The 576,716-nt window shown below is 36.5% G+C and overlaps 1 protein-coding gene and 1 long non-coding RNA gene across 7 annotated transcripts; one reads left to right on the forward strand and one right to left on the reverse strand.

Moving 5' to 3' along the window:
- Positions 1-47,207: 47,207 nt before the first annotated feature.
- On the reverse strand, positions 47,208-431,590 carry BANK1 (B cell scaffold protein with ankyrin repeats 1). 4 transcript variants are annotated; one of them, XM_064484614.1, is made up of 18 exons: positions 431,307-431,590; positions 422,973-423,038; positions 292,545-292,943; positions 258,333-258,487; positions 249,447-249,585; positions 240,739-240,878; positions 223,949-224,054; positions 202,452-202,648; positions 93,073-93,151; positions 89,444-89,749; positions 85,212-85,520; positions 71,992-72,057; positions 58,682-58,860; positions 56,022-56,085; positions 52,471-52,500; positions 51,618-51,673; positions 50,151-50,215; positions 47,208-49,883 (listed from the first exon to the last, which is right to left on the reverse strand). In XM_064484614.1, exons 3-17 carry the CDS (start codon positions 292,921-292,923, stop codon positions 50,156-50,158), a joined length of 2,265 nt encoding a protein of 754 aa, XP_064340684.1. In that variant the 5' UTR covers positions 292,924-292,943; positions 422,973-423,038; positions 431,307-431,590; the 3' UTR covers positions 47,208-49,883; positions 50,151-50,155. The 4 variants fall into 4 exon arrangements, with proteins under 4 accessions (XP_064340684.1, XP_064340680.1, XP_064340682.1 ...); XM_064484610.1 differs by lacking the exon at positions 422,973-423,038; XM_064484612.1 differs by lacking the exon at positions 422,973-423,038 and having other exon boundaries at positions 85,212-85,517; positions 431,307-431,589.
- LOC135321060 (uncharacterized) lies at positions 346,334-382,651 on the forward strand. Of its 3 annotated transcripts, XR_010380487.1 has the most exons (7): positions 346,334-346,702; positions 362,523-363,205; positions 365,274-365,410; positions 368,295-368,696; positions 369,268-369,351; positions 381,843-382,043; positions 382,230-382,651. It is a non-coding gene; the product is annotated as an uncharacterized LOC135321060 (long non-coding RNA). The 3 variants fall into 3 exon arrangements; XR_010380483.1 differs by having other exon boundaries at positions 381,843-382,651; XR_010380491.1 differs by lacking the exons at positions 381,843-382,043; positions 382,230-382,651 and adding an exon at positions 379,024-379,275.
- Positions 431,591-576,716: the final 145,126 nt, after the last annotated feature.

Below are 576,716 nucleotides of genomic sequence, written 5' to 3' on the forward strand. Positions count from 1 at the left end.
AATGTCCTAGTAACTAAGACCCCTTTAGAGCTGACTCCCCGGAAGAGGGAGCAGCACCCTGTCAAGGCCACTAGGCTTTGCAGCTTCCCCACCCAGCTGTCCCAGGAGGCTGGTCGGCACCGAGCCCCCAGGGTGATTACATAGGACCTCATGTGTCCAGCAGGGTGCTGAGAGGAGCTCCCCAAGCTGGGATAACCAGGGAAGGGACAACACTGCTGCACCTACATTATTTTATTTAATTCCCCGATGACATAGGTATTTCTATTTTACCGATGAGGAAGTTGAAACTCGTCAGCATTAGGTGGTTCACCTAAACCCACAGAGCTGATAAGCAGAAGTTCCAGAATGGAAGTTTGGGCTTTTGTGGATCTGAAGCTAATGCTTGAAATTACTCTGAAATTTGCAGGTGGTAAATATCCTCTCAAGGTCCTTTTCTCTGGACAGAATAGCATCTCTTTTTAAAGCCTTATTTTCCAAAATGTTCATCAAATTCAAGGTTTTACTGGATCCTTTTTTTCTCCCCAAACTCCCTATATCACTCCTTATTTCCACACTACAGTGTTGAATAAGTAAATCCAAATTTGCTCCTTGGTGACAATTACTGTCACTGTGATGTCAAGCTATTCTGATGGGGCTTATTGACTCTGAGTAAATGGAACCTGGGACCGTTGGCAGGGTTTGGCACAGGCTGTTACGATGTAGCTTAATGCACCCTGAGGGTTTATGGATGGATAAGCTGCACGAAGTAGGCCAGCTACACGTTACGGCCTGTCTTTTCCAAAAGAGATGCTGAACATACTTGATTTCAATGGTGCACATTCTGTAATAATTTAACATTAAGCCCTCACAAATTGCTGTTCAACCTTGGTATTCCAGACTAACATTATTAAGTTTAGAGGTTTGTTGTTACATATGGTCAATCTATCCTATGTAAATTAATAGTGGTGGTCAGTATGTGGTTATGTTCACTGCCCATTACAATTTACTCTTAAGTTTTGAGTTATATTAAGGACTTAGGGATTTTTTTTTTTTTACTGTTTCCTTTCTATTTAATACTACAAGTAATTAGCCTTTCTGCTTTTAGCAAGAGTTAAATAGTCATATGGTATCTGTCGAGATCTTTTGCTATTCTTTGATAATTTTTCCAGAATAGGTCATGTTTAATGAAACTTATTTAATCATACAGAGAGTGTCCTGGGGGGAAAAGTAAGAGATAGTTTGTAACACATGTATATTTTGGCACATATTATTGGCAACATATGAGGTTGCATTTATTGAATTTTAAACTGAAGGACATGTTATACCAATGCTAAACTGGGTAGATCAGAGAAATCTGAACGTAATTCTGATTATTTGGTCAGTTTTTAAGATACAGAGGGCAAGGCTGGGAATGTAAATGGAAGGGACTAACTGTTAAAATTTTGAATGCACTGTTCTCTTTTGTCTTCCCAAGGCCTCTGACCTAATTTGCTGGACATCTAACTCCTTGGAGGATGGAGGGAGAGGGGAGAGTAGGTGAGCAGAAATTATAGTTTGTTAGGGAAGGAATACCAAGAAGAGACCAAGAGAACGTTCAGCCTCCATTGTTCCATCACAAGGTCATGCCACAGGATCGCGGTCCTAGCATTCTGCCTTCAGACACCTTTTCAGATCCTTGACTTCCTCCTTCAGTGTCCCCACATCCAAGCATGGAGGATTCGGTCTGTTGAGCTCTCTGGTGGAGTATAGGAGATGGAACACCTGCCGTTAGGATTGGCTGGAGTCTGGAAGAGGATATCAGTAAAGAAGGAAATAAAAACATTTTTTTCCATTTCAAATAATTTGTGAGAAGGAAAAATATGTGTTAATTTATTGAATAGCTTCTAGGCATTCGGTTCTAAGTACTTCTATGCATATAAGTATGTATCAGCTCATTCAATCCTCACGACACTGCGAGGTAAATTACTATTTTAGTCCCATTTTACAGCTGAGGAAGCTGGAACACAGAGCCAGCAAATACCTCACCTGAGATTATGCATCTAATGAGTGGCAGAGGGGCACTGGGCTGTCTGACTAGCCCCACTAGCTCCTAAGGAGAAGGGTTGAGGACAAGGCCCAAGGCAAAGAGGGCAGGCAGTTTCTCCCTGCTACCCACCCAGGACTAGGAAGTCACCTCTGAGACTCATCTCGCCCCAGCCTCGGGCCTGACCGAAGTGCTGAGGCTACACGGTGTGCTCAGAAGAGGGAGATCTTACAGTATGGCCTTCCTGAGCTGCCTTCAGGGGTCTGCAGTGGGACTTGAGCCTGAGAGCCAGGCTCCATTGGGTGATTCTATAGGCACAGTGGCTCATTGACTGAAACGAGGCCGTAGTTCTCATGCAGAGAACTGTGGCCAGTAGGAGCAGGGGTGAGACAGGGTTAACAAGGATATTGTACTAAGCATTGTCCAAGCTGGCAGAGAAAGAAATCAGAGCCCCACTGAGAGAGTGAAGCTATGCAGCATAGCAGCAGGGCAAACAGCACCCAGGAGCTTGGGTGTTGCCATGGAGACCTGAGGAAGCAGAGTGCAGTTGCACGGAAGACTCTGACTTTATTTTTCCAGGAGGACTCAAAAGCTTTATTCCCCACAACCACCACTATTCACTGCATGTTACCACAGGGCGAAGTGCAGGGGAGCTGGGCCAGATCAGTCATCACCGGGAGATGTGCAGAGGAATGAGGCTAGTTTGGGGACTAAATGATTTTTTGGAAACACTGAATATTTTATAGCGGAAGTCAACACAATTAGATGAAATTGTTTGAACTAAATTTAGTTAATTTATTATCTAGTTACTTAGTGGGGAGGGGATGAAAACAGAGGGCCAGTTTAAGTAGAAGGGCCCTAAGAACTTTCACTTTCTCTTCACATCTGGATTATAGTGGGAGTTAAATTTTATAAAGCTCTTACAAAATCTGGCTAATCCAAAGGAAAGAAAAAGAAAAAAATCCATTGTCAACTGTATAGGCAATGAAAACAGCACACATAAAATAATCAGAAAAATGAAAGGGAGAAGTTGGAACTACAGAAATAGGACAACAGCATAATAATAACCTTCTTGATGGTAGCCAGTTAGATTAGAACCTAATTTAACAAAGAAGAATTTGCAAGGCATTTAATTTCAAGGCTACCTCGCTGTTACAGAAATGTACATGGTTGTAAAAAAATAAAAACAAAAACAAATACCTAAATACTGTGAGTAGGATGGGAAAAAAATGTAAATTATAGGGAGAAAGCACAATTTCAGTATCTCAGTAGGTTGTTCCGGGGCCGCCCACACCTTTACTCGTCAGACCGTGCGCTTTTCCTCCCCACTGCGCTTCTGGGCTTGGGCTGGAGGGCGGTGGGGGAAGGAGGAGGTCGCTCCTCCTCCGCAGCGCTCAGTGCCTCCTCCCACTTCTCCCTGCCTGTCTGCGCCCACTGCCCCGCTTTGTTCAGCCCTCGTTGGCTCTTTCTCGGACTATTGCGAAGTCTTCCTAATTGATTTCACCTCCTACCATCTCTCTTTCCTCTAATTCATCCTTGTAAAGCTTTTCCAGGCTTATTTTACTGAAGCATGGTTTTTGCGGTGTCTCCCCTGCATAAAATCTATAGAAATCCCTACAAATATCTCTCATTTGGTGACCAACGTGGGTAAAAACTCCTCTCTCCAGCATGCAAAGTATTTCATAAGACCATAGCAACCCTGCTGCCGAAGGTCCCAGTATTCCTTTTCTTGGAAGCGTTTTCTTGGAACAGGTACTGCAGGGGCTTGTCCATTTGCTCCTAGGGGATCAATAGGTTTGATCATTCAGTAGTTCTATACACATAGATAATCAAATAAACAGGTGGAGGAAGAAAAAAATGAATATAACCATGTGATCAGGTTAGGCAGAAGCAAGTGACACCTGGAAGAGGAAGAATCCTGTTACTAGAAAGGAGGTCTCTTGGGGTTTCTGGAAGAAGAGGCCCAATCAAGAACTCTAACAGACTCAGAGACACAGGGAAAAAGCTTATGGTTGCCAAAGGGGTAGAGGGGGAAGGTAAATTAGGAGCTTGGGATTAGCAGATGCACATTACTTTATATAACATAAATGAACAACAAGGTCCTACTCTATAACTCAGGGAACTATATTCAATATCTTGTAATAACCTGTAATGAAAAAGAATATATATGTGTATCTGTGTAAAACTGAATCACTATGCCGTACACCGGAAACTAACACAACATTGTAAATCAACTGTACTTCAATTTTTAAAAAATGAATAGCAAATTTGCAAGGCCACAGAAATACACAAGGGCTAGTGAAATGGAAAATACCCTATTCAGTCTCCACTTCTGGTAAGACAAACGAGAATATTGTGTCGTGAGTAGAAAGCTGTAAACTCACATCTCCCATACCTCTGATATCTTGGCCATCTTTATTTTCTTTTTTTGGCCTACCAGAGATCAGCTGATGGATCTCTCTATCTATCTATCATCTATCTATCTATCATCTATTTCTTGTCAACTTTATCGAAGTATAATTTGTATACAATAAAACTTACCGATACTATGTGTGCAGTCAATGAATTTTAATAAATGAACTCAACCACGTAACCTCCAGCATGATCGACAGAGCATTTCCATCACCCTCAAAACTGCCCTGCCCTCCTGCTTCTTTGCAGATCATCCCCTCACTGATTCCTCCCTCCACAACCACTGATCTGCATTCTATCACTGTAGTTTTGCTTTTCCTCAAGCTTTATATACATAGAATCATATTGTGTACATTCTTTTATGTTAGGCATCTTTAACTTAGCATAATGCCTTTGAGGCCAGAGAGCTTACTTTTACAAAAATCAACGGCAGCTGGGACCAAGGTTGTGAAAGAACAGGAACTCTGCACTCAGAAAGCAGTGAATTTGATTCTAAGATTTGACACTTACTGTCTGTGTGACTGTGGGCAAGTTAAATAACTTCTTTGCACATTAGTCTTTTAAACATTAAAATGGGGGGCAAAAATATTGAATTCATAAGATTGTCATGGGGATTAATATTATAAGTATAACTATTTAATAAAGTAATGAGCAAAAACCAAGTGACTACTACATGGCTCGCACATTTGGGGCTTTCAGAAATGGTAGCCAGTATTATTAACAGTAGCAGAGACGGCTTGCTGTGCCCCAATATCTGAACTCCCCAAGGTAACCACACGTCACAGTCGATATGTGCTGTCCTGGAATAATTATTAATGGTACCCTCTTGCAACTCAATAAAGTTGCAGTTTGGAAGATAAATTTCATGATACCCTAGGTCTCTCCTTCTTCCTCAATAATGGGATTCTCAAATTTTCACTGGGCATTGAGTTATTCCAATCAGAATAAAGTTTATTTTTAATAGTTTCCTTTGTAGCCCAATAGTCATTTGACTAAATTTTGACCAATAAGCTGTAAGTAGAACTATTGGGAAACTTTTGGGAATTTTTTTTTTGAAAGTCATGAAGTATTTTATATAAATAAATAAGAATTCCTGTATGCTCTTCCCCCAGAGTCTCACGCAAGTGTAAAAACTGTACCACATCCTCTATTTCTCCCTCTCTCTAACACGTTATTGTTTATAGTTTTGCTTATAGTCATCTTAGTGGGTGTAAAGTGATATCTCACGGTGGTTTTGATTGTGTTTCCCTGATGACTAATGATGCTGCTCATCTTTTCTCATGTTTATTGATAAGATATTGTTATCTTATCAGAATCAAGAGACTTGGGTTCTAATTCTTTGCCCAATTTTTAATTGTGGTTTTTGTCTCTTTAATGTTGAGTTATAAAAGTTCTTTATATATTTTGGATACTAGACCATTATCAGATACCTGATTTGAAAATATTTTCTCCCATTCTGTGGGTTATGTTTTCACTTTCTTACTTTGAAACCTAAAAGCTTTTAATTTTGATGAAGTCCAATTTATCTATTTTTTCCTTTTAAAATTTATATCAATTTATAATTGATAATAAAACATTATATAGTTTCAGATGTATAACATAATGATTCCATATTTGTGTATACTGTGAAAACTGCAATAAATCTAGTTGACATTCATCACTGTAGTTACAAAAAAATTTTTTTTGTGATGAAAACATTAAAAATCTTATGAAAACTTTTAATTGTTTTTGGGTGAAGGTATGCCTTTCTCCTTCCTTTTTCTTACCTTAATTTACTGTAATGGAGATATGATGGCTGGAGCTGGGGTAACCATTTTGGATTATGAGGTGAATTTGACAATAAAATTGGGCCATACCAGTGGCCCACAAAATAGAAGGATCTTACTATAGTTTGCTGGAGAGAGAAATAAATTTCTATTTTTTTTAAAGCTAATACTATTTTGTACCTTTTGTCATTCATAGATAAACTTATTTACAATGAATACCTTAATCCTTTCTCACATGCCACCCTCAGTTGAAACCCTAACATGCTTAGGGCAAAGTGCCTCAAAACTATGCACCAAGAGAAGATAATTTCCACTTTGGGCATCTATGAAATATAGCAAAAGATAAATATCCTTTATCATATTTCTGTTCTTCAAGTAATTTACTTGCCAGTTTGTGGCAATTTTATTTATGTCTATGTGACCCTCTTGGCTAAATAATATGCATGTGGACTCCAAACAGTTCTAGTTTTCACGCCACGGTTTGGGGCAACACTCAGAGACATCATTTAATGAAGAGATCAAGACTGAACAGTCAGGGTCCTTCACAAAGGAAGTCCCAGAGCTTCTTTGTCTCTTTTTATTTGCACGTTCGTGCTCTCTTATCTTTCAGTTGACCAGGCATTCAGTTTTGTGGCCAAGGTTATTATCTCTCAAATATAAGCTTACTTTTTCTCTTTACTTGTTCTTTATGCCAGTTACAAAAGGCTGTATTGTAAGAATCTATATTTATGTAGATATCACTGGGCCTTAGACTTTAAGACCTGAAAGGTATGTTAGAAATCATCTGGTTGGAAGATTTATTGCATATATGTTTTAATTGTTTTCCTTCTTTTACTATTTGTCACAGCCAAAGAGTCTTCCATCTCTATAATAGCTAGTCAGTTTGGCACAAGTTAACCGCATTAAAAAACGTTTCAAGCTATCAAATTATAATTCACAAGAGGTAAATACTAAGGAGAAAAAAGTCATTAAGAGCACACTATTAAAGTGAAATCTTAACTCAGAAGACACATTTTCAACATGCTCATCTTAAGTTGGTGATGAGTTAAGTATGGACTGATAATTGGGGAAGTACAGTGATTGAATACTTGGTTTGTACTTAATTATAGAGGGAACATTAATCTCCATCAAAATAAGTATTTAAGCTTCATAAAAATGCAGAGAAAGAAACTCCTTCCCAATGGCCCATGACTATTACCTTAAATGTGGATGCCCACAATCTTGTACGCAGGCAGGGTCTGACTCTTTATAAAACGTGAGCAGTGTAATTAAGAGATACAAATTGTATAACAGAGACACAATGTTTCTTCTGCATTTACATGTGCACAGATGGTCATATTCAATTCATTCATTCATTCAAAGTATGTTCATCAGGATATTGAATTTACTGTCTTGGTAGGGGCAAGACCTTCTGAAAGACGGTGTTTCATAAATACTTATAGCAGCAGTTTAATTCCAAAGTGGAGATTTCAGAGGGATGGCATGACTTTCTAGGTCATCCAAATAAACAGAAGCAGCTGTTTTTTTCTTGAACAATCAGATCTTGAAAAAAATGACTTTTATGTGATTCTAGATTTTCATCCTTAAACATAATGACAGAAGTCATTCCAGTATACCAGGCTCATCCACACATCTGCGTGGGGAGAAAGTGCAGCATCTGTAGGGTTATCAACCTCATTACTGGAATGGCTATGTTGCTCAAAAATTCATAGTTACCTTCTTAAACATAATACTCTCATAGCTAACTTTTTGTCCTACCTAATTCTGCTTTCTATATATAATGTAAAACAAACCCATATATTCTTTCTCATGGCAGTTTTTTGCAGTTTTTCTTACACTATTTTTTCTGAAGGTTATCTTTCCACTATTTAGTCATACGTTCACTTAAAACATGACTTCCAGAACTTCTACATCCTTGTCATACTCCAAGTTGTCCAAGTTCTCTTTTCTTTAATATCTGCAGTACAGAATCAAAAATGGTAGTCCATTCAAGTTTAGAAATACGGTTATTATATTAATGTAACTTGAGGTTGTATTGGCTTTTTTCTTAAGATATCACATGCATGGATCAAGCAGAACTTTACAGAAAAGTTTAATCAGGTAATTTTCCTAAATTATGTGTGTGTGTGTGTCTATAGTTTTAAAGTTGGGGCATAGGAAGTTGGTAACTCTAAGGCAGGAATCATAATTTATATATATCCATGGGGCTGGCAGGTGAAAAACAAACTTGGAATTTAGGGCACTTGTACAAAATTGGGAGTGGAGCGTCTATATGGCGAGCTGTATCATTCTTTTCAATGTAATTCTCTGCTGATCTACTGCCATCACTTTGACATTCCAAATCGTCAGCCCTGTGTTAGTGGGAGATAAAATGGTGTGGTCAGTTTTGTTTGTCAGGACTGGATGGATGCCACCTTTTAGAACAATAATTAGCTCTTGAAGGATCCTCAGTCCTTTCTGAACATGGAAACAACCTTGTTTTTTTTTTTTCAAATTCCAAAAATGGTCTTTTTAAACTAGCAGTTTCTTTTCCATAGGAAAAATTTAAAGATTTGTGCATGTACAAAAGAATGGTTGAGGCAATTAACTCATTACACCTATATGTTCCTTTGATGTAAAAAACTGTCAAACTATTTTATTTTTGTGAGAAATATTGAGAAATTCGCATTTATGCTTGTATTGGCTTTTAATTAGTTATATTGGCTCATCTGTACCTTTTTATTCGGTGGAGTCTTCATAAGGATCATATATGGTGAAGCCCATAGAATCTTGGTACAAATCACTTAGAAATAAATTATTTTGCCACTGTGTTCAAGCAATTTCATGTTTCAGAAACATGGATCAGGTAGCTCTAGTGGCCTACGTGAAGGAATTCATTTCTGCTTTGTAATGTATTTCACTATTTTTAACCAAAACTTGGTGGGACGAAAGTCACATCCAACAACTAAACCATACTTAAAATTTTTTATTTCATTCTTATCCTTTTTCTAAGAAATATTTCTAGGTTTAATGTCATGGTTGTGTCAATGTTCTATAGGGAACTTGAAAAAAAAAGGACAGGTTGCTCTTCTTACCATCAGACACACAGAGATCATTCCTAGTTCTAGAGGTCCCTTGACGTGGAGGGCTGTGTTTGTCACTTGCTTTCATTTTAGGCAACAATGTAGGTGGTGCCGGCCAGAGGATGAGCACAAATATCATGAGAGGCCCCAGTCCCAATGCAGGAGCAGACACAGGCAGAAGCTGAGGTTACCAGCAATGTCATAGAAGAGATGTATTTTACGCAAATTTCAAAGGGTTAAGCTACTCATGCCCCAGCTCCAGTTCTGTCTGTCCTCTTCAACTAAGGGCATTTCTATCAGCCCTGCATTTTCTAACAGCCACTGCAGATGCTCTACCATGCAGAAACTTCACTTTCAGGAAAATTTAGTTAAATTATTCTTCAGGTTTGTCCTATTTCTCTCAGTCATTCACCACGTCTCCCCCCAACTCCCACCAAGACCACTCCCAACATTCCAGAAAATAATTTTTCTTCATGAGAAACTTGAGAGGCATGACAGAAAATATGGGGCTAATCCAGCTTTCCCACCCTACACCCGCCACCTTCGGCTCCCTCAGGGTAGCTGCTCTCTCCTGCCTTTGCACGCTCCATGTCCTGTCTCTACAATTCATTTTCCCCTTTGTATGTTGCCAAACTTCTGCGCATCTTTCAAGACTCAGCTCACGGCACTTCCTTATGAAGCCTTTCCTGGACTTCCTTTTATCTCCTGGGAGAAATAAATTCTGCAGTTTTGGTTCCTAAAGCACCTTGCACATAATGCCAGTATCTTGCGGTCGACAGTAAAAGGTTTACCTCCATCACTAGGATGCAAAGTCACTTTTGTAACCCTAGGACTAAGTGATGTTTAGTACTCAATTCTTAGTAAAGTCTGTGGATAGAGATTACATACTTAATTTCCAACTTTATATGAAAATGCAAGTGCTTTGCTAGAGACATGAGTGAGGTAGAGTGGCAAGGGTTACTGAAGAGTTGTGTTCTGCAATTGCTGATAAACTTGCCTTGGAAAACATCAACCATTCGGCATCATTCCAGTCACATTGTCTCTGTAATTTGTCCTTCTTTTCCTAGCATAGCACTCCTGGCAACAATAATGGCTTAATGCAGATACCCTTGCTGCAGGCAGGTGTGGTTGGTAATGGATAGAATTTGGAGCTATCTCAAAGATTTACTTTGGACTCTGTCTGATGTTTCAAGCTCTTGGTTTTGGCACTCCTGTCATTTGCCAGTTGTCAAATAAGTTGAGTCATTAGTCTAGCCTTGTCATCTGGGAGCCTCCAAATGATTGATATGGCTCTGCTGCACTTCCCAACGGGATAATTAAGCATCCACTCAGCTCTATCTACCTGGTTTTATAAATGCAAACTAAAATAAAAACAGTTATGCCATTCATTTTTCTACCTGTAAAAGTAGCAAGCTTGGAAAATGCATTTGAACAAGCTATTTAGTCTCTCATATTCAGTCTCTAAAGGACAAATTTCTTGTTGGCAAAATTAAACCTTGCAATTCTTTTGCAGCTAACAAAATAATCCCCTCCATTTGTCTATTTTGCATAGAGATTTTGTGTACATTTTTCTTTCTTCCTGACAACAATGCTGTGAAAAGCACAATCATTATTATCCTCACGTTATAGATAAAGATCCTGACACTTACATCACTTAAAGGTCATATCCAGTTCCTCTGACTATTATATTAATCTCCTGCCATATTGTGCTACCAAACATCCTGTTATACAAAACAGATGTCTGAATATTGCATCTACCGCTATGCTATTCTCCCATCCAGGGTCTATTTCTAAAGTATACAGTTTTTGACAAACTTGCCTGTCAGGATATCGGGATCTCTTAGGGGAAGCTGTGGGGAAGGGGAGTAAGCCAGACTGGGTCATCCCATCCTAGAGCAGAAAACTTGTCTCCAAGGTAGAGCAATAAACAGCCTAAATTGCAGGGTAGGATGAAAAGTGATAACTCAGTCCCAGAACTGATGAGAAATTAGTGAGACATTCCCCACTTGCCTACACAAATGGTTCCTTTCAAAGGCATGGTGCTTATTGTCTCCAATATAATGTGGCTCTTGGATGCTACCCAGTCAGCAAAGTAGAAACTCCTATTTGGCAGGGTGAAGCCAGCCATGGTTTCCTGGTGTGCTGAATCAATAGGAAATGATTTTGGAAAAATACAGCAACGACAGCAACAAATGGCTTTGAACTTTTTCAGCCAAATACTGTATAACGTGAACTGCCAAGAATTTCCCCTGTGACATCCTTTTGCGGATGATAACATATGACTTCGAACTTTTGCCCTGTATATGCTATATGGCCTTCATTCTTCAGACTTGATTAAACCAAAATTCTTTCTAGAGTGAAAGTACATTCCTCTAAGGACCTTTAGTTTTCTTCTTTCTTGCCCAATTAGGTCACGTATCCCAATGATATTGTCTGCATCTTGGCTCCCAGTCCCATCTCTATTTTTCCTCTGTGTCTCTGTGCTTTTTTCCTCTCTGTTTTGAATATCAAGATAAATCTCAAAAAACAGTTACCATATAATTCCTCACACATCTGGGTAGCCAGGTTGTCAGCGAAAAGGAGTGGGTAGGGATGAAGGGAGGATGAAAGATTGATTGAGCAGACTTGGGAGCAGCAGGATTTGGAGGCGGCAGGGTGGGTTGTGGAGAACTGGCAGAGAGGAGCTGTGAAGGCTGGAGTGTCATTCTGTGGAAATTGATGGTAGGGTTAGAAGGGGTCAGTTTACTGTTGGTGGTTTCCTTTTCCATTTGTTTTATCATTTCGGCTTTGAGATGGTAATATTTTGATTTTGTGACTATTTTACAATGGAAAACACTGTGAATGTGATAAAATGGACAGTTTGTAGCAATGTGCTGGAATTGGCTCTCATGTACATGTAAACCAGTATGTCAAAAAACAAGCTTTCTTTTTGTCACTTGGACACTTCTGGCCAATTCTGGAGAAGACTTACAAGGCATAGGCAAACTTCTGATAGACTCTGTTCCACTTTTGGATTATAAAGTTTAAGTTTTCAGACAAAGCTAAGTAGATATACTGAGATCTAGACACTCTCACACCTCCTCTTCTCTTCTTGTCTCCTTTTTCTACCAAATATGAGCATTTCTAAACATAGTCTAGACCCAGCTACAAACAAATAACATCAAAGTGTCTTGCAAATCAAGATCTACTCACATTTCCTCAATGTTGATGATGACGATGATGATGACAGAGAATATTTATTGAGCACTTACTACCTGACAAGCACAAAAGGCATTTTATTACATATATGTATTATATACATTATTTCATCTACTATTCTCAACAATCTGAGGTAACATTACTCCCAATTTAAAGATGAAAAACTTGAGGTTTAGAAAGACTAACCTGCCTAATAGTATCCCACAGCTTAGTGGTAGAGCTAGGAGTGGAACACTGATCTCTTATTTCAAAATTCATAGTCTCATTCTATATGCAATATTACACATGAGGTGTTTTTGTTATTGTTGTTTTTCTTTTTCCTGAGTGGTGTTGCCAGTAAAATAATATTCCACAAAAAGGAGAGCTACCAATGTACCAGGCAGCTTTATCCAAACTCTGAGGCAACTGCTGAAAATGTACAGAGTAAGATTTCTAGAGTTGAAGTTATGGTCCATTTCTATGCAAGTCTCAGAGAACTCCTCCAATCATTAAATATAATGTAGGCTAACTATGCACCCCTTATTTTATTCTAGGATTACTCATTTTAGCTGATTGAGGTGATTATAATTGCATGTCTATAACTTAGTAAGTTTCATTTGCCTATTGTGATGATTTGAAAGCAAGATCCCAAAATTTCCACCATTAATCTTTACATCTGAAAGAATCAAAATAAAAATAGCACCAATTACTGAACATCTACTAGTACAGACACTGCACTAACTGTTTTACATGTCATCTTATTTTGATTCTCACTAAGATGATACAGACTACATGGTATGATTTTAAGCTTACCATAAAGAAACTGAAGCTCAGAGAAGTTGAATAACTTGGACAAGAACTTTTAGCAAGTTGTGGAGTCAGGTTTAGAACCAGCTCAACACAACCCATTTGATCAATCCATAAATGTTCCCTGAGCATCACCTCTGTGCCAGGCACAGAACTATGAGCGTGATTTCCACAGAGCACATGTCAAACGTGGCCTTGCAGATCTAATGAGTCAGGATGGTTTGGCTCCCTTGTGAGCTGAGTGCCTCCAACCATGATGACAAATCCTGTATACGTTTATAGTTTATATTTCTCTTCTTTGAACTTATCATTCATAAACATTGTCATGGAAAAACCACGCCTATTAAGTAATACGTTTTTCATGTTACTGCCATTCAGCTCCACATGGTTTTCTTGACTTAGTTTCAGACTTTCTGATAGAACATAACTTACCATGATCAAGACAGGTTAGGGGCAGATAGCTTTTCGTAAAACAAAGCAACAACAGCAGTCAGAGTGAATTTAAGCAAAACTCCTCAAAACCATTTTCAACGGCAAGTCTGAATATATAACTTTTGAAACAAACTGGTTAAGAAACTCGTCCTTGGAAAGTGTGTTTCCTTCCTTGAATATCAATGAAGAGCTCTTAAGTCTGGTAGTAACTGTTCTAACTTGGGCAGAAAATGCCAAGAGAACTGCACTTTGACCTTCCTTGAGGCTGTCATTTTAAATTGCTGTCTTTGTTACAGGCCTCACCCCATTTCTAAATTTAAGCTTAAATTCTGTGGCAAGAATCTGCCACTTCTATCACATGATAAAAAAGAAATGGTCTCTTTAAACCTTAAAAAAGGAGGTTGAAGACATCGGGCTCTGTGAGAATGGACAGACATTCAGAATCTAGATTTCTTTGGGTTTCACTCCCTATGGTGGGTTCGATTTCTCTGTTCCCCCTACCTCTACCCCTCATTTAGTAAGTTTTTGCTTTAACCACGACTCCTTGTAGCTTGTTGTTGATCGAAACCAGAGAATAGATTACTGTTATGAAATTAAAAAGCATAAACCTGCCGAATGAACTCCCTTAAGGAGCATTTAAAGCAGGTCCATGTATTTATGGTAACCTCTATAATTGATGACTTAAATGAGCACTGCTTGTAAAGTAGAGAAATACACTTAACTAACTTTAGCTGTCTCTAATAACATTACTGTCAAAAGAGCTACCATTGATATGTCATGCATCAGTAAAACATGTGTGAACTAAATGCTTTCCATGTATTGCCTTCTATAAATGCTCACCACAACCTGTGAACAACTCTAATTATATCTCACTTTACAGAAAAGAGGACCATCCTGATCATGGTCACACAGTTTTTAAGTGTCATAAGGAGCATTCATAGACAGTCTAGCCAGTTCCAGGACTTGAGCACACCTTCTTCTCCTGTTAACACTGAATAGTCAGCAGTTGCTTATTGAGCATGCATTGTGCGTAGGATGCTGGGGATATGTTAGGAAGAGCAGCTGGACCGCCAAGCTCTTAGATCATGCAAGTCACCTGGGGGAAACCATATGAATGGGTGATAAAGAGTGGTGAGTACATCATGCAGAGGGAGCACATGGTGTTACCCAAGGAGACAGAAAGGCTCTGCTCATGAGGGAGGGGCAAGGGGCAGGAAAGGCTGCCTGGAAACTAGTGTTTAGTTGAGAGAAAAAGAACAAGTGGGAGTTGGCCAGAGATAGAAGGGTTAGGAAACAGAGAAGGGCAATTCTAAGCAGAAGACCAGAGATCCAGACACAAGACAGGGCCTGGATGGTAGGACAGGAGGTGGTTCTGTAGGGCAGGTGTTAGTTAGGGCTGGGGTTTGGACTGAGGCTGGAGAGGACCAGATAAACTGGACCTGGTTTCCTAAGGAGCTAGGACTACCTTGATGTCCAGGGAGACTTCTCCAGCTATCAAGTGGTCTTTGTGGCTGTAATTCGCAGGCTCATTTGCGTCATTGGATCTCCTCATCCTTCCAATGATTAGAATTGCCCAAGCAGAGGGCAGTTCTCCATCCCCCACTGAAAGCTCTAGTTTTCAATTGCTGCCCTTTGATTCTGCCTCTTGCTTGCTCTGCTCTGTAACCGTGTGCTTGCCTTGGTTATCACCTTATTCAGGGGAGCAAAAATGGGAACATTTGGCCCTGAGAGCCCTGAATGCCTAATTAGTGGTGCTTCTTGAACGTCCATATCAGGCTTAATAATGTGACACCTAGGCACTGCCCTCCTGCACACTTTTCAATGCCTGCTCTACCCCCTCTGCCACCACTCCTTAATTATACACTTTACAAAAACCCAGGGAATGTCATGAAGTACAGGCCGTTAAGGAAATCACTTAAAAAGATCGATCCAAGTTATGTTGTTTCATTTCCACGATGCCTGGTGGCTATTCAAATGAATACAGTTTCTTTTTTAAAAAAACATTTTTTTTTAATGATACTTACTTTCTAACAGATGGGACCCACTTGTTTCAATATGATTTCTGTTTTTCAGAGGCACACTCTATTTTCTCCTGGGTGAATCTGTAAGTATGGAAAATTGATCACTCAAGACATTAATAGTCTCTGGCAACAGGTAGGAATGATCAAGTTAACCAATGAGGGGAGAACAAAAATCCGTGATATTCTGACATTAATTGCTGGTGGTGCCGGTCTTTGAAATACTGATGTTAATTTTTTACTGTGTGATCCATTTGACTCCAGAGAGCACTGGGAATTCTGCCAGACTTTGGCTCCACCACCACTTGTCTCTCTTTAAAATAAGCATTTGTATAGCGCTGTCATCTTCATGAATCTCTTCAGGAGTTGTGCCGGGAAAGCCAGAATTGTTATTCCCATTTTACAGATACGGAAAGTGAAAGACAAAAGGGAAGTAAAGTTCTAAATATTTTAGCAAGGTATTAGGCCTTAAAATTTCCAGTTTGTTATTAAGCTTATTGAGTTTTCCTATTGACTGAGTTGTGCTGCCTCTTTCTACATCAGCAGACCAGATTCTAAGAGGGGCAGGGCATTAAGAGTTCAGGGTCAGTGTTTAGGGTGATGATGCCATACGTCACCCAGTCCCAGTAAAGCCTCTGCTTGCATGGTTTGTTTTCTTTCCTTTTCGTTTTTTTTTTTTTTTTTTTTGGCGATTATATCCTTAAGGCTAGAAAAGAATAGAATGCCGCTGACTCGAGTTCTCTTATCTTAAGTGAAGAAGAAATAATCTTCCTCTTTTTCCTCTTTATTTACATACAGAAATCTCTCCTCTTTATTTACATACATAAATAAAAAGACTCATATGTAAGGGCTATTCACTACAGGAGAAAAACTTGCATAGTACCCTATGCTTATGCTAAACAATTCTGGTGTTGCAAGGAGGGTAAGACACACAGATAACTCTATGTTAATATGATATTAACAGCAGCTTAAATGTATTGAGTGCTCAAGACATTTCAGGCATTTTACGTATATTATTTCATCTAATGCTCACATTAGTCCACCGAGGAAGGCTATATTATTATGTTCATCATATACATGAGAAAACCAAGGCTTGGGAAGATGAACAAGTTGCTTGGAGACACATAACCAGGAAGGGAGAGCCAGGTCTCAGAAGCCTATGGTCTGACTCCCAAACCAATGAGTCCCTCTCTGCTCGTCCTTTTCAACATTATTTAGCCATTCATGGGCCTTTGTTCTTGCCAATAAATTTTAGACTCAATTTGTCAGTTTCTACAAAACATCCTGCTGGACTTTATTTTTAATGCATCATCTTTAAAGATTAATTGAGGGAAATAAGATGTCTTAACAATAACTTGTTTCAACCGAGACTCAATGGAGTCTTTCTCCGTTTATTCAGATGCTCTTTTATGTTGCTTGATAAAGATATTTGCTTTTTCTTCATAAAAGCCATGTGCCTTCTTTATTAGGTTAATTTCTGATTGCTTTATCACCTTTGTTGCTGTTAAAGTGGCCTTTTATTCTGGTTTCGTTTCCTGTTTTGTTATTGCTGCTATAAAGAAAATTGTTTTTTAAGTTGACCTTGTACCAAACAACCTTGTTTATCAATCTTAACTGTGTCTAGTAGTTTGGGACTTTGTTTGCTTTTCTTTATAAATGATTATATCATCTGAAAATAATTACAGTTTTGTCTCTTCCTTTCCAATTTTAGTAATTTCTTTTTACTTTTTCTCCTAGACCAATGCTGAACAGTGGAGGTGACAGTGAACATTCTTATTTCGTCATCTCACGGAGCATTCTTGTTTCTTCATCTGAAAGGAAATAAATCTCAAAGAGATATTTTATGTAATTCTTGGGGACAGGAATAATCAAGTTAAGGATGAATTCTTTGTTTTACATTTTTGTTTTCTTTTTACATTACACAGTATTTTTGATCAATTAATTATATGATTTTTCTCCTTTTGGAGATGTGATGACTCTCCTGATAGATTTTTCTTTTATTAAATCATATTTAACATGTAGATTTAATATGTAAATGAAAATGAAGGAGTTTGGGATAAACCCTATGTGATCTTTGCTTTTTATTAATATCAATTTGGATGTGTTTAAATAACATTTTATTTAACAATTTTGTATCAATGTTAACAAGCAATTTAGTTGTATATTTCTTTTCTCAATAGGGATTCCCACTTTGTTCTGGAATCAAGGTTGATCTAGCCTCTTAAATAAATGGGCAGCTTTCCCACTTTTTCTGCTTCTTGGAAAACCTGAAAAGGATACAAACTATCTAATCCCTTGTTGAATTCTCCAAAATATCACCAGACAACCTGTTACTAAAGAACAACTAAGTTTATCTGAATGCACTACAGTAAGGGATTAAAGCCATTTTGACAGAGTTTTGGTATTTCAGAGGAGAAGTCAGAATGGATATATACGTAGGGTTTGGGGGTCTGGGCGGAAGTGGTTTCAGATGGGTCTCCTTTGGGATTGGGCAGAGTTTGTGATATTGTTTAGGTCTGGTGGGTACAGTGAAGTGAGTCTTGTGAAGTGAACTGTGTGTGATGAGCAACCTGTCTACTCAGGGGAGTGCACTGTTTTCTTCTTCAGTAAATTGATCTGTAGGAATTTCCACAGGCAAACTGCCTGCTGAGAAGACAACACTTGAGCAGAGACCAGAAGACCATAAAGATCTATGGATAACCAGTGGAAAATCATTTCAGGGGGAAGAAACAGCAAGTGCAAAGGCCCTGAGCTAGGAGGAATGTCAGTGGAAAAGCAGGAGACCAGTGTGACCACAAGTCAATATCAGAGCAGAAATGGAGAAATCAATCCCAGAGAACATCGTAAGGACTCTGAAGTTTACTCAGAGATACAGAAAACCATTGTGGATTTTTAATGGGAAGAGTGACATACTCTGAATTAAATTTTACAAGGATTACAGTGGCTGTTGTGATGAGATTAGCTTTTAGGGGAGCAAATTAGGATGTAATATGTCAGGTGAGAGGTAATACGGTTTCTTAGATGAGAGTGGAAGTGAATGGAATCAATATATATATATATAAGCTAAGCAAACAGATTTTGCCAATATATTGAATGTGTGTTGTGAGAGAAAGATAAAAGTAGAGGAAGCAACACGAGTTTTGGGCTGAACTAGCGGAAGAGTACAGGTGACATTTACTGGGAAGGGAAAGGCTCCTGGAGGAGCAGGTTTTGAAGCTGTAGATACAGGAGTTTGGCTTTGGACGTGTTGATGTGAGGTGCCTTTTAGATATGCAAGTAGAGATGTCATACAGGTAGATGCCCCTGGAGCTCCAGGGAGCGGTCCCAGGTGGAAGTAGGAATGTGATTTACTAGCAAATAGGTGGTATATAAAGTCAGGAAACTGGATGAGATCAGCTCTGGAACTAGCACAGATAAGAGCTGCGCTGGGATGATTCTAGGCTCTCCAGGGTTCAGAGGATAAAGGGAAGCAGAAGAACCAGCAAAGGATATTAAGGGCAACAGCCAAGGCTGTGGAAGGAAGGCCAGGAGAAAGAGTGGTGTCCGGGAAGCCAAGTGACATAATTGTTTCAAGGGGGAAAAGAGTGTTCAGCTTTGGCCAAACGAGAGGCTGAATAAGATTTCGTTCACCCTGGCAGCACGGTGGAAGTGCTCGGGGACCTTGAAAAGAGCAGTCTGGGTGAGCCGTGGGGATAATCACCTGACTGGAGAAGGTTCAAGAGCCACGGAAAAATGGGGATGGGAGGCAGGAAGTGTAGACGACTGTTTTGAAGAATTTTACTATAAGTGGGAGCTAAAGAGGGAAGTAGCATTAAGAGGTTCTGTGTGCTAATGGAAATGACTCAGTAGAGGGGGAGCAATTATGATGTTAGACAGAGGAGGGTTGCTCAAGTGGTATCAATTGATCTATTTCTCCCCATAATTCTGCCTGCTTTTGCTTTGCTTATTTCATACACACACATCTGTAACTATTAGAAATTTATTATATGTTTCCATATATTATATAGTTATATATGGGTATATACACTTATGTATAATATATAGTAATACTATGTTATATTATACTATATAGTATATAACATGTTAATACAATTAAATAATATATAAAATATAATTATATATACTGTATATTTATATCTATAATACCTTAGATTTACTCTTGCTTCTTCAGATATATAATGGTCCTTCTGGTGCTGTATGCTTTTTATGTCTCCTGTCTGTTTTTACTGTTGCTTCCACAGCTGTCTTTTGGTTCAAATTGCTTGAAACATCATCTCTTTATTTTCAACCTCTTAATATACTTTTCCTTTAAAATTTATGTCTAATAGATAACAGTACTGATTCTTATTTTTTAATCTGAAGGTCACTATGTAATTTTTGAATTTAGTTCATTTGTATTATTTTAATTATTACATTAGTTCTTATTTGGGACAGCTTATTTGATGATTGTATATTTATCACTTTGGTGTTCTTTTCCCCTACAATTCATCGAACACGTGAATTTTTCTTATACTAGTTGAAAGTTGTGTATTCTGTTCATTCTTTGAGTGTTTTTTTCCCTGAAGGTAAAAGGACAATACATATGTTTATTTTTTCCCCAAACAAGGCATGTCCTTGGAATGTTCTTACTGCTTTTGTTCTGTTTCTATCCTCAAGTTTGTTTGTTTGTTTGTTTGTTTTTCCCTTGACGTTGTTATCATTTAGACATTGATTTTCTGGATTTTCTGGATATTTTTTCTTTTTTGGCTAAGTTTTGGTCTTCTGCTTCTTGTTTGGTAATTGCTTATTTACATCACAATTCAAAAAGGTATTAATTTGTTTTCTCATACTTATTCCTCATGTCTTTTTTTTTAAATTGAAGTATAGTCAGTTTATAATGTTGTGTCAATTTCTGGTGTACAGCATAATGTTTCAGTCACACATATACATATATATATATTCCTTTTCATATTCTTTTTCACCATAAGTTACTACGAGATATTGAATATAGTTCCCTGTGCTATACATTATAAACTTGTTTTTCTATTTTATATATAGTAGTTGGTATCTCCAAATCTCAGACTCCCAACTTATCCCTTCCCACCCTCTTTTCCCACTGGTAACCATAAGTTTGTTTTCTATGTCTGTGAGTCTGTTTCTGTTTTGTAAATAAGTTCATTTGCCTTTCCTTTTTTGATTCCACATATGAGCGATCTCATATGGTATTTTTCTTTCTCTTTCTGGCTTACTTCACTTAGAATGACAATCTCCAGCTCCATCCATGTTGCTGCCTCATATCTTATGAAGATATTTTTACATTGATTTCTTTTTTCATGAGTGCTTCCTTCAAGAACATTTTAAAAGTGGGTTCTTGTGCAGTCAATTTTCTGAGTCCTTTATGTCTAAACATATCTTTATTTCATTCTCATTTAAAAATTTGCATTTTAGCAGGATATATTCTATGTTCAAGTATTCAGTCCGTTATACTGTAAAAATGTTACTTCACTGTCTTCTTGCATCCAGTGTCCTTGACATATGATACCTATTTATTATTGTTCTTTGTAAGGTTGTCTGCACCTTCTCTTTAATATACTAAAGAGCTTACATAATTTTCACTTTGTTTCTGATGTTCTTGTAATTTATGATAATGTATTCAGATACGGAATTTTTTTTATTGATTCTGTTTGGCACTCTTTACTTTAGATATTGGAAAAATAAAACAAGACATGGTTTGGCTGCATAAACATAATGCCAAATATATTAACCTGCATAAATGATTTTTCATAGTTGCCTATTACCATGCAGGAAACAATGATTACATATATTTAACAATATCTATCCATTTATTGATTCCTATTATGTTAGGCTCTGTGCAAAGAGATTTTCATGCATTATTTTTAAATCATTACAATAGCTTTATAAAATAGATATTATTGTTTTTTCTGTTTCTAGAAGATGAAGGAATTGAAGCTTGAAACACCTGCATAACGTGCCCAAGATCACTTAGCTAACTGGTGAAGCCAAGGCAGGATCTAATTGCAAGTTGTTTAACTCAAGATCTTACTTCCATCACCTTGTTACCTTGTATTTTTAGTTATATATACATTGTGATAAATTTTCCTGCTTAATTGATCAATACTCTAAACATGTATGTTTTAGTTTTGTAATTTTTTTTGTTTAAGTAGGAATTTTATTTACCTACAACTTCAAAAAAATTACATACTTGTATTTATATGCATGTGGGCAGCGAGAGAGAAAGAGAGAAAGAGAGAGGAGAAAAGAGAAAGAGTTTTAATGCAAATTGCTTTGAGACTAATTTAATAATTTGGCACAATTGTGATAGTAATTGCTGTGTCTGTCAGAGCACAGAATGGCTATGCAAAGGACATGGTTTAGAGGCACTATTTGCTCATTACTCTCCCCCTTGCAAAGTGTCACCTCCTGGTTACTGCTGAAATAATCTCACTATTAGTAAAACAAATGTAAGAGCCACTTTTGAAAGAAGAAAGATTGCTAACTAAGAGCTGTGGGCAGGGTTCTAAGCCTCTCTGTCTTTGTCAATAAGAGTACACATTTGTCACCAGTATGTCCTGTTAACTCTTTTTCTAATGTTGCTCCTTAGAGTCTAATCACAAGCTAGAAAGGCAGCCTGTAATGTCGGAATCAAATGAGTAAAATGCTGGGGCAGCAGGAGGAAGAGTTCAAATGTTGATTTTAGAATAACTCTCTTCCTACATCATTTCTCTGGGGTCAAATTATACTTTCCAAAGAACACATATGATTTGAGTTTCAAATAAAAACAAGTAGTTTCAGTTCTTTGATTAGCCAGTCACTTTTACCATTCTCTCTTTAACTTCTTACAAATTCTGTATTCAACGTGAGAGCACATTAATGCAGGGGAAAGACATTTTGACCGTAACAGGTTAAACTTGTGGACAAGGGAGCTGTTTCTTCAGTATTCTTTTAACTGTAGCTTTGTGACTCTCCTATTGGCTTGGGACAGAACTTTGTCTTATTTATAGTTGTTCACTTATAAAAAAAGAGGCTCCTGTGTCCTGAACTTAATAGTGGCTTGATGGCATTCAAATGGTCCTGGCTGCTGTGACTGTAACCCTTAGACTTCCATACCTGCCATAATAATAATAACTACCGTTTCTTGAGTACCGAGAATTTGGAGCACGTTATTTACGGTTCTCTCAACAATCTGTGAGGGAGATATTATTATCCTCACTTTACAGATGAGCAGACTACAGGAAATTTCCCAAGGGCACCCAGCTGTAAACATCGGAGCTGGGATTCAAATCGAGACTTACCTACAATGCGCCCATTCCTCACACATCACTGCCCCCTCACCAACAATGTAGTGCATCTTTACCTATGCTGATTCGTTGACTTTATTGAAGTCCCGTTGGTCTCTATCCCTTGGTACCACATCGGTCAGTGCCTTGCTTATGAGTAGTTCAGATGTTGAAATCCTGTGCCAAAACTTGTGTTTTTATTTTCAGAGCACATTTAACATTCAACAGTTCTCTAAATAAAACATTTCTGTGCTTAATAACTTCGAGCGAATTCAGACTTGTATCAATTTACTGTTGGATTGGAAGTGGGAGGGTGGGAATCATGTGCAAACATAGAGAGAGTATTTACTTTGTATTTTCTAGGTTCTTTTTTCTTGACATAGCCTAATCTAGTAAAAGAATTATGCTTTCAATACTAAATAAGCCACTAATAGATTGCTACCAGAAGACATCTACAGATTCAATCCAGATAGGAGACTGCCTTCGATCTGGCTGAAATCTGATGCGTTTTCTCCCCAATACTACTCAGTGTCTGTAATGATTAGTTCCCTGAGATTTCTACAATTCAAAGGCTAATTTATAGCTAAATCAGATCATATGGTTTATAGTACCAAGGATCTCTGCTCATGCACTATCCAATATGGTAGTCACTTGCCATAGGAGGCTGTTTAAATTAAAATTTAAATCAGTTAAAATGAAATAAAATTAAAAAATTAGTTCCTCTGTCACCCTAACCACATTTCAAGTGCTCACTAGCCACATGTGGACATTGGACAATGAAGCTACAGAACATCTCCCTCATCACAGAGATTTCTATTGGACAGTGCTAAACTATGAAGACAGGAATGAAGTTAAGCATGATTACTTCACAGAGCATGCTGGTCAACAACCCCTGAGTTAGAAAATAAAGTGGGTCATGCTGCATTGCAATTCCTCTGCTTTTATCTGTCTTCCTAGATATCTACTGGGGAGAAGGAATTCAGTCTCATGTGTATGGTATCCCTGCCGTATGACACTGAGACTGACTCCCAGGGCCTTGGTAAATACTTGGTTAATGCTGTGTGAATGAGATCAAGAAAACAAAATGAGTCAAGAAGACTTCTTGGAGGTTATAGAGTAGAGTGACAATTTGGAAAGTACAAATAAAATAGTCATTTTTTTCCAACCTGAATTATGCCAGCCTTGGAAATAGAATAGTGGATCAAAGAGTGCTTCAGTGTAGAGGAGGCGACAGTTGTCCAGACTCCAAAGCCTAAAGCCACCTGTCACCAGAAAAGAAAAAAGGAAGCCAGAGATTTATATATTGTCAAGTCTAGTTGACTCTGATTTGGATAGAGTGGCTGTCAAGTCATGGTAGAACATTTTTGCTTCTTCTAGTTGAATGGGACTCTGAAAAGGAAAATAACCTTTTTATTCAAAGTATTTTATTTCCTCTTCCAGAGCTAATTTAGGAATAAGATTAGAGAAGTGATTGTAAAGTCATTTACAGAAGCTTTTGACATGTGGGTTATGAGAAAGCCATGATAAAAGCATCATTATGCCTTCAAAAAATAAAGCAATGTTTTACATTACAGCAAAATATGGTGCTGCTATGTCTCTCTTTTCATATCTCACTTATTTACTAAGTGTATTATATGTAAATAAAAAAAAATGAGTTACAGTTTTGGTTGCAATGGCAGAACAAATGCTTTTTTTTCCTGTGGTTGGCGCAGCTAGTGAGGGCTGGATGTGGGATCACAAGATCCTTCCATTTGGCCCTGTAGAAAAGAGTTGAACTTGGGATTTAGTTGACATTTCTTTTACCTATGATTTACCACATATTTTATGACAGGTAATATTTCATATGGTCACTTAGAAAAACAATAACTAAAACCCCATGGAATTAACCTCCTATAACCTAAGTGATATTTGTGTTCTTATGGACTATCTTCTTCTCAGTGGCTAAGTCATCCCTTGGTTGTCACAGCATACCTTCTTCTTCGTCCAGAGCTGCATCTGCTAACCCTGGGTCCTCATTTTCCCTGAACAAGCATTTCTGAGTTAGCAACCTACAGCCGTAGTGCAGCTATCACATAGAATGGGGATACCTGATCCCAACGTGTCTTCACTTAGACTTGACTTTAGATTTTGATTTCCTTAACTGGATGCTCTCAACAACTGAGAAGAATAAAGTAGTCGAAGTCACGTTCTTTAGGCTTGGGCATACACTTGGCCTGTGAGTGTGGCAGGAGAGGGCAATGTGAGATAAGACCATAATGATATTGTTCTGCTTTGGTCACCGACGATCCTGAAGCTAGATACAGAGACTGGGAAGGCTTTGGCTTCAGGTTTCCTGAAATTCTATTCTCCCAGATATAGTGTTACAGAAGGAGAGATGGAAAACTTAAGGAAATTAATCTGCCAAATTAATCTGTTCACTTAAAAATAATTTCTGGTTACAATTTTTTAATCTAAGTATCTAAGTACCTTATCTTTTTCTCTAAATACTCTATAGCTTTGTGGAATTTTGGGGAAAAGTAAACCTTTTTACACTGTAGGAACATCGTTTAATGTCAAATCGATTGGAGGGAAGTACTTGGCTATCAAGTGATCAGACATGTTAGAGCAGTGATAAAACGCTATTGTACAGTTTTGTTCTCCCTTATTCCTTCATGTACCTTTTCTCTTCCTTTTCTTCAACAAAGGTTTCTTTTTGCAAACTTGCCCCACCTGCCATATATATACATATAAAAGAAACTCCAAGCCAATTTCAGCTATGCAGAAGTTCAGACTAATAAAGAACTGAACACGGCTCATCCTGCCATCCTACAAGTGGTAGGAAATATTCTGAGTTAACACTGTTGGGAACTCATACAAAATCAAAAGATATATTTCCCTTTGTTTTAATAGAAAATAGATATTAAGCTAGGAGTTGGGAAAAATATATCAAGCTTTTGAGCTGTGAAAAAAAAATTCTAAAGAATAACACTAGGTTATTGAACCCAATATAAGCAAGCTTTGGCCACTTGCCTGACGAGGTGTGTCAGATGGGCAAGTGAATGGTGTTCTCTCCTTTGCTTCCTGGCAGAGCATAATACATTCTCCTCCTGAATCTAGAAGCTGCATCGTTAAGAGATCCAAGTGTGTCCCGAGGATGTTAGCTGAGATTGACTCTGGCAGGCAGCCCCAGAAAGCTTAGGCAGGAAGCTCTTATTCAGAAGGGACCTTAATGTGTTTGTGACATGGCTGGAGTACGTTAAGCTCCATCACAGACATGGAGGTCTGGGAGGAGAGACTGTTTGAAGCCAAACAGTCACACTCATATGGATAGATGCCTTTCTAGAGCAGGTAATTCACTTGTCCTGACGGGCGTTAGGGGGGAATTGCCACTCTCAGAATGGGACTAACATCCCAGGGAGCCCCTCATGGACCCTAAATTAAAATTTTAGTTTTGTGATGAGTTTTCTCTAATATATTTAGATCGATATATTCTGATAGCAAAAGAGCTCAAGATGTATGCGAAAAGAAGCCTGAGTGTAACAGGTCCATGACACCAGCTTTGAGACAGCAAACCAGGTGCTGTCAGAGAACACAGGTCCCTGAACCTTTAAGTCTCGTCCTGTAGTCAACCCTGCAAGCCACTGTAAGCTTCTGTAGGTAAAGCAAATCACTTCTTTAATCACCAAAAGGATTTTTCAGGCAACTTGTTGTTTGGTGTTCTCCACCGGATGGTAAAATTATTTTGAAAGAAAAATGCAAATAGGAAAAAACAAAGAAGATGAGTCCCTTTGGAGAAATACTTCCAGAGCTATGTCAACAGCTGAGAGGTTTCCTTAGTGCAGTTCCAAACAATTTTCCTAAGTATGTTTGCGAATCCATTCACTCTGAGCCTCCCTCTTTAGTCTGGACGATTATCTGCAGGCACAGGTATGTTAAAAATTGTGGTACCTTAGGGTCTTATTTCCCATTACTTCTAGAACCAGCCATGTAAATGAACCACCCTTCCGTAACCCCACCCTGAAAGGAGCTGTATTTCTCAACTCTGAAGTATTCACATAATGTTCAGATTCCAGATGAACTGGCTGCTGAGATGATGTTTCACCCTGATGTTCTTGCCACCCAGTTATTCTCAGCCAGGGATGATTTTATCCCCCAAGGGGACAATTGACAATGTCCAGAAACACATTTTGGATATCAGAACTGGGGTGCTACATACATCTAGTAAGCAGAGACCAGCCAGAGTGGCTGCTAACCATCCTGAAATGCACAGGACAGCTCTGACCACATCACCTGCCTCAAAATGTCAATGCTGAGGATGAGAAACCTTGAGTTACACCGTGTGATACAACAGACCATGTGGTCAGTTCCTCTGCCCGGATGACCCATTTGCATGGAAGCAAGAGTACAAAGGCAACGGGTGACTGCAAAAGCTCAGCCACCAGGGGGACTGAGCACCTGAAAAGTCAGTGATCCTGGAAAGACTTCTTTCCTGAGCCTTGTCCCATGGTCCAGAACATTTCAACCTTGGGACAATGTGCTTAAGAATAGCTGTACTCTCTCTCCCCATGAACGATGCGTAAATACACGAGTGGCTATCTGGTATGCCTCCCTTTGCTTCAAGAATCATTTACTATATACTTTCTATTTTGTATTAGCTACAAATTACTGATTACTTAATTTGTGTCTGGCACGTGGTAAGTACTTTACAGAGGTTAATTTATTTCACCCTTACAGGATGAGCTGATGTTGTCATTACAAGCTCCATTTGTGTGTATGAGGAAATTGAGACTTCAACACAGGTCACGTTGTTTGTAAATACTGAGCTAGGACATGAAGTTAAGTCTTGTTTGACACGAAAACACATGCTCTTAAGCAGACTGCTAAATTAGTACCCAACCAGCTATAATGGAGAATATTAAGTAGGACAAACACATGTGCTTGATGATATTTTGTCATCCTTGAATCATGGATATTTAGAGATAGACACTAGGAGAAAAAAAAAAGAATCAGGCTTTTGTGTAGTCATCTGGACCAAATGTCAGGAAAAGAGCTGCTTGCTGTGCAAACATTCTAGAACATAAGTCCATGAAAGACATTAATTATTCTGTCTAGTTTTCCTCTGTATCTTCAGTACAAGGAATAATGCTTGGTGCACAGTAGGTGCTAGATTTGCACTGTTGGATAAGTGAGTGATCCTACCAGAGGCAAAGATTCTGTAGCTTTTCCAAAGTGATGTTATCTATCAAAGCTTAGTTGCTTCCAACCCAACAATTCTTTTCAGAATAACTTAAACACAAATGAAATTAAAGCAAGAATCCTATAGAAGCTTGTAAAATACAAGGTAATGTTAAAGGATAAGAAAGAATTTAAAGTCACTCTAAGAGGCTCTTGGACTTTCATTTTAGTGCTAGGTCCACCTCCCAATCCTGTATCTCAGTTCAAAGGTCTGAAGACATTCTAATCGGTCTCTGTCGAGTCAATGAGTCGTCTCTGTTGGGTTAAGTGATAATTTTGTCCAATAAATTGTGGCCAGGGATGGGGCAGGGTCACACAGTGTAAACATGGCTAACTTAAGCATCCACTATCTGTGGAAGAGCCACATTCAGAGGAAAAATGGAAATGTGTGGCACCTCTTAAGATGTGTGGAATCCTGACATTGCTGCTTTGAGAATGTGTCTAGGGCCTGCTCCGTCTGATATTAATACCTCCCTACTTAGCATGCCCTCAATGGAGGGCCTTCACTAGCTCTTGCAAGTGTTTGTCCATTTTGAACTTAGTTTAGAAAGGGCATTATCCAAAGAAAGTGTATTATTAAAATGATTAGCCATTTATACTTAATAATTGGCAAGCACTTATTGTTGGCTGATGAAAGTTGATTTCAGTTCATGTGCTGGTTTTCTGAATCAGACGGGCAAATTATTGGTCTCAGGCTTCTCTTTCAACTTCAATGTACAGAGTGAATCATGCATGAAACAATACTTATTTTCCATAAGCAAAAGCCTATATTTTAAGTAATTTGCAAAGGAGATTCCTCAGTCACTGGTGAAGCCTGTTGCTATTGTTCATACGCATTTAATGTTGTTACTGAAGCTCTCCACAACTGATTTTGGTTTTTATTTTTAATTGAAGTATAGTTGATTTACAATGTTGTGTTAGTTTCTGGTGTACAGCATAGTGATTTAGATATATATATATATATATATAAATATATTCATTCTTTTTTGTATCCTTTTTCATTATAGATTATTACAAGCTATTGAATATATTTCCCTGTGTTACACAGTAGGATCTTGTTGTTTTCTATTTTATATATAGTAGTGTGTATCTGTTAATCCCAAGCTCCAAATTTATCCCTCCCCACCCTTTCCCCTTTGGTAACCATCAGTTTGTTTGCTTTGTGAGTCTGTTTCTGTTTTATGAATAAGTTCACTTGCATCCTTTTTTTAGATTCTACATATATGTGAGATCAGTATGATATTTGTTTTTCTCTGTCTGACTTACTTCACTTAGTATGATAATCTCTAGGTCCATTTATTTTCTGCAAATGGCATTATTTCATTGTTTTTATGGCTGAGTATTATTCCATTGTATATATATATACCACATCTTCTTTATCCATTCATCTGTTGATGGACATTTAGTTTGTTTCCATATCTTAGCTGTTGTAAATAGCACTGCTATGAAATAAATGAGGAAAATGATTGGGTGATCCAAACTGGACTAAGGAGCAGTGGTCACCTGCAGAAGAAATGACCAGAGCCTGAGAAGTATTGGAGGTGAGGGAAACACATTTTCTTCTTCCTCATTTAAAACTAGATTCTCAGTCGTCATCTTAATTCATCATGTAAGAAGGAGATTTCAATACATTTTCTGCTTTAACCAATGGTGTAATTCCTGGCACCATTATGACACTGTTGTCTGTAATGTGTAGAAATTAATATAGAACAGGACACAGCTGATGACTTCAAGTTGTGCTGACTAGATTGTAAAACTCTATTGGGGGAGAGGATCAGGCTGCTGGCTTAGTAGAAAAAGCGCCCCCAGGACCTGAACTCAGTAAGACCAGATTCTAGCATGTAGAGAAAATTTGTCATTGGAACAGCTTTCCTAATAATGAGGTGGGTTACCTTCACAGCACTGAGGAAAGTGTTTTCTACCATCTACCCAAACACATTTCCTCTCCTAACTTCATTCTTCTCCCCTTCCTTCCTACTGTAGCTCATTACACAATGTTATTAAGAGCCAAATGTTAGCTCTAGGAGTGCAAGGACCATTGATCACAGTAGCAGCTAAAGTCCTCATGGAAATTTGCTTTGTGTGGCCTTCTTCTAAAAGCCTTAATTCTTATCCTATTCCTTGTATCGTGACTTTTAAGGGTCTAGGTGATTTGTCCTTTGGATGTTTTTCTGACAATATTTCTACAATCTCCCCTTCACTCCCCCTACTTTAAGCACACTAGATTTTCATCAAACATTAAATTAAGCATACTCTGAAGTTTAGACTTTTGGACTTGGTATTTCCTGGGTCTGGAAACCTCCTCCATTTCATCATTGGAGGGCTTGGTCCTTCATCCTATTCAGTTTTCAATCATCTTTCCTCCCCTGACCACCATATATGAAATGGCAGCTCTGTCATTTCTAGTTCCTTCCTCCGGTTTGTGTTCCTTCATAGTCCTTATCTCCACTTGGCATAAAGTTATTATAGATTTGTTTATTTTTATTTTCTATCTCCTCCTAGGAAAATGTAAGTGTCTATAAGGGCAAGAGATTTGTCCATTACCTGTATACCCAATCTTGGAACAGTGCTTGGCACACAGTAGCTTCTCAATAAATACATGTTAAATAAATGACTAAATAGGCAAAATAAAATTATAAACATATTTTACTTTTGCCTCAGGAAATGCATTACATTTGTGTTAGGTAGTATAATACATTACTTGAGTTATACATTTTATTCACAAATGTAGAAAATAGACTAGTAGTGAATTTTAACTGAATTAATTGATGAGATGAGTAGAATAATTTAACGTTTACTTCTGTTAGGTATCTTTTCCACAAATCTGCCAATATTATTTTTGTTATCTGTCACTTTGTGTTACAGCAAGAATTCTGAACTCAATATATCAACTTGTCCTATGAATGTGTCACAATTTCAATTTTGTTTTCAGGTCACCAATTATGAAAACATAAGAGGAGGAGGAAACAGTACACTCTATTCTCACATGCAATTCAACTCCATTTAAAATCAAGGATAAAGACTTTTTACTTTTCAATCTAGAGGCTCCTTAAAACAAAAGGTGGAGAATACAAAGTGGTTCTATACCGGCAGATCTCAAAACACACTTGAAGCACTTGACCTTAAAACAGTGATGAGCATGGAAGATGAGCAATAGAACAAGACTTAGGCAGAAATGTGACATGCACGTGGCTTGTCTTGAAGACCCTCCCTACGTTCAGGTTTCTTCCATATGTTTGAAGCCCCTTTTCTGGTGGCTTGTTTCTCAAAGTTTATGGCTTCTGTATCATTCTCAACCCCATCTCTCTGATGTGTCTCTGCTGGAATTTCTTTCTTTTAGAATCTAGAAAATTTATGATGATAAATTACAGTTGCTAACTGTAGTAATAATAATTTTCAAATAATTCAGATAATCATTAATTTATAATTGTTCAGATATTTAGATATTATAATTATTTTGATAAATCAATGTTTTGCTACTGGGCTAATGTACTAGTGAGAAAGGGTCTGAAGTCTGCCATCTGCCTAACATACGTGGGTTCTTCCAGCCTTTTGATGGTCTATTTGGCATCACTGGTACTCAAAGTTATTTGCTAAATGCTTGATAGTGACCCTTGTGGTGCTAGCAATTTAGATCTTATCAAGGATGTAATCATAAACTTACAAAGAAGGAGAATTGGCCAGGCCATAGGTGATAAGAACAGTTAGGATTTTTGAAGCGGCAGGGAAGACACCATACGAGAGACTGAACTATCCCTCTAATTCTCCCCAGTGGAAAATGCTTGTTCACCACCTTATCATGCATTATTTTTCCAGAAAGCAATTCATTTTATTGTCATCTAACATAAACTCAAGTTTAGTGAAGAGGATAGTTTTAGGTTTTGATAAGTCAATAGTTAGGAAAAAACAATTGAACAATGGCAGTGACGATTTCAACAGTGCTTTTAGCTTTGCATAATATTCATCTCTGCACTATCTTAGGTTGCAGGGATCTTAGCTGGGGACCAACTGTCTCTCCTGTGATACCCAGATGGAGGTAATGAGTAGGAGGAACAGCCACTGGAAGTCAATTTGCATGAGGGACTGAGACAACACAAAGGGTGAAACTGCTCTATTAACAAAGTAGCTCATGACTGTCGCTAATGTTCGTCTCTCTCTTCAGTCATCCTGTGACTGTGTCTGAGTCCAGCAAGAGGTAGTTCTGATAGTTCTGATCTCCAGTTGCAGATCTGCTGTTGACTCCGAATAAGGACTTGGACACTGACTTTATTTCTGGACCTTTTCTTTTTTTCCCAAGATGAAGAGAATATATTTCTAGATACATCTCAGCAATTGTCTAAAAAATAAAAACTAAATAATATAATGATCAAAACAAAAGTAGGTATTCTAAAATTTAAAGTCACAGATAAATCTGTTACAGATTTTTAGAATGGTGAGATCATTTTATAAATAACGTGGTTATTCAACGTGCTCTAAATGTGTTTTTATGTATTTGGGAGCAGAAAACGAGCATGGATCTTACACTAATTCCCCTTTCCCTTCTCTTTTCTTTCTTTTTTTTAGCCCCCCCCCCCCATTTCTTCTTCATTCAGTTTCCTTCAGGCTTTTCATTTACTATCTGTCAGTGACACCCTTCCTCCTTTAGAGTCAGGAAAAGTGGGATTTATCATATCAACTCCAGACAGCATCTTGTTTTTGCTCCTTTCTTAAAGGATAGAGAAGTTGACTTGCTTCCTTATATCTAATTTAAGATGTTGATTTGCAAAGAAGTTCTAAAGCAGCAATTTCTATTTCTTAGGCTGAGTTTCAGAGGTTGGTTGCATAGCTATTTTTGATAGTTTGTAAAGGGAGGTGAGTCTCTGAACAGATTGGGAATTAGACAGTCTGCTGGCTTTAAAGAAAAACTCTCTCATTTTTGCTGGAGGAGTTAGCCGATTTGAAAACTTAAAATGAGCCTCATATTTCTGTTCCTTAGGGCTTATTCTGTATCTTCTGATGACCGGTATGTGCAGCCTTAAAGTGAGTTCCATGTTTTTCTCCCTCACACAGCTGTCAGTGGTGCAGAGTGTGGGCTAACCTGTGGGCAGGAGAGCTCTCCGGGTGGCACTGTCTGTGCCCTGGAATGCAGATGGCACTCAGGGGATGGAACAGGCACTTTTTCTCTCTCCTCCCACTCTACCCTCTAATAAAAATTCATCCTCCATGACTACAGCATCATGGGGAGGCTGATTAGCCTACGGGTTCCATGCTCTCTGTTTACAAAGAAAATAAGAGTTTATCTGGAAGTGATGCCAATGGATAATTCAAGCCATGAACCATGCAGGACGGGGGAGGTTGCTGACGTAGGTCAACCTGGACTGAATGGAAGCTTGAAAAAGAACTGCTAAAGAAGTATGGAACTGCCTCCAAACGGCCTTTCCAAGAGCAAATTTACAATCCTGAATGAGTTCTAATGCAGACTTTATTTGACAGTTGTGATCAAATGAATTACTAGCTTTGGGGCATTACCTTCCTCTGCAGCCAAGGTTATTTAGGTTAAATTAACTTCCAAATATGCGCTTACCTCTCCCTCCAGGTACTGAAGAACACAAAGCATGGCAGTTTAGAATTGTAAGTATCTAGTGTGAATAGCTATTCTTAATTAAGTAATATCTCTTCTTAGATAATGTCTAAGTCTATTAGAAGAAGTTGGTTTGCTCCCTGTCCATATAACTCCTGCATTTATAGCTATAGAATATATTTTACTTTGAACTGGAGAGAGAGATGGAGTAATGGATACAGTAGGAAAGCCAAGAAAAAGGAAGGTTCTGTTTGAAATGGTTAAGGGCAAGCCACCATTTATTTAAAAAATGAGACTTTGGAAGGTGTATGCTTCCATAGAGGAGAAGTGGTGATTTTTTCCTCCATGGTTACAATTCATTAAAATTTCTCAGCTATTGCTTTGTCTCCCAGCAAGATAAGCCAGAACTACACTGATTTATATATTTATTGCTACCATTTCAGGTCCTCCAGTCAGTGGACAGCAGGATGGAATCAGAAGCGCAAGAGATTTATCAGGGAGCTCTGCCTGAGAAAAATAAATGGGAGGGGGAGAGGTGAGCAAGGAGAGGTTTTAGATGCACTGCATGCCCAACACCTGTGCAAAGAAGGGGAGAAGGAAGAATCACTAGGTTGGAAGAGCCGAAGGCTGCAGTGCCACCCCCAGAAAGCCTCAGTGAGGACGATGAGCCCAAAGCCAAAGCTGTTTGTTAAAGGAGACCCGCACTAGGCAGAAATGGCGGGGCCGGTCCCCCACCCGCCAGGCTCTGCGTCTGCAGGGAGCACCCCAGGTGGGGCGAGTCCTCTGTGTGAGCGGCACCCCAGTGGATCGATCCTCAAGCCTGGGGATCTGGAGCTGTCAGCATCCACACTCTTTGCAGCAGAATCTCTTGAAGGGCAACCTGAGTGGTGCCACCCTTGTGGCTACCACACTATCATTATGTTTGACTCCTATTTTCAAGTCTAGCAATTTTATGTCTTTTCTCATGCATTTTTGCTAGTTTTAGACTTTCCGTTCTTGTATTGAGGCCTGAGAATTTTAGCAAATATTTCATTAAGCCTCATTCATTTATTAATCTGTAATTGGCATCTGTACCCAAATCGCTCTGCTCATTTGGGCTGTCTGTTTCCATGAGATGTACGACTTAGAGAAAATCTGCCTGAGAGTCGTGACTGCACTCTGTTCCACAGCTGAGACCATGCAAAATATTTGCTATTTCTGATATATTTTTTGCTAGCACAGAGTCACACACCATTTACCAAGTAAGTCCATCCTCCTCTCTAAGATCAAGGAGAGTTGTTAGAAAGGGCACCCCCAATCTCCCGTTGAAAACTGGAGCTTGTTGGGGAAGACACAGTGGTGTGGCAAGGGAAGGAATGCTGACTCTGGGTAGGAGGGGGATCAGTGGCTTTTCTGCCCACAAGCCTGGTTCTCCTTCCCAAGTTGGTGGTAGCAACACTCTAATTGTTCTACAGTCCCATCAGGAGGAAGCATCTACGACCTGAGACTCAGCTCTAAACCCAAGCACACCACTGGGCCAGCACGTCTGAGAGGGAGGCTCAGCCTGCAGGCAGCTACGGCATTTCATCTGCTCCGAAAAGTGGTGAATCAGTAACCGGAAGAGCAAGGCTGATCTCAGTTGCCTTGCAGTAGCTCCTGGGAGCTGCTGCTTTCTTCCTATTAGGACTCATCAGGATGGAACATTTCACTGTGAAGAGGGAAGAACTGTGAAGAGGCATCAGGAAGGCAGCTTTTGGCATCGAAATGACACTTTTCTAGTTGAAAAAAATGCATATTTTGCATGGTTTGAAGACAAGAGATTAAAAAGCTGACTTTGAGTTGGTTGCCTTGAATAATTGTCCTGCCCCAATGCAGTTGCTTCAGAATTTAGTCCACTAAAGCCAGGCAGGCCTTCCATCCTTCTTCCCAGAATTAAATCTGGATATACTTATTTGAGTAGACCCAGGGTTTCCTCCAAATAACTTGGACACTCCCTTCTGGAGAGGTAAGGATGCTTTCCAAAGATGAAATATCTTGGATTAAAATAAATTCCTGTGAACCTTAAGATGATTTGTGTCCTTACAATTGCTATTGAAAAGAGTACAGTTAATGAAAAAACTATTTTTGTGACTCCAAAAAGCAGTTGGTTATTCTGTTTTGGAATGTAGAATCAGAAAATTAATTGCTGCTACTACTAGTTTGCATCCATATCATTCCTAAATTAGGCTCCTGCTAAGCCCCGTAGGTGACACTCATACCTACCTGTTCTCTTCGCTGCATGAGTGGAACTCCTTGTAAAGGAACTGTGTCAGGCTGGTGCCTTGGGCAAATGTTTACTCTTGTAAAAATTCTGTCAAGGCAAGTTTGGGGCCTGACAGTACATTCCTGAAATATTGCTGGTGGACATCAGCTCAATCAGAGGCTCGAGTGTGGGTCTACGTGCTCAGGTTTACTCAGACACGTGGCCAATAGGAAGAAATCTGAGTTAGTGCTATTTGCTGTTCCATAAAGGGCAGCACTTCTGAGTCCCCGTTCTGATTATAACCTCAGGCAGCCACTTACCATCTTCCTAGGTGCCCATCTGGCCTTAAAAATACACCATGTCTATTATAGAACTAGGAAGATTCTGCAGTGGAAAATTTGAGTATTTCTGGAACTCAGTAGATTTAATGCCAGAAGTATTACTACTGAGTTAATTGTTCAATAGTTTTAGGTGAACCTAAGATTTTTTTTTTTATTTGAAATTGTATTCCCTAATGGAGTTAATGAAATGATAATACTGGAGAAATTCAGTTGACTCTTTACGACAGCACATCTAAAACTGGGTCTTCATTTTCCTCCTTTACCAAATCTCTAAACTGAGGCCACACTTCGCTCTATTTAGTTTGCTGCTCTCCTTTTGGCACTTGGTGGAATAGTACATATTTAAAGACTGGTATTTTGGAACTCTGCAAACCACAGAAGTGTTTTTGCTGGGAGAAGTTATTTCTGTTAGCTGCCTTCTTTACTTATAAGTTGACTGTATAATTCATGAAGTTTATGCCCTATATAAATTGCTTTAATTATGTTGGGTTTATGTAACTTCTTGTTTGTATGGGCTAAATGTGTGCCTGAATTTTTTTTCTGCCTAAAAACTCGAGAGGCTTGTTGAATGTCACAGTAAATAAATCCAACTTCTTTGAAATCAAAGTATTTATTTTTACTGGTTTTCCTGAAGTCTCGTTCACAAAGATCATTGTCTTTGCATGATGATACTTCATTTTGATAATTAAGTGAGAAGAACAGGCCAATATTCTTGTCAAAGCAATCCCAGATGGCAAGTGTAATTCTTAGGCTTCCAGTTTACCAACATAAGAATCCTTCCTACCCTCTCCTCTGTCCTACAGAAACAAACATGGCCCAGATGCCGTGATAAATGTGTGGGATTCATCCTATATTTTTGCAGGAACATTTGTCATGGCCAACTCTAATTTAAGACCGAGAAATGCTTTCAGCTGCTTCTATCCAGTTGCTAAATCAAATGACAGTATCAGAAAGAAATTCGAGGAATTCTGAAATGACTGAGAAGCTAATATATAATGAAAATCCCTGTAGAAAATAAAACAGCCAGCATAATATCTGTAACACATTTTTGTCTGCCCGGTATCCGGCATGCAAATTGGACTGTGTCAAATAAAATATAATAAAACTTAGAGGAAGTTTAAAAATCTTATCATTGCCCACTTTAACTGCACTGATTGCTGTGCTGATAAGACATTTGCACATAGTATGTAAGTCCCTCTGGACGTACCCATTTTAGTGAGTATCCCTATGTCTTTTCTGTCTTAATGTTCTTCCATTTTATCTGTCCTAATTGATTGTTCCTAGGACACTGAGCATGAATAGAACTGAAGACATGTCGCACCTGCTTTCCCTGTTCAGATGTTTCATGGTTGGTGATGGTCTTGTTATGGTGAAAATCCAGATCTCCCAAAACTCTTGCGTTATTACATAGTACTTAATTCTTACTAGTCAAGGACTCAGTATAACTTATTTTGGTAAATATAGAGTATTCAGAAAATGGCCTGGTTGATAATAGGAGGGACATTTACTCATGAGCTGATAACAAGATGAGTAAAGTGTTTGGGAGAAGAGGATAAAATAGAAAATACTTAGCTTTTTAGGGTGATCCCTCTCTGCCCTGTGCCTCCTGCCCATTTGCATGCTTCTGTGTACTAACTGGGTTCTTACCAATATGCTTACTATATGCAAAAGTTCTGGTTGGGCAGGTGAAAAGCATCATACAACCAGTAATCTAGGAAAGGGTTTCTGTGTTACAGATACATAATGAGTTTCTTACATAATAAATGGTTCCTAATTGTTATTAGGAATAAATTAAAGCATATATTCCTAGGGCTGCTGTAACAGAGTACCATAAACCGGGGGCTTAAAACAACAGAAAAGTGTGATCTCACAATTCTGAAGGTCAGAAGCTTGAAAGCAAGAAGTTATCAGGGCTGTGTTCCCTCTGAAACCTCTGGGGGAGAACCCTTCCTGGGTGCCTCCTATCTTTGGCTGTTTGTCAGCAATCCTTGGCGGTCCTTGGTTTGCAGCTGCAGCACCTCGTTTTCTTCCCTCAAGAGTCTGTGTCTTCACATGGTGTTCTCTCCCTGTGTGCCTCTGTCTCCTCTTCCTATAAGGACATCGATCATAGCGGATTAAGGGCCCACCCTACCCTACTGTGACCTCATCCTATTTTGATTACATCTGCAAAGACTCTTTCCAAATAAGGTCACATTCAGCGGTCCTGGGGTTAAGGACTTCATATTTTTTGGGGGGATACATTGAACCCCCAAATCTATGTGTTTTGATTTCTCCAATCTAGGGTGTTGGTTACAAGCACAGAAACAACCCTGGCCATCTGAGCAAATGGGAATTTATTGTGAAGGTATTGGGAAGTGACATAATAAATGGGACACTGGAGGGCTGAACTAGGAGAAGGCACAAGAAATAGGGGTGCCCTGAGGGATGAACAGGCTGAACTGCAGTCAAGGTCATGCCACAAGAACAGCCTGACCTCTCTTTTCTATCCCTGCATGATGATTTATCTGACCTCAACTGTTGAATCAGCATCCCAGAAATGAAGATGGACAGAATTTAGGAAACAGGGCCAAGGGCGAATTGAAGAGGAATCTACCACTCTCAGCTTATGAAGTGGGAGGCTGCAGTGGGAATGAGTAACTTGGAATTCTTTTCTTGTGAAAGCTACAGTCAATGGGGAATCACCTCAAAAGGAATGATGGCAGCACCAATAGGAAGAGGGTAGGGAGGTTCAGATCCTGGGTAGCCAGATATGACAGATGTTTGCTGTTGGAAGGAAAGGTCTGTGGCACCAAATGAAAATGATCAATTTCTCAAGGATTAGAAAGATCCTCAAGCTCATACATGAGAAAGATTAGGCTCTGTCTTCTAAATTACCCATTGGCTACTAGTACTAAAAGGAATATCAGTAATAAATATTTAATTTTAGGAATCTGTTCATACATGTATAAAGCAGTAATGCCAAATATCTAAGATAGCTGTGAAGATAAGACATAATATATATAAAGCAGCTTTCACAGTGTCTGGTAAAAAAAACAAAAAGGCAACCTACAAGCCATAGTCACTAGCACTTTAAAAGCTGATGGACATTCCACTTTCGCACAGGGGATTTTGAATTTGAGTTAAGTCTTCGAAAAATAATTGAGACATTTTGTTCTTCCCCTAAATGAATGGAAGATAAAATCTGGTTTTAAAATATGAAATATAGGCATTATAATAAATGACCTCAACCACAAATGAATGATTGATGACTCCTGGAGAATGTTTCATTTTGTATAGAAATAAATGTTTTTGTGTACAGGTAATTACTATGTGACAAAACTTACCAAATTCAAGTGCTGTCTGAATGATATAGGTCATTTTAACCTGTGGGTGCAAAAGGGGTCACTTTAGAATGCTTTCGGATAGTTCTCACCTCCTCTAAAGACTCTTCAGCAAGAAGACACTGCCACCACTGGTGACCCACCTCGTTCTCAGCCAAAACCACGTGAGAATGAAGGTGTCTTCTCCACTATTCTATGTAGCGTTTGTTCACCTAGACCCAGAAGATTCTCAAGTCTTATTTAAAGTTTTCCCATGATTTTCATAAACATGGTACCTTCCTCTGTGATGGAAAAAAAGCAAGTCCCTAAGGGAGTCAGATGCCACTCCCTCCCTTCCATTGTCCTTCCATGGGAGGATGCCCTGTTACAGTCTTTTCCTCTCAAAATTAGTAGCCAAAGGATCAGCTCTTTCTTAAAAATGTTAAATAGATTATTATGATAAACCTATGTCTTCAGCATAAAAATGTCTTATGTGTCTTTACTGTGTTCCTTATGCATAAACTAATAAAAAGAAAGAGGATGAATACATTTGAGTGGAAATTGAAACAAGCAGCAGCCTATGTTGAAACAAGAGGTGAGACATAAGTTACCCACCATTATTCTGGAAAGGACATCCAACCCTCCCAATTTTCATGGTTGTTTTCTATGCAGGATGTTTGTAGAACAGGCAATTGATTAAGTGCCTATTTAAAAATTACCAACTATGATTGTGTTATTTGTGCCCCATGTTGATGGATATTAGTGGAATGAAACTATTTTTAAAAATATGTTAAAATCTAATGGCAATGTTGGTCTTAAGAAAACCTTATATTTAGTTCCAAGGTAAATGAAATGGTTCAGAAGGCTGCACTGGTTTTTCCTCAGTGGACCACTGCATTTGACGGACGGTACTCTCCTTTTAAGTGCTAGTGTCTGGAACGCTGGACTCTGCTCAGCTTCAGCCTCGGAAGGAAAATAGATCTGAGCAAATGCTATTGTGACTCAAACTAACTGGGGCCACCCATTAGTATTCAATTCATTAAGTTTTAAAAAAAAAACTTTTTTTTTTTACCTTTGTGTACCCACTATATTTTAAAACTAAAAAAGTTTTATATTCTAGCCACAAATCTGATGAATGTCTCGTTTGGTGCCAGGTTTTCTAAAGTTTGTTTTTCTGCAATCTGGACCTTCAAAGTAGGGTTAAAGTCAGATTATAAAGCTATTAATAATGAAGATCTGAACATATTTAAAGAGGAAATAATCATACTCAACACAATCTAAAATTTTTATGTCAAGAAGAGAACTAACAAAAGATCTAATCAATGAATAATTTAAGGCTGATGCCATGATTATAGATGTAAGTGAAATTCTTCCTGAATTCGTAATTTGGTATTTTTAGATTTTGATGAAAAATGAGTTTAATGAAGGTCATTTGATTTAACTAAATATTCTTAAGAGATAATTGAAAGAGAACACAGATTTCATAACTAGGCAGTCAATGAATAAAGATCTGGTTGCAACTGTGGTAAATACTGGTATTTAAGTTTACTGAAATTATGCTGTAAGGTATTATATCTATGCTTAGATTACATAAAGTTCAAAAAGATTTTATATGATTATAAATATATGAGCAATTTGATGAATATTGTATTAGGTTGATTTGCAAGCTGGAGGAGGAAGAAGTTACTATGTTATGAATCAGATAACCCAGATGATGACCTCATAATATTTATTCATTTAACAAACATCAAGTAAGCACCTGAAATGTGAATTGAGTGCTTCAAATGAAAATTGAGCAGTAAGGTAAATAGATTGGAAATTTCATATAGGAAAAATGTTATCAGATAAAAACAAGTGAAAAACTAAGTTAAATTAGACTCCAGATATGACTCAGTGTACTAGTCAGCACTCCACTTAGGAAACAGAAAGCTTTCTAGACATTTCAATCAAAAGGGAACTTAATACAAGGAATGAAGAGATTATAAAATCTTTCAAAGAGCTGGGGGAGTTGGTTCAGATTAGCACTACTTTAGCTAAAATCCAGAAGTCAGGAAGCAGTTGTGTTATTACACCATTGATGCCACACCACCTGCCCTCAAAGCTTTGAGACTGGTGGCCAGACCCTTCAGTGTGGATCCCACTGGCCACAGACACTAAGGTGAGTCCAACCTCTTGGCTGGCTTCACAGCAGCAGGGAAGTGCTTTCTCTCTCACCTGCATCTTCTGTATCTCCCATGAGACTACCTCATTGGCGGAACACATATCCCACGTCGCCCCTACCTGCGGGGGAGCCTGACAGATGTATGCTTTAGCCTCTCAGAACCTTAAATACAGGGTCTTCACAGAAGGGAATGAAAATGGATGCTAAATCCACATCCCTCACACTTAGCCTATTTTGAAGACTTATAATAGCCCTCTATAGGTTTCTTATCAGATGAACAAAAATATCAGGAAACTTTCCTCAAGCTATTCTACATTCACAGGTAACTTTACAAGTGGCTAAAGCTGAACTGTCAAACTGTGATACAGATCCCCATGGATGAAAGGAGTTTAGACATATAATTCAAAATTATTTTCAAATGAAATTTTTGTTTCTGTATTTAGCACATAGAGAAATATTACCAGCTCAGCTGTTGTGCCCCAATGCTACTGAAGCCAGCTTTACATGTTAACTGTGTTTACTGTACTTCAAGATATGTACTGACGAAAGGTGATGAAGATGATGATGATAATTCAATGTTTATTGAGCATTTACCAAGTTATAGGTGTTTCATAAGCATTACTTATTTACTCTTCAAAACTACCCAATGAAATGCTACTGCTTTTAGTTCTCTTTTATCCAGGAGGAAACTGAGAATTAGATTAAATGACCTGACCAGTGTCATACAACCCACCAAACCCTACCCTCTGGTCTTTTCCACCTTGGCAAACCATCATCCATCACACTGTTCAAGTCAAAAAATTCCAGCCTTATCTATATTCTTTTTTCTTACCTCCACGTCAAACCCAATAGCAGGGGCTGTTGACTCTACCCAAAAATATGTCTAAAATGTGCCTCCTCTCCATCAGCTCAATCATCACTCTCATCCAAGCCACCATGACCTTGTGAATACCACACGAGCCCCCTGCTTCTGTACTCTTGCCTCTCTACACCTTTCCTCCATCCTGCAGTCAAAGTGAATTTTTCTGCTTAAAACATTCCAATAGCTTTTCACTGCTGCTCTGAAAAAAATGTGCTTCCAAGTATTAAATAGAACTTAAAGTACTACTTTGAGTACCAGGGAAACAAGGAGTGATTTAAAAGTTCACAGATGAAATTTTAGCTTTCTGAAATTTTTTGATTGTTTTCTGGGTACCATTGCTAGCAGTGTTGGATCCCAGGATGGGTCTGCATAATTCTGAGAGGAATCTGCATTGGCAAATGTAATGAAAACTTAGTAAGCTCAAGAAAGTCACACAGATAGCTTATGATCCATGCCACTCTTTTTGGCTCCCATGTCTTTGTTTTCAATGCCAAATGTGTATCTATACTGAGGGATTGTGGTGTTGCAGAGAAACACTTAGCTAAACACAAATGTAAAAGCAGATTCAGGTAGAAATAAAATCAGAAAATACTGAGGGAGATATTGCAATTTACTGAAATATGAAAAAGGAACGCACGGCGTTCACACTTCTTGTAAGTTATTATATGACATGGAATAAATTTATAGTATGGAGAAGCATTATGAATATCTCAAGGAGGGGAATCGTCTCTCAGCAATGTTCTTAGTAACATGTAAAGATAAGATCTATGTAGGAAAATCCCACTGGTAACTGAAACTAGTTTTCAGTAGTTTGTAATATGAAAACTTAAGTGTTTGGTGGTATGGGAGACATAATTCTAAGGTGGCACCATGATCTCTGTTCCCTGGTGTCCAAGCTCAGTGTTAAACATTTCCCCCATTGGGTGGAGGTAGAATTTTGACTTGCTTCTAGATGACAGAATATGGCAAAGTGAAGGAATTAAGGTCTCAAATTAGTTGAATTTGAGATAATAAAAAGACGTATCTTGGGTGAGCCTGTCTCTCTCAGGTAGAAGCCCTAAATGAGGGCAGGGTTCCCCCCGAGGTGAGAGACTCCCGTGCACTTGATGGAGTAAGTAATCATGTTGATGACAGCCATGTGGCAAATAATGGCATGAGGCCTCTAAGACATGCCCTCAGTCATACAGCCACAAGGGAAAGCATTCTGTTAACAACCTGAATGAGCTTGGAAGCAGGTTATTCCCCATTTGAGCCTCTGGATGAAAATTCAGCCTAGTTGACATCTTGCTTGTAGACTTGTGAGCATCCAAGCAGAGGACCCAGCTAAGTCATGCCCAGATTCATGACCCAGCGAAACTCTGAGATCATAAATGTGTTATTTTAAGCTGCTAAGTTTGTGGCAACTTGTTACATAGCATGGAATATATGTGGTTTCAAAATTAAGAGCAAATATGAGGCTTTGTACCTGGACAACTAATTCCTACCTGGTTTGATACATTCTTTTCAGTTTGTTGTCCCTAGTGCAGCTGAAGTGTTCACTTCAAAATGCACATATGACATCTTCTTTCCTGAAAACTTGTTTATGATTTCCATTGTTTTCTGGAAAAAACAGAATCCTAACTATTGCCCTGCATGATCCATTTTCATCATATTCTATGTTTTCCTTTGCCCTCTGTGCTCTGGTCATACCGGCTGTGCTTAGTATCTCAGATGCTCAGTTTCCTTCTGCCACAGGGCCTTTGCTTTTGCTATTCTCTCTGATCTTAAACTACTGCTATTCTTTTGTGGGTTTAAAAGAACTTTTTCAAATAATTTTTCTGCTAAAATTTCTAAAGACTATTGCTATTTCTCCCACTCTCATTTCAGAGGCTGGAACAGGAGCAGAACCTTCACGGACGTTTGCTCTTCTGGCTGAAGAACTGGTTTATTCATCAGAAAAGCCTAAAGCTTGCTTCTCTTTATCTTTCTCAAGAAGGTGAAGAAGCAATAGTTTTGATCATCATAGATGGGTTAGTCTTACTAAACCCTTAAAGGTCTCTCGTGACCAAAATCCAATTGAAAAGGTGTATAAACATCTCAAAGTAAGCTCTAGAGATCTGTTGTACAGCATTGTACCTACAGTTAACAATAATGTATTATACACTAAAGAATTTGCTTAGAAGGTAGACTTATGTAGGTGTTCTTCTAAAATAAAATAAAATAAAATAAAATAAAATAAAATAAAATAAAATAAAACAAGACAAAACAAAACATCTCAGTTATAGTACCAATATATAGATGCGAGGGTGAAGAAAACATATGGTGATCACAAGTACAGCTCTTATGCTCTTCAATGTCAATATTAATGACAAGTCATCTGCTGGGATTCCCCGAGTCTGCTGATTCAGAAGATCTGGGAGGTACCAGGCATGACTTGCCATGTCTGAGTTACAAAGCATCTCCTTTTGCAACATTATGACAAATGCCAATGTCTGGCAAGGATGCTTAAGGCTCCTTAGGGTGACTGCAGATGCTTTCACTGGGTGCCAGGCATGAATGCCAAAACAGCCTCAGCCCACATATCCCCGAATCCCTTGACTTTTTTTTTCCTCAAGTGAAGAAAAAAAAGTGCCAGGGGCAAAACTGTAGCAGTTTTATCATAGTTGATATAACATGTCTATCCCTACCTTGAGAAATAAAGAAATAATCCATCAGATATTGCTGGCTAATTTCCTGAAGGCTAATTTCTGTCTCTGAGGGTCACCTCATGCAATAGAGGGCAGAAAGGCAATCTGAAGAAAACTCTCCCCCCTTGTTTCCATGGACTCAGAAATCCAGCATTTTATATACTTCAAGGCACGGCATCTTTGAATGGTCTTACATCAGTGGAACCAAATTTGATGTTGATTTAAAGACATACAAAGAAACAGAGAACAGAAATTACAGCATTGTACTCAGAGACATGTTCACTAATTCATTTGTTTGATGACAAATTATCTTTATTCTGACTGAAACCAACTTTCATTATTTGCAAAATCCAGAACTTACGCTTTCGCTTTATGCTAACCAGGTGAAAATTCTGAATGCCAAGTAAGTATCACGCATGCTACCAGCTCCACTTACCCCGCCCCCACCATTTGCCACGGCCAACATCATTGATTGATCTTGACACAGTTTCCCACTGAACCCAGATTTCAGACTCCGTCTTGACATATCACTGCGAACATCCTTCAGCCAGTTTTCCTTTTCCCATTAAATGGAAAAGGAGGCCAGCTTACGTATACATAAAATGTAAGCCAGAGGTTTTCAAACTGTATAGATTTCTTTATTGCAGGACAACAGTCTTCAATATCGGGCCGTCTAATAGGCTTTCCAAAAGGGACCAAAATACATAGCACTTTCCCAACTCACCTGATCACAGAAATCCTTTTTAATTGAATACACATGAGCTCTTTGTCACAGAATTTGGGAAATGCTGTTATAGCACCTTACTTACCACTGATGCATTTTTTTGACTTGATGCTTGGTGTTTATGGGTGGTCCAGGTGGTCACTCAACACTTAGGAATCATTGTTTTTAAAATAACGATATGGATTTGATTCATATGCGATAATGCTGTGCCTAACAGCCAGTCAGATAACCAGCCTGCCCAGTGTATCACACTGTATTCACATTTCAAAGAGGATTATTTTTCACCAGCTATCTTCACTGAGTATTTGCCCAGGGCCAAAAATGTACTGATCACCTACGTCTCATTTAGGTAGAGTGACTGTCTACCCCAGTTTATGCCTGCATTTTTTTTTTAGCATAATCATTAGCAGTATTCCATTTTGCCATCAAAAGTGTCCTCTTTGGATGATAAATTAATTAAATAATCTTTTTTACTTTTCATTCTCTAACAACCTATGCTAACGTTGGTATTGGTGATCCCATTCTACTAATGATTTAATAGAGCTGAAGGAAACTGAAAAACTGACCTAGTTTATTTTACATCACGAGGATAGAGCTGAACAAATAGTAAATTCGTGGGTCTTACCTCAAAGCTCACGCTCTTGAATGCAGCGCTGCACTTCTCGTGGAAGCGCATGATGTCATGTAGTGCCTGCATTCTGAAGAACAGCAAGGGAACCACACGTTGTAATTTACAAACGTGAGGTCTTTTGCACTTAGTCGTCCTGCTGTCTTCTATGTGGTAGGCCCTGCCTCTGAAGGTCAGCCCCACAAAATCAGGCAGGCCAACAGGTACGGTTGGCAGGTACAGTTACACAAAGGGCTGCAAGCGGGGCCTCCTACCAGCTCTGTGCCGATTAGCTGGGAGCGACCAGATCAGGCTCATGATGCAGACCCCTTTCTTAAGTATTTACCCATTTAGAAAAGCAATATGCAGTAAAATTCAGTTAAGTCCAGGTTATCAGAGTCAGACCCCCTGAGCATTATCGGCATCAGGAAGGAACTCAGATGAGCCAATACTTAGCGCACAAATAGGATACAATAATGACTTAAGTTACTTTTCATTAGAAAAATCCTGACAATAGTCTCATTTTTTTTTAAAGATTGGAGTCTCCACTAGTAGAATAATCTCATGTTTGATTTATGGAAATGTATTAGAGCCATCCATTCTTTTCAGTATTTAATGGCCTATTTAAGTTATGCCACATGCACTTCAAAATAAAAACACAGATTTATGTTATCACGGGGGGTTCCATGTTCAGAAGATTCCATATAAAGTTAACTGTTTTTATTTTAACAACATTCTTTTAAGTGTTAGCCTCATTTTACTTCATCACATAGATCAAGTTTCCCGACCTCGCACTGTTGACATTTTGGACAAGATAATTCTTGGTCCTGTGTATTACAGGATATTTATCAGCCTCCCTTGTCTCTACACACTAGATGCCAAGAGCACCTGCCCCACAGTCGTGACGATAAATATGTCTCCAGGTCCTGCCAAGTGCCCCAGCTGAGAACCACTAGTCTAGATGCTTCTCTTTTTTTATCCTAGAAAATTGACTAAGTAGAAGAGAATGGAATTAATATTAAACATATTCTTTTGATAACATTTAATACCAATTCAAATTTCTCTAGAAGTCAGTCAGGTAAATTTAAGGACCCGAGGAAGGGGCTAGTTCTTGTTTAAGTTACGAGTGATGGCTTGGGAACTAATCCAAATTGAGGAAGGGATGATGGGAAAGATAAAATATATTACCTACTGGTTGCTCAGGCCTCCAGAATCAGTGCAAAATCTTCAGAAGATCTTCCATGTAGGTCTTTCTTTTCTGTCCGTGACTAGGAAATCTCCAAGGAAAGTTCCTCTCTTCCTAGTCTGCTAGTCTAGATCCCAACATCTGATCTCTTCCATCACTAAAAAAAGCTTCTGTAGTGTGACTCAAATTTGCTGGACAGTATTCCGTATGTTAGGGATAAAGCCAGAGTTTAAAAAATACTGCTTCCCTCTGGACTTTTTCAGTTGGGATCATTCTTGAAAATGGATTACCTTTCTTCCACCTTAGCATTGCTCTAATATTCATCCTCCCTTCCATGCAAATGGCATGATGTGAACTCCTTCCGATCCCCCAGCTCCAACTCCTCTAACATCTTCCTTCCTCTAGCAAAGCCTAATCATTCACGGAGGGGAGGAGCTGTGGCTAGGGAGGCACTGGGAGGACCTCAGTTACTTTTAGGTTTCTTGTTCTACATTTCGTTGTGATGACCAAGTAATAAGATTTCAAGGGCCAGAGTGTCTAGGGAAAGAGACTATTAAAGGGTTTTTTTTTTTTTTTTCACCATGGTTTTATTCTAAATTAGCCCAGTTCATAAAGACAGTATTTAGAGGTCTTGAATTGAGACTTCTTCCTATGTTAAAGATCTGAATAACAGTCAGGCTTTATCTCCCACTTCCACCCTAACTGAATCTCAGGTAAGAAATGATCTAAAGTGCTTTGTAATTAGAAAAGTTCACATTTTGCCTGTTAATGGATTTCACATTTTTAATAAGAATGCAGTCCACAGTGGGCTTGTAGGCACTCGTCACAGGCCAATATGGAAATTCTTACTTTAGCAATAATAAGACACATTTGAATTCTGTAGATGTAGAAAACTATAGAAAAGCAGTCAGTTTTCCTATTACTTTTCCTGACTCTTTGGATGGGACAATCCACAGAAATGGGGGCTCTGAGTGTGGAAGGACATTCCATTTCTTGAAAGCTTAGATGTGAAACTATGGACCAAATTTCCAAATGTCATAATGACAAAGTACTTTCTATTAGGGATTGATCAAACTACTATATTATTTTTCAAGACTTGAGCTTGAGAGTGTTACTAGTCATGAGAAACTTACAGGCACTGTTTCGCAGAGTCACTTTAAATAGCTGTCCGTATCAATCACTGCAGAATCATTTTTAATAGATACCTCTACTGTTTAGAAGCTAGAAAAAATCATTTATGTGTTTAATTTATGGGCCCTACACAGTGAAATAAATCGAGTTTATTTAAAAAAATGTTGGTTGACTTCTCTTTGTAAACTGGTAAGCAGAAGAATTTAGAGGTTAATTCTCATACATTTATTTTTAAAGGTCAGACATAGCTTTATTCACTTTGTTTGCAGCAACTGTGTATAGAAATCACAGAATGATAAAACCGCATTCTATTCTAAGTTAGTAAATTGTTTCTAAGAAATAGGTTGATGAAATTGTAAGCCTTCAAATAGAGAATATAGGTTTGGAAATGTATATTAATTTGAGATATAGAAAGTTAAAAAAATAATGTTCTCAAGATTATATGCAAATAGACTCTAAAAAAGGAAAGGTAGCTGCAAGCATGACGTGACAACAATAATTAGAGCTTTGAACGTGAGAAATTGAGAAAACAGATCACCCATTTGAAAAGCAAATATGTACGAAGTAAATTTGTATTTTTTATGGTTACTCTAAGTGTAGGAGGAGTAAACTATTAAGGTTAGCCCCTTAAACAGGCCCAATAACTTGCTACAGAGCAGTTAACTTCTCTTTAACTTTCAAGACAGGAAATAGCTACTTCAGTGGCAAAGTGCATTGTCAAATGCAAGAATGTTCAAAGAATGCAATTGCTCTACAGCGCTCAATGTTAATCTTGATATACCCATCTGAAGCAGGTCTAATGCCAATAAATTGTGGCAATAACAAATTCTGAAATCCAGGAGCTTGCTTCTGTTTTCATAGTATAGATTTGCCCTGAAGACAGCAGGCAATCCAAATGCAAGCTTGCGTCACCCAGAAAGCACAGTGTCTGCAGAGCCTTCAGTTTCATTATGATAACCTGAAAATAAGATCACAGGAAATGTATTAGTGAATACTGAATCATCAACTGAAATTGACTAGCTAGCACAAAATCACCCCCAGACATAAATCTTTCTAAGGAGCAATCACCTTTAGTTTGAAAAATAACACCTGTTTATCCTTTCAGGAGAAGACAATGAAATATTTAAAGTGTTCTGTTTGCTAGACAAACGATTCTCTCAAGTTCCCAATAAGGCTGTTTTAGGTTTTCTAAAAAATATAGTTGTATATATAGCTGATATTTTACCTTCTTTAGTGATCTTTCCTGAAACAGAAACCAAATTCTTTTTCAACTTGGAATCGAGGAGGAGGCTAAGGGGAAAAAAAAAAGACAGAGTTAGCATTTCTCCATTTTAAGGCTGAACAAAGGAACATGATAAAGTCATAGCTGCCTTTCACAGTCACAGAAAAACAGCTTTGTTGAGGCAACCGGAGGGACAATCCTCCATCTTAAAAGGAAAGAATCGTTATAAAGCTCAGCTACATCAAAGTCCTTAAGATCTGCAAATACTAACTACTATATATAAAATAGATTAAAAAAAAATTTCTTCTGTATAGCACAGGGAACTGTATTCAATATCTTGTGGTAACCGTTAATGAAAAAATACAAAAATGAAAAAAAAAAAAAACCCACAAAGTCCTTGAGTTCAAATTTTGTTTTTGAGGGAGAATAACCTAAGTGTTGGGAATTTGTATTCTTTTGCTCTTTTCCAAAATCTTGCTCTGAAGAAAATATGCCACTGTTGCATAGTCCTTCAGATCTTGTAGAAGTATCTTTGTTTGACAAAGATATTTTCGTGAACTCCTGGGCTAGGTGGTACCTCACAATTCTGCTATAGTCAAATGAGTCTCATGAGTCTATCTGCTGTGGGCTACTTAGGTTTACAGCGCACTAGTGAGCCACAGAATAACCCAGAAAGGCAAACACTTCAAGCCGTTCTTCAGAGTGAATGACTTTGATGATTACGTACGATTTATGCAAAACGTAAGAGAGCTTACAGGGCTATTAAAATTTGGTAAACGAAAACTGGCTCATTAAGAAAATTTACCGAGGGCCCTAACTTCTGGATTTTAGCAAGAAATCCAGCTGCCACATGACCCTGGGTAACAGTGCAAATTTTCTACATCACATGTGTAGGTAGTTGGAATTCCACGATTTTTAAGGAGAAAATTTTTGGTCAGGACTTCACTGGTATTGTCTTGAACTGGTCTTAGTTTTCCATTGCTGCTGTTTTTGCTTAGTGTTATTTTTAGCTTCTTGTTGGCAATTAATTTTCAGTTAACTCTACAATGTGAAGTAATGCATATTTATATGAACAATATTTTGGCATTATATCTTTTCCTATAACTAGACTTTGAGGACTGTATAAATTGTGGTTCAAATAGACTCATCACATTCCTTTTGCTAAAGAAGTATGTATTTACAACTCCTCTAAGATTTATTTAGTCTGTATGTGTTGAATTAGCCACACTTTGGCCTCGGTGCCATTTCCCTTTGAGTTCTTTCTTTGCTATTTTCTGAATAGTTAATTTCTTTAAATTACTGCTCATGGATTTTGCACACAAATGTTTCTGTAATCTATTTAGTTCATATGTGTTGAAATGTTTCAAAGCATACTCAGGATAGAAGGCTTTCACATTCTTTCTCAACAAAGAAATTCTCTCTTTTTTTTTTTTTTTGCATTTTATAAAAGTGAAGATAAATACAACCCACCTTATTGCCAAAGGGTATGTTATAAAGCATACTTTCACTGGGGGCACTTTCGTTACCTAGAAATACAAACTCCGTTATTATGTCTTCACTCATTCACACATTTAATAATTCCTTTATTCAACACAAAAATATATAAATACACAAAGAATAGGATATGAGTAAAGAGAAAAACTACTAAAGAGATAAAAAGGGCATATTGAAAAGGCACCCTTGACAAGCATGTATTAATTTCTCCTACTGACATAGATTGACTAGAGAAGGATACTGAAGAGCTGCTTCAGCTCAGAAACAATCAGGCTGGAGGCGGGGCTTCTAGCTGATTGGACAGCTCCCCAGCCGGCCCGCAGCGCCTCTCCACTTCCCCAGACTTCTGCACACAGTCCTCTCCCATCACAGTAAGGTGAACCCCTCCAGTTACTAAGTGTTACTTCAATTTCATTTGCTCTGTCAATATCTCCCATTTATCAAGCATTAGCCCCATTTACATAAATCATCATCAGTCCTTATAGCAATTCCCCACTGTATAATTCTTGTCTGCACTTTACATATGAGGAAACTGAGGCTTAAAGAGTTTACATGACTTGCCAAAGGTCACAGCTAGTAAGTTGTGAAGAGCCAGGTCAGAGTTCAAAGCACGTGCTTCTTTTACAATATCACAATGCCTCTAGCATTGCTAGTCTAGAATCACCTCATGTTTATTTTGGATGTCAAGTGGTTTTGCATGTACACAAAAAATGTTTGTGAGTTTTTACACTGACCAGCCTAATCATATTAGGTTTGCATTAATATTAAAATTCGTTTACTACGATCTTTGCTTTAGTCTTAAATCCTTCCATAAACACCAAACACTTACCATTTGGATGGTGCACAATGGTGAGTTTATCTAGAAGACAAAAAAAAAAAAAAAAAAAAGCACATTCTACTGAGTTTTGCTCAGTATTTAACTTAAGCTCATTTCTTCTTATTGTTTGACGACTTCTTGTCTTTGTGATGACTATGAAGTTTCACAATCTGATTTAAAAAATGTTAACCTCCAGCTGCTAAATGTGAACCTATGTCTTTTATTACCTCTTTTTTCCTTCTGACGCTTGTCCCATGGTATTACAAGATTTTCATACGTTTGACATAATACAAGCTTCCTACTCTGCTTTGATACTGTTTTAGCCTGAGCTATTCAGTTCTCTTTTCTAAAATTAACCTTATTCAGACTTACTACATACAGTACAATTCAAACATTTTAAAGGGTGCAAGTTGATGACTTTTGACAAATCGATACAGCTTATACTCAGCATCCTTGTTAGCACAGAGAACATTTCATCTCCACAGAAAACCCCCTTCTGCCCCCTTAGCTCATTTCTCACCCACCATTACCCCTGGTGACCCCTGAGCTGATTTCTATTTCTATAGATTAGTTTTATCTAGAAGTCCAGATAAAAGCATGTACTCCTCTGTGTCTGGTGTCTTTCACTCAGCATAGTGGTAACAGTAGTGTAACGGTAGGTATCACTTTTTACTGCTGAGTAGTATTCCATTGTGAGAATATATCACAACATGATTGTCTATTCTTCTATTGGACATTTGGATTGTTTTCAGTTTAGCTACTACGTATGAAACTGCTAGGAACTTTCACGAATATCTTTTGGATGGACTTATTCTCCATCTTCTATCTTTCTTGGATAGCTAGGTTATCTAGCGAGTGTATATTTAACATTCCTAAAGTCACCACAGCGCTTCATACTCCCATCAGCAATGCATGCAATGCATGTCCAGTTGTTCCACATCCTAACTGCTTAACTTTGACAACATTTTACAATTTTAGCTATTGTACTTGTTGTGTCTTGGTGCCCCTTTATAATTTAATTTACTTTTTCCTGAGGATTAATGATGTTGAGCATCTTTTCACATGCTTATTGGCCATTTGTTTTTGTAAACTAAGATCTAGGTACTAGATGTACCCATTGTTGCTGATTTGTCATTGCTTCTAGGTCCTCTCAGCAGACAGAGCTAAGGAAATACATATATGGAAGTATATATTATATGTAATATATATATAAAACTATATTTTTCTCTTTATGTATAACATATATATTAAACTCACTCTTTTCTCCTCTAGGACTTTAATTATGTGCATGCTAGACTGTGTTATATTGTACTATATGTCTCTGAGGCTCCATTCATTTTTAAAGTCTTTTTATCCCCCTGTTCATCATACGAGATAATTTCTATTGAACTGCCTTCAAGTTCATTAAATCTTACTTTTGCTATATACGATCTGCTGATAAGCTCTTCTGATAAATTTTTCATTTCTTTTACAGTAATTTTAATTTCTACAAATTTCCCCTTGGTTCTTTTATATAGTTTCATTTTTTTCTGCTGAGATTTCATGTTTATTCACTCCTTAAAACCGTATTTTTCATTAATTTAAGTATGTTCATAATTTACAGTCTCTGTCTGCTAAGTTCAACAACAAGACCATCTCAGGTTCAGTTTTATTGATGGCTTTCTTTTTCTTTTCTATCAATTACATTTTTCTTTTCCTTTGTACCTCTTCTTTATTTAAAAAAAAAATCCTGAATACTAGATATTAAAAGTAATCTGTTGTATTTTCTAGATTCTGTAATATTCCTTTGATAAGAATAGGTTCTTGTTTTAACAAGCAGTTTGATTACTGGCATGAACTTGTGGTGGGCTTGGTTTTCTGCTCTTTTCAGTCTTGACCTGTAGAAAGCCCAAGATGTTTCCTAAGGCCCTCAGTAGGACAAAGCCTACAAACTCTGTCTTCCACGGGCTCTTGTAGGGGAGTGGTTTTAGGCTTTATTGGGACAGGTCTACAGCAGGATGTACTCTAAGTCATGGTCCTTACTCATTGCATCTTTTGGATGTCACAGCAGGAAGCCAAGTGTGTTAATAATAAGGAGACCTTTCCACTCAAACATCCCCAGTTTGGCTTTTCCCTGGCTCTTCTCAACCTTCAGTGTCTCTGTTTTGCCTTAAATGCTCTAGAAGCTGCTTTCTTCTATGTCCTGAGTGGTCTTGCCCTGCACATGGACAACTCGTCCTGTAGCCACAGGCTCGTGTAGTCCCTTACTCTCTTTGAGCTATCTCCACCATACACATCCCAGCGGCTTGGGCTACCCTGAACTCTGATTTTTGTTCTCTCACAGTTTGACAGGACTGCTTGCTTTGCACAAATTGTAGTCAGAAAATCAGTCTCCTGGGCAATCATGAGAGACGTCTCATACGTTTTGTTTTTCTCTGGGATTGTAGCTTTAGGCTGCCTGTTGTCTACTCTCTGAAATCAGCTGCCTCGTATTTCTGCCCAGTATTAGTATTCTGTACAGTGGGAGGGTTTGTCTGCTACCTCTTATTCCAATTTGGCTGGAAGGGAAATGAGTTAATTCCTAATTAACTAAAAGACATTCCTAATTCCTAAATTCCATGTTAGAAAGGTGGTCTGTAGAACCCAGTTATCTGTAAAGCAGTTTTGTGTTTATGACCTTAATTATTTTAGAAAGTGTATTTCTGTTTTAGAAAATATTTCTAAGAGAACTTAAAGAATTCTCTGGAAAAGTAATAACCTAATAACATAAAAGAAAATGAACTTTAACACGGTGAATTTCAGCATGAGTACTAGCTAAAAGCTGCGCAATGTTACTGAAAAAGGAAGAGATGGGCGCTCTCAAGCTTTGCTAGTTGCTGTCAGATTTTAATTATCTGTGCAGGGGTAGGGACTTGGGGAAAGAGTGGTCATATAGTGGCAATATAACTTATTTTCAATTTTGGAACTTGTTTATCTTTGGAGAAGATTTACCATCTTAATAATGTTTGGTTTGTGTTAACATTAAAATGAGTGTTTTTTTCCCCTGTGAGCAACTATGAGTGAGTAATTAATAGCAAGAGAAATCTGCATTGACAAGAACCGTGCTAGCTTCAGGCGAAGGCAACTTGAGATTTACAATGTGAAATGACCCATATGTGGACAGTTGTGAGAACTGACTATATTAAAGATATTCTACCTTATTAAAAAAAGTGTGACTCCTTAATAATTTAATACCCTGTATAATGGCTCATACAAAAAAAAAAAACTGGAGCAAAATTATCTTATTTGTAACTTATGTAGAAACCACAGGAAAGGATAAGTAGCATTTATGGAAGGTTGATTATGGGCCAGAGAAGGTGAAAAGGATATTTTATGTTAACTTGCAAACCAATTCCAGATATATGTATCACTATTCCCGTTTTACAGAGAAGGAAACTGAGTACCAAGGATGAAGACACTCTCCAGTTTAAACAGCTGGAAAGTGATGGAGTAAAACTTGAACCCAGGCCTGTTCAGCTCCACCGTCTTTGCACTTTTCACTTCATCACTCTATTATTTTTGAAAAGCGGGCAAATTTTACTTACTGTAGACATTTTCTTCTTCTGGCCTTTTCCCAATAATGCAGTCTCGTAGTTGGCGTAGTTTTTCCTTCATGAGGAGAAAACCAGGAAACAGACGTCAAGATTCACATATTTGTCATAGATCAAGATGAAAACTTTAACTACTATCACCAGTACCACCACTACAAGTTAGTACAAATTTGGTCCTCACAATGTCCCAATCACCATCCTTGATACTTTACATATTTCATCTTACTTAATCCTCACAACTTCATGAAATGGTTAAAAATGTAGTCATCTCATTTTACAAATACGGAAACTGAGGTACAGAGAAATTAACCTTCCCAAATCACACCTGTAAGTGGGAGGTGGAGATGTTTTCCCAGTCTAACGCCTGAGGCATCTACGTTGGCTATTTAGTATCCAAAAGCAGGAGGGCAACACAATGATGGTTTGCTGGGGTATACATACAATAGGCTATTATTCAACCAAGAGAAAGAAGGAAATCCTCTTTTGAGGCAACATGGATGGACCTTGAGGGCATTATGCAAAGTGAAATAAATCTGATGGAGAAGGACAAATGCTGTGTGGTCACACTGATATGTGAAATCCAAAAAAGCCAAATTCATAAAAACAGAGTAGAGTGGTAGTTGTCAGGAGCTAACGAGTGGAAGAAATGGGGAGATGTTGGTCAAAGAGTATAAACTTCCAGCTATACAATGAAAAAGTTCTGGCGACCTAATGTTCAGCATGATGATTATATTTAATGGTACTGTATTTTATATATATATTATTTACAGCAACTTGAAAGTTGCTAAGAGAGTAAATATTATATGTTCTCACCACAAAAAATGGTAATTTTGTGACATGATGGAGGTGTTAGCTAATGCTATGGTGGTAACAGTTTTGCAATATATCAAATCAACACATTGCACACTTTAAATTGACACACTGTTACATGTCAATTATATCTCAATAGAGCTGGGAAAAAATGGAAAAGAACTGATTGATTTCTCCTCAGTCAGAGTCACAAACTTTCGGCTCTTATGGAAAGTAGTCTTAGTGCCTGTTCTTGCATTTACAGGCTAAGTTTGTTTTGTTTTGTTTTGCATAAGTGCTAACCACATTCATTATCCCATTAACCCCATATATTAGATAAGTTACATCAGTCTTGAAGTAGTTGAGTATAGACCATCTTAAATTCTTTCCAAAACAATATTGAATATAAATACACAAATAAAATTGAAACAACCAAAGGTTTAATAAAGCAACTAGTGAAATCATTTCCAAGAAGGTACTTAAGTTGGACTACTTTAAATTGTAAACTTCACTACTGAAGGATCTAAGGAGGATGAAGTACAATTGACTTATTTCGACAAAACTTATATAACTTATTTTCTAGCATTGTTAGGAAAGTGATTTGTAGCCATTTCAGGATAAGAGGATGCTTGATGGTGACTGGCAATGGATGGATTGAGAAGCGAAGTTGTATTTGTAACCACGAACTACGATCTGCTACAGAACTCTACAGTCAGCATCCTTAGCATTTGTTTGGCCAAACAACTGCCCTTGCTTAACACTGCAAAATCTTGACCAGGTCCAGCCACCCAACCACAGTACGAGGTAACCTCAGAGACAGGCGAGTTCTGACAAGGCATGTGATCGCAGACGTACGGGGAAATCCCCTTGGCCTAAACTAGCTCCTGCCTATATGCCGTACTGCGATTCATTTCTCTGCTGTTCAAAAATCTTAAGCACTATTTTCAAATAAAAATGATCCCTGAGGAAAGGTAGCATACTAAGCTATTAATGATTATTTATACTTTAGCCTAACGTAGCTAGCAAAATGTGTTTAATCAAACAGCTGCCTGAGAACTGGCTTCTAAGGTACTGCGGCTTTCTGTGATGAGAAAAAAAAAAACTGGTGAAGTATTTTGGGAGTGGGAAGGCCTGCTGGAGAGAGAATACTGCCCTGCTATCCCTCACTGAGGCATGTCATGGAGTATATATTATATGCTGTTTTCATTCTCCTCTTAGAACCACCTACTCCAATCCCCTCTCAGGATGTAAATTATGTTTATAGAAGACAAGCTTATCTCAAGTTAATACTCTTAGTATAATTCCTCTGCAAATCCTGACTGATCTATATCTTTAGCTACATATCTATCTCTATATATGCAAATCCTGAGATATCTATGTTTATATATGTATATATTTATATATATGCAAATCCTGATATACATATGTTTTCAGAGGTTAAGGGAAAGAGAAGGTAAAACATATTAAATTTTATTTAAGACTATTAATCTGATATGATTTCAGTCATTTTCCTATTCCCTTTAAGTCTGGCGTACATAATACATTCTTCAGAATGCTAAGCACGTTAGTGTGAAGCTGCTTCACCTTAATTTCAGCAATGAGATTCATAAAGCAGTCATCTAGTAAGGACAACCGTAGAAGCTGATTGGGAATTAGCTCTGATGTACTCGGTCTCAGCGGTGAGTCCATCAATGGTTTGTAAACATGAAATCTAGATAGCGTCAAACTTTTAATTGGTAGTTTAAAACGTCTTTTTTTTGTGGCTAGTTAAAAACAAAAGAACAGTTATCTGTATTTCTTCTTAAGACTAAACATTTACAAAGAGGCTAGAAGCTTGGTAAGTGAGGGATCGGAGTCAGTATTACCTGCTGAATTACTTCCAGGCCAGTCTTTCCCATCTGCCAGTGTTTAAATTTCTCCAGGGCTTCGTCGACAGAGAGTTTCCCATTCTTGACTTTCTCTTGCAGGAGGATAAGTTCTTCCTGCCCAGAAGCGAGGCAGTCACTTACGGTGGAAAAGGCTTGACTCTCCAACCGAGTTCTGTCTACAATACGAGAGGAGAGTGTTTTAACAAGAAGTCAGTCTATGACAACTAGGGAAAAAAAGCGTTCTGAAAAATAAGCAGTTTGAGTTTCTTGCTCAAGCTAGTCTAAGAGCAGTTACAAAATAAATCAGCATAGAATTTTTTAAATGAGTTTCTTTCTAAGGATTGTCATGCCTCACATCTAGTGTTATAGGTAAAAAGAATGTGTCTCATTGCTAAAAATCTTAAGAGGGTGAGGAGAGAAAGAACAGAGGCAAGAGGTCTGCAGTGCACTGGTGGTGGTGGGCAGTGCCAATTTCATGTTCTTTTGTGAGGATTACTTTTGACTACGTGCACAAAATACTTAGCACAGGGCCTGCCACACGGTAAGCTATGTGACAGTTAATACTATTATTACTAATAAATATCTGTGGAATAAACATCTCTTTCCAGCTTCGGGAAAAGAGATCTCAACCAACATCCAGATGTCACGAGAGGTTTAGGATCATTTGAAAATTTATTCCTGAAAAATTTAAAACAAATAATTGCTGATCATTTTGTAGGGAACTGCTTCCTTTTCAAAAGAGTTTTATTTTGGGGGCATGCCATGTATTATGTGCTCAATACAATAAGAACATTAGATGATCCAGTGTCCCATGCGTGGCTGCTAATGCCACACCAGACACCTGCCTGAAGTACAGTGAGAGCAAATTGTAGACCATGGGTGAATTCAGTGTTCTATTTGTTCCACATGTGCTTAAAAACACGAAGTTGCATCCTTTTAGGGGCACTGTGTGTGCTCCAGGCTGCCCTGATCTCTGTCACTCCTTATCCTCTCTGGATGACATTACATTTGTACTACCTGCCTGGCTGCAGGCTCATTAGAGTTTGTACCTTCTCATTTGCGTATTTCTATTAAGTCCAATATACTTATCGCACTATTTCAGCAGGAACTGGGTAACTCAGTGGCAGTACGTGTCTTATGCACTATCAAATCTGAATATGCCCAGAGTCTAGAAGGAGAAAAGCACTAGAACTGCCAAGCCGTAGGTAGGTGGGTGCTGAGTAAGTTGGGTATGTCCCTGGAGAATTTGCTCATTACTGGGGGCTGTTTTTCAAGAAAGAAAGAGATCAACTAGATTGTATCCAGACTAGATTGACAAGCATTTGGGAAATGGGGAGGGCATTCAAATTCTATAGTAATAAAGATTTGTTGACAGTGTTAGGATTGGTTAGTCTGGAAATGCGAAGTTCAAGTACTTGATAGCAGGTTTTAAGTGTCTGGAGGGAATTTGAGCCTTGGAGCTGTCCTGGAGTGCTCTCTCATGTCCCTTTTAGTTTTGAGAAAGATTGAGAAAGATTCTAGCACTGAATCTTGGAACAGGGACAGAGAGAGGGTTCCTTTCTGAAAAGATTCACATGGACGTAAAACTGCTCACGGTCAGTCATTCTGATTCCCACGGGGGCTTTCTTGGCTTGTCTTTTCTCTTCAGAAGTCCTCTTCCCCAGAACTAACAAGATGTCAACAGATTCTATACTCCAAATCTTTTACTTCAGGGATGATGGGGCATGAAGTCCCAGGGGAACTGGAGAAGCAAAAGTCAGCCAGAGGGCTCAGTGGCTCAGCAGCCAAAAGCATGGATAACAATTGAGATCTTGCTTCTTACAGCACTTGCTTTTTACAAGCCTCCACACTCCAGTTCGTGAGATGCAGTTTGCAGTAGAATTCTTCGTGTCACTCCTGCCAGTGTGGAGGTTTAGCATCGTCATTTAACAGCTTTGCCATTTAACTAGCACCTCACTTCTGTTATCCCTTTGCCTAAGTGCAAATCCATTTTTATCTCAAATACCCATGCAGCTGGATGTTCTGCTTTTATAGAAGTTATCTCAAGCAAAGTCTTCCCAGCAAATCGTACCAGCTTCAGTTTTGCTATATGTGCAGATTTAGCTGAATTAAAAAAAAAATTGAGTTCTTTTAATAACATTTATTTCAATTATCCCTTCATATTTCAAATTTTAGGTACTAAAATATAAGTAAGATGACTTTTTGAGGCGGGGAAGGGGCAGGGTTCAGTTTCTCATGGTTGTGCAGAGAGAACAAAAGAACAAAATTTAGGAGTGATAGAAGTTCTAGATAGATCAAGTGAATTGTTTACAACTGGACTAATTTTACATACATTGGTTTTTTCTTCTTTCTTTTTTACACTAAAAAGATTAGAGCAAATTATCTTGATAAATATGTATTAGGCATAACAAGTTGCTATGAAAAATGATTAGGCATTTTACCACTTTTCGTCCTCAGGGCAGACTAATCAAACCAAAACATGCCACCTGTAATTTTTGGAAGACTGTGCAAAATTGCTTTATTGCTTTATTTAGATTACTATTTTATGGGGGATGGAAAGGATTTTTCCTCCTCTTCAACTTTATATTTATTAGTTTATTTTCATGAGAGTTAGTATGGGTCTAACATTATTTTCATTGAAAAGAACTTGTCAGACTGCTAATTGCACAGACTGCAGACTCTTGGTCTCTTATTGTAAAAGTTTCAAAACAGTATAGTTTCTAAAATTTAGTTCTTTTGGGGTCAATTTTTCTTTACAAGATTTTCCATTTGACCAAATGCTGGTCATATAAACATCAAGCAACCTGTGTGGTCAGTGTATGAATCTAAAACTTAGGTAAGAAAGTGAATTGAGCTTTTCATTAAAATTCTTCCTGTTACTGATTAACTGGCTAGAAGAACATTTTTCCTGGAAATTTGAAAAGGCAACAACTTCACTGGCCAACAACAAGGGATTTAAAATATGAAATATTTACTTAAATATTAGGTAGTCATTAAAATAATAACTTAAAAAACAATGTGCAAGAGAGTATAGTTATTCTATAAGACCACGTACAAAAGCTGGATGCAAAATTCTATGTATAGCAAAATTTTAACCATATAAATGTTGTATATATAATAAAGCATGGAGGCACATTTTTAAAGATGATGCAAACTATTGTGATGGTATCAGAGGTGATGACCTTTTTCTAATTTCCAGCTCTCTGCAATAATGCTATTTTTTTTATAATAAGAAAAGTTCTCTCACTCTGCTAATAGGTTTCTCCATGGAATACATACCATTCCAAGCGATGCCCAATATACTGTCCCATGCTATACCGTACTGTATCCTCTTACTAAATTATTTCGTGAGCAGCTGGAAGGAGTAACAGGACTTAAAAAAAGTCAGTGACCAAGATTCAAATCTGAAGCTGTTTTTTTTTAATCTGTATCTAGGGAACTGGCAGCAAATAAACTCAGGGCCACATAAGCAAATTCAGAGATATTTGGAGTGTTGATTTATTCGTGAGTTCCAAGTAAAGTATCTACGTCTCTTTAAGAGGGCTGCTATTGGCAGGTCCTCTCCTTGACTAAGCTTTTGTCAGACTCTTCTGGGTCCTCTTCGCAACTAGGCTCTCACTTTTTGTACTTCCGTGTGTGTCTTTGCATTGCTCAATTTTTACAAGAATTCTGCTAAGTTGGTTTAGCCAAAATTCCCCACCCTTGATATCTGATCACCCTCAATGTCTGATTGGGTTCCTTTATCTTCCATCACCCCCTAGGTGATATTGGATCATCTTCGCCTGTCTTGAGCAGGAATCCTTTTAGGTCAATTGTACCCCTGGTGTTTTCTCTTAGTAATTTTCCATTCACTCCTCACCCCTCCCACACACTCTGCTCGCTCTTTTCCTTGCTGTATTCAGGGCTGAGACCAACCTCTCCCCGCTACTGCAAAACTCCACTGCAGTAGTCCTCAGATAGCTATATCCAGGCCCCCTTGAGTAAAGCTGGCCTTACTATTTTAACAAATGTCCTAATAATTTTTTCATTGACAATGAATTCTTTGCCATTTCACTTTAATTGCAGACGTAGAACATGACTTCCCCCCACACCATTTGGAAAATACAGAAGAGTACTAACCAACAAAACAGCTATCACTCGATATTATACTCTTCAGAAATGTGGAGTGTTAACATTCTGATGTTTATCCTTTTTAAAGTTTCTTTCTTTTCTTTTTTTTTTTTCCTGAGCTAGGTTTATACTGATAAGTTTCCTGCTCTTTTCTCTTACTCATATGCCATTAAATATTCTATGAAACATGAGTTTTGGTGGCTGCATTATATTCTTAAGTTTGTATATTCAATAAAATGTTTACCTGCTTCCCTACTGTTGGCTATTTTTTATTGTTTCTAATTTTTCCCCACAATTATGTATCACTGGTGCTTTAAAGTCTTTAACGTAAATCACTGGCTGTATTGCTGTTTATTTTCGTCGGTTAGACTCGTAAAAGTCTAATTTTTGCGTAAGAACATTTTTAAAGCTGTTGATACTCAGTGCCCAACTCATTTCCTGGAAGTGTGCTGTTAAACACACTCTCACCAGTTGGATGTGGGAGTGTATGTCTCAACGCACTTTTGATAATATTTTGCATTATTCAAGTAAAAAAAGGCACAGAAGCTTTAATAACTTTATAGCTAATTACAGTGATATTCTTTCCCTGCTAGTGCTTCTCATGCCAGTGTGATGCTAAGCACCGCAGCTTTAAGCACCGCATAAGTGATGGACCTTAATAACACACATGGCAAGTGTGCTGCCTCAATCTTTTTATTTTCCTAAAAGGTTGCCTCATTTCTGCTCTTCTTACTTATTTATAATCTTTATGAGTTCAGAAGCATTCTTCTAAACTGTTGTCTCTCTCTCCAAAGGGGAAAAAAAGTCCTTTCAAAGTGATTGGGATTTTTTAAAAAATCTGTAAATTATTTAAAGAAGCATTTAGTCTATTTAATCTGCCCATGCGAGAAAATGGTATGCCTCTCTTTTTAATAGAAACTTTTGGTTTTCAACGTATAGTGAATAAGCTTTTTTCTTTTATGACATCTCCAAACTAGCATTGCTGGTATGTAAAAAGGGAAAATTATTTCTGAATTATATCAAGCTGTTTTAAATAATTTTAAGAGTCTTATAGTTGATTCTATAATGGTCTGTAGGCATGTACACATATCATCTAAAAAATAATGGAAAAGCACCTTCTCTTTCCAAATAATTACACTTTTTATTTTAGACTCGTGTTATTCCAGTTGTTAGAATCTTCTAGAATAAGCCTCCTTATCTTGTTTCTAGCATTAAGGAGCTCTGTTCTTGAGCTAGTAAGACATTCCTGATCATGCTGAGAAATTATTCTCTTTCTTATTTTATAAGATTTTTGAAAATTGTGAATAGTTGAACAATAATGATTTACATCTATTTCATCATTAACTGAGATTTGCATGCATTTTTTTCTTAATGAAATAACTAGCACATTACACTAATATTTCACCACGTGAGATGGTTCTGTAATACAAAAATTCTCCTTTACTTGAGTTTTCAATAACTCAGTGGTGAAACTTGTCCTAGGTTATCTTTTGAGTTAAAAAAAATCTGCAAAACTCCATAGCGATTAATCTAGTAGTACTTCAAAAAATTCTCTCATCACCTGACATAGTTTTTTAATAAGCTGACTTTGTTTTATTAATACACTTTATTATTTAGAGCAGTTTTATGTTCATAGTCAAAATGAGCAGAAGTACAAAGGTCTCCCATATACCCCAGTCTCCACATGTGCATCGCTTCCCACATTATCAACGCCGCCCACCGGAGGGGCACACGTGTTACAACTGAAGAGCCTATGCTGACATGTCATTATGACCTGACATAACTTTGTTAACTAGTATTTCTCTTTGAAAAGTCATACATTTTCAAGCACAAACAATTCCTCTGATTCTATGTACTGACATCTTCTTGTGACTGATTTTCTCATTGGTGTTGTCTCTTGATTAGATTTGCCAGAGGATTTGCTAATTTACTCTTTTTAAAAGTAAACTTTTAGATTTAGTCAATAGTCCTTGTGGTTTCACATCTGTGAATTCTTTAAATTCTACCATTTATTTCATTAGTTTTTATTCCATAATTTTTTTTTCACTAGTGTTCAGTTTCTTTGTTTTCCTTTTCTTGTTTAATAACTAAAGCTTTACAAAGAATATTTGGATAATGCAAATAATTCTTCCAAATTGTCTTTTGTAGATTTACATTTTCATGATTAAATTTTGCCTGACATAAAAAAGAAAATAACTAAAGCTTTAAGGCCATGATGTTTCCTCTGCTTACAGTTTGCTTTCTAAGCATTCAATTGTGTTTCTAATTTTCTCTTTGCCTTCAGAAGTTTTCTAGAATTTCTCCAGTTGTTTTTCATTTCTGCTATTAATTCTTTAAAAAGTATACTGAGATCAGAAAGTTAGTTGAGTAGGTCATATTTTTATTAAATTTTTAAAAAGTGAGATAGCCTATTATCAATTAAGGATCTTGAAAGGTGTATAGTCTATTAAGTACAAACTTACATTATCTTAATTTTTTTTGCATTTTTACTATTTTATCAAAGATTCAAAGTATTTATGACCTCTCACTATTACTGTGGTTTTTGTCAGATTCTTTTATTCTACCATATTTTATTTAAATATTTAAATGTTTTAAAATTTGCCACATAAAAGAGCATGAATGACATGCTTTTATTTGGATTTTAGAATTTAAATAAATAAATAGATTTTCTTTTCTAATGCTTTTGTCTTGAGTTCTTTTTTTTCTAAAATTAAGGTTGAAAACAACTCCATTACTGTTTCTTTCAGCATTCATTACTGACCATACATTTTTAACTTTTCTTTAGTATTTTTTGTCTTATATCTTTTAAAAGCAGAATATAGTTTGATTTTTGTCTTTTATCCAAATTTGAATCTGCATCTTTTATAAAAGAAAATGTGTAAGGTGGTATTTGGAACCAGGCGAGCATGGGTACAAATCTCAGCTCTCTCACCCAGCCTTTGTAAACTTCAATTTGTCTATAAAATGCAGATAAATAACACCTTTATTACAGGGTTGTTGCCAGGGTTGAAGGAGCTTATATGTGTGACATGCTTTGTAACCATCCAAGCTTGTGCAAAAGCCCAGGGCGTCATAGAAATTGTGTTGTAATTGCTGTTATAATGACTACTTGGAACGACAGGACAGTAGGAAACTTAGACTTCAGAGTCAAACAGCATTAAATTTAAATTTTATCTCTACCTCTTAGTTCTGTGGCCTTGATTAGAGATAACGAATCCATCTTCAAAGGGAAAATAATACCTGTCTCATAAGACAGCTGTGAGGACTTGCCGTGGTGTATGAATGCTGCACAAGGCCCTCGGTGACTGTTCCTGCTCTGTGAGGCTGTTTCACTGACACGCATATTGTCATAACTGTTGTTCTATACAAAATCTTACTCTTTTTTTTGCCTTTTCTTTTAGTTTCCATCTTTCGATACAAAGGTGGGATAGAGATAGACTATACGCAATTTACCTTAATCTAGTAAATGAAAGTTCAAAATATATCATACTTCTTTACAGTTATTTTCTAAAAAGTTAAAATACTTACAAAAAGCTTCAGATTTAAACAATTGCAAGTCATTAGTTGAAATGTTCTTACTTTGTGTATGTGAGTGGAGCACATGTGCACGTACACACGTGTGCGTATTTTCTCTTATCGCCATACTGATAGCGTAGTGCTTCTTGGGAAGCACTTACTCAACCTTACTCATTAAATAAATGATTTACGGAAGCATAATTATCCTGAATCTTCACGATGAAATTATCTTTCCTTTTCCTTAACGTGGTTTTTGAAGTTTTCATATTATTTATTTGTTCTCTTCTTCAACCTCCTTGAGAGAAAACGCATCTACGGAATCACGCTCAACAAGAGATTTGGTGTTTATTTATCCTTTGCTTCTATTCCTTGTGTTCAGATCAAATTTTGTTCTGTGCTCAAGGATTGCAGAAGACTCTGATAGGTGTAATTCACAACTCAAGATCACAGGGCTTAGCAGGCTTTGTCTAAGGCAGCTTTGCCACATATAGATGGAACATGATTCTTTGGCACTGTGTACTGAGAGGCTGCAAGCAACTGACTCCCTGAATAAACATTAATTCTTCCTGCCCAACCCATCTTTCCATCCCAGAGCTTTACTGAAGGGTCTCAGGAGGCTTTCTACTGGGAGAACTACTTTTTCTGCATGTGTATATAAAGACCAGAGCTGAAGTGGGGAAAACTTAAAAAAAAATTAGCATTCTTATAGTAGAGTGATAGCTGGGGGTCAGCGGGTGGACTACTGATTTTATTTGTTTTAATCCCCTTTCTTTAACCTTAGAATTAATTGGAATTAGTCTCATATCCTAGCTAGTATCAGCTCCAATCTTTGTTTCCACTATTATTAAGAATTTCATCTTTTTGACGCCTTTCTTTCACAAGCATTTCTGAGAGGTCACTGTGGGCTGTTGACACATCCCAATTTTAGACAAGAACGCAGCTATTCCACAAGTTTTTCCAGGTATGACTAGAATGAAAAAAAAACAAAAAAAACCAAAAACCCTCCCGTGAATAATATGACAAATGGAAATGTAAGTTATACTGAAAAAGAGATCTGAAGCCATTACTCTTTTCTGGGATACAAATAACCACATTTTGATAATTTCCCCTCTTTTCTTTTTAATATATCCAGTACTGGCCAAAACAGTCTGATAAAAATACCTCAGGGACCAGCATTCTCTTTTCCCCACATAAGGGTAATACCATCTGCTTTTCCCCAGGTCTCCTGCTTAGAGAAAACTCTATTATTTAACATTCATCAAACTGCTGCAGTACTGGGCATTTAGAAAGCTTGTACAAGATACGTTCCCTGACTGTATCTTTCCCAAGAGCATGCACACCCTCTGGAAAGACCAGCCAATAACGACTTTGCAGTCTGCAGTGGAGAACTAGTGGGCAGAGACTATACCAGAGGTTGCAAACTCGTAAGCCAACAAGGGCCAGACAGAGTTATTGAGCAGAGAAGACTTAGTGCCTGCTTATTAAACACATCTGAATAGTCTTCATTATCAAAAATAAATATTTCCTATTTGTGTTTTTATTGATAGCATGATTCTCTTGGTATCTCTTTTATTTTCCCACTTCTGATAGAATTATAAGTTTAGAGAAACGTGTCTCAAATATAAGAAAACAACATGGAAAGGATGGTAACAAATGATAACAGCAAAAGTCATCTGTAGCAAATGATTCAATAATATAATTGGGTGTGATCGGGGATTTGAATTTTTACATGAGACATGGATTTTAGCATGGTGGAAACAGCAAAAAATTGAAATTATACTGTGCACATGATAACATATTTAGAGGCCAGATGTGATCACAAGATAGCCTTTGAAACAGTTTCGTTTGGTTAAATTGTGTGTGTGTGTGTGTGTGTGTGTGTGTGTGTGTGTTGGTTTGAGATTTATTATTCTTAGAGCTCATTACTATTCTCACGCGTTACACTTGTAGCCCACGTCTACAGTAGGACTTAGGCGACCAAATTCTAGAATTTCTACAAACACTTCTTATGCTCACGTAGGAATGAGAGTCACTGGTACAGGCAGCTGGTTAGGGTGGTCGTGCTCCTCCCACCTCCCACCTAGCTCTACCCTGCAAGGAAATGGTTTGCCTCCTAAGTGTGACAGCAACAAAGCACGCTCGGGGCACTACTTAACGGTGTAGCTGAGCACACCTGTGGCTGTGACTCATGCTCACAGGGAGGCAGGTAAGAAGGTAAGAAGCCTAAACCTCTTCAGTTGCCATGTATCATATCTGAGATAAGACTGTGTTAATTAATAAAACAGAAATGATTCCAATGAAGGTAGAAAAGACCCCCTTAGTATGGCCCCCCAAAAGATACAACAGAGGGAAGAAAAGCTGTAACAGGTACAGGAGATGTGAACAATCTTGACCCTAGACTACTATAAGATTTTGTGAGGCAGGAGAATTAACCAGATTTTTACATGTCCTTGAAGCCCTGACATTCGTCCATTACCCTTTGACCTGGTCATGTTCGCCTAATTACTAGCTATATTTTATAGAAACTGTATTATTTGGCAAGGGCCTAATGAATGCAAGCATTCTAGTCACTGGAAAGGAACCCTGCTACAGTATAGATTTAATAGATTGGAATTGGGGGTTATAAATCAGTCCTCTGTGAGCTTGGTTAACAGGACTCAGACTATAAGACTCTGATTGACTCCAAACCCACTGACAAAATTCAGTTCTCTGGTTTGCAGATTTGAAGACCAAACCCTTGACTGCTCCGTGAGACACAGTTTTGGGAAGTGGGTGGAGGTGTGGTGGCAGCATATTCTGGGGACACCACTCTGGCACTGATTTAAAAATTTTTCTAATTTTAAAACCAACTTGGAAAAACTGATTTTAAAAACTACATTTTGATGGAAACTTTTATCTATGATCCAAAGTCCTCAGCATTTTTCTTAGATTTTTTCAAGATGTGAAAATTGAGTTGAAGAAATCTGTCGAGTTTCCGTGGAAAGGGTGCCAATTAATGTTTTTCTGTTCCTCAGGAAAATTCCTTGACTTAGCAATAATGTAAGCTCCTGGCAATCCCTCGGCAGTCTTCAACACGGGGCATCTGAAAAGCCTATACTTTCCGTGGGAAAACAGTTGGCTCTCATTGTGCCTTTCCCTTCCAGGGTCGAGTGAAATAATTGAGTAATTTCTTTAGCCTTTAGAGAACCTGTCTAATCCCTTTAAAAAATCTTAACTCTGACAAATACTTCATAAAAGGGCCCTTTCTGTTCTTTACCAAATAACGAGATTAGCACTTGGTGAAGCATGTATTGCGCTCGTATTGCTCTTCCTGTTACGCCGTGAAATCCCGCGATATTTGAAGAGCATTCGTTAATTTAGGGATGAGCGGTTTTAATTGCCTAGAATGTCCCACGGTCTGTAAGGCCACACGTGTCTAGAAAGGTTTTGAGAAAAATGGTTAGACAGAGTCCACTGGGTACTTAATTCTTTAATTTCAAAATCTCCGCAGTTATTCTTGATTTTTTCTCCTATGCTAGATTCTGATTCCTCTGCAGACTGCAGTCACCAGGGAAGCTTTTTTGTTCTAAACGTGTCATAAGATTGAATATTCCTCCAGTCCTTGCAAACAGAACAATATTTGTTTCCATTTTGCTTAAGTATTGGTTAAAGGAATCCCGTGGAACTGCTCTAAAGTGACTAACCAAAACTATCACCAATAAATGGATTTAAAACATCTAAAGAGAGAAAAATTCACACAAGAATATTTGATTAAAATTTTCAGTATCCTAACCCCTAAGAATTAAACAAATTTAGTCATCACTGATCTTGATGAAGCAAATTAAGTTCACAAGATACAGACAAATATTAAACCAATAAAGTATAATTTAGGTTCTTGTTTCCTTTCACCATTCTCTCTTCTCCCTTTTTTCTGAGTACAGAAGGGAATATTTTTTTTTTCTATGCATATGATAGAATGATAATTGGTCCCTTCCAGCTTCAAGTGCATTAGCAGCCTTTCCCTCGATGGCATGCTGGGGGACACCCTGAGGATGGTGGGTAAGGGTAGGCATTCCGAGGATCCCTTCCTTACACTTGCTACTCGTCACCTTCCCTCATCTCCTGTGGCCTTCTTCACATCTGTCCTTTAATTCTAACAGAATCTAATTAAAAATATGGTAATTGAATAATTTATTAAAAATGGTTCAGGGAAATTTTCTCCCCAAGAGCTCAAAGCATTCCCCCCTCTTTATTCTTTCCAAATGCAAGCTCTGTGAGGTATGCAGGGGAGTCCAGATAAGAATAATCTTCTCTACTTCGTTTAATTCCTTCAATAACGGTTGGATCCTAATTGGACAATAATCTCATATGGAGTTCTGCATTTATTTCTTGAGAGAGCTAAAGGCACAGTGGGAGGATAATAGTAGACTTAATGTATCTTGCTCCTCCAAATAAGAAACCACTAGAAATGAAAAGCTGTCCAATGAGGAGAGTTTTTTGCATGCAGATTTATAAGAAGTATATCCAAGTGATTCAAGGGAGGCTGGGAGTTCGGGGTCATCGTGTGCTCCATTCAAACACCGTGAACTTAATTGGAAGAATGATCTAAGTACAACCTTGCTGCCATGACAAATGACACTCGAAGTGATGGGTGAAGATCACTCTTTTAAAGACACATCTTCGTTTGGAGGATGACCCTCGGTGTCCGCGGAGCTAGTCTGTTGAGGCTCTGTATTTAACAGCACAGGGAGTGTTAGGAGTGGTTGTGATCGGTACCTTGCTATTTTCACAATGGCCCCAGAAGAGACTGACTGTGGCTGTGGTTAGTGGCTGCTGTGAAATAACCTCCCAATTTTATTATAATGTTTTTCTCAATAATTTAAGGGTAAAAATTTCACAGTATTATTATTTTAGAGTGACGTTATTTCAACAGTGCGTTGAGGCCAGAAGCATTTGTACATGCTCACTGATCATCAGAGTCAGCCGTGCCACCTCCACCTCTGCCACCCTTTATGTTTTTCATTTTTGACCTTTAATCAAGGCCTGATTATCGGGAAAGACTCATAATAAGTAACCTGCTAGAATCTCCCTTTTCAATAGGAACCAAGTATGTCAGGGGAGACTGAAGGCAGCTGCCTCCTTACAGAGCATGAGGGAACTATTCCTCCTGTGTGAGATGACTTGTAGTGACAGTATCCAGCTCTTCTCTGCGTGACAAATAATTGTTCAAAAAAACTGATGGATCAAGTGCTGAAGGCAAGAGAATAGTGAGAGAAGGGTACAGTCTTTGGAGTTCAGTGTAGAGCACAGACAACCCATGCTGGTCCCCTTGTTTGGGGAATCGACCATCTGCCCTTCCACCAAGTTAAGTTCCAGGGGCTTCTCTCTGAAGGTCTAGGGCAGCATGGAGACACACTAGAGAGTCTATCCTACTTGACCCTCCCAGAGCCCTGATAACGAACAACACCATCAACATCTCCACAAATATCTTCACAAGGCCATTTCTTGCCTTTGTTAATTAAAATAATTTCCTTGCATTAATCTTATTATGGAAAAATTATATTTGGGTAAGACACTGATGTAAGAGTAAAATTAATATAGTTCACACTTACTCCTACTTCAGGAGACTTTGTTCAGTATTCATAAGACTTCTTTAAATCTTACTTAGAGATCAGTAAATAAACTGAAGTTCATGTCAGTACCTTGTTTCTTAGGACCATGAAACTTGTCACCATCAGACTGTCTTCTGGCTGCCTTTTGTTGAAACACTGTAAAAAAATATAGCATATTATTTATTGAACATAAACATAAAAACGAACATGCTATGGAAGTCTCTAGGAAACTAGAATGCCATATTTCATTTTCCTCAGTAACAATTTCTGAATTGTATTATTTTTTGAGTAGGAGGATTATTAAATTTACAATTTTCTCATTTGTGCAGCTTATCAGTCATTTCAAAAGCGTTTTCTTTGTGCAGAGTAGTATAATGCTGATGGAACGCCTCATTAAACTGTTCAAATCAAGATGTGATTCCATTTTGATATCAGGTAAAGATAAAAGCTGCATTTTGTTAAAAGTGATAAATGCTAAAATCACATGAGAAATTCCATTTGCACAGAAATTACTCACGCTGACTTTTTGGTGATAAGCAAGGATAATGACTGTTTCTTCTTAAACAGATAAAAAGGCTGTTGTATTTCACAGATGCAATAATAAAAAAGACACTTTATTCTTGCATCATGTAGCTAGACCTCAGACCTATTAAAGCAGCTTATTCGAATTACTTCATTATCTGAAAAGTGCTTTGTTCTCATTTATTATTTCTCACATGGAATTCTGTGAGACAAGTCAGCATTAGTCACCCCATTTTGCAAATGAAAGATAAAATTGATTGTTTAATATTTACTGAGCACCCACAAAGTTCCGTCTACCTTCTGGCATATGTTAATGAAAAAGTCTATAGCCTTTACAGCCTGACTTTAGAAATTGAACATCCCAGAGTTCCATTTATTTTTTATGGCAAGTTTAAATTATAGGTGTTTGGGAACTGGAAGAGGCCTTAGAGATCTATTCATATGTTTATTGACGAGGAAGGTGGAAATAACTAACAGGTAAAAGGGCTACATAATCTTGCAATAACCCCAGAACTGCCGTCAGTGGGATGCAAGCTGGACCCTCAAGCTTTGCACTGCAATCTATTGCTTGGTTCTTCCCAGCACTGCTGCCTCTCCTCTTCCATAACTAAGGATACATTGCACCACACAGGGATTAGAGGCAATGTTTTATAATAACTATAAATGGAGTCTTACCTTTAAAAATTGTGAATGGCTACACTGTACACCTTTAACTTATAGAACATTGCACATCAATGATACTTCACTTAAAAAAAAAAAAAGAATTACAAATCACATGAGGAAACAAACCACAGTGAGACAGTTAGCCAAACAGTTAGCATGCCAAGAACTAGATGTAGTAAAACAATCTGAAAGAAATTGTAAAGCAAGTACATCCTGGCAAAAGTAAACAAAACAAAACAAAACAGGTAATGAAGGAGCCATAGGGAGGAGATTAAAAAGAACCGCAGGGCATTTCCAACATGCTTGTGTCTCATGCTTTTCTTAGCAGCTCCCAGGATTTCCCGGGACAACCTGGCAGAGGCATGGAGGACTGAGGGTATTGGGGTTGGATGGTTCCAGCAGGTATCACTCTGACTGGGAGATGAAGCCCAGGAGTTATTTTCAATCTCTGTCTTTGGCCTTAATATCTTTAAACCAATCTAATATCAAAGTCATATCTGTGATTAATCCACATATCATTTTTTTTTAAATTCAAGAAGTTTCCCTAAACCATTTCAAATCAATAATTACTTATTAAGCATATATAATTTGCCAGCTGCTGTCAACAGAAAGGGTACTCTGCACTCCTGTCCTCCTTCAAACAGGAGAAGCAAATATATTTTCAAAGTATGATGCCTTTAAGAGAAATCAGACACATGAAATAACATTTTTGGTTGAAAATCAATTTTCTGCTTCAAGTTAGTATTTGGAAAACATGCTAAATATAACTTACTGGCAAGTTCTTGGTTTGCGGCTTACATTTTTTTTCTAAAATAAAACACACTGATGGATATATGGTGTGTGAATATATTTTAGGATAATAAAAGCATTTTTACAAGTGGTGCTTGATTTTTTTTTCATTGGCCAGTTCTAAAAGTCTTGAAAAAATGAAACACTTTTGAAATTTTAATAACATGCAGACGCTCTGTGCTTTCTTGCCAATATTCTTAAGATAATAACGGAGACTGTCTCAGACAAAAAAGCTGTAATCTGGCACCATTAATACAGGAAATAATCTGAATCCAAAGATGAATTCAGAGAATAAATTCTTCCAATAAAAAAGGACATTAATTAACAAGTTTTAAGAATGCTGATGAACTTTGAAGCTACAGAGCACTTGGAATTACTTTTTTCCAGCTTTTTGGCATTCGTTTGTTAAAAGTCACTTTACATCTTATATTTTATTGAAATACAATTTGTTGACAACAAAGGTCTAGAGTTTGTGAAATACTGTAAACATCAAACAGGTACACATGCTCAGTTGCCAGACTGAGAAGTTACAGCAGCACATTTATTTTTGTCGACATTTCCCCAGCGTTTATATTTGGAGCAGCCTGGGATGGAGTGAAGGACTGGGATGGGAGAGCAGGATGCTCTGAGTAGGACAATGATGAAAGTGCTGACAACCCTTTAAGAGCAGGATGTGCACTAAATCGTGCTCCGTGGTGTGAAGACCCTCTCTACCTGCATAACCTCCCCAGAAATTCCCTCTTAACTCACCTCCAGCTACACCTACTACAACCCTTCCTCTCCTTCTACCTACAGACAAGCCTCATTTCCTTATAAGAACTCAATTAGCAATCAGTATATTGCCACCACGCTATTCTCTCACTGCTGTGAAAATTAGGTGTTTTTGAATATGAATCTTGGGAAAAGACCTATATTAACTTGCTTCCTGCAGAAAGAGCTAACCCATCCAAATGATCACCGACGTAAACATGCATACCAAAGACACATACTCTCTTAGCCTTAGGAAAAGAATACACAGACACAAAATTCCAGAATGTGCTCATCTTTCTTTTTACAGTCAACATTAAAACATTTAAAATTGCAAAATCTTTGTTCTAAAAAGCTTTATACACTTTATATTTACCATTTCACCCACATAACTTTTGTAAGAGGTAACTATAAAATCGATGATATAGGGATAACTGAGCATTGGGTATAGATCACTCATCTTAGTACATGAAAGTATTTGTTTTTGTACAACAGGATTTGTAGTAAGGTGAGAGTCTGTTCTAAACACACAATAACTGAAAAAAATCTATATACCAGAATGCTAATCAATCTGGCACAGTGGAAGGGGTAGAGTTTTGTCTTAATATTAACAACATGCATGACATGGGCAAACGGCTCTCTTCTGAGCCTTTATTTTCTGTGCTAATGAAGTTAAGGCTTGGATGAGATGCTCTCCAGTGTCTTACTCAGTTCTGACATTCTAAGATGCTACCAATTCTTTTCTCGCAAGTCATTCTAGGCCAAATGGTGCCTGGATAAATTCTTAAATGAGTATGACTTTAAGTAGAATGCTACATTTTGAGGAAAAGATTATTTTCACTGGGAGCTTAGACTAATAGAAACACTAGAAAGTTAAATCACAGACCAATATTACCAATGTTAGTTTTTTTTATAATACACAGAGATGGTCCTGTCTCCATCTGTTTGAATTCTTGGAGGATATTTTTGACCATATTTTACTGCGTCAGTGTTCAAATGATGCTATCAAGGCAGTTATGACACACATCAATTTTGATGATTCTCTGCCCTACTGAAACCTTATTTTTCTTTTCTTACCTAAAATGGGAATTTGAGAAGAATAATGAATGCATTATTAGTAGCTGTCACTACCTTTAAACATTAAAAACAAAAAGTCCGTAAAGAAAGAAAAACAATCTTTGAGGTTTAAAATAATCTCAAACAATGAAAATGTCCCAAATACCACCCTCATTTATTTTAAATATTGGTGGAATGACTTTGGTAAAATTTTCCCTAGAATAGAAATGACATTGAATGGGAAAAAATTAGCATAGTATTAAATATTCAAAATGTTAAGCAAAGCAGAACTATCAGAAGAGCAGAGGAGGAGAAGGTGAAATATAATGAATTCACTTGCACTATTTGTCTTTCCAGGTTGCTTCTGCAAGAACATTCTTCATGTCAACCTCATTAGTGGCCTGTTTCAAGCAAATGGCTCTTCCAGAACTGACCTTCTTTGAAAATCTGATAAAGCTTATTTGGAATTATTTTATAAGTGGCTAAGGTAATGGAAAGTCTGTGCAACAGCCAAATGCATTCATAAAGATATGAGTTAGAAACCACAAACCCCTTGATGTTCCATGCCTATGTGAAGTGTAAAATGAAATATTGTTTAGAGCTATGTACCTATCACTGATGATCGTTCTTGAAACTACGGATTTGATATAAAATTAAAACGTGCAAATTTGTAATGTGCTCTGGGTATTTCAGGGAATGATACTGTATAGAAGCAGGAGTATGTTTATTATTCACTCAACAAACGTTCATTAGATTGCTAACTACGTAGCTAAGTGCTGTGCTAGGTCCAAAGAATGCAAAGGTAAATAAGATCTGGTCAGTTTCCACAAGGTCCCCCATTTTGGTGTATTATTTTAAGCAAAGTTCAAATGTGTCATTAGTGCCTACTGATGAGAGAGGACAGACATGAAAAACAATCAGGAGGGGCAAGGGTCATAATGCAACCTCTCTAGCCTTTCTCTATCTACTTTGTTTCCTCAATTTGTATCCTGTGAATGCTAATAACGAAAAGGCAGAAGGAGGTACAGGAAAGCAATGTAAACCCCTTTGTCTAGCTAGCAAAGGCAGGGAACAGAAGGTTCTAACCCTATGAAAGTCATCATACTGACCAGTGAAAATAACCTCAGAGAAGAGATGTAGTCTCTTTGCAAATGGACCAAGATAGACCGAACATTCTGGTCAGATTTAAAGCACCATTTCATTCTGCTAGCAAGAGTTACAGGTTACCAGTTTCAACAAATTGATCCAATACAGGTCAACACATTTAAACAGGCACACTAGAGGTGGCATGGCCACAGATGGTCACATCAGCCACATTATATGAAGGTCTTTCCCCTGAAAGTAGTTTACTGCCTGGCAGACATAGAGTCAGGAGTTATAGCTTTTTAAAACATTGTTTAATTTTAATTTTTAGGAAGAATCTGCAAATGGTCATCCAGCACAAATGAGGTCACAGATGTGGTTACAGCTTACTCTGGAGACTGGTGGAGATAGGAATTTGGAAAGTATATATCTGCATGAGGGAAATTCCAATTCAACGGAAATATCAATGAATGCTTTGGTTTCCGAAGGAGAAAACAATTTTCTTTCCAACTTGTAATGGAAACTTTAAGTCTGATAGAAGTCTTCCCAAAAAAACCCTCTCCCAAACCAGGAAATCTCACTATCAATTACTTTTTCTACTTTTAAGGAACTGAATTTTTATTTGAGTAGAATACAAACTGGCTTTATTTGCATATTTACCTTTTTTGATGCAAATAAGAATAGTTCTATTCTAGAAATGTTTTTTATCCAGAAAGTTGGGACTTTCAGAGAGGGAGGGAGCAGTTGGTTTATGAAATTCTGTGTAATTAGAGCTTGAGGCCATTGTAATGAGTTTATCAGCAAAGTCCCTACCCCACCATTGGGCAGGCAGCTCCTTCCCCCTCTTATTACCAGGCAGGCAACCTATATTTAACATCTATTGCTTGCAGAGCACTGGACTGGGGCTTACCTCCTCTCATATGATTTCATGTAGGCTCACTGCCTGACTTTAATTTTTGCACTTTTGTACTCGATAAAAAATGATAGCAGTGTAGATGTTATTCCAGTAACATCCCTAGTCATTTTCCTTTTGTTTCAAAGAGAAGTGGTTTGGGTTTTAGGAAGTCATTGCAGTATTCTAGACACTGTGATGAGTTCACTTTTCATGCACAGTGATTACCAAAAGTAATTTCTCTGGCCTCAATTTTTTTTTTTCTTCTATCAGGAAATGTTACTGTCCTAAAAAGTAACCAGTAGGATCTGGTTATGCTCACTTGGAACAAATACTAAATACTAGTTCTGCTAATAAGACTCAAATTACAGAAATGCAATTGAAAATTCCAAAAGGACAGGGCTAATTATTTGAGATTTTCTTATTTCTTGAGGGGGACCTGTATTGCTATAAACTCCCCTCTTAGATCCGCTTTTGCTGCAGCATCCCATAGATTTTGGAAAGTGCTGTTTTTATTTTCACTTGTCTCGAGGTATGTTCTGATTTCCTCTCTGACTTCTTCATTGACCCATGGGTTTTTTAGTAGCATGTGGCTTAGTCTCCACATGTTTGTGTTTTTCTCCCCTGTAATTGATTTCTAGTTTCATACCACTGTGGTCGGAAAAAACACTTGATATAATTTCTATCCTTTTACATTTTTGAGACTTGTTTTGTGGCCAGCATCGATGCCAGCAGTACTGTCTTAGTCATGACAATCAAAAATGTCTCTAAACATTGCCAAATGTTTCTAAATGTCTCCTGGGAGGCAAATCACCACCAATTAAGAACTACTACTCTAGGCCAGTTGAGGTTCTTACTAAAAGACATAATTAACAGAGACTCCAGGAGCATCGTATGTGATGAGGAAGAAGACCAGAATCCACAGTGTGAGCACAGGTCTAAACGACTACTCCTTTGCAGAGCTGCACCAGTGCCCTATCAGAGAAAGGAGGGAGGCAGAGAATCACAGGGGAGACAGGAACACCAGGCTTACAAATAGAATGATAAATATGCCCGTCTGCCCTGAGACCACCTTTAACATGCACACTAAGTCTTAAAGCTAATAGTTTGGACAAGGTTCACTCAGCCAGAGAGTATAACCCAAGGCACTTGATCTAAGGTGTACTTTAATCCATTTGACCCTATTTCTTCACTAATGAGGACAGAGACCATTTTACTCTGTCACATTCAATGATAAGGATTAATTTTCCTAAGATATTCTACAGATCTTTTTTTTTCCTGTTTGCATTTCAATTGCATTGTATGCGATCAATTTCAAGTACAAGTGAATTGCAAGTGGAAAATTTCTGAGAGCAACTGAATTGTACTTGACATTTTGGGGTCCCAGTAGCTGAGTAGCTCTCAAAAAGGTCATATACAACTTTGCTGCACAGTAAAATGCCAAGGGCAACTCAGTAGCAATTGAAAATCGAAAGGGAAATTATATTCTACCCCAAACCTTGCAACATGGACTCTGAAGAAGGATTTTGGTTCTACTAATTGTGTGAGAGGAAAATGGGAAATTGTCCTTTGGTGCTGAAAATGTTTCCCCAATAGGCATTCATTTCTTTGTATGATTTCTAGATTTAGTTTTACTACCAATCTATGTATACTATGCAAAGTGCTCATTTTCTTTCCTTGATTTGCCTTAAATCAAGAATTCTGTCACTAAGGAGGACTATAAATCCATGTTAATTCCTTCATATTCTTGAAGCTTCATGAACCTGAACCCTTTTCAATATTGTAAGGACAAGAATATAAAATCTGATATTTAAAAGCAGACAGATTTCAAAAACTTTTAAGAAAAATGAGTTACTCTTTTTCTGGTTGTTAACATAAAATTAGGTTTAGTATAACAGCAATGGAATAAAAAACCCAGAAACATATCTCTTGATACAATAAACCATGGATTCAATTTTGTATTAATCAGTTACATTTCTGGGAGCAAGGGATGGTGGTGATGGTGAAAATAGAACTTCTCTCTGATGTTATGCTGTGTGAAAGCAGCTGGGATGCTGAGCTATAAGTGAACATCCTAGAACTTTGTCCCATTATGTAAGGGGTTCCCCCTTCAAATTAGTAGTACTTCTAACAGAGGATGGTTTAAAACAGAAGACATTTAGGAATTAGTACATTCATCCATTCTTCTGACCATTCTCTATAGTGTTAGTAAAGTCTCCTATTCCTCTGCTACCCACATTGATGGGGTTCTTGCCATTTTTATCATTTATTCATCCTTGTATTCATTCAATTAGTCTTCATCAAATATTTATGGTTTCTGCTATGAATTTAGCACTGAGCTTGGCACTAAAGATACAAAAGAAAATGGGTTTTGATGGGCGAAACCAAACAAGACTGGTCTCTTGCCTTATGGATCTTATGGGTTAGCAGGAGATAAATATTAATAAATGATCCAGAAATAAATATATCAATAAAGAAAATTTGTGCTGCCATGTGTACAGATGTGATAGCCAGACTGATCTGGGTCCAAATCCCATATCTCTCTCTTCCTAGTTTTATCCTCATGTGTAAGACACTGAAACTCACTAAGCATGTTTCCCTATGTCTAAAATGAGGCTACTAATGCCAACTATGCAAGATTATTCAATGAATTAGAAATTATCATGAAAGTTGCCTAATAATTGTTATAAAAAGTTGACCAAGCCAACTTGCTTCTTTGGAGGACAGGATGCCCCCCACCCCCAATTTAATCTTTAACAGATTCCCTAACTTCAAACTCTACCAGAATCTAGGAAGCACACCCTTTATTTCCCTAGAATTTAAAGTTAGTTTATCAAAGTCATTGTCTGCCCAGAAACTGAGGGAAGACAATGTAGAATTGCTTTTAATTATTATCCATTGAACGTACATCACATACTAAATACTGTGCTGGGTAGTTGTTAATTTTATCTCACTTAAAGATTACAACAATTCTTAAAATAGGTATTATTTTTATTCCCAACAAACGACATAGAAATTGAATCTCAGATATATGAATTTTTTTGTTTAGGGAATATCAGCTGAATCTGAACACTCCCAGCAAAGCAGTATTGGGAAAACCCACTTTTCCTCCTGCGCCTTTCTTCCCTGTGTATCTCCTTTACTTTCACATTACTCTCTCACTTCTGGTCACCAAATGTGTGAGTGGAGGGGTTCCATCACCGAAATCCTACAACACCATTTGGAGGTACTGCAAGTTAACTCAATTTAATTCAATTCTGACACTGTTTACCTGGAGATACCCCACAGATTAAGAGCTTAGTCCCACAAGCCTGCTTCCATCTCTTCTTCAGATGCTAATTCCAAGTGGTAGATTCCTAGGTTACTCACAACTTCTGTCTGATTTAGTTACAAATCAGAGATTCTTACTGTCCCCTTCTCAGGTCCGATTAACTTGCTAGAGCAGCTCACAGAACTCATGGAAACACTTATTTATGCTTCCCAGTTGATTAAAGAATTTGATAAAGGACACAGAAGAACAGTCAGATGAAGAGATACACGGGGCGAGGTCTGGGAGGGTCTCCAATGCAGGAGACTCTGTCCCTATGGAGTTTGGGTGTGTCATCCTTCCTGTGTGGATGTGTTTGCCAACCTGGAGGCTCTTGGAAACTCCTAATATTAGAATTTTATGGAGGCTTCCTCACACAGGCATGATTGATCATTAACTCCATTTTCAGTCCTTCTCCCTTCTCTAGAGAATGGGGATGGGACCCAAAATTCCAAGCTTCTGATCATTGCTTGGACTTTGCCGTGCCAGCCCTCACCAGGAGCCCACTCAGAGTCATCTCATTAGAACAAAAACACCCCTACCACCCACGAAGTAACACGGTTTCAGGAGCTCTGTGCCAGGAACCAGGGGTAGAAACCAATATATATGTGTACGTATGTTCTATTATCTCACAAAAGCCAACATGAGTTTCCTGCATCTCTCTGGTTTCTTTGCCTAGTTGCATTGCTAGTCCTTTCTCACATTACAGAACTAGCAAGTTGGGATCCTGTGTCCTGCATTCCTCTTCCATCCGCTTCTCCACATCCTTCTCTTCAGCTGCATTAACGCACCTTGAATGTGCCAACATTCTGCTATACTTCTGTGCTCTGGCAAGAACTGGGGCAAATTAATGTTCTTCTAATTGAATGGATGGCTTTCTGGGAAATGGTGGATATTCTCTTTAATAGATTTGCCTGAGCTAGGAAAGAAAAGAAGGGAAGCTGTGATGAAAGATGTTTACCCTGTGAAATGCAAAGAACATCAGGAAAGAATTAGCTGATGAGGTAATGTTTTCCTGATGTGAGAACAGAATGATCAACAATCAATAACATAAAAGGGAGAGAAAAGCAAGTATATCCCAGTGAAAAAGAAAAGGAAGAAATAATGGAAAGGGACCTTGGTGACTTCATTTACTGTTCAGTTTTTACTACTGTTTTGGGATATGGGGAAAATAACCATACCTGATTTTATATGCTTAAATGCAAAACAAAAACAAAAATCACATATTACAACACCGGTTCGGGTCTGCATATAACACAAATGTTGTGAGAATAATTTAGATTGTATAATTGAATTCGAAAAATTACTTATAAATGTTGAAGGGTGTTGGACTTGCGATGAGTAGGTGAGATAAATTTTTTAGAAACTCAAGATTTGTAAGATTCTTTAAAGTTTCTCTTTGAGTGTGTGTATGTGTGTGTGTGTGTGTGTGTGTAAACAACAAATTATACCACCGTCATGTAGGGAGTTTACATAATTAATATCCAGAAAGGCTTTATCAATTGGTACTCAATAAATCTTTATCTAATAAATAAATACATGAATGAAGAGGAAAACCATCTCAGTTCTCCCAGTTAATGTGGGGATTGGCTGACGGTCTAAAGTAGTCACAGCCCCTAATTCCTCCTCCAGTGAAATGAGGCAATCATTTATGATGGAAGGCTTGTTCTTGAAGAAACTGAACAGAAGTAGTTCTGGTCACGTCACACAAGGCAGAGTGAGTGGAAGGAGGTATACACGGGACTGAACACAGGGAGAACAAGTTAAGTTGTGCATTCTGAATGGTGAAATTTCCCAGTCTTCTTCCCACACTCTGATCTCCAAGTACTGGCAACCAAATTTATAAATGTAGATTGGAGTTAGTTGGAATTTATTCTAGAAAAGTTGAAAAACACAGGAGAATAGATCTACTTAAACTAACACTTTGGAGTAATTCAATGAAAAAACTAGTTGCCTCACTACCCTACAGTGTAGTCTCCAAGTTAGTAAGTGGAGTTTCCAGCCAGGTTTTTTGATGCTTCATTCTTAAACATGAAAGCATAGCTAAGAATAGTCAAATATTTGATGGAGGTATCAAGGATTTGAGCCTGAACAAACAACAAACAAAGATAATAGAGATAATATGAAAACTAAAGAAAAATAAAAGTTGCAGAAATTTAAAACCTTAAATCAAAGCAAAACTGAAACATTACCTGTGACAAAGATATTGAATTACACTGCCCCTACCACCACTAAATAAAGAGGAAGGAATACTAGAGAAAAAGAATAAGCAGACAACAAGAAAGAACTCATGGAAAATAAGCACACGACAGCCAATAGAAGAACGAGGAGATAAAGAGCACGAAGTAGAGCAACACAACACGGGAGTCTGTACCTGGGGTCCTGAAAACTCCCTAAGGACTGAGACACAGAAGGTGAAGCACCGCTTCAAAAACATCTAGAAAATAACTAAATTCTTTTATTGAGCTACATAACTATCTTCCTTCTTTAAAAAATATTTTATTGGGATGCAGCAACCCTGTCAAAGAGCTAGTAAGTCGTCCCTCTATATCCACAGGGAACTGGTTCCAGGACCTTGCCCTCAACAGCAAAATCTGCAGCTGCTCAAGTCCTTTCTACACACTGGCAGAGTATTTACATATAACCTCCGCACATCCTCCCGTATGCTTAAGTCATTTCCAGATTATTTATAATACCTAATGTAACTGCTATGTAAATTGTGGCGAGTGTGCAGGAAATTAAAACTTTGCTTTGTGGAGCTTTCTGGAACTTTCTTTTTTTTGAATATTTTCAATCTGCAGTTGGCTGAATCCTTGGATGTAGGACTTGCAGGTATGGTGGGCTGATTGTAAGATCCTGGAGCCACGATTACAGACAATCTGAGAATTTCTAATTACAGCTTATTCCCTGCCTTAGTAATCTATATAAGTTGACATTTTATTCTAGCTGAAACACCTCTTAATTTGTAACTGTTTCCTATTTTTGTTAATAGTTTCTTGAACATTATCAGCAGTAGATCACTGTTAACTAAGTATACAGTACATTGGTAAATAACTTTATATATACCTGCTAAATTTTCCTATACAAATCTCTCAGTGCAAACTGCTTCAGCCATGGAATGGTTTCTTTTGAACACATGTTAAACTGTGTTCTTTTTGAGTGGATTTGTGGTACATATTTAAATGTTCTGTTCGGGTACGTGACTTGGCTTATTTTAATGTATTGCCTCTCGGCTTTAGATGTCACCCAAACATTTTGTTTGATTCTAAACTTTTGTTTAAAAAATCTCTAATAAAAATGTCAAATAATACCGCATATTTATTTGCACATCTGTTGCCTAGAAGTCCTCCAGGAAAGAGACATTATTTTATTCCACATTCTCAGTCCCTAGGATGATATCTTATCCCAAAAGACATTCAGTGCATGTGCACACATTGCACTGAATAGAAGTCGTGTTCTAGGCACCATGGAGCGCTAGGAAACAACAGCAGAGTCAATGCTCCCTGTGGACTGCAGACAGAAAAGAGCCCTAAGGATTCTTAGTCTTTGTTTGTTTGTTTGTTTGTTTGTTAGGGGAAGTGCTGGGGACCCGGGACCATATGCACGCTGAGCATGCGCTTTACCACGGAGCTACCAACTCTGGGATTTGTTAGTTTTTTAATTTAGATTCAACTAAGTAGAGAATGAGAAAGAATTGAAGTCTAAAATGAAGCAAAATTCTATCATGGATGAAGTGATCTTAATCATTGGGGTGAAATGTAATTGTCAGAGAAACTGGGGTTGTACATCTATGATTCTAGTACCTGAAACTGTTTAGGTTTTTGAAGTTATCATAAATGCCATTGGGGGCAAAAAGTAAAGTACCCATCTTCTTTTCTTGTGTTGCATGTTATTCACAGGAGTTGAGCTTCCCTTTCGTAGGACTATGGAAAAAGCATCAAGCAGAATTTATCTACACATAATATGATTTCTTGCTCTTTGGATGGTTTGTTAAAATTATCCTTCTTAATGGACAATTAGAAACCAGAACCCTACACCTTGTTCTTACTTTCTTTGTTCATCATGTTTTTAAATTAAAAAATGGGCCAATACAATTTACCTATGACTCAAAGAGATACTTTTCATTTTTGGGGGTTTTAGATTCCACCAAAAAGAGGACACTCCTCAAACACACACACACACACACACACACACACACACACACACACACACACACACACAAATAGTAACAGCAACAACAGAGAGCATTACCTTGTGCTATGTAAGGTGTAGTTTCCTCTTTTGGAGGGATGTTTGTGGGTCGAGGTGTGGGGGCAGGAGGTCTGTTCATGATGAAAGACCGACTTTCGATTTTTTTCTTTATACTCCTATTGGCTAGTATCATGTCATATTCACTGTCATCAATCTCAGTGAAAGAGTATGGGTCTTCCTCCTCATCTTCATCCTTTTCATTTTCCTTCTCTTCTTTTTCTCTTTTGGGTTCACCTCCTATTTTGTATCTTGCACCAGAATCACACCAACTTTGACTTCTCTCCACTTGGTCTCTCAACATATTTCCTGCTTATGAAATATTTAGATGGTGGTTACTCTTATATTTTATGCAATATTATTGGTATCCATCTGTCACTTGATTGAACATGCCCCCCCAAATAATTTATGTATTATCCTGTAAGTTCCAAAAGGAGGAAAGTGAACCATGTAATTTACTAACATATACTCCTACAGTTTACAATTGTTAACTTGTTGGAAAACGTGTTTAAAGACATAGATTTCTTTGAAAACATATAAACATGCATATAAATATTTTCCACATAGTTTATGAATGATTTAATTTTAGGAAATCAAATTATAAAACTAAGCCTCAAATTCCAAATGCTTTGAAAACTTATGTTTTTCAAGCATAATGCACTCTCAGATTTTTTTTTTGATGTTAGTTTACTTTTCAGAGAGACTGAACTGAGTACTCTGCCTAAAGTTCAATTTCTCTGAAAATGACAGAAGGGAATAGCCAAAAGCACAATTATTTGGTGTTTTACAGTAAGTCTCACTCAGGCTAAGACAACTTGACCTTCAAAACTGCAACTCCTGATTTCTATTAGCCAACATGAACCTCATTCTGAGATAAAGGACACTGAAAGTAAAGTCCATGACATAAAAGATGGCACGGACAAACTTGAAGATTAATTTATATGAAAAGAATAAAAAGACCTTTATGGTTTTCAAATTTAGTAAAATCTTTACATATTTTTAAAGAATGTATTCAAATTTTCTAGCAGCAGTTATTTAGAAGACAAAGATATGTATACTGTGGTCAATGAGTAAGTTGAAAAGAATTTTGATGGTTCTCTCTGCCAGACCAATGAGAATTTTTTTTAAACGTGCCCTTTTGACAAATATTTTGCTTAAAGTATTAACAGAAACAATAAAATGGAAAGGTTTCATTTATTCACTGAAAAATTATTGCTTTTCTATGTTGTTCTAAGAGATTCATGCACGTGAACTAAAGGAAAACTCTGCTTCCTCTTTGGTGAGAATCTGATCAAAAATTTTTTTGTTTACTTGTGGATATTTAAGTACAAAAAGGAGGCAGGGAGAGAAACAAGCTGTAGAGCAGAATATAAGGATATTATCATAAGGAGATTTAACAATTGCCCTGGGTCGGCTTATGAGGAGAGACCAGAGGACAGCCCAACATCATCTCTCAAGTCTTAGCTCGCAGTGTTTCAGTGAGTTCAACCCAGGAAGTGCAAATGCCTACGTGCTTAGCACTAACTTGAAAATCACCATGATTTGCCTTTTCCCCTGTGAATAATATGGTTTTGAGATTTTGACTTCGTGACTTCTGTTTCACTGACAGCATCCCCGGAGAAACGGGATTAAGTGTGTGGGAAACACTTGCACAGTGCTTCATTTTTAGCGGAATGTGTCAACTATCTTACTTTCATGAACCGATTTCCTGAGCTGTTAACATCTCTTTGTTTCCCCACCCACTTCCCTTCCCAACTCTTTCTAAAGTTGGACTTGCACTAGAGAGAATACATTTTACTTTTTATTTCCCAGTGTATCAGATGATACTTTTCATAGAGTTGGACCTGCGTTTTCTCAACTCAGGGTGTACATCAGTAAATGAAGATTAAAATATATCACTCCTATAATTCCCATTTTTGAAATAACTGTGAAAGAATGTATAACAAAGATAAAAATCCAAAAAGCCCAGGAAACCTGCTCATAGACATATTTGACACATTCTGATTAAGGTTCTATGGTCTTAGGTCTGAGTCAAAGGGGCAGATAGTGATTGCTGCCTTGCAAGTTTGTTGCAAAGATAAAAAGAGACAGGGTGTTCTTTATAAACTGAAAAGTGTTCTATGTTATTTTTTCCAATGAAAACATCCATAAATTCATCATAAAGAGTTTGATGCTTAGGCATTGAGAAGGTGGCCTCTCTTTTTCAGTAACTTGAGGGCATATGGAAGATATTCTTAAAGGAAAATTCCTGAAGGTATCACTAGTTAAAGTCAAAGAAGCCATGCAAAGTCTTTGGCAAAAAATAAGTGGTAGCTTCTAGTCTTACTTTCAAAGACCTTAAAGAATTTTAAGAAAAGAATACTGGCATTTTACTTTCAATTTACTTCTACTATCAGTCCTATGAAAAAATGATATTAAAAGTAACACTGCGTTAAAAAATATAAAAATACAGTCTTTAAATTAAAGAGGTGGGTTTTTGCGTTATTTTGCTTTTTCTGTTTGGTACTTTTCAGAAGATATATTAGCCAGCACTACACTTCTGATCTTAGCTATCTGGTGAATAGAATACTCTCCGTGGAGTCATTTTAGACCTCCTAACCAACACACCACATACAGAAATTTACATTAGGAAAATATGATTTAATATTAGCTCCTTTAAGAGCTTTAACCTGATACAAGACGACTTTGCTTTCTTAACAATTAATTTTAATAATTATATAAATTTATTCGCATCTGTAAAAGTGAGAAAAATATACCAGAATATTGTTGTCAGTGCACTTCTAATCTACATACCTCCCCCCATCCCAATATCGATACACCTACTTTCTCAATCTATCTCTAAGTCTGTGGGAGCTTGGCACACAGCAGGTAATCAGCAATGTTTGTTAAATGAGTGAATGAACCAGAGAAGCCCCCAGCAGGTTTTCCATACTTTCCACGAAGCAGTATTTTCCATCTCTAACTACAGTGCCTCATCTTAGAAAAGCTTTATGTTGATCAACTTGAATCAGCTTTATAGAGAGAAGGCCTTCAAGGACACAAATGCTGCATTTCATGGCTTCAAAATTCACTTGCTAAAACAGGGTTTATAGACTTTATAGCTTCATAGGATGGACAATGAAAGTATAGTCACAAATGAGGTTTTAATAATAGATATTTCTTTCATCCTTCTTATTAAATTTCCTTTGTAAGAACATTTTATGAATTTGGAAAGTAAACATAAAATCGTGATCAGTACAGTGGGTGATAAGCAGTGCCTGCAGGAGTGAACGTGGAAGTTTGTCAGGGAGCTGGACATTGCAGGCCAGGAAGCACAATGTGGACGCTCCTCCTGGTGCTGCCGCCACCCACCCCAACCCCAGCCCCTTTACACACCTTAATTTCTGCATCTGGGAACAAATGCCATCACAGCCCTTTAACTGTTCCTCCACTTTAGCAAAGCAGAGTGTTTTCAGACTTTGGTCTCAGTGCAGTGTGTGATAAGCCCTTTACCATTCAATTCCCTGCAGCTACCAACTGAGTGAGGCGCCCAAGGTCATTTGCAAATCTGTAACACATCAGCGGTTCTCTTTTGCCAGGAAACTAAGAGTACTTTTTAAAAAACAAAGTTGTCATTTAGTTTTCCACACGATGCTTGAGGTTCATTTTATGTGAAGAACTATAGATTCCTTCCAAGGTTTTATTCGTTACTTACATAGAGCTTTGTAATGAGACTTATTTTCTGGAAGAAAAAAGAAAGAAAAGGATACAGGAAGAGAGAGAAAGGAAGGAGGAAAGAGGGAAAGAAAGAAAGGGAAAGAAAGAAAGAAAAAAGAAAAGAAAAGAAAGAAAGAAAAGAAAAGAGAGGAAGGAAGGGAGGAAGGAAGGAAGGAAATAAAAGGAAAGAAGGAAAGAAGGAAAGAGAAAGAAAGAAAGAAAGAAAGAAAGAAAGAAAGAAAGAAAGAAAGAAAGAAAGAAAGAAAGAAAGAAAGAAAGAAAGAAAGAAAGAAAAGGAAAGGAAAGGAAAGAAAGAAAGAAAAAAGAAAGGAAGGAAGGAAGGAAGGAAGGAAAGGAAAGGAAGGAATGACGGGAGTCAGTGGGCAGAATCTCTTACTTGATTTCCCAGGCCCTAGTTGTAAAAGACCAGGAGGAAAGTTGCTCAGGCTATGAAGGCTGATCTCTGTGTAAGTTCACCGCTGCACCGTTTGCTATGTGAGCCTGTCAAAGTGCTGTTGTCGTTTTAACCTTAAACTTACCTTGTAACGGGAACGGAGGTTTTTCCAGTTGGAAGGCAGCGGCTGCAGGTCGCGGCGGAGGGAGAGGTGGTCTGCTGCTCACGGGGGGCTCTTGTGAACTATCTTCTGGGTTGTCTCCAGGAATGAACACGTACAAGTCATCATACTGGTTCTCACTCTCACTGTCAGGCTCTGATAGGCTGTGCTCGGCCTCGGTGCCCCATTCATTCTCTTTTTCTTCCTCTGCTGTTTCATTCACCTCGGCTCCTTCCGCCCTCGGCCTGTAGATCTGCCAGCTTTCACGGTGAAGAGCTGGGGTCTGCATGGCTGTTGATGACGAAGATTGTGCGATGTCATTTAAATACATCTGGAGGCACTGCAGATTTTGTGATTTTGTACAGAAGTGGTGGGCATGGTAACCAAACTTTTACGATCTGATATAGGGGAAAGCTGACAAATGCGTGATTTTGGTGAATGGCTGTTCTTGAGCTTTTAAAATATTTATCAAATGAAAGCTCCTTTATATGTTGCTACTTCAGTTTATGACACACCCGTATATATAATAATATGTGATACCAGAATACTACATATATAATAATATTCTGAGTCTCTAGAATTACCGTATGAGCAGATTCAGGATATGACCACATTAGCATATTTTTATTAGAAAACAGTAATAACTAACCGAATAAGTAAGAAGTAAGTGATGGAAAAGGTAACAACAAGGAGCAAAAATCTTAACTTGCTTGTAAATAATGCAATAAAATGAACCTGTGATTCTTATTTCATTATTATTTTAACATATATTTATCAACAGATGACATCTTAATTCTTGAACAAATTACTTCAGAAAAGTGTTAATATTTTTGATGGAAAAGGCATCCAAATCACCAAAGTAGATATTTTTGAGGCTCAGTTCTCTCATCAAAAAAATCTATTCTATCTTGAAACTTAACCAAATGATTCAGTCAAATTTCTTCCATTCTAAGAATCATGATTCCATGATTTGTGCTTACACTGTACACAGTAAATGCTCTCTAACCACTCAGGAAGGAAATAGAAAAAATATACTATAATGCAGTAATTTAAATCTCAAAATTTTTTTGCTGATATTTTCTTTATAGAAATTCTGTTCTAAACAAAGTATTTACAAAAATTTAAAGTGAACTTTGGAATTTCTATATTGGCGGGAGTATGTGAATTTCTGTCATGAGTACAATAGAAAAGCAAATAAATGTTGTTTTAAAGGGTTGCCAAACTAAAATACAGCTAAAGAAGGCAAATGTCAGAGTACAGGAGAGAGGATTGTTTTTTTAAGTAAAGAGTTACCCTGTAGACATTTTTTAGCAATGGGAGAAAAATTAGTCATGTGGGAAAATTATGCCCATGATGGTTCTGCATATCTCTACATGAATTTTACTTTTAATTTCTCTCTCTCCTTTTTTCTTTTTTTCATGTGAGAAAGAAGAAAGGTCCAGTTACTACTACTAACTGCAAACCAAGACTCTTTAATTACCAGCCTGGGCAGAGCAGACGGCCTTTCATTCTTGCACAGATCTCTGCACAGATCTCATTCATCTTTCTGCCTCTAACTAACCCCAAACACGGATCCTGAAATAAAGTGGTCTCTAGATATGTTTACGGAGTGGATGACAGAGTAGCTGAAAAGAAATCATTGCTCAGGCTGGCAAAGGGACTTACTACTTCTGTCTCGGTGAATTGATCATTAACTTAAAAAGTAACATTCACGCCATTGGCAATTACTTGTAGCCACCATTATGTTTTTATGTATTCAGTGTCTGTGCTTTATGTGAACACCATCTAAGCAGCAGAGTCTCCTTGGTCTCTATCAAATATTCCCAAACCTGGAAGACAGTCCTGGAGAGTCTGATGGGTTTTAGCCAACTTCATAGAAATGGTGATACCAATGGAAATCTGCTGACTTAAGGTGCTCCATGCTTCACCCCCAATCCAAAGAAAGAATCAGAGGCCTGAGTCCAGTCCCAGAGAGTTTCATATATGAGACAGTTCCAGGTCCAAACTGTGTGTAGAAATGAGGTTGTTCTTTGAAAGACCCTGAAATAATACTTTCTTATTTATTATTGGTAGTACTTCTGAAGATTAAATGTCATAATGAATATATGGTCATTATCAATGATAGCCTTTATCATCACTCTCATTATCATTAAAAATGATAATAAATCATTAAAATGATAATAGAATGCATAACTAAAACTTAGTGCATTAATTTATTATGTTAATAATTAGCATTATTTGTGTTCTGCAATAATGTTGGAAGAGTTTACTGATTTTGTCAAAGTCTGTTAGCATTGTGTTTAATTATATTTGATTTGCAGGTCAGCCCATCATTTGAAAAACTGGTGGTCACTGTGAAAAGTGCAAACGACCTGCGGCAAGAGCATGCTTGATGTGTGAGCTGTCACTGTGGCCGTGAACAACCAAGAGAGTGGTCAGAGACAGGACCAAAAAAGATGATGTAGGGCCTTCTAGGCAATGGTAAGGATTACAAATACGATGGAAAGGTACTGGAGAATTTGGAGCAGAAGCATGATTAGTTCTTTCATGAAGCACAGAATATTAGGGACAAATGCACGAGAAGCTGTTGCAGGGTTTCTTAGCAGCAGTGCTTATTGGCATTTTGGACCAGATAACTGTGTGTTTCATGGCACAGGTCCTGTGCATTGTAGGATATTACGCAGTATTTCTAGCAAAACTCCCTTCTCAAATCATGACGACAACAACAAAAATCTCCATTCATTGACAAATACCATCTGTTGAGAAAACAGAGCTTCACTGAGAGTCACTGCGTTATTGTAATATCCCGGAGGAGAGCTGGTGACCGCATGGACTGGGATAAATAACAACGAAAGGGTGAGGAATGACTGAATGCTGGCTGTATTGTGAGGGTAGAGTCCACAGTACCATCTGACAGATTGGACATAGGATAGCTGTAAAAAAAACCAAGGATGACTCCAAGGTTTGGACTGAGTTGAGCAAGGAAGGAGTCTTCATTTACTGAGATGGGGAACTCGGCAGAAGAGCAGATTTGGGAGAGGCAGGAATAAGGGTTTTCAGATTTGGAAGTGGGAGGTGCGTATCAGCCTTGCTGGCAAAGATGGTGATCCAGCTGCTGTACACTGGAGGGGCCCGGCAAGACGGGCAGAGTTACGTACGTGGAGGGACACTAGGAATTAGCCTTCAGTCACTAGAATATAGCATTACATTCTGCTACAGCCAGCGGGGGACCTTAAAAAGTCCTCGTACAAACTTTCCATTGCCTCGCTGAGAAAACTAAGGTCTGAAAAGTATGTGACTTTGTTTAAAACAAACAAAAGAAACCTTAAAAATACAGTTGTGAAATAGAATTCTTATGTCAACCTGACTTGTGTATTCTCGTTGGGTAGGAAAAAAACTCCTGGTGTTTTATTACTAAGTAAACTTATTAGAAGTATTTAAATTAGCCAGATAATGTAGTAATATCTCTACTGGATGATACACTAAAAGTCATTCAGTTAAATTATCTTTCCACGCTCCCCATGCTTTTCCATGTTCTCTTCGGTTTTACTTTACCAGTGACATATACCTTAATACAAATGTTGCATGTGTACGTAACGTACATGAACACTTACGGGGAGAACATGTGGAAGATGAGGTAACATCCTCTTCATAGTCATGTTCTTGCTCCTTATTTCTGCTAACTTCTTGGATCTGAAAGAAATGAACACAATTTTCAATGATATGTATTAATCTTAATAAATCTGCATTTTTACATATACCAAATGGAAAGTTAATACCTGTGGAAATAAGAATAAATTTTAAAGTTTTAATTTTCAAACTTCGATTATATTACATATCTTAGCTATTATATTTGTGCCATCTAAAATTGTTCAATGACACAATATTAAAAGTGTAACTGAAACAATAGAACATTTGTAATAAGCTATGACTAGATTGGAAAACAGAACTTTCTGCAACTACCTTAAGATTCAAAGCAATCGTTATGAAATTTTTGCAGTACATAACTCCTGAATAAAAAGGAACACAACTATTTCTTTTAAAAACCATAAGCTTTGCTTCCTTTGAACATGCCTGTATCTTTCACCAGTTCAAAAGATATTCTTAATTATATCAAGGACTGTGATACAGTGAAAGACAGTGAAACCGTAAAGAGGTTTATTTTCCATCTTTAAAGAGAAAAAGGAAACTGAGTAAGGGAATTTGTTTGTCCTTCTGAAATCAGTTCCACTGCAGTTAGAAGGGAGAAAAACTGAGAGAGCACAGAAACCTGTTATCTCTGAAACTGCTAGTCTCCGCTTATGACCTCTGAAGGAGACATGGGGTCTAACGTAGTGGAAGGTTCTGGAGCTCGTAGGGAAAGTGAAGTAGCATCAGTGACACTTCTGTTTGTACAGAAGAAACAGGAGAAAGAGACGGAGCTTGGTTGCATTAAAACAGGACACATTTTGTTACCGTGAACTTCAAGTGATTATTCAAATGATTTATGCTTTTGTTCTTAATAAAATTGATTGAAATGATTAAGCCATTTGCTCTGCATTTGGAATGTCCCTTTAAAAATGAGAAGCATCCATATTAGAGCATTATTAAATTTATAACAGCCTTGGTATGCAAGCGTAGCTGAGCTGCATCTTGACTTCATCAACTCAGTTTATCACCCACTGTGGCCAATGGGAGCCCAATGGCATTACTCTTTTTTTTTTTTTTTTTAAACTGATCTTATCCAGAGAAGCAGCACAATCTTCGATTTCCACTGGAATCTTGAAAATAAAAATCTCTTTAGTATTTTTACAGTGAGGCTGATGCAGAAGCTCATTTTCTCTTTAAACCATATTTTCCCCTTTGTGGACTCAATCAAATGCTAATGTGAAAAATCATGTAACTTTACTAGGGAGACTGACATGTTGATTGATAACTGTATGCTTTGGTATTAAAAGCATTGTTTATATGGGCATTTTTTGTTTTTAATTAGCCTGACATCTGTATTTCATAAGGTAGATCAAGAATACATTAAAAAAATCCATAATACTCTTAAAATCATATATCAAAGAAGTTATTCCTGAATAAAAGAAATGGTTTTCAAAGATTTCAGGAATTACGTGAAAATCTCCAGTATACTCTTCATAAGACTAGACACTATGAGCTCAAAATCAGTGTAAATTAGTGAAGAGACTGTAGGCAAGTGTGTAGGGGTGTGTGTGTATGTGTGTGCGTAATGAGGTTGAAACCTAATAGATTCAATTTTATGTTATAACTTAAGCTTTATGACATTCGTACAGACATGGAAGCCTAGAAATGTCTCGAAGGAAGTGGCTTCCAAATTTAAAAAAATAGCTAAATTTGACTGATTTAACGACTTTCATAATTATTATGTAAAGCTGATATTTGGTACAACCAGGCTATGTGGAAAGTAATTGTTTTCTCAGGAATGAAAGGATCTTTAGACATATTTACACTAAAAATAATTGTGTCCTACTAAAGTTCTTTACACTTACAATCATGTTTAGTTTGGAAAAATGTGTTAGATTTAGTGCTATATTAACACTGTCTGGTGAAATCAGTGATGGCTTAGAAGACAAGAATGGTGACACTGCGACATCCAATCACTTTAAGACTTTGCCGTGTGGTACAGTGGACAGAGAATAGATTCTTAAGTCAACCTAAGAACAAGTCATAGTTCTATTACTTATTAGCTGTGTGACACTGGGCAAGAGACTTCACTCTAAATTTCAATGTTATACCCCGCAAAATGTGGATAGTAATGTCTATGCCATCAGTTTGCTGGGAGGGTTAGATGAGAAGCACGTAAGCAAAACACACAGCATATCTACCGTAGTAAGTGCTCGATAAAAGTGATCTGCATAAGTCAGATTATCCTTCGTCGTACAAAATACAGATCTACATTTAAGCAAGAAAAGTGACCAGGTGGATTTGATGGAGATTCCTCAATAATGAGCCAATAATTATTTAACTTATTTCTCCTGAACTGTGTGCCTCTAGAAGTTCTGCTGTGACAGGAAAAGAACTAGAATATACATTTTCTGTCTGATTGACGTGTGGCAGTGTGATTTTGTTATTAAAAACACGCCTGTAATTTATAAGCTAATACAGATGAGAAGAATCAAAGAGAAAAAGATATTTAATTCTTTTTGTGGGGCCAGAGTCTGACTTTCTTCACTAATTTATCACATACTTATGCTGGTCTACTATGCGCTGCTATTGCTACTCTGTTAGCAATCAAGGTAAGTAAGTTAGAATTTAAAAGAGACACAATCCATACTCTCAAAAATTTCACATTTTTATTGGGAGGGGAAAATAATAAAATGATTAGAAAATAATATTTTATTTGTTTTATTATCATAAGCTCAGTCTCTACAGGTGAAATGGATAATTAAAAAAATAATTGGATAACTAGGACAAAGTTTTATTCATTTGGTTTTTGGTGAGAAGATTGGGTTCAAAAATTATCTTGACACTTGCCTTGATTCCTACTTCTCTAAAAGAAAAATCCAGCTTAAACAATAAAATCTCTTAGCTGAACATGCTCAGTGTAACATTCCATCCCACAGATAGTCCTTGCACCACACAATGTTTAATAAAATTACAGTCATTCATTATCGAAGATTAAAGGACTTCTCATTGACTGAGGTATAAAGAGCTCCAACATTGTAAAATGACTATAAATCAATAAAAAATGTTAAAAAAAAAAAAAAGCTCCTCATGGCTTTGGCATCTAGCACTGTACAAATTAATCGTAATATTCTGATTTTGAGGGGGTGAATAAAAACAATCTTCACATGGCAGTTGGTTTCCAAACATTTTAACAAGATTCTGAAGATACTGTAATTAGCCCAACTGTTGCCCAACTTTCTACAATGTTGAGTATAAATGATTTGCCAGCTTTAAAGCACATGGCAGTCGTGGAATGAGAACAAGAAGATATATGTGTGTGTGTATGTGTGTGTGTGTGTCTGCAGAATAACAAACTGACCTTGTAATTTTTTAATTTAGTACCCAAAATGAATGCACTAGGATGCAGAATCTGGAATAACATTCCAATTGAGATAATAAAGATTTTTCCTACTAACTTTTAAGAATGAACAATGTTATACTGAAGCTATGAATAACAGCAAACATAGGAGTCTCAAATTGTTTTCAAAGGCATCCTGTAGGAGTGTAATATCTTAGCTCTAATAACATCTTTTAAGAGAATTTGTTTCTCCTTAGGCTACCTAGGAATATGGCCCAGAAGCAGATTCATATAATTTCTCATGAAATTTTCTTTTTATACCATGGGAATTGGAATCTTGAATGTAAAAATTAAATAGGAATTCTGATTGAGAGAGGAATGAGGAAGAATGAAATAGACATGGTGTACTTAAACTTGCATTTTGGGGTGGGGGTATGTGGACATTTTCCTTAGTATGAAGCAAAATTTTGCTAGAGTAACCTGAGGATATGTGCTCTACTTTTTTTAGTCAGAATCGTATTACAAAAATTAAGCAATGAAAAGACACTTTCACCAGGTGGTTGAAGGATACAAATCTCATTCTACACAATGAGATATTCAATTTTCTAATTGGGACCAACAAAACAATCTGGTGAAGTGAAAAAAACAGGTGCCAAGGGGACAAAGAATAGATTCATTTGAAAGTTCACAGAAAGGGAGAAAGAAACAGCATGAATATCATAACCTACTTCCTCATATTCCATGTTTGTTGTTTCCAAGCCATTCATTTTATGGTTTTTGTCATAGCAGCCTAAAAGGCTTGAGGCAGAGAATTTCAGTACACCACAATGTTAAATGCTTCATCAAGGGTGAAAAAGAAAAGCCCTGAAAACAGATTGTAAATTTTTAAAATCAAGGTCACTGGTGATCCCAGTGAGCGGAATTACAGTGCAATTGTGTGAATTCATAGTGGGTTGAATTGAAGAATAAAATGGGAGTGAAGAATGGAAGGCAATATGTATACAAAGTTTCCTTTCAGAAACCATGATGTGAGGAAAGGTTATAGGACAACTCTGCTTAAGATTTGTTTTTCAAAAAATGAATTAAAAATGTCAGTGAAAGAGAGCTTTATTGCAGGTAAGGGCTATGAAGATACCGGTGAAACACCCAAACACTGTATTGTGTCATGTGAGATGCACAAATATGAATATTTTATGATTCCATACCTCAAATATTTTACCATTAGTGCAGAAGAAAAAGAATATAGACAAGGCAAAATGAAACAAACTTTTATAAAAATAGAAAGAAACATGAAAACATTTCCACTGGGTGGATGGAAAAGAGAACATTTCAGAATAGGTGGTATTCAAGCTGAGTCTTATAGGATAAGTATGATTTTAATCTGTAAAGTAAGGGAGGAAGCGAATCCTTGGCTGATGAGTGAGCATGACTGGAACAGCAGAAAGACTTGGTGAATGGTTCGCAGTTGGTTTGGTTAGATTGAGTGGCGGGATAAATCTGAATGACAAAATGTGGTGGTGTGTTAAGGTTTTATTTTATAAAGTTTTAAATGCTTTTGAGTATGTAATTATTTACTAAGAAATGGGAGGTAGCATGTTCCCACCTGTATTTTAGAAAAATAATTCTGGCAACAACGGATAAGAGGGAAAGGGAGCTATTTTAATAATCAAGATAAAAGGTAATGAGAACCAGTGAAAGAAAATATTTAATGGAGCTGATTTAAGAAATATCAAAGAGATGGGCTATACAAAATTTTTTTACGGCTTCAATGACCAAGGCTGTGGGAGAGGGGTCAAATATGACCATGTAAGTTTTTGTTCCTCAATGATATCTGGTTCTAACTAACGCCTACAACGCTCTTTTTCAGGACACTCTTCCAAACAACTCTTGCCACTTAAAGATGAGTACACTGATTAAAAACACGTTTTCTATGCAATTTGATATGAGAGTTTAAAGCCAAGATATAATAACATCTTGAGTATCTTTTATATTGCTTCATGTAATACTTGAAAATACATTTGGATTGGGTATATGGCTATTAAATGGTTAGCTTCCAGTATCTTTATGAAGTTAAGAAGTTTACCAACTTAGGAAAACAGAAGTGGTTAATTGTATGATGGCCAAATAAACTATTAATTTGGTCAACAAGACTTTTACCTGTAAAAACAGGTTGATAGAATTGACTTGAAGAATAACTAAGTACAAAGTCCAAATTAAGTTATAAAGATATTAAAAAAGTGCTTACTATAAGCAATTGAACATTAAACTACAAATTACATTTAATCAAACTTTATAATATTCTTTTCTAAAAATTGAAAAGATTGTAAACAAGTTTGCTATGAAGCAATAGTAAAATAGATTAATTGCGCATTAGGTGCTTGTGTCCACCATTTAGAAATGAATTTAGATGGAGAAGAGACAGCAGGAAGAAGGGAGTAAAAGAGAGAATAGAGAAGAAAAATGTCAGTGACAGGAGGATTTAACCACACAAATCAAAGGTCAAAGGTAGAGAATCATTCTTAATTAATCTTCCTCAACTTCAGAATGGTATTCAGAACTCAACAAAAGCATCTTGAAGAAGAATGAGTTTTTAGTGACTTTACTAAAACATGCAGTCTAGGTAGTCTAGACATGCCACCTAACACTTTCAAGTATGAAGAATTATTGCTAACCTTGGTCATTCAATATTTACTAAATGTTTTCTATGTGCAGAAAGCTAGGCAATTTTCCAGGGGATATACAAAAATACAAAGCATGTAACATATTCCCAGGATATTTAGTGAGGAATATAAAAGTACAAAGCATGAAATAATTGTAGTCCCTTAAGTGTTTGGTTTGACTCAAGAGTGCAATAGGAATTAAGGGGAATGAAATCGTTCTAGGCTAGAGTAACCAGAGCTATAATGTGACGAATGCGTAGGATTTGAGAGGTAAATCTTGAATCTAGTCCTTAGCAACTAATGTGTGCTTGTTGAGCTAATGGATGAATAAACAATAAATGAACTGATGGAAGATGTGGCTGTCCTGGTAAAGAGAATGGCATAAGCAAAAAGCAAGATTGATTAAATCATACGCAGAAGGCAAAGAACAAGCTACCCAAACAAAGAAGCAGCTGAATTTTGGGAGGACATGTGAATTTTGATAGAAGAGTGGAGTCAACATTTGCTTATTGTACTACCATTACATTGTGTTGGAAATATCTCCAGATAATGGTGATGATGATGATTGATATTGCTGTTGAACAGCCCATCTATAAATGCATGTAGGTTATACAGGTTAAAAGTTTGAGTCCAGAAGTATTGTCACACAGATCTTGCTTCAAATCTTACTCTTCTGTTTACTACTTCCATGAGCTTAAGCATAGTCTTCTCTCTCGTTCTCTCTACATGTAAAAATAAGCATAAAAATACCTTCCCTCTCAGGGTTATTGTGAAAATTATGTAAGAAAATATGTAACAAGTACTTAGTACAGAGCTTGGCATATAGAAACCACTCAACTCTATCATCTTCATTAAGATCTTTATTTTATTACAGGATGAATTTTTATGTTGCCCTATTTTTCTTATTACTAAATTATGTTTATGTCAAAATTTATATTCAGTTATAAGGTTGAATGAAGATCAGTTGTGTTAAAGCTGGAATGTAAAGAATAAAAATAAAGACTTCCAAATAGTAGTCTCTGTAGGTTACAATGTTTTAAAAAGTTATTTGTTTTCAAGTGTGAGGAATCACAAGACAGATGTGATGATCGATCAATACTGGACCAATTAAGCTAATGGAAATTAAGCACGACTTCTGGGTATGGCTGTGTAAGCTGCAGGCTGAAATTCTCCTGGGGCACCATTTCCATAGACTATGATGTGCAATGCACCCTAAGAGCTGGATGTCAACGGGCTTGGTGAGGAGAGGGGTCTCTCAAATGATTCTACAGTGTTTAATTCCCAAGTGACTTTTATTTCATTTTACAATGTTGACATTACAACAAAGACTTGTTTAGACTAGTATTAAAACTAGTTTGCCTTCTTTCAGCCTAATGATGTGAGGGAGAACAAGTGCTGACTCAGAAGGGTGCTTCTTCCTGGGTACACCAAGAGTAGGCAAGCAGAAATTGGCCATGGGTGGGATATAAAGCACGAAGGTGAAGAGTCAAGACCAGCTGAAGAACTTGGCTTTAATGGGCCCTGAGCCTATGACTGCTGCGTTCATTACCCTAACTCTGATTTTCTATTCTGTAACAAGAACCAAAGCATGTACCAGATACCAGTGTAAAGCTTTTCCTAGAAGAAAACATAGGCAAGACACTTTCTGGCCTAAATCTTAGCAAGGTTCTCCTAGGGCAGTCTACCCAGGCAACAGAAATAAAAGCAAAAATAAACAAATGGGACCTAATTAAACTTACAAGCTTCTGCACAGCAAAGGAAACCATAAGCAGAACAAAAGGCAACCTATGGAATGGGAGAAAATATTTGCAAATGATGCGACTGACAAAGGTTTAATTTCCAGAATATATAAACAGCTCTTACAACTTAACAAAAAAACAAACAACCCAATTCAAAAATGGGCAGAAGACCTAAACAGGCAATTCTCCAAGGAAGACATACAAATGGCAAATAAACACATGAAAAAATGCTCAATACTGCTAATTATCAGAGAAATGCAAATCAAAACTACAATGAGATGTCACCTCACACCAGTCAGAATGGCCATCAATCAAAAGTCCACAAATGATAAATGCTGGAGAGGGTGTGGAGAAAAGGGAACCCTCCTACACCGCTGGTGGGAATGTAGTTTGGTGTAGCCACTGTGGAAAACAGTATGGAGATTCCTCAAAAGACTAAAAATAGACTTGCCATGTGATCCAGCAATCCCACTCCTGGGCATGTATCTGGAGGGAACTCTAATTCAAAAAGATACATGCACCCCTTTTTTCACAGCAGCACTATATCCAATAGCCAAGACATGTAAGCAACCTAAATGTCCACTGACAGATGACTGGATAAAGAAGTTGTGGTTTATTTATACAATGGAATACTACTCAGCCATAAAGAAGAATAAAATAATGCCATTTGTAGCAACATGGATGGACTTAAGAGACTGCCATTCTCCGTGAAGTAAGCCAGAAAGAGAAAGAAAAATACCACATGATATCACTCATTTGTGAAATCTAAAAAAAAGAGAAAAAGAGGACACTATGAACTCATCTACGAAACAGGAACAGACTTGCAGACATAGTAAACAATCTTGTGGTTACTGGGCAAAAGGGAGTGGGAAGGGATAAATTTGGGCGTTTGAGATTTGCAGATATTAACTACTACATATAAAAATAAATTAAAAAATAAATTTCTTCTGTATAGCATAGGGAACTATATTCAATATCTTATAATAACCTTTAATGAAAAAGAATATGAAAACAAATATATATGTGTGTATATATATGTATACATATATATGACTGGGACATTATGATGTATACTAGAAATTGACACATTGCAACTGACTATACTTCAATAAAAAAGGTAAAAGGAGTACATTATAAAAAAGGTAAATACATAAAATCTTGAAATCAGTTTTAGTTTCAAAATCATAAGTTAAAAAAGGTAAAATTCTCTACAGGAAACACAAACTACCACTATCTCAAAAGTGTAAAACATTATGCTGTTCTGAATACTCCAATTAAATCCAAATTTAAGAATCATGCTTTCATTTGGAATAAAACTAAACAGAAACTAAATAATGGATGGATTTGCATGTTTTCAAGTTGGCAGATTGGAGTTAGTGAAGAGGTAGCCAGGTTTACATTTATGTTGACTATTAGTAAGAGAAACTTTTTTTTTCTTTTTTTGAGCCTTTGATAATTTGAGTGAGGGTCAAAAAGAACTAAATGGGAAAAATCCAACCCAAGTAATAAAAGGTTAGCCCTGTCATCATCACAGTTGTTGGATATGTCATTTATCTAAAAACAGAAAAGCAGGTGGTTTCCGAAATCTGAACCAGAAGCAAACAAAACACCACTTAGAGACCCAGCAATTTCCCACAAATATTATACTCTGCAGTTGTTAGATAGTAAGTGTTATTTGACAAGTGAGACAAAAGACCCTCTAAGTTTATATTATTACTATCAGAAAATGAGTTTTTTTGACAAATTAAATAGAATGATTCCTAAAGCTTATACTGTTGCAAACCTATTTCCAACAGGTATTTTTATGGCTGGAATAATCTCCAGCTTTGAAATACGGAATTAGAAGAGTCTATTCTATTGATCAGCGCATTTAAAGCATGAAAGATCAATAGTCAGAAAAGGTGGATCATATATTAATGAAGACATGGTAGGATAGCAAATAAAATTTCTAGCCTCAGACCTTCGATTTGAAGGGAGGTAATGATTTGGAAGAGGTTGTTCCTATGGGTAAAAGTCACTAGAGATAAAAGTATTTAAATATTTATTTTATATCTATGGATTTGATATTATTTTTGATACACTGAAAGACACCATAATACTCTAAGTATTCTCATTTTATAATTTTACATTTAAATTGTGGAATTCAACTAGCAACACTGTGAATATCATTTAGTGGCAGAACGCTATCTCATAGTCGTAGAAACTCGGGACACACACGTATCCTCAACAAATAATTTTGCTTATTAAAAGCCATTTTCACCTCAACTCAATTAACTAGATTCCATTCAAATAAGTTATTAGAAGGCCTTTAACATTACACTTCATTTTGATGAGTATCTTGACAGGATATACACGTTTTGGTCTTATCCACATATAGATCTATTTAAGGAACATTCGAAAAAAAATGCATTTTTATGTACCCAAAACAACCAAATACTGTAGTAGAATAGATTTGATGAGTTGATAATAGAAACTTGTTGAAAGTAAATTTGCAGTGCATTTAAGGTAAAACAAAGTGGAAAACTTTTGTGGTAGAAGAAACAACATTGTTACATGTTAAAGAAACATACTCCCCCATACCAGTATGTAAAATCAAAATAGAAGAGAATCAATAAAACCAGTCAATTCATTTTGGGAAAAAAACATCATTTTCTTTAGCCCAGAAATCTGAAAGCTTTTAACGTGTAATAATGGAATAAATTTTATTTGGTGAGGGCCCCAACATCGAGGGTGCTGCTCATTCTGTTCTATAATTACTGTAAAAAGAGCCTCATCCCACGTCATTCTGCCACTGAGAATTGCAAACTGTCTTGTGAGGTAGTAGCTTAGCATTTTCAAGCTTCAAGTGATTTCTTTGGCAGATTCCAGCTGCTTGTGAAAATAATTCCTAATCTTCATATTCATAGCCTAAAGGAAATCAGGGCTAGTCTAACGGAAATCAGGGTGTGTCTAATATCCATTTTCATCTGGAAATAACTCCAGGAGTGTGTAATCTTACAGGAAGTTTAGATAAATTTGTCTAAGGCAATTTCTCTTCAGCTTTACACAGCTTTTGAGAAAGATTTTTCTAGTTCTAAATGTAGACAGCTCTTCATCTCCAAATAGCAGGCCATGGCATTTGACTGAAAAAACAATTCACAATAGGATCTATAAAATGTAAAATAGCCTCCTTAAATTAAAAAAGAAATTCCTCTGTGAATATGATTAACTCATCTTTGACAAAGCAACAAAAGCAATACGATGGAGCAAAGAGAGTCCCTTCAACCAATGGTGCCAGAACAACAGGGTTATCCACGTGCAAAAAGTAAATCTAGACACAGTCTTTTATGCCTTTCACAAAAGTTAACCCAAAATGGATCACAGACCTTAATGTAAAATGCAAAATTATAAAACTCATAGAAGGTAACAGGAAAAACCTAGATGATCTTGGGTATGGTGATGCCATTTTAGGTATAACACCAAAGGCATGATCTATGAAAGAAATAGTTGATAATTTGAACTTCATTAATATTAAAAACTTCTGCTTTGCAAAGGACAACATCAAGAGAAACAGAAGATAAGCCACAGACTAGGAGAAAATATTTGCAAATGACTCATTTGATAAAAGACTGTTATCCAAAATATATAAAGCACTCTTAAAATTTGACAGTAAGAAAATAAACTGACTAAATGGGCAAAAGACCTTAAGAGACACCTCACCAAAGAAGATACACAGGTGGCAAACAGGCACATGAAAAGATGCTCCACATATTTTCCATGTTTTCAAGGAAATGAAAATTTTAAAAAAACAATGAGATAATACTATGTACCTATTAGAATGGCCAAAATCTGGAACACTGACAACACCAAATGCTGACAATGATGTGGAGAAACAAGAATTCTATCTTTGCTGATGGGAATGCAAAATGGTGCAGCCACTTTGGAAGACAGTTTGGCAGTTTCTTACAAAACTAAACATACTCTTACCATACAGTCCAGGAATCTCACTCCTTAGTATTTACACAAAGAAGCTGAAAACTTACGTCCACACAAAAACCTGCACATGATGTTTACAGCAGTTTTATTCATAATTGCCAAAAGTTGGAAGCAACCAAGATGTCCTTCAGTAGGTGAATGAATAAATAAAATTGATGCATTCACATAATAGAATATTATTCAGTGCTAAGAAGACATGAGATATCAAGCCATGAAAAGACATGGAGGAAGCTTAAGTGCATATTACAGATAGAAGCCAATCTGAAAAGGCTGATTCTGTATGATTCCAACTATTTGACAATAGGAAGATCAGTCGTTGCCAAGGGTGGAGTTGAGAGAAAGATGAATAATTAGAGCACAGAGATTTTTAGGGCAATGAAAAACTTGATATAACGGTATAATCTTGGATATAGTTCATTACACTTTTATCTAAACCCATAGAATGTACAACACCAAGAGTGAACCCTAAGGTAAACTATAGGCTTTGGGTGTTTATTATATGTCAAAATAGGTTCATCCTTGTTAAAAAAAGAAGTGCCATTCTGGCAAGTGATGTTGATAAAGGGGGAGAGTACATATATGTAGGAGCAGGAAGTACGTGGGAAATTTCAGTACCTTTCTCTTAATTTTGTTGTAAACCAAAAACTGCTCTAACAAATAAAGCCTATTAAAAATTAAAAAGAAATTCATATGCAAATGGATAGTGGATTTAATGTTATTCATTTTGTCAGCAAGTGCCTCTGAAATTGGTTTAGGATAACAATCTATAGGAACCAACAATGACTTAGCACATACAAACGTAATGATTGAATCACTAGGTCAACTAGATTTCTAGCATTACATGTTAGCATTCTGTTTAGATAGTTGAACCATTTTACATTGTTGTGGATCATGTAATTAAAATAGTAAGATAAAGATTGAGTTACTTTATCTGAGATTTGCATGTATTAACAGCTGAGCTAAGTGAATGAATAAAAAATTAAATATTATACCCTGTGTTTGAGGACATTTTAAAGTTTTATAAAGATTTGTTCCTCACCAAAACACTGAATTGCTTAAAATTCATCAAACTAAAGCAATGTCAACTCGGTTTAGGCAAAATGCAGTCTCTAGAGAATTGCAACAATGGCAATCAGGCTTTATTTTTTTATTTACTTATTTAAAAACATTTATTTAGAACTTACTAAATATCAGAAACTAGATTAGATAATGGGAATATGATGAAGGATAAGTTAAGTTTCTTTTCAAAAACACAGACATCCATCCACAGACATATTTATAATACATACGATAGGTGTAATAGTACTATTAAGAATAATAACTTACACAACATTTACAATGTACCAGACACTGGTCTGAGTTCTGCACTTACATTGATTTACTTTACCCTCAAAACAATTTTATGAGATAGGTTTACTACTGTAATTATCATTTAATGAGTCAAGAGAAATGTTATAGTGGGGTCAGATAAGTCGTCCAGGGTTACACAGCTAATGTCTCTCAGTAGAGGGTTCAAACAATAGGAAAATAGGTAAACAAGTGTATACAAGAAAGGATGTGTCAAGTCACCTAACAGTGCTATCAATCAAGAGCCCCAGAGGCTCAAGAGAGAGAGGTAACAAAAATATGCAAGAAACGCACAGATATCAGGGTGGTGACTGGCACTGGAGACATCTGTGAAAGATGACAAAAGCGGGGGCGGGGCATCCTGGGCAGTCACAGTGATATAATTAAATGCGGATGTGAAAAAGAGGAGGCTGCGTTTGGGAAACACTGGATCGTCCAGCTTGACTAGAGTGTAGAGGCAAGGGATGTCTGATTATGGGGTACACAGACCCCGTTGTTGCCCAGTTCTGTCTCCTCAATATTTCCAGCCCCAGATGAGGTGGCTGGAGCCAGGCTGTCAACACACACTGACCGCTGTCTTGGCGATCGTCTGAGTCGTGAAGAAACAGAAAGCCCACTCTTAGTCCCCAAAGAAGAGATGGGCAAAATGGTAATAATGGTGTTGGAAAGCACACACAAAACATCATACATCCATATCATAGCTCTGTGGATGCCGACACAGGAGTGCCATGGGGGTAGTGGGGGCGGGGGCCAGAGGAAACAGGTGAGATTCAGCAAAGGTGACTCCAGGCTTCCCTGTTCATTTTCTCTGCTGTCTTTGAGACACAGAAGACAGCTATGTTTTTATGTTTGGCTTGGATACAAATATAGTGAAAATATCTTATAAACGTTTCTTATGTTCTGAGAAATAAAAAACGGGATGAATGGAGACATGTTATAATCAGAGAATCTTGCTTTAGGCCCAGTCTTTCAGGAAAAAAAAAAACTGTTCTAAGATGAAAATGTTACAAGTAAGAACATATGGGTTTCGCAGTGGTATCACTTGATAACTTAATGGGCTGTGTCTCGGCAGCACAGAACTAGTGTGTGTGGTTCTTACTCCTTCTAAACCCACTTCGAGGAATGTACACAGTTACCTGTTACTGCACTCAGATCACAAATGGGATCACAGGGGCAGGGAAATTTTTAAATGATTGTTCAGGGTCACTAGATGAAGCCAGTTTCTTCTAATCAGGGTTTTATCCACAATTCCTTTCTGAGATACACGTGATACGCGGTTAGAAGCATTTTCCTCTGTCCTGCTGCCAAATAATGAGAAACAGATTCCGTGATATAAGAAGCTGTTGACTACAGTTCTCTACGCTTATAAAGTAATTAACGGTTTTCAAAGTAGTTTCACACCTATCACCACCCTCATATCAACCCTGCCAGCCAGGCAGGGGAAGTCTGAAATGAAGATAGACAAAGAGACAGTGGCTTGTCCAAAGCTCACAGTATATAAAGCAGAGATTCAAATCCAGGATAACCCAGGGCTTTGAGGTTTGTATCTTGTGGATCCAAGTCCAGTGTTCCTTACACTGCAACATGGTGCTTTTTCTTAAAACTGTTTGAACCAGGTGCAGATGACATTGAAAGGGATCTAGGAAAAATAGTAGATATTTGGATACAAAACTTTTTACTCAATGAAGGAATCATGTCTGACTACAGGTCAAAGTTCTAGTCTATAAATGACAGTGAAGGTTTAAAAATTTATGTTGGTGGTAAAATGAATTTGCAATTCACATCCTCTATCTTTGACTAATAGTCTACTTTCTAGAGAATGTGAACAAAAGAAAATTACGGAGTTAATCCAAAAAAAAACCTAGCAATCCATTAAAATTCTGTGATACAGTTCAGGATGAAAGATTACCTCAGTGACTTCAAGGTCATTAAAAGATAACTGAATATTCCTGATGAGAGAAAAGTCTGTATTTTATTTTCTATTTACTTATCAGCAACTGAATTTTCCATAAAATGTTATTGTTTTTAGAAGAGAAATAATTTCATCAGGTTGACTTCACCTGTCTTTTGATAAGGATAATAAAAGGAGATATAAAAGTAAAATTCCATACATTACAGTTACATTTGTTTTGTGACAGGAAGATTAAAATTAATTTAAAATTATAGATTCAGATTACCTTGCTTCCTTGGCCCCCATTGCCATAGAAACTGTTATGTCCATGCTTGCTTTCTTACTTCCTGAATCTTTAGCCAACATTTCAAAGATAAGTCAATGCACTTAGCCTTTTCAGCACTGAGCTGTCTCTGGAACACAGTACCCACTTCTGTTTGACAGCCTCTGCAATCATGATCAGCCCTTCCAGAGCAAAGCCCATAGACGGGTCATTTGTTTAAACAGAGATGTTGGATTTGTGCTTGTCTGTCCCAATTACTTTTCTCTGGTCAAATAAGCTGTCCAGATATGAATTTCTATTTCATAAAATACTTAACACATGCTAATCCAGATGCTAGGTATCATATCTTAGGGATTATATTTCTTCATCCTTAAATTAACTTATTCTTTTTCAAACTTGCCCATGAGCTCAATGTTGTTTTTTTTCTTCTTTTCCTTTCACTTTTAAAGAGATAAATACAAACCACAGAAAGATGGGCTTTTATATAATGAGTTAACAAATCTTTACCGCCATCTACAACTGCAGTTTGATGAGACATTTTCTTTAGCCAATGTAATGCAGCGTGATTCAGGTGGCCCCATGTTATCCTTTTGTGAATCAGAGCTGCACTAACTAAAAATGTGTGGGCCAGATGTACTAAAGATAAAAATACAGTTAAGAAGCCAATTTAAATAGATCATATGTTATGGAAAGATTACCTGTCAGAAAGATCAGGAAAAAAACTGAATTTAAAATTATGACATCCTACACAGAACCACCTCTTTATATGTGACTGGGCAAAGAATTCCATTTCACATCTAATGTCCACGTCTAATATGATAAAACCCATACAAGAAAGCACAGGAGATTTTCAACCACATAAGTGTTCTGCATCCTGGATAGAATAATCTAGATTATTGGATTTTAGGAGGTTGAGACCAAAGATAACTTTAAGATGAGGAACAGTGTCAGACAGTGTAGTGATCTTGGCTGTAGATGCCTATTAAATTCATGTGGGGAGCTTTCAAAAACTACCTATTCCCAGGTCCCACCCAAGACCAACGAATTAGAATATTTAGAGGTGAAACCTAGCCAACAGCATTTACTAACTGCTCTGCTGAGGATTCCACTGTGCATCCAGGAGGGAGGCCCACGAGGATGGTGATTACAAGCACAGATTTGGAGTGAGATGACCTAAATTCAAAGTGGTTCGTAACTGTTGACTATGAACAAGTTATTTGTTCTTTCTCAGAGCTAGTTTTCATCTATAAATCAAGTACCTACTACTTTGGTTGTTTCAAGATGAGCTAATTCTTGTCATAGATGAACAAAAAATATTGAGCAATGGGGGAAAAGCCACCCCATGTGCAGGTGCAATGTGACAGCATGTGCCAAATTCTGAAACTGCAGTTTAGTTCCTGTACCCCAATTTCTGACAGCATTCCAAATTTTCACGGTCATATCACTTTTTAAATTAGAATTTTACATTCTTCTTTAGAGGCAGTGCTGTGCCTTCTTGAAGCAACAGAGCAATGTGGTTAGGAGCATGAACTCAGGAGCCAACAACTAAGTTCAAATCCTGTCTGCACCTTCTATTAGTCCGTGATATTGGTCAAAACTTAACTTCCCTGTCCTTCGATTTGCTCATCTGTAAAATGGGCTACTAATAGCACCTGCCTCAGAGGAATGCTGTGATGAATAAATGCATTAGTATACACAATAAAGACAGCATTTAGTATGTTCACAGCATGTTATAAAGTACTCAATAAATGTTACCTCCCATGATGACGATGCTGACAATATTAGTCGTGAACTCCTTTACTGATGTTTCAACCAAAGGTGTCTATTTACCATACGCGGCAAAATCTAGCACTGTGCTAATCAGATCTTTCCATTGTTCTTAGCTATTCTCCGACACCACGTCCCCTAGAATAAAGTGTGGGGAATTAGGTTCACATCTCTCTTTATCTGCCAGCTCACAGAATTTTTGGAAGTGATAGTTCAAATCCATAACCACTTCTTAAAAATGCTCTAAAAGATCATGTTCAAATGTTGGTTAATAAGTGGTACCTTCTCTTCATATGCATTTATTCTATGAATGTGTCTGGGTCACATATCATATGGTTATATGTGGTCATGCTGATGTTGACGGTAAGGGGAAAAAATTAAGAGAAATTCCTAAATTACTGCTACCTTGCAGTGCTCATATGAAAGCTTCTTTGGGGGGTTAATAAAATCTATTTAATGACATCTTTTGAGATTTTGAGTAAAGAGACATTTGATATTCTCCAATAGTGTTGAATATCATATTTTAGCATTTTATGTTATTCTTTTTACACTTTAAATACAAATTTAAGATTTTTAAAAATGCTGTACCAGAGAAACATTATGGAATTCATGAATTCACTATTTGTTTCCTGACTGCAACTATTAGATAGTGTTTCCTCACAACCAAAATGCCTACAGAGGGTGCACATCATAGTGTCAGTGGCTGGGACCACAATTAGCAGCTGATGTAAGTGTTTACAACTAAAGCTGTAGAGGTACTTGTTGTAAGGGGTTCATTATAATGTATCTCATATCTGACAAAAGGCACGTAATAATCTTTTATTGCTTTCCAGGCTTTGGGGGCTTTAATTTTTCTAAAGCCAAACAAGATCTTTTCACATTATTTTCACTTGACCCTTCATGTGCCGAAAGATACACTTTCTGAAATAAATACTGTTATGAGCTACTGAAAACACCTCAAGGCAAAACAGGCAACTTATTAAGCATGACTTTACGAGCCTTCACGAATTGCATCTTGTGGAAGCCAAACAAAATCCTTATATCTGTCACTGCGTTTTTCTTAATACTTCACAGCTGCCATCCAAAAAAATGCTTCTACTGAAGCTTCTAGCAATGGCTGGTCTATGAAAGAGAATTAATGCAGAAAGAGTGGATAGAGAATTGTATTTCCACGGGATTGCACGTGCAGGTGTCAGGAGCTTCAGTCACATCCTTTCTCCTTCATGTGCCAAGTTCACTATCTACGGAAGAGAGTGCCACCAACCTATTTTTTTTAACAGATGTCTCAGTGGCTAACCTGAGAGCTAGCATCTGTGCTGGTGAATTTTTGGCCCTATACGTTGGAAGCAGTATCTATTCAACAAATAAACTGAGTGCCTACTATGTGCCAGGCAGTAGTCTGAGTAACAAAGATACAGCAGTAAATGAAATATTATAATGTTCCCGCTTCTGTGGAAATTTATTCAAGCAGAGGCCAGACAAATAATAAACAAATAAATATATAAGTATTTTTAAAAAGGGACAGAGGTAGTGTCAGAGTGGGATTGTTATTTACGTAGCTCAAATACTTCATATATATGTATATATGTGACCATGAGCATATATATTTGAATATGAAATATATACTTGAATATGAAATATATACACATTAATACAAAAGCATATATGTGTATATACCTGACAATGAAGATATACACATAAGTGCACATTTCTATGTGTGTGTCTGCACATACATATTCCTCCATTTTTCCCATTTCACATGCTCTTGCAGGACCTTGCGACTCGCCGAGTGTTTATATTTTCTCTCCTGAAAAAGGGGGTGGGCCTTTGTGACTTCCTCGAGGGAACAGTGGCACAGAAGTGCCTCTGTGTGACTTCTGAAGCTGGGCCATGAAAGTGCCCCCGCTCCTGCCTGGCCTTCTCTGAGGATGTTCACGCATAAACCCAGTGACCAGGCTACGAGGTAATCTGGGAAACGTGGAGATCCTCACCCCCGTGGAGAGGAACAGACCTCAGTTCATACCCCCAGCTGAGCTCTCAGTCCAGAGTGCCAATTGCCAGACGTGTGAGTGAGCCTTTTTTCAAAGCGTTTACTCCAACCCTCTTTTAAGCTATTCTAACTGAAGTCATTTATAGTGAAGATGAACTTTCCCTACTGAGCCTTGCCCAAATGGCAGACTTACGAGCAAAATCAATCATCGTTATGGTCTTAATCAAGTTTTGGGCTAGTTTGTTACGCAACAATGTATAGCCAGGACAATACATACACAAACGCATAACTGGTCAACTGTGTCCCTTCCAATTTTTAGGACGAGATGGCAAATAAAACAACTTGAAAATAACTTGGGTAACAAGAAAGGGCCCACTGCTCTGCCCACCTCAGCTAATAAAAGAAAGAGCATGGCCAGTGTTAGCAGGGTTACACCCTATGGTTGAATTCTGAAGGAAGGTCTGAACACTTTCCCTGAAACTGCTGTGAGTGTCGTGTTCATGTTTGCCCAGTGAGATACTGAACCTAAGGTCAAGGATTGTGTACTGAAGTTAGGGATGTATAACCTTGAACATTTAACCTTTAAGAGTCTCTTCATGTGTATGTGTGTGTGTGTCTACATATATATTGTAAAAATATGTATTTGGACTAATATTGTCTATCACATAAGATTGCAAGGTTGACAACAGTTATAAGAAATGCTAATATTTCTGAATCTATATTATGTGGTAGGCACTGTACTATGTGGTTTTCATACGTCATCACTTGTAGCCTTAAAATCGTTCAGTTTCTTAGGTACTATTTTTACCTCCTTTTTTTCATAGAGGAAGAAATCAAGTTGCTGAGAGATTAAGTAACCAGCCCAAGATCAAATGTTAAGTACTGGAATGGGATTTAGAAACTAAGTCTTTTGGCTAGCAGAGTCAGGTCTCTTAACCACTGCGTGGCTTATCAAGTAAGATCATATGCATGAAAGATGTAAAGTTCTGAACAAAGAAGCAGGATAGGACTGTCCATATGGAAAAAGCAGAAGTGCAACAGGAAATGAATTGAGAAAGGATTTTGGAAAGGTTGAATGCTGCTGGCATTGCCCACATCTTTATAAGATGTGAAGCCAAAAAAAAAAGGAGGAGTTGGGAGATCGGCAGCCCAAATGCCATATTTCTGCTCTGAAGAGCAGGACTTCAGAGAGATGGGCTGGAGAGCAAACAAAGGAATTAAGCAAGGGGCTCTTCTCTTGATGTCCTGTATTCATCACTCAGATAACAGCATTCAGCTTCCAAACGCTGCTTCCAGAGCTCTGTGGTAGACTCAGGCAGTGGCGCCCTGTCACTTGGTTTGATTTCATGAGGAATGCGTCCCAGTTTTTATCCCAGCCGGCTCCCCTTTTACCCTCCCAGGTCCTGGCTTCTGAGCTACTCCGGCCACAGTTCTTCTGTTTATGATCTTTAATTCTTTATAGTCTGTCCCCTCCTCCCTGGAGACTGACAGTGATCACCTGTGGTTGACTGCCATCCACACTCTGACCTAGCATTCTTTCTTTTGCTATGGTTTCTTAAAGCCTGTTCTCTCACCTTGCACCTCCATACTATCAGAAGCCTTTAAGAGAGGAAGGGATGACAAAGGAAAAACCCTGGGTTTCTTTTAAGGGACTTCACTACACATTGTCCAAGATCTCTCCATCTTGGACAGATTATGTGACCTCTCCTTTGTCTGTGCCTAGGGGATGCATATGCTGCCTTATTCACACAGACTTCAGGGTTGCTCCTTTGATATCTAGAAGTCAGCCTGTGCTCACACACCCCTTGACTCCTGTGTGCCTTTGTTTGGTGTCCTTCATGGGCTTTGCATTCCACCTACTGGTTTTGGTCTTTCTGTTCCAGCATCAACTGCAGACATCTACTGGGACAGCTCAGAAGGTCATTTAGGGCTTAGTCTGACATTTTGGAACAAGACTCTTCTCCAACCACCCTGGTCCACAAACATTTATACACACAACATAGTGCAGGGCCTTATAAACAGTATCTTCAGTGGCTGCCCCCCTGGTATGGTCCAGTCCATTTGCACAGGGCAGAAACATGGACATTGTGCTTGCTGTTTCCGACTTTCTCTTTCACTGCCAAATCCTTCAAACACTCAATCAGAAAATCCTGTTAATTTTACTGCCTAAATATCTACAAAATTTATCACTTTTTTTTTTACCATCACCATAATTATAGCCAGAAGCAACCTCATTGTTTACCTGAATTATTGCAACACATGTATCTGTTCCTCTTCGCCATTTCCCTGACCCACAGTAATCCATACTAAAGAAAGAGCGAGTCTCGTCAAATGAATATTTATGACACTCTCCTACCCTCTTACTTGAGACCCTTCTAGGTTCTTCAATAGCCTTGGGATAAAGAAGAGAACTTACATCGCTTATAAGGAAGGCCATATGTCTTGGCTTGCCTGGAACAGTTCCAATCTGTTGAAATTCCCAGTTCATTTATTTATGGCATAATTATTAATATCATCTCATACACTTTCAAAAGTGTACTAGTTTGGATAATACATTCTATGATTACCCAATTTGTAAAGTCGTTCATTAATCCAGGCTTATCTCTATTTCTACTTGTCTAAGCCTCAGATTACAGGAGTAATTTCCCTAAAAATACTATTCCTTCTTTCACTTTTGGGTCCCTGTACATTCTACTCCCTCTATATAAATGGCCTGTCTCGCTTATTTTGTCTGTCTGACTCCTATTTATTCTTCAGGTGTCTCAGGAAATTAAAAAACCTTTTCTTCTTCACCGAGACAGATATTAAGTCTCCTTTGGGTCCCACAACAGTCCTTATTCAGTTTTACAGCAGCCCTTGTTCTGTGCGGTAGTTGTTTATGTATCTGTTGATTTCACACACGGAAGTGTAAACTGCTTAACGTTAACATAACATCATGCTCACTGTTGTGTCCCAGAGCACAATCCCTAATACACAGTAGGTTTTTGACAGATATTTCCTAAATGACTAAATAATAAATAAATGAACAAATATAAACTCTAGTAAAGAAGAGTTATTTTGGAAGAATTCATATATGTCCAAGGAGTTTAAAAATTGAAGCATCAATGCTTCACTGATATCTATCTTCTCTGAAAGAGGGGGAGCTCAACTTGAACTAGATAAGATTTCGTTCCTTTCCAAATCTGGAATACAATGTATTCACAGTCTTTTGTGTTAACTTCATTAGGAAACTTCAGCCTTGGCAAGCCACTGCTGTGAATATTCTAAATGGGAACCAAAGAATTCCAAGATTCTTTCATGATGCAGTTCTTTTTAGTTGGTAAATGGAATAAGGATATTATTAGAAGTTGTTATTTTCTATTTGTCAATGGTAGACACAGTTAAATGATCCATTTTGAGCTTCGCTTTAACTACAGAGAATATTTAGTGAGTGATTCATATACATTCTTGGAAGACTGTTATTTAAAACAAGATTATGTAAACCTCAAAATACATGTGTAAGTAAGCTATCAAGAGCCTAGGTAATTTGTAGTAAGAACTTTCTGCCATTGGATGAATTTATTTATCAAAATATAAACACTGGTTTCTATATTTTAAATGAATCTAACCTTAAAAGAAATACCTTTGCTTAGCAAATTAGGACTAGAAGGAAATGGTTATAAACTAATAAAAGATATCAACACTAATGAAAACCCTATAGAAAACATCATAGTTAATTTTGAAATACAATGGCACAAACAAGTCTTCTTGCTATCACTGTTTCATTCAAGATTGTCTGGTGACCATAGCAAAATAAGGCAAGAAAAAGGAAAAAAAAAAAAAAACTGAGCTTACTAAGAATGCTTAGAACATTACTGGACAAAAATTGATATTAAAATCAATTGCATTTCTATATGTCATTGATAAAGAATTAGAAAACAAAAAAATTTAAAGACATCATTTAAATGCCATCAAAATATCAAGTATTTAGAAATAAATAGAAGAGAACATGTGCAAGAACTTTATGGTAAAAACTATAAATCTTTATTTAAAAATATCATAAAGCTCTGAGTAATGTAGACATGCAACATATGCTATTGATTAATTACACGAGTGGCCCCATTTCTTCACTCCATGTTATACTGAAGCTCTTTTCAACTTATTCTGCAGTTCCTCTCACTATAGAGGTGATGTCTGTTTCACCACTAATTAATACTAAGTTGAGGAGTGTGATTTGTTGTGAGCAATGATTTATGTAGTAGGTTGATCACTGGTTTCCCAATGATCTCCACGCCCTAATCCCCAGAACTTGTAAATATTGTTACCTTTTATGGCAAAAAGAACTTTGCAGATGTGATTACATTAGACATATTGAGATGAAGCAGTTATCCTAGATTATCTGGGTGGGCAGATGTAATCAAAAAGGTCCTTGTAAGAGGGAAAGTGATCTTAAGGTGGAAGCAGAGAAAGAATTGAAATGCTGCACTCCTGGCTTGAAGATGGAGAAAGGGGCCATGAGCCAAGAAAAGCAAAGGTGGAGGAAGTTTTTTGAAGCTGGAAAAAGCAAGGAAACAGATCCTCCTCTAGCACCTACAGAAAAAAACCAGCCCTGTCAAAATCTTGATGTTAGCCCAGTGAAATTTCAGACTTCTGCCCTCCAGAACAATAAGAAGATAAACCTGTGTTGTTTTAAACCACCAAGTTTATGGTAATTTGTCATAGCATCCATAGGAAGTGAACCGAGTGTATAAGCAGACTGACATATTCAGAGGCCTGAAAAAGTGCATGTCTGCCAAGCGCTGTGATGTGACGTTCTGCTTAGTCAGTTAGAGAGCTTTACAAAAAGTAGTTTATCAAAACAGCTCTAAACTGGAAGTCAAGACTTTTGATATTGAGAGTGTTCCACTGAGTGTCCAGTAAAACTGCTGAATAAAAATCTAAATCATGGCATTTCCCAGTAAAATTTGGGACAACACTGGAAACAAGAAGACAATAGGGCAATGCCTTAAACTTTCTAGGAGAAAATGATTTCCAAACTAGATTTTTGTATCCAGCCAAGTTACTAAGTAAGGGTGAGCTTGAAATATATTTTTGGCTCTACTAGATTGCCAAAAATATTGTCTGTTCCATGCATGATTTCTCAGGATGTTATAACTGTGCTCTTCAAATACACAAGGAAACAGGTAAATTCTCACATTCTGTAGTAACAAATCAATAGACGATACCTAGTTATCAAGAGCTAATGATATACTATGTTTATTTAGAAATGTGGAAGCAGATGTGAAAATGAATAGCTCAAAGCAATGAACGTGGTGCCTCTGGGGCATGACAGTTGAACCGGCGGAATGCACAACATCTATTTTTTTGTTACAAACCTTGTAGGACTATTTGGTTTTTCAACTGTATACATATAACACTTTCATACAGTAAGATAATTTAAAAATTTTTGCTTCTTTAGTTTCACTAAAGTTATGAAATCAAGGGAATTTAGAAACATCAGAAGATATCCCTTTTCTGGGAACGAGAAAGATATAATTTGCTGGTGATATAATGGAGAAAATAAGGAGATACAAGTTCTGCGCTTTGCCAACAACGAGCTGGGTGTTTTTCCTCATCTACAAAAATGAGGGAGTTGGACTAATTGATCTCTAAGGCCTCTATCAGCTGTAAACATGCTGGTTCTCTGATTCCATTGTCATGCGTGGTGCACAACAGTATGTAGCTCACATCCTTTTTTTTAAAAAAATTTTTTATTGATTTGAAGCATTTAAAAAATCATAGATTCTACCAATTAATTAAGAAAACAAATAATTGCTAACAGGCAGATGGTGAAATTCTTGCAAAGGACAAAGTAGAGGAGGCAGGATAATGTACAACTCTGTCCAAAAGCAAGCGGTTCCATTAGGCGTGAATCCCAGCTGGTACAGAAACCCCTCAGATGTTTCCTTCTGTTGGGAACAGTACGTGAACTACAGTAAGCATTTCTGCAGCATATGTCACAACAGCCCCTAGACCCTACACATTCTACAGGGCAAACTAAAATCAAGTAACTCAGTCTTTCACTGGAATTTAACAAAACTGAAATATCCTCCTTTTTAAAATCTTTTTGAAAGAGATTTTCTTTCATACTTATTTATCCATGACTTTGAATCCAAAAGTGAGCCACAAAGTATTAAAGCTGGAGGAGACCTTAGTCCAACCTTTCCATCTCACAGATAAAGAAACCAGGGGCCTTGGATGTGTAAGTGCTGTGCTCCAGGTCACACGCACCGTGATCAGCAGCACTGCCAGCATCAGGGTCCCGGACTTCATGGCACCATGTTGGTAAAGACAAAACTACCTGATACAACCAGCGTGAGCTTGTTATTAAAATTAAAGTAAAATAAATTGGGAGAAATAGAGTAAAGAGAAAAAATGTAAGCTTCAAATGGTGGATCTGCTAGAAAACAGAACCCCGGAGGCATTTAACCAAAAGCTTTACAGCATCTACTGGGCTGCACCAGCTTTTTAATTTGGCAGAAAAAAAAAGAACCCTTGTAATCAAACACCCTGCCTAGGACTCTGGGCTATAATAAATTAATGAAGTGAGTTTCTCCTCTCTATTAGATTATCAGTAGCTACCATCTTCCAAGACAAGAGATAATAAAACACCATACCATAAAATGCTCTATCAGCAAGTGTTTCTTTAGTGCCAAGTAATTATTAATGTTAGGAAGGAAATACGCTGGATCAGCCTTGGCAGTGCATTTGAAAACCTCAGGCCCTGAAGCGTCTACGGCCCCATGCCCGGGGTTACCACACTCCCTCCCTCAGCTGTGCTGCTTCCTTCCTAGGGCTTTCCGTAACAGAGGACTCCAGGGGCAGAAACCTGGAAGGGCTCTAGATTCACTAGGCTAGTAATTCAAGAAGGAATAAAGTCAATTGTCTTTCAGAAACCATGGCTGCTGCTGCTGGGGAAAGCCTAACCAGAAAGCATTAGGAGACGATCTAAGTATTTCCCCAACTGTTTTAGGGCTCTTGTCTGTCCTGCTTCAGAGCTACTTCCGTATTCTTTCAAACTCAGAGCGTCCAGAAGTGTGTACTACTTACATGGGCAGATCTTTTGCAGAATCAATGACTAGATTGTCAGATAACAGAGTCCATGAAAACTGTGATCTAGAAAGGTGGAAAATCATCTACCGACTCCATGAAAACTGTGCCTTTGCGAGTGGTTCAGGTTAGCTGTCGAGGGGAACAAACACTTACTGAGGGGACCCCTCCATACAGATTTCAGCTGACCGTAGCGTGATCAACCTGTGTCCAGACTTTACCACTGCAATCTTGAATCTCAGAGCACACCTCATTTCCAGGCAAACTGGGGTGACTGGTCCCCTAGTGTTGTTATTTCTTTAAATACCATTGTTTAGGTATCCAAGTATTTGGGGAAAATCACAGGATTATACTTTGCCATAAAATTTTAAAAAATTATTGAATCTTAAGTAATTGGCATTTACTTCCATATCTTTTGTCATCTAGCAGGTCATTCTGCATATGTTTCGGACTTTGGGAAATGTACTGTGGTGCTCCTTATTTGCAATTTAAATGTTTCACCAGAAGCCAGGTGGGGAAGAGTGATGTGCAGAATGAGTCATCCTCAAAAGAGATATGTAAAAAGGAAACCAAATCCTGAACATTGCTGCTAGGCTCTGTCCTAATACAGTTTCCCTGAACTGCTATGCCGATCATACATACATCTTTACACACAAGCTCTATAAAAAGACTAATTGATAAAAACTTTGAATTTAAAATCAAGAAATCTAAGATAATCTTGGTTGAACAAAAGAAATACTTGTACCTATATTTCCTATGTCATCATTTTGTAATTTTGCTGGGAGGAAGGATTTACCAACAAATATCTACATTATTTTTTAATCCTTTTTTCAGTTACAGTTGGTTTGCTTAGCAAGAGCCCATGCATGTGATCATCAATATATGATTCCAAAATCTTTTTTGTTGCCTTGTAGGGGTTTTTTTTGTTTGTTTTGTTTTTTTGGTCATTGTTTATTGTTTGTTTTCTCATTGAACAAAATAAAATGATAAGATGGCAACATGGTACAGTAAGAAAAGCATGTGATTGAAGTAAGACCTGAGTTCAGTTCCTCTCTTGACCATTTACCAGCATATAATTTTGAACAAGCCCCTAAACATCTCTAAGCCTCCAATTTTTCATCTGTAAATTGAAGGATTTCAACCATACGCACTGAAAGCATTGCTATATCCTGTGTATCTGCATGAACCAAGACACAGTAGAAAAGGGTCTTGTTCATTTGCTCTCAGACTTCAGAAAGAATTTTGCACACTCATAGGTGTTGGTGAGGATTCTACGGCAACCTAATGTCTGTACCACCTTTAAAGACTGGGCCTGTTAAAGAGAAACGGCTGACACAACGAGACACACACGTGCACACTCACAAATGCATTGCCTTTGTTTAAATTTGAGAAGTTCTATTTGGTAAGGTTTTTTTCCCTTTCTTTTCTCCAGGTATACATGGAGCTGGTTTATGCAAAGCACATGTGGAATGCTTGGAGAGTCTCAAGAGGCCTAATAGCGCGGTTGAAGCTTGTATGAGTTAGAGTTTCTCACGGTCACTTGTCCACGGGCCAATAAAGCCATTTCCTGGGCTCATTTTTTAAAACAGTACCAAGAACATCTACTCATGTGGGATATGGAGGGAGACACTTTCAGCTTCTTTCTCTGTCTCTCTTTAACCCTTAGACATGAGATCTAAAAATGTACAAGGTAAAAAACAATCAAAACAAAACAAAAATTAAAAAAAAAAACAATTTATGCAACGAGGAAACTAAAGAGCTCGTTTGGGACACTGTGCATTGGCATGCTTGCTGGCGGTCTTGAAAGTCATTCGTATTTTCAACTGTAAGCGGCCACAGTTGCAAAATCGGTTGTAATCACTCACTCTAGATTCATTTTCTTTCAAGAGGCAAATGAGTAGGTTGCCACAGACACAAGCCTAAGAAAAGCAGGATGGCAAAAGGCTAAGGAGATGGGCTTTGGAGTCTAGGGAGCAGGGTTCAAATCCCAGCTGAGACCCTTGTGAGTTGGTAGGCTTTGGCAAGTTACAACACTATCCTAAGCCTTCATTTCCCCACATACAAAATGAGAATGTTGTTCACCTAACAGTTCTAATAAAGACTAACAGCCTTATACATGGAAACTCCCAGCATGATACCTTGTATTAAGTGTTCAGTACACGGAAGTCATTATTAAGAAAGAATTTTTAGTTAATTTTACTGAATACCTACTACATGCCAAATGCTGTTCAAAGCCCATTACATGATTTACCTCATCAGCCTCACAAAAACTTCGTAAGTTAAATACCATTATCATCTCAGTTTTATAGATGAGAAAGTGGGGGCAAGGATAAACTAAATATCTTGCCTAAATTTTTTTTGCATAAAAATTTTGTATTTTGATGACCTTCAATGTTTAAAAGCACACTGCATTCTGTGATCTACTTAGTAAGAGCTAATAGAGGCGTGACCTCTCTTTATAATAGTGAGGCCAGAATTCAAACGTGGGATGTTTGCATCTAGATGTTCTTTGCTTAATCACTATACATGTTTCTGGAGATCCTATGATTCTCCTAAGAGTGAAAAGATATGGATGGAAAATGTATTCCATCTTATACATGTCAGTTTGCAAATGACGATTCTTTTCCTAGAAGGTTTGCAAATGACAATGCGTGTTCTGTGAAAATATAATAGCAGCACGTTTTAACATAAACACAGTGAAAATTAAGAGAAGTATCTCAGAACTCATAGGGGAAAGGCTACACATTTATTAGATTTGGAGAGTACCCCAAGAATGCAATATACTTTGAAGCATTTAAGGACATCAAAATAGAAATTCTTTGTATGAGAAAAATTTCTAATCACCAAGTCTTTCATATTCATCCCCTGTCAGAGCCAAAGAATACCACTTTTGTTTGCTGCTTTGCTTGTTTTGTTTTTTATGAGATGAACAAGAAAAAAAATTGTATTTCTCCTATAAACACAAGCAGTGCCTAGGATTCTCTCTGGTTATATGCTGTTATCCTCTAAAGTCAGAGTCAAACATTTTGCTTTTTCACTAATGCAGTTATTAATTATTATGGTCTGGGGCTGAAGACTGTATGGATCTGCTTCTGGAAGCTATCCCAAGGACGCATAATCAGAAAATCATAGAGACAGAACCCAAGTGAAGTGGTACGTAGTGTTGTCATGCTTTTGGATGCTCTGCTGGTTTTGCCTTTTAAAGCAATCACTCTGCAGACAAGGATAGGTTAGAAGTGGCAGGGTGGGGGCGAACCATTCAATCAATAACTGCATTATAGTAAAATTATGATAATAATTTGGTTAATCATGTCTCTTCTGCCCACCTCTGCATATGTTCTCCATCCTTATCCTTCATCTTAAACTCTGAAATCCCATTTTCAAGCCACATCCTCTCATCCTTTTTTTAAAAATAAAGTTTCTTTTTTAAAAATTTTGGTGAGAGGGAGGTAGTTAGGTTTACTTATTTATTTTTCTAATTGAGGTACTGGGGATTGAACCCAGGACTTCATACATGCTAGGCAAGCATGCTACCTCTGAGCTATACCCTCCCCTCTCTCTCATCCTCTTTTAACTTTTCTTTTTTTTAATAGACTTTGTTTTTAGAGCAGTTTTAGGTTCACAGCAATACTGAGCAGGGGGTATAAGATTTCCCCTATAACCCCCACCACACACACACATGCGGAGCCTGCCCCACTATCAGTAACTGCCACCAGAGTGGGACATTTGTTACAACTGATGAACCTACACTGACACATCATTATCACCCAAAGTCCACAGTTTACATTATGGGTCACTCTTGCATCGTACATTCTGCAGATTTGAACAAGTGTATGATGACATGTGTCCATCATGATAGTATCCTACAGGGTAATTTCATTGCCCTAAAAATCCACCTGTTCATCCCTCCTCCTCCCTAATGCCTGGTACCCTGATCTTTTTACTCTCTCCATAGTTTTAAATAATTTGTTTCTGCCTTGCCTGTGCTTTAATCTCATTTAAACATTGAATCCATCAATTTCTCTCTTTTCCTCCATTTTATTGGTCATATGATGGTTTAAACTGCAATCATCAAACAATCCAGATCACATGGCCAATCACCTCTACTTGCCTGTCTCCACACCTTCAAATCCAGGTCTCCTTGTCTCTCCCTGTGATTGCTCAACCACTAAGCAATTTAGCACCGATCTGATCACTGCTTTTATTTGCCAGCTTCAGAGGGCCATGTCTTTGATTATCTGTGGAGGTGGACTTCCAGGTCTGAGTCTAGAGATGAAGTTCTTGCCAAACAGATTATGTTCTGCTGAAGTCATCTGGATGGGCTGAGTACCTGCCTTAGTGTCCAAAATTGGCCTATCATCATCAAACCCAGACTGCCTGGCTTTGCTCCTACTGCTTGTACAGATTAGATCTGACACCAATTTCTGGCTTATGCTAGTGTCTTACAACCACACCACACATAGTCTTAACTCCTTTCCCCACCCCCTAGATTTCTAGGTTAGCTTTTTGCATCCTACCCATGGACTCTGAGAAACTAAATTAGCCTACCTATGGTTTTGGCTTCTCTCTCATCTCCATTTATAGCTTAAAGTCATCTTGCCCCAGGAAATTAGAATAGGATAGCCTTGCACAGATTGGTTGGCACTAAAGGGAAAAAACGCATAATTATAAAAATTGGTATCTGCATGTGTGAGATGGACTTCAGATAGACCTGGAATATCAGTTTGCTAAGCAATAGTTATGCTAAGGCAGCTGACCTTTGATTTCTCCAGTCTCATGGTAAGAACTCAGAAATGTGCTGGGTTGTTTTCCTGCACTTAGTTCCTAAGTATGAATCTATTCAGTCTTTCTAATATTCAGTTGCAATCAGATGGAGGACTGGGCAAGAGGTAACTTAAACATCACAGTAAACATAGAAAAGACAAGCTTCTCCAACTGGTAGGATCCTCCGTCTGTACAGAATGTGTTTTGCCCTTCGAGGATGTGGCAAATTGGTTATCATCTTACTGTCTACTGCTTTGGGTAAATTTTGTGTTTAAGTTTTCATATCTTTTAAAATAAATAAATTACATAGATTTTAATTGTGTCTTCTGGTATCTTTCTGCCCATCACATCACCATTCTGTTTTGTGACCAGCATACAATGTATTTTTAGTTTCTACACTCAGAAGCTCAGAACTTCAGGACACTTTTTTCACCTCTTGTCGGCTACCTCTCCCGTCACCACCACTGTCAGTTTCCCAATGCGCCCTAGCTCATTAAAAGTCTGGGTAACCTGAATTTGTATTTATTATTACATTATGTAGGTGTAATTTTTTGTATGTCTATTCTATTAGAAGCTGAACTTTTCAAAACAAAGGACCTTACCTTGTTCAGCTGTCTCACTCCAGTACCTAGAGTATAATTAAATGTGTAATACATTGGTGAACGTTCCATTAGATCTTCCTATTTTAATGCCACCTATTTAGTGTTTTTGGAAAGTCACGCATCTTTATGTCTGTATTCCTTTGTCATTTGAGACTCTTAGTAGAGTCACATGCTATGTTCAGAAGATTTTCTGTATAGCTAACATACATGGGCAAAGCTGCAGCGTTAGGATGCAAATAACATTGAACTGGGAATCAGAGGACTGGGTTCCAGTCTTTGACTGTGTGGCCTCAGCAAAGAATATTTAAATTGCCCATGCCTTACCTTCCTTATCTCCAAAATGAGGGAACTGAATTAGCACTCATTTGCTTCTAGTTCCGTTAATGTTCTGATTTGTTCATACTTAAAGAAAATGTCATTTTGACTGTATTCACTTCCTGTTTTCTGATTTCCCTTCCTAGTCTACACACCAAATCCTGGTCACTCACCCCTTGCCATGTCACTCTTTATTCTAAACAAAACCTGAACACCATCACTAAAAAATGGTGGGTATATATAAATACATATATATAGAGAAAACATTTTTTATGCATTTCAAATATTTCCTGTCAATGACAATTTTATTAAAAGTATAGGTGCTTGATGATTTAATAAAAGTTTGTTTTTAAACTGTATAGACAATTCAATTTCTCAACAAAGAAGTTAGTCAAATTTTGGTATCCACAGACTGATAGTTTCTCATATGAATGAAGTCATTAATTTTCGTTTCTTTTTATGGGATTAGGTGCCTTGCATCAGTATTTAAGCTTTCAAAATAAACCCAAAATCTATGTCAAAATTTAGTAGTCTATAGAACTCAGTATTTCTCACCTCCATTAAGTTAAAAAAAATACCTTCACTGCTAAAATATGTGTGCAAAATTCATGATAATTTTCATTTTTCTGACACCCATTTTTTTGTTATGTCATCTGATGCAAGCCACCTATATTCTCTCCAAGATACCTTCCTTATCTTTAAAATGGGGGCCATACTTAACTCACATGGGTGCGAGGAGGACTAAGTAAGATATTAAGTATGAAAATACTGTGTAAAACATTACATAGGAAATGAAATCATTTGTTATTGTTCTGAAATATTTAAATCAACCCCCCCATTTTACTACTTTTAAGTTCCAAATAATATATTAAGCCATAACCCACTTAAATGGGATTATTTATAGGAAGACGGCAGGCAACCTTCAGTCTCTGACTGTTTCTCCCCCTGTTAATTAGGCAGAGGGAGCTCCAGGCTCAGCGCCTCACGTGGTGGGTGTCTGACAGCTGTGACTCCTCTATCCATCTCCTGCTCCGCGACGCTGACTGCAAGAGAGTGTTCCAGCCCAGTCTCTTCCCTGTAGGCATTCTTCCTCATCATGCTTCACAGCCGCAAAGCACACGGCTTTTCCTCTTGTCAGACCGTATTCTGGTTGCAGTCAGCCTAAGTGCCATTAATTGCCCATTTTCTGAGTGTGTGAAATCACTGCTCTGGCCTCTGTGAACCTTGGAGCAGGCTCAGTCATACTCAAGTTGTCCAAGTATTAAACCAGAATCCTTCATCTGCACTGCCAAATGTATATTGGATTCTAAGTGATTCTGCTTTCAAGGTACTTTTTATAAATTATTCAAGACTTGTAGAATGGGTTGAGACCAAGCATGTGCTGCTTTAGTGGAGAAAAGAAAACCAGGGCAAAGGGTTATTTAAGGAAATTTCTATGCTGCACAGCATGCAATGTTCTTTATTTAATTATTTTTTTGTTAATGAAATAGCTTAAAAGAAATATGATATCAGCTTTATTATGAAAGCTTTAAGTTCCAGAATGGAGCAGAATGCAATCATTTTTTTCTTTTCCTCTGGCTGCTGCTGGGGCTGGGGTCTATTTAGGATGAAAATTTAAACAAAGTACAAATGTGTCCTTAAGCCAAATTACCCAGGACAATTTATAGAAGACCATATTCATATAGACTTTCCTATAAAATTGAGTCTTTTATTTGGAATAATTCACTATTCTGATGGATATAGAATAGGCAGGAAAAATAATACTGGGAACTCACCAGCTTAATTAAGTGGCTCCCAATTTTTTCATTAACACTGCTTCACATCACATTTGGGAAGAGGAGAAAAAGGAAGGGAGGGAGAGAGAGCATGTACAATCATTTAAAAATATTTCTGTGCTGGAAAAAAATAACAATTTTACAGTGGAGAAACCCAGCAGACACCACTTTGTCCAACTGATCAAAGTTAGTCTCAACAGTAATGAGAATGAGAAATATCAGGTCTCTTGATATGATGCACTGAGGAAGGTACAAAGTCATTGTGCTGTCATTGTTACCAAAAATAAATAATCTGTATTTAATCATGAGGACAAAAATCAGACAGACCCAAACAATGAGATTTTATACAAAATAACTGCACTTTTCAAAAATGTCAGTCATAAGAGGAAAAGAAAAACTGTCGCAGATTAAGGAGTCTCACACGACAACTAAATGTTCTCCGTGATTCTGGGTTGGATCCCTGGCCCAGAAAAAGTATATTAGTGGCAACTGATGAAAATGGAATACATTCTTTAGATTAATTAATAGTATCGTATCACTATTACTTTCTTGGTTTTGAGAATTGTAATGTTGTCATGTAAAATGTTAACATTTGGGGAAGCTAGGTGAAGCTATATGGGAATTTCTTTGTACTATTTATGAAATGTTCGTCAAGTCTGAAACTGAAATTTTGAAAAATAAAAAATGCAAATTTCAAACCACAGGTAATCGGACCTGTCGTCAGATTGCACAGTGGTAAGCGGTGTCCCATTCAGAGCTCTACCCTGAATTCTAAAGTCATGCTGTTAAGAACACAGAAAAAAGTGACTGCAGTGTGTTTCACACTTAAGTTTTTATATTATATTGCTACACCCGAACACCACGTTTATCATTTTATAGAAAAGACATTGCTAGTCTGTAGGAAATGGTTACTAACCATTTATCTGAAATGACACCTAAATTCGGCCCTATCTATCATTTTATGTGTAGGGATGTCACCTGAATTGTCCATACTGAACTTCCAAAAACAAAACAACTATTTATTATAATTTTTTCTTCTAAATCTATACCATTCCTCTGCAATACAGGGCAAATTAGTAGGAAAAACTTTCTCAATGAGGCACAATTCTCTTGATGTTTCTCTGTATGTGTCTTGAGGACTGCAATTTCCAACCCTTGAGGGCACCCAGAACTGATTTGTATCAATGTTCAAGTTAGAAACAAGATAGGGTGACTAATCTAGATGGATTTTATGTTTTTAGCAAACGATATTTCGCTTGGTATAAAAATCAGTAATATTAAAAACTCTATTAAACAGATTTGAATGACTCATATATTTTTATTTTTACCTAGAATATATTGTATATTGATTTACTGCTACAGATAGCTAAGTATTAATTACTCAGTTGAAGATGGAAAACCATTTGTTCCCATGAGTCTTATAATGTGAAAAACAGTTGTGCTGTAGGCTAGTTACACTGTGAGAGAGGAATAAGCCTCAAAACTCACAATTTTCAAAAGGGATAAATTGCATCAAATCAGAAGCATGATGTCCATCATAAACCACTGAAGCGCAAACGCTTTTAATACCAGTTCATCCAAATGTTTATGTCACAAGATAAAGCTGTCGACAAACTGATCTAATGGTAATGAAACTTAATCCCGAAGATGAGTTTCTAAGATGAGGCCACCGACTGTTCCAGCAACTCCCTAGTTTGCAAATTCTGACCAATACTCTCAGAATTCTACCAAGATGAAAACTCTAATAAAAGTATCCTTTTCTATATTATCCCTTTTGAGATGCCTTCTCCACTTTTACCTGTGAGGGGCAGTCCCTTTCTCTGCAAGTAATAACTCTAACTTTGTTGTCTATGGATGTGTTTCTGGAAATGTTTACCTGATGGGCATTGGTAAGTGTTATTTTAGAGAGTAATTTTAATCAGCAGAGTTTTATTTTGTAATTTTAGGAGCCTTAAGCAGTGATTTTCTCAGAATTGCTCATGCCTTGGAAAGCAGTTAAGTACAAAGACAAGAGGAAAACGAATACCTATATTACACAAGAAATAGAATAAAACCTCCACATTGGAAACTGTGAGGAATTTCCAAACACATCCAAAACACGTTATGAATGTGAGGAATGACGTGCAATTTTGTCCTAGATATGACTCTGAACAACGGCTCTCAACCTTGGCTGCCCAGGAGAATTATTTAAGGTGCTTTTAAAACACTTATTTCCCAGGGACCACCTTGGACCACGTTAACTAGAATTTCATAAGTGAGGCCCAGGAATCTATATTTTAAAAGCTTCTCACATGATTCAAATGTTCAGTCAAAGTTGAGAATCATCTCTTTAGGGTGTTCACATAACATTCTACTGTAATGCTTATTACAATGTTTATTAAATGCTAATGCATTCAACTACCCATCAGTTCAAAAACATTATGTGACTTGGTACAAAGCACCATAGTATAAAAAATGAAAGAGTTGACCATTTAAGAAATCACTTGACTTAGGATAAATCTGATGAAAATACAATAAAACCTGGTTGCAAAATCTGAATTTAGAAGGCTTATTCCTGCATGTAGAAAATTTTTGAGAACTGGAAAGGCTGATCTTCCCAGAGGATGCAGTTACTGGAGAGATGTTTACAGAGGGGAGAAGGAGGAATTAGATACACACTTAACCGACACATCAACTCTGGAGACAAAAGGAGGTGGCAAATGTCAGGGGCAGGTGGCCTTTCCTGCCTCTGGGGCACTGCTGGGTCCCCCACCACACTCACGTTATACATGCCCAGGGGAGGCCGGGAGCTACAAAACTGAGGCGATAAAGATGCTGCTTCCATAAAATGTTATATAATAATTTCCAGAGCCAAATATTAATGCCTTTTGGGTAAGTTCTGGTTTTGAATTTACATATAGTGCTGTTTCCTTCCATGAGTTGAGTAATCAAAGGCTTGACCATTATAAAAATGAAGTTCGAGAATGATCCAAGCTGGAATGAGTCAACAACTGATGCAGTCCCTAAAACAGTCCTTGAAAGATTTGTCAAAACACAGGTCTTGGAGCCTGTGATGAATGCACACAGTTGTGTGTCACATGTGTAGTCAACAGGTAGTATAATAGTGGGAAGGGAATGTAGCTGAAGACTTAATCAAGCTGTATTAAAACACTCTGAAAAATGCTTTCATGCGCCCTCTGTCTAGTCATCTGCAAATAAAGGAGAAGAGTGAACAAAACATTCAGAACAACTCAGAAACAATGATAACAAAAATCAAACATGAATGGCACTACCATAGGTGTAAATTATGCCTTATTTCGTTTCTCAGGGAACATCCTTGGAGGTGAAAGTATAGGTTATTTCAGTCCTAATTAGGCCTTTAAAAGCTGTCTTAACCACTAGGAATGTTTTCATGCTTTACATCTATAGAAAACATATGTTGTGAAAACTCACAAAGCGTCATAAAAGTTGAGTCAAACAATGCCATGCAATTTGCTACTTATTCTAAAACTGTCTTAGATAAATATGCAAACAATGTAATGTATTTCTAACGATAATTAAACCTTGAAAGAGTCAGGATGAACTGGTTTGGGTAGTAACTGGTTTGGGTAGTAACTAAGGAGCTTAACTGAAGAAATGTTTATTTTGTTGTTCACTCTGTGTGTTTGTTATGAGTTGCCAGGCAACCTCGGCTCTACATAATCATTTTGGGACTCAGGCTTTATCTCGACCCCAGCTCTGTGACCCCCTCGCAGTGGGAAGGGAGCGTGGGGGATCTTGCACTGGCCTGTCATGCGTTCTCCCAGAGGCAATATCCGTCCCTGCTACTCACTCTCCGTGGATCAACCAAACTGGGCATCTAAACTTGACTTCAAAGGGGTGGGTTAAACAAAAACAAAAACAAAAACACCATATGGCAATATAGTCCATAATAAGGATCATAAATTTTTGGAAAAGAGGTCTAATGATTTTCATAAATCTGTATCAGATTCAAATTAAAGTAAGTGCAATAGGGGTCTAGGTTTGTGCTCTGTTTTTAATATTTGTAGTAATCAGAAAGGTTTCCTTGCACTTAGGAAGTTCTAAGAATTATGTGGAAAAGTAATAGGAACTGACTGTACAATGACTCCAAGGTCACTGAGAAAGAATAATTCACGAGAGATAAGCTTTATCGGTATGAAATAATTGAGCATTTGTACACTCTTAAATGAGTATGTAAGATGAAGACCAAGAGTCGGTAGAATCAGCAGCTAAGAACATAGAAGCTGGGTCTGAATCCTGGCTCTGCCACTCAGTAGCAGCACGACCTTGGGAAAGTAATTTATCTTCTCTGTGACTCAGTTTCCTCATTTGTAAGTGGGGGTATAATATTACTGCCTTCATCATAGAGTGTATGAGGATTAAGTATATACATACATACATATATATATATATATACACACACACTTTATATACATAAACACACACATCACTATGTAAATATTAGTAAATGCTGTCTTTGCTGTAATTAACTGGACTGATCTTCCATTTGATTAATTCCTCACAGGGGCTAGATAAGTGAAGGCTGAGGATAAATGTGGTCTCTGAATATAAATGGCCATGGTTCCAAAGAGACAGTGTCATTCAGACGGAGCACCAGGAAGCCTGGCTCCAGCCCTACTTCTGCCCCCAGGTAGTGGTGCGACCTTTAGTAGATTACTGAATACTTTCTTGGCATTTCCTTTCTCTCCTCTCTTTATTTTGATATTTCTAGGCTAGATAAACTTAATTCAACTGACAACATATTTACTAGGGATCTTACAGTGTATAAAATATGAAAAGCTGACTGTGTCGCTGAGGAGTAATCACATGAGAAGAGTAAGTAAATGAGAAGTGAATTTGACATGAAATGCAGACCTTCAGAGTCAGAAAGGATTTTATCAGGTGGATGGTGATGAGGTATTCCAGGACAGAGAGTACAGCATGACAACATCGCGGCAATAACAGCACCTACCACTTACTGAATGCTTACAGAACGCCAAGTGCATTTACTTTTATTACTTCTTGTCCTCAGGAAACCTTAGGGAGGTGAATTTATTGTCCACATTTAAAAATAAGGAAACTGATGCTGAGCGAGATCCACGTAATTGAATCCTGCTTTGTCTGACCTCAGAATAGTGATTGCTTTCGCTTGTGTTACTCCCTGAAAAGGAGAGAAAGTAGGCAGCAGGAGCAGGAAACAGGGAGCAATCGGGTTTGCCTGGGCCATTTGGTTTATTTAGGAAGTTATCAGGAACGCAATTAGAAATGTCTAGTCCATGCATTAGTACCATTTGTTTCTGTTGTCTAAAACTTAAGTTCAATTATAAGGATATGCGTGACGTGAGTGTCCAAAACTTCTGCCTCAGGGGTCCCATAGCGCCTTATACATACTTTTATTTGAGACCTTCTCACACATCTCAGCTTTTACATATACATTTATGGGAACATTTTAAATTACTTGTGTATGGGTCTGTAATACAGACAGTTTTGAGTTTCTTGAAGGGAGGGATCATACTTTATTCTCCTTTATATCCCTAAGTCCCCATCACAGTGATTGGTAGATAGTGAATAAATATTTGTTGAATGAAATATTTGCAAGTGAATGAAGGAATAAATGAATGAAGGAATAAATGCATCTAATGCTTTTAGATATACTCTGATGCTTGAATGTCTCCTTGATTCCTGGCAAGCTGTCTGAAGTCTTTTGAAATCTGACAAGATACAATCTTTAATAAATGCACAAAATATATACCAAGATTTATTTTGCTAGAGGTAAATGTTATTATAATTAATGTCAGGACCAGGAAATCTTCTGTTGTTTGTTGAACAGTTTTTTACTTGAAACATCATTTCATTTCATTTTCATATTGGAAGATTTCTTTACTGGTAATAAACATGAATGGAAACACATGATTTCACATGCCAGTATTCTTACACGCAACAGTTTAAAAACCTGTTTGTGATATAAAGTCAACTAATACAGCAGTGATGCTACAGTAACATTAGCAAGCAGTACTCATTTTCAGCTCACAAGTCACAGTTTAACACCCTTTCTCCAACAGCATGAATTCTGCTGTGGGAATTTAATAATATTAAGTGGTAATAAATTTCAAAACAAAAGACAATGTTGGCTTGTGTATGTGGGCACACCTGGGGCTCTATTCTTCATCAGCTCAACGATTGCTAGAGGTTGTCACCCTTCCTAGTAGCTGTCACTTCAGGCCACATTCATGATCACATGATCTCATAACTGCTAAGATACTCAAAGGATCTTGCTCTACCCTTCCATTTCTCGCACAGAGAGATACTTAACTTAAGATAATAGTTTCTTTCTGTTTTTAAAGGTCTCTGAGAATGAAATGGTGTTTTGTCCTCCCCCTAGAATCTCCTTTTCATGTTTAGCACAGTGATAATCAGCACGTTTGTTCTTAGATCTATTTGAAATTCTGTCTTTAATGATTGGTTTCTTAAGAATTACTGTTTTTCTATAAAACTATCAATGGAAGTCATAACAACATTCCTTAGTTATACAATACCTTCCCTTCAAATTGCATGCTATGTGTACAGTAATTCTGAGAGGTTAGTGGTAAACTAAATACTATCTCTGTTTTCTGGATGGGGAAATTTCATCACAGGGGATTTTCTGATATGCTAGTGGCCTTGAAGCTGGGATTAGCTACGTTACATACACAGAGCACAACTGCTTAGTGTCATTTTTATAAAATTCCACCATATTCTTAAACGACGGATGATATTGCTCTTGACTTGTATTTTGTGAGTTAACTATCACAATCCTTAACTCCTTTTAGGACCTCTTTTCTAAAGATTTCTTAATTTTTTTATTCCTCTTTTTCCAGCTATCTCAGGTCTTTTGCGTCCTTCTGTAATTTGGCACTTTAAACTGGACACAACATTTCAGTAAAATTATGACTAATAAATATCTAAGTCTCTTGTGACATAAATGAAATTCTTTGCTCACTGAGACGGGGTGTGCTTCACATCTGACGTCAGGATAGTTTGATGCAGCTACACATTCCCCTTATCTACTGTAAGCATCACTGTGATTTAATATACTGGAAACATGACTGACTATGTAATTTTATTTCTCAAGTAGTTTGGGCTTTTATATTATCCTCTGAGAACCTCTCTTCTCTACTATGCCTATGCCAAAACAGTAATTATGTCCAATGTGATATTTGGGTTACTTGTTGGCCAATGAATTAAAATAATATTGAAAGTGAATAAGATAATTTGAGGAGGCTTTGAAGCATTGACAAATTTAATGCTTCAAGCTAAATAATTCCCTTCTGTGTGAAATATCTAAAGCCTTTTTCTTTCTTTCTTCCAAAAATTCTTTTTGGTGGGAAGTCTTAAATCAGATCTACCTACTTTCTTTAATCTCATGGTTAGCTTTTAAATATCTGTGAAGACTATGCTACGCTTCAGATAGATCCGTTATTCATAATCTGGTCTCGTAACATTAGGAAGCCTCTAATTATCTGGAGGTGGTCCTAAAACTGTAGCAGCTACCACTCTGTGCCAGGCGCTGTTGCAAGTACTTTACATATTTTAACTCATTTTATCCTCTCCTAAATTTGTTTTGAATACATTGTGGAAGGTACCATTTTATGGATAAGGAAATTTGGATACAGAGATTTAATAGTATATAAAGTCATAAAAGCTACTAAGTGTAGATTCAAATCCAGGCAGTATGGCTGCTGAGTCTGATCTTTTGAACATTATACTAAATTGCTAATGACTTCTAAAAGATTTCCACACATTTTATGTAGTTTTCCCTAACATATAACATGGTTAAATGTAAGTACTATGTTTGAGAAGAGGTGCTAAAAGTGTATTTTAAAATTAAAAGAAACCAGTTCTAACTTCAGATTATCTATAACTTGGTTTTCCACTTCATGTGCAGAAAATTTTTAAGATATATCAGTGATATTTCCATTACTAGTCAAGAATAAGTAAAAAAAATACATCTTAAAATGTGGAACCAAATCAGTTTGCTGCAGAATATTTACAGTATGTCTTGGAAGAGAACATAATAAAAGTAAAGTTAAAATAAAATCTCTAGAAATCACTGTCAGAGAATTGTTCAATCCCAGGTTTTCATTATTTGAGAAGATTAATTTTTGAGAAAGCCTCTTCATAGTTCTGATGAAATTTTATGCCTATACATATGAGTAACCTCAGAATAAGATTATTGACTATATAAAATTGATATTATTTGTTACATTGCTTGGGAGGTGTATTTAAATCAAATTTCATGATTACATTTGTTGAATATATTTATCAGTTTAATGTAATACAATACAACTGTTTCTTTATGTAGTAACGGTATGTTCTTGAAACACTAGAAGTAAATCATGATAATCCAAATGTGTGACAGGAGTTCCATATTTTATGAATATGTAGTAAGTACTTTTTTTTGAATGAAAAATTGCTTTATAAAGTAATTGATCACTCACAATTTCGGTTAAAGGAAATCTAGCATTTAAAATAAATCATTCTTGTTAATCACAAAGTAAATGCGTAGCTATTTGGCTGAAGAATACTTTAGGTGTAATAAATAGCACAGTCGATAGCAATTCAGTTCTTTATTAGACTTTACAAATGGTAGAAATTTCAAATAACTAAAAGGTCTAACAACTTTTACTTCTAAAAGAAAATTGGCCAGTGTCATAGACCATCAGTGCCAACTTACATGGGTTGTTAAAAACCTATCTTTAAAAAGTATACTTAAATCTACTGGTTCAGGGCTGTGTAACTCATCATTTTCCCTATCTCCCTAGCATGACCCAGAAAGTTTAATCCAGGAATACAAAAATAGTTCAATGATATTTAATCCAGTCATTGGTTAGATGAATTATTCTAAAGAGAAAAATAATATGCTTCTTTCCATTGATCCTAAAAAGGTATTTGACAAAACTGAATATGCAGTCTTGATAAAACACCCCAAGATAAAGTCAATAAATGTGATATACCACATTAACAAGATGAAGGATAAAAACCATGATCATTTCAACAGATACAGAAAAGCATTAGAAAAAATTCAACATCCTTTTGTGATAAAAATGCTCAACAAATTAGGAGTAGATGGGATAAATCTCAACATAATAAAGGCCATTTATAACAAACCCACATCTAACATCATGCTCAATGGTAAAAAGCTGAAAGCTTTTCCTTTAAATCAGGAATAAGACAAGGATGCCCACTCTCTCACCATTTTTATTCAACATAGTACTGGAATTCCTAGTCAGAACAATTAGGTAAGAAAAACAAATAAAAGGCATTCATATTGGAAAGGAAGAAGTAAAACTGTCACTATTTGCAGATAACACACTATGCACAGAAAAACCTAAACACTCCACCAAAAAAACTGTTAGAATTAATCAACGAATTCAGTCAAAGTCGCATGATACAAAATCATTATACAAAAAACTGTTGAATTTCAATACACTAATAACGAACTATTAGAAATAGAAATTGAGAAAACAATCCTATTTACAACAATATCAAAAAAGAATGAAATATTCAGGAATGAATTTAACCAAGGATGTGAAAGATCTCTACACTGAAAACTCTAAAATGCTGATGAAAGAAATTGAAGATCACACAAATAAACTGAAAGATATTATGTGTTCATGTATTGGAAGAATTAATATTGTTAAAATGTCCATATCTTCTTATATGATTCACAGATTCAATGCAATACCTATCAAAATCCTAATGAATTTTTCACAGAAATAGAAAAACAATGTAAAAACTTTTATGGAACCACAAAATACTCTTAATGGCCAAAGAAATCTTGAAAAAGATCAAAGCTGGAGGCATCACACTTCTGATTTCAAACTATATTACAAAGCTAGAGTAATCAAAACAGTATGTTACTGGCATAAAATCAGATACATTGATCAATGTAACCAAATAGAGAGCCCAGAAATAAATCCATGCATATATGGTCAATTAATTCTTGACAAAAGTACAAAGAATATTCAATGAGGGAAAGGATAGTCTCTTCAATAAATGGTGTTGGGAAAACTGGGTATCTACACACAGAATAATGAAACTGAATTGCTGTCTCACATTATACACAAAAATCATCTCAAAATGAATTAAAGACTTGAATGTAAGATTTGAAACCATACAAACTCCTGGAGAAAACAGAGAGTAAGCTCCTCAAAACTGGTCTTAGCAATGAGTTTTTGGATTTGACACCAAAAGCAAAGGCAATAAAAGCAGAAATAAATGAGGCACTACATCAAATTAAACAGCTTCTGCATAGCAAAAGAAACAATTGACAAAATGAAAAGGCAGCCTATGGAAAAGAAGAAAATCTTTGCAAACTACATATCCAATAAGGGGTTAATAACCAAAATATTCAAGGGACTCATACAACTCAATAGCAAAAGAACCAAATAACTGAATTTAAAAATGGGCAAAGGACCTAACAGACATTTTTCTGAAGAAGACATACAAATGGTGAATAGGTGCATGAAAAGATAGATGCTCAACATTACCAATTATCAGGGAAAGCAATCCAAAACCATAATAACATATTACCTTACATCTGTTAGGATGTCAATTATTACAAAGACAAAAATAACAAATGCTGGAAAGGATGTGAAGAAAAGGGAACCCTTGTGCACTGCTGGTGGGAATGTAAGCTGGCACAGCCACTATGGAGAGCAGTATGGAGGTTGCTCAAGAAATGAAAAGTAGAACTACTACATGATTCAGTAATCTCACTTTTGGATGTATATCCAAAGGAAAGAAATCATTGTCATCATGTCATCATCATCTTAAAGAGATATCTGCACTCTCAGGTTCATTACAGCATTATTCATGATATGCAAGGTGTGAAAACAATCTAGATGTGACATACACCTAGAATATTACTTAGCCTTAAAAAAGAAAGAAATCTTGTCATTTGTGACAACATGAATGAACTTGAAGGCATTATGGTAAGTGAGATAAGTCAGACAGATAAGGACAAATGCTGCACAGTATCACTTATATGGAATCCAAAAACAAAGTGGAGTTCATAGAAACAGAGTAGAACAATAGTTGCCAGGAGCTGGGAGCTGTAGGGAGAATGAGGAGGAGTTGGTAAAAGTGTACAAACTTTCAGTTAAGAGATGAATAAGGTCTGAGGGTCTAATGTATAACATGGTGACCATAATTGCTAACACTGTATAGTACAATTTAAACTTGCTAAGAGAGTAGATCTTATGTGCTCTCACAGACATGGAAAGTAAATATGTGAGGTAACAGATGTGTTAATTAGCTGGATTGTCAGAATCCTTCCACAGTGCGAGTATATATCAAATCATCACGTTGTACACTTTAAATATATTACAGTTTTGTCAACTGTACCTCAATAAAGCTGAAAAAAATAAGTAAGGTATCAGTGTCAATACACATAACTGGATTGCTGCTATTAAATATAAATAACTTGTCATAATATACAGATGAAGACAGAATTTATAACTGCAACAAACAAACAGGTGCTGAGGAATAAACTTAACAAAAATGAGCAAAACAAAGAAAAATATAAAACTATCCTTAAGGCATGAAAGAAAACATGACGATAAATGGAATGACATACTGTGGTTTTTAGAGGAAGACTTAACATCATAAGGATGTCAATTAGCTCTTAAATTCATTTATAAATAAAAGCAATCCCATTAGTACTTTACTTTTCAGAATCACACAAGGTTTTTCTAAAGGTTGGAAGAAAAAATTAACAAGAACATTCAACAAAATTTTCAAAAAAAAAGAGCAATGGAAGGAGGGGAAATAGTCTTATCAGATCAATACACATAATGAGTCACTTACTAATAGAAAGAGAGAGCAATAGAACAGAACAACAACAAAAAGTACAGAAACTGACCAGACTACACACGGATATTTATTGTGTGCAAGTGGTGGCACAGCAAATCAGTGGGAAAAAATGAACTAGGAATTGTTGGGACTATTAGGCATCCATTTGGAAAAAAACCCTAATAGATCTGAACTTCACTCCTTAAACCATGATAAATTCCAAGTAGATAAATGATTTACACATAAACTTTAAAGTTATGAGAGAAAGATGGTAGCTTTTTAAAATAATCTCTTCAATAATCTAACATTGACACAAAATCTATAAACAACAAAGAGAAATGATTGATGAATTTAGCAACACAAAAATGTTAAATTACTTCATAAACAAAAAATGTTAAGTAAACTTAAATGACAAAGAGACACTGGGAAAAACTTTTAACAATTGATATTACAGACAAAGTGCTAGTTTTCCTGAAAATCTAGATGATAACAGTCCAGCAACAACAGCAAAAAGGACAGAGAATATTAAGTTTTTATAGAAAATGACACACAACTCTTTGATAACGTATGAAAAATGTTAAATCTTATTCATAATAAGAGAAGAGAGATACCCCTCTACCTTTGTGAAAATGGCAAAATTCTAGAAGTTGATCATTCATAGCAAGAAAATGAGTGACTCTTCTCCACTGACTTGTAAAGAAATGAATAACTGCGTCAGGTATGAAGGGCAATCTGGCAATTTTCATCAAAATACATATGTTTATTTATATATTTACATAATATAATTTACATATATGTAAATATATACATTAGAAGACCCTAAGAAGGCAGCAATCAAAATCATTTTGACAAATGAGATTTTGTTTTAACGACCTAACTGAAGTAGCACATTTTACATCATTTATTGACTTTCTCTACGATTTTCTCTCAGCTTTCATGTCTTCTTGAAAACAACTTACTCTTTAAAAATGCTGATAATTGACTCTATGAAAAGTAAACATTTAATAGCAGTGTGAGTCATTTGGAGCTTTTCAATAAGAGCCAGGTAGTTTTCCTACTCAGAACAATAAAGGGTTGTTTTCTGTTCTTTGTCTTTCTGGATTATACCCACAGCTTTATTGGCTTCCTTTGAAATAATTTATACAAATTAACTTTACGTGGCCAAAAACCAGTGCTATACAATTTTAAATGCTACCAGAGGCAGTCTTTTTTTTTTTCTCTTTTTAAAACAGCCTTTGCTACAGAGAGATACATCGATGTTACCACTTTTTTCAAAGATAAGATTTTTACATCGGCTATTATCTTGCAAACATGTACTTTATTTCTTCTTGTCTCATATGTCACAGGTATATTGAGTTTTCATTTTACAAAACTGATTGTGCCCAATATTTTCATTACTGATTCTTTTTGCATGTCCTATACTCTGATGATTCACCAAAAAGATAATAAGATGCAAAAGACATGTTATTCCAAACATAATTATATACCAGCCTCTTTGCCAAGTGATAGCTACCAAGTTTGCATTAAGAAAGCTAAACCTTGAAGGAACAATGATTCATTACACTGATAAAAACAAATGTCACAGTATCTCAGTTTTTGAAATTTGGTGATGTCAGTTAGATGTGACATAAATTTCAGTGTTTCCAAGGAATGTATTGCACCTAAGTCTGTATTTCAATAGGAAAGATATTTTAAGCAGAATTCTGTGTTCTGGGTCATTAAATAAGAAAATTAATGAAACATAATGACATTTTTATTGTGGTCAAGCCGTTATAATTTTTTTAATTGGAAAGAAATAGAGTAAACTGTAAGAATTTATGGTTATTATCATCTGAGTTCATTCAGCATATTTAAACAATATAACCAAAAAGAAGCTTTCTACCTGCCTTGGAAGCTCTCTAAACCTGTAAGTATTTAATCAGGTGCTAAGTCTACATGTCAAGAATACTTGGGAGCAAAAACATTGGGAGAAAAGTTAGACAAGAGGATGGTCTACAAGGAGTAACAATAATATTAAGTACTTACTATATTCCAGGCACGTGGTATACATTATCGTATGTATTCATACCTATAGAATTTATAGGTTGATATCTCTCCCCCTAGAATTTAATATTATGAAGGCAGGGATTTGGTCTATTCTGTTCACTGGAATATTTCTTAGGTCTCAGTTTGCTCAGTTGTAAAATGACTGGGCTGAGTTGTGTGACCTTAGAGGGATTCTCTGCTTTAAAATGTTGTGATTCTAAAAATAAAGCCCATCATTTTTTTGACCTGGAATTACAAAACTGAGTAAATGGAGTCACTAGTGTTTCACTGTTTACTTTTGTTCAAAAGTACCTATTTTATCTTCTCTTCTATTATAACTTTCAAAACTGTTTTAGAAATGTTTCTTTAAAACTAAATTTTAATACTTTGTATTTTTCATTGGGATTCATTGGAATTCAAGAAAGAAATACTCAATTTTTTGGTAAATGCATATTCATCTTTATGCACATTAGACAGAATCATCTATTTTAAAAATAGCAATTCTTATAATAGCTCTATTATTTTTCTTTAAGAAAAATGGAGAAACAATAGAAGTGAATCATTTTTGCCAGGGATAAGATTTTTGGCTGAAATGGCCATGGGTCTGACTCAGTATGGGAATTCATGTGATCTTCTTGATGTAAGGTCAGAAGATACATGAAAAAAAGAAATGAGAGGAACTACTTCATTTGGTTTGAAAATCATTAGATTTTTCAAAATTGCCATTCTGGTCCTCAAATTGACTTAAGAGCCAATAAGGCAGAGGAATGGGTTGTATCACAGAAATATCTTAATTTTATAAGTAACAACAGAGTGTATGATCAAAGGATGCAAATAACAGCACTTAATGACTGCAGTGACAAGAACAATTTTAGGGCTAATTTGTGTCACAAGAGCTGTCCAAAATATTTTGATGCTCCTCCTTTTGGGCACATCAGAAAGCAGGACTATGCTTCTCCCTCCTCTTTGAGATAGGCTTGGGTATGTGGCTTGCTCTGTCAGGAAGTTTTAAGAGCCACTGTGTGATTCACCATATTCCCTTCCTCCGGAGGGAGGAAGCATGGAAATATGAGCTGTGATGGGGTCTGCCAGCCTGGGTCCTCAGTGACTTTGACGAGCAGAGGTCCCTGGCCTAAGCTACATTCAGTGTGCAGTGCAGGTGAGTGTGGTTTTAAGCCACTGAGAATGTGGTGTTGCCTCTTATTGCAGCTAGCCCAGCCAGCACTTCTTAGAATCCAAAGACTCTCTCCATCCTTGACTACATGCATCAATCTTGATTAAATGCACAAACTCCTCATGATTTTCACAACACTAAAGTAATCTGACTCTCTGATTCACAATATTTCCTGATTCATAAAATGATTAATTTTACAGTAGAAATAAATTGAATATTGCATGCTACAAAATAATCCTACCCTAAATATTCCAGTGTGCAAGATTCAGGTTGCATATAAAGACTCTGATACAACTAAATCTTTAAAAAATTGCACCCATGAAGAAAGCCTGTTTTTACTAAGCTTGCAGACAGTTTATTTTATTAACACCATTACTCTTGAAGAATAAGCTTTTCAAAAGCATTAATTATAAAACTAAATAAATCTCAGAGATAAAATTTCATGATATCATACAAATTATATGGCATTCTAGTGAGAATCAAATGAAACTTGGAGTTGACAATTAAAAGGTGATGTTTATCTGGCATGTGAAGGGAATAAACCTGGATTCTTTCCTACCCGAATTTTCCATTTTAGAAATATTAACACTTCAAAAGAGAAAATTGCCAAATCAACATTTTACTTTGGCTGGAAAATTAAAGAAAATTTTAGGATGCCAAATCTACAGGTACTCACTGAATTAAACATTCCATTAAAATGACTAAAATAAAATACCTTCAGCCATCTTTTTATACATTATTTGTGTACACTCTGTGCCAGCATTAATCTGAATCCTGGATAATTCAATATTTCCCCAGTTCACAGGAAAGTCTCAGACTCTGAAGATTAGTTTAGAAAATGGAGAAAGCTACCACCCTACTCTCTGCATCTTGTGTTATTACTATTGATTTTCCCTGTGGCATTGAAGTATGGATCCAGAGACAGCCACGCTGTACTTAGAATACTAAAAAGAGCCAGCAAAGAGCAATATCTCTAATTCACTGTTTATGACCACGGATACTTGAGACCTTTGGACACAACGAGTACCTGAGATGTTTCTTTAAATGCTCTTCAGTGCTAGTTTATATACATAACAGGTGCTGAAAAATTATTTACTGAATAAATTAATGTCTTCCCTGAATCTTTCCATTGTTTGGGGAAGATATATTGTATAAAAATGTCTTTGAGAAAAGACTTTCTGGAAAAAGGCCTCCAAGAAAGAACAGCATATCTGAATAAGGAAATTGCCAGAGAAAAAGAATACAAGTTATCAAACACCGTTAGTGGTTATAATCAGTCATTGGTTCTATTCTAATTATAACAAGGTGTGCACATTCATTTATGAACTGAATAAATACTGATCAATCACTTGCCACATCTAGACCTGTGCTCATTCCTAAGGATAAAGGGCAGAAAGGGTAATGGTCTTCAAGGAGCTTAGAACCTTTCAGAAAAGCCAGTAAATAAAAGAAGTCGTAACAGTTACATCTAACATCTGAGTGTTACTGCCAGCCCCTGGTAAAAGTACTTTTAATGTATGATCTACCTGAATCCTCACAATAGTTGTACAAAGCAGGTTCTATTATTAGCATTGCCATTTTACAGATGAGAAAACTGAAATGCAGGAGAACGGCCTCTGGACAAATAACTAGTAAGAGGCAGAGTCAAGTTCAGAGCAATGGCAGTCAGCCCGCACAGTTCTAACGTTCAGTAACCAACTGTAATGACCGCAGCACTGGGGGAGACACAGGGATCTTGTGCTCTCACTTGTGGTAAGCACGGCTTAGTCTAGTCTTAGACTAGAACTCGTCTTTAGTCTGGGATCTGATGGACTTAGCCAGGTGAATATTTCATATCACTGGTTCTCAATTTGAATAAAAGGAAAAAGTAGTTAGCTAAACATGTTTAACTGACAATCTAAATGTTATCTCCAAAACCACTTATATACTTTATTTTAAAAAATCTTAGATGGGTGCTCTCATTAATATGGGAGTAACTGCTTGTGAGGTCAGCATTTCCTCATATGTATTTTGAAGAATTTTCTGTGAACATCCCTGCAAATGGGTTTACAATGAAGCAGATTCTCCCCACTACAAGCCTTGCCCCTGGTGTCTCTCTCTTATGCTGAAACAGTTAGGGAGCCACGTTTATTCTTTCTGGCCTGTAGGCTACCAATGAGCATCCTGCACCTAAATGTTTCAGTTTTTTAGAGACTGTGTTATCAAGATGAAGGTCTCATAAGAGAAAAAGTCAGCACCGTCAGGGGTAGTCTGGAATCTTGGTAAGGTGTAACATGAGATCTACGGTTTAAAGTATATTAGACATAGGGTCACGTAACATTACTGTGAACTAATCATAGACAAAACAAAGGCTTAAGAAAATCACATTTCCTTCTCATATCTCACTCTGGGTTGAACCCAAGGAAGGGACAACCAGATTTTACTGATTTTCCCTTGCCAGCTGTTTGCTTTTTTCTACGCCAACATTATCTATCAGGGGAACATGGTGGGGTCATCAGTAATTTCCCAAGTGGGGACTGTGGAGGCTGGCTGGAAGGCTGCGTAAACACTTTAGGCAGAAGTTCAATACAGTGTATGCGCTGAGCCCTACCCTGCCTTTCCCATTCTAATTAATTAAAATGGCAAGCTGCACAGGCCAAGATGACTTTCTCAAAGTCAATATTCATCTAAAATGAGGCAAACAAGGTTTCGTTTCCAGTTTTGTTTGCTTGGCCGTGGCCGTTATCCCCTGCCTCAGAGTCTGCGGTGGCAATGGGGTAAAGATATCATAAAATGATAAAACTGGGGACTGCTCATTTCTGAAACTGTTCCCACAGCTAACTTATTTTACGTTTCCCACTCCTGACTCTTCTAGGTAATCCTTAAATATTCTAGCCATATTTCCCTAAACAGTTGCCAAACTTTCTTTCCTCAACTATTCTAAGACTGTCTCCATACTCCTAAAACTCCAGTCCCTCATACTGTACTTTCCTATAAGAGTATCAAGAGGCATGGTAGCTATTTCTTCAATTCCTTATACGGCCAGTTCCTCTAAACCCCACAACAGCCCCGTGGGATAACAGTGTCTGACCGCAGCAGGGATTCCACAGGAAGTCCAATCAGGTGGAACAGCAGGAACCAAGTGAGGAAACGGAGGCCAAGAGAGATGAGCTAATTTACCCGAGGCCACATAGCTAGTAAATTCCTTTAAAACTCAAGACTTTTTAACTTAAAAGGCAGGGCTCACTGTTCTTCCTCTCTAATATAACAATATATTCCTGTACCGTCTTACTTTAAATCACCCTTCTCTGTTCCTATTCCAGACCTAGAGTAACGCAAAGGCAAAGAAGGCATCTTAGTGAAGCTATTTTAGCATCTAAAACTATTCTAGACAAATAACTGGCTGTAAATACACACTCCTTTCATGACGGCTTAGTGGGAGAAGTGATGGATTTTGCTGACCTCTGATTATATTCATTTGAAAATTATCATGATAGAGAAAGTCTGAAATGGTCCCTACCTTCAGTTTCGCTGACTGAGAAAGGGGGAACACCACCACTCTCTGACCACCTACTCTACCCACTAAGGAAAATCTGTTTCCAGTCCATCCATAGTAATAACAGGGTGTCTATTTCATTCAACAGTATAATTCTCTAAATTCTACCTACACTTGTATGCTTAGCTCAAATAAATTTGGACACCAAATTCAATGAGAGGGATTGTTTCCTATTCAAATGGCTATTTGCCTCAGCAAAATGTTATTAGGAGAAAAACTTTAAGGAATTTGTAAATATTTTATAGTATCTGGAATGGATGGCAGTGTGTTATAAAATTGCTAGCTTTTAATAATCTACTAGTTCACATAACATCTGTCAAGATACATTTAGCTACCCACACTAATCAAATATCTGAAACTTTACTCCTATCAATAAGCTTCTCATTATGCCAACTTTTAAATTAATTCATAACTAGTTGTCTAAGCATTTTCATTAGCCAAAGACACAGTTTCCTTCCAATTCACTTATACTAGCAAATGATAAAATACAAACTCCATATATATTTCAGATGACTTCACTTTCTAGTTTGATTTTTCCCCCAGATCTTTGCATTTCCATTCCTTCAAGGTCAAGTATAGAGAAGGATATAGTTTGGGACCCTGTTTTCTGTATTTTGATCCAATTCCCAGAGAAGGTGGGGCATCTAATCTTTATCAAATACAAGATAAAGATGAAGATAAAACAACCTAATCTACCACCTAAATGAGTTCGAAAAAGAAGAATAAACAAAACCAAAAGTCAGCAGAAAAAAAGAGATGATAAAGATCAGGGAGGAAATAAATAAAATAGAGATTTAAAAAAAAACAAACAGGAGAAACAATGAATTAAACCAAGAACTGATTTTTTGAAACCAGTGAACAGAATTGACTAACCTCTGGCCAGGCTCACTAAGAAGAAAAGAGAGAGCACACAAATAAACAAAATAGGAAATGAAAATGGAGAGATTACAAAAAAAATCGTAAGAAAATACTATGAACAACTATATGGCAATAAATTGGACAACTAAGAAGAAAGGGACAAGTTTCTAGAAACATACAGTCCACCAAAACTGAATCAAGAAGAAATTAGATCATCTGAACAGACCAATCACGAGAAGTGAAATAGAATCAGCAATAGAAAAAACCTCCCTGCAAACAAAAGTCCAGGATCAGACGGCTTCACTGGGGAATGCTATCAAACATACAAAGAAGAGCTCACACTGATCCTTCTCAAACTCTTCCAAAAGATTGAAGAGGAGAGAATACTCCCAAACTCATTCTATGAAGCCACCATCACCTCGATACCAAAGCCAGACAAAGACACTACCAAAAAATAAAACTATAGGCCAATATCATTGATGAACATAGATGCAAAAATTCTCAACAAAATATCAGCAAGCAGAATCCAACAACAAATAAAAAAGATCATACACCATGATCAAGTTGGGTTCATCTCAGGGACACAAGGCTGGTTCAAGATATGCAAATCAATCAACGTGATACACTGCATCAACAAGAGAAAGGACAAAAATCACGTGATCATCTCAATAGATGGAGAAAAGGCATTTTTAACACTCTTTATGATAAACACTCTAACCAAAAATGGGTACAGAAGGAACATATCTCAACATAATAAAAGCTATTTATGACAGACCTACAGCCACCATAATACTCAATGGTGAAAAGCTGAAAGTCTTCCAGCTAAAATCTGAAACAAGACAAGGATGCCCACTCTCACTACTACTATTCAATACAGTATTGGAAGTCCTAGCCATAGCAATCCTCTTTAGACAAGAAAAAGAAATAAAAGGGATCCAAAATGGAAGAGAAGAGGTAAAATTGTTACAATATGCAGATGACATGATACTATATATAGAAAACCCTAAAGGCTCCACACAAAAACTACCACTAGAGATGATAAAAGAATTCGGCAAAGTAGCAGGATACAAGATTGACATACAGAAATCATTTGCATTTCTTTACACTAACAATGAAATACCAGAAAAGGAAAGAAACAATCCCTTTTAAAATCATATCCAAAAAAATAAAATACTTAGGAATAAATCTGACCAAGGAAGTGAAAAACTTATATGTAGAGAACTACAAAACACTGACTAAGGAAATTAAAAATGACTTAAGATATGGAAAGATATCCCATGTTCTTGGATTGGAAGAATTAATATTGTGAAGATGGCCATACTACCCAAGTCAAATCTACAGATTTAATGGGATCCCTATCAAATTACCCAGGACATTTTTCACAGAATTGGGACAAATAATCTTAAAATTTATATGAAATCACAAAAGACCCAGACTTGCCAAAGCAATACTGAAGAAAAAGAATGAAGCTGGAGGAATAACCCTCCCAGACTTCGGACAATACTACAAAACTACAGCAATAAAAACAGTGTGGTATTGGCATAAAAACAGACATATGGATCAATGGAACAGAATAGAAAGCCCAGAAATAAACCCACAGACCTACGGTCAATGAATCTTTGACAAAGGAGGCAAGAATATACAACAGAGAAAAGACAGTCTCTTCAACAAATGGTGGTGGGAAAACTGGACAGCTGCATGTAAATGAGTGAAGTTAGAATAGTCCCTCATTCCATACACAAAAATAAACTCAAAATGGCTTAAAGACTTAAATGTAAGACAAGATGCTATACACCTCTTAAGGGAAAACATAGGCAAAACATTATCTGACATAAATCTCAGCAATGTTCTCCTAGGGAGACTACCCAGGCAATAGAAATAAAAGCAAAAGTAAACAAATGAGACCTAATTAAACTTATAAGCTTTTGCACAGCAAAGGAAACCATAAGCAAAACAAAAAGACAACCTACAGAATGGGAGAAAATATTTGTAAAAGATGAGACTGACAAAAGCTTAATTACCAGAATATATACACAGCTCATACAACTTAACAAGGGGAAAAAAAAAAAAACCAAACAACCCAATCCAAAAATGGGCAGGAGACCTAAACAAGAAATTCTCCAATGAAGACATATAAATGGCCAATAGGCACATGAAAAAATGCTCAATATCATTAATTATCAGAGAAATGCAAATCAAAACTACCCCAGTCAGAATGGCCATCATTAAAATGTCCACGAATGATAAATGCTGGAGAGGGTGTGAAGAAAAGGGAGCCCTCCTATAATGTTGGTAGGAATGTAGTTTGGTGCAGCCATTATGAAAAACAGTATGGATATTCCTCAAAAAACCAAAAATAGACTTACCATATGATCCAGCAATCCCACTCCTGGGCATATATCTAGAGGGAACTTTCATTTGAAAAGATACATGCACTCCAGTGTTCATAGCAGCACTATATACAACAACCAAGACATGGAAACAACCTAAATGTCCATCGACAGAAGACTGGATAAAGAAGCTGTGGCATATTTATACAATGGAATACTACCCAGCCATGAAAAACAATAAAATAATGGTATTTGCAGCAACATGGATGGACCTGGAGACTGCCATTCTAAGTGAAGTAAGCCAGAAAGAGAAGGAAAAATACCACACAATATCACTCATGTAGAATCTAAAATACATGTGTAAAAAAAAAGATAAATGAACTTATTTACAAACAGAAACAGACTCACAGACATAGAAAACAAACTTATGGTTACTGGGGGGAAAGAAGGTGGGAAGGGAAAAATTGGGAGTTCAAAATTTGTAGGTACTACTACTATATATAAAGTAGATAACAACAAGTTTGTACTGCACAGCACAGAGAACTACATTCAGTACCTTGTAGTAACCCAAAATGAAAAAGAATATGAAAACGAGTATATGTATGTGTGTGTATAACTCAACTTTTATGCTGTACGTCAGAAATTGACACAACATTGTAAACTGACTATACTTCAACTAAGAAAAAAAGATAAAATCTTAGTCACATCTAAGCATACTGAGAACAGTCTGTGTTGGAGGCAGCTCTCCTTCCAATGAGCTCAAATCTCAGACATTATCTCAGAACAGGTTTCCTTGTCTGTTTTCAGAAACCTTCAACAGACACACACGTCAGAAAAGGGACATCGTCTCCCATCTATTCTCTATGGCCACTATCACCTTTGGGTGTTTCCATTCTCAATAAAATTTTAGCATCACATCATTTTCAGAAGATTCTTTCATTATTTTGCAGTCAGTTTCTCTCTTGCTTTTTCATAGGTAAGAGTTTTATCTATTTAGATCTTTCTCTCACTGCCTCCTACGTAAGAAATTTTCTAGCATTTTCATGCTATATTGAAGGAAGACTCCTTACTGACTTTTGTTTTTCTCTGTAATTCTCTGCAGTTTAAAAATTTGCCATTTTGTATTCAAATTGGTCTCATTTTCTTCTTCAGCAGTGCCCTGTAGTTATGTTCTCAGAAGCACAGACCCCACCCATCGCTCTGTTACTTCTCTGGCTACTTTTCAGTGGGGCATCCTGTCACACTCAACTCTGCGAAGCTGCATGGCACCCGGCCCAATCCTGAAAGGTCCTTTCTTTCTGCTGGTACACTCCACACTCTGCAGTCTACTTGTGACCCTCCATTTTGCCCATTAAAAAAAAAAAAGCAACTTTTCTGTACAATTCTACTTCATACCTGAATTTTTCTACGTAGACCTAAATCCATTCAAAACCTCCTTGAAAGCATCAGTAACATTAGAATGCCATTTCTGCAGTCACACAGCAATGTTCTTTACATGTTGTGCCTAACTTGAATATACGGTTTTCATCCTGTGGCTGTTTAACAGTTGCTCTGCAAATGCCTCCTAGCAATTTTGAGGCTTCCCTATATACTTATTTTAACATTTGTCATGTATCATTCGATTCCCAAAGGTTAAATCCAATTGTTCCTTGCTGGCAATTTGAATTGCAGTAAATGTATCTTTTGACATAATTCCCAGTGAATTATTGATGCCGCCATCCGCTCCCCCATATAGTCTCCTGTGTGGGGATTCCTTCTTATTATCTGTGTGTCTTACACTGACATAAAATTGTTGTTTCAAAGGCTGTGTGAATTTTCTCCCTCCTTCAGAGTCTCATGCTTACCAAGCATTCCCCTTCCTTCCATGCCAGGCCACTGCCAGGCCCATCCCATCTCCCGCTTTCTCCAATGCTATGTCTCTACAGCCGGCGCTTGAAAACAGCTAAGTTTCATGCTTTTGTATCTTACTCTGAATCACCCTAAAAGTCCTTTGTTTCTACACTTTCAGACACAAAGGACTGCTTAATTTTAACTTCACTCCTCCCAACAATGCTCTTTATTTTATTTCCCCAGTTACTTTTCACGCTAACTACTCAGCACAGTCCTTTCCTCACGAGTGACAATTGATTTAAGGTTTAAATCAAGAAGTGGCACATAAGAATGGAATTCAGACAGTCTGGGACAGGAAGCTTGTTCCATTATATGTGAGCTATGTGACTGTAAAACTTTCAGAGTAACGACGTCTTGTTCAGTAAAATGACAAAATAAGGGTAATTACAAAGATCCTGTGAGTGTACGGATTTTAACATCCTTTTCTCTGAATACCTACTCCATACCTGATCCTCAGTTTGATGAAATCTATCACTCTCTCCTGTGTGCAGCCCTGTGCCCCGTAAGTTTTCTAGAACCACCCTGACACCACTGTATTCTAACTATTTCTCTAGAGGCAGTGAAGTGACTGTGAATGGGAATTCTCCAGTCATAATCTTGAGCATGAATCCTAGTTCTACATTGTTGAATCTCCTTTGTAATTTTGTTGGACTCTCTGTGTCTCAGTTTTCTCATCTATAAAATGAGGAATGCAATAACACCTACATCCTATGATAGTTGTAAGAATAAATTATCTTTTAATGCATGTAAAGCACTTAACATAACGTCTGGCACATAGTAACTGCTTAGTAAAAACTATGACTGTCATTCAACGGTAATCTCTTCATGGCAACATTTCAGATCCACCCATTTAGTTCTTCCTAGCAGCAAGCATATTATCTAGAATATAATAAGTGCTCAATTAATGTTTCATCAGTGGGACTAAATTGAGTAAAAGCATCTAGAATGTTCTGTGGTTCATGTACAGAACTTGGCAAAGGTTTGTTTTCCTTGTGATAAGTTTATAACAAGCACTGTTATCTGGATTTGAAGAAAGTCTGTCATAGAAAAGCAGAGTGTATTTGTAGCCTGTTAACTGGAATTCAAGTGTACTGAAGCCCACGTGTTCTCCATGCCAGGCTCAGCTACACTGCCTCGGGAGACGACTCCAGGTCTTGAGCCCACATCTTGGCTAATGGTCAATACTTCTTATCTTTGACAATGTTTTCACGTCAGGTTGACTGTGGTTGGCAGTCTGAAGTGTGTCTGAGATCGCCTGAGGTTCCAGTCTACTTCTAAATCAAAGACTAATGAAATGTCATTCAATAAAAATAAATAAGCCTTTGATATACAAATGGCAAGCGATTTGTTTTCCTCCTATCTACTCTTTGAGAAGCTTTCAGAAATTCAAATAATTGCATTAACCACATTCCACACTAACCAGTCTCTATGATGTCTCTCACTTCGAGATTAAATAATCTATTATTATTATTGTTGTTATTGTTATTATTATTTAAATTACGCACTTGTAGTCCAACTATTACTTTCCTAAGTAACAAGCTCTTGCTTTGGTTCCTGGAATCAAAAGGAAGCCTAATAAACATTTCCTAAAACCAAAATCAAGTACTCATTTAAACATTTTCCTTATATCATGACCACTGTTTTGTAAATAAGGAGGAGGAAGAGGAGGAAGAGGAGGAAGAGAAACAGATTGTTAGAAAAAGGAAAGTAGACTAAATTATTCAGTGAATGGTTACAGGCAGTATGTTTGAACAGTCTCCTTGAAGTGGTTGACTAAAAATAAAATTGCTTCTTGATTGCTAGCTGATAACTTTCAGGAATATGTATATTAATCTTATTGTCATTCTAATAGAAGAACAAAAGGGTAAGAAAAATAAACTTATGTTAGGAAAAACAAATCTTCTCTTGGTATTTTGTGTTCATCACTTCCCATAGGTTTGATTGAGCAGCACAAAACAGACACTAACCTTTGCAGTAAGAGAGCTATCAAACCTTCCTGAATATCACAAGGCTATGAATAAGTTCAAAGTGAATTATTCCAGCATGTCTTATGATTATAAAATAAAAAAAAACTGAAGAAAGGTCATACTGGTTCCATATCAAACTGGAAATTACTGGAACTTGGGTGATAACCCTGGCAGATAATCAGAAAGCTCAGTGGGTGCCCAACCATCCAGGTCTATCTCCATGAGTGTCCAGCCAGAATGAGGAGCTGCAGTTTTTGCAGAGAAGTTCCACGATCTTAAGGTACGAAAGGAACCACTTGCTGAGATTCAAAGTTCACAGACCATAAAGACTGTTGCTTTACAGGCACTCTTTGTGGCCTTATAGGGAAATATGCCTTGTTTTTTTCAGGGTCTTAGCTAAAGGACTGTATTAGGTGAATAGGCTGGCATGTAAAACCAGTCTGAAACCCTCCTTAGATCTCAAGGAAACCTGATTCTTGTGCTATTGTGCCATTTAACTGAGAAGAAACAGGCTTCACCATCACCTGGGGTTATAACACTATCTGTCACATTTGTTTGAATCCAGGTCTAGCTGTTTGTATACTTTGTGGCACTGCTTTTTGTTTAGATGGTTATGCAATGCAGACACACGGCCACGGAGAGCGGCAAAAGCTATTAGTTCCTTCTGGATTTCAAAGAGCCTGTTGTTTTACACTGAAAATGCTTTCCCTGTGTTTTTGAGTAAAAAAAGCAGATTAAAAGGCAGATGGCTTCAGATATTATAAATAGAAATAGGTCAGTATTTTGTCTATCTATTCCTTCATTAGAATACTTCTTATATTTATTTTAACTTAATCTCATCTCTAATGGAAAAAATAGTTGAGCTTTTATGTCCCTAAGGAAGAGGGAGAAATTCTTTTAGTAAAAAAGTCATTTAATGCAGAGTCTTTGTGAAAAATGATACCCTGTTATAGCTTTTAATATAAATGGGTTTTGTAAGTTTCATAATTGAACTCCAAGGTACATACTAGTTAAAACTGCAACATAAAATAACATTATGTATCTATAAAATATAAAATTGAATTGTAAAAATAAAATGAAAAATTTTTCCCCAAAGCAGAACATTTGAACAGCCAGAAGAGAAAGCAATTACAACCCCAGTTCTGCAGATTAGTTAAGATTTTTTGAGACTTTTTTGTTTCTATGGGGTTGTGATGGTGTGTTTTTAAGGTAAAGCAGAAGGAGTATTCATTGGAAAGAAACCAAGTAGCATTTTTTATGAGCATATAAGAAGCCTGTGGTCTGCTGACCTCATCATCTAATTACCCCATCAGTGATGGATGGCCAACCAAACTTCCATCCACCCATGATTAATGGTACAGCAATGGGATGAATAGATAATGGAACCCCCATGGCTAAGATTCTAAGTTCCGGACACCTGATGTATTAGACAGAATGAAAACATGTCTATGGTGCTCTCCAACAACACATAAGGAAGCAGCATCAGATGCTGCAGGAGATAAGGAGATAACAGAAGATGGCCCCTGCCTCCAACTCCTGTGCAGCTGCAGGACCGTCAATGTAGGATGAGGTTTCAGAGGAGGGAAAACAGGGACGATGTTAAGAATATTAGGAAAGGACTTTAGGAGAGGAAGAACTTGACAGATGGACAGATTTTTGGCTGACTGGAACGGAGATATGGGGACAGGAGTGCTTTAGGTGGAGTGGAGAACACGGGAGAGCCAAGTCAGTGCAGGGTGCGGGAGCAGGCCTCAAAGTGATTTGGTTGAAGATTTTTTTCTTCCAAAATGAAAATCATTGGTGCCATTGTTGTGTTTACGATTTGAGAAGTAATAGACCTCATAGTAAAATAAATTAAAATAACACAGAATCCTTTGATGAAAAACATGGAAGCTGAAGAGAATTAATGAATAAACAAGGTAGTTAGGTAGGGTGGCAAATCCATGATTAAACTAATGACATCAAAACCCAGCCTAAAGGTCAATAATACCTGGTTAGAAAATACAATAAAAATTACACTGTGTAAACAACACTTGCTAGATATGAGTTTAATAGCAAGCGTCCATGACTTAAGTGGAGAAAATTATAAAAGTTTAATGAAGGATGTCAAGAAAAATCCAATAATTGGAGAAATATATATACCCTACTTCTGAATGGAAAGATTCGATATTGTAAAGATCTAAAAATATATAAAGTTAATGCAGGTTAAGTCAAAATATCCATTAATAGTTGCAAGTGCAGGAGGCCTTATAATTCTTAGAAATGCTAAATTTTTACTGGGAAAATAGCCATGGAGATTTTGAAAAGACTACATGCCTAAACAGATACGAAAATGATACAGAACTACAGTGAATAGGATTGTATGGCACTGGCAAAAGTTGCAACAAAGATCAATGGAAATATACTGTGACTCCAAAACAGACTCACATATCCACTGGAAGACAAAATAGCATTTCAGATCCCCAGTGACAGCATGTACAGCAAGTCCACTGCTGAAACAGGGCAAATTTGTATGTTTTTAGGGCAAATTTGGCAATTTTCTCATAATTTAACTGTTCCTAACTTTAGATACGGCAGTTCCATATAAGAATATCAATTGTGAGTTAATTGTAGCTTTACTTATAAAAAGACTGGAAACAATATAACATAGGCCAATAGGAGATTAAGGAAATTACCATATACTGATACTCTGGAATACTAGACATTTATCAAAAAAGAAAATATTGCAAGGAAAATGTTGACCCTACATTCAAACTGTAAAAGGAAAATTGCAGAATGTTAATGTAAACAGCTCGGATTGATGAATTCGTTAAGCAGGCAATTGGAAAGAAGGTCAGTGGAGAGTATGAGAGAGAGGAATAATTGGGGTCATTTACCTAAAGATGAGAGTTGAATCATAGTGGACCATATTCCCGTGGTGATAGAGAAAATAGAAAAGAAATATTGTCCAAAGGCAGAACAGTGACAATACCTGTGTTTAAGCAAGAAGAGAGGGGCAGGAAAGAGCACAGAGTAAGAGAACCGGAGACAGTGGAGGACAGTTTGCCACTGGGCTGACACAAGAGTCTAAGGAGAGTGAACCACATCACATACTACAAAAAGAAGTCTACTTGAAGCAAACGTGAGCAAAGGTGATTGGCACTGGAGTTACTGATAACCTTTGAGGGAGCAGGCTAGGGGAATGAGTGATAAAAGAAGACAGATTGCAAGGGAGTGGGTGATAGCACCCCAATTATATTTGACTTATATCTCCACCTGCTTTGTAACTGTTCTAATTATTTCATCAGCGAGGCATCAGCAATGAATTGGAATTAGAAGAATGAAACAGCAATGACAGTAAAATTATTCCTGGTGACAGAACTTACATAAAGTAGCACCTGTAGGCCTACCTATAAAATTTTCCAATTTGTTCAGTACACACTTCAATACACCACTTAGAAGGGTAAACTGCTTCTCATTCTTAAGGGACCCAGTCAGATGGAGCTGAGAGATAGAGAAGGCAGAGGATGACAATATTTTAAATTGCACCACAGGGGCTGTATTTACTTTCTCTCCCTAGTAAAGAACATAAATGAAATGACACACATTTCTCATTTCTCTAATCTATCTGAAACCTTTGGTTTTCCTTTTCACCTAAAGCAAACTGACTTTTGGAAGAAAAGCATTTTATTTTCTTTAGATTTTCTTCAAAATAATCTATCTCAAAATAAGAGTTTGACAGTGAAATTAATGTGACGGCCAAAAAAAAAAAAAAAAAAAAAAAAGCAGGGAGATTGTGACTATGAAGGAGATTAAGGAAATTCTAAGAGGAGAAATTTTCATAGTTGAATAAAATGAGTAACTAAAACAAATATGATTTAACTCACCAGGGAAATGAATCTGTCAGTCTTCCCTGAGTTGGTACTTAATGCCTTGATGTGTGGGAGACCTTCCCAGAGTAGCTGCATAAGTTAATAAGAAGACCCTCATCATAATAGGGTGATCTGGCAACATGAGAGTCTGGACATGGCAATGCTAACTTTGTGTTCTGACAAGAGCAATTGTCGCCGTCACTGTTTTACTAAGCATGTACGTCTACCTAGTCAAAGTTCATTAAATCCTATATACTGAATATAGAATGCTCGATGTACTGCTGTTAATAATGAAAGATATTAACCCCATCTACGGATATCTTCTACTCAACACTTGTATTTACATTTTTACATTTACTGGCAAATATTTTTTCCATATAATCCTAAGTGGGTGATCAAAAACGAGGGAAAGGGATTTAAAGAGGAATGTCACTACTTACCCTCCGCATAGTTTTAGCTTTTGACCAATATTACCTCCTCTTCTCTTTCTTGTCAAGTTAGAATAATGGAGATAAGACAGTAAAAATGTCCTTAGTCATCATCGAGTTAAATCTTTCCATCTTATAGATGAAGAAACTGAATCTCTGAGAGGTGACTTGGCTGGGGCCAAATAGCTCGTTAGTAGAAGAGGCAGAACTAAACTTCTGTCACTTTGCTCCCAGTCCCTGCTCCTTACGTATCTGATAAATTCAACAGTGACTTAGCTCATTGATGGTTAAATAGGACCTAGTTTTGACTTGAAAAATGCTTATAGATTAACTATTCATGAAGGCCTGGTATGTTTAGCAAAGGTGGGCAGAGCAACCAAAAGAAAGCTTAGACTCAGGGAAGACAGACTTCGCTCACCACCTCCATTTTCTTCCTCCACAGGTAGAAGGAATGTCCCTTTTCCTCTGTTCCACCTTTATTAATTTCTTCACTGCATGTCGTCTGAGTGTGTAGCCTCCTCAGACCTTTGCCAGTTCTCCAGTGCCCACTAAATAAGCATCTGCATAGTCACATACCGTATCTGTAGGTTGTGACCCTGCACGGATGAGGAATTCAATGTAGCTGCCAGCGTTCTTAACCAGAAGACCACGTCTCAGTGACCAAAGGTTCTTACTGTTTTTGGCCTTCAGTCTTACCGTATCACTTTGAATTTGCTTCTGTACAGCTTTGTAGATTACCTACATGTATCCTTGGGGAGAAAATAAGATCTTCAAGCAGAAGGACCATGATGACCTAACTTTCTTCATCTATTTTTCTTACAAGCCAATACACTGCAGCACAGTAAGGGACCCAGAAGCCCCTTAATAAATCCCACTTGCATTTTTAGACTACGGTGCTCTAACGATGTCTAGTAAAAATGGCTTCATATTTTCCTTCCTAAAAGGAACAATGAAGGAAAATTAGAGGTTTTACTGGTAGATATGCATGTCATTGTCCATCTGAACTTCATGCTTTTCATCTTTAAAGTGAGGGATACCCATTTCTAAGGGCACCCATTTCTAAGGTCCCTTCCTGTTCTAACATATAACAGGTTGCTGTCAGAATCCTGATTCTTGAGGATGAGATCATAAACAGTAATGGCTACATTTTCTAAAAATGGCACTGAGAGCTACTATGGGAGGGAGGGTATTCAACTTTAAAATTTCTGCTACTTACATCATAATTCATATGTTATTTTTTAAAAAACTGTGCAGCCGTTTTCCCACATAAGATTTTGCTTGTCACTGAGCTCATGATGGGTAGATTTCTGCTTCTCCAGCCTTGATCAGAAAAGCTGTGTGGGTGCAAACATCACTTCCATTCTGATGGACTGACTGACCATATTTGATTAATGAGCCAACAAGACTGCCTCTCCTGTTAATGCTGGGGATGCCTGCGGATAATGTGAGTGAATACACTGCAGAAATGCCTTGTGGTACTGTCATAATCTTCCGATGGGTGTTGCCATTACTCGTTTCACTTCTAGCCTTGCCTTGGCTCTGTGGGCATTTTCATGCTATAGCTGATTTTTTGAATTCTAAAAAGATGCCTTATCTCAGTTTTCTTTGTCTGTATAAATCAAAACATCAGAAATCTACTCTCTAGGAAGCAGAATAATAATAGCTTTTTGTATCAAAAGTAGACATCTGTAGCTGGACATAAGGTTTCCTTGCTGTACAGAGGGTGCCTTCAACTTTCTGCATCCTAATCATAAATCCGTAAGAGAAGGCTGATTTTATAAGACAATCCACGAGTTTTTATACACCAAAATAAAGTTATCAACACATCACATAGTTCTCTCAAGGACTCTTGGATCGTATATATTCTCAGCCAGTTGAGGTGTAAGAGAGTCTCAAAATACCTGCACTGCCTACCATTCAGTCTACCACTTGAGTCCTGGAACACAGCCATCGTGCTAGCAGGGAAGCAGTGCTTGCTGCATCCGAACTCTGCCGCGCTGAGCATGTGTAGAGGATGATGTCCATATCCATCATCCACACAATTACTCGGGTTCCTGCTGACATCCTCATTCCACATGCTCTGCTCTTCAGAGTTCAGTTTGCAACAAGGTGACCATGATAGAGTGACCATTGCCAGGTGAGCGTAAGAAATGTTTTAAGGAAATGTTAAAGTATATCTTTGAAGAGAAAGGCAGTACTGTGAAATTCTGGGAAAATAGCACCAGATGGGCCAAGCTGGCATACAACTCTCAGAAACAGCAAGACATATTTTAGGCAAAGAGAAAAAAAAAAAAAAAAAGCATTGGGGTAGTCTGCAAAGCAAAGAGAAAAAAGACAGTAAGTGTTTTTAGCATCACTTAGTAAAAAGGGTCTTGGTTTTAATCTCAGACTTGTTTTTAAATCTCAGCTATTTAACTTACGAGCCTATTTTAGGAAACTGTTTGGCAATTTTGAGCCTTAATTTTAAAGAATCTTATAAAAACGGGATGGTAGTGTTTTTCTTGTCAACTGATTGTGAGGATTCAATAAGTCAAATATATAGTGCTATGCCCAACACCTATCAGGTAATAAATAAATGGTAAGTACAAACAAACATTGATGACTATATAGTGAACCTAAGGATATTTCTCACGTGCACAAAGTAGAGAAAGAAGTTTTGGCCTTAACGTCTGTGTTTCCAGTTACACTTACAGCATTGAGATCTTCAAATCCAAAGATTAATACAGTAAGAAAAGTGCAAAAAAAAAAAAAAAAAAAGAAAAGATTCTCACTTTAAGGGGAAAATTGGACCACTTTCAGATTTTCCACATAACACTGAAGCGTGGAGATGTCCCGATAGCTTCCCTTCTAAGTTCCTAGGGTAGGGTAAGTTCCGCCAACATTTTCTTCATGATATGTAAACTGCCCCTACGCCAGTGAGTCATGGTGGCTCACGAACCACAGCTCAGTGGAAAAAGGGCTGTGGATAGCCCGAATGGTGGCTTCCTAGGAGAAAGGACACCCATTTGGTGTCTGTTAGGCCCTGAATAATCACGTAACTGAAGCTTACTTCTTACTATTTATACCAGAAGAATAAAGCAGCTTCAGTGGTAGGTAGCAGGACTCAGGGACCACAAGAAAACAGCTAACTGCAACGCAGTAATTCTTCCAATCAATGGAACCCTGAAAGAGTGGCTATAAGTCTGAAGGAGGAAGAGAATGAACAACTGACCAAGGTAGTCATACTGCTTAACAAAGAAAGGTACAATGCAGAGACACCGCTTAAACAGTTCAGTTCGTCAAAAGCATTTCTTGCTCTGAGCAAAATACAGAGCTGAAGGAGACTGTGTATTTATCTTCTCATTAGTAGATACAGTTTCCAGTGAAATTAAGCTTATAACTAATGGGAGGGAACGGACTTGCTGGCCATATCATCACAGGGAAAAAAATGGCCATGGGAAATTTGGAAGGAGATGAGGGGCAGTACTTTTTCCTACTGAGCAGCAATGGCATCTGGGAAAGATCAAGATGTCAGGAGATCTGGATTCTTTCAAAGACCTTGCTGTTAAATTGAGCAGCTCATATGCATCCCCTGTAATTGTCAATTTTCCATCTGTACTATGAGGACTCTGAGGTTTCTCCTTTCTACATAATTTGTCTCCCAAGAGGAAAAAAAACCGAGCATTTTCCCTGCAAATTTCAAGTGGGCAGACTTCATTATTCTCTTTGTTCTACCTTGGCAGTAAGGCAGAGCAGGGCGGAGACTGAGCAGGAGTGCTGAATGCTAGAATGTTTTTGGTTTGCTCTCCAGATAAGCAGCGAACTTAAGCTCCTGAGTCAGCCTGGCACTTGTCCAGGGCTGGCCTTTGTCTTCAAGTGCCACATTCACTCCAGGTTGTGACCGACTCTGTGCACTTTCTGTGGTGGGGGTGTTCCTAGGGGGACTGCCCAAACTGCTGAAACAGATGATGCCTAGGGCTTCCTCAGTGTGAGTGAGGATCACCTGTTCTAGTCCTCTGCTCTGGGTTTTCAAACTGTAATTAAAAGGAAGAATCAAAACAAAACAGAAAATGAAGTGGTATTAAAATTGCCTGAATATTTAGGATGTTCGGAAGGCAAAGATGACAAGAAACAAGATGATAGGCCTGGTTTCCAAGGGATACAGGATTGAGGCCTGAGGGGGACCAGAGGTCATTTAGTCCTCTTTCCACCTACGAGGGGGGTCCCACGTGGGCCCTCCTACTTCTGCTTAAATACTCCAGTGACACAAAACACGGTCCTTGCAAAGGAAATAATCTCCAGTTGTAATGGCTTAATTATTTGAAAAGTGTTACTTATTGTGAGCCTGCAGATTACATTTTGTTGTATTCCAAAAAATATCATATAGAAAATAATGTTTTAAAATATTTAATCTTAATGACATGGAGAGAATATTAAAAAATTCCATAGAAATTATTTTGAAAATGCTTATTTTGGAAATATTCTAGTTTTCTTTTTGGTTTAACAGTTATAGAACACTCACTAGACAGATGCTGTGGTACTTTACATCAATGATTGATTTAATCCACACAATGAGATATGAAACAGGTACTATTATGTCCTTTTTTGCAGATTAAATTACATCGTGCTTTGTCTCAGGAAATACTTGTGGTTAATTTACGGAACTGAGATATATACAAACACTCTTAATCGTAAAGCTATTACTAGATAACTTTCTAAATTAGTTTGCCTCAAATATAGATTCTTATATGTCACTTCTAAGGGGAAAAGTTTCATAATTCAAAAATGTCAATGATCTTACATAACTTTAATGAAAGAATCTGGGAAGAGACAATTTTCTCCTCAATTAAGAAACCACGTATAAAATTCCTGTTACATAACCATGCTGCATTATCTTCCAAGGGGTTGATGGCAGAACAACATACAGGGCACCGTTTATCTTGTTTTATAGCACAGAATAACAACTGAAGTGGTAAATACATGAGACGAAGCGAAAAGAAACAGCGCTCTGATTATGTGCGGGAATTACAGATAGAAAGGAAGACATCTCAACTGCACTAGGAATGAAAATCGTTTATGTCAGTAACACCGAGAAGCAGGAAGAGACCTAGTCCCAGACCTGATAAACTTTTTTTTTCTGATCTAAATCTAGAATCAGTCTTTTGATCAATCTATTTGAAAGGGTGCTACATCAGTAAATATAACGGCTGTGTCAGAAAGCTATGTATTCCTGGGTGAACTACAGAGGCTCTCTCAGGAACGACTTCATTGCTGCCTCTGGCTGTTCATTCGGTCTTGCGTGCAGGCCCTTGCTGTACCGGTGCCCGCGTGTGCAGTAGCTCATCTGTCATTAGAGCACCTGTCACTGCGGCGTTTGGCGTTTATGAGCTGTAAACGAGGACTGCACAGCTTATGCCCGTGGCGCCAACATTTTAACATAATCCCACATTAAGAAAGGTTTCTTTTTTCTTTTCATTAATTAATTCAACTCATGCCTACCCACCACCGACATTTACATTTTTAATGTTTGGCTCTATAAACCATACGTTGCTCTCCATGAAAAACAAACACAAATTTAGAAAAAAGAATTTTTTTCTCGTGCTCAAAACTGCCGTCTCATCTAGCAGTGGGAGATTCCTTTCTGATGAAATGCAGGACTCCCTCCCTGGGTGTTTTTAATGTGTGTGGCATTAAATAAAATGCTTCTACTATATTTCCAGGAATTGCATGTGGTTTTTAAACATTCTTCTCAGAAAACTGATCACATGTTTGGTGAACTGTGGTGACAATCAACTTAGAAAAATTCACAAAACTCAGTGGATTTAGGTTCTTGGGATCTCTTTTTCCCTACTTCCTTCTGGGTATTTCCTTTGTCAACAAGCCAGCCCTCCGAACCCTTGTTCAGTCTCTTCCCAGTCTCAGTGTGGTCCCCTTACTAGGTGGGCCCCTTGACAAAAGAGAGTTCTGGAACCCTGGAGTTTATCATAACCTTTTCCAGGCATAATGATGTTTACCGAGGGTTTCATTTGAACTTGCCGTTCTGTGTGTGGAAGCGAGGGGAAGAGCAAGACCCACAAACGAGCCCTGAATTTGCCAGAATGTAGAAATCACCTTCATTATTTCCTCCAAGTGAGGCTTCACAGGGAGGGTGCTGTGAACTGTCTCCCCTCAAAACATAGGTTTCAGTCCTAACTCGTGGTACTTGTGAACGTGACCGTGTTTGGAAATGGGGTCTTTGCAGATGTGATCAAGTTGAGTTCATGCTGCACTGGGATGTGTCCTAGGTTCAGTGACTGATGTCCTTTAAGGAGGCCATGTGAAGACAGAGGTGCACAGAGGTACACACAAGGAGAACACCATGGGACCCTAAAGGAACACCAAGAACTGCCCACAAGCACCAGCGCCTTGGAGAGAGGCATGGACCACATGATCCATCAGAGCCTTGAGAAGGAATCAACCTTGATTTTATGAGTCTAGCCTCCAGGACCATGAGAGAATAAATTTTCATTGTTTTAAGCTACACAGTTTGTGGTAATTTGTTATAACAGCCACAGGACACAAATACAGAAGGCAGGAGGTACAAGACAGCCGGGAAGTATTAGGCTCAACATATGTACCATCTTATCATTCACAAAACATAAGGCTATCTCTTTACTTTATAAAAGTCACAACTTACAATGCAGATGAAAATGAGCTATGAGATATCGAGTGTCCGCAATCAAGAAGGGAGGGAGGGAGGTGCAGCAGGAGAAGGGCAGTGGGTGGCACTTTTAAGCTGCGTGAGTTCCGAACACGGCTTTTTTGCTAAATGGACTGAGGAAACAAGTAATAATGTGGGCTAGCAAGTCTGCTGCAACATTTCAGAGTGCTCTGATCGTCTGCTCCACAAACCTCCTCTCATCAGTCTATTCTCTCCAAGCAGCCCTGCCATATTGTGCTCTTGATACGCACGGAGCAAGGAGAGATGCTGTGACCGTGGGCAGGTTTCTCACTGTTCACTCTTTCAAGATTAAGTGTTCTGCACAAGGCATTTTCTATAAATATGACAAGAGATGGGAAAAAATAGATGGGAACATTTCAATCCCTACTCACCTATTATTTTATGCTACCTTTGTTCTCATCTTAATAACATCAACTGTATGGATGGAAGAGCACTACTGTATTAGCCCAGGGTTCTTACACGTCGTGTGGCTTCAGGTAACAGAATTTCTTTTTCATTTCATTCCAATTCTGTCATCTGAGTCCTGGTGGAGGGACTGGCCTTGTCTTGGTGCAGGGGTAGGCCAAAGGCCTTTCCTGGCCCCTCACTGATCGTTAATCATTAGTGCCAAGATTTTTGTTTTTTTCTCTTTAGTTGTCAGTTCATTAAAAAAAATAAAATAAAAAGCTAAGGACATCAAAATGATTGGTTTGATTTTAATTATATTTAAAAATCACCTGGCATAAATGGAACGTGGCAATGCAGGAATATGGGAAGAGTACGGGCTTGACATCATCAAGTCCTGGATGTGAAAATCTGCTTTAACTGTGAAAAGAAGTGTATTAACAGCTCATCCCACTTTTGCGAATATGTCCAGCACAAAACATCTGCCTCATTAATTTGCTATAACCAAGGTGTGGCATTCATTTACTGACAATTACTGACAACTATGCATGTGCTAATGTTTTAGATGCTGGAGACAGGACAGTAGTCCAAACAGACAAATTTCTGTCTTCAGAGCTACAATATAATGGATTTTTAACACATATAAGCATATACTAAGTACTCAATAAATGATAGTTATTTTGATTGTTATTACTATTTTCATTATAACTAGTACAGAATTACTAAATATAAATGTCCTTTTTGCTGAAGTTCTATTTTTTTTATTAAGAGCAATTCCAGGGAATCCAGTGTTTACATGAGATGATTCTTGCTGTCAGGAAACTTCACTCTGAAGATAAATCCAGATAATCACAGTAACTGGAAAGCCTGTTATTCTATTAGCACACACACGAAGGCATGCGTACTTAGACAGAATGTGCTCTAGTACGTTGGGTCATTTATTTATTTCTGTAATAGATTAAAGCCACAAGTAGATGGCCCAGAAACTAGACAGCTGTTAAGAAGCATCCATCAGGTACTCACTTTGGTCTAGAGGGAAATACACTAAAACAGCATGTGGCCATCCCCTTGCTGTAGCTGAGCTCTGAAATAATACAAGGTCCACGTTCTTCTACTGACTAGCATGCATTTATGATTCTTTTGTTTTATAAATGTGAAAGAGCTCAGAGCATAACAACTAAAAACAAAGAATCATTTGTATTAACAGTTATTTTGGCTAGACTGCTGAAGGAAAATCCGAGTAAATATTTTTAGGTTACTTTCTATTGCTTAGTTTGCAATTTAATAATTATCCTTAGTTTCCACATTGAAGAGCGGAGTAACAGTTACAGGTATCCTCTTGTACTTGGCTATATCGCAGCAAAACCAATATTTAAAAAATGTCAAAACCAGCACTTTTGTTTCTCTGATTTCTCCTCATAGTCTATGAATCTCTGTATTACATAAGCGAGTAAATCTAAGGATTTGTGTTTCTTACAAAGGGATATTCTAAGCTAAGATCTTTTGAATTTCAAATGGCAAAAACAATAATATTTTAGATTTTGTTCAAGGTACTGTAGAATAACAGTGCACAAAATAAAGAAAAAAGTTATAAAATACTTCAACTTGAGGTGTTAACTGTTAATGCAACTGCTTCTAATTATCTCTTAACTCACCATGTAATTGGTGTTTGGGCTGAAGTTTATGAAAATAGTCCTTGGTAAACAGAAAAATTACATAATTGTCAAATAAAAAAATTTTCACATTTTTCTAAAAACTCATTTTTTATGCTTTGTTTTAAAAAAAAAAAAATTCTGGGTTCTTAACCGAAGTGTAAGTTAGAATCAGTCTTTAAAATAATCTCTTCATTTTTAAACAGTTTTAGATTTAAAGAAAAAATGTAAAGACAGGAGAGAGCTCCCATGGACTCTGCACCCAGTTTTCTGTTATTAATATCTGACATTAGTATGGCATATTTTCTTGACCAGTGAACCAATATTGGTCCATGACTATTAATTAAAGTCCATATTTTATTCAAGTTTCCTTGGTTTTTACCTAACGCCCTTTTTCAGCTCTCGCCCAGGACACTACATTGCATTTGGCTGCCGTGTCTCCTAAGGCTCCTCCTGACTGTAACAGTTTCTCAAACTTTCCTTGTTTTTAATGACTTCTCAGTGATAAGAATTACTGGTCAGTGGTTTGTAGAATGACCCTCAAGAGGGACTTTGATGTCTTTTCTCATGATTAGATGGAGGTTATCGGTTTGGAGGAGAGAGACCATATTAAGTGTAGTGCCAGTCTCAGCACATCACATCACATCAATGGTGCAGACTCTCAGCACAACTCGCCAAGGATAACCAGCTGTTATCCTTGATCACCTGGCTGTGTGTTTGCCAGGTTTCTCCACTGTAAAGCTACCCCACACCCCTCCACACCCCTACTTCATTTTGTAATTTTTAGAAGGAAGTGTGTATACTATGTGTAGCTCATACTTTAGGGATGCAGATTCAGCATTTTTTAAACTATAAATTTGACTTGAATTTTTCCCAATATGATGCTGCAATTAAGTACATTTGAAAAATTTCGTTTTTGAAAGAAGAGCAAGAATATTTCTGCACAGGACAATGTGTCCTCCCTTACTGGGGCACTCACCTGGGGGTTCTGTTCCAAAGGATGGCAGGATTCATTGGACAATTCCCAGCCTCAATCACTTTTTAACCTGTTTAGGTCTCGGCTTCCCTTTAAATCTGCAGAATCCCAGGAATTCACATAGTTTCTTCCTCTACTCTTCAAACATTTACCCACGGGGCACATTATACATATCACCTTCCTGAAATTTAATACTCATTGCCTCTCTTGTGTGGCTTACATATTTTAGAGTTATCACTGGAAGAAACTAGAAACAGCATAATAATGGAAATTCTCCACCAGTGGGTCCAGTCAGTCACATCCTTCATCACCTTCCTTCATCAGTCAGCTCATCTAGAGGCAAGGAGCCCAGCAATTCCAGCAACGCTGGGAATAACACTTCTTAGGGTCTCACCTGTGCAGGCACACACACAGACACTTCACTTCCCTAAACTATATTTAGTCTATAGGTGGTCCTGCCCACAGTTACATTCGTAAGATGCTCTAGAGACAGTCGGATCCCAGGTAAGTCAAGGCTTCTCTCGTGTGGCCTATGCTTGATCTTCATTTTTCCCCAGCATTTTGCTTTGGTAAGCCACGTGTGCTTCTTGATAAAGAAATTCAGGCTCAGTTTCACACAGCATTCAGTGTTTGTGTACGGGATGCAGCCTGACAGACACACTCATACTCGCTACATTTAACGTCTACATACCGATCTCGTGCATTTCTTGCCTCTATTAAGTAGGTAAGAAAACAGAAGCATGTTGTCTCTCCCTCAGACCAAGGGACAGTCCTGTTCCCTGTTGTTCAAAATGTTCATTCAGAGTCTAGCACATAGTCACAGGCACAGTAAAATATTAGCTGCTGTTGAAAGTTTAGCACATGCCAGGAATTACACTAAGAGCTTTATAAGAAATGTCTCATTCAGTACCTCAATTTTACGTAGTAGCGTCCACTGATACTCTTATTTTACATTTCAGGAAACTGAGACTTAGAGAGACGGTTAGATTGATTACATTCTGGTTCTAATTAATGGCCTCCCTGTATTCGTGTCTTTTGTCTTGCAATTGATAACTCTGTGGTCCCCTCCCACACTGACTCTACCCTTGTGACTTGGTTTGGCCACAGGCCAGTGGAAACTTGATGTGAGCAGAGATGTGCAAAAGAGCTCGCATGTCTCTGAATTCTGTCTCACGTCTCTGTGTTCATCAAGAGGACAACCCAGTTAGCCTGCGGGGAAGATACAAGGGACACATGCCTGTGAGATGACCACAGTCATCCTCGTTGCCTCTCTGCTGCTCCTTAGTCAGCTCCCCGCTAACCTGTCAGCTGACCACAATCTCAAGAGTGAGCCCAACCTCAGTGACAGGGCCAGGACTAGGGTGAGGCCCTTGCACTGAGTGCAGACTTTAAGGGGGCAAACAGAAGACTCAGAAATAAAAATAAATAATATGTTAATGCAATAGTTCAAAATTCTATGATGCCAAAATTCTATGATGAACAAAATATCAACACTTTAAATCAAAGCAGGCTCAATATTCCTGATTTTCCTTTTGCCTCAGGTGTCAATACAGCAAGGCACAGCACTGTTTAGCAGAACCATCTAGCCACCCCAAAGAATTATGAAAAATAACAGGTGATTATTGCTTTCAGCTTTCAGCTAACATTTTGGTGGTTGTTTCTTACACATCAATAACATATACTGATAGGGACTAATTTCAAGGTCATACAGATAACATTTGGGAAGCTCGTATTCAAATAAAAGCAACTTGACCACAAAGTCTGCTTGCTCACCCTTACATTAACCAGATACATATTTCACATATAGTTTTATATATACATGTATACACACATATAATATATATGCAGTATGTATGATTTCACAGAAAAAAAAATTGTGATCTTGAGAGATTTGACAGTGGTGAGTATTGTGGTTAATAGTAAGAATGTTGAAGTCAGATGGATCTGGGTTTGAATTCAAGTTTTCAATATACCAGCTATGTTATCTTGGAAAGTTACTTGTATCCCCATCCTGAAACTATGAATAGTAAATTTTATGCCATAATTTTTATCAGAATCATATGAGAATTCCATATTATAAGGTTTAATGCAATTTAGAATCTTACATGTAGAAAGTGCTAAATAAATGTTATTTTGAACATATTAATAGCACAGACTTCCATTTCTCATATAAATTATATTCCTTACACCCTCTACTTTCAAGCCTAAACTGCTCTGAGGCTTATCCTAACAGAGAAAGCAAAGATGGGGACAGAACAAAGCTATCGTTTAGGTTTCATTTTCAAAGACATATTTTATTGAAACAGAAAAAAATTTTCTAAAATTCATTGGAACCTATTACTGTATCTGAGGCCAGGCCTGGTGGACTGATCATGGAGCATTACATAACTAAAATCCCACTTAGACCTAAAGAGAAACAGGAAAGTCTGCTTTCCTAGACTTGGCGGCCTGCAGTGGGAAGGCAGCTGTAGGGTATAGCTCAGGTCAGACGTCAACTTCCTGGCTTCTCCTGGAGCCACGACCCCTCTTGGTGTTGGATGTAGCATCCTGGGTGGAGGAGCTCCAAAACACCAAGACGCCTAGGATGGCCCCAACCTTCTTTCTGGCGCCATGTGCACTGTGCCTTGGCAACAACGGTGCAGTGGTGGTGGGGAGGTTTCTTATGAGATGAGTCTGACGCAGCTTCACTTATTTAAAACAAGGCCATTTTAGACAGAAGGAACGGGTGAGGGGAAAATATGAAAAAGTTATCCAGCAGGCTGAGTTTCCTAGAATAACTGCTTTGATTACTGAACTGTACTAAATTTACTAGATCGTAATAAACCATTCCTCTCTTCACCCTTTGAGATGAGGGCAGTGTGAAAAAGAGGAAATCTAAGTCAGATGTTTTATCTATACATCTGAGTGTCAGCTGTGAAACTTTGCAACCTGTTACGTGATGACATAACCTTGGGAGGAAGGAAGTTCTCATTCACAGGGCGCTTCTGCCGAGGGTGGTGCACAGGCCAGGGAAGGCGTATGTGGGCGGGCACCAATGGCATCCAAGGTACAGGCTCGAGTAGTTTCATGTGTCAATCTAGCGGCAGTCCCTTAAAGTACTACAATTTTAAGATTTTTGGCATCTTCTTCTTTGGTAGGGCTATGCCCACACTGCTCTTTTCCCTACAAAATGCTGGTGACAGGGATGGTTAAAAAATGAGTGCACTTTTATTAAAGTAATAAGTAATACACATTCACTGCTTTAATGTATCAAACTGCAGTGTCCAATTAATAACAAAATTACAATAGTAATGATTACTTCTAGTGTCTAGCATAGAACAAGCATATATTAATGTTTAAAAATGAATGAATCCTGAGAAGGAAAGAACTGTGTCTTGGAAAAACAACTGACTGTGAAAAGTGTTTAAAATTAACTGTTTCAATAGAGTTTTTAAAAATATAAGCATCCTAGATTTGACACTTCTAGGTTTCAGTTACAATAAATATAATATAATTCAAAAATATTGTATCAGCCTCAAGAGATTTTCAATGACTCACAGAAAGGGAGGGAAAATAGTCTTCAAAAATATTTTATATTACTGATTCTTTTATTGTAATGCAGGAAAATGAGAAGGAAACACAAGAAAATTTGGAATTCTTAAAGCAATATGTTATTTGGTGGGGGTAAAAGAAAAAAGATTTCTGAAACCAAAGTTCAGTGGAATTATTCAGAACAGTAGATGTAAAGCAGGATTATATTTTCTTTCCTGTGTATGCAAGGATTTAATTTTATAATTTACATTTTCATGGTTTATGGGATGAATTGATGAATCATAAGGAACAAACATGCAAACACTAAATCTACAATGCACATGGAACAATAATGTAAAATATTGCCACCTGGAGCTTTCATGAATCAGACTTCAAGCATCTGTGTTGCTTTTTGAACCTGACAGACATCTTTAGTAAATTCAATTAAAGGTACCCTTCAGTTAAGTTTGCTATTTCCAGACTCTCATGGACACCCAAGGGTTCACACATTGATTGATCTCCTGTGAGGAGGGTGTCACTCCCGAATCCACTGAGAACTAGAGCACATGATACCGATCAGCAGCATCTTCAACCACAAACCTCCATCTCACTGCCCCTGAAACCAGCTATTGTTTTTGGTAAATTTCACATCAGAATACATCTACTTTGAATGAATGGGAAAACCCTAACGAATACTCAGAATTAACTAACTGTGATCTTAAGTGTATGACACATTTCACCAAGGGCACATACCTGTCAAACTGACAACCTATTCGAGGAATTCTCAGTCCTCAGCTGGAGTACGGTATTTCCTATCTGTCCTATGAAGGGCGCCAGTTTTTCTTTCATTTCCCTGGAAAGTCATTTGGAATGGAGAAAGTTAAAAGTCCCCTGTCCTTCTTCTTTTTTTTTTTTTTTAATTCTTTGAGTGTAAGAAGAGAATAAGTTCACCCACACAAAAAAATTTAAATATGATAGTAAATCTCTAATACACTAAGAAGTCAATTTCTTTGGACAAACTGCCTGCAAAGCAGCATTCCTTATAAATGTTGAATGTTTCTTATTCTCAGCTTTATTCCAGTTGAGAAATTGATATTCAGAAACTTGGGTACCTATTAAAGTTAATGAAGAAAGAAAGGTTGACTAGGCAAGAGCAAGTAACAAATTTTAAAACAAGCCACTACGAGGTCTCCAGGCTGATTATCAGTCCATTCATTCACTCTGGAGAATGTTATTTGGAAAGTGAAGACTCTACCTGTTTCATTTTTCAGGCTTTGCTTCTCTTTGTCCAAGATGTAACCATGGGAAAAAATGCCCAACTTAGAAAATTTTGACTAAACTATTAAGCTTATCAAAAAAGAATGTTCATTATTTTGCATTCCTGATCTTACTGAGAATAATGACTTTATTAGTAAATGCCTTCTCTCCCCTCAATATTCATAAATCATATGGCTTTCCAAAATATCACTGGGAATTGACACTGTATTTGTTATTCCACAGTTGTGAGGCTATTTCTGGAAAATCAAGATATTTGCCAAACTTGGCACCTCTCTAATTTCCATGTTTTCTCAAAGATTACCAAGAGTGATGTCTTTGTTTCAGTGACCCAGCATGTAATACAACTGAGCCTGCAAACTTGGATTCATTTAAACGACTGAGATGGTCTTTAATCCCTTCTAAATTTTCAAATCCTTCATGTTGCTTTGACTTTTCTAGTTCGAATGTGCTTCACATCAGGGGAGATGGAGACAAAACTCTCTGTATTTTGTCATCTGTTAGTATCAGAGCAACTACTCCAAGCAGAGTACCTGATCCTTCTTTATTCTTCCATGTCGAAACACAGGTAAAGAATTTCCTCCACTTGGCTTTTATTTCCTCAAATATAGATTTAATTAACATAACTTAACAAATCCCTCAGAGCATCTGTTAGGTGCCAAACACAAGGTGGTACATGCATAGATGACTCACACCACTAATCGTTGTTCAGATTTGCCCCTACTGGCCTGGCCACCTTTCCTCTGATCTCAACATGGCCTCTTCAAATGTGAGTTCATTGGAGAACTTACTATAAAACTTCGTTTACTTCTTTATAAAATTTCCTCTCTATGTTTTCTTATTGTGATTGGAAGGTTAAAATTTCATTGGTTTGTGTTTATTGGATTATGTTTATTATCTGCTTGTGATTATTGTTACTATTTAATAATCCCCAAATTAGGTTTGCTTATTACTGTTGTTAGTTCAAACTTCTGAGAGATGAATTCTGCAGAGTGAGGGACAGATGTCTCCTGTGTGACTCCTCAAGGAACAGAGTCCCATGCTATCTGGATAAACAGAGTCCCCTCTCACTAATATACCTTGTATTTTTGCCAGTTTTAAACAGTCATTAGGAGAGGGTATGCCACATTCTTCTGGCTCTCTTGTGCTTGCACAAATATGTTTCAATAGGCTGCTACTCTCAGCTTTCTCATTTTCATTCATTCATTCAACAAACACACAGTGAGCATCTCCTTTGTGTCAGGCACTTTTCTACACACTTGGATATAACAGTGAACACAACAGAGCAGAATTTCTGTGCTTGTGGATTTTAGAGGATGACGGAGGGAAACAGTCAACATAAATTAAAAAAAAAGAAGTCTAGTATGTTAATAGGTAATGGGCATTGAGGAGAAAAAAAAAAAAAACAGAGCAGAGGAAGAGGGACCAGGAGTACAAGTGTCACAGAGAGGACAGTGCACATAATATTAAAATGCTCCATTCAGGTACTGCGTATTTATACACCTTCTCATTACCCGCCTTTCGTCCACTCCCATATTCCATTCATGCATCCTACCTGGTAAAATCTTTTTTCAGTGTTTTCACCTCGCTGTGGCAGCTTTGCTTTTGTCATGTTAAAACCTCTGCGTTATGCATTCTATTAACATCGACTCTTTCTTACTTTCTCCTGAAAAGCACGGGGGGCTCTTCTACCCTTGATGTTTGCCCTGAGAAGTAAACATCACACCTAATGGCTTCCTTGACACACCAGGATGGCAGAGTTTGGCAGATAATGGGAGGTGGCCAAACACAAAAGGACCAACAAGGATGGGATGTTTTGAGAACAAGAAAGGTAAAGGAGACTAAAACAGGGAGGCAGTTACTGATTTGACTAGATTGCTATATTCTTGCTCAGAATATTCTTCCCTGAAATATCCAAAATGTAATGGCCTTTAACATCTCAAATGTTCAGTTTTATTGTTTCAGCTTCTTTTTTATTCCTTCCCCACAAAAGTATCAGATTACAGTATAGTTTGGAACTGACACTGGATGTACCGGCTTTAAATGTTTTTTTTTTTCCTAGCCTTCATGAGACACTCCATCCCTCCCCGGCAGACGCGCACCACGTTATCACGCAGCAGGCCAAGGCAACTGAAGACTTCTCTTTGAAGGCTTTAGTGTGTTTATCTGTCCCCTTTCCATATATGCCTTCTTCCTTTTCTCAAGTCACAAGCTTCAAGAAGGGCAGGAGACAGAAATAACACACAGGCTCCCAAACGCTTCCGTTTCCTAGTTAGAATAAAGACTGACAGGCAGATAATGAAATGCTGTTCTGCTCACCTCCCAATGGTGAGGCATCTGATGAGAAGTTTCTGAAAGTACGAGGAGCTATACAGGGAAAACCTATCTGTCCCCTTCTTGCTCCTACTCGATATTTCTTACAAGACCTAGTAAGATGCTGGAGCCTAGAAGGTGTGGAGGTTCCTCACAATGGAAAAAGAGCCTTAAAGATACTGACATAAAGTCTTTCGAGGTGAGTGAGGACACGTAGCCGTACGGCTCACTCTGGGGTTACAATCTAGCTGTCTTCTTTGCTGTCGCTGATTCATGAATTCTGTTGATTCATGGTTCACTAAATCATTTTTGACTTGAAAGAACTACCCTTTCCAGTAAAAATGCTGTATCATTTAAGTAAAGATACAAGTTTTACCTGTAAAACTGAGATAATACCTCATCAGGTTGCTTTGATCGGCGAATAGCATGGCGCATACTTAGTGCACACACACAGCCTGAGACACAGTCGGGGTGCAAGAGATATTTGCCCCTCCTTCCCCCAAACAAATGAAAATGTGTAATAATAATCTGCATAACTATAGAAGAAAAAAAGAATGATTATTAGTGACAGACACAGCCTCTCCGAAGTCAATTCAAGTAAATCCACGTGGCCATAATAAAAATCACTTTAAATCATGAACGAGGCAAGCTTAGTCATGTGTGTCATAGTAGTATTCTTATTTAAAATTTCCCCAAGTGTTTTAATGTAATCAGAACGTGAACAGCCCTTAGTACGTATATCAGCAGCCCAGCCCCTCAACCCCCAAAGCTGGAGGAGAGGTATAATAAAGCAGCCTTCTGGGAGCTCACATACGATTCTTTCCATCTACAACTTTGCCACACCCTTTGGAAAACTGAAGCATCTTCTTAGAAAATATCTGGGACCTGAGCACTACTATTCACTTGAAATGCTTTCATGTTTTGTCCACACTGGCTTCCTCCTGGTCCTTCTCATTCACACAGATTTCTTCTCCTTCTCCGGAGTTCTTGAATAACTATGAATAAGTAAAGTGCTTTGAGGAGGATAAGGGCCTCTGGGAAACACAATATGGGGCCTAATTTAGTCTGGGGTCAGAGATAGTGATGCTTAAGCTGAGGTACAGATGGTGGAAGTTGGCCAAGTGTACAGGACACAGGTGCAAAGGTCCTGAGGCCCTTCCCTAAGGAAAGGGAGACCACGACACTGGAGGAGCCAAGGGAAGTCTGATACAGGTGAAGCTGAGGGAAAGAGGGGAGATTGGGGAAAATGTATCATTACCTACTATTGTTTTATGCTTTTACAACCCTTGTAAACAGTGAATTTTTTGGCGAGTACCATGTCTTCTGTTCCTCATGTAGTTTTTTACCAAGAAGCCATACACTAAAATGTGCTGATTGACACATTGACTCTGTAAGGAAAACCAGTATATTGAGAAGTCTCAGGTTAGGGTCTATGCACACGCATGCATACACACACATTTATTGGTTATCCACAAATTCCAGGCACTTTTTAAAGCAAATTGCACATATTAATTAATCTAATCCTCTTAGCTATTATACCTCATTTTACAAAGGACACTAAAGCGCAAAGAAATTAATTAACTTTCTCAAACATAAAAACTGCTAAATCGTAATTAATATCTAGAAAACCGGGTAGTAAAGCTTGGGAGCTTGAGCATTTAATCACTAGGCTATGAGATATTTCATGTTTTCTCTGTTAATTGTTCTGAAGTGTGCTTGGTCAAGGTCACCTTCCCCAGCCCCCCTGAATTCCCCACTACTTCTGCTGCACCGCTACCTGCGGTCTAGACCTCTCCCCTGAAACCGAGATCTGGATCTTGGCACCACACTTTCTACTGGCATCTCAGTTTGAATATAAAACAGGTACTTCAAGTCAACCTGTCCCTGTCCCAAATGAGCGCACACTTCCCTCTCAGAACTTCTCTTTCCTCTTTATGAACCACTCACTGCACCATTTCCCCAGGCACTTAGGTGCTAGAAACTTTCTGCCCCATCAGTGCTGCCACCATGGCCTCCTGTCCTGTCACCTTAAGTCCTTGCTAACAGGACTGCCTCCCACCTTCCCCTCTGTCACTATCTCAGTTCAGCTCCTCCTCCTCATTCATCTAATTGGTCCCTTTGCATCGGATTTCGCTGACAACACATTCTCCATCGTGTGGCCAGAATGTTCTTTTTAAATCTTGATGACTGTCTGTCACTCTCCTGCCCAAACCTCTGTCCCTACTGTCCCAGGGACTAAGGATTAATTTGTCAGTCAGACTGACTTTGAGCCTTTCATCTTGTAAATTCTCCTGTGACAGACCACATGGTGCCTTTGTTATTAAAGATGTTTTAGTTTTTTCCAATAAATCGTATTTTCTCTCACTTCTGGCCTCTGCTCAGCCTACACTTTAGGGCTAGAATGTCCAGTCTTTACTTCAGTTGGTTAACTCCTATCAGTTCATCAGAAAACAACTGAGAGGATAGATGACCCCTCAGAGTGTTTGGATGACATCTCAAGTATCAGTACTTACCACACTGTCACGTCGCTCAAGGCAGAGTCCATTTCATTAATATTTGTATCCTCAAGGTATGCTACAGGACCTAGTGCCCTGATTGATATCCAATAAATCTTTTTGAATAAAATAATTTATTTTTAATTGAAAGAATCTCAAATGCTTAAACAAATATTTTCCTGTTTTTTTTTTTTTTTGCCTTTTCCCTCTTTTACCTCTCTGCATTTTAGCTCCCATGTCTGTGTGCAGAGTTAGCTGCAAAGTCTGATTTTAGATCAACACATACTCTAAATTATGGAATTACAAGAGTGAGATTTACAAATTGTTTAGGACTCATATTAAAGAGAGAGCTCAATTTTTTCCTGCACGGTGACTTTAGAATGTGAAACAATTTCGGAGACCCTCTCGTCTGGCACGCTTACTTACTTTCCACAGGAGAGCGATGTCAGGATGTGCGCCTGGTTGCTTCACTCACTTATGCTATTTTCTCAATCCCAGCTTTCCAGCTCAGCCCTCAGCACACAGTACAGTGTACGGAGAAACCCAGGCCTCCTGAGCTCTCTGAGGAAGCGGGCCCACGGTGCCACCACAGGCCACAGCCTCCTGCCTGGTTTACTGGAGGTGTTTCCCACGAGGCTGATGGAGGCCTGCCCGACGGCCCAGAGCTGGCAGTGCACACAGAGCGCAGGCTCCGAGGCTGTGCAGGGGCAGAATTCTGTGGAATGACTTTGGGCAATGCAGCTGCAGAATCAATTAGACTGACTAGAGTCCCCGGCTGCCGATTTTAGTAAGACCAGAAAAATGAAAATGCTGAGGCGGGTAGTCACCCAGATGTTCAGCCTGCTGATGGGTGCATCACCCTTCGTTCTTCCTGATCTCTCTTTGGTTCCTGGGACACCTCATGATATAAATAAGCACCGCTCTTACTGTCACGTGAAGTCCAAGTGCCGCAGGGGCTCAAAATAGTGCAGTGAAAACCATCTTCCCCTGAGTCATTTTCATGGCTCAGGAGCCTTAGTGACCCCACAAGCGGATTAGCAGGAAGGTTTGTAACAATAACATAAAAAACAGGAAGGAAAAAGAACGCCAAAGAAATACTGGAGAAATACTAGCAGTATTAATCAACTGTCAAAATGAAAAATCTGGAATAAAATGTAAACTTTCCCATTTTTTATTTTATTTTTTGGGGGGAGGGATATAATTAGGCTTACTTATTTATTTATTATGCTTATTTATTTAGTGGAAGTACTGGGGATTGAACCCAGGACCTCATGCATGCTAAGCATGTGCTCTACCACTGAGCTATACCCTCCCCCCTAAACCGTCCTATTTTTATTAGAAAGCAAACTTCTTACTATCACCTCTATCAAATATGCACAAATCAAATATATATTTGATATATATAAACTATATATGTCTATCATCTCTATCAAACCTACACTATAGTAAGTATATGGTTATCACACTTTCCCCACTTTGAAAGCTGGCTTCACATAGAACCCCACAGCCCCACATCATATTTATGACGAATGAAGGACACAAGCCTCCAGGACAAGACTCCCACATTTACTCCCACATTTACGTTTCAGAACTGGCAGTTTTTCTTTATCCTCCTGCAGGTTCCCACAAATGTCAAAGTAACTCAGATAAGAAGGAAAAGTCTCCTATTCTAGACAAGGGTTGTAGGAAATCCCAGTAAACTTGAGGGTGATGTCAGTCAAAACTAAATGAAAAACACATGTCCTTCTTTGCTTTGTCAGCTGAGAGGGCCTAGAAGCACTGCTCAACCAGCCGCGCTGCGTTGTCCCAGACCTTCGCCTCTAATGTCGTTTTCCAGTAAAAGAAATCAGAGCTCCCTGAGAAATGGCCGATACCAGAACAAGGACGGGAAGCACACAAGATGATACACAAAGCATAGCACCGGAAAGTAAAGAAGGGCTGAAGATAAAACCCATCATGATGGGTATATCAAAGGGACGAGAAACCAACTGAAATAGCTCCAACCGCCAAGGCTAGAACAATTTGGAAACAAAATAAAGTAGAAATGGATTGTGGACCAAAAGGATAAAATAAACACCCATGAGTCATACTGATGTAAACGACTGTATAAAATAACTAAGTGGGGGAGCACAGGCAGTCCTCCTGCGCAGAAGGATCCTGTACACTTTACATAAATGCTGCATCCTCAAGGAGGTAGAGCGTACGCACCTGGCCACGCCCTTGGGGTGAGCCACCGCCACACCGTGACTCTGACCAGGGTGGAAAGCCTTGGTGAGGACTGGGGTTTGGAAAAAAAGAGGCTGGAGCATAAATCCCCACTCCTCAAGTTGGGGCAGTACACAGTGACTTCCTTCCACAGAGGACAGTATGAAGTGGGTGTGGGGAGTAGTTTATAGTGGAGAATCCTGGCAAACACCACCCAGCCAGGTGACCAAGGATAACAACAGTGGTGAGTCCTGCTGACAGTCTCCACCATCCATGTGATGAGACTGGCACTGTACCCTTGTGGTCTTCCTCACCCAGACCCATATCCTCTGTCTAACCATGAGAGAAACATCAGACAAGTCCTGCTTGAGGCACAGTCTACAAGACACCTGACCAGTGATCCCCAACACTGAGAGGTCACCAAAAACATGGAAAGCCTGAGATACTGTCACATCCAAGAGGAGTCTGAGGAGACATGACAACTACACGCAATGTAATATCCTGGGTGGGATCCTGGAACAGAAAAAGGGCATCAGGTAAAAAACTCAGGAAATCTGAAAATCTGAATAAAGTACGTACTTTAGTTTGTGGTAATATATCAATACTGGCTTATTAACTGGGATAAATGTACTATACTAATGTTGAATGTTAAAGAGAAAATTGGGTGGAGGGTATATGGAAACTCTTTACTATCTTCGTAACTTTTCTTTAAATCTAAAAGTATTCTAAAATATAAAAGGTTATTTTTTAATTGATGAAATGACTTTATAAATCATGTTTTTTTCTATCCAAAAAATTGAAGGGAAAAGTCCATTGTAATAATGTACAAAACATCGATCATTCTCATTACATTCATTTATCAAGAGAAATAAGTATATGCCTCATAATGATATGCAGGGGAGGAAAAGTTGAAAGAATACATCTCTGGGGGCAATAATCACAAAGTAAATTAGAGTGAGCTGACAACAAACGAGCTCTGTGTATGTTGGTTTAAGGATGCATCCAGTGGTCAATAGGGAAGCTAGGAGTTGACTTTGCTCTTGCTCACTTAACTGTGTCATTTAGAGGATTTCTGAGTAGCACCAGCGAAACTAACTTGTCAGAGGAGATCAGTTTCAGTAATTTTAATGTTATTTTTGCAAACTGCTTTCTTACTGATGTATTTTATCTTTGATAACGCCTTCAGAATTTCTGGACACATTTAAAATATGTTTTTATTAAAATTATGTTAAGTTTCAAGTTTGCTTCATCCTAAGTTTGTGCCCATAGCTGAGATGTGTGCAAAACATGTGGCAGAGATAGTTCTCCCCAAATAGTCCACGTGTTCAACTACATTTCTTAGAATCCCCTGTGGTGGGGTTGGGGCCAGGTGACTTGACTAGGCCAATGATTTGTGAGAGAAAGTGATGTCAGTCACTTCTGGGCAGAGGCAGTTAAGAGCCTGGGTCTCTAAACCTCTGTCTCTTTATGCTCCTGCCACTGCGACTTCAGAAGCCATGTTTCCAGGTGCTGCTGGTGTCAGATGGTACAGCATCCATTAGCCCAGGTGTCTGAGTCATTGCGTGGAGCAGATCCTCCCCCCAAACCCCACCAGCCTATGCTGAACAAGTGATACGTATTATATACTGTATTATGCCAGGAGACAGTTTGTTGCTATATTTATGTTAATTACCCTACTACTACTAGCAAGGAAAATTGCATATATTTTAAGAAATCATTATGACATTTTAGGTTATCTTGTTACAGGTAGTCAGAAATAGGTTTTGAGATTACTATAAGGTTTATCTGCCACAGATCCCAAGTCACAATACCTTACACCACAAAGGAATATTGTGAAATTTAAAAGACAGCAGGTGTAGAAATTCTGAGTAGGGACAGAGGCTTTTGTAGAACCTGCTTGGGAAGGAAGGTGGCTCTCATCAAGCCACAAAAAAAATACATCAATTGAAAATATTGAAAGAATGGATATTCCAGAAAAAAATACATCTCAGGTAGAGGGGATGGGTAACAGTACCTACTGCTTGACCTGGTTTTCAGGAACATGGGATAAAAAAAAACTTAGACCATGTTACTGCTGGAGGAAGGGAAAGATGGGTGTTTACTGGATATAGTTTAAAGTATTTTGGGGACTAACTACAAGATGGCACATGTCATTGTTATAAAACACGGGAGTATAAAGAGAGAGCATATTCACTCTGCATGCAAAGGTCTCAGAGACCACCTTTGGTTTACAGTATCTTTAGTCATTAGTCTATACAGGGAATGGGTTTTATGGATAGAGGTTCCCCAAGAGGTATCTACCGCTCACTTAATCATGCCTGATAGATGTATTGTCATTTTTTTTTCCTGGTAATTAAACTTCCTTAATATGGCTGCAGTGAGAAGGTTTGTTCCACATTTCATAGATCCCTAAGCCGTCCATAATATACTAATTACTTGAGGTAATTTTGACAGGTTCTATCAATTGTTACACATATATGAAATTTTCAACAGCACTTGATGATAAATTGAATAATAAATATGCTGAATTCAAGGAACAACCCTTTTCTCTCTCCCCTGCCCCACTTTTTTATTTTAATAAATTACTTTAAAAACTAAAATAGATCCTTTCTCAAAAAGTAGATTTTGGGCCTTGGTAAATTCCTCTCCTCTCAACTAATGAATAGTCCCAGTGGCCCACTAATGAGCTTAATGCATTTTTCAGAAAATTAATAGCTCACAAAAGATTTACATTTCAATTTACATCCACAAGGCAATTTTCTGACACAGCTGTTTTCCTGATTGACTCCTTAAGAACTTTTCATGCAACTTTTTCATTGCTTTGCTTTTAGAATTTCAGTGTGGGTGTTCAATTTTCCTACGCTAATGTGTAGATAATCTGTTTTCTTCAACTTTAGAAAGGTTTTTTTTTTTTTAATGCAATAAAAGAAAACAAAGATCCCTGTCCTCATAGTACTTACTTTCTCAGTAGGGTAAGGTGGATGATGGAGGCAGATAATAAATACTGCTATGTAGTATTTCAGAAAGTGGTAAGTGCTGAGAAAAGGGGCAGGCTGAGCAGAATAAAGGAGGAATTGGAGTTACAGGTGAAGAGGGGATTGGGGTTGGCAATTTTAAACAGAGTGGTCAGAGCAGACTTCATTGTGATGACATTTTAGCAAGTTCCTGAAGAATGTGAGGGAGTTGGCCATGGTCCTGATTATGAAAAGTGCAGGTAAACATGCTCATAAAATAAGTGGACAATGAAGAACCGTGGTACTGGTGACTATGTATGAAATCTGGAATAGGTTCCCCCAGCAAAGTTGTTTTAAGATGGCTTTACAACACCAGGGCAGTCACAGTAGTGCCTGCTACGGGACTGGACATGGAATCTTCAGCTTACTGGAGAATGGTTCTGAAGTTTGTGGGTGAGTTAGTGGTTTGGTTTGGTTTGGTTTTAGGCTTTGGTTGTCTTTAAGCTACGGTCATACAGCTCCTGACTACATCGATCAGAAAGGCCTCTTAAGCTTTGATTGTCTTGATCTGACAAAAATGACATTTAAACGTCTCTTTATAAACCTAAAATAAAGGAGTAGTTCTTGTTTCTAGGGTTCATTTGGGATGCACGTGATGGAGGCTCCCACTGCTCATAAATTTCTTTCATCTCCATCAGAGATCAAGAGTTTCTCCTTCAAAGAGCACAGCCATCAGATCATTTCCCTGTCACTTCCCCCAGCTGTGTTTCCTATTACAGCCTCTTGGCACATCTGACACACACAACTTGGTTTACTCACCTGGTCACTGCTGGGCAGAGAGATACTAGAGGACCCACTTTAGGCAGGTAAGTTGAAGGGCTACAGTCTCCTTTGTTGACTATACAGCCCAGTTCAGCAGACACTTACAGCTGCTAATGAAGGTTTTTGCAGCTCATTCTGGAAGCTCCACCACAGTTAATGCTATTACATGCTTGGCCTCCTTTCTAGCAAAAAGAGTTCCCATCTCCATGCCCACAGCTTTGTCTTTGCCGTTTGGCTTCACGTTTACATCGGGCAGCTTACTGGTGGCATCCAGGCCCTAAGGCAGGATTCACAATATTTATGTGGTTGCAGTGAGACACACTTTCAGACACCCTTTTTTTTTTTTTTTTTTCAAAACGGAATGGATACAAAGACCTAAATCACTTTAAACAAGCCAGCAATAATTACAGGAGAATCCTGACTGCAAAAGGCCAGTGTCTCAGTGTTCATCCAAGTGTCCCCCTATCCATTTGGTAGCCTTTCAGCCCTGTCACGAGGTCTTGAGTGGAACAGTTTATTGCCCTGACCAGCTCTCCACTAAACTGGTGAGGAAGGACTGTCACTCTTGCGGTAAGTATCTGGCCTTCCATTGGTACACTCTTGATGTTACTTCCTTTCCTCTTTGGCAGTAAGCTGTTCCGGTCTCTGCATTACATTATGCTATCTGGCTTAATATGCTCTTTGACAGTCATCACTATAACATCATACACGCTAAATTATTTTTTAAAATACATGTGGCTCAAATCTGATGTTACCCTTGTGAGGAGACTGCAACAGAGCAGTGAGAACTGCTGCCTTGAAAGACATGCACCTCTCTTATTAAGGTCCAGATTTAACAACCTTTTGTATTAGGCCAGAGGTGCTGACGCTACAGCCATATAAAACCTTGCACCTTTTACATTTGTTTTTCTTCCACTGACTTGTTTTCTCAGAAAAAGAAATTACTCCCAGTGGGTGCTCTCATGCTTAACATTTTTTTATTTTTCCTTACCTGACTCTCCACTGATCATTAAATATGCTACCTGTTACGCCAACATAAACAAAACTCTAAGGCTTGTTTCCATTAGTTTTTCCAAATAATCTCTTTCTGCAGCCCTGTCCCCACCACGCATCATTGTTTTTGATAAATTTCACAATAGTCACTTGCCAATTATTCATGGCATCAGTTTGTCTAGAATTCACGCTTGCATTTGAAAGGGAGCAGAATTTATCGTACAGCTAATTCAGAGTATGAATTGTGGAGGCAAGAAGATTTTTTGGTGTACGTTCTCCAGATGATGTATGGAGGTAACTCCACCTCATGGGCCACTTCAAATCACAGGAAAAAGACCATGATGTCAAATAGCCTTAGAGAAACACCTTTACAGTATTTATTTTAATGATTATTCTTATCACATATCTTCATAGTCTCATCCTGCAATTTTTGCTCATCCACTAAGTCTATTGTTTTGCTTCTTATCTACATTTGGAGGGTGGGCTTAACTCTATTTGAAAAGAAAATCTTCATGATTTGCTTCCTCTAGTACATGTACATATTTCCTGGAAGAGTGGGTGGTCTCACCTTAATTCTTCTTTCAGAAATATAACAATGTTACTGATATGGAGGGGAGACAGCTCATTAAAGAAGGAAAAGACCGCTCAGTGGATGACAAGCGCTACACCATCAGCTGTAATCTCATCTTCAGTGTTACGTTCAGAAACTGTTCAAGCTACGCTCTAAGGCAATGATGGTGGTGAGAGTTGTCTCTTGCAAAACAACAGCCCTCCACTTTCTGACATAGCACAATTTATTGAAGTATTTAATATATACATGTTTCAGGAAATGCAACTACAACAAGACAAATAACCTGAAACCATAAGAAATGTCCCTGTAGAAAAGTCCAGATTCTGACTTCATTGTCAGAGGACCTGAGAGAAGTTTTGTGAGCACATGTGGATTGTTAAGTTAGTTACACAAGGAGGTCATGACACTGAGGCGGTTCTAATGCCACGGTGGCCTACTCTGGGCAAACCAAACCCTAAGCCTATATGTAAATGCCTCAAGGGTATAAAATCAAAACAAAAGGGAAAGCAATCATAGCAGACAACTAGTCTTTAAGCTCTACCCAGTCAGTGACGTCCTTGCCTGTTTTCTGCAAAAGTGTTTCCTCCGGCTCCTGTCAGTGGAGCGTTCCTAACCACTGTGCTTTGGCACTGTCTGATTGGAACTGATTTCTGATCAAATAAACTCTTAAAATGTTTAATGTGCCCCAATCTATCTTTTAACAAGACATATATAGAGACATACTCACCCACTTAAAAAAAATATGTGATATGGCCATGTTTCAATTCCATTTACTATATCTACCTACCAAAGGGTTAAGGAAATCAGAGGGAATATGGAAAAAAGCTGAATTCTATGTTTACTGAGGTTAGTGTGCGATTAGCTGAAAATCTTTTGCTAGTATTTCTTAAGAAAAGTTCCACTGGCATTTTGGGCAGGCCCATTCTTCATCCATCTACTGATGGTCAGTAAAACTCTTTTGGCATTAAAACAAGTTCCCCTCTTTTCCCAAACACCCCTAGGAGGTACTTGAAAAACCTCTGTGAAGATCTTAGACAAACTGCATTTTCTTTTAAGGAAACATTTTCACCTTTTCACATGATATTTTCCTACAGCAATTTTAGTTAGCTGCTTTTGAACTGTTATGGATTTATATTGCTTTGCCTCTGCCCACCTGTCTCCTTCTCCCTTTCAGCCTTCCGGGCTGTGTGTGTGTCTGACTTCACCTCGGGCACTTTAGCCGTCCCTCCCCATGGGAAGGACTCTACACCTCTGCAGCCCCGACAGCAAAATGTAACATGATAGGATTAATCTAGCACTCAGATTGTTTCTTCATCTTGATTTGTACCATTGAGGGATTCAGAAAAATCTAATCATAGAAAGAGAATTAAAATAAAATGAACCCTTGTATTAGGGTTCTCCGGAGAACAGAATCAATGGGATGTATCCATGTAAAGATATTTATTATAAGGAACTGGCTCACATGATTATAGACGCTGGCAACCCCAAGACTGACCTGTGAGACAGCAAGCTGGAAACCCAGGAGAGCCACTGATGTAGTTCCAGTTTGAAGGTCAGCAGACTTGAGACCCAGAAAGAACTGATGTTTCAATCTGAGTCCAAAGGCAGGAAAAGCTGATGTCCCAGTTCAAAGGAAAGTCAAGTCTTTTTGTTTTATTCAGGCCTTAAACTGATTGGACAACCCCTACCTCTCAACACACACACTATGGAGAGCAACCTGCTTTACTCAGTCTGTTGATTCAAATGTTAATCTCACCCAAAAACACCCTCATAAAAGCACCCATTTGCTGTTTGATCAAATGTCTAGGCACCCCAAGTTCCAGTCAAGTTAATGTAAAATAACCATCACAATACTCTTGAGAACAAATAAAACTATAATGATAAAATAGTAAAAAAAAAAAAAAAAAAGAGCAAAGGATAGCGGCAGAAAGTTATATAACAGCCGTTAGATAATTTAATTTGACCTACTAAAACTAGAATTTGGTGTTTTCTTTTTCTGTATTCTTAGAAGCATTTTAGTCCATCGGCATAGAACACAGGTGAAATTGAATTTGGACCCAGACTCCCATCTGAGTTGAATCCTACCTGATGTACTGCAGTACTTTAAGGCAGAAAGATCTGTCAGACCTACAGCAAGATAAGCTGTTAGAGAACACAGCACAAAAAGGCTGAGTGTGCTTTTCCTCAGTACTGAGGAGCAGCCTGGCGCAGTGCTAAAGCATGCGAGACAGAGCTACACTGCCCGGGTTCAAGCCTCAGCTCTGCCTCCTAGGACTTGTGTGACTTCAGGCAGTCACCTAACCACTCCGCTTCATTCCCTCACCTGTGAAATGGGGATAATTAAACAGAACTGTTATCAGACAGCAGTAGAAACAGCTACCAGTTCATAGCAAGTTCTGTGTGGCTTTTTGCTAATTGCAATATTTCTGATTCTTGCACTAACCTGTTCTTTTTTCCAAAGTACTTAACTGCTTGCTAGCAACTGGATACAAGAGGACAGAAAATAAAGAACACTTACTTGTTCCCTTGTTTCTTGTCTGTCCCCCTACTTAAATGTGAGTTCATGAGAGGAATGACTTCTCTGTCTTACATTACTATAACTATAAAAATATTCAACACAGAGTGCATGCTTAATATTTGTAGAAAGCAGTCATTCTTTTATGCAACATATGCATAATATAACATATGTGTACATATATGTGTGTGTAAGAGAGAAAGAGCTTCTGCTCTGAGACACTAACTGCACTGGGCAGATACAATGGTGAACAAACAGCTACTTTTGTGGAATTTATAGTTCAGTGGGAGACATATTCATTTTATTATGACTGAAGGGATGTTACAGTTTAGCCTGTTTAAGAAAAAATTAATATTATTTTCTATTAAATTCCCACACATATCAATACGTAACTATAAACTCCGATATACTCTCGCCAGTGTGATAAACAGTGTTATAGATTCTAGGCTTGAATTTATTAATATATCATATAAATGAATAATTTTGTTATGAAGACATCATGAAATCGAATACTAAATGGAAATTTATATTTATAACATGTGATATTGAGCATGCTGTAATAAATTTCTATTCTTTTTTATAACTAGAGTTCAAGTGCATTTTATTCTTTAATTAGAAATATTCACACCTTTTATCACTTTCTGAAATAACTTTATTGGATTATTCATTTACTATCTCTCCACAACCAGCTAGAATTTAAGCAACAGGAAGGGCTTCCAACAGTGGCTAAATGTTGCTAGATGTGAATCTCTATTACTCAAATTACTGCCACTTAAATTTTTCTGGGAATTGAAGTCCTCTCCTGACTTAATAAGTAAAAGACAGATTAAAAATAAAACATAATAAACATTCATTTTATTATGATTGAAGGGATGTTACAGTTGAACTTCTTTAAGAAAAAAATTTGATAAATATTATTTTCTATATTTACTTCAGGAGTCATTCTTAAATAAGAAAGAAAAAATTCATAGTATGGAATATTCATGTGTCATATATGTATATTTTTAATTTGCAAAGACTTTATTAAAATAATTCACATGCAAAGTGATTGAAATATTAAAATATGTTCATGAGGAAGTTAAAAACTGTGATAATAATACTAAAAATATCACTAAAGCTTTACAAATTCCAAAGACCTTTCATATCTATATTTTGAATCTTATGACATTCTGATATTTGATGAAGTAGATTACAGAGAGAAATAAAAGAACAGAGTTTGGTCTTTTCCCCTTCCCTCCCTAACAATCCTAGCAGATTAGATACAGAATGAGTGCTCAGTAAACATTTGAGAATAATTATGATGATAATATAATAATGAGGCTGACATTCTATTTAGGAGCATAATCTGGACATAAGGTTAGAGTTTCAAAAAAAGAACATCTAAGAAGATTGGCGGTGAGGACCTAGCTCACTCACTGAGTATTATTCAACTTAGAGCACGCTGACTCCCTTTGTGCTGATGCAAAACCCATTTCCTTTTTCTTCCACTCAAAGTCCACGCTCGAATTGGAAGGAATCATTCTAATCATTACAGAACTCATTCAGTAAGACTCTTAAGTTTGAGATTCTTATTTTTGTGGCTTGACATCTTTTTTGGAGGTCATTTGATGAAAATTCTGGCTCCCCAGTTCACTCACTGTCCAACTTATGAGTCTCAGTTTCCCAAAATGTAAAATAAGTAGCAGTTTCTCAGACTAATGGAGAATGCAGAATGAGGGAATGTGAATAAAGCTTCCATCCCAATGAATTACGTAACTTGTCCTCAACAAATATTCAGCTCCCAGCCCTCCACATACCCATAGCGCTATTATAATCGAGCTGCAGGCTTGTTCAGCAACGCAGTCCAATACTGCAGTAATGAATCAGATTGCTCGGATAATTGGCATTCTCCCCACCAAATGCAAGATTGATAGATTCAATATAAATCTATGCAGTTACCCTTTCCTGTGAAATGGATTAATTGGCTTACTGATGTCTTAATGAGAGCCAGATTTGAATAAGTGGACTCGGCACTATTGAGAAAAGCAAATTAAACACTAATAAAGGGAGAAATGTGCTTGCTTAGGCTGAAGTCTCAGACATGGGGATCAAATCTAGGTTTTGAGTGTGAGATTTGTCAACGTGAGTGGATATTAATGTCTGACAGATGAAAATGCTGATTTTTTTCCTCCTGAAAGTTCACTTTCTCTCCAAGACACTCATACCACTTGCAAGCTACAGTGTGTCTCTTCCCCTAAAAGATTTTCATCAAGGATTCCTAACCACTTGTCAGAAAATCATGTCTGATGTAGAACCATGCTTCACTCTTGTTTCCACAAACAGCTAATAAGACATATTTGGGACAAACTAGAGTAAAACATTCATCAGATTTGTTCCCAAAGTACCACAGAGGTCTTGCTTCCTTAGAAAATTTTCTTTCTCTCTTCTGCCAGTAAATCATTGTTCCATCTTTTCAATATTTAAAAGACTTTTTATTATGATTAATGTTGAAGGAGAAATACAGGTATATATATATTTACATATGTGTATATGTATGTATACACACACACACACACAAATATACATTCACACATAGTATTCGTATTGGTATCTTTCTTGTCCTGTTTAGCCAACACAAAAGTCTTTTGTCGGCACTTTTCCTCTTTTTCAGAAGCATTAATTTTTCTCTCTCTATTGGTCATTCCCATTAACTTTCAAGCATGTAATTCTTTTCAGTCTTTAATGAAAACCAAGTATCTCTCTTGACCCCGTTTTCCCTACTAGCTACGACACCTTTTCTCTGCTTACCTTTAAACCTCTAAGAATTGCCCTATGCTCATTATTCCCCAATCCCACACCTCCTTTTCTCACATGACCTTCTAATCAAGTCAAGGCTTTCTCACCTCTCCCACCTCTCTGACAGACACTCCCCTACCCTCAGCCCACACTCCACAAACTGCTCTTGACAGGTACACTGCTAAGCCCGAAGGCTGATTCTCTATCCTTATCTTAGTTGACCTGTCAGTAGCACTGGACACAGATGACCACTTCCTCCTCGGTCAAGTTTTGTTTTCACTTGACTATCAGATCGATAGATTTCCTGATGTCTCTTCCTCCTCTATCCACATGTAGTCTGACCTTGGAGATTACATCTAATGTAATTTGACCTTGGAGAGACCTTTATTTAAATTTAAAGTAGAAACCATGCCACAATACCAGTAGGAATGTATATACCCAGTCTACAGAGTTATACTGAACATCCTTTCCCATCCTCAAGCATCAAGAACGACTGAAATTCAAAGCCAGTTAATAAAGAACTTCCAAAAGTGGTATCTATCCAATGAAATTTTAATTAATTTGCCTTTGCATACTTTTATTCTAAAAGCATAATGCCACTGTGTTTATTTCATGAGGTCCACTCTTTAAAGCTACGATGTCAATATTGATTGCTCTAATTAACATTAGTGATTAATTTTGTACTTCACTGAAATTGCATTTCCTTTTGACCAGCAGGCCTGTAAGTGACAGCTCTAGACTATTTTGTTCTACACAAACTAACTGGTTTGAAAAAAGCCAGAGAAAACAAAAGTTATGTTTGGAAAGTTTCTGAGAAATTAGAAATCTAAGGATTATAAAAACGTAGGGCTCCATGGGACTTTAAAGACCATTTAGCCATCATATGCAGGAGTGTGACCCTTTTTAAGATACCGGAGACCACCAGCATCTGAAGCAAGTATGAAGTATAATGAATTATCTCTTTAGAATGAGATAGTTTCAACTTTGAAAAAAAATTTTTAAATGACACATTAATGATCTCAACTGGAGAAGAAATGTAAGCACGTATATACTGTTTCCTTCTATTACTTTCATGAATTGACTTGTTACCTGTGAGTATTCAATTAAGTTTAACTTAATAAGGATTAAAATCAGTACGCACTGAGCCAATAGGTAATCAAAATAGTATTCTTGCTTGTCCTTATAGACCATGGCTGCATTCTAAGCAGCTATGGTATATGGAACAATGAAGATCAGAGAAGAGATATAAATTCTTCCAAAATTGGCATTTGCTGTGGCTCAATTTGCCATAAAGTCTGAGATTAGGACAGTGGGACATGGGCTTAAATGGAGACTAAGGGGCTTTTAGTGAATACAAAGAATTCTTTCCAAAAATGGAGGATACATAAATATTTAAACAAATATGCAAGATAGATCTCATTCAGGAATGAAATCACGACCTCTTGAAAGGCTAAGATTTTTCTCTGCCTGGGATGATGAGGTGTGACTTCTCAGGGGTCAGTTGTTGCTAGAACAAAGTGCCCTTTAGGGCTTATCAAAAGAATCATTAATTCTTAAAACAATTTTTTAAAACAGTAAAGCATTTTAAAATACTGATTATACACCTGGGGTTAAAATTTTTTCTTCACAATTAAGAAACAAAGGAGACAAAACAGACCTTGGAATAAGGAGGATGAAAATTTCTCTATCATGAGAAATGTGTGTATACACTTTTGGGTGAAAAGATAGCATATCTGATGTAGAAAACCTGAATCATGGAAATAATAACATGGCACCTTTTCAAAAAGGAACTATATTTGTATTACAAAATCTTTGCTTTCTTGGGATTAATCAAGAGTTAATTTCACTTGGGGTGATATAAACTGATAATGCAATAATCTGTTTACATGTGTGAGTTGAGGGGGGAAAAACACGCAAGGATCTTGCTTTTCCAAGGGTGCTTGCCCCAATACCTCCTGCAAATAAATGTACTGCCAGGGAGACTATCTGGGTCTGACCTGACCAGCCAACTACCGGACCCTTGCTGCTTCTGTTTCCTTCTGTGTGGAAGCAGAATAAGAACCTGGGAAAACTTTTTCAGGATTATATCCTGTGTGTATATAAAGAGAAAGTATACAGACATTGTTAGCTCTTCTAGGAACTGTATGAAAATATGAATCATTTATAACGTAGCAACACAGTGGAAACCAGCAGCTGTGGCATCTGTGAATAGTTCTTGCTGAGAATTGCTTGACTCTGTTACACCAAACTAATACCATTTCAGGGGAAGACTATTTTAAGCAGTGACATACACTGGGCTTAGTGGCCAAGAGAAATGTCTTTCCTGAGAAAATCTGTAAAGAGATAATTAAAAATCAAGTATTTTTCTCAGAGTAGGCAGGGCCACCACGGACAGCTTACCCACTTCCTCTGTGCTACAAACATCGGTTTCTTTCTTTCCCCTGTCCCCCCAGTCTTCCTCTTTCTCTTTTTACCCCACACACTTTTCCTCTGATTTTAGAGCTCAGTGGGCATGTTTTAGGCAAGTTCTAAAATCAACACAATGCGAATTTTTGTTCTAGTATATTTGCAATTTCTAAAACCTAAGGCATATAGATAAGACTTTAATGAATAATTAGCAAACTTGATTTGGCAGCATGTGTATCAGGCAACCCGTCAATTGACTAGATTTTTCACTTTTGAATCAGTTATCACACTGAATCCACATCAAATAAGTCATTAGGCAAAATCTCCTCTTTGTGGTAATTTTTGCCTAGGCTCAAATATTATCAAACAGGACATGGTGTGATTAAATAAACATTATTGTTAAGTGCTCTTAAATGGCACAATTTCTCTTTCTTTTCCTCAAATCAGTCACAGATTACTTGCTAGAAGTAAGTATCAGTCTTGTAAGAAGGTATTAAATCTAAACTAGGGTTAACAAATTTTTATCAAGGAACATTCCTTCTAGTCCTAAAGTCAGAGAATTCTAAGAGATCCAAAGCAGAGATGCTCAACAGGGATGCAGTGATTGCTCTGTCCCCAAGGAGGGAAACTCAGCTACTTCCCTCCTCCTTAGACTTGGCACTTACAGCCATTTTGGGGGCCGTCCTTGGCGCTGTGACCCGTATACACCAAAATCTGTTATTTCGCACCTGATAAGCATCATTTGGGGTTTCTAACTTGTTCAAAAGCTCTTACACTTTTCAGGTAGGGCCATGGCTGCTTTTTGGCACAGATGTTGGAGTTTTCTGTGATTCCTCTCTGATGATCATTTTGAGTAAGTGAAGGCAAACAATCCAAGGAGTAACCTTTTGGGTTTATCTCCAAAAAGATTCATCTCCTATTATATTTCTACTAAAAACTAGGTTATCAGGTTTACAAGGAGTATGTAGTAACACATAAAATAGTTAGTTACAATTTTAAATTAGAATGGCAGACCACAAAATGTTTTTTACAATACAACAAATTCATATGAATAATATGGAGCAAATATATGTCTCCCAACAGTTGACATCAGGATTCTTCTTGAGGATAAAGAGAACTTCCTCTGAATTCCTTGGCAAATTGTTTGAAGAAGGAAAATGATACTTTAAAGACATAAACGCACAAGAAAGAAATAAGATGACCGCACTTCTGAGAGTCTACAAGAGCACAGAAACAAGGTCTGTGTGGAGGCAGGATTAGGAGGCAAAAAGGCTGATCATTATGCATGAAGGTTAACGCCAAGATCACTGCTGCAGTGAAGCTCCCTCCATGGCCCTAAATCTTCACTGAAATTTGCTGTTCACACAGAGGTCTCTGTGTGGGAATCTTGGGAAAAGGTCAACAGTGTCTGGGAACTGGGAGAACTAGAGGGCATCCAGAACCCGGAATTACACAACAGAAGCTAAAGCATGCAGCCAGGCGCTCTTAGGAAAGACATAAGAAAGCTCTTACTCTAAAAGTCCTAGGGATAATTAGAATCTGACAGGCTTCTAGCTAAATAATGGGGTTTGGGACATTTAAATTTATTTAAATTTCCAAACCTGAATGTAAGGAAACACGTTTAAAGTGGTTATTTCTAGAACATGGAATTATAAACAACCTCTGTATTTCTCTGTATTTTCCAAATATTCTAAATTAACAAGGATTATTTTTAAATTAAAGGAAAAATGTAAACGGATGCATTTTCTCATTGAAAATTACCAAATATGAAATTTATTTATTTCTGTATCACTGTTGGTTTATGAATGCTACACAAAAGTAAGTAGGCATTCAGTTCTACATACTTATCATGGATTTCTGTCTTCTGTATTCTCTGTCCAGATTGCATGCCCAGACTTAGATATATAAAAAGGTGGAGAGGACCTCTGTATAATCAATCAGATTGAAGTCTATAAAGGAAAAAAAAAATCTCACCTTGGCATAGATAAGCAATCCACTAATAAGAGATTTCTGATCTAGTGAGACCTTGAAAATGTAGATGTTGATTTAGAAGTGGCATTCTTATCCTAATCATTTTAAGAAAAGAGAATAAAATCTGTCATTTCCCAGAAATTAAAATGGATGTACAGCCATACATTGTTGTTCATAAAATATCAATTTGTTTATAGATTGAAGTTGAATATATATATAAAGAATAAAGAATAAGAGCCACATTAAATTCTTAGAATGCACGTATATAATATGGCAGGAGAAGCAAAACAGACCTTTGGCAGATGTTCAGCTACCTTGATTATTACTAGATACAAGTTATTACAATTAAATTTATTTTCAAAAATTTTACTTTTATTATTACCAATAATAATTTGGGCTATAATAACAATAATAATTCCTTTAAATGCATCTGCTGTTTTTCTCTCTCAGTTGGTGCGTGCAGGGGTGTGTGTGTGTATGTCTTACAAGGTGCTTTATTTTATATTCTGCATCAAATCAGAGACACCGATAAATTGAAGTCTCCTTTTTTCTTCCTGTTCTATGTTATTCTTTCTCTCCCTTGAGGTGATAATGACATATATTTAGAAAAGAAAATCATTCCACAAAAAGAGTAGACTAAAGGAATGAAAAGCATCTCAATTTATTCATTGTATTTTCACTTTTATTATTGGTAAAAAAGATTTCCCTATTGCTTGAGTTTTAAAATACCTACCATACATATGTGTATAAGCTCTTTTAGACTCTAAAACAGGATTTCTTGTTATATATTTTACTAAAATCCCATATTAAATGTTAAAGCATTAAAAAAATTGATTCATGATCCTCCCGAGGTCACTACCATACACAAGTCAAAAGATAATGTATAGTTTATGAAAAAAATCACATAGCATGACTCAGTTTTCTGGTCCAAGACTCTGAGGTAACATGTGCTCTGCCTTCTCCCCACAACTGCACATTCCATTCCTTTCACCCACATGCATCCTTCATGTTTCTCCATTAAGTGCTTCTTACTTCAAATTCTGTCTATGATTTATCTTGTTAGGAAAAATTCCACATGATTTCAACTGTTCCAATTATAATACTACCTTCCATTTCAGGGTCTTTTAATATTTATGAAGCTGTTTTGGACACTTTTATGTTCATCTATTTCATCATGTTCTGGGACACTCGTGATCACTTTGACATGAGCAATTTCAGCACCAGTGAGCCTTTCTTTGGCCTGAGGTACTTTGCTCACAGAGTACACTGCCACCAAGGGGCTTCAGCCGTAAGCATTCATGATTTAGGGAGTGAGGTTATTGCCTATTTTTCCTTTTACAGAGAAATATCCTTTTTCTGTTAAATGAAAATGTAATTACAGTCAGGAATGGGATTCATGTTTCCCTACCAACCCCATAACTGCTGTTTTCCAGACAAGTCTTCTAAGTCTAAACAGAAATGACCACATGCTACTCCACTTGACATTGTTTCATTTAAATACAATATGCTATAATACAGGCTAAGTGTCAATTTACTTCTTACATAAGTGCACTGAGGGAAAAAGTCTTAGTAACTGTTACTGAAAGTCACATTTTGAAATCAAAATAGTTAAAGAAAAATATTAAAAACCACTATTTATATATATTTTCCAGCCGAATTTAAGCCCTCGCACGTAGGGACAGCTTTCTGTCCTCTTTGGTTCCTGGGCTCCAATGCTTGTAATCATTTTTTTTTCCAATATAAAGTTCAACAGAATTATCAATCTATTTGTGTATTACCAGAACAGAAATACTGAAGATGAAGAATAAAAGATAATACGTTAATAGTATTTGATTTTAAGGAAGGAAGAAGTGTGCAGTAGTTTAAAAAAGCATTAAGTAGAACTAAGTTGGGCTTAGATGAGAAATACAGCTCTGCCTGATTAGTGCGTAACCCCAAACAAATGACAGTCTTAGTTTAAATTCCCGATCTGTAAAATGGGACTAAAAATATCTAATTCACACAGATTAGTGATAACAGTCTAATGCAAAAGCACCAAGCATAGCATCTGACACAGAAGCACTGAGTAAAAGCTAGCTTGGTGTCTCTTCTTCCTTGTCCTTCCTTGAGTCAGATCTATATGGAACAAAAAGAATGAGTTTGAGCTGGGTGAACTGTAACATGCGTTTCAAGTTATGTTACAGGAACAAGGCCACTAATCTCAGGCATCTTAAATAAGTACACTTACTATGAGCAGCCAATTCATAATTTCATGGCAAATATTCACAATCAGGAAAAGCCAAAATGGCCTCCATTCTGATCTTTTTTATTTTCATAGTTGTATATTTTCAGGTGAATGTTCTTTAAGACTTTCCCTAATCGATAGTATTTAAAATCCCACTATTTAAAAGCATTCATTTAAATCATTCACAATAATTATGCTACTAGTCAGCAGATGCAATGACTAGTATATCGTCCTGCTTAGTAACTGTTCACTAACATAACTTACTAAATGGACAATAACAAATATAAAACGAAACTGCTTATTTCTCTGATATTCAAAGAGAAGTATCTGATCTCTTTTCCTCCCTTGGCATTTGCAATAATATAACACATAATTTATCAAGTAGTCCTTGCCATGTAAATGCCTACTGTTGTAAAACAGATATTTTACAAATTAGAAAACTTGCATATCTAGATGTTCTATCTTTAAGAAAGTAAATTTTCATAAGCACAGTATAAAAATAAAATCACAAAATACTTCCAGATATTTAGATAAATGATGGTAAATGTGGTGGATAATGTTTTAATGCACTGCATTGGCCTGAATCTATTTCTTAAGGGATAAAAGTTGTTTGTGGAGGATTTGAAGAGAGACTCAAGAAGATTAAGGGTGGGTATTGACACTAAAACTTTGGAATATTTGCCAAGATCAAAACCACTTGTACTGTGATAATGAACAGCCTCAAATGTCTCTTTCACTAATGGTAAGTTCCAGGAAGCTACAAGAATTTTTTTTGGCTTAATGTTTATCCAAGTTTCATTTTCCCATTGTCACTTCCCTTAAAGAACTACAAGAAAATAATATTTATTTCTGATCTTGGATAAACTTATCCCAATGACACTTTAAAAATTTTTCCTTAGGATAAGAGTCTTTACTATTGTTATTATTCAATAAACATTTATTATCTACAACCTGGAAGATGTGATGTTGGATACTATGAGGAATATGGAGTAAACAGAGCATAATATTTGCTTCCAGGGACTGAAAAGTTAATATAATCAACACTGGTTGATTAATTCATCCAACATATAGGTAGCGAACCCACAGTGTTTGCCAAAACTCTGTTAGATATTAGGGATACTGTGGTAAAAGAGATAAAACTGTCCTTGCCCTCATAGAATAATTCATAATCTACTGGAGAGGCAGAGATGAAAAACAATTAAAGAAAATAAGTAACAATTCATCAGTACTGAGTTTAAACTATAAAACGTTCCACAGAAGAATGGCTACTCCCTCAGCAACTGAACAACAGAAGAACAATACGTGATTATAGATAACTTTTATCAAGTGCTGTTGTCAGGCATTCTTGTACAGGTTTTACACGTATTTACATTTACTTGCCATAACATAACGATGGTACCAAAAAAGGTGTTATGATAATCTCCATTTTACAAATGAGGAAACTGAAGCACAGGGAGATTCAGTGACTTACTCAGGGCACACAGCTAGAACATCACAGAGCCGGTATTTAGACCCAGGTAGGTAGCTGGCTATGTGAATGGGTTCTAGGTTAAGGCAGACATATTTTTAGCTGGGTGACTTGGGGCAACATACTATATCTCTGTAAGTCTATTTCCTCATCTGAAAAATAGGAAATGGTATATGCATCCGAGGCTATCTAATTAGGAGTTGAAAATGACTCTCAAGTTTTAGGCCAAGTCAGTACTGCAGATAATGATGTCATCAACCAGGATGAGGAAAGAGGGTTATGTGGGTGTGCTGAGATCCAGAGGCCTGTGGCAGATCCATGCAGGCATATTCAGCTTGCAAACTGAAACAGGAACCTTGAGTCAGGAGGAAGGTGAATGATTTGGCTACCAGTCACAGGGGAAGACTATGCAGAAAGAGCCTTAGCTAATGGGGTAAGAGGAGGGAGTCACAAAAGGTCAGCGGAGGTTTAGGAAGAGGGAAGGGCCAGGGAAACCAGTGCCAAGGCTTGAGTCAAAGGACATCAGAGAGGAATCCAATAGATCCGATCGACAGTAGATTGTTCATGCCTTTGAGAGAGCAACTACAGTAGTGGGCTGAATGCAAGGCTTTGATTGCATGGAGGAAAGAAATGAGTGAAATGAAAAGGCATTCTTCCAATTAATTCTGCTATTGAAAAGAGATCAAAGAGAAAGCAGGATTGTTGGGAGTGTGTGTGTGTGTGCATGTGTGTATTTGAACATGTTTGTTCAGGGAAGAGTCAGTATAAAGGGAGAGATAAATGATGCAGGAGAAAGAGAGGGTATGACTGATGGTGAGGTCCAAAGTTGATATGAATAACAATAAATCAAAAGAAAATAAAGTGGATACAATATCATTTATTGTGGATCTCCTACATGCTTAATGTTTTCCCATTTATTTTGTCAAGTCCTAAAAACACCCTGTAAGGGATTATTTTTACCATGTGCAGATAAAGAAACTGAAGCTGAGAGAAAACAAAACGGATGCCCAAGGAGGAAAACTTGGTATTTGATGAAGTTAGCATTCTAATCCAATCTGGCTGAATCCCAAGACCCTACAACTGGAGGAAAAATAAAAATTTGACAAAGAAGAGGAGAGAGTTGAGGGAATGTAACAGGATGTTTAGAGCTGCAGAGTTAGGGCATGAAAACTAGGTTTGAGGACTTGGGGAGGAGTAAAACTCTGTAATGTGCTGCTGTGGTGCATTGAATGGGATTTTAGAGAGAGACAGCTAAGTAGTTCCAAAAGCATAACTGAGACATGAATTTGTAATGCATGCAGTCAAGTGCAGTTATGTGACTTGTTCCAGTTTCTTCAGTCCTAAAAGAACATCAATACTGAACAAAGGCCAGGATTCTAAAATTCATTTTAGGCTAGCTTATTAAAAATATGCTGAAGATAGCAGTTGGGCTATTTGTCTATGAATACTCTAAACCCAAACTTTAAAAAATCTTGAATGTAGAAAGAATATGAGTAAGATTTTTTAAACACAGGACCCAATCAAGGATATTATTGGGTGAGATCAAACAAATCCTTAAACTTGACACTTGCCTTTGTCCCATCAATGAGTAAACACATGCTAAGCACCTTGGGGCCACCTGACAGTGGGAGCGGAGGGAGCGCATTGCCCTATCAGCTTCTAGACATAATAAGAAAGAACAATGAGATAAGCAAAGCAGGGTATGCTGCCATCTGGATGACATCAATATATTCCAATATATACTAAATTAAATGGAACAAAAGGGTGTATAAAGTACCAAACGAGCACAGCTGAGACTGAGAGAAATAATGGGCCAGGAAGAGTGAATGTTCACTGGTCTAAATATAGAGCCTAACTTCTGAATAACAGGTTCCTACACCAGTCAGTCAATCACTGCCCTATATTAGGGAGACTCGAGGTGCTTCAACATCCACCCCTTCTGTACTTTCCAAACCTTGACCATTTGAAAAAGATCAAGATCACCATCAGGCAGACACTAGAGGGCAACAGAATCAATCTTTCTCTAACATACGCGCGCGCGCACACACACACACGCTGACCCACTGCCCACAGAGGCAAACGGCGGTGTCAGTCAGTCAATGATAGCAGGATGTCACAAGAATTCCATCACAGACGTTAACAACAGAAAGATTCTCAGTTAGGAGTCCTGAAAAGCCAGCTAGAGAAAGTGCATGGAAAGTTGATCTTCTATCTCTGAAATTTTCATGCAGATTTTTATGACTAAGATCTTATTAATATATACACCAAACTACATGAGTAAACACTGTGGTGGAAGAAAAAGATACTATCTGGATATTGTTCTTAGTAAACATCTGTTGGTTCTCCAATTCCAGAGCTGGCAACAGAGGAGGATGTATTTCTCTGTCTAATTACACATGATGCAATCATTTTGTTAAGTGATTTAAACTGATGGAGATAAATGGGATGACATACCAAAGATAACACAAGGAGATACCAGTTCTATTATTTTGCTTAAAACACATTCTCATTTTTGCTGTACACTTTATCGTAAATCACAAAGTACCTTGTAACCTGTGGTCAACTTCCAGTTTATTTTTAAATTTTCAGGTATTTTTGATTTAAAAGACAAGTTTTTAGAAGACTGAATTAGTTGTCAATATTGCTACTCGTTATTTGAAATAGTCTGATTTTCCTCAAGAATTCTATTAAGCAAATTGTGGTTCACTTGTGGATTTAAATACCAACGCTTCTGCTCTTTGTCTAGCCACCTTTCATACTAATTATCTCAGGAGGCATTTTCAGACTGAAAATTGAGTAGTTTATTTGAAAGACATTATGGCTTATAGAAATATATGGTACTAGTAGCTACAGTAGTACTGACATGAAACAAGTATAGGTGTTAGCTAGATAACTCTCAAAACATGAAAGCTACTCATTCATAATGACAAAGCTCTGTTCATAGACTGCACACAAATTATTAACCTTTCAAAGTAAAAAGTGCCATAGAGGAATGTCAGGAATGTGACTAGGGGCTCTTTCTCCTCCTCCTCCTTCTTCCTTCTCCTTATTCACAGAGCCAACACTAAGATATGGGTGGCACTTGTTCGTTTACGAGTGCTTACTAATGATTCTCTTTTTCTCTTTATTTTTTAAAAATTATGATTGGCTTTTTCCTTCTACCCACTTTATTCAATGATGACCAAACTCACTGTGTTGTAACTCCCTGTGAGATCCTAAAATGAACAATGTTTCACTGATAGGGGATTAGGAAGAATTGAAGAAATCAGTAAATCAGTCGGGGGCATGTCTGAATTTTGAAATATACGTTTCTCCAGTAAAGAAGTATGGTCAACTTGTAGACTGTAAGCCACAAACTCAAAGAATATCCATTCCTTTTAACAAGCTGAAAAATGGTTCATGGAAAATTTGAATGCATACGTGACAAAATCTTAGATTTATCAGAATAGAACGTTTATAACATTAAAGTTATGTAAATATTATTAAAGAAACAAAGTATTTTAGCAATATAGATTGCACATTTTTTTTCTCCACTAAGGTTAGATATACTCTTAAGACATAGCTACTATAATTCATAGTATAAAATTTCAACATGTGTTTATCTGATACTTTGACTTAAGCAGATAAGATTATTGGATTTATTTTAAATTAAGCTGATAATTAGAAGAATAACTAGAAGAATAAATCAATAGGAAACATACTTTTCCATGTGTATCACAACCTAATATATATGTTTCCATTTCCTTAACCATACATTTACCAAAAAACCTTTGGTAGCTTGCAAAATTACTGTGCCTAAACTTATCCATAGTTGTAAAATGTCCTTATAAAGCTGCTGTCTCTTGCAGTAGCTATAGTCACTTCCTAAATGACAGCAGAACATTTGCAAAATAATTGATCTATCTGTCCTATCTACAATGGGAATGTCTGCTATAGACATCCTGGCAAAATGTGACAGCTCACAGAGGGACAGAATACATAAAATAATTTAACAAATTTCATAGAATAATTATCAAGTGTAACTTTGCAAAACTAGAATGCAGCCACTATGAAAGAGTAAAGAGTCACCCAAAGACAATGATACCAATCAACTTATATCAGTGCTATTATTATAGGAACAAAGGTATAAATACCCAGAGGATGTGAGAGAGAAAAAAATTATTTCCCACATCCATCAAATCCTACCCTCATACTTGCTTTCATATCTACGTTCATTATTCAGTATTATGCTACCTATGAAGAATGTACAGTTTGCATGTGGCTGCATCTTTTAAAAGCTAAGTCCTCACTGGAGAACCAGAAGTGGAAGCATCACTCTTTGAAAATCAGGGGTTATCTTAGAAAGTAACCCTGGATGTTTTAGGGGAAATCTTAAGCCCCTCCGTGGTCAAAATTTGAGAATAAGGTTGTAGAGAATTGAGTACCCAGGATGTAATGAATAACAGTATTGTGGGCCAATATTCAAGGCTGCATTGATTCACTGACTTACCGGAGACAGATGCCACGTTGCACATGGTCAATGACTATACATGTTGGATAATGATTAAAACGAACACACTCATAAGATATGTGACAAGCACTGTCTAAAACCTTTCCAGGAATAAAAATTATGCTTATTCCTCATTTGAAGGACATAGAATAAAATTAAGTAGTTTATCAACATTATTACAAAACTTAATTTCTGTATTTATTTTAAATACAAGCAGAAAATATCCTATTGTGATTCTACACAGTGTATGATATGCAGGCTCTTCTGATAACTGTTTGCTATTTCTTAAAAATGGGGAAAAAAGTTAAATTGGTTGTTATTTTGCTCTCTGGAAATCAGAAATACTGATGGTATTTTTAGAATTCCAATATAACATTGTCTTAATCTAATAATCAGAGTATAAGCTAAAATGACCCAGAGCTATCCATAGTATTTCAATGCTCTCTACTAACGGTTCATTGGGGATACAATTATTTATCTTCTGAAAATCCAAAGACAAATTTTGACATAATCACCAACACAATTATTGCCTATTATATTTTCCTAAGAGCCATCAGAAGTATAATTCACTGTAGAGCAAAACATGCATACCTTTGTTACAAACAGGAAACGACTGCTTTTCTAAAGTTGATTATGGAAACACAAAGTGTGTTTTATGTACCAAGGTAATATCCCCTCCTTCAAAATCTTCTCTTGGTTGCATTCATATAAAACTAGTATCCTTCAAAGGGTGTTCTGAAATTTGGGGCTTCAACCTACACAATAAGGAACTGGGGACTTAACAGAGAAGGAATCACATGCCAGAAACAAACTTGAGCAACACGAATCAGCTTTTTATTGGGTAGATTATCAAAATGTATTCCTTAAACCTAATAAATACTTATCTCATTTCATGTGCCTAATAGTGTCTTACTTAGATTTCTGAACAAAAGAGGAAAAGTAATACGTTTTCATTTCCTTCTTACCTAATACTGAACAGGCTGTTTAGAAGCCAGAAAGCCCAGATAAGTTTCAAAAAGGGCTATTCAGGGGTGGGAGTGTGGAGTCAGAGTTGGTTTATGGCAATATTAAAATAAGTTGACTAATCTTGCAAAATAGTTTTTAAGTCAGCGAATGACTCAGGACCAAAAGACACACAAACTAGCTGTTCAGCAGCATCATTTTCAAGAGAGCAACGTTCATGTACACACATACACACACACATGCAAATTTTATAAAAAATAGAATTTTAGAGATAAAATGGAAAAAAAAAAACTTACTGAAAAGTCTTCAAAGATTTTCTTGAGTTCTTTGTGCCCATGCCTTTCAGCAATACGTGCTGGATCTGAGCCCTCCACATTTTTTATCTTAGATGCCCAGGTTGCTCCTGAACATTGAAGCAAATGATTAGCCAAGTTCGTTAAGCCAAATTTTGCTGCACAATGGAGAAGAGTTGGAAGTTCTTCGAAGTATGTATCTGTAAGCACAGGAATAGAATAATTTTTTATCATATCTGGAACCCCATAAGAAAAAGTCAAACACAACCTACTCCTAAAAGTAATTCCCAGAAAGGAGAGCAGACTTTTAGTGTGATTCTGCATATATGAAACCGTCAATGGTTTTAGCAAAGTAGACTCGACTCACCCCCTTTCTATTTCTCATCTTTCAGCAAATATTAGTTTTTATATATATATACATAAATATATATATAAACTAATACTCTCACTAGCATTCATGCCTCCCTCTTCCTTGTGGGGTAAATTTAATTTAGAAAGGCACATCAACCTCCTAAATGTAAAAGGAAGCAAAACAAAAACATTACATTGTAATAACTCCTTTTCAATGTACTTCAACATTAGCCAAACACTAAATAACAATTAAGTTCATCTATGACACCTTTTTGTGTTTTCTACCGCCATGCTTCCTTTTGAAGTTGAAATGACATGAGATTTCTGGAGGGGTTATGTTAGATTTCTACGTGAAATTTTTCTTTCAAAAAAAAAAAAAAAACTGCAACAGAAAATATAGGTGGGCACTTTTAATATGAAAATTTCCATCAGGATTTTACAGATTTCATATCAACATTCTATTGGAGTTGGAATTGCATATTTACCTATTAACTATCAATTAGAAGACATTATTAATTATGCATAACTATAAAATGATGACTGTAAACTACTATCTCAATGATAAAACACACACACACACACACACACACACACACACACACACACACCCTGATGACTGACGGTTTGTTATTACTCTACACTTTCACACCTAGCTGGAAAATTTTGTGTTACAGAAATTACACACCAGCTTACTTTAATAGCTATGGCACTATCAGAAGCAAGGAATGTGAAGAACTTTAGCAACAGAAACAAAGCCATCAAAACAACAGTCAACTCTCTTCTAGCAAAATTCTAAAGCAATGAAAACAACCACCTCATAATATTTTGGAAAATTGTGAATCTGGCCTCATTTACCTCTTCGCTATTTTGTAGACCAAATTTTTTTTTTTCAAAAAAGGAAAAAAGAGGGGAATTAACCCTTGAGTTTTCAATTCACTTGGATGTTTCAGGGCTGAATAAATTATTTATTTTGTTGGTTTGTATTTTTTAACAGAAATTAAACAAAAATCTTTAGGACATATTAAAAACTTATAGTAAGGAAATTTTATCCTTCAAAATGTGGAACTAAATGGATAGAGGTAAATATGTGGTTGTATTTCAATGATAAATGCACTGGTCCCTTCTTATATGGTGTAAAATGAGTTGAAAATTATCAAATATTTTATGAAGATGAGCTTGTAAAAGCTGAAATTTTTCAAGGTAGGTACCAATTTTCAAAATAAGAATAATGTATTTTCTTTAAAAGGGAATAAGAAATAATTTTCTATTTATCTTCATTTAAATGCATTATAAAATAATTTTCTGCTATAATTAAACCCAACCAAAGCTAATAAAAACATTTGCATGAAAATGTCAGAGTTTTTATATGCCCTTGGTCATCTTTCTCTTTGCCACATCATAACATACAATGCACGAAAAACATCATCACCTGCAAATCAATGCTTTATGCATTGTTCCTACACATTGCCATTCTGGTGTACTTTTAAATCACTGTTAATGCAGCTTAAAATATTACTTTCATTAAATAAATGTTTAATCATTATAGGAATACATTCACCTTTTAACCTCACCAACCTCCCTGTCAGTAAATTCCCCAAGTTTAAGGTAATATAATATTAGAAACAATTACAACAAACTTCATTAAGACTCTCTGTACTTTTTGTGCACCAGGAAGAATAAAAAGGACTGTGACAAGTGGACATGGTTTTTCAGGGTTCATTTCTTACCAGTCTTTGACACTTGGAAGCATGTTTTCTGGCAAATAAAAGAAAGTAGCTCTGCTGGTTTAAGATCATACTGCTGATACTATAGGGGATTACAGGTTTGAAGGTTGGCTCTTTATTTACCATTCCTTTATTTCATTTCTAACACAGATGAAAATCCACTAATCTACTGGAATGCTTTGTGGAGTCACAGACATGAAAGTGCTTTGAGAACACCCTTCCAATTTTCTGCCCAGTAACAGCACTGCGTTCCTAGAGTCTCTAAGAGATGGTTTTCCAGGTACTGCTTTTATAGCTCTGACGACAAGAGTGTCTCTGCTTCCTAAGGAAGCCTGCTTCTTAGACAACACTCATCATTAGACATTACTACTTCTGTTGAGGTGAAAGTATTTCCTCTAAGTTCCCATATCTTCCTATCCTTTGGGCAATACAGATTATGATAGTTACAGAAGTGTGGGCTTAGAGGCAGCTGGCTTTGCCATAGATCCACTATGTGAAGATTCAGCAAGCTACTAAGTATCTGAGCCCAGCTGTCTCATTCAAATTTGTAGGGCTATTGAGATAATTAGATGACAGCATATCAAAAGTGCCCAGCAAGATATCTGAAACATAATAAGCACTCACGAAATATTAGTTTCCTTGCCTCTCTCTCTTCTGCCTCAAATAGTTTATAAAACATCCTTGTCCTAATTCACCTTTGCCCCAACCTTATGGTCATTAATTCTTTTCACTATCCCCAAGTACTTACCATCCTGAGAGAGTGACCCCAGAATAGTTGGTCCTCTAAAAAATGCTTAGTTTCAAACCTGCTCCAATGTGATCATTACAGCAACCCTTTTCATTGTCTTAGATGAGGTGGTTTGGCTTGCTTATTTTCATTAAGTAGGAAATGCTCAGCCTGCTAATGCACATGGTCAGTAACCAGAAAATTTCTAATTTAAGTATTTTTTTTAATTAGAATATGACAGAGTTAACATTTTAAAGAATTGAAATGATTTACAGGAGCTGTATTAGCTACTTCAGTGTTAACTGGAGCATGATCTCTAGCACTATTTTTGCAGAACATCAAATTAAATTAAATATACTCAGTATGTGCACATATTATATTAATATACATATGATATTTACATATGAATAAAGGCATTCATGTCAATAAAGGCATGATTATGCTAAGAACCAGTTTGGGTTTTTAGGCATCATACTTTTTTATAAAATCACACTTATTTTATTTTCACATTGATTTAATCATGATGAGAATTTGAAATATGAATGGGTTCCTCTGTATCTGGAATAAGCATTTTTGCAACAGCATAAGGTGAGGAAGTTCTTTATCTTAAGAAAAACAAAACAAAACTTTGCTGGGGGAGGCTATCCTCTCTCCTGACATTCACTCAGTGGCAGCGGATGAGTGCTGATCAAATAATGTCTGAGACCCAGGGGAGGGTTACATGCTGCCCCTTGTCACTCTTCAGTGCTTAGTTTAACTCTAGATCACACAATCACTAATGTTTTTGCTTAAAGATATCTATGTTTCTATTGGCTTTTAAAAATTATAGAGTGTAATTTATATTTGAAAAATACACTGATGATGAGTTTCATGAGTTTTGACAATTGTATACACCCATGGAACCAGCCCCCAAAACCAGCTAAAGAAAGCTTCCGTCACCAAAGCAAATCCTCTCATGCTCCATTCTAGCCAATGCTCCACTTCAGAGGGAACTACTGTCAAATTTTTATCAACACAGATGAGTTTATTTCACCTTGGATTTCAAACAACTGGAATCACACAGCATAGACTCTTGCATTCCACTGTCTTCTGGCCTCTACCTCTGATGAGAAGTCTGGTGTGATTCTTGTAATTGTTTTCCTGTAAGGTATGTGCTTTCCTCAACACTCATATCCCTACCCCAACCCCCACCGTAGCTCCTTTTAAGATTTTCTCTTTATCTTTGCTTTTCAGCAGTTTAACTGTGATGTGTGTGGGTATGATATTTTTGTATATATTCTCCTAGGGAGATCATTCTCAGCTACTATTCCTTCAAATATTTTTCTGCCTCGTTCTCTCTCATCTTTACTCAGAGAAGTCAGTAACACGTATGTTTGATCATGTAACATTATCCTATAGAGCTTGGATGAAAACTGAGTCAAATTAATATGCAGATGAACTAAGCTTGTTCTTTTTTAAGGCTTTACTTAGACTCTGAATTTTTCCTCTTTTTCAGTTTGAATAATTTATTTTGACTGTCTTCAGGTTCACTAATTCCTTTCTCTTTTATGTTGTTTCTACAATTAAGCCTATATAATGCTTAAAATTTTTCTGATATTGCATATTTCTAGAATTTCCTTTTGTTTTTTAATTATATTTTTCATTGCTTTGATAAAATGTCCAACTTTTATGCATGTTATGCAACTTTTACAATAGATTTCATTAACATAATTATCATAGTCATTGTAATGTTCCTATCTGTTCATTTCAACATCTGGAACATTTCTGTGTCTACTTATATAGTAGCCTATCTCTTTTCTTGACCATAGGTCATCTTATCTCTTCTTTATGTTTTTTGTAGTTTTACACTGCATGCTGAGGACTGTACCAAAGGACTGAAGTAAATAATATTTACCCCCAGAATAAGGCACACCCTTTCTTCAATCAGACTACTACCTTGGGAGCTGACTCATGGTAATCTGCAGGTGAGCTGAGCTTGGTCATTTTGTGGCTTTACTTAGAATAAGTTAACCATTGGCCTCAAATATTTTGACGGCAGGATCATAACTTTCTTCAGCACAGCTTGGAATGTGAGCTTTGATGAGACTCGAGAAATCTCTGTTGCTCTACAGACTGGCTGCCAGCTTTTGGATAGGTCTTTTTTCTCTCCAGTCCTGTCTCCAAAATTTTTCACATCAGAACACCCCTCTCAGATTTTGTGGGGCCTCTGAATACACTCAGTTAAGGTAGACTCCTTACTATCCCAATAGCTCGGAGGCATTTTTCCCACTTCTATGCCTCTTGGTATTTAGAACCTGTCTGCTGCCACTTCCCATCTGGTAGAAGCTTTGATGGGATCTGTCTCAGTAACCCTGTCCCATTCCCTCTCCTCAGCAGTCACCAGTTGATCCTCAGGGTTTTTAAGGATCTTTCTCAGCCTTCCTCCCTTCCTCTAGTCATCGGTATACTAGCTCTGTGCACTTACGACAGCCTACAAAAGAGAGTTGGTGGGTGATGCAAACCCACTCTGTAACTGGGGCTCCTTGGGACTTTTGTCCACCACACTAGCCTAAATACAGCCATTAAAGTTTGCTAAATGCTCAGCTGGCTTCTCTTTACTCCTCATTTATAGTGAGTTCTTTTCTTTTTCCTCTGTAAGGGATGAAGACAGTCATGAACTTCTTCTCTTTTGTGAAGAACTTGTCCCTTTCTGGAACTTAGTTCATTTGAGTTTCTTTTGTCATTCATTTTATGCTGGATTAAAAAAAGAAACTGTGATTTTGAAGATCTTCTTGCCTGTTCTCATTGTTACAATGAGAACAAATAGACTCATGTTGTTATACATCTTAATCAGAAGCAGAAGTCCTATGAGTCTTAGCTTATACTCTAATTATTTTCTTAAACTCACAGTATTTGTTTTGCAGTTTGCCACCTTTACCTATTAGATTTAAATAACAGATTCCTTAAGAAGATATTTTTAAAAACTTTCAGATTGTGCTTAATCTGCAGCATACATCTGTTTCATTTCATGGTAATTTTCATCTAATTAATCAAGATTCATTGTATTTGTTTCTATTATCAAGGTGTAAATAAAGAAGCAACAACTCACACTAAGGAAGGTGTGGCCAATTTGCTTTCAACTTTTTCCCTGGACAAAATAAATTTTCAGTTTTCAGTTGTTTCAGCCAATGTCTTTCAAATGATAATTTCGGAAGAAGAGAATTAAATGTCTGGCAGGGGAATTTTTCAGTGAAAATCCAATCTTATTAGTTTTTGCAAACAAAAATGAATAGGTGAGCTGGCACACAGTAGAGATATCAAGTTACATGTTTGTTTGGGCTGAGCCACTTTTAACAGTTCAAAACAATCCCTATAAAAGATGGCCAATAATTAGATTGAAGTTATCAAACTAAAGCTTTCAAAAGATTAACCTTGCTCACAAGAATAATAAAATGGGAATATACCCAGGGTTCGAGTATAACCTTAATAATTTAAAAGTAAGATGAGTATGCAAACTGAAAGTGCATGACCACGCAATCCAGTGTTCTCTTGTATCACTGTTTGGAGTAGTAAATCTTTATTTACTCAATGAGTGATGACCAAGCGGCCACTTTAGGACAAAACAATGAAGCACACAACAAACAGAAATAAAAAGTCAGGAGATCTGCATTCTAATCCCAGCTCAGCCACTGAATCTGTGGTGCTTAGGAAAGTTCCTTCATTTCTGTGGACCTCAGTTTCTTCATTTATAAAATTGTAAGGCTGGGGTCAGAATTGTAGGACTTATGATATTCTTCTGGGCTCGAGGCCATGCCACAGATGGCTTTAGGATAATTGTCCCTGGATGCTAATCAGATATCAACTAAAGGAGTAAGGATGATATTTGTGAAGGTTGAAGAAAGGTAATGATTTTCATTCCTTTCATCACAGGATCTGGAGTCTGATGAAATGTTGGTATTTCTGTGGATCTGTAAAACAGAGCATTGCTGGGTTTATGCATCTGACTGCTCTGTGACGGGAGGAGCACACATGCAACATGTAAGGTGTCACTCTTCCCATCTTGCTGAAATAGGGGACATATAATCCTAGTTAGAATTTCAAGGAACTAAAAATACTGCCAAGATTATCAAATTTCTAAAATCTTGATAATGTAAATAAAATGCATAAGGGAAACAATGGGGCATTAAAGCCCTTTTGTGCAGTTTGTTATCTCTCATACTACAAAAAGTGTAAGAGTGGGAAGTACATCTTAGAGAGATACTTTAGTGTTAACTTTCATTTTGTATTCACCTCACTAATGGTTGCAATTACATTCTTGTTTCTAAAATATTCTCCTAATACTAAAAAGAAAAGGCCGTACTCATTTTGTATGTTCTTTTTTAATTGCTCAAGAAACTTCACATAAGATAACTCTTTTTTTCCCAAATGTTTTAGTTAAAATGGTTGAATTCCTAATCAGCATTATATTCAAGTGAATCTTGATTTCATCTTAATAAATAAAGTTCAAGATAACAACTTTCATTATTTTAAACCCTAAAATTCTAAAACTTAATACTTATTTATTTTGAGAGGTAATATTGTGTCATAAGTGCTTAAATATTAGTGCTTTGGAATCAGATTGTATGCACCAAATCCTAATTCTAACATTTACTAATGTAATTTGGACAAGCTACTTGAACTTTCTGCCTCTCAATTTTCTCAACCATTAAACGAGGACAATAATATTTGTTCAATCAGATATTATACCTAAGTCCAATATATTCTTCCATACAAATACAGTTGACCTTCATTATTCAGAAATTCAATTATTCATAAATTTGCTTACTTATAAAAGCTTATTTGTACCCTGAACATCAAAACCTGTGGAATTTTGCAGTCATTTGTGGAAATGTGCAGAGCACTGAAAAATGTGAGCCACACGAAGTGCACATTCCCAGCTGAGGTCAAGCAAGATGACACTTGGGTTTCTTATTTCAGCTCTCATACTGTAAACAAATGTCCTTTCAATGGTCTATGTAGTGCTGCAGTTTTTACATTTTTCTGTTTTTGTTGGTGATTCAGTTGTTATAAAGTGGTCCCTTGGCATAGTGCTGAAGTGCTGTCTGCTGTTCACAAGCACAACAGGGCTGTGACACACTTCATGGAGAAAAGACATGTGTTAGATAAGCTTCATTCCGGAATGAATCATGTTATTGGTGATGAGTTTAATGTTAATGAATTTAAAATGTATGTTAAACAATGTGTCTTTAAATAGAAACACACATAAAACAAGGCTATGCATTGATTGATTAGCAAAAAAAAAAAAAAATGTGACCAGTGGCTCATAGGAACCTAACCCTGGATTTCTCCTGGGAGCAATGGTTCAATATTCTCTTATTCAGTGATTTTACAGAACATAACTGCTGTGAATAATGAGATTCAGCTGCATTTTAAAGCAATTGAGAGGCTCTTTTTCCCTTTTGGAGAGGGAGATCAGAACTGGTTTCCTACTGCAACATGACCAGGCATTTTCCAGAGTCTGGTGCCATCCTTCTTTCTTCCACACAGTTACAGAAGCCCTGAGTGCAGTCCTGTGGACTGCTCCTCGGGGTGAGGCTGGAAAAGGCCTGGGGCTGAAAGAAGCAGCTGTGAACTTCCAAGTCCATGATTTCTCAGGCACTCTCCCTGGCTGTTTTTGTGTCTAGGGTCTATCAGGATCAGTTAAATCCACACTGGGCATGGTTAGAGCCCATGCTGGCAACCGCCCTGGAGGCAGAGACAGCAGTGCTAGGGCCTTTATCCTGACTTGTTTATTCTCCCACTTGTCAGGCTTAGGCAAAACAACAGGAAAAACCTAGGGTTAAAGTCAGTCCTTTCTCTGTTCTTCACAGGTAACATAAATTCGTTTTAGTCACTGTACATCTTTTTAATTTTGGTGCAGATTCTACAGTTTGTTTTAACTATGTCTAATATTTTGGAGTATTGTAAAACTATAAAAATAGAGTTCTGGGAGATGGATGTTCTGGCGTGCAAAACATCTGAATGATGAATTGATAAGAAGCATGAGAAATGAATGGAGCATGTAACCTTGAATCCAGGAACAGTTCATTGTTCACTGAATACCCGGATAGACTCTACCATAATATTAGCAGCAGCAGTAATAAGAGGAGAAATAGGAAAACAGAAAGAAGGAAATGTAATAACCGATGAATGAAGTTGAGAGGCAGGGATTTTAGGTACCTGGTGTCAAGAATGAGTAATAGGAGAGCAGCAGAACATGTGACAGGTTGGCATTAAGACAGTCTGGCCTTAGAAAAGGAGTATTTGGGGACACAGTGTGAAACACTTTATTATCCATGGCTTTGGCTCAGGACTGGCCAGGGAGAAATGAGGCAACACACAGAACAAGACAGAGGTAGGTAATGAGGGCACAGTGAGCAGCCCGGAAGCTGGGAGTCCAGGTCTGGAGATAATGTTAGGAAGCAAAGAGGCATGTGTAGTTCTTATCAGTAGTTCTTGGAATTGGTATCAATTCAAATTCAATCTCACAGCATTTGAACAGGTCTGTTTACAGTCCACTTTCCACTACTGAAACCAGACAGTGATGAGGTAATAAAAAGAGTGGGGCTGTTCCACTCTTTTAACCATATTTAAGCTCCATGTTCAGCCAATCCGTGGCTAACCTCTGGTTAAAATAAGAAACCTCTAGAAACTTTTTGTATATCCATGTGTATTCTCTTCCTCTGTGTTCATTTAAAAATACCTTTGAAAATCACCTATTTTGTCTCTTCTGATTCTTAACAACAAAGGAAACAAGAATCTAGAAAGAAGCCAGGAAAGAGCCTAGGAAGATTCAGGAGACCTGAACAACAAGAGTGTGGGAACCGGATGAGCTGGGTTGAGATCTGAGGTCCGGCTGCTCCGCCAGGAGGCCATGCCTTACAGGTAGAAAGCTACCCACTGGCATTTGAATGGGTCTCACATGGAAATCCAAGGACTGTGTATGACCAAGCAGTAAATCAACAAAGCATCTGGCAAAGGTGCTTCATTGCATTAGTAAGGAGTATTTAGCATTTTTAAAGACTTCTTATAGTCTTGAACCTCATTTATTCTTTAAAAGATATTAAATCATCTTGACAATAAAAGTGAACTAAGGCAGGAAAAAATCTTGGAAGTTTTTTTTTGGGCAATAAAAAATTTTTTTTTGGGTAGAGCTTAAGAAGCCTTTGGGAGCACCATCATATGTAGTATATGGACAGAATATATATGGAATATGAGAATGATTAGGGAAGAACCTAAGTGTAGGAAGGCTGGAGAGAATGGTGAAACATGTTAGAGAACCTGCTAGGAGGCTTTTTCAGGAGGAAGGAGAGATAACTCATGGTCTGAATTAGAGTGGTGGTAGGGAAAATGGACAAGAAAAGACAGATGTCAAGTATTTCAAAAGAAAAGGTAACTGGACTTGATGACTGACTGTATAGGCTCTGAAGGAAAGTGCTGGATTTAAGATGGCTACACGATTACAAGGCAAAAGAGACAGTGCATTCATTACAGGAGGGGACAGATTACTGTCACGGAGCAGCACAGGTTGGGGTGCTGATGGGGTAGCTGCTGGCAATACAGTTACATAACACCAAATTAAATTAGACAAGTGTCCCTGAGTAGAGCATACTGGTTATAAACTTAGCTCCTATGTCACTAAACATTGACAATTACCTCCAAACACTTGTTTTGTGGAAGAAAAAGTATTCTGAAACAGGGACCCAAAGTTCATTTTGCTATATAAGGTAACAAATTCACAGATCTAGGAATCAGGATGTGAGTATCTGTAGGGAGCAGTTATTTAGCTTACTACACTAATAGATGGTGTTAATTCTAAAGGTATTGACATGAAACAGGAAAGTGGTAACAGCTCTCTAGTTCAACATGTCTTAACACTGTAAGCAATACCTATTTTTCCTTGATCAAGAGTTTATATTATGCACATGATCCAAATTATATCCATCACCACACCATCAACACATCCTTAGTCTGTAAACCAGGATAGGATATTTTGAGAGGTATCTGCATCCACTGAGTTATAGTTGCTTTGAAAATCTACTGGCCAGCATTTTTCAAACTGATTGTTGGGGATCTCATGGTGTGTGGGCAAATTATAATTGTTTACAGCTACCAACCTCTGGACAATAGGATGATGGTGAGTGTGATGGTTAATTTTATGTGTCAGTTGGCTTGGTTATGGTGCCCAGTAGTTTGGTCAAACCCCACTCTGGATGTTACTGGGAAAGTAGTTAATTAATTAAGATTAAGTAGCTAAGTAATTAATCTAAGATTAATATTTAATAATAATAAATAATAAATAATTATTAATAATAAGTAGACTTTGAGTAAGGCAGATTACCCTCCACTTTGTGGGAAAGCCTCATCCAATCAGTTGAGGGCCCTAGGAGAAAAGACAGGTTCACCAAAGAAGAAAGAATTCAGTCTCCAGACTCCCTTTGGACTCAGGCTGTAATATGAACCTCTGCCAGAATTTCCAGGCTGCCAGCTGGCCCGGCAGAGTTCAGAATGGCCAGCCTCACAACCCCATGAGCCAGTTCCTAAAAGTAAACCTCTCTCTATCTCTCTTGGTACATACATTGCTTCAGTTTCTCTGGCGAATCTTGACTAATTCAACAAGGAAAACGACTGTAGTGGTTTTGATAAACCATAACAAGACATAAAAAACAAATTCTTCTACATCATTGAGTTTCTATTCTTCTCAGAGTAATGCAATGAATCCTTACACCTGCAGTGACACTAAAATAATATTTGGTAACTATTTGGTAATGGCAGAATCCAGAGAGAAAAGGAGCCCCTTTAGGAAGTGAAAGGAGAAGGTATGAGGGTAGGTTAGTAATAGGATGATATGGAGGAGGTTTCTGGACCTGTCAAGAGTTTCAGAGGATAGAAATTCTAGGCTTGAAAATTATCACTGCACAACATCTGTAAAAGAGGGAGATCCTTAAGGAGCAACTTACTCAACTGATAATTTGTAAAAAGCCCATTTCTACTGTGTGTGTGTGTGACTGAGGCAAACCCATGCATGTATTTTTCTTAAAATGAGTGAATATTACAGGGACTATTTTCTGTTACCAGTTACTAATGATCAATACTTATGTTTTTTTCCCTGACTCTATGATAACCATATACATTTAAACTTACTACTTTTGCCCCTGAAAAATCTACACTTTTTGTGTCAGCCTGGAGAAGATGAACATATGTGTCTCAGTTATTTAAGCACAGACAGTTCAGTGCAGTTCCGAAGCCTCATATGCCAATTTTCCTTTCTGTTAATGGCAGATGCCATAGATAAGAGCTAGAAAGGAAAGAAAAAACAAGAAAAGAAAAGAAAACGACATTATCTGTAGCTGCCTTATCTTTCTACAAAGAAGAGCTCTTCTATTTTTGGAGTTCAAATAGTGCTAGTCAAATACCTAATCTTTACCGGAGTTTGATTGATTTTAGTGTATGGTTAACCTTGCGGCCATTAACAAGTTAATTAATGTAGTAAATATTTATAGAGGGCTAGAAACTCTTCTAGGCACTGGGAATAAATCCATGAACAAAACAGATAAGACTCCTTCCTAAAGGATAGTATTTGCCCATAGAAGCAAAATGGGTAATTTGAAGAAAATCATGCACTATGAAAAAAAAAATCACTGTTTTTAGAATTTCAAAAAAACCCACAAAGAGTATCTAAGATAATTTCAAACTTGCCTTTATAAGTAATTCATTAAAGTAGTAATTTTAAATTATCAGAAATAATTCATAACCCCTCCTCTACATGGAAGATCATCTCTCTAGGAAGCTTCCTCTGACTGCCCCTCTAACTGGGCTTCTGAGCCCCCATGAGGCTGTATATAGCTCCTCACAGGGTATTGGGCTGTGGTGGCCAGGTGGGTAATAATACGGCCACCTCAGCTGGGCTGACTCGATCCAAGCCCCAGCCCTGCCACCACTTGAGCAAATGATATAAACTCTCAATGCCTCATCTGTAAATCAGAGTTTAAAACTGTACTCACAATGGGTTTGTTGAGAGGAATTAAATGAGATAAAGTAAGTAAGGTGCTTAGAATTATTATTGACACAGAGTACACAAAATGCAAGTGTTAGCTCTTACTAGCGAGCACACACTATGTTAGTGATATTTATTTTTGTGATTTTATTTTCTCTTCCCTCTTCTTGGGTGCCCTCTGAGTGTATAGGTTTTATTTATTTATCTCACATTCCTCTACCTCCCCTCAGTGTCTAGAAGAGCACCTAGAGCAAAGTAGAGTATGTTAAACTTCTTCTAAGAATTCATGAGGGCAAGGTATGTACCAAATGAAATGTAGGTTCACTACAAAGAAAGTAGGTTCAAGCGGCAGTTAATTGAAACTTTACATAATCCTCTTCTGTTTCTTTTGGATACTGCTTTCTTTTTTACTTGGTAACATCTTGTATTCTCTGAATCAATCTGCATCTCCAATTACTTTTGGATATTTTGCAGAATTTGGGGGTCTTGGGGAGTAGTTAATCAGCACTGTCATTCTTTGCCCAGTATTTGCTTTAGAGATACTATCCACTGATACAGACTTTCAGGAGAAACCAAAAGATCTACATGGTATTCTAGGTGCAAAGATTTGGGGAACACTTGGATACTTTGGGAAGCATTATAAAACCATAATGAATGGTTTTGTAAATCACAAATTATTTTGCATTTCCACAGCTGCTCTCCAAAGTAGATATGACATGGTTGAGTCCTGCTTTCCTTCAGAAGCATCTTCTTTACTTGGCTCTCAAGACAATATATTCCTACTTCAGCGGACATTCCTGCAGGGGCCTCCTTTGATAGAAACTGTTCTTCTGCACCTCTAAACACTGCACTGTGGGGACTCAGACCTCTGCTCTGAACTACATTTTCTACAGAACGATTTCATCCAGGTCATAGCTGTGACTACCACGTATGACCTCCTCCTGGGCTTTTGACAATCTCTCAGTAAGTCTCACCATCTTCACCTTTAAATATCTACCCAGGAAGAGCAAGTGTCTTCACCCTCACTGCTACCACCAAATGACAGCGATCATTCTGTCTCCCCTGAGCTAATCTTTTTAAATGTAAGTTCAGTGATACCAAATCACATTTAAAATCTTTGCATGACTTATCATCACCTCCCAACTCTCTATACTCTCACTTTGTCTTGTTTTTATCATAACCAGCATTGCTATTTGAAATAATACTGCTTATTTTGTTATTGCTGTTAATTATTTGTTCTGTTGTCCTCACTAAAATAAAAGCACCGTAAAGACACTGTTCTCTAATAGCCACCTGTGTCTGGAGAACCTAGAAGAGTGTCCAACACTTCGTTTACACTTGTAATATGAATGAACAAACAAGACTGCTTCATAGACTGTTGGATCAAAGTTTTGTTAATTGGGAGAAAACATTACATTTGCATACTTCTTTTTTCATCTATACCCATGAGGTCCTCAATTATTACACAGCAGTTCCTTTACTGTAACAACACAAATATGTGATGTTACAGTAATGGCAGAGAGCAGAATGAGAAGGGATTCTGAGTGTTGCTGCAAGGTGGAGAAGGGCTTACCACTCATGGGTTAGGGTGGTCAAGGGCTGGCCTACATGCTGGTTGGACTCAGGATGGCACATCGCCTATCTCTGCAATGTTACAATGTGTCCCGAGACCTGGGAGGTTTCTCTGATTCTGCAAGATAATTATTCTGTCTTCCCTATGCTGCCCGTGGACTCAAAGCCAAATGTGCTTCCTTGTCTGGCGAATAACTGAAGTATGCGGAAGGCATATTCTGGCCCTGGTATTACTTTTCTTCCATTTTTTCCTTCCTTTAAAAAAATATTTTACTTATATCCGTCAATCACAGTTATGTTTATAAGCATACTTTTCAAACTTCACATCTGGAGAAATACAAAATTTTTGAAGAAACACTGTAAAAGTGAGTAACAGCAGTATAATACTGAAGAAATTCTCTTTTTTGGTTAATCAAGTAAAAAACCATTTTGAAGGATTTAAAGTGGTTGTTTTATTTTATCATTATTTGCTACAAATTGAACCATCAGTTCATGAAATTAGCTTGGTAATAAGCTAAAAACATCCTTGGTAGGAGATGTGAAGATCTGTACTTGTAAGCTGTGTTATCAAAAAAAATGAAGTGAAAGAATCTATAATTTTTACAGTCAATTTACATGCCAAGTCTCCAATTTGCTCAATCACTACAAGTTTTGATAATATGTTATGTGTAAATCTGTCCCTAATTTCATGTATTTACTTAACAGTGATGCATTTGTTACTAATTTGAAGCGCATTTACATGACTACATTTTTTATCACCTATTATCTCGCATTTCAGAACGAAGAATAATCTTCACCATTTTATTTCTTTTACATTGATTTCTTCATTGCTTCCAATTTTATCAGGTGGTCTAAAATGAAAACTGAAAAGGTCCATACAACTTCTTACATCACAAAATTCATACTTTGGGAAGACATTTTAAAATATTTTTATAAAAATATTCTTGATATTATTTCTAACTGTTCCTAATTTTCTTTCCAGGGAGTAAGATTAGTAATTCCTTCTTTGCAAAAACTCTTCTATGTAGAACTATGCTATATTATAAGATCCAGGGCTCAGTAGGTATCAAGGAAAGGAGTAGTCACAAATAATTTAAAAATATAATTTTAAAGTAAGGCGTTTTGATGTTAACAAAACCATAAAATAACTAGAAATAAATCTAACAAAAATTTTCAAGAATTTCATAAAATATAATATTTTTTGGAAAGACATAAAAAGACCCAAATAAATAAAGTATCATGCTTACGGACGGAATGAATTAAGTGTAATACAAATGGCAGTTTTTACCAAACTAATTATATTTAATTTTAATTTTATTAGAGCCTTTCATGGAATTTGACAAACTGATCCTAAATATGGTAGGACAATTAAAGGAAGAATAAGAGCAAAAACAATTCAAATAATAATAATAAACTCTAATAGATAAGTTTTATTATGAATTGAATTATATGCCTACATAAGATACCACATAAATTAAAAGACAAACCATCAATTAGGTAGACATTTGCAATGTACATAACTGAAAAATGTTACTATTCAGAATATATATATATATATATTGAAAGAGAAAAATCTCCCAAAATTCAATACGAAAAAAATAACCGACAGAAATAAATGGAGACTATTAAATAGAAATTCATTGAAGAAAAATGAAATTGTAAATAAACAGAAGAAAAATGCTCAACTATATTTGTAATGAAAATATTAATTAAAATGTGAGATAACACATCACACCTGTCAAACTGCCTCTCAATTTTTAACATTGAAAAGATGTGGAGCAATGGCACAATACTGATGGTGGAATTATTTATAAATTGATACAAATATTTTCCACAGAGATTTAAACATAGTTAGCACTAAAGTACATCACTGTTTAACTCAGAAATTCTATTGGTAACCGTATTTCCTGTGAAACTATCACACACACATAGGTATTCATATGCAAGAATGTTCATTGTAGAATTAATCGCAACAATAAAAAAATTGGAAACATTATTATCCATTTATAGGAAAAAGATACACATTGTGGTATAGTCAAACAATTTGATGCTACAGAATATATCAAATGAATGACCTAGATCTACATAAAGACATGTATAAATATAAAAAATTAGTTATTGGGCAAAAATAGTAAGTTGATGGAAAGTGTGATATCATTTACACAAAATCTATAAAACTTCACAAGAATGTATATGAATTATGGAAACAGACATTTTTAGTAAAAGGATGAAGAACTGCATGGGAATGATCACCAAGAAATTAAATTAATTAATAGTTGCTTTTCAAATGTGTGGAATCACAGAGGGAAGTATAAAGAAATTCAACTAGATCTGTAATATTTTACTTCTTAAAAAATGATCTGAAGCAAATGAGACAAAATGTTAAGATTTGGTGATGCTAAATGACAGGTACAAATTTGTTTTATTGTTCTCCACATTTTTCTGCATGTTTAAATTATTTGCTAACACAAAAAGAAACAACTCGATGACATTTAGTTCTCCTCTACTCAGATAGCAAATGAGCTATTTTCTGTGAATCTAGAGATATTAAAAGTCCAAGAGAAATCTTAGAGCTACAGTGACTACCACATCCATACTAAATATCCAGTTACATGCTCCACACTTCACAGACATATTAAGAGATAATATTCTGAGTTAATACTTTCACATATCACTGGTGATTGTATGCTGTCCTCTTTCAGATTAAGATACTAGTACTTGTAAATGGTTATACACTCTGACATGCTTTTCTAGAAATAGGCAGGGGCTTTACTAAGCCAGTTCTCCTTTCTGGGTGAAGGCACATGATCTGCCTCAAAGTAACTCAGTTTCCTCTTCCGTAAACTAACTGCCACTTATGGTGATTTAAGAAGCAACTGTAGCCACTTTTAAAAACTAGCTAAATGACTTATTTTTTTCCAATGCACCACAGGAGATTCTCAGCATTACCCAGCCTTTGAAAGGTTCTGAAGAGAAGTTAGGGAAATTCATGTACCTGCTGCAATAAAACTTTCATAAGACTCTGAAGAAGATAGCTTAAAGCTCAGAACAGGGGAGAGTTACAGAGACACTAATGCAATTGCATTTGCCCAGGTGTGCTGTTCCACCTCACCACCATACCAAGTCAGTGGCATTCAAGGTGATTTCATGGTGGCCCAGACCACGTGTGTTTTTATATGCATCTACAATCAAAACAGAAGTTGCTCACAGTGATATTTAATCTTATTTTAAGAAATACACTCTGGAAACAACCTAGATGTCCGTCGACAGATGACTGAATAAAGAAGATGTGGTAAATATATAGAATGGACTATTACTCAGCCATAAAAAGAAGTAAATAATGTCTTTTGCAGCAACATGGCTGGACCGATAGATTATCATTTTAAGTAAAGTAAGCCAGACAAAGACAAATATCATATGATACCACTTATATGTGGAATATAAAAAAAAGACACAATTTTTTTTTTATAAACCAAAAATAGAAAACAAATTATGGTTACCAAATTTGGGAAAGGGGTAAATTAGGAGATTGGTATATTCAATTTCTTGTAATAACATATAATGGAAAAGCAGGATGAATTATCTCTAGAGATTTGCTGTACATCGCTGTACCTACAGTCAATAAATAGTGAATTATACCCCTAAAAATTTGTTAAGAGGGTAGATACCATGTTAAGTGTTCTTACCTCAATAAAATAAAATTTAAAAAAGAAATGCACTCATATTTTCTATTTGAGTGTGTTACATATCAGTAAAAAATTCCCTATTATAATCTCCTATATTGATTTCACAGCCCCTGATGATTCATACACTATAAAGTCACTCATGAATTATTTCTGTAACTGTTATGTTCCAAAGTCCTACATTGTAGTAATATATTAAGTACATTTGGAAACCTTTTCTAGTTCCAAGGATAACTTTTTTTCTATGGAAAATTCTTACCAATGGAAAATGGTATTTTTAAATCAATAATGAAGCACTACAGGGTAAGAGAACATTAAAGCAGATTTGATTTCTTGTATACTTTCGATCTTATCTCTGCAACACTCCCACCCCCTCAACTCTGACTGCTTAGGGAAAAAAAAAATCAACTGAGGAAGTTTATTGGCTAGACCAGAGCGAAATGACCAAGACATAGTGGCATGAAATGGCAATTTACTTATTACAAATCAAGTGACAGCGAACTAAGCTAGGATTTTACCAAAATCAACTTGGAAAAGAATAGAGGATGGAGTAGTAATAAGATACATAGCTTTGATTAACACAGCATTTTGCTTCATACTTTTAAAGAACCATAAGTATCTGTGGGTAATTCCATGGCTCATCCTTAGGACAGGTCAGTACTCAAGGATGCTCTCTTTGTTCCTTATATGTTCTCTTTGTTCCTCCCTCACATGGTCCTAACCTCCAATTTATTTCAGCCAAAATACAGAGTAATAAATAATAAATGTTTAGTAAGTAAAAATTTCACCAAACAATTGGAGAGCTGTCCTGAGGTATGGAAGTCTAGAATTACACCAAATTCATTGTTTGCTGAATTTTCCTCTCAGACTATCTCTAGTGGTGTTTCTACAGAAGCTCCCCAAATACCTACCATTAATTCCACTTTATGTATGAAGGCTTTTCAAATCTTACCAATTCAACTTGAACATTATGAAAATGCAGGTGCAAGGTCTTAAAGACCAGATATTTTGAAGCTGGCATTGATCCAAGATTATAGAGTCAAGGAGGCAAGCAAAACGAGTTTAGCCATATTCATGTCTATCTTGCATATTTTTATTACGTAATTGGTATTATGTTACTTCGCACTTTCACTAGGAGTTAGAGCCTAATGTTATAGGGTTTTTTGCTTCTGTTATGGATTTAATAGCATCTGTTATCTAGCAATACCCAGGAAACATGGTTTCTGAATGAATTACCTAGATTATATTGAACTTTCCATTTTAAGCTTCTTTTAAAAAATGTAATTGTTTTATTAAAATATTTTTTCAAATACAGAATAATCATTAAATTCTAGTATTGGTCCAAAATTTTCATATGCTATTAAGCTTCCAACCTTTGTAAAGAGAGAGAAATATTTTCTCTTTGTCAGAGATAGTATGCAGGTGAGTTATCTGGCAGGTCTGCAATACACTGCAGCAATGAGAGGCTGATACACTTGGCTATCCATTGGAATCACCTGGGAGACTTAAAAAGTGCTGATACCTGGGACTCACTCCCAGATTCTTCATTAATTTGGGTGTGTGGCTTAGGCATGGGATGTCCTAGAAGCTCTGCAGTTAATTATAATATTCTCCAAGTTTGAGAACCATTGCTCTAAATCCTTGATACTCAATGAAAGGTCTGAGGACTAACAGCATCAGCTTTACCTGGAAACTTGTTTAAAAAGGAGATGCTTAACTGTACCCCAAACCTGTTGAATCAGATCCACACAATCCCAAAATCCAATTTAACCCAGCCAGAATTCTTTTTCTATAAAAATAAAGACCAAATGTATTCCATTATTTCCACTCTAAAATTCTTACTCTACAACCTAAATAAGATACTGAGAAGCACTTTCAAACCTACTTAGATTTCCTTACCTATAAAATGAGAGACCAAAACCATTCTATTCTTTCCAGTCCCACAATGCTCATCTCACAAACCTAGACAAATATAACGCTGAGGGGATTTGTAAAAATTGTGTCACAATTCCATTTTGTGCATACACTTTCTCTTCCACAGAACTCCTGTTTCCTTTTTCTTTCCTCACTGGGGCACATCATTTAAGACCCAGGTAAAATCCCACCTCCTTTATGAAGCACGTCTTGAAAAATAATATAGCTTTTCTCTGAAATTCTACTGTCAGCATAATCAGTTCCACAAAGTGCAGCACATTGTTTCCTTCTACTATTACATATATGTTACCTTGTTTCCCCCAGTCAAATGATGAGTGTTTTAAGTGAGGAATCATATCATGTTCCTTTTCTAGCCTAGCCTAATAGCTGACTTTTCTAAGTATACTGTTAAAATGCATATGGGATATAAAAATACATTTTCACTACTTTCACAAGAACACTTACTCAAAACTAGCCTGTCACTGACCTTTCCCGTATGTAGTATCACCATACAAAATATAGGCTGTCACACATCCAGGTGAATCATACTTGGCTGTGCCTTAAGACTTCTATTCTTTTCTTTCCACACCCCTCAGGCCTGCCAGCCTGACAATAAAACTGCTTCAAATAGCACAGGAATGCTACAGAAAAAACTTGTGCTCATTAGTCCTACAGTATGCCTACGGGTACCCCTCGTATTCTTTAGTTCCAAGCCTGTCTTACTCACTGTTACATCTCCATAATAGTGTTTGGCAAATACTGGGCACATAAGTAGATTATAAATAGTGTGTCAATCAAAAATGCAGGAAGAAACAATATAGAAAATAGGCTACTGAGCTCATAGTAACATTCAGAAGTATGTTTTTTCTCATAGTAACTCCTATATATAATTTTCTTTATATATATATATATATATATATTTCTGTGATACAAATATTATGCAGTCATCATAGAAAACACAGACTAAGTAAAATGAAAAAAACAGAATCCCTGAAATTGCACAACCCAAACATAACTAATGTTAACAGGTGCATATCTGTCCAGATCATCAATTTATTTATATATACATATATATATAAACATATGCTATTAAATGTATATACTTTTTAAAACAGAGGATCACACTCTACCTACTGCTATATATCCTGCTTTTATTCAATTACATATATATCAAAGCATCGCTACAGCCAGCAAATCAATTTATGATAAAATTTGTTTATGATGGTTGCATTAATGGATGCACCAAAATTTATTTGATAAATTACCTATCTTTGGAGGGTTAAGTTATCTTCATTTTTGGTAATTATAAATAATTCTATGATGAGTAATTTCCATCACACATTACCCAGACATTTTCTTAAAATAAAAGTCAGTTCTCTCATCAGGGGATGGGAATTGTCTAAAACATCTCATTTGCAATGCAGCTAGTTATATTCTTTGCTATAATATTTACTAAGTAGTTACATACAGTGAAATATGACAAAGAATAACTGATACAGTTGGAAAATACTCACGTTCTTTTTGAGGGTAGATTTCAGTTTGGAGTGATCGGAACTCATAATATGGTATCTCACGTTTGAATGTGGATGTGAGAATATTATCAAGTTCATCAATGTCATTCTGTTTTCAGGTGAAAAAGATTATTTTTAGTTCAATTATTTACACAGAAACTCATCTTAGTACAATATAATAAAAATTACTGACTGGAGTAAATACTGGTTAATCTTTAATAATACTGATATTCTTCTTAAAAGAATAATATAAAATACTAGGGACTTGCCTAAAAGCCAATTATTAGAATAATAGAAAAATGTATGCAGGAAATAAGTCTTTGCTTTTGGATGAGTTAATTTACTTAAACACTTACTAATTTTAGAAGAATATTACAGCAGGTCAAAGATAACACTGAAATTTGTTTCAATAAATTCTTTTAAAATACATATTACAATTTAATAAATGAAATAGTAAAATGATGAGTCTGATTCTTCAACTTAAGGGTCAGAAATGGAATAGTCTTAAACAGATTATTTTATTTCTGTGTCAGAGTGAGAGAGAATATTCATCCTGAACTATTTTTTACCCCCTGCAGATACGGAGTAACTATATGCCAACTTTGTTTCCTTAATGTGAGCATCTTGGAAGAGGCCATGCAGAATCCAAGTGTTCTACTATTGATGATATAACCTACTGCAAAGGCCACCATTTTTTAAAATTGTGTTTTGTGAAGCAACTGCTGGGACCACATTGAGATTAGACACAGATGATTATAGCTGAGGAAGTGGGCCAATCAACAAAGCCATGGGGTGGAGAGAGGACTGTGGAACAAAAACGTCTAATCAAGACTTTTTCCAAATAAAATCAGACATATTGCCAATACACAGTCACAGAAATTAAATGGCTGGATTGAAAAAAAAAGATGTTACTCTATTTCTTCATTTTTCAATAATCTAGATGCCTCAAATAATAAAGTTGTTCAGGCCTTTCTGGATTTTCTGAAAGTCCTGCTTAGAAGTGGGAAGAAAGGATGAAAGCCCTTTTCTCAACCAACAGCTGGGGGATGCAAAGCAAAACCCAGCATTAACCTACTTAAAACTATGAACTATGTGAAGCCCTTAATTGCGGATTTTTTTTTTTTTCAAAGGAGGGGATTTACAAAAAGCTCTGCCTTCAGGGCACTCAGGGTCATGTAATTGTGTGTGGGCAATGAACTCAGTGTTTCAGGTACTCTTACACGAAGTCTCTACGGGTCAGGGACGGTGCTGGCAAAGGGGAAGTGGCTAGCTCTACAGAGGAAGAAACAGTCAAGAAAGGTCTTACAGAAGAGGTGACCTAAGCTGAGACTGCTATGTACACAAGGAGTTCTGGACTACAGGCACACATTGTATATAGTCAAGGAGGTGTCATGAAGCATGACCTGGTTAAGAATTTCCGTAAGACTGCAGAATTAGAAGGAAGTGGGCATTTCAAAAAGTGACTTATATGTCTGATAAGAAGTTTTTAATTCATCGTGTAAGCAACAAGAAGTTACTTAAAGCCTATAGTACTTAACATGAAAATGTTTATTATGTGGATTAAATTAAGCTTATTTAAATATCAGCATAACTATGATTGCTTATGTGGTTGAATATTGATATCGAGTGAGACCTCGTCTTTCAGTTTATATGAATAGTTATTACTCAGTCTTTTCAAAAGACTTTGATAGGAATGGTAGGGCAAAACATTATTGGCAATATATTTGCACATTCTTTAGCTTAAAGCTCAAAAAGAGTATGTTTTGGCTATAGGACTTGATAAAAACAATTAAGAACTTATAAAAATCCTAACATTAGTTTGTAAATTTTCTTAAAAATTTGTGTCAGTGGACATGAGAGTTCTGCACAGGCTATTATCTAGTCACTGGCATTTTTACATAAAGAGATAAACTTACTATTTCTTCCCAAAGTATACAAGATTTAACGAGTAGAGATTAGTGTGTCAGAGAGTTACTATACTCTTGTATAAGTTAGGCACAAGATAACCTCTGGGATTCCTTCAGCTCTGAAATTCTGAGACAGAGGAGAATTCAAAAGAGCATGACTTCCCAGGAGGAATCTCAGAAGTACAATTTCTCACACAGAGGCACTATGACACTTTAATATGAGAAATGCTACAGCTTATATCATTGAACTTTTAAAATGAAATAGCAGTGTTTTTGGAATCAGAACAAAAAACCTCACCATGTAGAAAATGACATCTAATTAAATAAAAAAACAATGCAGATACCCTTTAATATTCTAGCCTTTGATAAGCAGTTTAATCACTTCTGTTTTCAATTTCATAATCATGTTACTAGTATTATGCTTGCATATTAATAAATGGTATAGAACACACAACAAAGATGTGAAAAATCACAGAAATGGCTACGAGAAACAATCCCCCCCCCAAATTTCTCCCCAGAAGATATTTTAAATAGAAAAATCTGATTTGGGTAGTTTTGCTTCTTTTTAAATTCCAAGGATGAAAATGGGCATCATTTCTAAACATTGGCACTGAAATTTGAAAATAATAAATTTTCCTCTCCTTAAAATAAATTGTGCAATCCTAAGAATACTTGTTGAGATTGGCACAACTGTTCTTCAAATAGAAAGATTAAAATGGAGTAGTCTAATATTTGTTCAGCAAAATGCACAACCAACCTATGATGTTAGTTATTAATGAGCAACTTAATATGAAAATAAGAGGAGAGTAAAATGATAAAATTATATTGACAACAGTGTTTGGTTTTAGGAAAAATTCAATATACACAAATAATATGTACACATGTACATACGCATGCACACATAGATCTATACCTATCAAGAGCAGTAGAAAAAGAAAGTGGAAAAAGACTAAGATATGAAACAGACAGAAGGCTAGTTACAAAATAATAACACTCATACTGATGAAGTAAATACATGACTTTTTCCAAGAGAATTTTTTCAGCACCCTGTGATGGAATGTGGGATTGATGATGTACTTAAAAATAAACTGCATATATATTTATAAATCACAATTCTATTTTAATATGAAGACGTTATATACATATATACTTATTCCTGATAAACAACTTCATTATACTGAGTATTTCTTCCTAAAAGAGAAAGAATACATAAAACGTTCATTTTAAAAGATACATAAAATTATGCACTTCTACTTCTGGGAAGATGGAATAGTTAGACTTTCTTCTTTTCTTCTCCTTCAATACAACTGAAATTTCATATTTCAATAGAAAAATCAATTGTTATACCAAGAATCAGAAAGATCTCTTAACTGAATGAAAAGAGGCAATCAATAAATGCCAACACCAGATGAGAAGAATTTTATAATTATCTGACATAGATTTTAAAACATTCATGATAAAAATTCTGCAACAAGCAAATATATCGTTCTCAAAATAAATAAAAAATAAAGTGCCTCAGCATGGAAATAGGACATCTCAACAAAGTAATAGAAAGTAAAAAAACAATCTATTTGAAATTTTAGAACTGAAAAATACAATAGTCAAAATAAAACTTCCGTGGATGGGCTCAACAGCAGAATGGAAAGGACGGAGGAAAAGACATTAAACTTAAAGACAGAACAATAAAAATACTCAATCTGTACAACAGAGAGAAAATGGACTGGAAAAAATAGGGTGTCAGAGACCTGTGAGATTATAACAAAGGTTTTACATTTATGTGATTATAGAGTCCCAGGAAGAGAGGAGAAAGAGGGTAGGGATGAAAAAGTACACAAAGAAATAATGACTGAAAACATCCTGAATTTAGTAAGAGACAAAGCTATAGGTTCAAGAAACTGAGCAAACCACACATAGGTTAAACCCAAAGATTTCCCTGCCAAGAGACACCATAATTATACTTCTGAAAATTAAAGACAAAGAAAAATTCTGAAATAAGTGAGAAAGAAACAAAACCTAACTTACAGTGTAAAAACAATCAGAAACACTGAAGTAACCATAGCTGCCAGAAAATGGGACAATATTTGTCGAGTGCTAAAAGAACTGTCAACCAAGAATCTTATGCCCAGCAAAGCCATCCTTCAGGAGAGAAGGGAAATTAGGACATTCTACAGATTGATGGAAAACTTATGAAATTTATTGCCAGCAGATATATCCTAAAATAATGAATAAACAATTTCTCTAAACAGTAAGGGTATGATAAAAGAATTGTGGAACAGGAGGAAGGAAGAAAGAGCACAGTAAGTAAAAAATACAGGTAAACACAATAGGCTTTCTTTCTCTAAATTATGAGTATTCTAAATTATGTTTGATGGTGGGAAGCAAAAATTATAATACTGTCTGAGGTGGTTTTAAATGTATGTAGATGGAATATCTAAGGCATTTGTATCATAAGTGGTGGAGGGGTAGAGGGAAGGTAAGGGAGGTGAGAATTCAATACTTCACTCAAACAGGTAAAATGAGGACATAGGTAGACCGTGATAAGTTATAAATATGTAACACTATCTAGAGCACTATCTAGAGACAAGCAGAGAAAGGCACTCATAATACTAGAAATAAATCAAAATAGAAATCTTAAAAAATATTTAAGTAAAACACAGTAATTCAAGGAAGAAAACTCAGATAAGTGAAAAGCAGAAAGCAAACTAAAAACAAAAAATAAAATGGCAGTCTAAAGCCCTAACATACGAATATTTACAGTAACTATAAGTAGTCTAAAGAGAACAATTAAAAGATGGAGACTAGTAGAGTGGATTAAAACACATGATCTAATTATATGCTCTCTGTAAGAAACTTACTTCAAATAAGCAGTATGGGCAAACTTACTTCAAATAGACAGTATGGGCAGATGAAAGTAAAAGGATAAAAAACAATATATCATGGGATCATTGCAAAGGAAAGCATGAGTAGCTATATATTAATATTAGATAAAAGAGACATTGGAGTAAAGATTACCAGAAACAGAAAGAGACATTATATAATGATAAAAGGGTCAATCCACCAAAGACATAATAATCCTAAATGCGTATGTAACAAAGCTGCAAAATATGTGAGGTTAAAAACTGACAGAACTAATAGAAGGAATAGACAAATTTATACCATAGTTGGAGACATAAATATCTCTTTCAAAAATTGATAAAGGAAGTGGAAAGAAAATAAGGAAAAATACAGAACTCAACACACCATCATCCAATGACTGATATAACAACAAGGAACTACACAGCATTTTAAAAAACATTCCATCCAACAATAGCAGAATATGCATTATCTCCAAGTGCCCATAGAATATAAACTGTGACAGATCATATCCTGGGATATAAACAAGTCTCAGCAAATCTAAAATAATTTAAATCATATAGAATGGGTTTTCCCAACTATGTGCAATCAAAGTAGAAATGAGTAACAGAAAGGTAACAGGAAAATCTCCAAACATGGAAAACAAGCAGTACACTTCTAAAAAAATCCAGAATCAAAGAAGAAATCTCAAGGGAAATAAAAAAAATACATTAAACTCAATAAAAGTGAAATGCAACACATGAAAATTTGTGGAACACAGCTAAAGCAGAGTTGAAAGAAAATTTTATAGCACAAAATACACACATTAAAAAAGAGGAAAAAATCTCAAATCAATTATCTAGGCTTGCACTTCAACAATCCAGAAAAATATTACAATAAACTCTAAGCAAGCAGAAAGAAGAAAATAATAAATATAGCGTAGAAATCAATTAAATTGAAAATATAAAAATAGAAAAGAACATCAGTGTAACAAGGAGATGATTCATTTAAAAGATCAATAATATTGACAATTCTCTAGCAAGACTTTTTTCAAAGTCTGAAAAAAGAGAGAACATACAAATGACAAATGTCTGAATGAAAGAAGAGATATCACTATAGACCCTGTGGACCTCGAGAGGATAATAAAGGAGCACTCTGAACAACTCTACACGTATAACATTGACAAGTTAGATGAAATGGACCAATTTCCTGCAAAACACAAACTACCAAATGCATAATCTCTATTATTTCTTCCAAATATATGTGAATCTATAATTTGTAATAATTAAAAGTTTAAATACTAACCAGAAAAAATTAAAGATACTCATTACACAATGCTGAATTCCTCGAGAGGAATAGCTATCATCATAGCAGCACCCCTTCAAAGTCTGATTCGCCCCTTTCTTGGATGAGAGGTGTGAACACTGGGCAGGACAGCATTGAGAGACTGTCCTTCAAAGGATTTTGGGGCGCTGGAATGTAAGCAGTTGGGAGATACTTCAGATGTATGGACTGATGTGAGAGGATGTATGTTGTAGGTGTAGGATAAATGTATACCATGAAACAGACTCAAAGACTTTTAAGTAGTAATAATAACTACCACATGTTAAGCACTTACAATGCACTAGGCTTTATGTAATTTATCTCTAATGTTTATAACATTCCTCCATGGTAGAGTTTTTTTTAATGCCTATTTTTAAAGATGTTACAATCACGGTACAAAAAAATCAGTAACACCCAAAATTGCAGAGCCAATAAGTAGCTGAATAAGGACTTTAACTTACAGCTTCACATTCTAAACACACTGCATTTCATGCTACATTCTAGTCATGGAGGGAAGAATAAAATCTGAAATAGTATTTAAGAAAAATAAAGAATAAATCATGGTCCCATGGTTTCACAATGGACACTGCAGTTCCAAACATCATATTCATGTTTAGCCAAAAGATGGAGGAAAGGGCATACATGGAGGGGAAATGGGGAAGCTGGTTACTGTCAACCAGATCTATTCTTTTCCTTTTTTTAGAGCAAGAGCTCTAAAGATGTCTCCTTGGTCTCATTGTCTAGAACTGCCTCACATGACCACCTCCAGCTGCATGGTGGTTAAAAAATGTGAGAATCTGGATTTCTCAGCTTCAGTAGTAGAAATAGGCAAGGGAAAGGGATTTTAAATATTGGGATTGGGTGAAGAAACCTATAAAGTTTGCCACAGAATACTAATTTTTTAATTCTGGTAGAGAAATACAGTAATGATAAAGAATCTTGATTAATAAAAGAAACAATGAAATAACCATAGGAGGGTTGTGACATATCCCTAATAGGAGACAAAATCCATCAAAAGGCTGCAGCATTTCACTCTTTACCTTTTGGTACCTAAAAGGAAAGTCAATGGTTGAGCTAAAACCATCTTGTTTTTCTTATTATAACAAATTGCTATGCTTGTTTAAGTTTCACTAGTGAAAAAGAAAAAAGTCACTTCGTTTGTTCCATTGTTCATAATGGGTGCTGTGAAAGCGAGCCAAGATAGCCATTTCAAGGAGAATCTGATACATAGTTTACATAACATATCTTAAACAACATTTCCTCCTACAGCTTGTAAAGAGAATGATAGGTCAAAGAGCTAAGCAAATACTTTCTAAGGTTATAAAAAGCCTTTTCTTTTTTATTTTATGAGTATTCAAGTCCGAACAGTTAATGTAAAAGAATAATCTAAATAAGTGAATTGGGCTAAGAAAAAGGTATTTTCCTTCGTCAGATTAATTTTTCAATTAAGTTCTGAGTGAGTCAGTTGTTAGAATTTCAACGTCTGTGACTACATAGACAAAAATAAATGTAAGAATATAAAATGATGCAATTTAACACCCCCTTAAAATACTTTATATTTATTATTGATTAGGTATTCACATGGTTGTAGAATCTCTTTAAATAACTTGAAAGTAATTATTACAAGAAGAATGTATGTTTTGAGATCTGAAAAACCTGTGTTGAAATGCCTGCTCCAGGACTTATGAGCTGTGGACTTAACTAATACTTACCTGACAGAACTACTGAGAAGTTTAAATGAGTAAATATGTAGAATCTCCAGTAAATATTAATTCCATTTTCTCTAAATACTCTGATGTGAGCTCAGTTATAATAATTCATGAAACGTAATCATTGTGATTTAGAAAAGTGCGCAACTGTCAATGAGGTGACTTTGCTCCCCAAACTGGCTTTTGTACTGACTGAACAAATAATTTCATTTGTTTTTTCTTTCTAAATTCTTAAATTAAATAATGCATATCTTTAAAATTAACTAGAATGTAGGTTTTATATTATAATACAGATATCCAAAATGCCAGTGGCTTAAACAAGATAGAAGCCCATTTCTCTTTAACATAAAACTCTGGGATTAGGCAGTCCAGGACTGATGTCCTGACTCCCTGACTAGGAAATCTGGCTCTATTTTGTTTCACTCCTGTACATCATTTTCATGGTTCTTGTTGGCTTACCTATCAGTCCCTTGTTAGCACTGCAGCCAGTCAAAGGAAAAAGTCAGTGAGGGGGAGAGCATGACTCTACCCTTCTTTTAAGAGAGGCCATGATCAGAAATTTGTACATATCATTTCCACTGACATGCCATTAGCCATTAGTTAGTTACATGGCTATGCCTAGCGGCAAGGGAGTTAGGAAGTATAGTAGTTACCTGGTGGTCATGTGCCCAGATAAAAGTTGTATTACTATGTAAGAAAGGGAAAGGAAATACTGGGGGAAAGCTAGCAGTCTCTGCCATCTCCATCAGTCATGAAAAATGCATAAACATCATGATTATGTAAAGGCAATCTGATTAAAAATTAGAAAAAAGGAAAACTGTCTTCTAGACCATTGATTGAAGCTTGATTGTGCTGAATTTTTCAACTTAACCCCCCCCCCTCAGATAATGTCAAAAAGCCTCAAAAATTTACTTTGACCAAACTTGAACAGATAAATCAATGGAGATATGACATTAATAAACAGGCAAACAAATAAACAAAGCTTTTCTAGTGTCAGCATTAGATACAGCAATCATAAGAATCATGTCTTTTCTCACTTTTACGTCCCTTTGGCAATCATTTTGTAACAACTTACTGTTAAATATGTAGTAAAGTAAGGCAGTTTTGAAACAAATACTGCACTAACATATTCAAAGAAATGTCTTTCAAAAAAAACCTTCTCTAACTGATGCCATGATTTCCCCCCACATTCTGGGAATTACTGTTTTGGGTTGCTTTAGATGCTAGTTTCCAAGCTAGACGACAGACTTAATCTCTTCGTTTTATGTTCATTTGATTTTTTTCCTTTGAGGTCCTTCCCTTCTTTGCCCTGCTCTTTCGACTTCAGTCAAAAGCAGCACTACTTAGTGACGAGTCCAATAACCTTCTTAAAAAGGGCTGTGCCTGAGCGATAGGAAGCCAGTGACTGTGGGAAAAAGGGGTCACTTGAGGTTGGATGGGAAACTTAATGTATCAGATTCTTTCACTCAACAAAATATGTATTGAGCATCCATGTGTCTGCAGTGCAGTTGGTTCTGGAGATGAAACAGGGAACCCATAGCATCTCTGCCCTTACTAACCTTGGAGTCTAATGAGAGGGAGATAATGAGAAGTAGATAATGAGGGGTAATTTGAGAAATATCACACACATAGATGTCAAATTAGAATGTGATTAGTGTTGCAAAGAGATATACAGGGAGATGTATGGATCAGGGAAGGCTCCACTGAGGAAAAGATGCTGGATTAACATTTGCAGGATGAATTAGACTTAACAGGTGAAGACAATGATAGGGAAGGTGGAAGGGAAGAGTGTTCAAGACAGAGGAGTATATAGAAAGGCAGGCCCTGTGGCAGGAGATTAGGACTAAAGGCTCAGGAACCAAAAGCAGACCAGTGTTTCTGAAGTGCAGAGGTGAGGAAGAGGACAAAGATCAAGCTGGAGAGAGAGAGGGACAGTGTCTGCGAGGCCATATTCATGTTAAAGATTTTTTTAATCCATACAATGACTGGAATCTATTGAAGTGTTTGAGCAGGAGAATTACATGCTGAGGTCTTTGTTTCTAAAGAACCTCACAAACCAGGGACTTGAGATAAGGAGGATGTGCGCAGGAACACACGGGAGGGGCCTGGGTAGGAGGCTATCCTAGCCATGCAGGCAACAGGAAAAGCAGTGGACTAAAGTGCTAGAACTGGAGAAATGGGGAGATGAGTGAGCAATGTTCAAAAAGTAAAACTGCTACGGCTTAGTAATGGATAGAACCTGTCGGGCAAGAGAGTACAAGGCACTGGGGGGGCTCTTAGGTTTCTGGCTTTTAAACTAGACTGATGAAATGTCATTTCCTGAGTCAGAGAACAGTGAAAGATGGGCTTAAAGGAAATCCACCTTAATGAGATAACCTGCAGAGGGAGTATTTATCCAAAAATAAAAAAAAAAAAGGTGCCTCAGCATCAAAATTTGACTTATTTGAAACTTTATTTTCTAGATCTAGAAAGAAGAGATTGCCAAGGATACTGACAAGGAAATGCAAAGGGTGTAAGAAGAAAACCAGGTACATGTGTCTTCCTGGAAGCTAAGGAAAACATTTATGTCAAGAAAGTGAGTTTGATCAACGGTGTTAATGGCTGCTGAAAGGTCAAGTTAAATTGAATGAAAAAAATGATCATCAGATTTGTTGGGAGGAACTTGAGCATAACTGACATATATTTGTCTGTGTGTTGCTACTTAATAAGACTGATAAGACTAAATGGCTGACCTCTGGGAAAAAAATAATAAATTCCTAGAAGCTGAATTTTCCTTGTCAAAGATTTCTCTTACTTCATTTCCTGTGTCTTGATACTGTTTAGTGTAGCAGCATATTTCATGCATGCTAACACAATTTAGACTTCCCAAATTATATTCCATTTTATTTCTTTATCTTATTGCTGATACTATAAACATTATCAGTAAAGAGACCCACAAGAAGGCACAATGACTTTTAGCAAATTCAAACAAACGTATTTTTGCCACAAGGTTTTTTGTCCTCTAATTTCCAAAGGGTTACTGATGATTTGGGGTTTGTTCCTATCAGAGCCAGGTTCTCTAATTTCCTCTAATTATCTTGTTATGAATACAAGCGATGAAGGAACATTGATAACTGTGTTTGACTTGTGCTCTGTTTTTCTGGATTGCTTAAAAATGTTCCTTATAGTTGAAGATCTGAACCTTCTAAAGAACCAGACAGTAAAAGAGCAGACAGCTGTACTTGGATGGGGTTAGTTACAGGCAGCACTCACACCAGCACACAGACATCCTCTGAAAAGGTCAGTCAAAACCAGTCCCAGTGACAGGAAGAGAGGGGATGTAAGAAGCAAAAGAGAAGCTTTAGGATGGAAGAAATAAAAATCAAAGGAAGTGTTTATTTCCACCAAGTGAGCAAAAACTAAAGATTAAGAAGTCATTAATAAAATATGTTCTAAACAGTAGCTAAACATAAGCTAAAACAGATGGGACCAGTAACCAGGAAAATGGACTGAGACGGTTTACAAGATAAAGAATTGTAGAGAAACAACAATATAGCTGTGTTAATGGCTAAGTACCTGCACTCAGAAGTTTTTTTTTTCTTAAAACAGCTGTGGTATCTGCCGTTAAAGTTTACTAATTTATCTGTTTTTCTCTGAGTAAGTGGATGGGTGTACTAAGTGGGATTATGCTCCTGTTTGATTCAATGATTTGTAACTGAGGTGAGTATAAGCATTAAGTCTGGACCACCCTCATCAGGCATCACTAACCTTTGCTTCACCATTACGACAGGTGGAGATACAGCACAAAGGAAGTGCTGCTTATTTTATCAGTAACATACAAAGTTCAATAGATATGCCTTGTTCTTATTGGTCCATTCTAACAAGGAGTACAAACATAAATCCCCAAATAAATGAATCTCCAAATTGTAAATCTCCAAATTGCAAAATCTCCAAAAATCAATCTCCAAATTGCATTTTATTTGACTGTTCTTTCTCTGATTACAAGTCTTTCATCAGAAATATTGAACAAGTAATAAAATGGATCAAAGATACAGGAAGCTCACATCACTTCGTTCTTCTCTAGGGAAGAGGGGGGCTAAGAATAAATGCAAATAAAATGGAAATAAGGGCTACACGGAGAGTCCATGCATTTGCAAGTCAATCCTCTTTAACGAAGAACAGTCTTAATTCCCAACCTAAGTAAGTATTTTTTCTTGGCATACAATTATGAAATATTTGAGTTAGAAATGACCTTGAAAGTCGTATACTCTAGCTTTTTCATTGTTCACATGAGGAAATTCCTCTAGCATTAAGGAAAATGAGCTCTCGTGAAGTAAGTGATTGCTGATTCAGTCAAAGAATCTAACTCCTGCTCCTGCCCTGGCCAGAGTTATTTCTCTTATGCCACACTGACACTTTCCAGGAAGCAAAATGAAAGATATTGTGCAGCCTTTTGAAAGAGAGGTAAGATCTTAGTCATTTTTGAGTGGTAAATATTTCCTTAACATTCAAAAGAAAGGTAAGACTGAAATCTGGAATTTTACAGCTGTTAAAAGTCAGTAATGAAGTATGTTAACATGGAGTTCATGCCTAAGTAGGACATGAAGAAAAGTTCAGAAGCACAAATTCTTCACTTTTCCAGTATTATGGACCTCTGAGAGTTCTTTACTTTTATAAGCATCAGATTCATTTCTACAGTTTTATAAATAAATGTGTACTTTAAAAGGGCAGTTTTCATTTCTCTATCTTATTTATATGCATATACTATAGTTTTTTACTTTTTTTTTCAAATAGCACTAGAAAGAAGTAATCATTATGTTGACCCATTTTTAAAGTAATAAGCGTCAGTTGTGTTGCATGTGTCAGGAACCAGTTGTGTGAAGTCACTGCGCATGCAAAGATAAAGAACACAGTGCCCATGCCTTAAAGAAGGGGCAGTGGGGGGAACTGCCACAATGTTCTAGAAGAGGGAGCAATCCTGAGGCTGGAACACAGGAGCCACAGAGAGAGCTGAGAAGACAAGGAGGCAAGCTGTAGCAGGAGCTGATGTCGGAAACAATTTGTGACCCTTAAGTCTTGTGTGTCATTCACAGGAGTTTGGACCTTACCCTGTGAGCACTGGAAGTTTGTAGCAAGGGTCTGTCTTAGGTAACACTGGCGTTATGGTGAACTATAGTTTAGAAACCAGGTACATTTGTACCTCTTTTCAATAGGAGCTGATGAAAAGAGGAAGGGAAATGTCCATTAGTCATTTGAGGGTGAGAAGGACCTAAAAAAAAAAAAATTACTGGAAGGCCTGGGAGTTCCCAGTATCTCTCAGAAAGGGAGAAGCCCCTGAGAACTTTTAAGGGAGACAACTGCTAGAGCTTGAGTTCCAATTTCATGAAGAAACCAGCCTTTATGGGAAATTCCTCATGATATGAGTTCCCTCAGTCCATATCTCCCCTCGCCCCAACCCCATCTGGCTTCACACAGCATTAAATTTTGCAGGCAGTACACCAAAGATTGAGTGATATAACAATTCAAGAAAAACTGGAAATAAAGAGCACCTAACATGAAGATGAATGTAAGATTTCAACAGGTATAAAGTAAAACCTGTAGGATGAAAAATACATGCAACACAAAGATACCTTTTTACCATTAAGAAATACAATTAATAAAAATTATTTGGTCCCATTTCAAAAACTCTTTTAATAAATAGGACCCTAATGTTTTGATCATAATTGCTATGTTCTTTAAGCATTTTGAGCAAATCTGGTTTTTATATTGTATCTGGTTGTTCTTATACAAAGTTAACTTTATTGTTGCCCCTAGACACTTGTAAGTAAGATGGAAGTCTTAAAGGTATTAATGATCTCAGTTAAATAGGAATTACTAGTTTTTCTAACACTAGTACCTGAATTCTAATTATCTTCCCAAATTGGGCTTTGGATTTTTCATCTGAATTGCTCTTCAAGTCACTGTTTTAGGTGATGCTCTGGAAACTGCACCTTTATGAGGGTATGTGCTGGGATTTAGTACCTATCCAAAAAAGGCGAAATGATTTAGGAAGCAGATAATTAAGCTGGTTTAGGTAAACTATTCTATAAAACCTAATGGAGATCATTAAAAATAAACTAAGAAAACCAAGTTTCTCATTATCGTTTTTCTCAAATTCACAGAATAGCCATTGTGCTGTATGCCCAATAGCTTTTAAATGATACTAGAAAGTCTCTTACTACAAATTTGAGGATTATTAAAAAATAAAACTCACAGATTCCTTATTATTATTCCTTTCCTCAAATTTACAGAATGTTCATGTATTATATGTCCAATAGCTTTTAAATGATTACAGGAAGTATCTTATTACCGATTTTAAGGATTACTTAGATCACATCTGCCATTAAAATTTACAGGAAAACTCAGGATAGCTCTTAGAGTATACCGTTTCAGTGGAGTAGATAGACTATTAAAAAAAATAACAACAACAAAAAAAAAACCTGTGAAGTCTGCTGGTACATGTTCTTACAAATACACAGTAACTATGGTGAATAAAATTACAATGTATGCTGTTCTTTGAAAAGAGATGTTCAGTGGACTATCTGTGAAATACTCAAATCTCCCAATTGAAGTGGCAGAGCAGCACATAAAAGAAACAATTACTGCAATGTTGTATGCTGGAGAGGAAAAGCACAGCTTATTACACAACTTTTAAAATATAATCTCCATGAGCCAAAAGCCTAATGTCATAAGGAACAACCAAATGCCAGCAAGGATAATAAGCACAGAGTGGGCTGGCACACCTCCTTTGAGACCACGTAACCCTAAAACACACCAAGGTTCCTTGGTGTCCATGCAGTTCCTTCTTTGTCATCAAGGGTGGAGTTTGAATTTCACCATCTTGGTGAATTCATGGTAGGGATAACGCATGGGGTCCAGATGCCAGTGGGTGAGAGCCCCATGTCACACCTAGTCCAAGATGTGATGGAGACTGAATTGCACCTTCCCTCTGTCAGGGTTGTGATGGTGTAGCTCGGTCTGATCTGAGATCTCAGTCTCGGAATTTGTTTGATTTAACTCCACAGCACATCTAGGCTCCCTCTTGACAGCAGCAAAACCTCTAAACCTATCTTACACTGTATATATTAACCCTAATCTCTTAGTGTCTCTTGTCAAGTTGTGGTCTGCTGTCAACAGCTTAAATAAGTCTACCTCTCAGTATTCAAATCTCAGGTTTAAAGTGGCTTGTTTCTAAGCGTAAAACCCTGAATCAAGCTGTCACTGTTCAACATCCTTCCTTTCACTGGGCACCAGTGCTTGGCAGAGGGAAGAAACCCTTCCTTATCTCTCATTTCTGACACTGAGGGCAAAAATGAAACTAAGCATTTTCTAGTTACCTAAAAATTGTGCAAAAAAACCCCCACAATTTTTATTCATTCAAAGCTGTAGAAGAAATCATGGCTTGGATATCACAACATTTAGAAAAACCGTCCAAGAATCATAAATTACATTTAAGTTTTACTATATACACAAGGTTTTTTTTCCTCCCCAAAGGCTTAACAACACAAAGATGTGTCTGGGGGACCACTTCACTTCTATGCTAACTGAATACCAAAATGCAATACATCACCTCTATTAGTCTTTTTGTAATGATTAAAGATTTTTTAAAGTAGAGGATAAGGTAGACATGACACAGGGAAATGAAACTATCTGTATTTCAAACTATTACTTTTGTTGTTGCTTTGCAATTACAATATAGACGTTTTACTGAATGTCCTGACTCTCCAGATTGATAAATGGTATTTTACTTCCTGTCCTTCCCTAAGACATTTTTCCCTTTTCCACTGTTCTAAAATATGTCATTCATAAAGGAGAACCCTAATAGAAAAATATGTCACACAAAATAAATAACAAAGCCTCAAATTCCAAACTAGTTCAAATGTATATAAGGCTTTAGGACAGCCTGTCAACATCACTATCACTGATAGTTTTGTTACAAGTCTTACGGAGTGCTTTGTGGTAATCTGAAGACCCAATGTCCAATTCAACTATCTCTCTCTTAGCCTCTATTCTACTCTCTCCCTCCCTGGAGGGGTGAAAAAAAAAAAAAAAGGAATTAAGCAAGGTTAAAATTCTAATTATCAAGTAGCTATGAAAAGAAAGGAATTTATTTCACTCTGAAAATTTGATGGAAGAAGCACAGAAAGGATCAAAGTTCCACAGTAAACAAGCTTTCTCTTTACTGAAAGTGGGTCAGGTAACAACAAAATAAAGCCAAATGTAGAAATTAAACTAATGGCTTAAGATTAATCAAAATATAATTGTTATATTCTAAGTCAATGAGGGCAAGGCACTCACAGTACTTACTTGTTACCGGAAAATGTCTCAATCAAGGGCCTTAGAGAGGAAGAGAAACTCCTCACCAAGTCACCATTGCTGAGTAATACTTTGTTACACGAGAGAAACAACCTGGGGCTTGAAAATGTCTCTTTGCCTAGTTCCCAGAAAAGTTCAGTATTTCTGGAATTTCAATATACAGTGTTCATTTAAAGCAGTCACTTTCAGTATCAGACAACAGTGATACATGAAACTAAGAAAAACATACACTGAGCTTGGAAATTTCCTCATGGAAATAACAATTTCTAGATTAACACCACATACTTCCTTTTTGGTGGTATTCTTGATTTGTCTGATTCCTTAAACTGAAAGCTTCTTTTATCTTGTTTTGCCCACATCTGGGCAAAGAGGAAATTCATGTTTTAAGAGTTCTCTTTAATCCTTCTGTCTTTCTTTATCTGGTCGATAACAGCTTTAAAATGAACTCATCACAACAGCTTTTTTGTAATGGATAATCTGTCTCCCAGTGACATTATCTGGAAAGACTAGACTTAAGCAAGCTAATTCATCTACATCTCTGCACCATGGAGGTCAGTTTCTTTTTTTCCTATTGATCAGTAATTCATTCTTATTCAAGCAACATTCAGACTTTAAATCAAAGTAAGCATTAGTTTATCCCACATTAGCTCTTTAGCTTATTATCAATTTCATGGAAACATCAGCTTACCTGGCACACACCATCTTCTGGACCTGCCACTTCCAATAGGCATTTCATAGCCTTTGCTGTTGTATAGTATTTAATCTCTGTTGTGGCCTTAATGATTCCATCACAGTAGACACTGACATTGACGGAGCCAGCAGGAAAATCTTATAAAACACAAAGGGTAGTTAGGAGCTGAGTATATAAATGCACGTATCACATTATTATATCTCTTAGAGAATATGAAGGCAGGCTTTAAGAATTTGTAACAATTTAAACTAACTTCTAGCACTGAATTGTTTTCTTTTTTATCCTTAGTAGTTAGAAACCAAAAATTGGATGTATAATTTTGGACTTAATTGCTTAAAAAAAACTTAAAAGGTAAAAACATATGCTACAATTATAATGAAAGCAAAGCACTAAATCTTTCCCCCTAACTTTTACCTTCCTTTTTTTGAAGTAACCTTTTATCACCTCTATGCAATGCTTTAGAATTTAGAACAATAAAGTCATTCATTAAAAGTTAGATATTTACTATTAATCTGAGGAAGAAAACTCCCATTAATTACAGGGAAGTTTCTCAAAATTGTTTGGAAAAAGGAGTTGAGTTGATTGAAACTGCAGAACTTTTATTCAACTGATTACAATGAAAACCTTTGGGAAGGCAATGTTTAATGCTCCTCTGTTTAAGTACTATTTGCACCATCCATTCATCTAAAGCCTTTTTGTGAACAAGTTGTTCAAAGTGACGGATACACCATGTTGTAAACTCTGCTGTAACCTACCAACAGAGTTAAAGTGCTCTCCAGGAAAGAATGACATTAAATAATCACTTCAATGGAATAGTTATTAGGTTTTATTGTAACAAAAGTAAGCAAAACTTAGCTCTTTAAATTCATTTGCCGAACATACTTTAAAAAATTTACTCTTTGTCACAGAGCTATTTCCCAAATTCTCCTGGAAAACTGTCACCCAAATATTTGGGGTGTGGAATAAGCCATTAAGTACAAGACCAAAAGCTACCTGATGAAACTCTAATAATTAAAAGTTCTTAATGTTTAAGCATTAATTTTACTTTATCTCCTGAAGAAGTTAAATAACCCTGATAATAGTGCTCAGAGAAATTCAAAGCCAACAATCTTAACTTTAACTAGATCAAGAAGTTGAATTTCCTCCTCTCATATTGCTTGATCAGATAGTTAACCTGTATTATAAAGAAAATGTATGTAGAAAAGTTCTCTCTTCCAAAAGTAAGTATTCATGCAATAGAGAAAGTAAGAGAAATCTTAAAAACACTGAATGTTGTAATGCACACCTCATCACTACAGCTGTGTATGTATATAAAGGGGGTGTGGAGTTACTGGAGTGAAATGAAATCAAATTCAGTTGATTTCATAGAGATGATTTTAAAGAAAATATTGATTTTATCAGAAAAGAGATTAAGAACTTTACCATGAGGTGTTAACTTTCTGAAAGAATGTCAGGTGGTAAATCATGAAAGATACACAGCGAGACTATTTGCTTGGTAGTTCTCTGATACAGGATACTTAAGATATTCTGATTTATTTAGAATTTAACATGAGAATGAACTGATTGACTTCTGATATCTTGAGTCACAAGTTGACTCAAAATTTTACCATTAGCTCTATGGATAATGATGTTGATTTCAGAGTAATCCTCCAGTGTGGCCATTTGAAGTACTGTCTTTGCTGTGCATATTTTCATATCTATCGAATGTCATTTATTAAATCAAGACCTAATTATTGTTTCCACCTACATATGAGGAAGGACTCTTATGGATTCATCTGGTTGGGAGACCCTCCTTAATAACTTTATAATTGAATTGCATTTTTCATGACCAGAACTATGTACAGCTTGAGCGTTGTTTTACTTTAACTGTGTCACTATGCTGTCTACATTTTATAGTGCTTCAATTAAAAATTAAAACCAATTAATTTAAAGACTCAAATAGAAGAGAGAGATGGAACACCTTGCCCTCATCAGATGTAGATACACAATAAAGTACACTTACAGAAGAGCAGTGGTTAAAAAGGAACTCTATTTAAGTTTCAAATCTCAAGTTCTAGGCCATGAAGGACCTTTGTCAACCCTTCCTGTCTCCAGGATTTAATTGGTCTAACCTTCCAGGTGAGGGACAAACTTAAGTAATTTATGGAAAATATAATCCAAAGATATTTCTGAATAGTCAGAACTACAGTCACTATTCCATAAAAATATATATGTCACAAATACACTAACTTTAGAGTTTTTCTGCTTTCTATTTTCATGTGCCTGAGAAACTGTGCTCCTTTACCAACCAATTTTAGCCCTTTACAACGTAGTAAACCTTACCTGAACCCACCTAAATTTCCATGGGAACTGAAATCAACATAACTCTCATTGATTAGAACATTATTATTAAATAGATATTGGTGGCTTTAAAACCTTGGTCATGTCTAAAAGTTAATATCAAGTTTAATAATATATGTTAAAATTATCTTCTTGAACTATATTTAGAAAAATTTCTTAACTGTTGTTATTTTTATGAGCATGTTCTACATAATATTTAGCACATCCTAAAGTATTTTTCTTGCTTTTTAAATGAAATATGAAGTTATAGTTTACATTATCCAGAACATAGTTTCTTAATTAATAAAGAGATTCTTTATCTTTGTGGCTACATTTTACATTCCTTTCAACTTTTAATTGGTTATCCCCCTGCTGTGTAAAATAGTTTTCTGCCTGAGTTGCAGGTACCAGAGGAATACTCTCCTCCTTCTGGGTGAAGATTAATTAATACTTCTAGTTTAAAGCCTTTAAATATATTTCCATAAGTTTTGGCATAAACTTGGACTATAGGAACTTCAAATTCCTCTAACACAAAACAGTCCTTGTCAGAGACAAACCTGTGGACACCATTAGGAAGGTGAGGTTTTTAGAAAACAAAGTAATAATGACTATATCGAGTTATTGCCCTGAAAGAAAAGGGAAGAAGGTAAATTTAGAGCATATTTTCCCAAACGAAAAAAATCAGGTAAAGATGTGGAATTGCATCAGAAGAGAAAGACACCACTTAGCTGACTTCAAGCTACTAAAATGTCATGGACAGAACTGTGTCCCTTAAAACTCACATGTTGAAGCTTTAACCTCCAGGCCAACTGGAGACAAGATAAGGCCTTTAAGAGGTAATTAAAGTTAAACTGAAGTCATAATGATGGGGCCCTTATCTAATAGGCCCAGCGTCTTTATAAGAAGAAGAGTCACCAAAGAGCATATACATAGAGAAAAGGCCACATGAGGACAGAGCAAGCAGGTGGCCATCTGCAAGCCCAGGAAAGAGGTCTCACCATAAACCAACTTCTGGCCCCCTGATCTTAGACTTCCAGCTTCCAGAAATGTGAAATTATCCAGTCTTTGGCATTTTGTTATGGCAGCCCAAGTGAGACAAGAGGGTAGGAGGCAGGGGCATGACCATTAAAAGAATGACACAGCCATTAGCACCAAGATGGCGGAAGATTAAACTCCTGCAGAACTTGAGCTTCACTATGTTATTATTATTATTATATGCTCATTGTAATATATTAGCATGGTAAATGGCACTCCCACAGGCACCATGGAAGTTCTGAGGCTGACTGTAAAAGGTCAAAAAGTGAATAGTGACCCAGTTCCTGGGTATCCCAGCTCCTTCCCCAAGGTAGTTGGAATAATGGGAGCCCTCGTGGTTGCTCTCTCTCACCTTTGGAGACAGCCCACGCTCTGTCTATGGAGAGTGTATCTCTCTGAATAAATCTACCTTCATGCCTGGGACCTGTGACATGGCCATCCTCTCATGCTCCATGTTCCTGTATCACAAGAACAGTAATATACAAGGTAATATCACTGAATATGAAGTAGGGAAGAGATGCATAGAACTGGCTTTTGCAATCCGATATGCACTGGTTCCAGCACACCTTGCTTCATCACACTGCTTGGAATACAGGTATGATAGCAAAAGTCTTAGCAGCTATCTTGCTCCATCACGATCATGGCCACACCCTTGGGACTATGGAATGGTGACTAGAAATAAGCCTGCATCTTGGCCAGTATCGTGAAGATGCCACACCAGCTCACACCACCAGCCAAACTCAGTACGGGAAGCTCTGGGTATAGCAAAAGAGAACATCTACAGAGAGCAAACCACATTTTAAGTCATGTGACTGATTACATCATGAGCAAGGTGATCAAAAAAGAAGTCATATGAGCAATTTTTCTAGACTGGAAAGAGACTGGACAGATGGAGGCCATCTCCTGAATCTGATGCATCATATATTCTTCAAAAACATCCCTGAGAGTGGGGAGGGTCCCTGGTATGTTTCCACTTCAGTTTTAGATCCCTCCATTTTAATTTGGTATTTAAGTAAGTATAGCAAACATTTTTCAAAGACTTAAATCCGTATAGACTATTATTAGATGGTATGAGATACTGACTGAGATCATTTCCTTCTCTGGATGTCACTGATGGGCACAAGGATTATACATGAGCTGACACAGAATTGGGAGCGCTCGTGAGTATGATTTCCCAAGGGTGAAAGGGGACACTTTCTATCAGGAGAGGGAAACAGATGACGAGGAGAAGAGCGGGAACAGCATGAGTACAATATTTATAGAGAAAGACAGACCCCTCAAGTCTCTTCCCTATAAGGAAGAGAAGGAAGTTTTTAGATGGTTTATTATACCCCATTCAGAAGCTGAATGTGGGTTATTCCAGACAAAACACTCTTTACATTTAAGGGAATTGCTAGAGGGAGAGACTGACCCTTTGTTGATCATTTGGGTCTCAAAGTGTTGTCTTGTACCTTATCTCCCGTATCTCTAAGCAACTGAGTACTTGAAATGTGAATATTTTAGCTATTTTATCAACAAGAAAACTGACTGAGAAACTTGTGTCAAGTTAGTTGCTCAGTAAAGAATAAAGACAGCTCTCCTAGCCACCAGTTAAGTGTTTCCTCGGCTACGCCACAGATTCTGGACAGATCACTAGCCCATCAGAATGCACTGGGCTCTGTCTCTTACTCCATAATTGGTGTAGAAAAGAGAGCTCTACTGTGCTACCAGTGCTGTCCAATCAAACTCCCTGAGAGGATGGGTATGTTCCAATGAAGCACTTGAAACATGGTTAATGCAACTGAACAAATGAAATTTAAATTTTATTTAAAGAAAGTTTAAATACCCAGATGTGGCCAGTGGCTACAACACTGGCGAGGGCAGCTCCAAAGATTGGTTTTTCCAGCTGTGGTTTGTAACCCACTAGCTATTCATGACATCAATTCAGTAAGCTCTAACACTGGAAAAAAATGAAAAGAAATAAAGTATCTTTCTCTCTACTTACATTATCCATATGCTCTGGCATGTTATCTACTTTTGCATTATAACCCTCAACCCTCATTATATTAATCATAGTTATATAAAATTCCCTGTCTGATAATTCCAACATCTGTGTCACATGTCTGGTCTGATGTGTGTTTTATTTCTTTAGACTATGTTTTCCCCTTGCTTTTTGGCATGTCTTATAATTTCTCATTGAAAATCAGACAAATTGTGTCTGATATAAGAATTGAAACAGGTAGACACGTAGTGGGAGTCATCAAGCTAGGAGCTGGGCTATATTCACTGTTTGCTGTAGCTGTAGGTGCCAGGGGCTTCAAATTCCTCTATTGCCCTTGTCTTCCTCTTGACTTTGTGCTTCTCCACGTACTCCTCCTCAGAAAGATTCTGCATCTTGCAAACTTTCAAGGGTAATCCACTGCTGCTACACTGGGACCCCGTTGTGGTGGTGGTCAGGTTGCAGGGAGGGGAAGCACTCTAATCTTACGATTAAGTCTTCGTCTTTTAGCCGGCCTTTTAGCTGCGACCTTCACAAGTGTTCCTGCCATGGCATACCCTTTCCCTCCCCACCTTCAGGGAGACAGGAAGGCTGGAGGGGGCTACACGGGGATGGATGCTCTTACCCGGCGGGGACAAGGCTCTGATAAAGTGGTTCCCTTGAAGAGCAGACCTTTGTTATAGAGAACATGCTGGGAGTCCTTCCCCAGGATTACTTTTCCTCTGACCCAACAAAGCCTGCAGGGAGTGTGTCTTAGACATTCACTGTGTGAACCTGGAGGGGTTCCTGGAGGTAAATCCCCCCAAATTATAGGTGTCTCATAAACTACAGCCCCCAGGAGTTTCTTATTCTCAAGCTAGTCCACACTCAGCCTCTTCAGCAATTCATCAAAATTACTGTTTAAGTGCTCCTACCACTTCTACTTCAGGTAAGCAGATCTCAGATGCCACTCTATTTACCTTTCTTTCCAGATTTTAGGATGGTCGTTTGCCCTGCAACCTTAGGTCTCTGAGGAGTTCAAGAAAAAACACAGATTTTTAGTTTGTTCAGCTTTGTCTTGTAAGAATGGGAGCGGCAACTTTCCATGTCAGGGCCGAAACTGTCAGTCTAAGTGTTGCTTTTAAATCCTTTGTTTTCATTACGTATTTATGCATATGTGCTGGGTCATGATGTAAAATGTAGTTCTTGCTAGGGTTCAAAGAATTTCAAGAAACAGTGCCATGAGACAGAGAAGGTGCCTGGGGCCATCTCTGCTGAGGTATGTCTCATCTGTACTCCCGTATGTATTCATGGAACTTTCCCATTATGAATAAAATTCTTACTTTATGGCAAGACAAAAAAATTTTTAACATAAAAATATTTTCTCTGTCCATCTGCCTCCTCTCTCCCCACGCTATGCACTGTGTATCTGCATTATGCATCAGCCAAACCTCCCCCATCTGCAGGAAAACCTGCTCAACCATAAAGAGCAGCATTCTCCCAGCATCAACAAGACAACTCCTTAAAAGATAACATTTCTCCTTGATTTTGTACGGGGTCACATGACCCACCACTATGCCACTTAGGTCTGGATTATGTAAGCTGTCAACAATATGACATTTGATGTGCAGCCCTCTGTCTCAAAAAACTTAAATAACTTGTACCTTGACTTCTAATGGGCAGAACAATTCTCAAAGTTTTGTGAGATGCTCTTCCTGGGTTATAATCTCGAAATTCGGCTCAAATAAAATTTTCCATTTCTTTCTTAGACCTCCTGATTAATTTTTCTTCAACACTATATATGGCTACATAGCAGCCAACAATCTGTAAGAAAATTCCTCACTAACTTACAGAATATCTAGTTGAAAAAAAGAGTTGGAGAAATTTAATTAGCATAACTGGTAAACAGCGACTTATTTATTTATTTGTTTATTTATTTATATACTACAAATTTGCTCTTCAACCACACATTATGGCCTGGTATTTATTGGAAAATATAGAATAACAGTTTCCTGCTTTTCTGAAAAACATCTGAACTTTGACATTTTATTCTTTGCACTGTTCTTAGCTACAAAGTAAACTGAACATAAAATCTTAATGTGACTGATTTTAATTTGACATTTTGATTTGCTATTTAGGACACATTATCTAAGTACTTCTTAATTTGCAGTATTGATTTTTCTACATTGATTTTAGTCTAACTAGACTTAGTTTAACTTCTAAACTAATTAGTTAGAAATTATTGTTCATTAAATCATTTTAAAATGTGGCATACGGAAGTAGGGGAATTTGAAAGAGAAAGGAAGGAGGCACAGAGAGCTCTTCCTCCTTTCACTTCTGCATATCCTTTCCCATGACAGGAAGCAGTGTCTAAAATGCTTGTACATGGCTGGTGTAGAGTCTTTCTTCTCTATAATCCAACTCTGACCTAAGCTATGCAAGGTAATCCAAAGAGGAGACACATGCTTTACATAACACAATAGAAAAATTTTTTAAATGCTTTGTAAATGAATCGATTTCATAACAGCTACATTTAAAAAGGAAAACAAAAAAGCAAAGGATCCATTTGACGTACTCTTTAATTTTAAATATTTTACTACATTTCCAAATTAATAATAAGATTGAATATATTTCTGCTTTAAAATACCCTATAAAGTTTGTATTTACAAAGTTTTACAAAGAACTTTTATTGTCTGACTATAAAAGGACACCATAAATTCAAAAACAAAGTAGTCCTACATTTATATCAAAACATTCAGAAGTTAATACATTAGATTTCAATTTTAGTACAATTATTATGGCAAGTGTGGCTCTTCCACCTGGAATTTTAAATCTGGTATAATTTATCATGTTGAAGCAATGTTGGGTAATAAAATGATTAGCTTCATAAATTAAATAAGGAAAAGAGGGGAGATTGTATTTAGAACTGGTACAATGATGATAAAATAAGGAAAAAGAATTATGCTTTCCAAACAATCAAAAATATACTCAGGGTCATGGCCAAAAAAAAAAAAAAAAGGGAAAAAAAGAGAAAATTACAAATGAAAATCCAAATGTCTGCTAATCCTGTTACAATAAAGCAAATAATTTTAGTTCTATATTTAACAGTTGACTTATATTAAAGTGTTCTCTGCTGACATGACTGAAAATATGTGATGTTACTGGCTGTCATTTCACCACATGGTACACAAGCAGACTTCTCATAATTTACACATTTGTGCTTTTGCGAATCCAGATTAATAATAACAGCCTTGTGTATGTGAAAGCTAAACACAGGAAACACCTGCAGAACAATATTAGTTTCTGTTGGGAAGTGAAACCTTTTACTATAAATGCATTGAAAGAAACTCAAGATGATGTTTTATACTTATTAAAGCATAAAAAAATTTCTTACCTAAAGCTTTCATACACCAGACTGTCTTACTCCAGAGAGCTGGCCGTGTTCTAATGCATTTACTATTTGACGTAAATTCAACCTCCACAGTACCACCAATTACTTCATCTCTCAAAATAATAAATATTTCACCAGGATTCTATAAGATGAAAAATATAACCCGGTTAGGCATTTGAAGGAGTTCTCACTGACCAAAGAACCCATTACATTTATCAGTGATAAAGGTCGCACATGGTTGCACATTATGTCTCCAGCATGTCCATGTTCTCAGCCATACTCAGAAATAAAATATGTAAAGGTGATTCTCACAACATTTTACGTTTATCAACTTCAGGTCTACTGAACTCTCAATATTTTTCTCCAACACCATATTTTGCAACTGAGAAGGCAGTGAGGACATCGCTTCTCCCTCCTCCTCTCCCGCATCCCTGTGTGAGGCTGTCTCTCTGAAGGCCATAAGCATCACTTCACAAACCTCCAGGGAGCTGTAACTCAATCGCTAACCAAATCCTTTTTGCCCAAATCCCTTTCCGTCACCTTTCTAGACCTTGGCATTTTTATCTACAAATGAGAGGATTGAATAGGGTTAGCTTTAAGGTCTCTTATAATTTAAATATAATGAATTGTTTTAAATGTCAAATACAGTTGACCCTTGAACAATGCAGGTGAGAGGGGCACCAACCCTCCGCACAGCAGAAAATCCCTATATAATTTAGAGTAGGCCTTTCCCGTCCGCAGCACCCGAAGATTCAACCAACTGCAGGTTGTGCAGTACTGCAGTATTCCTAATTGAAAAAAATCCATGTATAAATTGACCCATGAAGTTCAAAACCCCCTCTGTTCAAGGGTCAACTGTAGTTTTAAATCTTACCTAACAGAGATTCTCTGGTTACTCTTTATTTATGATGTGGACCAGTGAAGGATATTGAGTTATAAATCTAAAGGTTATAAAGGCTATAAATCTAAAAGTTTCAAGACTTTATTAAAGTGGAAAAGCTAAATCTATGTACGTAAGATAAAAAGGTTATTGAAAACATTTTGAAAGCAATCTAGAAAAAAATTAGGGAAAAGAAGATTGGAATTAATACAGAGAAAGGGAAGGAATAAACATTTATTGAGCATCTGTTTTATACTAGGAATTATGATAAGCACTTTTTATATAAATCTATTTCCTCTAACCCTAATCAAAACACACACACACACACACACACACACACACACATCCTAAAGCCAAAATGGAAGGCTGTTCTTTTTCTCTTTTATGAACAGGGTAACTAATACTGAGTTACATTCTAAACATTAATCAGAACTCTCTAAATTCAAAATCTGTATTCTTCTTTACATTGGGCTGTTTAACGCTTCAAAATAGCTCAAATGAAATATGTTTCTATGATTATCTCAGATATCACCTTTCAAAGCCTTTCTTCAAAGTCAAACTGAATTTCAGTCCCTCACAAAATAAACAGAAACCTCATTTATATGCTCTTATAAAATCGTGTTTACCCAAAAGTCATTAATTTCAAAGTTCTCTTATTTAAATGTTATCTCCCTAAGCATAAATCACCCACCGATAAAACTTACATTTTTAATGCTTTGTACTAAAGAGTTTCTACAGATATGTTGATGCTACAAAATCATTTCAGCTGAGACACATCCACCTCAGGCATTTTTCCACCAGAGTCTAATGCTCCCATGTATTTGTCCACAGGATATTTTGAACTAAATTCCTCCACACCCTATTAAATTGCATATTGAGAAAAGACCCCACTAGCCCATCTATTGCTCTGGCCCCACACATCTGACACATCGGAGACACTTCCTTGATTCTCTCCCTGTGCCTCCCTGACACACTCGACGCACTGCTCCACCTGAGTCCTGATGTCAGGACACAGCCCCGCCTGGTCCTCACGTCTGACATCTCCTCTTCACAGGACCTCACTTCCAGCGCAGTTCTTTAGTTCCTCTGGTGCTCACATCCGTCACTTTACTTCAAAGCTTTAATGACTTCCCATTTCACTCGGGCTCAGATCCCCAACATCCTCTGCTTCAAAGTTCTTCGGAGTTCTCCTCCCTGAGTACATCCCTTCTTGTATAACTTTGACCTCTCGCCTTCCAAAATTAGTAGCCTGAGCATCCTCTCCCAGTGTTTATTCACCCAGCAATCTCATTCTCATGCAGGAGTGCCCACACAGGCTGCTTCTTATGCATCAGATGTTCTCCTTAATAGAGGGCAGGACTCCACCTTCCAACCATTTCCAGAGAAGAGGTCTAAACAAAAGACAAACATACTGACTAGCCCCGAGGCGGCACTCACGCTCGCTTTGTGCCTGGGACCAGCTTCATGGCATGTGACCTCTGCAGCTATACACCCTGCACTTGGAAGGGTCCTACACTTGTTTCAATGTTCTGCTGTCGTAGCTTGAAATCTTTGATAATTTGAACAAGGGTCTCTGCCTTTTCATTTTGCACCGGGCCCTGCTAATTAGGTCATCAGTGCTGTTTGTACGCAATGTTGGCACGCCCTTTAGTTCCCACTCTCCCTCCAGTTCCCCAGACATATCCTCTCCAACAAGGTCCAACTCAGGTTTGTGAGCCCCCAAGTCCTCCCTACAGCTCAGGCCCGTGAGGAGTTTTATAGCTTCTGAAGGAATCATAAAGCATTCCACACCTGTACTCCTCATTTGACCCTTCTAAGTCATGCCCTCTAGTCTTAATAACTTTTTCATGGCGATGTCTTGGCTTCCTGAGTAGATTTTAAACACCCTGAAGGTATTTTTATTTTTTCATATTATCATGGCATCTTGCAAGAATTACGTACATAAGAGGCAATCTGTGTATATTTTTAAATTCAGATGGAATAAGCCTGCAAAAATAGGACATTTTTACAATCGAGCATGCCCAGCTCTACTCTTACCCGCCCCAGGACTCGCAGCCTCATCTGCTTCTTGCATCTCCATGCATGGAGGGGGCCGCTCCTGGAGGGTAGGCCTGCCCTTGTCCAGCCCTGTCCTTAATTATTGTGGGCATCTTAATTAAAGATGTAATCATACAGGCACATTTCATTCAATGAAGGAACTGTTAGGACACTCAAACAGTCATACATTTAGTTTTACCAGTGAGGAAGCCTCTATTTTGCTCTCAATCTTTCTGATCCCTTTATTTATCCCTTCTTTGATTCTGAGCACTCAAAGAGGAAGTTACCATAATTATTAGCACTTCCAAACTCTAAAGACTTGCTACATTGGTCACAAACCTTGAGACCTCAATAAAAGGGCTGGAACTTAGCCTATAATCCAGCACATAGGTCATGCAGCTTCTGGTTTGTCAGGGTGGGTGTCTTAAGGCTTTAATTAATTATTAAGCACAAGTAATGAAGGATTTTGATCCTGGTGGATCATATTTCATATATGCATAACTAACAGGCACGGCCCTACAGGTGGGGGTGCACGGGCCTTAGTAAACCAGCACCGTGCGAGTTCCCGCAGCGGACCCTGATCCGACCCGCGACAGCAGAACAAGGACTAGGCTATGGCTGTGATTCCAAACCTGCTGCTAATTCTCACCTTCATAATCACCTGGGAAGCTTTAAAGTTTCCAATATCCAGGCCATAACCCAGACCATTTACATCTGAAACTCTGGGAGTAGGATTCAGACATTTTTTTTTCAATTTTTTTTTTTTATTGAAATAGTCAGTTTACAATGTTGTGTTAATTTCTGGTATACAGCATAACGATTCAGTTATACATACATACATATATATTCTTTTTCGTATTCTTTTTTCATTATAGACTATTACAAGATATTGAATATAGTTCTCTGTGCCATACATTAGGACCTTGTTGTTTATCTATTTTATAAACAGTAGTTAGCATATGCAAATCCCAAACTCCCAATTTTACTCCCCTCCGCACTTTCTCCCCTGGTAACTGTAAGTTTGTTTCCTATAGACATTATGACTTTTTAAAAGCTCCCCTAGCAGTCCCTGTAAGCAGCCTAGTTTGAGAACCACTTGGCTAAAGGGAAAAAAACATCTTGTCCTTATTGTAAAACCCTACCACCAAAGGGGTGATGTATCACAACACATTTCTGGCATTGAAACACACAATAATCTTTCGCTACTTTTACTGTATTTCTCAATTAAACCACAGGATCAGACTTTAACTTAAGGCTGGTTACCAAGAACTAGTGTGTGACTTGGTATCAGAAATAAGTCGGCAGTGCTGTTAGCGTCTGTGTATCGTCTCAAACTGCAGCCAGCGTTATCAAGGAATGAATGGGTAGGAGGTAATCTCTGAGGTTACTGTAGGGTGCCCACAGGCCTTTAAGAGCCATACCTCTTCACATCCTCTCAGTCTCTCTAGATTTATTGATTACATAATCTGCAGTCTGCACAGATTTGGGTTTGGAGATTCATATTATGGTTGCAGCCACTGAGGTATACATCAATAAAGGTAAAATAAAATAAAAGCCTTTATTAGGGAGTATGCCATGTTCTAGCATTCAGATAGAAAAACAATTCAATGAAATTAATATAGATCCAAACGCAGATAAAGCCCCTTAAAAGGCCTTTTGTGGTTATACTGTAACTTTAAGAATTAAATTTGCTCAAGCCATCAGCACGTGACCAGATCACTTTTAAAAATATATTTGTCTTATCAGAACAGTAGCAGTGGTAGAATAATACAAAAATAAAGAGAGAGCAGTTAGCTTTCCTAAAGGAAGTAAGAGGTTTTGGCTGGAGAAAAGCTGAAGCTGCAGCCAATTCTACCAAAAGGAAGGAAAAATAACATATTGAAGTCCTGCCCACACAGATAAAAGAAGATGAAGAAAGTAAGCTCCCTCTTAACTGCGCTTGAGGATGGTGCTACAGAGGAAGCCAGGTAGAGGCCACCCCTGGACCTGTGACCTGTGACGGGGCTCACAGAAGTAACAGGAGAGGCAGGGGGCATCTGAGGGCAAACCACAGGACATCCGGGTGGGCCTCTAAGGAAAATATTCATAGGCTCCCTCTTAAAACTTCAGATAAAACCCACTTAAAAAGTGACTGAATCACTGCTCACAGATGACGCAGCTCCACCAGGAGATCAGAGGACAACGGGCTGGGCTGCAGAGACGCCTCTGATGAAGGGCTCTGACTCCTTGGTGCCGTTATTAGGTGATCTGAAGGTGCCCTAATACTTAAGGGGCATGAATGTATCTCTGTCCTCTGAGGCAGGATTTAACCTTAGCACCATTCATATTTTTGGAGCAGAGAAGTTGCTGTCGTGGGAACTCCCTGGGTACCACAGGAGGTTTAGCAGCACCTTTGGCATCCACCCACTAAAGGCAAGTAGCAATCCCCTAGTTATGACAACCAAATCTGTCTGCAGACTTCGCCAAATAGCCCCCGGGGAGAGGGGGCCAGATCTCTCCCAGACAAGAACCGCTGCTCTGAGGAAATCTTCACGAGAAGTGAATGAGCCTGGGACTTTGGCATAAACGCACAGCAAAGGGAAAGGAAGCTAGCGAATAGCGAATGGTTCTGGTTTAGATGTTACTCCAATGGAAGAATGCCTCTCAGGTGGATTATTCATCAGGGGCAAAACTGCGTAAGATTCATTTGTGAACAATGGATGTGTTTGCCACACTTACAATTCACTGACTTCATATCTTTCAAGATCAGTTACCCTACAGGACAAAATCAAGAGGAATATGCTAGAAAAAAAAAATCTTGGGCCATAACAACAAAAAAGCTTAAAGAATACTAATATAGAACAAAGATTGCTAATCCTAGAACAGGTAAAAGAAGAGGCCAAGTTAAGCAGCAGATTTAAGCTGTTAAAACTCATTTAGGTATTTCTTAAAAAGACAGAGAATAACTTACATAAATAGAACACTGGAGGCACATGTTCTGGTGCATGAAAAAAATTGTGGAAGAAGAAATATTTTCTGCTGTTTTTAAAGTGGCATAAGATTTTCAAGGTCGAGGAAATCTGAAATCCATGGAAAGAACAATGCTGGGAAAGATGAGGAGGCAGAGGGGTCAAAACTGCCAGGCCCCCTGGGGTCAAAAGCAGCAGCAGCACTACCTGCTGCCTCAGTCAGACCACCTACTAAGGCTGACTCTCCGGAGCAGAGGAGGGAGCAGGGAGAACACGTCTCTAGGGGCAGGTCCGCAGCCCCACGCGATTCCACAGCAAGGTGTAGCAGGAGGGATTTAAATGAACTCGCTATTCATCAGAGAGAATGAAGATGATGTCATTAGCTCGAACCAGTCAACTCAGTGCTGGGATGCTGGAAACACAAAACTGTAAAGGGGGCATTCACAGACTCTGAAGATACAGGGTGCAAAAGAGGCATATCTCAAATTAAGACCCGGTAACTGGCAATGACAGTCTTGTAAACTTCTAGATTTCGTAAGATAGCAGGGAAGTCTCAAATATCACTTCCTGGGAGAGTAGGTCATATTCCTGAGAGATCTCTATCCACCTAATATAATATTTGGAGGACTTCTCAGAAATAAGTTCAAAGGTTGTGCTTTCAGACAATTGGCACAGACTGAACTGAACGTTATCCTGGCAAATATGACACATGATTTTCACTTATTTGGATACAAATGATCTTTCCTGTGTTGCTTGGAAATTGGTACATGGATTCAGACTGTACTAAAATCTAGGCTCTGAGAACACAAGATTTTGACTGGGATGACTGTTTTTGGTCCAGGGGTTAGTTTATTTCAAATTTTTTAGTGTGTGACGCTGGTGCGAAAATAATCTTATGTGACCTTTCAACTCTTAGGATTGTTTAAAAAGTGGAGAAAGATTTCGAATTGAAATAATTTAGCTTCAGAGTGTCTGAAAAAATTATTTCCATATCAATAAAAGACAGCCAACAATTTTGCTATAGAAAGAACCCTGATCCTACCCAGTTAACTGAGCGAGCTATCTCTGATTGGAGGGCAGTGGGGTTTAATTTTTGGATTTTGATTTCTCTGCAAATTTAATAATGGAAAGGTTTTATATTGTTCAACTTTTACTCTTGCAGATATTTTTAAAAGCAGATATTTAGACACATTGCATAATTCTTGGTGAGCAATTTTTAGTTCCAGAGGGTTTTTTCTTTGACTTTACCTATTTGGGAATAGTTTTCATTTCTCTTTTATTACAGTCTCTTCTATTTATTTCTGTCTCTTCCATTATTTCTGATTCAGTAGGAGCTACTGTTTCTGATTATTGGCCTGATCTCCCTTCCTTAAGTAGGTTGTAAGTTTTCCTTGCCAGATCCTCTGTCTCAGCTCCCTCAAACCTGTTCAGGTTCCTGGGGTCTCTAAGGCAGTGTCAAAGAAGTCTTTGTTCCTCTGGAACTGAAAACATAATAACTTAAAACCAGTGATTCTCCTGCTTAGGCATGGGGTCTGGGGGTGAGGGAATTAAGCTTTGCCTACTGAACAGAATGTTCAGCTTCTCCCAGGACTGCTGGTGCCATCAGGATTAGGGCATTCTCTCCCCAAAGATGCCTCCCAGTAAGCAGACAAGTGCTGCTCCTGTCACTTAAATCTGCTGGCTGCCACCCAAAGGACCTTTTCATGCAACTCTCAAGGTTCTTCTGGATCTATGACTCTTCCTGCTCAAGCATACCATGGACACTGAGGGCTAGTATCTTTTTTTTTTAACTTATTGATTATTATTATTATTTTTAATTGAAGTATAGTTGATTTACAATATTGTGTTAATTTCTGGTGTATAGCATAGTGATTCAGTTACATATACGTATATATACACATATATACACATACATTCTTTTTCATTATAGGTTATTAAAAGCTATTGAATATAGTTCCCTATGCTATACAGTAGGTCCTTGTTGTTTATCTATTTCACATATCATAGTTTGTATCTGTTAATCCCAAACTCCTAATTTATCCTTCCTCTCCCCCTTCCCACTTTGGTAACCATACATTTTTTTTCTATGTCTGTGAGTCTGTTTCCATTTTGTAAATAAGTTCATTTGTGTCATTTTTTAGACTCCACATATAAGTGGTATCATATGATATTTGTCTTTCTCTGTTTGGCATACTGAAGTATGGCTTAATTAGTGTGATAATCTCTAGGTCCATCCATGCTGCTGCAAATGGCATTGTTTCATAGACAAGACATGGAAGCAACCTGAATGTCTATCAACAGATGACTGGATAAAGAAGTTGTGGTATATTTATACAATGGAATACTACACAGCCATAAAAAAGAATGAAATAATGCCATTTGCAGCATCTTTTAATTGTCTGAAGATTACATAGACTGAGTCTCTGATCAAGCTCTGGAAGTAGGCTTATTTTAGTGGTTCAATCTAGTGAAGACTTAGGAGGAAGAAATGTCAGCAATATGTATTCATAGAATCACCTTCTGAGAAATCCACTCCCCATAGCATTATACTTTTATTCCCAAAGGAACCAGTTCTTCTAGTGCTTATGATAGTTCTACTTTATAATGTAGGTCTTTGATACATATTTTATAATTGAAAAATTAGTGGTCCTAAAAAAATAAGTATTTTCAAATTCAACAGTGTATTTCCCTTCATGAAAATAAAACTCTTTATCTAGTTAATATGAATCCAGCTTTCCTTTAAATTGCCTGATACATAGAGCAATTGTAGATGTGTTTGCAACATTTCAAGTTACTTTTAATAAAATTACCCTTTCATATATGTTTCAATCCTCAATTATTCAACAAATGTGTATCACATGTCTACTAACTGCTAGACATTGTTCTGGGTTCTGAGGACACGGCCATGAACAAAGTAGACAGAAATGTCACTATGTTGGAGCGTCCAGTGTTAGTTACATTCTAGTGAATGCAGTACCCATTAAAATATTATGGTCACTTAAATAACAAGCCATCTTTACTGACCTCACATGGAACTTCAGCAGGAAGTACCACTGCCTGGGATCTGGTGCTTCTTGAAGCTTCTGATAATTCTTCACTTTCTTTTCTCTCACTTGTTTGCTCAGAATGTTTCACTGTTAGGTCTGTTGAAATATTGACCTCAAAGTAGTCATCAGAACCTAGAGAAAAATTCATGAATGCAGGTTATAACATATCTAAAGCCATATTATTTCTCTAGTGCTATAAAGGTTAATTGCTGAACAGTTGATTTAATTAATACATGGTACAACCAAACTGAGTTTAAGACAGCTAACATGATGAACCAATGTTAATAATTAAAATAATGCATCATAATTTAACTAGTAAGATAAGTTTAGCTGCTAAACTAAATCAACTACATAATAATATATTCACCCACTAGTTAAATGCTTTCCCTCCCAAAACCCAAATACTAATATTTTCTCTTAATATTAAAACAATAAATCTGAAAAATATGAAACTCTTTTCAATGACTATAATTAAGAAAATTTATTCATTTTACATTAGAACAAATTAAATCAGAACAATTATTTACCCATTACATGTATTTCTAATTTTTAAAAACAAAAAGCATAACTAGAAGACAGTCACTAAATAGCATTTCTATGAAACACTAGTTTAATAGTGAAATATTCATGTTGATCAAACGTTAATGTGTTCTGTGGAAAAAGTATCCTGTGTTAAATAATTATGGCAGTATTACTAGGAACACTAAAATATGCAGATGTGAATTTTGAATCTCAAAGAAGGGGGAAATGTGATTTTTTTTTTTAAAAAACCTAGCATTTAGCAATTTAGCATTCGGTCTCAATCATTAAAACACTTTTCTCTCTTTAAGGAAAAAAACTGTGTTAAGAGAGACAGATAATATTTTTACTACTCAATGTTTCAAAGCCCAAAGCATTTCATTAGGGCACAGAACCAACAGGACTGAAACCAAGGCTCTCACAATTAAAGACTCTAACAACCGTCAACTTTTACACCACAAAACTGTCCCTTAAATCCCCAAAGAAGGGAACTGAAGAAAAGGAAAGCAGCTCCTGACAGCTAGAAGCTGGCCTGATACCGTGTGAAGGACTTGATGTTGCTAGGAGGTGGCCTCCTGTTCTGCTATTAAACACCCACAATCTCACAGAACATCACCGTCAGACAAGGCCACTCTGTCACTATGATGGATCAAGTCAGAAATCAGAACACTTTGCAACCATGTCTGAATCCAGGCAAAATTGTGAACATCATCCAAACCACAAAATAACCAAATATCCTGAATCCTGGCTCCTGTGAGTGCTGTTTGTTTACCGAGTCCAGCCTCAGCCTCTTTTCATTTCCCCTACCTTCCACGTGGCCTAATCAACTCCTCCCAGTTTGCCGGGGATCTTTTTTTTTTTTTTTTTTTGGTGTGGGCATGAAAAATGCTATGTCCCAGGAACCTCTCTCCCATTTTCAAGCATACTGGAATATAGTTGGTTCCCCTGCTTCTGAATTAGAGCCATTAATACACCAAATCATAAAATTACACCTGCTTTTTAACTCAAGCAAGCTATAGCAAAGCCCTGCTTCCTTAAACCATTCCTTAAATCACTTAACACAACCCTAAATCCTACAGTAAGTCTTTTCTTAATACAGTCTTACTAAGATGCTCCACGGTTCTCCATGGTGTGCCTTCTCTTCATTGCAACTAGTGAAAAAAAAAACAATTAATGGACAGGTGTGTTCCTAGCGGTCTTTAGCTAAAGGAAATTGACAGGATAAAAAGGAAGAGGAGTCAAAGGCAGTATAGATGAAGGTGGCTAGAATTTTGGTCTCATTGCATCCAAAAAGTGAAGTCACCAGTTTCATACAGGTAATCCTATCAGAAAAGTAGAGTAACAAAAGAGATGTCCTCGAGGGAGGAGCTGGCTCTATGCCACATCTAAGAAGGAGAATGTTTTGTTTTGTTTTGTTTTTTCTGTCTTATGAAAGTTGCAGAATAAAAGTACAGAAGCACCTGGGATTTCCAGATTCTCCCACTGGTCTTGCTAGAAATGAAATGAAAAACAGCCTTTACTTCTCTAATGATTTAAAACACTTCCATAAGCAGTGTCATTTTCTCTCTCTCGCTCTCCCCTTCTCCCTCTCTCTCCACACACCTGCACACCAACACACACACACACCCAAAAAAGAGTGAAAGGTTATACAGAGCTGGTTTAATCATTTTGTGAATTGATGAAAACATAAGGAATCATTTTATTTAATACATTTTAAAAGGCGTTAAGTTATTCCACCACAGCAGTATCTGTGACATTTTCTGCTAATTCATCTGTGGTATGAAGAAGAGGTATTTTCTTTACCCTGAGGACATAATCATGAATGTACAAAAGACTTATCTCTATGAATGTTCACAGAAGCACTATTTATAATGCAAAAAAACCAGGAGCAGTCTAAACAATAAAGGGCCAGACAAAAATACATAATGTGATAAAAGATACTGTCACTAATTGCTCAGCTTGATAAAGACTATCTACCAAAAACCTCCAGCTAACATAATTCTTAATGTGGAAAACTTTATGCTTTCCCACTAGGATCATGTTTAAGGCAAGGACGTATCCTCTCACCAATCCTTTTCATTATCATACTGGAAGTCCTTACTAATTCAATTAAAGCAAGAAAAGGAAATAAAAGGTATACATATTGGGAAAAAAGAAATAAAGCTGACTTTGTTGTGATGACATGATTGTGTACATAGCAAATCCAAAGGAATTAACCAAGAAATTCCCAGAACTAATAAGCGTTTATAGCTAAGTTGCAAGATATAAGGTGAATATACAAAAAGCAATTGCTTTCCTATATACTAACAAAAAACAAATGGAATCAGAAATTAAAATGGAATATCATTTAAACATTACTCCCCAAAATGAAATACTAAAGTATAAATCTAACAAATTATGTACAATATCTATATAATGAAAACTACAAAACTCTGATAAACAAAATCAAATCAGAATTAAATAAATGGAGAGATAGTCTATGTTCAGGGATAGAAAAACTCAAGTGTCAAGATGTCTTTTCTTCTCAACTTGATCTACAGATTCAATGCAATCAAAATCAAAATCTCAGCAAGTTACTACAGATATGAACAAACTGATTCTAAGGTTTATATGTAGAGGCAAGAGACCAGAATAGGCAGCCTAACACTGAAGGAGAAGAACAAAGTTGGAGAATTGACACCACCCAACTTCAATACTTATTATAAAGCTGCAGTAATCAAGAGTGTGTGATCTTAGCAAAAGAATAACCAAATAGGTCAACGAAATAGAATAGAGAGCCAAGAAATAGAATTACATAAATACAGTCAATTGATCTTTGACTAATGAGCAAAAATAATACAATGGAGCAAAGCCAGTCTCTTCAACAAATGGTGATAGACAACTACATACTCACATGCAAAAAAAAAAAAAAAAAGCATCTAGATACAGACCTTAAAACCATAACAAAAATTAACCGAAAATGCATCAAAGACCTACATGTATAATGCAAAACTATCAAACTTCTAAAAGATAATATAAGGGAAAACCTAGATGACCTGGAGTATGGTAATGCATTTTAAGATACAATACCAAAGTCATGATCCATGAAAGAAATAATTTAATTTAACTTCATTAAAATTAAAAACTTATGTCTACAAAAGACAGTATCTAGAGAATTAAAAGATAAACCATAGGCTGGGAGAAAATATTTGCAAAAGACATTTAGTAAACGACTGCTCCCCAAAATTTATAAAGAACTCAAATTTAACAGTAGGAAAATGATCAAATCAATTTTAAAATCAGCCAAAATGTGTAACAAACACCTCACCAAAGAAGACATACAGATAGAAAATGGGCATATGAAAAGATGCTCCACATTGTACACCATCAGGGAAGTGAAAATTAAAACAATGAAATAGCACTATACATCTATTAGAATGGTCAAATCTGACAATACCAAATGGTACCAAGGATGTGGAGCAAGAACTCGCATCCACTGCTAGTGGAAATGCAAAATGGTACAGCTATTTTGGAAGACGGTTTAGTGGTTTCTGACAAGACTAAACATACTCTAACCATGCAATCCAGCAAATGCACCCCTTGGTATTTACTCAAATGAGCTGAAAACTTATGTCCACACAAAAATCTACACATACATATTTATAGCAGCTTTATTCATAATTGCCAAAACCTGGGAGCAATCAAGATGTCCTTCAGCAGGTGAATGGACAAACTGTGGTACATCTATACAATGAAATATTATTCAGCACTAAAATGAAATAAGCTATCAAACAATGAAAAGAGCATGGAAAAACCTTAAATGTGTATTACTAAGTGAAAGAAGTCAATCTGAAAAGGCCACACACTGTATGATTCCAATTATATGACATTCTGGAAAAGGCAAACCATAGACAGTAAAAAGATCTGGGGTTGCCAGGGGTCTAGTGTGGAAGGGGAAGGAAGGGTGAATAGGCAGAGTACAGAATATTTTGGGGGCAGTGAAAATTCTCTAGTATTGATACCACTAATGATATATGTCATTATACATTTGTCCAAACCCATAAATTGTACAATACCAAGAGTGTAACCTAAGGTAAACTATGGACTTCGGGGGATTATGGTGTGTCAATGTAGGTTCATTCTTAAATGGTAAAAAAAGGTAAAAGAAAAAAAAAAATGTACCACTGTGGTGAGTGATGTTGATAACTGGGTGGCTTGCATGTCGTTGAAGATGGGAGGCAGCAAGTATATGGGAAATCTCTGTATCTCCCTCTCAATTATGCTGTAAACCTAAAACTGGACTTTAAAAATATTTTTTAAAGTGTACATATACAGAACTATGTGGTAGAAATTCAAGACAAATTCTTAAATGCATAAGAATATCTATATATACCCAAAATATCAAGATTCTTGATTCTGGCTGGTGGGTTATGGGTAATTTTATTATATATATGTATTACTAATAATATCAATTATTAATACCAATATACATAATACATTTTCTTGTTTTCTATAATAAAATGAATGAGTCGATCAAGATTACAGACCGAGCACGTGTTTCTTCACCCCTCCTCTACAATATGTAAATGAAATTACAGAAAAGATTACTTTCTTTATATATCATGACATAAAAATGGGTAGGAACACTGCTCTGCAGATCTTATGTGAAATAACCCAGCTTATCACTAATCACCTCTATGTTCAGGTGATCTAAGCAATCCCCCAAAATACCATCTGGAATAAAGGTGATTGTCTTCTTTTAAAATAAATATCATACTAGAGGGAAAAATCACAGATATCCTAAGGCAAGATAATTTTGTATGATTTTCTTAACCACCAATAAAAATCACATTCAAAATAATAAACATTATAAAATAGTTAAGCATTAGAAAATAAATTTTCCTTTATGAATTAAGTTGCAAAATCTGTTATAGATTTAATTTTCAAAATGTATCATATTTTTTGCAAAGTAGAAATCTTTTAATACTATTTTTTCAAAAAATAAAAATTTTAGTTTAGATTTTTATATTTTGTTTTTATTTATTTGTTAACTGATTAAATCCTCATTTGGCATGAGGACAGATTTTCTGATAACTAACAAAACTAGGTGAAGACTGAAAAATGGTAGAATCTTTTATGCTATCATACTTGAACTGCTTTCATTATAGTGATCTGATGAAAAAAGAAGTTATTCCTCAATGCCCAATGACCCTTCAAATTCATCAATAGCTAACAGACAAAGCAAGGTTCAGTTTTCATCATAAATGATTTGGAAAAGAGAGAGAGAGGCAAACAACAAACTGCAAGATATATGTTAACTGCTAAAAAAATCTTCATCTTCTCATGCAACCTTGGGAAAAGTACTATGCACTGTAAGCTTCAATTTCCTCAATTATTGAATGCAGTAAATAATGACTTCCTTGTTGGATAGTTTTGATTACATTTAATAACATGCATGTGTCAGGCCTAGGATAGGCACTCAATATTAGCTTCCTTCTCTTTTTCTTAAGTTCTGATATCAAATTCAGTAAAAGCAATGTTTTTTACTTTGGAAAGATCATAAATTCATCTTTATCAGTTTGTATATCCAACTATGATTCAGAGAGGACTGCAACATTCTCCTGGAATTTCAATACTGAACATCGTTTTTGCCAAATTTATAATTTAGTAAGTGATTCTATAATTACAGTGTAGCTCATTTTATTAAGTATGCTTAAGGCAGTATGGATTCTAGCATGCTTTTCTGGGGTTTTAAAGTCATACCAAAGATCACAGCACTCCCCACCACTCAGATAAGTAAACAGGCATTTCTCCAAGAGGTAAAGGAAACAAACTGTACAAAAAGATGTAATGTTTACTAATCTTTTAGTCTAGTCCTCTGCTTTCTTAAACAATTTTTGTTGTCTGTGATGCATTGTAAGGGACACAAAAATAAGAAATATTTCATTCAACGCTCTGTCCAAAGAAAAATAACAATAATAGAACTTCTTACCTAACAAATATATATAAAAATGAACATACTCAATATAGCCAAGCAAATGTTGGCTTCCAATAACAAAAATATAAAACTACTTTGTTTTAAACACCCACATTTATCCTGGCATTCTAACTGCACAAACTCTACCAGCTAAAGTTTTCTCAAACGCTAGCATGAATGTATATTTATATTTTACTCTTGGTACTTTAGTCTTTTAATTTTAGTTCATAACATGCAAGGATAATTCCAAGGCAGAGTATATGTAAGGAGATGCTGTTTTCAGTGGACTGTGTGTTCCATTTTTACTTGTATTTCCATTTCATTCTGTTTATTATATTTTCTCCTTTTTCCTACCTTTTCCCCTTCTTTTATTTCATCATCCATTACCCACTCTTCCTTTAAGCTGCCTTTCCAGCCACCTCTCAGTGAAACTTGCTACAAAGAAATCATACAATATCTTGCAACTCAAGAGTGTGCTGTGCTCTTCAGACCAGCAGGTTATTAGACAGGCACACTCCCAACCGCCACCCTAGACCTGATGAATCAGAATCTGGTTTTTAAAAAGATCCTAAGTGATTTGAAAGCATACTGAAGTCTGAGAAGCAGTGTGCAGCACCCATTCATACCTCAGTGTGATACTTTTCCGTAACATTATCATAGCATGAGGCATTAACCAAAATCATATCATGTATTTATCTGTTTCCCTGTTTCCTGTCCATCCATCTAGAAGGCAAGCTTTTGAAGTAAAGCAATTCAGGTTTTTTTCTCCTCATCTATATTTCCAGTGAATAGGTCCTTCAACATAGTAGATGCTCAATAATTATGTAAGTAGACATGATAACAAGATGCTATATAATTATATGCATAGCAGATGCAAATATTTGTTGCCCATTTTGTGATTGAATAAATCCAGGCCTAGCTTATTTTTTGTAGGGGGAAGACTGAGTGGCTTGTGTCTGAAGGCCAGGAATTTGTTCTATCTACCACATTCTGCCTGTCTTAAGGGAGCACATGTGTACTTCAATCAGTATAACCCTGAAGACAGGAACTGAACAAGGCTAGAGAAAACCACCAAGGCTCAGAAAGCACTAAGCTTGCCTCTTTCTCTCCTACACATTTTCATTGCTTACTCTTTCTGAGAGTTAGTTGCCAAGGCAGTATTAGCATGACCTATGCTATCGACGGTTACTTCCTGCAACCGGATATATGAAGCACTTAGATGAAGGAGCTGAAAGACCAATTAATGAAACAAACCCTAATTATATCCTTTCTGAAGTTCAACATGTATCCACGAGAATCCCTTTCAGCAGATTGCCCAGAATGAAATAAAATCAAGATCTATTGACTAAGATTACAAACGAAAACTGACCATTGGATTTTCAATTATTCCCTTTAATAAATGACATGGTAAAGTTTTGAATCCATTTTAGTTGCTATAGTTTTGAAGTCTAGACTCCAAGAAAAATTTGCGTATAAACCTATCATTCCAAATTTGAGTGCTAAATTATACATGGGCCATGTAATTCATGAACAGGGAAATGACATTTTGTGGTCTTACAAAATATTCCATTGAAATACTTAAGGTATGACAATGTGCACTAGGCCCAGACATATTCAACAATTTACCAGTTCCATTCTTACAATTAAGAAAGAAAAAGCATAGATTAATCTGAATACAGATTTGTAAAATGTATGGTTTGAGTAGTGTTCAAATGAAGCTGTAATAGCATGAGACAATATTTGTTATATTAACTGACTAAACAAGCATATATAGGTACATATGTGTAGATATATGCACATATATATGTATTATATATATTTGTGATATATATACTATATATGTGTGTATATATAATATAAGAAAAATTTACTGTTATGTTAACAGTGATTATTTGTGTGAGGTGGGAATAAAATTCATTCTCAAAATTTTCTTCTTCATTCTTTGTAATTTGCACTGGACTTTTAACAACCCATAAATATTGCTTTTCTGAACAATTAGACAAAAAAGAATATCATTAAAAATTATTAATCATTTTTACTGGGTGAGAGGATAGCAACAATTCCATTTTTCATAATCAAATTTATGTATTTTTACATAAGTAATAAATATTTATTATGTATAACTTAGAACACATAAGTACCATTTCCTAGAGAAAACCCTACTTAACTTTTTGATAAATATCTTTCTAGTCTTTGTATGAAGAATGCAAGTGCATATTTTTGAAAAACTAAAATAGGAAAATCTTATATGTATTTATACTATTAGGTGCATTAATGATGCTTTATATTGAGTGGCTCGTTGCAATCAAGATTTTCACACACACTCTATTTTTTTTGAATACATACTTAAAATTATAATCCCTTTTCAATGCTAGATTACTGAATTTCAGACAACCATTTAAATCTATTTATAGATAGTTTTTAAATTCTGTGAGTCATAAACTATTTTTCCCCCATAAATTGTTCAGCCAAATAGAATCTTTTATTCCTCTTATAATGTACTTCAAAGCTGAGAAGACAAACAGGGTTTATCAAACAGGGTTAAAAAATTAAATGTAAATACAGTTAACCCAGGAATAAGGTTATAGAACCCTAAGTGGTAAATTCAACAGCAAAATCTTAAATTTTGCAAAGTAAATGATGAGGATCTTCTAGTCCTTGGATAGAAAATAAAATTTCAGTATTGTTTAGAAAATGATTCGTGCTTATTTTCCTTCTAATAAGCTCTAAGTAGGTTAACTAGGGACGAGGGGGACATTACTTTCTTTGTGCATGATCACCTCCACTACCCAGCTGGGAACACTAGGGCCAGCAGCACATGTCAGTTCAGCTGATGACCACTGGGAGGATCAGGTATTCAGGCTGGCTTCTCAGAAGTGCGCTCGAACTGCACCACGGGGAAAAGGAGAGAGAGCATTCTAGTAACTGGAGCCACGCTCGACCAGTCTTCCCTAAAATCTCCATGAGACTGAGCAACTGACTATCTTGTTCATTGTTGAACACATGATCGGTGCCCAAAACTTATTTGCAAAATGAATGAGTGATTACATTTCAACTGGAGCTGCCTGCAGGAGATGCGATTAGGAAAAGTGGATTGAGTGGAAAAGTGAGAGCCTCTCTTTGTGAAGAAATCTGTCTGTAACTGTCGTCCCTTTGAGACTCAGGGAACCATCCATGTTAATGACAACTTTAATGTTTCTGTTTTTGGTGTTGCCTTCAGTGCAGGTATTTACACACAGCTACAGATCCTAGTGTTTCAGGAGAATCCAGGGTGGTCCCCACAGGGGAGCAAGAGCAAGGCATATGTGTCTGCTCTCCTCAACAGCTCAGCAGAGAAGGGCATCGGCCTCCGCAGTGGCTAGACTTCGTGAATGACCCAGTGGCTGAGAGGAAAAGAAGGGAGATACTCCAAGGAAGAGAGCAGGAGCCTAGAAAGACCACAGATGGTGAGGCAGGCTCGTCCTTCTGGAATGCCTAATGAGAGGTCTCTGCCCTCGGAAAGATTAAGAAAAAGAGGCTGCACATTTGAATTACCTAAAGTTAAATAACAATAGAATTGCTTTTTTACTCCCATGAATGATTTAATTAAGTAATAAAAGCATGAAAGAAATTAATACAAGAATATTACCTTTCACTTCAAATCCCACGCCTTTGCCACTGGACTTTAGCTTCTCTTCAATTGCCAGTGAGTGACTACATTATTTTAGCAAGTAGATCTAATGCCTGACCTTTCCCCTGCCAATATAACAAAGTTAACCATAAATTACTGGAATGTTTTTACATTTTGTTTGTTTGTTTGTGGGGAGAGGTCATTAGGTTTATTTGTTTATTTTTAATGGAGAGACCAGGAATTGCACCCAGGACTTCTGCATGCAAAGAACACACTCTACCATTAACCTATATCCACCCCCTTTGGAATGCTTTTAGTGATGATGTCTTCTAGCTTAGCAAATCAAAGAGAAGCTACAATCAATTCATTGGCTAAAAGGAAAAGAATTTTAAATAGAGATTTGTTCTAAAATGAATACCCATGATTTTTACTAACAAACTTTCTTGGGAAGATTAATTAATAACAGCTAAAAACTGCTGAACATTTACTATGTGCTAAGTACTGTTCTTAATGCTTTGCATATATTAGCACAAAATGAATGTTTTGTGATGTCCACAACTCCATGAGGTAGACACTAATATTATCCTCATTTTATAGATTAACTCAGTGATTCTTTGAACTGAGGTACCCACTATGTACCAGGGGAGCCTTCCTTCCCAGGACTTGCAAGCTAAAGGTGGGGAGGCAAATAATACAGGTGTAAAATACGGAGCGGAGCAGATGCTGGCAAGTGCTAGGAAGATAATTAAAGCTAGGAAGGCTGGTGGGGAGTTCAGGGAGCTAGGGAGGGACGTGATGTTTTAAATGAGGAAAATAAGGGTCTAAGCAAAGAATGAATTCTCCCAAGGTCACACAGCTAGCTATTGCTGAAGTCAGAGAGGAACGAGCTAGTCAGACTTCAAAGACCCATGATCACTGCACTAGACTGTTTCTCCACCCACAGTTAAGTCCCTGCATATGACAGTCAATTTATCACAGGAATGATCTGAAAGAATCAAAGACACGCCATTTTCAGGGCTGTTAAAAACAACATATGGCCCAAAACTCCAGAGAAAATGTCTAAGGCATTAATTCTTACGGTAACATAAAATTATACCCCATGTGACATTAAACTGATGTTCCAGTTAGGATTGCTAATTTACACAGAAAGGGCAATTTAGGTGTGAGTGTATATGTTTACTAGTCTTTTGGCTCACTGAATTATCTCACAAGAATGTTTTATATTACAAAGAAGTCCCAGTGATGGTCTGCATCTTGTTGGATTGATTTTCACCGCCAGAGAAAATGACTCTTTATAGTGCCAAATATGTGGGGTCACTGTCAATAGGTAATGATGATTCTTCTCAGTTCAAATTGGATTTGAAGGAGCAGATACATTTCTGATTTTTTTCCTTCAAGTATCTTCAAATTCTTTACAATTTTCAAGAGTAAAACATGAACTTTAATATCAGACATTTTTTTGGTATTTTTTAAAAAAAATGTCCAGCAGGATTTTACACATAATCAACATCTTAAACTGGTATCTAAGACTATTTCCATAAAATATCAAGGACTCTGTGTATCTGGGGATTTTACTTTAACTTCCAGATTAAACAGGAAGTAAATAATTCTAGGATGTGTTATAGTTTTTAGTTTCATATTTTCATGTGACTAGACAAAATGACTTTGCAACTGTCTGCTTCTGTATAAAAGCAGCCTTTTAAAGGATACTTTCATTTCCTTTCATTCTTTCAGAAATATTACATACAGGCATAACCTTTTTTCAACTTGAATAAAAATCATAGAAATTGAGTCTATATACCTTTGGGGCAGAAATCAGTTTTGCTCCCCCCACCCCCCTTTTATTCAGTGAGATATACTAAATGAGAGAAGACGCTGTAGTTAGGCCTAGGGAAGTTTTCCTTGGGACTCACCTTGTTGACAGATAAGACCCTAAATGAATTCTTTTTGGGTTGGGGTGAAAATAGGAGGTAATATGTATTCAGTTCAGATTAAGTCTCAAGTACCTTAGGTAGAGATTTCTACACATAATCATATTTGATTTTCACAATTGTCCTAAAATGCATACTATTATTTTCTCATCTTACTGATAAAGAATAGAGTTTTTAAAAAGTTAAATAAATTGTCATAGGTCACAGAGCTGGAAGAGCTGGACTTAAATCCACGAGTATCCAACTCCAAATCCTGGGCTCCTGGCCACAGAGGTATACTTTCCACTGGAGGTAACAGACCCTTGGCTGATCCACTGACATCTTGCCAGTCCCCTGACTTACACACAAGAAGTTCCAGCAAGTTGGCCTTATCAGCAGACCTGCTTCTGTTAAGAGTGAAGAAGAGCCCTAATGACCCACACGTGACAATGCTCTCCTCCCACTGGAGCCATTCCAATCTCCCAGTCCCTGAACATAACCACAATCTTTCATTCATTCACGTATGCTCTTTTCCTTTTCCTACTGTGCCTAGTCTCATTTTTCCTCCTAATTAACTTTCAACACTCCCATCAGTGGTTGCTCCTGGTGGAAGAGCTTTCCCAGTTTCCCCATGATCATAGCTCTTTGGATACACTATACTTCAAGAGAAAGTATCACATGGATCATATTATTTACATGGTATTTGTTTTCCTGTCTAGATAGTGGGCTCTTGATAGCAGAAATCGAAGATCATTGTTTCTACCTCAACTCTAAGTAACTACTAAAGGCCTGACACATACCAAAGGCCTGGCTCAATAAATGCAAGTTGGCTAAAACCATTATTTAGTGAAAACGGACCCAAGCCAAAGGAAAACACATGTATTCCAAAGGAGTAATTGTTCCTTATAGCTAATACATTTATTTCAAAAGAAAATTATGCAAAGCTGGATAATAAGGAAAAAAATTATACAGATATGGTACTAACTAACATGGGAAGTGGGGAAACATATTAGACATGGAATATATGAATTTTGGCGGTTAGGGAAGAACCATTCCCATTATCTAAATATTAGAGGATTGGGGGGAAAAAAGCATCTCTAATATCTAATTGCAATAATAAAGGAGGAAAATGATAAAATGCTTGATTCTAATGTTCAATTAACTGTGAAAATACATCCTAGATATCAAAAGGCTAATATGTAAAAAGTATCTACATTCATGAAGATCAGAGTAATCTGGTGTGACTAAAATGCTGATGAAGAAGACACTAAGGGGTGCCATTTTATGTTATTCAATCAAGGTTAATATGATAAAATATTATCATAAAAAGCAAAAGAATAGGGAAGTAACATTGACAAGGAAACATGAGAACAAATCTTACTATAACGACATGAGCCCAATGAAAGAGGTACGCCTACAGGAAAGATGGTAGATCAGGAAGAGTAGATAATATTTTTGGTTGCAATTTTGAAATATGCTATGCCTAAAATAAAAAAGAACGCATGTTGGATAAAAAGGAAATGTTTCAAATGGAAAATTCAGAAGTTATTTACTTTAAAAATGTTTTTTAAGTATAGCTATACTATTGTAGACAGGAAAACTTCCTTCCGTTCATTTAGCAGGAGAAAGGAACTGAAATGGAAAGACTGTATAATATTGCATTCAAATAAAATATATATATTGCAAGTTTGCAAATGTAAATTAAGGCACGAAGCCTGAGATGTAAAATATGTTCAAGTGTGACCCTCCTGTTAAATCTAGAATGTGAAGGTGTTTTATGTAAATTCACAATCTCCCCACAACTGAAAGTATGGGTGATGGGGAAGAGGATTCACTGCCTGTAACAGCATTATCCTCAACAAAGCTCTTGCCAATTATTGCCACTCAGGTTTTCATCTTAAACTTTAAATATAAAAATCCTTGACAATTTTAAGAATACTCTGATTACACTTGAGAGTCTGTATACATCTGAGAAGTTAAAAATGCTCTGGTACTCCCACAGGACCCTAAAAATAATTTTTACAAATCAAACAAAAATAGTTTTTCCATACCGTTTAATAGGGTATTTATTTAAAATGTGGGTGCTGGGAGTATCTGACCCACATTCCAGTTCTGTCATTTCCTAGTTGCCCACCCTCCCACATTTGTATTTTTACTTAAAAATCAGAATGGTACTAGTACCGGGACCCTTCTGTTTTTGTGTGGATTAAATTTTAAAATGTGCATAAAGCTCTTATAACAGAGCTCGACTCATAAAAATTCACAGAAATTCATAGCTCATAGAAATTCACTGAATATTAGAAAATACATATTTTAAAAATGTAAGGCATAAGGGAGTGGATCAATCATGAACAAATAATAGAAGAGTAGTAACATGCTTTCTCGTGCAAGCACTAGTGTGATTGGAGAACTAGAACTCAGAGGAGAAGCCAGCACCCTGACTCAGTGTGGCTTTTCCCAGACTCCTGCCCACTTGGATGTTCTATATCCGGCATAAATCATACACTGTCTCAGGGTCTCAATTACATCACCTGTCAAATCACAATGTTGGAGAAAATATTATTTGGGACCACTTTTAACTCTAGAATTAGTCTATGATTTATTTATAAAAAGAGGATTTTTAAAATAATTCTTCATAGAAGTACTACAAAAATCATTATAAATTTGTATCTTTTTTGATTTTTCCTAATGGTCCATCTGTTTGTAGCTTATTTTTTGCTTCTCCCTAAACTAATATTTTACATGATTCTGTGTAATTGAGATGATCATTCTCATTTAAATCTATGTTTCATATATTAATATTTTATTGGGTTACTTTGAACTATTTGTTCTATATCAGAGTGTGACACTGATTTTGGTGAGATTTTCATTTTCTCATGGAACAGTTGTTAACATATCGTTCCTGAGCCAAAGACAAAATTAACATTCTGGTTTATCATTTCAGAGTTTTAAAAAATTGTATTCCCACATTCATTCAGCAGTACAGTCTCATATTTGCCACATATGCTTTCCTTTTCCTCTAACATAAACTATGATTTTGTTTTAAATGATTCTAAGTACATATTTGGCAAATACTCTTTCGACTATTAAGCAGCCTGTATTCTACACTATAAGAATTTATCTTTGGAATGAAAATGCCAAAATGTTAACAGTGATTGCCTCCAGGTATTGTCATTCTGAGTGACATTCTTTTTTTCTGCTTCTTTTTCATTTTCTGTATAATTCAGACATTTTATAATGAGCATATATTTTTACTATAATTAGATAAAAATTTTAAATTAAAAAAAAAATTTCTTCAGACTTAAAAATTCTTATCCATAAATCAAAGTTGCTCAAATAAACTATAAAATTAAATATTTGAAATTATATAATATTAAGAAAGCAGGAAAAATTTTGTATATCTCCTTTTTCCTAACCTCTAAACAGCTTTGAAAGACTAGGAAACAATTACAGATTAGATACAAACTACATTTTCTCACATTTTAAAAGAATTTCAATGAGTTGCAAAGAGATTGTCTAGTTGAATAAAAAAATTATTTTGTGTAGTTCTTGTCATTGTGACTAACTGAACAATGATTAAGAAAATCCCCCTTGCTTAAGAAGCTCCAGACTAGAGAAAGGGAATGATAAAGCATTTGTTAGGGTGTTAAGAGGCATTCAAGTAGATTTGAAAATTCACGTTCTCAATTACCATGTTAGTCAAATAGAATTACTGTGGAGGTACTTGAATAAAAAAGAAAAGTTGAATAAAAGCTAGGCTTTTTCATATGGGAAACTATTAAAGAGATTGATGAGCATTATTGACACTCCTACAAATACCACGATACTACTAAGAATCAAAAAAAAAAAATACACATATGAGATGAACTTAAGACGAAGCCCTGTGTTGATTTCCACCTGTCTCCAACATTCCTATAACAATTCTGAAGGAAAACATAATTGCCTAGTGTATACTACAACCATAAAAATGTAATGGATAAATACAGTTCCTGGAACAAATATAATTCCAACTCTGCTATTACACAATTTGTAAATGGGGATTTACAAAAAATCAATTCTTCCAATATATAGGAATATTAAGACACGAGTAAAAGGAATTTGAAATATCTCATGTAGACTTAAAGTGAAAAATTATATATCCTCAACATATGAGTGTAAGTGAATTCCCACATGGTGGTAATATAAAATGTCTGACTCTTCAAACATTTACTTATTTTTCAATATAATTTAAACTGCCTATTGTGTTTCTCAGTGAAGAATTAAGAATTAAAATTAGCGGCCTCCTGCTCTACTTCCTATGTGAAATGTAAACATTTGGTAAATCAGTGTTAAAGGCATCATTTTGCATCAAGCTGTTTGTTGATTTGATGTGATCTTGTTTTATCTTCCAGCAGAAACCTAACTGTGAATGAGAAAATGTTACTGGTGTTAAGAAAATAAAGTTCAAAGTATCTGTCTAGAAAACTAATTATGGAGACTACCAAATGGCTGGTTACCGGGTAGAGTAAGGAGTGTTGAAGTCAAACAGAGCTCATAGGCAACATTTCCTTCCAAATCTGATGATGTTGGCTCATTTATCACCTGAAGATGGGATTCTATGGACCTGAGTTACATAGGCTTTAGGATACTGGCTGTGTTGACATAGATTTCAGAGCTAGATATCTTATCCAATGAGACAGAGAAGTGGTCTGTTTTTACATGGGCTCTTTACATAGTTTCTTCCTTTTAACACTAGAGTTAATGTTCAGAGAAGCTTTCAAATTGCATTGTCAATGTAGCAGATGACCATTTCCTATGTGGAACTGAAACATGAAAAAGAAGTCCAGCTTTTAGAAAAAATCAAGAGAAAATCATCTAATATTTTTGAGCAGCAAGGAATGACATAAGCTAGCTATTGTGCAGTTAACAGCATAATATGCCTGAGTAATATGGAACAGCACACTTCAGTTTTGATACAAAGAAACCTGGAGTGGGAGCACTACATTTATAACGTGAACATGGTAAAACGCTATTCAACATGCCATTCCCAATACAACTACAACTAACCTGACCAAATGCCTTCATCTATCTTATTAGCAAAATAACTTATGATTACACTCTGGGGTCTAAGACTAATACGCTTCTACTAACAATGTAGTGTTTGAGTTTTATTCTCCACTATATATAAGAATGGCCCAAAAAATGATATTTAGAAAGCAAAATAAAATGTAATAAAATAATGAAAAACAGAATTCAAAAAGATAAATTGATTAAAATAAAAAAGAGTAATTTCTTCAAAGAGATGTTCAATATGTACCATAAATTGAGGAAAACACCTTGAAACCTTAGTCCTTGCAGCCTCAGAAATAATTTGAGCTACTTTATTAAATCATGCGAGTCACAGAAGCTCTTTGGGACAAAATAAAACCCTTGTGTAGAGCATCACATACCTGAACCCACATTTATAATTCAGACTTTTTGAGGAGTATACTTCTCAAACAATCCATCACTTTAATTGGAATTCTGAAGTTATAATGAACTATTAGTTTCTCAGAGAAAGAAAAAAAGCAGATATTCAATCCTTGAATCTAAAAGTTGGCAGCTAATAATTTTTCAAACTTTAATACATTCTAGAAGTACAAAAACAGTGCTACTGGCCTTTGTCCTAAATGTACTGTTATCATTACACATTCACTGTTAGAATTAATTATTGTCTAAATTAGTGGACAATCAATGTAGGTGTTTTAAATCATGCTGCTAATTCATTAAAATATTTTACATAATATATGATTTTGAGCAGTCTTGTCAGCTGCTCAAAGGCATTTTGACTTTATTCTGTGAGCAATTTAGACCCCATCAGCAAACATGAGTTTTAGAAAGAGAGCGAGAAGACAGGCCGCCAGCAGCAGATAGTAAAAGGGAAGAGCATGATCCAGGCCAACGGGGATGGGGAATGGGCAAGTAGAGATAGTTCTAGGGCAGAGAAATTCATTCCATGTGGGAGAAAGAGAGGGTTCTGTGATAGTGCTCGGGCGCTAGGAGTAGCAGTGATGCTTTTAATAGGGCTAATTTTTTTTTTTTTTTTTTTTTTGGTGAAAAAAGAAGAAACTACTGTTTTAGCAAATCTGAAGGTGGAACATACATAAACAATATGAAGTCTAGGGGGAAAAATGCAGACTAGAACAGTGATTCAGAGGGTCCATGAGGTCAAAACAATTTTCATAATAATACTACGATGTAATCTGACTATGATGGTGCAAAAGTAATGGAAAAGCAACCATGGCCTAAGCATGACTAATAAAGGTCATGGCACCAAATTATGCTGTTAACCACCATACACTTGTGCTTAAAGTAAGTGTTAATTTTGTATATAAAAAAAACCACAATAAGATACCACTGCAAAACCATTAGGATGGCTGAAATTGAAAAGACTGACCAAGTGTTGGTGAGGGTGGGGAGCAACGGGAACTCTCAACACTGCTGGTGGGAAAATAAAATGGTATAACCACTTTGGAAAATAGTCGTGTAGTTTGTCCCACTATGACTGATGACATCAAGCATCTTTTTCACGTTTTTACTTGCAATTTGAATATCTTCTTTGGTGAAGTGCCTATTTAAATCTTTCACTCAGTTTTGTCATTGCATTTTTTACCTTTTTATTGTGTTTTGAGATTTCTCTCTCTATATATACTGTATACAAGTCCTTTATAATTGACTTTTCTACTGATCATGTGTGAAATTTGCCTTCTTCCTTGCATGCTGGGTAATTTTTGATTTGCTATTGGACATTACAAACTTCATCTTCCTTGGGTGCTGTATAGTTACACTTCAGCTTTGTTCTGAGCGAAGCAATGTTGTTTGAAAACAGTTTGATCTCTTTAAGGCTTGCTTTTAAATTTTGTTAGGCATGACTGGAACAGACTTTTGTTTAGGGCTGATTTTGCCACCACTAGCCAGGCAATACCTCGCTAAGTGTCCTCCCTGATGTTTCTCAGATTATAAGGTTTTTCTACTCTTGCTGGTGGAAACACAAGCTATTCCCAGCTCAGAGTGAGCTCCTGAGATGTTCTTTTGCTCCCTCAGGATGGTTCTTTCTTTAGTCTCGAGTAGTTTTCTTTCAGGCGTGTGGTGATTTGTATTCAGCTGGAGATTCTAGCAATCCCCTGCAGCTCTCCATAGCTCCTCTCCATGAAGTTCTCTCCACTTCAGTACTCTGCCTCGTGGACTCAAGTTGCCTCAGCCTGCCTGTACCCCCACCTCCATCTCCTGAACTCTGGGAAACCAGTGACTCAACCTGGCTTACTCCTTCCCCTCCTGTGGCCTGGAAACTCTCCAGGACATAAGCCGGGGCAATTACAGGACTCATCTTACAGTTTCCCCTCTCTTGGGGATGATGTTCCTGAATGGCCTCATGTCCAATATCTGAAAATGGTTGTTTCATATATGCTTTGTACATTTTATTTAGCTGTACTCGATCCTAATTACTCTATCTGGCAAGAAAAGAAAGACCAGTATATATGTCTTTTTAATATTCTATGTGGCCAAAGGCATACTGCACTTCTGCAGCCTGTTGAAGTTCAGTAGTTATCTCAAGGAAAAGGAGCTGTGCAATTATTTGATTTGCTGCTGAGAAAGTCATTAGGCTCCCTCCTCTGCTCCCCTCTTGAAACAGGCTATATTTGAAAGAACAACTAATAGACAACCCATGTTTAGGTTATTCAGACATGACTACCAGCAGACATTTTCTTGAAAGTGAATAAAGTGAACCTGCAACTTCAAGGAAAGCTTATCGACAATATTTGTTGGCAATGAGAAAATTTGTACTTTGAGCAAAAAATAGAACTTTAAGAAAACTTGTATCCATACCATGAGCTTGAGAGCTTCTCAATTCTTAATACTTTCTGATTAGATCACTAGTGATATAAATGAGTATGATTCGAGGATGCTGTATAATGAAATATGTCAATATGTCAATACTTTGAAGTTCTGCATCTAAGTGAATCAATATTTTCCACGTGACCACTGTATGATGTTACAGAATCCTGCATTGGTAGAACAGTCATTTAAAGTGCAAGACAGGCCAAAGAAGTGTAATTTAACACAGCACAAGAAGTTCATTGATAAGATTTTTAGATTCTACATTGCAACAAAGCTTTAAGAAATTAGCACTTGTCAAGTCTGAATGTAGTATTAAAAAATACTCCTCTCTTTCTAACTACATATCAGAGTGAGACCATTTTGTTCATGTACAACATGTTGCCGAAGCCAATATGAGAATCTAACTGACTTCTATTAAACCAGACATTAAAGAGTTTTGCAAAAATGTAAAGCAATGCTGCCTCTCTCACTAATTAATTTTTGTTTTTGAAAATATAGCCCTTTTACATAGAAATATGTTATTTGTGGTAACATGTAATGAATTTATTATTTTAAATGAATTAATATTTTAATTCTACATTTTAATTTCTGACATAATAAAAATCAATAAATATAACTGACATAAACAAAAGCTCTTTGAGTTCTCAAAAACTTTTAAGAATATAAAGTTTCTTGAGAAGAAAATGTTTAAGAACTTCTAGCTTAGAATTATATAGATATAAATATAGATACAGAGCTGAGAGGAAATGTCTTAAGCCACATTTTGGGAGAACAAAACTCGCCAAGGACAGAAACCCTCACCTTCCTACTGTCCCTCAAATGTCTTTATGTCCAATTCGTCCTTAAGATGTGTTTATTTTATCCTTAAGCATCGTTCTAATTCATCCGCTAGAATCCATCTCCCCATTAATTCCTTAATTCAGGCCCTCATCATTTCTCTTCCATACCATTGCAATATCGTCTTGTCCAGTCATTGTAGCCATTAACTGTATACCACACTGTCACAACAATCCTTCTAAAACCCTTGTCTGGCTATATCTGATCCACATTTGAAAGGTATTTGAAAACAGTGCCTTGCAGTTAAAAATCAAGCTCCACAGAAGCATGAAAGGCCATTCAGATTGCCTCTAGCTCAGGTATCTCTCCAGCCTTGTTATACAAGAATACCTACACATGAGTTATTGTCATTCGGAGCTATGTGGAATTTTCTCAGTGAAATAGATTTGCTCTAGCCTCAGCGTATTTGTCCATGTTGTTACATACTCCCCAAATGGAAGAGTTTAAATAAATGAAAACAACTAATTGGGCTTTTCTAGAGTCATTTTTATCATCCTATATTTATGAGTAACAGACATGATTATAAATGTGACCAGACAAGTGTTACTGAAAGGTTTTCTTTCTAATCTGGTAAACAATTATGCAACAATAGGATTGATCAGAAATGATCTGAATGGGATGTTTAAATGGCTGAAAAACAATCACCTTGTATAAGGTTTACAGTTTCTGATCAGTGAAATGGACAAAAGATTTAAAGAAAGTTGTAATGGATTTAGGTAATGAACTTCATTGCTACTATTTATGTAACCTTATAATCTAAGAGTTTATGGATTTATCTATGACATTCTTTTTTAGGTATACTTTTTTTTTATAAAATGGCCTCTCCTGTCCCAACCCCTTTATAACTCAATTAAATTGAAGGAGAAAGCATTAGAAGGAAGAACACCCAGTAAAGCCAAAAGTAAATTTTATGCCACATGTTCCCTAGACACATCTGCTCAAAGGCCAGCACACAGAAGAAGCACAGTTACTGGACACAGGCAATGTATTACTGGGAGAGCAGAACAACATGGTTTCACATAAAAGGCCTCCTCAGGGTAGGAATTTGCAAAGGAACCATAATTCAAATGTTTCAATTTAATTAATGTGTCATACCACACTTATTTCTAATTTGCTATTATTATAAACATAAATCAGTAAGTTTCCTTAAACCATAAAGTCCACTATAAAAAAATTAATCTTTTCTTGACATATCTCTGAATTCAACCACCTAATGTAGTGCCATGCATGTAAATAAACTTGAAAATTAATTTAATCACATCTTTTCTATTATGATATACACCTACTTATTATCTTTGATGACCAACAGATGATGGGAAAAGTAGAACACAGGCATCATTTATTAAAATAGTTTTTTTCTTTTCAGTTAAAGAATCCCATATGGTTTATTTTGAAAATTGATTAAATCTCTACTGTTTCTAATAAATCCCTGTCTCACATATTTCAGTATAACTTTGTTTCACTGATATTTTTTAAAAGAATTTTTATTGGCAACATATTAGAATCGCTAAAAAATTTTTTTCTCCTAAATTGGAATGTCTAAAAATTTCACACTATCAATCCACTAAAGCTTTATGGTTGCTTTATTTCATGGGTGAATTTTGACAATGAAAATGAAACATGTAAAGGTAAACCAGAGCCAAAAGGCAGTTTTAGATGTTTGGCAAAGGCTCCTGGAGGCCATGTCTCAAGATGCATGCCAGAAATCTTAGTAAATTGAAAGTTCTAATTTTTTACAGTCCTTGTTTTACTTGTAACTGATAATTCTTTCCAATTTAAAAAAGTGTTTCTAGTAATCTGTTAACAGAAGTAGAACAGATTAGAGATTAAGACTTATCAGTTCCTGTATACTGAACCTAAAACACTATAAAGGATAATATTAATAATAACAATACTCTTCCATTCATGAATTACTGAAGGTAGCATAAGAAAATTTCTCAGAGGCTAAAACAATAAATAGGCACAAATCCATAATGTTAAGGGAATACAGTGGAACCCACATTTGCTCTGAGTTTTCCTGCCAGTCCCTGTGGTACTGGGTTTTTAGGAGCATCGCATTCACTGGAGAGGAGACAAAGTCAGGATGTGAGCAAAGTGAGAGATCAGACCAAAAATCTTCTTATCAATTGGGACACTCAAAGCTTCAAAACTTGTTTTTCTTTCTCAGCCTTGACTCTGGGTGGAATAGGAAAGTAGAAAGACTGCTTCCAGAAATCTCCTAAACTAAGAGCATTCATGTTGAGTTTAGGACCTGGATAGATTCTACCTTAAAAACTGCCAGAAAACTGCAGGCCAAAAATTTAGTTTAAAGTGGTCCCAGGTGGAAATTCAAGTTCCTGGCAGAAACAGACCTAAATCTTTTCTTTAGCAAAATACGTTAAAATCAAGCCTCAAAGGATTTATACAGATAAAGTTCCATGTTCCATCAATTACAATGAAAAAAATACTTAAAAGAACAAAAGCCTTGGAGAACCAGGCCAGCAATCCACGTATGACTATTTTTAGAAAAAGAATATAAATAAGTGTTAATATAATGAAAGGAATTTACAGAAGAGAATGAGGTTGTGAAGAAATCAAAGACTATTAAGATGCACTAGGCTTTGATCAAATACCCAAACTGAGCTCTAAGAAGTGAAAAATGTTATGGCATGTAATAACTGAAATTAAAACCTCCATAAAGATTGTCAGAGGCAGATGAGAAGCAGCTGAAGAATCTGTCATCCAAAAGATAAATCTGAAGAAATTAAGTACAACGAAGCAAGAGGAACAAAGGGAGGGCAGATGGGAAAGGGTGGTTTAGAGACACACAGGGAGAATGAGAAGTCATACATGCGCTTAATCGGGTGCAGGAGGTACCTGGAGGAATGGAGAAGAGGGAAGATGTAAAGGCTGAACGTTTTTCAGATTATGAAAAGACATGGAATCTCAAATCTAAAAAACTCAAATAATTACATATGGGATAAGTTAAAAAGTTAAATATCTAGACACATTGCTATAAAACTGAAGAAACTCAAATACAGCAAGATCTTAAGAGCTGGCTATTGAGAAAAATAGATTGCCTATAGATGAGTGGTTGCTAGATAACCAGCTTCTCAGCAGCAACACTGATGTGAGAAGAGAGTAGAACAGTATTCTCAAGAACTGAGAGAAAATAGCTGAACTTTTATATCTAGTGAGACTATCTTCAATAATGATGCAAATCTGACATTTTTGCAGAAATTGAAATTGTGATAGTTTATTACTAACAGAGCTCATCAAGGACAATTTTTAAAGATATGCTTCTTGGGGAAAAAAAAATGATCCCAGGAAGAGAGTTTTAGATGAAAGGAAAAAATGGCATACAAATAAAATTGTAAATAGGTGGTTTAAGTTAAACAAATAATGATTCTATAAACATAAAAAATGTGAAAAAAACCTAAAAAATAATAATTATCCTGAAAAGTTGGAAAAAGAGGTGATTTTACAGTTAAAGCATTACAAATGGCATTTTCATTTTTCAGTGGAAAGGGTAGATAATAATTAAAGATAATAGTTAGTAATTAAAGATAATTTTTAGTAAGTTAGTTGCTAAGCATATATCTTGAGATTTCTAGAATATCACTAAAAGAATAAAGTAGCATGCAAATGGAATAAGGAGGAATTCAATCCCAAAAAAGGCAAAAAAAAAAAAGAAAGAAAAAAGAAACAAGAAAAAATGGAACAAACAGCAATAAATAAGATGGAAGAATTGAACCCATATGCATCGGGTATCACAATCAATACAAATTGCTTAAATTATACATTAAAATATTAAGATTCTGAGACTGAATTTTTAAAATCCACTTATGTACCATTTATAAAATATACACCTAATAAACAAAGACAGAACAAAGATAAAAAGATAGCTCAAAATAAGACTATAAAAAGCTATAACATATAGATAACAGGCTTGGTCTAATGGCCATAAATAATGATGCATTCCAAATACAGAGATAAGTGTTCTTTTCAAGCACACATGGAATATTTTAAAAATCAATCAAATACCAAGCCATAAATTGAACTCAGTAAATTTCAAACTACCTGAATAATAGACCACAATTCTCTGACCACACAACAAAATTTAGAAGTGAATGACAAAAAGATAAATTAAAGCCCATACTCCTGTTTATTTGTAATACTTAAGAAGAAATCAAAATAAAAGTAGAAAATAAATGGAACTGAATAATAATGAAAAGTGTTGTAAGAGCTTATTGGATATAGATAAAGAATTACTTGGCAAGAAATTATAGTCTTAAATATTTACCAAAGAAAGGAAAAACAGAAGGGTTAGATAAATCCATGAGCTAAGCATTTTAAAAATTGAAATAAAGTATAAAGAAAGAAATATTAAATAAAGCATAAAATAACTAAAATAGAAAAATATATGATAGAAAAATTTCTTTAATTTAAAAGACTGTCTTTTGAAAGGACAAATAAAATTGACAAACTTCTGAGAAGGTTAACATATAAAACAAAAGGAGACAAATAAATTATCTTAGAAATAAAGAGAGCAGACATTATGTAGAGCAGACATTAAAAATAAAGAAATGTTATAAACAATTTTATAAAGGTAAATTTGAAAACAAAATCAGCAAATTTCTAGAAAAACAAAATAACAAAAATTACTCAAACAGAAAACCTGAATGATTCCAAAACTCTTAAATAATTCAATTGAAACATTCAAAGAACAGGTAATTAATTCACAATGGATAAAATAATCTGGAGTCCAACTTCACATTGCACACAGAATTAATTCCAGATGGATGTCCTATGTAATGAGAAAGTTAAAAGTTTCAAATTTTAGAAGATATCTGTAAGACCTAAGAGGCAAAGACTTCTAGGATATAACAAGTAGTAAGCTAAAAGAAAACTATTGATACACTTAACTATATTAAGAGCTTGTTTATCAAAACTATTAAAAAGGAAGTTAAAAATTTAAGCCCCAAACTCAAACTCTGAGAAGATATTTATAAACTACATAACTAAATATTTTTAAATTATTCAATAAATGAAAAGACAAAGTGAGTAAAAGACATGAGGAAGCATGTTATAGAACAAAACTGGAGACTGAAATATATGAATATATAAATGTGCAACTATATGAGAAAACGCTCATTAGCAATCAAGAAAATGTAAGTTATATCTACGAGAAAATATACTTTCACATCCACTAAACCGAAAACTAAAAATTCTGAGGGTACCAAGTATTGAAGAGAATGGGAAGCATTGAGGACTCATACAAGAAGCAATTCCATACAACTGCGTTGAGGAGACAATTTGCATTAAATTTACATGCACAAATCCTATGACTGCAATCTTTTTCCTGGACCTATGCCCCCAAACTAACACTTGTGCACCAGCAGAGTCATGCAAAAAGTATTCCTAACATTTGTAACTGCGTTAATTGAACAAAACCAAAACTAATGACCTCTGTAAATAGTCACAATTTATGTGGATAATAAAATGGATAGATAAATTGAGGAGCATTCCAACTATTTCAAACAACAAAGGAGAGATGCTAATTTCAAATGGGCAAAGCCACCATTTCTACTTCTTTGAGCAATACTTAATTATCTATTAATAAACATTTTACTTATGAGACAGTCTAGACCAGTGGTTCTTAAACTTCAGAATGCACCAGCCACAGGGGAACTCATTTAATGTTTCTTTCCATGGCCTCTGCTACTCTTCCTCCTTCACAAGTCACTATCAGAGACTGTATTCAGTGAAACTAGGGGGAGCCAGGGCTCTGAGGTTCTGGCCAACCCCCTCCCCACTATTCTGAACAGAATGATGGAGATGGACAGAGACCCACCCGGTGAATAATGATGGGCATTTATTCCTCTTCTTCTTCCTAGTACATAAGGTTGGAGCAATGTAAGAGGGCTCCCTTAATGAAACAATTAGACAAGACTTTCTTTACTTCATAAAACGAGTAAATTTAATTTAACATTTGTAAGTTCTGACCAAGAAAAAAAAACTTTCAATTTTGAAAACTGCGAACTTAAACCAGGAGGAGTGATTCTAATTCATTCACCTTATTTATTAGAGAAAGCCCAAACACATCAAATTGTGAAAATGAACAACTAAAACCACTAGAAAATAGAATTTCCACCTGCTTTTAACATGTATATCCTTTTGTCTATATTCACCACATCCAGCTTGTGAGAAAACAAGCCATTACCTGGTAAGTTACCAGAAATAGAAACAGCACTTCTCTCCAGTCTCCTCCTTTCTACTCTGTGCAGGCATTGTTTTCTGAGCGGGGGTCCAAAGCCTCAGGCCCTCACCTGATGATTGCCCTGGGCCCACCAAAGGAGTAGGTGTAAATCCAAAAATAAATGAATCTGTTCTTTGTTATCAGCCTTAGTGACAAATCAATTCTCTTCCTATTTCTTCCTACTTCAATTCCCACCTGTTTTCTGTTTCCTGAACTCTAACCTCTCCTAGTTTGGGAGGTTTTGTTTGTTCGTTCGTTTTATTTAGGTTTTTGGTTTTTTTTTTTTACTGTTTACTTGATATTTGACTCACTACTTTCCTTGACACTCTTTCAACCTTGAGCTTTCCATCCACCACTTTGATTTCTCCTTCTTGCTCAATCAATCACACCTTGACCTCTATTTGCAGTCCTAGGGTACCTGTCTCTCCTTCTGCATCTCTCCGCAACTCTCAGATACTTCTTCCCCTCTCCTCCTCCTCCCCAACTTCCCCTCTCCTCTTTTGTCCTTCCTCCCTCCTTCTTCGCTTCTCCCTCCCTTCCTCCCTCCCTTCCTTCTTTTCTTCCTTCCTCTCATTTTATGTATAGACAGGAAAGTAATAAAACTAGCTTAAGTTTATTGAGCACAGATTCTTTGCCAGGAATTCTTGTAAGTGTACACTCTTTAAATGTATTAAAAGCTTAATCATCACAGTAATATCAGATGGAAAGTATTCCTAATTAAGTCAGTGCTTTGCTATGCCTACCAGTCTGGGCTCAGAAGCAAGTAACAGGGTTTCTGTAGGAAAATATACTTATTTAACACTTGTTTAATTGAAAAAAAAGTTCCCCTTTTAAAAATTCATCTTATGCAGGAAATTTGGGGGAGAAACTCATACAAGATTATGATACCTAATCATTATCGAATGTTTTTGAACCACTCGATTTTTCTAAGAAACACAATATATACAATAGGCAACAAGCCAGAGTAGAAGACATAAGACATGGTACTTGACATAAAGGGCTACAACATTACATAGAATAAAAAATAAGTAAACAGTACAGAGTGAACATGAGTTCTCGTGCCAGATGACCCCGGCCCCATCCAACAGAATGAATGGCAGTAAAATGCTATATTATTACATACAAAACAGACATTTGGAGGCTCCATGAATGCCAACAAAAGGATAATTCGGTCTAACTTCATGGTGCATACACTGAACTATGTCCTCCTTCAAAAGCCATAACCTCTCAAAGACACAAAACTATCAGCACATAACACAAGAATGTGTTCTCTGTAGTTCTCTTAGAACTACAGATATGTGTAGGAGATGACTCAGGATATTTAACTAATAATCATACACACACACACATAGACATACATTCATGTTTTCTCTCTCTTTGTTGGTGTTCTGTGTTCATCCTTTCTTCCCTTGAGTTCAGTGAGCATCTTTATGACCAAAACTTTGAGCTCATTATCAGATAGATTGCCTCTCTTCTTTCATTTATATAATTTTCTGAAATTTGTCTTGTTTTTTTGATTAGAACACTCTCCTCTGTTTCTTCATTTTGCCGAATTATCTGTGTTTCTGCATATTAGGTAAACCAGCTCTCTCTCCAAGTCTTGAAGGAGTAGCCTTATTGAGAAAATGTCCTGTGGGTCTCAGAAGCATAATTCTGCTTAGTCACGAGAGCCAGGTGCTCAAGGGGTGTCCCCCTGGGGGCACATGGACTTTGTGAAACTTCCTGTTGTGGCTGCGCCACGTTGCTACAGCACACTGGTGAGCAGGGCTGGCCCCGGCCTGGCTTCAAGGTCCATCCGAGGTGTGACTCTCAGCAGGGCCTGCCCACTGGTGGTAACAGGTTAGAGGAAGAATTTTTAAATGGCACCTGCCAGTGTCAGCATTAGGAAGGTAGCCTGAGATGGCACACACACACACACAAAAAGCCCCTGCCAGTCTCTTAGTCTCTGGGGAGAATCCCAACTTGTCCTTGCCTCTCTGGCAGATGTTTCAGATTCTTCAAGATTAGTAAATGGGTCCCCTACACCTATGGGCCATGTGCTTTTCAATCTGGTATTTTTGGACTGGTTTTCATGCTGAGTGAGATGTGTGCAAGCCTTTTATGAGTGGGTTTTCTGTTTCCTACAGTTTTTTTGGACATAGTCCAAAAATTCTTAGGGAATTATTCCATATATATAGTTGTAGATTTGTTTGCTCCATGAGAAGACATAAATTTAGGATCTTCTTACATTGCCATCTTGAACCCTCCCAAATTTCAGGTTATGTAGTCTTGGCAAGAATACCACAGTAAACCTTTTCATTATTAATAAAGTGAAAACCCAACTGTACCAATAAACATCTATAAATCTGCACTTAAAAACACAATTTGTACTCTTCTGTTCTCTTTCTGGATGTTTATAATACTGAAATATTTTAGAAAGAAAGTTACCAGCATTACATTTTTGAAACAGAAAGTAATGAGGAGAAGAAAATAAATTCTCAAAAAATAATCATGAAGAATATAATGAGACATAAGTAAAGAATAATAAAAACTTCATAGAGCTAGAGATGAGAATATTTTCAAGCAGAAAGGATCTGAAATGAATTAATTGATAGAGCAGCTTTTCAACTGACCTTGCAGGATGCCTGGGATTTCAACTGAAAACATGGGGAAAAGTATTCCACATAAAGGAGGCAGCATAAGAACAATGATATTAAGGAAGAAACGGGAGACTGTGTTCAATGGGAGGTAATGCAATTAACTTAGTGTACAGCACATGCCCACACTAATGGTAATGACAGAAATGGCCTGGACATCTATGCTGGAGTTGAAAGGTCATGTAACAAGAATGGACTTCATTTGAAAGGCCATGAGACCTCACTGACCAGCAAACCAGAGCTCTTACAGCATTATATAGCTCAGATGGAAGGTAGAAAAACAAATGCTTCTGTGCGGTTTGTTTCTATGCATTGTGTTGTCATTTTTCTTGTTTTGTTTTTCCAACAGCTCTACTATTCTATTGCTGTTCTTAATTTAAGACTTCTTATTTTAGGTTTAATGAAGCTAAAAATTTGAAATCCTTGGTTTGGTAATACAAAAACAAAATGTAAATGTTAAGGTTTTAATGAAAGAATTAGTAGCTTTCCTACTGCCATTATAGCTACAATTTGATAATAAAGAAGTATGATAAATATGAAATAAATGTGAATGTTACTATTTTCATATAAATATAAATTATGATAAAATAAAGCTTGGAGAGAGCTGACGCAACTGTTGAGAGCAAACCAGAGTGCTTAAAAGGGTCCAATGGCAAAATATATAAAAAGAAAGAGAAAGGGAGGCAGGAGACCTAGTAGATGTGCCATGATCATTGAAACTGGTACACATATTTTTAAGGGGAGGATTTATAAGCAACAAAATGCACAGTGGTAACACTCATAAATGTTAGTTGATTATATACAGATTTGAGATCAGACAGTTTGCATTACATATAAACAATGCTCTACGAAATCTATACATGTGAAAAGACTAGAAGGAGAAAATGAAGATCCAAAATTAAAGACATAAATAGAAGACAGAAAAAGGAAGACATACGGTCAAATTGATTACACTGCACACATAAAGGTGGAAAACACATGCAGGCTTGTATTCCTCCCAGTTTGGGAATTAAGGAGACAGGAGATTTGGCTTTCTTAATTACTTAAAAGGAAATAAAATACTCATATTAGACATGAATTACTGTATCTTTTTCATCCTTTTTAACATTGAAAAGTTTTTTCTAGAGCTTTGATTAATTATAAAATATCTTTCTCTTTCATTAAATTTTATCAGATTTCCTCTGATTTGTCTTTCTTATATGAATATACTAGAATATTCAATTATTTCCATGATTTTTCTGGCATTTTTATTATTCTCTTTATCATATAATGTTCCTGAATAATAAATTTCCTTTTTTCCTTGTATAATTTCTCTTCGGGATAGAAGGGAAGTAGAAAAAGTACAGTAAAAATTGAATTCCACATCTTTTATCCTATTTTTCCCATTAAAAAAAAAAAAAGACTTCATGTATTCAACATAAAATGGTACTATGAAACAAAATAACATAGCAGAACATTTAAGCTGTTTATTAAAACAAGTTATTATTGCATTGACCACAGCAATTAATACCAATTTTGTCAAGGGACACAATCCATACATAAAAATTACTGTAGGCATGGTTTGCAAATTGGTCATAGATCTACATTCTGGTTGCATCTTGTAGTTCAGACAAATTTATCATCTTTGAATGTCTTTTTCCATGCAGCATTGTTATATTTTCTACTTGGTAGGTGCATGTAAGTTACTATAAGAAATTAGAATCTAAAAATTGAATGCAGGAAGATGAGAGCTAGTAGTGTCTTCAAAATAGTCCTATGTTGTCCATAAGACATAAGCTTATCTCCTATCAAATATCAATAGGAATATTATATGAAGATATAGTAGAACTACTGACATAGCCACCCAAAGGTACTCATCATAAAACAAAACAACTAAAAGGCATTTCCTCAATATTTTTACACAATAGTGACATCATAATTTAAGTGGCCAAAACAATTTGAGTTCTTCAAGGACATAAAAATGATGGATGTGGAGAAATACTCAAAATTTTGCCATGAATTTTTAGTGTTCCTCTGTCTCAGGAGACAATTAACATAAAATTACTTGTACTTTATATGCATTTTATTGTAATTTTTTCATAATTCCCAATATTTTTCCTTTTCAACCAAAAAAACTTTGTGTTCTTGGGGAATGCCAAACAGAAATAAAATTAAAAATAACAGAGATTGTTAGAAACTTGAGGACTGCCAGTTTGAAAATTATAGTGTAGAGTCAACATTTCCCCTTTTTTATTCCTATAAATTATCCCAAAACATAGAGAATGAGGAAGTTATGCAAATGCCCTATTTACTGAAAATAATAAACGGTGAATTCTTAGACCTCCAGGTCAACAGAATGGTTCCAAAATCAGATCTCAAAAAGAGCTGACAAAGAGCTTCCTCTAAGTCTAGGCCGTGACATGATACAATGGTTTCAGACAGAATCATCTGTGGAAGTGGTTTGGTTCCAAAAAGCAGAAAACATGAAGCTAAATGGGGGAACTATACAGAATAGATATATTTGTAGAAAGCAGCCTAGATCTATGAAAACAGAAAAATAAAGTCTTTCATTGTTGGTGGCATGGGGGTGGTGAGGGAGACAGAACAGAACAAAAAACCCATACTGCCTATCTCCATTGGCTAGGCCAAGAAAATCTCACTTTGTTCAGTGATAAAAAAGAGAAATTGGACCAGCACAGGATCTGTATAAAGAGACTATGAGAGAGAGAGAGAGAGAGAATTGCACATAAAGAATCACATACTAAAAACATACTGCCATTAAAAAAGTGGAAAATTGTGACCATACATTTCTCCATGAAATTTAAAAATGTAATGAATAGCAATTACCTTTCTGAAGCAATTACACAGTGCAGAAATCCAAGGTGTCATGGAGAGGTTAGCAACATAAGAACAAGAGATGAATTATAAGCTTCCAGTGCTCAAATGGTAAAAGAAACAAAAAAAGTAAAAGCAACATGAAGAAATTTGAAATAATACAGGAGGAGAGTACTGAAAGTATAAGAAAGTAACAAGGATTGAAACGAAAAATGCAAGCTAAGTAACGGATATTAATAAAGAATCAAAAAGAATGAGAGAGAAATTGTAATGTATATTATGGACAAAATAAGTCCAACGTACATATAAACGGAATCTCTGAAAAAGAAAACAATAATAGCAAGATAGAGCGAATATTTAAAGATGTAAGTCAAGAAATTGTTCCTGAAATAAAAGAAGACTTGAACCTACATCTTGGGGAAAAGATCCTCCCCCCAAAAAAGAAAAAGGAACAAAAGCAATAAACAAACACAAAAAGTAACCATGTCCCTGGGCAAAACAGTGCAGAACAGTCAGCACAAGGAAACACTATGGCGAAGTCACTAGACTTCAAATATAAAGAGAGCTGTTGATGTGCCGTGAGTCCCACCATCACCCGCCCAGGGATACCTGAGGGACATCACCATCCTCAAGCATAGGGACAAGGGCTTCCTGCAAACCCTTTGGGACTGACAGGTGCTCTCTGGTTTTACAGAACACCAAGATTCGTGCTCGACTCGTGTTTGGAAATGACTAAAGGCAAGAGGCTGTGGTGCACTGCTGCTCTGAGGGCAGGGCCATGGTGTCTATATTAGGAATGGCTTGTGTGCCCAGAGTTTGTCAGAGCAAAAGAAAAATGAATTATTTTGCAGACAGATGTGGGCCAGGTGGGAGAAAGGGCCGGCAGGGAGATTCTCAGTGATTTTGATCAAGATAGACACATGAAGAAGCCATAGAAAAGAAAAGTAAGAATCTATATGGGGCTGACCACCACAGCTAGGAGCTTGGAGGAGGGGAAACATGTGTCTCAGTAGGGAACTGAGATGAGATATCCCCAGGGAATGAGGAGATTTCTAAGGAGTCCAGAAATATGCTCCAAGGAAAAGAGCCTACACTTAATATCTGATATGGCCAATAGAAAGCAAGAACCCTACCACTTCTCTGTAGGAGAAGAAACCATAGCTGGAACACTGGAACTTAAAAGTAAAATATAAATTGAGAAAATCAGGAAAGCAGCTGACCACAGCAGCCCTCCCACACCAAGGCTGCAGCACTGGGGGAGAGAGAAGCTTTAGCGCTACTAAGCTTCAGTGTTTCGAATATTACGTGAAACTGTAATTAATTAATGGATGGGTCCTTGGGTTCCACCCTTTAATGAAATGCCTATACGATTAAAACTAAATCTGTTATTTAAAGTTAATAAAAGTAACAGTATTTCAGTTCTACAACACTAACCCAGACCTTCAAACCTTGGACTACTACTGACTGGTACCAATACTAGGACAGACAATATTAACTCAAGCCTCACTAGTTAACTAAGAAATCAGCTTCCAGAACCAAAGTGATATATAGCCTAGCATACCATACTTGTTCTACCAAGCATAATCTCATACAAGCTACCCTAAGGAAAATGCTTATAAACCATTTTTGAATAATCAATAAGCCTTGATTGGAATATAGCTAAACATTAATAACCTCTATGCATTTTGAGGAAAGAGTAACATACTATTAAATAAAGTTGGCTTTCATTTTTCTTTTTTTCTAATCCTAACATCGGATATTCATAAATTCAAAAAAAAAAAAAAACCAAGTAAGATGATTTGGCAACACTACCTCTGAATATGACACTCTCGATTACAGAGATGTAGTCTTCAGGCTCCTGCTCAGTTGAGATCTCCCATCTGCTTCCAGAGATATTTAATAATTTGTAGAGCTGATCTGAACTCTTCACCCCACACAGCAGAGTAACCACACTTTCTGGTGAAAGAAGTATGTTTTCCAGAAACTGACACTTCGTCGGAGTCAGGTTTTCAAGCAGGCTGTTTGATAATATCAAAAGTTTACATTTGTAAGAGTTTAAATTCAGCAATTCCAAATCTGGAGGAGAATAATTCTCCAAGCGATGTAACAGGATGGCTTCCCTTTTCACAACACATAAAAAAACTTCCCTCAAGTACAAAGCCCATTCTTCAGCATCTTCTTCATATACCATGATGATGTCTTTTGTGTTTTCTGGAAAAGAGAAAGTTAATGTATTAGTTTTCTTATATCTGACATGCTAATAGCAGGTTATATTATTATTTCTCAAAGAATTAAATGTACTCTTTAAGGAATATATTAATTTGCTTATACCACAGACCAATAATATAATTCACATTATCCCCAACATAATCCTATGGGATTAAAGTAATCCTTCAGATGCAGCGCAGAGTTCACGCTGTACTCACTGCACAAATGTGGCTCTAGGAAGTGTAATAGAAATAAATGAGAGGCCTCGAGACAGAATGGAAAGAATATTCTGTGGGATTAGGGATGTTGGGTTGGCAGACATGACTTTGCCAGTAACCACAAAATTTTACCTAGATTATGCCACTTAATTCCTTTCAGTCACTGTTTCTTCACCTATGAAATGAAGTTAAAAAAAAAAAAATAAGCCCTACCTAATGAATCGTGTTATCCTAAGAAGAATTAAGAGAAATTACATTAAAGGATTTAAAAATCCTTCTTCCAGCTAAAGATGGGTACATCAAGACAGATTATAGAATTCCCATGCCCAGAAAACTAACAAAGTAAACATTTAAAAAAGAGAATAATTCAACAGCAAAAAAAACAAATAAAGGGGATACTATCTCATGTCATAAACTAAAAAGTTGATGCTGAAGAAATAAACAGAAGGTTCTAGGGAGGCAGCACTAATCCTAAATCTATCTCCCACCCTAGAACTAGTACTGATGAAGAAACTTATAAATCACCAAAACCACCAGGGTGGTCATAAATGTCTTCCCCACTGGAAAGTGATCGGGGGCGTCTGCAAAAGCAGGAAAGGCTTAACCTCCCAAATGAACCAGGGCTCAAAGCTGAGACAGGAAAGCCAGTCAAATTGCACAGGAACTCAAGCACATACCTGGGCAGAGGAGAGGGGCCTTGCAGACAACAAGGTCTCATCTGGGACTCAGACCCATGACCTCCAACCAGAGAGTCACACTGACAGATCTTCCTTCTCCTCCTCTTTTCTCTCAAGCCATAAAAACTAACTAGAATACAGATTTTGTTTCTCAAACTATAGCTTGGGGAGGGGGGGGGGAATTTAAAGTAGCAAATAAGATAGGGAGGGGAATTTAAAGAATAATTTACCCACACAGTATTATGCGAATAGAAACTGAACTTAGAGATTCATCAGCAAGATGAAAGGATCAGCAATACAAATTCACAGTTATGGAAAGAGATGATGGCAAATAGTATTAACAACAATAATATGGTCATCATGACAATGAAAGTAACACAGCATGCAAAGACTAGTAGAAATTATAAGCAGGAAAGAAAAACTCCATAAAAGTCCTTCATGGTATAAAAAAAGAGCATAGGTTAAATAAAACCAGAGTTCAAAGACAAGTTGACCTAATTTTTTAATAAAAAGACTAATTTGAAAAGGTATAAGTAGATAAAGAGACGGGTTGAGAGCCCAAACAATATCATTGCTCAACTAATAAATAAAGTAGAAAAAGCAATGACTAGACTAGAAATAGACATATTTTAATTTCTGGCCTCAAAGAAAAGCTTGATATTTTCACAGTAAATACAAAAAGAGACAACAAAGTTAAAGCAATTGGTGAAAATCTGATGTATCTGGATAAGAGTAAAAAAAGGAAAATATTCAATTATAAAGATAATCCAAGAACTTGAAGTAAAAGAGAACAAAAGACACATTAAAATATTTCCTATATAAATTTTAAAATACTTAAAATACAGAAGAAAAAGGAATCAACTCTATGGATCAGTGAGGCATAATCACATTCCAAGAAAAAGTCTCAGAGAAAACATCCTGATTAAATTGCCCTTGGTTTAATGATTATAAAACTTCTTCATATAGCTAAGAAAGAAAAGCAAGTCATCCAAGAAAAGAAAAATATTAGGTTGGTCATTGATTTCTTCAGAGCAGTTTCAAGGCCAGATTATAATGAATAATAAGACACTTCTTACAATAATAATTTTATAGTACATTCATACTATAGAATATTACACAGCAATGAAAAAGAATGAATCATTGCTATATGCAACATGGATGAATCCAAAGATGTGATGTTGAGTGAAAGAAGAAAAAGAGTATATACTGAATGATTGTATCTACATGAAGTTCAAAAACAGAAGGAAAAAAAGATCCATGGTGATACAGATGAGAATATTTGGGGGCAAGATTAAGGAATGAAAGCAGATCAAGGGGAGCTTGCTGGGGTACTGAACATATTCTATATCTTGATCTGAGTGTTATACAAAGAAAACATATATAAAATTCTATTCATCTGTATATCTTAGATTGTGTAAGTTACACTGCAATAAAAAGGTAAATTAAAATATCAAAAGAAAAAAAGAATGTTCCAGGGTGGCAGATGTTCAGGAGGCCCAGGGACTTATAATAGATGGATGGAGAATTTGGGGAGGGAGCACTAAGGAAAATAAACTAATAAAGCAATTGAAACATTATAACAAGTATTTGAAAATTTGAGGAAAAATGCTAATAGAAGTTTGACAGTTCTGATAGGAAGTTTTGAAAAAAACATTAAAGATAGGTACATTACAAACTATTACATGTAAAATGCAAAAGAAAGTTAAATTAATTACAGAAAAAACAAAAAAGAAAGCAAGATCATTATACACTCTTTGGATCAATAGTATAAACGTGTAGATAATCATTGTTATGGACTGAAGATTTATGTCCTACCCCAAATTCATATGTTAATATGAACAGTATTACAAGGTGGGCTGATGGGAGGTGACTAGGTCATGAGGGTGGAGCTCTCACGAATGGAATTAATGTCCTTATACAAGAGGCTCCAGAGAGATCCCTGGCCCCTCCTGCTATATGTGAAGACACAGAAAGAAGTCTGTGTCAGTAGTGTGCAACCCGGAAAAGGGACCTCACCAGAATTCCACCTGCTGGAGCTCTGATTTCAGATTGCCAGGTTCCAGAACTGTGAGAAATAAATGTTTGGTGTTTAGGCTACCAAGTCTGTGATATCCTATTGAAGCAGCCTAAACAGATTAAGACAATCATAATAATGTAAAATAGGACTAGTAATTTAGCTGCAAGTTGAGATTTAAATATCCTGGAGAATGACGGAAGTGTCAGATCAAGAGACTGAAATCCAGAAGGAGGGTATAACTCAAAGTGGTAGAACACATGCTTAGCATGCAAGAGGTCCTGGGTTCAATACCCAATACCTCCTCTCAAAAAAAAAAAAAAAAAAAGAGAGAGAGACTGACAATTCTTACCTAGGTTATTCACAGAAAACCAATAGATAATAGTTATAATTAGTAAATTAAGAAATAGTAGTATAAATGTATCTTTTAGAAATATCAACTAGAACAACAAAAAAAATTGAAAGAATGGTAATTCTTAAGGTTCCTATGGGGAAGAGAATTGCATTTGGCAAGAGGAAGAGCAGAGGACTGCTGGTTTTCATTACAGATGTTTTATCACTGTTCAATATGGAAGTGTAACTATGATCAAAATTTAAACAAAGAAAAGTCCAGCCAGCAAATAGAAGAACCAAAGTAAGCAAAATGGAAATGTACACACTTTGGACCAAGAGCACACAGTAAGTGGAATACATGTATGTCTAGATCAAAGACTAAATACCAAGAGGGTTATGATGGCATCACAAAATGCAAATGTTAAAAATCTTGATGAAATAAAAGTAATCATAGAATAGGAAAACTGAGCACTTGGGGAGGAGAAAGTATAAACTACTAATATCATCCTTCACAGAATTCAGTCTTTTAATAATGCCTAAATTTGAACCTTGAATTTAAATAAGTGACTCCATTCTTTTACTACTTTTTTGTATCATCATTAAACTTAGAAAGTATTCTGAGTAAATAAATTCTTATCTGAAAATTAATGTCCTTCCATTTTACTTTATATTAATTTAAAATAACTTAAAGTAAGTTATTATATTTAAAAATAGTACATAGAGTATGTTCTCATTTTAAAATAATCTTGCCCAGATACTCAAAGTACGCAGTAATTCCATTGATTGTTAGCAACAGATGTTTATGAGAGATAAATTTTTGAGAGATGTATGACTTCCTTTTTCTTACTCTTTCAAATCATTTATATTTTTGTAGTAAACTTGTAATACTTTATAAAGAAAAGTAATCATTCTTAAAAATCAGTTTGTAAGGTATTATCATGAGTACAACGAACAAAACACGAAAACACCTGTATTCTACGTTTATCTTTTTTCCTCTGGATATATAACATGTATTTTCCACGCCACTGATGTGGCAATTAACACTATAATGATTTTGAGAGCTACTGTATTTTTATTGAATTATCTATGTCTTTTCTTATGATATAAATAGTATCTCCAAGGACAGATGCTTCCTCTTTCAACCCATTGGTTCTTACACAATGCCTAGCACAATTTCTTGAACAGATAGTCAACAAAAATTTTTAAATATATTCATATATACAGAATGAGAAAAAACATCCAGGAGAAAGCATACAGGAATCACACACAAGTTGTATACGAATCATCAGCATAGATCTGCTATTCTCTATGTAGTATTTCACCCACCCTCAATGCTAAATAAATACTTAATGAACAAGCACAGACATGGTGTTATATTTTCAACATTTTTTATGTTTTAGGAACAGTAGAGAAAAAGTTTTCTTTATATTATATGTAGCCAGAGTAAGCTGTGGTTTAGTTATAGAATAATTGGAGTAAAAATAAAACTAATAATAATGTAAATTATCAACTGCTTAAAATAAACTAGGACTCTTCATTGTTGTACATAATTTCACTTAATTCTCAAAATTTACCCTATTAAGGTACTAACGTTAGTCTTATCTTACAGATGGGAAAACTGAATAGGTATTAGAATTATGATTCCAGTGCACTCAGTCTGAGCCTACCGTCTGTGCTTTTAACCTCTAACAGTAAAGTGTACAATAACATATTTAAAAGATTAAAATAGATTCTTGTACTGATATGAGCTAGATTAGTCACTGTGAAGCAGCCTACAGGTTAAACACAAGTATGTTTGAGTTTATGAAAGCTCACTGGCAGTCTGGTTTCCTATTAAAGAGAAAAGAGGAAACAGACCATGTAACATACTCCAAGAGTACGGTTGTCTATGAAGAACTTACAGAACTTCCTTCTTGATTCTAAAACTTAAATCACTAAAATTATAGATTAAGCTATGAACATGTATGAAAGTACAGAATGGGTGCCCCCCAAGTCATACAGTTGGGTATCACACTACCATAGGAAGACAACCACAGGAAATCAATTCTAGAGACAATCATAACCTCCCTCTCAAAACTTCCCAAGAAAATTAGACCGGAATTCTCTCTTACTATACTATGGCCATTTGTCCTGGTGCTGAAATTGCACTTCCTTTAAAATTTATATTTGACTGGTATTTAGTAACCTGTTTGACAATTTTCAGAAACCTGAAGACTGGCATTAAATGCCATCCCTTTCTTTTCTATGGATTAAATTATTTCAGGCTTTTAATCTTTAATTTTCTCAAATATTAGTTACTGAGACTTTCCACGTACCAGGTATGTTCCTAAGCATTTAACATGCATTACTTCATTTAATACTCATAAAACTGTATGGAGTTGGCCTTGTTACTCTTATTTTACTGATGATCACATTGATTAACTTATCACAGCTATGAAGAAAGTAATTGGTCTTTATGTTACCATCCAATATTTTTGTATGAAACTGTGTTGAGTAAAAGTACAAAAGTTAATAAAAGGGCTTTTCATTATCCTTATTCTAGAAAGTAGCTTGTCCTTGAGTGACATCTAGTTTGTAGACCCAATGATAGTTCTCTATGATCTCTCAAGAGGAGCCCACTTGCCTTGCAATGCACTTTGTTTTATACACTTGAACTAAATCAAACCTAAATCACTATTCTGCCCATTTAAGGAGGGTTATTGTCATTAATGTTGGCCAAATTTCATAGGTTGTTAAATGACATAATAAAAGATGAACCTGAAATATAGAAACACAAAATGTTCATTCCTGGAAATCATCAAGATAAAAGGAAACTCCTACTGAAGATGCAATTAAAGTCTGCAAATAAATTATTTAAAATGTAAATCTCAAGACTAGCTACATAAATGACAGCTTATATTACAATGGGAGGAACAAAATAACTTAGAAATTTACCGTAAAGTGTTCTTTCAGATTCCGTAATGATGCCTTATTTATTTATCTTACAAAATAGTGAACAAGTCTTTAAGCTTGAAGAAAATATATACTAATAATTGAAATCAATAATTGTTTTTGCTGTGCGAACAAATTATACTAATACTGCCAAAGAACGATACTGACCATAACTCCAAATCCTTCCTGTTATATATGCACAGCTTCAAATGACAGATTTTCTTCTTTTTAAATAAGATCCCATCCCTTACCCAGGTTTGCGTGTGTAATGGAAAAAGACTGTGCGATGCAACTAACTGGTAACCAAAGTGCAAAAGAAAACAGAAAATTAGAAAGAAATGAGTTATAGCCATAATGGATAATGTGAACATTAATCTTGATACAATCACACACAAATATATACATTACTCAAATTATATAGTAAGTGTAACTGAATTGGTCTTATACTCTAACTTTCTACGCTAACTAGTACAACAGGGGAACAAAATTAAGGGTTTTCCAAAGGCATTAAGGTAGCAAAATATGGTATAACTCATCTCTCCTCCAGGAAGGTTGGTTAATTTCACTTACTCACAGTGGTAAAAAGTACCTGGTGCTTTTTACATACACCTGTGTAGCAGATGCTGTTGATACGCATCCCACATCTTCCTGGCCCACTAGCTTCAGCCTGGTGCTCAGTTGTTAAGCACACTAACCACTTCCAACCTCTACATTGCTGTTACTTTTTCTGGAGCTCAGGGCGCTTCCTCCACCCGTGTGCCTGCCTGGCAACTCAGAAGTGCTGGGGATTTGGTACATGGAGGCCTGGGGGGCAACCCTCAGTCAATAAGGGATGGAAGTCAGTGTGCAAATAAGTCAGCTTCTCCATCTTCAGTGGGACAATTCTGAGGTTTGTTCTCCACAGTAATTAGAGAGGTCCTAGTGATATTAATTATAACAGCTCATCACATTATTCTGCTTATTAATACATACACTGTTGGCTTTTCTCTCTTGTCTCACATTCTCAATTCTCTCACCAGTGCTTCATAGGCTCATCCTCTAAATAAACTACCTGAACTCACATCCATTTCTCAGAGTCTTCTTCAGGGGAAAGCTTTATAATATGTTAATTAACTTAGTTCTTCTTTTCAAATAGAGGAAGGTACCAACACATCATTTTAAGATTATGCTTTTCAGCTATGATGAAGAACAATAACCAGCAAAAATTATTTTTATACAAATGCAGAATCTTCCCCTTTTTCCTTTTAACATGCAAATAAATGATTCTATGCTTCACAGAACAACCTTGAAAGAGAATTTTTTTTCCTTTCTGTAAAGGAAGCATGGTGTTAACTGTTACAGGATTATTTTGCAAAAGCCTCTTACCCCCTTATATATAAACTACAAATGTTCAATTCTACCTGCATCACTTTTTATCGCTAATACCAATTGTTAATTTTTTATTAACTGTTAATTGTTAATAGTTCATTTTTAAAAGGATAAACATAAATGATTCTAGATCTGTGAGGTGTTTTTAAAATGTTTCAAACTTACCTAGTACAAATTTATGGAATTCTTTTTTTGCAATGCTTATATCATCTCCCTCCTTTTATTGCCATTACTGTATAGATTACTGAATCTAAGACAACTTTAACCACAAGATAGCCCATTATTTGATACTTCTCCAAGAAAAGAATACTGTGATCAAATAAACTCTGATATACTGCAAATTTTAGGATGAATTCTGATTTCACAGAATTCAACCAGCCTGAAAAAAAAACTATCAAGATCAATTAAATATGGTAGCAGTACTATCTCACACAGTGTCTTACGTGTTTCTCATTTCTCCAGTTCACACTCAAGAATGATCTCCTGAGGATCTTAATATTTTTTGTGATCTCTCCAGATTTAATCCTTCCTTGTGGGTTACATCACTTAGGCTCCCATGCCCACTCCAATGGAAAGCACCATCAGAACACCAGAAAGTGAAAGAAAGGAACTACGAGGTTATTTACTGGACTTGCCACTCCCTTCCCCATTCGAATTTTGGCCGTGGCTGGGTTTTTGGGGGATTGTTTTTTTGGTTTTTGGTTTTTTTGTGGCTCTTCTGGGGCTTTTCTTCTGTACCTTGTTTTTATGGATCTCTAGTAACCATCTTTCCTCCACCTCCCTCACTGGCATAGTAAAGAAGTCCTGCTTGGTCTTCAAATTCTTCCCTATCTCTCTTTGGGTTCTCCAGCCCTGCACATCTTAACAAATAATCCTTTTATTAAATTTCTTTCAGTTAAAATCTTTGTGGTGGTATCTGTTTCTTGCTAGGATCCTGATAAATACAGGAACTAGGAGTGGCCACAGGAAATAGACCCTTATAGAATGGATTTTGGATTTGGGTTGCTCACATGACTGTGGAGAACACAAGCAACCCCTCACTAAGTGGAAATAGTACACTGACAATTTATGGCATGCAGAAGCCACATAATGACATAATGGCATACGGGATGGACTGTCAATGGAGGAGAAAGTCTTAGGAAATCAAGTATCTATGGAACTTAGTTAATAAGGTGGCAACAGGGATTACAGAGATGGAGGGGGTTGGTATTATGGCTTCTCTGTCTTAGACAGCATGCACTCACACAAAGACAGAGCTATAACTTCAGTAGCAGGTAAAACCCTCCAAGAATCTTAAACTAATGTAAGAGCATTGTTGAGGAAGCTGTGAAATCCTAAGACTTGAGAGAGAAATACTGGGCAGAGATGAGGCTAAAAACATTAACTCCCAAATATCCCTGGATCTTTTTTAACCAAGAGAATTTGCACTCTTTGTAAAAACAAATAAACACAAACAAAATAAAAAGCCTTCTAGAACTTCACTTGAGGCAACTGCTTTACAAGCAGTGTCAACTTTTCTCTGTACCCATGCCAACATCCCTCACTGATTACCTGTAAGGTCAATAACTAAAGTTAGTTCCCATAAGCAAAAGGAATATTCTAGAGAAACTACTGTACACACAGAAATTATTACAGGATCTTGCCAATAGATATCAGCATGGGTTTGGAAAGTATGTATGGAACGGATTTTAAGAGTCATTAGACCAAGGAGGGCAAACCAAAGGACTGTATCCCACTGATTTCATCAATATGGTTATTCATATAAAATTCAGAATTTAATGTGTTATCTAAAGTACCTGAGAGGCATTAACAGCCAACTAGAATGTATAAGTAAAGCTTGGATTCCCTAGTGACCTACAGTCCATGTGATTACTATGCTAGTACTTGCCTACCACAGTGGATACACGGGGTCAGCAGGCAAACTTTTTCTGTAAAGGACTAGATGATAAATACTTGAGGCTTTATGGGCAACATAGGATGTCTTCTCTTCCTTTCTTCATCCCTTTCTTTCTCCCTCTTTCTCTCTTTCTTTCTCCCTCTCTTCTTTCCTTATTTTTTTCTTTTTCTCCTCCTCCTTCTCCTTTTCTTTCTTTCTTTTTAATAACCCTTTAAAGATGTAAAAACTATTCTTAGCTCACAGGCTGTACACAAATAGGCCACCAGCTGGATTCTGCCTGTTGGCTTCAGTTTGCAGACCCTTGCTGTAGAGAATTCTGACATTCCCTTCACTAAGCATTAAGAAATTCAATCATGAAAAGCTCTGTGATGTCTGTCCTCCGTAGCCTGGAGACGATGATGACAAATTGGATCTCTGAAATGAAGTTTTTGATGTCAGTGGGGGAATAATGAAGTCTGGATCGGTAGAGAATAAATGGCAGCATATAATTATTATAGGCAATTTAAGTAATCAAAGTATTTTCACCACAGGGATCTGTTGTGGTAACTAATTGATCTGAGGGTCCCTAGATATGAAGTATTTGTATAACCTATGAAGTTTCAATGTCACCTTTACAAACAAAACAATTCTAGGTTTGGGTGCAGAAACTGATTTAAGTTGCAGTAGTGGGAATTCAAAGCCCCCTTACAGTTTACGGACTCAGAGCCCTTTGACCAAGGGATGACCAAGTCCCTTTGAGAAAGGATTCTTCTATGCTATACATGGATATAACAGATCTTTTCCCAAGCATTCGTCAGAGACCTGCAGCTATGTGTTTCCCCATTTTGGTGGCCTCAAAGTGCCGCTACAGCACACTGGTAAGAGTGAACTTACAGAAGTTAGGTGTGATGATAAATAACATCTTGCCTTGGGTATGTCTAATAATGGTCCTAGTGGGCCCACAGGGATATCCTGTGGGTATTTTTAAGCCAGGAATGTATGTGGTAATACATGTACATAGCCAATGGCAGGATCCTTACAGAGAATGAGGATTTTATCATTGGAAGGGAAAAATGTAAGTCTTTGGAACTATTCAACCCCATCCCCTCCATCACCATCAAAACAGTAGATCAAAACAAATACTACATGCTTTGGATCTGAAAATATACTGGAACCAGTCCAAAGTGAATGGCTGTTGCATTAAGGCCCCACTCACGATTGTCCCTGGAAGAGAATGGTGAAAGGAAACTATCCCAGTTGATAGAACTCTGGGCAGTATCTCTAATTGTCCACTTTGCTTTGAAGAAAAGGCCTAAACTACAGATCTACTTTGAGTAAAAAAAGGAGTGGAAAAGGGTATGTTCATTTGAGAATTAAATACACAAACTAGGTTACTAATTAAGAAAATATATCTGGGAAACATGACCCCACAAGTTACTTTCTTCCATGCAGTGATAGCCTCATACTCTTTGTGGCTTATATAAAGGCAACTTAGAGATCCACCACATTCGCCAGTGCCAACTGTATCAATGATAAAGGCAATATCAGTTTCCTCTTGGCCTTATTCTTTTGTCTTATTTCTCAATTGCTTAACAACTTCAGCATTGAAGATGGATATTTATTGTCCTGTCCCCACCTCCATCCTCAGTACAAGTCCCCGAGGTTTTTTACTGAAAAGTGGCTTTGTCCCCAGTGCTATGCAGCCCAAGGCCCAGGCGCAGAAACTGTCTTTAACCAAACAGGCTAAATGTGTTTTATCAACAGGATGCCACAAAGACCAGTGACAAGACCAGACTGAAGCAGCTAGATCCAAGGCAGCAGGCAGAGAGGCTTTCCTAACCTTGACTTACCTCTGTGTTTCCATACCAACCCCTGAGAACTAAAGAACACTTACCCTCATTTATCTCTGTGTTTGTTTCAAAAGTACCAGGGGTTTGGCAGACAAGCTTTGCATCTGTACTGTGACAGATACGTGCTTTGAGAGACATACAGTGGTCAACCACCCCCAACTGGCTCTGACTTGACCACAGAACACGCCTGCTCACATGAAACCTGGAGGTGTCTGAAAGTTAACCTTTGCTTCATTACCAAGCTAAGATCGCCGCCCAAAGCGGGGATTTGTACTCTGCTAGGCACAATGTGTGCCACGGGCAAAGGAACTCTGAAAACTGCTCGTGCCGCAGCTGCCCCAGCAGCCCCCAGAAATGTCTGCCCCTTTCATAGAGTCCGCAAGGCCTACCTGCTTCCTACGCCTTCAAGTTCCCTTACTCCCCTCCTCCCAGGGAGGAGGTGCCTTTAGAGCCGTGAGCATAAAGCTTGTCTTGCTTGCACCAGACTCTGTTTTGTTCTTGGCAAGAATTCCTTGACCAAGCCAGGGGGTCTTCAGTCCAGCCACGGCCCCAAGAAGCGGGCCTCACATCTAACTGAGTAACTAACTGCTTAACACTTGACTGTAAATGTACCACATTTCAAAGTAACATACACTGAAATTCCATTCAATTGTGATAATACACAAAGTCCAATCACATGGATATGATGGTGTACTTTTTGCTATTCATAGTGTTACAGTTTTAAGAGAAGTACTTTAACTCAATTTAACTCAGTATTTTAAGCATGAGAAGACACAAATTAGAAAGTTTGAGAAACTTGCCAAAGGTTACCCCAATGGTAAGTCACAGAGAGGGGCTTAAATTCACATCATCTACTGTCAACTCTGGTTTGGGTCTCAAACTATACTGCAGGCAATACTATTGAGAAAATGAAATAAAACTGCAGTCCCTTCCTTGGGCTTTCCAGTGGACAAAAGCATGTGATCAGCTGATGAGATTAAAAAGAGAATTAACCTCAGTTCCACTGGCAAATCTAATTTTGCTGCCCTAGTTCTGAGCAAGAGAAAATCGTGCTGGCATTCCTTTGTTTCTTTGTCTCCCTCACTATCCATTTCTACCTCCTCTTTCCAACACATAAAATGGTGGCAATAGTAGGGGAAAAAAAAGAGAGAGAGAGAGAGAGTATAGGTAATTATGGCTTGAGAGCAATACCAAATCGTTTATGTGTTCCTTTCTGAATTCCTTTCATGGAAATGAATGCTTTTTAGTCACTATTACTGAAGTGTGTGTGTGTCTATATATACATATCATATATATATGTCAAGGACATGATAAATACACTGTGTCCACAAACTTTAGTGGAATAATACAGCTTAATTATATTGGCAAGTGTCTGATTATCATTTAGACATTAATGTCTTTCAACAGTTCTCCCATGTGCAAAATTATCTATGATGTCACAGTATAAGACAATAACTGAGTAAGAACACATACCTTTAGCAAAACCCTCTGTGAAAAGTTTACCTTAAAATTCACATCCTACTATGGGCATTGTAAACTATCTTAGAAATGGCTGTATACTAGAATATATGTACATACTGAAACAAAGAATAGAAGGAATTTCTGCTTGTTCATTGAAAGCAATACCAGCAAGCATGTAAACCCCACCCCACCTTCCTGAGGTCTGCATCCTCTTGCAACCATTCTTGACCAGAAGGGAAACAGCAGACCCAGCAAAGTGTGCCTCCTACCATTTGCAGAAACAACCTGAGGCCTCTTGGGGCCTAAGTTCACAGTAAACATGAGTTCTGGGTAGAGATCACATATTAGCAAGTGATCAAAACACTGAGGGCCTCTACAAAACCCCTCAACTCTGGTACAGCACTTGGTAACAGCTACACTGCCCCATCGTGACTTCATTCTTTTCTCATCACGTGGCCAAGGGCCTACTTGCCTCAGAAACACTTTGGGACCTTGATAGAATCAGAATTTCCTGGGATTGATTCCCAGGAAAGAATCACCCATCATGTAGCTAAAAAACAAGGGTAATTCTTAAGTCCACTCAAGTTTGAGAATTACTGTAGAATCTTTTGTTACACTGTTGATATTTCCAATACCATATTTGATGATTATGACTGCAATGTTTATGGCTCAAGTTTTGCTGATATAAAAAAAAGAAAATGCAGATTTCAGTCTTTCCTAATGAGAAAAACAAGTGGTTTATAATGTTATTTATTAAGGAACTAAATGCATGTGCATAATTCAGTTCACTAAAATCATTAACTTGTCAGCTCAAAATCTGCCTTATTTCACCACAATGATTTTTGTTTGTCATATGAGGGACAAATCATTTATTACCAGACAAAGAATACAATATTTGAAATTATGTTCCTAAAATTTAGATTGCAATTCTGAAATTAATATTGTATTTATGATGTTTATTCAAAACTACAAAAATTAATATAGACAGTGATGAGGGAGATTTTATAATATAATACATGGTTAAGTAAAAGCAATTTTAAGAGAATTCCACTTCATACTAACTTCTATAAAAATTGCTATTTTACTCTTATTAATTCTTATGCTCCAGGTGTCATATTAAGAAAATTAACAGCCTAGAACTCAGGCATTAACCAGGTTACAAAAGCCAAAGTTTAAAAAAATGAATGTTCAATTACTTTATCCATGGCTAATATTTTGTACAAGATTGAATTTAAAACTCTTTTTGGAACTGAAATAATGAAGCATTGGGAGTTCCTGATGGGGCTGTTTTCATTAATATTTGACATTTGGAAGTATATACTACAATAAGATCTGTGCATAAATTCTTATAAAAATGTGAACTTTCAGACAAATAAAGATGATTTTAGAATATGAACAATCAGAAAGAATTATTACAATTGTTTCTACCTTTCTTCTCTCTTATTAAAATGTATTAGGGTACTGTCCACCAAAACCTGAAGCTCTAGACCATATAAAAGTTTTAAAGATAGAGTCAAGAATGTATGAAAAAAAATGTTTTACACTTACTCTTTAACAACTTTAAAAATCCATTTTATTTACTGAATGTGATTCCTTAATTATCTACACTTAAACACAGTGAAGAGAAATCGCTATCCAAGGACTGAATTTTCCCTTACATTTCTTTCTCTGAGTTTGTAAGAATAAAATACTATTAGTATTTAAAAATGTTACCACTTGAACTTGAGGAAGTCTTGATATCCTGATGTAGCTTACAATTGTAAGCAAAGATGAAAATCAGCAACAGATACTTGAAAAGATACAGAGATGAAGGGTACAGTTCCTTCACTGGAAATTCTCTATATGTTCTTTCCAGACAGTCATATTTAACAGGTAATCATTCTTACCCTTCTCTGATCCTAGATCCTCTCTACTCTAACATTTTACAGTTTTCACTCATTACTTGGATCTTCAGATTATTTACCATGATTTACCATAATTCTCCATAAGTACTATAAAGTTGATAAAAATGCCTCAATATCAATTCTATAATCATTTATACCTTTCATACGTTTACTTAAAATCATTTAACAATTATTATTAAAAAAATTGTTCAGACTTCAAGAGATATAAAGATAATGAAGCATAATTCCCACTCTTTAAGGGACGGGACTTACATGTTATAAAAAGGATGGATTTTTACAAATTACATTAAAAGGTGCTTTATTTTAGTATCTCATTAAGACTTGTGGTTGAAGAATCCTCTTATTTATCCTAGGGTTAACTAGAAATACAATCTTGGAAATAAAGTGTCAATAAATCCTTAAATATCACAAAATGCAGAACTGAACAATTTACACACCCAAAAGATCTAAATTTTACAAAGTCTCTGTTTGAGATTTTAAAAAAAACCTGAAAATATATCATGAATCAATATGCAAACCACAGTGAACACCATAAAACCATAAACGCAATGTGAGCCCCTTTATGTATATACACACAGACTCACAATTCCAGACTAGTATTATCAATACTTAATTCTTAGTGGAGGACTGTGGTATACCATAGTTTATTCTTATATTATTTTCTATTTTTCAAATGCACATATATTACTTTTATAAGAAAATGCCCCAGAAAACTATCTCATATGGTTCTTTTCATGGCAAGGTAGCCTGACTCTAACCGATTTTTTACCATTTGGAGATAATGGCCTCAAAATAATTCCCTACCAGGGTTAAAAATGGTTCATGTTCTCAGTCATTAAAACAAAACGGGCACATTAAAATAATATTAGTGACTTTTTATAAGGAGTGCACATCTAAATCGGTTGTCTTTCAGAATATCTTTGTCCCCTGAGGGGGTGGGATGGAACAGGGCATAATGAAAGCAGAGGACATCTGGCACCAAGCCTACCAGAAGTTTAGCCAGATTATTTCAGGAACAGTTCTCACTTCATCATTGTAAGGCTCTTCAACCTGGTTAAATTGTCTCTTGGTTGTTTCCATTCCTTTATCTGAAAATATGGAGATACTGATCCTAAATTCCTAGAGATAAAATATTAAGCCTGCATGTCGGGTGGGAGCTGGCCCCCAGCAGTCACGGATAGGTACGGCAGTGATGATGACGAGGATGAGGATAACCATAGTTAAGGGTACCAAAGTGCACGAGTGCCCAATATGTGCCAACAACTGTTCTGGTGTTTTACAAGCATTCATTTCTTTTCATGTCATAGTATCCATGAACAAGCACTCTTATCCCATTTTGCACTTGTGGCGACTGAGGCACTGAGAAAGTAAATACCTTGCCAGAGCTCACGTATCTGTGCTAGTAAGAACTGCAATAGCAGCAGCAGCCAGTAGCATTAACGACAAGGGCTATTAAACTGGTAAAACCACCGAATGTGAATAAACAGTAATGGGACTTTCTTCTTTGTTTTGCTGTTAAAACAACAGTGAATTCCAGAGAGATGTTCCAATAATGAATAAGCATATATCTTACCAAGGATGCCTACCAAAGGTAACACTGATAACACATTTAATAAAAACTATTTTTTCATGGTTATATCCAGTGTTTTAATAAGGCTGATGGTACACAAAGGTTTGATGGACAGGGTTCTATCTGTGGCATTCATGTTATTCTTTTCTCTTATTGAGTCCACATGTGTTTAGAAATCTGTATTAGTTTTCTATTGGTACTGTAAAAAATTACAACAAACTTAGTGGCTTAAAAGCCACAAAAATGTATTATCTTACAGTACTGGAAGTTAGAAGTCTGAAATGAGTCTCACTAGGCTAAAATCGAGACAACAGCAGGCAGGGCTATGTTCCTTCTGGAGGCCTTAGGGAAGAGTCCATTTTCTTGCATTTTCCAGCTTCTAGAAGCCAGCCACAGTTCTTGGCTCATGCCCCATTCCTCCATCTTCAAGCCAGCAGCACTGGGCTGAGTCCTTCTCATGCTACCATGTCTCTGGCAGCAGGAGACATGCTGCCTCTTCTTTCACTTAAAAGGACCCTTGTGAATATATTGGGACACCTGGATAATCCATGCAACTCTCCCCATCTCAAGGTAAACTGCTGAGTAATCTTAATTTCATCTGTAACCTTAATTCTTTTTTGCCGCGTAACTAACAAATTCACAGGTTTGAGGATTACGTTGTCGATATCTTTGGGGAGAGCCATTATTCTGTCTACCACAACATCTGAATACTGCTTTCAGCTCTGGTTCCTTCTCTCCCCTTCCTAAAGCCTTCTGAGGTAAGACAGACACATGTGCGTGTTTGCTTTCTGCTTCTCCTCACGTAGTGTTTGTGGAATAACCCTGATTAAATAGCTTAAATGACCATTGTTTAGATTTCTCATTGAGTCAAAGCAAATGATACATTAGAAGAATTTTCTAAGAGTCAGTTAGTAGGGGGTTTCAACATTCCTTTGAGGATGCAAAGTATTAGGCAGATGCAAATTACTAGCCTTGAATTCTTAAAAGTACTCTATTGCAGGCATTTTACAGTATATTTTAATCACATCTGTACTGCAGCTTTGATAATTCTGAATACGCTAACAGCCCTCATTAAGGACTTTTTTTTTTCTAGCATTTCATTGTAGATATTTCACTTCCTGTTACCTCACCTCCAAAGACCTTGAAAGTAGCAAAACTTTCTAAATTTTTGTAATTATCAGTGGGAAATTGTGGTTGTCTATTCCATCCCTTATAAAGAAAGTTTCTAAGTGGATATATTAATAAGTCACAATATCATATTTTATGTTGCACATTTTTCTATTAAAATGACTTTCTACACACATGGCTACTTTTTTGATTGAAAAACCGGAATTGTTCCTATGGGAGGAATACCTGTCTGACATGGGTGCATAAATGTGTTTGTGTGAGAATGAAACGAGTTCACTTCAGAGAGACACACAGCAGTCAAAAGGCCAAGTGCTGGAGTCAGGCTAACATGGAGTCCAAATTCAGCAAATAATTAACGTCCCTGAGCCTGGATTCCCCGCTTGCTGCATCTGGATAACACCACTTATGAAATGGGCTGTTGTGAGAATTAAATGAGATGAAGTATGTAGAGTATTTATCATAGTGCCTACACCTGTAAGCTCTAAATCAAACTTGGTTTCAACCTTCTAGAAAGTGAAATCTGCCTTCGGAGACAGTGTTTGCCAATAGGTGGGATGCAAGCCCTTGGAGACACAGAGATAGGAAGTCAGGGAGGGAAAGTCATTCCTTCAGAATACTTCCCCAATCCTGACTCCTTCAAGGATTAGGTCTCAGTTTGGAGCTCCCGTGACTCCATGAACTCCAACACTCTCAAAAGGAGAGTGAACCATGTGCCCAAAGCTTCTCCTTAGCTATAACTTTTTCAAAACGATTTGATTTTCAATCTATTTATTTGTATAGTCACTCTCTATTTGTGGCAAGTGGTAAGATTTTTCATTTATGGTAGTGATACAATGTTTTAAAATATATCATATTTAAGCTAAAAAAAATTTAGCCTAAAGAAAATTTTTTCTTAAACAAGAGGATAGGTGGTATAGCCAAAAATTGGGGAAGGTCTTATGAAAATGGCTGAAATTTGCAAAACTCTGTCCCAGGAGACTGTACTCATGACTGCATTTTGAAATGAGTAGTGACTTTCTGTAACAACAGTTATGCATCAGCAGTCACCCCCAGTAGTCAGAGAAAAACACTCTTAGCTGTTCCTCACCCCTGCTAACTCGTTCTCATGACTGAATTATTCAGATCTCGGTGGGCTGAGAGGTTTTGAGTCACCTGATGCTAGAATGAAAATAAAAAGAAACAGAGTATTCAGCTTGTCCCATCCTATTTTAGTTACATACAGTTCCTGAGGGCTGGAGTCAACTTTCTGTGTATCCCCCTAGCCTAGCATAGGAGATGCAGAATGAATGAAGGAAGGATAATTACTCCTGCATAAGAATATAAAAGCATTAGCACACTCTTTGTTGACAAACATCCTCAATCCCAAATGCCTAGAAGGAACAATTTTAATTTCTGTGATGTTTTTCTTTTAAGATAAGAGATACTAGTTGAATTACCATTGTGAGCCACTTATTCTCCTGAATAATGATGTCATCATCAATATACATAATACCTCCTGGGCATCAGAGAGGTTGCATGACTTTCAAAAGGTGAAGGTCCATTAGTGACAGAGCCAGGATTTGATCCTATGCTTATCTGACATCAAGTCCAGTGCTATGAAAAAGTATTTCCTATGTTCTTAAAAAAAAATTCTTCTTTCTTTATTTTTGGTCCAATTTCGCTTTTAAAAATGTTATATACATACATACACATAAAAATATATACTCAACAGCAATATGTAAACAGGGATAAAGTCTTGGTAGTACAACGAAATAGAATTTTATGTTTCTGCCTTCTATCTTCCAAATTTTCTACAGTGAAAACCATCCCCAATAAGTCTTAAAAGAGTTGATAGAGCTAACCTTGTTGTTGTTGTTGCAGGATCGATAAGCATCTTGGAAGTGTTCATTTACATCGTCAATCTTTAAAAAAAAATACAGCCAGCAACAGTAGGGCATGCTTGGCTACAGAACCCTTTCCAATGATTAACACTATACTCTTCCCACTGTATCATGGTATACTCAAGGGACTAAAGTGACATAAGAAAATATCTGAGAACAATGGCAATATAACTTACAAAATCTTAAGAAAAATATCCAGGAAAGAGAATCATGATTTAAATGAAGGTTAAATTATAATCATGATTTTAAATAAGAGTTAAAATTTAAGCAACGTACAGCATGGTGACTAAAGGTAACACATGGTGACTATAGGGAGTGGTATTGTATAATTAAAATTGGCTAAGAGAGTATATATATATATTAATTGAAATATAATTGACTTACATTATGTTCGTTTCAGGTGCACAACTAACTACTTGATAACTAAACAATAACAATAATTAAACTACTTGATTTTTCTGTACATTACACAGTGATCATCATGATGAGTCTAGTTACCTTCTGTCGCCATACAAAGCTAGTACAATATTATTGACTATATTCCCCTTGCCTGTACATTTCATCTCCATGACATTTATTTTGTAACTAAAAGTTTGTACCTCTTAATCTCTCTCACCTATTTCACTCATCCCCTTACCCCTGCTCCCCTCTGGCAACCACCTGATTCTTCTCTGTATCTATGACTCTGTTTCAGTTTTATGTTTGTTAATTTGTTTTGTTTTGTATATAAGTGAAATCACACTGTATTTGTTTTCCTCGGTCTTTCTTTAGGTTAATTAAAATAATCTAGTACAGAGGATGATCTATTCTTCTGTCCAACAAATCACTGGATTTGTATTTTCTTGTCTTTTTTTGTTTTTCTTTTGTTTTAAAACATTTTACTATAAATTTATACAAGGAGAGAGCACAGTTGAAATATTTACAAATGCCACATTAAAATTACATTTGTATGGCTATTTGGTAAAGTGCATACACAAATGGTATATATATAAAAGCTACAATGTTAAACAAGTAAAACTATTAAAAGTAAACATTGAAAAATAAAAACTAGAAGTACATACATCACTTTTTTCAATTTTTTTAAGTCTTCATTATATATTTTCAATAATGTGCTTGTATTATTTTAGAAAAAAGAATAATGAAGAAAAATGATTAAACCTTCTAAATATATATGGAGGATATTAAATTTCATTTGCTTTTAGACCATAATCATACTTTTTCTCTTTGTCCCAGAAGATATTTTAATTAGCTAAATATTCTAAGTTATCACAAACGGTTATAGAAATCTTAGTAAAAATAACTAAACTTCTTGTTATCAGATTAAAAGCTAATATAATATTGAGAAATGCCTTAGAATTATCTTTGTGTAAAAGGTTCTGTGGATTTTTAAGATTTTTTTTCATAATCGAAGGCAGTTCATACGCAAACCAAATAATTGAAAGAGAAGTCAGAAACCAGGATGGTTATCTAAAGGTAGATATAAGACTCCAAGGATATTCAGAAAAAGCTTCCCCTTTATTTAGCCTTTGTCATAAACTTAATGGGCTACCCTAATGTCCCTCTTTACAGGAAGCATCTATTAATGCGCTTATCTCTGCTGAATGGATGCCAGAGGTTACCCGTTCCTTTACATAGCATCCAATCTATTTGAGTAATACAAGTCATTGTCACATTAACGTTGTTTTCCACATGGCCTGTTAAGTTAGTCAACCTCTAAGACATACAATTAATTCTCTGTTTAAATTATTTGCATTTATATCAGTTACTCTTGTTTTAAGTAGAGAAACATTTCAGCAGTAATTTATCTGGGTGACTCTCAACAGCCCATTTGTTTGGACCAAACATATGTTTCACTGACAAACATTTCTAACATAAACCTGTTTATGGCCATGTAGCCAAGTTGCTCTTAATTTTGGAATGACCTGATGAATGAAATCCCAGTAATTAAACAACAGGAGGCCACTTACACAACTTACACGATTACTGACATAGAGGCAGGTTTACACATATCTAACATGTGAAAATACCTGCAAAATTATTTGCTCAGTTAAAATGCGCACATGCTATTTAAATATCAACCTCAAAACACACACACTCCGAAATATTGTTAGAATTCCCTATGCGCTTTCCTAGTTCGATTTCATTCACACACTTCACTTTTCCTAACAGAGCATCACCTTCTAATTTTCTTCCCATTTTCTCTAGCACATCCCACAGTCAAAGGTCCCACTGAATGGTTAGAATGAATCGTAAGGGAATTAAATCAGCAAATTATGTGTGCCCTACTCAGCCTACGGATGCCATTTTCCCTACTCCCTCCCACTCACTCAAAATGTGATCAGCAAAGAATCACAACTTTATGTACACAGTGATTTGAACAGTGCTGAGGAAAACATAGTTAAAAGGAGTGCAACTAATCTCTGGCTGAAAGAACCATCCTCTCAAGAACTCTGCCATTTAACAGGGATAATAACTTTGTGCAAAGAACTTATTTTTCTACGAACGTTGAGATGACAATGCATCCCATAATTAAATGTATCTGTGAAACAATGGCTTTGAGGAAACTGAAGATACATTGTTAATTATGTGATTTCTCAGACCATTTTAATGTTGTAATATGCATATTCAAAACTTACTTCACCATAGAACACTCTCTCCCAAGGAACATACACTGTACAGAGCAATATGGGCAACACAGTACTAACGGAATAAAGTCCCAGAAGCGTGAACTCGGGTTTTCCAGGAATTGGCCATCAGGTAAGAGAAGTGTGAGTCACCCTTCACAACGTCCCAGGTGGCCATTCGCCTCCTCAGCTCGCCTTAGCCGTGACAGCGATCACTACAGAGTATCTACTGTAAGGGACGCTGCAAGTGCTCCTAAATGTTCTTCCGTCATTTCATGGTGAGGCACAGAGAAGTCTTGTAACAGTTTCCCGAGGTCATACGACTAACTACTAGGTGATGCTTCAAACTCAGAATGAGGTACCTAAGCCTAGATTTTTATATGTACCAGATCAGAACATTATTCTAAGAGGTCATATAACAAAATACTACATATGAACATACTCTCTAATGAATCTTCTATATTTTGCTAAGGAGAAGTGGAAATGAACTGTGTGTTAACTGCTAACTTCTCAGAAGACTGGCCCACTTAAAAGAAACAGAAAAGCTGTCCCTTTCTTTCCATAATTACAAATGCTTTCTAATACCGGTAGGTTAGTCAGTACTAGCAATTTGCTTAGGGGGACCTTTCTATTGTTCTGCTGATCCTCGAAGATCTAGCAGTGGAACACTGTATAGATTTATGCCCTATAGAGATTAAATTGCTCAGATATAGTTTAAACAATTCTGAATATGTCACTAAAGCTTTATCTATGCAACTATATCAACTGTTATATTTAACTTTGTGATGATATTAGAAATGCCTTTATCACAGAAGTTAAGAGACTCTGAGTCAACTATACTATGGTCCAGTTTGTGTGTGTGTGTGTTGTTTTTATCTTGGTGGTGCAGGGGGAGGTGATAATATATGATATAGTTGTGAACAAAGACTCCTTCAACAATAAAGAAATGAAAATCAACTACATTTTTATTTTAAAAAATATGATGCCCAAACAGAATTAAATTCTCAAAGTGGGAAAAATGTTCTTTACCCACTAATTATTTTCCTTGAAGACAATACATAATTCACATATAGTACCATAGCATTTGTTTTCATAACAAATCATAGGTTTCATCAAGTTCAGTTTGTAGTGAATACCCAAAGAAACATGAATTTGGGATATTATAGTGTTTAATGTAGTGTTGAGAAAAATTAAACAGAACTGAAAGAACATTTATACGAGGCTCTCAATCCTGAGATTCCTACGTATGTGACACCAGAAGTGCAGAGAATGAGTCATGTAAACACAGTTCTTCAAATAAAAGTGAAAGTTGAATTTCAGCTTATGCTGAATGTAATAATATTTGCCATTTGCTAAACACCTGCTATGAATGCTTCAGGCACTTTACACACAGAATTAATTTAATCATCATTATGTTCCTATAAAATAGAAGTGTTACCTATTCCAGAGAAAAAGCACTGGATTTTAGAGAAGTAATCTGCTCAAAGTCACACAACAAGTAAGTGACGGATCTCCTACCTGAGTCAATACAGATAAGATACAGATATCAGTACAGATAATCAATCCACAAATGTGAATACAACGTGGAGCATTAATTATCTTTTAAAATAACATTTATCAATGTTAAATTGGGAAAATGTATAGGAAACAGGTGAGCGATTAGATTAGTTTGGTCTTTAATACAGATAAAAATTTTAATAAAGTTTAAACTGAAATTCTATATGTATATCCAAAGATCTATCTTAAATTCCTTTTAAAAGGGCATTATGGGTTTTGTTTTTTCATTTTAACATCTTCTACAGTTTAAAACAAACTAATAAAAAGTTAGATATTTTTCCTCCTCAGGTTTTTCAATGCAGAGGTCATATTTTCCAGTTAATGATTCAAGGAACTAATTTCGTGATAAAATGTTAGCTGGAAAGGCATTTCAAATGTAGAAAGTAATGCTTGTTACATTTGTTCACAGAACCAAAGTTTAACCTTTGTGAGGCTATAACATGAGTGAGTGGAAAGTTTCCAGGTTTGTCAATTGATTTAAATAACCCAAGTTACTATATATTTCTTCTGAAACTTAGGACCTTTTATACACAGAATTTTCTACCCAGATTAATCCAATAGAATATTTAGTAGCATTTAAAGTTGATTCTCCCCAACTCAGTATAAAAATATAATGTAGTTCCAATGAAATGAAAGGCACCTTTTTGTTGGTGCAGATCCAGCAAATAGGAGGTGGCTCACAAGCCAGAAATTCTTGGGGTCCTGACACCAGTGTGTTCCAGGTGCCAACAGCTGGTTCAGTGCCTTCCTGATTCCCTAGCTTCCTGGTGGTGATAAGATAGCAGTTTCCCCACTGCCACTGCCCACCCTGTCCAGGTGGGCCAGTTAAGAAAATTATTCCTGGTGGCCCAGCCCAGACTCAAACTCCTCACATAAACTATGTAAATAGTTAAAACTTAATTCCTTATGTTTTCTTTCTACCTAAAACTGCTAGATTGTTTTCTATTAAATGCCTCTAAATTACGTGTTACACAACATCTCAAGTGTTTCATGGAAAGGAGGAGACATAGACAAAATAATCTTTAAGTGCAAGAGGAAAAATTAAAAACATAAATTATCTATTAATAGCCAAGAAAATTATGGAAAAGAAGATTTCTTGGGAGAACTTTCTTTAGCAGGTAGTGGCTTCGGAATAAACAAATACACTAGTGGAACAGAATAGAGAATTCAGAATTCTAGAATATATGAAACTTTGCTATATAGCAATGGTGGTACTTCAAGTCATTTGGAAGAGTAGAGTTCATTTAATAAAGGTTGATTTCTCAATTACCTGCCCTTATTTAAAAAAAAAAAAACAACTTGAGTTTCAGCCTCATGCTATACACAAAAATAAGTCCCAGGTATACTATATGCAAGTATAAAAATCAAAACCTTAGAAAAATGTAGAAAATTACATTGGTCATTTAGGAGTTCATAAGACTTCTCCAGCCAAGAAAGGAAACAGAGCTATGAAAGAAAATATAAGTATATTTGAGCCACTGAGCATTAAAATATATTCAGTGGCAACAAATACCATAATCAGAATCACTTAGATAAAGATAAATATTTGTGACATACAAGTTTAAATCTTCAATATGTAATATTAGCCTGCAAATTATTAAGACAAAAGACACAATAGAAGATGAGTAAGTGATAGAAAAATACTTGTTAAATTTTAGTTAACATTAAAATAATAGTGAAATATCACTATTAAAACACCTCCTGTGGGTGGGCCTCAATGGACTGAGGGTCTCTAAACTGTGGGAGGAATTGTGAGTTATGTTAGCATTTTTATGATAGTTATCTGGTGATATTTATAAAACACTATTTCATTTGGGAGAAATAAAATCTTTAACAGATTTCACTGGGATTTTTTTTGAAAGCTTAGAGCAGTGCTATCCAACAGAAAATATACTACAAATCACAAATACAAACCACATGTGTAATTTTAATTTTTCAACAGCTACGTTACAATAAATAAAAAGAAATAGGTGAAATCAATTACAATAGTATATTTTATTTAATTCAGTAAATTCAAAATACTTTCCAGCATGCAATCAATATGAAATTACTGAGAGATTTTAAATTCTTTTTGTGCTAAATCTTTGAAAACTAGTGTGTTTTCACATTTACAGCACATTTCAATTTGAATCAGCTATATTTCAAGTGCTGAAGAGCCACATACCTAGTGGATACAGCGCTGGGCAGCACTGTGTGGTGTTTTTTGCCCATCAGCATACAGAAATTATGTAAGCTTTCACTAATCTGACATCACAGAACAAATCTGCACTCCACACTCTGGTCAGGGAATACAATTTTGAGCTCACTGTCATTTATTATCAAAATCTTCTATGACACAAGTAATACGTGACAAGAACTGTCAAAATCTGTAACCACACCAACACGCCTGAACGTATTTTTTTTTAGCCACGTTCAGTTACTTGGATTCAGACAGGAAAAAGGCAGTTGGACAGACTTATTTGGGGTTGGAGTTTTATCAAGTGGGTACGACAGAAAAAGAGATGGTTGGGAGTTGAAGCATATGCAAACGTGTGACTGTAATAGTGATGCATGAATTCCAATTTGGATAAAAAGGAAGAGACGATCAACAGAAAGTAAAGCTATGGAATAATCTAGCATTGAAACAAAGCTTCCATAAAAAGGAATACAAGTGATTTTCCATTAACATCCATGCGTACAGAGAGAAGGAAGTGAGGAGAGGGAAAGCGAAAGAAGCACGAGAAGAAGAGGAGGAGAGGAGGTGGAGGAGGCACCCTAGAAACAGGGAAGACAAGGAAGAGAGGGAATGAGGCAGGATAAACACATAAGAAAATCTCTACATTAAAGTGTGTCCCTAATTTATGGAACTTGTCTCTGAAAGTTTTCATAGGAGAAAATCCCCTTTGATGAGATGCTATAAGCTTTGGAGAACAATTAAATCCTTTCCTTGATCTACATATTTTGCAGTGGCTGCTTCCTTTCTACACTCTGGCAGTCATGCTTTCAAAAGTCCCCACACAGTGTCCACATCCTCATCTCCCTCCACCCTTCCACTCCCATCCCCTCCACTAAAGCTACTTACTTTTCTCTCTAAGGGCATCTGTAAGCTTCCTGGTGCCAAATCCAGTGGCTAAATTTCAGTCCTCAATTTTATTTACCTGATCTATTCCCAGAATTTGAGCCAGTTCACCACTGCCACCTTCCCCACACATTTTATTTTTGAATTCTTGCCAATATACTCTTTTATGTCCTCCTTTTCTTTTTAGCCTCTCCTTAATGATATTAGGTAACCACTCCTGCTCTGTCAATGCTTAAATGTTTGTTTTACATAGGTCTTTATCCTGGGTCATCTTTTCTCTCTACTTAAGCTCTTTTTCTGTTACCTTATTTACTGATGCAGTTTATATTCTGTATTTCTCCCAGTTTTATATCTCTAGCCAGAACTGCCTTTATGAGCTCCAGATCATATGAAATGCTTGCTTGATATTGCTACCTGAGTATTTCTCAGACAGCCCACATATAACGTATCCAAAACTGACACTGGATATTCTCATGCCTGAACCACTTCCTACTGCTCCTTCAATCTTTTCCATTGGAGTAAATGGCAACTTTGTTTCCCTCCCAGTTTTCCATGCCACAAACCTAAGACTGATTCTTTACATCTCTTTCCCCCTCAGACTCTATATCTACTACTATACCACAAAAAGTGTGTAAGTATTAGTTCTTAATAAACATCCACTTCTCCCTATATCTTACTGGTTGGTAAACTCAGCTGCTCAAAAACTCCCATTGTTGACCTGTTCCAATTCATTGTACAGCTCAGGTGATCATCTCTCTCTTTTTTTTTTTTTTTCCCAGTTGTAAACTCTTTATTTTCACCTTGATTGATTTAGAAGGTGATTTAGAAGAATAAGAACCTTTCATGTGATCTAAAAGTAAAAATCCAATCATGTCATGCTTCTGTTTTAAAACTCTTCAATAGCAACTCATTATACTTCAGGGACTTTTCACACAGATTTATGTAGCTTAGTTTTGGTGTACTTTTCCAGCTGCTGCTTCTACAACTCTCCCCCTTGCTCATTATAAGACTGTGAATGTAGCCTTGTCAAAAGTTGAAAAATTTTTATCATCCTGAGTCTTCTTCCTTCACCTACATCATTACACTTAATTGATCACACCTGAACTCCATTAATTAGTGCCTCTCTCCCCAGTTTAGTAAGAGCACACTGAATTCTGATCTTGTTTTCCAAGGTGATCATTAGCCTCGTTGTTAACATATCATCTGTAACTTAATGAGGATCCTAAACTTTCTACTCTATTACTAAAAAATATCTTAAGGACCAATCTCTGAAGCACAATGTTGATTACACAGTGTTCACGTTGATAGTGTGTATAAAGGTTTCACAACTGCCTGTCAGTGGTGCTACTTTTCATCATATGCCAGGGGGATTCAGATAACAGCTAGTAAAGTATGACACTTTTATATCTCCTCTTCCTCTTTTACTAAGATAAATGCCATAAGCATCCTCTCACTCTGTATGCCTCAATTTAAATACTTTTTAAAAATCTGTCAGAAACAACATGCTATAAATTTTTCAGCTATTTAAAATCATTGTATTAATAAAACATAAAGAGTATGGTTAAATTTTATAATTAATATAATTTTATAACCACATGATTCAAAACTCTAGACCTCATAACAGTGCTTAACTCTTATAATATTAACTGTTGTGTGAATTATTTCCTCATCAAATACAGAGACTTCAAGTTTAGAAACAAAAATAACTGAATGGAGTTTCTTCAAACTGCAATAATAAAGCTAGAAAACTCCAAATATTCTTACTAGGAGAACCACAAGACTTACTCGTTAGGCATCCTATTTTCAGTGTATAACAGGAAAAGATCTATTCTCAGATTGTTTAACTTTCAATGAAAGATGCATAGAAGACATCATTTTGACAATAACAATTTTCTAAGAGAGAAGAAAGAAGTTTATGGGAACAGAAGGGGCAGTTTTTGAGAAATAAAGGTATTCTAACACAAACTCTTTTTTTCTTTTTCCTCCAAAAAAGAGAAATTCAAACTAAAGAGAAAGTCATTGCAAGGATGCCACAGGCATTTCATGAACAGATAATACCAGAAAAACAAGGGTAGCCAGGTCTTACATGGCCTAGAAAAGGAAAGTCAGAAACTAAGACAATCCCTCTGTCTTTCAGCCTCCTTAATTCTCTCTTCTTGTCTTCTTCCTAATTACCCATCTTGCACATGAGTCAACTGGCTGTCATCCTCTATTGTATATCATCACACAATGACCTTCCGCTGACAACAGTCTCATTATCTCTTGTTTGAAAGGAAAGAAGGGCTTCGTTGAATCCAACAAATCTTTAAATGACAGACAACATACATCACTGGCCATTAAGCAGTCAACAGGCTGGCTGCCTTTGAAACAAGTGTCTATTCTTGGCCAAAGGGGCAGTTTCTGAAATCTGGGCTATCATCCATGGTTCTACCCATTTCACATGGGTATGGATGGACAGGACATATTAAAGGAAGGGTCTCTGGTCTACAGGTAAGTGCCCAGAATAGTGAAAGTTCTAAACTCTTATTGAAAAGCAATGAGAAAATTAAGGAAATCATCTCCTTGATTGAAATCAAAGTAGAGTTTTGCCTCCGTTTTATCTCACTCACTTTCTCAGTAGTGACCCAGTAGTTTATGAATTGTATTAAAACTATAGTTGTCTCCTGAGATTTTTAAATTATATCAGTCTCCTAAATCTAAATAAAATGTGATTAGCCTATGTAGAAAATGCATGAATTTTAGGGATTCTTCATACAGTCACAAGAAATACTCTATATTAGTCATTCTAGTAGCACAATTTTATAGAATCATATCACTTTGATATGATACATTTCTCCATATCTTTGATGTTGGTGTTTATCCACCCTCCACCCAATCCCCCCAAAGTTTCTTTTAACAGTTTCAAAAAGATCTTATAAGAAATGAAAGAACACAATGAGTTATTAAATGTTTTCATACAATTAGATGGAACAATATAACTTCTTGTCCAAAGTAGATATCAAGGTAATGCGATAGCCATATCATATGAATTCAAAGTAGAAACACAGTAAATGGTAGTTATTAAAAGAAGGCCAAAATTTCAAGTGTTCTGACACTATGCTGTTCTTCTGAAAGTTAGACATGATCGTACAGCTAAGCTGGAACAAAAAAGGGAATGAAAATATTGATCTTAACCAAAGGATAAGGCTTAGCCCTCAGTGTGAATCATGACCAAAAAATTTAGTCATATAGTAAATGAAATTCCAGGTCAGGAACTGTTCTTGTACTTTGCAGTATGTCTTCCTTTAAAACAGAGCACATTAAAAAATGAAACAATGGGAATTACTAATAGGGAAAAGTGGTGCAAGAACTTAAAAGAAAGGAAAATATAACACTTAGTTAATATGATAAAATAAAACTTATTTTAATGACCTGGATACAAAGAAAATCTTATAAAAGACCACAAGGCAATGATGAATTACTTCTCATAATTACAAAGGGAAGTAGTCTTTCTGGATTATCTCAATGTGCAGCAGTTGGAAGCAACAAAGAAATTTCTGTCCAGCGGTAAAGGTCTAAAAGGCTCATTATTTTTCTCTGAGTGAAAAATAAATACAGGAGGGTATAATTCCATATGGTATCTGATATTTTCACCACCTGGACTGTTTCAGTGTCTGCAGTAAAACTCAGATACCATTCTTTTTATTTAAAATAGGAAAGAATTACAAGGCCATATAACAACTTATGTTTAAATAATAACTTCTGGAATGTTTGTCCTTCCTATTCTTATTTTAGAGCTGTCTCCAAAATTACTGTTAAGATATTGTACAATATATAAAGAAAGTAATAAAATAGCCACTGTAAGTTAGATGATCAGATAATAGCCATTTAAATTCTTAAAACATGTGATTTATACTTAGCAGGAATGATGCTCTTTATACTAGACTTTTTTCAACCCAGCAGTAGATGTTTTGGTAAAATAGATCCTCTATCTTCTTATAATTTGACAAAATATCCCACAGTTTTCTGTTTGATGCTTATTTATTTCACATACATTTTTTGAACTGGGTCACAATTAGTACTCTGTGATATGGGAAAATAAAACCTGCTCTCATTTTGTCCTATTAAATTCCCATTTTATTCTTCCCTGTAACTGCCCTAGCCTAATATCCTTTTAATCAGTCTATCCTTAGTTATTCTAATTGTGGATTCCTTTTTTTCCTCACCTCAGAACTATTAATCACAATATTTCCCCAAGATTAAGGTAATATCTTTCTACAGGAAGCCACACTCCCATATATTTTTTGATGGCTTCATCCTTTGAAGTTTTTCCCCAAGTCAGCATGAGCCAGTTTCTCAATAAGAACTCTATCTTTTACCTGTAAATATAACACTATTGACCAATGACCAAAGATTAAAACAATAGCTAACATGTATTAAATAATCATAATTTTCTACGGCACTCTGAAAAGCACTTCACGTGCATGTTCTCTTTTACTTCTCAAAACTATTCTTTCAAATAAATGTTGTTCTACCTACTTTTGCCTTTTTAATGAGCAAACTGAGATAATGACAGATTTATTAATCTAAGATCATGAAGCAGATAAGCAATGAAGCTGGATTTGAAGCAGTCTGAGTCCAGAATCCATCATAAGTAGGGCACGATCACCTACAATCCGTGTTCAGATAGATGTGGCCGGAAAAGTCCCTCTGCTACCCCTAGTGTAAGGCCCAGTATGCTGCTGTGTATGCCTGAAATCCTAAGCAATTAAATATTATACAATTATTCCATATTAAAGTAAAAAGGCCCTGAGAGAGCCACCTCTCTTTAAAATCTCAACAAATGTGAGCCTATCAGAATCTTTCTAACTGTTCTGCAGAAAGCAAGTTTTACCAGCCACAGAGTTAAACAAGGGTATTTTCCTGGTAGGAGAAATCTAGGTTGTTGGCTGTGTTGGAAGGCTGTAGTAAGAGTAAAAAGCTCCAAATCTTCAAGAACTTCAAGACAGAGAAGAAAGACTTCGACAAGCCATGTGCCTCACAAGCTATGTACAAGCACCTAGCCCACGGTAAGACAGATGCATTCTGCTTTTAACCTAACAACTTCTCTCTCCCTTCATCAGAGGCAGCATATTACATTAATCAAAACATACACAAACTATGGGGCAGGGAATAATCTGTGCTTTAATAAATAAACAGTCCTCACTGGAGGGAGCAGTTAAAATTAAATTTAAACAAACATTAATTTTGGAATAAAGTGAAGAAAAACGTTTTTCTTTTGGACATTAGTGAACAGTGACTAGTTAAGCATACACCAGACAACACAGCCTAAATGGAATTTTCATCCACTGTGCATCACTGTCACACTGTCTTACTACTGGGTATATCTTTCCTGCTTCCTTAAAAGACAAGCTGGACATTCACAGGTTGCTCGGACGGCAGAAGACACAGATGCTGTCATCACAAGCACACCATATACCGACTGCTAGGAATATATCTTCATAGGTATGAAAGTGTGCTTATCACTTTAGATTGTGTTGGCCCACTTTACACTCATATTACTACACAACTCATGGGGTGGGTGAGTAAAAGATTGGTGGTGAAGTGATGAATGAAATCTTCAAATAATTTTTTGTTATGGGACTGTGGACAAATCACTCCCTGGGTCTTATTTTTCTCAGTCTAAAATGAGGCAGTTAGACTAACTGACCCTTAATGTGTCACATTACGCCAGCGTCTACAATGCTGTAGAGACACTTGGCCAAAGCAGAGAGAGCAGTCACACAAAATAAGCTCTCCATTTACAAAAAAATATTAATGGGAACTAGTTCTTTTAGAAGACTCTTCATATTTAGGAATGGCATGGGTTAATAACAAAAGCTAGCTTATTATAAGAAAAGTTTCATTACCTGAGCCAAATAAAGAGGTAAATGAAGCAAGTGATAAATACCATACTGAAAGGACCAAAGAAGATGGGGGAAGATGCACAGGAGGAACAGAAACAATCAGAGGAGGATAAAACTTGGTTCACATCACTCTAGCGTTATTCACAATAGCAAATACCTCAAAGAATTACTTTAGCATTAAGTGAAATAAAAGTCACTTTCTGGCTAAACTGCTCCATCTAAAAGTCTGAAACAAATTATAGTTGATTCTATTCAACTAAATGGTTCAACTGAAATTACAGAAAAGTTAACCTGCTCAAGGTTCAAAAGATATGGTTGGTCTAACTACAGATGCAAGCAAAGATGCAGCCTATCAGAGCCAGAGTTTTCAAGAATGTCAATGTTCGATATTTAGAAAGTTAACATATTAAGATATCAATTCCTTTCTTGTCATTTTCCACTGTCACAAATGCACTTTCCATTTTCACGCAAAAGCAGTCTTATAAAATCTATATATGAAAACAGACACGAGCAAAGAGAAACAGCTAAAGCCATAATTTCATTTCTTTAAAAAATGCCAGTAAGCTATGAGAAATTCTACTTAGCAAATTAACAGAATTTCACTCAGATTTTCTCATTACCTATCTCAGTGTGAAAATCTCCAATAATCCTAATATCCAAGTGAAGCCTTTTTCTTTTTAATTTTCAAAACTGAACACGTTTTATACTTACTATACAATCCACAAATTCATGTGGCATACTTCAAAAAGAACTGAAAACAACTGCCTTAATTTCCATTTGACCTGTGAATGCATTTATGTCTTCAACTGAATTGACTGCTTTTTCTTTTACCAAGTTATCAAAATCTGAGTTGCAAGGAGTTTGACATAAAGTAGCCTGTCTGACTAGCAGGTCACAGGCCATCGTAGCAATTTACCGGTTCGGATTCTGTGAGACCAGCAGGTAAATGAGCAAATGGGCAGTTTTGCTACAACACGTTGACAGAATTTTTAGGCTGATGCGTAACTTAAAACACGCACATAATTTTAAAACACGTTCCAAGGTGACTTTAGAAACTACGGGAGCCTGTCCAGGGTGCTCTGGAAAGTTCCAGAAGTGGCGGCACCGGCGACGGCACGCCGCCCAGACTCAGAGCGCTCCCACCTCGTCGGGTCCCGAGTCCCCCCATCCAAGAAGCCCGCGAGGGCAGCCGGCAGCCGCGGTCCCCCGGCCGGCCGCGAGGCGCGCTGGCCTCCAGCACAGTCCCCGCCCGACCCCGGCGCGCGGGCCTCCCTCCCGCCGCCCGACCGCGCGCGCACCCACCTGGGGGCGCTGGGCCGCGCGCGGGCCGCTCCCGGCTCCCGCCCGCCCTGCCCGGCGCTGCAGGCAGCATCGCGGCGGCTGGAGTCCCGGCCTCTCCCGACCCGAGGTTCTCCGTGAGCTGGTCTCCGGGGCCCCGACCGTCCTTCACCCGCTTCCCACCGCGGCGGCTGCGGCCGAGGTCCCGGAAACGCGGCCCGGAGGCGCGGGCCGCAGGGCCAGGGCTCGCGGCGCTGGGCGCCCTGCGGAAGTGAAACTGCCCAGGGGCTTGCTCCGGCCTCCTTTTCAGGCGACTTCGGTGTCTCCTCTCTCTGGTCCCTTTCCCGCCTCACCTTTTCACTTAGGAGATTTTTAGAGCTAGGTTACCTGTGCCTGAAGCCCTCCTTGTCCTGTTGGGCGGCTTCCACTCTGCCCCCGCTTCCAGGAGGAAATAGGGCCACCAGAAGTAGACACTTGCTGGAAAAGGGGACTAAGAGATCTACATACATAGATACAGATGTGTAAGGAAAGACAGTGTTAAAAGTGTAGATGTAGACACACAGACACATAGTAGGGACAGTTGTTTGTTTTGATATTGCATTTTGACCATTTTAGGCCGGATTCATAAATTATAAAGTGATTTTAAAATCCTATGTGAAGTTTATTTCCTACTCCTGCTCCAAGTTAGAACTGGGCCTTAAAAAAAAAATCTAAATAGGTCCTTTGTTTGCTTGTTTGCTTTAAAGACTGAGAAATACTCAAGAGTTTCCCCCAGAGCCTTAAAACAAATGCCTGTTCCTCTCTCAAGGATCTCTCAATTAGTAATTTACCTTCTCAAGTTAAAAACGTTTTTGAAGTTCAATTTGAAGATCACGGCTAAATGCCCCTCCTTCTTTTTAGAAAAGAACAAAAATGGGAAGGTTGTGTATTGACTTATCTCAGTTTTTTTTAGGAATGGCATACATATCAAGTATCAAAATATCAAAATGTTAACTTTTTTTCATGTAACTGCACTTGCTTTATATATTATACCATAATGAAGTAAACTTGGAGAAATATGTGAAATGTCAGCAAACTATTTTAGATATATTTATCCACTTTCCAGTAGTGCCTTCCACCTCATTATTAACTTTAAGTTGATTTCCTGTATTTGAAATAATGGAGCAAAAATTTTATCTAATTAATGAAATAATATCATATTGACAAGTTTATTGTCTTCTACAAATGCCTGTTTACGAAGACACCTCAGTACAATAAGGTGAAGATAGAGGGTTTGTATTGCAGGGTACATGTAAACTCTTGGTTAGTTATTTTCAGGAATTCAGTTCTTAAGAAAGTATAAATTTCTTAAACCAATACATTGGGGAGACAATGTCCTAACTGATGCGTTTGTATATAAATACTTTCTCCATATATATTCTTCACAAAATATACTTTGACCAAGATTTTGAGGAGCAAGAGACATACACATTCCAGGTTCTGCTCCCCAGTTAAGTGTCCATATATTCAGAGGCATCCCAGTTTGTTCTACGGAAATACAAAATGCTCATTTCCTCCCTGCACAAAAAGATTTGCTAAGATTAGTCTTCAGATAGAAAATTACATCAGTCACGTGTATGGAGCAGTCTTCCTGCATGAAGAGCCCTGGACTGGAAGTCAGAGGCAGAGGCTGCCGTCTTGACTCCCCACCTTGCTCACTGGGCAACCTGGGCAATTCTCAGTATTTCTGATCTTTGCATGATCTCAGCTAAATGAGGACATTGGAATAATTATAGTCAAGTCTCTGCCAGCTATACAATATTATGACACTGTCTCCTCTAATACACATAGAATAAGATTTGCGACACACAGGAAAATTACATTTTCAGATGCTCACTTCCACAATTTATATCACTATGATCCTGGTAAATGGAAAAATAAAAACAAAAATGTGTTTAAAATTATGGGCTGTTTTTTTTAAACTACTTTATTGAATAAGACTTTGTGCTAGAATATCTAAAAGTCTTCTACCAAAGTTCAAAAATTATTCTGTTTTGTTCTGTTTCAGGTACTGAATGAGAACACAACTCTTTTTTTTAAAGTAATGAGCTAACAGTTTAGCCCCCTTACTTACTTGTTTATTCCTTTATTTTATTACTGTTGCTATTAACAGCTACTCTGTTTTAAGTTTTCTATATGGCAACCAGTATGTAAGTGTTTCACAATGTTCATGTCTCTTGGTTCTCAAAACAATGTGGCTTTAACCAAATTTCACAAATGAGGAATCTGGGTTTTAGAAGTTTAAAGTGCCAGAGCTGGAATTCAATCCCAGACCTGACCCCATAGTCTTCCCTCTTAGTTAGACTCTCCTCTACCTTTTAAGGTCACATAAAGTCATTGCTAAAAATTACGCAGACGTCATAGGCAAGGTTATACATATACATATCAAAAAATCGCCTTTGTTTTCCTACTCATGTTCGCAGAGAGCAGAAACCTCATAGAAATGAACATCTATATCCTTAAAAATAGATGTGAACTGTACTCATAATTCATACAATATTGGTGCTTTTTGGTTGAGGATAGGTAGACACTGTTTTCACAAAGAAAGGAAAATGTGTGGTGATCACATACACAGAGGTGGTAACTGAGTCGTCCATGTATTTTTAACTTTGCCAATGCATTTATGAACAGATATTTTAGAAACGTTTTCACTCATTTTGGTCTTGTTCCTCAGTGTCAAACACATCTTTTGTCACAGCTGACTTTATTTTTCCCCTAGTTTCTCTCCTAAGGAAATGATACTGTCTGAAATGCTGGGTTACCTCTTGGTTCATGTTTGTTCTCGGGAAAGAGGCACTTAGCAATTCTTACACTGAGATGCTTTTTCAGTTAGAATGCTACCAGCAGCGTGTAATCGCAGGTTTCTGATTTTTTCCTCTGTTACAGAATGACAAAAAAAATGCGAGCCACAGTTGGTTTCTAGTTTCTCAATATATTAAACTCTTGGATCCACTGACTTCTTCTCTTGCATTCTTTTTTCTAGCAGCACATTGACAACCTCAATATTATCACCCCACTCAGTAGAGATTATAAGAGCCTCACGCTGACTCGATGTTCCAATAACTGGACGGCTGAGGCTGTTGGCTGTTGCCCTGTTGCAGCTGCCATGGCTAATTCCTTGTGCCCTTGCAGACTGGATGCTTTTGCTAATTCTGTTGGCTTTATTTCGACTTTTAGATTCTAGATTCCTTTAGAGACCAAAACTAGTTCTTTCCTGAAGTGGCAATCTACTGTAAAAGTGAAAAAGTATTTTGCTTCTTCCTGGCTATTTATTATCAGAGAATTTTTCCTTTGAAGAAGATGTCCAGATATTTAGACACTGAATTATATTATTCTCATAGTGGGTTATTATACTTCTTGTTCTCTAGTTTGAAATGAGGCCACATACTAGAAAGGTGTGAAGGGATTTCCCAGCAATAATACTTTTTGTTGTTGCTACTGAGGCTTTCTTCATTTCTTATCCTTCCTTGCATTTAACTGAATTCTTTAATCCTAATCTGTGTGATGGGTCCCTTAAAGAGGTCCACATCTTAATCCCTAGAATCTCTGTGTTTATTACGTCACATTACACGGAAGGTGGAATTCAGTTAAGGACACTGAGATGGGAAGAGTATCTGAATTATCCTGGTGAGCCCAATGTAATCACAAAGGCACTTATAAGATGGCGGCAGGAAAGTCAGAGAGGAGACACGATGAGGCAGCAGAGGTTGGAGCAGTGTGCTCTGAATGTGGCGGAAGGGGCCGCAAGCTAAGCAAGGTAGGCAGCCTCTGGGAGCTGGAAAAGGCACGGAAATGGACTCCCCCGGCAGAGCCTCCGGAAGGCGCCAGCCCTGCCGACACCTGACTTTTAGCTTAGGACGGCTGATTTTGAATTTCTGACCTCCAGCACTGTGGGATAATAAATTTGTGTTGTTTTAAGCCACTAAGTTGTGGTAATTTTTACACTAGCAATAGGAAACTGACACCAACTTAAGGTGATAAGTCGAGTGTTTGGGGATATTTATTAATAAGGAAAAGAATTTATATTCTTCTAAATAAACATATATTAGAGAACATTCAGTTCCCTTTAGCATTAAGTTGCTAAGTCCCCATGGAGTAATATTGCACTGTTAATTGGTAGTTGTGTTAGCTCTTTGATATTCCTCCCTGCAGGGCTGTTTGCATTATGCTCTTGCTTCTGTTCTCTGGTGGTTGCATAGATGTGCTGAATCTTCACTTTTCTACTCAACTGAGGATGACTTGTGGAACTAACCAAGTTTTCTGATCATACTATAGCTGACACCACCCACCCCACCACCTCCACGCCCAGCCTGTGCTAACAAATGAAAAGTGAGTTTGCTGGAATAGAGCTTCCTTAGTAGATCTGAGTTTTAACAACCAATACTATAAAAATGTTTAAATGTCAAGAAATCTAAAATTCTCCATTTCTATTTTTGGTTATGTTGTCTATCTTTGAGAACACTGGTAATCTGCTTCCATTTTTACCCTGTAATTATTGATTAGATAGGGGTTTCAGCCCCACTCCCTACCCAACTCATACTGTTTTCCTCAGCACCCAACTCACCAAGGTCTCTCGATGGCTGAACCTGTTGGCTTCAATCTACAGGACTGACAAAAAGAGATATTGCTCCTCATGATTTCATTATTATTTATTCATTCATTTCAAGGGATTTTAATAAGTGCTTACCATATGCAAGACACAGTGCTGGGCACTGGACATATAGTGATGAAAAGATACAGCCCTTGCTTCCAAAAAGCCTTCTAGACATTCTGCTTCATTTTTTGTGGAGAATTGTGCAGGATAAATTAATACTAAATGGTTCTATGGTAATTGAAAAATACCACCGGGCATTAGATGGGTCAAGAATATTCTTGTAAATAATGTGATTGCTGGGGCAGTTTCCATTATAAATAAGTCACAGTAAAGAAACAGTGAAACTGGGAATTTGGAACCAGGAAACAACAACAGGAAGTGGTTGGAAGAAAATTTCAACTGGAAGAGAAGCAAAGATAATGTTTCAGCTAGTGGGGTAACTAGCTATTAGTGTGCATAGGACGGGTTCTAACAATTATGCCTCTTGACATGATCCAAAAATTGGAAAAGCATATAGAAGGTATTTTCAACATCTACCACACAACTTCATAGGGCAGTGCATAGCCTGTTAACAGTTTAGAAAAGAAGAAAATGCACACTTATTTGAGGAAAGTGAAGTAAGTTTCCTGCTAAAGTCCCTATCATCTTGGACCATGATGTGAAAACCGAGAGTCATTGCAATCAATGTCTGAAACACCCATTCAGAGAAGAAAAAGCAGTTAGTATAATGGACTGTACAAAGAACTACAAAAAGATATAAGAACAGAAAGTGACATTTTATGATGAGAACTCTCACCCCAAAATTGAGTTTTCATTTTCCAAAAGCAAATAACAGAAATGCTGGTGATGTGAAACCAATACCAAGAGAACACTATCTTGTGCAGATCTTCTGACAGTTCATTTTGCTCCTTTCTTGTGGCTACCACATTCCCCACCTTCTGTGTGGTACCAATTCATCTTTTTAAGAAGATACCCACAAAGGTTATCTGAGATTCTAGGACAGAGGGCTCTGAGTGTCAGAGGCTCTACATTCTTTTGCAAGACCTCATGTAGAGTTCATGGATCTTGAGCCTTTGAGAAATGCTGGGGGAATCTCAGGCCAACCTTACTGGGATCAATGAAAAAATTCTTCATTAAGATCTACTGAAACCCAAAACATTATGTATGCTTTTGAAGGAAAGAGAAGGCATTATTACAGAGTGATTTCTTTATGAGTCTAGGTCAACTATACATAGGAGAAGGATGTTGAAAACTATATTGAAAATGGATAATAGTTTAAGTCATGGGTATAGCTATCTCCCTGGATGTAGTTTGAGCAGCCACAGAAACAGAGAAAGTTAGGGGTATGATAAATTTGTCTGATGGCTAGTGTTGTGAGTGGGAGAGCACTTTGAAAAAATTTGCTGAGGGATCTAAGAAATGTATTTACTCTTGTGCACTGCAAATGTTGTGTATATATTTTCTTACATTTGTTTTCTACTGAAAAAAATCTGCCTTTTATTTTGGAAAAGACTGAAAATAATTTGAAAGTAGCTGAAATAGAGGAAAACACATTTTAAATTTTAAAATTAAAAATGAAAGTTATTTTTCACTCTATAAATATGTACTGAAAATCTACTTATAATATTCTAATAATGGTACATAAATGATGGATCTTTCATATGCTAAAATATATAATTCATAAACTGATCTTAACAGTATAATAATTAATAGTTAACAAAAATTCAACTTAAAAAATAAAAGAATTTTGCTTTATAGACACAGTGAATACTTCCCATTAAATAGCACTAGGGAATTTTTTTAAGTGAATATTCAAAACAATTATAATGGATTATTATCCAGTCATTTGGCCATTATATATTGAGTACCTACTATGTGTCATTGTTTTTATCATTAGGATGTTTCCCATAAGACAAGTAATAGAAATTGTAATAAAGTATAGAGTATTCCAATATTATAATAGAGAAAGGATAATATTATTATAGAGCGGGCCCTGGGTATATGGGATATTTAGGAGATTTGGGCTAGGCAGAGAAAGGTTAGCTTAGTGTTACAGTGAGGAAAACCCTCCCTGAGAATCTGTTATCCCAATGCCTGACCAATTTAAAATAATTAAAATACAATCTCGAAAGTAATCTCAATTCAGGACAAGGCAAGTTCTCCTTAGTACTCTGAGAACTATCTTTACATGTGAATTCCAACCTACACCAAAACAAACAAAAATGATAAGAGATCAGTAAAGCTATTGTATTATAGAGCTAGTTATGTCACTTTTTTCCCCCTAAATCTTTATTCATCACTGTCTTTCCCTTAGCAAGTGGCATTTTTTTTTTCAGTCTTCTCCTGAAACTCTAAATTAAGTGGGAAGATACCAGCTGTATTGATAGTTTCCTTTTATACTTTTCTTCTTTCTCCCCCAGAGGCTAATTATTTTTATACCTTTCATACTTAGTAAAAGGGATCTGATTTCAGTGACTGATAGACTAACTTCTATCTTACTAGCCATTTCTTTTTTTTTTTTTATCAAAAAAATATTATCTTAAAGAAGAAAGAGAGAAGCTACACGTGAGGTAAGCATGTTATTTGTTTCACCCTTTGCAGAAGTACCTGTTACACAAGGGTCTGGGGTTTCCTCCCACACAAGCATGGCCAGTGAGAATGGTCTCATAGGAGTCTCTTAGGAGCCTTTCTCTTCCCAAGAGGAGATCTGGCGACCTAATCCCACTCAGACACACAAGGAGAAGAGATCCACTATCCTATGTGTCCCAGAGAGCTAGAGAACACAATATATATCAGTTTGAGACTTGTGGCCACTTTGTGACTCTGAAATAGGCTAGTTAGTGAACTCACATACAGTGCAGATTAACCCTGATAGAGCAATTACGTCTGTTTGTCAGAAGCTAAAGGGGGTTCCCTCCTTGTGCTTAAGAGTGGATTCACCTATAAATCTAAGATTCTATGATTTGAGTGAAATTGATTGCACCCTCTTGTGACTCCCGGTCTCCTGTACTTCTTAGTTTTACCATAACATGTATATAGTTTATTCTTTTTTTTAATAGCATATTATTTGGTAAGTTTTTTCTTTCCCATTTTTAATTGAAGTATAGCTGATTTTCAATGTAGTGTTAGTTTCTAGTGTAAAGCATAGTGATTCAGTCACATATATAAATATATACATAGTCTTTTTCATATTCTTCTTCATTACATGTTACTACAAGCCACTGAATATGGGTCCCTGTGCTATGCAGTAGGACTTTGTTGTTTATCTGTTCTGTACATAGTAGTTTGTATCTGCTAATCCGAAACTCCCAATTTATTCAATTTATGGTTTATTCTTATTGATTTAAATAAAGCCTTCCTATAATAAAAATTAAGCCCCTCAAGGGTTCTTATTCATTTTTCTATCCCCAGGACTAACATAGTTTCTAAAAATAGAATAGGTGACAAATACATAAAAATGAATAAGCATTTGTTGAATTAATTACTGTGAGAACTATTAGAAACACAAAGTTGAACAAGAAAAGTCCCAGGTGTCAAAGAGCCTACAGCCTAAAGAAGGCAGAAATGTAAACGAATGGTAATTTAATTCATACAGGAGTAAACCCTAAATAAAAGTGCAGAATAAATTGTTTAAGCCTGAAATGGAAGAGGTGATTAAATACCTTTAGGGAGCCTTCTGAGCAAAGTAAGTTTTGGAGTTTGGTGCTTTAAGATTGGGGATATTTCCATAGACAGGTTAGTTCCACAAGGAGATGAGAGAGGTAGGAGGAGGGTGCAGCTGTGAGTTATCTCTAAACTTTGGACTTTTATTATTTAAAGAGCTTCACTGCTGTAGCATTCTTTAAGGTTTTATCAGGAGTCATGTACTAGCCTGACCTCCTTTGTACTTTGTACGCACAGGATAGAAACCCAGGTCAGATCAGGTTATGTAAAATGGGATATTCTAACAGATCATGTGACCAAACTGTGGAAAGAGGAGTGAGGCAGCTGGGCCTCGTGGAAAACTGAAATAGAGGGCTGTTCTCTCTCCCTCCACTTCTTTTCTCTCACTCTAGAATAGCCACCTCAAAATGCTGAAGACATGCCCAGCTGAGGAAAAATGAGTAGGACTGAGCATTACTGTCTCTGGTATCAAGTTTAGAAGATCATGAGGCACAAATGTTCGTGGCAGCATTATCCATAAGAGTCAAAAAGTGGAAACAAGCCAAATGTCCATTGACTGAAGAATGGATAAAAAAAGTGTGGTGTAACATACAATGGAATATTATCCTGCAATAAAAAGAATGAAGTACTGATATATACTACAACATGGAACAACTATGCCAAGTTAAAGAAGCCAGTTGCAAAAGACTGTATCATTCTGTTTATGTGGAACATCCAAACAGGCCAGTCCTTAAGGACAGAAAGTAGATTAGCGATTGCCAAGGACTGGGGGCTGAGGCAGATGGAGTGTGAATGCTGAGTCAGAGTTTCTTTTTAGAGTGATGAAAATATTCTAAAATTAGACAGTAGGGGTGCTTGTGGGACTGTGAATCTACTAATAATGACTGAATTATACTTTAAAAGGGTGTATTTTATGGTATGTGAATTATATCTCAATAAAACTATTATAAAAATTCATAAAGAAGGACTGTAACTGATGTAAGTTGATTCAAGAGCTCATCTTTGTACTTAGGGAGGGAGGCGTGGAGCGTGCTGATCCATCTTGCTAAGGCCCATCTACAATAGTTGGAGGAGGAGTTAGGATGTGTCAAAAGACGGCCACACAAATTCAGAGCACGTGGTTGGATTAGAGAAAACCATTTCCCAGGAAAAGGCAGAGGTTATTCGCAGAAGCGGGAAAAGCCTATTGATTTCAGCAGTGGCTCGAGTTCCGCACGCCGTGCCCTTTCAGTTCTGTGGCGCTCACCTCTCAGCTCCTCTCAGGAGGTACTGGCTAAGGACAGCTCACAACTGTGTTCTCTCCAGGAATTTCCCTTGGCAACAAGAAGCTGCCTTGCTCAAGGTTACTCACCTTCCCCACAAGACAACTTGCATCCAGGAGTACAGTGGAAGTTCAATGAGTGAGTACAAGGGCTGGACTCCTTACCCAAGTGGAACAATTTTGAAGGGTCATCCAATATGAAAACTCCCCAAAGTATGGCCTCAGGTCTTTGTTGCAACTGCTACTCTGTTCAGCTTCTTCCTTTTCCCACTCCTACTTTCCTTACCCCTTGCATGTATTGTTCCTAAAACAATTTCTCAAAAAACCTACTGCATGTAAGTATCAGAATGTATTTCCCAGAGAACTTGTGACCCTTGGTACCAGGAATAGGCCTAGGGAGCTGACTCTAAAATGAAATTTGGAGCTGGATCTCACTCCAGCCTTGAGGACATCATCATGGGCATTGAGAGCTCCTGGCATGTGGTTTCAGTGTAATTGCTACCCCCTCCTTCTTTTTCCAGTAGTAAACTGGGATAGGATGCCAATGGAAAGAATGAATTGATGGGTACAATATCTCAGACACATGAAAGATTTGGGGAAAATAATAATGATAAGAACTATGGAATTCAGTAGCTGTAGAAAGAGCCATTGGTACACTTAAAGATGAAAACAAAGGCTGAGGGTGATTAACTGCCAATATAAAACAAATTGTGAAAGACAGAAAGCAGCATATAAAGGGCAAAGAGATTGTCATCTGCTGTAGCTAAAAGTCAGAGAAGGCTAAGGATCAGGGCCAAGACTTAATTTTATGAGTAGCAGAACTCCAAAGTTTGAATTCTCCATCCCGACAAGCCTGCTATGCCAAGATGAGGGCTCTGAGTGGGAAGGAATGGACTCTAAAGCCTGAGATGGTGATAACTGGGTCTCTGGGTCAATGCGCTTAAACATTGTTAATCTCCAGGTTCCTCTGAACTCTCTGTGCCTGGAGAAGTACACCACCTCTCATGATAAAGACCAGCACGTCCTCCTTGCTTGACCACAGTGCACGAGCTTATGCCTTAGGAGACAGGATATATCATCCCTCCTCATGATTCATCTCCATCTGCTCTCTTGGCCACCCAATTAATAAGTGTGGTCCAGCTACAACATGACCAGATAAAGGAAGAGCTGGGCTCCCTAAAGGAAGAAATTGTCAATAAGTCAAAAGAGCTGGAAGACCTAGCCAACATATACCAGCAAGATTCGGGATAGGATCCTGAAGAAGATGAATCAAGTCAAGTAAAACAGAACACTAAATAATGAAGGGTTTTTCAATATGGGTTCATCTTCCTGTGATACAGTGTTTAACATTCTGGAAAGCCTCAGGGGGTGAAGATGGTGCCAATACACTGCTTCACTAGAAACCTGAAGCTTGGAAAAATTGATGGCTTCTACTACATGAAGTAAAACTGTTACAGCAAATGGTAGAGTAACAGGATTAAAAGTTCAAATAGGCTTGCCAGAGAGAATATTTTATCACAGACAGAAAACTCATGAGAGGACTATGTTTTGTGGAGAGGTCCATGGCACACTCTGTTTATCAAAGCGATAAAGAATGTGTTACTGAGAGGGGAACCAGAATTGTTAAGAAACTTAGTAGCAGCTGTCATCTGAAGCCATGGCTTTTACATAAGGAGGACCCCAGGCAGTTTAAAAAAGGGATGATAAAATCTCAAAATAACCAATCCAATATTTTAACCACCAGAAACAAAGTGGACACAATAAATGTAATTAGCAGCAAGGCTGGCATGACAAACAGGGGAGCTTGATCTTCATAGATCTATGGAGATGTTGAACAGAACACAGAGCTCCTAGGACCAAATAATGAGACAGCCAACTCTTCAATCTATAGATTGCTCAAACTATATTAAAGAAAATTTTTTTTCAGACCTGAGCCATTTCACAGATTTGCAATCCACTGAGTGAAAGAAATCTTCAGAGGAAAGAAATCCCCTTGTACCACCATATCAAATTTTCATGGTGAGGATTCTCCAAGTCCTCGTCCAAATTATCCTATAGCCATTTACTCAGGTACTGTTTGCTGGAGAAATTCTTGGGTGTTCCATTAAACTCACATGCAGTGTAGACTAACCCTGATTTAAACATTACTTGTGTTCATCAGAAGTTAAATGAGATGTCCCCCTTGGATATAAGAGTGGATTTTCCTCTAAATCTCAGAGAAGGGGGAACTGAAAACATTTGCCCAGGTGGATTTCAGAATTGCTATGAGCCAGTGACTGCTATGTTGCCCACACACCACCACAACCTCTTCCCTTGCATAGAAGTATTAAATTATCCTGCTCCTATCTCATCATTTTATGCTGGAGTTGGGAGTGGGTGAAGATGTCACCAGAGAATCGATTCTTGCCTCACGCAGGAAAGAATTTGAGAGCCAGGTACAGTAAGGTGTAAGCAAGTTTATTTAGAGAGATATGCACTCCATAGACAGAGTCGGGTCTGTCTCATTCAGAAGGGAAAGTGGTTTAGGAGATATACACTCCATAGGCAGAATGCATCTCAAAAAGCAAGAGGGAGAGAGGCCGAGAGGTGTGGGTGTGTTTACTTTAAAGTATAAGTAGATACACATCACATAAACAGAGTGCGGGCCATCTCAGAAGGCAAGAGAGAGAGTGACCATGAGGTATGGGGTTGTTAAGTTTTTATGGGCTTGATAATTTCATATGCTAATGAGTGAGAGGATTATTCCAACTACTTTGGAGAAGGGGCAAGGATTCCCAGGAATCCAGCCCCCACCCACTTTTGACCTTTTATGGTCAGCCTAGGAACTGTCATGGAGCCCGTGGGTGTGTTTATAAGTTTATACTTATATAAAACTAAACCGGTTGATGTTTTAAGACACTGAGGTTAGGGGCTACCATTGTCTTTTCATTTCTGTTGCCTTAGCACCTGCCGTAGTACCTAAAATAGACACTCAATAAATAATTGCTAAATTAATGATTGAACTTTGAGGAAGAGGCTCTACTGGGGCTTCCTGATGTGTGCTTGGGCAGAGAACTGGCTCCACCACCAAAAATCATCCTCACACCTACTTCAGTCAATAAAAGAGAGCTGAGAGAGAGAGAGAACATGGCTGTTTTCACTCTCCTTACTTTTTCCCATTGGGTTCATCTCCTACCAGAAGTTAAATGAAAACCCTAAATGTTTTCATCCTCTACAATGTCAAGGCAAGTGTCAATGTCACATCTGAAATTTGGCTCACCATTCAACCTTCAAAGCAACTAATGCTGCTAAGATGTGCTATAGATAAAGAGGCATCAGGATGATGGCAGAGTAGAGAAGAGGTGGCACAGAAGCATCGTGAACTCCGTATGTTTGTCATACAAACACATCCACATTTTTGTAGAAGTTGAGTGGTCACCATGGACCAGGGTAGCGCTGAAACATCATTCCACTGCTCCTCAAGAGAGATGTCCATGAAATGACAGACCCCAGAAATAAAAGGCTAAGGGGTGGACCATCTGTGGCAGGAGCCAAGGGTGAAAGAGTTCAAGCCAGAGCCAAATTTCCCTCATCAGGGAACCCTTTCCTTCAACCTCTAGAGCAATCTTCAGGTAAAAACTTTAAAAATTAAAGTCATAAATAAAACTATGAACCTGAGAAATGTATAATAAAATGAAATGCTTCCCCTATGTTTTCAGATATTTTGAAATCTATAAATATCCTGTGTATATCTGCATTACTCCATATCCACTGCTATCCCTTGAGCACAGCCTAGATTATTCCAAAAGGCTCATAACTGATCTTCGTGCTTCCATCCTGTCTTTTACAGTTAATTCTCTACACAGCAGCTAAACATAAACCAATCCTGTTATTCTTTTGAAAACCACCAATGGCTTCCTACTATAGTAAGGGTAAAATCCATAGTCCAGTCCTGCCAGGCCTTCAAGGTCCTCCATGATTTGAGTCCTGCCCATCAACAAAATCTTACTCTTCGACACTCTCTGCTTCCCTCTTAACACGCCAGCAGCACTATCCTCCTTTCAATGCCTCAAACATGTCAAGCCTGTTATTTCTATGCTCTACCCTGAAGTATTTGCAAGCCTTCATTTTCTCATCAATTACATTTCAATTCAAATGTCACTACAAAAGGTTCCTTTTTCCTGTTATATTATTATTCCCACCCCTGTCACTCTCTGAACTAGCTCATGGGAAGTCTAATTGAACTGGTACCTCAACCAGACCCAATGGCACAGAAATACATTATGAAATACAGTAAAATAAAAATACCCATGGGGCAAGATGAAGTTCATGTTATGCTAATAAGGTAGACCATTAAGTGCTAAAATATCACCTACCTTCAACCTGAAATTGTATACAGGTGGTGAGCATGCACTTCTACAATCCTTAAACCTATTCCCTTAGAGCTTCCAGAGTTCTTCAAACATGAGTCCACCTCTAAGTAACAGGAGGGACATACACTCACTACTTCATTTCATTTTTTTGTGGCAATAATCAATTAGCTACCTATCAATCTATCTACCTATGAATATGATGACTGTCTCTCTCCCACACATTAGCTCTAAGGCAGAGATTTCATCTTTTGTTTTTTCATCACTCTCTACTCAGTGCATAGGACTGCATCTAGCACAAATGTAGACATCTGGAATGAATAAACTGAAATTTGGGTTTAGGGAGAACACAGTCACCTGATGTTCAAAATAAATCTGAAGTCTCAGCTAAAAATTAAGTGCCCTATCTCTCAGATAACTCCTGAGACTGAGTGATACAGCAGGCAGGACAGAATCAGACATTTTCTGTGCACCAACCCCCACTGTGCTCAAAAGCAAAATAATCCCACCATCATTTCCAAAACCTAACACCACTAATCCCTAAAATTACTCTAGTGTTTAATTTGGACCTATATCAAAATGTCTTTTTTTATTCTGGTAGAAATATTAGATGAAAGTTATCTCTTGCTTATTGAGAGAATTCTTCCATATTTCTAATTTTTGCAAATATTTATCCTAACTTGCTAACAAGTCACTTGCTTTGAGATATGTTTTACTAGAAGTTTTGAAATGGAATGAATGAAAATACTTTGTGTAACTTAAATGGCATTGGATTGACAATTAAGAGATCTGGGATGGATTTTTATTTTGCTATTTATAATAGGTTTGGTATTGGCCTTGGCAATAACATTTTACTTTAGCCTGAATTTCACCTTCTGCCAAATGAGATGCTTGGACCAGGAGTTTTCTATGCTTCCTCTATGCTCTTAAAATCAAAGGCTAAAATGTAGATCAGACATCCAATTTGAAGGTGATGATGAAAAGTTTAATAGTTTCCCCTTCTCCAATTGGACATCAACCAATGCATCAAAGGAAATACGGAACAGGTAAACCCTAGCTTCAAATAAATTATGTGTCAGCAAAACCCAAAACTACAAATAAGCCTTGGAGAAAAAAAAAGTAGAGATAGGGTATTTATGGCAGTTAGTCACCAAAAATCCATAAGACATTTTTAAGGTAAAAGGAGCACACTGAATGCAAAGTACTCTTGTTTGCAACTGTTGGACATCGGAGCAAAGGTTGGCAACAAATATTTCCCAGACATGAATATGTTTGAAAAGCAGAGAATATAGGGCCAAACAAAGAATTAGTTAGAAAGTCCCACTGAGAATAAATTAGAAAGTCTACATGCTAAATAGGAGAAGGGGCATGTAAGACTTCTGCATTATAAAAATATCTGCCAAAATATCTCCTATCTATTCGATTGGGAAAAATAAATATTAATTTTGTATCATATGTAAAATAATCATTAATCTGCATCAAATCACAGGTCCCTTCCTAGGTGAAATTCCTCAAATATCTGAACAAGAAAAATTATCTCATATAAGGATGCATACATCCAAAAATAATGAGTAAAGAAGGAGGAAAAGAATAAAGCAAAACAGATAATGAAAACTTATCAGAAAAATATTGCCAAGAATCAATGAAAATGGAAAACAAATATCTTGGCACTAATATTCCAGTATCTTAATATAGTAATTTTCCCTATTTATTAGGAATATAAAACATGGATATAAGATCTCAGAAAAGAGGTATTAAGTTATAAGGAAAAGATAACACATAGGTTATCTATGCTAAGGAAAGAAGTAAAAGGGAAAAAAACAATTATAATTGAAATAAAAGTAAAATTGGAAGCAACATAAAAAAAAAATTAAACCTACCAAAAATATGTAAGGTACAGAGAGAACAGAAATAAGTAAAACTGAAAAGAATGGAAATGAAGAGTTAAAATACAGAAGGAAATATTTAGCTAGGAAAGCCAGAATAAAAATATTCAATACAGGCACAAATGAAGTCCCAAAGTAAATGAACAAATAAATATTTAAGGATTTTGTCGAAGAAAAATGCCCAGATACCAAAGAAGTATTGGAACTATATGCTGAAATGGCATACCATATCTGAGAATAATCAAACCTAGATATATTGTAATAAAGTTTCTAAACTTCAGTGATAGAAAATATTCCTTTAACATTTCTTTACATTTCTTTACATTTAATACATGTAAAACAGGAGGCAGACACATCAGGCTGCCTTCACATTTTTCCTCAGCAATCTTAAACACAAGATAAAGATGTTGTATATTTAATTTTGACCTAAGAATGTCATACACAGTGAAACTGTCCTGTAATATAAATTCAATAAATAAATATTTTTCAAAATAAAAGCACTCACTTCTGGTAGCCAGCATTTGCCAACAGATCAGAAAAAGCCCATAGTCAAGGAGTAACATGTTCTTGGCACGTGTATACATGATGAGTAAAAAGCAGAAATAGTCAGAGCAGCAGCAATGACACTACATGCTGGAAGTGTGTGTGTCTGTGTATACTTGCAATTACTTCCTAATTTATAGTACCTGGAAGTCAAATAATATCACCTAATGTTGATTCCAAAAATGTAAATGTAAGAATAAAAAGGTAACCAAAGCCAGAAATAATATAATAAATTCAATCTGTTGTATTGGGAGAGGGTTGAGAAGGGAGGGTATGGAAATGTTATCATTGTTAATAATACAATGGTAATGCAATCTAAATATGTAGTGCATAAAAATAATATGTAAACATATAAATACAATAAAAAATATTTTTTCAGAAGAAACAATACAAATCACTATAGACTGAAGAATTTTTAAAAAGCAAAGTTATATAAACATAAGGCATTGCATAATATAATATGCCAAATTAAACTTAAATTTCTCTAAAATATCAATAAAAGTAAATGGCCTAACTTATTTAAAGTAAAATATTGGAACACAATGAAAAATAAAATTGTGAGTTATATACAAGGAGCAATGAAAAAAATCTGATTTGGAAAAATAAAAAATAAAATATTGGGCAAACTACAAGTGTGAACAAAATGAAAATAAGGATCATAACATTACTGAATTCAGGCCAGAAAACAGTCAATGAGAGAGACAGAGAAACAGAGAGAGAGAGAGAGATGGGGGAGGGGGGTGGTTAGTAACTTGAAAACAGAGAATACACTTCTTTTGCAAGTGGCGTGAAAAGACCATTTAAAATTCATATCTTAGAATGAAAAAAGCCTCAACAAATTTCAAAAAGTAAATAATATATTCATTAGCTGAGATATAATAAAATTGGGAATTACTAACAAAACCAGAAATCAAAAACACCCTAGTACCTAGAGACTTTGAAACAATGTACTTTTTCTTACATAATCTTGGCTTAAATAAGAAATCCAAAATGGGAAGTTCCAAAACATTCAGGAAGGTAGGGTGGGTGGGGAGGTAGAGAGAAGTGGTACAAACCAGAAACCACAATCTGTGGAATATAGGTAAAGTGAAGCTCTGAAGAAAATGCACAGCCTTAAAAATATACAAGAAAGAATGCAAATAGATGAAGAGAGCTTTCAAGGAAATGAATAAGAACAAGAAAATAAACCTCAAAAAAGCAGAAGTGATGACGTTAAAATTAAAGTAAAAACGACTGAGGTCAGAATAACAACTCTGGCCATGTCACGGTAGCTGGATCAGACTAAACCCTTCCTCAACCCCACCAACTAATTACAAATGCAATTCTAAATAAATGTCTTTAAAGCTGTTTTTTTTTTTTTTAAGACATTGGAGAACCAAACAATCTGGACATGAGGAACCAAATCCTCAGGAGAATGGAAATGCAGGAGAGCAGTTATCTCTATATAAGATGCCACATGCCCCTTTGGGGAATTGCTTGTTTTTCCCATACAGTATAGGTGCAGAACAAGCAAGAAATTGCAGTAGTTGCACTGGGCTTGGGAAACAGAATTCAAAGTTCAAGATTAACAAGGCTAAAATTTCACAAAAAAAAACAAGTCACAGAAAAATGAATCCAACAGACAGATCACAGTTTTTTCTAGATACATTGCAAATTCCTAAACTGTGAATGCACAGAGCTGTTATGTTCAGAAACCAAGCAAAATATGGATGCCAAGTGGCAAAATAATTAAGCAGGAATTCTTATGGTCTTCAAATGCTGAGGAGACAAAAATTAGAGTTCAGGGTCTGCCAAAGAAAAGAAGCCATGAAAAGCACCTCAGGCATTACACTGAGAATCCAGAAAAGCTATTGCCTTTAGATAAATGCAAATTGTAAGTAGACTAGCCTTGACTAGTTCAAAGTAAGCTGACCTCACTCGGACTACTAAAAGACATATTAAATTCTACCTATTGGAAGATACTATCAGTCAGAACCTACACAATTTTTCATAAGTAATGTCTAATATTTAATAAACTATAAGTCTTATCAAAAATAGAAACAAATGTCCAAAACCAAGAGAAGACACACACACACACACACACACACACACACACACACACACACACACACACAAAAACACATACAGCAATAGGAAAACATGCATGGTTAATCTAGCTTTTTAAGTTATAGACTTGAACTTTAAAGTACCTGTAATTAATATGTTTAAAAAGGTAAATAAAATTTTTTCTCAGAATAATGGAATCTATATAAAATAGATTTTTAAAAATCTTAAAGCTCAAAAATACTAAATCCTAAAACTGAAAAATTATCTGAAATTAATAATTAAATAAATAGATTTAACTGCAGATTAAAGTTTCAGAAAATGGGAAATAGATAGATTTACAGAAAATTGAAATACACACAGGAAAAAAAACGGGTGGAGAGGACACAGTGATAAAACCTCCTAAAAGTCATTAGAGTCCCAGGAAATGACAAAAATGAAATCAAAGATGTAATATTTGAGGTGATAATGATGATTGAGAATTTCCAAAACAAACAAAAGATATCAACCACAAATTCAACAACTTCTGTAAAGCCAATCATGAATAACAAGAGAAAATTACTCAGAGCTACATCATAGGAAAACTGCTTGAAACAAAACAGAAAAGAAGCTGGGGTTGTTGGGGGGGAACACATCACTTTCAAAACAACAGCTATAGTTCAACAACTAATTATATAACAGAAAATATGGAAGCCTGATGGTAATGAAATATCATCTTTTAGATGCATTTTTGTCAATTCAGAAAAATATAATCAGTAAAAATATAATTCAAAATAAAGGCAAAAAAAAAAGACATTTTCAGTCAAAAAACAAGAGAAGATAAATAGGATTAAAATGTTATTACCTTGGTCATGGTGTGGTAATACTAATTTAAGATAGATTATGATGAATCAGGGATTTGTGTTAATTTGGGCCATGGGTCATAGTCTGCTGACCCCTTGTTGAAAGCATTTACTAGTAAAATAGTGAAAGCTATGTAACATAATTAACTGTAAACCAGAGAGGAAGAAGAGGAAGTAGAATATTTTTAAAAATTAATTTTAAAAAGGTGGGATGCAAAAAAATGAGAAATAAAAATTTAGATTTGCTTAGGGGAAAATTTATAGTCTTAAAAGTATATATTAGAAATTAGAAATTACAAAAGCTGAAATGTAGTAATTCAAGCATCTATTTCAAGAACCAAGGACAGCAAATTAAAGAATATAGAAAATAGGAAATGATAAGAACATAAATATATTAAAGCAAACACCAAAATTATGAAAGGAAAACTTACCAAACCAAACATTAGTTCTTTCAAAATACTAGTGCTCAACATCACAAATTATCAGAGAAATGCAAATCAAAACTATAATGAGGTATCACCTCACACCAGTCAGAATGGCCATTATTAAGAAGTCCACAAATGATAAATGCTGGAGAGGCTGTGGAGAAAAGCAAATCCTCCTACATTGTTGGTAAGAATGTAGTTTGGTGCAGCCGTTATGAAAACAGTATGGAGATTCCTTAAAAAACTGAAAATAGACTTACTATATGATCCAGCAATCCCACTTGTGGGCATGTATCCAGAGGGAACTTTAATTCAAAAAGATACATGCACCCCAGTGTTCATAGCAGTGCTATTTACAATAGCCAAGACATGGAAACAACTTAAATGTCCATTGACAGATGAATGGATAAAGAAGTGGTGGTATGTTTATACAATGGAATACTGCTCAGCCATAAGAAGAATGAAATAATGCCATTTGCAGCATCATGGATGGAAGTAAGTAAAGGTAAGCCAGAAAGAGAAAGAAAAATACCATATGATATCACTTATATGTGGAATCTAAAAAAAAAAAAGACAAATGAACTTATTTACAAAACAGAAACAGACTCAGAGACATAGAAAACAAACTTATGGTTACCAGAGGGTGAAGGGAGTGGGAAGAGATAAATTGGGAGTTCAAGATTTGCAGATACTAACTACTATATATAAAATAGATAAACAATAAGTTTATACTATAGAGCACAGTGAACTATATTTAATTTCTTGCAGTAACCTTTACTGAAAAATAACATGAAAAGGAATATATATATGTGTGTTTGTAGGACTGAAACATTATGCTGTACACCAGAAACTGACACAACATTGTAAACTGACTATACTTCAATTAAAAAAAAAAACTAGTAAAATTGATAAATTCTTAGCATAAGGGATGAAAAAAAAATAGAGAACATAAATTAGTAATTTCAAGAATAAACAAGGAATATCATTAGAGATTGTATCAATATTTACATAACAATAAAACATTATAAAAAAATCTTTTTGCCAAGAAATACAATCAGGTAGATAAAATGAGCAAATTCCTTGGTAAATGTTGGCACATGGCCTCAGATCTGATACTATGGTGATAGGATTCAGAATATAAGGAAAGATCACTCACCGAAGGAATAGAGAAATTGCTTCTGAGCAAGGAGGAAAAGTAAGAATAATAGGCAAATAAATAACTTTGCAGGTAAGGGAGTGAAACTGAGGGAGTTTTCCCAATGGTTTCTGTTTTCTCTGTGAGAGGGAAGGCAGGATAATGTTAAATGAAGTGAGTAGGAAAAACCTTGCCATAAGTTGTGGAGGTATAGAAAGACAATGGAGGGTCATAGACCTGGGGGGTCGGGGTGGAGGGTCAATGGATGGTTTTCTGGGAAAAAACATGGGAAAACACACATGTATGTGAACACACGCTCACACACACACACAGAACCTCTATTTTACACTGAGCATACCATTCATCCACAACTCCCAATTTCAGTAATTTACCCTAAGAAAATAAACCGAAGTATCTATACTATTTTTACACATTTCAATGAATTTTTATACTTCTGAAAAAATCTAAATGCTACAAACAGATGAATATTTACTGACATAGGAAGATGTTTATGACTGCTAAAGAAAGAGGAAAAACAAGCTAGTTTGAAACTATGCATGCTACATAATAAATATGAAGTTATATATGCTATATGACAAAAAGTGTGATGGAAAAACAAGGACACACAGCTAAACTCCTAACAGTGCTTATGAAAGGCATTGAGAATTTTCTCTTCTCTGCTTTTCAGTATTTTCCAAATTTTCTGATTTGAGCACAGATTACTTCAGCAATTAAAGGTAAATGTTATTTTGATTGAATAATTTAGATACAGATTAAGATCTGCTCAAAGAAAGAAATGGCACAAATTTTAAACATAATGGTATTTTTTAAAAAGACATTTTTTCCCTATGAAACATCAGAGGGCTGACTCATTCTCTGATCATATGGAAAAATAAATAAAAAAGGAAATATACTTGTGCAAAGCAATCTTTATTTTCTTTAATGTCATTTAGGGCTTCTTCGACAACCCAAATAGTCATTTACCAGCTGTTCCACTATGACTTAAAATAATTAAGGAAACTATTGCTCTTGTGTTTGATTTTAATCTAAGAAATGTCTGAATGACTGGTTCAATGCTTCCATTTTGGATTTGACATTTGGTGTTGTAGAGACAATGTTAAAAGAAGAGCTTACTCATTGGAAATGTCTCAATCAAAATAAGGCTCCCTCTTAATTTCGTAGGGAAATGCAAAATGTTTACTATATAACACTTTCTAAAAAGCCTCGGTTCAGGAAGCTTTCAAAAAGTAATTACAAAGATTACAAAAAACACTCAACATTGTCCTACTATGCATATTAGGACTAAAGGTTTCTTGAATTTCTTCTTGTTTTTCTTGTTGTTCTTAAAAATTTCAACTCTATGGAAAGAGAATGAAAGCTCTGACAGAGGTTGATGTTGTTTTGTACAAGGATGTATCCTGAGTACCTGGAATAGTAACTTGCCCATAGTAGGGCTCAATAAATGTTGAATGAATGTGGTAGTTTCAGACACACAAAGATCAGTACCTGTTAAGTTCTTCTTGCTCTCTCAGCATACTTTCCCCACTGTTTTACTGCAGTTTTCAGCTTTATGTTTGTTCCAAATTTAATTTAACTTCTATTGTTACTGAGAAGATTTGATAAGAAAAAAAGTTAATAATAGTGCTACATGGGTGTTCAAAAGAAAGTTATGAGTTATTGAAGAGCCTGGCAGATGCTTTCTTTGTGTATTGACAAAATTGGGTGAGGTATTTCACATTTTAAGTGCTAGTAAACACAATTGGAATTGGGCTTTTATAGAACGTCTTGTTAAAACATTTTTTACAAGTGCTCAGTCTTTGGATAATCATATTAATTTTCACTGGAAAAGTACACAAATAAAGTAGGGTTATAAATTTTTAAAAAATCGGTTTTCATTCTTCCTCAATTTAATTATTGTTTCTCGCTCTCAACTGACACATGGAACAGCCTCTTATCTTTAAATAAAAATCTTTAACATTAAATAAAAGCCTTTGTGAAAGTTCAGTCTTGGCCATTTAATTGCTGTCAACCATCTGCAGGGTGTGCATTTATCAGGGAGAATTGTGAATTTCAGCATACCTATTTTCCCTTGCAGGGTATATAACATATTTTCCATTGAAATATATTTTCCATTGGAAACTAACTTCAGATAAAATAAAAGGAATTTTTTGTCTGTATATAATGCATGAATGACTCTTGGAAAGAGATAATGTAAATAATAGATTAGCTCCCAGACACTGCTGCCATGTATTATTAATTAAAAAATAAAATTCAGCTCTACATTGAAAAATACATCATGGTATCTAGGCTACAATGTGTCTTAACAGTGGGGATTACATCTTAGAGGCAATGAAGTGGACTTTCATCACATTCATGATGCCTCAAGGCCCTTGAATATTCCCTTCCCCTTTAGTAATACACATACCTCTTTAAAAACTGGCCTGAGAACTCACTTTTTCTGGTAATGTTCAACTCACTCTTTCTGATAACATTCCCGCAATAAATCTCAACCAAATGTGTCTACTGTGTGCTCACTAGTAGAGTAACCTAATTTGATTATATTTCTGAATAGTGTTCTCACTGTGAGTTTTGCTGTCCCATTAGCTGGAGTCCCTACACATCTCCAGTTTAAGTGTGAATAAACTCATCTTCGGCACCTCTGAAATATTCTGGAATATTTTAAGTAGCTCTATAAACTCCAAGGGATTGCCAAAGGAAAATAAACACAACCAATAACAGTCAGTCTTTCAGAAGCCCAGTTGTGATACTAACAAGATTGAATTTGCCTCCTAGACTCACATGCCTTTTCTTTTTTTGTATGAGCTCTGAAGAGCTCTCTATCCTCAACCTCTTGGTAGATTTGGTGTTGTGAAGTTCTACCTTGTCCACAGTTATATCCTCAGTTGTTACTGTCTGATTCTTCACATCTCCTGAGGCTGGGCTCTGCTTAAATTCTGGAGCCAGACTTAACTATTTATTGTTGCACATTTTAATCGACTGCAATTTCCTTTTTAATATAAGGTATACAAACTCCACTGGAAAGAAAAACGTGACAGTAGAGCCTTATGTCTAACTTGTTTACCTAATTAATGAGGAAAAGAAATAACATGTCTGGCCACAGATTAAGATTAATATTTGGGCTCACACAAAGTATTGGATTGCTAAGTCAGATTTACATGAGTCAAAGATCTTACCTAGTATTGATAGAAAAAAAATCAGGCTGTTTTATTTCCTCCCTTGTCCCCTTATCATATAACATGTCTTAATAATAAATTTTACATCATAGTATTAAGTTCTAAGATGTTGAGAAGGGACATCACCGAAGGACTTTATATCCTCTTCTGGGGAAAACGTGTATTTGGTTGTATGCAGGATAGTTACCGTGTTAGGCTGGAGTATGACTTTGTTACTCTCTTTAACTGGAGATTTATTGGTTTAAGGATATGTGTATATGCACCAAATAGACAAGGGGTGAACTGTGATAGTTTTATGTGTGAACTAGGTAGGCTATGGCACCCACTTGTTTAATTAAACACCAATACATGTGTTGTTGTGAAGGTGTTCCATAGATGAGGTTGACATCTACAATTAGTTGACTCTAAGTAAAAGAAATTACCCTCAAGGATGTGAGTGGGTCACATCCAATTAGGTGACAGGTTTCACAGGCAAAAACTGAGGTTTCCCAGAGAAGAAGAAACTCTGTCTCAAGACTCCTGCTGGAGAGCTTCCAGCCTGCTGGTCTGACCTACACATTCCAGACTTGCCAGCTCCCATAACTGCATGAGCTAATTCCTTGTACTAAATCAATCTCTCTGTCCCTCTCTCCCTCTGTATTTCTATGTATACACGTGTGAAACTGACTGAAAATCATAGTCATAGCACTTATAGCCACGAGAAATGAAGCCTGGGAGGGGACTGTCTAGCTCAGTGGTAGAGAGCATGCTTAGCATGCATGAGTTCCCGGGTTCAATCCTCAGTACAGTATTAAAGAGAAATAATAAATAAAAATTTAAAAATAAGAAATAAAAAATAGGTAAACCTAATTACCTCCTTCCCCCACCAAAAAAAAAAAAAAAAAAAAAAAAAAAAAAAGCTGAAAAAGGAAAGAAAAAAGAAATGAAGCCTACTGCCTGCAAAAAGACCCAGAGAAGCGTCACCCTTGACCTGCTATGAACTATGGGACCAGTTAAGCAGCCCACTCCCTTCCGTCCATAAGCAGGGCCACAGACATTCTATAAATGGCTTCCTCTCCCAGAAGTTTCAGGGATATCTCTCCTAGCACAAACTCATGTTTTTACACATTTAAAGCCACTTCCTCTAATTCTCTCATCTCATTTGCAAACTCTGACTTTCATTTTTCTTAACTATTTACCTGTCTTTCTTGGACATGAATTTTTGCTTCAACTCACCTTTACTTCACACTGTGCAGGTGCAAATTAACCCTATTACTTCTCAGAATCCAGCCACACAAGACAGAGTAGGTGCTCCTCCAGCATGGTGGCTTCTCTTTGAAATGTCCAGAGAATACCCAACCCCCCACCATCAGTGCCTCTATTCTTATGTCCTTTAGCAAACAGCAACATCCAAAATACATGTGACAATAAATGATTCTATAAATGTTTATTGTTACATTAAGCACATAAAATTATATATTACTTAATTTTTGAGAATTTTGAACCCATAAAAGTAGTCAGTAAAAGCTGTCCATAATCTCCATCTTACAATAAGATTAGAAACGTCTCACATGAATTACACTGCATTTTAATGGTGGAAATATGTAAGGAAATAATTGTGATGCAGTATCAAAAGACCGATAATACAGTTCTACACATTGTGATACTAGATTGCAGAGAAGACTCCACTTCTACGAAGCAGGTGGTACTTCAATTTGACCTTGAAAGATGATCAGGACTTTTTTAGGCAGTGATAGTGGTAAGAACATTCCAGACAGACACAATGCCCTGTTCAAAGGCAGAGAGATGTGAAAGTGTGCACTTAGGAGATGACTGATCAGAGTAGGATGATGCATGTGTGACAGGACACTGAGCTGAATATTGGATTGTGGGGAACTCAGCTATTATAAAAATTTTAGACTTTATCCTGCAGTTTAATATGAAGTCATGGAAGATTTCAATGCAGGGAGGAGACATAACAAAATATGTGATTTAGAAAGATAATAAATATAAGGTTAGACAAGGGCAAGACTAATTAGGAAGTCATTGCAACAGTCCAGATGAAAAATGGTGAGCCAGTATCCGCCCAGTTCCCCAAACCAGAACCCTGAGTCATCTTCAACTTCTCCCTTTCCCTCACTGAAAAATCACCAAGTTCCGTCAAATAAACCTCCTAAATAAAAGCTGAATTCATCCTCTTTTTCATCCCCACTTCCACATCACTGAAACATGGTGAAAGCCAGACTCAGCTCCTGTCTGAGAATTTTGTGCATGTTGGAAAACTGAGATGGTGACTAATTTTTCATCTTATCTTCCTGCTGGGTGGAGCCTGTGTTCTCTCATGGCTGCAGGCTGAATCCAGGGTGATCTGAAGACATTGGTGTGCCCTTCAGCTATTGTTGGGAAAGGAGTTGCAACAGAGAAAGAGATAATAATGAGGAAGGAAGGAGGTCACGGAGTCTTGGTGGAGATGATGTGTGACTATCTCAGCAGTCATGGAAGCAGTGTCAAATGGGACATATGACAGCAGAGAGGAGGCTCAGGGAGTATCTGGAGAAAGCAAGATAAGACCACATCTTGAAAATAATAGTCTAGAAGCAGGTTATTACAGTCCAGAATCATGCAGAAGGGGAAAAAGGTAGAAAGTCAGTCCATCTACTAGGATATTATTTGAGGCTATTATCACAGAATTAAGGTGGGAACTGTACTGTTGAATTGGAGGATAAATTCATAATAAGAAATAGTAAAATTGGCTTAAGACTATTGATAAAGGCACTTTAAGTGCCCACTCTTGAAGATCAGAGCTGGTACAAGCACTGAATATTTGGAAAAAAGACATAGGGAAAAAAAAGGAATCTTCTAATATCTTAGAAAAAAAACTTATGAACAGAAAAATTTTATGAAAAGTATATGTAGACTTTAGGAGAATAGACCTTTACATTTTCTAGAAAACAACAGATGATAAATGGAAATTAATTTTGCATTTTTGCCATCTGATATATATATATAATATATATATAAATTATATATATTTTATGTACATATAAAAGTCACCAACATTATTTGATTTAGCATGTTATCTTTTCATGAATATTCTTATTTCAATACTCTAAAATCTTTCAAATATGATGCCTAATCCCGTACTGTTGATTTTTCTCCATAAATTCTTATATTTCCTAACTACATGTTTTGCTAGCATGGGATATTTTCAGGAATCTGGTGCTTCCAGCTGGGGTGGAAATGACTACAATTTCAACTGGCATCATTTTCATCCAAAGTCACAAACAGCTTTACGGATCAAAACTAGACAGTTGCTTTATCTGTGATAACTCTTACTTTCAACATTCCTTTTCCCATTAAGCTTTTTCTAGGATTTCTCCTAGGAATGTAATTTGTAAGAGCAAAGAGACAGGCAGTGAGTCCATGAGTAATGGCAAGGGGAGCATCCCAGAAAGGAAACCATCAGAAAAGAGCCAAAAGCTTAATGGCCCAAACAGAAGCAAAGGTCCAGAATCTGGGCAAACACAGATGCAACATGGATGCACAGAAGCATCCATATAGTCAGTAACTATGAGGACCCAACAGGTGAGGGGGCAGCAAAGAGGAAGTCAAGCTGTAGACAGACAGACAGGAAGTAGGACTCAAAAAGAAGACTAAATCCAGGCTGAGGCCACCAGGAATCAGAACAAAAGCACCAAGTCTGGGTAGACAAAAAATACACAATGATAAGACCTTAGTGAAGCTAATGTACTTTCTCTGAGGAGTTAAATCACCCAGAGTTTACAGAAAAAGACACATAAGTGGTGACACATGGCTGGAAAAGACAATGAAATGTAAGAAAAATAAAATTTTGAAAAAAAAATGTATTTGGGTTTCCCCTCATTTATCTGTTCCTGGACAGAGACCAGCAAAGAAGAGAGAGGAAGTTGAAGCTTGGATTTTTAACAATTCAGAAATCTAACAGTTTCCAAATGACTAAAATTATACAGATTATATTTCCCTAGTTTTACTGACACCTTGATTATCAGTTTTTTATACATCTTATTTGCTGTCAAAGCTACCTGAAAATGTTATCTGACTGAACCTTAAAAGACAACTCTGGTATGAGGAATAGAAAATTTCCTTTTCAGCATAATTAGAAGCAGCGAAAGTTGAGGGAAAAGTAATTTGTATGAAATACACCATTTTTTAAATTAAAAGTTTTTTTAAATGAAGTACTTCATTACATCTGAATTGAGAAGTTTATTGAAATTTTTATTTTTTTTTTGTAATTAAAAAACAGATAGGATCTTCTTTACAAAGTGAATAATATCTAAGTTTGTCCAATAATCCTTCTTGGCAATCAAGGTTTTGATGTATCTAAAAAAATCTAATTATTTGTTAAGCACTGCAAAAAAAAATTTAAAATTCAACTTGCACAGAAAGTTACCAAGTGGCTTATTTATTAAGAGTTTATTCTCAATAGTTATTATTCTACTTTTCATTATCAGTCTGGAGGAAAGCATATAAATACATTAAATCTTCATAAGTGACAAAGAGGATCACTCACTAAGTTGATAACTTTGGGACCCTTTGTGTTATGAACTATCATAATATACCATAAAATTATGGATAATGGAAGATTATAGAGCCAGAACAAAGACAATTGAAATAGACCTGAAATACAGTGTGCTTCATTTGCATATATGTCAACTTGAAAATTCAACGCTGTATTATATTTTAGTAATCTGATAAAGTTAATTCGTTATATACTTTTGGAGACAGGACTTCATCTAGAAGTATCGGTTAAAACTTTTACTCAATGACAATTTATAGGAAACACTGGGTTGAGAACATTAAAAAGGAAAACCCAAAGCAATGCTGAACACAATTTCCCAAAACAATTAATGTGTGTTTATTGTGTTTGTTCCCATATTAAATTTTTGATATATACAATATGGCTTTACTCTTTGGAAGTTAAAATTTTACAACATCTGTTTTCCCTAATGCCAGGACTCATTCTCTATTACAGCCTCTCCTCTCAAGTGAGCAAGCCTGATCATTTGCCATAAGGAGTGGTAGCAATGAGCTGTCATTTAGGGACAGTGGCTTTGGGCTCAGCCTTCCCAGTCTTGAATGACATTTCTACTACTTTTATAAATGTGTTTTCTTAAACACGTATAGAACCTCTTGAAAGTTCCATTTCTCATCCACAAACTGGGCATAACCATAGAGTGGGTATTTTATAAAACTTCAGGAATAAAATGAGATAAGGCAACCATGCATTTAAATCAATTAGCATGAGTACCTGTTTCAAGTAACTATACATGTTAGCTATTACTTATTTTTTAGTATTTATATTTTTTAATTTCTTATTATTATTTATGAAAATAAATAGAACTCAATTTAATCAAAAGGATGATGGAATACTGGGTAATTTTCTCCAAAGTCTACACCTGTATCTATAGAAATCATCACACTTTCTGACAGCTAGAGTGCCCTTGTGTTCCAGACTTGAAGATTGAAGCTTCATGTGCTGGCCTTTGAGTTTTCATCCAGCTAGTACTTTAAGTCTGAGACTACTTTTCAGTTTTTCTTATTTCCCTATCAGATTAGAAACTCTTTTAAAGCTTGCTTTTCATTTTCTGTTTGGAATATTTGAAAGGGTAGAAGTTTCTTATTTTGTGTTGTTGTCTTCTTTTGTTTTTTTGTTTTTTTTGGTTTTTTTGAAAAGCATAAATTACCAAAACTTTCTCTAATAGAAACCTTTAACAGATAAATGGTTTTCACAGATCTTGGATCTATAATCAAAGTATACATAAGAAATCAAACTCTGATGGATTTATGGAAAAGTTTTATTAAAATTTAAGGGACGTTAATTATCCTTACCTTCCCCATTCTAGTGCAGTGAACTTAAAAATATCATTTCCACTTATTTTTAAAATGTATTTAAAGTAAAAGCATATTGTCCATAGAATTCCCATATACTCCCCCATAATATATATAGTTTTCCCAAATCCTAAGAGCTTGCATTAGTGTGGAACATTTATTACAACTAATAAGCCAATATTGATATACTATTACTGCTGAAGTACGTAATTTACATTAAGGGTCACTTTTCTGCATCATACACTCCTATGGGCTTTAGCAAATACATAGTGTTTTGTATCCACCATTATAGTGACAGAACATTTTCCCCATCCTAACAATCCTTTCTGCTTCTTTATCTATTCATCCTTAGTCTACCCTACACTACTTATAAAATATCTAGCAACCAGTGATCTTTTTACCATCTTTATAGTTCTGCCTTTTCCAGAATATCACATAGTTGCAATAATTCTGTATGCAGCTTTTCAGATTGTTTTTTTTTCACTTAATAATATGCATTTAAGGTTCCTTCATGGCTTGTCACAGTTTGATAACTCATTTCTTTTATCACTGAATAATATTCCATTGTATGTATGTACCACAGTTTGTTTATCCTTTTATCTGTTAAAGTACATCTTGGCTACTTCTAGGTTTTGGTGCTTATGAATAAAGAGACTGTAAGCATTGGTGAGCAGGATTTTATGTAGATATAAATGTCCAAATCAATTGGGTAAATATCGAGCATCATGATTGACAGATCATACAGTAAAACTACTAAGCTTTGTAAGAAACTGTAGGAAAAAGAATTATGGGTTGACAGTTTCTTTCAAGGCTTGAATGATAGCATGCTTCTGGCTTGCATTTCTGAGGTGAAATCTATGGTCACTATTTTATTTGTGTTTCTGTATGTAATATACCATTTTTTCCTAGATTCCTTAAGTGTTTTCTTTTTAATCACTAAACGATACAGTGAATTTCAGATTGTACGCCCAAGAAGTCAGCTCTGCTCGGAGCTCCCACAATTGCCACTCACAAGATGAGAAAATAAATGGTGAAAAGTTCATTCTAGGTTAAATAGCTAAGAAACAGTGAAATCACCTTACAAATGCAGGCATTTACATATTTAAATATCATTTTCCTGCATATATTTCAGAAATAATTTTTTCAGACTTTTATATTTTTAGAGCAATTTTAGGGTCACAGCAAAATTGAAAGGAAGTCACAGAGATTTTCCATATGCCCCCAGCCCCCACACATGTGTAGCCCCCACCATTAGCAACAGGAGTGGTATATTTATTGTCATTGTTAAATCTACACTGACACATCATTATCACCCAAAGTCCATACTTTCCTGAGGGTTCACTACTGGTGTTGTGTAGGCTGTGGGTTTGCACAAATGTATAATGACAAACATCCGTTATTATCATATCATACTGAGTATGTCCATTGCCCTAAAAATCCACTGTGCTCCAACTATTCATTTCTCCCACACTCCCAACCCCTGACAATCACTGACCTTTTTTATCATCTCCATAGTTTTGCCTTTTCAGAATATCATATAGTTGGAATCATATGCTATGCTTCTTTTACTTAGCAATATGCATCTGAGGTTCCTCATGTCTTTTCATGGCTTGATAGCCTTTTCTGTTTAGTGTTAAATAATATTCCATTATCTGGATGGACCACAGTTTATTTATTCGTTTACCTGCTGAGGGACATCTTGGTTGCTTCCAAGTTTTGGCAGTTACAAATAAAGCGGGTATAGAGCAACCAAAAAAAAAAAAAAAAGTAAATTTGACTACAATTTGTTTTCTGTGACTTTATTCTGTTTCTGCTTCTTGATGTTTACTGCACTTCTTGGATCTGCGGGTTTATAGATTTAATAACATTTGGAAATGTTCCAGCATCTCATAATCTCTACATTTTTCTGACTCCCGTTCTCCCAACCCCTCTTCTGGGACGCAAGTTACATACATGGTAGACGACCTGATATTGTCCCTTAGGTCACTGAGACTCTCATCTTAATTTTTTGTTATACTTTTCTTTGTACCTGATTTTTGATGATTTCTCTTGCAAAGTTTTCAGAGTCCCTCTTGTCCACCCGTTCTCGGTGGTGCCCAGGACAAGTCAACTGCTTTGTACTGGGATTCGGCTCTTCCCCGTACCTATCTACTCTTTTTAATTTGTGAAAAAGGGACTCAAGTTCAGATTAGAAAAGACAAATAGACTGTGAGGAAAAGCTAATTCTTGTATTACAGAGAAAATTGGATGGGGTTTTTATTATAATGAGAGGAAAATTTACACATGGATAAACGGTCTCTGTACTGCTCTGATTGATTGCATTATGATTATTACTTGTTTATACTTCTTTGTACTGCGTGTTGGTAATGGTGAAAGGAAAAGAAATGTTACATTCTATTTCTATTTCTGAAACTCTCTCCTTACCAGAATTATAGAGAAAATCTTGTCACTTGCTTCAGTAATTGAGTTTTTTCATTTTATGTCATTAAAGGAATGCATTTTGCTATCTTCAAATAAAGGAACCATAACAAATTTCTAACTTGTTTTTGAAGGAAAGTTTCATAATATTATCTTGTTTCATAAATATCAGCGTAGTCTTCACAAATCTGAGGCATTGAGGCTATTGTCAATTAAATTAGTTTGAACCACAAAATGGAATTTCCTGAGGAAAAATATTTCAAAGGTATGAAAAGATAGCCTGTCATATTTTTATATTTGTATATACAATTGTTGAAATATTCCTTTAGCTCTAGATCCTGTTATAACTCTTATACTCTCACCATATTAAAAAAAGAAGTTCAAAGGAGCTTTCCTTTAGTAAAGAAGCAAATAATCTGACAATTAAGGTTTCTGAAGCTTAACAAAACATTAAATATAAAATACTTGATAAATCCAGTACAGTTTAAGATAAAGGATTATAACTTTTTTCTAAAAATCATCTTTCTTTATTCCACAACTAAATTAGTAAACTAGTGATTTCAAGAACACTCACTATGCTTTCTAAAAGTAAAACTGTTGAAATTCCTCTTTAGAATGACAACATGTACCAGAAGTAACTGATAACATAAATCAGGGTTGTCCAAAATTTCCTGGAAAAGTAACAGAAATAAGAAGAGATCTTAGTTCAAGTATCAGTTACTATCAAGTACCAAAGGAGAAAGGGAGACCAGTTCCTTGTGAAGTTGGAATAGTTATGTTGCAGGAAATGTGAACATTGGCCTGTCTGCCACACTCCCACAGCGGGACGTATACAAGATTTCAACACAAACAAGCTTCAGAGAATTGCCAGTGGTTATGTATTCTATATAGTATATCCAAATCAAGAATGTGTCTCTAACACCCACTTGGAAAATCAGATTATGATTTTAAGAGCAGGCAATGTAACACCATGTAAGCTCCACTGAAACTCATCTCTTCAGCACTTTCATAACTTCTCTTACATAGCATTTGGTGTTTTATATATCATTTAATGCTTTCTATGTTCTTGGGAACATCAAAGTCATGTGCTGTGGATATTTTTGAAGAATTTAAACTCTTAGTACATACTTTCTGCCTCTAAATTGTCTCTAAATTGTGTGAGACATAAGTATACAGTCTCATGGTAAGGGTCTGCTGCTGACTGTCAAAAGCTCTACTAAGAAGTAAAGTCAAGATAAGACAACAAAGTATTAATAGTTTTTAAAAAGGTATAAACATGAGCATAAAGTGGCAGATAATCTTTCAGATGGGTGATTTTCAACACACTTTTTTTGAGGAACATGGAAAAGAACCAGTGTGTGTAGAGCACCTTCTAAGAGGCAAGGACTTTGAACATATTGCCATTGAGTCCTCCTAATGGCCTGCGAGACAGACATTGTTAGTGACAGCAACAGGTAAAAAGCTCAGGTTCACAGAAGCTACCTCACTCAGAACTATTCAGACAGAAAGCCCTAAAGCTGCAAACAGTCTGAAACCCTGGTGTACCTGACGCCAGAGTCGCTATGTTCTTCATTACCTCCTTACTTCTCACTAAAGAACAATGTCACCGGATAAGTCAATGTGCTCCTAGATAATATATTTGAGGAAGAGGGTTTGAGACTCATTGTCAATTATTCCTAACCTTTACTAGATATCAGATTGAGTTCATGCTCATTTCCATCATAACACTTACCCCATTTTGGGTTATTCTGTCTATCTTTCATCTGTTAATGCCACAAGATTGGGAGTTTTTTGAATGCCGAGACAGTCTTTCATCTCTCTAACCACAGGATACAGCACACTAATGCATCCATTCACAAATATTTATAGGATATCTACTACATGCCAGGAATTATATCGGACACATGGGCTTTAGGAGAAAGCCAGAAATATTTGTTTCCTATAGGGAAGCATATAATCTACTTTAGTAAGCACCCTGAAACTATTTCTGCAGGAATGTATCCTCAAAATGCAATTATTCTTGCATCTATTATTGAATTTCTAATTACTTCCTTTAAGAAAGGAAATGATGAAGGTGAATTAAAAACAAAACCCAAAAACTGGCACCAGAAGACCTAGCATCCAGTCATTATTTTTGCTACGTGTACCTTGGACACATCAATTAACCTCCTCAAACTTTCCTTTCCTTTCTGTAAGTCAAGGATGTCATTAGCAAAAGAAAGATTTCACTATCTCTAAAATATAAAGAACTCCTGTAAACCAGTTAAGAAAATAAATAAAATTACTAGAAAAGAAAAACATCTGAAGACATTTGGGAATGACCTGTAAACTAATTTTTAACATGTTAAGTGCAGACATCCTGTAAAAGAGAAATGGTGCTCAATGGTATTAATACAAAAATTCAAAGGAAAAAAATAAGTGATATGAAATATCAATTGCCCTATATTAAAATGATTAATAATTCTTAGTATTAGAAAGGGAATAAAAGAATATACCACATAAAGGTAGGGCTTTATATTAGTGCCCTTCTTAGGACAATTTAGCAATATGCTAAAGCATCACAACAATATTGTGATAGACTGAAGAAACAATTGACAAGGACATAAAGATGTATGTATAAAACTGTTTATAATTACATTTCTTTAAGTGAGAGACAAGTTGTACAAAAAATTAAGTGTCCTACATTAAGGGATTGGGTAAATAACTTTAAGCAAATCCCTACAATAGAATACTAAGCATATATTCAATAAGTTGAATAGAAGATTAATATTGACATGGAAAGTGTTATATATTGCTAAGTAAAGGTAGATTTATTCCAACTAATTGCATGCATTTGACTTCACTTTCATTAAAAATGCAGCAAAAATACTGCATACATAACTAGTTGCTAATGTGATATCTCTGCTTGGTGGTATGTTTTACTTCTTAGATTTCTGAGTTCTTTAAATGTTTTTATAATGAAAACATTCTAAAATATGGATGCTAATCCATACCTATTTCCAAGGATAATGGTAGAAATTAAATAATATAGAATTTATGAAACATAAGAATAATATACAAATGTAATGCTTTAATATTGTAAACTGGTATATAAGCCAAACATCCTTGACACTTGAGTTCCACTTGAACATAACACACAATAAACTTCAGTAACAAGCTTTTAAGTACTAGTAAAAGTTAGTAGCTTTAATCAACAGAACTCATTATTTGATAGCTAAAAGGATTTTAAAACACTCTGAAACTGTATTTCCTTCTCATGTCACAGTTTGACGTCAGAGGCAGAGATTTCCAATCTGCAGTAGCTCTGCATCATGCTGGAGATTCTGCCAATTTAAACAAATCATTTTCAAGCACACTTTGGGATTTGGCTCTAAGTTAATCTGAAGGGGGAAAGATCACTGACAAGCACATGTAGGAAGTTGTCATAAGCCAGGCCAGCAGGTGGTATGCATAACTTCTAATCACATTCTGTAGGTGGGAACTTAGTCATGTGGCCACATGGCCAAGGATGCCAGTCAGGGTCAACTAGCTGTATGCCCAAGAAGATGGGGGGAAAGATTTTGGTGGACAGCAAGCAATCTTGGCCATGACTCTTGCCAACACACGCAATCCATGCGTGTTCTTCTTTCTGTATTTAGAACATACCCATGCCATTCTCAAGACAGACAATTCAAAGTCTCAACCAGCTAAACTCAGATTTTTTCTTTATAACCTTTACTGCTCTCCTTCAGGTCCAGATGTGGATTCTTACGGTCTGATAATGGTGGAGGATGGAAGGGATAAACACAATGAAGACTACCAATGGAGGAATGGACCACATACATCAGTCCTGTCTCCATGGCAATGTGGGATTCCTGTTGAGCAGCGTCATGAAGGCTCTCCACTCTACCCTACACAGTCATTTGGCAGGAAAATTGAATTGGAGACTCTCCCATCTGCATTTAATGGTTTCTAAAATCACTTGGGTTGGCAACACTGGCTGCCGGGGCAAGAAAGAACACGGAGATGGGCATATGGAAAGGTTTCATGGGCCAGGCCTAGAGGTTGTATATATTACTTTTACAGAGGTCAGTCGCTTGGCAATAACTAACCACAAGGGAGGCTGGAAACTCTGGCTTAGTGCAGAAGAGAAAAGAGAAAAAAGATTTGGATGTTAAGCAGCATCATCTGCTACAATAACCATTAGAGAAAAAACAAAATAGAAAAATAATTGGTGTCTAACTTTCTTGTGTTTTATTCCCTTTTTGTTTTGAGTTCACAGTTATTTGTTCTCCATCTGTGGAATTACCTAGAGTTGAAATGGAGATGCTTTCATCTAGGACGATTTGACTTTGTTCTCACTGATAGCCAGAGGACACTGCTAGCCTGGGACCACTCCCTTTCCTCTAAGATCCCTACTCAGTGGGAGTCTCAGGTGAGTCCCTCACTTTGCTGTTGAATAGGTGCTTAGCCTGATACCCAAGTTTGCGCTCAGGTCAACCCTGCCTCTCCTGTCTGAGGTCACAGCTCTGGTTTCAGCTCACAGGAATGTTTTGGGGGTGAGCCTAGAGACTGCCTTTTCTTCTTGTAACCTGAACAATGCAGGAAGTATTTTTCATTCAGTCTGTAGTGTTCTATAGTGGGAAGGACTTACAGTTAAACTAATCCACCATCCAGCTGAAAGTATAGCTCCAAGGGAAAAATTTTGTTCTAACTTGATAGTTAGAGATTTTTTTTGGTCGGCTTGCTGTCTGGAGGGGGAAACAGCAGCATGGTATAGATCATATGAATGAAATATCCTAGGTTGAATGTCATTAAGATGCTCCTTACCATACTTGGTTTTGTTTTCAATACCGATGAAAAAATACGATTTTTGCTTATGACAAAATAGAACTCTGGCTTAAATCACACAATACATGTAGATGAGTTCAGGATTTGTAGCTAATTTTAATAGTTTTAGTATTAGAGTTGCAAATAACTATGAGCGGGAATGGAGGGGACGCACCTTGTTTTATCCTATCTAATGAGATAAATGATTGACTATATTGGAAATTAAGCATTTTGAAATATAGAAAAACACAAATCAGAAGGGCAAATTTGGAACTCACATCCAAGTACTGTGCAAATAACAGGGCACCCTGACCCGAGAACTCCTCAAGAATCACGTATGAAACATGCATGTCCACTGTGGAGGTGGGTGCAGCTCTCAGTGCCTTATACCAGGGTTTCTCAGCCCCAGGACTACTGACATTTTAGACCGGGTAATTCTGTGATGTTGGGAGATAGCCTGTGCACCATAGGATGTTCAACAGCATTCCAGGCCTCTCTCTAATAAATGCCAGTAGTAACCCCCTCTTCCAATTGTGACAGCACTAAAATGCCTCCAGATGTTGTCCAATGTCTCCCAGGGGCAAAGTCTCTCCTGGTAGAGAACCAACAGTGATTGGTTGGTTCCTTATACCAATCACTAAAAAGGTCAGTCAGGTATCTAAACATGTATTCTGCTTTTGTGCTTACCAAACCATCTACTGAGGCACTGCTGAAAGAGTGGGTAACACCAAACTACCTGGGTTCACAACCCAACTATCCCATTTATTAGCTATATGGTCATGGTCAAGTCTCTTGACTTCTCTGTGCTTCAGCTTCCTTATTTCTAAAATGGGGAGAATGATAGCAACTACTTCACAAGGTTGTTGAGAAGATCAGATGACAACTGTTGTAAAGCACATCAATCAGTGCCTGGCACATAATGTTTTATTAATTACTTTAATTAATTGATTATTATTATTCATCTCACTTATCTTACAGTCTTTCAAACATTAATGATTCTTTCCAGTCTACTTGATAGTTATGTTTCTCTTTATAAATTAATATATGGATATTTAGCTTTCTACTTGCGTCTTCTGTAATTTCTGGCTGGTGTAAGCCAGAAACCCTGAATTTAGTTAAACGACACCTGCAGCAATGAGACTCTGGAAGCTGAGAAGAACATTCTGTATTGCCATAAATTAATTAAAGAAAATATATCAGGTATAAGGAGGTCGCTGGGTAGCCCTTCCATCAAACTGCCCTGATGACAACTCTATCTTACTACCTGCCAGCTTTCAACTTCAAGTTGTTATTTAATTACATATACGTGATCATATTCATTGTAATAAAAATAACCCACAGCCCTCCCATCCCATGTAACCACGTGGTCACGTGCAGACCAGTTCCTCTTATCTGTGAAATAAGATGATGGGGCCAAAGAGGTTCTATGCCCCCTTACAGAGCTTATATAACCATGAATATAAATATTCATTAATAATTTCCTTACGGGTTGACCAGCCTTATGTTGAGAACAAGGGGGTTCCAAGAAATGGGAATGATCAGGTCAGTTTTGACTGCGTGGGGGACAAGCCTGAGTGGGGCTTTGCAAGGGGGAAGGCACACTGGAACACACAGCATCAGGAACACAAGGAAACTGTCTTGAGGATAAGCTTCTAATTCACAACTGTGTGCAGGGCTGCCTCTGTGCACAGACGTCCCTTTGCAGCTGTCTCATAACCGTGCAGGGCAGACAGAGAGCCGAGCCCACATCGCTGACATCGCTCCTTGCCGACAGTTGGAATGTGAAGAAACCTCGCTCCCTGAATGACAGGTGAGAGCTAAGCTTTCATTTTCTGAAGGAGCCTACAGTGAAGAGACAGCTTGGTTTTCCTGACAACAGTGCATTGACGCTCCTCCTTCAGACCCAGGAACGGTGCCTTGACTGTGACAGCCCTGTTGTCACTCTTTCAGAGCCTCAGGAATGGGGAGGTGGAGGGGTACACGGTCCCTTTTCAGTGCTGTTCTGCCATCACTCAGCATACTCCTACCCCAGATGCTCTGACGGCTGCAGCCCAAGCGTGCCATTTCACCCAGGGCCCCAGTTACACAGCTTCAAGGCACCTTTACCGCCAAGCTGCCGTAAAGCTCTTCCTGGCACAGGCGGCACATAAATGAGTAACACTGCGGTGACGAGAAGCCTTTTGCTGTGCCGCTCTGAACGTACCTGTCCGTAAAGCACGGAGGATCACGTGCGGTGGCTCTAGCCTTGGGAAGCAAAGGGCACTTAAAAATGTGAATAAGAAATACAGAAGTTGTTGGAAATGCTGATTCAGTCTGGGCATGGTAAAATCAGCTCCTGCAAAGAGTATTTATCTTCTCCATATACCGTCTTCCTTCAGCAAAGTGTGGAAATAATCATGAGCCTGCTCCGATATGTATAATAAAATCAATTTTAGTTCCTGGAACAGCAGGCCTAGTTTGAGCTGGGATTAAAGTGGCACGCGAAGGATTTGATCTTTTCAATTTTTAACTCTTGGTATCTCTTTAAATTTATTCCTACAAGCTACTTTAAAATAAAACCTTGGCTTTAAGTTTTGAAAATTCAATGTTATTTGTTAAGAATAACTACAAGTTATTTGCTCTTATATCTAAAGGTAAGTGGAAGGTATAAATTTCCATAGGTGCCTACCTCTTTCCCAATTCAAAGTATTCATTATTACTGTTAGTCAGTGTATGTGGAAAGCTACTTTCTTCCCCAGCCCTTAGATTCTGAAGGGACCGAGAGTAGGAACTGCAATGTTAGGAGCTTACTCTAAAATGCCTTCAACATTTTAGTTATCCTGGATTGTAAATTTGTTTAATTATGAAAGAAGTAAAGCAAGGTAGTCTAACTTGCTCTCAAATGGCAAAGAGATTGCTTTGTAAATCTTTAGCACATTCCTGGTACACAGTATATGCTCAGAATGTAAAATCAATAGCTCACTGAACACCTGAGGTTTCTTCTATTTTAAATTCTTCCTTATTTTATTTAGAAAGAAAAATCATGATTCTATGAAGGGCTAATTCAGAACACAGTAGTAACCAAAAATTGAAAAACCTTTATCAATGATTCATAAATAAAATTTGCTTTATAATTATGAAGTCATCTCCTCGGGCTGCCTAACAGTGCAGTTTTCTCAACACAGCTTCTCTCTGCTGATGCCCCGAAACTCTCTACGTAATTTTGCATATGGAAAATCAGTTATAATCTGTGTTTCTGGAAAACACATTGCAGGAGTGGTTTATCTTTCACTGGGGACAACTTCAGCCTGTATAAATGGGGGTGCCAGGGCGGCAGCAGGTGCAGGAGCACGATGTGTAGGTGTGCTTGCAGTGTAGCAAGATCATGGAGCAGGACACTGAAGTGACTGGTTTTGCCTAATACAACATGCAACTCCGATTTTCTGCTGCAGCCCTTAATCTCAAGAAAGACTTATAGAAAGTCCTAAACGTGATCATGAAAAGCCCATAAAAAGCCCGTATGCACTGAAAAGTTCTTGGAGAGATTGAAGTCCGAGTTGCAATGTTGAATATGTCTTGGTAGGACCCAAATAGAAGTGCAGGGATTTTAAAAAATTGTCCCTAAAAATTTTTGCTATCATGAAATTTTAAAGAAAAACTTTCTGAAAAATTTGGTAAGTAATAAAATCTCCCTTTGTCTTCTTTTATTAAAAATTATCTTTCTTTCCTGAATAAAATATTTTAATTTATTAATAATGCTTTTCAGACCCATGAAAGTCTCAGTATGACAGATTCAAAAAGTTCATAAGTAAATAGTTCATGCTAATTTTCAAAGCCTGTTCAATATGTTACTTTTTTAAAGGTCTTTCACTGAAAAAGCTTTCCCTCCAGAAAGCATAAGACACAGAATTATTTTGCTGTTTCTGTGTTATTTAGAATGCAGCAGGCTTTAAATAACAAAAGACCCAAGAAAATACTTAGCCATAAAAACATAACATAAACATAACAAGAAGTCCAGAGGTAAGGCAAAGGCAGGATTCATTAGTGTAATGAGACACAGTATCATCTGACACTTCTGTTCTGCCATCTTGAACTTAATATCTAATTCCTTTGTGGCTGTAAGAGGGCTGCAGCAATGTGAGGTATCAGTTCCTTGCACAATAATTTCTCAAGGGCAGAAGAAAGGATACATTTTCCTTTAGACTTTTTATTTTTAAAAAGAATATCTCCCAGTAAGCTCTCAACAAACTCTATATTTTGCTGGGCATAACTGCCTTATATTCAATTTCCTACTCTTGAACAGGTCACCAAAAATGAGGAAAGCACTACTGTAGAACAGCTATGATTGTTAGACCTAATGTTAGATCCAAACCTCAAGAACTAGTCCTGATCCCAGTCTGCCCTGAAGGAACTGGGCTTACAATACATGAACAAAATTGGGATCCTGTGTGCAAAGAAGGGATCCAAAGGAACAAGGGGAGGGATTCTGTACAATGGAGGAGCTGGACAATGACAAGATACCCACCAGTACTACAGGTATATTTTTACATCCACAGGGGCATTTTTCATGATGATGATGATTTCTTTACTAAAATGTGATCATTTTTGGCGCTAGAGTTAAGGGTCTAAAGTTTGGGCCATATGAAGAAATATGTTTGTACGAAATCTGAGTTTTATACTATTAATTCCCATGCTCTCTTTTTTATTAAATCCAGCTTTCAAGAAGAGTTCCTCTGCTTCTCCAGCAGATCAGAGATACATAATATCTCATTTGAGCTCCAAATGTCACTAAAAATACCAGACTCACTTTCTTAGGGTCTGATTTGAAAAGGTTTCTACATCATTTAAAACAAAAATACAAACAAATGCCCTTTCTTGGAGATCTACTACAGGACATGCTTTCGCAAAATAAAGGAATAAGCAAGAGAGAAGACAGGGGATCCAGGAACCATGAGTCCAACTCTGGAAAACAAGATTGGGAAGTTCCAAGACAAGAGCCGTGCAGCAGCTGACTGGGTCACCATCCCAGACTGCAGGAGGAAAGTGGAGGCTCTGGTCGAGGGGAAGGGTGCACAGAACTGCTCTTTCTCAACATGAGTCTTTGTGTTACTTTACAGGTATTTAAATTAATATTTTGAATTAAAAAAGAAACAAATAAAAACTTGAGTGTAATTCCATTTGAAACAAAAACCAGTAGCAGTTACTTAAGACTGTAATTTTTAAGGTATATTATTATAAATTTCTCTCTCAAAAGCAATAAGGCAAAAACTTAGCTACAGTCATATTATGTGGAGACAGAAGCTGTAGCCAAGTGATAAGGCAATAAGAGCAGATCTGGGAGCACAGTAACTCAGAGCATGAATTGAATAAGTAAAATGATGAGTCCAGAGACCTCTGATACTGATAGGCTCAGTGCTCCAGGTTCTGTAAACCAAGGCAGTTTTATAAATTTCGAACTGCTTTCCAGTAACAATTCTTCACACTATGCAACTGATAAGACAAAATAATTTGAATAAACAACCAAAAAAAGCTTTTTACTCTTAGAACTGATTTTAGACTGTTTTAAATACTGCAAATTATTGATGTCGATGTATATTAACCACTGCTTACTTTTTAGGCATGGATCTGCCTGACTTGACCCAAATCATAACTGATTATAAGTAATCCTTGTTATTCATTATCATGCAGACTCCAATAAACAATATTTTCAGTAGTCGGATTTCATAGAAAAGATCTCTAGAGAAATAAAAATTTCTCACAGGACAAAACAAGGTATGTTCAGTTCTCTCTTCTTTTGAAATTCTTCTTTAATGATACAGTGTACCTATATATGGGTGTGTGTGAATATATATGAGAAACTGACAAGTATACTTCAAATTAATGGAACATCATTGTCCTATTACTACTAAATAAAATGGGCCTGAATATTCACCAACTGAAATTGCTCATTGTCTACATCTAGAATGAATAACTAGAAATCAATTACTTTAAAAGTAAAATTATTTTTGTAGGTGTTCCTCAATTTATAACTGATGTATAACTTATATAATATCCACTCTGTGCTATGCTGATCATGCAGGTTCCAATATTTTCTCATTTTATTTTCACAACAAGTCCAAGGTTGGCATTATTATTTTCTTTTTCAAATGAGGAACAAGGGTATAGAGGGTAATTAAATTGCCCAAGGTCAAAAATGTTAGTAAATGACAGAGCCAGGAAAATTCCATGACCAAGCTTTCTTATTTAATTATCTTGATGTCTGTTTCACAAATAGTTTACCTTGGTGTACACTCCAGAACATTGTAATGTTCAAATCAAGTTACAGGAATGCTTTATAGAAATGTTATTATTTTCTGAGGTAAATGCATTGGAATAATGCCTTACCATATTATCAAGCTAAAAGTAGTTTAGCAACTTTTATTTTCAGAGTAGTCTGGACATTATAAAATTTCTGCCAATATAAAAATGAGTATTTTAAAAATGTATTGCTCAATACGCAAAGAATAAATAAATAGACATATTCAGAGGCCACAATCAAAGTGAGAATTTTTGGCTCAAATAAGACAGATATTATATTGGACAATGCTCACACAGATAACAATCAAACTCTGGAAAATATATATATATATATATATATATATATATATATATATACACACACACACACACACACACGCACGCGCGCGCGCACACACACACTTTTCTCATGAGGGCACATCAGTATGTGTGGCGCAGAGTAGCTAGAATACAAAAGCAGAAACCCACATTTATTATCTCAAAGAGTCGGAGGATGAAGTTCAAAGTTGTGGGAGTTAATGTAAAGTGAGAGACAAAGGTTTGAAATGAATAGGCTACAGAACAGGAAGACCCAAACTCTTCATACACACTTTTGCAAAGTTCTTGGCTGACACCTGAAACGTACTTGAGGGAGACAGAGAGAATCCAGGGATGATAGTGAAAAGTATCAGCTAGAAGACTGAAAGAACAGTAGAAATTCCTTCTGTTGCCCTCTGCAGAAGAGATTTAGTTTTGAATTTGAATCCAGTTAAAATAGTTACCTGCTAGAGCAAAAATAAACACTCTTCAGTGGAAAATAACAAAATCCAGTGTCTGTATAGCATATCCTAAATTTCTAGAATGTAAGTTAATTTTTTTCAAAGAAATGTGAATAAAATAGGAAAATAAGATACATAATTAAGATAGAAAACGGTCATTAGAAAACAACCAAGGGATTACCCAGGTGTTGGAATTAGCAGCCGCTATATGTTCAAAAAAATATTTTCAAAATAAAAAGAATGAATGAGGTATATCAGCAGAAAATGGCAACTATAAAAAAGAACTAAATGAAAATCAAAGAACTAAAATGTACAACATTGAAATAAAAAGTATAATGGATGACTTATTGGCAGATTGAAGATGGCATAATAAATCAACATAAAAAATAACAGATCCTCAATAACATGTAGGTAATATCAAGCACACTCATTTATGTTTAATTGGAGTTCCAGAAAAAAAGAAGAGAGAGAAAATAGGGTTAAAAAAAAAAAAGTCAAAGAAATAATGATTTGAATTCCTCCTAGTCAAGGAATGTGACCTTAAATATCCAAGAAACGAAGTGAACTCCAAAAAGAATAAATATAAAACTAATCATATATGGGTCACAATAAAACTACTAAATAAAACCACTAAAATACCACAATAAAATTACTAAAAAACAGACAAAAAGATAATTATGATAGCAGTCAGCAAATAATGACACATTACATAAATGGGAACAGTGATAATAATAGAATAACTTAACGTGCTTAAAGCAAAAAAACCTGTTGATCTGAAATTACATATGTAGCAAAATGTATTTCAAAAATACTGGCAAAATAAAGATATTTTAAAATAAAAATTGAAGAAGTTCATTGCCAGCATATATTCTGTATTTTAGAAAAAAGTCAAGGAAAATTCTTCAGGCTGAAAGAAAATGATGCAAGACAGCAAGTTGCGTATATAGGAAGGAATAAAGAGAACAGGAAATGGAATCTGAGAAAATATAGGACACTAGACAATTTTTTCTTTTCATTATTTATTACAGAACACATGACCCTTTAAAAGAAAAATTATGGCATTTAATTGTAGGGCTTAAAACATAAAGGTGTAATATATATCAACAGAGGCACAAAGAAAAGAGTAAATGGAGTTTTATTGTTGAAAGAGTCTTACGAGTTATGTGAAGTGGTATATTGACTCTGGGTAGACTGTGGATTAGTATAAATTTACAATAATCAAAACTGCATGATGATATTGGCATAAGAGCAGAAAATTTGATCAATAAAACAAAAAAGAAGTTCCAGAAACAGACCCTTACTTATACAGTCAATTGACTTCTTACAGATACCAAAGCAATTAAAAGAAAAGTCTTTTCAATAAACGTTGCTGGTACAACTGGATATCCATACGGGAAAAGAGTGAACTTCAATGTTTACCTCACACTATACAAAAAATAGTTTGAAATGGATTATGGACCTAGACTTAAAAATATAAACAAAAGCTAAACTATAAACCTACTTGAAGACAGAAATCAGAGAATATCTTCATGACCTGACTGTAGGCAAATTCTCGAAAAGGACACATAAAGCAGCAATAATAAGGGAATAAAATGATAAATTTCATCCAAATTAAAAACTTTTGTTAATCAGTAGATGCCATTAAGAAAAAAATTCTCACCATTCAATAATAAAAAAGAAACAATTGACAAAACTAACCAGCGGGCAAGATGTTTGAACAGACCTCACAAAAGAGATATTAAAAAGTCAGTAATAAGCACATGAAAATGTATACACATTGTAAGTCATCAGAGAAATGCAAATTAAAGACATCATGAAACATTAATATATATTTAATAGAATGGCTAAAAAAAGATTGACAGTTTCAAATATTGTTGAGGATATATGGCAGCTGAAACTCTCATACACTGATGGGAGAGTGAAATGGTATAATCTCTTTAGGAAAAATTTTAACAGTTTGTCTTCTTAATGTTAAACATATACCTTTCCTAGAACCCATCCACTGTACCACTTCATATTGGTACAAGAGAAAGGAAGACATATATCCATTAACAGAACTGCATGAGAAAGTTCATAGAAATTTTATTCATATGAGCTAGACACTAAAACCAACTCAAATGCCTACTGATCAAGAGAATGAATACACAAATTGTGGCATATTCTTATTTTGAAATATTACTCATCATTAAAAGTAAATTACTGTTGCATGCAATAAGATACATGAATCTCACAACGTTACATCAAATGAAAAAAGCCAGGTGTATATATTCTTTTAAATGGACAATAGGACATATCAACCATCTTTAAAGTGATATATATATTTACACTCGGTGAAACTGTCTTGTAATAACTTTCTCACAGAATTTTATATTAAGTAAAAATGCCTCATTCTTTAAGAATGAGAGCATTATGAAGACATTTTTCACCAAATGATATCAACTCTGTGTATTTGGGGAGGATTAAATAGAGAGCCCAGAAATAAACCCACAGACCTATGATCAATTAATCTTCAACAAAGGAGGCAAGAATATACAATGGAGAAAAGAGTCTCTTCAGCAAGTGGTGTTGGGAAAAACTGGACAGCAGCATGTAAATCAATGAAATTAGACTACTCCCTCACTCCACACACAAAAATAAACTCAAAATGGCTTAAAGACTTAAATATAAGATGAGACACGATAAACTTCCTAGAAGAAAACATAGGCAAACATTCTCTGACATAAATCTTAGCAATGTTTTCCTAGGGCTATCTACGCAGGCAATAGAAATGAAAGCACAAATAAACAAGTGGGACCTAATCAAATTTATAAGCTTTAGCACAGCAAAGAAAACCATAAGCAAACAAAATGACAACCTACCAAATGGGAGAAAATATCTGCAAATGATGTGACTAACAAAGGTTTAATTTCCAGAATATATAAAGACCTCATACAACTTAACAACAACAACAACAACAAAATACCCAGTCCAAAAATGGGCAGAAGACATAAACAAGCAATTCCCCAATGAAGGGTTAAATTAACTTTTAGAGAGAAAATGCTTAATATAGTGCCTAGTACATGCGAGCCACCAAGCCACCATTTCAACTTCATTATATTAGAATAACTATTGTTATTATCATTATTATTATTACTATCTTAAGAATATTTATCTCCCTTAGCAACTTCTATTCCTTATTAAAATTAATTGTTATTTTATTCCTTGGCAAAATAGATAGCAAAGCTCTGAGTTAAATAAGAAAATTTTGACTATGATAGAACTTAATTTATCCAAATGTCCTTTACCAAATACATCCAACTATCTGTGCGAAGCCCATCAAGTGAGAAGATGCAGAGTTTCTCTGAGCAGTTAATATTGATGTAGTTGAATCTATGCACTAAATCCAAGTAGTCTTTGTAGGAAAGCATCTCCCACACTCTTAACCTATTCTGCATGGTATTTAAAAGGTGGTACTGATTTCCCAACTCATAAGGGCTACAGTCAGACTGAAGACAAGAGGGAAAAAATGAGACAACAGACTGATGGTAGACAAAGTATACAAAATGTCATCATTTTTGGATACCATAGGCAGGGACAAAACACCAACCCACCTCAGTAGTCTTGGCCGATATTATTCAATCACGTAATTGTAGATATTCAGAATGTTTGATGTTGTCCACAAAATATGTCCACTCCATTTTTTAAAGGTTTATATCTAAGGGGATTCATTTTTATTATCAATTAACTGGATAAACTTCACTTATTAGAAAATCACTTCTTAAAAGATTGTATGTTTAACTGACCTTAAAGGAACTATCAGTCTAGAATGGTGGGGATGAATTTTGATAACATTATAAGGGAAAGAAAAAATAATTATCTGTCTGAACCAGATATAATGCCTTTCAACTTACTTACAAATCCTGTCAAGCTATTTATATGCCCTTAAAAGAACGATAATACAGCCTTCAGACTGATTATTTCATCAGGTTTATGGGGCTGAACTGCCATTGCCTTTTACTTGACTCTATCAAACCTGATGATGACAGGCACCAACACCTGATGTTTCTGGATATCTATGTGTTGGGGTGATGTATAGACATAGGTATAGATATAGGTACAAAATACAGATGTAGAGACAGCTACAGAGATACACCAATACATAGGCACAAACACAGTTTTCAGAACTACAATGCTGTGGTGTGTTTCCCCAGCACAGTACTTGGGTCATAGTGCTCCAACATTTTTTAAATGAGCAGAACAAGTGACATAGAATAGCTTCTCATTTTGCATTTTCCAAGGATTACAATTTAGGCTTACTGTTCTTTTTATTTGTTTAAAATTTCTCTGTAGAGAAACAGTGTTCAAGATGACTGACTCATATGAAGGGCACAAGACCTTCCCTCTTTCAGAAATCCTAAAATATAACCCTATGTTAAGCTGATTACCTAGACTGCAATGGCTTCTTTTGCCCCTATTTTTCTCAGCACCCTTTGGTAAATAAGCAAGACTTAAAAGTCTTGCCCTTGCCTTGCCATCCACAGAAGTATGTTTCCTGAGTTTCTCCTTGGAATAATTCAAGGAACCCATTTAGAAACAGTTCTATAAAGTTGTTGTCACTGCATCTATTTTAAGGATACCATTGAGAATGCTGTTTATTACTTCCAACAATGTACTCTTTATGAAGAACCTCAGGAGAAATCTTCACCAGCTCTTAGTACCAAGAACAGAGATTCGGTTACTGCCCCCTGAGCAACAGTGTTGTGTAACTAACGAGGTCTGCTTTTGCATGTGAGCTCCAGAAAGTTAGAGCTAAACTTGAGGCCTCCATTCAAGTTGGTGTACAGGCCCTTGTAGTTTTTCTGGTAGTCTTATCTTGGCTCCTTTTTTCTCCACCCTCTTGTTATTGTTTTAAATCTCTTTCTCCTCTGTTCCAATTTCTTTTCTTTTGTCATATTTTATGCATCACTGTAAAGTACAATCTTGTTTTGGAAGAAGGTTGGTAATAAACAAATATTCTCTTATTTTAAATAATGTTGCTATTTAAACAAATATTCAATAGGCACCCAGTTTCTCCTAGGAAGAATGATTTTTACTATCCTACCTTATCCTCTACAACAGTGCTGTAATTTAGGCATCAAACCTTTCATAGTAAAGAAATTGAGCGTCAGGCATATTCAGTAACTGGCCTGTAGGACAGAACTACATCCTTGGTGAACAGAAGCTCAAAGTCCAGTGCTCTTGTCACTAAATTCATAGCTTTCATTGGAATTAATTCAGATTCACTTTATATTTGCACAATAAAATCATGCTTATTCCAGAAATACTTAACTTAGGTTTTGAAGATTTTTTAGGTTATGGATAATTTAGCATCCATTACTCTGGCATCTTAGTCACAATAATCACTCCCTGGTGTTGGGACCAAGTAAACGTGGCTAAAACAATATTTAATCTATTCTAGTTTTCCATATGTTTTTATGCCTATTCATTTATATTTTCTTTAAGAAAGTTAAGCAAGTGTTATCCCCCCAGGTAGCCCTTATGTCAAAAGGATGGTAACTATAAATATCCATGTTTAATTTATATTGACTGCCCCTGTATTACTTCACTAGGCTACAAAGTACAACTCATAATGAACTTACTAATGCAGGGAATTTGGAACTCTGCCACTCTTTTAATCATCAAACCTGTCATGCCTTTATTCATTTACGCCTATTCTGAATATCAGAAGTAAAAAAGAGGGACTATCTCTAGTTTCATAAATGATGGCAATACTGGACACAATCCATATTTAACACAAACAGTAGGTGGCCACTGTCAGTTATTATTGTAAATCAAATTATTTCATTTTGTATCCTTGTTGATCTGCCCTTATTATGTGTACTTTGTGCAGAACAAGAAATCTTTGTAAGTAATGTTAAACACAAAAATGAACTTAATCTTTAAACAATCTCTTAGAAATATGGACATTTAAGTTGAACTTCTATTGTTTTTTGTTCATGCTGTAAGACCATCAATTCTGAAGGGAGGATTTGTGTCAAAATTAAACTGAGGGCCCATCAATTACACATTTTAAAGACTCCACTCAAATGCTAAAACAGGTGTAAACCACCATAAGCCCAGTGTAAAACTGTGCTCAGACTGAGGACAACCTGAGTGTTGCTGTTTGGCTTCTCTAGGAGTACTTTCTGAGTTGCTAAGATTGGTGTCCAGGAAGGTTTTTGCAGAGTGCTATGAGGAGACAGTGGAAGCAGGACTGGGCAGAGGGGCAAGATGGGCTGAGATGCAGTTGCAACAGCCACCCAATTTCAGTCAATGCCACAAAAACTTGGAAGCTGAGATGATTCTTCAGAGATGTCTCAACTTAAAGTCCCCAAACTTTATCACTATGGTCTTTGTCTTATTCAGGAAGAGGATATAGATATTTCTAAACTTTAGATTTGGGTAGGAAAATATCAGATTTTAAATTTATATTATAAAAGTTAGAGGTAACTATTAAAAATGAAAATACTATGTATAATTTCTCAACTGTAGAAGAAACAAAAAGACTAGAGACATAATATAACAGAAAACATGGCAAATAGAAAGCACAAAATGAAACTGCAGATAATAACCGTGGTAGATATATACATATACAGATGCATAACATGAAAATTCACATGGGCTAAAATCCTCAATTAAAAGACAGCAACTCTAAGGCTAAATAAAAAGAGTAAAATTCAGCTGTGGCTATTCGTAAAAGACAAATATAAAAACAAAGATTCACTAACAGGGATTATAATTTTATGTATGTGTGTGTGTGTGTATATATATATATATCCCTTGGTATCCATGGTGGATTGGCTCCAGGATCCTCTGTAGATATCAAAATCTGTGGATGCTCAAGTCCTTTATATAAAATGGCACAGAATTTGCATACAACCTATGCACATCCTCATGTATACTTTAAATTATCTCCAGATCACTTATAATACCTAATACAATGTAAATGCTATATAAATAGTTTTTGGCACACAGCAAGTTCAAATTTTGATATCTGGAACTTTCTGGAATTTTTTTCAAATATTTTTGTTCTGCATTTGCTTGAATCCATGATTGTGTATATATAATGCTAATTCATAAATACAAAACAACTGAAGTTAAATAGACTTAAAAGGGAGATAGAGGGATATTTCACACCAATAAAAGATAATCCATCAAGAATTTTTTATCAGCTTTGAGATATAATTGGCTTATAATACTGTGCAAATTTAAGGTGCACAATATGATGATTTAACCCTTCAAGAATTTGTAGTAAATATGAAGTTACATGATCCCAATAACACAGTCTGGGAATATATAAAGGGAAAATAAACAGAAAGTATGAACAAATCTACAGTTATAGAGATAGTTTCAGTCAGAGGGGAAAAAGAAAATTAGTAACAATAGAGAAGGAAAATATTTGAACTACAGAGCCATTCAGCTATGTTGAAAAATCATATCATTCATATATTCTAAAGCTGAAAATTTGCCCCCCTGAAAATGTTTTTAATGTGTCAAAAGGCTCTGAACGAAGTTTCAGAAAAAGAGTTCCCAAAATGCTTTAAGCAAATAGCAGCATCTCAGGCATAAATCTGTAATTTCCCCAGACTTTGTCTTTGACAGAAATAGCATTCACTGGACTGTATTAGTTTTGTATGTGTTGAATCACGCTACTTTATTTTTGTGCATCATACTATCTAACAGGGTTTTCTAGTATGATGTTTTATAGCAAAGATTGTTATTGTGCACTTTATTATCTGTGTCTGACACACAGTAGGCATTCATATAATGTTTATATGCTGAATAAATGAATGAATGTCCAAGGTTTTCCTTTTCATAGCATATTTGGTTTTTCTTGGGACTTTTCTAAAGAGTTGTTTCAGATTCATAGCAAAATTAAAAGGAAAGTATAGAGATTTCCCATATAACCCCTGCTTTCATATATGCATAGCCTTTTCCATTATCAACATTCCCTACAAGAATGGTACATCTGTTACAACTGATGAGCCTACATTGACACATCGTAACCACCCAGAGTCCATAGTTTAAAGTTCGTTTTTGGTGCTGTATATTCCATGGGTTTGAACAAATCTAAAATGACATGTATCTGTCATTATGGCATCTTATGGACTACTTTCACTGCCTTAAAAATGCCTTGTGATTCATCTGTTTATCCCTCCCCTAACCTCTGGCAACCACTGACCTTTTTACGGTCTTTAAAGTATTGCATTTTCCAGAATGTCACATAGTGGATATCATACAGTATGTAGCCTTTTCAGATCAATTTCTTTCACTTAGTAATATGCATTTAAGTTTTTGCCATGTCTTTTCTTACTTAATAGCTAATTTCTTGTTAGACTGAATAGTATTCCACTGTCTGGCTATATCACAGTTAATTTAACCATTCACCTACTGACGGACATCTTGGTGGCTTCCACGTTTCGACAATTAGGAATAAAGCTGCTATAAACATCAATGTGTAGGTTTTGTGTGGACATAAAGTTTTCGACTCCTTTGGATACATACCAACGAATGTGACTGCTGGATCATTTGGTAAGAGTATGTTTAGTTTTGTAAGAGTTTGCTGAACTGCCTTCCAAAGGGGCTGTACCATTTTGCATCCCCAAAAGCAATGAGTTCCTGTTGTTCCACATCCTCACCAGCATTTGGTATTGTGTTTTAGATTCTGGCCATTCTAATAAGTGTGTAGTGGTATCTCATTGTTGTTTTAATTTGTATTTTCCTGATGACATGAGACGTGAAGCATCTTTTCATATGCTTATTTGCCATCACTGTGTCTTCTTTGGTGAGGTGTCTGTCCAAGCCTTTTGCCTATTTTTCAATTGGGTTGTTTGTTTTCTTACACTGAGTTTTGAGAGTTCCTAGTATACTTGGAATAGCAGTCCTTTATCAGATGTATCTTTTGTAAATATGTTCTCCTAGCCTGTGGCTTATCTTCTCATTCCTTTGACATTGTCTCTCACAAATTGTAAGTTTTTAATTTTAATGAAGTCCAGCTTATTATTATTTCTTTCATGGGTCATGCCTTAATAGTGTATCTAAGAAGTCATCACCATACCCAAAGTCATCTATATTTTCTCCAGTGTTATCTTCCAGAAGTTTTGTAGGTTTGCGTTTTACATTTAGGTCTATGATCCATTTTGAGTAAATTGCTGTGCAGGGTGTAAGGTCTATGTCTAGACTCACTCACGTGTGGATTTCCAGTTGTTCCAGCACCACTGGTTGACACTTCATGTTGTTTTAAAAACTAAAACCTTGCACCATTTGAAAAATGCAAGACAAATTAAAAATCTAAGTTAAAAAATAAACTAAAAAGTATTTGAATAAAATATAGAAAAATAATTACATATACTCTGAATAGAAGTGGCCTTCTTAAATAAAACAGGATATCCATACACCATAAAGAGGGGAAAATAAAGAGACCCGACTGTGTCAGTCACAAGTACCTGTGACAAGGGGGGAGGGTACACCTCAGTGGTCGAGTGCTTGCTTAGTCAGCACAAGGTCCCGAGTTCCATCCCCAGGATCACCATTACAAATAAATAAATAAACCTAATTATCCCCCCAAAAAACCCAAAACAAGTACCTCTGACAAACACAAAGAATGTTAAGAGGCCATGGGAAGTCTATGGGAATTTTATTTTATAAAAGCTAGAAAATAATTGATGTTTGTACTTTACCACGTATTCTTAAAAATTAATAAGAAAAAGAAATGAAAAGGGAACTCCCTGAAGAAGAAACCAGAGAGTCAAGAAAAAGGAGGAGCAGGAGGAGGAACATGAATAGGAGCAGAAAAAAAAAACATAGTCTGCCTGAGTACTAATCAGGAAAATGCAAATATAAATAAGGATAAGACATCTTCCACTTACCAGACTGGCAAGAAATAAAAGGTTTCATAACATCCATCAAGTTCTGGCCAGGTGGTAGGCCCTCTAATACACCACTCGTGAGAATGCAAATTGATAGAATCTTTTGAAATGTAATGTTAAATTAACATTTAATTAACATTTAAAATTTCCGTAGCTTTGACTAAGCAGTTTTACCTTTATAAATCCATCCTCATTGGTTAAAAGTATATGTTGGAGGTTGTTTATGCAGTTCATTTTTATCTGTGGGAGAACTATAAAATAAATTATGCCACACACACAATACTGGAATGCGGGCATTCATGAAAAAGAACTGAGGACATCTGTTGGTGGTAAGCTAAAAAGATGATCACAGTAGAAAGTCAAATCCAAAAAGTAAATAGCAAAGTTGTAAGTTTTAATTTTCATAAATATATTTTAGACTATATATAAAGCATAGACACATTTATACAAATTGGAAAAAAATAGAATGGTACAAAATTCATATAGTAATTCTTCTGGTGAATAGCACTGGGTAGTGGGGATAGAGGTTTGGCCTTTTATGTCTTACTTTGTTAAAATGTTGTAGGATTATGGGTGGTTTTCCCTCTATATTTGTGGAAAGATGCTATTAACTTTCAAACAAAAGTTTACTGGAAAGAAAGTACAAAGAGTGTTTGAGAAGGACATTTGAATAAAAATGTAACATAATAATGGAATAGAGAAAAAATGACAGCCTTAGAAATAGTAGTAATACTAGTAAAAGCTACACAGATCCAAAATCTGTCATCTAAAACCCTCCCAGGCAAAATGTGTTTTAGAATTCAGATTTTTTTCCCCCAGATTTTAAAAAGGTAGTAACGGTGTGTTTACCTATTAGGGAGGGCAGGGGGGAACTGAATAATGAAGAAAATAAAATTGAAGTAAATGGGAAGGAGGGAGAGGGGGGCTTTGACACCAAAAGAGCCCCTGCGTGTGATGCCATCAACATTCTTTGCAAGTAAACCATGGCCCCAAATTGTGAAACAGCTCTCATAAATGTAGACTAATGCAGCAGAACCTGGCAACATGAATTAGGAATACTGGAAACTGCAGTTGGGAACAATCACTAGAAGGTCTATAGAGGGGGACCGATGAAATTATCAGAAACTAAGGTGGTAGGATTAGAAGTTGAGACAAAACTACGAATTTGCAGACTTTCATCATACGTTTCAAGACATTACTGTATTAAAAGGATATTGCCATGTTCCATAACAATTCTGATTTATGATGAAGCTAATGATATTTTCTGGTCTTGCAATGGCTCTGTCTCAATATCACATAGCAGTTTCTCATCTTTATTTAGCCTCTGAGCTGAGGACAGCTTGGCAGAAATTTGCCCAGGAGGCTCGTGTGCTACCCACTCACACCTACGCACACCAGTGGATGCCATTCACAGATGGCCAATTTCCCCCACCAATGGGATTACATCAGTCATCAGTGAATAAAGCCCAGAGATTTTTCTTATGAAACCTTTGTCCTGAAGTGACTTGCTCAGGAACACACAGTAAGTGCAAGATCTGTTGATTGAAACTTTCGCTCTTGGCTTGGCAGAGCCTTTCCACCAAACACTTTTGTCCTAGGTGAGAATGTGAACAAAAGGAAAAGCTCTCTAACATAACTCACTGAGTTTCGAAAGTGTTCCATCTTTGGGGTTTTATTCTTCTTCTTTTTTTTTAATATTTTACTTTAGCTTGGCATGTAATCTCACCTGACTAGGAGGTCTCTTTTGAGTCAACAGTAGAAAAAGCAAGTCAATTCTATGCAGCGACCATCCACTGAGAAGTCATTGGCTAAGACCTGGAAGATTACTGCATGTGGAGGCAGCTACTCTCTGTGCATTAGTGAAACTGAGCATGAAACAGGAGCTGTACATATAAACCTTGTTCAAGCCAAGACGAGAAAGAAAGAGAACTGACATTGCACTAAAAAGAGTCCAAACTCAGCCATTTAAGAGGTGACTTGTCTGACAGTGTCTTGAAATGAGATTAGAGGCTGATTAAACAAACTCAAATAAAGGAAGCGGCAGTGCAGACAACATTTCAACTATTACTCATTCTTTTATAGTCTAAGTATTTCAAGATTCTTAGAACATGCTGTGATTTTTTTTTAGCAATGCAGAAAAACTGAAAAACCTTTACAAAAGCATGGTTACAAATAAAGTTTCCATTCAAACATAACGATCTTATTTTGTCAGTTTCAACCAATATTTTAAGAGCCTAGTGTTATAGCTTGCTATTTTTCTTTCATTTCAGATTTTTCAGTAAACAAATGTATCACCATGATTAAGAGATGACTAGACAGAAGCCATTATGCTTTAGATGTGCCTTGAGACAATTCTCACCATTCAGACTCCTGCCTATTTAGTTCCACAGGGGGTCTTATAAACCTATCCCTACTTGATATGCTTTCTTTTTAAACCTTATAAAGATTGAAGTAGTGAAACAATAACCACTTTGCCAAAAACTTACATTGCACTGTAATTTGGACCAAAGGCTCAAGGCCTTCTTTCTCTTCAACTTTTCCCTATGTTTTTGTTTAAAAATGTCATCACAATGTGTTATATTCATAGTCATGGTGACAAAGGTACTTTGAAAGTCTTCATAAAGAGGTAATTAGTAAGAACTCTGGTTGAAAGTTGCAAAACCAACTTGAGCTTGCTTTTGTTAAAAAGAAAGTGGAAATTTATAACAATATAGAAGGGGCTCATGGAAGATTATTATAGAAATGCTTGGACATGTGAACAGAAAATCCTTCAGACTTTTTGTCTCTGTAGTTCAGTAAACATCTTTGCCCTTTCCTCTGCAGATCTTCTTTTCTGCCTTCTCACTGCATGTAACAGAAGATGATCAAGTCACAGTTCTCAAGATTATAGCATCTCTCAAAGTAATACTGAACTAGAATTTTTTAGTCCAAAATAAAAAATTATGGAGTAGAACTTAACTGGCCTGGCTTGAGTCAGGTATCTACTCTGTATCCAATCAGCTGTGGTCAGAGAGGTATTATTATCAGAAATCTACCACTATGATCGAATGTGAGGGAGGGAAGATCCACTTAAGAATGTTGTTTAACATACACTCTGGAATATGTCTACTAAAGCATCCTGCTTAGGTCCTCTACAGGCAAATACATCCTTCTTCCTACACATGCAGTTCCAAAGATGCCTTTACATAACATTGTAGGCAGATTTCCAACATAGTCCCCAGTGATTCTCACCTCTTGATATTTATGCCCTTGTGTAATCCTTCCCCGTAAGTGTAGGCTGAACCTAGTGACTTGCTTCTAACCAACAGAATATGGCAAAGGTAATGGTATGCCACGTCTCCGATTAGACTAAAAAAGATTTTGACTACAGTATTGCCAGGAGGTTCTCTCTACTGCCCTCTTGATTTGCATGCTTTTATGAAGTGGGCCATATTGGAGAGGCCCACAGGGCAAGAAACTGAGGCATAACTTCTGGCCAATAATTAGCAAGGAACTGAGGCCCTCAGTCCAATGATCTATGAGAAACTGAATCCTGCCAGTAGTCACCTGAGCTTGAAAGCAGATCCTTCTGCAGTCAAATTTTGAGACGAGGACAATCAGGCAATACCTTGACTGCAGCCTATGAGAGATCCTGAAACAGAGGACCCAGCTAAGCTGTGCTCAAATTCCTAACTCACAGAAGTTATGAGATAATAAATGTGGGTTATTTTAAGTTGTTAAGTTTTGGGGCAACTCAGTACACACCGTAACTGATGCACATGACGTGATCTACGTATATCCCATCAACGGCTGCACATATGCCCATCCCCAACCTTCTAAGGTGACCATCCGGAGTCATGAACTGATTCTTCATCCAGAGGTAATTTACTTGAGCCACTTTGCTCCCAGCTTATAATCTCTGGATGACATTCATTATACCTTTGATTTAATCTTTACTTAGTCTAGGGTGATTTCTCTCTAAAGGATAAACTTAACAACTGATTTTACACACATTTATTGAGAACCTATTACCAAGCACTGTTCTAAGCACCTGGGGTATATCAGTGAGCAAAACATACAAAGATCTTTGCTGTTATAACTTGATATCCTGGCATAGGGAGATGGAGAAAAAAAGACATAATAAATCTTCATTTCATTAAGTCTGGGAGAGAAATTTCTTCACATTTTTAACAACTAATATCTGGGTGCATCTAACAATTGGTAGCATATCATGGTTTGATCAGCAGCTTTTCTTCTTTCCTAGTTGTACCATAAAATAATGGTACATCTGAAAGTTGTTGATTCTTAGATTTGCTGATTATATAAATTATATAGTGTATTAGAAGATATAAATGGTTTGAAAAAGGGCTGGGGTTAGATGGGAGGGAGCAGATGGTAGTATTAAGTGGGATGGTCTGGGCAGGCCTTACCTGGACTTACTAAAAAGGTGATATTTGAGAAAAGCCTTGAATATGTGAGGGAGGTAGCAAAGCAGATACCTGAGGAACACTGCAGCCAGAGAAAACAGCTAGGTGAGAGGACCTAAGGCAGACACATGCCAGGGGTTTTCAGCGGCAGCCCACAGGCCCCTGTGGGTGGAGCACACCTAGCAAGAAGGAGAGAAAGAGGGGAAGGTAGTGGACTACTGGGAGTCCGCTCAGGTGAGACCTTAGAAGTGGGTGGAAAGACTTTGGCTTTTACTCTGGATAAAGCAGGAAGAGCCACTAAAGGATTAAGAGTGAGAAGATCTGACTTAAGTTTTGTTTTGTTTTGTTTCAATTGAAGTATAGTTGATTTATAATCTTGTGTTAGTTTCTTGTGTACAGCATAGTGATTCAGTCATATATATATGTGTGTGTATATATATATACATATATATATATATGTTCTTTTTCATATTCTTTTTCGTTATAGGCCATTAGAAGGTAGTGAATATAGTTCCCTGTGTTATACAGTAGGAACTTGTTTTTCAAGTATTCTGTATATAGTAGTTTGTATCTGCTAATCCCAAACTCCTAATTTACCCCTACTCCCTCTCCCCTTCCCCTGTTTGTTTTCTATGTCTGTGAGTCTGTTTGTGTTTTGTAAGTAAGTTTATTTGTCTCATTTCTTTAGAATCCACATATAAGTGACATGATGTGGTATTTGTCTTTGTCTGACTTACTTCACTTAGTATGATAATGTCTAGGTCCACCCATGTTGCTACAAATAGCTTTATTTCATCCTTTTTTGTAGCTGAGTAGTATTACATTTTATACACACACACACACACACACACACACACACACCTTTATCCAGTCATCTGTTGATGGATATTTAGGTTGCTTCCATGTCTTGGCTACTGTAAATAGTGCTGCTGTGAACACTGGGGTGCATGTGTCTTTTTGAATTATACTTTTCTCCAGGTATATGCCATTACTGGGGTTGCTGGATCATATGGTAAGTCTATTTTTAGTTCTTTAAGGCACCTCCATACTGTTTTCTATAGTGACTGCACCAAATTACATTCCCACCAACAGTGTAGGAGTGTTCCCTTTTTCCACACCCTCTCCACCAATTATCATTTGTGGACTTTTAAATGATGGCCATTCTGACTGGTGCAAGGTGACACTTCATTGTAGTTTTGATTTGCATTTCTCTGATAATTAGCGATATCGAACATCTTTTCACGTGCCTTTTGGTCATCTATATATCTTTGTTGGAAAAATATCTACTTAGGTCTCTTGCCCATTTTTTTCATTGGTCTTTTTGTTGTTGTTATTGAGTTGTATGAGCTGTTTGTATATTCTGGAAATTAAGCCCTTATCAGTTGCATCATTTGCAAATATTTTCTCCCATTCTGTAGGTTGTTGTTTCATTTTGTTTATGTTTCTTTTGCTGTGCAAAAGCTTGTAAGTTTGATTAAGTCCCATTTGTTTATTTTTGCTTTTATTTCTATTGCCTTGGTAAACTGACCTAGGAAGATTGCTACAATTTATGTCAGAGAATGTTTTGCCTATGTTTTCTTCTAGGAGATTTATGGTTTCCCATCTTATTTTTAAGACTTTAAGCCATTTAGAGTTTATTTTTGTGTATGAACTTAAATGAGTCACTTGGGCTACTGTATTAAGATTCTAAGAGACTGCCTTTTCTCCATTTCATATACCTTCCTTCTTTCTGGCTTAAGTTTCCAAAGGGTCACTCTGGCCACTGTGTTGAGGTTAGGCTCCACTTGAGCAGAGGTTCTGCTATTATTTTATCATTTGCATTTAACACTAAAAATACTGTATGTTAGGTTCCTCTTTCTTTTGGTTCATCACACTCCAGTGTTGGTGAGAAATTTTAAAAAAACTCATGTTTCCTGTTCATAGTTGCTGTAACTAGACCCAAGGTTTTACTTTTTGTATATGTGTGTGTGTGTGTGTGTGTGTGTGTGTGTGTGTGTGTGTGTGTGTGTGTATGTATACAGTTGTCAATGAATTAAAGACATTGAGGTTTTATCCTTTTATGCTTTTATTGGAGATTTATTGTATATGAGGGTAGAAATGCCATATATTTTTTTCCTTTGCATATTTTACTGTGAATAGAAGAATTATGTAATATATTTCTGTAGCATGAATTGCACACTTGTAACAAACATCTCTCTGTATGTACACTATCTATATATGTTACTGCCTGTCAATAATTCTATAGGAAAGTATAATATGTAATGAATTTTTTCTTGTTAGAATCTGATCTTCATCCCTCTTCCCTCACGTCTCATGATTCAATTAAACTTACGGTTTTAAACACTATCTATATGCTGAGCACTCCCCAAAGAACCAAACAACTTCTAAATTCATATTCACATTTCAACTGCCCGCTAAGAATCTCCACCAGTAATTTTCATAGGAACCACGAACATACTGTATTTAGAACTAACTTTAGCACCTTCCACCCACAAATTTATTCTCTTCACCCCCAGTTAAGTTAAACTTTCTACCCTTCATCCCAATTCACCCGGTCACTTAACAGATTTTAGTAATGACTCTGTAAGCTGTTATTTTATACACATATGTGTTCTTTCATATACGTGTGTGTACATATATGTGTGTATATACATATACATGTTATTTTATATATATGTGTGTGTATGTGGTCCATTACCCACCCTTACTATTTAGTCTAGGCCATGCACTTTCCTTAAGTAGACAAACTTAAGAGCTTTCTCAAAAAGATCTAAATTTGATTCCCAGTTCTACCTCTTCCTTATATTTAAAAGCAAAACAAAGATACCTTTGCCCCAGTCCCTCATCTGTGAAACAGAGATAAAATGTCAGCTTCATAGAGAGTGTCTGAAAGCTGCTTTCATTGTGCTTTGTACCCAGTAAGAGCTCAATAATAATTGTTATATAATTATATACATATACTTACTGCTATAATAACGTTATTAATTATGTTTTAGATAAAAGTGGATTTGAAATAGCTGTCTTTAGCTTGTAAAAATAGGGATGGTTTATTTTTAATGTTATAAAATGAACTATAACTTTTTTATCAAAAAATAAAATAATCTTTTAAAAGTTTTAATTAAATCAGGGTTTGCCTCTACTTTTATTATTACAATTGAAAGTTCTTAATCACAGGAAAAAGAATATACTACTAGTGAAATATTTGCTTCCTTAAATTATCATTACATTAAACTTTCTCTTTTTAATGTTTACCATAATAATTTTCTGTCTTCTGAAAACATAGCTATTAACATAATTCATGGCCAAATTGGTCAGCTACTTGATAAAATATTAAATAATGAGTATCTCCCACAGAGTCTCTGCCAGCCTATATGGATTTTATTGAATACGCTGGTACATTTCCGATCCTTCAAGATTTCTCTGGTATCGCACTGGGCACTGGAGCTGTTGTTTGCAATAAATTAGCTAAGGCCACATCAAATGCCACAGAGGACCAGTGCAGTGTACCGGATAAGAGCTGAGACTCCTGAGCCTCACCCTCCAGGTTCAAAATCACAGCTTCCCCATTACTGAGTGACTCTAGGCAAGGCAACCAAACCCTGTTTCTGCACATGTAAAACATGCATAACACTACCTGATCACAGGGCTGTTGTGACTGTTAAATAAACAGTCAATAAATTTAGAAGGTTTTTATCACACTTGAGAGAAACACAGAGGGCATCAACACATAAAAGACTGAATTCCTGCAGTAAAAAGAACTTGTTTACATCTTTCACCCCAGTATTTCCTCAAACTCCTTCATTACCCCCTTTTCAATAATACCTTTAAATATGTCAAGTATTAGTGTTCTAGGGATTAAAATGTAAAAGTTGCTGTGTGAAAAGGATGAGATTTGGGGTCCAGAAAGACTGGCTATCTACTCCCAGCATGACTGCTTACACTCGTACCTGTCAGCAAGCCGAGTTTTTCATAAATGTTGATTTTTATCAAACACAACAATAACTCACAGAACTGATACCAGTTTTAAATGGTAAAATACATACAATATTTAGCACGGAGCCTGCTATTTAGTCCCAGGTAATGTTCTCTTCCTTCCATCTTCCCTGTCTTCATTCACTCTTCAAGAAGTACTTAAGGTGATTCACTTTGCCGTACACCTGAAACTAACATTGTAAACTGACTACATTTCAATTAAAAAATGACTTTTAAAAATTAAATTAAAAAAAAGTATTCAAGGAGAAATGATAACCAACTTGCAGGAATGGAGTACCAGAGGCCCAAGTATTTCATTAGTTAGACTGCCTTCTAGGGTCCCTTCCAACTGTGACATGCTGTGAACCTATGATTCTAATTCTAGAAGCAAGGAAGTGGGAAAAAGTGGTCCACACCAGATGCTGAATCAGTGCTCGTTAATTTTAGGCAAATCTAAGCATATCAGAAAGGTTGTGATAAGCACTAGTTCCTCTCTTGCTATTCTTGTCTTGTACTCCAACAGTCTTGAGGGGAGAGAGATCAAGGATGCTCTCTGCTTCTTGCCTTGAGGGTAGTCATGGTTAGGGGCTAAGGGCACTTTGTTGACTAATGACGGACATAAGCAAGCCTATATAAGGGTCAACATTTCTTTCTGGCTCTTTGAATGCTCTTCCTTCCAGAAGGGTAGAGCCCCAGTACCTTACAAGAGAGTAATACCTGACACAGGTCCTAGCATCTCTGTCCCAGTTTTCTTTCCACCTCTTAGGGCTTCCTCTTGCTACTGATTTCACCCTTCTAGACAGCTTTTCTTCACAGTTAGAATGTGAAGAGCCAAGATTCAGAATGAGCTTAAGAGAGATATAAAGTCTTTTTGCAGAAATTTGGTTTCAGGTAAAAGGTAGCTATGTCAAAGCAAAGAGAAGTTTTCACCTAGTTCAGCCTAGCTATCTAGGAAACTAAACTGGGGTTTGGGGTAAAGTCACATCAAGCAACCTTGCTTCATCTTAGGTAGGCATCCTTTGACTTTGGGACTAAACACTGCAGTATGTGGTTAGTCAAGCACAGGGACCTGATACTCAGATCGGCTGTACTTCAGGATCTGTGCTCCCCTCCATAGGTTTCCAATATACTTTCAATGGTAGAAAAAGGCATTACGAGAATGTACCATTGTCCAGTAATGACGTGTGGCTTTACTACTGTCCTGCTTCCTAAATTCAGGAAATTGAAATCAGAAATACAAAAATGGGGGAAAATGATCAAATTTCACAATTCTTTGGTTTAATTCTACTGCTGGATTTTCATTTTCCTGAACCTGTTTGGATGCCAGTTCTGCAGCGAAATATCCGTCTACCACAAGGCTTTAGAGAACAGATGTGAAAGAGATTAGATAGACTCTGCCTTAAAGCAACTTGCCATTTGCACTTGGGGATTGAAAAGGGGGAGGATTAACTTGTGGTATTGGCCCATGTAATACCCATTTTGTTTCTCTTAAGATTTATTTCCATTTGCTCTGTTCTAGTGCAATCCTCACTATTTCAATAAATGGTTAATCTTATTCTCTATTAGGGTGAGTCCTGATTCTGAAGCCCACTGTGGTCCATCTGCCAACAACAATGCTTAAATAATGAAAACACTGGCTTTTATCATTATAAAGCCCTACGATGGGCTGATTAATTTCAGAATTGCATTTTATGGATTCTCACTATTCTATACTTGCACAGATTCATTTTGACAAGCCACGGTCCACATTCTCACTGCGAACTGAGTGGGATTATTTCAGCTACCCAAATTTACATGTACAACACTGGAACAGGAACAATCCTAAACAAAACAGGCTCTGTGGTTGGTGATTATTTCATCATCATAGTACTGAAAACTTCAACTGGAGAAAGGGAATGTTGAGGGTGAACAAGTAACTGTGCCCCATGAATAGCCTGTCTTGAAAATAACTGTAAATGTTAAGTTATAATTGTAATAAAATTACACTACAATTAAGTCAACAGAGCATATTTCTATTCATCTGGTGTCCTTGCTCTGCTCCAGGGGACCAACCTTGAAACTGTCACTGAGTATCACTGAGCCTCATTTTCTTCATCTGTAAAATGAAAAATTGATTTAAATGACCCACAAGGTCTCTTTCAGATCTGAAAGTGTGATTCTCAACTCACATGCCCTGCTAGATACACAGATCTACATATCTAACTAGATACACAGTATGAAGAGTTACTACGAATGCCTGTGGTTAGTATTACTTTTGTATAACTGAAGTTTTTTTCTTCAATGTTTACTTTTCCAGCATCTGCAATTACTGTCAACATCAATAATGAATTGTCATTATTATCACCACAGACAGTCTCTCAGGGTGAAAAGAAAAAGGTTGGCCATGGTGAAATGCCCCTAGCTCCTGCCAGTTTGTCCACTGGCTCCCACTGGCTCACTGCTGGGCCTTTGCACTTGCTGTTCCCCCTTCAAAGGTCATTCCTGACCAAGTCCCTGCTTTTCCTGGCTAGCTCTAATTCATGCTGCATGACTCATTTCAAGTCAGCTCCTGTAACACGGTGAACTTAGCCCTACTGTTGTACAACACATTGCAAATGCCAATTTATGTCCCTGCCTCCTATTATACTGTCAATTTCATAAGGGATGGGTCCACATTTTCTTTTTTGTCCTTATGCCAATGCTCAGCACAGTGCTTGAAGTAAGACTGGCGTAAGTCTGCACAGAGGATGGAAAGAAGGGAGCCAGTGTCTATTAGGGAATAGGGAGTTGAAGAGATAACAGAAGGGCAAGGCCAGTTAAAACACTTAAAGACTAGATGCTGACACGTATTCCTACATATCCATCAGTTCTGGGAAATGAGCCATACACAACCACATCTGGGGTTGATCATTTCCTGGGAATGGCTGGTGACTGGAAGTGGGGAGGGGCTCAGAGAACATTACTCACTCCTGAGCAGCTTCAAAGAAAGCTAAAGTAAAAGTAATTAGAAACTGTCTTTTCCCACAATATACCCCTAACATTTAAATTCTCAAATTTCAGAGAGGGGAGTGGGGAGAAAAGGAAAAAACTGTTTATGTGGGTGCATACATATGCTAGCCTCTGAAAAAGATTTCAGAAAAGTGATGTGTTTTTAAGTGAAGGTAAACCATTTTTTCAGTATCTCACTGATAGGCTGAGGGATATGAAAGACTCTAGTTACAGAATCAAGTTCAAAGCAGCAAGTGAAATGAAATTTTTCTGGAATTGAAAAGTAAAAGTTTAAGTTCAGGTAAAGACGCTAGTGTAATTGTATTGGATGGTGTGAATGCATCACAAGAAAAGTGTGAAGGTCCCTGTTTTAGGAGAGGGAAGAGGTTGGCAGCAGGTGGTCTAAAGAGGGTGGCTACGTGTGCTGCAGATGAACTGAAGCAGATTACAATGGACCAAAATCAATTTCTTTGTAGTTTTAACAAGGGCGTGCCAGTTTATCTACATATTTATCTGTGCAAAACAAATAGATGCTGCGAGCAGAAATACCACCTCCCAGCCACACGTGCTGAGCATGCAAGACTATGAATAGGAATAATAGCGGGTGGGACATGTGATGAGGATGCCAGAAGGAGCTCCCGCCCTGCAAGTAGCCACCTGCCCATGGAGAACACCTACTCATGCTCAGTGGTAACTGACAAAGGCTTTTTTCATTTGTTTTTCATCTTGTCTGCCTCTGGCTATGTGAAGCAGATATACTAGAAATCTGGGCAGCGAAAGGTTGAAAGTAGTGATTTGTCTCATAAGACAGTGTAATGAACAAATAGCTATTCTTTCAAATCTGTATCTTCTTATATTTCTATATAAAGTTGATGCTCAGGGCAGTTACTGTTTTCCTCAACTTCTTCTTGAAACTGATGCCTAGCTTTCTAACAGAAAAAGATAGGGAGACAAAGACATCTAGCAGTGATTCTTCAAAATCTAGCCCATAATGGACTCTATATGCTAAATAAAACTGAGATACAGTGGAAGTGGTTTCCTTGGTAATAATAGCTACAAAAGTAATTTTCAAACTTGCAAAACTCTTTGTGCCTTTTTTACTGTAAATATTCCAGTGGCACAAATAACTAAATTAAGAGTAAAATGATGGGGGAAATGGGGGAAGGTCCAGGCCCCTAAAGGTGGACGGTTTGGTTAAAGCAGAGCAAACTGGGAGTAGAATAACAGGTTATGGGTTATAAAAAGCTGAAACAGGGAAGAAATGAATTATTTAGCTTGGTTCAAGGGAAAAGAGGTAGATATGAAATTCAGAAAAGAATATTTCTCTGTCAGGAGAAATATCCCAGAGAGAGAAAAAAATGAGTTAGTAGTTCCATAATATTCCAGAATAGTCTCTGAAAAGAAGTTAGGCAAAACTCCATCCTTCTGGACAATGGAAAAGTGAATCATTGCAAAACATTAAAGGCAATATTAGAGCAGCCATACTCTTCTGAAAGGAGGGTGAAGATTTTCTCTTCGAGGCTCTAACTGTTATGACTCTTTGGTTCACCTGATCTGGAATGATTATTTTTTTTAATTGAAAAAACAAAACATGTAACTGTAACCCAATCCATAGGATCTCTCTAAAGAGAAAGCAAATATTAATGAACTGGTTTTCATTCTTAAAAACAAAACAAGCAGGTTTCTGAAAATTCTCCAAACAGGGCACATTTTCTGAGCTTGGAGAAGGGGTAAAGAGCCTAAGTACTGTAACAGGAGTGTTCTCCGGTGGAGCCTAACAGGGTTCTAGCACCCTCTTTGGAAACATGGTGGGGGCACCTGTGGTTTAAGACTGACCCTTGCAGTTAAGAACTTCAACAAATCCGTAAGCACCTCTGAGGATATACCGAGAGTCACACGACCGCTTGTTCCATTTATACGAAAGCCTGGTTCAACCAGAGACACACAGGGTCCCAAGGCAGGTCTCCCTGTGCTCTCAGGGAAGAGGGGAAAATCTGTTCTAAGGCACTTTGACTTCAGTTGTCTCTCACTTTCCGCTAAATATAGAAATACAATTTCTGATATTAAAGGAACTGTATCACCGAAAGATTAAATTACAGTAATAGCTTACGTGTTCTGACTGCCTACAGTGCATTATTGTCAATCTTCCCAACCTCCCAATAGTGCTATTTGCCCAGCTTTACCAGTCAGGAAACTGACTGCAGTTCAGTCTCTCTCCCAATCTCTCTCTCTCTTTCAGTGCTGGGGGTGGGAGGTTGTTTGGTCTAAGCTTAAACAGTTAAGAGCCTAAACCAGGACTCAAACTCACCTATGCATATCTTCAGTACTCTATTTTGCTACACTTCTAAAGCTTATTCCTTGGTATTCAAAGGCTTTCACAATCTGATCCCAATATATATTGTTACCTTTTTTTTTTTAAATCACTCTCTATGACATGTTCTACATGTGCGATTAAGTAAACCTCTTACAGTTCGATGGATATTTTCTGTCCTTTCCTATATTCAATCTTTGCACATACAAATCATACCCAACACACTTACCTATGTCAGATTCCAATTGCTCTTTAAGATCTCACTCAAATCCTTCTCCGTATTACTGTCCTTAATCCCCTATCAAGAAACATCTTTTCCTTTTCTGTCCTTTCATGGAATAATATTTCTCCTTGTTTATATAGCATTTATCGCTCTCAACCTGGTTTAAGCTATTTGTAACTCTCCTGTCTCTGTTATTAGCCTCTCTCTAGTGGTGGCATCCATGTCCAATTTAATTTAGTTTTCTACCAAGTATCTTAAATATAGCCACTGATGAAAATGCTTTCGTTGAATGGCTTAAATAATGAATAAACCCAAAATGATCCATTTAGAAGTCATTGTCAGGTCCTCATTATCATCAGCATCATTGCAGAGGCGGCAAGTGTAATATGAACTCCTTGAGTAATATATGAAAATTATACTTTCAAGATGGCTTTATATATAATTTACATATGGTTTTAGAGAATTTCACACGTCTTCCCTTTGAAATGGCATAATATCTTAAGATGGTCAAGAAGGTGGAAACTGTCAGAAACAGTGACATCTGGTGGTCCAGTGAAGGGGTTTTTCTGCAAAGGCAGATGGAAGAGATCACAGATGGCAGAAGACCCTCTCATCTTGAAAATCTCCTTAACTAAAAGTTAAGTAAATTAGAAAGTAATTTAAATAGTGGTAAGTTAATAATACAATAATAGATAATATTTGACTTTACACTCTATACCAGACACTGTTTTAATAATTTTGCATGTCTTAATGCATTAATCTTCACAAAATACCGTAAGTTAGTTACCACTGTTATCCCAATTTGCAGAGAAAACTGAGATCCGCCAAAAGCCATGGTGAGAACTGCCTAATTTGTGTCCAGGCAGTCTGACTACCGAGTCACTGCTCTACTGTACATTTGGTGTAACTTCCAGGTAGACACAAAATTGTAATATTGGCTCAGCATTAAACCACTAATAGTATAACACCAGGATTCAAAAACACACATTGTCCCAGTTATTTTAGAATGGTCTAGACTTCAGTCTAGAATGTTATTTATTGAGCTTAGACTTGAAAGTATCCTAGAATATCTGGAATTAAACAGTGGCCCTACATCCAGTATCTAGAAAGATAGTATTTGTTGACTTAGCCAAGAGGGAATCATCTTTCTGGACTGTTGTTTAATGGGTCTCTTTGATGGCATCATTAGTAGTTTCTCACTGAGGATTCTTCAGAAAATAATACAATGTTAGAGCTGATAAGGGTGTGTGTGTGTGTGTGTGTGTGTGTGTGTGTGTGTGTGTGTGTATCTCCATCCTCTTTATTTTACAGATTGGGCAACTGAGAAACAGAGCAATTTGCTACAATATATACTTTAATCAGGATGTGCTTCCTTTATGGGGGTACATTGTTTAAAAAAAACATTTAAATGTTAAATGAGTTTTTATTGCCCACTCTTACTCTTTTGACAAATATTCCATAAATACTTACTGTATGCTGGATGCTGTGCTGGTTTCTAGAGATACAGTAATAAACAAAATACCATTTCTGTACAAAAGGATGCTTTCAGGCAGGTGGAAGAGACAGACAAGCATCTGGGCAATGACATGGCACTGTGGGGAGAGCTGCAAGGGGCACTGTAGATGCATAGAGCAGAAATACCTCATTCAGAGTTTGAGTGAAGCAGGAAGGGATTTCTAGAGGAAACAATATCTGAGCTAAAATCTGAAGGATGAGAAGGAATCAACCAAATGAAGGGTACAGGGAAAGGAAGTGGCTTTCCAGGCAGAGGGAATGTTCAAAGCCCTAAGCTAAACTGGGAATGTAACATCTTGAGGGAACTTAGAATAGTTTAATAGGCCTGGACCTATTCAAGCAGAAAGTGGTGGGAGATGAATCTGGGTCAGTTTGTGATAAGCTCACTGTGACACAGAGAAGGATCCAAAGGCTGTTTACTGGAAGAAAGGGAGACCAAGTAGGATACCATGCAATCCTGAAATGTCAGTGACACAGAGGCTGAAGCAAAGTAGACAGATTCCAGAAATATTTAGAGGATAGAACTGGCCAGTCCAAGTATGGATTGAATATGGAGGAAAGTCATTGATGACATCCAGCTTTTGGCTTGGGCAACTGGCAGGCATGGCCACTCACTGAGCTGGGAAAACAAAAGCAGTGATTACACTCAGAGTTCTGGAGCTCAGTAGGGTTAGAGCCTGGAGGTAAACATTTGAGAAAAAAAATCAACAAGTAGATATAATTGAAATGGTGGGAAAAGAAGCTATTGCTTATGGCCTATCACTCAGGAGGAACCCCAAAGAACACTAGTTTTTCAGGGATCGGCAAAGAAAGAGCAGATTCAAGGGAGACATAGAAAGTGTCCAGGGAAGAAGATTGAAAATGCAGAAAAAAGCTTGTCTTAGTAACCAAGAATAACAGCATTTCCGCCGGAAAGAGGCAGCAGCAACAACATAATCGTCATAATAACAATAACAAGTGCCTGTTAAAAACTAACTGCATGATAATTGAAGCTCAACTAACCTTATGTAGTCAGTTCTATAATTATCCCCACGACACAGATGGCAATAATAATGATACCTAAATCATAGAAATGTTGTGAGCTTATATTGCAAATGCTTCCATTCCTGTAAGAGTGGTTCCAGTAGAATGATTAGGAGTAGAAACCAAGTTGCAGTGGATTCAAACACAGAAAAGACAGGAGTAGCCAGTCAAGGCAGGAGATGGAAAGCGTATCCAGTGGAGAGTTTTAGGATATACGAACACTCGTTTACCATGAAAGGAAACTCAGAAAGAGATAAGCAAAAATAACTTCTCCTCTTAGCTCAGGTGTTACCTCAGGGTCCCCTGGCTCCCTATGGCCTGATCAGACTTAGCATGGGCTCTTATTGATTGATCTTCCTTCCACAGCAGAGTCTAGACCTTTGATTTCCGGGAGTTCTCAGCCACTTCCTCTCTGACTCAACAATTTTTTTCTCAGGACACAGTGCCTCAGATCAGCCCATGTTACACTAAGTGAGAAGCCCAGGCTCCACATCTAATCTTACTCTCAAAAAGTAACTTCAATTATTTTGTGAAGTGAGTAACTTAATATAACTTGATGTAGACAGAGGTTGGCCTTTACCATCTCACTAGCTCCCTTCTCACTTTTTTCAGTTTTTCTCTTCTTTCTTCCAGTAAAGCAAGTAAACCATTACCCTGGGCCCAAGGAGAAGAGATCAGTCCATATTAAAACCCTGCAGGTTTACCTTCTTCCCTGAGGTGGGGTTAGCAAAGCATCTTCTCAGCAATGTAGTGGTCTCAGTAATACTCCCTCGTACTTTCTACTGAGAAAATACCTTTTTTTTTTTTTTTACATCATGACAACTAATAAGTTTAACTTTTAATACTAAGAATGTTAAATTATTTTCAAATATAATTCTGCCTTTAAAAATGCTAGGTCCCAGCACATTCCCTATGAACCTTAATCATCTTTACCAATACCAGCCACATGTACCGTCCTATGGGACTTTACTTTCTGTATCCAGTGCTGTTCCTCCTATAGCCCTAGCCTGAGAATGTCTTGACACCTTGACTTTCAACAGACAAGTGTACTGGACCAGTTCTCAATTCTCAAGTAAAAAGGTTATTTTTGATTGGCCTCAGGAGTAAAGTAAGTATGTTCTTTCAGTTAAAGTGCCAGAGTAGAAAACACTGATGGTGCTAAGTACACCTGAAAATACAGTCCTCCAAGGCAGACAAGCTAAAAAGAGGCAGAGATCAAAGGCAATGGTCATAAACTTTGTCAGTCTTACAGAGCTCTTGAGGTTGACTTTGTCCTCCCCAAAATACAATATCCAGGTTCTGTTAAAATTAAATAAAAATTAAATTAAAAAAATAGAGAAAATGCAAAATGTGTGATAAACTGCTCACTGAGCTTGCTTTCTCAATTCTGATTGGAAGAGTATCCCAAACAAAGAAAAGACTAATTGGGTATTTTTCTACTTTCATTTTATCCTAGCAACATAAGCCAATTCTTATTTTTATAACAAAAAGTAACATTTATGTAGTAATTTCTAAGTTATAAAGTTCTAACATGTTATTTTGCTTATAAATAATTGCATGAGTTCTAGATATACAAAGAAAGCAAATGAAGTTCAGAGAGGGCTAAAACAAATATATGCTGACCCCTAAACTATCTTCCAATTGCAAAAGAATAAGTAATTAAAGTGAGGTGTCCTTTCTTAGGGAGAATGTGCCTTTTTCACTGTCACATGTATTTGCCCACCAGGATCAGGTTTAAAGTAATATAATGGTAAAAGTGGTAAAGAAGTATATATTCTTTCTTTGAATATTTGGCCTTTAAAACAATGAAAATGAATCATAAAAAGCACTGCAAAAAAACAAAACAAAACAAAACAAAAAAAAAAACAAAGTGGGAGGGTAAAAAAACAATACCCAAAATAGCAGAATCTTATTCCAGGGAAATTAAGACCAAGTGAGTCTATTTTTAAACAATGAGCCTCCTACTTATGAGCCTTAGGAACTTTATAATCAAAGTGTGAAAGTCTGGAAATTTATTTTATGGTGACTTTATCAAAATTTTGTATAAAAATGAATGCCCAGGTCTGTAAATTACATATGTGAATTAATCAATATGATATTAATAACTAAGATTAAAAAGCAACAAGTTAGTTACATATATACTATGAATTAAAACCCCTATTTTGAGTTAGTATTTCATTCAGCCCTTATGACACTCTTGGGGTGAGGACTGTTTTTCCCCTTCTGTAGAGGCGGCCACGGAGGCCCTTAATAGATACCCTCCAGCCACTGCATTGTCATTGCATGAGTAAGATTTTAAAATGAGTCTTCTCACTACTCATTGTGTCACTCAACACTACCTCTAAAAATATAAAATGAAATGAAAAATTCAACATGCATCTGGAGGACGCTAATAAACTTCAGAACACCAGGTAAAGGATGTCAATAAGCAAAGGATTTGGCTACCAACACTGGAAACCCAGCTGCCTCTTCACAGGAAACCACTGTCTGCACACTCTGAGTCAATCCCCAGATACTGATTTGTAGCATGGACATTTATTATGGTTAATAAGTTGACAGGAAAGATTTAAGATGCCTGACTGAAAAAAAAAAAAAAAAGAAAGGAAAAAAATCACACAATCAATATATGTGTAATACTTCAATTTAGAAAAAAATCCAAAATGAAAAGTCAGTATTAATATGTGAACCTCACGCACTGATGCACAACTGAAGCAACATATATAGATACATGGAAGAAACTAAACTGAAAAATAAATGCCAGAATTTCCAACAGAAGAGATGGAGACCTGGGCGATTATGCCTGCCTCCGTGCAGGTAAAGAGCTGAAGGATACGCTTAATCATCATGTAACCCTAGAGACATAACAGCAGGCTCCCTGGCTCTCTTACTAAGGAGAGGACTAGCCAAGTGTGCATCTGTGCTCGCAATTTCATAGCTGCTGCTTCTCTTCTCGGTAGGTTGGAAAGATCAGAGAAAAGGAAAACCAACCATTGCAAGAAGAAGCCACAGCAACTTTGCTGGGATTGACCTAGGACACTTGTTTTCACCCTGCACTGAAACTGAATGTGAGCTCTATGCCAGGCACATGAGCATACGCCCTCCCAAAGAGCATGTGCGCTGGGTATGTCCCAGGTGACCAAATGTGGTATGTTCTGCGGGGTTTGATGGAAATCCCAGGTATCTTGCTTCCTGGCCATTCTATGTGTTGTTTCCTTTACCTAGAACACACTTTCATCTCCCCTTCTTACCCTCTCCTCAATCCAACGGCTTCACCTAGCTGATTTACCACTTAGATCTGTTTACACATCACTGATCCCCCAAGGCTGGGTTAGATCACCCACCTCGTCAGCCCACAGCACTCTGCAGTTCATCCAGTCGTACCATGCATCACACTGTATTTTGATTGTCTATTGCTTTCATTCTCTGAGCAAATATGATTGATACATCTATGACATGAAAGGGACTGTTTTACTAGGTAGGGAGGATATCATGATGAGCAAAAGGAAACATGGAGAGGAACAGAAAATAGTCCACCTGTATACCATCGAAGAATGTATAAAATGCTTGAATGAAATTTACAGTGCATAAGGAATCATTAGTGCTGGCTTCCCTTAGCGCTAAGATATGATGGATGAAAAGGAGTTTACTAGGCACAAGAACAGAAGCAGTATACAGAAAACGTTACAGGCCTGGAGGAAAGAACAGAGTGATGTGCAGTGACAGTACATACAGAAGGAGCAGCCTCTGAGATAGGACAGAATACAAGCACACTGAAGAACCTGAAAGAACGCATATGTTCCTGCCTATCCATCCTATTCACCATTTTAGTCTCATTAAAAATATATTTAGCAGATATTTGATGCATAGTTCTTTAATGAATACGTGAATGACTGAATGAATGAATGAGCTAGGAAGTGTATGCCTGAGAAAAAGAAGCAGTATCTACAGTCAAAGTTTACTCAGATTATTGTTTTTTTATCACTGGCCCTATTGTCCTTGCATAGTAATGGTATCCCACAACTAAATGTCTCCCTAGTTGTGACATGTCTATGATAATATGATCACTTTATATTTTAGACCTTTTCTTATGGATATGTTTCATCTAGTCTATATGCACCTTGAGAGATGACACTTCTTATTTTTCATTTTTGTATTTCTACTACCTAGTAGCTAAAATACACAAGCTTAAGCATGTATTAAATTGAATAATATCCTGCTTAAGGGCAGGGATCACTCCTTTTTTGATAACCTATAGCACTTAGAAAAGTACTTAATACTTGATAGACAATAAATATTTGATGAATTAAATTGAAGCATGAGATTTTACTATGTCTTACAAATTTCCTACTTCTCCTCTCTTTTCTTCTCTTCACGGCATGGAACCAAAACTCAGATTAATATGAAGCAGCAATAGTTCTACCGTTTCAACTCTACCCCTCTAGGGTAATTTTCTCCACTGATTTTTACTATTAGCTTTTCTATAAAAACAGAATGAAAACTGATCCAAAGCTTCTGCTCCCAAGGAGGTCTTGAGGCCTTTCCTAATGGTAGCTGTGTTCTTAGAGATTATATGATGCCCAAAATCATTTCCTCACTATAAACACAGATCCATTTAAGAGAAAACTCACAGTATCATGTTAACATTGAAGGGATTACATGTAATGTGTCCCCACGAACACAAACACACACACACACATACGGTATTTTTCTCCAAGTCACCACATGTGCCTCCTTCATCCGCATTATATTATCATATGTAATGTATTATAATTATACATTACATACTATTATATTATACATCATATATCATATATAATATTCCATTATAATATGCCATTCCTGTGCCCCAATAGAGCATAATAATATATAACAAAATAAATGGTTAAATCTGGAAATGAAATAACATATGTGAAATGAGATTCATAATATAAAAGCTGAAGCTTTATTTGCTGTGCATCAAGGTTAAAAAATTTCAATATTCGGTCAACATAGAAACTGAAAGAAATTTTGAGTGCTATTTTTTACCAGTGTTCTTAGTTAAAAGAGACAGGCACTGACTAATTTAAGAAGAGGAATTTACTGACAAGACAGCCTTCCAAAACCATTTGCATGGCTGGAGAATCAGGCTTGAAAAATACATGGGGAATGAAGTCTAAGGAGTAAGACTGGGGAACAGTAGCCAACTTCCTATCATGGGAACGGTCTGGTGGGAACTCTGTTGCCCCACTGCTGGTCACTTCTATCCACAGCCAGCACTGTGCTACATCTGCAAATAAATCTCCCTCAGCAAGACATAAACAGGAGAGAAGTTCTGAAGATGGACAGGGAGTTCAAATGCCAAGCAGCCAAACTAGCAAATACAAAGAAAACTAAACAAAACAAAAATTAAGGTCCACTCCACCAACTATTGTGAAACCATATTGTTCCTTACAATTACTTCCTCCAAAATTTCAGCTGAAGTTTGTTCCAATGCTAACCCTGGGCTGGGAAGACTAAGATACAGAGTAACAGACCAGAATAATAAAATTCGGTAAGTAATGATTGTGCTTAGCAAAGAATACTAGCATACAAAAATATTTAATACACACTAAAAGATGTCACTTCAGGATAAAATATTACAATACACAAAAAGTAAATTTAAACTAAATCCTTAGAGAAAATGGTGTGAACTAGATTTCAACTTGCTTTCATAAGCACTCTAAAAAAGTTAATGTTATCTGAAATCTTGGTGTATTTTAAAACATGATAGTACTTCTTAATATAAAATACAGTATGTCAATTGTCCTCTTTTGGCCTGCATTTGTTAAGTGTTCTCTTCGTATTTGTTTAAAGTATTTCATATGTTACCACCTGTATTGGCCAGAGTAGGTTAGGTTATGGGGCAATTAAAAATAACTCCAAATCTTAGTGTTGTTACACAACAAAAATTTAATTTTTTTCACATGCAAATCTGCAGATCTGGGCAACTCTTAAGGCAGCTGTGCTGTGTTGGTTCAGATGGGCTGCATCAGACTCAAGATAGCTGCAAATCATCTCATGCTTCTATGAGCACCAAGAAAGGGGAGAGGCTTGAAGACCAGAACACTCGCCATGAAATGCTTCTGCCTGGAAGTGACACATAACCACTTCTGTTCATATTTCACTGAGCAAAGCAAGTAACCCTGCCTGGCATAAATTTAAGAGGGTGAGGAAGTGAAATCTCCCATGGGAAGGTAACAGAAGAGAAACTGACGTTGGTGATGTCTACCACACCATCAAATACTGAGTAGTCAAAGCAATGGATTTCTTTAAAATGTGCAAAATGCAGATTTTTAAAACAGGATATCATGAAACTTGCCTGCATTAAAAATAATTTAGTTTCTTTTAAAAAATTTCTTGAAAGTCCTTGATCATATATATCACAGAACTTTCAATGAATTTTAAGGAAGGGAACGTTTCTGCTCTTCCACAAATATATTTCCACGAAAACTGTACTGGTTGTTTCTGAATTAATCAGGGTTAACCCACTCCTTTCCCTCTTCAATAATCAAAATTAAATTGTCAGGGAGCTTTCCTTTCCAGTTAAATATGTAACTATACACCTAAAAAAAGTTTTCTACAAAATATCTAAAATTGGTGTACAAAATATTGTTAAAACTATTTTTAATACAAACCTGAACTACATATGTGAAAAAAAAATGAGGAAATTTCTTCTCAAAGACTAAAAATGAGGCAGCCCTATGACTCTAGAGAGGGAGGAAGGTGCTCCAGCCAGCAACTTCCAGTTAGTATCAACCAACCTCCTGCAACATGGAGTTATAACTTCAAAAACCACACTGGAAATAAAAGGCAGGGCATCTGGACAGTTGTTTTGGAGACCCACCCATAAATCTAGGAAATGGGAACTAAATCTGGGAAAGGATGAACTAGAAGAAAACTGCCTCGCAAGAGAATTCAGCAATGAAACTTGTCTAGTGTAATCTTGCCTCTCAGTGTGTGAGGAGAGGGTGAGGGTTGGAATGGCTGAAATATTTCCAGAAAATTTTAAGTAGAAGTCAGTCATTATGCAGTAATTGCAGGTCTGAAATTACAGTACTTGTATAATGAAAAAAAAAAAAAACAAAAAACACCAAGGAAGGAAATTAAGGTGACCCAATTATAGAAGGGATTCTGTATGGCTGGCAGAATTAAAGCAAATCATCTCTGCAGGAATATATACCTTCTACCTAAGCCTCACAACACCTCACAAATAAAGTTTCAACAAACATAGGCTCACAGTGAGATTTTTTAAAGTCACAAGATGTCAAGAATACACAAGCCAGGATAAGTAGAATAGATAAATTGAATTAGACCCATAAATATTTCAGATTTTCAGAATTATTAAATGTAGAAAACAACATAAGTATACTTATAATGTCTAACAAAGTAATAGAGACAATAAAAAAATATAATAGGCATTGGGCAGGAAAATTTGGAATAGGACGAAATAGAAATTCCATAATAAAAAAAACACGAAATGTAGTATTTACTGGATGGAGAAAGCTGCAGGCTTCTGGTTTCTGGACCAACATGGAAGAAGCCTGGAAGTGATCACTCCATCCTAGCAACAAATAGAAAGCTAAACAAATTGAAAAATCAGTAATTTTTCTCAGACCTGTCATAGAAGTGAGGTCAGCAAACCACTGCTTCTAAAATTAGAGAAACTGACAAGCAAATACAAAGAACTATAACTTACCCGAGCATAGAACCCCAAGGAGAAACTCTCACAAACCAGCTGGGGAAATCCAAATTACAGTCAGTGAACTGACAGAGGCTCAGAGTAGGAAGTCTGAGAGACAAAAACTCCAGGGGGACCCAGACATACGGGGGCCCCCATGCTTTGTGAGTTTTACCTCTAGGTGCTCTACCAGATTCTCCTAGTGAATATCAGAGAAAAATCCCTTTGTGATTCTGGCAGAAGGAGGGAGAAAAGAACTATTTTGAAATACAGGAAGAGAATTCTGTTTTTCTAAAAAAGGACTGCCCTCAAGAGAATTAATTTTTATCAGAGCTTGTAGTATTGGAATTTTATGAAGACCTAACTGATACAGGGAAGGGAAACACCAAACTCCAGCCCACTCTAGTCATCTTGCCCGATCTAAGGCAGAGAACTGAAACACACCTGTGCAGTACATAGTTCAGAGGCACATACGCACTGAAAGACTGACACCTAATCGTAGAACTATGGAATGTCTCTCTCTCTCTCCCATGCCTTACCACCACATTGCTAGAGGCCTATTTATCAAAGTTCCTTTTACCCAGTACATCCTGTGGAGTGATCAGAAAAAACAAAAACAAAACCAGAAAACCACCAGGCACATTAAAAGGCAAAAAACAGAGTTTGAAGAGACAGAACATGTGTCAGAATCAGACTCAGATATGGTAGGGATGTTGAAATTATCAGATAAGAATTTTTTTTTAAAGCTATGATTAATATGCTAAGGGGACTAATAGATAAAGTAGGCAGTATGCAAGAAGAGATAAGAAATGTAATCAGAGATATGGAAATTCTAAAAAAAGAATTATAAAAAGCTAGAGAATAAAAACACTGTACAGAAATGAAGAATGCCTTTGATGGGTTCATTAGTAGACTGAATGAGAGTATAGAAAGAACTTCTCAGCTTGATGATATGTCACTAGAAACTTCAAAACAGAAGAGAACAGAAGAAAAAAAACTAGGAAAAAAAGAAAATACAATATCTAAAAACTGTGGGACAATTATAAATGTGTAACATATATGTAAAAGAAATACCAGAGGAAGATGAGAGAAAAGAATGAAAGAAATATCTGAAGCAATAATGTGCAGGAAGCTCAGAAAATACCAAGCAGAATAAATTCAAAAAGAAACAAACAAATATTTAGGCAAATCATATTCAAACTGTAGAAAATCAAAGAAAAATAGAAAATATTTTTTAAAAGCCACAGGGAAAAAAAACTTATAGAGGAGCAAAGGTAAAAATTACATCTAATTTTTCCTCAGAAACCATGTAAGCAAGAAGAGAGTCAAATGAAGCACTTAAAATGTAAGCAAAATAAAGCACCAACCCAGAATTCTGTATCCTACAAATTATCCTTCAAAAGTGAGGGAGAGAAAAAAACTTTCTCAGACAAATTAGGATAAAAATTAGGATAATTTGTTTTCAGGAGAATTGCCTTAAAAGAAACATTAATGTAAGTTTTTTAGAGAAAGGAAATGATATAGGTCAGAAACTCAGATATACATAAAGAGGAGAAAAGCACTGGAGAAGGAATAAGTGAAGGTGAAGTAAAACTTTTGTTTTCTTGATTCTTCATTGATTAACCACATAACAATTTGTTCAACATAATAATAGTAACAATGCACTTGATTATGTATACTTACATATGTATCTTGTGTATACATGTGCTTATATGCATTTATATGTAAGTAAAATGAATAACAGTAATGATAGCACACAGGAGGAATTAGGATTATTTTATCACACAGTATTAATACCATCTGTGAGTAGTACAGTGTTATGTGAATATGGACTTGCACTAGCTGTAAATGTATATTGGAAACTCTATGGAAACCACTAAAAAGGGTAAAAAGAAAAAAGAAAAAGTATACCTGGCATCTCGAGAAAGGAGAGAAATGGAAACATGGAAAATGCTCAATTCAAACTACAAATAGAAGAAAAGAGCAAAAGGCAAAAGAAGGAAAAAAGAACAAGGGCAACAAATAGAAAACAGTAGCAAATATGACAGATACTAATCTAGCTGTATCAATAATCACTTTGGATGTCAATGGTCTAAATGCACCTGTTAAAAAGAAAGAGTGTCAGAGTGGAGCAAAAAACATGACCTGACTACATGACATCTACAAGATTAAAAGTAAATGAATGGAAGAAAATAGACCATGCTAACATGAATCAAAAGATTAATCCTCCATCATAACTGAAGATTTCAACACCACTCTCCCAGAAATGGTCAGATCCAGCAAGCATAAAATTAGTAAGGACATAACTGAACTCAACACCATTAATAAACTGTATACAATTATCATCTATAGATTATTTAAGCAACACTAGCAAAATACACAATTTTCTGAAGGTCACATAAAATATTTACCAAGATAGATCACATTCTGCAATATAAAACACAACTTAACAAATTTAAAAACAGAAATTTAACCATGTCTGTTCTCAGACAATGGAATTAAATTAGAAATCAGCAACAGAAAGATTGCTTGAAAATCCCAAAATATGTAGAGATTAAGCAGCACTCTTCTGAATAACACATGGGTCAAAGAAAAAAAATCTCAAGAGAAATTTAAAAATCTTTTGAACTAAATAAAAATGAGAATAAAACATCAAAATCTATGGGGTGCAGTGAAAGCAGTACTTAGAGAGAAATTTACAGTGTTGAATGCATATATTAGAAAAGAAGAAAGATCTAAAGTCGATAGTCTAAATTTTTACCTTATGAAACTAAAAAAAGAAGAGCAAATTAAATCCAAAGTAAGCAGAAGAAAGAAATAATAAAAATTAGAGCAGAAATCAATGAAATTGAAAATAAAGAATCATTAGAGAAAATCAACTAAGCCAAACCTGGTTATTTGAAAAAGATCAATAAAATTGATCAGCCCCAGTCAAGCTAACTAAGGGGAAAAAAAGAGAAGCCACAAAATACTACTATCAAAAATGAAAGAGGGGATGAGATCCCCTCTACAGATCCTGTGAATATTAAAAAGACAATAGAGAAATATTATGAACAACTCTATCTCCACAAGTTTGATACACAAGTTGAAATGGACCAATTCCTTGAAAGACACAATTTGCCAAAACTCATACAAGAAGAAACAGACCATTTGAATAGGCTCATATCTGTTAAAGAAACTGAACTAAGAATTATTAGCCTCCAAAAAAAGATAGCACCAGGCCTAGTTGGGTTCACTGGAGAATTCTACCGAACATTTAAGGAAGAAATTACACCAGTACTCTATAATCTCTTTCGGGCCATAGAAGAGAGGGAATACTTCCTAAATCTTTCTATGAGATCAGCATTACTCTTATACCCAAATCAGACAAAAATACAACAGGAAGAGAAAACTGTATACCAATATCTCCCAGGAATATAAGTGCAAAAATCCTCAAAAATATTAGCAAATCAAATCTAGCAATTATAAAAAGAATTACACACCATGACCAAGAGAAATTCATCCCAGGTATACAAGGCTGGTTCAACATTCTAAAATCAGTTAATGTATCCATAACATCAACAAACTAAAAAAGAAAATTCACATGATTATATCAATAGTTGCAGAAAAAGCACTTGACAAAATCCAACATCCATTCACAATAAAAACTCTCAGCAAACTAGGAATAGAGGGGCACCTCTTCAAAATGATAAACAACATCTACAAAAAGCCCAGAGCGAACAGCTAACATTAATACTTACTGGTGAGAAACTCAAAGTTTTCCCACTAAGATCAGGAAGAAGGAAAGGATGTTCCCTCTCACCACTCCTTTTAAACATCATACTGGAAGTTCCAGTTAATGCAAAGAGGCTAAAAAAAAAAAAAAAAAAAAAGGAAAACAAAAATTATACAAAGGGAAGACTGGTAAGGAAGTAATAAAACTGTCTTTTTTCACAGAAGACATGATCGTCTATATAGAAAATCCAAAATAAAAACTACTAAAACTAAGTAATTATAGCAAGGTTGCAGGATACAAAGTTAATATAGGAAAGCCAATTGATTTCCTAGTTACCACAATTAACATAGAATTTGAAATTAAAAACAGAATCATTTATATAAGCACCGCCCAAAATAAATACTTAGGTAAAAATATAACAAAATATGTGTAGGATCTATACATGGGAAACTAAAATCTCAGAGGAAAGAAATCAAAGAAGTAAATAAATGGAGAGATATTCCATATCCATGGATAGGAAGACTCAATATTGTCAAGATGTCAGTTCTTCCCAACTTATTTATAGATTCAATGCAATCCCAATCAAAATCCCATCAAGGTGGTTTATGGATATTAAAGAAAACTAATTACAAAGTTTATGTGGAGAGGGACAAGATCCAGAATAGCCAATACAATATTAAAGAAGAAGAACAAAGTCAGAGGACTGATATTACCCAACTTTAAGGCTTATTATAAAACAACAACATTCAAGACAGTGTGGTACTGGCAAAAGAATAGACAAATAGATCAACAGAAAGAATAGAGAATTCAGAACTACAGTTAACTGATCTTTGACAAAGGAGCAAAGGCAATATAGTAGAGCAAAGATTGTCTTTTCAATAAATGGTGCTGGAACAACTAGACATCCGCACATTAAAAAAAAAAATCTCAACACAGGCCTTACACTCTTCACAAAAATTAACTCAAAATGTAAAATTCCTAAAAGGTAACACAGATGAAAATCTAGGTAACCTTGGTTATGGTGATGACTTTTTAAAGTACAACATCAAAGGCACAATCCATGAAAGAAATAATTGATAATCCAGACTTCATTAAAATTAAAAATGCTTTCCAAAATACAAGGTCAATAGAATGAGAAGACAAGACATAGGCTAGGAGAAAATATTTGCAAAAGACATTTGATAAAGGACTATTATTCAAAATATAAAAAAAACCTCAAACTCAACAATAAGAAAATGAATAAACCAATTTAAAAAATGAACTAAAAACCTGGACGACACTTTACCAAAGAAGACATACAGACGGAAAATAAGCATATGAAAAGATGCTTCACATCCTGTGTCATCAGGAAAATGCAAGTTAAAACAATGAGATACTACTACATACCTATTAGAATAGCCAAAATTTAAAAAACTGACATCACTAAATGCTGGTGAGCATGTGGAGTGACAGAAACTCATTTATTACTGGTGGGAATGCAAAATAGTAAGACACTGTGGAAGACATTTTGGTAGTTTCTTACAAAACTTAACATGCTCTTACCATATGATCCAGTAATCATGGTCCTTGATATTTACTCAAATGAGCTGAAAGCTATGTCAACACAAAAATCTGCACAAGAAATATTTATAGCAGTTCTATTCTTTACTGCCAAAACTTGGACACAACCAAGACTTCCTTCAGTAGGTGAATGGATTAATTAACTGTGATATATGCAGACAATGGAATATTTTTCAGTGCCAAGAAGAAATGAGCTATCAATCCATGAAAAGACATGGAGGAACCTGAAAAGCATACTGATAAGTGAAAAAAAGCCAATCTGAAAAGTCCACATACTGTATGATTCCAACTATATGACATTCTGGAAAAAGCAACATTATGGAGGCAGTAAAAAGATCAGTGGTTGCCAGTGGTCAGGGAGGAGAATAGGATGAATGGTTGCAACAGAGAATTTTTAAGGCAGTGATACTACTCTATGTGATATTGTAATGCTGGATACATATCGTTATGTATTTATCCAAACCCATAGAACATACAAACACCAAGAATAAACCCTAAAATAAACTATGGACTTCAGGTTATTATGATGTGTCAAAGTAGGTTTATCAACTGTAATAAATATACCAATGTGGTGAGGAATGGCAATAGTGGGGATGCTATGTGGTGTATGGATAGGAGATATAAGGGAAATCTCTGTACCTTTCACATAATTTTGCTGTGAACCTAAAACTGCCCTTAAAAAAAAAGTCTATCTAAGAAAAAATTATTAGATGGGACAATTTATTGAAATGAATATGCATAATTGGTACATTTCCTTAAATATGTGTTTTAAGTCAATAAGAATCTTAAATATCAGGTTAAAAATCTGTAAGTAAACAGGAGATTGGATTTGAAGAAAGAAGTTATAATTTAAAACAGAGAGACAAAGCAACAGTAAATGTGAAGGAGAGTTTAGGTGATGTGGGGAAAGTGTAGAAAATGATGTAATAAATCTGTCTAGGGTTCTGGAAAGTGGTAATGCAGAAACTTGGGAAATGGTAACATTATGTCTGATGATTTCCCGTAATTTACTGAATAATAAGCTTTTACATTTAAAAAGCTCACCATATCCCTATCAAAATAATTTTAAAAACACCTTCACCTAAACATAATTCAGCACTAATGCAGAACACAAATGACAAAAAAAGGTTTTATAAGCAACCAAAGAGAAAAGAAAGATTACCTAGAACAAAATCGCAATTAAGTGACAGCTGATTTCTTAACTTCTTGAAAACCAGAAAACAATGCAAAAATTTCTTTAAAGTGCTGAGAAAAATAACTGTTAAACCTAGCATTCTATATGCAACAAAAGACATATATAAACAATACAAAATCTGAGTGTTGACCAACAAAAGCTTTTCTTAAGTAACTTCTAAAAGATATACTTCACAAAGAAGGAACATGATCCCAGAACACAGGTTTGTAATTCAAGAGGTAATGATGAATTAAGAAAAGTATGGATGTGGTTAAATGTAATGGAGGGTTCCTAGTATAAAGCTATACACACACACACATACGTACATATATAGAGATAGACAGATATATAGATAGAGATATGTAAAATGTGTGGTATTTAAACAAAGATTGAATTATTACAACCTAAAGGTTATAAATCTGGGTAAGTTGTGTGTAGTTAAAGCACTCTAAAGAAAAAGGGTAAACATACTAATTAAATTCAGATTTCACAAAGTTAAATTTGAGCATCATAATTTCTATAATCTATAAAAAATATTTAAGATACTGTGTAACTTCCAAACAAATAGAAAGAAAAAAATGTAATAATGGGGGAAAATATCAGTTAATGTAAAATAAGTTTTGAAAGAAAAAAGTGGGGAAAATAGAGCACATAATAAAAATAGAAAATCTCAAATGAGATGACAGAAATAAGTCCAAACATATAAGAGATCACAATCAAATGTGAATGGCCTGAATATTTCAGGTAAGGAACTAAGGTTTTCAGACATTCATATCAACTATAAATATAGAAGACATATGAAAACAAATCCTGGGGGAAATTAATGAGAGAGAAAACAAATATAAAAGACAAAATAAAATTAAAAATTACAAAATCAAATGTCAAAAGTTATTACGGAGGGACACATTAAAGTTGCTAAAAACAAAATTTGGTGAGTAAATTGAGGATATAATTGCAAATGAGTAGATTTTTTTAAAATGCTTTAAGGCAATTGATTTGAAAACTAATATTATATGGACAGACGCCCAGAAAAACTAAAAACAAAGTAGAAATCTGAGTAATACTATAACATTTAAAGGTATTAAATCAGTATCTTAAAATATTTCCACAAAGGAAACAGCAGGTCCAAAATGAATTTTGCAAATGTATTTTACCATATACTCAAGAAAGAAATAATTCTGATTTTACACAAATTATTCTTGGGATCCAAAAGAGGGAAAATACCCCATTTATTTGGTTAGGCTAATATAACCATGATTAAAAAGCTAGAGGATGGTATAAGGAAGAAAAAAATATAAACCAATAATGCAAACAAGATAAAACGAAACAAACTCAGTCATATATCTATATATATAATATACACTATGTCATGACCAAATTAAGTTGTTTCCAGGAATGAAAGGTTAGCTTAACCTTAGGGAAAAAAGTCTATTAATATATTTTACCACATTAACAAATCAAAGGAGATAAACTATATTATCATCTCAATAGATGCAAGAAAAGCATTTAACAAAATTCATCAACCATGTAGGGAGCCTTGAACAGAAGGGGACTTCTTTAATCTGACACAAATACAAAAACAAAAAACCTAAAGCAAACATCAATAAGAAAGAAATCCACTATCTTACCGCTGTTTAATGTTGTGCAAGAGGGCCCTTTGAGAGCAATAAAGGAGATAAAATAAAAAGAAATAAACATTATGAACACTGGAAAGGAGTAAAAAAAAAATCCAATCATTATCCCAGATGATATGATTTTGACCTAGAAAACTAAGAACATTATACAGATAAATTATTAAAATTAATCATGATTTTAACCTGGTTGTTGAATAAAAAAATCCATTATACACAACTCAATTGCATTTAGGAGATACAAACATGTAGAGAATGCAGTTTTTTTAAAAATACCTGCAAAATAGTGACAAAATTAAAAGTAACCAAGAATAATTATTTTTAAAATGTGCAAGACCTTAATGAAGTAAATTATAAAACTTTACTAAGAAGTATTAAATAAAATACACATATGGACAAAAAAAAAGATTCTGCTGGATAATGAAACAATATCAGAAAACTATCCAACGTTTTCAAATTTACCTATAGATCCAATATGAATCTGGCTTTTCAAGAACTTGACAAGCTGACTATAAATGCATATGATAAACAAAGGAAGAAATATAGCTAAAACTTTCTGTAATACGAAGAGGGTAAGACTTTCCCCACCAGATAGCAAGACATACTAAAGAACTACAGGAATTTAGACAGTGTGATATTGGCACAGGTATAAACAATGTTATATGGAAACAAGACAGCATTATATATCAGTGGAGAATGGATAAATTGTGCTGAAGCAATTGTGGTATTCACATGAAAAAGTAAGTAAATCCGAGCACTATTTCACACACAACATGAAATCAATTCCCTGTTATTAATAGGCTTAAATGCATACATAATAGATTATCTTGTTAATCTTGGGACAGGAAAGATGTTTCTAAGCAATATACAAAGAACATGTTTATGATTTTGGAAGAAACTAGATTTAAACAAGACATAAAATATGCAGACTCTAACGGAAAGGAATGGTAAATTCAACCGTATTAAATTAAAGGCTTTGCTTGTTAGTTCTGACTCAGCTGTTGTAATAATCAGTGTAACAAATCATGTCAAATCAAATGTCTTATAATCATAAGCATGCTTTCTCTTGTGCATGGGTCTGCTGGTAGGCTACATATCAGCTGGGCTTGGTTCCAGGCTCGGGGTTGGGCTGCAGTTGCTCCACATGTCTTCCTTGGACCATTGGCTAAACCAGCGCATGTTCTTCTTATCGAAAATGGCAGGAATATAGATGGTAAGCCAAATAGCACAAGCACGTTTAATGCCTCTGCTTGCGTCACATCTGCTCATAACTCACTGGCCAAAGCAAGATACTTGGTTGAGCCCAACACTCAGGCTATCATACTCCCATGACTCTGGAGGTGGGGAGCCGTGGCTACATGGCAAAGGCTGGAAACCTATCACCCTATTACAGGAGCGTGAACAACTTGGCACCAATATCCCCACCAACCACAGATAAGCCATATCAAAAGCAAGTCAAAATTCAGGTGACGGTATCTACCACACATATAACTGGCAATGCATGAGTCTCCCAAATATAAACACATACCATACAGATCAATTACAAGACGAATGATAGGGTTGAAAGCGGGCAAAAGGTAGGAAGAGGCTTTTACAGGAAAAAAAAAAAGTGTGAACGTGCAATTAAAAAGAAATGCTTACACGGCAAACTGACTATACTTCAATAAAAAAAGAAAAATAAATGCTCAAATTAATCCCAGAGAAATCAAATTAAGACAGCATGTCACACTTTCATATTTGTAAAACTTAAAAATGCCTCACAATATCAAGGGTTGATAAGAATACAGAGCAACTGAAACTTTTAGACACTACTGGTGGGAATACAAACGAGTATATTCACTTTGGAAAGCAGCTGACATTATCGTGTAACCACAAACATAGTTAAATTCTTTGACCCAGTAATTCTACTCCAAAAACTCTTGCCCATGTACTCCAAAAGACATGTACATTGCAGCACCTTTGTGAAAACAAACAGCCAGAAACAACTCAAATGTCCATCGAATGGTGAATAAATAAGAAATGGTAAGCCAAACAATAAAAAATTTATAGCAAAGATAAGAAATAAACTAAATCTCTCTATACCCACCTGGAATAATACCAAAAATATAATGTTGATTTTTAATAAAAAGCAAGTCTCAGAAAATATAGAGGGCAGATAACTATTATTTGAAGTTCAAATAAAAGTAAAACCAAATAATATTGTTGCTTAGGGGTTATTAATATATTGTAAATGTATAAAGAAAAGCAATAGAATGATAAACACAAAATTCAGTAAGAGGTACACAGAGGTCTTGAACAGCTCTTCTTGTTTTATTTTTAAATGTATCATGAGTACATGGGGACTTGTTTTACTAGGCTTTATGAAAATATATATATTCACTCTTTATAAAACTTTGTATATATATCAACTCTTTTATAACTGAATGAAGTCAAAGCTTCTATTATCAAAATTATTAGCAAAATTTTGTTTTTCTTCTTGAGTTTCTACAATCTTTTTGCAAACTGGTATTTAGCCATCTGCATATCCCAAACTTTAATCACTGTGGTTTCTGTAACTTTTCAGTGTTTCCCATCTAGACATTCTCACTACAATATTGTTCTCCACTGTTTTTGAATTAGAATGAGAAGCACTAAGCATGTGTTCAACTAGTGAGGAATGCTGACAACTGTAGCTTATTCAATTTAGTGCTTAAATTTAGAAATGTATCAAGATCTCTCGGAAAGAGAGAAATCAAGGTAATATTTAAAAAACAGCAACAACAGTTGTTAAACATTTTCTCTATGCCAGCCAGTGTGATCAGTAATTTACCCTGAAATAACTTGGAAAATGCCCACAACTGCCCCCTGGGCTAGGTTCTATTAGCAGGCTCACTTTACAGGATTTGAGGCACAGAGTTGTTATGTAATTTGTTAATTTCCCAATGTCACACAGCTGTTAAGTGAAGATGACATTGCTTCACACTCCTACTCATATCCACCATGCCATACGGAACTGAATGTTAAGACAGAATCACAGAGCAATCAACTCAACTGTCAATGCACAAAACATGAAGTGGATTGTCATTTGTAAAATATAAATACCAATATTTTAAAAATCTGTGAATTAACTGAATAAATTATGCACAGGATGGTACCATTGGTACTTTGCTGTGTATCCCTGTGTCCATATATCTTCTCTCATTCCTCCGACTCTTCATTTTTGTGCCTCACTTCCTTTTGGCCATTTTATTTCCCCTCCTGGGGTATCTGTCCTTATTTCTACTCCCAAACTGTCTCTTTTGCAAATCTGCCATGAAAAGAAGTTTAAATTGCTTCCTCTATTGAAATGAGAGATAAATTGTAACAAAAGAGAGAGGACCCTAAGTAGTCAGAATTACTTTAGTTTGAAGTAACACTCTCTAAATAACTGGCTTATTTTAGTTATTCAGTTTATCTAGTATGGTGACTCTTTTCACCTTCAGACTCTAGAAATTTGAAATTCCAGTTCAGTGTGTCTCAAACCCAGGGCTCTGGGTTATGCCCTGATTTCAGAGGACCATTTTTTGAGTTCCTTAGATCTGGTGCAACCCTTGATCCATTTACTAGGAGAATGCATCAAGTCCTAGGACATGTGTAAGGCTGGCAGGCCAAATGAAACTACGTAACAACTCACTTCACATTCTCACGCCGAGTATGTTTTTCCCACTAAAACCATGATTTCAGCCTTTTCCCCACGGAACCCTGAACCAGCACTTGCCCTGACTTTGATCACCACCTGCAGGATTTCCACACACACCAGAGATCACCTTGTGGTCACCTCATGGAGAGTTAAAGAAAGCTGTGAATCTGAGATCAACAAGCCTCATACATTCAGCAGAAGTCTTTAGGAGGGGACATAAGGCATACCTGGCCTCAAGTCATTCATGCACAACATAGCCTAGCATGTGATCAGGTTCACAGGTCCATGGTTAAGCCTAAAATCATCAATCAATAGTCTACTGATAAACAATTTCCCTCTCCCATGCCTACCCACTAAATCAGTGCATCTCAGTGGGAGGTGATTTTGCGCCCCCCCCCCCACCTGCCTGAGGACACAACATGGTTGTCACAAGGTGGGAGGCAGGTTGCTATTGGCATCTATTGAGTAGAGGCCAGGGGTACTGGTAAATACCCTACAATGCACAGGACAGTGCCTACAATAAAGAATGAATGATCTGGCCCAAGATGTCATTAAGTGCCAGGTTTGAGAAACCCTGAACTGTATTGTTTATTGAGTTTCAAGGAAACTTCCATCTGTCAGCCTACACAGTATCCACTCACCCCTTCTTCCTGCCAAAAGAATCCTCACTTCCTTAAATATCAGACCATCTTCAGTGGGTTCTGGGCCCTTTAATTAGTCTAAGCTAATTATACCCATATATTCTTTTCCTTGCTTTAGTTTAGGACTAGAGGAAAAGTGCAATTCTGTCAAGTGAGATATGACAGTATAAATGCTGAAAGGCTTCAGAGGAAACCTCCTTTTCTATTAAAAAAAAAAAGAAAAAAAAGGCTGCACTGTCTTCTCTTCTGGCCTGTGAATATTGTGCAGAATGTCTTACCTGAGCTCGTACAACTGCCTTGCAACCATGAAGGAAGCAGATGACAGGCTAAAAATGCCAGAGCTGAAAAATGGAAAAAACAAAACAAAACAAAACAACCCTGGATCTCTGATATTGCCATTAAGCTGCTGACTTAATCAGCATTAAAAATGCCATACTTCAAATCTTCCATGTCATAATAGATTCTCCTTATATCTTCCTAATTGTTACATGTATTTCCTGTTATTTGCAGCTGAAATCATGCTGATGCATGCCTATGGGCCATTCTGCCTCTCAAGGAAACAAAGTTGGAATACTAACTATTATTAGTTTTCTTGGTATTGTAGAACTCAAATGAAATATGTGATCGAGAGGCAGCTATGGACTGAAGCTTAACTGGGATCCCAAGAATCACCATAGCATGTCCCACTAAGAACCTAGGAAACCCTGTTCTTCCCTGGAATGCATGGGATGCCTTCGCAACACTGGAGTTGTCTATGCTGGCCGATCTCTTTTCAGAGGCCCAGCTCAATGAATAGTATGGGGACCAAATAAATAGAACCCTGGAGCAAATGGTAAAATTTCATAGAAATCAGGCCAGGAATTTTCCTGAGCCTTTTGTTCCAACCTCCCATCTCTGTCATCACATTTTAAACTTCATTCACGCTGAGCATCAGCTCGTGTCTAAGAATGAAGGTGAGACTATGCTACATATGTCCCTCCAACGGGATTTGCCATTTGATTACCTAACCATCATCTCTTCTCCACGCCATTCAGCACAGCCGTAAGACCTCCAAAAGCTCTGTGATCGTCTCACTCCAGGGTCAGTATCAAATCACACACAAATGTTTTACTGTATTTTGAAGTAGCAGAAATCCTAGCAAATGCAAGTCTTCAATCCTAAATGCATTAAGTCAATTTCATTTTGATGTATTAAGCAAATGTCTTTATAAAGTAGATACAGAAGCACTATTAAAATCAATTACAACCAGTTACTAGGAAAATAATCATTCCTTTGGTTTTAGACAAAAACTTTATTCAAAAGAAAAGCCAAAGGAAGCTAGATCTCTAGATTCCCAGAGAAGAGGAATTTGGTTACCACTGCCATCTTTACAAATACTGTGCTCTACTGTCTCAGACATAATTTTAATTAATTTGTAACCTATGAATTATAGAACAGATTCCTAGCATTATTATCTGCATGACCTAATAAACATCAATATTTCCACGTTTCAGATCTTCAGGGAAGATCATAACAGAGTTATCACTGAGTCTGGCTGTCTGAGCCCATCTTCTTAATCCCAGTTTACTGATACATCTAGGATCTGATTAAAGGTCCCAGAGGGAAAAACAAAAGTTGGGAAATATAACAGCAATGGATTAATTTCCAAAGATATTAAGGCTGATAACTCTTCTTCTCACTAATTAATAACATCAGCATTTTCCTTCTGTTTCTAAGGGTGAGGGTCCTGGAAAAATTCCACAATAATCTGACCCTTCTTTAAAGAGAAACCATTAACCAAGAAAGCATTTCCACTTTGCTGAACAATTAAATCCATCACACTGCAACTGACATTCTCAAACATGCTGGAAGAAGCTGCTCAGTAGAATTTCATTCAGTGAACCCTTGGCACGCATCTCCTGAGCCTGTCCTTTGAAAGGCAGAATAGAAATACCTGTAGTGCTAATGGGTCGACTGCAGCAGTCACTTCAAGGAAGGGGCAGAGTGACACTGCATTACTTGAAAAGGTTTTCAGCTACAGCATCTCTAGGGATTTACAAGAATGAATAAGAAGCTATCATTATTGCAAACTCAGATTTTGTAAGTATCTGTGCTGGCCACTTGCCCACGTACCATGAGTAGTGTAGTTAGAGCACTGTGGTAATGGATATTCCTATTTTTACCATGTCGAATTCACGTTTTCAGAACATCACACATGCATGCAAACACACTGATAAGAATATAACCACTGTATCTAGAAGCAAACATTCATATCACATACATTTTTATTAAAGGTCATTAAATTTGTTCCAAATAGTTTCAGCCCCAAACATTTGGATGAGCAAGCACAGGTAAATTTTAGTCTTAGTTTAGTGAGAAAGTCAACCTTTAAGAATATTGAGACATTATTCATCATTGATGCTGGGATCCAGGCGGACAGGCAGAAGGTTGTTCAATTGTTTATGTTTTTATTATGTTATGTCTCCAAGTGGACAGAAACTTGGAAGGAAAATAGACACTTGAGAGAGAGATTGTAGCCTTTATTTCTTCACTCTGAACATAAGTAGTAGCTCAATAAATATTCTCATTTGTACATGGAGACTGACTGATTGATCCAGTTGCAAATGTTTTATGGAATTTGGAGACAAACTAGAAAAACTTGTATAGCATTTTTAAAGTCTAAAATGGTCAAGTGATGTTTTAAAGATAAAACTGTTAATAGAATTTGGGTGTCTTTTAGCATTTTTAAGAAGGATATAATTTTCAGTGCTGGCTGGGCATGCTCCCCTTTCCAGATGAATGTTCACACTCAGAACCCATAGCTTCACATTTAGACATTGAGACATGAGTGTAATTGGTAAAGTAAGGACTATTTATTACAAGTCTTTGTCAGGAAACAAGGCTAAATATGTATTTAAAGCAGGCTCACTTTGGAGAGTTCAGAGAACCCGGAAGCCAGGCAGTCTCTGGAGAATCACAGCAGAGGGGAGAACAGGAGCACAGGCCCCAAGCAGGATGGGGAAAGAGGTGTGCTCGCATTCCTAAGGAAGGGCAAGAAGGCCTGTGTGGCTGGAACAAAGGAGGAAGGGGGAAAGCTGTAGGAGGGCTTCAGAGGCTGTGATCAAAGCATGCATTTTATCCTGGGTGAATGGAAAGTTATCAGAGGATTCTGAAGAGAAGAGTGAGGAGATCCAACTTAAATTTTTAAAAAACGTATCAAATGTTCAAAATGATCATCAGTTATTAATTACCTGAATTAAATGATTATAACTTTTCCTCTTACTCAAGCCACTTACTTACACAATAAAAATTAAATTTTGATAGTTGGAGAATTATCTAAATTTGAATAAAGAGAGGATTTTCAGTGACACAAAACACACTCTGTAGAAGCCCGGCTATGGAAGACCGGACCTTAAGGCTCCCCTGGTTTGCGGCTTACCTGGTTTGATGAGCTCTTGATGTATGGGGAGTTTCCCATGATGCATTTGGAAGCTTTAAAATGTAAGTAAATTCGGCTTTTGCTTTTTTATGTTTATCTGCACAGATACCTTAACATGAGAATATAAAATTGTCACTTTCTTCCAGATTAATTTAAAAAAGGCAAAGTGAAGGTCAGGGATAAGCTGTATCACCAAAAAGATTCAAGGAAAGACCATAGAGTGAAGCCAACGTCACTGTCTCTGAGAAAAACTCTAATCTCACTTTTATTTAGAAAGAAAACTACATAGATATTATAATAAGCAAGGTGAGAAGACAGTAGAAAGTCTTGCTTACATCTTTATCCTAATTTTCTCTTTGTATGATGTTAGACAGTCTATCTCTGCCTCATACCCCCATCTGGAAAAGAGGATAATATTTATCTGTTTCACTGAGGTGCTTATGGAAATAATTCATATGGGTGAAGTATTTTGAAAAGGAAATGTACTGAATAAATGCTATACGTTAGCAGGTGACTGCATTTTTAAAAGAATTATTGTAACAAATAATAAAAAGCTGTACTATGACATTTCACTGCCAATTACCTCCTTTTGTACGACTTACGCTGTATTTAAAATAATAATGCAAGATTACTCAAAATAAGAATAAGCTGTTAGGTACTTGAAATTACATGAGTTGTCAATTGTTAGAAAGGCTTATTCTTAGCAACAAACCAAGTTCAACGTTTTAAGTCTTATACCTCCAATGAACTTGAGTAATTTAAATACATTGTCATTAATAAAATAAAATAACAACATTGAAGTACCAGTGTCAGAAACAATAGAGCAATAATCATATGTTTATCTTAATATTTTGCTTATAATTTCGCATTTTTGTATTACATTTGGGAATAAAGAAAATTTCCTCTGTAATGTAAGAATAGATTGCGTTGGATTTTGGCATACTAGGGAATGCTATATTTCATATGAGAAGACACGGCCTTTGGTTTAGAAAAATACCTTGGTGGTGGCTTTGAGTATAAAAGAAGTCTTCCTTGAACTGTCTTGAAGAAGAAAATACAACAAAAGGAGGTTGAGTGTGGGGTGGGGGAGGGGAGGGAGGCAGCGTCAAGAAGGACATTAGAACGGTAACAACGGGTGAGGCAGAAGCGAGGATGGTGTGACAGCTGGAAGGAAAAGACGAGCAGCAGCATGGTAGGAGGCTGTGGTCAGAGGACCCCTAGCAGTAGGAGTCCCTATGGAAGTTTTTAAGAAAATTTTACGTCTTAAGTTGTTTTCTCTGCTATCTGTTAGATGGTATGAAACCTCTCCAGGAGCACCTGCTCCTCTGCCCCACTAAATAACATCCTAAAAGCTACATGATGTGTACTGCTTGTCCCGTATGCTTTGGGGGAAGCACAGAAAAGAACGTGTGGTCCATGTCTGTGCTGATCTTAGATGGAGGAATCAACCTAGCTGCAGAAGGACATGCTAATCAGGTTGAGGTGGGAACTGGGAATTGAATTGGGATGCATACATCCCTGAAAATTTCCAGAAATCTCTAGAAAAGATATTGGCCTTCCAGTGAGGTATGGAATAGGACCATGAATGATATTTTTACAAATATTAAAGAAAAATTTGACTCAATCTGATCACAGAATTCTAGGTTACAAATATGTGGTAGAAATTGTTATGGCAAATTGTTATGGGAATTATATTATATTCAAATATATATATTACTTATGCAAGTGGGTTCTAGGCTTTCAAAAAACACTAGAAATAACTTGGTTACTTATAATCTACTAATTTTATTTTTTGCATATGAACTATTTGTAGTCCCTTTTTGCTTTAAAATTTTGAAAATCAAATGTTACTTTACTTGAATCTTCCTGAGCCTCAACTTCCTATTTCTTCCATTTTCGGCTTCCACTTCCATGATCAAACTCATGAACCAAAAGAATAACTAGGGCAGTCTAATCATTTCCATCAGTCCTCCAGGATGCATTATTGTATCGCCAAAACTCTGTAGGGACCAATCCTCAGCCTCCAAGGCCATTAAGTACACAGAGAGGGCAGACGTCCCAAGTAGTTAGACAATTAAAATGTTTTTATCTACCCCAATGAACTCAACTTATCAGATGGCTAGAAAGTGTGCCTTAGTGTCGCACAGCAGCTGAGAGTCTGGACCCCCGCACTTCTCCCTCTCCATGTTCCTCAGGAGGGATGCCTGACCTCAGTGGGCAGTGCAGACCTCTCTGCTCACACAGGCATCACAATGTAGGCCCTGCTTCACAGCTGGCATTTCTGCATAGAGCATTGTGCCATTCTTCTGGAAATGGGAATTCTAGGCATTATGTGTCTCTCAGTGTAACCAAACAATGCCAAATAGACCAGGTCCATTTTTAAAGACCCCCCCCTTCACCATGTTAAATGCAGAAATATAGTACATATGGCTGTCACATTCGTCTTTATAAATGATTTGTTTATATCATAACATGATTCAGAAAAATTACCTAACCATCCATGCATAGCCAGACTCCATGATGGTCCCCAATGATCCTCACCTGCTGGTACTCACACTCTTGTCTAGTTCCCTCCTATGTTGTACCAAGGTTAGTCTGTGTGACCCCCTAGAAAAATGCAGAAGTGATAATATGTCAATTCTGAGATTAGGTTGTAAAAGACACTGTAACTTCCATCTTGGTGGCTTTTTTTCCTCTCACTCTTGGATCGTTTGCTTTGGGGGAAGTCAGGTTTTGAGCAGCCTGAGAAAGAGGTTCATATAGCAAGAAACTGCCAATGGCCACTTGAAGGAGTGCAGAAACAGACCTTCCAGCCCTTGTCAAAGTGCTCAGAGATAGCAGCCAACACCTGCAGCTTAAAGAGACCTGAGCTGCAACCACCCAGCAGAGGCCCTCCCAGATTCCTGACCTCCAGGAACGAATGTCATAATAAACATTTGTTGCTTCCAGCTGCTAAGCCTTGGTGGTGTTGGTTACATAGCAAAATAACAAATACATTTTCTTATCTCCTTCCTCTGGCAAGTGCCTGCCAGGACAAAGAGAGGCTTTGGCTAGCACACAGTACGGTACAGTCCTGAGGCCATGGCACCTCTAACCTGCGGTGCCTAGATTGTGGTTTCAGTAAATACTACCTTGAAGAAGTTATAGATGAGAACAAAGTAGACAATTTGAAATCAAGATGCAAATACCAAACAAGCATGGCAAACAGGACAAAGAACAAAATTCAAGATAAATGGGGGTGTGAAGCCTGGAACACCCCTTCTGAGACTTTGGGGTTTCCTTATTTTGTTCTGTGCCCTCTGAAAAGGGCTTGCTAGGAGGACTTAAAGAGGCTTGTCTAAGCAGAGACTAATCTGACATTCAAGGGCTGCCACAGTTACGACCAATCTTACCGTTTCTCTTTACTAATCCCCCTCTGAGCTTCAAATAAATAGAGTACTTTCTTATCTCTAGGTTTTTATGGAAGCCTTTATATTCAACAGGAATTTCTTGCCTCCTATTCACATGACTCCTTGAACTGGACCTATCTTTTAATTCTGCCTGATATCTTTTTCTCTCTGCAATCCCTGCTGAACAACAGAACTCTAAGGGATTGCTCTCTCACTAAGAAATCAGTATCCATACCACTAGCATACTGTGTTCATTTTTTGTGCCTGTCTTCACAATAAATAATTTCTAGAGGGCAGGAGTCTCCCTGATACATGACTGTATCGTCTCCAAAGATGCTAGTACAATACCACTTAATTGATACCAGTGTGATAAATATTGGTTAATTGACTTCTACAAGTTTTCTTATTGCAGATGGGTCCTGTTTTTTCGTGTGTTTGTGGACAGTTTTAAAAGTCAATCAAAAAGGAAAAAAAATCAATTCACCACTCAGCAATAACCGCTCAATATTTTTGTGGTATAGTCTTTTTTGAACAGATATACGTGTGTGTGTGTGTGTGTGTGTGTGTGTGTGGTTTGTAGTGTCTGTGTGTTTGCTATGTGTTGTGTATGTGAAAAGGAATCAAACTGATTATATACTTGCTTGTTTAATAATGAATAGCAACATTTATTCACTGAATGCCCCATTTTTAGACCTGGAAAAAAAATCTGGGGATGTAATTTTTAAATGTAGCTCTACATTAATATAAGGAGCTCTCTTGCCTGTAAAAGCAGTATGTCACTGATTTCAGACCCTTTCTGTGTTACTTCTATTACAAATAACCATGATAATAAACAACATCCTCAGCTGGAATGGATTTCAATGTCATGTCATAACAATACCATCAACTATAAAGGAAATAAACAACCATCAAACTATGTCAGTGAGATTTAAATAAAATGGGTAAAGAAGTCAACTGCAACTCAAAATTCATGTATAACTCACCTAATTTTCCAGTACTAACCATGGGAAGGGTTATAGCTACCAGAAAGTCTGTCTGCTTTCATTTTAGCATGCTTAAACACAGCTCTGAAAAGGACAGGAAATGACAGAATTGCTGCTCCCTTCCCCTACTAATAGCTCTTATTTTAATCTCTCCATTTCTACAGTTTTTTTAAAAAACCCATACCCATGTGACTTAACTGTTCAGTTTCATAAGCTAGGAAATAAGAAAATAATGGTATATACCTTACAATGTCTGGCATAGGGTAAACACTTAAAAATGTTTCTCCATATTACGCCTGTTTTGTTCTCTCACCCTAGTAACCACACTTTTGCATGCATGTGTGTGCACCCGCTCTGTCTCTCACGCATGCGCGCGCACACACACACACTCACTCACTTTCTTTAAACCAAGGAACACAACTATCACAGGCTCCCTGATGTGAGAGTTCTGTCTATGTTTCATTTTTTATTACTTTAAACAAGGGTCAGTTACATAATTAGAGGAGCAGGTAAGTACAAACTCACAAGTCAAGCCAACACATCGTTTCTGTTTAATAAAATCTTCATCATTTAAAAGAAAGTACAGAGTAACAACCACCAGAAGAAGGCAATTTGGATTGCTCTGAGACTGGGCATTAATACACAGTCAAAATCTTGTAACTGATATCAGATATTTCTTTTGTTATTGAGAATGAAGGGTTGGAATTTATAGATTCATAATCTATAGCAGAAAACAGTATTAAAAGCTCTGAAATGTGATCTTAATATTCTCCTAGTGCTCTCTGAACAATTGTTAAACGTCCTGCAATCCCGGCTCTACATTATGGCTACAAATCCCCGCTGAAAAGTGAAGTCCTAATCCCTCCACAGACTCACTGCCGGCTCAGGGCTCCCACAGGTCAGAGGCAGCCTGGACATGACTGTCTTCACCCCCAAGCACACCTGCATCCAAACCATGTATCTCCGACCACATTCTCACCAACTGAACATGGTGGCAGCACCTTCCATGGTCCCTGTTGCAACTCAGCCACAGTGGAGTGAACTCTGAGAAGAATCTGGCAAGCAGTACTTAGCCTCCTATTCTCTCCTTTCTTTGTCATTTTATCTCTTCAGTATGTCCTCTCCTAAATCCACTCCCTCTCCAGCATCCTCATACTCTCTCTCTTCTTTACCTACATGATTTACGCTAAAGTACGAATGACCAAGGATTCTTGAAGTTTTATTTCCCCAGGCATTTGCATTCATTTGTGACCAAGCTTTAAATAATGGAACACATCAATAAAATGTAAGCATCAGTATTAAATTACAGGTATCTGGGGGACCAAAATTCTTTGGAAACACATCACATAGTCCCTAAATTAGGCCATCCTATTAGACAATATTAAATTTGAGAATGCAGTGACATGTAAGTGATATCTGTCCATCAGCTGAACAACTCTCAGTGCTTGGATCTGCTTTTCTATCACTGGACATTGGCCATAAGAAGGATATAAACAGCTCAGGTGGGGAAAAGAGTGACGTTATAAAGAAGATGGAGGATTTTAATAACAATGTCATCCAGTTGATTTTCAATAACTTATTTTATAAATATAATATTCAAAAGAAAATTGAATAATTTTTCAACAGTCTCACCACTCTAACCATTGTTTCTCTTTTTTAATGTGCATTAATAGTTCATTCATCAGTGTTTGTTGAGAATCTTCAGCATCCCGGAGAACTTGTCATGTCTCTTCTAATCCTATTAATCTTTATCCATGGAGAACTGTAATCTGTAACCAGAGCGTATTTTTACTTTTTTGAATTTTACTTTTTCTTTCACTTACTGTATCATAAGCATTTTTATATGCTGCTATTTCGAGACATGACTTCAATTAGATACACTTTTCAGGACAAAAAATGTTCTTGAGATGAGCCAAGTGAGAGGCAACTGGGAAACATGTCTTTCTTAGAATTAATGAGAGGTCTTATTAATGCTATGAAAGCCTTACTCACAATTCCAAACAAGTTTACCTGGAAAATTTCCAAGGAACATCATCACTTGTGCCCAGTGCAAGAATGAAGCATCTTTTAGTGGATTGGAGAGAAGCTAATAGCCCTTTGAGAGCTTACTAGATATCACTGATTTACATACTAGACATCAGTGTGTGCTCACAAGGTGTTTTTCAGACTTCTTGGCACAAAAGAAGTCTCTAGTAAGAAACTGAGTTGTTTTTGCAGTAAAGTTCCTAGAGACTTGTACCCTTCCCTGTCAAGCTTCCCTCAACTTTTAGAAACCAAATGACAGCGATGGACTTCCCAGGACTGAGGGCTCCCCTGGGGAGTCATGAGCCGCTAGAGACCGAGCTGCGGTATCTATTTTGCCTTCAAATGAAAGCAAACTGCACTAAGACACAGGACCTGGCAGGACTGTGAAGTGAGCACAGGAGGGGCAGGTGCAGAGAATTAGGGCATACTGAACTCTAAGGTTAAGAGCCAGCCTTCTAGGTCACCTTCCTATTTGTCTAAAGAAAACACGATTCAAGGAGGAAGGCTGCAAAATCGCATGAAGCTCTCTTCCTTCATCCTTAAAATTATGGGTGAAGATAAGTCAAATTTTCCTAAATCAGGCCCTGGAAACAAAATAAAAGTTATGTGCTGGGCAAGGTGAGGGAGGAAAGCAGTCCCCAAGCCACAGTGTTCCCTGTTCATATCCTGCTATGACCTGAGAATCTTAGTTGCCATTAGTTTGGCCAGAAACTGAAGAACTGAAAGGCAAGGGTGTGTGGATTCTGTGTGGATGATGGGGTGAAGGCATAAATAGAAGGGTGGTTAAAGATAACAAGATTTGCTCTTTTCTTTTTTTGACACAGATGCTTTGTTACGACAAAATTCTATCAATAATAAATTGTTTTTGTCATCATTTTGCCTAGCATTGACCTGCGCATCCACCCATCTTTCTCTTCCCACAGCACTAGCCTGTGCATGTACCTATCCCTGCTAAGGTAAAAGGGACCAGCCTGCCCCTGATACATCATAGTAGTCACAGAGTGGTGCCCAGACCACTAAGTATACAACACCCAATTCCTATTCCTCCCCTTTGCCTCCACTTCTACTATACCAGAACTGGCCTCAGCTGAGAGGGCTTGAAAAACTGCTAAAAATTACTAATAATAGTTATTTACTGAAAGCCTATTATGGGCCAGTCTCAGTCCATCCAATTCCAAATGTCCTACCCTTGCTCTTGAATTACATGTAGTATTTCTGGTCAGTATTTCCCTACAGGTTTAACCTGTAACCAGTGTAGGGGCAGTATAAAATTAAAGACATTTTTCACTCAAGAATCCTTCAACCATTTAAACTGTGAATGAATATTCATATATGCAAGAGAAAAGGTGAGAGGAGGACACCCCAAATCCCTGGACCATGTGAGTTCTCCATCTTTCCCGTTCTTTTCTTTCCCTTCCTTTCCCTCACTAATCTTCCTTTTCTTCTCCCTCCCTCCCCTTCCTCCTTTCCTTTCCTCCCTCCTTCCTTCCCTCCCTCTTTCCTTTCTTCCCTCCCTCCCTTCTTCCTTTCCTAGATGGCATGCCAAATATTTAAAAGATGAAAGTGATCTATATAAACCTGTTACACACAAAAGCCAATATACCTATATGAAAAGCTCCAAAGGCTCATATTTTATGCTCTTGCAGTGAATTAAAATGAAATTTTGTTTTAAAGTTCTTACAGAATAAAAAAGTATATTTATAAAAGACAAAAAATGACCAATCTTTTCCTCATGTGGCAAACCAGTTAAATAACTATCATTAGATTAAAGCAAAATTTAATTAAGGAAATAAAGAGACAAACAACTACCTTGGCATATTACAAATTCATGTTATCTAACATCAACTTTCACTGCTGCTTCTTGGCAAATCTTGTTTCCTCATTGATTTCATAACATAGCCTCCAATCCGGCTGTTGCAACCCTTCTGCTTTCCCTAGGTCCCCATCCTGCTTCCCTCATTTGCTGTCCTCACTCCCTCACTCTTATTCCTACTCACCCAGCTCCTCCCTAATTTGGTCCGTTGTGTGCCCTCATTCCACTCCCCCTCACTAGCATCTCCATCTTCCCTTACCCATGTGCTTCCTGCACCTCTGTCTTTAATAGAGTACTTTAATAGGTCAATGCTGGATAGCTCTGCAAAGGAAAGGCACTGTGCTGGTCATCACTTCACTTCACTGTCTCTCAGCGTCAAACTCACCCATTTGCCTGCTCTGTGAAAAATGGACCTGGATTTTTAAAATATTTTCCTTCCTTTGCCAACTTGCATGATTTTAAGCTTTATCAGTAGAGAGGGGATTGGGAAGAAATGGCAGGATGAACAGGGTTCTGCCTCCCACTTGCCGTGTGCCCCCTGGTGGCCTGCTGCAGTCACTGCAACATGTGCAGCTGCTCTCACAGACTCCAGCTCCTAGCCCCCAGGGCAGTTAACATTCTTTATATTAAACTTTCCCTATCCAAAGCAAAAAAAAAAAAAAAAAAAAAAAATCATCATCACATTACATACGTCAGATCCTTCATTCATCACATACTTCAGATCATCACATACTTCATATTCCAAATCTTGAGTCTGGGCAGTGGGCTCCCAGTTGTTCTTTATATTGTCTACAAAATATACCTAAGATTTAAAAAGTCTGTTTATGGACCGATGATGTCAGTGCATCACGACTGAAGAAGGTCAATCTCACTCCTTACATCTGAGATCCTTGAAAAGAAGGGAGTGAAGAAAACAGTTTCTTCCCACACACCCCTACTCTCATTTTTCACTTCAGGAAAAAAAAAAAAAAAATCAAGAGCCTAAGTTATAATCTAAGAAATCTTTTGTCTAAAGTATCCACCCAATATTTTTTTTGGTGGGGGGGGGCTTCATTGGAGTGGATGTAAACAACTGGGAAAAATTAATTCTTTACTTACATATATTTTAACCCTGAGGATTAAAATGAAGTTGGGCTCTACAAATGCATCAAAAATACAAGTCTCAACTCAAAACCTGAACTGTTCAAGAAATTCAATGTCTAGTTCAACTAGTCCCTGACATTCATCCCAGCCTCTTACAATTCCATTTTTAGCGGAGTTGCCTCTGTGCTCTAAGGAGTGGGGGAAATCAGACCATTAGTTACCACTTTCTGAGATCCAAAAGGTACTTCGGTGATCATCTCACACAGGTCACAGCTGCATTCTTCCTCATCCCAATCCAAAGGGCCCAGTAGGGCTCACTAGAGTGTAACGGGGCTCTCCTCACAGACCACCCCCCCCCCACCAGTTCTGTATCTGCTATCTCCCTTGAAGCTCTGACGGTCATTCCACTCCCGCTCCATGCTGCAATACAGACAACTGAGGACTGTGGCACACGCATCTGCCTAGACAAACCACACAGGGCTTTATTTCCTCTCAGGGGTTTTGTCTTCTCCTTGGGTCTACCCTGTAGAAAAGGCTCAAATACCTTCTGCTATCACATCCCCCCAGATTCCTCTACTGTTTGACCATCACTGCTGCACCTCAGCTTACGTGGAGCAGGAAACAGTTCTCCTGAATCTCAGACACCCACATCAACTACCCTTCTCGCTTTGCCTTTGGCTCTTCTCCTCACCCCCCAAACCTGAAGTCTCCGGGAGCTGGAAGATTTGTTCTGACTCATCAAACATTCTCTGTTCCCTGAGTTCTCTTGGTGGAATAGACCTTTTGAAATTTTACTGCGTTTCTGCTGCAATATTCCTTCCCTAAGGCAATCAATGCTGCAGATCCTAGATGCCTAAACTACTTCTTAGTATTACAAATGATCACGCTGCCACAGTGTCTGTTCCCACTGACTCTAAAACTATCTATGCTGATATATCCAAACACAAGGCTCCTCTAGTACTGGGGCTACCAACTGCACAGCACAAAGCACACCCTGTGCACGCTTCCAGTCCTGCTTTTTACAGTGCTCACCCACCACCTTCCTGTTGAATGACGCACAATGCTGTGGAGCCTGCACCAGTGCTTGTTTCCTGCAGCTACCACTGCTCTGCCTCCCGACACTGACCGAACAATAACTGTTCAGCTCCTGAAGTGCTGCTACCACTGTTGCTCAGGGAAGCCCATCAGAACCTCAAACAGGATGGCCACAGTGTTTCCTGCAAGTTGCAACTCCTCTGCTCAGGCGGAACTGGTTTCCTGCTGACCTTGAAGATACTGACCTGACCTGAGCTATTAAGATACTGATCATCAAGATAGCCTGGCTACTATTGTGGACAACTTCCTCAATGGAAAGAGCTTCCTAAGAGAGCTCTTACTATTGCACTCAACCCCACCATGTACCTTGCCCTCCTGCCCCCAGAGTCTACTATCATCCAGCAGTAGTACAAGACTTACAAAAATGAAGTCAAAGCACAATGCTCATCTGTTCCAAGCCCCCCAGGGGCTCCCCACATAAGCGGGAGTTAAAAACTAATTTCTTAGGAAGGTCCACACAGTCCTATGTGATCAGACTTCCCATTACCTCTCCAGATGCTCTTCCTGTTTGCATACTTGGCTCTGGTCTCTTTGTCTTCCCGTGGGCCTGGAACGCACCTGCATGGTTCCATCTCAGAGTCTTCACACCAGGCCTGTCTCCTTTCCCTCCAATACTTCACTGGGACTAGCTAACTCACTCACTCCTGTGTTTTTTTTTCCCAAATACTTGCTTAGAGGAGACCTGCTCACTGAAGCCTACCCTGGCCACCCCACTTAAAGCTGCACCCGCCAGCATGCCTCTTCTCAGATTCCTTCTTCTCACTGGCACTTTTCACCTTCTAACATACCTCATACATTGTTATTTTTGGACCATGTTTATTGTCCTCCTCCCTCTACAGCAATGTAAGTTCCATGATAACAGCGATTCGCATCATTGACCTTTTCACTTCTCTATTTTCATCACTTAAAACAATGCTTGGTACATAGTACTCATTTAAGAAATACGTATTTGTAGAGTGAATGTTTGATGCCTGATTGTCCAGCAGGTGGCTGAGAAGCAACGAGTGCTCTCTTCCATTTGGTATCAGCAGAGCTTCTTCATAGAACCCTCCAAAGGGAAGCACAGCCCTTGGCATCTTCTCTGCCTCAGCAGGGGTCTCCCTATTCAGTGATTCAGTCTCCAAAAGAATTTAGGAAATGTTCACCCTCATTTCTCTTTGTAAGGGACTTGGGCAGGTACCAGAGTCTTTTCCACCCCACAGATCTTTCATAAATGGACTCGGTAAGCCCAAAGACTTCCAAGCTAATCAAAACCATGATGCTCTTTTCTAAATTCCTAGTGTTTCTAGATGAACATGGTCCTCCTAAGACCATGAGAGGAATAACAGGAATACATGCTTTCATGCTTTCCATGGAGCATCCTCTCTGTCAGTTACTACACTGAGTGCTACATATGTGTTCAATTTAATCCTCAGAACCACCATGTAATGTAGGTGTTATATACACTTTGCATATAGACATAAGGCTCAGAGAAGGAAAATAATATTCCATAGTTTACAAAGCCAAAAATCTCATAGTTCAAAAATATTTCAGACACTTTGTGAGCCCCTGCAATCCTCATAATAAAGACATGTATTCGAAGACACAATTTGTCCTCCCTTATTTCTACACTCTAGTAAGTTCATGAGAACTACTAAGATCCAGGTGGTGTCTGCAGCACCTGTCAAACACCTGCCATGTGTTCACTGCTCCCTAAATATGTATTAAATGTAATGAAATCAAACTTCATCCTGTGTAGGAACACTGTATTTTGACAGAAAGTAACCCACAAAGGTAGTTCATTAGATGCCTTAGAATGCCTTGGAATGATGAGTAATTATGGGAAGCTTAGACATTGGATAGTCCTCAAGAAAGTTATAAGGAAAAGATTTAGATCATTTGCAATTTGAGATGTGCCACCACGTTATCGCTGATTTTCAGCAAATAGCAAGAACCACAAAATTCCATATATTTTTATCAGCCCTGGAGGAACAGTCCACAGCAGTAGATTAGGAAGTAATGTCCCCATGGAAATGGTCAATGTTTCCATCTTTGTTACTGTTGTTTCAAGTACTTTCTGAAAGAAGGAGTCCACCTCTGTGGGCATGAATGAAAAAAATCATTAGGTTGCCATAGGATCCACCTGAATTATGGGTGACTCAGTGTTGATGTGGCCAACATCATTCGTACTTGTGTCACTTGACAATGACTGTCTTGCATACAACTGCTTCTGTCATACTACAGCCATATCAGGCCTATTTTCACTGTCTCTGCATCATAGTCAGACATATTAGAGATCCTTAAACATTCTGAATTTCTAAAATACAACAAAATCGTGGTAAATTCCCAGCTATAACTTTTAGCTTAACCTCTAGAGTGAGTTGCATGATTTTCATTCTGACCATCTGGAACTATGACTAGGCTTAAAATGGTTTTTAAGAAAAAATTTCAGACTAACTAAAATAGTATTTCTAAGACTCGTTTGTAATTTGCTTAGAAAACAAGTGTACTCAACCTAAAAGGAAAGAGATTATTTGAGCTGCCATTTAATCCCTAACGATTTCATTGTATTATTTACTCTTTTTCACATCCAACTGGAGATAGTGTCTCTCCAGGGAGTTGCCTCTGCTGGCTGCGGGACTTAGGCAGCAGGATTCTAGGATTACTCGGCTGTGCCAGCATTATTAGAGAAATACAACATTGGTTCTGGTCTCCCATCTTGTATTCTAATCCTCTTCATTTCTTTTGGAGAGACTGTGGCATACTCTCAAAGAGTTACTTTCCTATAGGTGTAATTTTCAAATATCTAAATGATGATAGCCCAATTTCATACCAGAAATCTCAGGTGAGGTGATAATAATATACATTATTAGAGAAACAAAAATAAATTATACTCATAAACATTCAAAGTTGTGAGGCCAAGGACCTCATCCATCAATTCTGAAGGATCCAAACATGGATTACACTGTACCTTAACATAACAGCATTAGAAACAAAATGATTGAACAAAACATTTCAGCAAACAATTCTAGGTTAATATAGGTACATGTGATATCTCCAGAGATCAGTTTATTTCATTTTCCAACACGTTCTTAAAGTCAACTGTTTTTAGAATTAATTTCAAAAGTCTGAATTTGTAGACCAAGATTAACTCGAAGAAGAGTTAACTACTACCTTGACCTAAAACTTCCTGGAGAGATCAAAGGCAGGAGAGTGAATCCAAAACATAATAAACTCCCTGTAAGATGCAAAAGCAGAATTATGTCTCCTTATTTGTACTTGTCTATTGTAAATAAGCCAGGGTCAACATGGACAAATTATGGCCCAAGTCTGTTTTGCCTGACAGTGACAGTGATGCAAGCACGTTCAGATCTCGTTCCAGTGAGACACTTCCAGGAAGGACACAGTCCCTCCCTAAGAGAAGCACAGTTTCTTCAAGTTTGGAATATGAATGTAGTCCTTTCTACTACGAGGCTTTTGGAACAAGAGCATGTCACAAACCATTTTGGCATCCGAACCAAGAAACCAGCTTTCAAACAGCATTTCTTTCTTACAGGTGTTGAAAGGTGCTACACCCCAAGCAGTAAACAGCAGTGATTCATTATCATACTGGCGTAGAAAAACAGATGACCATGAACTGTGTGAATGGATTAGTCTATTACTGGGAGTTGTGGTAATGAATCATCATTTCCACTCAATACTCCTCCCTTCTTTTCACTTTGAGCTGCTTCCCTTCTTGAAGGAAGACATTATAAGGAAGAGGCTTTATAAGCCAGAACTGGGAAATGATGTGCTTCAGCTCTGACTCAGAAAGCTGGCCTAGGAAATTCAACTACCCATACCAACAGTTCAAAATTGAGTTCAATATTTTCATTAACTTTGAGTAATCTGTTTTTTCCCTAATTCATTTTTATATGAAATATAAAGAACTAAAATTTCCAAAATAAAACCAAAAGTCCTTCTCATAAAACATTCTCCTTAAAAAATACATTTGGATCCAAAGTTCAAAGATGTATTTTTTTGAATATCAAACTTTCCTTTCCTTCCAAAAACATGCACAAGAATTTATCTTAATTAATTGGACTAGGCTGGGAGAATTTCTCCTGATCTATGATTTAAAAGATTGTTACAGCTAAGAAAAGAAAGGCTGAAAGCCAAGAGTCTAAGAGATCTTATCAGAGACAGGGAGAACCTTATCTACCCAACAACTTTCCCAGAGCCACAGCACCTACCTATATTTGCATCCCTGAAATCCATAATTTACAGGTTTTTGGAAGAGCAGCTAGTAGCTCTGCCTTCAAGACCTACATCTCCACTCATGTTCTCATCCATAAGCAATGGTGCAAAGAAAGAAGGGATGGGTAGGAAAAATACCCTCTGTGAAAAAGACAAAGTTTTGGTTTTGGCTTGTTTCATTTTAACAGAGAAGTTTATACAGAGACTAAATCTGGGAGAATGACAGCTGAGAAGCCAGCTGAGAGACATCAGGTAATTAGTGAGAACTACACTAGATAGAGAGTCAGAAGGGCTGTCTTCCCTCTGCCCCAGATAGCTGTGTGAACTTGGCAGGGCCTCTGAGAGTCCTACTCCTTCATTCAGATCTGAGATTGAGAGGAGTCAGACAAATGAGCTGGTTCCAGTGAATTTCCCTACTGCATGCAAATTTCAAGCTAAAGAAGACAAAGCTAAGGTAGGAACACGGCACCATCTCTCACTTATCTTCCAACGAGGAAAAAAGCCAGGAAATCTGTGCTGGGGAAACTGGTTCTAGAATTTGGTCTTTTTAGTAGCATCACTGTGTCTCACCACCAGGTCTTTTATATTATACATCAGGGAAAGAAAAAAAAAATGGGAAAGCTGTGAAGTTGATTCAAATGAAAGCATTTTCTCTGTTAAGTAGAAATACCCAAATAACAGACACATCATGTGGTTAATAAAAGTAAATTTTAATCCAGGATTATACATACAAATAGCAATCATGGTGAATTGGTAAAAGTTAGTGATTACCTTGAGAGATACCTAGTTTTTCCAGTTTGCTTAAAAGCTTGATAAATTGTAATATACTTTTAGCTGTAATGTTGAACAATATAGCCAATAGCCACTACCATAATAGCCAACATGCTCTGAGTCTTTACCATGTGCTTGAAGTGTTAAAAACACTGTTTAATTTATTCTTGAGAATAACTACATAGATATCAGATAGGCAATCATTGTTTTTATTTTACAAGTGTGGAACAAGATTCATAGAACAAAAGGAATTTGTCCAAGGTTGCACAGTCGTTAAGCAGAGAGCTGGCACCTGAACTGAGCCACAGCCCCTCCTCTCAGAAACAATGCTCCATTGCTTCTCTGCTCGTGTTCAACTCTTCTCATTCAAGATGTAGTTCTATTTTTCAAGAAAAGGAAACAATCATGCCCATTTTACAAAAAAAAAAAAAAACATTTCTAGGAGATAAGTCTGTTTCGTCAGCTATTCAAGACTATCTCCTCCAGGCGAAGCAATCCAAATTAAACAGTAGAAGTTACTATTCGCAAGGGAATAGCCAGTTTTATAACAGCAAGCATGATCAACCTATCAGATTTCTCCCTGGCAAGTTTTTCAAAATATTTCACCAAGCCTGAAAAATTACTTTTCATAGATTTTCTGTATGATACTACAGTAAAAATGACAGCGTTCTGAAAAGTTAAAGAAAATGTTCAAATGTTATTTTTATTTTTATTAATTCCTGTGTGCAGTTTACATTTAGGGCTCAGAAAAATGTTGTGTTTAGTCTACACACCTCTTTTAAGAAACTACTCCCATGCAGACCTAGATTCATCCCAAATCTCATTGGTGGACCATTAGTTCATACCCCTCTTTTGACAATTCTCTTGGAAAATAATTTCTCTCTCTTGCATACCTGTCCCACCTTATTAAGGACCAATTCCAGCCATTAAAACAGTCCTCTGCACTTAGTCATGCTGCTAGCCACATGAACGACACTAGCAGATTAAAACAAAGTAAACTTCTAAAGAACGTAGGATTTAAAATTCTTTTGATCCTCAGATTTGGTGTGCTCAGCATTGTGGTCTACGCAAATTTCCTATTAGCTGAGGAAATGAAGCTATTTGAGCATCCTACGTTTTCATTCCTTGAGGTTAAAACTAGAAATGGAATTGCAATATCTCTGTAGGTACTATTAGGTTAAAGTAAACAAATGCCACTGAATGAAAACCAAGTCAATACCTTAAGCAAAACAATGAAAGTAGAACAGGACTTGAATTCACAATGTATTAATTTTAAAGAGAAAGTAAGGTACAATGGAAAGAACATCAGTTTTGGAACAAGTCTGGTTTGAGCTGAAAAAATCCTAACTTGAAAACCTGCCAACCCGTAATCTTAATGAAGTTACTTTACCTTTTTCCAAAAGCCTTAGCTTCCACATCTGTAAAATGGGATCCATTCTATTTAACTTGCGGAATTTTTATAGGAATTAAAGACTTTTAATGTAAAACAATAGCTAATTAAGTCACTTAACATCATTTCCTTTCTTTTCTTGTCCCTATTCAAAACAAATACGGTTAATGTCGAAAGACATAAGCTGTCATGAACCTAATTTGCAAATTCTAAAATGCTGGCAATGATAGCAGCATTAAGATTGCCCTTGGCTGGAGTTTCAGCTGCTATTACGTGAGATGCATGATTAGGTATAAAGTCCTTTCCCTTGGGAGAAACAATGATGGCTGGGACGTTGTCATAATCCTAGGCTTCTCTCTCAGTGGTAGCTTTTTAAATTTTTCTCATTTTCAATATACGGGAGTCTTTGATAACTAGCCACCTGTTATTTCTCTTCCACGTGACAGCTGAATATTTCCAAGAGGAAATTAAAATTTCCATGACCAAGAAAAAGTTTTTTAAAATGTGGTTTAAATGTGTGGGCAAGTAGGCTACCTAACATGGACATCCAGAACACGACAGACCTGCCCACCCAGTACCTGGGCATTGGTGCTACTGACCTCACATGCAGGGCCACCCACAGAACGCACGCACAGTGTGGATGAGGGGAGGGAGATGCCTGATCCTCACACGTGGCTCACATCCCAGTGAGAGGAGATGGGGGAGATACACATACACAATTCTTGCTAGCAAACTCATCCATCAAAGTAAGGCATTAAATCATCCTCTATGCATGCAAGGGAGTGAAAGGCGGCCAGGAGAATCCCACAGTTAAAGACGCCTTCACGTGAAAGGAGATCATCAAGAGTGGGAAAGCACTCTCTCACCCACACTGACAAATGCACTAATCCCTGGTTGGGACACACATTTTAGGTCATGAACACAGACAAGTTACCAAAAAAAAAAAAAAATTACCTATTCAACTCCAAAATTTGCAAACTCTCTGAAACAGAAATTTGCTCATCATAGTAGCTGATTGACATGGGGTTAGAATTAATCATAACAATAATAGCCACCCTGACAATCACAACCACCAGAGTGAGCCAGGCACCGACCTGTATCCTCTAACTGCATTATTCAGTAAAATATCTCAGAGCAGGTATTATTTTTCTCATGTAATCTCCCATAGAGTTTAAATAATTCACATAAAATCACACAACTTTTTAGTATATAGTAGAGCCAGAATTTAAGCACAATCTGTCAAAACAAAACCTGTGTTCTAAATGTCATGCATATATACAAGCTTCTGTTGTAACCGTACAGATTTCTGTATCGCTGTTCTGCTTCTCCACGGTTGGATACAAAATCAGGTCACAAGTGTACTGATGTTCAGTCTATGACAACTCAGCTCTATATGTCCAAACTGGTAGGAAGAATAATTTTTTGTTGAGTTTTCTTCTCCAAGGGTTCATAAAGATCCCCCCAACCCCACCAATTCATCATTTGAACAGATTCTTCTAGGACCCACCTGGTGGCACTAAGTTAGGCGTGCCCATTGTGACCGATCTCTGTCAGATCTGACATATAAGCAGCACCCCCTGCTGGCTAACCTCAGTTTCTCACAATGGACCTCTAATACTTGCAAAGAGTACAGCGGGTGTCATTCATTTCTAAACTAAGGACAGTCCAGCAATTTGATGCGAGGCCCTTTCACTGCAATTGCTAGCCTTGCAGTGTTCTCTCAGGTGCTAAGGAGAATACACCTGTCTTCAATTTTATGCTCAGCAACAAGTGTCCCATAGGTCTAGTCCCAGTGTTACAGGTCTTTACAACTTGGGTTTTTACTTACTTACCTATATGATTCCTTGTTAGGACATAAGGTTGCCAGCAGGACATCTGGGTCAAAGCAAGTTCCAGTGTAAACCACCTAAGAGATCCTCATTCTTCCAACTTTCAGTTCAGGCACCAGCCCATTGTTTGTCTTTCTCTCTTGTTTCTTTCTTTACCATGGAATCTTGTTAAAAGATTCCTGACCTATCCAAAACATTTTGATAACCTTTCACTTTACAGCAAAGTCCTTCAGGTCTTGGCCCCTTCCTGCCCAAAAGACCTCTGTGCTCATAAAACAAAGCTTTGTAGTTTTCTACCAAGAACTACCAGCTCCCCATAGCAATGAGTAGGAAGAAAGGGCATCTTGTCACCTCTCCATGCCGATTTACTAAATATGTCCAGATACACTTTTGCCATAGAAAACTCTTTTCTTTCATCTCCCAAATATTGCCTCACTCCAAAGTGAGTGCACATCCTGTTGTATCTAAATATAATCTACATAATTTTTTCTCTGATAACATATACATATAACAATACCATAGAAATTGGTATTGATCCTCTTATCCTTCCATCCAGTTTGAAAAACATCTTTTCTCTAAAATTAATTCTACTATCCAGGTCCTACTCTTTCCTTACTGCTGAGGGAACTCACTTCTTTCTCTAATTTAATGCACTCCTTCAACCATCTTTTCCTTGTTTGTATTTTTAGCATGCACTTGCATTTAACATCATCTCCCATATGCACACCATGCCATGCCCTAACTAGTATTATCTCTCTGTAAGGTTTCTTGAATACATTGTCCATATCTCTTTATATTGCTGTTTTTCCTCACCCTTACATTTCTTCTTAGCTCATCTGCAATCTACTTTCCCTAAGTGAAACTTCTAAGGCCAAGAATGGCTTTCTTCTCACAAAATCTAATAATCTTTCTCCAGGACCTTTTCTTCTGTTCTTCCTTATGCTGAACTAATGTCTGTTCTTGATTCCCTATCTTTTCTTGAGGCCTCAAACCCTGCCATTTGCTCTTATTTTTCTGTGCTATTTCCATGAGCAACGTCATCCACTTCCACAGGTTGAATGATTCCTGATTCTCAGATCTCTATGGTAACCTCTGATATCTTTGTCAACTTTGAGCCTGTTCCCCCAGCATCCACCCTACAATTTGAATTCTCTAAACTATGAACTTGCTATGTCTCAACTGGGTCCACAGTTCTGTCCCCATTCCACCTCCACAGACCAAACTCTTCATGTCAGAGATGAACATAAAAAATCCTGGATTTATCTTTGATTTTTATCTTCTTTTCATTTCTTATATACAATCAGTCATCAAATTCTGTAAACATATCCATCAAAAGGTCTAAGATGCGTCCTCTTATTTTAATCATAACTCTCCTAGTGTCTTGTCTGAGTTATTGCCATGGCTTCTCAACTGGCCAATTTAATTTCAGTCTCTCTTTCTTCTACGTCCTGAACACTGTGTTCAATTTAGCTTTCTAATATATGACAGTTCTATTTTCAACACTTCTAAAATCAAATCAAATTTCTCATTCTGGCTTTTTAGTTTATGAAAAAGTCATTTCACTTACTTCTCCAAACTTCCATTGCTTTGAAACATAAAATTCTCTCCAGTTATGTTTTTTCCCCACTTCCCCCAATTTTTGCTTAATATTCCCCTCCTCCCACTGTGATACACAAACATTCCTGCTTCAAACCATTTTCACCTCTGTTGCTTCCCTCTCCCTAATTTATTTCACAGTTCTTAGCCATATGATATACTTTGTAGCCATACCAGAGATGGTCATTCCCTGGAAAAAACAAAACAAAACAAAACTATTTCTTCTCAATTTAAAATATTTAGATAAATGTCCATTTAATTCACTCTTCCCTATCTAAAATTATATTTTAGTTATTCAGGTGAAATTATGAAAATTACTTCATTTAGGCATCATTTGTATTCATTCATCTCTCTTTCACTTACTTATGCCAAAGCATTCTGATTAACTATAATGTAACGGCAGTCACTGGGAAGAGGAAAAGCAAAGCATGAAATGAGACAGTGTAAGTAACTACCTTGAATCACAAACCTCAGAATCAGCAGGGCTACATCTGAATACATAGGATGTAGAATTTTAGAGACTGAAGGGAAGGCAATTCAGCAGGAATGTCTTGAGTATGTACTATGTGCAGGAGCCTAATGTAATGTAATGAGACAGAGCCCTTGACTTCGCGGAGTACGTAGTTAAATGAGTGAATTTATTGCTTTTGTAATGACACATCATCAGTATTTTTAAAATTATCTAAAACTTGAAATAAGTCAAGTAGATGGTGGCATACCATCTTTTACTGTCCTACTGGAACACTTTTTTTAAAGGCCCAACCAAAGACTATTTAGTTATCTGGGTTAATGTATCTTTGTTTAACTTGCTATTTATATGCGGACAAAAATTCAGTTATCGTGAAGTGTAAAACAAAGAATGTTGCTGACATCCAGTTCTACAAGAATTCAGTCATTAGTCACTACAGTCACTGACCTACAGTCCACCCAGAAAGAATTCAGGGCAGAGATCAAGATGAGACACTCTGTGCTCTGGGCAAACAACAAGCCCTTAGGGCAAACAACAAGCCCTTAGGGTAAACAACAGGCCCTTAGATAGGGATATTTCAAAAAAAATTTTTTTATGAACCCAGATTCTTGCATCCTACCATACTTAGAAAAAAATCATTAACTAAAGTCATTAACTGAGATATCTGTTCCTCTGATTAGCAATAACCTAGTGCTGGATGGCATGTACTCCTTAACCAAAGTCATGTATATACTGCCTCCCCACCCCCGTCTCCAGAGCAGCTCCTCAGAGCTATCTGAGAGGCTGTCTCCTGCGCTATAGTTCCCAGTAAGACACTGAATGAAACTCAGTTCTCAGCTCTTACATTGTGTTCTCTCAGATGACAGAAGTTACATGATTTCTGTTTAGTAGGAAAGATAACTGCAAAGGTTAGTGTTACTGTCCTGTAGGACAATAGCAATTTTTTACAGTTAACCTTGCTATCTTCTTTTAATTTAATCATATTTAAATGCTCTTGCAATGAGTTATTTCAATGAACAAATACATGTTCATTCTCTATCTGCATGACAATGAGAACTGAAACCATTTTAGACATTTAAACCAAATTTTCAGTCCTTTTGTTGAATACTTAAAAGGATGAGGCATACTTTTCTGTCCCTATATTAAACAACACTGGAACCAAGTTTAAAAAAAAAAGTTACCTGCCTGCTCAATGAAATGTATTTGCTCTTAAAAGATAAGACTGTAAGCCAACGAAAAGAGCATATGTATTAGGACTAAGAGTTTGCTGGTCAAGATTTGTTTCAAAACCCTTGCTTTGCTATCCTCACCAATCCAAAATTATTACATGTAAACTCTGCCCCATCCCTAAAAATCACCCTACTCAAAATCTAAAATCCTAAAAATATTCTTAATTTCCCCTATTTTAAGAACCCTGTGTTGAATTCTCTAAAGTATCACCAAGCAATGAATTAATAAAGCTTAAGTTATTAGAACTCACTACAGTAAAGCAGAATACCATGTGACCTCCTCTCAAAAGGGAGGAGCTGAGGAGATTTATAATTTATAGAATTATGGCTTCTGAGTTCAACTGGTTTAAGATGGACCATTCAAATTTTTCTAGGGAGAAGGAAATACTGAGAATGGACATGGTTCATTATAGTTTGAGGTTGGTAGATGCAGTGAGATGAAGGTTTTGAAGTAAGTCTTCATAAGTAAATTGCTATTTGGTAAGTGAGCTGTTTACCCAGATAAGCAGATTGTTATCTCAGGAAAACTGATTTATGTGAATTTCCTGAAGCAAACAGTGAAAATATTTATTGGTTTGCAATCTTATCTTTCTGGAGCAAATATTTATTGGGACAAAGTCAGGTTGGCACAGGTTATCCCAGTTCTTAGTGCTAAAAACTATGCCTTGTTGGAATAGATGGTCTCCTTTCTCACTAAGACCCAGTCAAGCTGGTATTCTCCCTGACTGCAATAGATCTTTGCTAGCTCAATACATTATTCTTTGGATCTTGGAGTAATTAACAGTCAACAAGAGTTATACTTTTAACTTATAGAAGAATGTACTTTGACAACTAGGTTAAGTTTAAATAGTTTAAGCTTAAATAAGTGATCAACAATTGCTGAAAGAAAAGACATCTTATGAGATAAAGTATCATAACAATATCCTATTAAAATGGAGAAGCTAAACAGTTTTTAATTTAGTTATCTAAAAATGTCATAATTGAAATACTTTTATCATTTTGATGGCAAAGTTTAGCTCCTTCATACAGTTGACCCCTGAACAAGCCAGGTTTGAACTGCGCAGGTCCAGTTACATGTGAATTTTTTTCAATAAACACATACCGCAGCACTGCACATTCCACAGTTGGTTGAATCCACAGATGTAGAACTGAAGATACAGAGGGTTGACTATAAAGTTATACTCAGATTTTAGACTGTGAGGGTTGGTACCCCTAACCACTGCATTGTTCAAGGATCAACTGTGTGTACACACACACACACACACATATATAATTATAGTAATGTATATAGTATATGCCAGCAGCCAACAAGAACATCCATGGAATTCCATGAATATGTCATGAAAAAAGACTTCCAAGGTTGTGATGGTTAATTTTATGTGTCACCTTTGACTGGGCTGAGAGATGCCAGATAGCTGGTAATGCATTATTTCTAGGAATGTCTGTGAGGGTGTTTTAGAAAGAGATCAGCATTTGAATCAGTAGACTGAGTAAATAAGATCTCCAATCACCAATGCAGGTGAGCATCATCTAATCCAATGAGAGGTCAAGTAGGACAAAATGGTACAGCAAGAGCAGATTTGCTCTCTAGTTGAGCTGGAACATCCACCTTCTCCTGTCTTTAGACACTGGTACTCCTGGTTCTCAGGTCTTCAGATTAAGACAATTATTTATCCCTTCCCAGCCCCCGTCCCCCTGGTAACCATATACCATAGGTCCTCTGGTTTGTGGGCCCTGGGATACTGCACAGTTATTTTTAATGATTCCCCTGTTGACTCCCCTGGTTCTCGGGCCTTTGGGTTTGGACTGGAACTACATCATCAGCTTTCCTTGGCTTCCAACTTGCACACAGCAGATTGTGGGACTCCCCAGTCTCCATATTCATGTGCGCCGATCTCTTATAATAAACTGACTGATAGACAGACAGGTAGATAGATAGATACCTCCAATCAATTCTATTTCTCTGGAGAACTCTAATACAATTGTCAAACAAATCTGATAAATGATCATTCTGTTGTAGACCCAGAGTTCACATTAACACATAAATAGAACTGAGAAGCTTTATATTAAAGGACAAGTTTAAATTTTGCACAGTATTTGCAAAATTGATTTCACCACAGAGCTATTTATTTGTATAACCCTTAACAGTCTATAGGACTGGGCTCAATATAACATTTAGGGGAAAACAGTGGTGATCTTGAACTTGTTATTTCTGCTACAATGTGAGCTCGGAGGCATAGATATAAAGTTTCTATTACAAGCCATACACATAATACCTACTTAAATACTTGATGACAGTTATCATTGTTTTAATAAATAATTGTCTCAGAACTAAGGATATGCTCTAAAATCTTTACCACCACCATAAAGCCAAGTGTTCTATTTTTAATAATTTTCATCACTATTGGTTTACTTCTGCTCACTTTTTTAATATAAAGTTCTACCTACTTTTATATTTATAAGATTCAAAGGAAAATATTTCAGGGCCAATCATTTTTGAAAGTAAATAGTTTATTTGAAATAGTTATTAAATGGCCTGTTTTTATGACTTGCTATTGAATCCTATCTTGCTAATGCTTCAGAACTAAAAACCACACAATGTTTCAAAAAATAAAACTTGGGGCATTTAATTACAAATTGGTGTCATGAAAATAATCAAGATGTCTTCTAGTTTTTGGTAATCAACACAACACAGGTATTTCTAACAAATCCCAATAATTTTAAAATAAAACTGGAATTGCAGCTCTCATTTGTTATTCCATAGAACACTACTAGAGCTGATCGAAGAATTCAGCAAGGTAGCAGGTTACAAGATTAACGTTCAAAAATCAGTTGCATTTCTTTACACTAACGATCAATCAAGAGAAAAAGAAAATAAAGAAACAATCCCCTTTAAAATAGCACCCAAAGTAATACAATACCTAGGAATAAATCTAACCAAGGAGGTGAAAGAATTACTCACAGAAAACTATAAACCATTGATGAAGGAAATTAAAGATTTTAAAAAATGGAAAGATATCCCATGCTCTTGGATAGGAAGAATCAATATTGTTAAAATGGTCACATTGCCCAAGGCAATCTACAGATTTAATGCAATCCCTATCAAATGACCAAGGACATATTTCACAGAAATAGAACAAATCATAACAGAATTTATATGGAACCATCAAAGACCTAGAATTGCCAAAGCATTACTGAAGAGAAAGAAAGAGGCTGGAGAAATAACTCTCCCAGACTTCAGACAATACTACAGAGCTACAGTCATCAAGACATCATGGTATTGGTACAAAAACAGACATATGGACCAATGCAACAGAACAGAGAGCCCAGAAATGAACCCACAAACTTTTGGTCAACTAATCTTTGACAAAGGAGGCCAGAATATACAATGGAATAAAGACAGTCTCTTCAGCAAATAGTGTTGGGAAAACTGGACAGCAGCATGTAAAGCAATGAAGGTAGAACACTCCCTTACACCATATATAAAAATCAACTCAAAATGGATCAAAGACTTAAACATAAGGCAAGATACAATAAACTTCCTAGAAGAAAACATAGGTAAAACATTATCTGACATACATCTCAAAAATGTTCTCCTAGAACAGTCTACCCAAGCAACAGAAATAATAGCAGGAATAAATAAATGGGACCTAATGAAACTTACAGGCTTCTGCACAGCAAAGGAACCCATAAGCAAAACAAAATGACAACCTACAGAATGGGAGAAAATTTTTGCAAATGAAGCTGACAAAGGCTTTATCTCCAGAATATACAAGAAGCTCATATGACTTAATAGGAAGAAAAAAAAAAAAAAACCCAATCGAAAAATGGGCAAAAGACCTAAACAAGCAATTCTCCAAGGAAGACATACAAACAATCAACAGGTACATGAAAAAATGCTCAATATCACTAATTATCAGAAAAATGCAAATCAAAACTACAATGTCACCTCACACCAGTCAGAATGGCCTTCATTCAGAAGTCCACAAATGACAAATGCTGGAGAGGCTGTGGAGAAAGGGGAACCCTCCTACACTGCTGGTGGGAATGTAGTTTGGTTCAGCCACTGTGGAAAACAGTATGGAGATTCCTCAAAAGACTAGGAACAGACTTACCATATGACCCAGGAATCCCGCTCCTGGGCATATATCCAGAAGGAACCCTACTTCAAAATGACACCTGCACCCCAATGTTCATAGCAGCACTATTTACAATAGCCAAGACATGGAAACAGCCTAAATGTCCATCAACAGATGACTGGATAAAGAAGGTATGGTATATTTATACAATGAATACTATTTAGCCATAAAAACCGACAACATAACACCATTTGCAGCAACATGGATGCACCTGGAGAATGTTATTCTAAGTGAAGTAAGCCAGAAAGAGAAAGAAAAATATCATATGGGCTCTCTCATATGTGGAATCTAAAATTACAAACAAACAAACAAACAAACAAAACATAAATACAAAACAGAAATAGATTCATAGACATAGAGTACAAACTTGTGTTGCCAAGGGGGTGGGGGGTGGGAAGGGATAGACTGGGATTTCAAAATGTAGAATAGATAAACAAGATTATACTGTATAGCGCAGGGAAATATATACAAGATCTTATGGCAGCTCATAGAGAAAAAATGTGACAGTGAATATGTATATGTTCATGTGTAACTGAAAAATTATGCTCTACACTGGAATTTGACACAACATTGTAAAATTATTATAAATCAATAAAAAAAGTTAAAAAAAATACCACACATGAGATACTTTGAATTAACCACAGGAAAGCACAATGAGTTTTGTTTATTGAAATAACTTCATAAGGATAATGACAAGTAGGCTTTCCGGGCATTTTGAATTTGAGAACTATTTTTTATAGAATTATGTCTCTTTCTGTCTTTTGAGAGAGGTTTAAGATTCTAACGCTCTACAAGTACCATGAATTATATTCTAGTAGAAAAGGGTGAAAATAATCAACAGCAGGTGCTAAAACCTTAGCAAAGACTGGAGGTCATTCCGTAGGCCTCGACAGCACCACCATCAGCACCAAAGTCAGATTTGCAGATGAGGTTGCCAATGTCTTTGCAAAAGCCTCTTTGTAAATGCCAGTGACGTGGCTACCAGTGTCACAAAAGGACCTGTGGCTTATCTTTCCAAGAAAGCAGTAGTGACAACACAAACAGCAAAGGAAGCTAGCTTACTTCCAGAGCTCTTTAGGAAACTACATAGAAAAAGAGAGAAAACACACACACAGAACTTCCCAGTACTTATTGAGCCTTGTGAACTCTGAATATAAACTGAATTTTCAAAGGAAACAGACTCAAATATTTTCAATTGTTCTATTTTTTTCCTGTGTATCATGTCCAGGGATAGCAGGGTGTGGATCTATTTCTAGCTTGTCTCAAAGCCTCAAGGCACCCACTGAATTTTTTTTCCAGTTGGTTGGTTTGGTTTTGCTTTTGCTTTTTCCCACTTGAAAAATCTGGGCAGTGACTAATAGAGGAGGAGATCTCACTGGTATTTGGATGAGGTTTTTCAAAAGGCACCTAGACACTGCAGAGTTTATAAAAGCCAAAACAGTGGCTATTTCCCTCCAGGCATAATAGCAACTCATAATTAGTCAACTGTTAATCAGGAAGGAAACCTCACTCTCTCAATACCCTGAATGAGCCTTATGCTCTAGGCTCTGTTTTCTTGACTAAAGAAATGTGGAAAGCAAGGTCCAGAAATGTAGCTAAGAATTTAGCATTTTCTTATTGAGACACGAGTTACTTTACTGTCCTTTAAAACGATGGACTTTAAGCATTTTAAGAGCAACTGTAACAAGTTAAAGCAAAGGCTATAAGATATTGAGAAGAAAAATGACAGGGAGGTGTGTAAATGTGAAGTGGCTAAAAGCTAGATGGCTTGCAAGGAATACAGGATGTCTGTAAATATAGTCATAGAGCAAAACGTCCATTTCTCGCTGGCTTTGCTCTGCACTCCCCATTTGACTCCTAGAACAGAAAGTGGTCAATGGCATTTGGTCACTTGCGTGAAAATGCATCATCTCCAAATCCAGTGTCAACTGAAAAAAAAAAAAAACACACACACAACTTAAAAGGGAGAATTATGTTTTATTAGGGAACTTTACTGAAAACTATAGCCCAGGAGACAGCCTCTCACACAGCTCTAAGGAATTGTTCTGAAGAGGTAAGGGAAGAGCCTGGATATACAAGAGATTTTGCTGGAGGCGGGGTAGGTGGGGAGGTGGAGTAGGGGGTGGAGGACAAACAGGCAGTCAAACATTAAAAGATAATTGCTAATCACAAAAAATGGGGCAACTCAAGTTAATGATTCTAGTGCTTTTCTTTGTATGGGAAGATGGAGGAGTCTGGGCTTGTTAAAATCATTCCTTTGATATGTATCTTAGTATCTAGGACCAGTATCCTGTTTTTCTCCATCTCTAATTCCCCTCAGGGCACACTGTCGGGCATCAACAGTGGCTGATGGCTTGATGGCAGGCAACAGTCTTTGTTTACTGAAATGGCAGCCAACATTGTTTGTCCACACCAGGATCTCACAAGCATAGATTTTTCCTAAAACAAGCTCCAAGGGGAGACCTGTCTTATATTTACCCTATGTGAGTAAATGTGTGCTAGCAAGATCAAGTCTGAATTCATGGCGTCTAAAAGTCATTTAATCTGGAAGAATGACAGGCTACAAAAAGACAGTTTTTGAGTTTGCTTTAATGATTAAAAACTCACCTATCTTGCATAAGATTTTCTAAAAAAGCAAATTTTACAAATAATTTCTGAATCAAGCTTTTAATTTTTCTCCACAATTTTAGTTGGAAATACTGCTAAAATGATTACATATTCCCTGCCTCAGAAAACAAATAAACCTTACACCTTTGTGGTAGCTTAAATTCATTATTAAAAGCAGCAATTATAACATAGCACTGAAAGAATACTACTATGCTTGAGGTAGGCAAGATCGTTACCTCTAAACTAAATGGATCAGGATTGATTTCTTTTTATTATGCCTATTTTAATCATTTTCTGTTCCTCCTGTCAGTCTATTTGCTCTCACTTACTACTCTCAGTCTTAATAGTATCCTTCATTTTCTTCTCCCTGAGCTTTTCCCTTCTAATCTGCAGCTAATCAAAGCTGTCATAATGCTGTCTGTACTAAAAAGAAACAAAACAAAACCATATGATATCAATGAAGGGCTGAGAAGTACATATATATACATATACATACATACACACACTCATATAAAACTTGTTTTTTCTTGATCTCTTATCAAAGAAGATCAGGTATCTCTTATTAAAGAGAAGTGGTTTGCTTGGTACACAGTAGGTTCCCATAAATATTTATTGAATGAATACATGACATGGTGATATTATATTTATATATACATATATACATAAATCTATTGCTCATCATGGGTGGATAGTCTTCACTAGAAAATAATTATAAGAATTCCTTATTATTTTTGTTATCGCACTCACATTAAGTATAATACATAAGCAGGATTTTCTATATTTAATTCCTTATCAAAGATTGGAGATCTTTTTCTCTGCCTTACTTTTTCTGAATTCTCACCTGTTTTCTTCTAAGCATTCTCTTCATCCTGTCCTTCTATTCCTAGTATCCCTTCACCAAATGTTTTTTGCAATTAAAAACAAAACGAAAACTTTAAAATGGGACCACTGTCTTAATATAGGCCAAAACATCCCATGTGGTAACTCAAGGAGATGCAACAATTCTGTCCTTGTGCCCAAGTGCCCTGATCTACAAATACCCAGGATGCAGGCTGTAATAACACCTCAGTATTGGTGGTGGTGTTTATTAAGACATCACATGAAAAACAGATGGTCACAACCTAATCTCCCATGACTGTTCAACATGGCCTTGTCATCACTAACTACATGGTGTCATTAATCTTACTTTGTGAACCAACTACAGAGCATCCATCTCTTGGACACTCACTTATTCAGCAAATTTTTCAGTTTCTTAGATAAAAATCACAATCATATTCAATCAATAATGGATACTTGAAAAACCTGAGGCTTAGAGATTTCTATGTTATATCAGAATTGAGAAAACTGTCCTCTCTTTATTATTTAATTGGGAAAGCATCAATTGTACATATTTTGAAAAGCCCAATTGGAGACATTCCTCAAAATTAGAGAGAAGGAACAATGTATGTCCCCATATTTGGAGATATATTAATCTCAGTTATTTTTTCCTGATCCTTTATTAGAGAAAACTGGTTTACCTGGCATATAGGAAATACCCACAAATGTTTATTGAATGAATGAGTTATATACCAGTATTTTTTCAAAATGTTAAGAAGCTGTGCTTTCACTTGAGGAGTGCCAAAGATCTGCTAACAGCTAGAGACTGAGACCTCAATACTCTCTTACCCACAAGGTAAGGATCTGACGCTCTGGTATTGCCATGCGAGGGCTCAGTTCCATTATGAAATAAACAATCACCAACATCATTGACAGAGCAAAGTCCATTCACCTTAATTGGCTTTGCTCTATCAACTCTTTAAATCTCCATTTAAGCTGTTTTAAATTTATTCTTTCTAAATCCTGGTGGGGTTAGGATGCAGTGATAAGAGAACACTCTCTCCAGCAAGCAAGGCTTCTATGCTTCCTGACTTCGACTCAGCTGCTGTTCCAAGGAGTGAAAATAAAGAGGAACCCAGGGAATTGCTAAGCTGATTCTCTTCCTCCAAAATGTATGTGAATCATTTGCCAGGGTACAAATTAAAATAAAATTAGTTGATTCCATTTCTGTCATTATTTATTAACCCTTAAACATTCATTGAATGTTTCACCAGCTATTCAAAATCTAGATCTTCTGAAGCAAGCCCGTTTCTCCTAGCACACACTCCTTTCATCATTTAAAACGGTTATTTATGCTATGACTTGTTCCTTGATTTTTGGCTTCCTACGTAATAGGCAAGAGGAAGGAAATAGGAAAACTGAATCCAACTCCTTCTCTTCTAATCTAAAGAATCTGTTCTTCCTTAGAATCCTGCTTCAAAATATCTCATCTCTTAAACTTTCTTTTTCTTCTAAAAGAGACATAGATATCTACAATTGTTAAACAATTGTAGCAGACTGTGCATACTATGCACAGACCAACCACCGTTCAGATGGGAAAAATTTAATATTTGCATACATAAAATTAGATTTCATGCATATAATTAATAAAGAGGAATGCTTTGTGTTTCAAGTATGTAATTAGGAAAGATAGTTGTTTCTCTAAAATAATGTAAGACAACCCTCACTGGCTCTGTCTTCCAGGTTAGATTATCCTCTGATGGTGAAGAAGAGGGGTCTTAGGAGAGTGTTAAATGGTAATGGAGTAGTCAAATAAATCTAATCCAGATGAGAGATGTCCTCCCACTTCACTCAGTTCTGAAGGAGAGAAACTTAAGGGTTTATTCAATTAGATATTTACAAAATCTTACTTTCAGATACATTTCTCTTTTCCATTCCAGAAATGAGGAGTGAGGCCCATAGCAAAAGAGCATTGATCTTTGGTAGAGAGCTATATGCTGTGATCAATAATCAGTGATTTATGCTTAAGTAAACATCCCAGCCATCAGCTTAGAATTATTCACAACAGCCCATATTCTCCTCATCCAGTCATTATTCTATATTCCCTTCTCTGCCTCCAAAGAATCATTTCAGTCATATGGTGTGATGACACAAAAGGCTACTTTAAGACCTTTATAGACCCTAACTACTGTAACGAGAACCCACCCCATATACATTTAAGCCACTGACCAGTACTAAACCATAAAAAAGTCTTAGGAATTGCAACAAGTTTCTGATTTTTCCTGGTTACTTTGATTTTTTAATATCATATATGAAATTGATTTCAGAAGAGATTTGGTGTTCTTGTTTGCTGAGTCCCACATACAAGGCAATTAACCTTGTCCTGACTCTTGGCTGTTTCCAAGTGCCAATGCCTCAAACATTAAACCTGCATTAGCACCAGATTTTAGCAGTTAATCTCTATTTCCTCTCTCCTCATCTTCTCGAATATTTTAATTAACAATCATTTTAATAGACAGATTTGAATTATCTAATATAAGTACACTTTGCAAGTCATACGGAAGGGAGTTACGTGCCACTGAGTAATGACTCTCAACATTTTCACAATTTGGAGAATATCCCTTAATTATAATGATATATGACAACCTGTCCTAGTGTCTACCTCAGCAGTGGTACTGAGAGTGACAGCCTGCTAAGAGAATGACCAAAAGGAGGGAACTGTTACAGTAAAATAGAATGGAGAACAGGCTTGAAGACCCCTGAGCAGATAAAACTAGTTAAGCTCCATAAACAAAATTTAATCTTGTTTATTCCATGAATATAAGCAAAATTTAACTTAGGGTATTCCTTACAAATTTCATAATTTCCTTATAAATTCCCTATGCCTCTGATATATAAATGCCATAAATGAAACCGAAGTTGTCTTCCTGACTTGGTATAAGATAATCTCTTTTAAGCAATTCCCTCCCTGCTGTCTTGAAACCCTACTGTAATAATCAATCACTGGAAAGGTTGAACAACATCCTCATTCTCTTTATAAGCTATTCAGTAACATCATGCCTCTGAGCTTCATACCAGTTTCAGGTTTGAAGTCTCCCATCTGACCATCTCCCATCTCTGACCATCAATGTGTTTCTCACCCAATAAAATATCCATATCACATGAAGTTCTCTTAATTTTTTTTGGACACTATGTGTATGTGTGGATAACAGTTTATATATATAATACAACTTATATACCTATATATGTTACTTTTCTCAAAAGTGGGATCATATTATATAAACTATTTTTAACTGACTTAATCCCAGCTCTGTCACTTACTAGCTGTGTGTCAAATTACCTTATCTGTCTATAGTTTAATTTCTTCATCTATAAATTAAGCATTAAAATAATCCTCATCTCATAGGGTTGTTATAAGAATTACATTAATTGATGTCTGTGAATCACTTAAAACAGTAACCAATAAATGTTAGTGATTATTATGCTACAATTTATTAAACCCTTCCTTATTATTCGTCATATACACTATAGCCAGCCAATCCCTTCGGTATGCCAGATGAGAATTCTAAAGCCAAAGAGGTTAATCACCTTCACATCCTGGACAGCATCTGGCAGAACCAGGATGCCAGGACTTGTCGAAGTAATGGCCTCTTCCTACAACCAAAAGAACAGCTTCCTAACAAGAACTAACATGCAGAGCGCTTCCTAGATGTAACGTCCTGTGCTGGGAACTTTACGTCCATTAACTCATGCAATCCTGGCAGGTAACTTTAGAAAGGCAATTGCTGCTACAATTCTAATCTTATTCATGAAGAAACGGGGACACAAGCAAATTATAAGTTACCAAGTTTTTCCAAGGTGTCACAACTAGCAAGTAGAGCCACATGTGAACTCAGGTCTTCTGGCTCCAAAGCCCTTGCTTTGAAACACTATCCTTTGCCATATCACATGAGAATTTCTACAGACTAAAGGTGATGAGCCCATCAATTTCTAAAGGTCAATAATGTTATAAAGGTCATTAAGATAGCATAGTTCCCTAATGACCTAACTCCTTATAAAGGGACTTAAGCACCACAAAGAAGCCAGTGGCCTGACATTCAGAGAAATGTAACTCACCAAGGGTACTGATATTCCTACTCTCTGCCTCACAGTTTCTCAGGGATATTTATAGCGTGAAAATCCTCCTCTGTGCCCATGTCTCACTCAGTTCACCTATTTTTCTTGTAAAATACCAAGTTGCTCTCGGTTGGGTTTTGAAAACTGCTTCAGTAACAAGAGTAGAACTTTGAGATCTCAGGTTCTTCTCAAATGATTGGGGAGGGATTAGGGTATTTGTCAGGCTTAAGCTTGCTGTGTCCTCTGGAGGCTGTGGGATACATTTTCAACAATGTAGGAAAGAGTAGGCATGCTGAAAAATGCTGAACAGATTTGTTTATGGGCCAGGACAGAAGGTCCTGTTTCCCCTTCTGAATAGGAAAAAAATCCCAGGCAATCTTTTGTGCTGAAATATGAAATTATTCCATCCTTTCAATTCTTTGCTCCTTTCATATATTGCTCACTTGTATTTCATAGTGAGTCATGTCTGCAGCAATCTAAGGCTTGTCTTGCTTCATTGTAACCACCTGCTTTCTCATCAGCTCAGTCGATGAAAACTTCAGGTCAAACTACAATATATGTTTTTCCTGATTTTTGTGTCCAGACAAAAGCCTTCAAATGAATGTTGGAAAACTACAGCCATGTATTTCACCCAAAACCAAAGAAGCCCAAGATCTGAACACTCAAAGAGAAAGCTTGACACTTAAATACAGAATTCTACACATTCATTTCATAGACCAGTTACAAAAAGTTTACATACGATCTTATCTTCATCTGCAGATACATGCTTCTCTTCTCTAGTTGAATATGTTTTTGCTCAAGGGAGAACCTGATAGAGGATGCCAATATTCTATAGAACACCGTGGGTAAATAATGATAACTCCAAGGAGGCAAACTGAATAATAAGGATTTGTAAAGTAAACACAGTAACTATTTACCATCTCATATACTGATTTGCCCCATTAACTCTAGCTAGAATCTACTAGCAATAACTCTGAGGGTTAGGAGCTTGCTAGAGCGGATCACAAAGGTAAGTCAGACAGATCAGAGCCAGGAAACATTATTTCTTCACACTGTGAAAACTAAATAAATGCACATGTATTTAAATGCATAGTCAGTGCTGCACATAGTAGATGTCAAATTAAAGTTAATTAACTTTTCCCTTACCTTTATCTTCAGGGGATTCACAGAATTTGTTGTAAAGCCAGTGAACGATGTAAATATTCCTTCCAAACATAGCCTGAAGTATTTGCATCTCAAAACTTTACCATAGAAGGGCAGGAGACACAGATTTTCAAATCTACCCACAGATAAGGAGGAAGAACAAACTACTCTCTTCAGAAAGCCTACCCCAACTAATGCTACACTTACCATATCCCTGTCATGGGAATTAACATTCTTATCCCACACTGCGTTTCCCACAGTCTGTAAAACACTTAAAAATCCTGGAATGTGCTAACACAGTTGCTACATTTTTCTACATTAAGTTATAGAATATCCTGATGTTCAATTAAATTCACCAATTACCAATATGCAAATCATTAATTAAGCTATAGTAATGGTATTCTCAAAATTCTTTAAGCAATGAGGCCAAGATTCTGAGAATATTTTGTTTATATTTTGCCTTTATTTTTATAAATTCTTACAAATGTGTCTTTCTGGTCTTAGATAATTTATATCTTTTATATCATTTACTTAAGCATTCAGATGTTCAAAGGTCAGATCAATTTCATAGCTCTCTTTTATCATTAGATCCAGTAAATCATGTGAGTTTAAAAACAACTGAATTCAAAAGACATATATGGAGCAGCATACCAATTTTCATTTGAATCTGTGTATGTACACAAGTGGCAGGATGTTAACTTGGAGCTCATCAATTCTCAAAAGACAAAATTTTCCAATGAAACAAACAAACAAAACAGGTTTATCTGGGATTTTCCATGATGAATAGCTTAAATACAGATTTTGGACCCAAATATGTTTAAAGTTTTCATTGAAATTCTACAGTCAAGATGGATCCACACAACTGTAGGGGTACTTTGCAAATCCGAATAATTAGAAAATTGTTTTTCTAGCAAGTAGCTGAGTCAAGAGGTTGGTTCTAGCTCAAACTCTGAAACCAACTGTGTGATGCTGAGTATATCAACTAACCTCTCTAGACATCCATTCTCTCATTTGAGAAGTAAGAAAGTTTTAAAGGAGGTATTAATTCCCTGTTATTTCAAAATTATGGTTACTTTATATAGGTAGATCAGTGATTAGCCAGTTGGAGGAAATAAGTTAGGGGTGATGACCTGATAAACTGAGTAGGCAAGAGGACAAGGGAAGCTCTGATTTACAGCATTTACCAATTCCCATGGTGTAAATATTTCCTCTTTTGCCAATTTCAAGCTGCCTATAATGTCACTGAACACAAAGTTGGGAAGAGATAAGCATATTTAGCTTTCAGGGACTGGTACAAGCAGGTTCCAGTACACATTTGACTCCATTCTTCAGATCCAAAGCTAGTCTCAAGCTGTAGCTGACAAACGTCCATTTTCACTTTAAAATGATGCCTTAATAACAAACCAAAGCAAAGCTTTCCTGAGGAACATTTTCCTATTTGGATGAAAAGATACACAGTACCCATTTGTTTTGGCCTTGGGGAAATAAAAGTGCAAACTATTATCCCTACATGAAATGCACAAAACACATCTCAGTTTCACTTCCTGCTAAAGTAGGTTGCAAGTTTGCAAATTCTCATTCAACACAGGAGCTCAAGTGAGTTTTTTTGCTCATAGAGGCTGAAAATACATCTCTTAACATCATGCTAGATTTACACAAAATGAAGTTGGGAAACAACTTAAAGCTGGAGAAGTTTCAAATGAATAATTCAGTTGAATACATTCAGAAATCTACAGAAGACAGTTCTTTTCTGAAGACATCACTCAAAAATACCTTCTGTAGTGAAAGATCTTATCAGATCTTCACCATTTATACCATCAGCCATATTTACAGATAGAGAGATGCTGAAGGAAAGACATATATCCTACCTCAAGTAGCCAGCAGAAAGCAGATTCTGAGAAAAAGGCTTACATATACTTAATTTCCAGAAGTGATTTCAGGAGACAAGAGTAGAGGATATGACAGAGAAAGAAGAAAACTGGGGAGCTCTCCTATATGCACCACTATTGCAGCTTACCTCAGCAGGAAGTTTATTTTTACATACCCCAGTAGGAAGAAGAAAGGTTTTTCTCCTTGCCCAGCAACAGCCTAGTCAATAAGAAATTGTCAGAACCCAGCTAATGAGAAACCACCACAACCCTGAACTCTCATTCTCCTCCAATGAACTTTCATTCAAAACAGTCCCTCTCAACTTCCTCTATTCCTCTGTAAAAGAATGCTCCCTTCCTTTCTTGTCTGGTCTTGCCAGTCGTTTGCCAGTTTGCATGTCCCAAATTGCAATTTCTCTGCTTTTCCTGAAAAAAAAAAACAAAACTTGACTTTGCTAGCTAAACCACTTAACTTTTTTGTTTTAAACGTTAATCTTACTTGGTGTCAGAAGTGAGAGCCAAAGGAGACAAACCTTTAGGAGTAAACGACTCTCAGAATTACGTGCAGTACTTACTTAAGAAATTGAAGAAGACACACAAAACTGGAAAGAGAGTCCATGCTTATGGACTGGAGGAATCAATATTGTTAAACACGTCCACAGTACCCAAAGTAATGTACAGTTCCAATGCAATCCCTATCAACGCCAAAGGCATATTTCATAGAACTAGAATAATTCTAAAATTTGCATGAAACCACAAAAAAAACTGAAGAGCCTAAACAATCTTGAGAAAGAGGAACAAAAGTGCAAGTATCACAGTCCCCAATTTCAAACTATACTACAAAGCTGTAGTAACCACAACAGTATAGTACTGGTACAAAAACAGCCACATAGATCAGTGGAACAGAATTGAGAGCCCAGAAATAAACCCACACATCTATGACTTATAGCAATTTGGTTAAATATGCATTTTGTAGACAAAAATGAAACATTTGCTTTTTTTCCTCTACCTGATCCCTCCAAAACATGGAAATTTCAAGCATTCTTTTCACAATATAGTTAGTTATTTAAATAAATTCAATAAAAATTTATTCTCCTTATAACAATGAAATTAGAAATATTGGTTATATTACCATGGCTTTGATTAGAATATCACATGAGAGAGGCATGTATAGATTCAGATACTACCAGGCAGCTTTAAGGAACTACTCAGACTCTGATATGGCTTCCTCATCTTGAAAGGTTTTTAGGAGTTCAATCTGAGAGTCCTTGTTCTAACAAAGCAGTCTTAAAAGAGCTTATATAGCCAACAACTATTCTTGCTGCACTTACGCAAATAAATATGCCAAGCTTAGAACAAATAAATTAGCTTTACTTTCACTGCCTTTGACAAAAATGGGGGCAACTGTGGAGAGAGAAATTATTTTCACACCTTTGTCTATATTATATTCTAATCCTGTTAATTGTCTTCGAGGTTTTGTTATATACCTGTAAACTGTACTGGATCCTGAATTCTTCTTGTTTCCTCAAATATCTGGCTACAAATCCCCAAACTAACATTTCAATCCCTAAGAACAAAGATTGTCTTGAATCTCCTTGGAAGAGACTATATTAGGTCTTCCTAACCACTCAGATGGCAGCCAAACTTCAGGGACTTGAATCTTAGATACACATCTCACAGCTGAAAAAGGCTCCACCGGACATCTGGTCCTGCACGAAAGCTGGAGTACTCCAAATAAAGCTGAGCAGGAAGAGAAGTATCTGATATTGAGACAGACTACTTCCTCCCAAGATGCTGGATCAAGACTTCATATTTTCGCTAAACATAAACCCTTTCTTCTTCCCTTTCTTTCCTTTATTCAGGCATTGACCTGGAAAGATGTCATCATCTTTATCTCTCAGGCCATTACTAAGGGAAGGTGGGAGGAATAATCTGTCAGACTGCTGGATTTGTCATCAAAAACATTATGCTAGAGACCCCCGGTCCATTTCCCTGTCTCTGATTAGCACCCAAAGTTGAGGAACTTTGTCTCCTGGCTTTATGGGAAAAAGGGACACAAGGGAAACAAAGCCAGAATAAAACTGCCTGTGTGATCTGTAGACCCTTACAATTTTACTGGTCTCCATGGCTGTTACCTTTCCAACCCTGTGTGACAGATTCAAACAATAACAACCTGGAAACAAATATGACTCTGGGTTTGCCTACATATGGAGAGATTTTCTCTGTTGGGTCAGATCAAGTGCCAAAGAACATGTGATCAGAAATCTTCCCCTAACATTAGGAGAGCTAGTCAATGCTACAGCCAAAGCAATAGCAGCCCAACAACAATCACTTGATTTGTTGGCTAAAACAGTTTTGGATAATTGTATAGCCAATGATTACTCACTTTCTGAACAAGGAGGCATTTACACAATAGCAGATATCACCTTTTGTACGTGGATAAATGCCTCTGGAGAGGTAGAAATTCAGTTACAAGATCGAGGAACAAGCACACTAGCTACAACAAGTTTCACCTGGTTCTCCATGGTCCTTTCATTTGTTCAGCTGGCTTACCTTCAAGTCTAGGATCCTAGTTTAGAACCATCCTAAAAGCCAGATTCATCATATTACTTTTAATTCTGCTTTGCATAATTTTTTTAACCTTTGTATCCACTGCCTGTCAAACCCTTGTAGAAATGACGTACCCAATGAGGTGATGCTAGCTCAATGCTTTGAGATGCTCTCCAATGCTTATGACCTTAATAAGATAAAGACTTTGCATGGGAAATGGCTGAGAATTCTCCTTTCTACCTGTCCTTGTTCCTCAGATGAGGCTTCAATAGTTCCAATCTACACACGTTTCCTCTGCCGTGGAACATGACAGCCAGAAAAGGTCCTCCCTGACACCAGGACAAAACCACTAAATATGAAAAACTGATTCTTGATCAGCAATACTTTCAAGGATATATCTCAGTTAAAAGGGGGAAATGTGAAAATAAAGAAAAAACTCATTTAAAGTCAGGAAGCTGTGAAAGGGGAGGTCTCATACCTATATTGCCTGTCACAGCTTACTTTATGTACCCCAGCATGAAGAACGAAGACTTTCTCCCTGCCCAGCAACAGCCCGGCTGATGATAAATCACCACAAGTTAGCCAATTAGAAGCCACTGCAACCCTAGAACTCTCAATCTCCTTCAATAAACTTTCATTCAAACCAGCCCCTCCTAAGTTTCTCTTTTCCTCTATCAAAGTATCCCCCTGTCCTTTGTTCTCCGGACTTTGCTGTGGTTTACCACAGTTTGCATGCCCAAATTGCAACTCTTCTGCTATTCTCAAATAAACTCATTTTTGCTGACTAAACAGCTTATCTTTGTTTTAAAGGTTTACAGTCTGCTTTAAATTTTGTGAGTATTTCTCCCAATTTGTGGCTTTTCTTTTGTTTCTTTAATAATGTCTTTCAAAGAGCAAAATTTTTACTTTTGATTAACTTGAATTTAACCAAAAAAAAATTTGTTTTGCTTCCTGTTTTCTGTATTCTAAGAGACCGTCACACAAACCAAGGTTACAAAGATTTTTTTCCTGAGTTTTCCACCAGAAGTTTCATAGTTTTAGGTTTCCATTTCAGTCTGATCTACTTCAAGTTAATCTTTGTGTGTGCTGTGAAGTCAGTATTTACATTCATTTTTGTTCATATAGATATTTAGTTGTTCAAGTATCACTTATTAAAAAGACTTTCCTTTTCCTCCTGATCACTCTGTCGCCTTAAAGTTAAAATACCTATATATAACTAATGCTTTTTCTAGTTTTTATGCAACTTGATAACTTACTCAAACAACTTGGCTCAGTTTAGCTTTTCACTGCATTCAGTTTCTGATAGTGATATCTGTATATTCAATGCCTTATTGCTTCTACTCCTTATTCTTATGTACCTTCTTGCTCTTTAATCCTCTCCAAATACACTAACTTTGGATTCTGAACTCCAGATCCCTGCTTCCCGATGTTTTTCATGCTCTATCACAATTGTTAGAGACATCTTTACATTAAGGCTTCTCAACAATGACACACCTGACATTCTGGACTGGATGATCTTGCGGTGTAGGGGGCTGTGCACTGCAGGGTGTTTGCCAGCACCCTTGGCCTCTACCCAGTAGATGCCAGGAGCATGCTCCAAGTCAAGATGACAAAAATGTCTCCTGGGGGTTAAAGTGACCCCAGATGGGAACCCACTGCGTCACATCTATGTTTACATTCATGGATTATTATCATCCAAAAATGTATATGATTTGCCTAGAATTTGGGGACAAAGTAGTCATTGAAACATGGCGTTTATGAAGCTGGTATATTCAATCTTCACTTTTAGCAAGTAACTAAATTTTTCTATCGATGTGAATTAGCATATAATATAGCACAGACTGTATTATCTCTATAATGCCTTGTCTCTTTTCACCTAATAAAATTCATTGGCCTCGATGAACAATAAAAACATAGCATGAACATGTAACTTGTACCTCAAAGATGGATATTTTAAGGCAGGCTTACGTGTTACTATTCAAGTTTATTTCACTTTTTATTTCACTTGCATTCTGGGTAGTTTGACTTAGTGGTTCAACAGTCACAAATAAATTTATTAAAGCTCATTTAGATCATTTAAAAAGTATTTTAAGAGGAAATATCCTAAAGGAACATCTCTTTTGAGATACTAGCAAGAAAAACAGACATAGGCCAAATATTTGAATATTTTGAAAAGCAGTTCTTTAAAGGAAGGGATTTATTGTGCACATGAAGTTATGGTGATAATGAGCTTGCTGAATATTGAAAAGTAAAATTCAAAGGTATCAAGTAAGCTATTCTCTGTTAAGTTTAAATTTTCAATTGAGAATGAATCAATGTTCATATTCTTTGTTCGTAAGTCTTTGTGAGTTAAATAAGTGAAGTGTGCACTAACTAATTTGGTTCTTTCTGTATCTTAAATGTTCTTACCACTATGAAGAGACTGATAATAAAGACATTATATTTATTTATGAAAAATTCTCACTCACCATACATATGCTTATATGCACTTGACATACCTGAGACTTTAAACCGAGTGTCTTGCCATTATAAACTTGCCTCTTTGTACATCAAGGACCGTCACAGTCAAGTATTTTAGAAGTTAAGGTCTAAAATGAAAGCATAAAAAAGAAGGTTCTGAGGGATAGGAGAAAAACAAGGAAGAAAAGAATTAAAAGATACCTCATAATTTAACCTGCATGTCGTGTCAGTATATCTTCTATCTTAAATTAAAGATCCAGGAGTTTGCATCAGAAGTTTTAAAAATTAAATATATTTCAGGAAACACTAAAAATAATTTTTAAAAGTGTTTATAATTTGTACCATCTAAAAATTGTAATTTATTTATCATAAAAGAGAAAAGCTTTGTAACCGTATTTAACCAATATTCCATTGTGTATGTTATTTCTTTGCAACTTGGCTTTCTTAGTATATTTTCTTGGAACATTTCCAAAAGGATAAACAATGACTAGCAATTAAACCAATATAATTCATGAGTTTTACGTCCACTCTTCCTACTGCTGATAGACGATCCAGAATGCTAACTATAAAGAACACTGCAAGATTACTGTTTTATGAAGAAATGGAAACTATAAACCAGTTGTGCATGGCATTGTACAGGGAGTGAACATTCAGCTTTGTGTCTGAATCCTAGTTCTACCCTGCCCAACCTATGTGACTGTGTTGAGATGTCTTAACTTCCTGAGCCTCCGCTTCCACATACGCAAAATAAGGATAGTAAAATCTTCTGTACAGGTTCACCAAGATACTCAACAGGATGACTAGGGCCTCACACAGGAGGGCAATGTATTAAGCTGGTATTATTTTTGTTATATTTGCTGCTGTTTTTATTATTATTCATAGTAGTAGGAAAGCTCTTCTACTCCAAGGGAGGAGATTCAATTATCAGAATGAAAGACACTTAAAAGTTAAAGCCCCCAGGGAACTTTTCATCATGGTTAATATATGAAAAATATATGGCAGAATCCAGAACTTTAGTGATACTTAGGATGGTCTACACACGGCACCCTAAGACAGCTGAGCCAGCTCCTCCCACACAATGCATGAATGTTATCTTCCCTTATCTCTGCATGAATGTTCTTGATACTTGCTGACATCCACCCATATGTCATTCTTCATCATAAACTTCCCACTCACTGCTGGGATTACACCCTTTTCTTTATTCATAAGCCTTCAAAATTCATGAAAACCCCCAAATCACTGTCAAGAGATGTAGGGAAATCTATCTTTTTATCTGTTTGCAGCAGAAGAGATTGATTTTCTTAAATAAGTAATTTTAAGAACATACACTTTAATATATATTTCTAAGAAGAAATAAGTTAATTTAGTTTGTCAACATCTTTACAAGGTGGATAAATATTATGATTCCATTATCCAGAGGATTATAATAGTGAATATGAGAATGCAAGTATTTTACTAAGGAAAAAGGGCCTTCCCCTCTTGCTGACCATCTGGTGCAAGAGCATCCCTAGGCATTTGCGGGTCAGGCAGATCACCGCCTTGTAAGCATCCAGGTGAACTCAGTGTTAAGGCAGCACAACGAAATCTTAAAGGAAAAAGAGAATTACATTGAGGCCAAAATGCAATATCTTATTTCTTAAATATTTCTTCTTTGGGCTATTTTATTCATGGATTCTTCTCAATTTTATCTCTTAGGGCCTCTTTACCCTGTTTCATGAATATCACTCATACACGAGCTTTCTCTGGTAACAAAAATAGTAATAACAGTATTTACTGAATGCCTCCTAGGAGCCAGGCAATGTGCTGGGTACATGCACACGTGAGCTCCCTTATAAGATGAAGAAACTGAAGCAATGCAAGTTTAAGCCACTTGCTCAAGGTCACCAGGTAGCAGAGAGCAAGGAAGAGCTGAAGATAATACAGGAAATTCGTAAGGTCTCTTCAGTCTCACTTAATAAAATTCTTCCATAAATAAGAGGTTTAAAAAAAATGTTATTTAGTAATCCTTTCCTACATGGCACGGTGGGGGAAAGTAGGCATGACTGCAAAAGAAGAGATGGGGAAAGGTGAAGTAATGCTGATCACAAACTGGCCCTTGGACGCAGAGGACAAGGAGAGAGGGAAGAAAGAGGCAGCCAGTCTAGATGGGTAAGCAGCAGTTCCGATAAGCAAAGAAACTTACTAAGGAGGCTCCTCTCCTGCCACCGCAAGACTAGTAATCTCCATACCCACCTGCCAGAATCTCAAAATTTATATAGCAGCCTTAACTGAATACAGTCACATATATTGTCCAGATGGTTTCAACAACACACTGCTCTCTCAAAATGAGTCCTTGAAAATGCCTCCCACTATGGGAATTGTGGGCAGAACATGCCAGGATGGGGAGTGGACCCAGAGCCTCCCATTGCCTGGGTCTAGGTGGCAGATCACAGGCCAGCCATGGGTTACGTCCTCTGGATAACCTCCTCCAATAAATAACTTGTTCAGGTTGGATTTGCACCCAGGTTTAAGTCATGAACTGCTATACTTCCCACTGTATCAATTTATCAAAATTAGGGATTGTTCATTAGTCCCTCATGTTTCTGATTGGCAGACAGCAATGATCTTCAAAATATTCCCTTTACTTTAAGGATTTTTTTTCCGCTTTAAGGCAAGGAGGTAAAGGGCTATCAAAGCATCTTCTAGCAGATGCAGAAATATTTCCTTCACTACAGGCACTGATGCCTAAGATCAGCCCCAGCTTTAGGTCTGAAACTCGTCTAAAGCTGCAGACTCAAGTGGGATCCCTCATCTCATCCGGGTGCAGAATGTATCCATGGGCCTTCTTATCAGATACCAGGTTGTACCAGAGCAGAGGGAAGCAGTGGGAGTCCAAGGAAGGGAAAAGTAGAACATTCATTAAAAGATCCTAAGGCGTGAGGAAATTGGGGTTTTATTGGTTTGTTTCTTCTGAAAAAAGACAGGTGAGTCATTTTTAATATATCTATTTTGGTTTTCACTTCAGAAATACCTTTCAGTCTCTCAAATGACAGATGGAAAAAAATCATAGAGAAACATTTGATTAAACAGCTATATGTTTGAAAATATTCACTGGGGACATGATTTTTTTTCATTTAAAAGATGACATCATATGATTACACTTTGAGCTTTTTCCTCTACTCAACAACTGTTATTGATGGATATAAAATCAAATCTAAACATTAAAATGTGTCAAAACTAAAACAAAACAGAGTGATAAATACACAGCAGTCAAGGTCCCAGCAGGAAACAGATGTCACCCTCCAAGGGTTTAAACTATACAGAATTAAATGAGGGGACCATATGTGGAGGTGTAGTCAGGATTAAAGGAATCAGTAAGGGGTGATGAGTCACCCAGGGGCAGGCAAGGGGTGGAAGAATGATGAACGGAGGGAACAAGGACACCAGCTGTGTGTGGAAACTGAAACTTTCTCTAAAATAAACTCATAACACTGGTCAACTCTGTCAAAACGAAATACACTTTTATGGTCATTTTTTAGCTCACTATCGCAGGTACTATCAGACAAGCAAGGTTCACTTCGCCTCAGATGTTCTAAATGTTATGACAGAGCACCAGTTTGTCTTAGTCTATTGTCTTTCACATTCTAGAATAACCAACCATTGTATTTACTTACCCTTTTTCCCTTCATGGACAAAACTCAAACCCATTATCCTTTATATACATTTATATTTCTTTGCAACTTTTAAATTTATTTGAGTCGCCACCACCAATATTAGTTTCAACTCTTAACCGAAATTACTCACTTCTGTCATAGGCCAAAAAGACCTGGAATGAACTGAAGACTGTCCATCACAGACAAGCACGTGAGAGTAGACGAGTTCCAGAAACAGCCGCACCCCACTATACATGTCCACATAACGTGGACTAAATTACTGAATTCAATCATTCACTCGTCTGTTGTGACATTTTTCTTTCATATACTTGCCATGGCCTCTTGGTGAGTGAAGTGTATTTCTTTGTCCTTTGACTTGGGATTGGTCACGTGGCTGGCTTTGGCTACTGGGATGTTAGTGTATGCAGGCCGGGCCGGGGGGAGGGTGGAACTGTTCCTACACGATAGAGCATGTCTTCTTATGCTTCAGCCATCTGCTATCAGAGAAGTATGCTCCAGGGGGCTGATGCCCTTTAGTCTAGACCCCAAAACAATGAAAATGGAACCTGGGGCCTGAATCCCAGAGCTGAGGGCCCACCATAGCCCAGCTAATGTACAGACTACCTGCAGACATATGAGCAAGGAAATAAATATTCCTTTAATCCACTGAGTTTGGGGATAGTTGATAAGCAGGACTATTGTGGCAATACTTGACTGAATCGTGGGAAAGCCAGTATATGGCTTCTACTTCTGTGAAGGTTAATAATAACCATGTATACTAAGACAAGGTATTTTATATCCTTTTCAGCCTACTAGCTTGACAGTCACATTTTATTTATAATTTTTTTATCCAAATAGTGTATTTGGAATAACTAGTCTTACTGATTCATAGCATGATAAAAAGTTTAAATAGTAAACCATTTTAGACAATAGTGCTAATTTACTTTAGTTGTATATTCAAATTTTACATAAACATGTTGTGGAAACGATGATAAATTACCCATAAAAATCAGTTCAGGAGATTAAAAATTTCAGAAGAATTAACCTTTTTATGAATAAATAAATATGTCTGCTAATTTGCCTTAGTTGTATATTCAAATTTTACCTAAACATTTTGTGGAAACAATGATAAATTACCCATAAAATCAGTTTAGGAAAATAAAATTTCAGAATTAAGTTTTTATGAATAAATAAACCAAAACACTACTAAATAAAATAAAATAAAACATGTTAATATTATTCTTTTCACACTGTGATAAAATCAGGGAGATGGCATACATTGTTTTAAATCAAAATTATTAAACCATTATAAATTATTCAAAGATTCACCTGAATAAGAAATAGTATCAACTATTTTTAATATTTATACAGTATGTAAATGTTTTAAATTCTTTTCTTTTGTTTTGTTTTTCCTAATGTGATTTTCTCTTATTTGTTTTCTTTTAACATTTATTTTGACAAATTTTAAACCTACAGAAAAGTTGAAAAAATTGGCCAGTAAACGTCCACATATACCTATTGCCTAGATGTACCAATTCTTAATATTTTGCCACATTTCCCTTATCACTCTCCAAATATATATTTTTAATAAACTTCTAATTTTGGAATACTTTTAGATACACAGAAAAGTTGCATCTAGTTTTGTTCAGAGTTCCTGTATATCTTTTTCTCAGTTTCCCTAATGTTAACATCTTACACAGCCTTGGTTCAGTTGTCAAACCAAGTAATTAATAGTGGTGCATTATGAGCTGTTCACATGTTCTGGAAATTAAGCCCTTGTCAGTCTCATCTTCTGTAAATATTTTCTCCCATTCCATACGTTGTCTTTTTGTTTTGCTTTTCCTCTGCTGTGCAAAAGCTTGTAAGTTTAATTAGGTTCCATTTGTTTATTTTTGCTTAGATTTCTATTGCCTGGGTAGACTGCCCTAGGAGAACATTGCTAAGATTTATGTCAGAGAATGTTTTGCCTATGTTTTCTTCTAAGAAGTTTATAGTCTTGTCTTATATTGAAGTCTTTAAGCCGTTGTGAGTTTATTTTTGAGTGTGGAATGAGTGACTGTTCCAACTTCACTGATTGACATACAGCTGTTCAGTTTTGGCCCAACAAGCATATAAAGTTTCTTTTTTTCTGTTTCTGGAAATTTATGAAATCTTGCATTTTAAATTCATATAGGCATTACTAGACTCAATAACTCAGTAAAAACAAGAGCTCTGTTCAATTTAAGTGAATTTATAATTGAATTCATCAATTTGTCTTTAGAAATAGGTAGTTACATATCATTTCATCTGTTTACAAAATATTTCAAATCACATAATGAGGTGTTGTTATCAAGCTCTCAGGCAGGCCCATTTGGAACTATAAATTCCAAACTCTGTTGGAGTTTATAGTTTAATTTCTCCTGCATACATTAAGTTTTGGGCAGCACTTGATTGGTCAGATGAGGGGGTCATAATTTAAAGTTCATTAACACCTTGTTGTTTGCATCTGAAGCTTTCCCTCACATTTGACCTGAATCATTTGTATATTTCTGTGGGATTTCCTTATTTTTAAGAGAGGAGAGAGAAACATCACATATGCAGAAATCTGTAGATTTCTAAGAAAATAATGAAGAGAAGCTGGAAGCCATCTTTTTAATCCCAAAACATTCAGGATTTTTTTTTAATTATATCCAAAATAAGCAAAACTCTCTTTCAGAAATCATAGTACTCTTTTCCAAATCACTCATGCACTTGAAAAGTTGTTCAACCTTATTATGTGCCAGGGAAATTCAAATTAAAACTCCATTGGGATACCACTTTGCACACACTCGAATGGCTAAAATTCAGAAGATTGGCAACATCCAAAATTCCACTGCAAGGAGAGCAACTGAAACTCTCATACATTTCCTGTGTGAATGTTAAATGGTACAAGCACTTTGGAAAACAGTTTGGAAGCTTCTTATAAAAAAGATACACATATCCACTGATACAGCAATTCTACTTCAAAATACTTACATGAGTAATGCTAAAGTATGTCCACAAAAAGTTGTGCATAAGGGTGTTCGTATCATTTTTAGTCATAGCAACCCGAAACTAAAAACAGTCTGGCATTACATCGACAGGAAAATGGATGTACAAACAGTGGTATATTTATACACTGGGATATTGCTTAGCAATGAAAAGGAATGAACTATTAAGATAAGATGGATGAATCCAAAAAGAAACACACACACGAATACATGTTATATAAGTCCACTGATGCAAAGGTCAAGGGCAGACAAAACTAACCTGTGGTGATGGGAAGAAGCAGAGAACAGTGGCTGTCTTGGTGGAAGGAGGGAATTACTTGGTGTAATGGAATTATTCTTTATCTTATTTACATATGTGTAATTATTTGTCAAAATGTATTCATGTCTGTCCTTTTAACTAAGTGCTTCAATTTTTTAAAACTCTGTTATAAAAAATATGAAATTCAGGGTACTGCTAACCTCTAGGAGAGGCAGCAGGACAGGATAGAGAAGAAACACTCAGTGGCAACAGTATTGGGTTTTTTTAAGATTTTAGAATTGGTGATATGTTCATAAAATATGTTTATTTTATTACTATACCATGTAATACATGTATGTTATACATATATTTTACATTTATCAACTATTATAGTATTTAACAAAATTCCCTCTTTTCACTTTATTATTAAAGAGTTTTTTTAATGTTTGGATTGTTTCTTGGAAGTTTGGTATAACCTTCTTGTCAAACCAAGCTTGCCCTTGAGTTTGCTTTGGGAGATTTTTAACTGGTATTTTAACTTCTTTAAAGATTATAGACCATTCAGATATTCATTTCTTGAATCAGATTTAAGTTACCTTTTGTCTAAGATTTCAAATTTATTGACATGAAATGTTCATAATATTCCTTATCTTTTCAGAATCTACACATTTTTGTTAGTTTTATTCTTTGTTCTTAATATTTAAAACATTTTTCTCCCTTTACTGTTTCTTTTATCTATCTTTCCAGAAAGATTGTAGATTTCATTCTTTTTTGATATACTGATATTTTCTGTTTTCTCCTTCATTAATATCAGATCTTGTATTTATTATTTATTTCTTCTATTCTTTTTTTCTATTAATTTTTAACTCCTTAAGTAAGATGCTTACCTCATTAATTACTTCCTTTTCTAGTAAAAATATTAAGGCTTTATATTTCCTTCTAAGTCTTGCTTTGGTTGTATACCAAACTCTTGTATATACATACAGCTTTTCCATTATTGTTATAAATATTTTCTAACTTGTATTATAATTTTTACTCATAAGATAAAGCTTTCCTTAGTTTAAAGATAAATGGCTTTTTTCTGGTTACATTTTGTTGTTATTTTTTAATTAATTTCAATGTGGTCATATAATGTGGTTTGGGTGCTTCCAGTCATTTGAAATTAATGAGATGATTTTACAGAAATTTCATCTGTTCTGCAGATTTAAGTTTCTATACATACCCATTAGACAAAGCCTACCATTTTTGTTGCTCATATTTTCTGAGGTAATACACCTGAGTAAAATATACAAAGCTTCATTCATTCAATTAATTACTATTTGCCTGTGAGATACTAATCCAACAAATATTCAGTTAGTTTCTACTGCATGATTCAAACCATGTTCAAAGATCAGAGTCATGAGATATTTTACTCCACAAATATTTATGTATATTCTACTTGGTATTTTATGGGAGAAGCAAATTATATGAACCAACATATACAATATTTGATAAGTGATTCAAATGCAAATTCATTCAATGAGATCACAAAAGTGGGATTAAAAACTTCAGATAATCCAGGAGGTCTTTCCAAATGACTGTTCTATTTCAAACTCTCAAAAAAAAAAAAAAAAAAGGAAACTCTCTGTGAGACTCTTAAGTGGTGTCTGAAGTACAGTAATAAAGTAAGGGATGCTGGCACTTTATCAATCTCCATTACAAGGGATTTATTCTGCTGATTCATTCTTTTATTCAGATTTTCTTATTAATTATTCTATTTAATTCACTTACTAAGATGCTATTATGAATCAGACACTATTTTGGTACTTTTCAAAATGCTTTATTTCATGCTTATCATTGCCCTGGGCCATAGGTCTTACCCTTAGGGAACAAACAAACTCAGAAAAGGGAGGTAGTGTGATCAGAGTCACATAGCTAGAAGGTGAGATGGTTTAGTTTAAACCTAGTTCTTTTGATCACAAGTTCCCAGAAATGTGTAGTATAAATGTTGAAATAAAAATAAAATTTATATGATATTGTAGCAATTCCATATACTTTTCCACAGGCCTTATGCCACACCCAATTTCAGGTTTCCTAAGAAATTTTTATTACAATATAATCTCTAATATCATTAAAATGTTTTTACCTAACTCAATCTGACCATGAACACTGATAAATGAGTCTTAAATGTTCTTCTCAGTCACAGAATAGCTGCTGAGTGGTTTTGGGCACACAGAATGCCATTGTTTGCAGTTCTTAGTATTTTGATTCCCAGGAGCCCAAAAGCTCAGAGCAGCAATTTAATATATGAAAACAAACTATAGTAGATTAAAGAATTAATGTTCTTTTTTATAATAGTATCTCCAGAAAACATTTATAAGGAAAGTCATCTGGGTTGAATTTCTAGTGTGCCTATGAATACAGTTGTTAAATACCACCTGTGAAAGAAAAATAATCCTTTTACACCAACTACAAATTTTAATGCAATTAGATTTGCTAAGTCATTAAGGAAGCTCCTCTCTCTACTTTGCCATTGAATGTGTCTTAAAAACATGAACAAAGATCCTAAAATTCAGTTATATACACATTACTAAATGTATATAAAAGGATATGGTGGGTGAGTTATATTGGTTTTTTCTCAAATTTGAAATTCCCTACTAAGTCATTAACTATCTCTAACTGAATTTTCAAATGAACTATAGGGATGCATCTTTCACCCTGCTCTTCTTTCTCTCTGTTGCATGTGCACATACACGCACACACATACAATTAATATTTGAAAAACTCACTTTGTGCACTATATAAACTCCCTAACAGTCTGAAATACACCTTAACTCTTTCCTAGGGATACAGCATGAGTTTCCTATCCTAATTCATTGTCAAAAAAATTAAACTACATTATGATACAAAGTAAATTCATAAGATTTTATGAAAACGATTGATGTTGAAAGTAAAAGGTTGACTTATTTTTCTCTTCTTTGAAGATCTCTCCTTGAATTTGATCCAAGACAGCTACCAGAAAGTTATTTAAGATAAATTAAACTGAGGTAACACCATCTATTCTGTTTAATTTTCTTGAAATCGTATGAGTGCTAAAGCAAATGTCACTGGCTGCCAGATTAGTCTTCCTAAAACATCACTATGTTGTATTCTTTTCTTTCTTAAGAACTTGCTTCCCTGCTCCCTACTAAGCTTTATAAAAAAAATTCCTTTTAAAAATCTGATTGTAGAATTACAGACCAATATCACTGATGAACATAGAGGCAAAAATCCTTACCAAAATATTAGCAAATAGAATCCAACAGCACATAAAAAAGATTATACATTATGATCAAGTGGGGTTCATCCCAGGGACACAAGGGTGGTTCAACATACGAAATCAATCAATGTAATACATCACATCAACAAGAGAAAGGACAAAAACCACATGATCATCTCAATAGATGCAGAAAAAGCATTTGATAAAATTTAACACCCATTTATGATAAAAACTCTCACCAAAGTGGGTATAGAGGGAACATATCTCAACCTAATAAAAGCTATATATGACAAACCTACAGACACCATAGTACTCAATTGTGAAAAACTCAAAAGCTTCCCACTAAAATCTGGGACAAGGTAAGGCTGTCCGCTCTCACCACTCCTATTCAACATAGTCTTGGAAGTTCTAGCCACAGCAATCAGGCAGGAGAAAGAAAGAAAATGGATCCAAATTGGAAAAGAAGAGGTAAAACTGTCACTACATGCAGATGACATGATACTATACATAGAAAACCCTAAAAGGTCTCCACACAAAAACTACAAGAAATAATCGAAGAATTCAGCAAGGTAGCAGGTTACAAGATTAACGTTCAAAAATCAGTTGCATTTCTTTACACTAATGATGAATCAACAGGAAAGGAAAGTAAAGAAACAATCCCTTTTAAAATAGCACCCAAAGTAAAAAAATATCTAGGAATAAATCTAACCAAGGAGGTAAAAGACTTACACACAGAGAATAAAACACTGATTAAGGAAACTAAAGAAGACTTAAAAAAATGGAAAGATATCCCATGCTCCTGGATTGGAAGAATCAATACTGTTAAAATGGTCATACTGCCCAAGGTAATCTACAGATTTAATGCAATCCCTATCAAATGACCAAGGACATATTTCACAGAACTAGAACAAATCATAATAAAATTTATATGGAATCACAGAAGACCCAGAATTGCCAAAGCATTACTGAAGAAAAAGAGAGAGGCTGGAGAAATAACCCTCCCACACTTCAGACAATACTACAGAGCTACAGTAATCAAAACAGCACGGTACTGGTACAAAAACAGACATATGGACCAATGGAACAGAACAGAGAACCCAGAAATGAACCCACAAACTTTTGGTCAACTAATCTTCAACAAAGGAGGCAAGAACATACAATGGAATAAAGACAGTCTCTTCAGCAAATAGTGTTGGGAAAACTGGACAGCAGCATGTAAAGCAATGAAGCTAGAACACTCCCTTACACCACACACAAAAATCAACTCAAAATGGATCAAAGACTTAAACATCAGACAAGATACAATAAAACCTCCTAGAAGAAAACATAGGCAAAACATTATCTGACCTACATCTCAAAAATGTTCTCCTAGAACAGTCTACCCAAGCAAAAGAAATAAAAGTAGGGATAAATAAATGGGACCTAATGAAACTTACAAGCTTCTGCACAGCAAAGGAACCCATAAGCAAAACAAAATGACAACCTACGGAATGGGAGAAAATTTTTGCAAAAGATGAAACTGACAAAGGCTTGATCTCCAGAATATACAAGAAGCTCCTACAACTTAATAAGAAAAAAACAAACAACCCAATCCAAAAATGGGCAGAAGACCTAAACAAACAATTCTCCAATGAAGACATATAAATGATCAATAGGCACATGAAAAAATGCTCAATATCACTAATTACCAGAAAAATGCAAATCAAAACTACAGTGAGGTATCACCTCACACCAGTCTTAATGGCCATCATTCAGAAGTCCACAAATGACAAATGCTGGAGAGGCTGTGGAGAAAGGGGAACCCTCCTACACTGCTGGTGGGAATGTAGTTTGGTGCAACCACTGTGGAAAACAGTATGGAGATTCCTCAAAAGACTAGAAAAAGACTTACCATATGACCCAGGAATCCTGCTCCTGGGCATATATCCAGAAGGGACCCTACTTCAAAAAGACACCTGCACCCCAATGTTCATAGCAGCACTATTTACAATAGCCAAGACATGGAAACAGCCTAAATGTCCATCAACAGATGACTGGATAAAGAAGGTATGGTATATTTATACAATAGAATACTATTCAGCCATAAAAATGACAACATAATGCCATTTACAGCAACATGGATGCTCCTGGACAATATCATTCTAAGTAAAGTAAGCCAGAAAGAGAAAGAAAAATATCATATGGGATCTCTCATATGTGGAATCTAAAAACAAAAGAAAAAAAAAGAAAAATGAACATAAATATAAAATAGAAACAGACTCACAGACATAGAATACAAGCTTGTGGTTGCCAACGGGAAGAGGGGTGGGAAGGGACAGACTGGGAGTTGGAAATTTGTAGATACTGACAGGTATATACAGAATAGATAAACAAGATTATATTGTATAGCACAGGGAAATATATACAAGGTATTGTGGTAGCTCACAATGAAAAAGAACGTGACAATGAACATATGTATGTTCATGTATAACTGAAAAATTGTGCTCTACACTGGACATTGACACAACATTGTAAACTGACTATAATTCAATAAAATAAAATTTTAAAAAATCTGACTGTAATCTACAAACCATATTTTTCAATGGTTCCCAAGTTCACACACAGTCACCTTCTCCATTTCCAGCCCTCTCCCTCTCCATACATTTTATTGGAAAAACAGGAAACCTATTGTAGTGGAAAAATAATAAAAAGATAGCCAATAATCCAAAGTCCCCGAGTTTCCTACCTGCCATCTACTATGGCCACAGACAACGTTTCTTTACACTTGTCTGGTCAGTACACAGAGACTATAGACAGGCAATCGCAGTCTTTCACTAACTGGCATTTTGACTCCAAACCCCTATTTTCCTGGTGAGCTGGCTTGGCCCACCCATGGATCATGAGAACTTCTCTGAGAGACAGGATGAGGAATGGAGAGAAGGAGGTATTTTTCACCACATAAACTTTAAAGCTCAGGATCTCAAAGATAACTCAATGAGCAGAATGCAAAGGAAAACTTGCCCTTAGATTCTATACTTTATCATCCTTTCTCAAGACACATCAAAAGATCTAGCTTCTACTACTATGGCACAGTTTTCTCTTTTCCTTCGAGAGAGTAAGATAGACTTAAACAACCTAGGAAGAAAACGTGTATGGCAACAATTTCCATTTTTTCCTTCAAGGTGAGTTGAAACATGCTGCCATAGTATGTGAATTTTCACTGATTATGTTAGTCATCCATCCATTTATTCACTTAACGAATGTTCATTGAGTACCTACTACATGTTATGCTTTGTTCTAGGAGTTCAGGATATAGTAGTGTGGAAACAAACGAAGACCAACCAAAGGAGTAAAGCAAACACTGCTTATTCTGAGCTTGCTATGGTAAGGGAGTTAGCCACTGTCACTTGTATTTTGGCAGGGACTCAAAGACAAATGGAAAAGCTTTATAATGGAAAAAGGGGGAGGCATCAGGTGTGCCTTGATTGGAAGCTGTTGGCATGGGGAACCTGTAGGAGAGCCAACTAGAAGCAGGGGATCCTCTGTAACTGGTTAGGGGTACACAGTTGGCTTTCTGTGGTTGATCTTAAGTTGGAAGTAGGGACAAAAATTATGGAAGCTGTCAATTATTAGTTAGGTCCTGGCCATATTGGGCTGATTGTTACAGAAATTATTATTTAGCTTCCTAGACTGTCACTAGAGATAGCAATCAAGCTTCCTGCAAGTGTGATTCATAGCAGGTGAGTTTCCTGGGTTGTTTATTGTAGATAAGGGGATTGGTTTCCCAGGAAGGTTGCTGCAGGTTGTAGGTCAAAGTCCTATTTTTATGTATGGTTGGACCACTGTCCATTTGCATGTTTAATCTCTCAGCAGTAAACAAACAAAACAAACAAAAGTCCTTGTACAGTGTATGTTCTACAAGGGATATTACACTGCTTCTTTCTCTAGATCTTTTTGCACTTATTTCATACAAGAGGTAAAAAGTATGCAGTCCTTTTCTTTAATCATTGGCATCTTACAATTTGGACTACATTATGTCCACATATAATATTAAAATATTCACACATTCATTTAAAAACATGTAATGATCACCTCCTATGTGCCGGGAACTATTACAGTCCGTAAAGATTCAGTAGTGAACAAAGTCCTGTCCTCACTAAGCTTGTATCTGGTTAAAGGGACATAAATAATAACAATGACAAATAAAATAATTTGTGTCTGTTAGAAGGTGATAAATGGTATGAAAATTAAAAAGCAGGACAGTGACTAAGATGGCGGAGTTGGAAGACCCTGAGCTCACACCAAAATTACAGCTCCGTACAGAGTAACCGTCAATGTTGTTGTGTGGTTAGTGCTTCAGCTGTTGGTCAGACAGCAGCAGTGAAGGCGTCAGTACTGAACTGCTGGTGTCTTGACCATCCTGTGATGAAGGGAAATTTACTGTCTTCATTTTACAGAGGGTAGGTTGAGGCGTGGAGTAAGGAGGCGCAGGTCTCAGTCACCAAGCTGTGACTAAGACCCATCTCACTGACTGTCAGTGTTTATTCAACTAATTATGATTCGAGCTCTTCATAATAGCTGGCTTCAGATTTTAAATATAGATAAAATTTAATAATAAGTGTGAATGATTTTAAATACCAAACTCTAACCTTTGCAGTACTGCACTGGCAAAAGAATGCTCTACAACATCTTGATCTGTAAGGAAATGGGAAAACTTCCTCATCCCCGTCCCACTCTGTGGGACTCTACACACCATTTTCCAGTGGTTCTGATTTAGCCACAAGTAACTGTTCATTGATATGAGTATCAGTTGAGATCCACTGACAGCACCATATCTTCTAATAGTTTTTCTTCACCAAAACCACCAGGTGGAGGTTACAGTCATACTGCTCTGTAAAAATGAATATGGGCTTAGTGGCAGCTACTGAAACTCATGGGTAAACATAATAGGATGTTATTCAGATTTAATTTGAATCGTATAATCCAAAAAGCAAAAGCCCTTTGTTCATCAAATAGGTCACTTTATGAATATTACAAAAAGAGTACCTCTTAAAGGAATATTAATGTGAGATTGGTGTCTGTACTTTACATACATGGTTTTATATAATGTGGCTCTATCAGTTAAACTCACATTTATAAGAATTTGTAGTTTCAATGGGAAAAGTACTTACCTTTCTTAAAATTAGAAGACATTCTTTCCTATTGTCAATTCTTCCCAAAAGTGTCAGCTGAAATATTTCTCCCCCTAAAAACAGAAAAATTAATTACTTAGGATCAAAGAGGGATTTGGATATTTTCTGCAAACTCCCAAGTTTGACTTAATTGGGTGGAGGAGTTTTTTTTAATATAATTAAGGCTAGAAAACATCATTAAATGGAACAAAATGGAACAAGGAAGAAGATACATTTCAACACAACAAAAATCTATAGTGATACAGGTAAAGTACTAAGAAATTTCACTCCATGGAAAAAAATTATTACTGCAAAAACAAATTAGCCACAAAGAGAACAAGATGTTGCTATTACTTTGAAATAGATCCTGAATAAGTTTTTTGGGTTTTTATCTGTTTTGTTTTGTATCACATACGTGGTTTTGTTAGTGTCCCATGGTGTACTTAATGTACATTTGGTAAAATTTCTATTTGAATTTCCTTTTCCTTCCTGTTTATAATAAACATTTTCAGTGGGTTGTCCTTGCCTTTGTCATTGTGAACTGCATTGTCTTAAGTTTCTTGGTGTTTAAAGAGTGGGCTCTAGCAACACTCAGGGCAAGGCTCAAAACTCAGCCTGCCACTTGCTAGATGTTTTGACCCTAAATTCTTTGTGTCTCTATTTCCACATCCTTACTTCACTCTGAGAGAGGACTGATTTTATAGGAGGCAGTGAGTATTACATGTGCCAAGACACATCAAGCCCTCAGTACACAGAGCTGGCCCTCAATAAAGGTTGTCAGGTATTAACACAACCAAACCCACCCTACGCTGGGCTTCTACTTCCGATTCATTGTGTGGTTTCAGATCCTACTCCACCTTCCAGACCAGGGATTTTTAGAGGTTTTAGATAAGGTGATGATAGACACCTCTTACAGTTTTTTCAGAGGGTGGATGGTTATTTGAACATTTTCTAGTGTTGTTTATGACTCACAAAGCAAGAGGCACCTGGAAGTCTCTGATTCTGTCTTCAATAAACCCCAACTGGCTTAGACCCATCAGTCAGCAGCAAATCAAGCTGTAGACAGGGCTAAAAGCTTCTGCTCTAGGGTCAGAATTCAGTCTGCTGCTTCAAGACACTCTAAGAATACTTTGAAACCCAGGACTTGGCATAATCTGTCAATCTGAAGCTATCCTTGCCTTGTCAGAACATCTCTCCCCGCTAAAAACCAAGAGTCCTTACAGCCCTATCCTCCTGAGGCTTTCAGCCCTCCTTTTGCTCAACATTTCCTGTTCAGAATAGGATCTGGATCTCTCCTTTGTATAAACAGAAGTTCTACTAAAATATTTTTCCTTAAACGAAGGAACAGTTTCCTGAGTATTCAATTTTGCCAATAGTCTTGGTGCAACAGGTGCAGCCTCCTGCAGGCTACTTTTCAAATGGCATATTTCTGATCCTGATATAGAGTGTTCATATGCTGTTATTAAAGTCCTTACAGAATAGATCAGAAACCAGAAGGGGTTAGTAATCATTTTTAACCTGGGCTCTTGAATTATGCAGGTAGACCTGGCAGGTAGGCACAACTCAACTCTGTCTGGAGAAGTGCAGGCTAATTGGTACAGGTGGGAAGCAGACTGCAGTGGAGAAGTGGGGCGTGGGTAGAACGATCAGATGATAGAGGACCATATATGCCATCATGAGGAATTTGGACTCTATCTAGGAAACATGTCTTTCCAAACCTGGATGCATATCAAAATCATCTGAGAAGTTTTTCTTTTGTTAACAGAATTTTCCAAGTCCCATTCCAGACCTATAACATCAGAATATTTACAGAGAATATCTACATACGTTTTATGCTTTCCTAATCCAGGCCTGAACGTTTATTGCTTCCCATATCTCACTGGAACAGAAATGGACATCAAAATAGAAATTTTTTAAAGTTTACTAATTTTTTAAGTCCTGAAATAGAATTTCATGCTGAACGTGAATTATATGGAAACACAGAGCATGGTGTAAGGGTCCTAGTTGATCATGATTAGGTATTTGACATTCTTTCAGCATTTAGGTGTTAGAATACAATTATTCTGTATTCATTACTTATTCTTTGATGATTTTCAAATCTTCTCAAGTCCTTTGTTATGAGTTTATCATATTCATACATATATACATATACATATATATACATGCAAACAAACATATATATATACATAAGAAGACCTGTTCTGCCTTATGATCAAAAAGACTGATAAAAAATAAGAATGAAGAAAGGAGACTGGTACAGATAGTGAAATAAAATATGGAATGCAATCAGGCATTAGAACACTGCTTTCTCATAGTCCACGACAGTGAGACTATGCAGGTGGCATGGTCCCTATGACTTGCTGCTGGAGCGTCCTTAAGAGAAAGATCATACAGTACAAAGAGGCTGCAGAATCCACTTCCACACAGAAGAGACAGACCTGATCCCAAATGATTAAGCCAACTGGGATTGGAATTCCCGGTATATTCCAAAGCTCAGAAGTAAGCCAAAGTACATAAAACCTGTCATTTATCTTTTGCTCTCTGTATAATCCATCAGTCATGAGTCCTGACAATTTGTCTCATAAGTGTCATTCTCAGGATCATCTACAGTCCACACCCCCTGCAGCTGACCTAGTTCAGGTTCTCATTTTTTCTTGCTTATACTTGGGCAAGTCTTCCCACTGTGCTTGTCGTCTTCAGCATCTTTCTCTCGTAACCTTCTGTACATTAGAATGGTATCTGGAAAACATGCTGATGCTGGGGTGATTTCCAACATGTAAGGAATCATCTTGCTTTTTATACCTCAAAATGTTGATTACTCCAAATTACTTTTTAGATCAAGTCCAAATTCCTTGACCTGGCAGAGAAGGCTGTGCTAGGCTGTGGCCAGTCTTTCTTTAACTCTGATAACTTAGTAAGAAATGGAAACCTAAAGAATGTAATCAGGTTTCAGCTAGGACTGCTTTATACGGGAGTAAATAAACCCTTGAGTGGTGACTTCATCTCCTCTCCAGCGCAATGTGATAAAAGCTAGCAGCCTGCATAATTTCTTTGTTACTCTGATATTTTACTCCATAACTCACACTGCCCATCAATTTTGCATAGGTCTGGGACCAGAAGCTAGTTACTCACTTGTTTCCTCATCTCTTGTACTCTTTGCATGAGTCATTTGCTGATACTGGTAGTAAACTGAAGTAAAAGCAAATGTGAACATGATCTGAATGGTGAGCCTCATCAATCATCGAATCCAGGCCAGCCCTTTCCAGTCTGATCGAAGATCTTTAATGACCTAGAACTTGCTTACATTTATAGTGTCTTTTCCTTCTAAGTTTGCCACACCATACTTTAGTACAGACACTCAAAACTACTTATAGTTCCCTCCAAGCACGATACCCACACAAGCCTCCCTGTTTTGTTCTTACAAGTCCCTTCTTCATCTAAATATAACTCATGTTTGAGGACTCAACTCATGCATAATTCTTCCAAGAAGACTTCACAGATGTTCCCCTTCCCCTCCAGACTGGGACAGGCCTCCTTCCAATCTGCTCCATAGCGTCCTGTGATGGCTCTATCACAGTGCTGAACACCAGCTACTGAATGTCTTTACTTGTTGGAATCCTCATCTATACTCTAAAATCTTTGAGAGTGGGCTACATTTTATCTTCACATGCCCATGCCTAACACTATATCTAACATATACTCACACTCAATGATTACTTATTGAACTGAATTATAAACAGATTTTTTTTTAATTTGGAGTGAATGCATTTGCAAAGATAGGTCCTGGGGCTCCCTTTTAAGATATTAAAACATAGTGTCACAGTTTTCCCCAGAAGAAATGCTGCTATAAAAAAAAGGAGAAAATTATATTTTTATGCCCATTCAACTCTAGCCATTAACAAAATGTCTTTGGAAGGTTCACTAGATGATGATGGTGGTGGTGGTGGTACTTGTGGTGGTGGTGGTGATGATGGTAACAACTAATATTGACTGAGGATGTATTATGTCCAGGCTAAGATTTTTTTTATTTGTTTGGGGGAGGTAATTAGGTTTGTTTGTTTGTTTTTTTAATGGAGGTGCTGGGGATTGAACCCAGGACCTTCTGCATGCTTAGCATGCACTTTACCACTTGAGCTAGTCCTTCCCCCAAGGCTAAGCATTTTTTGTACATACCCGTTTTTCAGTCTCACAACAGTATAGGGAAGTACTCTTATTATCCCCATTTTACATGTGTGAAGCACAGAGAGATGAAGTCTTTGCCCCAACCACACAGCTATGACACCCACACAATGTGCTCTGGACATTCACTGGAGCATTTTCCAAAAAAGCAACCACTGGAGATTACAGAGCTGAATACAAAGTGGCTCTTTAAATTGCATTTGGAATTTAGTGGGGAAATATTACTGGATATGTTGGTCATACCATCGAAAAGCCTTTTGCAGCTTATCAGTGTAGCATCTTTTACTTGTGAGTACACTGGGCATCCCTGAAGGTAGGAAACATATGTGGACCACTGTACCCACCCCCCCCGTGCCTATTGTGAACACACAGATTCTTGTGATATGTCTGTTGGCTAACTGCTTACTTACAGACTCTCAGTGGGGGTCTCAACTACTTCATGCACAGCTCTCCTTACGGAAGTAGATGTATTACTTTTATTCACTGAAGAGTGCAGTGTGAGCACATTTTTCTCTTCCAATTTTTTACTTACTCTTTGGTCTTCATGCAAATCTTTTGGCATAGAGAACAGGCATCATTACTTGCTGTTCCATCTACCTCTTGCATTCTGGCTTGAACAGAATCATTTCTCTCAGAGGAGTGGATTTTTCCAATTAAGATCTGGACAAATTAGCACTATATTTCACATGAGCCACTAAAACTGTATTATGCTTAGCTGCATCAGGCCACTTTGGTCCTGGATGAATTTCATAATGCTGCAAAATATTGCCTCTTCCTCCTAATTTTCTAACCAAGTAGTCTCCATCCTGTTGAGTTTACATCTATTACAAATCTTTGAAATAGTGTTCACAACTTACCTAGGTCTCAGAAATCTTTGAAAACACTGAAAAAAAAATGAGAGGGTAATTTTTTTTTAACGACTTTCCTTAATGAAGCAGATTCTAATTTTATTCTCAGCTGTATAACATCTGAAAAACCCTCCTTTCTAGCCTCATTCACCCAGTGGCTAACATTATACCTAATTGCCAGTGCTAAAGAATATGCAAATCCCTGTGGATTCTGCGATGGTCCCAAGTAAATAGTATCAGTTTAATTTGTGTTACAGGAGAGTTCTGTGGTCTCCTTTTCTTGTTTTGTGTTCAAAAAGAAAATGCCTTTTGTATGTTGGATGCGTAATTTCTGATGTTTGCTTCCATTTGAGAACAAACATAATGAGGCTACATTTGAACCAATTTTCATAAATAAGACGACCAAACTGTATTCATCATAAGCTGTAAAATCAGGCTAAGTAGAAGATGGCAAAATCTAGTCTTATCAATGATTGCATTTTCCTATCAGGATTCCTCTAAACTATGCAAAGTGAAACCTTTGTATTTTACACAGGGGCTTAGGGAAAAGTTAAGCTTAACTTCTGTTCCCTTCTTATATCAGTGAGACACTTCACAGATGATTAACCAGGACAAACTGCAAACCTTATTAAATAATTAGTATATAACACTACTAAGCTACTATAATTAAATGTTTTTATTGTGTGATATTGGGCAGGTCAGCTAACCTCTCTGTGCTCTGGTTTTTCTCACCTATAAAATTAGATATTGAATTAGTCTATGAAAGTAACACTCCAGTGATTCTAGTTCGAACTCAAAAGCAAGATCTTTGGAATTTTAAAAGAAAACTTTCAAATGGTAAGTTTTTCTTTGGAGAATCAGTGTTGTATCATGGAAAGAACATAGATTTTGTCACTTAACAATACGAATTTGCTTTCCAAAACACAAATTTACTAGCTATTTGAACTTGATCACAGCTGTAAAATGAGAAATAAATGATTTATCCTGAGCAAATGTGGTAAGTTTTAAAAACAACATGTAGAAACTGCTAGTATATACTGGATGGTCAATAACTGTGGTAGCTATTTGGGGTGTAACAGGGTGCTCTTCCCCATCAGCCCGACATTCTGTCACATCTTCACCTGTGGTAACAAAGAGTGTTTTTGCCTAAGATTTCATAAATCCTGTCAGATGAGAAGTGATGGTTCCTAATAAAAGAAGTGTACGTTACTGCTCTAGAAGTCACTCCTGAGGATTCCAAATCGTCCAAGCAAACTCTCACTAAGCATGAGTAACCATACACGAGGAGTTAAAGATAAGTCAGGATACCAGTCTTCTGAACGTTACCTCCCAGGGTCAGCTTGAACCCATTGACTCGGATCACTTAAATAAGATCCAAAAAGCAGACAAATAAAATGGAAAGCATAGAGAAGCCCAACAAAAGTAAAGAACCTCTCAAACCTCATCTGAAGCTATATCTGTTGGATTAATATATGAGCTGCTAGTAATTATTAAAATAAAACTGTACACCACCCTCATGAATCCAAGTATCTTTATAATTTGCTACTAATAAGATTTTGTTTCTTCTTTAATGGATGAACCTACAGACCTTCCTAGCAAGGCACAGTGACCCATCATATAGAGGAGGGAAGAAAAGAAAGGTCTTATTTGTGATCTCCTTAGTTTATGCACTGAAACCGAGGATCTGAGGAAAAGCCAGGCACCTCTCACACAGAGAAAAATGGTAAATGACTTATAATTCTCCATAAGTTTGCTCTACATGTTGTTGTAATTTACTTTTATTTACTCATCCACTGCGAGGCCTTTAATTCTAAATAGCCAACTTGGCAAAATCACTTAGGGGCTTAGCAGGCAACCCAGACTCACCTTGGCCAAAAGAGAAATACTGATTTTTCGTCTCCACGACCAAACCTGCCTGAGCATGAGTTCTCCTCACCTCACTGAGCAAGGAGAAAAAAATCCCTAATTATCTCTTCTTGCTTTCTTTGTCTCACACTATACAACAGTCCAACCATGTCCATTCAACTTCTAAAATGTCCCCTGAATCTTGTACCTCTCTCCTTCTACACTATTTCCAAAATAATTCAAACCACCACACACTCGAGTTCATCTTCCACATGAGAGTGATACTTTAAAAATGTAAATCAGATCATGCTGCTCTTAGTTTATAACATTTCAATAGCTTCCTGTCAAAATTAGAATAAAGATCAGACTTCTCAGCATGGCCTTCAAAGTTCTATGTCATCTGTTCGTTCCTTCCTTCCTCCCTGACCTCATCTCCATTCTCCTCCCCACCCCCTAACCAAGCTTCAAATGCCTTCTTTCTCATTCCAAAAAGTGCCAGATTATTTCTGCTTTAAGGCCCTTACAGCTAATTCTTGCTCTGCCTAGAGAGCCAGCTTCATGCAGTCACACAGAGCCCTGGTATCCACAAGGGCCCCACACTTCGTTTTAGGCTCTGCTGTTGCCAATTCAATTTTTTTTTAGTAATTTCATCTTTTAACTTGTGTTTTATAAGTGAAATCCACTGGAACAATGGAGCACGTGGGTGAGCAGAGAAAATACATGCAACATTTCCATCATTCATTACCACCTCATCTGCATATGGTGTTTGCAATGCCCCATGAGCAAAGAATTCTGGTGGACCCGCAATGCGTAGGAGCTTATCATGACTCAGAGTGAGTATAAAGTGAGCATCTACATCCAGAACTGAGTACGCAGGTGCACTGGCAGCACTGAGAGGCCACATCTTCTACTGAGAACCAGAACTCGCTTCAAGTATAGAAAGGAAGCAATGGTGTTCTAAGAAACCTGAATGATCAAAGGGCCCCAACATACCTTTCTTGTTCACGTAACTTCCCAGTATTAGTTAACCACCTACACTGAAAATGATGATATAGAAAGAGAAAGGGCAACCAGAGTTCATTCTCTCATTCTCATTTAGTCCTTCCTTACTCGTAAGTAAGCTCAAGGTAGAGAGTGTTGACAGAATGTGTGCCTATGGAGAAATGAAATGAAAAAAGTTGAATCAACTCTTTACAATGTTTCTGGCAAGAACGAAATAAATATGTATGTACAAGCTATGAAATTTAAGTGTGTGATTTCGGTGTTGCCACCTATGAGTTAAATGCTCTTATTTTTGCATTTAAAACTAGCACTGCACAATATAAAGATGAATGGTAATGTTCATGCTAATAATTTGAAATTTTAGTTTTCCTTGCTTAAAATAACATTTATAATATTAACATAATAGAAAACACCAGGACAAGTAGAGACAAAGATCATAGAAGAAATGAGAAAGTTTTACATTTTAGTACCTTTTCATGGTACTTTTTTTCTGCTTTTAGAACAAAGGACCCCACATTTTCTTTTTGCACTAGACTTGCAAATTCTGTAGTTAGCTCTGCCTGCATGGAATGTTCTTCCCATCCCCACCTTCACAAAACTGACTCCTTTGTGTAATTCATGTTTCTGGTAAAACATCAGCTTCTTTGAGAAGCCACCCCTCACCCACTAATCTAAGTTAGGTACCCAGCAAACCATCCAATCTATGTACTCTGTATATAACTCATGTATGAATGTTTGTCTATACATTTCTGTCTGTCCACATCCTCCCTCTGTAGGAGCAGAACTTTGACTTTTCTGTTCCCAGTTTACCTTGAGAACTGAGAACAGTGACAGACATTTAATAGGCATTCAATAAATATTTGTGGAATAAGTGAATGAATCTAATCATTCCTACCTTATCCAACTTTAAATAAACTTTTTTAAAAATTACAGTATAATTTTTTTTAAATTTCACTATTATAAAAAGTTAGAAGGGAAGAAAATCAATCAATTCTGAGCCATAGAGAACTACAGAAAGTTAGAGACATCCAATTTTCAGCATATTCCATACAATATGGTTATAAAATTAAGTGTTTCAATAACACTTTTATGCTGTCAGTCTACTGCATACTTTAAAAGAAGCTTTCATTTCCAAATAATCTCTTATTTAAATGCTCCGTATAAATGACTAGCTGTAAGTCAGGAAACTAATAGGTCATGCTTCTTTTTAGATTTTATTTCTAAATAATTTCTTCATAAAACATCTAGAAAAGGGAAAGCTGGTGGGCTTCATCTTATATGTAATGCTGCAGGATAGGAGATAGTTGCCTGAAAAATTATATCAAAAAGAATAACAATCCTTTGCCTTGCTCTCTGGAATAGACTGCCCTGGCTGATGAACTATGCCTTGATAGTTATGGAAATGGGGAATGGGAGCATGAAAGCTCTGTATCTGCCATCTTCATCCCGAGACACTCACTGAAACAGGCATGGTATAAAGCTAAAAGGGTTTCAGCTTTTCTGGCCTAGAATACGAGAGTACATTTTTTGTGCTACCAAGGCAACAAGTTTGCCTTAGGCAACACCAAAAATAACTGTAAATGATAACAAGAGATCAAAATTCCGCAGAACATGAAACTACGTCACCCTGTGATTTGTTATGAAATAGAATTCCTGTTGAGCCAAAAAATACAGCTACACCTAATCACAGTTAATACAAAAAAATTTTTCATCTTTAATAAGATGGGATATAACTTTCTGGAGGGAGATATTAAGTTGATATATTTGATATATTTGGAAAACATAGGTAAGAAGTAAATATAAATATACTCTATGTTATAAAAAGAATCTGATTGCCTTTGTATAAAGGATTAGAATGTAATCTAGTAAAAGTCTTTGCAAAATATTTCTGGCTGTCAGGACTTATAACGAATTCTTTGCTTTTTCTAACTGTACTGTCTATATCAAAGATAGAATAAAATGTTTTTTCATTTTCCTATTCATCACTAGTGCTCCATGACAACTGTTTGGAGTTGATCACATAGTTATGTATATTTCAGGCAATCCAAGGAGATATTTATGATATAATAATATATTCCTAGTAAGTATATAAAATGCCATAGGTAACTCTATAAAAGGAGGATATACTGATAGTGTGAAAGGCACCTTTCCCTTCTCTAATTTTTACAAAAGTTGTCATGTTGGCGATGGGTGCCATAGTTAAGTTTGATCAATTTTAGTTATAAAGTAGAACACTCAACTATCCTTGAAAAACAAACCCAAGGTATTTCATGTCTTCTTGAAGTTAGCAAACCAAGAAAATGGTCCCCTTCCCCAAATCTAAAGAAGATATTGACTTATTTGAAAGCAGTAAACATTCAATATCATCATCATAAGAAATGTTCACAATCACGTAGGACAGAATTCTATCTCTTGGAATCATCTCAAGAAAGAAACTATAATCCATTAATACACAGTTAATCACAGATTTAACTTGCTTATTGACAGAGACAGCATTTGTTGTCTCAGCATGGCAGTAACTTAGCTAATTTTGGTTATTTTTCTCATAATAATGCATAAAATTTTAAGATAGTTTAAAGGAAAAACTTGGAGTAAAAATTGCCCAACATGGAAGAGTAATTTTCTAATAGAATTTCAAGTATCAAATAAAAGAGGATGTTATTCAGCAAGTGCCTATCTTAGCACTCCTCCTGCTCTAAAATTTCTAAAATGCTAGTATGAGATATATGTATGTGGGAGAAACAGAGAGAGAGACATCCAATATTGCATGTTCTGTGCATAACTGTTTTAAAGGATCTTATTAAATGTACTCTAAGTATCAGGGTCATGTACATTGCCACATAATGCACAACGAAAAAGGTACATAAAAACAATGCAACCAAGTATTCAAGGGTCATACCAACTAAAACCCCAAATAAACCGTGAGTGAAAAAAAAAAGACAAGTATAGGAAAATGAGAGAAGAAGAAAAAGGAGGAGGAGGAGGTAGAAGAGAGGAATGACGAAAGAAGAAGAGAGGGGAGAAGAGGGAGAAATACAGAATGATGGATGGGGCTAGTCACCACTGAGCACTTGTCTTCATCTCAGTGATGCTGACCAGTGCTGACCACTTGGAGGGAATGAGGTCAGCTTCCTCAGAAGTGTGTCACACAAAGCAGAAACACTAAGCCTTTTCAATGTCTCCTTTTCTCTATATACAACAAGCCATTCCATCTCTACACTGAAAAATTAATCTCTTCTATGACCTCTTCATTATTATTATTATTATTATTATTATTATTATTATTATTATTATTATTATAGTCATACAAAAACTTGTTTTGGTTTCTTCCGTTTAAAGTCAAAACTGAGAAGCAAATTGGACAAGATTAAGGGGAAATTTTTTTAAGGCAGAGCTTCAAGAAGACTTAGGTAGGAGAACTGAGCAGGCAATAAATTTGTGCACATTACCCATGAGGTGTAGAAAGAATTTTTAGAGCCCCAAAGATTCTATTCATTCACATAATGTTCAACAAAGAAATGAGTGATTGTTTTATATTCATCATGATGTAGAAAACTTTATAAATTATAGAAAAATGAAATTGTAGGTGATTTTATGTTCATCTTAAGTTCGAGGCCATGTCTTCACAAATAACGCTAAACTGAGGAATGAGATTTGAGCATCCTGGGAGATGGACTTAATTGATATAGAAGAAGACATAAGCAGGGAGACAAAGGAGATCAATAAAGTTATCAGGGGAACATCCTATGTCCTAGGTGACCACTACCAAAGTCACAAATAGACTATGGCCAGTAAAATTAGAGGAGGGAGTCATCCCATACAGAGAAGGCTATAAAAGTTAATGGAGTGAATTCTGAAAAATGGCTAGCAAAATCCCCACATGCAAACATAACTGGCATTAGATCAGCTACTTTATTTTATCCAACATCTTCTTTAGTGGTAGAGCTGGGACTAGAGCATAGACATCCAGCCAAGACCTTCAACTGCCTCATATTTCAGTGCCTAAATTTGATGTTTGGAGTTTTTTCTTTTTTCTCAACCTTATTAAGATATAATTGACAAATAAAAATTGTATATTTTTAAGGTATATGACTTGGTGTTTTGATTATATATATATATAGTGAAATAATGGCCACAATAAAGCTAATCAACACATCTATCACTACAGGCAGTGAACTGGAGAGATGACAGGCCAGGGGCACAAAGTTTCAGTTATGCAAGATGAGTAAGTTCTAGTGATCCAATGTACAGCAATGTTAACATAACGAAAAATAGTTAACAGTATTGTATTGCATACCTGAAGTTTCCCAAGAGTAGATCCTAAACACACAGACACACAGACACAGAGACACACACACACACACACAAAACAAGGTTTGTTTTAATGATAGAGAGGTTAAGTGATCTGTCCAAGAGTTATAGCCAACTGTGGAAAAGCCAGGGTTAACACTCAGAACTTTTGGTTCTGGTCCAGGTGGCTTCTTTTAAGCAGTTTTGAAATTGGTGTTTTCCAACCAGGGGACTGACCAAGATGACCTCAAAGTTCCCCCTAGCCTGACTAAACTTTGGATAGGCTTATTCTTGATGATAGGCCTTTGATCTCACTTCCTTAGATGATTTACTTTAGAAAATCTGTAGCTGAAAATTCTTTCTCTGCCCCTTTGAAATGTATATAAATTTTCACCCAGTCTCTTGCCAGTTTTACAACCCAGGAATGTCTTTCTCCAGGACCTACAGCCATCTCTTTGAAATATAATCATCAGGGAAGACAGCACCCCATCTCCCAGTCTCTGTGGGAGGGCAGGAGCCTCTTGTGACACTCATTAGCAAGTACAGATGGCCCAATCATAAAGAAAAACTCTTGCAAACTCAGGAATCATTCAAAGTGCTCAGCACATACCGTATCAGCCTCTCCGAACATCATCAGTACTTTTCTATACCCCAACTCCTAAAATCCCTCCTGCCTTTTGTTTCAGCAGACTGGAGTTCAGTATCTTCCCTTTTGCAATAAGCTTGAATAAAGTCTTAACTTGTCTGTTTAATTTTGTCCTGCGTAATTTTTCTTTGAAGGTCCAAATTTCCCTGGACAACCATGAGGGCTCTTCAAATCCAAATAATTGGCAAATATTTTATGTCAGGTAAATAAAAGTACTTGAATTAAATATGTATGTATCATTAATAATAATATATAAATATATTACTAAATGTACATATAATATATCTTTGTATTTTCTCAATAAATGGAGCAATTTTGTGGAAATCTTTGAAATTAGGAGATGTTAAAAATGGATCTTCTCACATAGTTATTATTTTCAGATTATTTTTAAGTGTCTATTCAGCATAAAGATATGGAATCACAGAATTTTAAGTACAGAACTGTGTCACAGATACACGGCTACCTGAACTGCTCTGCTACTGAATTTAAATGACCACAGTGGGAAACATGAATTCTCAGTGACCCCAGAAAAACTTTTTCTCTAGCAACAGAAAAAGAGCTGAATAGACAATATCTTATTCTACTTCCCTTTTTAGTTTATACCATTGTTTCTGGAGAATATGCTAAGTCTAAAAAAAAAAAAGTGCATCAGGCAAAGAGAATATGGTCCCATATAGAAAACCATTTGCTGATATTTTCCAGCATTGCTTTCAGATTCCCCCTTCTCTGGAAAAGCTCACTCTAAGGGGTTACTTGATGGAGTGAGAGATCTGCCACCTGCCTTCCTCAGCTCACGTCTCTCCCATCACTATCTCCTTTGGGCTTATTTTCTTTCAAAATAACTCATTATGGGTTGACATAGTGTAGGAACTTGCTTTTTTCTAAAATCTATTCTATTTCTCTACAGAATCTAAGACATTGAGAAGAGAAAAAGCAAAACAGCTGAATCTTGAAATAACAAGGGATGAAAACAGAAGAGCGTGGGATTCCCCCCAAATCTGTTTTTGCTCTTGGTGTCGTCAACTGCCTCAAAGAAGGAATCAAGCCTCATGGCTTCTTGCGCCCACCCATGTTTTCCTCTAACTTCTCCTTTGCCACAGATTTTCATTGTCATCACCCAGAACTAGAGTAGCACCTCTGAAACCTCAATGGCAAGTCAATACTGGTTGTCATCTTCTATTTACCTGCTTACTATCAAATCCCAAGTGCTGTAACACGTTGTGTTGATTCCTCTTATTCCTTGATTCCACAATTGTTTCCCCTGTGTATCTCATCCAGTTCTGTGGCTTGACATTCTATCTACTTGCTGATGGCTCCCAAATTTCTACCTTAGTGTGTGTTGGTGTCTACTTTTAAGATTCTTAGACACCCCTTTTTTCCAGATAAGAGAATATATTAGGCACTGGCTTAGCCATTCCCTTTAGCAAAGGGTTGCATAGCCACATCCACAATTTGCTTTATCCACAGGCCTCATTTGATTGAGAATTTTTTAGCAGCTGGGAGACTGGGGATGAGAGGTGGTTTATATTTCAACCCAGCAAGTCCTGGGTCTTCCCCATTTCCCATCATTTCTGCCTACAAACTGATCAGTCTCCTCCAGCTTGTATCTTTCTTCCTGTAGCTTGTCACACATTAGTAAGAGAAGTAGCCTGGCCCATTCAACATTCTGTCTCTTTGGCTTTGGAAAAGGACATAGCATTGGTTGAACTGAAACTATCATTCTGTCCCTTCCTTCTAATGTGACTTTGGTCAAGCAACTTTACTGCACTATTTCTCAGTTTTGTTATTTGTCAAATAAAAACGATAATATATACTTCTTTAAATAAAGCAATATGTAAAGCATTATTACTACATTAAGTATCTAATATCATCATTGGAGCATCTATTAAGACAATGGGAGAGGAAACTTAATCCCAAACAGGAAAGGCTTTATTATAAAGGTGGGAATGACCTATCCAGAAAGAAATGAAAGAGTAGACAGGATTTAGAGAGATAGAGAAGAGGAGACAGGGCTGGGCCATATAAGAGTGAAAACAGTCAACATTTACTGAACACTAGTTTTTTTGCCAATTGTTCTATGTGTATCACCTCACTTAAATCTTCACCCTCACACTACGAGGTAGTTATCATTATCCCCATTTCCAGTGAACAGTCTGGTTGGCACAGTTTTCTCAAGAACCCAGACAGGAACCTGCTCAAGTGGGCTCAACAATCCAAGTGTATCTCATTCTTTGAAAGAGGCAGCGGTCATTCCATTCTGCTGTGCTACACGCTGACTGAAGTCCAATTAGAAAGCTACAGTAATGAAAGCTAAAGTTGAAAATACAGGCTAAGGTCAGCCTGGCAAGCTGGGTTTTTATCTGCAATGGCAGCCCTCAAGTCTCCACAGACAGACCATCTGTTCTCTCTCAATTCTGCCTAGTTCAACAGATGTTCATTGAGTGCTCACCATACCAGGCACTTCCTTAGGACACTGAATGGAAAAGTTTACAGTGCGGCGAGGGAGAGGACACATCCAGAGATATGCGTTAAAGCTGATGCTCTTGGAGTGATATGCAATGATACGCAACGGTCCAGGTGAGAGATTCTGAGGGAGAGTAAGGTACTGGTGGTAGAGATGAAAGGGGGAAATCAAACTGAGAAACATTTACGAGGTCTTAGGTAATTGGATATTTGGGAGAGAGAAAAAATATTAAAAAATTAAATTGAAGTGTTTTTTTTTTTTACCTTAGGGTTCCTAAATTTATGCTGTTCCCCCAAAGCAATAGGAAATACAGGCTGTTTGGGGTTTGAATTTATTTCTGGACAATGTCAGATACATGTACAGACACATTCAGGTGGAGAAGTGTAGCAAGCAGGTCCGAAATGAGATCGAGGCTGGATGCACATCTTGGGAGTTTTCAGCCTATAAAATGACAGCTCAACCCACACCCCCCAAAGCTCTGACATAATCACACAACCTCTGTGCTTAGTGGAAGGGAGGTACAAGAAGTTGTGGTGATTCATGGGGTGGTTGACTTCCTGCTTGTTTCAGGCAAAGCCAAAGTTCCATATTTAGCTAAATTATTCTTGCTATTGGCATTTACATTTTTAATTACATAATTCCCAGATCAATAATCATACACTTAAAATTTAAGGTTCTCTTGATGGTGACAAAATTGAAAAGATGATCCTGGATATTTTCTAATTTAGGACCAACAGCTTTTTAAGATACTTAACCAGCACTATTTGAGTATTAATTATGGAAAAGATAATAGCAAATTTAACACTGGTTTTTGTTCTTGTCATTATGATAGACACTTTCCTACAATATTTTTAATCCTCTCCCTAAAACTTTCAAGGAGTGTATCATTGTCAAAACTTTTTTTAAACAGGAAAACTGAGGTCTAGGGACATTATTTAACTTTCTAAAAGTTACAATGTTTGGGGAAAATGCTTTAAAATACTATTGGTAAAGGGCGAGGAGGTATAGCTCAGTGGTAGAGTGCTTGCTTAGAATGCATGCAAGAGGTCCTGGGCTCAACCCCCAGGACCTCTATTAAAAAAACAGAAAATTAAAATACTGTTGGTAAAACAATTTATTCTCCACAGTTCTTTCTAGTTTTTTAAAATGGGTTTTAATGTTTATGTCTCACAGAATACAATTTACCAAATTACTTCTTCAAGCCTCTTTGCCTTAACTGAAATGTCACTCTCCACCAATTCTGTTTTTCCTTCCCTCCCTCCTCCCCCTTGCTCTTAATATATGCATTGCTGCCTTTTGTAGTAGATTCAAAATTCCTTGATTTTTTCAAATACAGGATATTTCAATTCTGCTTCACTTTAGGTCTTCATTCCTTCAGTCACTGGGAATTTCTGCTGGAGGCCTAACGGAGATAGTATAACTGCTTAAAATGAGTCATCAGGTTCTCCATGCCAGGCCACTGACACCCCAGATCCTTGGCCCATCTCTCTAAATACACTCTCATCTAATTGATTATTTTCTTTGTCCCTTGGAATTTTAGTGCATGCATGTATAAAAAGTAATTCCAGCTCTATCAATCCAACAGTTCACTTTCTCTGTTTCTAAACAATAGCTGTTTTCTGAGTCTTACTGGAGAGGTTTATACAGTCCTGCAGGTTGGTTCCCTTACAAATTCATAGTTTCTAATATAAGATAGTACTTAAAGCTTCTCAGAAAAATCTGCTGTGGGCCCTCATTTCTCTCTTCTGGTCCCCTTAACATCTATTTTCCATTTATTCTTCAAAACATCTATCATTTTACTTTCTTCAGTCTCAAAGCCTACCTCAGAGAGAGAACAGTGATATACAATATCTCCTTTCTCCTCCATCTATCCTTCCTACAACCTGCCTACCTCACCATCCATCCTTCAGGCCACTTTCCTCACGTGTGATCAGACATGGTTCTCTCCTGCAGTTGGCTAATCCCTCATTTGGGCACTGGACAGCATCTCTATCTCCATAACTCGCATCTCTAGATTTCTCTGTACCTCACATTTCTTCCATATCACACTTTTGGAAAAAGTAATGATTTTTATTTTTTGATTTTTAGAAAGTTCCCTTGATTTTCACTTTCTAACTCCCCAGTAACTCCTCAAACCATTGTAATGTGGCTTCTGTCCTCAAACTACCACGTCAAACTACCACACCAAACTAAAGTAACTTCATGATGGATTCTTGTTTTTCAGTGCAGTTGGATTTGGTATGGCTTACTCTACCAGCTTCAGTTGCATTATGATTATCTTTTTCCACCCTAAAAACTGCTCAATTCAATATTATTCCTAGTAAAATGTCTCAAAGTCAGGGACAAGATTATAAAACCCAGGCAATAAAAGCATTTCCCAGAATTTAGCTGAGCCTGTTTTAGAGAACCAGGTGGGATTTTTGTTGTCGTTGTTGTTGTTGTTGTTGTTGTTGTTGTTGTTGTTGTTGTTGTTTTTAGGTTAGTCATGCACTACTCTGACTTGACCTACTGCAACACAGGAGCAACACGAAGTGTCTGCTATAATTTTTTTCCCCCTTTGGATGGCTAAGTAAAAATTAAGGCCTATGTGATTAATCAGGATAATTCTGAGTAATAAATTTAAATTTAAAATGATTTGGGGGGCTTCCAAACAGAATTTGTGTCATTAATTAGATCCTCTAGAGTCAGAACACTTTTTGCAATTGTATTATCCTATAATATGCATAGGAGTAAACCAATTTTGTCCCTCAAGATGGGCAGATCCCTTGAGTAGAGTTACAGAGTTCCTGTAAAACAGGTCCCTCAGGAAAATAAACTGATGATTGTAGCAAGAATGGCCCCAAATTAGATTCCCCTCCCGATAAGCCAGGTTGTACTCACAGGGTTGTAATAAACTTAGCTGAAGCATCTGTTGACATGAGGTCAAAGTTTAATTTTTATCAGACTGAAGTTTGTGATATATGGAGTAAACTTAAGTTATCAAGAGGTTCCCATAAAAGTGAATCTACATGTGAAGTAATTAAAAGAACAGTTACTAAATGTTGTCAGCAGTCAATTAGAGCAGTAGCTCCAGTCTAAGAAAAATCCACCAGAGAGTTTCGCTTTTTCTTAAGTGGCCAAAGCGGGGGGTCCAAAGCAGGATAAAGACAAAGAAGATCACACTGAGAACCTTCAGTTAATGGAGGATGACCAAGAAAACAACAATAGGCAAGATTAGTGGTAAAGGGGAAAAATGCTGAAAAATCAGATAAATGATCCTGTTCATTCATCTTGAGCAGGAGCTGTCTACTTCTGTAGTCAGCAGATTGTTCTGTCATTCTGGGCAGCAGTTGTCCACTTATACACTCAGCAGCTTCAGGAGAATTCCTAAAAAATCATCAATTCAAGCTCTCTTGATGGAAAAGATGTCCAGCAGTCAGTAGGAATTGCTGTATGTATTTTTTTAATTTGGGAAATATGAACCCAAAGAACAACACCTTGGAGTTTAATGTTGTGTCAGTTGTAACAGCATCTAATGAGATATTTTTTTTAATTGAGACTTAAAGGCAGTTTAATTTTTAATTTTTCTCATGCCTTTTTCTGAAGCCCAGATCTCCAGGTTTCAGATCATGCAAAGGCTGCTTAGGTAGACATTTTGGAAATACACATTTTAGCTCTCGGTGATAAAGCTAGAGGCATCATTTGATTCTCCTGCAATAATTAGTCATAGCAGCTTCTGACTGAGTAGAATCTAGGATTGGAAATAATTCTCAAAAATATTAGGCAGGCCTGTTATTAATTCAAAAGGAGAGAAGTTGTGGATACTAGACAAGATTGACCTTATTTTCCTCCAGGCTCTTAGCAGTACACCTGAATAGTTTGAGATTTCTGACAGCTTTGTTAATTATAGTTATGGAATTCCCTTGCTTCTCTTCATCTTTCTTGAAATTTGGGATGATAAGGATTATGGAGATTCTCAGTCATTATAAACTACAGAGTTCTAAAACAACAGTGCCAATGAAATGTGTGTCCCTAATACTGGAGAGAGAAGTTGGAATTCCCCAAGATAAGAGTATAAAATCACATTATTCTTTTTTTTTTTTCTACCATTACAACCATAGCTCTCCATCAAGGTAAAGTTTCAAACTACCCCCTAAAATAAATAACAGTAATTAGAACTTAATTATAGAGTATTTAGAGAGATTCAAAAGGGTCCTGAGGCTTACATTCCTATCCATGTCCTACATCTATGAGCTCACCAAGACTGTTATTAGCAGGAAGGACATGCCTTGGAAATCCCCTCGACGCGATCTTTAAAATATCCATAAAGTTGATTCAGTATCATGGCTAATTTATTTCTACCAGGAAGGATTTGGGGTAAATTCCATTTTTATTTTGGCCAACTCTTTAGGTAGTAGCCAAGAAGCTCTAATTTCTTTAATTTGTCATCCATTTTCTAGGGGTTTCTGTGGTGGTCGGCAAATCTCTATAATCCAGGCATTTCAAAGTCATGGACTAACCCCAAATTATATATCTCTTACAGTATAAATATTCAGTCTTACTTTTCTTCAGAAGCAGGTCTGAGTGACAGCAACGAATTTAGCCATGTAAATCAATTTAATTCTGTGAGAAACTTAAATTTTAAGGATAAATTCACATCTGTGATTGCACAACCTACATGGAAATTTTTAATTTTTTCCTTTTAAGAATGAAACATCCACAAACATAAGTAAATCAGAATTATCCAAGGAAGTCTCTGCCCAAGAGGCCTGTACCAGGCATGGACAGTTCCCTTCGAGAGGTTAAATATCATGCGGTTCTCCTTCCTCCAGTGACGTAAAGAGGTGGCTGGCTTTAGAGCACCACTGTGATGGACAGCTAGACGTGAATGGGAAAACAACCCTATTTTACAGTTTGACAACTGGCTAAAAATGCTAAGGTTATTTTGTCAGCAGAAGAGTCTGTATAACATGGGAAACTTTGGTACTTTATAACTATATCAACTGAAGTTTTCGTAAGTTTTTCTATTGCTGTATCACTCTTAGTCAAAGGGCTATGTCTTGATCATTGACGTAAAGAAAGACTGAAATAAGCAATAAGCTTCTGACTATTTACACGTCATTGAGTCATACCCTAATACTTGTCCAGACTTTAAATGAGTAAAAAAAAAAAAGTTTTATGAATCTAGAATCCTGGAAACAAAGCACTTGGGTCAAAGTTAATGTACCCATCTTTGAGCTAAAATAGGAATATATTTTTTTATTTGAAAAATGTAACATTAGATCATTTATATTCACCTATTCACTAGGAAGACAAACTTTCCTTGATTTTTCAGGGTTTTAAAAATACATATTAAGTTTGGTAGGCAAAAGCTTTCATAACAGTTTTGAATTAATTAAAATGTGCAGAATTATTAGACAAACCCTAGTTATTCCTATGGTCCTTTCTTTCGTAGGGTAAATGAGGAAACCTTTGTGTTACCTAGTGGCCATTTGGGAAAACCCAAAGATAGTGTAGCATAAAAGACATCTTAGTAGTTTTTCAAAAACATTTTTAATTTTTATCAAAGGTCTCAAAATATTTTATTTAACAGCTATTGATAATTTTTAATGTTTTAGGGCTTTGTTGGTATATAACTATTAATGCAAATCAAAATCAGTGAGAAGTAGTCAGGGAGGGCCTTTAGGAGAATCAGTATTAGCTCTTCTGGTGTAAGAATTGAGGAGGGCTGATGGAGAGGGGAGAGCCTTCCCTCCATAAGCAAGGGAATTTTAGGGCAAATTGGGAGATTAAAGATCTCAGCCTCAGTGGGAAGGGTATAGCTCAGTGTCAGAGCGTGTGCTTAGTGTGCACAAGGTCCTGGGTTCAACTCCCAGTATCTCCATTAAAATAAATGATATTAAATAAATAAAATAAGTGATATTTAAATAAATAAATAAATAAATAATCTTAATTACCTCCCTCACTAAAAAAAAATTTTTTTTAAAAAGATCTCAGCCTCAGCTCACATCTTCTCAAATGCCCTCAACCCACATCTCTGGGACCTACTTTTTTCCATCAGTGTCCCTGCTTTTAAGTGAGAGATTGGGCAAGACTGAGCATTGAACTGGAGCTGCCACTCTTAAGTCCTCACCCTCAGACTTACAGATTGCAATCTCTGGAGAGGAGGAAATCTTCCAAAGCTGTTGTGGAGCCTTCCAGTCTCCTGTCCTTAATTATATGTTATGGATCTTAATTTCTGTTTACGTTCTCTGAGGCCCAAAGACAAAAATGGGTGATTCCACAGTCCTCATAATCTTCATTGTTTATAAAACAGCCAAATTTCTCAGCCAATCCATCCATATTCTGCCTGTCACTTGTACCTTATCTTATGCTCTCAAGAGTGACAAAGTGAGAAAGGGAGATTTTAGCAAATGCCATGGATTACCCATGTCCCTTTCATCCTGGCAAGGAGGTTATCTCCGAACTCCATTACATATAAATCACTCAATTCCACACACCCATATTTAAGGTGCATTTCTTGGGAACATTTATGGTATAAATTAGACATCACTCAGCTATTCAATAGAAAATAGATGGCACACTCACGTTAGAATAATTCATGGAGTGTTTATTTACTAAAGGAGTATTTCCAAAAAATGTTGCAGGATGTAGTGGAACCACAAGGAAGAGCCCAGGGTCCTAGCATTAGTAAGGGCTGTTATCCCTCAGCCTGAAACGATGAAGAAGGCACAGTTACCAAAATCTGGAAGGAGTCTATTGAGAGAAGAGGCTAACTTGAAAACAGCTGCAGTTAAGGATTAGAGACATCTGAAGTGACTCTGAAGGAAGGGAGGAAGGAGAATCATCACCCCAGCCTCACTCTTCTCCCCACCCCTGATCCCGTGTTGTTACTCCTCATTGGTCAGCCCCAGCTGGGAGCTAGAAGACAAGGAGGACCACCAACATAGTCCATTCAAGTCAGCCTCCTGGGAATGAAAGTAGGAAAGGGAAGATGAAGACACGATCCGGAGAGGAAAACCAGATGAGGTCTGGCTCACTTGTACCATGGACATTTCATGATACTTCTATTTCAGCTCTATTGGCAACTAGAATCAGTGCTGGTGGCTTCCATGAAATCCTACACTTCCAGAATGCCTCAAAGGGGCCTTTTGGATCTTTGCTTTCACAACTATTCCAATAATTATCTAAGCCTCAAATTCTTTACATATATTAATTTTCTTTCCACTACACATACCGAGAGTGGCTTCTGCTTCCCCATCCAAACCTGACTGATCCAAGAACACTGCCTCCCTTGAAAGGGGCTCTATAGCCAAAAAGTAAGCGATCAGAGACAGAAACAAATCCAACACTTCTTTCGCCAGTTCCTCTGGTCAGAAAGATGATGAGAGCTGAACAGAGAGAGGGGACTTTTTTTCTTTTGTTTCCTTGGAGACTCAGGGTATTGAATGAAAATTCAAAAGAAGTCTGAAATAATATATTTAGCTATATTTAAGAACATAGTATTTTAAGACCAATAAATGTGTATATATAACGCATACTCAGGTAGATAGAATAGAGGTTTGCTAAGGCAAAAATTCCTATAAAGGAATGTGACTTTTTAGCTCTTCCTCTTTCTGGGCTCCAACATCTAGACCGGAGCAAGTGTACAGAACCCAACAGAACGGGTCTTCCAGACTGGAAATGTTTATTAACTCAAGACAGGTGAAGAATAAGAGCTGAGAATAAATGAATACATACTTTAGAATGAGAAACATCTATAGGTCACTCTGCAGTTTATTTTGTCATATATCTAGACAACAAAATAAGGACAAATCTTATATTAATTTGTAGGAAAATTGTGAAAATCTTTAATCCTGTCTCCAGTTCAGGCCAGGCTGTTTTTCTTCCTAAATCTGATGACACTCTGTTTACCACATGTTCCTTTTCCTTTACTGGTACACACTTCAGTGTTGTTTCTTGATGGAAAAGCTTTTGCTTTCAGGTATCACATACGTGCTCGCTCAAAATTTAAAATTTAAAAGACTTTATTTAACAGTGATTAGCTGGGGGCAAATGATAGCGGCCGCAAACTCTCAGGCACTTACATGCTTGGCATTTCATTAAGCTCTCTACGTGAGTTACCATACTTAACTCTCACAACTGTGTGAGTTAGTTAATTATCTTTATTTTTCCAATGCATTGAAGAGGACATGGAGGCTTTGAGGTTCTGCCTAAATCTGTATGTTGGAATGTAAATGCTTCTGACTGATCTTAATGTCATGGTCCTTAACCCTTATATTGTGCTACTTCTTTCAAGCAAATCTGCCACTTATGTTGGGAAATGTTTTTTCTCTTGGTTTCTACCATGGTGGTGTGCTTTTATGTCTCTCCACTGTGAACTGGTAATTCTAGTCTCTGTATCTTTTCTATTGCATTATTCTATCTGCACCACAGTGAGGGAAGGGGTTATAGTCCATCAATTTTGTCAGGAAGAATAATTTACTGATTGGGCAAAAAGTACATTCTCGTTTAAGGAGACATTTGGATGCAATGCGACTCCCCATGTAGCACTGTGAAACTTCCCCAGAAACAGAACTATGTCATGTCCTCTTTTGTGAGGTTCATCAGGTGAGTTTTAATCATCCATGAACACCTCTTCTTACATAACCCAGAGCCACATCCTATTTGCATGGGCCCCGTGTCATTGTCACAGTAAACAATGACAACTATCATTGGCTTAGAAATAAAAAGACGCAAAGGCTTACTGCTTCCACCTTACCTCATTCATTTCTAGAATGTGTTCCCATCCTCAACATTTGTTTTCAAGGAAGAGAACATTTCACATTTATTTTCTGTTTTTCTCTTATTTACCACAAAGAGTTCTTATAAACCAAAATAAAAATATGAACATGTTTTCTATGAATGCTCCTTTGATCCAAAGATTTTTTAAGTATTTATAAAAGACAACTAACTAAGCTTTTCTATAGTCTTATAAATCTTAAGAGCTGCTCGAAAACACCTTCTTCTTACAAGTTTTAGAAACATTCAAGGAGAGCTATTAATCTCACTGAAAAGCAAAGAAAAATAGGCTGTACTATCACTCCACTTATCACCAAAGGTGAAAAAAGGCACTCCAAAGTGTACCTAAAATGAGTTTCCATGATCATCTGGAACCTTCCTTAAGAGACAGGAAGGGACAGGACCATCCTTTCTAGCCAAAAGAAAGTCACAGAATGCTGTTCTGCCATGTGCCTCTTTTGTCTTTGTTTAACATGTTTAAAAAGATGTTTTATATAGGACAGTTTGGCCAAAATCTCCTGTAACTGATTCAGAAATCCTCTGGAGGCATCAGAAAATGATGAAAAGTTCAAATTCAAGTTAAAAATTGCCCTGGGCAGACACAGTTTGTTAAGTTCTTGGTTTGGGTTGAATTCATTCGGCCTTGGTAGAGAGATGGAGTGTACCCTGTTTGGGGAAGCCTGTTTGCAGAATGCTTTCCTTGGTCTTTTTCCCAAAGAAAAGCTGTTTCACATGCTAGTGAAGCTGTAGATGTGCATGTGGTAGACTGCTTTCTCACGCAAGCAGGGAGAATGAAATGAACACTTCCCTCTGGAGTACACTTCTCAGGTTTCTTTATCTGATTCCACTGAAACCTCAGATTCCTGAACTACATTTTTAAACACAATGGCCTGAATTTCACACTTATTCAACAGCAAGGGCAGAAACTCTAAATAGATTATAGACAGGGCAGTGAGTCCATACACTCAGGGAACTGCTACATATACACTCATCTTCTCTTCCAAAGTAATCTAAAATGAAGCTTTCCCAGTAAGAAATAAATTATACTAGTAATAAGTTGAGCAGTTTATGGCTTATTGGTCATTTTCTTAGTAATATCTCTAATCATTTCAAATACCCACACACAAAATGAGTTTTCAAAATGGGAAAAAGCACTGAACATTAGGGTAATGGGTTCAAAAATTGAAGCCAGATTCATATAACAAAAAGGGTGATTTCCAATGGGTTTAAACCTCCACACTTAATGAAAAGATGTTCTTGAAGAAATCACCACAATATCAAGAGTTACTAAACAATTTTGAAAATATTTGTTCCCAAAAGGTAATTAAAATCTAGTACAAGAGCTTAATTCAGATGTGTAACTGATAAATTGAAGCTAGCTGGAAATATTAAATTTTAAAAATTTAACTGGGGGAGGAAAACGGGTGGGAAGGGATAAATTTGAGTTTTGCAGTTTGAAATTTACAGATACTAACTAATATAAATATAAAATAAACAAGAAGTGCATACTGCATAGCACAGGGAACTATGTTCAATATCTTGTAGTAACTTATGGTAAAAAAGAATATGAAAATGTATATAAATATGTTCATGGATGACCGAAGCATTATGCTGTACATCAGAAACTGACACAAAGTTATAAACTGAATATACTTCAATAAAATAAATATACACAAAAATTTAACTAGTATAGTTCAGATAACCTAGCAAAGAGAAGAGCTTTGTTAAAAATAGAAAAAAAATGACAAGTAATAAAGTATTATTTGAAAGGTGAACCTATGAAAAGCTCATAATCTATTTGTAGTAATTTTCTGGAGAAAATATCATTGAGTTAGAGGTATAATGAGTCGTATCATGATAATCAGTACTATGGAAAAGCTACATAGATGATCGAAATTCTTCTATATTTGATTATATATCATGTTTTATACTTTCACTTAAATATAGACTTAACTTCTGAGAATTCACAATATGGTCAAATAATTCATATCCTAATATCTCAGAGTTCTTGATAATTCAGTACTGAGTTCAAATTTTAACTTTATACTACCTACCTAAAAAGAATTTTATTCACAGAGAACTATATTCAATATCTTGTAGTAACCTATAATGAAAAAGAATATGAAAATAAATATATGTATGTACATGTATGACTTAAACATTACTCTGTACACCAGAAATTGACACATTATAACTGATTATACATGAATAAAAAAAAAGAATTTTATTAAGCAAATTAAAATCATAAATGAGAGTACAGAGTAATGCATAACATCCTAAATCCACTGTCTTCAAGTGCTTTATAATTGTATTTACCAAGAAGTAATTTATCAAGTGCTCAGCATTTTACATGCATTATCCTGTTTCATTTTCATAACCTTTGAGGAATATCCATTTGATAATATCCCCATTTCATAGATGAGGACTCTGAAGTGTAAAAAGACTAACTAGAATTTGGAGAGTGTTAGACTCCAGCCTCCACACTCCTTCCTGGTGGGCCCTGAAAAACAAACTCTGTTGGTGTGAAAATGTCGGGGAAGATGGGGACAGACTAGAAATACAGACACTTTGGTGGCTTCCCTCTTCACTCACATATTGTTACGGTCCTATATGAACTATTAAAGCACCACCCCAACCTGCTTTCAGTGGAAGTGGTGATCTTCCCAGTGAATACATTCAGTCGTGTGGTAACCGTCCACTCTGTTCCAGGCATGGCTCTCAATGTTTGGGATACATCCATGAACAAAGCAGGTAAAGGTACGTATCTACCAGAGGAGGCCAAACAATAAACTATTAAAACAATAAATATGTTATGAAACAACTCAGAAGTCATTAATTGTCAGGGGGAAGAAAGGAAGGGGGAAGAAAGGAAGGGTAAAGAGGGTAAGGGAGTGTGTGTGGCAGGGTGGGCTGTGCTTTCAATAAGGTGATCAGATTGGGTTTTTTTTAAGCTTACATTTGACAAAATGCTTAAAGAAAATAATAGAGTTAGCATACTGAGATCTCTGGCAAGAGAGATGCTAGTGCAAGGGCACTGCTGTTAGATCTTGCCTGCCAGTCCACAGAAGAACAAGTAAGATGTGGGTGGAGGGGTGGTTGGGCAGGGAGGGCGGTAGGAGGCAAAGCTGGTGACGGTGAACTATCAGGCTTCCCAGGCTTGACAGTATGAGGCATGGATCTTGGTTTCCTCTCTAAGCAAAATGAGGAGACACTGCAGGACTTTGAGCAAAGGGATGACTTGATTTTCAAAAGACCGCTATAGATGCTGGGCTGAAAAGAGAAGATAGGGAGTAAGCTGCAGAAATCCCAGGAGAGAAGCACTGGCAGCTGGGACCAGAGTGGCGGCAGCAGCAGCAATGAGAAGAGGCCAGGCTCCGCATTAACTGTGAAGGTAGATGCAAAGGAGTTCAGAAAAAGTGGATGTAGACTGTGAGAAAGAAAAGTAAGTCCAAAAGAAAGCACACAAACAGCCTTATAACGGAAGGAAAATTTGGCATATGCTACAACATGGATGTACCTTATGAACCTAAGTAAAATAAGCCAGTCACAAAAAGACTATACTATGTAACTCCAAGGATCTGAGGTACCTACAGTAGTCAAGTTCACAGAAACAAAAAGTAGAAGGGTGCTTGCCATGGCTGGGGGAGGGAAATAGAGAGTTGTTACTCAAGGGATATAAAGTTTTGGTTTTGCAAGACGAAATGAGTTCTGGAGATCAGTTGCGCACCAGTGTAAAGGTGCTCACTACTACTGAACTGCACATTTAAAATGGTTAAGATAGTAGCTTTCAGAATATACGTACTTAACCCCAATTAAGAATTTTTTTTTTTAATTTTAAAGAAAGCAAACTCTAAGTCAAAGATGATTCCAAGTATTTTGGTCTGAATAAAAGAAAAGAACGGAGTTGCCAGCCTCAGATAAAACCTAGTCCAGGTGTTAGTACTTATCCCCTCTAAGAAATCCTCAAATAATTAGACCACAGTTCTCTAGGGTCCAAAGATGTTGGTTCTCCCATTAAAGTTGTAGTACTGCTACTTATGGTTACAGTCTCCTCTAAGGAAAGAGTGGAACATACCTTCTTTCTGGGAGTTCCCTTGTGGTGCCCCTGCTCACACCATGCTTTGCTGTCTTCTACATGCCAACAGTGAGAAAATACATGCTATCTTTAACCATGCTAATTTAGTATCAGCAAAAGGCAACTCTTAATTCTTACTAGTGCGTAACAGTAGCCACTATGCTTTATTTCTACATTTTGATTGCTTATTATCTATCTGGCCTTTAACTTCTGTTCCAAACAAGTGTTTATGATGCCCTCTTGCTGACACCAGATCTTTACCTCTGCCCATTACAGTGACTCTTGAAAACTTTCATACTGTATAGAATATTACAGGGAGATTTTTAGTTATTAATATTGCATAATCCCCAAGTTATATATTCTGAGTGAAAGAAATAAGGTGCAGTACAGAGCATACAGTATTTTACCATTTGTTAACACAGTTTTAAAAAAAGACATAAATGTGGAAGTATGTTTAAGTATATAAGAAACTAATCACAGTTTGCTTCTGGGGAAAAAATCTAGGTGGCTAGACAGAGATATGATACATTTTTAGTATGCATTTTTTTGTAGTTTTTGAATTTGGTATCATGTTATCATAATTAAGTGTGTGACATCTGCATCCTTCCATTCTCTATCATCCTGACTTGTGAATATCTTTTCTCTAATATTTTCTGGCCAATTAATGTCTTTTCTTGCCATTCCTTTTCCACCCTCATCTTGTAATTTTTAGTAATTTTCCAGGCCAAAGGTTATGGAAGGTTTGAAGAGCATTGCCTCAATAAAGTAACAACATGGGGGGAGGGTATAGCTCTGTGGTAGAGCACATGCTCAGCATGCACAATGTCCTGGGTTCAATCCCCAGTACCTCTGTTAAAAGTAAATAAATAAATAAGGTAACAACTGAAGAACCTTAAGGAGGAAACAAAGATCAGATTCCTGGGACTTAGTGGAAAGATCTGAGAAAGAGAAGCTGAATGGTGAAAGTTGCTCCACTGAATCTAGTTAGAATGCAGAAACAGATCCTGGAAGAAAAAACTGGGTGATCATTATTTTACTGCCTTGAAAACTGAACCTAGTCTGGGGCCTCAGGAACTATTACTAATTCTGTTTCCAATTCTTATTTTGACCCACAGCTTCCACACTTGTTTTCCCTACAGAGATGGCAATTTGTCCTCTTTATTTCACAGGAAGTTGTAACATTCAGTGAGCTAAGTTTTCACAAAGGGCTAACAGGATATGTAATGTATAGCTGAAAGATTTTAATAATAATAAATAATAATAAACCAACAGGTCAAAGTTTCACAGATTTTGTGTCCTCCAAACTTTTAAGAACAGAAATTAAAAGAGCCACAAGCTAATTTATAAAACACTCTAGCAATATGCTCAATTAAACCAGATAACAACATATACAGCAGTGCAATCAATAGTGATCGTGGTTAGACAAATCACTTAGAGAGTGGAGAGTGTTATACAACGCACACAAAGACCACGTGTGTGGGGGTATAATAAGGGTGACCAACAGACTTAGAGTGGACATTAGATTTCATCTCCTAATTTTAATATAGTCATACTGATAGCAACAACAATAATCTAACTATTATGATTTTCTGCTAGATATAACACTATTTGTTTTATGTATTTATCCTCTCAACTACGTATGTAACACATGATATCACCTGCACCTACAGGGAAACTAAGATTTAGAGAGGCTAAATTAATTGCCTAGCATTGCACTGCTAGCTAGTAGGTGACAGCCTAGACTTAGCTGGATACCCAAGTTTGAATTCTTAACAACTACTTTATGCTCTTGGAGTCTGTACCACAGCTACACTTGTTTTGCATTTATTTACGTGTCTTCTTGTGCTACAGTGACCATGGTATAGTGGATTCAGAGATGCCCTTTTATTCTTCAGGCCACCCTACAGGGAGACAATAGATAGAGTCCATTTCCATGGAGATGTTCCCCTTCTGAGAATGGAATTGTTTGCACTCCCACCCTTTGGCAGGTGAAAAGCCAGATTATATAAAATTCCATCATAAGTACACTATTTTTATATCTGGGACTTAGATCATACACCACATCCATCTGGAAGGACAAAAGGACTGTGCATAAGAAAGACTGTCTGCTCCCCCACTGGTAGGGTAGCAGGCTGGGCCATTTGCAAGAACAGCTCTCCTCCTGGGGCTACTGTCTGGGGAAGGAAGATGCAACCCAGGGCCAGCACTCTTGGCAAGAGTGTATGAAGTGGGAAGTTTATGGGCTTCTGGATATTTTGCAATTTCAACTGAGACAGAAGGAATATGAGTATTTTCTTCCCTTTCCCTTTATAGATGATGTAACTCTTCACCTACTTAAAACACAGTTTACATATAGGATGCTTTCACTGCCTTTTAAGATTCTGGAAACTCCCACATGTGACAACTGTAAAACTTGGCTAAGGGAGTTAGCCACCTCCTCCCTTACACAGAGCTCTCAGAAATCAACTCTATTCAACTAAAGTTTGCCTTGACAAGCACCTATTTTTTACTAGTCACTAACTCAGAAGTCCTCAGAAAATGCAGTACTCTCATCAAAAGCACATCCTAGAAAGCAGAGCCTCAAGGGACATGGTATCTCAAAGGGCAGTTATACTCTGACTGGCACCTTGCTTTCTTGCAGTTTTTCAGAAATGCAAGTAGGAAAAAGCAGCAGGAGCTGTACCAAGGGAAATTCTGGCTGCAGGTTTCAAGTTCTAGGCATTTGCTTGGCATACTGGATGGATGTTTCTGGGGCACAAAATTCTGTGTTTTCAGGTTCCTTAACATGAAATTGACACATCATAATTCTTGCTCACTTCCTTGTGAGGCTTGTTTTGATAATCAGCACAATCTATATAAATGATGAGAAATCAGGTACTAATGATATCTCCTCTCACAGCTCAGATGAGCAGAGCCGTGTGCTCTTGCCCATGAGGAAAAACACACAATCTTTCCACAGGGTTCCATCTCTTCCCTACATCTCCCCAAAACTTAATGGACACTAACTCATTTCCACTCCTTTCTTAAATTGTCTTCAAATAATTTTGTGTTTGAAGAAAACTCACTGTATGTGCCAGGGGCAGATGTTTCTGGTTTTGCACCTATCAATTAAGCTACAGGAAGAAGCAACTAGAATGATAGAAGATGGTGAAATTGGTAAACGTGGTCCCTCCCAGTGTGTAGCCAAACAGATCTCAGTGTCAATTATGCTACATTCTTCCTTTCTACAAAATGTGACAACCTGTTCCTAGAGATTAGAAGGGGAACTTAAGTAATATATCTGAGGAAGCAACTAAATTTGTGTCTATGATATAATTCTGAGGTATCTGAAGGCTGAAACATATAGCAAAGTCTCCAAGTGTTGTTGAAATGCCCGAACCCTTTTTACTGAAAAATCCAGTCTCATTAAATTAGAAGCATTAGTACGGCTCCTGTGTTTTCTCCTGGATTAAGCTCCTCTGTTCATTTTATGAGGAAAAACTGATAAATTGATGTGAAAGAAATTAACAGTCTGCCTAGTACTTTGTATAGCTAAGTGTTACATATAAATCCCCTGAAAACATTAGGTCTCGTTCAGGTTTAAGATTCGAGCTTGTGCTTTAGGGACTAGATTTGCTCACCCTGGGCAGGAAAGTCTTTACTGTCAAATATTATTTTTAGCTCATCTAGTTCATACATGTCTTAATAATACTTAAAGGAATACATCCCAGATTAAAAAAAAAATCTTAAACCAAGAATAACCAGACCTGTCTGCTGTATTTTAGTTGCTATAGTTTACCCGAACCAAATACAAATATAACGTATACTTGTGTATATAAACATATATGTACACTTCCACAGATATGCCTATGTATACATGTCATATACAGAAGTAACAGTCATCCCCTCAGCTATCATATCAACGTTGTTAACACCACCTCTCACATGTCACATAATCTGTTTGACCTTCACGGACAAGGGCTGAAGCTATTAAGAATTTCTCACTAGGAAAGGTGAAAATCTGAATGGAAATCCAAGTGACCGAATGTCTAATGAGAAATAAACAAGCCTCTGATGCTGAAGTCCCCAGAGCAGACCCAGTTCCTCCACTGGCTTCTCCAGCTTGCCCACCCATTCTGGACAAGCCCTGCCATTCTGTCTAGACATGCTGTGGTTCCCTTAAGTGATTTAAGAGTCAGTCTGTTGCTTGCAAACAGAACACCTCAACATAGCCATGCATCCACATATGTGCAGATGTGCCCCTGTATTACATATGGCTGTCATCACAGAATAGCTTTGGTGGCAAATACGGTCCCTCCCCACTAGAGAAGTAATGCAAGAGGAGCCAAATGGGATTCAGTCATGAAAAAAGAAAATGGTATTAGTCCTTAATTTTTGAGTAAATAGTTAAATCTCTTTGCGCCTCAATTTCCTGATCTGGAAAATGAGCCTAGTATCTGTTGAAAAATTTATTTTAAGGATTAAATGTGATGAGATAATAGACTCTCCCTTTATGCTGAAGCCCTTATTTTGTCATCTCTTCCTTCATCATCACTATCCTCTGTGCTTTTATCTGGTCAGCACTACACATCAGCCTGAAACAATGGTCACTCTCTCAAACAACAACTGACACTCTATTTGTTCAAAGTTCAGACTTCAAAAGAAGATTTTAATTACTCTTACAATATTTTGAAAGCTCAAACAACTTCATGTATGGAATGCTGATACCCCATCAACTATATGGAAGTGCTTGCCACAACTGCTCTGTATCTTGTGCATCAGTGAGTATTATTTTTATCAGACTCCTTGGGATTTTAGTATGAAGAACATGACTTTAGGATTAACTACTACCAGGAAAGTGGTTAAAAGTATCCCTCAGTACTCAGGGATATTCTGTGCTCTCTTTCTGGGTTTCATTTCCAAAGTCCCTGCCATTTTACCCCAGCAATATTCCCTACCTCCTGCCCTCCAGTTAGCCCCAGAAATCACATGAAGCCAGTGGAAATATGACTACAGACTTCAATATTTTCGGCATGTAGATGGATGCACCCACAATGTTTGCTTAACTTTGAAAATATTTTTTACCCTCTCCTAGATGGTTGCCAAAAAACAGTTCTGCCGGAAATCTTTGAGTCAGTGGCTGGATGCAGGCACAGTTTAATCTGCTGTATGAACTCATGCAAGTTAATTGACACTTTTTTGGTTTGTGACTCATCGTGTCGTGTCAATTTATATGAACACCCCTTTGTCAGTGTGCAGATTGAAAAGAGTGATCAGTGTGTCAGCCATCATGTCAGATGATTTTATTTTCCTTTTTATTTGCATTCTTTTTCACACTGCGTTTCATCTATGGTGAATGACCAATTCCATAGCCTCCAGCAAAAGAACAATGTGAAGTGAAATATTTCCCCTCAAGTCCTCATCCCCAGGTTTCTTTTGGATTTAACCTTTGCTGTCTTTTTTTTTTAAGTTAGTATAAATAGCTTTTTTAAAATTTTTGGTTGATTTTTTTTTCTACATTTTTACTGAAGTATAGTTGATTTACAATGTTGTGTTAGTTTCAGTGTATAGCAAAGTGACTCAGTTATATACATTCTTTTTCAGATTCCTTTCCATTACAGGTTATTACAAGATATTGAATATATAATAGGATAAAGAATTGAATTAATTTAGGAAAAGCAAAGATTAGTACTAGGAGAAGCAGGTCCTTTGAGAAATGGCAATGAAAATTAACCAACATTATTTACCTGGTAGAGGAATTGTGAAACTGATTAAGTCAGAGTGGAGGTAGAAAATCATAAGGCATAAATCATCATAGAAACTATGACATAGAAGAATTATAAAGAATTTGTTAGTTTTTCAAGAGAAGTCTTCAAGGAGGAAGATGTTTTTATTCTAAACTCTTAGTCCTTATTCTCAGACAAGATAAGTTTAGAATAGAAATGGGAAATTTAGCAGGGAACTCCCATTGCTTCAGATCTACATTTAGCAAATGATCCTTTCTAATTATTACTTGATTTCCTGAATTTATCTACATATTCAACTCCCAGAACTGTGCATAGCAGAGAGGAAGTTCTTAACAAGTATCTGTTGACAGGACAAAGGAATAAAAGAGTATATTAAAATTGACCTCACCTATCATGTCATTTATCATCTGGGAATTCTAAATAAAAAAATGAGAAAAACTCAGTGAAATTACTCATTACTACAGGTGACTAAAATTAGATGATAGAGAGTGAATTTTTAAAAGACATTTTGCAGGAGTAATCATCAAGGAGATATTGGCTCTTAAATGTTTGTATTAATAAGCATTTATTTAATACTGACTGTTTTAAAGACCTGTGAAAAGAACTGGTTGCTCTGTGCCACACAAAATCTAAGCCGGGGGGAGGGTATAGCCCAGTGGTAGAGTGCATGCTTAGCATGCACAAGGTCCTGGGTTCAATCCCCAGTACCTCCATTAAAAAATATAAAAATACATTTAAAAAATTTTTAAAAAACCACAAAATCTAATGGAGATTACAAAATACGTATAACAATAACATATAAAATACAACAAAAGCAAAAATCTTTATGAAATAATACTATTTAAATATAAAAGTAGTGAGAGTAAGGAAGAAATTTGCAAACCTGGGATTAAAGAAGAATTCTGGGACATGTAGCATTTTGTGTCAGTCTTTAAGGGGAAATCATTTTACAGCACTTTAAACCTCCCACCAGGGAATTACATCAATAGTTAGCTTGTACCATACTGAATATTCTCCCAAAAGGAAAAAAAAGGATTGAGAAGAGCGTTGTGAAAGTATAATTTTTAAAAAGGGTCAAGTCAGGAATTTCATCCAAATATGAAATGAAAACTTCAAGGATTTTATTCAATTCATTAATTAATGAGGGAACCAGTAAAATGTTGCGACCAGGTCAAAGAGCATTTGAGAAGCTAGTCATATGTGCAATTAAGTGTAGAACTGTTATGATAAAATAGCTAGGTTAGAAATAAAAGTGGTGTATGTCTTAAGATCAGTGAACCATATCCTCTAGGGTTGCCTCTTCCACAGGAACGAAATTATTTGCATCTCTACCACACAAAAATCTACTAGTTAACCTCAGCCCCACAGAGCCAGCTGTAAGAGAACCCAACCTCTAGAAAGGCCAGCCGGCGCACTCTTTTGCCTGTTTCCACCTTTTAGAGAACATTTCTGACAGCATCAATACATCTTTATTTAGCAAGCCTCTCTTCTTACAATATATTCAATATATTTAATGAGTTCAGTGTATATTTTTTCAGAGTTGCTTCTAATTGGGGCTTGTTTGTTTGGAAGAGGAGTAAAACATATAGAATCAGGAAATGCTAGAAGTTCCCAATTTCCTCTTTTTTTCTACACTTTCTAAATGTAACTTCTTTGGTGAAATATTTAGTCTCACATACATACACACACACACACACACACACACACACACACACACAAAGTAGAGAATGCAAAGCAAAAAGTCTAAAGGACAATCTCCTCTACTATTATGCACTCTGGCAGTAATTAATAATATGTGACTAAGCGAGAATGAAGTAAATATAGTACCCAAGGAGGGACTATACCATCAACTTTCCCCCTCATCACTGAGCATAACCACTTGGCAATTTCTGGCTGTAAGGATGGAAGATTCACACATGCCACCTTGAGGGTATATGTAAATTAGGGTTGACAAACTGTCAGGGCAAGAAATTGCTGGAGATGAACTTAAGCCTCCCCCTCTCTTCTTCTCTCTCCCTTCTTCCCTTCCTCCCTTCTTCTCAGGTAATCTTTATTTCTTAGCCTCTCTGCTTCCTGTTGAGTATATGACCTAGCTTCTCAAAAAGGAAAAAATAAACAGTCATTAACCCACCACATTCCAGATAAATTCCACAGAGAACCAGAATAATTGGGATAGCTAATTTCCAGCATGTATGTTAGAGAAAGTCCTCTGTGCTATGACAGGTTATGGACTCCCACCAGCCTGCAGTGAGCACCTTTGGATTAGGTGCATTTCCGGTCCAGTCAGTGCCTATTCATGCACACATGAAACTTAGCGTAGCTTTACTGAGACACGGAGTTGCACTTTCAGGTAGAGAAGGATGCTAGACATGGCGGCCCCTGGACTGATGTGTCCAATACAACAATCTCAGAAATAGGTTTCACTCCTTGTTACTTTCTGCAAATTTGAAAATAATTTTTTTACAGTTATGTATGTAATACCTTTGCTCCCCTTCATTACAAACAAAAATATACATTCATTTTAGAAAATATAGAAGTTATAGGTGAGTACAAGTCATAGCCAATAATTCTATCATACAGAGATGATACTACTGTTAAAAATTTGACAAGAATATATCTATATATGATATATATATCATATATGTTACATGGGTTTATAACTATATATTGTATAGATGTAGATGTCATATATATACACATATGCAATGTGTGTATGCATATAGATGTATACATATACAAATATAATTGCTAACCTGTTCTTTCATTTAACCATAGAATAGAAATCTATTTCATCTCATTCAGTATTCATCAATAACATAATCTTAATGTCTAGTTATATTTCCAGTGTATGATTCTAATATAAATAACTGTATCAATTCTAAATGTTGACATGTAGTTGGAGTCTAAATTTTTGCTTTTATAAAAATAATGTAACAAAGCAATAGACAGATTCTCTATACTTCAATGATTATATTTACTTAGGCTTTATTCATATAATTGCTAAATGAGAAGTAAATTCATTTTAAACAACTGATGTACTTACATTGCTGAATTACCCTCTAAAAAGTTTATGCTACTTTAGAGGTCCACAGAAAGTAAATAAGAACAGTATTTCCCACATATGATAAATTTTAATAGATCTTTCTTTTTAGCTTTAATTCTTTTATCAAAAAAAATATAAAATATAAATGTAAGAATTATAAATAATAAACCTATGAAAAAATATTCATTCTTTTCCCTTGTGGATTGCTTAAGCATGCCAATTTTTTCTTTTTGATTTGTAAAAGGTCTATTTATCATAATGATACTGATCCACTATCTGACATTAAAGCAGCAAGTATTTTTCAGAACTTATCATTTGCCCTTTAATTTATATATTATGAAAAGAATTTTAAACTTTAATGTAGTCAAATAAATCTTTCTTATGGATTTTGTCTTTATCTAAAGAAATAGTCTGCTTTATTGAACTTATTAGGAGTCGCCTGAATTTTATCTAATGCCTTGGCATATATTAAAATAATATATTTGTATTTAACCTCATTAATTTTATGTTATATTGTTATATTATTATTATTATTATGTTATAACAGATACTATTATTTAATCATTCTTGCATATCTTAAAACCTTTCTCACTTTGTAATTATTTGTTTTTCTTTAACTACATTGTTGAATGAAATATTTTTAAAACATATAATAAAATGTAATATATGAACATAAAAGTGCACAATTTGTAAGTGTACAATTCAGGGAATCTCCACAGATTGCCTCAGCAGCTTTGTAACCAGCACCCAAACCAAGAAAGAGACTATTACCCACACTATAGAAGCTCCTCCACATTCCCTTTCAACCACTACCGTCATCACGAGAAGTTAATATCCTGATTCTAAGACTACAGTTTTGCCTATTTTTGTACTCAGACAAAACATTTCACTCCTCCTACCAATAAAAGCAAATTTGTAACCTGATTAAGAATAAATAGAAAATCAGAATTTAAAAATTGAATGAGTAATTGAAATGTTTTCACAAAGAAAACACCAGGCTTAGCCAACTTTATAAAACAAATTATAGTAAATATTTCCAAAACAGATAATCCCAATGGTATAAACTTTTGCAGAAACTAGTAAAAGGGGAAACACTTCATCCTACTTTACTAATTCTCCAAATTTGAAAAGCAAATAACACTAAAGAAAAATTACAGGCAGTTGACTTTGATGAATTCAGACACAAAAATCCTGACCAGAATTTTTGAAATCAAATCCAAGATTCTACATAAAATAAATCATAATCAACTTAAATTTATCCCAATAATTTAACACTGGATTGATATTAGAAAATTGATTAATGTAATTCACACATTAACAGATCAGAGAAGAAAAACTTGGCAATCTCAACAGTGCAGGAAAAAAGTGTTGGGTGAAATTCAACATATATTCATGACAGAAACTTTGAATAAACAAAGAATTAGGAAGAACAGCTTCCTAATTTGGAAAGTATATTTATAAAACTACCAAAAATATATATATCTGTGTAACTGAATTGCTTTGTTGTACACATGAAATTAACATTGTAAATCGACTATATATACTTCAATAAACATCATAATTAATAATAATTTTTAATAACAAAGAATTTTCTTCAATATTGGGAATATGTTAAGCACATATCACTGTTCTTTTCATGACTGTCCTGGAGGTCCTGGCCAGAAATATAGAGACAGAAGAAGAAATAAAAAGTATAAAGATTACAAAGAAAAATGTCATTCAGAAGATCTAACCCGTAATGTAAAAACCCAAAAGAAACTCAAGAAAATGTTCCAATGAAAAAGAGGGATTACTAAGTTTCCTAGCCATTAAGCCAATATACTCAATCCAACTACATTTTTATATAAATTTGAAAAGACACATACACCCCAGTATTCACAGCAGCACTAATTACAATAGCCAAGACATGGAAATAACTTAAATGTTCACTGACAGGAAAATATGTGGTGTATATACATACACAGATATGTATATATATACAATGGAATATTACTCAGCCATAAAAAAGAATGAAATAATACCATTTGCAGCAACATGGGTGGACCTAGATATTATCATACTAAGTGAAGTCAGTTAGAGAAAGAAAGACAAATATCATATGATGCTGCTTATGTGTGGAATCTAAAAAAAAGAACATACAAATTTTATTTATGAACCAGACACAGACTCACAGACATAGAAAACAACCTGTGGTTACTAAGGGGTAAGGGGAGGGGAGGGCTAGGTTAGGAGTTTGGAATTAATAGATACACATTACTATATATGAAACAGATAAACAACAAGGACCTACTTATAGTACAGGGAACCATACTCAATTTCTTGTAATGAACCACAATGGAAAAGAATCAGAAAAATATATGTATGTATGTATCTGTGTAATTGCATTGCTTTGTTGTACACAAGAAACTAACAATGTAAATCGACTATATATACTTCAATAAAAAATAAGAATTTTTAAAAATCATTTAGAAAGTACCCTTTCTAAAAATATCATTTAAAAAGACACAAAAAGTAATCAAAAATAAACCTATCAAAAATATGTTCAAGCTTATCATGGAGAAAATTAGAAAACTTTATTAAAGTACATTAAAGAAGGCACTACAAAAATGCAGCACCATATATACAGTAGGATAGAAAGGCCTATATCTTAAAGATGTCAATTCTCAAATTGATCTAAAGATACAGTTGAAATTTCAACAGGGTCTAGACAAACTTCAAAATAAAATATTAAAATTAATGTAAAAAATTATCCAGGATTATCCCAGAATAACCAAGACTGTCATTTAAAAAAAAAAAGGGAAGGATAATCTAAGGAGACTTCTCTTTCCAGATATCAGGACCTGTTTCCAAATTGTTACATAAGACAGTGTAGTATTGGAACAGGGCACATAATAAGTCAAAGGGAAGAATAAAGAGCCTAGGAAGAAAGGGAGTCATGCATACATATAAACTTGGTTTATGAAACAAGCGGGCACGGTTGATCAATGGAAAAGGGATGGGTCATTCAATAACAAAGATAACAGATACCTAAATACTCTGAATTCAAAAAAATATTTTATTATTAAAACGTTCAAACATACATACAAATTTAAAAACAGTAAAATGATGACCTATAACCCTGTATTAGTCATGGTTCTCCAGAGAAAAAGTGAGTCCAAAATATGATAAGGGACACCAAAAGACTGGAGACTCATGGACTAGTTGCACTTTGACTTCACATATTTTTTACCCTCTCCTAGATGGTTGCCAAAAGACAGTTCTGCCTTCTTGTTCAGGGGAGGTCAGTCTTTGTTCTGTTAACAGACTTTCAACTGACTGGATGAGATCCACCCACAATATGGAGGGTAATCTGCTTTTCTCAGAGTCCAGTGATTTGAATGTTAATCTCATCCAAAATACATCTTCACTGAAACATTCAGAATAATGTTTGACCAAGTATCTGTGCAAGTTGACACATAAAATTAATCACTGTAGCCATAATCTAAATTTAACAACTGTTACTATTTTGCCATATTTGCTTCACTTGCTTTTTTTTTTTTCTTGAGCATTTTAAGGTAAATTTACAGACATCCTGATATTTCACCCCATATACTCCAACATGCCTTCATAAAAATTAAGGAAATTCTCCATAACCACATTAACATTATTATACCCTGACAAAATTATCAATAATTCATATGTAACATCTAATTCCAAGCCAAGATTAGTTTTTCCCCAATTGTCTTAAAATGGTGTTTATACTTAGTTTGTTCAACCAAGATCCAATTAAAAACCACACAGAATTCAAGTTATGTCTCTTCAACCTTCTTTAATCTAGAAAGTCCCCCAACCCATATCATGTTTCTCATTGATCTATCTCTAGTAGGATTTCCCAGATTCAAAATTTGACTGATTTAATCATGAATCATTTTAACTTCTCCCACTGTTTTGTTTTCTGTAAAGTGGAAGTTAGATTTAAAGATTAATTTGATTCAGATTAAAATTTTGGCAAAAATACCTCATAAGTTATGCTATGAACATCATTTTGTATCACATATCAATACTCCCAGTGTCAGCTTATCTCATGTGACCACAGAGTTAAGGTGGTGATGAATCCTTCCACTGTAAAATTATTTTTCCTCATACATCCAGCTAAAATATGTAGGCTGAAACTTTGGAAACATGAAATTATTCAGTTATCCATCAATGCATCACTTAATGGTCTTTTTATCTACTGATGACTCTTGCCTAAATCAGTTAAACATTAGGGTTATAAAATGGTGATTGTTTGACTGTCATTTCTTAGCTGACTATTTTTTGTACAGAAGAGCTTACTCTCATAAACTAGGGCAAATTGGTGCTTCCAAAATAAAGCTCCTATTAGAAAGGCTGAATTGATGCTTATTCATTTCCCTTTAATCACTACTTTTGACTATAGAATTAATGGAATAGCAATCTATAATGATTTTTAAAGTAAATTTTGTTAATTTGAGTTTTGTTGTTTATGTGCTATTGTTTACAGATGTTTCTTTTTCTGAGTAGCCTTGTGGACTAATGGATTTCTATATACCTGTGGTTTTGTCTGTATTATTGTCCTACTCAAATTGAAATGCTTCAGGTTTGCACCTGCATCCTTTTTGATGGAAATCCTTTGGTTTTGGAAAGTGTTCTTGTTTTCTGGCACAAAAAGATACCCTGTCTACATTTCCTAGTCCAAACTTGAAATCAGTCCATTATCAAAATGTTCTACTTCCTTTAGGAAGGAACAGCATTTAGAGATCAAAATCTGGACACTTGCAGTGCTAACGGATATTAAGCTGTCATTTTTCTAGACCTTTCAGTGTATGAATAATCTTATATATTTAAAATCATGAGTTTATATTGATATTTCCAATTCAAATTTAAAATTTTTGTTTTTATGCTTTTTTATACCAAAAATTTTTGTTTTATTTATTTTGTAATGATATCCACATAACTACTTCCTTGCCTTATCCTACAAAATATATAATTTCAAAAAACAATACAAATATTACTACAAATAATAAAACTATTTTTAAAAGTTGAAAAGTTTTATTTTTTGTTCTTAGACTATGTCTCACTAAGAATGCATAATGAAAAAGTATTTTTATAGCTGTATCTTTATACAATGCTCTTAGCCTCATTTTTCTTCACACAGTATTCATTAGTTCCTTACTAGGAGCAACAAATTATCAGCTTACAAACTTTTTCTATTATTTACCTTCCCTTTGCCTATCACCTAACAACAAACATCCCATTTGAAACAATAATATTATGTTTTGATTACTATTTTTGCACTCTGAAATATGCTTAGGCTTCTTCTGTTCAATTGTCAGTTTTAAGTTACACCTACTGATGTCCAGTTTTTACCTATGAGGCAATCTTATCATACTTTTCTCCTTCATCTCTTTCTTCTCTCTTTTCTTCCTAAGTTGTTATTTTCACACTATCAGTGCATATAATACTAACATACTGTTTTTCACACATTTTGCCTATAATTGTTTTAGATCATTAATTATAAATTCAATGTTGAACACCAATTCTTTCATCAAAGTTTCCCAAATTATCACTCCGGCAGATTTATCAAGAAAAGCATATCTGAATTTGCACATTAGTTTCAGTTTGTTCTTTTTTTATTTTTAAAGGTGTCAGATATTCCCAGCATTTTAGTCAGAAGAGGATTCTGTGGAGTGAGGTACAGGAGGTGACTGAAGGGGCTTTTCTGGTTCCTTAGCTTGAGGTTTCCCTTTTTTGTTAGTACAACAAAGGGAAGTTGTTTCATTATATGGTACATTTTTGTGGTCAGCCTTTCTCTGGTTCTTCATTCCTATCAGTGATTACTGACTACTGCTTTCAATGAACACCTCTAATTTCCAGGTTACTCCTCTTTTTATATCCAAGAATTGGTACCTTCTTAGGACTACCTATTCCAGTTCCATGCACTTTGAAGCCAGTTCCATTCAACGCCTCCATTGTAAGTTCTCTGAACTATTCTGTCTCACTTTTGCTTTCAGCAGTTCCCTTAGGATGGGACTCTCCTTCTGAAAGTAAGCTCTTACACGCACTGATGTTATGCGGCCTCTGTCACTGCCAGCATGCCTCTGTACTTCACAATTTACTGTACAATTGTTTTCTGGGTTCTATGCAATATTAGGGGTCCTGGCAACAACTTTGTCTGTCTTGTGTGTTTTTCTCAAATTACATGCAAATTGGAGTTTATAGTCTTCTTGGTTTCCCAGTTACACTGTCAAGTAAGTTGTGAGAGTTTTAATTTGCTCTCCTTTTACTATATGTGGGTTTTAGTAGGAGGTTTCAGGTAATATCAATGTAGGTTGCTACCATTATCCTTTGGAGCTTAAAACTCCTAGATTTCTTCAGCTTAATTTACATTAAAAAATCCGTAATACTTAGAAGAAAATATTGGTTATTCTCTGTATGAATTTAGGATATGGAAGATTTTATTTAGCAAGACTTCCTTTAGAAAGTTGTATCAGTCTGCTCAGGCTGCCATAATGATAGACTGGGTGGCTTAAATAACAAAAATTAATTTTTTCACAGTTCTGGAGGCTGCAAGTCCAAGATTAGGGGACTATCATGGTCAGGTTCTGGTGAGGACTCTCTTCCTGGCTTGTAGACAGACAGCATTCTTGCTGCAGCCTCACATAACAGAGAGAGAGAGACAGAAACCAGAAACTCTCTGGTGTCTCTTCCTATAAAGGCACTAGTCCCATCATAAGGGCCCCAACCTTGTGACCTCATCTAAGCAATAACATTATTCCCAAAGTACCCTCACTAAATATCATCATATTGAGAACTGGGGCCCCAACATATGAATTTGAAATAGGGGGAGACACAATTCAGTCCACAGAAAAGTGGACGTCATATAGGGAAAGGCTGAAAAATTCAATCATATTAAATTTAAGAATTTTTGCTTATCTAAAAACATCATAAACAGACTAGAAAAAAAACTAAAAATTGGAAAAAATGTCTTATAGTTATAACTGACAAAAGATTACTATTCAAAATACATAAAGAACATCAATGAATCAATATGGAAATGACAAAAAATCTGAGAAAAAATGAGCAAAGATATAAATAGCTATTTCATAAACAAACAAAACTCCATGGTCTATTAACATATGAAATAGAATTCGAAACTTCATTTAATGTAATCCATAAAAACTTCATCCATGTAATCAAGGAAATGTTCATTAGAACCACAACGAATATAAATATACATCCACAAAGACCAACAAAAATGTTTTATAAGTCAGGCAACGTGCAATGAAAAGCAATGAACTATCAAGTCAAAAAAAACACAGATGTGTCACAAGTCAACAGTCATTATATCTTAGGGGTGCAGGTGGATAGCAATTGTCATAAGGTATGAGGACGGCTTCTGGGATAACATTCTGTTTTCTGATCTATGTGCTGGTTATACAGCTGTAAGCAGTAACTCATTTTGTAAAAACATCACTGAGTAGTAAAATATGACTTGTGCATTTTTATATGTTATACAATACAATGTCAAATATTTTTTAAGTTAAATTTTAAAGTAGAAATAAAGCAGAAACCTAAAAGATTTCAGGGTTAAATAGAAATAATAGAGAGGGGGAAAAATATCAAGCAAAAGTAACCATAAAAATTATGACATTAATAATTTAGGCAAGTCTATATGCACATGTCAATTGGGGGAAATCTATTTTTATATAATTTATAAGGGATTTATGTAGAGTAACATGACAAAGAAAAATTTTAAATAAATGGATAAACCATGAAAATGCTAACATAAAAAAAACAAGAGGGGCACAAAACAAAATAGAATTCAATAAAAAAGGTAATCAAGAATAAGAGAGTGATTGTACCTTGAAGGATAATACAGTCTAGTGAAATAATATTATGATTTAATAATATAATAATACTATTTTATTATATTTATTATTTATTGATAATATTATTATTATTTAATGGTATGAGCCATGAGAATATTGAAGCTCTGCTCTCTTTGGACCAACTTGGCATGAGATTGCTAAGTTAACAGCACCTCTCTTCTATATCCATGTTCTGAACCAATTCAGGGACAGAAAAAGAGTCAAATAAATGAAACTAAATTAGCAAAGCTGATATTAGAGGAAATGGCTTTTTTCTGTGGACACATAGGCTAGTGCATTCTGATAATAGACATGCGCACTAAATCACCAGTCTCATTAGACACTTCAGGCTTGCCCTGTAAGGGCAGGTTCTTTACCACGAAGTTTATCACATATCCATGAGCAACTGAGCACACGCCATCTCTACAGAAAGGGCAGTAATGAAAAAGGGGATGAAAAGACAAAACTGTGCATGTCCAGTTCATCCCTAAATCACCAATTACTGAAGTTGCTCCCCGAAAAAGGAATGAGTAAGAAGGGCAGAAGAAGGTCAGTGGTGATATGCAACGACTGGCCTCCATTTGGCAGAGACTGCTACTTGTCACAAAAAGCCATACTCCCTTTCTTTAATAATAATTTTTTTTAATCTTTAGTTTTACTGGGTAGATGGATGTCCAACTGGACACTTCATTTCCAAAGTCTTCCCTGCAAGTTGATGGGTACATGCAACTAAGTTCTGGTTAATGGAATGAAAATAAAGATTATTGTCATATACTAATCAAGGCTTTCAATGTTTATGTACTCCACTGGCTGGAAGAAGATAACAACTTCAGATCCAGCGTTGTAGTAGTCCTGAGGTGAGCAGCTCAGCTGTCGTCAGCTCTGCCACCCCCAAGTCCAATGTATAAGCCACTGTATTTCAGGCTGTCTTGGTTATTACCACTTAGCCATTATCCTAAGTAGCACAAAATAAGTACCTGAAAGTACACTGATGTCAAAGTATAAACCTAAGAACAACAGATTAGCTATTAATTTGTAGATAGTGATGGCAAAGATACTGAATGATGGGAAGGTGACAATATTTATTGTGCTATGACAAACTGTCATCTTCCAAGGTGGGCTATATGCCCACAGAGTTCCATAATTTTAGCAGAACTTATTAGTGTATGTTGGAAGCTCCTTAATACTTACAATAAATTCCTACTCAGGTTAATTATAAAAAGCGGCTCTGAAAAAAAAATAGGCATAGTAGGAGGAAAAGTCTCAGTCTTCAGAATGTCAAATTAACTGAAGGAGGGGGACAAGATGGCAGAGTGGGGAGATCCTGGGCTTGCCTTCTCCCACAAACACAGAAGTACAGAACTACAAAGACACCTACAGCAACTATGTCTGAGAATGACCTGAAGAACAGCAGAGAAAACTGTCCACAACTAAGAATAAAAAGAAAAAAAACACATTGAGACTAGTAGGAAGGGCAGAGGTGCAGTCTGGCTGGGCCCCATAGCCTCAGGTTAATGACCCAAGACTTACAAATGGACAACAGACACATGAAAAGTTCAGTCTCGCTAATCATCAGGGAAATGCGAATCAAGATCACGATGAGATAGCACCACACACCTGTCAGAATGACTATCATTAAAAACACAGCAAATAACAAGAGTTCCTGAGAAAGTGGAGAAAAGGCAACACTTGTGCACTGTTGGTAGGAATGTAAACTGATGCAGCCACTGTGGAAAACAGTATGGAGGTTCTTAAAAACTTAAAAAAAGAATTACCATACTACCCAGCAATTCCACTTCTTTCCACACCTTTTCTGAAGAAAACAAAAACACAAATTCAAAAAGATATATGCACCCCTATGATCACTGCAGCATTATTTACAATAGCCAAGATATGGAAACAACCTCGGTGCCCATCAACAGATGGATGAATAAAAAAGATGTGGTATATATGTATGTATGTGTGTGTGTGTGTGTGTGTGTGTGTGTGTGTGTGTGAAACAGAATATTATTCAGCCATAAAAAAGAATGAAATCTTGCCACTTTCAACAATGTGGATGGATCTAGAAGGTATTATGCTAAGTGAAATAGGTTAGACAGAGCAAGATAAATGATATATGATTTCACTCATATGTGGAATATAAAAAAATGAACAAACAAAACAAAACAGAAATAGACTTAGAGATACAGAGAACAAACTGGTGGTTGCCAGAGGGGAAAAGGGTGGGGAGCTGGGTGAAGCAGATGAAGGGGATTAAGAGGTACAAAACTCTAGTTATAAAATGAATAAATCATAGGGATGTAATGTATAATATAAGGAATATAGTTCAATAATACCATAATAACTTTGTATGATGACAGATGTTACTAGACTTCAATATCAACTCACTATGTTGTTCATGTGAAACTAACAGAATATTATATATCAACTATAATTTTAAAAAAAAATACATGTTTCTATTGTATCATTAAAAAAAAAGAACCTCAAATTAAGAGTTTTCTGCTAGACAATGAAAGGCAATGGGAGGTAAGCCAGCATTAAAAATCCACTGTGTTTTTTACCCACTGAAACCTAAGTTTTCATGTGGCATCAAGGAAGCCAGAATAAAACTGAGGTAAAAAAAGATGGGTCAGGCAAAAGGCTTGATGTAATAAAAGAGGAAATCTGGAGGCCTTAATTTTTCTAAAGGGCATCTTTGACCATATAAACCAGGACCTTTCTAAGTCAGAGAAGGCAATTATATTACAAAAAAATCATATACCTGATCCTCAAAAGCATGTGACTGTTTCATCCCCTGAAATAGTCCCCTGAGAGCCAAACCTAGTCAGCAGCATGCAGGGGGTGAAAGCTGTTCAACTTCTAGTCCTACTTCTGATGTGGCTACAAAAGAAAGTGGAGTAATGTTTGCCCTCAGAGGGCACATCCAGAGGCCACACTGAATAATGGACTTAGGGAGTTCTGCCCAGGGAGCAGAATCAATGTCTAAAGGAAGAAGTTTCTCCATGATCAGAGCAGGGAGTCAGACCAAGTCCTTCCCAGCAAGAATTCTCTACAGCTGTGGTGCAGTAACTGCTGTGTGCTCCCTGCTCTTCCTTCTTCCACAGAAGACCTATTTTAAGTTAACTAGCTCAAACTCACCAGTGCAGAGAGGGTGTTAGGAGGGCCACAGATAACACATCAATCAGGTCAGAAGTCACAGGGCCGCAGGGAGCAACACTTTAATGTGGACACAACCAAAGTAAAGGACTTTCAGATTTTTATTTCAGGGAGACTGGAGTATGTTATAGATGTGGAAAGAAGGACAGGAACCCATGGAGCAGAGTCTGGCAGTGACAGCTAGTTGTCCACTAATTTCCATTCTTCCCTCCTTTAATTATAGAAATCCTGAATTACAGCTGTCCATTTATACTAAAGAAGAGATTAATATCCAGAATCTAAAGACAGTTTTTAAAAGCAAAAAACATAAAGAAAGAAAGATTCAACAGAGTAACAGGGCTCCTCTGGCTAGAGATGGCCAACTGAATTTTTGAATTACCATTGAATTCCCCTCCCAGTCTACACTTCACCCTCCATCATAACAAATAAATAAGAGTGAAGGGATAAAAAGGAGGGCGGGAGGTTCCACTCACATAGGCAACAGGATCAGGAGAGTAGCAACGGCACTTCGGAAGCTGGGGACAGTGGTAACTGACACAGCGATCCTAAATAAACTGAACCCTCCATGGGCAGTGGGGGAAACAGAAATGCTGATATCATGATGTTTGCTGCTAATCCCCCAGAAGACTTAAGAATGGCAGCTAGGGTAGCTCAGGAGGTGAGGTCGAAGGTGGAGTTAAAATGGAGAATTGTCTTAAAGTCAGTTTAGGAAACAGCAGTTAGACTTGATAATCTCTTCCTTCACTTCACACACTGGGCAACTGCTCCCACACCCAGTAAACGTGGTGGCTTCTCCTTCCCTCCCATTGGTTACCAATCCCAGGGAAGGATTCTAAATACTTCTGCCCATTGCATCGTGGTATCAAAATTACCAAGAAGAACACAATCAAGCACTGGGTGGAACAATGCTTTACTTACACAGAGAACAGACAGTGCAACACCACCTTCTACAGTGGGCATTAGTCCCCTGTGGCCAGCAGGGCCAATGCAGGGCACTTTGCCTACTGCACCCTTCTTGTGCCACAGTAGAAAAACCCTGTTCCCTCCCAGTGGTGGATGGATAGAACAGTGGGCTTGACCAGGTGCCATACAAAGCACAGACTACAGACTTCAAGCAAAGACAAAAGTGCATTCTGTGAGCCTGAAACAGGGGAGAATATTCTTATACAGATGAAAAGCTTGGCACAGGCTGTATAGACTATTTTTCTCTTAGGAGGAAGTGTTCCAAGCCAAAAGCCCATTTTTACATGATTGAGCGGGGGTCAAATGACAGCACATGAGACTGCCCTTCCCAACAATTAACATCCCACTAGACTACATGAGTAAAGAGATGTGAGAAGACATCACCTTGAGGTGAAACAGTGAAGGTGCACTTCTGTTCATGTCAAGTGAAAATGACATGCTTTTCATCATCTTGCCAATTCCTATGATGTGGTAGGTTTCTTGCAAACACAGATGCAATAGTTTGTCACATCCCTCTATGACACTTCTTGGCAAGAGGATGTGGCCATTCTTCACGTGAAGGAGCATGTATTCCTCTACCCCTCAAATCTGAACTGGCTGTGTAACTTGCATTGATCAAAAGAATACAGTGGAAGTGATGCTGTAAGACTCCTAAATCTACACCTCCAGAGGCCTTGAAGCTTCTGCTCTCATCCTCTCTCTGCTTAGTCTGACTTGTGAAGAAGTCATCAAAATGGCCCCAAGGGATATGATATCCTTTTGTTTTACTGTTTTGGAGGTAAGGGGCAGCTCCAAGGGTTTCCCTTGTCCCACCTTCACACATAGGGAGGCAATGTGGAGGTTGTTCAGTGGCCAGGAGTGTTTATCCCAACTCTGCACTCAGGATCTGAGAAGATAGCCATAAGGAGGGTCTGTGGGCCTATTGGACCCTTTGTGAAATGAAATCAACCTTGTAAAATTTTCAGCACAGACATGACATCTGTCACTTCCACTGGAGCCCAAATACATGTCTACTCCTAACTATAAGGGGTCTGGGAAACATGCAGAAAACATGGATATTGGTTGTAAATTCTCTGTCACAACTGTCTAGCACCTTTTGTTGGCAAGAAAAAAAAAACAGCTTCAGTTTTATTCCTCTGTAGGTAACTTTGTCAATTTTGTTTTGTTTACTTAGGTATTTTATGGTATTTTTTCTTTATCTTTGTTGTTTAAATGCTTCCCAAGGTGAATCTAAGTATAGATTTATTTTCATTGATTTTGCTGGGAACTGCTATCGTAAGTCTCCAACTATTTCCTACCTGATTGTTTTCTGAAAGTCGCTATCTCTGGATGGTGATGTCAGTGTTAGCAGTGAAAAGGAAGGTGGAAAAAACCAAGAGGCAGAGACAAAAAAAAGTTATTTATACCGTACAGATCAAAGTAGTAAGGTAGAGGAAAAATAATACATTCCTTTGGTTGGCACAGACCTTGAATTTCTGAGTCCACTGACATAGTGGGAAAGTCATAAATTATCTTTCTGCTTTTTTTCTCAAGTAGCAAGGCAAAATCTAACTGTGCTATGATGTCAAGCCAAATTTGGGCTTTTAAAACTTAGTTCTATCTGCCATATAGAAATGGAAGATTTCCATAGTTTTCAATAAACTGTCTGTTGTTTGTACCTTTCAGTATAACGAATGTCAGATTTTGCCATGTTTTCTTTAGTTTTATGCAAGGTTGGAAGAGACTGCATAGACATGTGCCTTTTTAATCTAGAAAGCAGTTTACTAATTTAACATATTGTTGATCACACTGTATCTTCAAAGCTGAGGTTACACTAGCACTTTGAGAACATGAGATTTGGAGTGGTCGAAGTATCCTGCTCTGTGCAGTGAAAGTTTCACCAAATTCAGGAGTGTACTTAGTGCTCACTGGCTCCCCTACGCCTTCTGTAACACGACAAGATATTCCAAAACCTCCTCAGAAACACTAGGTTAACTTGCACTCTCTTCACTGCCTGTATGTTTCCGAGGCCAGCCCTAAATCCTACCTGACATGGAAACTCACCAGCACAACATGCAAAAGAAGAAAAAAATACAAAGAAGGAAATGAAAAGAAAATGAATGCTTCAGACTGAATGTTTCTATTTAAAGAAGTCTGGTGAATGTATTTCCTCATTGAGGGAGAATTCAGGTAGAACAAAGCAGTTTCTGACCCGTGTGTTTTCTTTTTCTATCCTCCCTATGTCCTATCTATTTTCTCATTTGAGCAATTCATAGAAAATAAAGAGAGCCTAGAGACAGAAGCTACCATAGGCAAAAGCAGAATGAATCATAAAAAGGTGCCCTGCTGGACAACTGTCAGACTCTAGAGCTGTCCACTGGTTCCTAGCACACCAGCCCAACATGAACACTTGCTTATGACTAAAGAGGGACAGAGGTTTTTTTTATTTTTTTGCTTATAATTCCTGCACCTCAATTGTTGATTATCTGTGTGTTCATCTACCAGGGATATATTGAGTAGAAATAAGTATGTATGTCTGATGCATATCTTTTACATTTCTCTGATGACCAACCTATTTTGAAATAAGAAAAATGTAGAAAATACTGTAGAGCTCCTCAGTAGTCATGCGTTTAATTTAGGGGGGAAAATAAATTTTTAACAAAACTGCAAATTTCTTTAATTCTCTGCCAAAATTCTCTATTTGCCATGCCCTCACTCAGGTGGCTCCATGTAAGAAACAGTAGCAAGTCAGCTGTAATATATCTTAATTTTTAAAAAAGTCATTAGGCTAGCCATAATTTTTCCTCAGGAAAAAGTCCTTTGTGCATAAAAGAGTATTAGGATATGTGATAGAATGAGAACCTTCTAAGAAAGGAATGATATTTTCAAGTCATTAAAATTTTTTTCTAATGTTTATGATGTCACTTTTATAGTGTCATTCATAGGACTAGAGTGAAGATGAAAAAACACTTAGCTGGAGAACTACACATTGTATAAAAACTGTATGCATTTTTATTGACCTCTTGTCCAGAAAGTCAATGGAAATTTGAGAATATTTATTAGAATATTGATAATAGATAAATATCATCTGCCATTTTCCATTTTCTTGTGAAACATACAGTTACCACAATTCTTAAGATCAGTATGACTGTTTCTTAAATCTCTAATGTAATTTTCTAGCTTTTTGCAAATGCATATACTTATATTCTTCAAAAGGATTTAAGGTAGATTACAGAAATAAATGTAATGTAAGAACATTTTATAACCCAAATTTGGCATAAATAGTATTTAAACACAAGTAACTACACTTGATTGTTCCAGGATTCTGACTAAAATGATAAAAGGAATATATAAATAAGATATAAGGCACCAGCATTGGAAAATAGACAAGGTGCTATTCATATCACAAAATTCAAGAAATACATCATTGCTGAGGGAACCAAAAGAAAAGAAGACACAGTAAGCAGATTTAGAACTTTTCTTTTTGAGAAAGCAGTACAACGTTTCAGGGAGTAACCTTAGGGTTTACTGGAAAATTTTAAACTCTCTATAAAATTTTTTAAAAATCATGCAACAAAAATAGCAATTTAGCTAAACCATTTGGTTTAACAGAGCAATCAAGAAACTTTAACTCGAAAAGAAATTGAGAAATAAATATTATTCAAGACTAGAACCTACTAAATAAGGCTTTACTGAATAAAGAAGATCAATTACATGATTAAGATAGTAAACACTAATGTGGAATTTGAAAACATTAAATATTAAGGGGACTTAAAATTATTAATTTTCCAAAGTTAGAAAAAGTAGACTATAATCTAAGGATAGAAGAATATTTATTAACACAACTTAGGATATGTATGTAAAAACAACCACCAAACTGTACACAAGAGGAAAAAAGAAATTAATGGCTATTATCAGTAAGTTTAGGAATACTAAAAGAATGCTCACACTTTTATTTAATATTTGTTGAAAATGATAATGTAGTAAAACAAGAAAAACTTTCAAATTTGAAGTCAAATTATGACCTACTGAGAATGTCCAAGAAATTAGCTAAAATAATTTTTAAATAAGTTTAAAGTATTAGCTGACAAAGTGAGATAAAAAATAATTAGATAAAATTACCTATAAATGATTTTATAAGCACTAGTGAATGAAATAAGAACTTTTTTCAAATTTATAAAAGAGAAAAATAATTATCGATCTAGGAAATCCAAGATAATTGCTAAAATATTTTTATAAAGAGAATTTAATTAGGTGATTTGAAAGAAAACATGTACTCAAAATCAAAACACTTTCTATGAACGTACCATAATTAGTAATTAAACATTATGGCAGAAATTCCCAGATAAATCACACAGTTTAAACATACCTGTTTACCTCCACCCTCTCTCAAAATGGCAGTAATTTAAAAGTTTAAGGTGTACATCTCAAAAATGTTCTCCTAGGGCAGTCTACCCAAGCAATAGAAATAAAACAAGAATAAACAAATGGGACCTAAGTAAACTTACAAGGTTCTGCACAGCAAAGGAAACCATAAGCAAAACGACAACCTACGGAATGGGAGAACATTTTTGCAAAAGATGAAACTGACAAAGACTTGATTTCCAGAATATATAAGCAACTCATATGACTTAATAAGAAAAAAAACAAGCAACCCAATCCAAAAATGGGCAGAAGACCTAAATAAGCAACTCTCCAAGGAAGAAATACAAATGATCAATAGGCACATGAGAAAATGCTCAATATCACTAATTATCAGAAAAATGCAAATCAAAACTACAATGAGGTATCACCTCACACCAGTCAGAATGGCTATCATTCAAAAGTCCACAAATGATAAATGCTGGAGAGGCTGTGGAGAAAGGGGAACCCTCCTACACTGCTGGTGGGAATGTAGTTTGGTACAGCCACTGTGGAAAACAGTATGGAGATTCCTCAAAAGACTAGGAATAGACTTACCATATGACCCAGTAATCTGCTCCTGGGCATATATCCAGAAGGAACCCTACTTCAAAAAGACACCTGCACCCCAATGTTCATAGCAGCACTATTTATAATAGCCAAGACATGGAAACAGCCTAAATATCCATCAACAGATGACTGGATAAAGAATATGTGGTACATTTATACAATGGAATACTACTCAGGCATAAAAAATAAAAATAAAGCCACCTGCAGCAACATGGATGCTCCTGGAGAATGTCATTCTAAGTGAAATAGGCCAGACAGAGAAAGAAAAATACCATGTGAGAGCTCTCATATGTGGAATCTAAATAAAAAAAAAAAAAGAACATAAAATACAAACAGAAACAGACTCAGAGACATAGAATACAAACTTGTGGTTGCTCGGGGAGGAGAGGGACAGACTGGGAGTTCGAAATTTGTAGATACTGACAGGCATATGTAGAATAGATAAACAAGACAATACTGTATATCACAGGGAAATATGTACAAGATCTTGTGGTAGCTCACAGTGAAAAAGAATGCGACAATGAATATACATATGTTCATGTATAACTGAAAAATTGTGCTCTACAGTGGAAATTGACACAACATTGTAAACTGACTATAACTTAATATAAAATAATAAATTAATAAAAGTTTAAGGTGATTAACTTACAAGGACAAATAGAAAGAGACTAATGAGAAATGGAAGCAGACAAAGAAAATTATCATAAAATTTCAGAACATTTGAAGGGGGATACCTATAAGTCTAAAAATTTTCAGAAATAAAATAGAATGTCATTTGCAATAGAATGGAAATAAAAACAGCATCATTTAATATTGTACTACACCTGTTTAGTTGTCCCCGTTGGGACAGCTCAACTTCCCAACACTGGAGTAAGCTGGGAGAAGGCTACATGGGACTCTACAATTTTTTCAGCTTCCTATGAGTATATAATTACTTCAAAATAAAATATTTTTAAAATAGCACATCAGACACTTCAACAGCAACACTGGAAGCTAGAAAACAATGAACTAACTTAGCAGTCTTCACAAATCTGATGGGAAATGATTTCCAATCTAGAATTCTATACCCAAGTGTGGGAACAATGTAGAGATTTTCAAATGTGCAAAGTCTCAATAATTTTACTCCAGTGACCAATTTCTTATAGTACTGGGAACTGTTCCTCATGAAATCAAGGGAATAAATCCAGAATAGAAATGAAATCCAAGAAATGTGGGATCCAGACAAAAGAGCCTTATGAAATCTTCACACTCATTATGATGAAGGGGCAGCTCTGGAACATACTGCTGTAAAGCCAATAAGCAAAAAACCAAACTGAGGGAATGGGAGGCTCCCAGAAGCAATATTTCAATAAATACATAAATAAAACTAATATATTACCTGTTATGTTTGGACTCTTTGAGAAGAGATTCCTATTCCTGGTAAGAATCTGGGGATAAATTAATAATAGGTGTGTAGAAGAAAACAAAGCAAAAGAAAAGTGAATCATTTATCAACTAAAAAAATTAAATAAAATAAACAGATGACCAAGCAAAGCAATGTACCATGGATGTGTCAGTTACAAATAATATGAATAATGTTACAACAATATAAGCACTGAAGAGCAACTTAACTGAATAACTTTGGAGTGGGGTAGCAGATACAAGAGAACTAAATACTCATCTTTCATAATAGGAATCTATGTATAATATTTGAAGCTCAAAGGTCAAAGATAGCAATCTGAGCATGCCTTTAAAATGTAGAGCTAAAAACAAAAATAAAAAGCTAAAACACTAAAAATGATTTCCATTGGGGTGTAACAATCAGATTGTAGCAGAGCAAAGCAGAGGGCTCTCATTTCTCATTATAATCCTTGAAGAACTATTTGACTTTTTAAATTGTACACATGAAATACTTTGAATAAAATTAGATTAAATTTAAAATAAAAGATAAAGAAGCCCCTAGGTTTCTCTTGACAGGATGTGGGCAATACCTAATTCATCTACCTTCTCATTTAGTTGAGGAAACAGATTTTTAAGATTCAAAATTTCAGAAGCACTGGACACTTAATTTGTAAAAGCAACGCATTTTCACAGAGTCAGATAGTAATGGAATTAGTAAAAATCTCAAAAAATCCTTGGTAAGGGAGATGCAGGAGTAGAGAACACAGGAGCAAATCTTCCACATTGTGGACATAGATTCCCTTGACTTACCAGAAAGAGAGAAGCCTCCAACTCAGGGTGTCAGAACTGCTTTTTTAGTAGAATCACAGCTTTTCCAATAACCTCCTCCCCATCCTTCCCTTTAACAATCTTTTGGGCTCCAATTCAGGAAATTATTTGCTCTAAAAGGCACTTACATGTGGGTATCTTGTTGACCCAAGAAGGTTTATGGAATGAAGGACTTGAGAAATTACAGTGTGGTTTGTTTTGGGGGTTAGTTTATTTTAATTCACCATTTCTAATAAAGAAAGAGTCAAAAAAAAAAAAAAACTTAAGACAATTTTAAAAGTAAAATTTACTTCTCACCAAAATAACCTCAAGAAATAAAACTAGGAATTCCTCTTTCTGCCTAAAATATTCAAATTAAATACCTACAGAGGAGCTGAAATCTGGTTAGGGGCTCCACAGGTTAAAACAAAGGAGGAATCTTTTATTCCAGGTCTTTCCTAAAGACCTTGTCAAAAATTGCAAGCACCTTCACACCTCCCTCACTTCCTACACACTATGTTTACTTTTTTCCCAGAGGACTTATCATCATCTAACATACTATACATTTTACTTACATATATTTGATTCCCTTTCCCCTTCCCCTACAATAAAAATGTAAATTCCATGAGGATGGAGATTTGTCTATGTTTTCATTGATGTAGCCCAATGGCTAGAATGATGACTGGCACATAGTAGAAAATAACTATTTAGTGAATCAGTGAGTAAATTAGAACAGGAGCCAGGAGGAGAAAAAAAGGAGCCAGGGACAAGCCACACACTCCATTTATAGATCAGGCCTGGTAAGAACTCATATGACTGAATAAAGAAGTTGTGGTATATATGCACAACAGAATACTACTCAACCATGAAAAGGAATAAAATAATGCCATTTGCTGCAACATGGATGGATCTGGAGATCGTTAATCTAAGTGAAGGAAACCAGAAACAGAAAGAAAAATACCATATGATATCATTCATATGTGGAATCTAAAAAAAAAAAAAAAAAAAAAGAGAGAGAGAGACAAATGAACTTACTTATTTACAGAACAGAAACAGACACAGAAAACAAACTTATGGTTACCAAGGAGGAAGGGGTGGGAAGGGATAAATTAGGAGTTTGGGATTTTCAGATACTAACTACTATATATAAAACAGATAAACAATAAGTCTATACTGTATAGCACAGGGAGCTATATTAAATATCTGGTAGTAACTGATAAAGAAAAAGAATATGAAAGCAAACATATGTACGTGTATGTATGACTGAAGCTTTACGCTGTACACCAGAAATTGACACAACATTGTAAACTGACTATACTTCAGTTAAAAAAAAAAGGTCAAAAAAATTTTTTAAAGAGAAAAAAAAGATGAGGCCTATAAAAATGACTTATCTAGGGGAACTATCATGTGGCAGGTATTTTTAAATATTTTTATATTTTTAATAGATGATATATTCAAATGTTTCAGAATCAAAACCATGTAAAGAGACAGAAGCAGGGAAATCCTGCTCCCACCCCAGTCCCCATCCTCCCCATTCCTGTCAGTCAGCACTCTCCTCAGTTCCTGTGCTTTCTTCCAGGATTACTTTCTATAAATTGTTATTCTTCCTTATTTCAGAAGCAGTTTTTTGATTCATGTTTCAAAATGTTTGTTCTGGTCCATGTTTTGATTTTCTTCTTCAGGAATTTCAAGTGTGTACATGTTAAATCTCTTTTGTCTGTCTCCTAAGTATAAAATTTCTCCCTAATCTTTTGAAATCTTTCTTGTTTGCTGCCTCATTTTGTTTGCTTTTGCCATTAACCCATCTCATTCTTGTCATGCTTTCTGTAATGTCTATTCACTCTTAAGTCCTTTTAATTTGGTCTCTATTTCTGAAATGATCTCATTTACTTCTAGTTCTTTCCTGTATTCTTCTATTTTCCATTTTCCCCTCTGTTTTCTGGTCTTGGTTCCAATTGCCTGGCCATATTGTCTGCCAAGTTCTTGTATTATTTCTTCAGTCTGCCTTCATAGCTGCAATTACTTCATGACATTTTTCTTACTCAATTTACAATTAGGTTATTCTTTTCTTCTATCTTGTGGCAAAATTTTTCTGGCATTTTTTGCATATGTAAAGAAGTTTTTCCACACATTATTTGTTCATAGTTTCATCATACAGAAATTGGATGTATCCCTTCACATAATTCATCTTTGAAGTAGCTGAATTCTTTGAAACTAGCTATTAGCAAGAAGCTCCTGGAATAGAGGAGAAAGGCCAAGGCAGCTGCCCAGGTTTCACTGGTAGAGGGATCTCTCTTTCGTTTCCTTAAAATATAACCCCTCTGGGGCTGTGGGGAGTGTAGAATGGGGACTTGTTGTTTACTGGGGATGGAGTTTCAGTTCTGCAAGATGAAAAGAGTTCTGAGGATTGACTGTGCAACAATGTGAACATACTTAACACTACTGAATAGTACACTAAAAAAATGGTTACGATTGTAAATATTCTTATGTGTATTTTACTAAAATTAAAAGTTTTTTTAATTTAAAATATGCCACTTTTACATCCCAGAACCCAACCTCATTCACAGGGCCTCTCATCCCTGGCTTCCCTGGCACTCTCCCTGGATGAAATTGTGAAGGGACACAATTTCCTTTTGGATGTATTCCTTTTCTTCTAGGAGGACGTGCTCTCTGAGATCTGCCATTTTAGGATGTCTCTTTGAACTTTCCTTTCACTCTTTCTCTGCCTCCCCAGGTACTCCCAAATCTATGTAACTTCAATTCTACCTACAGAAATTCCAGTTTAGGAAGGGATAACTCTCATTCTGGAAGTAAAGATTTGGAAGTTTCTGAGACCTATCACTACTCAGTTTTAATCAAATCAGATTCTAGGTGAGGTGAAGTTGAAGGGAGAATATGATGATACTAGCTTACTTCAATAAAGCTCTTAACAGGATACCAATAGAAAATAGCAACAAAAAAAAAAAGGAATTAAGGACATTTTGTAAAAGGTAGCAGTATAAAGGTGACTATCAGAACCAAAGTACAAACATTTATATATATGTAATAGAGATAGATGTAGAAAATTATGTGGGAAGACAGAGAGACAGTTATAGGCATAAGATAATTAAGAGGTTTTGTAGTAGTTTAGGCAAGAAATGTTGGTGGCGTATAGGAGAAGGTGACAGGGCAGAGAAGCTGACATATTTCAGATACACAGAGGAAAAGGAGTTGGAGACATCACTGCTGCTTTGTGCTGTGAGGATATGAGAGCAATGTCACAAGCCATGATGTTACAGGGCACCAGAGGAGAGCACCCGGGGAGAGAAACATGGACACTGCCTCCATGGTATCACAGGGTGAGGGCAAACAAAAATAGTTGCAATTGCATATTGGAGTTGCTTTCTAATGACATGCATTTTCTCTAAAGTTGTCACACGTATCAGTGGAGAAAGAATATATATTACTTATTGGAAACCACTGAGCCAAATGCAAACTATTCGGGAGCAAAATACAATTAGAGCCAAACCTCAAACTATACTCCAGAATAAATTTCAGGTATATTAAAAAGTTATATACAACAATCCAAAAAGGCTTAAGAAATATATAGTGAATATATTTCATCTTGACTTGAACAGGGAATAAAAGCAAGAACAGGAGCCATAAAGAACAGCAAATATGACCATATAAAAATGAAATACATACAGTTAAAAAATCAAATATTTTACAAGTTAAAAATAAACCACTAGGAAATAATTACATAATATCTGGATAAACAGGGGTTTAACATCCTTGATTAAAATATTCTTAGAAATGATTAAGAAAAAAATGAGAATGCCTGTTGAAAAAAATAGGCAAAAGAATATAAATAGGCAACCTCAAAAAATAAAGAAAAATAAGGCCATTACCCTTAGGGACAAATATTCATCTTCAATAGCAATCAAAGAAGTGCAAATTAAATACTAAGTCACCCTTTTTATCTATCAATTTGTGAAATACGTTTATTTTTAAAACCCTGTGAGGATACAAAGCAAATAGTATTCTCATTATATATAAAAGTTACATACATATTTATAATAACATTACTCATAATGTTAAAAATGAGACAAAGGTTCTGAAACATGGAGTGGCCAAATATTCATTCATGTAATAGAATATTTTGCTGACATTAAAAATCAAGGCATAGAACAATGTTCAATGACTTGAAAAATTGATCTCAATAATGCTGAATGGAAAGATGAAATTACCACACAGCATATATAGTATGATTCCAAATTTTTTACTGGTATGTTTAATAGGAAGATTAGAAAGATAATTATAAAATATTAACAATAGTTATATATGTTCACCTTTTTATACATGTTTGTATGTTCTAAACTTTTCACAGAAAAACTATAATCTTTTGTAAGTGAGAAAAAAATCATTGAATTAATGCATAAAGAAAATTGGTTTCCAAATTTTCCCTTCTTTATCATTCCTTTTTATCCTCCACCCTTTGTATTGTCTTTCCCTCTCAACCACTCTTTCCCATTATAAAGACTTCTTAGATACATTTCTAAGTTTTAAATGGAAGAACCTGTTGGAAAAGAGGAGATGACACACACATCTATGTGATTGTTGTATGTAAATATTTCTAGTTATTTATATTTATAAATTATCCATAGTATTGAAATTTATGAAACATGAATTCCTGAATTTTAAAGCATAATTTTTAGAATAGTTTACATTTCACATGACTAAGGCAGTTTTTCTTTAAATCTGGTTTTGGAAACCTAACTGTACATCAGAATCACTGGAGGAACTTTTAAGATTACAAGCCCTGGGCCCACTCCAGGAGGTTTTAAGTCAGCAGTTCTGGTGTCCACTTAGAAATCTGTACTTCTGAGGTCTCAGATGATTATTCTAGTAAGCCCGTTCAGGATAATGAGGCTTTGGGTGATTAATAATTCCATTCTTTGACTTCTTCCACCTTTCACTAATGAATGAATAACAATACTAGTAACTCTGGGCAAATTGTAAAGTGAAGTGAGTGTCTTTAAAAACTGACGTAATTTAAATTAAGATGGGCTAAAGGAAACTTACAAAGCCATTTCTCTAATCATTTCTATATAGCTTGCATGGACCTGAAAAGTTACTCAGCAGAATTATGATAATATTCTAACTCTACATCTACAAAAGTTATATAAATAAACCTTCCATATAGAGATAACTGGTAACAAAAGTCTGTTTTAACCATTAGTGGAGAAAACAGCCAAGAGCTGACATCTGTACTATTCTAAAAGTATTGTTTCCCTTATTTTGGAATCTTTTATTTTGTAAGAAAACTATAGACAATAGGTAGTGGAATGAAAGGCCTATAAGAGATCTTAATCACCGAATTAAGTAAAATGATTACTTATGTTAAGTTAATAAAATTTTGTAGGTTAAAATTTTAAAAACAGAATATGTACATCTTGGAGAAATGTTTGCAGGCAGAAATTTCCTCTAGAAAACCGATTTTTTTTCTTGTACACAGCCATAATGTCTTATAGAATTAGAATTCTACATTCTAATAGAAAATATGCTGTTTAATATTGTGCATTGGTGGTTTTATAAGGAAAAAGTCATGAGGCTAGACTTGCTAATGTATCAGCAGAGGAAACGGTAGAGGTGTTCAACTGATGCTTACGTGATTTAAGTAGGGCTTGAAGCAAGGTTTTAAGGCAGATTTTACCAGCTGTTCGAGACTAGACAACTTGCATTCTAAAATTTATAAACCTTTTCAAAGTCTGGGATTAATAGAAGGTTTGAAGGATATGGAGAGAGATGACATTAACATTTAAAAGAATGCAAGGGGGTAAAAAAGGTTTCAGCCAACTATGGTGTTACTGCTATTCTGTTCAGGAGAATTATTTTTTACAAAGAAGCTAGAAATTGAAATTTGAATTAATCTATAATGGGTGTCATTCATTTGCAACTGCAGCAGCTAGAACAGTGACTTAAATTTTATTTTGTCATATGGAAAAAAATTGTTAAGAAGAGACGGAGGCTACTGCTTGGTGTTCTGGGAAGAACATTAGAGTTGAGTGATCTGAGAGCTTCTTCAGGTCTCCCACAAATTTGCTGTTTTAACTTGAGAAAACCACTTACATTCCATGAGCATTAATTTAGTGATCATGTGTAGACACAGGATGGTGGTTCAAAGCTTGGATTGTGGGGCAAGTTGCCCCACGTCCGAACCTCAGCTACGCCACATACAGGATTTGCAATCTTGCACAAATTAGTATTTTTGTGCCTTGGTTTCCTTGTGTGTGGGATGGGAATAGTAATAGCACTTACTTCACAGGGTTACTGAGAGAGTTACATGATTTATTACAGATTAAACACTTAGAAGAATGCCTGAAACATAGTAATTGTTTTAGCAATTATGTGGTGAGAATTTGGATCTAGAATTTAGTGGTTTTCAAAATTACTTTAAGCTATGGGACTCTGGTTCAAATGAAATGCCACATGGATGGCTAAACAATAAAACAGATGAAATAAAAGGTGTTTACATGGACAGGCACAGAGAAGTTGAGAATCATGCGTTCCTTCTTTCCAATCCTTCCCAGACAACTGCCTGAACATCAAGAAACAATAAAGCGATGGAGCACAGTTTAAAAATACTAATGAGCTCTTCCAAATTTGTCAAAAATGGCGTATCAGTTGGGAATTGAGGCTAGTCACAGAAATCCGACAACAGTGGTTTAAACACATGAATTTATTCTCTAATCTAGAAGAAGTTCAGCACGGCAGCTCTCTAGTGCCACCAGGAAACCACACTGTCCCTGTCCTCTAGAGCTCCAGTCATCATATTCATGATCCAGACAGAAAATTATAGGAAGGGGCAAGGGGGAAAATTGCTTTCTAATAAGCCTCATCCAACATCTCTTGTTGACATCCCAGCATTCATCCCCAGACACAGAGGAGACTGGGAAACATAATCTTTTACTTGGATGTGTTTCTACCTGGAATGAAGGTAAGGGTTCTGTTACTGTTGAAGGAGAGAATGGTCTATGCTAGGTAATTACCTTCTGTATACTAATTTTAAAATGCCATTATGTTTTACGAGTAAAAGGATTGTTAAGGCTGCCTTGTAGATCAAGGAAACTGGGAAAAGTATAGTGCATCAATCAAAATCTGACTCTTTTAATTGGTTTTTAATCACCAACAATTTTTATGTGGTTTCTGAAAAAGTGTATTAATCCCTGTGGTGATTAAAATAATTCTCAATTAATGTATGCCAGTAAGTTCTGAGGTATTTTCTTGTTGGCCAGGGGAGTCAAAGGTTAAATAGATGTCCATTTATAAAATGAAGGTTAACTTGCAAGTATAAAATTGATAACGTATGCATGTAGTAGAGCATAATGTCTAGCACATATTTAATTTACAATAGGTGATGCTTCTTTATTTCCCATTTATTACTCTGAACTTCAATTTCTTCATCTACATTATGAGGTATTTAAGCCAAATGATACCTGAGGTTTCATAAAATTCAAACATCTTATGAAACAATAAGAAAATCCCAGAAAATGAAAACTATTTTAGGGAAGGGCTTTAGATGCCACAAAAAATAAGCACTAAATACATGACTTTAGGAGTCAAAGCTTTTACATATAAAGCAGACCAGATGTAATACCAGGATATGACTACAGCTAATTAGTCCTCAAAGGTAAACTTTTGGGAGAAGTATATTTTGCCCCATTGCCAAACTGAATTTATACAACTGGAAAAAAGAGGGGAAAAAAAAACCTTTTCTCCCTCACACAATTCATTATGCCTAGCTTAGTTAATTACTATTATTTTAAAAATATTTTTGGAATAATTAAAAACACTGGAAAATGTTCAAGAAAGGTAAGTGAGAAAAACCATGACACTAACATCCTGATTTTTTTTTAACTTAGCATTACATCCCAAAAATGTCCCAAGTTATTCAAAATTCTGCCAAAATACTGTGTGTAATGGCTGTGGAATATTCCATTGGATATAGCTAGCTCAGTTAATTAGAAATTACCAATTCTCTAGTCAGATTCTTTGAGATTCTACTATTTACAAGGTTACTGCAATTTCTAGGACTTTATGAGAAATACAAATGAAATAGAAGATGGAGTGTCTGCCCTAGATAGTCTTGAAGCACGCAAGTAAGGGAGCACTAGGTTAAAAAATATTCACTGAGCTTCAAATATTCACTGAACCTCTACTACAAGAAACTGGGTATTAAATGTTGAGTAAGACCCAAGGCTTGATATCAAGGTGGGTCTACCCATCAAATGTTATGTCCAGGGTCACTGTACTCCTTGCACAAATAATGTTACATCATTACTCAAAATCCACCCTAAAACATTATCTACCAAACAGCACTTCCTGTTCCCTGGGTCTTCCATTCTTGTCCATACGTAAGGTTGACTCATTTCTTCAGACCAAGGAGACTTCCACTCCTGGACAGAACAGATCGTTGGAGAGTTTTCACAGGCTACTTTTTCTTACTAGTGCTGGAAGCAAAAGATCTTACTGAATAATGAACTTTCTCCTTTGAGCATTATGAAAATCAACTCCTGGAATTTGTAAGAAAATCAAATTGGGGGAAAAATTCTGCTTAAATCTTGGGGAAAAACCCCACAAAAAGTCAAATCCCAGTTAAAAGAAGTAAAATGAGAATTAAGATATTTGACAAGCTCAGTTCTCCAAGAAAAGAGATGATAAATATAGAGATGGTGTGTTATGCTGAGCTTAGGTTTTTTCATTATCTGCTTTCTACAGAATCCTCTCTCTTTTTCCTTTTCTCTTTTTTGCCTTGAATTTCTAGTTTTGAGTCTCTTGGAAGTGAAAAACAGCTGTAGGTGCCAGGCGGAGCATGATATATATCTTATATTAGATACTAAATCTCAGAGTCTTCCCTTTCCTTACATACAGTACCTTCAGGAGGCTTGGGAGATGTCTTTATCACTGTCCTTTGATTTTGATTATGTATTTTATACTTTAAAATCAATACTCAAATCTCTGAACAAGTTGGAGTGTTGCTGTTTGCTGCTGTTGTTTGGTTAGAGGTGCTCCAAGTAAGGGTATGATCTATGCCTGGGTAATGGATAGAGTCAGAAGAGAGGAGGGATGCCCCCTACCCCAAAATAAACAGACCATCACTAATATAAATTTTGGGTATTCACTATGATCATGCACTGGACAAATCTAAACACCTTCTGAGCGCTACAGAGCTACCAAACTCATGGACTGAAATGTCACTCTGCATTTTCTAATCATATACAAAATTTAAAAGACTGGTCTATAGTAGAAATATATTAATCTGTGCTTCTATCCTGAAATAGAATGACTAAGATCTTAGAACTGGTTTTTATTAAAATTTTATTTTGAAATTTTGTTCTCATCTAGAGTAAGAAGGAAAAGTAAATTCTTGTAAGATAAGAGGTACCAAAGAAATAAGGCAGTTAGAATTCAATGACAAGTGGCAGGATTAAAACTCTCTACGCAGGAAATAAGTTGACGATACGATGATGTTAAATGGAATTGAGACACTACTGAATTAAGGATTAAATCACCTTCAAAATATAGATTGTAAAGTACCTGAGAAAAGGACCTTGAAGACTGGTAACCAGCTGAGTACCATGTTTTGGAGAATAAAAGTTCTGTATTCTACAGAATAGGTATGTAGAGCATATATTATATGGATGCATGGTCATACATGGTATAAATGTATGTTTCAGTATAAAGTTCATCATTTGGTTTATAAAGAAGACTGGATTATAGTCCACTAGAATTAGTATTATATATGGGTTTTTCCTTGAGACTGTGATTAAACGTAATGAGATAATTCAGAACTAGTAAAGTAAGAGCTGGTAGAAAAGGCTGGCTTTAGTGAAAACAAAGAAAATTGCTATAAAGAAGTAACAGAAGAAAGATCCACAGTTACTCTTTAGATTGAGGATAGTATCTCAACAACTTTCTAACTCTAAAATATAGGCCCAAGTAAACAGCAAAATATAGAAAATACTTAGAAACAGGAAAAAAAACCAGCTTAAGACAATATTACAACATAAGGCTGCAATCAAGAAGAAATCAACAAGGTCAAACAAGTACTCCAGGAGTATCACTATGCACCAAAAGCATGACTTGGCAATAAAGCAGAGGAAAATCCTGCAGCTCCCTGCTCCTCTAGGAAGTGCCAAAATAATATGGAGAGAAGGGCATGACTCCCCACCTCTAAGTTGAAACCCAGAGCAATTGTCCATCACTCAGTTTGTTCTATTATAAATTATTCTTAATGAGGATGGTTATTCTCTTTAGAATTGCTTGTGAAAATGAAAAATTTATGGAAAAGACCAGTCTTTCTTTACACATCCACCAGGGTGATCTGAAAAGAGTACTGATCTTGGAATCAGTCACCTTGGTTTGGAAGGCAGCTTTAAACGGAAGGTAGTAATAATAACAACTGTTGTCCAGAGTTGTTCCAAAGAAGAGCTTGTAAGTGCTGGGTAAAAATGCTCATGAACATCTCTTTTTATATTTTAAATTAAAATTTACACATTTCCTTTGATGAAGATGGAGGATGAAGAAAAAGGAGATTCTTACTGAGAGTAAGTATGCTAGTTCACTTGTTGGTCTTCTGAAATAGGAAATCTATAGACAATATGTTTTTGTCATGGAATAGTAAAATGTATTTCTTCCACTTGCAAATAGAATCACTTTTCTTCTATGAATGTCTCCAGTGTTAAAACTGATGCATTAACAGGAGTTTCAGAGATTGAGGAAAATACCAGTTTTCCTCAGTGTTTGAGGAAATCGATCTAAGGCACTTAAACATATGCCCAGCATTTTGGTACTACAAGTTCTATCTTAAAAAATAGTTGTGAAAAATAGTTACTTATAGCAAAAAATTATTTATATAATGCTAGTAAAATAATCTAATCTTTTATATTTAGAAATGACTACTAAACAAAGAATTTAGAATGCTATAAAGATAACATGTCATCATATACTGACTATTTCCTTAGGGTATCCAAAATACATTTTTTCTCCTAAAGCGGGAAAAGAATATGTCTTATAAATTTAAAAAAATCAAGTAAAATAATAGTATTAAAGGTAATAATAGAAACCAGAGTTTTCATTTCCCTTTATACATAAGAAAAGAATATATACTTTTTTGATATAGTGAGTCTGACCAGAAAAACCCATCAAAGGACCTGAAGTTTTTGGTCACCCAAAAAGAAACATAAAGGTAATACTGAGGGAAGACTAGGTTTCCAACAAAATTTAACTCTCTTCTCTGGGAATTCTGTGAATTTTTAAGTTCATAACCAAAACAGGAGAATTTGGGGTTTCTACTGAGTAAATGAGATGGCCACAAGCTGACCAAGATATAGATAGGGAGATACATAATTCATAGATAGATACATAATTTTGAATTTTGAAAATAAATAGCAAAGGAATAGAAACATTGCTCTTTGGTAGGCAATGGAGAGAAGTGAGTTAATGACTTTTAAATATTCACTGTCAGGCATATGCGTTGTTCCAGGTCTTGCCTAAATTTATGCAGTATGATCTGACTTTTAAGGAATATACAATTCAAAGTTCTCTGTAGCCTAAAAATTGAAGATAGCTTATAAATACTTGAAATTTTAACCCTTGAGATTCCTGGCAGGGAAAGAGATGGCATAATAGAAGTGATTGAAGACAATTTACTGAAGAAACAATTTACAAGGCATAGGCAAGCTTAAAAGAAACAAGAAGGAATGGTGGAAAATCCCCAGGGCTAGAATCTGTAAGAAGCCATTGCAGCTCCTAAAGAGGAAAAGAAATGGTTAGCAAAACTAGCAAGATGCACACCTATCAAGGAGAAGGTCACCTTAACAGCTATGGCCTTTGGTGTAGGAAAAACCCAGGAGCAGAATCATATTAAAGCAAAAGTGGAGGGAAGCAGGAAGTGGTACCTTCTTTATCTTCCCTTTGTCCGATTTCCTGCCAGTACCTCCCATAGGCTGAACACCCAACTAGAAACCAGAGGCAACAGGGCCCATGACTTCAATCCTTAGATGGCAGCCTCTCCATGCACAAAGTAGGTTGGGAAACAAAAGTATAAAGGGGATCCAAAGAGTTAAGTGGATGGAGAACATGCGGCACAAACTGCCCATTTTAGACATCTTCAGAGCTTCGGTGGTTTGCTGAATCAAGAAAACATTTGGGCAAAAACAAGGTCCATTTAGTCTATCATTTCTTTGGTGCATTGTTCATAACCAATCAACATAATGAATTGGCAGTGAGTGTGTCACTATGGAATGACAAGTACATTTTAAAAAATGGAGGATCGAATGCTCTAAGAATAAAAAAAGATGATGAAAAAGAATGAGAATTTTATAGTATGGACTGACACTTTCCTTTTTGAACTACTATCAAAACAATGACATAAAATGCAAATTTAGATGTGAGGAGGAATTACGCTGGTATAGACTGTGCACAAAGAGAACATTAACAAGTGACAGCCTGGAATCGAGGGTAATAGAGAATTCGGCAGTAATCCCAATACTGACTAGAAACCAAAAGCACCAGAAAACAGATAATATTTTTATAATCTAATTTAGCCAGATTTAGTACTGGCAAAGTGATGACGCACTGAAATAAATCTTTATGAAGTAATACCAAAACACTGATTGAGCAGTCACAGAACAGGCAAGAAATTACTGAAGATGAGTTAGGGACATTAAAAGAATGGGAGCCATTAACACAAAGACATTTATAAAAACATAGTTCTTACGTTGCAAGTGAATGTTCCTATACCTAAAATATACCTGAAAGTAAGCAACAGATGGTATAAGGGGTAGACAGGAAGATGCTGATACAAAAATCTGTTTGGGTTAATTAACTAATTACTGACTTTTCAGTCCTAAGTTAAAGAACACAACAGAGCCAGACTCCTAGTTAACTGAAGTTGGAAGACATATAAATTGAGTGTTCTTTAATGTTCTGGGCTCCAATCTAGCTACATAAATTTCCACTGAGGGCTATGTGACAGACTCTTCCAGAAGCTAGAGGCAGAAAAAAATAAGCCATGATTATTGCTTCTAGGAGACCACAGGGCATAGTAGGAGCACAGAGACACACAATCCTTTTCTCTAAAAAGCCCAACTGAAAATGGCTGTGATGGATGGGAAGAGCATGAAAATGGCCAGGGCTGACGACCATGATTATGTAAATATGATCCTGCCCAGCCACCTTCCTCAAGTTCCCTGACAGAGAGTTATGGATAAAGAACATCTAATGAGGAAAAACCTTACTGAAATCTTTGGCAAGCAGGCCCCACTGCAGAACCTTAGAAACATCTCAGAACGAATGAGGCATCTTTTGGCCAGCCTGGGCAGGCCTAAGGGTCCTCCTGGTACCTAGAACTAATGTTCACAGGTGGAGAGGGAGGCAGCGTGGTTACCAACTCCCAAAAGAAAGGAGAGCTCAGTGCTTCTCACACCACTGGACTAGACATAACATGACATACTGGACGAGGAGGAGCAAACCATAGATGTGGGGGAAACCATACTGCAAAGTCTCATGACATAAACCCCCTTTCTCCTCATTTTGACATCTCCAGTGCCTAGCACCGTAACTGAACAAATATCCCTATTTCTGTTATCTCTAGCTGTGTAACAAACCACCTGAAATCTAATGGCTTAAAACACTACTTTCCCTCACAATTCTGCAAGTTGACTAGGCTCAGCAAGGTAGTTCTTCTCCTCCACCTGATGCTGGCTGGGGCTGCAGTCATTTGAGGGCTCAGAAGCTAGGCGGGTGGGAGCATCCACAATGGCTCTCTCACATGGCTGGCAGTTGATGCTGGCTGTTAGCTGGGAGCTCAACTGGGACTGCTGTCTGGAACACCTGCATGCATCCTTGCCATGGGGGTGAGGCTTCTTGCAGTATATCAAATGCTGTCTAAGAGAATGTATCCCAACAGCATGGACTTAAAGGATGCAGTTGAAACTATCAGGTTCTTCAAGTCTAGGCCTTGAAAAGACACAGTGTCACTTCTACCTCATTCTATTGGTTAGGCAGTCATAGGGCTGGCCCAAATTCAGAGGAAAGAAAAATAAACCAAAATAGAATCCCTGGCCATTCGTAGTTCACTACAATCCTTGAATGTAAAATATCCCCCTTGGCACATCCAAAAGTGAAGTGAGGGACAGTGGTGAGGTGGTGGTATAGACAGTAGTCATGGTGCTCCCTAGAGGCCAGCATCTTTTTTCTAGTGACCATGAGTGGCAGTAGGTAATATTAATTGGCCAATATTGTCAACCAATTAGGTATTGGAGACAGCTGCCTAGTTGCTGACTGATTAAATATAAATCAGAATTTGCAAGTGGAAGAATACAGAATAAAGAGGAGTCCAGGGAAATGGATCCTCAAAAATGAGATGAGTTTAGGAAAGTAAGTCAAGGGAACCTGGTGCCAGGTCTGACCTCACTGAGTCTGGAAGGCAATGTTTCATCCAGAAAATGGAATTCAGTTGAGAGTAAATGAAAACTCTATAGAATAAATACAGCACTTAGCAAACTGTCTTTTCAGAGAATATGAAATTGAACTATGGAATATGAATATGGTTAACTCAGTTTCTTATCATTTAAATTGTTGTTCTTGCTGTGCTTCTTGATGGTCTCCCTCCCCTTCAACCAGGTAAGCATGCTTATTATTTTAAACAATAATGACAAGATAGGAGTTTTCTTAAACTACCAGGAAGCACAGTCTGTCCAAACAACATTCTGTTACAGAATGTGAAGGAATGAAGACAGAAAGAACTTGAAAAAAACTTTGATCCAATTGCTTTATTCCCCCTATTTGAATTGATTAATTCACTTTTTAAATGAAAGCCAACTTACGAAACACAAAAATAACTTACTATTTCAAACTCATGGGCTTAAATGTTCATATACATTGCATTAGATGGTTTTAAATATGTTTTCTAAATTTGCTGCCTTTAAATACGTTTCTATTTTCTTTGTCAGAGATTTTCTAGGGGAGCAAGTCTCCAATTTTGTAACGGAAGTCAACAAGAAGATCAGCTTTCACATGTAGAGAACTGCTTTCATAGGCAATCTTTGTTTCACAAAGAGGGTCATCTGTATTCTCCAGCTGACAGTTCAGAGGTAGGAGCTGTTCTTTGGGAATACTTTTCTGGGATTACCTTAACATCAATGACTTGAGATTGGTTTGTTTGAAGGGGGGGGGGGGGAGGGCAGAGAGAGACTGTGAAATAAATAATTTCTAATGGCTGAAACAGGAGTAGTCAGGCAAAGTTCCAGAGAGCAGCCGAGGCTATAACTGCCCAGTTCCCACTGACATCAGTGTGAGTAATAAAACTAAATCCTCTGGAGATACTTTGAAATTTTAGCCTGCAGTATCTTTGGAAACGCTTCACAAATTGTATTTCCAATTCCACAGCCAATAGTTGTCCCAACCACCTCCTTCCCAGTTTCTAACTCTGTTCATTTATAGTGATTATTTCAATTTACATCAACAGTGCATGGTGAACGGTTCACCCGGCAGCCACTTTTGATTTACTTATTTAAAAACAGTGTGGCAACAGCTCTTTCCCTTGCCCAATTGACAAAGGAACTGTACAAGGGCTTCTCCAAGTGTTCTAAGCCCTTCCTGAAGAATGTTCAAAAGGGATGACTGATAAGCATTACAGGAGTGGATTCGTTCATAAGACTTAGCATGTGAACTTCATTCACTCTTTTTCATGGACAGAAGACGGAGAAAGTAACAGGGGAGAAAACATTTAAAGGTGGTCTCTCTCTCTCTCCCACCCCTTTTCTTTGGTTTTAAGTTTTTTAAACCTTTTTTTCCCCCTAAAGGATCCAAACAACACCTACAACAAAAGAATGAGTGCCACATGTTTATTTAATTTCTTAGGATCTCTCTGTGCCTCATTTAATGAGGATGTATTCAGAACACCTATCCTAAAGGGTGACTGTAAGGATTAATGAATGTGAAATTCTTAGAAGACCGATTGGCACATAGTAAATATTCAGTACACCTTATCTGGGCTTACAGATCTTTTCACAGAATTTGGATTGACAGGCTACAATGTCTAGTCCTGGTCCTCTTATGAACTCATAATTTGTACCACATCCTCCCTTCTACTCTTTTTCCATGCACGTAAAATGATTATGTCTCGTATCAAGAATTCTAAAGTAGTAGGTAAGAATAACAGAGTTAGTGCAACCAGTGTCTGATAGGATACTAATACAATACATAACCTTTGGAAATTAACTACCTCCATAATTGATGATGGTGGTGCTGGTGGTGGCTCACACTTACTGAGCTCTATATGTCATCCAGGCACTGTGCCCAAGCAACACATTAGCTTTTTGATGTATTTTTGTACCTATTTTATAGATAAGAAAACTGAGACTTAGGTTTGATAAACTGCCTCTACTTCCTCTTTCTTGTGCCTTCAGTTAAGTTTTTAAAGTGATGTTTATTTACTTGACTGTACTTCCCTAATACTCATTAACCTAATCAAGTCCTACCTCATTGCTGAAATGAAACAAAATAATCTATGGCCTCCCTAATTGCTAAATCAAACTAGCCCTTTCTCATCTTACCTTACTTGATCTCACCGTAGCCAGTGATGATGCTGACCCCTCCCTTCTTTTTAAAAATGCCCTTTATCTTCAGTTTTTATAATACCACATTTCTCTTGGTTTTCCTCTTTGTCTATTTTTTAATATACCTACCCTTTTGTGTCCCTTAAGAAACTGGATTCCAAATATTTTTATTTTAACCATGGGAGGAAATATATTTTAAATCACAAATCTGAATTTAAAAACATATTTATACAATTTCATGAAACAACACTTCCTTACTATGTGCACGCATATTCCAATAAATATATTTTATATCATCAAAAATATGTTGGTCATAACTCATCATATTAACTGCCTGGTTTACACATTTTTCAGCATTTTGTCTCAACATCATATTTTCTGTGGTTCAAACCCTGAAGTGACCAGTCTGCTCAGCAACAGCTTTCCAAACATCTGTCATGTTCTAGCACATGGTGGGAGCAAAACCCAAGAGACTGGGTCATTGTGTTAGTTAAGCTCAAAAAGGCTTAAAAAAGAATTATAATTAAATCTCCAGAACATTTTTTAAATGATGCTATAAATGTGAGAGGCATTTTGCTAAAAGTTTGAAAATGAATGAACAAATACTACTTTGGGAATGGGTTTTAAATATTACAGAATAAATATCCTCTCTAATGTTGAATCACCAAAAACATCTACTACAAAAAAAATTCTTAATGTTAAAACATGACACTAGGATTATTTTCTTATTTTAATATTCTATTGCCTGATTTTATGCCTAATGAGAAAGCAAATAAATCTGTGCACATCTTGTCATCACTTTAGGCATCACTTGTCCATTTATTAATTCATTCACTCAGCAACAGCTGTTTAGCATTTTCCACACACAAGGTATTGTGCTTGAGACCACAAAGGATATAAACAAAAATCGAACATGGATTTGTCTAAGATGTTATATGTTATTTATTCATTCACTCATTAATTTAACATTTTTAAATAATAATTATTTTTTTACTACTTTTCTTCCCCTAAACATTCATGGATATGGAACTCATTAATTTCTTAATTCACGATCAATCATTTTCAATCACACTTGCTCAATTGCTACTATAATCAAATCCAAGTCGTTTGTGTGAGGTTTTTCCTTTGTTTGTTTTTCTTTGCTTTTTTCAAGTCCTCCTTTCATTCTGAGAAAGCTTCATCTGTTAACAAACAAGTAACATTTAGATCCCAATGGATGAGTGAATAGCTATGATTTATTCATGTTACATACAGTAAATACTACCACCAACCAGATTTTAAATCTAGATAACAAAATCCCAATAAAGTGGATTTTTGGTCTATTTTTAGGACTTGCTTTTATGACTTTAGTAAAATTCATTATTTAGACAACAACCTGATATTCACTGGTTTCTAATCTCAAAAAAAAAAAAAATGAGAGATTATGTTTTATCTTTTCAAAGCCTGCTGGGTAACAGTAATTTTAATCTAGTAGAATTATTTTCCAGCCAAGACATATAAACCCTGACAAAGTAAATTAATCATGCAAAATGTTAATAATGTCAGGGCACTTTAGAAATGAATGTGCTGTGGAAATCATGACCCATGACAGGGTTCATGTTATGCTGCTGGCCCAGTAAATCATGACAGGTACACCCTATCCTGAATGATTTCTCTTTTTGTTTGGAATGGCAGCAAAGCATGGCAGCCAACGTGGGTAGAAAGAGATCTGAGTCTACATGCCCTATAACACAGCAATTCCACTTCAGAATATACATTCTTACATATACGCCAAGGAAACTTGCATGTGTGAAGATGCTCCTCCCAGCATTATTTTTAATAAAGAAAAGCTGGAAAAAAACTCAAATGTCCAACACACACACACACACACACACACACAGAGGATAAGAATTCTATTGTATGAATACTGTAAAATTAATAACCTAGACCTAAATATATCTTTAAACATAAATCTGACTAATGAATGGCAAAAGTGTAATTCAGACAGGTAGAGTCAACATATCACATATGCAAATTTTAAAAGCACAGTATTGTATAAGTGTATGGTAAATTATGAAATATGATAAAATAGATGCATAGTAACTTTAGAAGTTTCCTCTACAAAAGGAAGGAGAGGTTAGGATGGGAAAGGAGGAATTACACTTGTACTTATAATAGTCTTTTTAAGAATTTTAAATACATATGGCCAAATCAACATTTGTTAAAGCTAGGCTGTAGATAATTTGTGTTTTTTTAGTTAATTCTTTTTGATCTTCCTTATTATTCAAACACTAGTGATTTTAAGCTGTTTTTAAAAAAGCGAATTGTGCTCTACACTGGAATTTGACATAACATTGTAAAATGACTATAACTCAATTAAAAAAAAAAAAGTTTAAAAAAAATGATGTAAGTGACATGTAAACTTGGATCAGATCTGAAACAGTCAATATCTGGTGTAAAGAAATTGTGTTTGAAGTCATCAATTGGTCTTCATTCGTCCCTCAAGCTGATGGAGCAATTATGATTCCAGATGGTTTGTCCAATTTAATACCTAGAGGAGGGTATTCAGTGAGCAGTCATCACACAGGCTAGGCAGGTTGGTCAGGGTCCCCATCAAGAATGCTGAACTCCACCCATCATGAAAAAAGAAATACTAAAGAGGAACCTAGCTGAAAGTTAGTGCACTGCCTAGGCTCCCCTGGCAGTCAAGGAACAAAAGATAATACACTTACAAAAATAAAACTCAATTGAGACTGACCACACCCAATTGTTTTGCTGGCACTCCTCATTTTCTACATAACTTTGTCAAACTACACTGAGGCACCGTACCACGTAAACCCTTCACATATGTTACTTCATTTTATACTTATGTCTAGGATTGATATTATGTAATTTCACATGTAAGGGAACTGGGGCATTGTTACCAAGTATTGAAACTAGATTTTAAACCTAAATACATGAAAACAAGGAAGAAGGGAAGGAAGGAAGGGAGGAAGGAAGGGAGAAAGGAAGGGAGGGAGAGAAGGAGGAAGAAGAAAGTCCCTACAATGTATTTCAGTAAAAGAAAGGTTTAAAACATTCAGGCGGGGAACTTCGAGTAGGACCAAGCCAATAAAATGTTTTTTTTTTTCCCCATCACTAAATCCATTGTTGCTACAATTGGAAAAACTGACCAACAGTACCTCTACATAAAGAATTGGTAAAAAACTACACAAACAACACTTTTGATTCTATTTCAAAGATTTACATCATCTTTTTCATGCCTTAAACTGAAAGTAGCAGGTGAATAAATATAAAATAACCCTGAACCAAAAAGAAAAGGATAAGTGATTCCATACAGATTTACTCAACATTCAGCTGGGGGAGGAGGGAGCAAACTGAACATATACCAGCCCAATGGGAATTTTAGTTTCATATCTTTTGGTTAACATTCTAGTCTTACAATGAAAAGTCATTTTGACATTTTTTAAAACAAAAGGCAGTTTTAAAAGCTATAGTTGGCTTGCATTTTTGTCAGTGTCTGCTGTTCTCAGGAGGCAAAAGGCAGTGAAGACCAAAAGTCTGAATGACCAAAGATCCTTTGGGAATACAATTATTCAGACAACTTGAAAAAATGTGAGGGGGAGAAACAACCTAGGGGATGGATTCTAAGAAAAACAGAGAAATTGTAAGCAAATTATGTCTAACTTTAGAGGAAATATATTCTTCATCGATATTTTTTTCTAATTACTGGGAAACTTTAACTATTACCTTATTGGAAAATTGAACATGTTTTTGTTCTCAATAGTTGAAAATAAAATATCTTTGTGAGATACGAATAAACAGCCACTCCTAAACCCCTTTTCACTGTAAACCCTCCAGCCCCCACCTCCAGGGAGAACCAGTGAATTAAGTCAACATAACTGAGACCTAAACTCTCTCTAGGTAACAGGATGGATAGCTTTTCTATGATTCTGACAGGTCCCAAAGTAGAATAGAAAAGAAACCTTATGATCTTTGGTGAAATTATGGGGCCCCATTGGCTCAAAGCTGTGCTAATAGTAAAATGATCCTTTTCTCAATATAGGTTTCAAATGCACTTTTAGTATGGTGAGCATATGATTAAGCTGGGGCACCAAAGTAGAATAAATGTCATTTTCCAAAGGAAGTGTTAGACCAAATGCCAAACTCATCAAGCAGTTAAACTTAAAAAAAAAAGTTATGTGATTCTTGGACTTGTCAGCCACACTGAGGTGACAAAAGAGGCAGGTTATGTGAAGAATCTGGGAGGAAGTTTTTTGGATAAACCTCTATGAAGCTGCAAAGGGAATAAGCAACCACATAAAATAGAAAAGTTTGAGGGTATTTCAGGTAAGAGATATACAGAAATGGAGAACTTCCACATGACCCATAAAAATGCTCCACCAAAAAAAAAAAAATTAAGTTTCAAACTCTGCTAAGATCACAGAGCCCAGAGCCATCTTTTGTGAACACAGTCAAAATAAGAACTTTTCTTCTCCCCTTTAGCTACCTATTCACCTCCTTTATGCTCACCCTGTCCTAAAACCCAGCTGGGACAGAAAGAGTAGCCAGTAATTAGGGATGGAAATGAGAATCCAAAAAAAAAAAAAAAAGGAAGTTACTGAACATTCTCCCTTCTCAGCAGGCACAGAATAAGAGTAAAGAAGGATCAGGAAACAACTATAAGCAAAGCCAAATACTCTCCGCTTTTCACTTAAAAAAAAAAAAAGAAAAATGAGAATAGACTTCTTTATAGATCTCCGAACAAGTGGATATAGTTGAATTGTCTTTATGCATTTATATAAAATGATTTTTTCATTTTTCAAGTTATCATTAACAAATCTATTTTACTTAGTCTTCACCCAGTCCCTATGTATCAGTTACCAGCTCTATCAGGAAAACAACTCTTGTATTACTCTCTGTGTGTGAATAGTAACATGCTTACAATAGGGATCAAAAGGGTTTTTGTTTTTATTTTTTGCCTGTGAACTAGAGATAAAGAGATAAGCATAGAAACTTGAAGAATCAAAACATTGCCACTTTCTTTTAAACAATCCCATCTTTTCATGCCTAATGGTCTCACACTTGTAGTAGAGTATAAATGTGAACCAAAAAAATTCAATTTCTTCAATATTCACTGTGGAAAAAGCAAAGGGGTCAAAGACGCTATTGTGCATAAGACTGACAACTCAAATGAGGAATCTGTACAAAAGAACAGTCTAGCAAGTAAAATTTGTGAACTGTCACTAGCAACAATTACCTAATAATACAACAATGTTGGCAATGTTCTTTTTGTGGTGAACTTAAATGTAGTATAATTAGTTGGCATTTAACTTTTAAGATGTTAATTTCAGAAGAAATTTATTTTATTGGATTAATTTTATTTCAATGTGATTCAATTTACTTTCCATCTCAATTTAAATTTTTATTTTGAAACACAATATGCAGTGCTTGCAAAATCATTCCATTTTTATGAGAAAATGTTAATATCCTGAGAATGCCCCTAGATTCAATTACCAAAATCTAAGTAGTCTCTAAAAGAATATTCTATTCTCAGAATGGTGCTGCAATGATGCTCATCTACTTGCCACTGAACAAATTTTAAACATTCCAGCTCAGCCAAAATTCATGGAGAATTTATCCATTCTTGAAATATCACTTCCTAGACTTTGTGTTGAGTGAGAACTTTATACTCAAACAATCATTCACTATGAGCAGGTGTTCCATAGGCACCAGAACAGTGACACTAACATTTACATTAGTCACCTTCATCTTACAAACTCTGGGGAGAAGCTAGCAGTCTTTGGAGGACTTGGATTGGGTCTCTATGAAAAAGCCTTCTCTAGCTCAAAGTCTTAATAGGTGTTAAAGTCTTCCCACAATAAGGCAAAAGAAAGGATACCCCTTTCTAGTAGAGGATACCGGTGCCTGGCTATGAGATGCTGAGTGAGTGTGCTTTGCTGAGGGCTCTACCAGATCAGAGAGAGGCTGCGGAAAGCCTGGACGAGGGGACTGGCTGAGCTAGTGCAGCCCTGACCACAGCAACCTAGATGGGCAGCATAGTTACCTGAGACGTTGTTAAGAACTGCTTTCAACCAGGTGTAATACTGTGCTTTATCATCTGGATTTCAGGTAAAGTGGTGATGCTTGCTAATTATCATATCGTGAGTAGGTATCACACACGCAATCATATGGCAATCATTTAGCAATAGCCAAGCTGTAAACATGTCTAGTCACTGCAAGGAGAGTTTGAGTGCAGAAATGCAGAGCCCACAACGCGAGGACCCACAAAAGTGTTACATTCAGAAAATACATAACCTTATTCATGAAATCACTTTTTAAATGACATTACTAGAAATAAATATAAATAAGCAATGAGGGAGACAAGACCTCTTTGAATCTCTGCAAGACAAAGAATTTTTTTTTAATGTCTGCTGCTGCAAAGCAGCCTCTGCCAGTTTAGAATGTAAAGACAATCTTCTCTCTCGTGAATCAAGTGGATAATGGGCGCACAGGGTCACAGATAACCAAAGGAACATATTATTCCATTGACCAAGAAGCCCTAGATCAGCAGGTCCCAGCAGCAAGTTTACAACAGAGTTCAAAAAAAAAAAAAATTACAACATAAACAAGGAAATCCAACTCCTTGAGCAGCTCTCAGAAGATCCCTCAGAAGAATTCACACCAATAAAATAATGAAATAACCTGAAAAGGCTTTTTAAAATACAGTTGACACTTGAACAACATAAGTTTGAAATGCATGCATCCAGTTATACTGGGACACTTTTCAATAGTAAATACTGCAATACTACACAATCCACAGTTGGTTAAATCCACAGATTACTGGTGGACTAACCCCTATAGTTGTTCAAGCGTCAACTACAAGGAGACATAGAATACTCAGAGATAAGGAGGAAGCAGTATCTTTGAAATAAAAATAGGAGATTTTTTTCCTATTTTGAAGATGCTGAAATGGAATTGCTGAAAACTAGCCTTCAGAAATCTTGAAAAGAAAATAGTTGAAGTCACAGAAATCATATACAGAGTTATTGTATTTAAACTAGAATTTAAGAATTCATCTAGAACAGAGCAGAAAGATACAGGAGTTGAAATACCTCCAAATGGAGTCAGAACTCAAATTCACAGACTTCCCTGAGGTGTGGATTAAGTTTTACATATATGTATGTAATATATATAAATATGTGTAAAATATACAAATATATATAAATATATAATGAATATAGTAATATATTTTATACATTTATATGTATATAAAATGCCACTAATTAGACATACCCATTTGAGACTTTGAGTTTTGACTTTTGAGTTTCAAGGTCAAGCCAACAATATTTAACTTGGAACACAAGCCCTCAAAGACTTTTGACTGAATTTAATCTACAGGAAGTCCATCACTTAGGGACAAACTATGTCCTAAAAAGCATTTTAGATCAGATATACAGAATATATATAGATATGGATATATAGGAGACATAATATATATATACACACCCTCAAAACTGTTTAAGATAGCAGTTAGTTTCCCATTTTTAACACACAGATGTCTAATAGAGTATATATGAAGAATAATACCACCAAGAGTAGAAGAAAAAGCTAGTTGAGAAAAAACTCAGGAAATGTGTGATGGTAAGTTACATGATCAAGAAATATATTGAGAAGATGATTTGAATCATCAGGCCAAAGCAAAACATCTCTCCACGGTCTCACAGGGTTATGTCTGAGGGAGGTGGATGCTGAACAAACTGTATATATAGATCCACCACAACATATACATGTGTCTGAAGTTTGGACTGTTTTCTCTACAGATGCTATGCCAAGAATGTTCTTGATTATTATTATTTTATTTGTTTAGTTTCCCACAGTCTGAGTTTTGCTGATTACATCCCTTTGGTGACATTAACATGTCATCTTGCCCCTGCACTTCCTCTATATTTGTGGTTAGATCCACAGGCTTGATCTGATTTAGATTATTTTTTTGCAAGACTGTTTTTTTGGGGGAGGGGGGATTAGGTTTATTTATTTATTTTTAGAGGAGGTACTGGGGACTGAACCCAAGGCCTCATGCATGCTAAGCATGCATTCTACCGCTTGAGCTATTATCCTCCTCCCCAAGAATGTTCCTGAACTATATGATTCCACTTATGAGAGGTTATCACATAAAGTAGTCAAATTTACAGAAACAGAAAGTAGATGGTATTTATAGAAGCTGGGCAGAGGGGAAAAAGAGGAGTTGTTTAATAGGCATGGAGTTTCAGTTTTGCAAGATGAGAAAGTTCTAGAGACCTGTTTCACTACAATGTGCATATATTCAAAACCACTGAATGGTACACTTAACCATGGTGAAGATGGCAAATTTTACATTATGTGGTTTTTACCATAAGAAAGAAAGAAAATTAGTTTGGATAACGTAATCCAGTTACCATTCCCAGGAAATTTAAAAATGCAAGAAAGGCCAAATCCAGGGTGAGTACACTCCTGGCAATTAATTTGGCCTGTTTGAGCCTTACATTTTTACCTCCTTGATTTCATACTACCACCCATGTTGCCCAGGCTCTTTCTGATAAAGATCAGTGATGTCTTTTAATGTTTTTCTCTTAAATTTTGGCTTCTCCTAAGGAAGACCTTATACCTCCATTCCAGGCTATCTTAGAATCCAACTCTTAGACTTGTCCTGGCAGCAATGAGAGTAGATGAACCTGAGCCAGGGAGAGAACTGCCATCACCCTGAGAGAAGAGTTTCCCAAAGAGAGTGACTGGAAAGTTCATGTGTTGAGGAAGGCTGGTTCCATCAGATGACAAAAGATGCCTTGCCTCTGTCAATGAGAAATTTGAAGGTTCCAGAAGAACTGGAAGGTTCCAAGTTCTCATCCTTTCCCATGTCTGCTGAAGGGTTCCCATCTCTGAGGCCTCTTTCTTTCTCACTGGCACCTCTACTTTACCTTTCTAAAAACTTAGCATTTAATTGTCCCTGCCATTCTGTAATCCTTACTGTCAGCTAGACCGTGGGCATGATCCAGAGCCGTGTCTTCCCTGCACCTACAGCAGATGACTGACAACTTCAGACCTGCAATGAGACGTGATAACCTCCACATTTCTTCTCAAATGTATATTCATAGCTCTCAACATCTCCACTTACCTACTTACATCTCTAGAGACATAAGGAGCCAGCTGACTTAATCTTTTCATTATTATTGTCGCCATAGAAGCTGAGTGCTCCAGCGACCCAATCTCCTAATTCTTGCTAGTTAATTGGTGGTATCAGTCAGTTGTATCAGCATCACCTGGGAGCTTGTTAGAAATGCAGTCTCTTATACACCATCACAGGCTTATTGTATCAGCAAAAGATTTTAACAAGAAATTGCAGTGGTTCGTATGTACATTAAAATTTCACAAGCACTGTCCTAATTTCATGCCTTCCTCAGGCACTACCGTGGGTGACAGTTTGAGTAACTGTGACACCACTGCATGTCATAGATTTACCTGTGACTCATTTTCCCCCTGCAAGAAAGTTATCTCTGCACTTCATGATTTTTATGGGCAACCCAACCTCTGATACCATTTTGACAGTTTATTTTCTGGGACTGCTTCTGGTACCAATTATTTTATCAGTCAGGGTCCTGGTAGAAAACAGCTGGCACAAAAAACTATAATTTAAGAATGGTTATAAAAGGACTATTCACAAAATGTGGGTAATGACAGAATAATATATTATGAGGTTGTCAAAGCACACACATATGCACATACCAGAGAATACCTTTCTACAGGAATTTAGCCCTGTTTAACATTATTCTTAATATTTCATGAAATTTTTATTTATCTATTTATTGCATTTGTTTACTCTGTCTCTATAATTGAGGTAAGGGAATAGAAAACACACAAAAGAAAGACAAAGTAAATTCAAAGGAGAAAATAGAATCAAAAGAATAAAGAATTTCAACATGAAGTCAGAAATGAGAATAGTAGAAAAAAATTACACACCATATACCTGGGACCAAATATGGCTATAAATTTCTAGCAATGAACAAGGAAATGTGCACAAGGCTGAGTCTTCAGGAGTAACAGCTTTTCCTGTTTAAACACCAGAAATAAATATTTCTTATTCAAAGAGAGAACACTGTGTAACACAATGGTCATGGTTCTCAATAATAACTTGGTAAAAAATGCAAGTATCTAAAGTTTTTAGATTGAAAAGTTAAATCAACATTGAAACTTTTACAGCATTGTTTAGCATGTAAATATTTTTTCTCATTGTCAAACACTTAGCAGGTCAAAAAACTAATAGCAAAAAAGGTAAGTACAGATCCATAATCCCTTATCTTAAATTCTTAGAGCAACAAGTGTTTTGCATGTGTTGTAAAAGTTTTCCAATTTTAAGGGCACAGAGCATATAGGAGAAGGCATTCCCAGTGGGTATGTGAAGCAGTAGCCCCTAGTCAAACACATTTATACAGCTGCAGTGAAATATATGAATATTCACATAAAATGAAATAAATAAGGAGTATAAACATCTTCATTTCAGTTCAAGGTAACTTATCACTAAACATCAAAGAATTTAGGGTTTGGTTTTGCTTTGTTTTTGAAATTCTGGATTTTAAAATTTTTTGTTAAGAGATTATGACCCCACATCACTCTATTTCATTAACCAAAAATAGATTATCTTTACTAATATATTATTTGGGGAGAGCAGTATGGAAAATAAGTCTAAGTGCTTAGAATAGTTCCAAGAAACAATATCCTTACATTGTGGAAGTAAGACAGTCATCCTTACAGTAACCAACAGAGAAACCCTCCCCAGGTGACATGTCAAAACTCAAGATCTGGAAGAGCTGACTACAGGAAATGTTTATTGCCAGTATCCTGTGCCTGTGGATTGTGTGGAGGTATGGAAGGAGATTAATTCTTTTCCTTTTTAGATCTCCAGACACAGAGGAGATAATCTGGACCTGATGCAGTGACTACTGTAAATCATCTAGCAACCCTGAACTCTGAGCTACATGCATTGACAAGATGAGGTATTTGGACTGAATCCCACAGAGAAGGGTTGAGTATTTTTATGTATGCAGAAAGAATGGCACAAAACTATTTTGTATCAGATAGAAAAGTAAATGTCTACCAAATGCTTACTGGAGTGAGTGCCTCCTTTATTTCTCTCTTCCTCTGTTGCAGCAATGTTAGAAGCCCCAAGTTCCAAAAGGCTAAGCCTTAATATGAAGGAGGCTATTATTTCATTTCACAATGACCTTTTAATAAGAGAAAAATAAACTGTTAACCATATATGCCTAATGGGATTTGAGAATTGCTATGGACAAGTGACTGCTGTGTATCTCCTATTCTCGCCACAGAAACAGATTCATTGATACAGAGAACAAACTGGTGGTTCCCCAGAGGGGAGGGTGTGGGGGATGAGAGAAATAGATGAGAGAGATTAATAAGTACAAACTTTCAGTTATAAAATAAGTAACTCATGGGGATGAAATGTACAGTGTGGGGAATATAGTCAATAATATTGTGATAACTGTATGGTGACAAGATGGTAACCAAACTTACTGTGGAGATCATTTTGTAATTTATAAAAATACTGAATCAATATGTTGCACACCTGAAACTAATATTGTAAGCCAGTTATAAAGTCAGTAAAACAAACAAACAAACAAGAAAAAGAAAACACTTATCACCCAAGTGAAAACAGAACATACCCAACACTCTAGAAATTTGCCTTATGCCTTCTCCCAACCACAACACTTTGATCCACTCCAAAGTATTTTACTATCTAGGATTTTATGATTATCACTTCCTTGCTTTTCTTCACAGTTTTTGCAACTAAGCTTGTATCAATTAACATTATTGTTTTTCTTACTTTTTGAACTAAATATAAAAGGAATCACCCAATACGTATTATTTTGTGTGTGATTACTTTGAGAAATTTTGATAGAATAGAAACTGTGTGCTATATATCTGCAGTGCCATCCACTTTTATTGCTTATTATTCATTGTAGAAATACTTATTCTCTATATTTTACTATTTATTTTACCAATTTATTATTATTTTAGTATTTACGTTACTATTGATGAACACTGGATTTGTTATCAGTTTGATAACATTATGCTACTATGAACATTATGCATACATCTCCTTTTATACATGTGTATCCATTTCCCTTCAGTATATGTACCTGAGTCCAACTGCCAGATTGTATTTTATGCATAATTTCAACTTTGGTAGATAATGCCAAACTGTTTTCCAAAGAAGAAAATTAAATTTATGCATACACCAGTAGTAGTATCAATACAGGGTATTATTTGATTTTTTAATTTTATTTTATCACTGAGAAAACCCATATAAATTAAATATATTTTCCATATCACCTTATATCAAGAAACTTTGTGAAATCCACTTATTAATTCTAATAATTTATTTGTATTACTTTGAATTGTTACGTGTACAATCATATCCTGACTTTAGGGTTACCATCTGGAGAAATAAAGAAGTATCACTCCCAAGAATGGTCAAGGCAGAAGTCCAAATTTTTATTCTGATTGTTAACCAGGAAGCAGATAATAGAAAATCATCCCTTTCTAGGAACAGCCTCATTCAGTGACCAAACTCTTTTACTTAGGGGTGTAGACCAGGAGGAGCTGAGGAATACAGAGTTAGAAAACTTATTGAGTCAAATTTTGAGAAGGGCTTTCCAAGACAATACAAGATGCTGTGGACGATAGAGAGTGTAGAATACCTATCAGATATCTTGACTATTGACCCACTGTTGAGTGGCTTGTGCAATAAAAAGCACACCACTGTCAAGATGAAAAATTTGTTTCACTGGCCATAATAGTTTGAATAGTAATATGAAAAAGTGTCAACAGTGGTTGGACATCACCAATAGCCCAAGAGTGGTCAAAAGTGTGACAGAGCCAATCTGTCAGGAATGCACATGAACAACACCCTATATGAGATCCTTCCCAAAAATAAGTGGTCAACTTTGGGCAGATTCTTTCAAGGAGATCAAATAACTGTCAACCTAGAATTCCGTAACCAGCAAAGGTATCTTTCAAGGACCCTGATGATGATGATACAAAAATTCTCCCTGAAAGAAATTCTTAAGGGTATACTTCAAACAAATGAAAAGTACGCCTAAGAGGAAAGTCTAGAATTCAAAAAAAGAAGATAAACAAAAACATTATTGCAAATTTAAAGGTAGACATAACTACATATTTTATAGACAGTAAAAAGGTTAATAAAAGAATATTATAAGCACCTTTACAGTAGTAGATACAATCAAAACAAATAAATTCCTAGAAAATTTAAACAAAATGAGTAAAGGAGAAATATCTTTCATAGTCGTGATAGTTAAAGAAAGTGAGTCAGTCATTGAAAATCATCCCACAAAGAAACCTCCAAACACAGACATAGGTCTTCATCAGTGAATTCTACAGATTTTCAAGGGAGAAATAATTCCTGTTTTAATTACAGGAGATTTTATAAAATATTTGGTTACCATGTTACAAAATGATCAATCTCACAAAATACAAAGAAAATCTTGAGAAATTCTTCTAGAGTAATGAGACTAAAGGGGTAAAATAACTAAAAACAATTTATATACCTGATTGAATCCTGAATCAGAGAGAAAAAATATGTATTATAAAGGACATTATTGAGATAATCGGCAAAATTTGACTACAGACTAAATATTAGACAATAGTATTTTAATAATGGTAATTTTCCTAATTTTGCTAGTTGTACTCTAGTGATATAATGAAATGCTCCTCTTCTTATGTAATATGTGGTGAAATTTTAGGTATAAGGAGTCATGATATATGCAACCTCCTCTCAAATAGCTCAAGAAAAAAATAGAAAGAAAATGATTAAGCTACTGTGACAATATGTTAACAATGAGTGAAACGGAACCTGGGTGAAGCACATACAAGATTTCTTTGTTCTATTCTTGTAATTTTTCAGACATCTGAATTTATTTCAAAATAAAGTGTTTTTAAAAAAGAATCCCCAAATTTGTCGTCTGAAAGACAAAAGAAGAGTTAACACTCTCTCAGTGTTAGCATCTCTTCATATCTTGATGTGCATAATTTCAATCTCAAAATGGCAGGAAGAAAAAGAGAAATGACAGGCCAACTCATGAATGTGAATGAAAAATTTTCTAAGCAAAATATTTAGCAAATTGAATCCAGAAGCATAGAAAAGGATAATTCATTATGACTAAATTTCATGTAGGAGTTCGACATTTGCAGATACACACTACTATATATAAAATAGATAAACAACAAGTTTCTTCCATATAGTACAGGGAATTATATTCAATATCTTGTAGTTACCTATAATGAAAAAGATTATGAAAATGAATATATATGTATATTTACAATGAAACATGCCATACACCAGAAACTGACACATTGTAAACTGACTGTACTTCAATTTAAAAAAAAATCAATTTTACTTTTCTTGAAAATCCAGTAGATGGGGCATTTCTTGGGCTACTTTATTACATGGCAACAATTTTCTGGAGCTGGACAGCTGCTGACTTCAGACCAGGCTTGCCACTTAATGTTGTTGTCAACAATCCCTATTGTCAGTCCTTACTTCCCTTCAACTTCAGCTATATTTGTATTACCCAAATGAGCACTGAAGGCTTTTGAGTTTGCAAGCCCTGCCTTTTAACATCAATATTGTGGGGAGGGGATTGTTGCCATGTTTGGAGGATAGAGAAGGTGGATTTTAGTGGTGTATTATTCCACTGGCCCATTTTTGGATTCAGGTGTTAAAAAGTAGAAACTAGTACTTATATGCGCAGAAACCACCTGTGGAAATAATTGTTGCCAATTAAATCGGTTGAATGAAGCAGATGAGGGTACTCATCCACTTGATGAAACAGAGGATTTTGTTCAAAAGGTGTATGGGGATCCCACTTCCTGAGATCAATAGGGAGTAGTGATGCGTGTGTATACTAGAAAAGAATTCAGCGTGAAGTGGTTTGTTGATTCTTCTTGAAGAGAAACCAAATGGCAGTCACCCAAGCCTTAGAGAAAAAAAAGGTCAAAGGAAGCTACAAATCAGAACAAACAAGGAAATCTTAAGGAGGTGGTGCCTGAAATCAGAGAAACCCTCATTCCTGTATGATAATTGGTTCATAATATGGCCACCAGGGGAGACCTAAGACTTTCAAACATATCAGTATTTACCATTACCTTGTAGTCAAGATAGTCAGGTAATAGTTCATTACCTACTCTGTCCTTCCCAACAGGTCGGTTTCTCCCTAACTACTAGTTGGCCTTTTAGAGAGCTAGTTTTCAAAAAAAGGCACAATTGTACATTGTTTTCTAGCTCAACACTCTTCCTGACAGAATTACTGAGGAAACATTATGCAAATCTATTGTTTACCAAAGCCATAAAACCATCTGGTCCTAGGGGTCCATTTTCTTGTAGCAGACCTCTGGAAGCCAGCATGGGTCTCACTTCCTCTGTCCTTCCTATTCCAGCTGCCAAGCCGCTGCTGACAAAACACAGGGGTTTTAAATTTCTCATTTTTGACTGGGCTTTCCATCCTGATCCTTGCTGTAGTTACTTCTGTTCTATTTTCTGTACAATCACCTTATCTTCAGCATTTACACGTCTCAGTCAGTCTCTGTACGTCACATAGGTTTCTTTTGAAAACCTGAGTGTTTGCAAACTTAGCCAAACATTTATAAGTATCTCTTAGAGACACAAAGCCCACTTGTAGGAAGTCACGAAAATGATCTTGGTAATAAAAACCTGAGGGCAGAGTCATAACATTCGGGTGATAGCATCTACATGCCACAAAATATGAATCATCATCTGAGGAGTTTTAGGTTTTCAAAATCAGCCTCTGATCCTAATCATAAATCCATGCATTCTGAATAACAGACATTAGGAAATCTAAACTTTGTTGTCATTAAGCAGGCTTAATATGTGTATTTGTCAAATCTACTATATAAAATCATACTCTTTCATTCCCATCTTCTCTGAGACTTTGGGATATTTCTTTTAGTATTTCACTGTTCTTTAACATACCACTGTTCCTTCAAATCACAGCAGTTTCTGCATCTACCTATGGAGTGGAATTGTATTTCTGCCCACAGAATTCCTCCAACGTAAAACTAAGGAAGCTGAAGCCAATCACAGCGTACAAGCTGAATGATACCTCTTCTTAGTCCCTAAATACCCTAACTGAGGGCAGCTGTCAGTCTGGAGCAGTTGGGGCTGTCCCCTGATCTTCTTGCTAACTGTGTTAATGTGAGCAGGGAGCAAAACAGAAGTTATCTTATTCCAGTGATTTAGAACAGAGACACATGGTACAATATTCATTTTCTATGACAATTAAAACGTTTCCAACACTTAAGTTTTTAAACCACTGTAAACAACGTTAGAGCCACTACCTTGTACAAGCACTAGCAGAACAGGTTGAACCTTCTGTGCACTCAGATAGCTGCAAATTAAAGTAAACCAGAGAAGAAATGCTGACGGTTTTCTGAGATAACAAAGGACGGATAATTTTCAACATAGGAAGATAAATAACTGTTGTTGGATTATTACTTCATCTTGGTATCACTCTGCTAGAATACTCTGCTTAAATGAGCTTGGTTGTTTGAAATCTCTAATGCCTAATATTTCCATCATTTCTATGCCCTGTGCTCTGCACTAAGTTTATTGTGAGAACTGCTGGTAAAAGAAGAGGGTATGATAGCAACACAGAGACGATGTGAACTTTTGGTTAACGTCAGAATCCTGGGAGATGCCATCAGCTAAAAAAAGAACTAGTAGGAGGAGGATGTGGCTGTTGCTCAAAGACTTATAGTTCTGCTTTGGCAGCCACATCCTGCCTGTGGCTAGGTCAACCCAAGTACCACATCTTACTGTTTTCCTGACTGATAAAACACAACCTGCTATTGAAGAAGGGGTCTCTCTTTGCAATAAACCAACATCATTATGAAAGATTAAGAAATATTTAGGGTTACAGGCAACTTGGGGCCTTGAGCATTACGGATACCTGTGAAAATGTTTGTGGCCAAGATCTTTTTTTGATAGTAAAAAATAATATGTCATCATAGAAGAGAATTTGGAAAAGTACATAAAGGTGCAAAGAAAAAGTAATTCAAAAAAGTAATCCAAAGATACATCGAGAATAACATTTTTTTTCTGCTGGTATGTATGTTCATGTGAATACACATACACGTGAATGATTTTGGTTTTACAAATATATGATATATATACTCATATGGATTTACAAAATGGAAGTCATACTATACATAATTCCCATGATCATGTTAAATAGGAACAATTTTTATTCTCCTTTCCATGCTAAGAGTTCTTTAAAAACATTTTGAATGTCTGTTAATGTTCCATTACATCAGTGATTCTCAAGCTTTTGTATGCACCAAAATTATCTTGAGGGCTCTGTGAATGCTTGGTCCACCCCTAGAGTTTCCGAGTCAGTAAGTGCCAAATAGAGCCTAGACTGTCCATTTCTAACAATTTGCCAGGTGATGCTGATCTTGCTGGTCTGGGGATTACACGGTGGTTGGCTAGACGATCTAAACATTGTCTTACAATTGGATATTTGGATTGCTCATCATGAATAACTTTAGAGTAACTATGCATACATGACAATTTCCACAGGATAGGTTTCTATAATGGAAATAACTGAGAAAGTTATGAACTTTTGGGATACTTTCAATGTGTGTAGCCAAACTGATCCAGAAAAACTACACCAATTTATACCATTTGTAACTGTTCATATTCTACAAAACCCTCTTTGTTACTTAGTATATTTTATGTTTTCTAAGTATTTAGTCAAAATAATATCTTATTTCAGTTTACATTTTTTTGCTTACCGGTGAAGTAAAATATTTCATCATATTTTCAATATCTATTTGAAAGAACTATAAACAAAACACTACAGCTCTTTTCTTCAAGCTGTTGGGATCTTAAGATTTTTCTTATGTATTTCTAGCAATCTTTCATATTTTCAGCTTGTGAATTCCTAACTTGTCCTATTTGACATAGATAATTTCTCACTTTATTATTACTTGTTAATTGTCTATTTTTGACAGAGTGGTTTGTTCTTTCAATTTTCAAGTAGCTGTCACTTTTTTCTTTGTGATTTAATTTGTTACTTAGAAAATAGGAGTCCTAAAATAAATAATCCTGTTTTTCCCTTTCTTATGGTTTTATGCTTAACATTTGCTTCTTGAACCATTCTGGAATTTCTTACCTTTCTCTCCTTCCCTCCTTCCTTCTTCTCTACCTCTCCCTTTCTCTCTCCCTCCCTGTCTCCCTTCCTCCTTTTCTTAGTCCCCCCTCCCTCTTCTTTCCTTCCTTCCTTCCTCATTTCTTTGTTTCATACAGAGTGAAGTGAAGCTCAAGTAGTGAATTAATTATCTGGTAATAAATTACCATTTATTAAATAACCATTCCTTTTCCTATAAAATGTGATGCATGATCATCTTTAAAACTTAATTTCCAACCTTGGAAATCAGTTCTTGGTTGGTATTTGTAGGAAATGTGACCTGATACAAGATATTGTTTTTAGTAAGCACAACAGGAAACACATGTATGACATCTAACGAGAAAACCAGAAATCAAGCCACGGTAAAACACTGGTAGCTCTAATTTCAGTATGTGTTTTGGCTTCAGCTTAGATTTCCAATCAGCTGTTCAGAGTGTTTCCTTGTTTTGCTCACTGCCTTAAAGGTAATATTTTCAAAGAGACAAAAAACATTCTCATTGCCTTCAAGAAATATTGAGAGTGGGGTGTGTTTTCCAGAGTTTGAGGCAAATGGGAACTCATTTAAAAATCCCACTGCATCATTGCACAAAACATATTTTTATTGTCTGGCCTTACTTTTCCATTCCTTGTCATTTAATCTGCCAAACACTAGGCCTTTCTTAGTCTATTATATTAAACTTTTCCCACTCACCCCATACTTGCTACAGAACATATCAGAATTGCATTATGAGGTATAACAGAGGTTAAAAATAACCTCTTGACATCTGCTTTGATACAGTTAAGTTTTGTTTACAGATGTGACAGTCCCTCTCATAAGTAGTTGTGAACAATTCTTTAATATTACTGTAGCTCCCTCCATCAGAAGTATCTGGATATAGTGCTAGCACGCACACAAAAAGAAAAGAAAACAAAAACAAAAACAAATCGCTACAAAATCCAATCTCTCAAGCAGTGACAATATTCAGCATTTTTCCATTTAGCTTGTAAAAAAAAATGTAATTATCTTTAGAACACTGAGTCTCAGTTCTTACAATGATAACACTAAGGGTAATGTCAGAACTTCAAACTGTTTACCAAAGTAATGACCAGTTTCCAGGTCCTGATGAATGAATGGCAAAGTAATAAATTCTTTTTCCAACTTGATTTTTCTAGAACTCACTTATGAATTTTGAAATGAGGAACACTGTTATTAACAAAGACAAATAATGTATGTATAATTCACAGTTAATTATATTTTAAAAATTCATTTAGCAGTTATATCTAGGACCATTTTTTAATTTTAATTTTTAAATTTTCAATAATTCTGGCACTGTAGAGGTTTGTGAAGGCTCAGTTTTGGTTTCATGAAAATTATATCCAGATGCTCCGTGCCATTCCTCTTGCCCAGTTTTTTTCCTTTTTCCCACCTTCATGCTGATAATAATAACATCACGTCTGACATATTCTTATTTATAGCACACTCACCTGGCCACTGTTACTGATATGAATCAAAAATGGTAAAAATACTAATCACATGCTGCAACTTCCCAATTCTGATCTGATGATAGCCATCACTAATCAACTGCAACATTTTTCTCTTTATATTTGTCACATGTCTCTCACAGCTCTTCTAAAGGGGGCGAGGTAACTAAGCAGTTCAAAGGTCATCCCTGACACTGGTTGTAGAAAGCGATTTTATGCATCATTTCCCTTCAACTGCAAGTGGACAGAAGGAAGTAACAATGTCCACAAGAGTGGAAGGCAAAGTGAAAATGAGTTGAGAATCCTAAGAGCCTATCTGCCACAGGTTACCTGCTGATGGTTACTGACATAATGAGGATTGCAGGAACCCTGGTTTCTGGTGTTACAGCAAGGAGCTGTGTACACAGCTCTCCTGGACTAAATAAATCCCAAGTATGCAGTTCTCCCTTAGAAAGGCTACATTGTCATGAAGAACTAAACCCTAAAAAGCAGCCTTTCTCTGTTTAAAGGCGCAGCTTTATTCACCTCTTTCTATGAATATATCTAATAAAGGACATCCATTATATCTACTTACATATATTTTCATCAGACCCACCTAAACTGGCTTCTCCAAATATAATGCATATATCTGAAATTAAAATTTAATCATACAATATGAGAAATAAGCATACACAATTTAGAACTATAAAGTGTATTTGCTCTCTGCCTAAAGTTTTGAAATAATAAAAAAAAATCTGATCAATTGCTAAAATACATTTTTTTTTCCTGCCACAAGAAATAAGGCTGCAACAGAAAGAACACTGGCACATGGCAGCTGCTCTTACACAGAGTTCCCAATATTCCTGGCACAGGCGTTCCTGCAGGGCTGGGACAGTGGAGGAATCCAGTACCCTGGGGATTTGCAAGAACATTTTGGCTCATCTCCCTGATGTGGCTCTCTGTGCTTTGGTCATCCTTAGTATTTTTCCAAGAGCTACACTTACATTTGGTATAGCTCAAGAGGGTTACACACAGCTGTATAAAATATTTAGTATATCCTCAGATAATTTTTAATCAAAGTGTAACTGATATTCTCTACTTTCCTTTTTTTCCTCCTCACCCACCTTCCAACTGTCACAATCTAGATCACAGTTGGCCGATGTTTGGCAGTCGCATTCTACTCCCTCCATCTGGCCTCATCACAGCCATCACTAATGCATCCCAGAATACTTCCCATCAGCCTCAGAAGCCTCTCAACACAGGACTCTGAACAGCCTTTTCCAACCTACTTCAGTTGAAAGAGATGAAACCAAGTTAACTGCCTGAACCAGTCCGAGGTCATGGGGCATAAAGGAGATGTTCCAAATTTGGCTGTGTAACAGAAGCACTTTGGCATAAAAGAAGAATACCTGGATCTAAGAACCTATTGAACTAGAATCTTCAGGAATGAGGGTCCCAGAATTTATATTTTAAACAATTTCATCAGGATGATTATTGTGCAGCCAGTGTTCAGATTGGCATCTGAGAGACATGGGTAGAGAAGAAAAAATTAATCAATTGATTTAAGATCACTGAACCTCAATTTGCTAATTTATAGAAACAGTATCACGGTACTTTCTTCAGTGGGTTCTTTGAAAGACAAAATGAACTCATGTGCTTGGATGCACTAAGTACTCCGCTCAGGACTGGCGCTCCCCACAGGTGGATTCTCTTTGTTCTCCTGCTCATTAGCAATTTGCCTTCAAGGGAGAGCATCAAAATGTGATTATCTTGTAAAGGCCTTCATCTACTGTCAAGGAAACCAAAAAGCACCTTCTCTCAAAGACCTCTTCTCTGAATAGCTCCTGATATCTTTGAAGTTACCACTTTTCTTGAAGGTTATTTGACATGATATGCTTTTTTCCTACAGTGTACACATGTACATATTAAACTAAGCCTTAAAGTCATGTTACCTTCTGTCACCTTGACACAGGAATGAAGAAGTGATATGTATATCCAATATTGGTCAATCAAAACCATGAAATCTGGACGGTGTCTATGACAAGTGGATGCATGAAAATTAACCACACCTCTGAGATGATACTATTGCAGTTTCCCTCCAGTCAACATCTTCACCAAAAGGCGCAATTCACCTGAAAAGAAACAAAGGCATGACTGAATGGGAGATGCATGTGTGTTCACTGCGAAGTATCTGTAGTATCCCTCAAATCTTGACAAATGTAATATTTTATGTTTATCTGTGTTTATCACTTGCCTAGAGATCCAGTCTTTTTTCTCAAAGATCTTGAATACTTTGAAGAAGCTGTATACGTTGCAAAAGAGAAGACAGAATGTCAGGAAACTGCGGCAAAAAAAAGATGTACATAAAACACTACAATTGCTGATGTCAGGTTTATGTGCTCCGTGCTCATCCTTGTGGCCTGGGGAGTGGAGGCTGCAGGTGGATGAGGAGTAGGTGTGACTGCAGGCATCATCAGGACTACATGAACTGATGGAGGGGTGGTTCCCCCCAGAAACAGCAGCTGGGCAGCCCAAAACAACAGATGACAGATACTCTTAAATTATCAAACTTCACTATTAGGTCCAGATTATTTTCTGATCACATGATATCAAGATTTGCCTGGCTAAAATGAGTATTAATTACAATGAGATACAAGCTTAGGCATCTATTGTTCATTCTTTATGTCACATGTTTCATGAAGAAAGGCTCAATCTAGAAGTCTAATCAAAGCCAGTGAGGAAAGAATCTCTCAAAAGTAAATGGAAGCCGGCAGGCAAAATTAATGGGGGATAATCCAGTTGCTGAAAGATTCCATCTGCTTATCTTAAAACAATGAAATTCAGTTCAATAAAAAGTCATGTAAATTCTCCTTGAAATTATATCCACCATGCTCAACATTATTAGTGACTAAGGAAATGCAAATCAAAACTCAGTCATACCCCCTCACATCTAGTAGGATGGCTAAAATTTTAAAAGACTATAAAAAGTATTGGTGACTTCTGGTTTCCAGTCCATTAAGTTAAGAGCTGAGAAATCACCACTCTGTCCTAATAACAAGTTAAAAAAATGAATAAACTGAAAAATCCAAAACTCTTCTTAAATTCTTCAGAGAAGTGAGGTCACAGGGCAAAACCACTGCATCCCAAATTGAAGAGACAGACAGGTAGATACAAGAATCATAATTTAATAGTCTAGAAACCCAACAGTGGAAACCTCCTTGGGAACCAGTGTCAAGTAGGAAAACCTGAACTGTAATTAAATTGCTGGAGGCTCAGTGTGGACAAGTCTGAGAATTAAAAAATGCAGTGGACCCCAATGTTCACAGCAGCACTATTTACAATGGCCAAGACATGGAAACAACCCAAATGTCAATCAACAGATGAATGGATAAAGAAGTTGTGGTATATATATACAACAGAATACTACTCAGCCATAAAAAAGAATAAAATAATGCCATTTGCTGCAACATGGATGGACCTGGAGATTGTCATTCTAAGTGAAGTAAGTCAGAAACGGAAACAAAAAATACCTTATGATATTACTTATATGTGGAATCTAAAAAAAAAAAAAAAAGACAAATGCTTTTATTTACAAAAGAGAAACAAACTCATAGACATGGAAAACAAACTTATGGTTACCAGGGAGGGAAGGGGGTGGGGAGGGATAAGTTGGGAGCCTGAGATTTTCAGATAGTAACTAATATATATAAAATAGATTTTAAAAAAATGTTTATACTGTATAGCACAGGGAACTATATTCAGTATTATTTAGTAACCTATAATGAAAAAGAACATGAAAAGGAATATATGTATGTTCATGTATGACTGAAACATTATGAGGTACACTGGAAATTCATACAATATTGTAAACTGACTATACTTCAATAAAAAAAGGAAAAAAATGCAGGGGACCCATAGTGAACCAAAGTGAACATATCTAATGTAAACAATAGACTTCAGGTGATAATGATGTGTCAATGTGGTTGCATCAGTTGTAATAAATGTGCCACTCCAGGGGGTAATACTGATAATAAGGAAAGCCATGGATGTGTGGGGAGGGGGTCATATACTTTTTTCTCAATTTTGCTGTGAACCTAAAACTTCTCTAAAAAAACTGTTTCAAAAAAACTGTTTTAATCTCCAGGAGGACCCTCATAGTCATAGTAGGCCCCCCACACTTCTGTGGGTTCTATCTTAAGAAAACCTATCAGGTCCTCATCGTGAAAATTCCCTCCGGATTCTTGTACGGGAAGGGGAAAGTATCATTTGGGGGGGGGGTAATTAGGTTTATTTATTTATCTATTTTTTAGAGGAGGTACTGGGGATTGAACCCAGGACTTCGTGCATGCTAAGCATGCACTCTACCACTTGAGCTATACCTTCTCCCTCCTTTTTTTTAAAGTATAATTTTGATACATGCCAAAGCAATCTGTTCTTCTTGACAAGGTCTGCCCTCAGATAAAATTATTATCTCATATAACCTGCTGGGTTATATGAGAATATAACCTACTTGGGGGAAGGAAAGTATTTAAGTCCAGTTGGCTCTATGTGGGAGAAAGGAAATCTCAACTACAGTTCCCTCTATCCTTCCACATGGGGAAACTTAATACCAAACTCCAGGCCCCTGTAACCTTTATATTCCAAAAATTGGGGTGGGTGCAGGGAGAAAACTGAGAAGTAATTGTAAAGTTCAGAGTCCTGGGGCAAAAGGCTGAGATCTAATCATAAGACTACAGAAATTTCCCCTCCTCCAACACCTCACTACCATATTACTAAAGGTCTCTTTATCACAGTTCTTTACCCAGGATATCATGTCCAGGTATCAATAAACTTTTATGACGCATAAGAAAATGTCAAAAAAAAATCACGTTTTGAAAAGACAAAATGAACATCAGAATCAGTCATATATGGCAAGAATGTTGGACTTATCAAACCAGAACTTTAAAATAACTATGATTAGTGTGCTAACAACTCTAACAGAAAAAAAAAAAAAAAAACAGACAAAAAGCAAGAAAAAGGGGATAATGTATTTGGGAGAGAAATTCTAAAAAAGAATCCAAAAAAAAAAAGGTTAAACATTAAAAAAAACACTGTAGCAATTATGAAGATACCTTTGAAGGGCTCATTAGTAGACTTAATATGGCTGAGGAAAGATTATCTAAGCTTGAGAATATGTCAATAGAAACTTCCAAAACTGAAAATCAAAGAGGAAAAAAGACTGTAAAAAGGGAACAGAATATACAGGGACTGAGGGATAACTACAAAAAATGTAAAGTATGTGTAATGGGTATGGAAAGAAAGAGAGAAAGAAAGAAAGGAAAAGGAGGGAAGGAAGGAAGGAAGGGAGAAAGAAAGAAAGAAGGAAAGAAGGAAAGAAGAAAGAAAGGTAGAAAGAAAGAAAGAAAGAAAGAAAGAAAGAAAGAAAGAAAGAAAGAAAGAAAGAAAGAAAGGAAGGAAGGAAGGAAGGAAGGAAGGAAGGAAGAAAGAGAAAAAATATTTGAAGCAATAATGACTGAGAATTTTCTCCAAATTAATTCAAACATCAAACCACAGATCCTGGAAGCTCAAAGAACACCAAACAGGATAACATCTGAGTATATCATATTCAAAATTTGGATAATCAAAGATAAAAAACTAATCTTGAAAGAAACTAGGGGGGAAAATCCTTATTTATAGAGGAGCAAAGATAAGAATTATGTCTGACTTTTTCTCAGAAACCATGCAAGTAAGATGAGAATGTAGTGAAATATTTAAAGTAACGAGAGGAAAAAAACCTCACTTAGAGTTCTATACTCTGTGAAATTATCCTATGAAAGTGAAAGAGAAATTAACACTTTTTCCTACAAACAAAATCCTGAGATTTTGATGCCAGTATACCTACCTTGCAACAAATAATAAAAAGAGGTTCTTCAGAGAGAAGGATGATAATATAGGCCAGAAATTCAGATCTACATAAAGAAAGAATCCTGGATCTGGATTTATCAGAGAATCAGGAAGTGAAATAACAATTTTAGATTTCTCATTCTTAATTAATCACAGTTGTTCAAAATTAATTGCAACAATGCATTTGACCATGTGTACATACATGCACACATATGATTTTACATAAATGAAAGGAATGACAGCAGTGATACCGGGATGGAAGGAAGGATTTGGGAATATGTTGTTACTATAAGGTACTTATACTACCTGAGAAGAGGTATAATGTTATTTGAAAGCAGACTTGGATTAGTTGTAAATGTTTACTGCAAACTCTAGAGTAACCAATATAAATACAAAAAAAAAAAACCCACCATATTTGATACACTAAAAAAGGAAATAAAATGGAATTATAAAATCTTCAGTTAAAACCACAAAGACACATAAAGTATGGAAGACAAAAATAGAAACAAAACAAGGGCAACAAATAGAAATCTGTAACAAATATGGTAGATAGTAATCCAAATATATCAATAATCACTTCAAAAGTAAATGATCCAAATAAATTAATCAAAAGATCTCTATCATAGGGTGGATCAAAAAGCAAGACCCAAATACAGGTTGTCTACAACAATCCATTTTAAATATAAAGACATCTATGACCACAAATTTCATAAACTAGAAGAAATGGGCCAATCCTTGAAAGATATCATCTGCCAAAACTCACACAATAAGAACTAGACAATGTGACCAGGCCCGTGTCTATTAAAAAAATGAAATTAATAGTCATTTATCTTCCAAAATATAAAGCATCAGGCTCAGATGGGTTTGCTGGTGAATTCTACCAAACATTAAAGGAAGAAATTATTCCAATTTTATACCAGTATCTTCTCCAGAAGTTATAAACAGAGAAAATATTCCCTAATTCACTCTTTCAACAAGAAATCAACTTTAAATGTAAATACATAGATTAAAAGTAAAGAAATGGAGAAAGATATGCCCTTCTATCACTAATCAAAAGAAAGTGAAAGTAGCTATATTAATTTCAAATAGAGCAGACTTCAGATTAAGCAAAATTATCAGGGAGGGATATTACCTAATTATAAAGGGGACAATACTCCAAGACAACAATCCTCAGTGTGTATACACCGAAAAACAGAATGTCAAGATACTTGAATCAAAACTGATAGAACTGCAAGGAGAAATAAATGAAT

The sequence above is a fragment of the Camelus dromedarius genome, chromosome 1, assembly GCF_036321535.1.
Source record: "Camelus dromedarius isolate mCamDro1 chromosome 1, mCamDro1.pat, whole genome shotgun sequence".
NCBI classification, from domain to species: domain Eukaryota; kingdom Metazoa; phylum Chordata; class Mammalia; order Artiodactyla; family Camelidae; genus Camelus; species Camelus dromedarius.

Bases quoted from the DNA above. Each gene is read 5' to 3' on its own strand.
- BANK1 (XM_064484610.1), bottom strand. From the start codon at position 431,391: ATGGAACCATGCAGGTGCGTTCCAGGCCCACGGGAAGACAAAGAGACC. The intron at 258,488-292,544 runs GTAGTGTTGCCA...ATTTTTCTCTAG, and splicing joins CGAGAGTGTCATATTCAGAG to GTTCTGATGACTACTTTGAG. The intron at 202,649-223,948 runs GTGAGTATTTTC...CTGTGCTTACAG, and splicing joins AATCTACCCTCAAAAAGAAC to ATACATACTTCGAAGAACTT.